Genomic DNA, 430,148 nt, shown 5'->3' with positions numbered 1-430,148 from the left:
TTAGGTTTTTATTATACATTCCTCAGCTCTTGTGAATTGGAAAGTGAAACAAACTAGACACCGACATTAGAAGCCACAAATCTAATTTTGCTGTGGAGGGAAACATAAAAAAACACAGCTGAAAAAGAAGTGGCTCCTAGTAGATTAACAACTGTTTAATATTCTCAGATATTTCCAGTGATTTACAATTTTCTTTTATCCATATATATGAATATTCAAAGTATCAGATTAAAATAGGTCTAAATAAGACCGTGTGCTGTAATGTAGCTTGTTACAGCAAACCAGGGCCCCACATGCACAGATATCCTGCAAGAGATTTGAAGTCTTAACCCCTTTTTATTTATTAAAGCTGTGCAGGCATCTCTCATACACTGTTTCTTGTCAGCCCTCCTCCTCCCTTTCTTTGATCTTTACCAATAGTTGCTTAGCTGAAAGAGGAGGAAAAGATATCAGAGTGTCAGTGTTACAGACTCAACACCAGCCTTCTACAGACACATTACCAAAAAAAATTTACGTAGTCAGCATAACAAAGATAACTATGGAGATACACAGTGTAAAAATTGGCGCCAAAAATTCATTCTTCACAATTTTGGGAATTGTATTCATGAAAGGGACCTCAAGTTTTTAGGGTTTTTTTTGGGTTGTGGTTTTTTTTTTTTGTGGGGGGGGTTGTTTGTTTTTTTAAGCAGAATTTCTCCTTTATAACTATAGCAACAATTCTTGGATGTCTTTTGTCTATCTTGATTTCAGGCCTGATTCTGTTACCCAGTGTTCTTTATTGTATGCATCATCCAGTTTTCTATTAAGTACACCTGAATTACTTGTATGCTGATGTCTGGACTCAAGCCCTTCACTTTTTTAACAGGATGTTCTGATAAAACAAATATATTTTAACACTAAAAAGGAGTCTCTACTAGTAAGAGGTACATGGAGGCATCAATCTGAAGCTTTCAAAAATTTGGGGAGACAGAAGTTGTGTAGGTTCCCAGAGTCTAGTTCAAGTCTGTCCCCAGTTTAACAAACTGCTGAAAATCTATTTAGTGTGGCTGCTGGAAGATTCTTTGTCATGCACTGTTTTTAAATTTTCCCAGCAACAGAAAATAATGTTATGAACAAGCTGCTTCAAAAGAAGAGTACAGGTCTTTCTGGTAGCCAATGCAAAACCACAGTAATAGTAGGAAAAGGAATCTAATAAAGCAGACACATCCTCTGAAGAACACACATTTAGTAACTATGGTTGCCCTCTCCTTGAGTCATTGGTAAGATTTAGATGGGACAAAACTGAGTTCCCATCAAGAAGCACATGATAGAAAGTGCACAAGAGAAACTTGTCAAAGTTTATTATGAAACTCCAACAGAGACACAGATCTGTCTGCCTTATTTCTTGAGTAACTTGCTGGGGAAAAAAAGAAAAAAGGAATAATAAAAGGAAAAATAATAAAGGAAAATAATAAAGAATAAAAAAGAATAAATTAAAAATTAAGGAATAAAGAAAAGGTGAACCCTTTGGGAGTCCTTTTCACTTTTTCCTGCATTAAAGGTAGGAAAAAATGTTTTTACATTACATCCATCAATAGGATACAGAGATGGTACCTTAATTAATCTGAAATAATGCTGTCTCCATATTCTTATTCCTAGTGCAAGGATGAAAGTGAGTTTCTAAGGTGACTAAAACCTTGGGAGGAGCAGGTGGTATAATTTAAGGAACAATTAATAGATGATCTGGCCCCCCTAGAAAAGTTCCTCATTGCTACTATGAAAGGAGTTCAGGGATACTGTCTGCCTATGGCTTTAACCACCTTTAAACAAAAACTTCAAATGTGGTCCCAAAGGTGGCACAACATGACTTCCTCTTGCCCATGATGAAAAAATGGAATGTAATACCTTACTAATCAATCTTATCTCTAATAAGCCCAGAGCACGCAATATAATTATGATTCTAAGACAGGTTTAACATTTGGAGTGAGCATAACGAATAGCACTCTACCTGAGAGAATTAACAGCTGAGAAAAACAAACTGCCACACTCGTCCAAAGAAAGTGCAAACTTTGAATCTGCTGTTGATTTGAACTGCTTCACCTTTCTTTCCTTACTGATGACACCACCTCAAAGAATGAGTATTTTGCTGTAACTATCTGCTTACTCCACTATGGAGATATTTTTTTAATAAAGTAGTCAGAAGTGAGCTGTCCAGACACAGCTTAAATGTAATGACTGCAATTGTTTTCTTTCAGCATTCAAGCTTTCTTGTTTACAGAGTGAATTTTGGTCTTTGGAACAAACACTATCACGAGTAGGCTGCTTTTATAGCACGTGCAGGAGTTATACAGCTAACAACAAAACCAGTCTTTTTAACTACATGGAAAATTGGATTCAGCATGAAAATATCTCACTGCTAACGGGTTTTTTTAGTTTAATACTATTTGTGGAATGCTTTTAATTTCAAGGGGTTTTAAAAATAATTTTAATTACACCTTCAGTGGTTTCACCCCCTTTTCCATATAAATAAAAAAAATTATAGTATTTAATTTTTTTTCTTTCTTTGTATTTTGTTCCATTATTAAAAAAAAAAAACAACAACTCTAACTTAAAATATTTTCCACTTTGTAAAAATTTAAAGTAAGAAAAATAATATCTGGTGGGGTGGTTGCACTGGAAAAACATCCATATAAACTGCCGTTTAGAATTAGTGAGGGATAAGAAGGCACTAGCTCATTTTATTGCATTGGTTGGCCAAACACCAGAGGAAAATGGAAGAAAGGGGGAAATAAGACTATTTTAGCTATGTGTTAAATCCTGCTAAAGAGAAACAGCTTCAAAGTGTCACAAAATTGTTCTTCCACTCCCCATCCAGCTTTATCTTGGTAGGGGGAAGAAACAACAAAAAGTTGTGGATAGACCTACCTAAAATACCAGTTTAGGTCAACTTTAAAAGTTGATGACTGCAAATTTCAGTGAACAAATGCAGTCCTGGTATAACATAAAGTGATCCTGGAAACCCATCAGAGACAGTTATTGCAGTCAACATCACAATGAAGCCAGCCCTGATTTACTTGCTCCCAAGTCTCCCCAACTAGAGCCTGTGGAAATAATCTGATAGAAACTTCCCCAAGCCAAACAGGATCTCAGAATAATTTTGCTGATACTTTTTAACAGAGATAACCACATTGGTAACATCCTTTACATAAGAGCAGCATTACCAAAGGCAGTGTGTTACTTGCTGAACCTTTTTTGTTTGTCTCTTTTTAAGCAAAGGTGGATCAGCTCTGCTGTCAGAACATTCCTTCAAATGCAGTAGCCATGTCTCCAACAGGAAGCTCTGCCACACAACTCTTGCTCCAGCCATTCTCCTCACACATCTAAGCCCTTGTGTCTTCTACTGTCTCAGGCTTTTGCTAAAGTTGACAGGCTTTTGCTGACACTGGGACTCAGTGCTGCCTCAGCAGAAAGCAAGTAAGAAGAACTTGTCAAAGTTTACTATGAAATCCCAAGTGACGTAAAAGGCTGTTGGATACTGCTTAATGCAAGACCCAGACTTCTGTTCCCACTGATGATGCTTACTAGGCTATTTCTCAGACTATGCTGTGGAATCCTTGTGCCATTCCAAAAAAAAACTCCTTGTGCAGGATTTACCAGCCATACATGTAGACTCAGGGACAGATGCTCATCTGTCATGTGTATTGCTGATATGGGCCAGTTTCCAGTGAGCCAAGACAGCCTAAAAGGGCCTACAACTTCCTAACCAGTGCGCTCACAAACCACACAATCTTTCCCTCACAGTGCTACAAGTAGCACTCACAGATACATATCTAACCCATCTTCAGATCCCTGGCTGACAGGACAGAAAGGATTCCTACCCAAGAGCTGAGAGTGGAATACAAGTCTAAACACAACATCATCACTTAACTCCATCAGGCCAACTATGCCACATGGAGAAAATCCAAGTTCCCTGCTTCATTATTCTTTCCAGTGCCTACTTGTGATGGGGCTTTTCTTGCTTGTTTTAAAGGTCAACAGCCAGCTAGGAGCATGTCAGCCCATACATTTAAGAAAAGAAGAAACAAGCATCTTCAGCATCAGAAAAAAAAACCTAAAAAAACACAGCACTTAGAATATTTTGGCACCTGTCATGCCCAGGAATGATCAAGCACTTCAGTTTTTAAACTGGGCAAAACTTTGTAAAGCTGCATGTTAGATCAGTCACTTACTAAGAATACTGTCTTATATATGTTGAATTCTGCACTCACTTGCAAAACCCAAAGGGTTTGCTGATCTCACACGTAGCAGAATGTTTCCTCTCATCTGGTGTCTATGGCTAAAGTCCTTATGAAATACTATTTAAAAGAACTATTACAAGTCTGATAGGATAAAAACATCTACAAAGAATGCTGCAGTTGCTGCTGCAATGCTCCAGCTTGCAGAAAGTAGAATAGCTTACCAAATTATTGTCTTAGGGAGGATTCTCCCTGCTTGGCTCCTGCAACCATCAGCATCTCACTACAAAATGCAAGCAATGGGAATCCAGCCTTCAGGAACCCTGTGCAACCAACAGCCACAAAACAAAGCCTTATGATTGATTACCCAGGTTATGACGCTTCAGAAATGGTATAGCAAGCATAACTGACCTGCAATCTTTTCCACTCCCCTTTGGCACTGCAACAGCTTCTTATTCTTTCCAAGCCATTGGCTAGTTCTTCTCCAAGTTCTTTTTATTAAAACCTTTTATCTCCCCACACAGTAACAATTTCTCCTAGCAATCATGACCATCCACTCTCATCACTCTTCTAGACAGAGGCATTGGCCAAATCCACTTTGGGAGAAGGGGAAGGATAGCACAAACAGTCTGAGTTGTAGTTGCATTTGTTATGAGAGAGAGGTGCTTATTGCTTAAGATCACTCCCATAATCAGCCAAGCAATGGTTTCCCTTACTCTCTTTATATAATTGGAATAATTTACTAACTAACACTTTTCCCAGCTAAATGTGTATCAGCCTCTTGAAATGAATTCAAGCTCCTGGAGCATGGAGGTTACACAACAAGGGTCAGTATGCAAAGCCTAGTGCCAGAGATATGCAGCTGTTTCCCTCACTCACACTCCCTCCTTCTGATTATTGAACATGAGAATCCCAGTTGTATTCCAGATACAAATCCAAGCATGTTATATTCCAAAGCTGGGAGCTATTCCAAACTGGAGCACTGGGGACATCCAAGTTTAGCCTACTTGTTAGCATAGCACCCAAAATGCTGGAACCATAGGCATTCATTTTGAAGTCACTGTATATTTAATTTTCTCTCCCCCACCCCAAAATATACTCTAACCTACCAGCAAAGCTCTGTTTCTAGTCAAATTCTTAAAAAAATATCCTAAAACATCTGCTTAAAGGCTTGTGGAAGCCCTATACCATTTTCAAGAATCATATCAAGAAAAGTTCAGCAAAATAGCAAGACATTTGTGTACACATAAACATTGATACCATTCATTTGCTAGAGGTGAGCAATACTATTAAACACCTTGTGGAAACAAGCCTGGGAAGAGAAATCACACAGGTATCAGACAGGACTGGAAAATAATTTAGGAAGCAATGGCTGCTGAGACTTGGATATTACAAAGAAATTATCTAGATTCAGAGGATTGTATGACTAATGCCAAGTCACTAAGTCTAAGAGCCCATAACAATAGGACACCTTGGAAAAACATACAGGAGTATTTAAAAAAGAGTGCTGCAATATAGCTGTGTAAGCCTCAACTCACATAGCCTAAATTCCATATGGGTCCCTGCTTCTAGTGTTTCCTATTAGGTAACTCTGGGAGTTATTTGATTCAGGGGCCTAGCCTTAGTCTCCTTAAGGCTGAAGGTTTGGGCTACAGATGTTAAAAACAAACAGAAAAATCTCTGCCAGTCAGGTTCTGTTCCCATTTTTAATATGCAATTCTAACCTAAAGGCTTGGTTCTGCCAAAGTCGCCTTCAACAGGAGGAAGGGTTGTCCAACATTGTCACAATCAAATCCAGTTTATTCTGCCAGTAAGATTTATTCTGCATTTATAGTGGTATAAACTCAAGCAGAACAGTGTCTATTCTTATATAGAGTATTTAAAACATGTATGTTGCTGTTCAGATCTTCTGTGCAAATTTTCATACCCTGTTCTCAAAGTCAACGCAGAGGAGGAAGGGGTACTATCTAATGTCAGTGTCAAGAGTTGTGACCTGAAAAGAATCAGCATTTCTTTAAACCATAAGTGTAGAATTTGGCCAAGATACAGTATTTCGTTATGAAAGAATGGGCTTAAAACAAAAAAGATAGTTTAAAGGAAACCTTCTAAAAGCAATGTGCATGCAATTCTGTCCTGCTACACAGCCATTGCATAATTTATCTGTTAACTCCCCAAACACACAATACGATACGGCGGGTGTGTCCGGACTAAGGCTCGATGTGTATTACGTACGGTGAGTACCTCTGGGCGTGAGGCGTTTGAGGTCACGGAAAACCCTGCACGGCATATTCCTGCCTCTTTGCCCTTCCTCCTCCTCCTCCTCCTCCTCAGCCTCCTCCTCCTCCTCCCCCCCGCCCCGCGCACCTGGGCCCGGCCCCGGGGCGCCCCCGCGTGGCACGGCCGGGGGCGCCTGCAGAGAACGCTCAGCGCCTGAACCATTTCGGCAGGGAGAGTGAACGAGGTGCCTTAAATTTAGCTGTCAGAAAGTCGGGTGACTCTATGCCTCCATAGCCTCGAAGTTCTGACGTCTCGCTGAACTTGGTGCGAGGTATTTGGCTTTACGAATTTTCTGCAGAAAACGCCCGCGAACTGCCCGAGTCATGAAAACCCAGCATCAGAAAGGTGCTGGGATGCAGCAACCAAACACTCCCAGGGATGGCACCTGGATTTCTGCAGTATTTGCTCCTCATCTGGAAGTCACCCTTGCAGCAGGTAGCGGAGGTGAAGACCAGCACACTTCTGCTCTGTGTTACTTTCTCTGCTAAAGTACAAGGGCAGCAGGGCAGTGGGAGAAAGGATACAGTTTGCAGTTGCTGGGATAAATTATAATGTAATCCAGACAAAGGAGCAGAATTAAAGCTGTTAAGAAAACCTTTGTTCTGGCATCTCCTAATTTTTTTAATTTTTTTTTCTTGGGGGGGGTGGTGGGGAGAGGCCTAGACTTTGACACCATAATAATACTTCTATTTTTTAATATGTTGTATCTATAGAATCATATCTATAAATAGCTGTGATGGAGTATTGTGTACCATTCTGCTTTTCCCCAGAACCCTAAATACATGTCCTAGCACTAGGACAAAGAGGTTACACCTCAAGATTTATATTTGGACCATTCTTTTTACATACCCACACACACACAGTCCCTCTTCAGCATTTGGGCACACACATGCAAGCACAGACTATCATTTACCTTTGAAATCATGCTGGAAGCCTTGGGACAATCTCAAAACTACATCTGAGAACAACTTTTAAAAAAATCAGTGGTATATACACAGCATTATTAGTTATTTTCACTTTGCTTTACTGGTACAGAGATGCTCCTTGAAAGCCATTTTTTGAAGTGTTTTATCTGCTTTTTCTCTGTTCACTTGAAATCATAGTTCTGATTGTAACACTTAAATTATTCATACAGCAGCCAACTCTGATTTTATAGGGATGATGATGATGAAGCTTCAGGTGAAAAACAAAACAAAAGGATCAGAGGAACACTTACACATAAAGTAGCATTCTCATGCCAGAATTTTTAGTCAAGAACAATCAGGTAAGAGAAGGATGGAAAACATACAAGACATCCCTATAAAGTTTAGTATTTTTTCATACAATGATCTTTAAAGAAATATTAACAAACTATATTTGAGGTCACCCAGAATTTATAGTGCATGTCCCAAATAACATGTCACTTTAGTTAGAGCCTATAGAGCCAAAGAAGCCAAGAAAACATTTATTTGTCTTAAATCACAAGGAAGCCAGTTTATTTAAACTGACTTTTCACAAATATGTGTGTGTTGTTCAGTTTATAATACTCTAAAAAAGCCAAAACAAATAATATTATCCAGTGGAAGCTGTTTACAAAACCAAACTTAGGATTTTAAGATCTGATATTTCTTATTTTAAGAAATTTAAAGTTCATATATTATAGCAATGTTTTCAGTCATCAAAGTAGTTTCAAGCTTATTATGGAGAGATTATTTCCTTAAATCAGAAAAAATAACACATCAACAGTTAATTTTTTTTTTTTTTTATTTTTTCCTCCAGACTACAAAAAACACACCCAAACTTTCTCCAGGAATAAAGATAAACAAAATATTTATCTCAACAAATTGCCTGCAGGGGAAAAAAACTTAAGCCACCTGTCTCAAGCCCTCCCATTTAGCCCAACTTCACTGAAGTTCACGGAAGTGGACACAGCCTGAAGAACAGCCCTATGGAAACAATACTGTGGTGAAACAATTTGTCACTAGCCTTGGCATTAACTCACCTGGTTATACTCTCTAGCATTTTGGAAGCTGGGCAGGATACTTTTGCTGTCACACTAATACGGAATCAATCCTTCTTTCCCACTCAACCCTCCCAACCCTTCCCACCTCAGCCAGCGAGTGGTTGGTGACAGGGTAGGATGACATCTACCTGCCATCCAGACTGACAAAAACCCAGTGTCAGTAACCAACCCAGGCCACTATCCCAGTGTCCAGGAAAAGGGATGTGCATGCAAAGTCTCCTACAGGAAAGCAGGTGGTGTAACAAGTAAACAAAATGCAGTGAAAAAGTAAAATAAATAAAGCCTTATAATTTGTCCATTAGCATCAGGAGTATTAAAGGACATTGTCAAGTTACTACACCCAAAAACAAGGCAGTGCCTGATTCACTCCTCAGATTAGTTTAGGTAGTCACATCACAAGTCTGACCCAGAATACTTTTAAATTACCAAAAACTGTAACGTGCACATTATTTTGATACTTTAAGTCAGTAGGTTTGCTTTGGCTCAGAAAAATGAACTGAAGTGGTGTGTTTTGTGCCTCTCAGGAGATTTGGTGTTCTTAGATAAGAAACCTTTAAATGCTATCCTAGGATTTAGCACCTAATCCACATTCCATAAAAATAATTCTAGAGAATTAAATAGGCTTTACATCAGATCTATCAGGGTGTGTCTTCCTTCTCCATGACCAGTCTTTCCTACTTGCTACCTACATCATGATGCACAACAAAACTGGGACTGTCTGCAGCTTGTTTTGCCAGCCAGAGGAGTGAGCTGGGCCAAGTTACCCAAACAAACTCCACAAGCCAAGTGTCCCATTTCCTATAACCTTCAGAGATGAACAAAGCTGCACGAAACTCAGCACAAGAGAGGAGAGGCTGAGCCATCAAACAGGATTTACTGTCTCAGACACTGTTCCATGCAGGCGTAGAAGTGCCACTTATGCAGCCAGAGGTGTATGCTCAGCTATCCTTCCACTGATGCTGTCATCCTATAGTTGTCATGCAAACACAAGATAAATACCAGGCACATCTCTTAACTCTGAAAATAGAAGTAAAAACAGCTAGTTTCAGAAGCCAACACAGTTTGTCAATAATGTTTTAAGAAATACTACAGAGGTGACTTTAAACTGGAACATTTATGAGTTCATTCTTCCTAATGAGTAGGATGACTCTAACATGTTAAGACTAGTATAGCTTAGATGAAACAATATCTGTATCCAATTGCTTATATCCTTAGATTATATCACTGTAGAACCACCAATATAATGTATTCATGGCATACATTTGGGGAGCAATCAGAAAGCTGTGCATTTCTTCTATGCCACACCTTGCATACTGCAGCTTACTAGAGGCCAGCCGCACAAGAGATCACCAGATTCTGCAGCATTAACTAAGCCTGAATAAATTATTTTTAACTGCAACTATCAAGCTCTTATCCTCTTTAGGGACAGCCACATTCTTTGTGTATGTGCTGCATACAAAAACTTTAATAACATATTTTCCAGTCCCTGCAGCACTGCTTGCCACTACCAGCAACGGGCAGAAAGAAACCAGGGCCACTTAGTAACCCCTTCCCAGTGAGATTTTTCTTTCCATCAAACTATTTTGCAATAATTCAGAAAGCCTGTAACTATTTCCTTTCCGTCACATTACATTTCTAGTGTAATGTTATTTCATCAGAACTAGAATTGGGAACCTGGAAGTAATGGATTTTTCTCTAAGCTCCCCACTAAAGCAAGCTTCCCTCAGTCCACCTACTGAAAGGACATTGTAAGGTGCCAGAAGGTTTCAGTGACCATTTTCAATTAACCTGCAGAGAAGCTTTGGAATGGGACTTTATTCTTCCCACATAACTGAACTCAGAAGGATGCATCTTCCCCCCCACCCCCCCCACCCCTTTTTTTTTTTGTTTGGTTTTGGTTTTGGAGATTTTCAGAAGATGAGGGGAAGAGGCAGAGGGAAATGAAAAACTGACTCATAAGATATTAAATGGCAGATAAAATGGTGACAAATTGACATATTTTAAAAATTCCTAACACTGCATGTACACCTTCAGCCTCTAAATTACTTATTGCCAGTCAAGAACAAGATCTTGGGAATTATTTGAGAGCAGCTCACTATTGAACCACAAGTCAAAGACGACACACTCTGGGCATTGTGCCACAACACAGGAATCTATAATGTGCTCAATTTCTCAATACTTTGTACAGTTTGTTAGAGCTAGAAAAGGCACAAAGAAGGATAACCAGAATGCTCAAAAGACATAGAGTAATTTCTGTACAGTCAGTTTGTACAACCAAAAGTAAGAAAAACAGTCCAGCTGTTTGCCAAATATAAGCTTTTTTTATCCTCCTATAATGGTCTATTCCCAAGTATACCAAATCCCGTAACAAGTATATCCAACCATTACTACAAGAATTATTGCTTTAGTGAGTCTGCCCCACAGAATTCAATCCAACCAAATTATGCTATGTAGGTCAAAAAGAATTCCAAAACAAAATGCAGGTCACCATCCAACTACTTTCCACTTATTTCTTTCATCTCCATTAATTGTTTGGTATTTTTTTTGAGAAACGTCAAAATAGTCCTCAAAATTTCTTGTGAAATGATCCTCTCTCATTTCACAGGGCTGATGACTGCATGAATGCATGCACCTGTCTGTAAGAAAGGTTACTAAATACCTGCAGTCCTTCCAAAAGAAATTTTTAGTGGATACTCACCTCAAGTTAGAAGTACTACTCTATTGGACACAGTATACATGCATAACTAGCAACACTGTATAAAGGCATTAATCTACTCTTATAATTTTATCCAGAACACAAGAGCAATTTTATTTCACTGATTTATCACTGTACAAGGTTCACCCTTTATGTTACTGCTTAGAAGCTTCCCTAGACTTTGAGCTTATGCACAGCTCAGTGATAATTTGTATTTCCCTTTTCTTCCACACTTCTGAAACAATTTGTTTCAGAAGTGCTGTTTTCAGCTGTTCTGAAACATCATTCCGAACAAAGATAAAATATATTTGAGTACTCAAAGTGAGGATGGTCTACCAGCTGATGTAATCACACTTAGTCTTAGGAAAGCAGCCATTTTCTGTAAGGAAAATAAGTAAACACTATTAGTCAACTTACACTGAGTCTTACCCAGATAGAGAAAACAAACAAAAAAACCACAACAAACCAAAAACTACACACCACACACAATTAAATCTTGCTAGGTAATTAACACAGATCAAACCCTGTGGCCTGGTAGTCTCTTAAAGGCCCTGGAAGCTCTTAACCACTTCATCTAGAGTTCTGTCATCCTTCCTGATTTCCCACAAGGTTATAGTACAGAATTTATATGATCCTACACCCAGTTATTTACCTATTCTTTTTCCTTGGGACCTTCAGAGCTTTCCTGCTCCTAGTTAAAAAGTGCTTTGCTCAGGGAAACAATAGCTCAACCAAGCCCATAAACCATCTACTATATCCTACCTCCTCTTTCAATTTCCATCCAATTAAGCTGAGAGCTAAAGTTTTGTTAGTTGGTCTTGGTTTTGTTTTGGAACTGCAAACTGATATATCTTCTATGTGAAACAATTATTGCTTCCGTTCTACAAATCACATAAGCAGTTTCAGTTGTCTTCAGACTTTTAAATATCATCTTACAAAACGGTGCTAAGACTACCGTATTTGCAGTGTTGTTTTAATTTAGTCATTTATCTAATATTTCATCCCAGAAATAGTCTATTGTTTTCATTTAGATGTTGCGTGTCTAAAATGTTTTTATTTCATTATTTTCCGTAGGTACACAGAAATGACAGACCATAAACTGGAGAAAGTTAATTTTATTAGTTTGTACTAATAGGAGTTCCTGCAATGCTACTCCTATGGGCACGCTTCTGCACTAGGCACATGCTTTGAAATCTACAGGCTGGTATCTGTACTGGTAATCACATGCAACCACAGCTCACTATTCCTGACTTCTTTTCATTGCCCAGAAGAGCAGCAGTTTAAAAACCAGGTCCTAGAAGGGCTCCATGAAACAGAGCATCTATGGAGCCAACAGTGAAATAGGCATTCCAGTGGACTGGAAGGCAATGTCACTGTCCATCATAAATATCAGGGTACACATGCAATTAGAATTACCAAAGGCACTGCACAAGCAGTCTAAGAATAACATTTAAGACTGAGCCACAGTGATACATCTGGAACCATCCAGAACATATAAATAGTAATATAAATTACTGCATTATATTATATATTACCATATAATATATATTACTGTATGTTATTATAGTAATACAGGCATATAAATAGTAATCAAGACATAAGTAGACAGTATACATATCATTATGAGACCAGGTATCTGCAGATTAACTTTCCTTCAAACCCTTCCCCTGTCACCAAACAAATCAAAGAACCCACACACACCCTCTACAGAACACACAGATATATGGAGACTGCTTTCCCATGGTAACCTTCTCTCCTCCCACCCTTCTTCTTTCAGGATACACTCCTGAAAGTCCTCAAAAGAAACTTGCTCACCCCACTTTACACATCAGTAACAGGAAGCCTCCCACACCAGTCTTCAAACACTGAGCTGAGTTTCCTCCTCCTCCTGCCATGTTCTCCCGGAGAGAAGATTCAGAAGCGAATGAGAGACAAATTCTTACCTTATAAAACTTTTATTCCCTTTCCTTTAAAAACAAAACAAACAAATAAACAAAACCCACAAAAAAACACTTGAAACAAGAAATTCCAACACACATCTTCAAAGATGAGGTTGGGAGGAGGGAGACTAAGGAAGTCACTCCTGCATCATTCAAACAGTAGTTTTACAAAGGGAATAGCTACAGCACAATGCATACAAGACAGTTCAGGAAGCTCACACTCAAAAACAGTGTTCATTTACTGTCCATTTCTGAGAACCACCCTCATACGATTATAATGCCTCCTTGCACACAAGTCTCTCCAATTACTTGCTTTCCTTTGGATATGAGCAGAACATAGACTTTGAGAAATCAGGTGTTAGGAGCCCTGTTACACTTTGTCTTTAGTTGCCAGGAACTTCAAAGATAAAGTTGTTTTCTGAAAGCAAAACACTGATTTCCAGATTGAAATTTCTGGAGAAGGGTTTTTTCCTGCAATATCACTGGTCTGTACATCTGTTCAAAGCCTCATGTACTTAATATAGAAGTCTGCTAAGAAAGATGATTTCTATGGTCTGTGTCACAAATTTTTCTTCCAGTGGGAAATCAGCCATCAGAGCCCTGACATCTCCTATTGATGTGTAAAAGCAAAACAGTTCACCTCTCTGTACAAAAGTACAACCTTAATACCCAAAGCAGACAAGGGAGACTATGAAGCAGCACACAAGATTTTGACCTCAAAAGAGAATACTTCCTTGGAGATGCTGACTAGTTCTTTTCCTGGCAAGTTTTAAATACAAGACTAGAAATCAATCTTGTACCTGCAAGCACTTGGTGTATTAGAGGCCCATAAGCTGAACAAATGAGTTTGGAGAAAAAGCAAAAAAGCTGCTGGTACTCTAAAGACAGCATTATTTATACCAGGAACTTGACCTTCCAATGCAGATCTTGAGATTTCCCCCTAAAAAGGGGCAGGACAGCATTATTCAACAGTAGGTTTCCTCACCATCAGGATATTCTACTCTACAATGGCTCTGCAAGGAACAGAAAGTACAGTTCCAGTTCAGCATTCTGGCAGTGTAAGCCTTGTTAGCATTCCTAGCTGCTTGACAGATCATTTTACCATCTGCAGACATGATTTTTTATCAGAAAAAAACCCCAAAAAACCAACAGCAACATCAACAAAGAAAAAACCCAATACAATTAACAAAGGAGCCAGTTTTTGTTCTGAACTGATATGACTGTGATATAGCATCACAGGAAACATGGCAGAGCACAGACATCTCTGTGGTCAATACCATTTTCAAATCTCATGCCTTCAAATTAGCATTCTCCCCACCCACACACAGAAATAAGTGGTAGTGAAGTCCTGGTTTTGTAGACAGAGATATGTTGATCTATGTGTATGCACACACAACTTTCATAAGTCTACACCACCAGACAGGTGAATATCATTACACACTTAATAGTCCTTAGACTGGGCCCCAAGTAATGAGAGAAGTCAAAAACCCACAAAAGACATTTCAGAGTGTTAAGTAATGTCTCATACTACACATAAATAACATTTAAGATATTTATCTAAAACAAAAAAATGTTCAAAAGGACATGCATCCAGCACTTTGCCATTAAAAAAGACAGTGTGTTATTTTGAAAGAAAAATGTAGTATGAAAATGCAACTGCTTCCGGAACAGACTAACAAAACCTAACTGGTGTGCTATATCACAGGAGTAACAAGTAACAAGTCTGAAACAAAATGGCAAAGCAAACCATTCTTCCTACAGCAAAAATTAAAGGATATGTAACATCCCTCTCAAGTCAGGGTCAATAAGACCTCATTTAAGATATACACAGTTATCTGCATAAAATTTAGCACCAGAGCCTGGATTTCAGCTTGTCTTTTGAGGGAGAGAAATTTCATAGAATATCCTGTGTTGGAAGAGATCCACAAGGATCATCAAAGTCCAACTCCTGGCACTGCACAGGACCACCCCAAGACTCAACACCATGTGCCTGAGAGTCTGAGAGATTCCAAAGATCATCCAAAAAATCACTGTGAGAGGCCTTGCAATGACATCCACTAGCTCTTCAGAGTATTCTCAATCCCATCAGGACCCATAGATCTATAGGGATCCAGCCATGCACCAGATCCTGCAGAAGCTCAGGGTCAGCTGAGAGTTTATCATTCACACAGCCATGGTCTTCCAGCTCAGTGCACTGGGACCTCCTGACTTGAAATGTGAATTTCAAATTGAATCCACATATGTACAATGGAGGTGAGTTCTGTCACAACAGAGAGCCTTATCTTCTGAATTCTTGCTCTAGAAAGCAACTCAGTAAACCTATACTTCAGTCATTTGGCTTTGACCAAGCAGATTAGAGCCAACCTGTTGATATTAGCAAGTATGGGTATTCTCTGTATATCTACAACCATGCCTGTCCTGCAGTAACTCACTTTATACATAGGCATGGCAGCCTAGTACTGACACACCTTGGATTCTTGGGTTCTAATATTAGAACCCACTAGAATTGTAGGAGCTATACCAGGAAACAGTCATGTGTGATAAACACCTGTATTTCTCTACTAAACTGGCAATAGCAGCCACCAGACTTGTCATTCTGCACTAAGCTGCTGCTACATAGATCAGGAGTCTCTCTTCAACTGTTCCCTTGATGTCTAGCACAATTCAGGTTTGGATTTTTAGTTTTGTTGTTGTTGTGTTTTGGGGATTTTAGTTGTTTTGTTTCTTCTAGTTGGCTCCAAGTGGTTGCAGCAGCAAACTGCTCTGCACTGAGCTGCTGCAGTCACAGGAAGCAACATGCAGTCGCTGAGGTGGCAAACACAGCCCAGCCCACATCTCCCATGGGAGAGGAGAGACCATAGCAAACAGAAGGTCTCAGATGGGCTGTTACAGACATCATCTCTTGGAACGTGCCAGCCTATCTTAAGAGACCCTTAACACCACAGCTACCAATACACCAGACATCTCTACCAATACACAGAACCACGTATATTGTTGGCACCCACTCATGCCTGCATGCTCTGCAGTCCATCTTCTGATTATAATCAGAAGTCAACATCCCTCCATAAAGTGCCAGCAAAAGTGTAACCTAAATATTTTTTATTACTTTTAGTGACACCTTCCTAAGCACCTAAATAATTTTTAAATGCAACTTACTTCTGACAAGTTTCACATACAAATTATTATTTTAGACCCATAAGATTAATTCATTATTCATCGGACTATCCAGTAAGTTATGTCTAAGCATTTCTATTTAGAAAAGCATTTAAAAGAAGGCAAGGTCTGACCAGCATATGTTTCACTCCCAAAGATACTTGACTGGAAGAGTCTTCAGATGTAGTGTCAGAGCAAAATTTGAATTTATATCACTTATATATTTTATCTATTATAAAAACAACATATATTTTATATTAAAAAGACATACATATATATAAATACTAAGAGCTGATACATATCTCATGGGCATGTTTTTTATTACTTCTGACCTGCAAGGTAGACAAAGCTGATACCAGGAGAAAGAAGCTTCACCTTCTTACTTGGAAGGAAAGTCTGGCTAAAATATGCAACACCAGAGTCCCTGGACTTTAGGACTATAAATACAAATAAATACACTTTTACAAAGAGACTCATTGGTTCATTTCTGCTTTTAAAATCGATTTTTATAGGGATTCAATACTTGGTTCAGAAGACCCAAGACATAGTGGTTTTGCGCAAGTGCACTGCTGCCCTCTCCTGGGTCAGCTCCGATTCGCTCCCGTCCTTAAAACAGCCAGCAGACCCTCCAGACGAGCTGCACCTCCGAGACCATCAGGACCGCTTTGGGAGCTCGAGATTTAAACTAGACAGAATAAAAAAGTGACACACACACATATACAGAATAAACGGAGGATGTTACTGATCTTTATACAAACTCAATTGCGACAACTCATCACCTTAATTCCTTATGTTCTACAGCAGTTTGTTCCTGTGTTTAGACTGAAGAAACTTTTCCTAATATCCACCAAAAGGGTTGTCAAGCATTAGGACAAACTGCCCAAAAAAGCAGTTTTCCATCATTACTGGAGATATTTAAAATATGTGTAGATGTGGCACTCAGGGACATGGTTTACTGGTAGACTTGGCAATGTTTGGTTAATGGTTGGACTCAACCATCTTAAAGGTCTTTTCCAATCTAACCAATTTTATGACCTAATGCCAAAGAATCCAAAAGTTATTTTCTGCTTTAACAGCAGAGCCTGTGGGACAGCAGGGCATTCTGAAAACCAAGATAAAACGGCAAACAGCAACTTTCACAAGAGCTTTGACACTATTACTGCAGGACTGCTGCAGCTCATAATGCAGTGTAAGCACAAAGTTTCACAGACTCTGAAATTGCTTTCATTTCAGCAGTGTTAGAACAAACACAAATTTTAGAAAAAATCCTACTTTTGATTACCATGCATAAACTCTAGGTAATCCATGGGCCCAGGTATCCTTCCCACTTACCAAAGCTTAATGAGTTGTCTTTTGTAAGCTGAGCTTTAACAGGCAGAACACAGGTTTAGCCCCAGAAAGCATGAAACATATGGTTAAGCATACACAGCTTAAGCCCCAGCAAAAGAAGAGCTTAGACAAACTAATTTTAATTTTGAAATGCAACTGCTAAGAGTGAACACAGGCTCAGACCCTGCAGTTCATCTGAAAGACAACTGATTAAACTGTGGTAATTCTAAACCTACATTCAAACCTTAAAGTCTAATGTTATTGATAAAATTTGGTCTTTACAGAATGTTTTAACATAATTTACAAATATATTTCAATAAACTAAATAAGCATAATCTGAACATATATATTTAATCAACTATAGGGGTATAAACCCAGTCCCTCAGGTCAAAAATGTAGAAAAACAGATAAGGTAGACACAGTGGCAGAGTGCATTCCACAGGGCAGGATGACCTGGGCCAGTTCATGAACCAGCCTGAGACGAGCAGCACTCAATTGTTACCAGCACAAACACAGTCAATTCCACAAACCCAGAGTAGAAACAACTGGTCACAAAGCAGTTCTCAAACTCTTTCACTTGGAGCCATAAGCTTCATGGAAGATGGCACTGCTGCAGGACATCCTACTACTCCAACCTGAGTACAGCCTGCAAAACAAACTCTGCACTAGGAAGGCTCAGCTGAGTAGTGGTATATATATCCAGGATTTAGGAACACACTTCAAGGAAAGATCTGTTCTCCACGAAAGGGATCCAGAAAATGAAGCAAGAATCATCAAAGCTAAAAGTTGTCATCCATAATATCCTAGTGGAATGGTATTTCTGAGGCAGTCTCCAATCTATAGAAAATTATTCAAAAGGGACAGCTATTTCACATATCAAATATGGAACACAGCTGAGAGAGCAAGGTAACAAATTGTTTCCTACATTCACAGAAGGAAGAAAGAATAGCAGTAATGTTTTTAAATTGCAGCAATAAGCAATAAGGTAACACATCAGGTAACCTGTCAGTGAGATATAATAATAAATACTAAAATAAAATAATCAGAATAAAACAACAAAGGCTTTAAGAAGAGGTTAGACAAACTATTGCTAAGGAACAATGTATGGGTGAATGTGTGCATTTTATTTATATATTTGTATGTTTTATTTCAATGCATACATGGAAAACCAGTAATCTCTGAAATATCTTCCAGTCTATTCTTTATTAACTTTCATAGTAAGTACCTGCAACACAAATGAGAACACAAATCATTTAACACACTTCTTCCCTAATGAGAACTATTTCAGTGACAGGAATCCCTCAGCTTATAAGCAGCATATATTGGTCACAGAACCTGGAAAATTGCTCACTGGGTACCAGAAATTAAACAGATGAAACAAAGCCAATGAACAAAGCAGAGTACTTTGTACAAAAACAAAGTACAAAACAGTACTTACAAAACATTAGGCATTCTGGAATACTACCCACAAGCCAGGAAATACCATGAAAAAACCACTCCCTAGAACCCTGTGCATAGGTTTTAAATCAAATTTACATAAAGATCAAGTACCAACACCATATAAACCATCACTTTGAATCCAGTCAACACCAGTGAGTTTCAGCAACAGCTCACTTTCTGTAGGCACTTTTCTCCTGTGACTGTATTCAAATTCAAAGTTATCTTGTGAAAGCTAAAGATCGCTATCACTAAACCACTGTGACAAAACAACAAAACATGCCTTAGAATTAGACCATGCTGGTGCTCTGCCTTGTACAGATATAGAGCTCAAAAACTGTATGCAAGGCATGGGTGATTTCTCCAGCTATTTGTATCCTTAAGTGAATATTTTCCAAGGTTATTTTAACTCCATGCATTTTGAACTTAAAACACAGATCATGTAAGTGAGAAACATAAAATACTATCTCCCAAAAATTACCCTCCTGTCAAGTAAGAGAACAAACTTGTGCAAAGTCTAAACATTGAAAGTAGCAAAAACCCATTGCCTGCTTTTCCAGTACTGGCATTTCTTATTTGTTAAAGCAACCAAAAAAACTTTTCATCGTTTTGGAAGCAAAAAGGCTAAACGTCTAATTTTCCATAATTTATTTAAGTATCGCTTTTGTTTGTTCTAACCTTAATAATTCATTAAATGAATAAACTTTTTTACAATTCTGGTTATAACTTTTTTAAGGTCCTAGATGCTAAACGAGCAGGAAGGGGAATGTCACTTTACAAAAAGTGCTTAAGGACACCTCTAAACGATTAAGAAGGAAAGGAGTTTATTACTGAGACTGCAAGGCGATGGTAGCTACCACCACACCCCTCTGGTGCTCGGAGCAACCGAGGAGCTATCACTGATTGCTGCAGCCCGAGCTTTTCCGCACCTTGTGCCTCAATATTTGCCCACCAGTAGAAGGCACAAAATAAGAAAAAAATAAGCACCAAGAAGCCTCATCTGGGAAAGTCACTTTCAAGGCATTATCTTTTCTGAATTCTTGATAAATTCAGACCAGTTGTAACAGCTTCTGCCCTAAGCCGAGGGATGGCTTTAAGGGAGCCAGCGACATAGAGGAGCGGAGATACCCTTTCGGTGTCTCCTCCAAGCACGCCACCTCCCAGCAAACCCCAGGCTGCCTCTGCCCTGCGTTGCTTCCCTACCGTGCTAAGCGACCCCTTCCGCCCCGCGCTGCTCCCCTGCCGTGCTAAGAGCCCCTCTTTCACCCACACCCTCCATGCCGCCAGCGCCTCACCCCCGCGCCATCGCCCGCCCTCAGCCCGGCCCCGCCCCCGCGCGGCGCACGCGCCGGCCCGGCCTCCTGCGGTTGGACGAACAAGCTGTCCGTCACGTGGCGAAGGCGGCTGAGCACCAATGAGAGGCGCCCCTGGGGGTGTGGGCGGGGCGCTGGAGGCAGCGCGGACGCGGCGGGGCTGGCGTGGGCACGGCGCGGTGAGGGGCGGGCGGGCCCAGGGAGGTGGTGGGGCACGGTCGGTCATTACTGCCCTTCTTCCTCCGGCGTTTTGGCTTCAGCGCTGCGGGGTGACCCGCCGAGCTGGTCCGGGACTAGTGGAGAAGTCGACAGGCATAGGGGAGCGGCTGTGCTACGGGCGGCTGGCGGGCCTGGTCGTTACGGGTTGAAACTGTTTGAAAAGAGGCCGCATTAAGAGACTTGACTTGTGTGCTGAGCCGTTCCAGGCAAGCAGGGGTGAGGTATGTGTGTATGTTTGCTTTAAGAGTAGAAATGCGGAGAAACTACGGTCGAGGCAAGGAGAGGCATGGATGGAACAGTCACAAGTGCAGCCTCCACCCCCATCGGCACAGAAGACCCAGTCACAACAACCGCGCCCAAAGGCAAGTACAGACAGCTTGTGCTTAGCATGGGCTAAGCCGTTCTTATGCCTAATTAAATGTGCAGGACGGTGACTTTATAGAATTGAGAGGGTTGCCACCTGAAGATCGAGCAGGCAGTACTTCTGGTATATCTGTCATCCCTACTGGGAGTGGAATTGCACTGATTTCTGGAAGTTTATTGTGTGTTCACAACTGTACACTGATTTTAAACATGAGATGTGGTTCCATGAGCCAGTCCTTTCAGCTGTGCATTATTGTCCATAAAACCTTCATCAATATGCAAAGATAGTTCAGGGAAGAAAAATATAATTACTTCATTCTACCTGCCTATTTATTTTAAGCCTCTGAGTCTATTGGTGTAAAGTCTGTCATTAAAGAATCTTCCTGAATGTTTGAAAGCAAGGTAAGTAATGGAGTAATAATACCACATCTAGCAGATCAGGAAAATCAAACAAGGTTTCAGGAATAATCCCCTGCCTTGAAAACTGATCTGTTCAGGAAAGCGTGTTTGACATTTTAGAACTTACTCTTGCCTGTGTTAGAGCTGTTTTTATGGTTGCTTTTTCATTAAACTTTTGTTTATTTTAAATGTTTCTAAACCTCATCAGTGAAATTCTTGTTACGGAGAGAATGGCAAAATATTTTTGACCTGTCATCATTGTTTTACCTGCACTGTCTCTTAATGCTGTGCTGTGAAGACTTAGTACTTTCAGGACCGTTTGTTTCATGTACAATTGGCCAGTTAATCTTTTGCTAAAAAAAGTTAAAGACACTTGGAGAATCAACAGCCACCTCTAATGTATTAGCAAATAATTTAAGGCTTTTAGGATGTTATATCACTAATGTTCTTGTGAAAATTTTAAGCTGAATGTTTTTCACTGTTTGATTTTCATAGTTTAATGTATGGTGATATGTAGAGTGTGCTGTCAGAGCACTGCAGAATGGTACTCCATTGATGTCACTAACAATCTGCTTTCTAGATTATTTGTGGGAAAGATGTGTGGGGCAATTGTGAGCCTATCTTGAAGGCAATGCTATTTTTTTAGTCTGGAACAAGAAGAACAACAGACCCCAGTGAATGCAGGTCCCAGCAGCAATGAAGATCCTTCTTCGTCCAGTTCAACACAGAACTCTGTAGCACCAGGTAAGAGATGGTGTTCATAGGTCAAAAGTTAGTTCCTATATGTTGATTATATGGAAAAAGTAGTAGTAGCTGCATTAATAATCTGGTGTGACAGGAAAAATATAAACAGTAAAGTTAGTGGAGAGAAGTAACATCAGGTGATATAAAAAGATGTAGTAAGTAAAGTTATAAAGAACAGAGCCAAATCACTTTCAAGCCCACAAGTGCTTCTCATGTTTGAAAACTTGTGTGCTTAGCCAAGCTGATATAAACTGAAAAAATGCAATTCTGTTTCTCCCTCCAGAAGTGCTGCTTTAGGAAGAAAATTAACTACTAAGGAATCAAATAAAACAAGAGAGCCTATAAAAAATTACAGTTTGTGTTCAGTTACTCAGTCTTTTGAAAGGTGCAACAATCCACCACTTTGTGGTGTGTCTCTTGTGTGATGTGTCTATCTTTATGCCTTCAGTGTACTTTGTAGTCTGTAATAAATACACTCTGGCTAAATACTTGTTCATTTACAACAAACGATGAAATAGCAGTGCTGTTGAGAAAGATGTCCTGTTTATATTCTGTTTTCCTGACTCATTAAACAATGCTAACAAAAACTAAGCCAGTGGGAACTTGCATGTCTGTACAACAGCAGAGTCCTGAAACAACACTGAGTTTAAAGAGATTGTTTTTATATATCATTGTTTTGTGTTGTGAGCATGCTAGGAGATGCATCCTGCAAGACATTAATTCCTGTGTAATTACTGTGTAACTACTAAATGTAGAGTGTTTTTATAAACTTTACTGATTCATTGACTAATTTTTTATTTTTGCTGACCTGAAAAAGGCTTGGTCACTTGTGGCTAGTCTGAAACCTAGAAGAGGCAGACAAGGAGCTGCAAAAAGAGGATATTTAAAATGAAATTTCTGGTAGTAAATAAAGTTTTAAATAAAAACTCTTGAAATGAAGTGTTAACAATTCCCTCTGCATAAATTTGTCCTGAGACAATCTGTCAAAGTATTTTAAATCTATCAAAGTATTTTACTTGTCTGTCTCTGCATTCACACAGACAGGGAAGCACTAAATGAGTGTTTCTCATCCCACTTTATCTTTGGAAAGAGCCAAAGGTACTCTTGATTTTATCTAAATCTCTCCTATGTGTTGAAGAAAAAGTGTCTAGTTCTGGGAAGTGAATCACTTTATTTGGGTTTATTTGATACCTCACTGTCATTTTTTTTTGCTGTCCTACCAAGTCTTTTAACTAAGAATGTCCCCTCGTGATTTATTTATGAAGAAAGACCCTTTTTGTTCTGCAACAAAACCTTTCTTTTGTGCTTTTCTGATTGGTCTGAATTTCCTCTTGGTCAGTGGTGATGTCCCTTCTGTACCTGTGTAAGAACAGTGTAGTTGAACACTATAAATAACCTCTTTTTTTCTCCTGTAAGTGGCTCATCTGTTCCTAGCCTGTGTATCATGCTTGGGACTTGTTGGGAGCTAGAGCTTTGGGTCTCGCAACTCTGACATTCACATGAAGACATGGAATATCAAAGAGCAATAAACAAACTTAGTTATCCATCTGATTTTGCCACTTTTTCTCCTCCATGTGTTCCCACCCTGAAGAACTTCCAGGATTTTATTATGACCCAGAAAAGAACCGCTATTTTCGCCTACTGCCTGGACATAATAACCACAACCCACTCACCAAGGACAGCATTCAGCACAAGGCAATGGAGTGCAAAAGACTGAGACTCTTAGAAGAGGAAGAAAGACAGAATCAGGTATGTTTTGAAAAAGATTGCAATTAGGCTTTATTGTACTCTGGCCCAGGACAAGTTATACACTAAAGTCTTCAAGTTCTGACAATTCAGTTTCTTTTTCTGCTAAGAATAAAGTCCTTGAAGCCTTTTGTTTGGTTGTTTCACACAGGAATGAAGTCAAAAATCTATAAAGACATAGGAAATGTGCTCAAAATTGCAGTTGTCCAGCAGTTACACTTGAGCCAGGATATTGGATGCCAGGTTTCAAATTCCTGCCTTGAGATGGCAAAGTGGCGTCTTGATTTAAAGTTTTTTGCATTTTTAATAAATTTATTTATCAGATTCTGGACCTTGAAGAAACAATACTAATCACAGTTGGTGGTAACAGGTTTTTCTTGAAGAACTTTTTTGGACAGCTAAAAATCAAGGCAGGTCTTACGCTTCTGTCTGTAAAGTCTGTGTGCTTTTCTTCATAAAGTGTTACAGTGAAATTAATGCTGATGCTGCATTTTTGTAATGTGGGTAAAATATCTAACAAGGATGCTTTTTCATTACCTGAAAAACATGTCATAACTTTACAAATAACCGCTAAGCTTATATGCTGTCATTTGGGAAAAGTGACCAGTGTTCTTTTTCTTAAGCAATAAAGTTATCCAACCAGCTCTAAAGTCTTCAATGTAAAAAATGTTTTGACTCTCAGAACTCTTGGTTTGTCTGAGCATTATCAAAAAGATTTCTTACTCCATAATTCTGCTAAATACTATATCCCCTGGTATCCTCAGAAGGTGTTTGCATTAAATTCTAAAAGGTTTGTGAATCATGGAATGGAATCATAGAATGACTTGGGTTGGAAAGGACCTTAAAGATCTAGTTCCAACCGCAGTACTGTGGAGGGAATGGAAACGGAATGGAAATGCAGCTTAGTAGAACAGTAAGACTGCATGTTTAATATCAGTCTTGTTGTGATAGAAGATTTTTCTGTCTAAGAAGAATCTGAAGTGTTGTAATGAAATCAGAACGTGACTTTACACATCCAGGTGGTACTGCTGATTATGTAGGGTGAAAACAATGGTTGTTGGGGTTTCGTATTTTTCTTCCAGCTTCTGTATTTACAGAAGCACTCCACATCTCACAGGACTATATTCTTGTCTGTTTACTGTAGTAGATCAGGGAGATGGTGCTGGAATGTGTTTTATATGTTCTGAAAACTTTAATGTGTGTAGGCTAGAGGAAAAAGTTACCTAAACATCCCAAATGTCAAAGACTCACAGCTGTGTTTGACTCTTAAACAAGTAAAGAACTGAGTACAATTCTATGTTACTCTTCCAGAAAACAACAAGGACTGGACTGAACTCATCTGTGCTGTTACAGAAGAGGCAGCTGGGTTTGCTCAGCTCCACAAGTTATTGCAGGTACAATGATCTGATTTCTCTTTGCAGTGCCAAGTTCTGCTGTAGGTGCAACTGTTTCAGTCAAGTTTTCTTGCATTTCTTACTGTTCCATTGGGATGAGGAGGAACATATTACTTGAAGTCAGAAAAAATGTTATCTTCTGTAATAGTCAGATTATTAAAATAATGAGAATTCAAATCAGGAAGTTGTTTCCCAATTTTACTTCAAAAAAAGTTCACTTTATGTATGTATATGGATATGCTGTTTTGCCACATTTTACTTTGAGTATAGCACAGCTTTTTTAGGATAAGTGCCTTTCAATGGACATGACCATTCCCTTGCCCCCCATTAGAACAGCAGAAGGCAAGTTAAGTTAGTGACTTGCTGTGTTGATGTTCTGGCTATTAAAGATGTGCTGGGGTTAAAAATAGTGGAATGAAATTCCAAGAATGTGGAAGACGCACATGTTCATGGGTTATGCAAGTTAAATTTCAGCATGCTATTTATTCAGGTATTTTCTCTTCAGTGATTGAGAAGCAGTTCTATATCCTGGCCAGAATTCTTTTCATATGCATTAAATTTAGGCTTACCTGAATTCTCCTCTCTCCAACCCCCTCACCCTCCTACCTGGTTTTACAGGCTAGTCCATGAACTAAAAGTGAACTGCATGCAGAGGAGGAAGATAGAAATTCACAGTCTGGATTCCTCAGTTGCTGGAACCAACAATTTTAAAATCATTGTGGTATGTTATGAGAAATGATAAGTCTTTAAGATAAAGAGAGCCCATCTTCAGTGAAAATTCAGGCTCTTGTAACCAAATCACACAGGTCAAACGTAGCTTTTAAAGATGTGTTATTCCTGCTTTGTCAGTTCTTAAAATCTGTGCTTAGTAACTTTAAACAGGTAGGGAGAGCCTGTTCCTTTCTTACAAAGGAAAATTGTAAAAAAGGTTGGATATGAAAACATCTTTTGTTGGATTGTTATTTTGGGGTTTTTTCTTTTTTTTCACATGTTCTTTTGGAAGTAAATAGGAGTTGAGTGGGTCATTATTGTGGGACTGGGAGAAGGAGTGGAGAAGATCAAGAGAAAGAAGAAAAAAATGAAAAAGGAGCATTTTGGGAGTGGCAAAGCCTGTGCTTCAGAGATTCTAAGTAAACATCAGTAATCACTTTACATTTCATGATCTTTCATAGACTATATAGAAAGCTCTCCAGGACCAGCTCCTGGCCTTGTAAACAGAGCACTGCATAGGTAGCTGAAGCCAGAAGGGACTCAGAAACAGTGTAAATGTATAGAATTGTTAACACTGGAAAGATCATTTAGTTAGCCAATGACTGAATCCTTTTCTTATCCCTGTTTTTTCTGTGCATGCATTTAAAAGGAGTTGGATTTTAGAGGTGAATGGAAAGTGGTGTTAAAGGGATCAGAATTAATGTATTGTTTCATTTTAGACCTAATGCAACTCCCTCAAGCTGTTTTTCCTGTAAGTTTCCAGTAAGTGTGACTGGTAAGCTTTTATTTTACAGGCAGATGTTGCTTGTGAACGAATATTCACTGTGAACGATGTAGAGCATGGAGGATGTAAATATGGTATCATCAATCTCAGTGGTTTGGGGAAGGAGTCTCTCAGTGTGGAGATGTATGACAACCTCTACTTCACAAACCGCAAAGTATTATTTTCTGTTCCTCCTTTGGTGGTTGCTTTCTCAGAACACTGTTCTTAGGAGGCTCAGGTGGGAGTGCCATGAGGGGTTGGGAAGGGGCTGGGAGAAGAGAATGGAAGGACCTAGAAATGTGAAGCTTGGGTAAACACAGAACCACAATAAACCTGTTGAGAAAGTGCTTAGTAAGAGTGATAGTTATCAGGAATGTTATACTACAATTGGAATGGAAGACTACATAGAACTACCAGCTTCCAAGGATAGTGATTACTTTAGACTCGGTCTGTAGCTGGCAAAACTCATCTTTGGCTACCAACCCTACCAAGATTTGCATGCTTCTTTCTTAAAAATAATTTTGGGAAACTATGTTTATCCTTAAAGCTTACCCTCAAGCTGTGTTTATCCTGTTAAATATGAGGCATATTTAAAACAGGTTTTCATGATCCCTTCATGCTCAGATTCTTTCAGGGATGGTCCCTTGAATAATGGGATGTGCTTGGTGCCTTAGTTTGTGTTTGGTCTGACTTCTCAATGCTGTTCTGAGTATGAAGCTGAAATGCTTATGCCCCATTACTGAGTTATTTAGTGGGCTGAGGAGTTGTGCCCAGTGCCTAATTTTACGTCATTTTTGCATGGAAGTAACATTTCCTTAATTGAGTAACAGATCACAAAAATAGTATGTCTTCTTATCTCTGAAGGTGAACTCTGTGTGCTGGGCATCACTGACTCATCCAGATTCTCACGTTTTATATCCTTCAAAAAAAAGCAAAATTGTCATTCAGGTTTCACAAGTCTGCATCATGCTTCACAGAAAAACTAACTTCAAGGAATACCTCTCCTGTAGTTCCCCCAGAAGATAAGTTTTCTGGAAAACAGTGGAAGTAATGAAAATCTAAATACGCTGGAATTACTGAGGCAGATGAACAGTTCTGTTATAGATATATGTGTAATTGTTCCCATGTTCGTAGTAAATGAAAAACCATGTTTTCTGCTGTGGAGAATTCCCACTTCATTAATAGTGTATGTAAATGCCATATCTAAAATGATCTAGTGTTTAGAAATTGGCTGAGGCAAAAGATCAGGAGCGGGGAGTTAAGGCAAACAAGTTTTTTCTGAAGTGAACCTCTTTTAAAGTGGGATGGTTTGTTTGTGTGTAAACCATGACCATATTGATTGGGGTGAGAGGAGAATGGGAGAAATTCAGTAATATCACCTACAACTTTCAGAGCATGTTCTGCAGGTCTGACTCGAAGAGAAAAGTTGATGATATAGTAGAAGAAGCGGTAATAATGAACAGTGTGGAGCCCAAAAGAGTAGGGGAAAAAAATTGAATTTTGACATAGGAGATGGCAGACAACAGGTGTGCTATTAAAGTGCCAAAAGAAATTACATAGAAAAGTATGGAATGGCTTGTGTGAAATCTGGGCAATTCCAGACCAACCCATCAGGGGCAGGAGCTCATCAGGCAAGCACACAGCTGGGGACAGGTTCAGGATTGCTTCATTTGGTGGGTTCATGCTTTCCCCTAGTGGAGTTAGAGATTTACCCCACTGAAGCTGAAGTGGAGCTTTCAAATTCTATTTTTACCTGGTATAGTCTTCATAAAATATTTAAATGTAATATAAAGTGACTTTTCCTTGCCTTCCATTTTTCCAATATATCTCCATGAAAAACAGATCTATATTAATGCAGTATCAGCAACATGAAAAAGTGAGAAGAATGATCTATGTAGGCCATGCTTATTATTTTATTTTTCCTATCACTAGTAAGATACAATAGTATTCTCTTATTTTTCTGGTAGTGAAAATATACAAGCAAGAATTTGAAATCTTTCTAGCTCGTTCTTATGAAAGAAATGAAGTGTCACAGCTTAGTTGTAAACTATAAAGCACATCAAAGGTCTCAAGGAAAAGTGTTGTGAGCTGTAGCTGTGTCAGGGCATCTTGCTTTTCCCATTTATAAATATTAGGCAGCCTTGTTCCAGTCTAGGGAGAAATCAGTTTTCCTTAACTCACTTCAGCAAGCTGTGTCTCATGGGAATTGCAGAAACACCAGGCTGTGCCAGTCTGCTTCCAGCATCGTTGTTCAGCAGCACGAACCCAGGTAGGGTGTTTTTGTTGGTTTTTTGTCTCTAAGTTTTGGTAGCAGTTATGGTATGTAAAGAGCACAAATTAAAGATTATTTTAGCATTCTTTTTCAGTAGTCGGTGAGGCTGTTGTATTCCTGTAAGACTAAAACAGCTTAAGAAGTGAAATGATGATGAAAGCAGTATTCGAAGCCCTAGCTTATTTTTAGCTGCTGCAGTACTTGACTTTGGCAGGAGAACACCTCACTTGTAAAGTAAACACTTGAGATTTTTCATCAGCTTGGCCTGTAATTAATACTTGGAAGCTGCACACAGTAAATACTCACATTCCCTTACTGTCCAGTCACTGCAGAATCCCTTCTCATAGCAGCTGCTCAGATATTCTCAGTGCATAAATCAGAGGTGGAAAGCTGGTAAATATCTCGGCCCATAGCTCCTCGTACACGCTCCAACTCCAGTTAGTTGTATGGAAACCTGACTGACTGGGAGAGTACTACATCTAAAGTCTGGCTATAGCTGATCTTTTTTGTTCAGTGTTCTTGGGGACAAGACTTAATTAATTGGACTTTCCTGATAGATGTTAGAACCATGCTTCTTCAGGTCACAGAGTGCTCTAATCTGACTTTCATTCAGACATGATCAATTAAATTTATACAGAGGAAATCTGTGATAGATAAGAGTAACGGACTAGTTTTAAATTTTTAATGTCTTACTATATATGCAGCCATTAAAAAGAATTGCATAGAGTCAGCATTAACTTGAATAAAGAGTCACTGAGGGTGGATGGCTACTAGGCCAGCATACCCAGCTGCTCTCTAAAACATTTGAAGCCTTTCACCACAATTAGCTGCTGTGAGTTCCACAGTCCTTTCATTCAGTATATCATACTGACTGTTTAGGTATTTCCAAATTTGATTTCCTTCACTCTCCTAAATAGGTGGTTTGTGGGAGCCTTGCTCAGTAGATGCCAGAAGGAAAGTAGAACTTAACACTATCTAAAACTATGTTATCCATCCATTCTTGTCCACGTCACCTCTGCTACCTGACAGATGTATGTATTATGTGCCATGAAGGAAGTAAAAACTGTGGATGTATTCTGCTAATTGGCATAAATTCCATGCAGGGGCTACATGAGTAAGGGTCAAATCTAGGGTTTTATTGCTTAATTTTTTTTTTTTTTTTTTTTTTTTAATAAGCAGGCATAGAATTTACCGGTTAGGCTTTGGCTAATCTGTAGTTTATAAAGTAAATGTTTTTTATTTCTAGCCCACTCATCTTTTGAAAAATGGCTTACTTAGTGCTATAAGGCAAGTGTTCTCTTTCCTGCCATGGTCAGCCCTCTGATTACTGAATAAATTTAACAGTCTCTCAATATCATCTATTTACATAGACTGTAGGCATCCCATTTACAGTCATGAACTTCCATTTCTGTTTCCTCTCTCTTGAGCAGCAAAAGGACACAAATTGGGTCACTTGCTCTCCTTCAGATTGAAATGTTAAAATAAATGTGGCAATCCAAGAACCTTTCTGAGTTATCATCCTGTCCTAACATTTTATGAACACTTCACGTGTTGCTCTTGTCTTCTAGGAGCTCGTCCTGGAATGCTGTGCAGTTTCAAGATATCCACTGCCTGGTCCTGCGCTTGGTGCCTGAATCCCCAAGCAGACAACTGCTTTAGCACAGGTGATCTATCTGCAAGGCTGGCAACCCCCTGTGTCTCAGTGGGAAAGACTTCATTCATCTCCCATCTGCTACACAAATTACAGCTAAACCAACATCATCTGTCTTCCTTAGGCCTGACACGACGAGTTCTTGTGACCAATGTAGTGACAGGGCATCGTCAGACATTTGGAACCAGCAGTGATGTGCTGGCACAGCAGTTTGCCACGCAGGTAAGGAGAACCTGACACCATTTTTTCAGAGCACTGCCTCATTGATGGGCTCTTTATTCTGTTTGGAGCAGGACTCCTCAAGCTGTACATAAAGTTGTGATGACAGCTGCTGTTGGATGGCTGTTGCACAGCAGAGCTGATGTGGTCTCATGCTCGCACACAATTGAATAGCAACAAAAAGATTATCTGATTTCAAACTGTGGCAACAGGGGCAATTTTTGTTAAGATTAGAGGTTAAAAGACAAGGAAGCACAAAGAGCACAGTAATAACATGTAAAATTGTTTTGGTTTTGGCAAATAACCTCATTCTAATAACACTCAGTGTATTGCCTCCACCAAGAAGGAGAAAGTCCCTATAAAGTACTAATGGACTTGTTCACAAAGAATTATGATGGTGAAATAAGAATATGAGAATTCCAGTTTGTGTTTTACTGTTTATGTTAGACTGAATTCCTGCTTACCTAGGAAAACTTTTACAGTAAGTAGTAAGTAAGAAGTAAGTAAGAAGTAAATAAGAAGTAAGTAGCTGAGGTTTGAATGGAACTAACACATTGGCTGAAAAACGTTGCAGTGTGTAATTAAAATTCTGCTTCTTAATGCATCTGTTAAAATAATTTGGCAACTACACTGTAGAGCTGAAAAGCACGACACAGACACTGTCTGTGTAACTTGTAAGATCCTTGCAGATGTTACACAGTATGCTTCTTTCTCTGGGATTCTCCCAGACCCCAGTGCTGTACAATGGCTGCCGTTCGGGTGAGATTTTCAGCATTGATGTGCGCCAACGTAACCGCAAGGGGCAGAGCTGGAAAGCAAATCGTCTCTTCCATGGCTCAGCAGTTACATCTATTCACCTTATGGAGGCTGAACATTATCTGATGGCAGCAGATATGGCTGGAAAGGTATGGTTTTGTTGTGTTTAGCATATTCTGTTCCTTTTAGTATCTGGGCAGTTACAGCTACTTATCCTACTCCCAAGGGCAGATGTCTGCTCTTAGTATGTAGTATGGAACTGGGTGGTAGTTCTGTTTATGGGTCTTCTTCCAGAGCCCATTATTTATCACAGAATGGTTTGGGTTGGATGGAAACTTAAAGATAACCTGGTTCCAGCCCCCTGTCATAGGCAGGGACACCTTCCACTAGACCTTCATCCAACCTGACCTTGAACACTTCCAGGGATGGGGCATCCACAAGTTCTCTGGGAAACCTGTTCTAGTCACTCACCGCCTTCACCTTAAAGAGCATCCTAATATTTAATCTGAACCTACCCTTCTCAGTTTAAACGCATTCCCCCTTGTCCTGTCACTACGTACCCTTATAAATTGACCCTCTCCAGCTCTATTGTAGCCTCCTTTAAGAGGAGGCTGCTTTTTCAGGCTGAATTCTCAGCCTGTCTCCACGGGATGGATCCTCTAGCCCATTGATAAATCTTCCTGTCCCTCCTCTGGACATGCTCCAACACCTCCAACCTTTGGGTGCTCTCTGCTTTAATATATCATCTCAAACAATTCCTTCAACTTGCAGATAAAATTGTGGGACCTGAGAACAGCAAAATGTGTGAAACAGTACAAAGGTCACCACAATGAATATGCTCTTCTCCCTCTGCATGTAAATGAAAAGGAAGGACTTCTTATAGCAGGTAGGTTAACTTTTTCCTCCTTCTCTTCATATAGTGGATCACTGGTGGTAATTTTCTTATGCCTGAGGGGTGTTTCTTAAGTACAACTGTTAGAAACTGTAAAGATGTTAATTCTTTAAAACTCAGAAAAAAATTAGCCTTAAACATACTGTAATATACTATGAAAATTTTGTTATGGATGTACACCTACTGTAATCAATCCTGTGAGGTACTCAACAGCTTTATCTGCTGTGTCCTGCAAAAGTCCCATTATCCTTTCCACATTATGTCTCAAGAGTAGAGCAGAGAACACTTGATTTTAAAATTCAGGGAAACAACATGAAAACAGGAGACTTGGTGATAACTTTGTATATCTTTAGTTGGTGCTTAAGTGGAGAATATGGTGATGAACTGAAGCATTGGTATGTGGGCCTGACTCCTTGTAAACTGTCTATACCACTCAGATTCATTTTGAATACTGCCACTTACACTCAGATTTTTATATTATTATATTTGTGGTTGGGAGAGGAAAAGTTGCAATAGATGAAACAAAACCCCTATAGTGTAGTCAAGCTTCATAAAGTCACTGTAAAGACAGTGACCTCCTTTCCTTGGATTTGTCAGTAAGTGTTGGAATAGTAAGAATTTTTAATTTGACTTAATTTTTCTCCCCTTTTTTTGGCTTAGGAGCTTGATAAAGAGAAAAGCACTCTAAATAGTGATTTATTGTACCTTTAATTACCTAATAGGAAATGCACATTTTTCCCACTCTCGTAGTATTCAGTGCAAAAGTTTTGTTTTGTAAAGTATGGGTAAACACTTAGCCTCTTGTGGGTGTAAAAATATTCAGGATGTTTTTGCCATAGACCTCCTGCTTCTGTGGTGATTATCTCGCAGAATTATTGACATGTAAAGTCCTTCTTGTGTAATGTTGAATTTTGCTTTCCTCCCAGTTGGTCAGGATTGCTATACCAGAATTTGGAGTCTCCAAGATGCTCATCTGCTTAGAACCATCCCTTCTCCCCACCCATCATCCAAAGATGCCATTCCTAGTGTGGTGTTTTCTTCAAGACTTGGGGGTAGCCGAGGAGTTCCTGGCTTACTCATGGCTGTCAAACAGGATCTCTACCACTTCTCTTATAACTGAGGTTACATTCTGCTCAGACCTGGTCTACAAAGCTGCCAATCTATATGTGACTTCAGAATCTTTACACCAGTCACCAAGCTGTTGAGTCATCATGTGCTTGCTGCTGCATCTGCTTTGCTCATCTAATTGTGTGAACCTCCTTCAGCAGTCCAGCAAATCTTGCTGTGTAAATACATCTCAGACATCTTGGAAATAAAAGCTGAACACTGATGAACTGTAGGCAAGATTCAGTCTCTCTGAAATCTAGCTGTAAGCCTGCCAAGCAGGTAACTTAAAGAGCCTCTGTTGTGCTAGCTGAATTTGCTGTCAAAAGGCTGCTCTAACTTGATCCTAGTGTGGGCACCTAAACTTTAGCTGTGGTCACATCTGCCTTAAGAAGTAGGCTGGCCCAGCAGAGTGAAGCAGCCGATGTTGAGAAGCTGAACACTGTAAGTGTTCTGGGGCTTTGTTTGGAGTAGCTTTGGTTGGGGTTGCTGCAACTGCCACTGCTCTACCTTGGAAGCAGCCATGCTCCATGGCTGGAAACAGTTCAAGGAACAGCTGTTTTCCTCACCCCCACTGTCAGTCCTTTTTGCTGGGTCATACTAAACTTTGTCCCTTTCAGATGATGATAGCATATGACTGCCCTGCCACCATCCCCTGTAAAAAGCAGCAAGCATGGAGCAAAACCTGTTTTCTGGTCCAGTAGCAAAACTGAATGTCCCTGTTAATTTATCAAAGTATTTCCTAACCAAGTCCACAGCCCTAACATGCAGTTTGGTCAGTGGTCTGGGAGGGTAGGCTTGCTCGTGCAGCTGTAGCAGGACACAAGCCCAGTTCTACAGACGACTTCTTTGGGATTTGCAATCACCTGTGCAAAGTCAGTATGCAGAGGTACAACTGGGGCCTCAGCTGCAAAGTTGTAGGACCAGCTCACAGTAAGTGGATGATAGCATATCTGTAAACAATGACCATACGATGGAGCCTCTTCACTTTCTGCCTGGTAACCACTCTGGGTTGGGCAAGACCATCCTGCTTTCAGCATCTGTAGGAAGCACTGACCAGATCAGGAACCTATGAGAGGGTAAAGGCCCATTAACTAGGATGGGCTTTACAGGAAAGACACACTGCACTTAAGTTTTCCAAAATTCCTACTAAAGGTGTTCCAGAACCATCTTTTCATCCTGGGATCTGCTTAGAGCATTCAGGTGTACAGTTGTGTGATCAGAGATGCTACTTCCCCTGGGGCCCTGCCAGCTCAGTAGATGAGCGCACAGCTGGGTTCTAACAACAGCCGTGCTGCACAGCACATTAAGAGGGCTCAGTGAGATGGCCCTGGCAGAGAGCAAGGCTGGGACTCTGCATTCTCAGTGCATTCTATCAGCAGGCACAGGCTGCACATGCACACAGTGATGAGTGCTGCTGCTCTACAGGTGTGGCTTCTCACAGCAGTTCCTAGTGCAGCACTGTCACCTGGGTCTGTCTTCACTGGAAAGGGCTGCAACAGTGCTGAGCATCCTAGGAATGAAGGGGCTTTCAAGTCCCACACTAAGCAATCCTCTTTCTGCCTTCAAAGTAAGCTCCCATCAGCACCCTCTTAGGCATGTTACAAAGTTTTCCAGCTATCTCGTTTCTTAACAGATATTATTACTACTCTTTTGCACCTAAAGCTTTTGGCCAGAGCAACCAATTTATGGAGGGATTGTACCCTGCCATCTTCATTCTGATGGGCCATCAGCTTTGTTTAACCTCACACTGGTGCATGTGCAAGAAAGCTCTTTTTACTCCTCTTGAACAGGAGTATTTGTAATTTAACAAGTGGGTTAGTAAAATTGTTCAACCAGTCACAAAATGTTTTTCCCAGAGGAAAGAGTGAGCTGCAGCAGGAGCACAGTGCTGTTAACAGGGATAAGGCACTTGGGGTTGTGGTATGAGTGCCACAAGAGTTCATTTCGGACTTGGTGGTGCAGCCAGTTCATCCCTTTGCATTCCTGCTAAGTAGCCTGAGCTCACTACATGAGGGTTTCTCTGGCTTCTGAGAGGAAGCCTCAGAAGTGCCCTGCAATGCAAGGCACTGTGCAGGGAGATTCCCTTCACAAGCCTCATGAAAATCTGAGCCTGTAGGCTTTTGTTTCTTTCAATGCATTCCTCCTTCCATTTTTCAAGTGACTTTGGATAAGAGGGAATTATTTAAATACAGGTACCAGAAAGCATAGGCCCTAGTAAAAACTCTCTCTGACCTGCAGGGCTCCACACTCACTTCTGTTCTCTCACAACCCTCAGGCCCAAGCAATGTGCTTGTTAGTCCAACAGATTGTGTTCTCAGTAGCTCTTCTTGCTCACCAACACTCCAGTGTTATATTTGGTGACTTCCTAACCTTTCTTTGTATTTCATTTACCCATTAATCTACACAGAAGACAACAGCAGAAAAACTCTCCTCTTGGGAGCGATGTCAAAACTTTACTGTGTAAATATATTGTCAGAAATAGCTGCTGCAAGGGTAATCCAAGATGAATCCCAGAAAATAGTCAAAATAGTTTCTTCCCCGAGTATACATTCAAAGCCCCCAAATCTTTCTTCTACCCCAGTAACAGCCAACTTCTGTTTCCCCATGGGCAGACTGAGCTGTTAATTCCTTATAACCATGGTGCCCCTTATACCTCTGGCTTTAGTGTTCCTCTGCAGAGCTTGCTTTCTCACACAAAACAGAGTGGTTGCTGTTCACAGAATAATCTGTGCTGCCCCTTCTTTCCACAGAGAGTGTTTATGAGACCAGGAGGTCTTCTGCTCTCCTAATGGTAAGCCTTGCAGGCTATTCCCGTTCCCTCTACTACCCTTTGAAAACCAAGGGACCTAATTCCCAGTTGCTTCACTTTTCAATTTGAAAAAATACTCCACAATTTGTCTTGACTGGTTAGGTTAATTTTTGACATTTTCTGTTGCATGCACGATGATGAATGCACACAGCACAACTTTCAAAAGCATTTGCATTGCCATAGTTAATGCATACTGCAACTAAGCATCTGTTCAAAAAACTGTAGTTAATGCCATCCCACTGCAAAGTCTTAATATTACATCCGATAACTCAGTTGCAACATACTTTATATTGATCTTCTTGCTAGTAAATGTGTGGTTCAAACATCTTCATGTAGGAGCCTACAACGATCATGAAATCCCTTAAAGCAGAATTAATTCCAAAATTTAAATTAGAATTTAGACTTTTTCAGTTCTCTTAACTCCAGTAATTCCTGTTCTGCAAGAGCAAGACCATGCAACAATTATGTCCAGTTACCGTGGGAAACACAGACTAAGAATTATGGTTGAAAGGCGTCTTACGTAACTGAAAATAGTTTCATCTCTTTGTTCCTTTCAGGGAAAATTCATAAAACAAAAGAAAATCGTTTCCTTTCTGTTGTTTCCAGGAACCAAGCAAACACACATGTCCCTGAAAACCCATTCACCAACTAGTGCTATTGCCGCCAACACTTCTAATTAAGCCTGCAAAAGCACTAAAAGAGGAGAGGGCAAGCAGGGCAAGAAGAGAGGCAATTTGGCTTCAGTGACAAACTGAAAACAGTTTACAGACAGCAGCTAAAGTACATTAAATCATCTCTTTCATTACACAGCAACAGCAGGACCCTTAGGTAGTTAAAAAGGAACTGCAACACTCTTCCTGTCTGCTACGGTATAAAAACAAGGTATTTCTTTGCCTCAGCTTCTCAGCAAGGACTGAACTAGTGGGAAACTTCAGAAAGGCCAGCCCTGTGCTCCAAGCCAGGCTGCAGCATCCTACATCCAGCAGACACCATATCCTTGGTCCCTTTGGTTCCCTGAAGCATGGCACAGTGCAGCCCACCCAGCTCTCCTCACTGGTCAAACTGCCAGTGCCTCTCATCAACACCACTCTCTCAGAAAGCCACAGTCTCACCCTTACTCTGTTCTATGTCCCCTGCTGCTATCACTCATCTCTCACCCCTGATTAATAAAGCTCTCTACACAAAAACTCCTTTAGGTCACATAAGGTTCTTAGATGTAACAGGTAGAAGAACTTCAATTTTAACTTGAAATTTCTAAAGCAGGGAAGAGATTTGCTTCTGGGTCATCTGTGGTAGTGTTGGTCACATCTTTATGTTGGTCCCAATTTACTGCAGTATATGCATTCATGGTCATTTCTCCTCTATTATCCTGATGAATACTTAATACTGCAACTAAGAGGTTAAAAAAAGTCGATTTACTAGTCACAAGTTCACACTGGCATTTTTGCGTTTTTAAATTAAGAGGGACCTATTCTAACAGGACTAGAAAATAATGCATTTGTTATGAGAAAGGGAGAATTCAAACCCAACTATATACATAGGCTCAAGGTATCCTCTTACAGAAGCTGCTTTCAGAGAAGTTATAATCTAGCAGTGGAGAATTCAGCTTTGGTCCCCAAATCTCCAGTCACTAGGGGCTGCTTGCACACACTATAAGTACTACATACACTGCGAGCTGAATCCAGCAGTCAACACCAACCCAAAGTATTTTCTAGACAGGGCTTTTGGGATGAGGACCTGGGGACTGAGAGGTGCTTGACCCAACTGTTAAAAGCACTTTACAAATCATTGTAATACTTCAAAAATGGAAGCCAAGGCACAAAATTGATAAACCTTTTCAGGTAATTATCTGAAAATATAATCAAGATCACCTGCTTTTTCTTGCTGAAACAACTTCTTTCCTATCTGTTGGTATCATGGTAGCTGTGAAGCACTCTGATGCCTTCCTGACAAGTCATCACCTGCACATCACCATCATACATATGCACCTGCTTCTCTCCAGTGCTGCTGAAAAATTACCTTCTAAGCAGAAACAGAAAGATTTAACCAGCTTTTCAAAATATTAGCAATCAGTATGTTTCAAAATTTCTGGCATTCTTGAAATTAGAATTTCTGTAATGCCACAATTAAAATATCTCCTACATAAGGACTTTCACACACACACATACATATCTATATATCTATCACTGGTATAATTTTGTTTTTCTTTGAGTTATATCCAACAAAAAGAAAGTTAAAAAGCTGAATGCATTTTAATTTTGGCTTGAGATAACTAACTAGCTGCCATTCTACTTTAACTTTGTCACATTATACTGTTGATTTTGAAAGCCCTCATAGCAAATTTTTATTTATTTTGGCATTGACATGATTTCATTGTTGATGTATCTGCACTACAAACAAATACATTTTATGACATATGTACTGTGACTGACAGAATATATATGTCAACATTGCTTTGCCATGAAAGAGTGCCCAGCTAAAGCAAGGGATGGGGATGAAACCTGGATAACAAAAAGCAAACAGTTCTATCCTTGTCCAAATCACTCTGTGTTCTCAAATTACTGGCAGGCAAAGAAATATTTGTTGGTGCCAAATTATATTACAGCCATCAGCAATAATTAAATGCAAGGACACTGCCACAATACATTGACTGACAATGTCAGTTGACAAATGAAACACGAAAATTATGAGAGGCTGCCAAAACTGAATTATATTAGTATTTAAACCTAATTGGGCTGGTTATGCTGAAAGCAAAAATCTGGACAACAAAGTCTGTAGAACTAGGTGAGGAAGCCAGAGTCCTGCAGTGTTAAAGGCCAGGCTCCCAAAGCAACAGGAGCATTTGTGAATGTCTCAGCACAGTCGCAGCAGACACCTGGCATAAATACAAGGCAGATCTAAGTTGATGGTGTTTATTTCCACAAATGAACTCTTGTTGACATCAAAAGTTAGCAAGGGTTGTCTTGTCTTCCAGAACACAACCAAAGGTCAAATTCCCAAGGGACACAGACAGGAACATACAGAATACCTTGGCCAACTTCAGTCTGTGCAACTTCACCTGCAAGGCACTGGGCAGGAGAACGAAGGAACAGGAAGACCAGTGCAGGGGGTGGAAGTGGGGGAGGGCAGGGAATGAAGGACAAAGCAGTTTTTCTTGTGCAAGTAACTCCACCTTAGAGCCTGTTCCTACCCAGACAACAGCTATGTGCTGCAGCCATGCTGTTCCACCATCTGTCCCCTGGCTGCAAGTCTCAGGTGCAACATGCACCTGGTACATATGTAAGCCAAGAATGGCCGACAGGGTTTGGATAGGGACTCTCAAGTAGAAGTGTCCACATCTATATGAAGCTTACATTTATCTGCTTCACAGAATTACAGGGAAACCCACATCATCTATTTGAAAGAGGACTCTTAATGCTGAATTGTCATATGTACCTATAATGGAAATAAATCCATCAGAATAAAGCAATCAACAAGGCTAGACTTGTTTTGTGGTGCTTTGGGTAAGGAATTCAGTTTTTTACTGGAGCACACATCCTTTGCATATTGACAAGTTCATGATTGCTGTTTTACTCAATGGTTTCCATAGCACTTCCTAATTGGAAGAGGTGCAGATGCTGTCAATAATCAATCTGACATAATTTTTCTGGCAAGAGATTAACATCAGTCAACTTCAATCTAACTCAGAACATGCTTTTATCATGTCACATCTCAGACCAATTGAATTCATTATCTTACCAAGTAAGCGTTGCAATACTAACTGCTAAAATATTAACATTACAGTGAACTTCAGTTGACCCAAGGGACACATCATCTTGACCAACTGCAACTTCATGGTAATTTCTTCAGTGTAACACACATAGTGATGATCTTCTAGAAATTTCTGGAAAAACAGTCTCCTTCAATCTTTCCCTTGTCAATACAGAAGACTTTTTCACACAGGAGTCGCATTACTATTGGACCTGCCTCATGGTACCATTATGAAACTCACAGTTTGTGCTTTTGCATAGCTCCAGCAATGTTGCTGTAAGCTTTTGACAGGTTTTCCAAAAATTCACTCTTGGCAGGTGCTACCCATAACACAAATAGTTCTACCCATCTCTCCTAATGCTTCAGGAATAGATCTCTCTCAGGTTTCTATTGAGAGGCACACCCCAAACACAACATGCTCCCATGTTGCTTTAGGGATTTTTTTCCCCCAGGATTTCCATTTCCTTCATGCAAGTTTTCTGTAGAACTTTCTGTCCACAGACATCTCTTAGGGCTACTTTGTTTATTGAATGCTAATGCTCTAACACTGAATAGCACTGGGCTCTGATAACATCTATCCCTTTTAAATAGCTATGGCATTTAATAACCATATTCCATACTGTGTACTCACAGCACCAAACAGTTCCAGAAAAAATAAGTGCTCTTCTGTACAGAAAACAGCAGGGAACTTAAACCTTAGATATCTTTTTCTTCTTTTTTGGAAAACAAAGAGACCAAATATAGCTCTCAGCATTCCCCAGAAGAGTAACACCAAGCCTGCTACAGTTCAAGCACCACGTAAGACTTTGCTTTATAAAGAAACATCACAGAAGATTCAGCTCCAGGGCAATCTATCAAGAAGGGACTCTGATACTGACAGGTTGCTAAGTTACTAAGACCACATATATATTAAAAATGTTTAGACATCATTTTCCTTTTGATTGAGTAGTAGTTCTTGCTTTAACAAGGAAAAAAAATCAGACAAGTTGTTGAAACAGATGCCAAAGATTTTATACAAGGAATGTCATGGCTGCTTTCTCTTTGTGCATTAACATGGTAGTAAAGCCACATGCATGAACAGCACACAGGGCACAGCCTACAAACCAAGAACACATTGCTCACCCATTAAAAAAATAAAGAATACTTTGAAGCACAGAATTATGCTAGATGTACAGAAAGTCTTTCAAGAGAGGATTTCTACCTACTCATGCCCTTACTTGGACAACTGTCAGTTTATGGCAGACTTTTGCTTACAAAAACATAAGAGAGTCCACTGTAAAACCGGCCAGTAGCGAAGGTGTCCTGGAACATCTTCTAAGTCTACTTGCTTGTGTAGGCTGGATGTAGTTGTGAAAGGACAAACACTTTGTGAGCATGTTCTTTCAGAGACAAAGTGAGAACCGCTTGTTACAAGGAAAGTCAGTACGCTTGTTCAGAAGATAAAGTTCTTTATAGCAGTTAATTTAATACAGTCTTAAAACAGGGTGTTGGGCACTCATCTACACAAGAGCACATTTAATAAGCTGGGGAAAAAATACCACAGTTCCAGGACACTGCATTAAACTCCAACCATTCCAAGAGGAGGCAACTCTCATGTGGTGAAAGAATTCTTATCTGTATAAGCCAAGAAGGGAGAATTTTAGGCAGTTTAATCCACAATGGTCTCTTACTTCTTATAAGTGGAACCACAAATCCACAGTACATGACAGTATAAGTTAGGTTAAGTGGTGTTTTTCATAATAAAATCAGTGAATTCATTGCAGTCCTTTCATAAAAGGATGAAGTCCAGTGAGTGCCAGCTGCTAGGAGCAAAGAAGAAAGGTTCCCATTTTCCAGGTTGATTTGCAAGTTCATATTATTAGAAGAAAGTTCAAATCTGTGCAGTTTCTATGCAACCATATCTGAGAACACAGAGGCTTCAGAGACTACAGGATCACTTAAGAAGTGGGGGAAAAGTAAAGTCATCACAACCTGAACAACTCAAACTTCATATCTCAGAATTGCCTAAAAAACTTGTTCTCTTCTTCTGCTCTGGACAAAACTTTTAACTGCAATGATCTTGCAGAGAAACTTTAAGAAAACCTGAGTACATGAAAACATTGTCAGGGAGAGAAAAACCCTGCTACCTTTTGATCTGGTATTGAAGTTGAAATGGCGAAATCAGAATGCTCTGCCTCGTGCCATAGGATTTGCTTTACCTTTCAGAGCTCTACCGGTCTCTGCCAAGGAGTCTGTGTTAACTTGATACCTCTTGCACTGCAAGACCATTGCTCATATCTAAAGTTCAAACAAACTTGCTAAATCTGGGTTTAATCTTCCATGGCCAGAAGGGCAGCACCTCCAGATGCAGAGTTGGTTGAACTACCAGGTGTAATTCATATATCAACACTGGAGATTCCAGGCAGCACAGAATCCAAATCTTCCTCACAGGACATCACGATCAGCAAGACATTCCAAAAGAAGAATTAGAAGGCCATAATTCTGATCCAATACAGTAAGGAACACCATCCATCATTTGAACTAGGAATATTCAAAGCTTCAATATTCAACCATATTCTTAATATACTAAATTATACATAGTTGATATATATATAGATTATTTTTTTTAATTGGAATAAAATACACTGGATTTTGGTTTGCTCATTTACAAGGGAGCTCCCTCCCTTTCCCAGTTAATTTGAAATTAAAACCTATAGGCTGAATGTAAGCTCATTCCCAGCGTTCCAAGATGGATATAACACGAGAGGAGGCCAGAAACTGGAAACATGCACTCTGGCTGCAACAGGTTAGAAGGTGAAAGGGAGACCAGATATTTTCATTTGTAACCCTGAGAACATAAGGAATTGCAAAGATCTGGAGAGCAGCCTGGGGTTAAAGGTCACCAGGCTTTTTATTGCAGTTAAAGCACACTCGGACTGGGTGATCCCATCCGCGAGAGGGAACCGCTCTGCGGTCATGTGAACACTCGTCACAGAATCCCTGGCCACAGGCCCGACAGTGGTGTTTGGAGAGTTTGATACTGAATTCCTTCCGGCAATTGTGGCAGTGCAGGATTTCATGATCTGGTACCCAGTATGCAGGTCGGGCAGCATCTTTTACCAGACCTAAGGAGGAAGTGAGGTGGGGGGATGAGAAAGAGGGAGAACAAAATAATCCATGAACATGAGCATGGAGGCACCCACACACTGCAAGTCATACTGCTGCCATTAAGGGGGAGGTGACCTACTGACAGAATCCTTTGGTGCAATGAGTAGCCATTTACGACATCCTACCATTCTCCCATCTTCAGCCTCTCTTGAAAGAGTAAACTGTGTCTCTTTTAATAGTGGCATCTTGCCTTACTCAGACTCTTCCAGAGGTTAAGACACTTCCCTACCTTCAGTTTCAGCTGTGGCCAAAAAACCCACCAAAGTCACCAAACTAAATATTCAGGAATGCATGTACTGTCTGAACTGAGGAAGGGATTTATTCTGCCCTTCATTGAGTCAGAAAGCAAACATCCACAAAAGTGAAGGCTGGACATGCTATAGGCAAAGCAGCTGAACAACGATCTGCGCAATGAGTAGGAAGTCAGGTCCAAAACCAGAAGATTCAAATGTGAAATGTTTGCTGTTGTACCTAAACTGCCACCCAGCACTTGAAAGAGCAGCAGAGGTTCCCTGCACTAAGCTCACCATTAAAGATCAGACTACTAATTACTTCCTCATCATTACCAACCTGGACAGCTTCAAATTCTCAGCCCTCCCCTCAGAAGAACCAAGAAATACCAGCAGTATCCATGAACACATTTAAAAGGTACTCAGCATCTCTGAAAGAAAACCAAACCTGATAAATTGCTTCCTAATTGGCCAATCTTTAGGGAACTCCAAATGGCAGGTCACTGCAGTGAATCCATCAGGAGAGCATGAATTACTCACAGCTTGGTGTGCAGTTTTGCGTAATAGGGTGAAAAGAGAAAGTGTGATCTGCAGAAACAACATGCTAAAAACCAAGAGGAAACATCAAGCAGAAGAGGTCCAGAGGGCTGTAGAACTCTCATCCAACAGTGGAATCATAGCAGAGGCGCCAGCCTGTCACACAAACTCTTTAAGTTTAATAACAAGTTTTGCTCTCTGAAAATAAAAATGCCTTTAAACAAAAAAAATCCCAACAGAACAGAACAGAACTCACCTAAGGGAATGTCCATGGCTGTTACCACTGCTCCAAGCGTGTTTTGCACAGCTTCCCCAACCTTCCTGGCAATAAGTGTTCCCCCTTCCTCATCTGAAGGCAGTTCAGCCACATCTGCATGAGACAAGAGTGAAGGGCTCAACACCCAGGTCCACCACCCTTTCTGCCAAGTTTCAGCTAATTTACATTAACAAAAACAGCAGCAAACCCAAAAGGCAGGTTGAAATCTCCCAGACTTTATGTTCCCCATCCACAATCTTGGATTGCAGAGTATTCATTTTAGAAATAATGGACAAAATACATAATCTGCTGTAACATAAGCATCCCTGCTCTGATGTTAGCACGAGACCATCATACAATTAGAAAATAATTTTTTCAGTCAGCAGCTCAGGTATCTGGTAGAGCCATCCTTCTTCCAAAAGGCATTTAGCTCTTCAACTTCCTTACCAAAAAAACTGTTTGGAAACCCAGTGTAAACAACACTGTCTTACACCCACTGGGAATGGCTGTGATCCAGAAATCGGGGACAAAGACTTCAGGCTAGTGCCCAGGGATAGTTCTGTCACAATCAACTCAAGATTACCTAACTGGATGCCCCTGTTGTCATAGCAGTTGTCACACACACGCACTGGTGCTGGTCCCCAGCCTCGCTCAGGCACTGGACGGGTCTTGGAAGAACAGCCATCACAGAAGCCCTCTCCACAGGCCCGGCAGTGATGCTTTGTGTCATTATCTTTGAAAGGTGTGTTGCACTTCTTACAACTCTAATCAGAACAACACAAAAGGAAGAACTGTTAGTTTGATCTTCCTGAAGTGAAAAATAGAGAGCAGAAGCCTGGGATGGCAAGTTTCAGCCTGAAATTGTGAAAAATACAGTTACACACAAGACTTGGGTGCTATCAGCCCCATAACTTTACCCCAGGGAAGTGATTTAGAACGGTATGCGTACAGTGGTTAAGCCAATATATTGCTACGATCCCTTTGTTCACAATCACAAATAAACACAGCCACATCATGCAGGGCTGAATGACGGATACTTGACCTTTGTGTGGGGTAAGAATTCAGAAGGCAATTTTCACTGAAAAAGAATTGTTTCCGACAAGATACAGGGAATCCTTTCCTAGTTGACCGGTTTGGGCCAGCTTTTCGCATCTGGCATGAAACCAGAGTTTGCACCTACAAAAATAATACTATCAACTGCAGTGGCCAGATTTAATGTGTTAATTCTTTGCTTTGAAAAACAAGTTCACGCAAGTCAGGATTTTCTGTGATATTGCTGGGAAGTAGCTCACGAAGAGCAGGGAGAAACCATATCTTTATCAGGGCTGGGCCAAGTCTCTGTTCATAACTTCTCTGGCTAAGAGAATGGGAAGAGGAGAGAGCACTTCAGTTTTCTCAAAGTTGTAGGAGCAGGGATTGCTGCAGTAAAACAAGAAGCATTTAGAATCTGCAATGTACTTTATTACTTAAAGAGTAAGGTAAAGGGGTTTTAGCTAGGCACAACCTTTCTCTCCAGTAGCTGCTATTTACCAGAATCTGAGAGTTGGGTTTCCAGTAAGCTGGGGCAATCTGGTCTGTTAACCAGGAGGTCACAGCTTTTGTGGGTCCCAGGCTAAGTTCAGATACTGATTGAGCCATGAAATTCATGCCATCCAACAAACGCTGGGCTGCGTTGTTGTTGTCTTTCAGAAATCCATCAGTCTGGAATGAAACAGATATTCATTTGAGAATAAAAACAGGGAAACCTTTTTTTTTAAATGCAGATGGCTCTGCAACCCATTACTCCTGTTGAACTGGAGGACAAGCAGGAGAAAAAGATTCACCAGCCCTGCTTTGAAAGACATGAGTAGGTTGGCAACTTAGCCATTTAAAGATAGCCAAGAAATGTCTGAAAGCCCTTGCACAGGCTCTTTCAAACAGCAGGGACCAGCTTAATGAAAGGCAATCTATTTTCTCCATCAGCATTCAGAAGAACCAAATTAGCATGTGCATGGCTGCACACATACACAAAGACTATCCAGCAACCAGACTTACCCCTGGCCAGACATGCTCAATTTCTGTCCTCACTACAGTGTTCACAGGGTCTTGGTTGCCAAACCAGTACTGCCGGCTGCGATACACCACCCCGCAGTTGGGGCACTCAATCACGTACCTGCACAAGACAGGCACAGGTTACCTGTCTGGCAGGTCCCATGCACCAGGCAGCACAGAGACCACAGAGAGCAGAGAGATCCCAGCTGCAGTACTCACCCTGACCAGGCATACTTGGCAAGGCCCAGCCAAGGGGAATCTGTGGAAGCAGAGGTTTTTGGCACCACGCTGACCTCCATCCCTCGTTCATAACACGCCTACAACATAAAGACTCAATTAAAACTACATTCTTGGGAATCTACATCTACATCTGGCTGATGTTTGGCAACATAAAGCATATAATTAGCACACAGAGGTCCACAGCAAAGGAACACTCATCAGAACTCATTTAAAAACAAAACAAAACCAAACCCACTCTCAGTAATAACATCAGGGGAGTATTTTTACATCAATAAAGACCATGATGGTAGCCAAAAATTTTCCTGTGTCCTGCACAGGTCCTTCAGCAAAATTGGCTAATACTAAGCACGGGCATAAGCAAACAAGAGTAAACATGTCAAATACATAAAAGGTCAACATCACCCAGGTTAAGAGCAGCCAGCTTCAAACTTTCGCTAGAAAATGACACATAGCACAGAGAAGTGATGAACTCTCCAAGCAAACATACAAGTCAAATAAGGATCATTGTTTCTTGTCAAGGCTATGAGCACCTCTGACATTAAGAATAAAAAAAAGGAAAAAAACAGGCAGATGCCTGGGATATCCCTCATTTACTTGGTCATCATTTCCTTTTTCATTCTTCAGACTTCGTCCTTGTATCTCACCTTGCAAGTGTAGACTCTGTTATCATACTGGTGAGAGTATCTGCATCGACTTTTGGATTCATGAGGGACTCCTTCCTTTGCATGGTTCATGCTCTTCTTACAGCCACACCTGAAAATGCAAGAGCAATCCATGAGTTTTTGTTTTTAGACACAGGAGAGACGTCACCAAGATTTAATTTTTATTGCTATCTTGCATTTTTATAGATGTTGTGCCCTCAAACCATCTTAACAACTGTACTTACAGCAATGACATAATTTATTATTGAAAGGCAGGCTCTTCAGAAGGTGTAATAACTGTTTCACATACAAAGCATCACCACACAACAATTCACTGCAGAAAATGCTCAGCACCACAAAAGAAGTATAACCAGCCACAACACCATGCTGTTATACAGCTCCCAGACTCAGAGCATTGACTGCCATCTACTGCCCTTCCAGGCACAATCTTGGGGCTCTTTCCAGAGAGCTACATGCCAAGATCTGATCAAATATGGAGCTCCACTTAAACCTAGTGACTGAATACAGCCCCACTCCATGATGTGTGCTTTAGGATTGTTTATACTATTTAGACAATAAAGATGTCAGAAAAAAAAAAATCCTAAGAAATTTCAGGGGATTTATTTAGACACTTCTTTCTTCCTGTCCTGCTTGCATTTGGGAAAAGATATGGGCAGCACAGGTTTGTAGCCATGCACAAAAATAGAGTGAGCAAAAACCATTCATCCAGCTGGGATGTGGCAACAGTGGTAGTCCAGTTCACATAAGAGTTGAATTTCAAGCTACTTCTTCCTGAAAGTACTAGCTGAGGATAGATGATGTCAGGTGTCAAGATATCACAGAAACTTTACATTCTGTGGCTGCAGGTGAGGGCAGCACTATCATCTAAGAGGATGAAGAAGCATTTCTCATCTACCTACCCACAGCTGAGGCACACAGAGGAGCATGTGAAATATTCATCTGGAAAGAAAGAGCTGTGAGCCATCTGGTCATCAGGGATCTCCCCACTGAACCGGTCACTTAGAGCCTGTCAGACAAAAAAGAATGAACTGGAAAGGGATTAAGGGCAACAAAGACATTTTGCAAGAAAAAGCATGGATTCCTCTACTGGAGGGGGAGGCAGAGGGAGTACACAGCTGAAAAATGTGTCTTACTAGCCTGGAAAACAAAACAAGCATTGGAAACCAACCAAGAAGGCAATCTAGCACTTGTATGGAAGTGACTTGAATACTTGTAAGATACTCTTTTTCTCTGCTCTCCTCTCCTGTCTCTAGTTTGAATTTTGTAGTAGAAATAGATAGTAGAAAATTGCATCCGCCTCTGTGCATCCAATCCTTGCTCAAAATAGCAGGGTTCTTCCTAAAAGGGCTTTGCATTCTGAAAACCTCTGAAAAGAAACTTGTAAGATCATTTCTCATAGTTCATGTGAACACATTTTTTGCCTCTTGGCTCAGAAAATGCTGCCCTGAGCTTTCCTCTAGCTACTTGAACAACTGCCCTTCTCTAGTGACATGTTAAAACTGAGACAAAGGGATTTGTACCCTTTCCTAGGAACACCCATTCTCAGATTAAATCAGTCCTTAGCCTTGGCACACTTAACTTTTTCAGTTCTTTCAGATATTATGTTTAGGAAAAAAATAAAAAAAACACTGGAAGAAAGCAAATGGTTACAGTTTTTCTTGCTGGAGCTCTCTGAAGGCATGAGATCCAGCTGAAACTCTTCCTACAGCTGAGGTTCATGAAGTGGCTGCCTGCCTTTCTCTTCCTCCCCCTCCCCTCACACGGTTGTGGTAGGTGGAGTGGGTGCATCTTTACTGTCTAACAAGGGTTGACTGCACATACACACAGACTTGTGTATATCTCTCTCAACACAGTTTCCCTCAGATAAGCTCTCTATTTAAACATTTTATTTCACATAATTTCAATGAAATTTGCTTTACCTTCTCTTTTAAGCTTGACTGATACTGATACTTTTGAATGAACTCAAAAGTTAGAGGAAGTGGACAGAAATCTATAGCAAATCTTGTGTCCTCAGCAAGTGAAGCAAAAGAAACTAATTTGTAGTCAGTTGTGATTTGAACACAGCAAACACTCTACTGGTCATGAATTTAAGTATACCAGCAGCTATATCTGAAACCAGGCTACTTGATTATTGCAATAAAGTCCTAGAAATGAAACTAAAATTAATGATTTCAACTGTTTTTCCCCTTGCTGCCTGTCTGCTCCCTAATGCAAAGAACTGAGTACATGCCACCTTGACACTTCCCTCTGTGCTTCAGCTACCACTAATGCAGAGCAACCAGAATTATCTGTTCCAACAGCTGTGACTAACACCAGAAAAGACTGCTAACACTACCTCCTTCTGCAGATATGCCCCAGCTCTGCCTGCCCCTCCCCAATGACAGCTGTGCTCTTCAGGCCAAAGAAAATATGATGTTAATCAGGCAGTGGTATATGGAAACTTACAGGAAAGACTGCAAATTTAAAGACCCAAAAATCCCTCTGACATCCTAGCAAAGTGAACCATCTAAGAAAGTAATTTGCTCTGAAGTAATACATCATTTGGCTTGATAATATCCTAGCTACCTGCACGACTCCTTCCTCCTTTTTGCCTCCTACCCCTTGGGTTATACTACTCAGTGCTAGGTTTTGCCAACTATTAACTCCCTCCAAGTCTCTTGCATTTTCTCCTCTTCTGCTGAGGTCATCTTTAGGAATTTTATAAAAAAACCCAAAAACCTCCTAAAGTCTCTCTTTGTAAATCACTGTCATTAAGTGACTGTCACTCACAACATCTGTTTTTTCTTTCCAACTCAGCTTTATGATCTTGCTCAGTTCGGCTCTTTAACTTTTCTTGACCTCCCATGATCTTTAGTAAAATGTTTGTTTTGAAGTGAAAAAAAAACTACTCAGCCTCCCTGGTTGTTATACAAAATCACCATTCTCATGGAAGACTTGCATGCAAGTCTGCATCACTGGTTCAGGTGCTCTGCCTTTATGAGCCACAGCTGAGTTAATAGCAACAGTGGTACAAATAAACACTGTGACAAACTCTTCTTCACTTACTTTCAGTGCTTTGTAGATAACCCCAGGCTGTCTGGGTGACCGAGTAGTATTGTTCTCCAGCTGCTGCTCCACAGCTCGCCTAAGCCCAGAGAAATCTGTTGGAGGATTGTATGTCCTTGTTCCCTTGTAGTGAATTGAGCTGAAAGCCTCAGGAAAACAGCTTAGCTTCCGAAACCGATCCTGAATGAGCTTCTCAGGAACCTCAGAAGGATGATCTACATATAAGAGTATCAGCAAGTTCATAAACAACTGATTGCTTAAAACAGTACTTTAATTGCATAGCACTTTCATATGCAATATAGATCTAGTTTTCTTAATTAAATCTTCTAATACATCTGCATGCAGCTATCATTATATTTTAAAACAAAGCAAAGAAACAAACTTTCCAAAAGCAGTCTCTGTTTTGTGATACAATTCTAAGACCAAGTTTCTCAGGTAAAACCAGACACAGATTTTGAAACACAGATACCCAGATTAAGGAGCAAGTTAGGACATACTACAAGGAAACACAATGTCAGCACGTTTGTTAGCTCTTCTCACCCAACCATAACTTGGTATAGCTATTCCTAGCACCTGATAAGTGGAGAACATGAACCTTACATGGGCCGCCTGTTCTCCATGCCAACCCTGTAGCAAGGAAGACCAAGCCTTTATCAACAATTTGTACATGGCAAAGCACTTCAGAACTGGCCACATCAGGTCAAACTCCACAGAGCAAACCACATTCTCCTGCCTGCTTCCAAGTACCTGCTGCGTATTTCAGAATAAGGCAGGCCCTATCGTCCCTCCCTTAAAACTACATAAACACACTTATCTCAATTATCCATTGAGACAGACAGTTACAGGTTTCTGCATATCCATATGCTAAGAGATTTCTTTCCTATTCCTACTGTGATCAGAAGTGACCGTAAAAATATATTATTTTTATGACCCTGACTTTGCATAGAGGTGCGAAGTGTCCTTATGGGTCACTAAAGGCTGAACTGATGAAACAGCGAATGTGAATAACTTCATGAAAGGCTGAATTGCTAATCAGCAAATTGGTATATAAGGAAAATATCTGCCTTACACGTAAGTTAAAATTTATTAAGAAGTTACTCCAATAATAACAACGAAGAACATCAAGTTCTTTTACTAGTTTAAAAGCTCACTGATTAGAAAAGCCAAAATGAGAATGTGGGTCAGCCAGGACTGCTGAGGTATTTATTACACAAGAGATAGCTCCTAGATGTACACAAACAGTGGGACGGAGCCTCAGCCGCTGCTGCCCGTGGGGTAGACTCATGTCGGAGAAGTTCATGGAGAACTGTCTCCCATGGGAGGGATTCCACACTGGAGCAGGGGAAGGACTCCTCTGCCTGAGCAGCAGCAGGAACAATGTGTGATGAACTGACCATAACCCCCATTCCCTGCCTCCCTGCATGGCTGACAGGGGAGGACATAGAGCTGGGAAGGAGGGAGGGATGAGGGAAAGCTGGTTTTAAGATTTATTTTACTTGTCATTACCCTGCTCTGATTTTGTCAGTAATAAATTCCATTAATATCCCCAAGTTAAGTCAGTTTTGCCCATGATGGTATTTGATGAGTGATCTCTCCTGGACCTTATATCAACTGATGAACTTTTCATCATGTTTTCTCTCTCCTGTCCAACATTTTCATTATGTTTCCTCCTTTGTGGAGGGGAGTGATGCAGCTTTGGTGGGTGCCTGGTGTTCAGCCAGGGTCAACTCACATCAGTTTCCACCTTCATCTGCCATATCACCCATTTCTAAACTCATGAACTTGTATGATGACCCCTCCAGTGGCTGGCAGAACTCATGACTACTCAGCACTAATGTTCAGCTGTCTAAGAGGATTATTCTAGTTGATTTGGAATAGTCAGATCACCATGAGGGAATGTTCTTCTAGTTCCACAGCCTGGCTTCCAGACTGAAACCACTGAGAGAAAAACCCAAATCACATTTTTATATGGTAGTAAAGAATGCTGAATATTCAGTACAACCTGATAGTTTACAGACAGTGTTTAGCACGTTCTAATTGGAACTGCCTACTCACCAGAGCCCAGTAGCTTGGTGTACACAGTCTCATGAAAGATGATAACACCTGGACCCAAAGTTGACAGAGGAACATCTAGGCCACAGCGGGCTGTGGTGGCTTTTAGCTCCTTGGTGAAGTGTTTTAAATAAGCCTCTGAGGCATCACCAAGGAATTTGAAGAGGTCATTGTGGAGCCTGTCAGCACGAGTACGGTAGATGACGAGGTCAGAGATGGCCAGGACCTTCAGCAGCAGCCGTGTTCTCTGGCTCAGGTTCACAGTGGCCCCCAGCAGGCCCTCTGTATCAATGACCACCACTTTGCGGACAGGGTCGTAGGCTGCCCAAACTCCAACTGTGCACGACTCCTGGGCAGGAGATGTCTTGAAGACTTCCCGGCCATAGAAGAAAGTGTGGTTAAGGGTGTGAGACTTGCCATCCCCTGTGTTCCCAAAGATGGACACTACCTTTAGGTGCTGGTCAGGACTGCAGTCCAATTTCTTAATAAAGTCCTCTTCATTCCTTACCTTCCAAAACAAAAAGAGAAAAATATTTTAACTATGTAATTGGAGTAGACAACACTGAAAACACAACTGGTTTCAGGATTCATAAGATTAAAAAGAGTGATTACCTCCTCTTCAGATTTCACCACAAGTTTCTGAAGCACCAAGAAGTACAAAGCAAAACACTAGAATGCAGTTTTTGTAAAATGTACGCACTGATGGGATGTATGTTGTTCCATCATGTAGCCGTTTTGGAAGTGATGCCTCACTGTGATTATGTATCTAGTCAACTCTCTAGTACCTCACCCCATTCTCTGAGACAGCCCTTTCAGAGAAGGGAGCACAACACTAATTCCAAGTCTGTCAGAACAGCTACCTGGAGCACGGCAGACTTTCTCAATGGTCTTGGTTCATGGAGCATCAGTCTCCTGGCAAGCATCTAAGCTCAGGTGTGAAAGAGGGGATTGCTTTCACCACTTTAACTTGCCTCATCCACAGAGGCTGAGCACCTGTTTAGGAAGAAAAATCTCTGCCATGCACTTGTGCTGCATCTATCCACAGCCAGGGGCTCTCAGGCACAGGCTGTCCTATTCCCACTGCTCTCCAGATGATCAATCCTTCAGCTGCAAAGTGGGAGCAGAGAAGAAGCAGCAAAGCTGTGCACTGGAGTTAGGTGCTCAAAGAGGGTCAAACTGATTCTCACAGAAGTGCCACAACTACCTCAATAATCCACTGCATAATTTATTGTATTGTACTTTCATGAAAAAATAGAACATAAGAACACACACATACAAAACCAAAAAGAACTACAGGTAACTTCTCTTTAGCTTTACATAGTTTAAATGTCAAGCACTGTGCTGTCTAGGCTAAAGAACAGGGCATTTTCTGTTCAGATACTGGAGCAACAGGGGTAGATAAACAAGCAGCGAAATGAGCTAAGGTTCTGTACAAGAGCCTGCCCTGACCTTGTTGCAGAATAGATCCTTGGCTTCTACAGGTTTCATGCTTCATTCATTTATTTAGCCCTTACTTTTTTTTCTTCCAACAGGTTTTACCCATATATTATATGACAAGGAAGAATATGACAGAAGCACTTTTTGAGAAAGATTAAATTCACTTTCTTCATCCCAATTCCCTCTTCAAGGAATCCCCACCAACTGAAAAGAGCAGGGCTTCCATCCCCTTTCACCTGCCTCTTAACTTCTGGAAGCTCTTAGCTGTTTTTAACCTGTGAGTACAATTGGAAGATCTCACAGTCTATGAACCAGAGAGGCAATGAGGTAATAAATGGTTTCTTTGAACAAGTTTCTTCTTAGATCAGCAAATTAGTTTAAGGCTCAGCCAGCCCCATTTGCTTTGGTCAGATCTATCAGCAGCACCTAGACTTTGAAGGAAAATAAAAATCAGCCAGAGTGCCAGATTGTGTTTGGGAACAGCGTTCACAAAGAAAAGCTGTGGGCTGTGGGCTTGCAGTAGCTTCTCACAGACTCAAACTATTCAAGGCAGCCTCACAGTGTAGAAGAAAACAGGAAACAAGAGACATCAAAATGCTCACAACAGAATCTTTCCTGGTATCTGGGAGAACATCAAGATACACTGAAATTACAGGGGCACAAAAAAGGGTCTGCTTTCTTGGTAGCTGTGATTATTAGCTTATCATCAGGAAGGTAGCTTAGATGATAGATGCAGTTTTGCTTAGTGTCTCTTAAGATGTCTCTGTGGATGAAAGGAAGTTCTTGGTTCATGGAAAAGCTCCTAAAAACATCCACAGATTTGACAATATGAAAATGTTATGTGAACATAAGCAAAAGGGAATATGATAATGTCTTCTTCAAAATGTTTTGTATTTCATGCCCACCTCCCAGACTTCTCACCAAAAAGGTGACATGTCTTTTTGACAGAGTCAGTAATTATGTACTCCCTAGACAACACCAAAAAAAATATCAGTTTTCAAACAGTTGCTTAAGTATTGGCAGGACAGCTAATGACTAAGATCTTTTAGCCAGCACTAGAATTATTACTTTGGTAACAGTTTAGGAGAGAGTTTGTGGAACAGGCTGAGCCAGTAATGTCAGAAGACACAAAGGACAGTAGAGACCATAGGAATAAGGGTAACTCTGAGATACATTCCCACCATTAAGAGACAGGAGTCAATTCGAAGCTACACCGAATATCAAATCACGTACCCAAAGCTATTGCTTTCTAAGTTATCTCGTTCTAGGCTTTTGGAGACCTCCTTTCAGGACAGAATTCTGGAGTTATTTTAACAAGCTAGTTAGCCAGGAGCACAAGAATGCACCAAAGTCTAGCTAGTGCAATGCTTACATCTCACAGGACTTGGTAATGAATGAAAAAGAACTTAAGGCATGAAATGAGTACATGTTTCTAGCACACTTCACCAGTGCTCAGAAGTCAGATGACTTCCTGGGCAGTGGTTGCACTTAGATGCTCATGGTTGGTAGAGAAACAGTAGACCTATCCTTTTAGAACCTAGTCATAATTTTGGATCCTGCAACATCCTTACAATAAATTCCATGTGGGGGGAGAAGCAACAAAACCAAAAACAAGCCAAAATGACCAAAAGAAGCCCTTCTCTTTGAAGTTGAATATGCTTGTACATCACTTGCTCTTGTGCACTAGTTGACTGTAACCAATGCTGAGTATAGGAATGATACTCTCAAAGAACCATCCCTAACAATCCCTGTATCAGCAGTCAAGTTTACTTCCCTTGAGCAAGCTCCTTTAAGACATTTGAAGTCAGAGTGGGTGTAATAAGTGTCAAATCCCTATACTAATACTAACTAGGATACTAATCCCCACTTCTTCATTTTGCTTCTCATCTCTAAAACAAACTGGTATGGTACCAGCTTCTGTTGCATGTGCAAAGGCTCACGTTTCCATAATTGTGTCCACTTCTGCATTGCACAAGAGCTCCAGATCTCTGACATTCACAGCAGAGAGTAAATACGAAATCTTCCTTATGTTGCACAACAATGTCAATTAAGGATGAAAACTGTATTTCTAAACCAAGACAAAAGTAATATCTCTTCAGCCCCTTCTTGATTTTGCCATTTCTAGTATCAGAAACTCATTTACACTTTTGTTATAGCTCTCAAGAGACTCTCTTCTAAAAATAACAGTTTTTACTACATCATATGTTAGAATCCTGGTTAGCGTTCTTTAATAGTTTTAACAATTGCTTTTAGCAATAGTAGTTTTTAATTTTAGTTGCTTTTAGCAGCTGTCATCCAGCTCCCCATGCAATCCTTTCACCCAAGTTCAGTTGAACTGGAGGTGAAGGTCTTCAATGGGGAAAAACAGAGAACCTGACAGCTGAAGTCCTCTATAAGGAGGACACAAAAACTCATAGCATGCTGCAGTAGAGCACATTTAGAAATTAAGTCCCTTTATCACCTATACTTGGAAATCTATTGTACCTAACATAACAAGTTTTCTAAATTTGAGCCCAAAGAAAAGTAGAATTGTTTAGAAACAGAACTGCTAAAATTACATTCCAGCCTATGCATTTCTTGGTAACAATGTTATTAAAATAAAAAGGTGTTAAAAAGCCTATGAACAAAAATCTATAAAATAGAACAGAGTTTCCAATAACCTGTACTCATACAACATTAAATCTGCCTCCAGCAAAACAAACACGTTAAGAGAATCAGACATTTTTACCACAGTTTTCTCCTTTTAAGACTCCTTATGAACCCTTTAGAGCTTGCTAATATTCATGGAAATGGTGCACAAAGACAGAGCTGTGCCACAACACACAAAAGCTCGAAACAAAAATCAAGAATGCTTGGCATAGTATTCATCAGAGTGCCTTCATTTGCTAGTCTTACACTGTCATTTAGGCTTATGTTGGTACTTTTGTTGTTGTATTTTGAAGTCTTACTCATTGCTTGACCTGGTTTTAAAACTGTATTTTTAATAACAAAAATATATTTTCTGCAATCAAGAAAGAAGTCATCATATAACTAACTAAAGTATTGAGTCAAGGGTTGTCAGGCATGGGAACAGGCAGCCCAGGGAAGTGGTGGAGTTACCATCCCTGAAAGTATTTAGAAGACGTGTAGATGTGGTACTGAGAGACAGTTTAGTGGTTGACTTGGCAGTGCTGAGTTAATAGTTGGACTTGATGATCTCAAAGTTCTTTTCCAACTTAAGTGAATCTATGATTAGACAAACAGCACACAACAGTGTCTTCTGACACACAACCACTAAGTCAATAAGAATTATATAAATTTAATACCTTTCTCAATGAAGGGAAAGGTAAACTACAAGATTTGTAAGAGCACATCCAAATGTATACCAGCATAAAATTACAACCATTTGAGACAAATCAGTACAAGTGATCAAAATAGTCAAGTGAAAAAAATAAGTATTTACCTTAAAACACTGTAATATTATTTACTTAATCTACTTTACCTTACTTAACACTGGCAATACAAGTAATGCTGCTCACAGTTCAGAAAATATTTTAAAAAGATAATGCTTACAAGAATTCAAACACCTTAAATCAGAAGGAGAAATGGCAAAGCAAGCTAAAAGAAGATCTGCAAACCTTTCAAGCAGTCTTGAACTTCTAAAATAAAACAGAGAAAATATTAGGTAATTGATCTTAAGGACAGAGTATCATATCAATTACTAAACCTGGAAATAGAACAGATCTGTCAGATCTGCCCAGCTTAATGTAGCCCAGTTCTCGAAAGCACTGCTTCTAAATCTGTGTTTTAACTCCAAAAAACTGAGCTCCTATCCAGAAGTAGATTCACAAAAAAGTGTTTGGGTGCATGTCTAAAGCCCCAAGTCCTACCTTTAGGTCATTAAATCACAATTTCAGTGTACATTGAAAATAAGAAAGAAATCTATGAAGCAGATTTCTTCCTTTAACTACAACCAGTAACACTAATCTGAGAAGAATAAGCTCCACCACAGTAAAGTGCCACCACAAAAATTCACATCTCTGCAATGCTCCTCACAATCACACCTGAAAAGGCAGTGCATGAATGCAGAGAAGTGTAACTGGCTTAACCCAGCAACTCAAGTGCAACAGGCTAATAAAAATACAACTGGAAATTCTCTACTTTTGCCCCAGAAGAAATTTTTGTTGATATCCACAAGTGTCTCTTGTCATCAAGTGACAAAAAAGATAGTTACCTGTGAGGAAGAGGAACTTTCTGCTATGAAACCCATAACATCAACAGAGCTGTGAGACAGGCCCTAAACCACAGTAATTCAAATCCTTTGTCCTCTAAGATCTTAGGCTGATTCAGGTTGAAAGGGACCTCAGGAGATCATTACTTCCTCTGACTTTCAGAGTATTCCAAACAAGAGAGAAGATTTTCATCATAAGCAGGTGCTCAAGAAGAATCAAAGCTGATTTTTAAGTCCAAGCATCTCTAGTTTTCTACCTTAGGTTGCCTCCTATACCCTCTCCTCTGCATGACTTTCCATGGAAAACATAATTTATGCCATTACTCAAGTCTTCCACATACCACTTAAAATTCATAATACAATTACACGCATTTGATACAGAAATAAGTGCCTCTGAAAGATAAATTTCCTAAAAGTTTGATGAAAACAGACAACAGAGCAGAAAAGAGACTCCAATAATACTGAGGAAAGAGCATGTCTCATGTCTCCCTGCAGTCTCCAAGACATAGCAGTAAGCTGAGCACTCATGCCCATACGTGCTAGCCAGTAAGCATGCTGCCTGGTGCATGACAGCACACATACTGCTTCTTATTCAGAAGACAGAAAATGTGGACAAGCACTGGATAATGGGAAAAAGACATCTCAGAAATTAGATTCCATTAATTCTACTGGTCCAAGAGTTACTTGCTAGAATGTAAATGTTTTACAGTAGCCTGAGAATGTTTCTGCAATGGGTTGTGTCAACAGATTAGTTTATAGAATTGTGTATGTCTACCAGAAGTTACAGTTTGGTATTCAGAAATAAGTTATTAATCACTCATGCAGTGAACACTTACATAATCATTACATTAATCACCATTGTCCTCAGTGATCTCCGAGCCTTCAGCCAAGCTGACAGTGGACATCAGTATTTTCAGGACTGGAGTCCTACAGAGCCTCAAGCCCAAATTGAAGGACTTGACACCAGATACAGGGAGGACAAAATAAAGCAAGGACAGACACGCCACCGGGATCTAAGGTTAGATTCCCACACTGCTCCTCAGCTTTAGCTAGTTTTGATCTTACTCCCCATGTGGGTGCAGGTCTGGCTCAAGCAGATGAAAGCACTTAGGGGTGTTTCCTAACCTGAAGGGTTTTTTGTTGTTGATTTGTCTTCACTGCAGTACTACCTACGGGTTCTGTTGAGATTTGTTAACAGTCACAGTACATACCCATGGACAATACTGTCTCTGAACTGAATATATTTTTCAGACCAAAACTGTCCTGTTCCTTCCCACAGCTCTGGCATAAGAATTCAGGTTCAATATTTTATTGAGCTTGTATGGAGCTTAACAACATGAATCTCAACAGGACTTACAGCTCCCTGCAATGAAGGGCAGAGGCTGCCCATGTCTGAGGCCCATGTCTATTATTACAGAGCTCTGAGAGAGTCAAAGACAGAAGAATTAAATCCTGCTTAACAATCCTACCCAAAGAGATCCTATCTCAAACCTTTTAAGACAGTGGTGAAAAAAATTACGGGGATTGGAGGTAACGCAATATAACTGGACTCCTCCCAAACCCAAGAGGCAATATTGACTGAAATATTGCTATTATTAGGTAAGTCAACCTTGTAGATGACAGTTAAGTTATATCAAACTTCTGGAAGCAGAAAGAAGACTATAAAGTCCACTAAACTGTTTGCCTGATGAAAAAGTACTTTTGCAAGGACTGAAAACTAATAAAGACTTCGAGGTGAATGCAACTGCTGTGAAAATAACGCTAACATAATAGTATCATCTAACCCTAAAAGAGAACAGTAAACGATGCAAAAATCATGATTTTGTCTCTTAAATACCTTTCAAGTTCCTGTAGATGTTAATTTGACCACAGAACTAACAATTACCACTCCAAAATCACAGCTCTAGCAGCAGAGATCAGGTCCACACGAAGAGACTTGCCCAGAAGACAGCAAGTCAAACAGCAAGTTCATGCTGTCTTCCTAAATACTAAGAGTAACTACATTACCTGTGAGGACACTACTTCTACAACTGTCCTTGTCAAGATGGGCATCTACAAACTTATTTGTATAACAGTTGCATTCTTCCTAAAAAACAGTTACTCTGGTTATTTTTGCAATTTCGGAGTGTTTGGACAGGCAGGCCAAAGGACTCATTCTTTTGCCTTTGTGTGATACTACAGCAAAGCATTAACAACCCAGGTAAAAAAGCCAAAAGTGCGTACTGCAGTGATATCTGCCTCCCAGTGATCTGCAGAAAAGAGAAAGTGGAGGCGATGGAAAGGACAGAAGGGCTTGAAGACAGCAAGAGAGTTTTTCTTTCTTGAAATGTACCCCAGAGCACTCACAACCCATTTCTACTGGCATCATCCAAGAGCCCAGAAGCACTCATTGGAAAAGTGCAAAGAGGTGTACAGCACAAGAAGCACTGAAACACCCCATTCTCCCCCCCAAGACTATTTAGTTCAGAAACTGAACTAAGTTCAGGAACTTCTTGAATGAAGGTGTGGGTAATTCCAGAATGGCTTGCTACCAGGTTCTCTCACCAGTGACATGCTCTCTTCCTTCCACTCATGTCAATTCCTGCACTCATGTCAGCATATGGACAAAAGAGACAAGAAGGAAGCAAAGTATTTTACTTTAATTAATGCCCAAGAGTACTGCATCGTGAAGAAGGTGCAAGACTGTTTCCAGGGAAAAGCACTGTTTCTAAGTGACTATGTTAAAAATTAGCTAAGAGTCAGCCTGTCAGAGACTGTCAAAGGAGTTGTGTATTTGCTAAATCGAAGGCTCTCTCTCCTACCTTCTAAAAATACTCTTCAAAATACTGGTACATGTCCAGTGGAAGAAGGAACACTCCTAACCAGCAATTGCTGAGTAGTTTCTCTACTACTTTATCCCAAGGACAGAAAACAGTGCCCTTAAATTTAGGTGAACTGATAACAGACTATGATGGGAGGAATACTGGAAAATAACAAAGTAATAAGAGAAAAATTCCTAGAGTGTAGGACAGTAAACTCCCAAAAATATTTTGGCTAAAAAACCTCCCTAAAGCACAGAGGTGGAAAACTCATCTATAGCACATCAACAGTATTGTGGGACAGAAATTAAATATCCTGATCCAACAGATCACACTGGCCTAAAAAACTCAGATCCTTCAACATTTTCTCTTCCTCCTTTATATCCATGGCAAATATACTTTACAGGACATGGACTAAATTTCCCGGAAATTTAGCAGACTGTGCTACCCTAAAGCATGGGAAAAAAAACAAAACAGCAAAAACACATTTCCCGAACAGCAAATGAAATAAAAGTGCTACAGGAACTAGCACTATTTGCTGGACAAATGCAAGCAGTCAGACTGAAGAGACCCTGACCTTCTTTCGTAAGAGAACACAAACATTAGCTCCCATTAACTGACAAAGAATACTTGAGAAGAAAAAGCATTCCTAGAGACTCCATTCTCTCATCCCTAGACTTTATCCAGGTTCAATTCAGTAGATAATACGGAAAAATCATGGTACTTCTATCAGGTTTAGAGGAGGAGTGAGAGAAGCAAAGCAGCTAGCAACCCAGCAAAGTCATCACTATGTATGTGTAACTTTTTAACAAGAGGGGACACAGGAGGACACATGGACTATTATGCTGTTAGTGACGGCTTATTTAATGATTGTACAAAATTATCTGCATTTAGATAAGGGCTGTGGGATCTTCTGTGTTACCTTAACTGACTGCAAAGCATTACACAGATCCTGTCCATATCTGCTGAGGGGAAAACCTTACTCCTTAAGGTGTGCAGACCTGCTAGAAAGAGTAGAAAAAGCCTCAAGGAATGGGGCTATATTTAGGAAGTTGAGATATCTATTGGCACAACAAAAAGACCCTGCAAGCTGAAGAAAGGGAGCTCATATGGGTATCTCAGGGGAGACATAGCAATAAATGTACACTCCTTTTCCCTGATAAAATTACACAGCTGGGGAAATTACTTTTGTAACCAGCTAGAGAAAAATTTTTCTTCTTGTCTCCTTAGTAAGTCAGACTACGAAGTCATTACCTTTTATTTTGTTTTGCAACCTACAGATTAGGTAATTTCTTATGACAGAGCTTGTTTCTGGTCAAAGATGAGCAAACTCTGAAGCAGATTATTAATAACCAAGCATGTTCTCTATCTTCTGGGGTCAATGAAAGACTTTCTATTAAGCATATGTGCTGAGTCCTTAATTAGGGCTTTGGAAAAAGTGTTATCATAAAAGCCATTAGTGACCCTACAACCAAGTTCTCATCTTGTGGCAAGAACTCCCAACATCTGTTCCCCAAGATAAAAATAACAAGCTGCTGTTGTGCATTGTTAAGCATTCAGCCCTGACTCAAAATTAGTAGTAAATAAAGGTTCATTGTACAACAGATGCATAACTCTGCTTTATGCTAAAGAGCTCTTTTGCTAGAGTGTTGCATAAAGACAAAGCAAAAATGGAAACTGTTCAAGAAACTGCATAAATATAAGTACAAGAGACAAAGACGGATCCAGGTGAGTGGAAAAGTTCATGGGACAGTAAGACAGCCTCAGGATTTGAAAGAAGTATCACAAACTGAGTCATGTTTTTGTTGTTGTATTTCTTAATAGACACACAAATACCAGTTTAAAAAACCCAATTAATTGACTCTGACTTCTTATGGGAAGTACCTCCTGTGCACAAGGGGCTGCACTAGTGACAACACAATGATGCTTGTTTGAGAATCCAGGAAGTTAGAGAAAGGAAAGCTGACATCTCAGCAGAGCAGATCAGGAGATACAGTTGAAGGACTTACACATATGAAAAAAAAAAGGCACACAGTTTGAGTCTAATAAGGCGAACAGGAGATGTGGAAGATGTAAAGAGAGCGTGTAAGTGGAAGATCAACTCCAGGTGATGTCAGTTTGTAAAACAGTCAAGATTTGTTTTCTGATAGAAGTCAGTGAGGTCTTATGAGGACAAGTCCTGGAAGAAGGAAGAAAAAAATCATCACGTAGGTCAGGATGCCTGGGGACTAAGTCACAAGAGTTGCAAAGCATTGCACTGTGTGGTGTGAGGCAGCTGGGGCTGGACTCCACGCGGAACAACTCCCTCTCTGTTCTTCCACAGACTTGAACTGCAAACTTGTTAAATGTTGACAACATTTTTTTCAATGTGAGATAGCCAACCTCTTTTTGAAGTGCTCAGATATACCGTTATGATGAAGATCACAGAGAAGCTTGTATTTCACACATACAAACTTTAACTGCCATTGGTTTTCTAAAAACAAGCAGTGGTTTAAAAGGGGACCTTTTCTGTCTATGTGGATTTGAACAAGCACAAGAAGTCCTCAGCTTTCTGAGCTTATGCTATGCCTGCAAAGCACAAAAAGCTTTGAGCAGGCCAGCACATCTGTGCAACATGGCACAAAGACAATTATGCAGATCTCAGAATTATCATAGCTGTATCTGTGTAGTGCTGAGGCCAGACTGAGAATTTCCACCTCTCCCCTGAACCAATCTGCTCAGGCACAGCTCCTTATGGATTAATCCACATAGCTTCTGGATCTAGAACTAGAACAGTCATTTGCTTACACACTATAAATATTCTTCAGTTTTAGAGCTACCACCTCCAAGAAGCCAACAGAAACAGTGAGATGAAACATAACCACTTGAGCTTAACAACTCCAGGTTCCAAACAAAACTAAAAAACAAATCTTTTAGTCCTGTATCCCCATGTCGTACTTTTGAGTTAGATGTTTGTAAACAAATATATATCAGTGATTATCTCGATCCATCTGCTGCTGCTCCAGCAGCATAACTAGTTCCATCTAATTTTGGGGTGGGGGGGAGGGATGGTGGTTGAGTTGTGAAGCTTTTGCTATTTGTAATTTTCTAACTTTTAACATTGCTATGGAAGAATCTACCATTGGCAGTAAGTCAGCAGTTTTCTCTCTTATTTCCCAACTAATGCAACAATTTTCAAGTTCCAAAGGTCACTAAGCAGTTAAAGATAGCTGAACTACATTATTCTGTTAAAATCTTATCCTGTCTGCTCAAGCTTAAAAAGCTACACACTCTCAAACTCTGAACCTCCATATTTCAAGTCACTAATATTTTGGCATTTTTGGACAAAAAGTTGGTTTAATAAAGTACATTCTAATGATTTCTTTCCAAGTAATGACAAGCACAAAATAAAAGGCTGATTATCACTTTCCTATAGCTGAATTGGCTCCTTAGTGTTATCAAGAGCAGATGACTACTTAGCTCTGAAGACATCTTCTGTGGTATCTGACAGGCCTTTCTAAATAAAGGTCCTCATGCTCACTAGCAGAATTACCACTATAATAGCATGCACTCTTTAAATTCCAGCTGTCAGAAAATAATTTAATTGAAATCTCTCAAACTGCTCTGATACTGGCTGTGAGATGTCACATACGTATTCAGCTGTGAGGAAGAGAAGATCACTCCAGATGGAAGAGCTCTGATTCAACATCTTGATAGTGAAATAAGACCATTTTTGAAGAGCTTTTTCAACCCAACCCTGTTCTGAACAAATTGCTATGATCTGATAAAGGACCACTGCTGTCCCAATAAGGAAGTTGGCTTTATTGCCCATGACATTTAAATCGCAAATGCACTTGCTTGCAGGAGGCAGCCAAAGGTCTACCTCAATAAGGCTTACAGATTCATGAGTATAAATATAACTTAAACCAGTACAACCACACACAGACACAGTTTGTGAGCAGCTTTCCAGGACAGCCCTGTTCCAAGGCATTTCAGAGCTTACTCTAGTGGCCAGAGGAGGATTATTGCAAAGTCTGTATCTTAAAGTAATAAATAGTTGCATCTGTCACACTTTACAAGGAAAAGTGTGTGCTTAGGGCTTGGAGGCATACAAACTTAAGACTGCTACAAACCTGAAACTCAGGCATTCAGTTTACACTCACTGCTGTCCTGCATAGTATATGTTCTATGTCAGTGCACCATAAGGACTGTCATCCTTTCCTCTCTTTCCCCTTCAAAAGCCAGTTTATTAATCAGTACACCTGAACTGCCAAAAATACGACCCATGTATCTTGCAACTATTCTATATTATTGTATAATTACTGTGTACATACATAAATATGTATGTACACACACTTCTATAGTATAGAATAGATATGAGATACTTAAGTCACATTTCCTTGTGATGCATGACTGGCACATCAGCTGTTACTATGATGGATACAAATAACTGTCAAAAACAAGAATATAATCACAATTCTTTTTAATGATGGTAGCATGAGTATGTTAAATTAGAGCAACCTGATACTGAGTCTCCAGGTGACTACACATTTTCTTTCAGTGTCTCCTGAATGAGATTTAACATAAGGAATGCAAACTGAAATTCAGAAAAAAAAGTTCAATTTTTAGTTGTGTTATTAATGCTCTGTGGCATTCAAACATTTTGCCTTCTAAAATGCTTACCAAATGTAAGGGCCAACAGGAGAATTCTGTAACTGCATATACTGAATGCTAGACTTTCTAAAATAGTGCCTCTGGGTAGGCTGTTCCTAATCTACTAGTTCCTATCATTTTTATCAGCAGACCTACCCCAATGGCAATTTCCCCCTCATTCAACAAAAGGCTAACCTGTAATAACATTTGTGACAAGCAACATAGCTTAACCATGGTGTCTGTAGGACTTAGATGGAACACTTTGGACACTTATTTCTATTTTGTTCTACTCCTAAAAATCAGATGGATTTACTGGTGCTAAATGGTAGAAATGGGCTGTAGTTTTGCACTTGGTACAGTGCCCTCTTTTAATCATACAGCAGGAAATTGTCTGCCAGCACTCCTATTTGCAGGACACCTACTGCAATACAATGTATTCAATTTTGTTCAGGAATGATCAGCATCCTGCACAGACAGCTCTTATCTTAGTTATGTGTGTCTCAGTACAGAGTCAATTCTTTCACCAGCTTTGCTTACCAAGCCTCTTAGAGTAGGCTCTTGTCACACATTAGGTTTTAATGAACTTGACCTTTTGAGGAACTCGCGAGCAAGGCCACTTGAAGGCACCGTGTCTCTTTAGCCCAAGATGCTCAGTGGCACTTGGGCTTTACTGGCCATCATTTTATTACCATTGCTGCCAATTACATTTCAAGTACAATCCATGCATCACAGCAGCCTGTTAGATAAAGAAAGAAACTAAAGGATCTTTCCTGTTCACAACAAACCACAACAGTTCTTACCTGAATCTCCTCAGTTTCATCCACCAAGAGAAAACTCACAACTTTCTCTGTCATCTTCCTTCTCTTGGTCTCCTCATCCATCCCCTCCTCCTCTTCTTGTTCTTGGGCTTTGCCAGCATGGTACACGGTGACAGGGTGCTTCCTTCTGTTCCCCCCAGCATGTGTCCTCTTCTGACACTCCACACAGAGGTTGATTTTACACACCTGGCACCTCACTGCTGCTATCTGCCTTGAGCCCGTCATACTGGCATGCATTATGTTCCCATTGGCACCTTTGCAGGAGTCACAGTACGGGACATGGCCGGGTCTTATACGGGTCCGTTCATGGTTCCGCAACCTTTCTGGCTGATGCAGCTCTTCTTCACAGCGCTGGCACTGCAGGCTCCTGCACTCATCGCACTCAAAGACTGCTTCATCTGTCCCGCTGCAAACATAGCTTTCCTGACACAGGAGTGTCGTGTTCTGTCCTTTCTCTGCAGTTTGCGTGTGGGCACTCATATTCAGATTTCTTTAAAGTAATGTTTTTCCCTCCTGTTTCTGTTTCAAACAATGATATGTGTAAAAGGCAGTTCCAAATTTAGTATTTTCACAAAAGAAAGAAACACAAGAGGAATGCTACCTGTACTTAATTTTAAATAATTAATATATGCTTCTGTAAGAGTCATACACTGACAGGCCTCGCAGGAAAAGTGTTGTTAAGTGCTAATGAAGTTTTCTTTCTCCAAAATAAACTTAGACAATGTGGTTGGTTTCATGTATTATACCCAAATGCTGGTATACATTCTTTCTCTGTTTAGCTGTATAATGTACTTTCAGTGATGTGAAAATTCCTCAGCCTGGTGTACTTCAGCAGATACAGCAAATATTTCCTTGAAGCTGAGAATGGGGACAGCTGGTGACACAGAGACAAAAAAGGCATCAGAAATGCACAAGTGCACATACATGTACACACACACAAAAGGACCGTGTCAAGACTAGAAAATTCTCTGCTTTCACTCCACAGCTAAGCTCCTCCTTCATAGAGTTCACAGTATTTATTTGCTGGGAATTTCCTGATGTGCTTCGCCAGATAAACAAAAATCCGCTCTCCCTGTGCGCTCCTTCTAGTAACAGTGGAAGACGATCGCTATCCCGGTCAGGCTGACAGACAACGGATTTTTTTTCCCCTCTCCCTCTACGCCCCAAGTTGCCAGAGCAGAGCCCCGGAGATCAGCGCCCGCGGAGGGCAGCCTGAGCACCCCGCCGCCGCCTTTGTCTCGACCGCTGCCCACGGGCCGCCTCCCCTGCTCCCAGCCAGCGCGGAGCCCCTCTCGCTCCGGGATGACCCTCGGCGCCCCCTCTCCCCGCCGGTCCCGCGGCCCCGGGCGGGCGCACTTGTGGCTCGTCCGCCCGCGGGGACTGCAGGAGGACCCCGCGACCCGCCCGCGGTTACGTAACGGCGGGGCCGGCCGGCGCCTCCCCCCGCGCCCGCACCTACCTGGGGCTGCGCCCGGCGCCGCGCCGGCCGGCCAGGATGGGGCAAGCCCCCGGGTTCCTCCCGCCGAGCGCCGGCAGCGGGCTGCAGCCGCGGTGGGACCGGGAACAAAGGCAGCGCGGCACGGGGCGCCGCGAGCCGGGCTATTGTTTACAAGCCGGCGGCCACCTTTCTTCCCCTTCCTCCCGCCGGCACCCGGTGACTAAGGACTCGGGTCCCGGCCGCAGCTTCCTCCTCCCCCCCGTCCCCTCGGCGCCCGGGGTGGGTATCTCCCGGTTCTCCTCCCCCAGGGGCCGACCATGCAGTCGGGGCGCCCGGGGGAACTGAGCAGGGCAGGGCCGGCCAGGACCCGCGCCCCCTGCGCCCGCTCCCCTCGTTGTCAGCCGGGATCAGCTGATCGCGGGGAACTTCGGGGTTATTTTCTCACCGCGGAGACGGGAAGGCGGCGGGCTGAAGGCGGGGCGGCGCTGGCACGCCGGGAGCTGTAGTCCGGGGGCTGCACCGCCCCGGGCTCGCCGCGCCGGCCGGGACGTGCGGTGCCCGTGGCGGGCAGGCGCGGTGCCGCGGCCCTTGCGGTGACGCCGAGGTTTTCTGCTCCCTTCGTTTTGCTTTCGCCCAACTGTCCCGCACCTGCCTGGGTTCCCGGAGGAGCTGCGCCGGAGGAGTGTAAACAGCCCCCCAGCAGGGTTTAAAGGGGTGAAATTCGTAGCGAAGCTCTTTCCTCCCACCGCCCGCAAAATGACCAAGCGGCTGCTCCCAGGCCTCCAGGGCTGGCAAACGAATGGATCACGGTGCCCAGCTGAGGAGAGAGCACTTGGCGCCCAAATCTCATCTGCCATCCGTGGGTTTAAGTGACAAGGACAAGGAGAGCCACTGGTCACTGTCATTGCAGCCTTTGGGTTTTATTTTCATGACTGTAGCTTCAACCTATGGGTGAACAGCCATCATTTATATAGCTGAAAGAGACTGCAGGTCCAAAATAGAGGCACACACCTGCCCAAAAAATGGCAGATTCACTGCCACAAACCGGAGCTGTGGGAATGGGAGGTTAACGCCGGACAGAGATAGTCAAAGAAACCACACGGCGAGGAAATAACCTCGGCAAATAGTGGCTCCAATGAGCTCGCTGTTGGCTCATGGGATGCTAGAAGAAAATAGTGGGTTATTTTTCATTTTTTATTTGGATCATATGCAAAAATGTTTTTCTTGTAGCATAGCCAGTGCACAGACAATTTCTCTTCTAAAGTAACAAGAGTTTTCAGCTGGATGTTTGGATCAAATGATAGTGGTCATTTCACCAGAGGAAGGACATGCACTGTTTTCCTTCAGTGGACCTTGCATGTTGATAAGTAACAGGCAGCTATAGGGTGCCCCATTCTTTGTTCCTCTGCTTCAGTTTTAGACAAGTAAGTTCTAGAGGGAGCCAAATTACACAATTGGATATCCATGTAGAAGGCAGTGATTCCGAGTTTACCTTTAAAGTATCATCATTTCACAAAACTGAGTCAGCAGGTCCAATTACTGTGAAAATGAGGCATCAATGAATTTTCTAACACAAGGAGTGACTGAGGCCCTCTCAGATTCAAGTGTATTGCTGAAGTTTTGTTATACTACATTGTACTATATATATATTTGTGTAGGCATATACACGATTTAATTATTTTTCTTTTATGCAGTTTAGTGATGATGAATGAAGACTGGCACAGTTACTCTCTTCCCTATTCTTTTTCATGCTGTTACAACAATGTATTTTCACTCGGTATTTTGCATAAAAGATTCATTTGAGAGATTGACAAAATAGACTGACATCTAAAAGAATGAAGTTTTGGTGAACCAAATATCCTCAGACTGAAAAAATCCTGAATAATGAATATAACTAATACATACGAGGTAGAAACTTTTAAGTCTCACAGTGCTATTCAGAGGAGCCAAAGAACAAGATCAATGATCTGGCATCTAAGGGCTAATATCCTCTAAGTGGCTCTATTTAGACTGGTAATGTGACAGAGGGACCCATTAAAGGATATAAGGAAGGGAAGAAAAAATGCATATAAAATGTTTAAAATGCATAGTCTAGAAACAGTGTGACCCCTGTATCTTGAGGTAACCTTGTATCTTGCCTAACATTTTTGGGATGATTTCTCATACTTGAAATACAAGACAATTGGCAGACAAAAAAAAAACCTTAATATTAAAAGCCATGAACTGCAATCTTCATGATTGGTTTGAGCATGAAACTCCAGGGTTTGCATTGAGAACTGAAGAAAGTGAACTGTGTTCAGTATCTGGAAAGGGGATCTCAGTTGCGTAACTGAAAGGCAGGAGGATAATACAAGCACTAGGGGTGGGTAATTCTAAAATCCCATAGCAGAAAGAGTAAAGACACAAAAGGAGCTACATTTACTGGGTGCTTCTGCTGCTATTCTTTCTTGATTAAGAAGGATACAGAAAGCTAGTTGATTTGTTATTTTGTTGATAGGAATAAATGCAAAATAACCTATTTATTTGGCCAAAAAAAAAAATAAATTAACATGTATATGAGCAAAGCCTTTGCAAAGTTTCCTGTAAATAAAAACTTATTACAGCAGTACAAGTCAGTTTGGGATTCACCTTTCTTTTTCAGGCTGAGCTGTTGTCTGAGACAACAACACAGAGTAGATCCTGGAAATTTTTGTTATGCGCTTTCTCTTTTCCTTGGTTTTCCTAGGCATGCTTATAAATTATTTTAAAATAATAAAAAAATAAAAATTATTAAAATAATAACAGTAGTCAGTATTAAAATTACTAAATTTATATTAGTTTGAAGGAGATACACCAGCTGCTTGGAATAAACTGTAATTAATAGAAAGTAAAAATACTCTTTCTGGGGGGAATTGCATCCGAACTTGAAGTACTTCTTAAATCAACTACTGGTAAAATATATACTCTTACACATCATCTTGTAAAGCAAGGTGATGAACAGGACCTTAATTCCAATGCAATTGTTGGCTGTTCAGTAGCATGTATGCCATCATCCAGACAGTTTTAATCTGCTTTGTACCAAAGAAGTTGGTCTACAGGTGGAGATACGTCATTTGACTCTTGAGCACTTTCCTTTAAACAACAGAAAATACAATGCATATTTTTTTCCTTTGTTAAACAGCATTTATGCACATACGTTCATTTTGTGGTCTACCTCATAATAATCTCTAAGATCACGTTCCTTTCATTCAGTCACTTCCTCTTTCCACTTGCAACTCCTTGCCACCAGTGGTGTAACTACAGCAATTACCGTCTTTCATGTCATGTTGAAAATCGTCTCTTAATGTAGTCTAAATGCTGCAAGTAGGTCAGAGAAACTACTAGTCGTAGACTATAGCTAGGCCCAACAGCACAGTGACATCTTTCTGATGAGCATACGGCTGCCTAAGACAGTAGTGTTCGCTCTTCTTTGCTGTGTAAATCCTTAGGTGTTTTACAGCAGACAGAACCTTCTATGAAAGCCAGTTGTATCCTGGGCTGCATCCCAAACAATGCGGGCAGCAGGTCGAGGGAGAGGATTCTCTGCCTGCGGTACAGCCCTTCCCAACCACCGTCACGGGCGGGTGGCAGCTCAGCCTGGCCTGAGTGTCCGGCTGAGGGGGCCATGACGGCTGACAGACGGGCAAGGCTCCGTGCCGCATACAGACAGATGCTTTCCAGAGTCTCCAGCCGCCCCAGCCCCGAGCGGCGGCATTGACCTCGATATGGCGGAGCTCCGGGCCGGATCACGGCCCCGCGGCGCCCGCCCGCCCGCACTGAAGGCGGCGGCAGCGCCCCTCCGCTCCCGTGCCCCTCTGCCCGCCGCCGCTCTATGGTCCGCCGCGTTTCTGCCCGGGCGCGAGGGGGGGCGCTCTGCCACGGCGGCCTCTGTGGTGGCGCGGCGCGGTGCACGCCGGGCCGCTGGCGGAAGAGGCGGGTCACATGACCCCTCGCGGCGCGGCGGCAGCGGCTCGGCGCGGTGTGTTCGCGGCCTAGCGGGGCCTCAGCCGGCCTAGCGCCTCCCCCGCGCCATCCCCGCCCCGCTCCGCAGCCGAGGGGTGAGAACCGAGGGGCTTCGGGGGAAAGAGGGAGGCAGGGAGGAAAGGCGCGCGGCGGTGGCGCCCCGGCCGCCCCCCTGGCGGGGGCGCGGCCGGGCCCGGGCCGAACCCCCTGGGCCGCGGCGGGCGCTCGCTGGGGAGGCGGCTCGGGCCTGGACGGGGCGTGGAACGGGCGAGCGGCCTCGGGGCGGTGCTCTCGAGGCCCGTTCGCTTCCTCTCCCGCTGGGACGCGTGGGAGTCCATTCCGCCGACCCCGGCGGGAGGGACGGGAGCGGCCCCGCGGGAGGCGAGGGGAACTCGTCGCACGCCCGGGACGAGGACCTGCGCGGAGCTTTGCTGGAGCCCGACGCTGCTCCCCGGGCCCGGCCGCCTCGCTCTGTGGGTGGGATTTTTAATTTTGCACCCCGAGTAAGCCGATCACGCTAGGAAACGCGATATATTGCGACAGGGAAGTTACTGTCCTTACTGTGGATTGGAGTAGTCATCTTAAAACACGTGTTAGCAGGTCGTGCGTAGAATAATCAAGAGTGATTCATCCGTGTCAGTAGCCGCTGTGAGGTGCACACGGCGTGTTTTTCTCATTATGTCTTTTTCCGTTGAAGAAAAAGACCTTTGTCTTCCCGAAGGAGAGTTTTTTTGTTTAAGCACAGGGAATATCCAGAGCACAACTAACGGCTTTGTTGTTTTTCCTTTTTTTTTCTAGGTCTTAAACGGCTTTAGAGAAAGTGAGCTCTCAAAAGTTTTATATTTCTTAGTCCATTCAGACTAAAATATAGGTACACTGAATTTTAGTCCTTTTTTTTTGTGTGTGGCAGGAGAGCATTACTTCAGGTATTGCATCAGCATTTATGGGGGGAGTCCAAAGCAAATTAGAAGGAAGAACAGGAGAGTTTCTTACTTTTTCCGTAAAGGAGTGGCACAGATCAGAGGGCTTAGCGTTTGCCTGCTTCTCTGCCTCTGAGTGCCCATTCAGTTAAGTGTTGTAATGCCACAGCCATGTTTCTGTTTTGGGAAGCGTCAATAGCCAAGTTAGAATGGAAAGTCACTTATTTCACTAACCAGGGCTTTATATGGGTGCAGAGGCACAGAATTAGGAATTAAACATGTTAAAGTTCTGATGATATACTTAATGGACCCCTGCTTAAAGAGCTTTTGGACTGGGGCTTTCATTTGGGTAAACACATTGCTTTTTGTGTTGGTTTGTAATAGTAGTGTGGGATGTGACTGTTCCCTAGCAGTTACGAAACTCTTTCTAGATCACCTCTGGAGAACAAATACTAGTATTTTTGTCCTTAAGAAACCTATAGTATATTTTATCTCTCCCCATGCCTGTTGGGTTTAACATTGAAATCCTGCCTAGCTTGCTGGCCATTTTGGAGAAAACTAGGGGTCTGAGAAAGTGGTCATTTTTATTGAGGAAACCAGTTGGCTTGGAATAGAAGATTTTTCTTGTAAGGAGCTTTTTTTTGATGGCAAGCAATATAAACAGCACCCTTATTGGGTGACAAATTAGGAGGTTGTTTTTATAACAGAATGGCTTAAATATCCACCCATGATGTAGAGACCAATGCACACGCCTGTGTGATAGTACTGACTTTAACAAACTGGTTTGTTGCATATGTTTTCTTCAGCCTGCACAGCTGTTTTGTGCAACTTATTCTAGACTAAGGGTACAGATGTTTTGTGGTGCGGAAGAAGTGTTTTGGGAAAATACTGAAAGGAAGTTAAAATCAGATAAAATTAAACTAGATCAGCCATCACTGTTGCTATGACACCTCATGTATGTATTCTTAAAACACATTAAGTTTGTGTAAGACTTCAGGGGTTTTGCAGTCAGTTTTAACTTTGTTTAGTGTAACAGTAGTGAGTATTGTAACTGGTTGTTTCATGGGGAACTTCACTGCTTTGAAAATGGTTAAGAAGTTTTGCAAGTTTCTAATGTGCAGACAGAGATACTAAGGATATTAATCCTGTGACAGTGGTAGAATTATGATGCTGCCCTGAGTAGATCATAGAATTGTCAATTTAAAATACATCCATTAACAGCAATTTTTATTGAATTTATGTTCTGCTTATGATATACCCCTTCATCCCTGTATTTTAAAAAATGGAGTCAGTAAAACAGAAGGTTAAAAGAATACTATGATTTAAAAAGGAATTACTGCATTAACAGTGCAGCCAGACCAGTACAATCTCAGTCCTCTATTATTGGGACTTCTGGGAGTCGGAGATGATAAAGAAGAACAGTGCAGTGTTGTGTCAGCGTCTAGGTGATGGTGACCCTTGTTTCATAGTAGTTTTGAGTTCTGTGTGGGCTCAGACACTTGATTCCAGCCCTAAGGCCAGCTCTCTGTGTTTGCTTAGTTGTAAATCAGAGCCAGTGTGCTTCTAGTGGACAAAGCTCCATCCCAGCAGGGATCTCACCATGACAGGATTAACCAGTCTCAATGGATTTTACCAAACTTTAGAACCATATGGATATCCGTGTACTCTCTCTAAGTTTCAGAAGATTGATGCAGATGGCTCTGCATGTTGCTTGCTTGATTCCACCAGGACTTAAGTCAGAAGTGCAATGTAGAAAGCAACTGAGCTCCTTCTGGGCCAAAGTTGAACCTGGAATATTATAGCTGTGTTTATGTAGCACTTGCCTTAGTTAGTAGCTCAGGCTGTTTTTGAGCTGGGTCTTCATAGAATAAACTTGGGTGTTTTGCCACGCATGAGATAATTAATTTGCAGCATAGAGAAATGGCCCAAGGCTAATAAAGTGTGCGTCTTTGTTACTGTGTTCACTTAGATCAAAGGTGTGCTTTTGAAGGAAGTCTCACAGTCATCATCACTTAGGAAGTTTATTTCATACTGGTTTGTGCTATTCCAGTGGATAAGCTGGATTCTTTTTGGATGAAAATACATTCAAAAATGCACTCGTACCTACAAACTGGCATTTGTTTTAGTGGGGTGGGCTTCCCCAAAACATGTTGTGTGGACATTAGTTTTGTTTAACAGACTTGTTCCGATTGTATTGCTTCCTGGCACAGACACAGCCTAAACTGACTGCACCTTGAGTCTGAGACCTGGCATCAGTCCATCATTTTGGGAGGTAAAGATGTTGTTATTTTAGTATTTTGAGTGATAGCAGGCCAGTTGATCACTGCTTTTATTTCTCCTGTATTTTCGTGGCCACTGTAACATTCACACAAGTTAAACTCTTGCTTAGAGAACTGTTAGTTAAACTGCAGCTGTCAAGAATGCTGCCTATGTTCAGTTTGACTAGAGATAATACTTCCATAAGTCAGCTGAGGTTTTAAAAATATATTTGACTGTTTAGTTTCATAGTTAGATATTTGAATAAATTGGGGAAGTTGGAAGATTGCCATGTATGTTCCTGACATCACAGTAAATCTGTCAGAAATTGATCACTGAACTGTACCGGCAGGGTAGGAGAATGCTCTGCAGAGAAGTTCTAGATGCTGTTCCTGAGATGTTTGCAAGTGAATTCTACATAGATTCAGCTTAACATATCCTAACTTTTCATACCTAACCTTTGATTTGTAGTTGCTTAATAATTTGAGGCAGAGTCACTGTTGGAAGAGTATCTACGTTTGCAGTGTGTTTTCTAGCTCCTGACAGAAAAGAATGTGTGGTGCAGTTCCCTTCATTGTAGCATCTTGGATGCATCTTCCTCCCTCATCCAGATCTCTCACTTCTCCAGTGAGCAGTTTCACTCCTGATATTTTGATCCTCACAGCTTTCATAACGGAAACAGAATTAAACTGTTCTCTCTGCTGTTTTCACATTAGTAGTTACACAGAGTAGTGAGAAAGAGACCAAGACTTCCTTTAGTTCTAGTTTTGATCTTAAATGCCACAGGCAGCGGAGTTGCTAGGATTGGTCCATGGAAGAATTAAATTTTCTAGCTGCTGTGAAAGTAATCGTACAAATATGGGGGAGAAGGAACAGAATTCTTTGAAATGTACTATGGAAGCCCTGTGTATAACAGTGTGTTCCACATCATCTGCCCAAAAGATTAAAGGACTAAGTTTGTTCTCTTCTTACTGCCTTTTTCCTTTTATGAAGCAAAAGTAACTTTGTCGACTGCTAAATCTTTGCTTTTTAAAATTTAAATTATAAAAAAACACCAACCAAACAGTTCCTTCTCTGTGCATATGTAACATCCGCTGGGTATGGTATGTTTTCCATCTTTTAATTCAAAGAACTGATTCACCACTTAGTCCCCAGGCTTTACTTGTTATCATCTCCAAAATGATGGCTCGAATAAAGTGCTTGTCAGAGCGAGAGAAGAGATTGCACCTGCAGGCAGCCTGGAAAATTCCCAAATTCTTATATGTTCTACAGACCATGCCTTATCATCTTGTGGACTTCTGATGGTGCAACTGTGTTGTAGCCTGTTTAGAACCATTTCAGACCCAGTAGCTTATTGTTTGTACCATCTACCCCAAAACAGCTTTGAATTTTATCCAGTTGTTTATCAGCTTGAAATATAGATAAGAATTGAGAGCCTTAAAGATCTTGATTTTGTGGGTTTTCTGTTGGCTTTTTTTTTGTGTGTGTGTGTGTGAAAGTTTCAACTAGTGGCACCAAGGCAGATAAGGGAGTTCTGTTCCATACCATACAAGTTCCAGATTCTAGATTAATGTCAGCTGATGTACGTGTAGTCTGAAGAGACAATAAGCAACTTTTACAAAAATAAAATGGAGTACATATTTGCTGTTTTTCTTTGTCTGTACATTTTTGAAAATTCAGGAATTGCAGAAAGGAAAAGTGTTCTTAGGCATATGGATTCTGAAAGTGAGGGGAGGTTTTATGATTATTAGATTGCATAAAAGCTTTATTGAACTGTTGGAAGAATGTTTGCATTTGCTCTCTTCTGCCATCTTAGACCTTGTATCACAGGAGTGTTCATTGTTTTGCCTAGCGAGATATTGATAAATGCCCTCAGGGCATTTAATTCTAGAAATTCAGTTAATATAATGAATATATTAAGGAATATTAATATTAATGAATGCCCTTATCACATACCTCGTGTAATTGATGTAGTTGTAAATGTTTCCTTGGATGAATTATGTGATAGGGTTATATATGTGTTCTTAGACCAGAATAAGTAATTCCAATGTTAGAAGGTATTACCAAATACATTTGGGTTTCTCTTTCATCCTTTCCAATCTACTATATATTTATCTCTTGTAGTTGTTTCCAGAATCAGAGGGAATGAAGTTTTTCTATATGATTCTGGTTTCAGATTTTTTTTAGATCTTTCAGATGTACCTGCTATTATGGTAGAATACTGATACTATCTTTTACTTCTAGTATTTAAGATTAATGCCTTGCTCTTGAACAAGTCTGGAAGTTACATCTGTCACCAGCAAAACTTGTTTTCCATTCCTTGCTGTTGAGTGCCATTGTATTCCTGCCTTGAAGAAAGCATGTTACAATCTACAGTTCAGTTGAATGTATCAGAATTTTGCTTGCCATAACTCAGTTTCTCCAGGCAGCTTTGCTTCAGGTTTTGACTCATAGGTGCCTGTTTGGAAAGCAGTTGCAGTGCAGAACTGACACTGTAGGTTGTAAGGCATTCCGTAGAGTCCAATGAGAAACGAAAACGTTTCTGCCGACAGCTCACTGGGTTCTTGTCACTTGTGATACTGTGTCTTCGTGATTCATATCCACATGATCCACTGTGTGTGAACTTCTCCAATGCTTCCTCGCTGCAGTGTGAATGTAGGTATATGCTCAGCAGTAATATTCTGACCAGTTTTGGGTTTTTTAGAACTGAGGGCCAGCCTTCAGTGAACACTTGACTGCAGTATAAGGTTACTGAAACAATACTGGAAGAATGCATGCCTTAGTTGTATTAAGGGTGATCCTGGAGTGTTTTATGGCTGGTTGTTGTCTGTTTCAGGGTCAGTAATATGCATGTAAAATAATGATAATATTAATAGAAAGTGGTTTTTGAAATGATCTTTACTCTCTATGGGAGCATGTTGACACCCAGCTCATGGGCTAATGTCCAAGTTGTGCTCTAGGAGATTTGTGGACTGGGAAGTTAAAAATAGATCACAGAACCCTCTTTCAGACTTTTAACTCTCTCTCTGCTGGAATTTGACAATCTCCCCAATGTCCTCTTAAATACGGCTGCCGTTAATGCTGAGCATTGCGTTGTCCCAGCTCTTTCTGGTGTCTTGTTCTACAGTTGTATTGTTTGTGGTCATTTTTTGTACAACAGAACTGCTTGCTTTATTGGAAATGTCTTACAAGATCAGTTTTGCTTTCAGGTACTGTAAAGATAGCTTTATTTTAAAGAAACTGTACAAACTGTTAAATGCACTTTATTGGTTTGAGGAGTCAGATATAACTTTGTTTTTCACTCCATTCTGAAACACTTCCTTAGAAGTGCTGTTTTTAGTTGAGAAAGAAGGCTTCTACTACATCTGTAATGTAATGAATAGCTGGGGAAAAAAATAGTTTTAGTTTGTAGTTGAATATCCAAATAAAAATTTAAAACAATTACGGACACTTACCACTTCGCTGCTCTTGTAATTCACATTTGGGAACTGACTGCTACAAGTTTCCTTTTCTATCTTTTTGATAGATTGTGACTGCAAGAATGTCTTTTCCACCTCATTTGAATCGCCCTCCTATGGGAATCCCGACACTTCCCCCTGGGATCCCCCCTCCGCAGTTTCCTGGCTTTCCTCCACCTGTACCTCCTGGTAAGTTATATTAATATATGGAAATATTTTAGAAATTAATTTCTTGATATTATTCTGAATGCCTTTAAAAGCCAGTAATTTTTGTAAATAATATATCTTGGGAACTCTGATTTGTGTACCTTGCAGTTGAGTTTCTAGTTTTCCCATATATCGTGTCACGGGAGGAAGCTCCTTTTGGTCTACCAAAAACTGTTTACTTTTGACCAGAAATTAAATACAGGACTTTCCTTGAGTCTTTATTCAAGACTGAAGCTGAGTGGTGATTTCTGTCAATATTAGTGTTCCAGAGCCACTGTTTTGATAGTAATCCATTGTAATAGCCTTTGGAAGCTCTTGGGTACACTGAGTACATGTAACGTGACAATAGAGTAGTTAACTTTCAAAGAAGGTCCATCTTGCTGCATTGTTTTTCTCCATTTTTGATGTCCCACTTTGTTTTATTTTGTTTTTTATATTCTTTCCTCCACACATCTTTCAAATTTATAGTTATTTTTATCATTTCTTCTAATCTTCCCAAAATTACTCCTACCTTTTTTCTTTGTTCATCTGTAAGATCAGCCTCTGTTTTTTGAGTTGAGTTTTCAACTTGTTGGTCTGGAACATCTTGCTTTCTGTACATTGTGAGTATACATAATGATGACTGGAGGCAGGAAGCCATAGAGCAAATGGGAGAGGGGAATACACCAGAGAATTACCTCTTCAGAATTCATCACAAGGGCTGCAGAAAATAACTCCTGTCTTGTCTGTGTTGTCTTAAGCTGTGTTGTGCAGGAATGTTTTGTAGACAATAGAAGCATTCAAAAAACAGATGGTTGAACTACAAAAAGATTTCTGTACATCATTTATCAGGCTAATCTTTACTTGCATTAATTTTTTCTAAATGTTTTTCTTGAGAACCATGAGATGTTACCTGTTTTCTGATAAAGGCAGAGTTCTTGCTTAGGTAATATCCTGCCATCAAAAATTTCAGGTTCAATTTTAAAATCATACCTCTCATTTTCCCTAGCTCCAGTTTATGTATACTAGTGTATAAAACACCAGATGCTTAAAAAATAACTTTCTCAAATATATTTTTAAATGCTTGATACAGTTTTCTGCTCTGAACATTTTGCTTCTTAGCATGTGTGACAAAAACCTTTTTGTTCTCTTGTTGTGTTTAAATAGTCTCATTTTAGAATTAGGAATCTGAATAGTATGTAGAGTGGAGAAGCCTGGTATTAGGTGAGAGAAAAATTTTTCTCTGCACAAGAGAAACCCGATTTGCTTACCTGTGCAGACAACATATTTTGACTTGTAGAGGATATGAATCTCACTTCTTAGTATAAGCATATCAGTAGAGCTGAAAATGCCACAGATTTTATGAAAGTCTGCTCTGAATTTAGTCCATATGTAAGATCACAATTTTAGTGGCTTACAATATTATCTATAGTTAGCTGTTTGGTCGAATATTCATGTCTTAATTACCTCAGCCTGTAGTTTTTTGAAAAGTTTCAGATGGTGTTTGCATAACAATGAAATTAGGAAAGGTGGTTTGCTTTGCTTAAAGATACTGGTTGCTAAAAACAGGAAGTTCTAGCATTTCCCAATATTAGTGTGGAAGATTTGATAAGGAGGTGGTTCTGATAAGTCTGTGAAGATTATTGGATACCACTAAGGTGAAAAAAACCCATTTTCCATGCCAGAAATGCTGTAGTAGGTCAGACCTACAGTCCATATTGTCTGATGCACTGTGTAAGCAGTGGGACTAGAAGGCAGTATTTAGGGTGGGTCTGTATCCCTGCCTGCTTTCTGAGTCTCTTGCTTCATACACCTGTAGTGTTAGGGATCTTAGAGTGGGATCTTTAGGTTGTTTTTTGTCTTTCTGGACCTGTCATTTATGGACATTTTGGAATTTTTAACTGTTCATCTCTGTCACCTCATCAACCAAATTTGAGAAGTTTATTAACTGCTGTGGAAAGTGCTACTCTCTTAAGTCTGTCTTTAAATTCACTGCCTATTTTGTGTCTCCCTCCTGCCTCAGTTCTGATGTGGGAGTCGGGCGAGTTGAGTTTTATGGTTTTGTACACCTCAGCCATGATCAGTGCCTTGCAAACCTCCACACTTGAAGAGCCTCAGAGTGTGCAGCCTTTCCTTCTAAAGCAGCTGCTTCACCAAGGAAATTGTGTAGTTGCTGTTCTCTGAGACTGGGTGGCCTTGGGTTGCAGAGACCAGGTCTGTAGGCTGTAGTCAAAACTGTAGGTGCACTGAGCTTTTGTGTAGCAGCTAAACAATGCCTGTGGTCATTATGTTTCCTGATGATGCCAAATATGTCAGTAGATTTTTGTGGCTTCTGCTGAACATTGGGCAGATAGTTTCATAGAATCATCAGTGATGACAACAAGTGTGTTATCGTAACTTTAAAAGCCATTGTGATAATCATAATAATTATAGGGCTGCACAACCAGTCTTATTGGGGAGTAGTTGCTACAGTCTGTGAGATGCCATGGTGTGTTTAAAATTGAGCACATGGGAGTGCAATATAGTTTTGATTGTCTGAATGGTTTGGAGGAATGGGAGGCAGTATGACCTTAATATGAAGGGACTGAGGAAGAGGATTGAGAGCTGGAGAGAAAGAAAAATAAATAAAGAAAAGCAGAGTGGATGAGGAAAAAAATTGGAAAGTATGTCTGAGGAGAAGTGTTTTAATACTAAACACTAGAGAAAGTGGGGTAAGAAGTCCAGGGGCAGTAGGTTGTAACAGTTTATTTAGGATTTTTTGAATACAGCAGTAAGAGATCGATAAAAAGGGAAGGATTGAGAGGGAAAAAACAATGGAAGTTTTTTGTAGAATGAAAGAAAAACATAGGATCCCTGTAGAGAACATGAGGGTGACTTCACTGTTCTCAAGTCTCAATGTGTCTGCTGATCAACAAGTAGTTTTGATGAAATCCATTCACTTAATATATTTAACCTCTAGCAACTGGCATGGAAAGATGAAGAGCCTTTCTTGTGATCAGAGATATTGGCTCATGAAAGTACTAAAAGCTGCCAGTGAATTTGGTAGTGTAAAAGAGGTATTACATTGTTTCATCTGATTAAATATTAACTGAAGTATTATTTGTCATTAATTAATGAATATTATTAAAATTCAGTGTTGTTCTAAGTTAGGTGTTGGAGACTGCCAAGTGAAGTATTCAGCAGCTACTCAGTAGAGGTTTTTTATGCTGCCTTTATTAAGCTATTCCACAAAAAGTGGCGTGAAGCCTGGTGCCATTCTCTACAGGACCTCATTCCTAAAGCCATATGCAGAAATGATTGTGTTGTGGGAGTCGTGTAAGCTGGGAACGAGATCATCTGTAGGGCATCAGCTGCCTTTGCTGTCAGGAATTCCCTGCCTCATTCACCACCCCAGTGTCTTCTAGAACAATATCGTGGCTAGAATATGCTCTGAAAATAGATTAGTGATAAACTTGAAATGCTAGTACCAGAAAGTGACCTATGGTAACACAGGATGCCTATGATACCTTGGTGTACTTTGTTGGAAGGCTTAAGGAGTTACTGGTAATCAGCACTGTGAAATTCTTATTTTACCAAAGTTGCTGTCTAATTTGAAAACCATGTCTGCAATAATTTCATTTGTATTCATTAGTTTTCAACAGGACAGACTAATATTAATGTATTGTTTTTCTCAGGGACCCCTATGATTCCTGTACCAATGGGCATTATGGCTCCTGCTCCAACTGTAAGTATTGCAGTAGGGATGAGATTATAGCCAAATAAAATAGAGAGTAAAACTTACTGGATGTCAGCAGTGGTTTTGTTTTGCTCTATTCTGTAAGAATTTTACTGTGAAAGAAAATGCTTAATTTTAAATGCTACTATAATTGCAACTGTTATGCTGATTTCTGACCTAGACAAAGTTCAAAGTAATGTCTGGAGCTGCCAGCTGCAGAGGTGAAGCAATTATTGTTCTTGCAAGACAATACTTCTCTCAAATACAGTGGTTTAGGCTTTGCCTTTGGATCATGTGTGCTTCTCCTGTGCAGTACTGTTAGATCAGGGAGATTCCAGGTCTCTTGCTCTGGAGTTTGTAGTTCTGACATAGTACCCTGGAGGCATTACCTCAAGCAGGTTTATAAGGCTATCACACAGCACTACTGGGTTGTACAAAAACATGTGACTTGACAAGCTTACAGATAAGCTTGCTGTCTCCATGTTGCAGGAAAAGGAATATTAAGTATATAAAATATAAAAAATTAATATAAATTTATATATAAAATATATAAAAATTGTATGCTATATCCATCTGTGGGAAAGCAAATGAAAGGTTTCTTTGTCTATCTTACTAATTTCAAGTTGGAAGGGAGGTTTATGATTTTGGGATGGAAAAAAAGTGCACTTTAAAATATAAATGTTACTTCTTGACTTCAAGGTGAATTACCATTTGTGTGATTTTGCAAAGTGAAATCTCCCCAAAATACAGAATTTTTTGATAGCTTGTGTTATCCCCTAGAGGAGGATATGTTCATGGTAACCAGTGTGTGTTTAAGACAGAGATACTGAAACAAATTTATTATTCAGTTTTGTGATTAAAATAACTTTTAGTAAGTGGTACTTGTAGAAAGGTATTCTGAGTAGAGAGGACGGTGCATAAGGACTGCTAAATCTTAGGTGGAAGAAGTGTAGCAAAATGGAGCAGATGATCGTGCCTGTCTTTGTACAGTTAATTTGTGGATGTTTGCTCCTTAACCTAAAGAGGCTTTGGGTTGTGTGTTCATTAAATAAAGCAGTAGTGTTTATTAACTGTGTGGAAGCTTTAAGATCATGTGTCCATTGAAGCCTTTGAGCCGGAGTTAGCTTTTTATTCACAGCTTGGTTTTTACACTACTGGGTAAGGTAATTCAACTTCTGGTGACTTAAATGTTGCAAACTTGTTATTTGTAGGAGAAATAATACCTAATATTACTGTATGCTCACCTTGAGACCTCCACTGGCTGTGTTCAGTTACACGTTTTGTTATCTTCCTTTGCCAGAAAATAGCCAATTTTTCGTGTTGTAGAAAGTATTAAAGCCTGAACTGCTTACTGGTGTCTTATTCCATAAGCCTAACTCAGGTTCATATGAAAATTCAATTTTTAACTAAGTCTGCATCCCTAAGTTTTATGTCTTATTGGTTTAAATAAAAAACCAATCCATTGTTTTATTTTACAACTTCTCCTCCTCTTTTCAGGTGTTAGTTCCTACCACAGTGTCTATGGTTGGAAAACATTTGGGAGTCAGAAAAGACCATCCTGGCTTAAAGAACAAAGAAAATGATGAAAACTGTGGTCCCACTACTACTGTTTTTGTAGGCAACATTTCGGAGAAGGCCTCAGACATGCTCATACGGCAGCTTCTAGCAGTAAGTGCAGCAGACTGCTTGTTAAATTTCATCTCTGGCTGATGAATAAAGTAATGATCCGCAAACAGTGTATTGAAACTAAAAGCAGAGCTATCCCCACTTACTGGAATAGCAGTTCACTATGCCTGAATTCAGTAAGTGAAAAGTACAGCTTTTTGACATTATAGATGTGTGTGAATATAGATGTATTTTATTTTCAGTAGAGTTTACCCTTCTTTAATTTTATAATCTTTTGCAAAAAGTGGTTACTTTTTTGTAATGTTTTGAATATAAAATAATAGTTAATGATACTTCTCTTAATTGCAGAAATGTGGTTTGGTTTTGAGTTGGAAGAGAGTACAAGGGGCATCTGGAAAACTTCAAGGTAACAATTCACACTTTTCAAAATCTCTAGATATACTCTTGTTTTTATTAGCTTGCAGCTTTTTAGTAACTTGACACATTGCTATTCTTAATCATTTTACATTTTAAGATGCTGTAATATGATAGCTGTGAAATACTTTCTGGTAAAGGGCTAGTATTTTCTGGAATTGAAAATGAAGTAATATAATTGAGAAAGGTTAAATGGAAAAGTACCTTGAGAGCCTAGTTTTGCTTACCTTTCTTTTCTGAAACTAAATGATTTTACAGACTATTCCAGAGAAAGCTTTGCCAGTTTGGGCTTAGCCCCCAAAGGAAGATACCATTCTAACACTTTTACAAGTCACTTTCAATAATATGTATTGTCCTTCTGTGTGAAAGAGGTTTCCCTGGTGTAAAATTTACCTTTCCTATTGTCAAGTTGAACTGTTTTAATTTTTGTGACCTTTCTCTAGTGATTGCAGGAAACAATTTTGGTTACCATTTTTTTGCTGTGTTTTCATATCTTGCTAGGTTTGTGGGATTTTTTCTTTTTAAGATTTAGTTTGGTTCCCTCAGCTTTTTTGTATCTCACGCTTTTTTTGTTTTGATGTTATGCTTTTCTCATTTAAAGCTTTATGTAACTGTTGTGAAGAACCTAGTTTGAAATACCCTTCTCTCTAGGCTAACAGTGAGCTGTTACTTCATGCCCTTGGTCATCAGACAATTGCAAATCCACCTGAGATGTCATCGTATAGCTGCGTTTCTTAGTTAAGGCAGATATGTTAAAAGCTTTACAAATACAATCATAGAATAGTTTGAGTTGGAAGGGACTTCTAAAATTCATCTAGTCCAACCCCCTTGAACAGCAGGACCATCTTCAACTAGATGAAGTTCCTCTGAGCCCCATCCAATCTGACCATGAAAGTTTCCAGGGGATGGGACATCTACAATGTGTGTACTGCTTCCATCTTATTTATTGGACTGTTAATTATATCAAATTAACAGTTCAGTGAGTGAACTTTGAGTTTTTATGGTGTGTACTCCTGGCTTTTAAAAAACAAGTGCCTGTGTTCCAACTTCATTGATTCAAAACATATTTTTAAACAAAGTAAATTACTTGAAGAGCTTTAATGTGTTTACTTCTCATTTCGATCATCCGTTTCAGCCTTTGGATTTTGTGAGTATAAAGAGCCAGATTCTACCCTACGAGCACTGAGACTACTCCATGACCTCCAGATTGGAGAGAAGAAACTGCTGGTCAAAGTTGATGCAAAGACAAAGGCTCAGCTGGATGAATGGAAAGCAAAGAAAAAGGCATCTAATGGGGTATGTATATAATGTGTGATTTGCATTCTTTTAGTAGAATGTCAGTGTAACATTACTTGCTAGATCAGATTGTGAGCATGTCTCAGTTTCTGCTCCTTTCTGTGTCTTTTAATTCCTTTTAGGATTTTGCCAGAATCACATTAGTGAGTCTGAAGATATGTTGAAAGGCAGAGAAGTGTAAGCTCTTAATTTCATAGTGTTTGAATTTACCTGCAAGCTACAACTACATTTCTAGAATCAGTTCTGTAATTCATTATAAAATGTAGAAATAGGTGCTATATGTTTTGATTCTGTTGCTTCATTTTTGTTTAGAAATTCTTGAAAGTGCTTAAACCGTAGAAGAAGTTAACTCTGTCAATCTGTAAATTGGCTGTCTGAGGGGAATTGAAGTTTCTTTCCTCTCTACTGATGATATTTTGGAACAGATCAATGAAAAAGAAGGAAGTAGCTCATTCAGTAGAAGAAATAGGTATCAGGCAGTGGGCTGCTTTCAGACATTTAGTAGATGGGAAAATTGCTTTTGTACTATCCCTTTCTAAAGCTAAGGATCTGTTCTGAAATAATTGCAGATATTTGGTATGTTGAATTCTTTCTGAGATGCAAAGATACTTAATTGACAAGTTTGCATTGAAGTTAAATGTATCTATTTCTTTGCTGAAATAGTGTATTTCAACCCCAAACAAGTTGGCCTTTGTCTCTAAATCCTGAAGTTTTGCATGTGCCGTAAGATACCATTCAAAACAATTTTTTTTCTGCAAAATCAAAGTGAGAATAGGCTCTTGTTCAGAAAACTAAAAATGCTAATCGCACTACAGCAAGTAAACTTTAAAAATTCCAGTTTGGAATTTTTCTTAAATGTATGTAGACTACAGTGGAAGCACAGATACTTTTATTTCATTTTACCTAACCAGAAGTAGAAGCATAATAATGATGACTTGAAGTACTTGACATGTTTTGACTGGATACCCTGTGTTTGGGATTAAATGCAATGGCTAAGTAAAGCAGAGTGCTAACTTTGTGAGGTTTGAGTGGGATACTGTACTAGCTTTTAGCCTAGGTAAGGGCTTGATTGGAGTGCCCTTTTATTCTGTACTTCCTTGTTTCATGTTGGCATCACCTGTGATACTGTGCTTCACAGCTGATGTTACAAACAAGCTTAAAGTATTTCTGGAGTTCTTGTACATCTCTCACGAATTTTGTTTTCTGTGAGCCCCTGTGAGTTACAGTCAGTCTGGGTGGGTTGATTGTAATAAAGCAGTGGGTACTGTTTGTTGGTGAAGGCATCTGTATGAGCCCATTCTCTTGAACTGTAGAATGAGATTGACCCCATGTTTTTTTGTTGGATTTTACTGGATTTGGTTGGTTTTTCACTCTTTTTTGTGGTGGTGCAAAGAAAGGCTGTGAATTGCTGAGGAGTATTGATGAAGTGCATTGCAATCAAACTGCTTGCAATACCTTTCACACCATCATTGGTGTGCTGGTGCCACTTGGATCCAAAAGTTTCAAATTTTCTTGAATATTTTGAATTAAGAAATCAAACATGTAAACTACAACACGATTTCATATAGAGACACACCAAGCAAACCTTTATCTAATTAGCTCCTCTCCCTGATCACTACTTCTCCCTGGATCTCTTCAGTTCCACCCCCTGTCACTACCTTCTAGCTCTTTTCAGCCTGCTCTTCCTTGGCCTGGCAGCTTCTTCAGCTCCAACTGAATCCTCCCTTCCCCCTCATTCTTAGCTGCTGCTCCATCAGACCCTTCCCTCCCCCTCACTCCACCCACCACCTATCGTTTGACGGGATACCCAGCTGGATTCTCAGGTGAGATTCCATTTTTCTAAAAGATTCAGGGGATCAAGAGGTGGGCTACCTTGCTCGGTGTGCAGATCATAGTTCTACCTTTTCATGTAATACTTAGTGAAAGGCACTTCTTTGTGTTCCTTCTCCTCCCTACAGGGTGGAAAGGGGCAGAAAGATGAGGAACTGCAAAATACTTGATCAAAAATTATTAAATAAATAGTTTGTTGTGCAAGGAATGTTTTCCCTAATGATGTTTCTTTAATATAGTTCTCCCATTTGAAGTTGCAGCTTGGAAGTTTTAGGTAGGCATTCATATTGCATGGCACTTAAATAGAAGGAGGAACTGATGTTGAAGTGACTTGAAGTTCTGGAATATAAAAGGCAAAACTTTTGACCAAGAGCTGCACTATAGTGATTGCCTTTCTGGGAGTGTGTGGGTGCTCTCTCTTTTCCTGTCTACTGCCTTAATCACCATTTTTCTGTTCCATTTTATTATGTTATTTTATTGTGCAATCCTACACTTGCTCTCTGCAGCCATTCCATAAAACTGCAAAAAACTGTGGTATTGCCAGTGTGAAAAGATCTGACTAATATAATGTAGCTGATAATTATTTGTATTTGTAGGTGGTTTGGTTTTCATGTGGTGAATTGTTTTGTTTTTGGTTTTTTTGTATGGGTTTGGGTTTTTTGTGGGTTGTTTTTAGTTTGTTTTTTTTTGTTTTGGGGAGGTGTTTGCTTTTTTATAGTAAATACTGTAGGGGCATGACTGTGATGATGAAAGGTGAATTTCTGATAAAAGCATTATTACTCTTAATTTGTTAAGTCCTGTTTCTTTGCCATTTTTCCTTAGAACTCCAGACCGGAGACAACAAATGATGATGATGAAGCACTGGATGAGGAAACAAAGAGAAGAGATCAGATAATTAAAGGGGCCATTGAAGTCTTAATACGAGAATATTCCAGCGAGCTCAATGCCCCCTCCCAGGAATCTGACTCTCACCCCAGGAAGAAGAAAAAGGAAAAGAAGGAGGACGTATGTGTTTTGATTTTGGACAAAACAGATTTTTTTTTTCTTCAACTCACCTTTATATAATGGCCAAACCTTGTGCAAATACTTTAAACCTAAACTTCTGATGAGAAAACAAATCAACAAGCATTGATGACAGCAGCAGTTTCTTTTTTTTAATTTTTTTTTTTTTCGAGCTGAAAGCTAGTCAGTTATAGACGCCATCCCTTCAGGATGGTTTAGGCATTTAAGCATGTAAACTTCTTGGAACAACAGGTTTGAATCTGGGCGGGACTGAACCAACCTTTCATCCTTCGGAAGGTGGAAATACTGAATTTAGTGCAGTTTAATCTGTATGTGCATATAGGGTTTTTCAGATAAGAGCTTTAAAAACAAGTGTAAAGAGTTTCTGCATACCATCCACTTCCAGTGGAAGATGCCAGGGCACTATTATAATGCCACGAAGTGGTAGCTTTTGACAAAATTCTTCTCTCTGCTTATAGTATGCATTCTTGTAGTGTGCCTTGATCCAACTGGTTGCAGCTGTCTACCCATATGTGGAAGCACTTCTTTAGTTGTGTATGTCCTTGAAGGGATCCTTCAGGGATGAAAGGCATATCGTAATCTTCCTGCCTTACAAAATCACTTTTAAACACGTCTCAATTTGGCTGGATTTGGTCAGACAGCTTTCCTATCTTGTGCAATGCGAAAAAAACCGTGTTAAGCAGGAATGAATGTTCTGGTTTAGACCTGCCTCTGTGAATGACCTTTTCATGGATTGAAACAAAATGGAGAAGGGGGAACAAGGATAAGCAAACTCAGACTTAGCTTTTCCAGCAAAGTTTCTAACCATGGGAAAATGGGCTTTCCCATCTACCATTCTGCACCTTATATGAAAGAGACTGGAAAATTTTTGACCAAGATTTTTACCCACTTAAGTCTTCTGCAAAGTACCTATTCCAAGGCAATGATGCAGTTTCAAATGCTTATGGAGTTTAAATGTGGTGCAAGAAACATCTCCCTCAGGGAGCAAATCTATCTTCCCACAACATTGTTAGTCATGGCCAACCTGAGGTGTAAAATGCTGAGCTGAGAATTTGTTTTTCTTTCCTCTCCCTCCCTTTGGGAGAAGATGTTTTCTTTGATGACAATTTGCAAATGAGTCACTGTCTAATGCTGTCAGTTGTATTTTTTTTGTTACAAGCACTGTTACAATGTGTATTGTCCTGTGGGTAAATATACGTATATATGGCCATGAATAATGCCAGGTAGTTAAACATTGTGAGAGACTTTTGCAGTCATGAATAGCTGGTGCTGAGTATGTCCCTGTGACAGAGCGATATTCTCTTAGCTCTGTGTTGTGTAGAACTTTACTAATCTGAGCTAGTCAAGTAGCCAGATAAGCTCTTTTAAAATACGCAGCATTTGTGGGTTGAAATTGCACCCCATCATCCTTCCCATACTGGGAAGGAAGACAAGAAACTTGGAAGTTGCCATCTTTGGCCTGTGTGGATAGAGGTGGGAGTGAAGAGATGGTACTAGCTTGTTGTTCTCTTGTCCATAAAGGAGAGGGGAGAGAAAGACTGTTGGGTGGGGGGCAAAGGGAAGGTGGATGCAGATATATTGTGGGGGCGGTGAGGGGGGTGTGGAAACTCACCAGTTTGGGGCTGTTGTCCCCTGAAGAGCTTGGTGTGGAGATGACTCCCGCTGGTGTTAGCAGCAGAGGCTGTTAGTTCTTCTGGGTGAAGGCATGACTGCTGTGGGGGAGTTGAAAATGTGTGCGGGGAGCTGAGAGTGAGTGGAATCTGGTTTTCAATTTCAAGCACGGGGGAACCTCGCTAATTCGCACTAACTATAAGAGCAGGTGCAATCTACCAAATTCTGCGAATTAGCGAGTAAATAAAATCAAGACATACCCACTGCAAATATTTGTTTTGGCAAGTGTAGCTTAGCCTTATTTCTGATGCTACCATAGTGTACTAATATCCTGTAGCACACTTGTAATTCAGTGAAGTCTTACTAACATGAGACGTCACTATGTGTTTTTAAGTAGCTCAGCAAAGGGAGAATTAGCGAGGTTCTTCTGTAACTTTGTTGAATCAAAGAAATGAGATCACAGCAATACAATATTGCTTTGTAGTACAAACATACAAAACATTGTTTTTCAGAGTAGTGTGCAATCTATTTTTAAAAAAAAAAATCTCCGTGGATTTTTCCGCAGATTTTCCGCAGATTTCCAGTGGCCCCACTGATACCTTATCCACTCATCACCAAGGTTCGTTTACATTGTAGGCTTTGACAATGACTATGTTTACTGCTAGTTGCCAGATTTGTGACTCTTGTCCATCTGATTTTTTTTTTTTTTTTTTCCACTCATTAACATCAGACTGTCAGGTTTGGTACTGCAGAAGGACTTTATTTATCTCTTGCAAGACTGGTTGAAAACTTCTAACCTTCAGCTTTTCTCTTGTTCTCCTGTGTCTGTACAGATGGCTGTTAATGCTTTTACTCCTGTCCCCCTTGTTTTTTAGGAGGATATAAATGCTATAGAAATGGAGGAAGACAAAAGAGACCTGATATCAAGAGAGATCAGTAAATTCAGAGACACACACAAGGTAGTATTCTTGTTTTTGCACTTCATACAAATTAGGCTTTTTCAAAATCCAAAAAACCACTACTATAAAATTTAGCAGTACATTGCAATATCACTTAAAATGATGTTTATATTAGGTTTAATATACATGTAGCTCTTTACAAGTCAGAAAAAGACAGTTGCCACGTTAAAGTGGCCCGTGACATCTTTATGCTAAGACTTTGATTGCTACTGAGTATATTTCAGTCTTCTCACTTCAGCATGAATAAAGGCAGCTTAAGTTGCTACACATACATTAAGTCAAGATATTTATAAGTGAAGGCTAAACGGGGCTGCAGTATAAGACATACACTTGAGTGTGTTTCTCTAGGTAGATTTGTAACATTATCCAAGATTTTTGAAGAGATGAAACGTGAATTAAATTAAAGTCTTTTATTTTAATAGTTCTAAGTTAAGAGTGGGGGAAGATTAAAACTAGGTCAGTGGTTACCAGACTTACCAAACTTTAGATGCATGGAAGAACTGTAAATTCCCATAAAGCTAATCTATTCATTGACCCCCACCATTATGATAGAGATCATATGGTGACTAATGCAAGATGAAACTCACAGCTTGGAAAGTAACATGGAATAGGATGTAAGTATGAGTTTCTGTTTTTTATTATACTTATGGATGCCCCCTCAGAAAAATATGCAAAGGGGTAACTGGCTTGGAAATGTTTGTGCACATCAAGTCCCACCCACCCCAGGGTCCCCACTTAAAGAAGTTTCCACTAATGCTAGTGCATATGTGAATGTTTCTGCTTTGGAAAGTGATACTTGCGGATCGGAGCACAACTATGCATGTGATGTTCTTATTTTAATGTTTAGCTTAAAGTTGTTATTAATTTTTCCCCAATGAGATTGGAGTGGTCCTTGCCTAGGGAAGTATCAACAAGCTGCTCTTTCGAGCACACACTTTTCTTTCAAAATACCCCCAAAATCAACATTAAAAAAATGTTGAAGGTACAGCAAGGTGAAGTGTGCCCATGTTGTTCAGCTTTACCACATGCAGTCAGTGGGGATGGTACCATGTTTTTATGCAACTATATCAATATGAGCACAGGTGACTACATGTTATTGTATGTACATGTATTCAGTTTTTCTCTTAACTAAAGTTGTTCAAGATAGAAACCTGGGGGAAAAAATCTAGAAAAAGTCATCTGGAGAAGCTCAGCAATTGAATGTGAAACTGGTTAGTGGTGAAACTTCAGTAGAATTACGTTCAATTCCGAGCCCCAAGTTGCCACACGCACTAAAATGCAAACAAGTAATACTTTTTTTTAAAATTGCAAACAAAACAAACAAAAACCAAGCTTCACTGTTTCAGAAGCAGTTGGGCATTTCACTGCCCTTGATCTGTATTTTTGGGGGGGCTATTTTGGGTTTCTTAACATTAAAAATCAACTGGAAGTAGTCATTGTGTATATTGGATATGTTTAAAAGGGGCTGTTGAATCCTTAGCAGCGGACTAGTGAGCACAGTGAACCTTTGCATGTTTTTGGTATGAGTTTATAAACAATAACGACAGACTGTCAGGGTATCAGCATTGCAGGGGGCGTCCATTTACAGCACGGACGAGTCTGAAGAGAGCTCAAGGTAAGATTTATAATTCTTCTACCTGTTCATTTCTGTTCATTACTTCAGTTTATCTGATACTGTTCCCATCCCATTACCCTGTCAGGTCCTTTTATTTAGGTTTGCAGAAGTTGACTGAGGTCAGATTTTGATTTAAAAATATACCAGTTTATTTTTTCAATTGGGTTTTAAGAAAGTGGACTTAGGAAAAGAATTTTAATATACCAAAACTTGTGTGTGTGTACTTACACTTCGGTGAATATATTTTTAATAAAAGAAAGAAACCCACTCTCTTGAGAAATCTCACCATAAACAAAGTTTTTGAGAGTGGTGAAAAAGCAGGAGTTCAACTAAAGAAATGTCTATTGGAACATCTAAGATAACCTGTAAGTATCAACCACTTCAGTATGTAAACTTTCTTTAAAAGTATATGAAAATTGAGGTAAGTTGTTTTTAAAAGCTGACAACCTAGTTTAGCATTTGACCCTGCTGAGTTTAACACTGTAAAGCTCCTGGATAATACTCTTTAGAAATTAGATTTTCAGCCCAGTGTATATTATAGGATCTAAGTTTTATTTTTTTCACATCAATTTTCTACCAATTCCTACCATTTTAAGTCCCCTTTTCCTTTTGTGATTTCAATGTATCCAACATGGGTTTGCCTGTATTGTGTTATCAATGCAGCATAGTTTCACTGGATACATGAATCACTAATGAATTAGCTTTATTTCTGTAATCCTCTGTCGGTTCTCTGGTCTCTGTGCCTATGGCAGAAGAACACTAATCAGGTAAGATTGCTTTTTAAAGTTGTCTTAAATGCTTTGTTTAAAAGAAAAGAACAAAAAAACACAAACCAGAGAAAATGCTGTTTCATTGTTCCAGTTTTTAATTTCATTTCAGTGATGGTAAACGTGGAGCCAAAGGGGATAAACCTGTTTATTCTGCTCAATATTTGTTCAAAAAGTGGTATTCTTGTATCCATCAGGTTGAAATTTGGTATATTTGGTTGTTATTTGGTATATTTGTGAACCGTGTACTTGCTCTTCCTCCCAGAAACATAGCTAATAGGCAAGGTTAATCCAGTGTTGGCGGTCCATGTCCTAGCACAGCATCTGTAAGTTAACACATAACAATTGCTTCCAAGGATGGATTTATCTATCATTCTGTTGATGTATTTTCTATTGTCTTATAGGAATTCTGGTCATAAGAACTGTTTCTATATGAAAAAAAAGTGGCAATTTTGTACAATTTTTAGTAAAACTGTAGCAGGTAACATTTAGTTTCTGTGTTTCAAAAGAGCTATTTCCAACCTTTTTTTAACTGTCTCCATCTTGCAGTGGTGGAAGTTAAGATACTATTCTGCAGAGTCCAGTTCTTACCAGTGAAAACATAGAACTTTTTTAGGGAGGGAAAAGGGGAAAAGTGACAGTTTTCTTCACTCTTAAACCACATGCACCGTGTGTAAGTGGATATATTTCTTTACCCGAGTTTTCATCTAGGATGGTTTTGGTGTGCCAAGACTTTTTGGAAAACAACTCACTGTCCCAGTAAGCATTCCACTGAAATATATTTTCCTAATTGAACTGAGTTAATTTTATCAGCTGGAAGTTCACTTTACTTATACCCAGCTGGCTTATAGGGCCAGTGGAATTTGAATCCCACCTGAGTCATGACTGGTAGTGCACTCTGAATGTGCAGTTTAGTCAGCTCATAATACAAGGCCAGCCCTACTCTGCTAAGGTTGGAGATTGCTGGTCTGTGTAGATCTGTGCTTTTGCACGAAACTTAGTCTTGTGATTGCTGCATTTTGATTTCATACTTACAAGTTCCAAAAAATACCCACCAAACCCTATTTTATATTTTAAAATTCATGGCGGTTTTGGTATTTCCATTACCAGCCTTGTGTGTTGCGTCGGGAATATCCAGTTTGTGTAACTACAAAATTAACTATGAAAGTTCTCTTGTTGGTTTTTAGAAACTGGAGGAGGAAAAAGGCAAAAAGGAGAAAGAAAGACAGGAAATTGAAAAAGAACGCAGAGAAAGAGAAAGGGAACGGGAGCGTGAACGAGAAAGGAGGGAGCGTGAAAGAGAGAGGGAACGTGAACGAGAGAAGGAGAAGGAACGGGAGCGTGAACGGGAGCGAGATAGGGATCGAGACCGAACTAAGGACCGAGACAGAGACCGCGAGCGAGACAGAGACCGTGACAGAGATCGTGAAAGAAGTTCAGACCGCAACAAGGATCGGAGCAGATCAAGGTAAATGTACTTCAGTTACTATTCATTTCACTTTTTTTTAGTGCTCTTTGCTAAATGTATAGAGTTCGGTAGATCAGCTGCCATTCAAAAGAGAATGATCCTTGTGGATGATCAGAGTAACAGCAGGAAATCCAAATTTGGAGAATACTTGATTTCCCCCACAGCACAAGAATATAAAAACTGCAATGTGCAGTAAGAAATTCTCCAATTATGACTTAGGCATACTGGTTATATCTCAAATATCTCCTATTTTTCATTATTAGCTTTATTCCTGCTTAAGGTTTTCTTATGTTTGTGATATTTTTTAGCTTAAACAGGTTCTATCATTTCCTTTGTTACATGGTGGGCTTCTTGGTTGGATTTTGGGGAGGTTTTTTTCAGTTAGTTTGGTTTGGGTTTTTTGTTTGGTTTGTGTTGGGCTTCTTAGTAAAAGCAAGGGGATTATTCTTTCAAGCTGTAATTAGTCATACCATATTCCAAGTGCTGCTTTCACACTAAATCATCTTGTCAGAAGTGTTAAAATTGTGTCTAAGCCACATATACATGAAAGATTTGTTAAGGATATCCTTTCATTCTGATGGTTTTGGCTATGGAGAACTGCTAACACAATCTGATAAGAAATTGCCATTTGCTTGTGTTTAATTTCTGTAGATATTGCTAGTTAGTGGTTAGTGTTCAGACAGCTACTTTTAGTGGGTTTTTGAGTACCCATCAGTAAATATTGATTTTATGCCTATATCTATATCAGCTAATTATCTTCTACAACCGCAGAAGAAAAATAACCGCTAAGTTGCCATTAATCCTGTGATTGAATGGAGAGGAGGGCTCTGTACTGAACTTCGGGGTTTTCTCTTCCTTCAGAGAAAAAAGTAGAGACAGGGAAAGAGAACGAGAGCGTGAGAGGGAAAGAGAACGAGAACGCGAGAGGGAACGGGAAAGAGAACGAGAACGGGAAAGAGAGCGGGAAAGAGAGCGGGAAAAGGATAAGAAGAGAGACCGAGAAGAAGATGAAGAAGATGCCTACGAACGACGAAAATTGGAGAGGAAACTGCGCGAGAAGGAAGCTGCATATCAAGAGGTAGGTTGTAATTTTTAAGGTTCTTTAAATAAAACAGTATTTCTGAGAGTTGATAACAAGCCCTAAAATACATCATTCTCCTTTTCCTAAAGATGTTTTTAATCCTTTGAGTATATGAGCTGGGGCAGAATATGTAAGTCACTGTCAAAACAGACCTTTTATTCTATTTATTCATAATTTTATTTTATTCTCTATTTTCTATCATATTTTATTCTCTATTCATAATTTTAAATTACAGTTATGCAGATTATTTATAGTACAGCTATTTTAAACAACAATCCAAACTTTGAAGTAGTACTGCTGTTCTTAATGTTCCTGAGGATTGAAGTGTATTTTCTTCTTTGCAGCGTCTTAAAAACTGGGAAATCAGAGAAAGAAAAAAGAGTCGAGAATATGAAAAAGAGGCTGAGAGGGAGGAAGAAAGAAGACGGGAAATGGTAAGGCTTTTAGTTTGATGTGTAATTTTCCCTGCTTTGTTGTCTTGGTTCCATTTAGAATGCAGTATTCTACTGTTATATTTATGGATAGTAATAGAGCTCTCATTTTGTATAAAGGCCATGTGTGTTTTTATATCAGAAGAATCCCCAGTTAATAGACTTGAAACAGCAGATGCCTAGTAAGTGGGAGTACTATTTAGAGTCTGAAAAACAAAGCCTAGTGATTTGGTCTTGTGAAGGCAGAAGAGATGAGAAGTAGGCAGCTGCAAAGTACTGTGATCTGATTGTCACTATCACATCTGTGAATTGTTTCAGATTTGTGACAGAACCTACTGTATGTTCTATGTTATGCAGGTGGAACTAGACCTGGTTTTTTAACTTCCAGCCTGCTCATGTGACCAAACCTTCTATGAAATATGATACAATATTCTTGAATGTATCTAAGCACTTTATGAACTCCTGTCCTTAGTTCATTAGTTGTGAAATTACCACAGTTACCAATATAACACTTGGAAGTTTTGTTGGAAAAGACACCTTTGGAAGATGAATAATTCTGTAATCTCATAGTTTTGTGCTAAAGCATAAAGAAGTTATTTTAAGTTTTAGGGGTGTTATTTCACTTCATAGTTTCTTAGAGAAGGAGAGAAGTTGAGAGAGTAGACAATGAGTTAGTAATTGCATGTATTGCAATACATGCAAAGAAACATGCAGAAGCAAGAGGATTATAAAATACTCATGTGGAATGCAGGTTTTCCCTTGTCCTGGTTTGAAAGACAGGTGTCTGCTGAGGAAGGCAGGAGCCTCCCTTGAAATGGAATATGTAAACCCCCTCCCTTCGAATTACTATAATTTTTAAACTAAGGGGCTCTCAGGCAAAGATATGGGAATAGGAATAACAGTTTTTACTAGGAAAATTAAAATACAAATGCAGTAGTACAAAAAAAAATCATTGACAGACTCAGAATACAACCTGACACCCTGTTGGTCAGGGTGTTGGTAGCGCTCCAATTAAATTGCAGCTGCAGTCCTCCTGGAGTGACAGATGTGGCTCTGTTAAAGCAGTGATCCTGTAGAAGAGTGTCATTTCCCTCTGGAGGTCCAGTGGTGGTGTAGATGGGTCCGGTCTTTCTCTGGGAATCCAGTGGAAAAGGCTGACTGTGGTGTTCTAAATGTCAGATTACATCCAGGTTGGAATGCTTGGCTCCTCCCCGGGATGGAGCATCTCAGAATGGGATGATGTTGTTTTTATCAGTCATGCAGTGAGACTCAATGGTCCATTAAAAGATATCCCCCTGGAGGGAGGTGGGTCATAGAAGAGATAAAGAACACTGCCACACCTGGTTTTAATGGATGGTAATAGAATACATACTTTTGGTTGCATCTTGCGTTGCAACCTAAGACACCCCTCTAAATGCATGAAGGGGAAAAAGTTTGAAATTCATTAAATGGTATTTTCCATTCCAAATCCTCCTGCACACTGGCTATGGATGGCAGTTGTAGAAAGCAGTGTTTCATTTTGTGCTGAAATTACAACCATAATCATAATTTGTTTCTCAAAGTCATTAGCACAGAAGTATATTACTGTTGGTTTAAGGATATTGCTTAAATACAGGTTAGAAGCTCCTAATTTAATTTTCCTTGAAGAACTGGGGGTTTTGCCCAGTTGTCTTCGTTTTATTAGAAGGGGAGAAAGTGTCTCCTCTCTTTCTCCCTCGCCCCCTACAGTGTTAGACCTGCCCATTAATATTGCATGGGCCTGTACCTTAGTGCCACATGGTTTGTATCGGTGCCACAACAGGAGAGTGCTTATCCTAGGAGAAACGGTCAGATTTATTTCTCTGCATGACTGTCTTAAAAAAGCTCTTGAAACAAAGCAGTACTGATAAATACACTTAGGCTGCTACATTAAAATACCCAGTAGCAGACTTAAAGGATTTTGAGGATCTTTTGATCCTCTTCATCTGTAATATAAAACAAAAAAACCCAAATAAATATATATATGTGGATGGGGGTTTATGTTTATATATATATATATATATATATATATGCAAATCAGTGACACAATACCAGTGGACCCTCTGGATGCAATACCAAAATTTTTTAATTTTCTGTTTGGGAAACTGTATTTTTAGTTTAAAGCACACTAGATCTACAGTTAACTTGCTAGTAACATTAATAAACTTTAAACTACTGGAAAGGAAACCAGAAATCATTATTTAAGTTTCTATTCCTTGCAGGCAAAAGAAGCCAAACGATTGAAAGAATTCTTAGAAGATTATGATGATGACAGAGATGATCCAAAATACTACAGGTATGTCTTTGGATTCCTAACAATAAAATCTCCAATGTTCATTTTGACACAGTTGTGGGATTTGTTGGCAGAGGCTTGTTGGAGTTTATATTTGACTGGTAATGTGGCAGTGTAAGGGTTACAACTGCCTAATTTTTTTTAGTGTCACTTCATAAGTGGCAGAGGGAAAAGGGAAGCTCCGTACTTCTACTATTTAATGCTGGGGAATAGCTGCTTATTCCTATCACTTTTCTTTTGTGAGACAGGGCAGAAGTCATTGTAATGTCAAAATGAGGTGCTGGGAGCAGGGAGATAGGAACAAGCATGCCTTTAAATAATTCACTGCAAAGAAGCTGTAATTAATATGAAGAACAAGCTTGTTAATATAAACGATTTGGAACATCCTCAGCATGGGACTAGCTAACATTTCTGTAAATCAGATTTAACAGAAGTGGTTCTTGTCAAAAATCTATAAAACTTGATTCTTTCACTAAAGAGATCAGCATCCACCTTCTCTACTTCTGTTTAATGTGGTGGGGTAGATTCTGTACAGTAAAGCTGAGAGCTGATATGTTAAGATTCTTCTGTTACAGAGGATGCCACATGCTCTTATCAATCGTATTTTCATTTACTGGGAGATATATCTGTATGTAGGTTTTCTTGTATTGTAGTACAAGCCTCTCATTGAAATGTTCTCTCAATAAAAAATATGTGTCTTCTGTAGGGGTAGTGCTCTTCAGAAGAGGCTACGAGACAGGGAGAAAGAGATGGAAGCAGATGAACGAGATAGGAAAAGGGAAAAGGAAGAATTAGAAGAAATTAGGCAACGTCTTCTGGCTGAAGGACATCCAGATCCAGATGCAGAACTCCAGAGGGTGAGTTACTGTTGGTCTGACAAGAAGACAAGTCCTTTGTATTCTGATTGTGTTGAGCAAAACTGTGTAAGAGATCTGGTATTTACTATTTTCTCTATTCACTTTTTCTTATAAAGAAATTCAGATAAGCAGTAAGAACAGTGGAAACAAAAAAACTTTCCACATCAATATCCAGATTTAATGGAGTTCGAAAACAAATTTGAATTAATCAGTATACCTTAGAAGAATGCCAGTAGTTAAATGTATTTTTCTTGTCTAACAGTCTTCTACAAAGGAGGATCTTTAGATTCTTTTCAGACAGTGCTGATTTTGAGATAGCTTCTTTTTTTGCTAATTGTCTGTTTCATTGTAGATGGAGCAGGAGGCTGAGCGGCGTAGGCAGCCACAAATAAAACAAGAGCCAGAATCTGAGGAGGAAGAGGAAGACAAGGCAGAAAAAGAAGAAAAAAGAGAAGAGCCAGAGGAGGAGGAGGAGGAGCCTGAACAAAAGCCTTGCCTTAAACCAACTTTACGACCCATCAGTTCTGCTCCGTCTGTTTCTTCTGCTAGTGGAAACGCAACTCCTAACACACCTGGTGATGAGTCTCCCTGTGGCATTATTATTCCTCATGAAAATTCACCTGAACAGCAGCAACTGGAAGAGCATCGGCCCAAAATAGGACTCAGCCTCAAACTGGGCAAGTTTACATTTTATTTCAGTCTTCCATATGGTATTGAAATAAAAATTTCAAGCCGAGTAGCCACATGGCTTTCCAAATATGTCATCAAGTTTGATGTATTTCTACCAAGTAGTTATCCAGATGCTGTGCTTGAGTTGTCTTATCCAGAAGATACATTTTATAGAGCTTTCTTCATCCAAAAGCTTGAGGGCAAAAAATAAGAGAATTTTAGGCATGTTCAAGGGCTAATTTTTGTAGGAATGTTCTGAGCTGGGATTGGTTATTTTCACATGCCTTTTCACCTTTATATATCTGTAAATATCCCTTTCAAAACTCATTGCTACTGTTCATTGGTGTAAGTCTATGTTTAGAATATCTGAATGAACTGATGCCAGTTGTGAGTGAAATTTGAGCATAGAGTTCCTCAGTACTTAGCAATTTCCTAATTTGAGCAGCAGAACTAAGAACATTTGTATTACAGAAGGTTTGTGCATTTACTATTTACTATTTTGATTGAGTTAGGCCATACTGCACTTTGAGCTCACACTGTTATATCTTGAATGATGGGAGACTTTATGGCATTAGGCTGATGAGCACTTTTTATAAGAAAAGCATAAGCATTGCAAGCTTTCACTTCTGTGCTCTGCCTTTGCTAAGGTTGTGGCTTGACCATAGTTTTCCCTCAGAGAGAGTGCTAATTGGTTTCAGGGCAGAGAAAGAAGACCATATTTTTCAAATGGGTCAGAATCTTGAACAAACTCTAATGGATCTTTATCTCTTTTGCCACATTTGTAACAGAGTTTGAGAGATTAAAAGTCAGTGCCAGGCATTCACAGACGTTTATGTAGCGTACAAACCAATATTCCTCAAGTAATAGGGAAGAACAAACTAGTTTGGGTTGCAGTTGATGTTACTCTCTGCCTTTTGGGTTGTAGGTGCCTGCAACAGTCCTAATCAGCCCAATGCTGTAAAAAGGAAGAAACTTGCTGTGGATAGTGTTTTCAATAAATTTGATGATGAAGACAGCGACGATGTGCCCCGGAAAAGGAAACTTGTTCCCCTGGATTATGGAGAAGAAGATAAAAGCAATATCAAAGGCAGTGTCAATACAGAAGAAAAGCGCAAACACATTAAGAGTCTCATTGAAAAGATTCCCACAGCAAAACCAGAGCTCTTTGCTTATCCTCTTGACTGGTCAATTGTGGATTCAGTAAGTTGATTGGTTTAACCATTTTTTAAAAGGCTTAATTTTTCCAAATAAACATTATAATTGAATAGGAAAACAAGGTTACTGGGATCTCAGTGGATTGGAGCATCATTAAGTGGAGTCGAACTTGAGTCCTCTGTTTATTGTCCATATATAATCCTTATTCTGAAGTGTGCCTGTTTATTTTTGTTTTGTCTCTCTCGAATTGCCACTATGAATTATCAAGCAGTTTTGTGGAAGGAGGAAAAAAGACACTGTAAAAACATGTTTGAGTGGCTCTCAGAAATAATTGCAGATGCCAGATCTCTAAGGGTTATATCACTGATAGCAAAATGTATCTTCTGCTAAATAGCTGTTTGAGTCTTCTAGATGCCTATTGGGAAATTGTTGCAACAGAGTGAAGTTTAAGGTGTAATTATTCATTTCTTTGTGGTTTTTTTTCCAGACACTGATGGAACGTCGAATTAGACCATGGATCAACAAGAAAATAATAGAATATATTGGTGAAGAAGAAGCTACACTAGTTGACTTTGTTTGCTCTAAGGTTTGTATCTTCTGCGTTCTCTGTGAAGCTGGGGATTTGCTCCCTATTTGAACTGCATCAGCGACTCCTGTACTTGTGTTTATAATGGCTTGCCTTGGTTTATATTTGGGCTATCATATGAGAGGCAAAGCAAGTCCTGAGAGTGTGTGACACAGTTGAAAGCAGAAAGTCAAAAGCAGAAGTTGAATATTTGCCATGCTTACATTATTTACAGGTGCGTGTAGATATATATAAATAAACAGAACTCTGTGGTGTTGAAAGACAACTTACTTGGTTCTGGAAAAAAAAATTAAATACTTAACAGGTAGATGAGAAATCCAGGTATGAGGAGTGATACCGGGAGAATTTTGCCTTTTGTCTTCCATTAGCAGCTTATTGTTGAAGGAAGAGAGGCTTTTTCCCTAAACTGAGAAAACATAATTGGAGATGTAAGAATAGCCAGAAAATACAGGACCTGTGAATCTCAGGAGCTTCCTGGAACTTATTCTTCAGTAATTTGCCATAAACTAGTACTCACTATGATGGATTCTGATGCAGTTTAATACTAATTTTTGCCACAGCTGTTGTTGGAACCTGATGAACTGCAAATACTTTCTTGCATGTGCAAAGCATTCAGAATTCCTTGGACATAACTGGATTTTGTCCAAAAATGTATATAGCATTTATTCTAAATTTTCAGTCTAAAAACATTTGTTTCTTTCAGGTTATGGCTCACAGCTCACCTCAGAGCATACTGGATGATGTTGCCATGGTAAGCAGGAATTCTGTAACTGATATACTTTCTACATTTTACTGAAACTAAAAGTCAATTATGCAAAATAGCAAGAGTCCATAACAGAAAACACGTGTTAGATATGATTAAGCACATCATGCTAGCACAGGTATTATTTTGCAGTTACAGTGCCTAGGTACAAATTACTGAACCCTCTTCAGAATTTCTCAATATTCAGAAGTGTGGAACAAAAACTTTTGTCCCTAAGAGTAGATGTCAAAATCAACAATAACAGAACTGTATCAGAAATAAAAACTTCTGTTCCTTCTCATGAATAGATTTTTATTAGTGATTTAGTGTATCTTCTCCTAATTAAGGAGCAAAAGGTGATTTTTCTGTAGAAGAGTAAAAGCTCTTTTTTGCCTATTGTTGGAAGAAAGAATGATGAGCATTATGAAATAATGCTAATGTTCCACCATGTTTTCATACACTGAAAGTGAATAAAAAAATAATTGTCCACCCCCTTCCTGTAAGGAAACTTGGAGGCAAGGTTGGTAGTAGCCACATGCATAGTGCAAGATAGTAGACTGGTTTTGGTGTGACTAGTACTTGGGGAGACTTGGAGAGATGCTGTGGACACTCAAGTTTGTCTAGATTCACTAAAAGCCTAGATAATAAATTCAGGGAAGAGAAATCTATGGAGGGTTTTACAAATAATCCAAGGAAGCTCCAAATGAAAATGAGCAGAGATTAGGAGTTAATTTAACGGAAAATACCGCATGTGAATGTCCTGTTCTTACATTGTTTCCAAGCCTGACATTTCTCTGCCTCTTCCCAAACCACTTTTGAATACTAGTTTACTGGTGCTTCTACCTCTAAGTGCTCAACAGCTGCCCTATACAAGTACATAGTTAGAGCCTGGTCAGGTCACTGATATTGAACAGACAAACTTGCCAGAGTTTCATTCGGTCCCTCTCTCAATGACTTGTATTATGCTATATCCATTTTGTAGTTCTGATGCATCTACAATTAGTCTTTATAACTGGAATGCATAATCTAAAAATTAATCTATAAAATGTGTATTTCCTACAGGTACTAGATGAAGAAGCTGAAGTTTTCATAGTCAAAATGTGGAGATTGTTGATATACGAGACAGAAGCAAAGAAGATTGGCCTAGTGAAATAAAGTGCTCTCCTTGCTTCTAGGGTTCCATTTCAATTTTGGGCTTTCTTTCCCCCATTGTTCAGAGACTTTGAATTCTCTCTGTTCTCAGAGACTTGAGACCTGTATTTTTTTATGTAGAAAATGTGAATTTTTTTTGTCCTCTGCTCTGAGGCCCCTTTTACCCTTCTCAATTAGTTATCAAATCCTGCATTCGTTCTCTTTATAATACACGAGGTACAATTACCGGTATGTTTTATAAGCTGCAGCTACTGTACATGCTCTTTGGTAATTTTGTTATGTTACCCTAATTCTTGTAAATAAGAAAAAAAAATTCCATTTTGCAAAACATTTGCACTTAATGTGGAACTATATCAGTTACAGATGAAGACAAAGGATTTTGCTGCAAGTTTATCAGTGTTTTTTTGGGAGTATACTTCCCCTTTTTTATTTAAGGAATGATCAAAATACGATTTAAAAGTAAGTGTCTTGAGCTGTTTTCACAGAACAGCTTTGTGTGTTCATTTGATCTCTTCATCTGACTGGAAAAGGAGTTCCTTCAAACTTCTTTTTTTAATGTGAACCAGTAGTAATCTTGGTACTTTGTTGCCTATTAAGAATTACTCATGAAGCTGGGAACGTAATCTCTTGCAGATGCTCTGCTTCTTTCCCAGAAAGTGCAAATCACAGGAAGTTTATTTGCTCAATTAAAACAAGAGCAGGACCTAAATTCAGTAAGTGCTATCTAATGGTTTTTGTTTTCTTCTTCTGCTCAATTTCATTCTAGCCCTTATCTACTATCACTTCTGTCTCCAAAATAATCAGATAGTTTTTTTTAAAAGAAATTATTTTTTAAAACTTTTTTTTTAATATTTAGAAACAGAGAAAAGCCCTGTTTGAATATGTCTCTTAAAAAAAAGAAAAAAACAAACCATGAAAACTAAACCATAAGTTTTCAAACAAAGCTGAAATCTTGTTTTATTCATACTGTTAAACTAGCCCTGACTTTTGTTTTCTACTGTATGCAGTCTCTTGTCCACAAAAAGAGGGTAATATTTTCCTGCCTTGTTTGTATGTTTTTTTATAAATAGACTGATATGGTATAAATGATGACATGTACTGTAAACTGCATTTTTTTTATCTCATACCTGGGTAAGAAGTCAAATCTATAATGTGCTGTGAGCTGTTTTGATTGCAGGAGGACTGTGTTCCAGGGAGCAAATGGTCTCAAAATTATTTTTAATTTTTGAAACACAATTCTTAATAGCAAGCAAATTAAGTAAAGGTGTTCCAATATCTCTATATTGTATTTAACTGAAGGATACAGGTTGACCTGTTCAGAAAACATAACTGTGACCTTGAGTTACTAGTTCTTTGTATCTGGAGAGGACACTTGAAAACACTGTTCTTAAAATCGGGATCGTGTAAAGGTTCCACCATGTAAATATTTCAGATATTAAAAATGTATATATTTGATTTAAGGGTTGATATTCTTTTGGAGTCTTACGCAGCATGCAATTGTGTTTAACAGTGCTTACTGAATCAAGTGTTCCCAAATTAGGGATGGGTTTGTTTTTTAAAACTACCTCCTGCTTATATTAGGTGACTAGAAGCCTGCAAATTTAGATTCTATCCCAGTATATTCTTTCTCATCCCTGTGATACTACACTACACATCACCAAATGTTCTTTTTTAACTTGAAGTGTCATGCTCAAATGTTACTTTCATGTTGTGCTTGAATTTCCCTAAGAATGTTTTGGGTTGCATGCTTACATGTTGCAATCTTCCTATTTTCTACAACTTGATGGTTGCAACCCTAAGAAATTACTTCCCTGTTCTCCATATACAGTTCTGCATCACCATTTACAAAAAAGTTTTCAAGTTCTAAATAAATTCAAAGCTTGCGCTGTTTGTAGCAAATACAGAGAAGAGGGCGAGTGAACTTCATGAGTGCCTTTTGACCTGATAAATGGCATTCTCTCTCATTAGCAGTAGTTAAACAAGACAAATGTGATAAATGCATTGTAATGCCACTGTGTGACAACTTGCCCAACATCCTCAGACAGATTCTTCGGAGAAAGCTCAAGTTGTGAAACTTCAGTTTATTTCTGTCCTACACTAAAGCTGTGTGTGCAATGGACATACTTGTACTCTTCCTTTCCTAAGGAGACTGAAGGTGCCTGGATGAGAAAGACATGTAAACTTTAAGCTGGAGTGTTAAATACCTAGGTAAATAAGTATATAGAATCACTGTGATACCATCAAAAAATCAGTTTTGTGGAAGTTCAGGTTTTCTTCAGTAGTGGAAGAAGAAAGAATGTTCACTAGATGAACTCTGGTTTGGCTTATCAGTTTTTCCTCTTTCAGAATGCAAGTATAAAGTCACTTCTGCTTTACCCCTTACTCCAAGTTTTGTTATGTCTCAGTGATACTGTATTTTGTGTCAGTGATGCTGGGGAGTAGAACACAAGTTACGTACTGGTGAAGTTCTTAGTATAGAAAGTAACCTCTGTTTCTTAACTTTCGACATGCACTAACAGAATTATTTCAAGATAAATTCGGAAAATGTGGGGTAGAAAAAGCCTTTTTTGCCAATATTACAACAATTCACTGTCTGGATGTATGATTTAATATACGCTATATGTTACATTAGTGAATGCACAGATGAAGAGTATGCTAAGAATGAGATAAATGGGTAAGTATGGATGTTGCCACCAGGTGCTCAGTACATCATGCCATAGTGCAACCCATACTGTGAGGGAAAGTTACTCCAGAAGTTCCATACACTGTGTAATGAAAAAATACCAGCATTTACACAGAACTGGATGTACTTGTTTATGTGGACCTTATGGTGGAATAAGGCTTTCAAACTTGACATAACACGTGATTTTATTCTCCTAATAATAATTTTGTGTAATTGCCATTCAGTGTTTGGAATATGTGAGCGCAAAATCTAAAGTATCATATTTCTTCATTAACATGCACTGAAAAGAAACGGGAAACAAGGAGGAAGTAAAATCTGTTACCAAGAATTATATATTTTTATATTATCTTTTAAGTTGGTGAGAGTCTTCTTGTTCTTAGAGTATTTAACTTACTCACCTGCTGATTTGGTCTTTTTAATCTTGGCTGTTTCCTTCATTCTCTATGCAGGAACCTGTACTAAAAATAATGATCTAGCTAGATGGTCATAGCTCTAAATGTGGGTAGTGGAAGGGCCCTAAACAGCAAGTTTAGCTTCTTACGAACTTCCTGTGTCTTACTACTAATGCTTTCCTATTACTGAGAGGGAATTAGACCTTTCACGTTCTTATTAAACAGGCTTGCTACATAACTGCTTGCAGTAGTAGTATTTTGGAAAGGGGATATAGTGAAAACCGCAAGCTCTTGGGTTTTATATTACAATTGAGTCACACTTTTTCATATTCTGTACATTATCCAGTGTAGGAACATTGAGTACAGAATTAAAAATAAGTACACAGTCATGCAGTTTGGGCAGTATAAGGTACTGTTTAATAGACATTTCATCATGGATCAAACTGATACTAATAATAGAAAACAGCTTGGTACAGCTGTATGCTGTGAAATGTATGCTGGTTGGTTTAAGTTTTCCGTTTGGTTGCTTCCCCCTTCTAAACTACAAGTAGTTTTATTTGATTAATGGTTAGACATCACTTTCAGTCTAAAAATGGTTTCTTTTAAATGCATTTCATATGCCTGTGAGCTACTGAAAGTCAAAATTTGTGTTGCAATGCTTACAACATCAAACCTTTTCAGTGCAATAGTTCTGTCCCACTTAATTTTACCAGACATTTTCTTGCAGTGTAGTCAAATAGTGAAATACAACCTTGTTTTAAACATGCAGAATTGCATGGCCCCTCAGCTTTTCAGTTTTTTATATTCAGAGTAGTTATATGTATCATAGTATTTGCTATGTTACTTACCCAATTGATTATGCACTTGAAAAGCAATTTTGGATGATATTTCAAATATAGCTAGCAAGATAACTTTCAAGTTTGGAATTTACTTTTTTAGTTTTTTCCACTAACCAGTGGTTTCCACTAACCAGCTCTACTTGGAGGCTTGAGAAGATACCATGTTGACTTCTGCTTTGTTTTTGAAATATAAGTATCCCTTTAAGTTACTTTCTTAATGCCTTTTTTGTGGACCATTTTAAAACAGGGGTACTGGCATATATATGACTTGTATTCAAAGGAGCCCAGAAGTGTATTTTCTCATAAAACCTCTCTGTTTATCTGGGTCCTAGGTTTAAAAGGTCAAGTTAGATTTCCTTTGCATGATTCCTCGCGACTGGAATTTCAGCGAGTGCTCATTCTCTCCTATCCAGCCAGCCTCTCCCAGCCGGTTCCTTTCTTCAGTTCCCACCTGCGCCCCCGGCCGGGATTGCCGGGGCCGGCCGCGGGTCCCGCCCCGGGCCCGTGCGGTGGGGCTGCGGTGCGGGCTGCCCCTGCAGCCCCGGGCCGCTCCTCGCCGCCCGTCGGAAGTGAGGTGGCGGCGGCGGCGGGGGCGGGGCGCGGGCCGGAAGCGAGCGGGGCCGGGCTGCGGGCGGCGAGGAACCGGCGGCGGAGCGCGGGGCAGGGGCGCCGTGCAGGTCCGTCCGTCGGCGGGGGGGCCGGCGCAGCCCCGGCGGGCCGGGCGGGGGCGCGGTGTCCCGGCGGGCCGGGCGGCGCTGGGGGCCGGGCGCGCTGCGCCACCGGGGGCGGGCCGGGCCCGGTGTTTGGCGGGCCCTGCGGCACACGCCCACGGGCCGGGGAGGGTCCCTGCCGCTCCCCTGCTGCCCACGGCGGGGCGGGGGTCGGTGCGGCTGCTCCGGGCCCTGGGCAGCTGGTGACACCGAGCGGGGTCGGGCCGTGCCTGACCCGCACCCTCAGCGCCGCGGAGGCCTCCCAGGGGCTGGGACCGCCGTGCCTCGGCTGCGGCGAGGCTGCTCCGGCCGAGGCTGGACTGAGGGCGGAGGTGGCGGGGGTGCCCGCAAAGCAGTGGCAGCTGCTGCTCGCTTGGAGAAAGCACGGGCTAACCGTGCCGCGTTTGTCTGATCGATACTTGCTTGGATTTCTCTTCTGCGAGGAGCTTACTTGGGTGTCACCTCTGTTCATTAGGCTAAATGTAAGCGCATGACAGTGACAGTTGTAACTCCTGTTGTTCTGACCTAGGAAAGCCAAAGGAAGCAAGCAAGAACTTTTTTAGACAGGCTCTTTTTACATTAACAGCTTCATTAGAAAAAAAAGGCTGGGTGAGTCCTTTTTCAGGTAAAACAAGCAAAGTTTTAGTTTGTGTCTATTTATGCGCAGTTCATTTATAGATTTCATTAATTCATAATTGTTTCAAATACAAATTTAATTTATCTGGAAATATAAAGTTGTTTGGGCAGATGTCCTGAATCCATTTTCTGAGCTCTTGAGTTTTCCGAAGAAATTTTTTTAACAAACCATAAATTTTGAAGTCTGTCATTCAAACTTTGCTGCAACTCTTCCACCATTACTCCTCCCTGTCTTCTGATTTTCTCTGCTCGTCCATACTGAGGGTTTTCTGTTGGTGGATTTGTGGTGGCTTTCTTTACCAGTCTATAAGCAGGATTTTGTGGTTGGTGTTTCATTTTGGTTTTCTCTCCAGTAATTTAATTATAATTTTGAGATGCTGCTATGTGAAAAATCTCATTTTGATATTCCACATCTGGACGGAAATTTTCAACTTTTTGCCTTGTGGAAAATTCCTTGTCACTGAGGATTATTACCAATAGCAGCCTTAAAACAACATTGCTTCTATTCTGTAGCCCAACCAAAGAATTAGAGAAAAATTTTAAAAGTAAGAGCAATATAATTAGTATTTATTTTCATCTAATCTTACATTTAAATTACGTTTCAAATTAGACATGCCTTATTTTTAATGGCAAATGTGGAGGGGAGCTATTCTAGTGAATACTGCATCCACTTTCTTTTTCCAAACAGTTTGCGTACTCCCAGTAGACTTGTTAAATTGGTGTTGCTTTCTATTGGCTCTTCACTAAGTTAGGTACCAAAGTTAGTAAGCGCTGTGCCCAAGTCATGTTAGATACATATTTGTTCAGAAATAGAGAAACAGCTTCTGTTCTGTTTATGAAAACTGCCTTAGCTCTCTTTGAGTAAGATGCTGTCTTGCTACTGCCAAAAGTGAGAGGCTTTGCTTTGTCATGTCCTCTGTTATAAAGAGTTTTTCAAGATCTCTCAGTACACTAGCTGAATATACTAAAGCAGCCGAAAAATATTCTTGTTTTCTTTTCCTGGATTTGTTTTCTTCCATTTTAGTGAGTAAAATTACTGTAAAGAGTTCTGATGAGTGCTGGAATTCACACAAGGTAGGAGCAGGAGCCACTTGGGATGGACTGGCACTCCGCCCTTGAGGCGTATTCATTGTTTATTTCTTAAGTGACCAAGCCTGTGATTTGTCTAGGCCTGCTCATTGTCACTTAATATTATGGGGTTCTTTCTGAAATGTACTTATGTCAGTCAGACTTCCTCTTTCCCCTATGTTACTTTATCCTGTTTTGTTATGGAGCATATCGTTCACATAGGACAATTTTATCATCTGACTTTCTTATGGAAGAACATATAAAGTTGTAACATAGATGTGGTGTGTTTATGTAGATGTAGCTGGTACATATAGGGAACTGAATGCATGTTAGTTCTTGAGGCTCAGCTGAAATACTGTCTTGTGTAGCACTAGGTCACTCTTGCAGCATCGCAGTGTTAAAGATATGTCTAGATTCTAAATAATCAAGTGTAACTCAGTCATCCTTGAAAATTACTGTTAAATTTATCAGCAATCCAAAACAGAACAACTTGGAGCAATTGTGCTCTGCTGAGATAAAACATGGAAGTTGTGCTCTGAGAAAGGGTGGAATGTTTCTCATTTATTGCACAAGAAGGAATGGAAAACTGTTTAAATTATTAGTTTGTTGCTGACTGATTTCTGTAGCTGATGAACTAATTTGATAACACTTAGAGGTTCTTATTTTTGTGCTGGAAAATACCTATTATGACCTCTTAGTAGCTGTGATAGAGTTTGTCATCATGGTTAGATACAGAATGGTTGTCTTTGGTATATGTGAACACCAGAAATTGGAGTGGGGAGGGAAAACCTGGTCATGTTAAGAACAAAGGCTTTTTACACGTCTCTTTCCTTTCAGCATCTCAAGAAGAAAGGTCCATTTTGTGTGGAAATAAGTGATTCCCAGAGGACTGTCCCAATGACAGAGCTGTCTGCGCATTTACCCCAGTTTCAGCATGGGCAGCTGACAGAAAACTTCCCTGATACCCACCTCAGCAACACCGTATGTAGCAAACAATTTTAGTACCTAGTAGCAGCTAAATGGGGATGAATAGTTTGTTTGAATTCATTTAATCTTTCTGAACTGTTGTGGTGATAAGCAGTGCCAAAAGAAATATGCTGCAAAATATCTGATGTTCTAAACTCACTCTTATGTACAGATAAGACCTCCCCCAGTTTAAAAGTGGTGTTAGAGTGACCAAGCCATCAAGGGAAAAATAAAAAAAGGTCAAACACTCTGGTATCAAACACTGATATTTACAGTATTTAGTGAGCTCTCTTGATCTGCCTGGCTGAGGTCTGCTTGATTCACAGGTTTCTCAGTCACAGAGTTAATTTTAGTCTAGGTAGAGCTGGAAGCCTGGGTTTTGTTATTGATATTGCTGGAGAACTGCTCCTATGCAGGAAGAACAGCTCTGTCTTGTCTTACTTGTGAATAATTCTCAAGGTGCTCTCGTGGTTCTTGAGGTTTTGAGGGAGGAAGAACTCAAAACCTGAAGTTTTATATGATTGCTTTGAAAGACCTAAGCGCATACTTGTTGCTAAAACTATATCATTGTACGGTATGTATTTTGGAAAAATCAGGTTTAGATGATCTACTTGGGTATGGTGCCCAGGCTCTTAGCCTTCTCACACTGTTCTTTGTTCCTGCTATAGCTCTTGAATATCAGGTTTCCTTGTGGCACAGAAATGCTCTTGTAGAGGAGGCTGGGCCACTTGTAGACATGTCTATAGCAGTAATTCAAGAGAATGTTCTGCTTCAACTCTCCTATACAATCAGCAGTTTAAATAGAATTTTGAAAAATTCTCAGATAAGCATCATGCTATACCAGTAAAAATATAAAACATTTGAAAAATTAAAACAGAAAAGTGGGAACTTTCCTATTGCATCTTTTCTCGTTTTACTTCTGAGGGAATGGAAAAGGTTTCTTTTCCTCTTGGACAGGTGAGATATTAATTTTTATTGAACACTTCTGTCAGATTAAAAAGGCAGAGCTAAGTGATAAGCTGTGGGCTCACTGTCCTTACAGATAACTTGGTGGTGCTCCTTACCAGCAAAAGGTTCTGTGTTCTTCTCACTGACAGACTGTATTGATGAATAACTGCTACTTGTGTTTTTCCTTTCCATGTTTAAGTAACTGTAGTTTTGATACTAAGTTATAATGGTATTTCTCCCCTTTACACATCTACTTTGTTTTTGTACACACAAAAGTCCTTTCCTACTGAAGTATACTAGCTTCTGTGGCTAGCAAGTCAGCATGTGAAATCACTAAGTGCTATAATTTGCCATCTCTTCTTCTAGTCACACACAAAGAGTTCAACCCAGTCTTCAATATCTGCCACTGCATAATGACCTTTTAGCAATCAGTGGTGTACATGAGAACTGATGAAGTCCATGCCCACTGTCAGACATGGTGGTCTGCTCCTGATGGATAAATCTGGATTTAATAGCCAAAAACTTCTTATCAAATATGCTGTGTTTTTATCTCTTGGTTCAGGGGCATTGGTCTGGGTTTGCTATTAACTATTTTCCTGATAGGGAAAGAAACACTATCATTTGCTTTTGATATTGTGTATTCACCTGAAAGCGCGTAGTTCATAACTTACATTTGCTTACGGTGTTACAACAGGTGTTACTGACTTTTTAGCTTCAGAGTTTTCACTTTTAACTATGTCTGAGGAAAGTGAAGAGTCTGTTCCTTTGCTTCCACTTCAGCAAGAGTCCATGGCCTCTGCTCTGTTTAATACTGATCAGGTAGGATATAAGTGCACTTTGTTCTTTTAAGCAGTGGGGCAAGTGTATGTCACGTTTAGCTACACTGTAGTAGCCTGAAAGGACAACTTATTTTATAGCTTTAAGTGCAAATGAGAGAATAACTTGATGATGCTGATCTGGTTTTCATGCACTGTGTTTTAGTGTGGAAAGGCCTTTTTTGATTGCGTCTTTGTTCCTAACTAGTGAAGGGAGTGAAATGACACATACTGGTCTAATTTCTTAAGTTTTTCTCTTTATGTTTGATATAACAGGTTTTTTGTGGTGGTGTGCTAGCTGATCAGGCTTTTCCTTTGGATGTTTTTGTGTTTGATATGTGAAGCTGTAGATTTTTAATTTATTTCAATATATTTTTGTTCCAGAGATAGGGTAAGTGCTCCCTCATGCAAGAATGCAAGACTGTTATTACAGCAGAGAAAAAGTGATACATTCAGCAAGCGTGTGGAAACCTAAGTACTCGGTCTGCTCTGCTTATGCAGACTTCCAAGGCTCTGTTCATCTCCAGTGTATTATTACTTATGATTTATCATCTTAGGCAGTTTATTTAAATGGTTAAGTTTATTGTTGTAGACTGAGAGAAATGGAGTATTTTACTATCAAATTGAAAAACGTTACATTTCTGCTCTAATCTCTACAGAAATAGGTTTAGTTGTAGCCAGCATTTCAGATTAATTAAACATGATCTCTTTATTTGCATTCTCCCATATTCCCGTCTGATTTTCAATAATTTTATATGAGGACTTTATGCAAAATACCAAATGATTAGTAATAAATTTTTCATTTAGTAAGAAGTAATTTTGAACTCAGCATCTTTTTCAGGATTATTTCAAGTTAATGGTACTAAATTCAAACTAAGGTTGAAACTGTGACTCTAAAAATCTGGTTGTGTCCTAGTTTTAATTGTTTAATTTAAACAATTTTAGTTTGGGGGTTTTTCTCCTCTTACATTCCATTTCCTCATTGAAAAATGAAACAGATTTTCTTAGAGAACAGATCTTGAAGCCCTGCTGAGGTTGATCCTGAGGATACCACAAAAAAAGGGGAAGAAATAGGCAGAGCATTTGGTGCATATTGTTACTTTGTACTACTCTGTAAAAGCAAATTTTTCATGAGTTGGGGAAGTTGTAAAGCTTCAACCTGAGCTTTTGCAGTGTCAGTATTTACAGTTCAAAGTCCAGGGACTTGTGCTTCTTAATCACTTAAGTGCTTTTAAAAATCCCTCTATGAGTTTCTGAGTGTGTACTTATCATCTTGTCTTTTCTGAGGGTGGGGCTAGGAAAATTCTGTGGAGAGAATCTCTAAAACTATTACTGATTTATCAAAAAACTGCAGTGAATTAATGAGATACAAGTCAGCAGTTACATTTGGAAATGCTACTGAGATCAGGTAGTCAGACTTTATTTAACTTTGCACATTTAAGGAAAAACTACATGAGTAGGAATACTTAAGGAAAAAATCATTGGGTTATTTTCAGTGCTCTGTCTTATGTCCAGATCAATTTTATGAAAACTTGAGTGATATTTTAAAGGTATTGCAAAAGGTATCATCCTTCAGTTTATTGTACATTTTAATCTGAAGCTGCTTTAGTGCACTTAGTCATACAGAACTGTTCTGCAGGAAGTAATGAGAAGTAATGAGAATAATTCAGAAGAAATGAGATACTTTTGTAAGGAATCAAAAATATTTTTGTTTTATCTCCTGTATTAAACCTCTTGAATTCGAACAGTACAACACTGATTTTGGACATGGTAATACACTAAAAAAATGAGTGGTCTGTATCAACTGTCACATTTTAGTGCTTGTTTAGAGTGTCTGGTAATGGTTTTATTTCTTTGTAGTCCAGAAAAGGTAAAGCATAGATCACTCTCCTATTGTGTTCTCTGTATATGCACACAATGTATAAAAGGTGAATGCCCCCTGCTCATGGTGCTTCTTGGAGAGGGGACAAAAAATTTGTGACACCAGGAGCCTGGAGTGCAGGCCTGATCATTTACTAATAGGTGATGTTCCCAGTTTGTGCTTTTGCTTCCATTGGAAATTTACTACTGTCTTGGTGTTTGAATGATACATTTGATGTTTCATTGTTATACCACTCATGTTTCAGTATTAGGAAGGACAGGAAGCTCTTTTGTTTTTGTGATAAGAGTGGTGGAATTTCTTCAATATCAGTGAAAGGATATGGCAGTAGTTTCCTTGGGAAAGAAGAAAATCTGCATGCTTAACTTACTGCACGGAAGCTTTGGGAACAAATAGTAGTCTAAAAACAGAGAATTACCTTAGTTTGATCACCATTTCTGTGTCATTCTTACTAAAAGTGTGAGAACACCATACCTCATGAAAATCCATTTTAATATATATTCTACTTAGTATACTCTAGTGGGAGTAACACAGTAAAGGAAGTAGAGATTTTCTTGGGATTTTCATGGAGAGGAGATCATAAATGTCTGTTTGGCGTTATTCTTAAGGGTCAATGCAGTTCATTCTTGTCAAGTTACAGGCATTCTGCTGTCATGCATCCTTTTACCAACTGTAGTTTGAACCAAGGGGAAAAGATGCCTTTATTCATCTTATGAAATTCTGTTTAAAGGAAAGAGGACACAGGCTCTTAGATGCAACCAGCCTACTTTTGACTGTTGGTGTTTTCAATGTAAATGTTTCTAACATGACCCTGTGCTCCCATTCTTTTAATAACTGTGATGCAGTTAATTACTAATATTTAAATCCCTGCTGTAGCAAGTGTTCTTGGCAGTAAATACTATCTTACATGTTTCTTCCTCAGTGTCATCATTAGCTTCATGTACACGCACATGATTGTGGAGAGTTGCTGAGGAAACTGGTTCTTATGTATTTCAGAATGACAACAGTGAAAGACGTCGCCATGATAATAGTGAGCGCAGAAGAAATGACAATGCCGAGTCTGAGACTAATGGGCAGCCACAAAGCAACGTTCAGCAGGTGGTGGAGCAAGATGAAGAAGAAGATGAAGAGCTAACACTGAAATATGGAGCAAAACATGTGATTATGCTGTTTGTGCCTGTCACGCTTTGCATGGTGGTTGTTGTTGCAACTATCAAGTCTGTCAGCTTTTATACACGCAAGGATGGACAGCTGTATGTATCACTATTTTCCACTATCTTTTCAGTGGACTTAGATAATTTTCTTTAAACTCCCAATTCTTTTGGAATCTGATTCAAGCAGTGAACTTCCTCTTGCCTTGGTTTTCCCCTTCTCCAGTCCAAAGATAATTTTGTTTTATTCCTTCCAGAAACCAGACTCTTCTCTTTGTGGTACTATTGACATTTGTTGTTTGTCTAGTGACCAGTGGGGATAATATCTTGGTTGTTACTGCTTGATTCAGATCCTAGTCCTCATTTTAATACTCTATCATGCTGTGTGGTATTTATAAAATAAACTCCATCCTGAACCAAAGCCATTTCACTTGTACTATGCTAGAATACAAAAGTTTTGGAAAAGGAACAAAACTACAAATGTAAATGAAATAACATATATGCCATTCTCTGGTTTGCCCATGATGTTTGATAAAGAAATTCAAATGCAAGGGGAGTATAACTTCAAGAGGTTCACTTCTGGTGAAGTTGTAGAAACTTTCCTGGCAGATGTTTCTGTAGAAGTTTTTGGGTTTTTGGTAAAACAGCAATGTTGCCAAAAAAAGGCCGCAATTCCAGTGAAAGCTGATTTGAGAGAAAGGGGGCAAAGTAAGTATACTGAGCCTGTCAAAAACTGCAGCAAGTCACTGCATAGAAATAGCAAGAAACTGCATAGAATCACAGAATGTTAAGGAGTTGGAATAGAGCTTAAAGATCACTCTAAATATTCCATTGTGAAAACATTTAGACAAAATGATTCAAAGTGTGTTTGGCTTTGAAATGTTTGTATAATAGAAGCATGTCATAAAATATTTCAATGAAACACAAAGTTCTTCTTCACTTTAGAAGCTGTTGATGAAATTTTTTTTTCTTTTTTTAAAATTTATAATTGTTTTCTCCCTGCCTTGCCTTCCCATCCCACAATGAAGTAGCTGCCCCAGGAGATTGTATTTCTTTAGGAAAGAGTGAGTTGAGCCTATATGTTATTTTGTTGAAATCACAGGGGAGCCTTTCATGGCCAATCCATAGGTGAAATTCCAACTGCACTGGCCAGCACATGAGTGCTAGCATGAGGGAGTGGCAGTGACACACTGTGTGGGAATAGCCATATCTCAAACTGTGGGCAGCTGTGGGCTTTGTCTGCTTTACAAAGCAGAAAACAGTAGTAATCTAAGAATGTAGAAAATGCAAGTCTTCTAAGGAATTCGAGTTTGCCTAATATGATGCTATGCCACCTTTCAAGTTTTGTCTTAGTAGAAAATAGATGTGCTTTTACAGCTCTGAATTGAAAGATTACTGCAGTTTTGTTTGATGTTGGCCTCACATATCAGAAACATCTGTGCATTCAGTGTAATTTCAGTTGACTTTTTGTTTTTGTAGCATCTACACTCCTTTCACAGAAGAGACAGAGACAGTGGGACAGAGAGCCCTGAATTCTATTCTTAACGCAGCCATCATGATCAGTGTTATCATTGTCATGACCATCCTCCTGGTTGTGCTTTACAAATACAGGTGCTACAAGGTAAGTAGTTGTGCTAGTTTTATTTATTAGTACAGACTATTTTGAGAATGGAACAAAATGAAGGCTTATGTGAAAATAGTGGAATTGGTGATTTAATTCACCATTTCAGTTTTGTGGCTTCTGCTCACTTGGCACAAAGCAGGGCAAAAGCCCAGTGCTATCAGTGCTATCTGTTCTATCAGTTAGAAATAGGGTGACACTGCTTTCTATTCTTTTGAAATGGTCACACACTGAAATCTTTCTGTGGTCGAGAAATACAAAGGACAGACTTAGTCCTATTTTGAGGGCTCCCCTCTCCCACCCTGTCCCCAGTACAGATGTCTCCCATCAGTGTGTGTGGCTGTACACACCAGGCAGTATTTGTACTGCCAACACAGAGACTCTAAGACTCTTTTTGAAAGGCTTCAATCATGTAATGATGTCATCTAGGCAAGTCCAGGCTTAGCATAATTAATTGCAGTGCCACCTGCATGGGAGTTGTCCATGAAAATTCCTGGTTGGTTTTGGTCTTAGTGATCCATTTGACAATGCTTTGCCTAATAAAACTTGTCAGTATGCAGCTAGGACCTTGAATCTGTTTCATAGTTGTGAAACACATAGTGGGATTCAAAGGTTTACTTCATTTCATGTTGTTTTCAAGAGGGAGCAGTGGTTTTGGTCTTCATGTCTGTGGGTGAAGCCCCTTTACAAATTATCTGTGGAGTGTCAGGGGAAATTATTTTTGCCTGACTCTGCATACATCATGGAATACTGATTTTTAACGTATGGACCTTCACTTTTATCATAGTGTGGTGTTACATCTGAACTGACAAATTGTTCTTGTTAAACTGGCAATTCTCTTCATTCTAATGAAGTCAAATAACTACTGCACTTTAACTAGGTTCCTTGATTCTCCTCAGGTGCTGAAGGCAGCAGCTAGTCTTTACTAAGCTTTTCATATTTGTGGTTTCCTTCTTAACCTTTTAAAGCAAAGCACATTTTCCTTACAAAAATAATTATTCTACTAAAAATTAGAGTTATTAGATACCAGAAATTTCCTGTGGTTATATTTTATGCTAATTACACCCAAAAATGAATTTATTTTTAAATTTCTTGTCAGAGTATTTCTATGCTGCTATATCAGAATGCTGTGAAATGTAGTTACCTGTCAATGGAATTCTATTTTACATGCAGTTCTGTATGAGATTATAGTCCAGATTATGGAGAATTGGAAATTTATAATGAAAGAACATTAGTTCTTCATCTGGTAGGATAATTTGCTTATCCTCACAAGATTTTTTTATCTGAAAACTTCTTTGAAGAAAGGAAATACTACTTTAGCTTTACTGTTGTTAGTTTCCTGTGGTTGTCTTGTACGTGATATGTTAAGCATGGTCCTGATTCTATCTCCTCAATCTAACTAGAAACAGCATCTTTGAAGGAGATTGTATTTGATTAACTTTTTAATTTATTATTCCCTGCATTCTTCGTTGTTTCAGTCTGCCTAACCAAAGTCTGACTGCTGTAGCTCATTTTAATTCTCTGCATCCTGCAGCCCATCCTTAATTTTTATTCAGATTGTAGCAGGCAAAGCCAAATTTGTACCAGCAATCAATTAGCATCAAAACTCTTGTTAAATGAAGAGTGGAAATTCTTTAATGAGAGGGCAGAAAACCTGTTGTGATAGCCTGCTAGGAAAACAGTGACCAAACTTACAAGAAGTACTTTGGATAAGTCACTTGTAAGAAAAGAGACCAGTGATCTGGAAAATGCTATAGTAAATGAGATACATACTGAGAATAAAGCAAACATCTGTGTGTAAAATGCCAACTTAGATCAACTCTTGAAACTACCTCCTCTAGTTCTGTTGACCGTAGTTATGCAAGGTGTGTGTAGAAGTTTGCTGGACTATGGCCTTGGTATTTGACACTGTCAGCATTCACTTTTTTTTTAGGATGAAACATTACTATTCACTTTATTTTCTTATGTAATAGGAGTTTAAGAGCTTATATTACAAATACAAGAACTACAAGTAGAAGTCAGGAGACAGCTTTCTTTGCTATTTTCTTGAAGTAGTTTCAACTAATTTTACAGAGGAATAAAGTTACTCTTGTTGGTCCCTCCTTAGTAGCATTACAAGTTGTTGGAAAATTTGGTTCTGTTTCAGTCAATACATACCAATATTCACCTTTGGAAAGGCTCTTTCTCCCACTTGCTGTGAGTGGTGACAGTTTGAAATACTGAGATAGATACTTTAGCAGTTTTCCCTGCAGCATCTTCACAGGCACCATGCTTATTGCATGTGGGAATTTCTTAAGTCTTTTTGAGAACATACTAGCAAAAGCTAGTCTGTTAGATTAGGAAGTTAAATGACAGGTTTAATTTGATTGAAAGTTAAATTTGAACCTCTTTTGAGAAGCAGTGTGAAGGAGGAAAATGAATGTTTCAAAAATGGCTGAAAATTTTAAAAATGCATATGAAAATATAACAATAGACTCAATGTACTAAATTATTAACTGTAATGGCTGGGTTCTTAATTTGTGTGAAAGTCCCGGTTGCATCATCCAAGTGTGATTCCTTTAGTTTGTGCATATGCACTTTACTTTTAAGTTAACTTTTGTTAAATATTTTAAGAACATAAAATGCATCCTACTACATATCTTTAAGAGGAGGACAAAGAGATAACACAGTTTTTTAACAGCTTCTGAACACTTTAATCTGGTGTACACATACAGCAAATTTAGCCAGTTAAATTTCCACTGATTGTATCTGTTCAAACCAGGATTCCTTATGGAGCTTTGATTTCTAGATGATTGCTTCTGATGGGTTGTCTATTTATAATACTGGATTGGGTTTTATAAAAGAGATTCTGTGCTGGGACTTTGACAAATATATGTTCATTCTCAGTTAAGAGATGTTAAGAGTTTGCTGGAGTTAAAGGGGTCTTTAATCATGTTTTTTTTCACTTTACACAATAAATACCAGAAGAGGACTTTTGTCAGTGACAAGTCTAAGTGCCTGTCATTTCCAGGTTTAAATCTTTGAGTGTCCCTGCTGAATACAGCACTGAACTGTTCTTTGTTGAATTGTTGGGCATGTGAGTCTGCTCCCATTTAAAAACTGGTGATTATGTCTATAGATGACTGATAGAGAAAATAGAAATCCTTATATAGTCATTCTTCGATGACATTTCAGCAGATAAGCACTGAAGGTTTTTCTGGGTTCCAGCATTTAATTCTATTACTGCATTCTGAAAATTATTTGAAATGAGAGCAGCACAAAAGTGAATAATGTTTTCCATCTGTATTCATGCTGGATGATTGCTATGTTATAATGCCACTGGTATCTAAATGGTCTAAAAATATGCAAACAGTAGTTTTCAACAGAGCTAAAGAACATATACTGAAAGTTCATAAAACACTTAAAATTCATAAGTGTAAAGTGAAATACACCAATGTGCACAGACTAAACATGAATGTAGCACCAACCAAAGAGATATCTTAAATCATTTTCTTGTTTTAAGCAAAAAGAAAAGTAACCTTAAAAGCATTTTAATAGATGATAAATTTCAAATAAGTCTAATAACATCTGTATTGATGTATTCTTCTCCAGGTGATCCATGGTTGGCTTATCATCTCTTCTCTTTTGCTGCTTTTCTTTTTCTCATTCATCTACCTGGGGTAAGTGAACTAAACCATTAATATGCTATTTTTCATGTATCATTTTAAGTATGTATTTTAGAACTAGGCATAAGAGGAACTAAGAGGAATGATAGTAAGCTATTGCAATAAAATGTTTAGTTTTATATAGGCTGATAGAGTACAGCCTGTATAAAGAGTGAGTGATTTAGGGGTTTAAAATGCATCTGATAAGGTGCAAAAGCTGTCCATCACACCACCAGAGTAAGCACACCTTGCATATCAGAATAAGCATATCTTGGGAGGAGCTTGTTCTGCTGGCATGTCTTCTGATAACTTAATTTTTCATTGACATATGACTCAAGGGCAGTTGTTTACCTCATGGCTTTGATTGTTAGCTGTATGTTTGCATGGAAGTGGTAGAAAAGAGTCAGCTGAAAAGGATCTACTGTCTCACTAATATATATTCAGTGCTTTTCTTCTGAAATTTGGATGCATGCCCTTGTCCAGACATCAATAAAATTCTGACAAAATACTCAATATTGTCTAAAAAGAGCAGCCTCCTGAGGGTTTGTAACTAGAATTATGTCATGAAATTATTATATTCTGTATATTTTTATGCCACTTGATGACAAACACTTCTCTTTGAAGCAGCTTACTTAATTTGGTCTCTGGAAGGAGAATGTGGTCTTCTGTCAGTCACTGAATTTTGCTAAAAGTGATCTGTGATGCCTTTTGTGGTCAGTAGTTTCTCTAACCCTAACAGTGGCTTTTGAAATACATGGCAAATCCTTCATCTGTCCCTCCTGCCTTACAGCAGTGCTGGCTTCCTTTTGCCAGAGGTTCAGAGAGTGAGGGAGTTCATAGATCAATTACGTACGATGACAGTAAGGGACATCCTGTTAACACTGTACATCTAAATGGTCAGCTGACAGCTGTAGAAGACAAATTTCCTGGAGGAAATTTGCATTATTATTATTATGCAAATTATAGGGTTCTTAGTGGCTCGATGAGTTGGTAGTAGCAGATTCTGCAAAAAGACATCACAACCATTTCTTCCTTAGGTCAGCGGAAATCATCTGTGCCTTGGTGATGACATTTTCCTATTTTGGTTTTACTTATTGAGGTTGTTAATTAGTTTATAGTGTTTGGTGTGACAGGGACATGGTTCGTCCAAAAATAAAGCTTTTTACTTAAGTGTTTATGGGGAATAATAGAATAAACATGTATCTTTGAAGTTATCAAGGCATTCCACAGGCAGCATGGAAGTAGAGAAAGATCTTTGCATGCCTTTAAAGATCCATTATAACCTCACAAGTTATGATTATTCTGATTTTTATAAGTTATGAGCATAATCAAAATGACTGATTTTGCAGTAATGTTGTTTTCTGTCAGTTTCTCCTTAGATTGAGAAGGAAATAGAACATTAAGGAAAATTTTCGAAAAAGCAAAATAGTTGGTGTTAAGCAAACACTGGCAAAATGAATCCTATTGTGAAGAATAGTTAAGTACTAATTGGAGAAAGAATTTTGCATTTATGCCACTACATTGAACATGAAAAATTTAAAAAAGATATTCGGAAGTTTGCATCTGTAATTTGTTTCCATTGTTTCAAGCAAATGCAGTTTATATTATTTTCCTCTTTTTTAGTGAGGTTTTTAAGACATATAATGTTGCCATGGACTACATTACGGTGGCACTCATGATCTGGAACTTTGGTGTTGTGGGAATGATTTGTATCCACTGGAAGGGTCCTCTTCGGCTCCAGCAGGCATATCTCATTATGATAAGCGCTCTCATGGCCTTGGTGTTCATCAAGTACCTTCCTGAATGGACTGCATGGCTTATCCTGGCTGTCATTTCAGTGTATGGTAAGTGTGGGAGCAAGGTAACAGGTCCTGTGGTGGGAATTTCTTTTATTCCCTGACTTTTCCACTTGTCTGACTAGATTTTTTTTAAAAAGTGTATGTGTATATATCATCCAAAGTAGCGGATAAGGTGATTGCAGACTTCATAAGTAAGATCATGATCCTAAACTGAGATCAATTCCCTGCAGCTGAAGGCTTTGTATGACTGTATGATCCTATCTTTCTTCATGTTTCCTGGACTCTCTAGATTCTTTGGGGAGGAGAACTGAAGTAATTCAAGAGAGGAGGAGATGAGAGAGACCATTTTGATCCTTTTTATGAGGATGGAGAACTTCCAGCTTCTCATTTTCCCCAAGAACCTTTGGAAACCCTTGTACATTCAGAATTTAGGAGCTTGTTGTTGCTGTACAGTCCCATATAAATACAGAAATATATACAAATATGCCCAACTTATGAATTGCTCAATTTATGGACCTAGAAACAACAACCTGATCCATGCCTGATATATAGTGAGAAGAAGGAAAGATTAAGAACACTTTGTGTTGCTCAAAGTCATTTTATATTAGAAGGATATGGTTGTGTGATCTGTTTAATTGGCTTTTTTTTTTTAATTCATTGTAGTTGTGACTTACTGCTCTTTTTCAGAATGATGTCTTGAGAGAAACCTAGATGTAGTTTTTCCATAAAGCTTTAGGGGGCGATGAGCACTTGGTAAGAAGATAACTAAATAGTATCCTAAATACTGATTTAATTTCCAGGCAAGACTGAAATTCAGTTACTTAGACGTAATTAAAACATTATAGCTAAGTGAAGATGTGTTCTTAATTTGAACTTTTTGGAAGGATATAAGTGTGCTGAATGTGTGCTCTCAAAGTCACTGCTCATGATAAAGACTGAGAATCTGTCCAGATGTAATTGCAGGGGTTGATAAGATTTGGTTAGCTCTTATACATCAGTGTACTCCTTAAGTGTCTTCTTTATTCAGAGAGAGGAAAATTCTCCCTTCTGTGTATGCTCATGGATCACAAAGCACATTAAGGAAAACTTCCCATCCCCCAGCCCCATTTCCACCCTTCATACAACTGGAACAAATCTGAGTGCTCCAAGCATTCAGCCTTTATTCAGTGATAGCAAAATGAAATTACTCAAGATCAACTTCCAGGACCATGATGCAGTTGTTTTGAGTAAAGGGGATGTAAGATTTCAAAGCTTGTGACCCCAGAGCAAGAATTCTTTACTTGAGTGGGACCAGCAGTGGTGCCAGGGCAGCTGGCTCAGGTGCAGAAGGCCTGCTCTGAGCAGCACAGAGCTTCTGCCTGACAGGTCAGCTGTTCCTTTCAATATCAGATGTAGCTTCAAAATGATTTAAAGACATATGGTGAGTGGACAAGTGCAAAAAGTGGTAGCAATATTAGAGCTCTCTATCTACTCCAATATGCCTGCTTCACAGAAACTAAGTAAGCCTCACCTGTTGTCTTAAAATATCCTTTGGCATTGAACTTAGGTTACAAAAAGGTTTCCTAATAGAAGGCAAGCTTGGGTATTTCCAAGATGGTAGTTTTTTTTAATTATTCACAGGTCAACATAAAAGCACAGGAACATTTGCAGTTACATAATATCTTAAGTGAGGAATATAATGTTTTAAAATTTGTATGCATATTACAGTAATATGTAAAATAGGTTGCATAACTAAGAATATTAAAAAGCATTGCTGTGGGATACTGAATTACGGCCAATGGCTGTCTTCAAAAATCTGTATTCAGGGTGAATTTTCTTACTTCAGGTCTCTCCAAGTGTTATAGAAAAAAAACATAACTATGTCTGCAGGGGTATAAGATCTATTTGCTCTTCCTTTCAGATTTGATTGCTGTCCTGTGTCCTAAAGGTCCTCTTCGTATGTTAGTTGAAACAGCTCAAGAGAGAAATGAAACTCTCTTTCCAGCGCTTATTTACTCCTGTAAGTAAATTTTGTTAAATTCTTTAAGCTTGCAGCCACCCACTCATCTGAAGCAACCTTCTCGTTTTTCTGGGTTTTAATAAGATGCTTTTCAGCTGAATTCTTGATCTTGTTCACTTGGGCCTCAGTTTTCATTTCACTATTGATGGAAAAATGTGGAACATCATCTGACTGAGGCATTTCAAGATAGAAACCAGCATGTTTTGTTCCAAACTACGAACAGGAAGTATGGTAACAGACCTTGTTTTGGATAAAGTACTATGTCCTTAGGCTGTGAATTAAGCCTGTTCAAAGGGAGCCGTTGTTTCCAGAAAATATTTACCAGTTTCAGTCCTTAAATAGCCTCTGTCTTAGTATAAGAAATGTGAGAAATTACTAGAAAGAGGTAAGAGGTTTGTTTGTGTGACTGTTTTCTCAATGGCTTGTCCCTTTTGGCAAATTGTTGCTCCCTGCAGTTATGAAAAATAACCCATTGAATTAAACTTGCTGTTGTGACCTGTGTATCAATTAGAACATAATTCCACTGTTTATCAGGTTCCATGTTGCTAGTTGTAGTCACGTGGATAACAATGAAAGAGGCTAGTTATAAGTCATTGTGCTGCTGGTGCACCAGACAGGCCTGTATTTGGAAGCAGGAAGTGTGCTACAGGCTGGCCACTCCAGGGACAAGCTTACAGTGGAGAAAGGGGAGGACTTTCGTTATCTGCCCCTGGTTCTTTATCTGTCACACTTGCACAGCATCAGTGAAATGTGGCGTAGCTACATACATACTACATAGCTACATAGCTGTTGCTCTGTTTTGTGAGAGGAGAGGTTTACAATGAGAACTTGAATTAAAATACACCTTTTATATGTAACAACATTTGGTTACCTCCAGATTGGAGAATTCTTTGTGATAGTGAAGGCAGAGAACAATTAACTTTGCTATGGATACTGCTTCTGAATTGACATAACTCTGTAACAGTGTTCAGAGACCTTTTTACTTGCAGATAAAAGAACTGATTAATGAAAAAAAATTAAAGAAATTGTTGATTTTCAGAGCCTCATATGTAGAATTAATTTGTCTGGCAACAGCTGTTGCAATTTTTTTCAAAATCTAGTAGAAATAAAATTTTATTCACCAGTTTCTATAAATGTGTAGTTGCTGGTGCTGGGTGTGTTCCAGATATTATTGTGCTTTAATGAGAGTAAAATTGCTTGTTGGAAAAGACAGTTGTATTAAAAAAAACCAAAAACATGAGAAATGAGAAATAATGTATTGATGCTAACACTATCCCAGAATTTCATACATCTGAAGATACAATTAGCTGTTGTGGCTTGGATTTTTTTTGATAGCAACAATGATATGGCTTGTGAACATGGCTGAGGAAGATCCAGAAGCCCAACGGAAATCAAAAAACTCCACTTACGATAAAAAAGGTGAGTTTTGCTTTGACAAACCTTTGTCACTTTATTGGAATACATGTTTATGGATACTTTTAGTTTTTTAAGGGCCCTGAGTGCTGGAGAAGAGTGAACTCCTGGAGTCCTAATTAAGACTGATGAATCTGTCAGGACCTGAAAAATTGTTTACTTGCTGTGCAGTTACTGTTCTTGCATTCATTTTTTTGGGATCTGGGATGTTGGTGTTGAAATGACTCAATATAAAGCTATTAACTGAGCTCAACTGCTTGTCAAATTGGGATGATACAGTATGATACCAACTCATTTATATTTGTATTAGACAGAAATATGCCTAGCCCTTTTAGCTATGCAGATAGTGTTTAAAACATGGAGTTTGTTTATTTATATATGTTACTAAAGCAGAGTGCAGTTTCTGAATTTAGCATTCTTGAAGGCATCCATGTATATGTAACTTTCAGTAAAGTTTTCTGTTTTACTGGAAAATTAAGCTGTCAGTGTCAACTAAAGAAGCTAATTAAATATTAGATGAGAGTTTATTCCTTAAATTGCTATCTTGGTGAGGTCACCACAGAGCTTCCACTGTCATGTAGATGTACTTTTGAATACTAGGACTCAAGTGTAAAATGTAGGTACTGTGACTGCAGAGTGTACATTGACTTGTGATTTTTAATGTAAATATTAAAATCCTAAGTGACGATGTCTTGTGGTTGTGTGTGTCAGTGTTAGATGTTGCTAAGTATTATGGAATACCTCTTTCTATCTTGTTCTTCTATGATCTTATATGTGGAGAGACTATCATATTTTAGAAAGCACGTTTTTGGAGGAGTCTTAAATGTCTTTCTTCCTTTGAGCTCCGGCAAACCGAACCCAGAATGAAGATGCTGACGCAGATGATGGTGGCTTTAGTCAGGAATGGCAGCAACAAAGGGACAACAGAATAGGACCCATTGAATCAACACCTGAATCACGTGCTGCTGTTCAGGCTCTACCCAGTAACTCTCAAACAAGTGAAGACCCTGAGGAACGTGAGTATGAACTACTCTGTCTGAAAAGCTTACCAAATCTGTAGCTAGTCAGTCAGACATCATGAGTGCACAGATGCAGGATTCTGTGAGCTATTAGCAAGCTGAAGAGATGCACTTGCTCCTGATGAATACTGATGTACCTCAGAGGAATAATGTTGTTGCTTTTAGGTAGCATTTTGTTTTGTTGCAGGAGTAATATTGTCCAAATTGCTCCTTAGCTTGATACACACACTCAAAACTTTTGTTGCACAAGCTGGTTTCAGACCATTACATGGTCAGTTGCATTAGCCTTTGTCTTTTTCATGCAGTGTTCTGCTGTGAATCACCTCTTTTGGATTTTAGGCCCTGTAAATGGAGTCATTACCAGATTTTTTTATGCCTCAAGATTAAACTGCTGTAATCCACTTGGTAGGAAGCAGTGTTTAAAAGCTGATTGGAGACTAAAATGAATGCAGAATGCAACGGGCTTGGTTAGTTTTCTCCAGCATCTTGCTGAAGTGGAATATCTTTGGAAGAGTATATATCAGTTACCTGACTCAGATACCTCTTTTAACAGACTCATGATTTCCAGTTGGAGTTCAAGCTGCTATTAGATTAGGGTGTGCCTGTCTAATAAACTGCTCTCAGTTTATGAGATTATCAGGTACTCCTCTGTTTAAAAATACAGAGACTTCTACTTCAAGAACAGTTTCAAAATTCCGTCTCAAAAAGTCTAAATTCAGCATGCTGCAAGTCCTTTTTAATTTCCAGACCTTAAAAAAATAACATTAAAATGCAAAAAATTCAGCAAAGCGCCTATTTCAGTTAATTTTTTAGTTAAAACGCTCATCTGGCCAGGCTAATAATTTTCTTCTTCCTGTATATACTCCTGCAGTGAGTAGTAATAATTGAGTCAAACCTGTCAGCCAGCTCACTGCAAGTTGTTCACTACAAGTCTGGAGCATCCAAGCTCCAGGAGTCTGGAGCATCTGTTTCAGCAGTTAAAGGGTGTTTTAGTGCTTAAGAGCTTTACATGAATGCACTGTTCTAGGCATTTTATTGGAGGCCTGTTGAAAGAGAGTAGGGTTGCCTTTTTTCTTTTTTGCATTTTCTCCTTTTTTTTCTTTTTCCTTTCCCCTCTCCCCCTGCCTTCATAATTAATCAGACATCCACCTATGTTTTGATGTTCTTAGTTCTTGAAACTCCAAAGTGAATGTTGGGCTGGACTGTAGTGAGGTGGGAAAGTAATCAGTAGGCCAGATGAAAATAGCTGTTCACTTGATGCTGGCCTTTCTTAATCAACATCTTGGACTAAAAGCTCAGAAAGTAAACTGCCATTCAGGAGATCTTACAGTGCTTGCCAAAATAATTGAGTATTGTGCTTCCAGAGTTGTTGCTAAGGTGGTAATTGCTATATAAAAGAATAAGAGAGAATGAATTTTCCTAAATCTCACATCTTTGTTGAGTTTTTGTCTCTGTGATGTGTTTTTGCCTCTGTGATATGTACTGTACTTATACACAAGTGCTTTTAAGAACTGCCTGCATAAGAGTTCTGTAGGAGAATTGGGAAGGCAGTGGAATATTTTGCAGCATATAGGTTTCTAACTGGCAAATAATATATCATCTGCAAGGGCTTTAATTTTTCCCCTTCCTCAGCCAGTATAAAGGAATTGCTCTTCCATATTGTATTGAGTATGACAAGACAACCAAAAGTGGACACCTCTCCACAAATGAAATTACAGCTAAGTTTGTATATACTGCATTTATGTGTCCAGGAAAATAGGAGTATAGGCCAATTCTAATTAAAGGGTGAGTAATTAATTAGGGTAGTGTAGTGTTTCTAAGACATTTTGTTTCACAGGCGTTTATCACTTGATTCAGGAGTGGTACTAATTTTGAAAATAAAATATTGTTTTTAAGCAAGTCTTGTTAATAGTTAATATAAATATGTATTATTCTTTGATAATTGTGGATGTATAATGTTAGTAGACTGATACTTAATGCTGTCCTATGTTCACTTTGCAGGAGGAGTAAAGCTCGGTTTAGGAGACTTCATTTTCTACAGTGTCCTCGTTGGCAAAGCCTCTGCAACAGCAAGTGGGGACTGGAATACAACTTTAGCATGTTTTGTAGCCATATTAATTGTGAGTATAATGTAAAATTATAATAGGGATAGTTTCTAGTGTTTGTAACTGCTGCATTTTGTGTTTGATCCTGTGTATTGGGTGGCCAGACTGAAAACTGGTGAGGACTTTAGCTGTGATTTTAATTGGCTGGACATCTGTCACTAAAGCCTGTAGTTTAGGAAGACATAAAATATAACCTGGAGAATTAATATTTATGCATATATATGTATATGTTTTATATGTCTTTTTGCTTGTCACTGTTCCCTAATTTCTCCCTATTTTTTTTGTATTTTGTTTTTTTTCCTTCCCCTTAGGGTCTGTGCCTTACACTTCTGCTTCTTGCCATCTTTAAGAAGGCCTTACCAGCTCTTCCAATCTCCATAACCTTTGGGCTAGTTTTTTACTTTGCTACAGATAACTTGGTGCAACCCTTTATGGACCAGCTAGCATTCCATCAATTTTATATCTAGCAGACATGATGCTGAAATGGATATTTGTAGCAAATCTGGGAGGAGGAAAAATGTTTTTCCCTCAGTTCTCAAGAGAGACTGAAGTCAAATACTCAAGGTTCCAAGGCGGAGTCATTTCAGCTTCCTCTGATGGTGATTTTTGGTTTGCTTTTTTTTTTTCCTGAGACAACTGCTGCCCTGGGCACCATATGAGTTTTCCTCTGTGAAAGTGGCTTCTTCCTGACGGCCAGTCTAAGCCAGGTGCTGTTATATCAGAGGTCATCTGATATACATATCTCTGGTAAGGACCACCTGTGTGAAAATTGCTAATGCTTCCACCAGCAATGTGATCTCTTACCACAGGCTGATTGTTTTCACAGCGCCAAGGGTGCTCAGGACTTCCTAGATGTTAACAGAGGAAGCTGACAAATCACATGGAATTTGTCCCTGTAACCGCGTGAAGAGAGAGAGCCCAATCTGGACTTCTTCAGCAGTGATATTTTGACAGTGGAGTCCCGACTGTGTAATGGGAAAGGACTTCATAGCAATTCAACAAAGGGAGAAAATACTGTCACTCTAAGAGTGCTCCATAACTTCATAGCCTCTGTGCCTGAGTGCGTTTGGTTTAGTAAATTTAAAAGCTCTTTTTTTTTTTCCCCACACTGGAACTAGAGCCTCTTCTCAATTTTAATACTTTGTATTCTCAAGCATGGAGTGCACCTTCTGTACACCTGCTCCAGTTTATGTAGCTGCTTAAACTTGGACTGAATTATTTGGCAGTAGAGGATCATAAGGTCCTAATTTGGATCTTACATTCTAAAAGGTTAATAAACTACATTAAAAAGCAGTTTTGGGACTTACTTGTTGTGCTCTTGCAAATCATTTTGCTAGAACACCATTTCAAACCCTGTGCTTGAAAATAGTCACGGCACGGACTGCGTCACTGGTGGATGTTCCTTCTGTTGGCGTTCTTATGAAATAAGTAGGCATTTGCAGCAATCCCAGATGGAGTTTAGCTTGCCAGATCTAGAGATCAGCGTGCTATTAGGAGCTCTTCTATTGCATCATTGAAATTCTTGGTCATCAAAAACATGGTTTAGAGTTCTGTTGACCTGAGTATTGGTCACTCAGCTGTCTAACACCTCAGGCTGGCAAGGATTTTTGTTTTGTGTAGTAACTTTATTGGTGATGATACTCAAGTTAGGTGAGAGATTGCTTAGTGTCATAGGGAACAAAATTTGTGACACTCTTCACTTTAATTACCTCTCTCGTGAGGAACTGGTGATTGGCAAAATGAAGGACAATTCAATATCACTGAAAAGAAGATAGGAGATTTCGAACTTCTTATAAGAAGAGTCTGTTCAAACCTTAAAACTGCTAAACTCTAATTTCTTCTTCATTTGAAAGAACTCATTTATGACTAATTTCTTGGGAATGAGATGGGTGAGATGAAGTTGGTTTTGCCATAAATTCTTACTGTGTACAAGTAATGCTTTTTCTTGGGAGCCATAGGGAGTAGATGGGCATTCTATTTTACTTGCATCTTGATATTGGAGTCTTTGCCACTTAGAGCAACTGTCAAAATCCTGACACTAGCTCCTTTTATTTTTTTTTCTTGGGATTTTGTTTCAGTGCCTGTAGATTCATAGGACTGAAACATCAGAGATGCTCACCACCCATTGCCCAAGTAAAGAAAGAAAGGATGTGATGTATAAATCTGCTTTAAAACCAAGAAAGGCTTTCTTTGATTGTCTTTGGTAATGTATGTCTTTTCCAGTATACTTGTTAACTGTAGTGTTAGCATTTACATTTTCATAAAATAAATTGTCTTGTCTCATCTAAAGTACTTTTATTCATCTCATTTGTGTGCTGATTTGTTGTGGATAGCATTAATAAACCAACTGTATCAGAATTGCTTACAGTTACTTTTCAAGTCAAACTTATTTGTGTTTTCTTGCTTAAATTACTGTTCCATATTTTGTTGCAATGAAGTCTGACTTAAAACAGGTTGGTTGATGAGGGTTCTAGGAATTTCTGTTATTTTTTGCTTGGTTTTTGTGTTTGGGTTTTTTTTTAACAAGACTTTGAGTTGTTTTTATACCATTGTAACTTGTCCCTTTCCTGAGCATTATATCTAAGAAAATTCCCTTGTGTGTTTTATTTGGCATCCCAGCTATAGATCCATTGTATAGAACAGGTTTGCTAAGAGTTGACATCACTGGCATTTGTCTATCTGAGCTGGCTCTCAGTTAAGAGTTGTTACTTAAATGCAGCAGTAATCTCTTTTTTTTCTTTTTTTGGCTTCAGTATGCACCAGGGGAGCGTTAGCTCCATTAAGAGTTGCTTTAGAATCTGTAGAAATGTAAAAAAGCCTTTTGACATACTTGAATGGGTGTTAGATGTACAACCCAAGGAAGAGCTTGGAACCTTCCAACACTAAACTGCCAAGTCTTCCACTTCCCAGAGCTGCTTCTGTCATTCCAAAGTGTTAATTTCTGAGCTAGTGTAGACTTACAGTGGTGGATACTATAAAATTTGTATCCACAGAAGTTGTTCAAGTTTGTGTTTGAATCTCAAAATGAATTTAGAAAGGAAATTGCTTTCATAGGCAGCTATATGTTAAAGTACACTGCTTATTACCAGGTCTTAGGTACACCTTCAAAAACCAGATGAAATTTTCTAGATTTGCCCTCTCAGGCCAAATCATGGTAGCTTATGCTTCAGATGAGATCTTGCAGCTAAGGATTATCTCAGAACATAGGTCCAAATGATGTTCAGTTGCCAATAGGTTTTGTTTGCATTTGGGTTGTTACTACACAAGTGTGAAGGTTGTGTCACTTTTCTCTCCTTTGTCTTGAAACACCGATCTAATTTGAGGTCATGATTCACCTTGGTTAGATTGCTGTAACTGAAAGATTTCTCATAAGTAGTCTGCATTTTTGAGCGAGTTTCTATTATTATTAAATTAGTATGTTAATGGCAGCACATTAAACTGTAGCTCTGAAAGAGCTATGGTGTATCCCAAGTAGATTCATCCCTTCTATGCTCAGGCAGATGGACTGGTAACTGTTGTGTGGCTGTTCCAGTGTTCATACTTCAAAACTGGCTATCCCAGTAGCTTTCTCTCCCCATTCAATAGGTCTCCTTCTTTGGCTAAGATTCAATTCAATATATAAATGAGAAGACATAATAGTTCTCCTAAAATCCAGGCACTTCCATTTGTCTCTTTTTTTTTTTCTTTTTTTTTTTCTTTTTCCCTTCTGTTTGGGGATTTAATCCAGGGCAAAGAAAGAGACCCCTGGAAGTGGGTTTTACAGGAAAGGCTTAGGATAGTGTTGTACCTGTGTGTGGCTACTATGGTCACACTCATTCAAATGCCATCTGTGTGAGGTGCATCCTGAAGGTGTAAGAATGTGATGCTGCAACACATTCAGGATAGTTCTGGATGGGTAGATGATGACTTCTTTGAGCCAAAAAAAAATCAAGGGCTGTGCTCCACTAAAAATGGCTGATCTCCTCAATGTACAAAGCAGACACACAGGCTATTTCAGGCATGGGGGAGGCTGGTGCTCCTTGGATATATAGATATATATCTGTACCTATAGAGATACAGATTCATGTACTCTGGACCTGTAGATTACAACTCTTCTGCCATTAGTGTGGTCAAGGATTAAATATGCAGAAGTAAATTTTGGGTGGATGGTACTGTTCAATAAAACTTATCAAAATGCTTTATTTAAAAAAATTACTTCTGACAATGTTGTTGAAACAAGTTTAATAGACTGTGGAACATATCTGCACTGTGATTGCATCTGAGTGGTAGCTTGGTCATTGGAAATGTTGAAACATAATGGAATTCTTTTACACTCAAAGCATTTTTTGTTTCCTTTTTTACAGACACTGGTTTGTACATAACCTGAATTGAATGTGAATGTTTTTTAAACACCTTTCTGGTTCTTGATAAGATACGGTTTTGATAATTATTGCAAATTTTCCTGTATTTGTCTAATTATTAAAATAAAAGCTGCATGGATCCTGATTCATCTTGCCTTTACTACATTATTTTAAAGCCATCACTTAAAGCTCTTGGAGGCATAAGCACTGTAGTTATTTCTATTCAACATCTAATGAGTAAGATTCCTTTCTTAAGCCATTTAAGTAGCTGCTGTATTTCTTAGCAATAGAGCTTCAACTGGTTTTTGTAGAATTACTTTCTTCTAAAAGCTACTTTTTGTGTTCCTTAAAGAGTCAGTCAAAGCCTGTTGCAAAAGCACCCATAAGGTATAATTAAGGCACGAAAAATGAGATTATACTGAAACACCAGCTGGCACAACGAAGATTACCAGGAAAAATACATAGGATGTTCAGAAAGAAAATGCTTCATGAACAGTGTTTTGTATAGTTATTTGGAATTGATTTCTTATCAATATCCTTGAAATGGAGCTTTGTTTTTTTTCATTGTTTTGGAAAAGTATTCACTGCAAAGTTCAAATTTGTTTGAGTTGACTACCTTCTATTGGAGATGGGGTTTTTTTTGGGGGGAGTTTAACCTTTATTTCTGCATGAAAGACCTAGGGAGAGGTCCATCCTGACAAGCAGAAACTAAGTGCAGGTAGTAGCCTGTGTGGATGAGCAAGGAGCTCCTAACTGAGCCCAGATACGAAGTGGAGAAGAGATGGGAGGAGGGGCAGATGACCCAAATGGAGCAGAATTGTTTTCTGATCTTGCAGGGATAGCATTAAGAAAGCAAAGGCCCCTGTAGAATTGCATCTGGCTAGAGATGTAAAGGGCAAGAAGAAGGGAGATGCGCTACAATTACGGGAAGGCATTTTACAATTATATAATGGCAAAAGGAAGATTTGGGAAATAAAGGTGCCCCTCTCCCCCAGGCCTGCTGAATGGGGGCAGGGTACCTTGTGAGAAATGACATGGAGGAGGCTGAGGAACTTGTTGCCTCCTTTGCCTCAGTCTTTATTGGTGGGACTGGCTTTTAGGAATCCCTTATCACTGAGACCAGAGGGAAAGTCTGGAACAAGGTAGACAATCTTGGTGGAAGAGGTCAGCTTAGGGAGCTTGCAGACAAACTGGATGTACTTAAGTGTGTGAAGCCTGACAGGTTGCATACATAAGTGCTAAGGGAGATGGCTGGTGTCATTGCAAGGCCACTCTCAATAATCTTTAAATGGTCATGACAGCTGGGAGAGCCTTCTGGAAACTGGAAGAGAGCAAGTTTAAGTCCTGTCCTCAAGAGGAGCAGTAAAGAAGAATGGGGGAGCTACAGGTCATTCAGCCTTGCCCCAGTCCCTGGGAAGCTACATGGAAAATCATGCTGGAATGCACTTCCAAGTACATGAAGGACAAGAGGATGATCGGGAGTAACTAGCAGGAATTTATAAAGTGAAAATCATGCTTGACCAACCTCTTTGCTTTCCACAGTGAGCTGGCTGTCTTGCTCAATGAGGGGAGAGAAGTTGATGTTGTTTACTTGGAGTCTTGTAAAGCTTTTCACACCATTTCCCATAACCTCACCACAGACAAGCAGATGAAATGTAGGTTAGATAAGGGGATAATGAAATGGGCTGAAAATTGCCCCAGTGCTCAGGCCCAGAGGGTTGTGATCAGCACCACAGTCCAGTTGGAGGCAAATCAATGGTATATCACAGGGCTCAGTACTGAGGTCAGTGCTGTTCAGTTTATTTATTTATGATTTTAATGATGAAAAGGAGTGTTCCCTCAGCAAGTTTGCAGGTGACACAAAAATTGGAAGCAGTGGCTGATAGACCAGGTGACTATGCAATGATTTAGAAGGACCTCAACAGGCTGGAGAACTGGATGGAAAACAATCTCATGAAGTTTAACAAGGGAAATAGAAAGCCCTCTGTCTGGAGAAGAGTAACCTCAGGTACCAGTACCTGCTGGGGTCTGATCCACTGCAAAGTAGTAGAATTTTTTCTTAGGCTAAATACTCAACTTGGAGCTACAACCTAATATGGTCATTTAATTACCCCTGTGTTTTCTTCCATTTTTAAATGTAATCTTTTGGAGATAGGTTAATAAGATTCCTTTATTGACAGCATCAGCTCTCATGGAGAACTTAGCTTGGTCCATATCAGTTACTGCAATTAAAGTTACATTTTAGGCCGCTTTCTGGCCTGAAATGTCAGGAGTTTGTGGACTCTATAGAGAAAAGCATCTGCCTTCATTGGCAGGAACTAAGAGAACTCAGGATTGGGTAAGGAAACAATCAATTGCTTCCTGAGTTTTACAACCTGTATTTGCTGCTTTTCTCTTTAAATTGTGATATGCTGCAGAAAAGATGGTTCCAGCTTGGTATCAAGCAACATTGGTGGATAGTACCAGTGTAATTGGATTCAATTTGGTTTTTCTTTGGTTTGAAATATGCTTTTAATCTAAAGTGACTGGAATAATGAATAGATTTCTATGTTCATATTAATTTTCTGATTTCAGTAGTGTTAGATAAGGGTTACCCACTTTGATCTGGGGTAATGCTGCTGTCGGAGTTAAACATTGTACTTCTTGCTGGCTTTGTCGTACAAGTCAGCATGAATGTACTTGGAGAATGCCTCAGAGCACAGCTGGATGTTCATCGAGTGTAGCAGCTGCATATTTGATGAATCAATGGTTTATTTAACCATCCTCAGTAATAAAATGCTAATCACTGATACAATAGCATACTCAAGTGAAGAGGGTCCTGCTACCATGTAGTTATTGGCACACTTACACCCCAGCCCAGGCCTCACTGATACAGTTTGGTAATGGACTGTGTGACAAATTCTACTTCCAGCTGCTTCTGTGAGGGAGGAATTAATTCAGACTCAGACATAACAGCATACCTGGGCATCAAGGGGAGCATTTGTAAAGACAAAAATGGCAGCGTGGAGCAGATAGAGGCCTGTTGAGACCCCACGGTGCAGGGGTGCTGCAAGGGGGTGATTATTGTTTGGGGGCAGTGCCTGTCCTGGTGTCTGCAGCCAGCACCCAGCAATAATCACTTCTAAAGCTGTAATCACGGCCACATGGCAGCACTGTGCCTTTTTTACTGTGTTCTATTCATAGTGCTCGTAACAAGGGATTAAAGAGCAGGATAAAAATATATACTTGAAAAAAGTAGAGTGTTATAAAATGATTTCTTTTTGGAGGACTGTATTTAGTACATGATGAATCCTGTAGGGGAGGCATGTATGCATTTCCAGTCACTGCTAAGGTTTTGAAACTATTTTAAGAACAGCAGAACCTGGCTGTTGTCATAGTAGCAATAAACCTTTTAATCCCACTTCCTCTGGAGATGAAGCTGTTGTGTACATAATCTGCTTAAAGATTGTCAAGGCTGTTTATGTGACAGGGAGCTAGGGATACAGTACTGAGAAGATGCTACTTGTTGCCCCTAGAAAATTTAGTGCTTTTTGTCTACTTTGATAGTGTTTGAGATTTGCTGAGAGACTGATCTTATGACAAGCTGGTAGGAGAACAGTCATCCAGGAAGCCAGCTTTCATTTATACCAATGTTTTGGCATTGGCAACTTGTCGTGGTAAAATGAAACTGTTCCTAGGTTGTTCCTTAGCAAGGGCTTGCTGATCTCGTCCTCCCATAGTTTAAAAGCATCCTTTTTGATGAAGTCCTTTCATTCTGAATGCTTCCATTCCGTACAGTCTCCGAGGCTTCTGAGTCAACACTGAGTCGTATTTTTATATTCTGAATAGTGAATACAATTAAAACTTCCTTGATGTATTTGGATAATGCAGACAGACTTACTCTTAAATGCACAACAGGTAGTCAAGGGAAATCTGCAGACAGCTGAGAAGTTCTTCAGCTTTGTTTTGGAGATGGGTTTAGCTGGGTAAGGAGAGTTTTAAATGTCATGTCAAAATAATCATAATAGAATTTGGCATCCTGAACCAAAAATGACGTGAGTGTTTGTTCACATGTATCTAGAACTAAAAGAGGCCTTTATTCTCACCAGATCAAATTTCTCAGTAATTACTGACATCTGCACCACTGCCAGTTTGTTTGTGTAGTCCTGGTTACAGGACTACATTGCATAACCCCATGTCCTGCAAATACTCAGTGGGCATCTTTTTTTTATTTTGAACCAGTATTTCTGTTCAGATGTACTGAATAATAGCAACAGTTTGGGAATTTTTACTTGTTTGTTTTCCTGAAGTCTGCATGTTCTATCTTGATGGACACTCAGTCTTCAGGAAAAAATCCCGCTGCAGAATAAATGAAAGAATGTTTCTAAGATTATTTATTGGCAAATTAAAATATATATTTGCCCCTCTATAAAGTTCTGATTACAGATAATTATTTTCTGCTCATTCCCCTCCTTTCCAGCAACCCTTAATTCAACATGACATGGAAAGATGAATTAGGCAAACCATTGACTGTTGTGTTGTCATCTGATCTAATTACTCCTCGGGGTGTGTTGCTCACTGGCTTAGTGAGACCATCATTTGAATCCTGTGCATCTGAGCTGCCCTCGCAGGCTGTGGAGATGCTGGCAGCACCCAGTCTGCTGTAAAGGACAGGGAAGATGTTCCCTTCTTCTTTCCCCTTTCTTCTCACAGCGTTGACTTCAGGCTCTATGGAAAGTGAGCACCTTCTCAGGCCAAGGAGTCTGGTGTGGGGGGTGAAAGCCCCTTGGACAATCCCTTATGGTCCCCAGGAGATGTCCTTTGTAGTTTCCTCACCAGAAATTTGGTTAGGTGCCATGGAGAATGTCTGCCCAGCAGAACTCCTTATGTTGCTGTTTAGAGGGACTTTGCAAATTTTCCAGTTTGACACTCTGAACAAAACCATTTCTTATTTTAGGAAGAGCTTTTGTTTAGAAACATTCTTAACATTTAAAAATAGTCATTTTTTGCTCTTTGCTTTAATCTGAAGGACTCATTGCTGTCCTGCTTTTGGTAATTTTTTCATCTCAAATATTAGATGGTTTAATAACATGTGAGAAAAGTTTTTTCCTCTTCTTAGATGGTAAAAATCCTAGTAAAGGGTTGGAGGGGTTTTTTTAAGTTTTATATAAGTCACCTGTCACTACTTGGTATTTTTGTTACCCAGTTGATTTCTGAAGGAGAAATCAACCCAGTTTGGAAATAACTCTGTTAAAGCTATCAGTTTTTATTTTACTGAGCTGTATTATGCTGAATTAATTGTTTTAATCTGGCTGAGGAGTAGAAAGAGGCAGAATGGAAAAAGATACCTCTGTATCCATTAATACCTCTTTCAACACCTACACTCCTGAGACATATTATTCTCATTTGTGTCAAGGATTTTGATCACAATTTTGGTTGGTATCCTTTTGGTGCAGTATTTTAGCTCAAAACCTGTAAATCATGTCATTTTATGTGCAGCTAAACTCGAGTTCTGCCAGATTGCATGAGATATGGTTAATGCTTACAATAGTGGCAAAAATTAAACCTCTTGTTTTAATAGACAGCAGATTTTATCAATAGTCTCTAAACTCTGCAGGGTGAGATCATCATTGCGTCAATGTCTTACACAGTGCTGAGTATTTTGACACATGGAACAATGGTGTTTGTCTTTTATTAGAAACAAATTGAATAGCTGGGGACAAATGTTTCCCACTCTGGTGCGGGAATGGTCAGTGCCTCCAGGTGCTGCTTGGTCTTTAGTGGGTTTTTATGTTTTGTTTTGTTTTGTTTTTTCAAGTGGTCTTACAATGAACATAGACATGAAAACTCTTTATACTTTGTCTTTTAATGATTTTGTATAAAACGCATTTACTCAAGTAGACTTCCTAGATGATGAAGCACAGAGCTTGCAAATGCTGCACTGGCTGCTAGACATACCACTGGGGATAAACCAGGGATAAATTAAAGGGCTGCAAGAAAAAACAGATTGGAGGTCTCTAACTCTTTCACTACAGTTAGTGGCATACTATTTGTCTTTTAAAAAAAAATCAATTGTTAATGACCATTCTTAGCTGGGGATGATAACCTTAAGCTATCTACTTAGAGACTACAGTGCTGTCTCCCACAACTGTTGTGTGAACATTGTGTTGTACTTTTGTGTCTGTAATTGGAACAACTAGAAATAGATACAGCAATCTAAGTATGTGCCTGAGAAGATAAGGTATGTGAAGTTTTATTTTGCAGGGTTTGTACCAAGTGACTTGCTTTTTCAGCCTGAGCAGTTATTTAAAAGCCATTCTTCCCATTTAAAATTCTAGGATGGTGAATTGTCCCTCTTGTGTTGCTGAGAAAACTTCAAAGAGAGAGTGAGGTAGCTTAATGATTTTTTTCCTCAAATGTTCCCAGGGCCCCTGTTAAATACACTAGAAACTGGAACACTCTGGTCTGCTTTCAGACAGATACTGAAAGAGTATGATTTTTGTGTCTCCTTCTCAGATTCTCAGAGGTATGAACGTGATGGGAAAACTGCATTTCTGGCTTGTGTGTGCCTCTGAGTGAGAGGAGTGGTTGATTCTCTTTGGCTCAGAGACCTGTGAAGAAGCACAAGTGTGTCTCACATGAACCATCCTCAGCTTGGCAGCCTCATACTGCCATTTGCTTCTAGTGCTAAAACCAGCATAGTTGAATGTGGTGTTGTAGTCAGATGTTGTAGCTCCCACCATTATGGAAAGGCACAAGAAGTTTCACTTCTACCAGTGCCATTTTCTACAATTTTCCTGCCATCCACAAGAGCAGGAGTGGGTGTTCCCAGTGGTTGCTCTCCTATTTTGTTCTTAATTAGCTCTGTGTTTCCTTCTTTTATATATCTCAAACCCATATGCAGAGTGAAAGGTGGAATAGAGAAAGAACATGCACAAAAGAGCTGATAGATTTGTCAGTGGTGTCTCTCAATGTAGCATGTACTGTATGAGAAGTTTAACACTAATTTTTCCTGATTTAATATGGCCATGAAATAACAACAGAGGCACCATTTGGCTGAGACCACAGAAATCACTGGTGTTTTCAAAATTACAATTGCACAGTCAGGTCCTTAGTAATTACAGAAATATTCTTCCAGCTGAGCTGTCTTTCCTAGAACATGCAGAGGACCTGGACATGATTGCAAAACAGTCCTAGAAATACCTTGCCATGTAGTTTTCAATCCTTCTTCTTAAACTTGTTCATGGAGTTCACGTTTTTTGTCTAAGTTTCAAACTCTTTCTTGGTCCCTTTATGACAAATGTCCAGAACAAAACATTACATTTTCTCTCCAGCAGGGTGGAGGGAAAAGCTGGAGCTACCTCATTCCCTTACAGTGCACTGCCTCTATGTAATACAGTCTAGCAGTGCTTTATTGTTTTCCCCTGCTATGTTGTCACTAATTTCTGTCACTAATTTCTGTCTTAGCAATTTCCCCAACACTCCTAAGACTGCTGTTTGCAGTGTGTCCATGTGCACTGAATTCTTGTGGTTTGAATTGTTTTTCTCAGGTATGCTGTTCTGCATTTTTCCCCCAGGAAATGAATTCACTATTGGTGTTTGCCTCTTCCTCCAGTTTGTCTGCAACAGTGGAGTCCAGCAGTGACTAAAGGTAAGAAACTACAGTTCAAGTTAGTCTTGTTGCAGTAGGTCTAGTGGTTTTTTCATCATTCTCCCACTGCAATTTTTGTGAGCGCACTTTTAATTCCTACTTCTTACTTCATCAAATAATATTTTAAATCAAATGAAGAATAGTAACAATTCCCATACCTTTGTAGAAACTCCTCTCAGGCTACTCCTTGTTTTCATTCTGCGTTGTTATTTCAGTAGTGTCTCTTACCCCCTTTCTGTTGCCAAGATTCTGTCTGTATCCAAGGCAACTTAAATAATTTTGAGAGTAAGACAGTGAGAGATGATGTATCAATTACTAATACCCAAGTAGATGGCCTCTGTGGCACTCCCTTTGTGCATCATTGTAATTCTGCTTGATTTAAACTGTTTGGGTGCAGCGTGTACAGTTGCAGAGACAGGGAAGATTCCTCACTAATGAAGACCTGCTGTTTTGTAATGCTGCAGCATGTTCCAGCCTATTCCAGTGCCATGTGTATCACGTGGGATCTGGGCTGACAGCCAGTGCAAATGTTTCTTCAAGGACTTCAGGACATATTCTAATTATGTTTAGATTCTCCCACTCTCTTTTCATCTGAAGGATGTCACTCTGCTCATTTCAAAGTGTGGTGCAAAGTGCTCCATCTGCCAGGATGAGAGGGGTCTGCTGGTGCACTTGTGTGAGAGGCAGTAGGATGGCTGGCTTTGTGAGCAACTCTTTAACCTCCAGCTGTGAGAAGTCCCAGGCCTTTGAACGCTGTCAGGGCTTGGCCAGCATCCAGCAGTGTTTTCATCCAGTGCTGGAGGAGATGTAAAATTTCCTGGAAGAAAGAGCTTTATTTCTCTGAGCCTAGCAGGGAAGAAGGGGCAATGAGTTGTGGGGTAAAGCATCTGAAACACTCCGTAGCTGAAAAAAGCAACATTTTGTGGAGAAAAGTGAAGGAAAACTATATCGGGGGGAGCTCTGCACATGAGCATGTGTATTCTCTCTCAATCTGGTATTGAATGTAGGTGATGGCACTACAGGATCCTTTTAAGGGGAACTGGAATTGCAAAACAGCAAGAGTAAAGGCTGTTATGCAGTACTGTGCACTGGAACATAATTCTGTTAGGTGGATACAGTGAGCATGGATCCATGTCTATGTGCTGTGTGGCAAATGAGACTCTGCCTTTCTGTGGGTGTGTAGAACAGTTTGAAGGGTTTTGAAAAGGTGCAGACTCAGTCTGAAGAAAATGTTCCTGATGTGGGGAGGAAAGAGAGAGGCATGCTTTTCTGTCCTTAGTTTGCAAGTTCCCCAAGAGCAAACCTACATTCTTGTCTCTGCCATGGTCTGTGCCCCCTGGCCAGATAATCAGTGCTAAATAGCATGGGTTCTTTCCTGGGGACCCACGTGCAATATCACCTCAGACAAATTAATTTCTCAAGGGTGATATTACATCAGATACTTGGCTAATTAATGATTCTTATTGTCTAGGCAAGTGCATTAATTAACTGGATACATAAGAAAGTCTGGATCAAACTTCAGAAAGTCAGCCAGACTCACTTAATCCCTTGTGGCTTCTGGGATCACCCTGCTGTGTGATGTGACCTGAGTAATCAGGGTGTTGAGACTGGCATGTCTCGGTCCTGATTCTCACAAGTTCAGTAGTGCTCAGCAGCCATTTGCCACCCTGCTGTGGGTGAAGTGTGTACAGGAGTAAGTTTTTGAGTGAATTCTAGGGCCAGTGTTACTGACAGAACTGAAGAGAGAGAAGGGGTACCAGGGTTTCAAATTTCTATCCTGCGTGGCCCTAACAGAACACAAACCACCTTCAAGTGGTACATGGCCCAGTAACTCTGGTTGCCACTGATTGAGATAAGCATTGTCACTGATTTCTATAAAAGATGAGGTTGTTGCAGCATTTGTTGTTGGATAGATCTTCTCCTGGGAAAAAAACCCCAGGAATTTAATATTTTGTTCTTTCCATCTTGCCTATATATAAGATTAGGAGAGAGGAAGAGAAACTGAGGTTAGTTCTCTTTGCCTATACATGATTTGTATTGCTGCAAGCTTGCTTACCTCAATACATGTAAGATGAAAATCAGGCTGTGCTCTTGGGACTGGGTGCACAGGACTGCAGTAGGCGTCTGGCTTGAAGAGGTTTCTTTGTACTTTAATGGGTACTGCAAGGGGCTCCCAAGAGCATTCTTCAGATGAAAGCTGTTTTCCTGTGGACAGGCTGCACAAAGTCTCATTATTGCTCTGGCTTTTGCTGCACAGCACATATGTTACTGCAGGGCTGTCAGCCCTTCAGTCGATTTCTACAACGCAATAAAAATAAGTAGATTAACCAAGCAAAGAAGATTAGAGACACTTTGGGGAAGGAAAGGGAAGGGAGGAGGATGAGCAGCAGGGAGTATAAAAAGAGACCACAAGACTGCAATTGCCAGACGTCTTGGTGCATGTTGCACAGGGTGGCTTTCTTTGTCCCTTTTGGGTTTGGGTTGGGCAGGCTGAATAGAACTGATCCTGACACCATGTCCAGAGAGAAACTGGAATCACTGGTCAAGAACATGGAGATCATGCTCTCTGAGGTAGAGCAGCTGAAGATCCACTGCACCAAGCAGACAGAGGAGGTGAACCAGGTGGTACAGGAACTGCGCCGAGAGAACAGGGAGCTGACAGAGAAGTACGAGCTCATCTGTCAGGACCTCAAGGAGGCCAAGGAGGCCATTGCCCAGCTGCAGGACACCAAGTTTGCCTTTGAGGCAAAGGAGCGGCAAGCACAGAAGCTCAACCGGCAGCTGTGATGTGGCAGGAAGGAGAAACAAGAGATTTCTTACCCCGATCTAAGAGTAAACAGAAACCTTCAACTGCTGCAGCTGAAAATCCCTGGGTTGGTAAAAGCAACCCTTTCCCTTTCTTGTCAGACTAAACCTGCGTGCTGGAAAAAAATCATCTCTGTGGAGGCAAGATCTCAGGCGCAGCTGGAATTCTGCCCCAGAAGGCTCCTTTTTTAATGACTAAAGACCTCGTTATGCTGGGAGAGAAATCTCATTCCAGAATCCCTTGTCAGAGATCTGAGCCATAGGCATATGGAAACAGCTGCCAGGATTTGGGCACCTTCTCATGCCCTGTAGGGGTTGCACAAGGACAGAGCCTGGGAAAAGAACTGTCACTGCCTTGAGCCACTGGAGAGAGCTGTGCTTCGAGAGTCTGCTGAGATGGAGAGAAGGATCATTGTCTTGACAGCCCCTGTTGCTCTGTTTTGTTCCTGACTTTTCTCTGCTGGGCAGCAGTGAGGCTGTAATGCTGTCCTTAGTAGGGTGTCAGCTTCCTTGCTGCCTGATGCTGGAAGACATCAGCAAGAGCTTATATCGTGCCTCATGCTTCCAGGAACTTTCTATTAAGGGCGGGTTGTTCCAGAGGATCTTTTAATGCAATTACAGTCGGTGTTGTCCTCTTCCAATTCCAAAGTGAAGTATAAGAACTGGAAAGGTTTCTGTCTTGATTTCCATTTCAATAGCGTTAAATCCTAATGACTCTGTGTTTAGTATGCTAGAGTTAAAACCTCTGCTGAATATAACACTTTTTTAACCAAAGAGCTATGTTTTGGCACCGGATTTACTTTTCTTTAGCGGAAGTAATGTGTATAAATGGACCGCGAATTACGAGGGATAAATGTATGTGGGCGTGGGGGTGAGAATTGCTTGTCAGAGATTTTGCTTTCAACTTTTCTCTCTTCTTCTGTATCTCCTAAGCAGCATTTGTGGTAGTCAGTGCCAAGCCCAGCTACGAGCAGGTGACTTTAGACTCCACAGTGAATAGCATGAGATCTCTGGGGGGAGTGTGGAAAAGAGTGCTGAGAGAAAAAAGCTTGAATGTTTAAATGGAGAATAGCTGGAATAGTTCCAGGAGGATCTTTCTTCATGTTGGCTGTGATGTAGCCAGCTTCTTTCTTCCCTCCAAAGCTTTGCTGTATTGTTATCTCTGCCTGGCAAGCTCCCTGTTCCCAGCAAGGGCTGAGGCTTGTGGGAAGCAGAGAAGCTGTTTCCATTGCTGAGGGCCTCAGGGAGTGTGTGGCACCAGGAGCCCAGGTGCACTCTGTGGGGGGAAAGGGAGCCAGCTTGGAGGGAAGGGAAACCCGGCTGCTTTGGTTTCTCTAAAGGTTTGGGCAGAGCAGAATAGTTCAGCAAGACTTTCTCTTGGGACTCAGTCCAGCCATGGTGAAAATAACTATAGTTTTGTCAGTCATCACAAAATACTGAGATCAGACCCAGAATTAGTTGGTTACTGTTCCTTCTTTGCCCTCCTCTCTGCCACATCAGTCTATGCCTAGTCCAAAGCCTTTGGAAATTCAGCCCTTGACTGAGTTCTGGGCAAGACATTCTGAGCAAAGGGCTGATCTTTGTGTGGCATACATGGGGAACAAGTTCTTCTGGTTTTGTTTCATGTGATAACATGTTTTGTTAAATATGTGTGATCTAGGCTTTCATTGTTTTGCTGTTTTAGGTGGAACAGATTGGATTATTCAGAAAACATTTGAGAGTTTGGAGAGTGTCCTTTATGTTTTCAAATGTTATCTGAATACAAATGGCCAGCCTTGACCTTCTGCTCCTTGCTCACCAGTGGAGCACAAGAAATCAACATTAATCACTATATTTATTTGTACAAGAACTAAAAATGTTTTCCCTTGAAATAGAATTCAGTTCTCTAGCTCAAATCTGCTTACCGCCTGTGATTTCTTCTACTTTTTATATATCATTAAAATGTAAAACCAAAATAAAAGGAAAACAAACAGCTGAGGGAGTGTCTGTTCTGGAAAAGGCATTGCCTCATTTGATGCATGTATATGTTACTTTTTGAATGTGTGTGTTTATGCTTGCTGAATATAATTATTCCTGTTTAAATCCTGTGCATCCAGGAGTGGACAGAGACTTCAGATCTCTCTGTGTTCACAGGTTAATCTCTCTAAATGAGATTCTCTGTGTGGCTGTCAGGTTTGCCCTATGCAATATTTAAATCCATGATGCAGAAAAAGAAAATGGGATTGCAGTGTCCTTATGATCAATTTCCTAATAATTAGCAGGATTCAAAGTGTCTACTTTTAAGGAAAGCTGTTAGAATGATTTCCTGTAAATAACCTAAGATTTGGGGTGGGACATCAGAAAAACTAGATGTGCTCTTGAATGCTAGAAAAAATTAACACCACTTCCCTTCCAATAGACTCAGTTGTGTCCTGGTTTTGCTTTACATGACTTAAACTCAGGAGTAGCTAGACTGGTTTAAAAACAATGTTCATTCCATTATATGTAGTTCCTCTGATTTTTTTACAGGCAAGTCTTTGTGTATCCAAGTATAGTCTTAGCAATGGAATAGTGCCTTCACTTGTATCCTGAGGTGCAGTGTACTGGGGTGCCTTTCACAACAAAGTTTGCACAGAATTAGTCACAGCACTTTGAAGTTGTTTTTTGCTTTTTGAACATTGACATTATCATTACATGCTGCTTTTCTTCTTTAAACGGCATAAGGATGAAGAGCTGAAACTTGGTGTAGCGCTATCAGCTTGTTTAGAAAGCTGGCCTGAATAAAAGTCTCGCCTGATTTGGGTGAGAATCAAAATAAATATGAAGTGACAGGCTTGCCATTTCACTCAGCTTGGAAATGGATGAAGAGAGGTATCTAATTCTTTGAATACAAAGAGTAAATTTATTTGAAGGCTCTCTTGGAGAGCACAGCACAGGAATTGGCCCAGTTGTCAAGAAGGAGCTAAGAGAAGAGAACCCTGCCAGACCAAGTGCCTGTGAGTTGCTCTGTTCCTGGAGCAGATCATAGCAAAATACTGATGACTACATTGGTTTCTACGGTTCTGAGCTGCATTATGTGAAAGTGTCCAAGAAGGGAGACTAGGTAGGAATGAAGCTGATACCTCTGTGTTCTCTTTTGCTGACTTCAGTGGCTGCATGCTGGTAAACCACAATAAAATCAGCTCTGCTTGTAGCTGTATCTGTACAAAAGCTGTACAGGTCAGCTCCTCTGCAACAGTCCTCGGCACCTGAAAGAGTTCATGTGTGGCCAGGCCTCTGCAGCAGAGATAAACCAGTGCAAGAGATACTGCAAGAGGATAATGGGCTTTGGTGCAGTTAACTTGTACAGCAGAGCTCATCAGTGTGTAATACACTTTCCACCCTTCCTCTGAGGACTTGTAATGTCTCCTGAACATGAAATTGAGCTGTTTTTCCTGAAGGGTTGACGGGATTCATTCTGTATACTGAGAAGCTGTCATTCAGAGGGCAAAAGGACATGCCAATCCTGCAATAGTGAGAGTCTGGGAAGAATGGAGTTACTGGTGCACTATTTAAGTTTGACAAAATCTCAGTTCAGATTGAATCAAAATTTACTTTACTGACATTTCTTTAAAAAATAATAAGCTAGAAAATCAGTATGTGAAAAGATTTATTGTCTTCAGAGTAAGATGAAGCCTCCAATTTTCAGACCCTTGTGCAGCTGATGGAGAGACATGCCGTAATGTCCCCAGTAGCAGTGAACTTGATTTGACATCCCAGAGACCTTTATTTCTTTACCTTCTCATTCAGCCATCAACACACTTACCTAGGATGTAAGATTACTGTTCAGTATTATCGTGTGCTCAGAAATATTTGAACATATCCCCTGGGAAAAATGCAAGTAGAAGGCTAAATGTAATGGTTGCCCATTTCTCTTGATTAGGCCATTGTTCTTACCTGAGAAACTGGACATTGTTCTGAAAGCAAAGCTAGGTACACATCCCATTGTTCAGCATGTGACCCAGCCATAATCACAACGCCCCAGATCCTTGCTCTTTGGCTAAATGGTGAAGTGAGTGATCAAGAGCACCAGTTTGTAATGTGACTATGCCATGGTTTCCTGATCAGAGTAGTCTCCTGGGAGGTGCAGATTTTGAAACCAAACTGAACACAGATTCTTCTCTTCCTTGCATGAATGCCCAAGCTTCTCTTTTGGAGGCTTTGTGAGTCTTGCCTGAATTTTTTGGTTGCTGCTCAGGGGGAGAGGCCAGGAGGTAGAAGAGTTAGGTGTTAAGTTCCCCTGGGGAAGAAGCAAGGTGTTTTGGTTTTATTTCTCAGTAATTAATTTCTCTGAAGACAAATCTGTTTTGCCCATGACAGTGAGTAAAATTCCTATATTTATCATGGTTGACAAGTTTTTCCATCAGTGTTTCTTCCTCTGTCGTGTTGAGGATGAGGAGTGATAGAGCATCTTGGTGGGCATCTGGTGACCAGCCAAGTGCTACAGTGCTGTAAGTGTTGGACAGCCATAACGAGTTAGACTGGAGCCCTTCCCAGCAAAGCATTCAGATATTTAGATAGCCTTTGGAAACAGCCTTTGGCAGTAAGGAACCCCAGTAGTTTATTCCCATGAAAGGTATAACAAGAGAAAGCAGAAGACTTACTGCTGACTTTCATAAGCAGAAGACTTACTCTGGCCATGCAACAGTTCAAATCCCAATGCCACAGTTCCTGTAGAGGTTGCTCCTTGCCAAAAGCACTTCAGTGGTCAGGCTAGAAGGGATATCGTGTTCAGCAGTACCACTCACTATGCATTTATCTCAACTGTTCCTTCTTGACTTCATCTGGGACACACAGATGCCAGGCTAGCCGCTGGATAGACCTAGTGGCAAGAGGCACATGCCTGTGGTCCAGCTGTGTTCATTCCATAGTGACCCGTCAGTGTCTTCCTGGGAGATGAGAATGGTCTTGAATCAGTGGATTATCTTGTTTCCACTAAAGGGTAAGTGGTGAAAACAATTTCAACACAAAGATCATGTCCTTTCTTCCAGAGGAAAGGTACATATACAAAACTTTCTGTGAAACCATGGGGCAAAGGTTTACTTCATATTTGCATTGCCTTTTTCTAGGTAAGCACTGGCATCGAGCTCAAATCCTACACTAACAGCTTCTGATTTTGTCACATCTCTGCTGGAACCAGGAAGTATGAGCAGATTAGTCTTTCTTTTATTTTTTAATAAAAGAAATTTAGTTGATGTTTCATGTTGCTTAGTTGTGGTAAAAGTCTGGTCGCTTCTTTTTTTATTTCAGGATCTCAGGAGCTCATCTATTAAGTCTGTATGGGGTTAAAATTAATCCAGATGTGTTTACACAGTATCTGCTTTAATGCAGTAGGCACAGCTGTTTTTTGGATGTATCCTGGCTAGATTCCAACGTGAGCAGTCACATTTTCCCTGTCTCTATACTCCCTTGTAGTTTATCAACAAGAACACAAGAACTACAAGAACATTATTAATCTTGGTATTTAAAAAAAAAAGAATTAATTGAGGGTCCACTGCCATGAGAGGCATTTTAATGATTGTGTATTTATAAATTCATCTGAAGTTGTGGGGGATTTTGCCTTCTAGTTTTTGATCTTTTGGGATTGGATTTCAAGTTTTTCTTGCCAATGGGCTAAAAGCTTTAAACTGATCTGAAAGTTTGGTTTATTCATAGAAGGCTAAGGGTTCAGGTGTTGGTTTAACCAAATATCATTAAGCTTAGAATATAAGGTGACACCTAGCAGGATGGCATTAGCTGGTGGCTAATTGAGAATACAGGTGGAAAAAGAAAAAGCACGTGCTCATGTAACCACTTTCTGATGCAAAAAGAAAGGATCACAGCTTGGCCCAAAGCCCAAATTTATTTTTCTTAAAAGAAAATTTGAATCTAAAGAGGCAGGACAATAATTTCTATATTGTTAATTAGGCATTAACAACGTGCAATTTTTGTTTCTTCTGACAAGGATAACATAGGTAGCCATGCACCTTTACCACCATTAGATGTTCTTCAGGGGTGTGTTGTGTCTTTCAATATCTTGTGATTCTCTGCTGCTTGGTGGAGGTGTTGCCATTTTGTGTTGGATTTCCTGTTAGGGCTTATCCTTGTTTATCGTGGCAGAGTTAGGTTTGACAGGAAAGTACAGGATTGCTTTTGCTTGTGGAAAAGATGTGACTTTTATTTGAACTCTGTCCCCTGTGGGATGAGTAATGGTAGGATTTGTGTACCTTTCATGGCTAGCTGCTAGACAGGGATTGAACAGCAGGGATGAAGAGAGCCGTATCCCTGGAATAAAATTGCTTCTGTGTCTGATGCGTTTACGAGTCTGCTAGAAACTTCCATTTGGAGCTGTGCACATCTAGGCTTGTCAAGAGTTGGCAAGGCTATTGTCCCTTTTGATTGTCTGAAGCAGCAGCATGGCCAAGAAGACAGTAGCGATACTAGTTCTGGAGATTTCATTGCACATCTTGATGTCTCCCATGGAAGATCCAACATGTGGAGTTACCTGAAGGTAGAAGCTTCATCTTTCCCTTGGAAAGCAAGGTTCTCTCTCTTATGGTTACAAATGAACTGCTGATTAAAAAGGACTCCAAAACTGGAAGGCAAAACATGAAAAACCAACCCAAACTTAAAACTTTAAAGCTATTCTCATAATCTAGGAAACCTCGGACATAATATTAAATAGAATTGAAATGCTGGTAGCTGTTACAATTGCTGGACCAGAATCTATTTTTCTAGATTAGTATTTCATTATTTATTTGTTTTATTCTAAGCAGAGGACAAAATCGATGGGGGGGCAGATTTATCTGTTTGCAAAATAAAACAACAGCAACACATATGTTGTTATGCAATGTTTCCTCTAGTATCCACATGATTAAAAACACAAGTTTTTCCTTGTAATGAGTCAAACTAGATTCCTTTTCTTTTAACAGTTTTTATGTTGTTAAATTGTTCCTTCACAGGAATTTTCAGGGTCTTTCTGAATTGCATGGCATTTGTTAGAGGGAAAAAATAAAGAAACCTGTGCTGCCATTATCTTTGGTTAAATTCAGGCCTGTATCCAAATTGCTGCCATTTTCAGTTTTTTAGGGGTCTGCTTAACTTTGCCTAATCCAGCAAAGACCCAAATCTAGCTGTGAATTGTATTTAAGTTTGAAGTTTCTTTTGTCAAAAGCTTATTTGTGAACTGTGATTCAGCCTGTAGTTTTAAAGTAAATGTGAAGTTAAACATTTTCTTTTTTTCAGAGTTAAGAACTTACTGAAAATGAATACTGAAGGGATGTGTGGATAGCTGTCTCTCTTTTCATATGATGCCTACAGCTAAAATAAAACTAGTTACAAAGGGCTCCACCCCTGCAACAACTTTAGGCAGAATTTAGAGCTGATGTGTGTGCTCACACACAGACTACAGAAGCTAGAAACAATTCCAAGGCAGGCGTGCCTGTGTGCATGCTTACGGCGCTGGCTTTCCAAAGCAAAAGTGAAAACTCATGTGAAGAAACTGAGAGGCTGAAGGGGTTAAATGAAATACAACTCTGCTTTTCCTGTGCAGTAAGGATTAGTAATCAAACAGAAGCAGGAGAGAAGAGCGCTGAAGTGCCACTGTTTCAACAAGAACGACTGGAAAGTGGGTTCTGGAGCTTGACTGCAGCGTCTCCAACTTGTGCTCACCTGTCATAGGTGAGCACACGTCGAAGGTAGGAGTTGGCTTTGTGTTCTGGGCTGTCTCCTGATCCTTCTACCTGGATACCTACTCTCTGTTAGTCTTTTCAGTGCTGTTCATGCTCCTTAAGCTATTTTTCATTTCCCAACTTTTCTTCTTTTATTTCAGTTAAAAGAGTATACAGGGGAGAGACCAGAGTCCTTACGGCTGCAAAATTTTATTTCTCAGAAGGGAGGGGGAGAAGATACTCCATGAGCTTGGTGACCAACCTCAGCGGGGCTTGGCGTGCCCGCAGGCGCTGCTCCTGATGTCGGGGCCGGGAGGAGCACGGAAGGCGCCGCTGTGAGGATGCGGGCCGAGCCCGCGGGGTCACACACACGCTCTGTCAGCACACAGGGTGCGAGGCAATCTGCTGCCTGCAGAAAGGGAGTTTTGGCACGCGGGAATAAAAGCCTGTCTGGGTGCTACGCCTCTTGTGGTCCCTGACTGTGGGCCCTGGAGAGCCACGCTGCTGCCCGTGTGGCAGCAGGTGCTGAGGGGAGGCCGTGGCTCCGCAGCGCTCCCGTGTTGCTTCCAGCTGCGTGAGGGGAGCTGGCAGGGAGGCCCGGCTAAACAGAGCCACCAGAGCTGTCTGTGAAAGTTTTTTGGCAGCGGATCTGCCATCTCTGAGGGAGTCTGAGGTGCGAGGCAGGCCGAGGCGGCGGCTGCAGGGATCCAGAGGGCTGTCCTGGCTCGGAGGAGGTAATGGTCTGGAAGAGATGTGGGAGGACAGGAGATCTGCCTGGTGCACTGGGTGCTCCCTTTGGGTGGGTGGGTGGACGGGTGGAAGTAGAGGAGCAGCTGGTTTGAAACTGAGTTTCAAAGCTTTGAGGAAGGTAATGTTAGCTTTGAATGGAGACCCTAGGACTAGGATTAACTGGTGTTAGCACAGAAGCTTACTGAGATGGTGGGTTTCTTTAGGCCTGCCTGTAGAGACCTTAAAATGAGTTTGTAAACACCTTTGTTTGTTACTTTGGAAAGTGTCTACGCAAACACATGCTTACCCTTTCTGCATTGTACTTATGAGGCCCTTCAACAGCTTCTTCATAAACTGGCTCGAAGCTTGCATGTTTTTATCCTGGCTTCTCAGAGATGTACCACACCCTTGAATGCCAGAGCATCCCCAGTCTGTGCAGAGAGTGCAGCCACGAAAAGCCACTGTTTCCGAGGTGCAGTGTGAGGATGAGGCAGTGTGCTGCACGGCCATGTGTGTGTTGGACAGCCTCACTCCAGGATTCCAGGACAAATGCTCTACTCTTACATGGAGCAAAGGGAGGTATTTGGGATGAGGAACAAGGGTGGATAAAGTCAACAAGTGTCTTTGGTATGGCACCAACTTCAACTAATATTTGTTCATGTCAGTGAATTAATTGATTGATAAAAGGAAAAAAAGTTAAAACAGAGCAAATTTGCTGTCTCTGTAAGTTTTGTGCTTTTTTTTCTGTCCAATGTGAGATAATTGAGGCTTCTATTTTGGGTCTGTTTTCAAGTTCTTATACACTGTGAAGTGTACTGAAGCCTTAAAGGTGTTTGGTTTTGAAATCTTTTTCTCCACGAGTTTAAGCGCTTGATGACATCACAGAAATGCTGCGGTTGGGACAGTTTCTTTGTAGCATTTCCCTGTTTCAAATCTGTTTGCTAGTAAACAATTCACTCTGAATGTAGCATTTGATAGGTGTGTGAGGAGTGATATGAGATGATTTTCAAGGAAGGATGTAGAGCTTTGTTTGTTGTCTCTATATGTATTTATGTTAAAAATAATATTAGGCAAAACCCAAAATTGTCTCAATTTTAAGGGAAAATAGCCACCACTGTGTAAAGAACTTAGGGAATGGATGATCTCAAATGTTGCTGTTCAGTAAGTGCAGTAACTTCTGATACAGATCACTTCCCTTTGGCTTTTGGGATGGGCTCTCTGTTCCAGCTGCTTACCAGCTTGGTAAAGGAGAATGCAGGTAGATCTCACCTAATCTAGCTGCTTCAGGGAATTAATTGCTTCTCAAATTAGGCACCAAGATTCTTCTAGAGTCTCAGTGAATGGCTGTGTTCAGACTTGCTAAAACGGTTGAGGAAACAGGAAAGCAGCTTCATTGTTGCAACTGGTTTTCTTCGTAGCACTTTTTGAGTCAAAGGTGCAAAGTTTATTATTTTGGTTTTTTTTTTTTAAATAGGAAACCTGAGAGAAAAAAATAAAACAGCAACCAAACCCTCTGATCTTGATATTCTTCTGAATATAATGTAAATAAGGCAAAATACTGTTCTGTGCCTCAGGACATGTAGAGCCTAGGCTACCAGAAGGCTTTCTCTTTGTTCAGTGGGGACCTTAAATGTTAATAAAGCATTAACCATTTTATTCATTCATGTATGTACCTAGTGACTTATAATACACAGCAAACAAATAGCTTTTTTGTAAGAGGATGTGAGCTCAGTTTTGTATGAGAACAGCACCTAGAATATACAGGATGCAATTACAGTAGTCCTCACAATTAGCATCACAGGCTCATCATCAGCTGAATGAAGGGGGAAATATTTCCCCAGTGGCATATTGATGCTCAGTGAGCACCGGAGGAAATAGGTGGCTTTGCTCTTAGGTCTGAGGACAGGACAATTCAGGAGTGCTGTGAGCCCTGCAGTGTACCTGGCACACTGCTGAGCCCAGGCAGTGACAGAGGATTGCTCACATTCCGGACAGTCATTTGCAGTTATGCCCGCTGTATGACGGACTTGTCAAAAGAACTTACTCCTCTCAAAATGATGCTCTGCTGGATACAGCTTCACAGGCTCATTTTTTAGCACTTCTGGATCCAAACTGTGATTTGTTGTGGTCCAGTCTTGTCTTGGACAATGAATAATAAGGGTTTCTAGATGTTTGGGAAGGGGCTTTTATATTAAAATACTTGAGTAGGTGTCTATTCATATCATATGCACAGCCTATGATCAAAACCTTTGTTTATGCTTTCTCACACGGTAATAAGCTCACCTTCCTGACATGCAGACGTGATGCATAGAAAACAAGTGCCATCCACAGATTGTTTATTTCTCTGCCTAGCCCTTAAAGCAGTAATTGGAGGCTCTGGTTTGGGCATCTGTGGGAGAAACCAGCTTCAGAGCACAGAACCAATTTATTTTTAGATCACACCGTTGTCATTTTGCTGTGATCACACCGTCGAGCATGTGCTTCCTTTGAGAGCTCTCCAGGCACTGCAGTGTGATCGCACCCTCCTAAGATCATTTTTTATGAAGTTAATTTTTAGTGACAGATGAAAGATGCTAGGGCCAGTATTCTCAGAGGCATCAGCCCCAATTCCACTAGCACGTATTCTCCCTCCTAAGTCTGTTAATCTAAAGTTCTGCTTTAGGTTGTGATTTTGTTCCATTTTTGTTTCTTTTAGTTCACCTCATGTTACTCATCTTTCTCTTGCACAGTAATGTAAGCAAGCCCACAGATTTCTCTGGGGAATTTCTGCCTCGTAGCACTGAAGGTGTGTCTGCATCACAGTCTGTAGGGGTGATTCCTTAGGGAAGAGATGTACTTGTACAAGTGTGCTGTGTTTGACATGTTTATACAGATATATATATATAACTGAGTTAACTTTAAATGTAAAAACTATCTTGGCTTCCAGAAACAATGCAGAGGCAGCAGCAATCAAAACCCACATGAAGTTCAGAGTAAATAGTCTCGTGTTTTCCTGTCTATTATTAGTCCCCAAGCAAATTTATTTAAATGTTTTACAGGTGTTCCCTGTGCATATATCCTACAAGCATACTCTTGAATGTAGTGCTAACATCCTCTCACTGAACAGAGATGTGAATCTTGCAAAGAGAAGCAGAGAAAAATTTACATGGTTTTAAGATCTCCTCTTGAAATAACCTTCATTTTTTATTTTTATTTTTTAACCCATTGCACAGCACAGAAATTGCTGTGTTTATATTTAGGATGGAATGAAGTTAAATAAATTTGAAGCAATCTTCTAGCATGAAAATTCTTTATTTTCCTAAAGATTCTCAAAAACTTGAATTGTAAGAGATTAGTCTCAGCTGGGTAACATGCTTAGGTGGAGGTTGGGGAATGAAGTCCCTCCCACTGTAAGCGAAGAGCAGGTTTGAGACCACCTGTGGAAACTGAATGGGCACAAGTCTGTGGGGCCTGTGGTGATGAGATGCATCCCAGGGTCCTGAGGGAACTGAGTGACATGGTTGTCAAGCCACTCTTTACGATATTTGAAAAGTCATGGCAGTCAGGCAAACTCCCCAGTGACTGGAAAAAGGGAAACATTTTTCCTGTTTTTAAAAAGAGGATAAAGGAAGGCCCAAGGAACTAAACGCTTGTGAGCCTCCCCTCTGTGCCTGGGAATATTGTGGAGCAGATCCTCCTGAAAGCAGTGTGGGGGCGTGCAAGACAAGGAGGTGCTGCAAGACAGGCCAGCATGGCTTCACTAAAGAGCAAATCCTGCCTGCCCAAGCTGGTGCCCTTCTGTGGTGGAGTTACTGCCGTGGTTGACAAGGGAAGACTGGCTGATGTCATCTACCTAGAATTCTGTAAGGCTTTTGATGTGGTCCCATATGAAGAACTTGGCAGTTCTCGCGGATGAAAAGCTGGACATGAGCTGTCAGTATGCGCTCACAGCACAGAAAACCAAACACACCCAAAGCAGCATGGCCAGCAGGGGAAGGGAGGGGATTCTCCTCTTCCGTCCTTGTGAGACCCACCTGGAATAATGTGTCCAGGTCTGGGATCCTCAGCATAAGAAAGACATGGAGCTGCTGGAGTGAGTCCATAGGAGGCCACAAGATGCTCAGCGGTCTGGAGCACGTCTTCTATAAAGAAAGGCTGAGAGAGCTGGGATTGTTCAGCCTGAAGAAGAGAAAGCTCCAGAGAGACCTTATTGCTGCCTTCTGGTATTTAAAGGAGACTGAAAAAAAAGATGGTGAGTGACTTTTTATGTCAGCAGGTAGTGATAGCACAAGGGGTAATGGTTCTAAACTAAAAGAGGGGAGATTTAGATTAGATATTAGGAGGAAATTCTTTATTCAGAAAATGGTAAGGCACTAATGGTAAGGTTGCCCAGAAAAACTGGGGATGCCCCATCCCTGCAAGTGTTCAAGGCAGGTCAGACGGGGCTTTGAACAACCTGGTCTAGTGGAGGTGTCCCTGCCCATGGCAGGACAGGGGTGGGGGCTTTGAACTAATGATCTTTAAGGTCCCTTCCAACCCAATCCATTCTATTGCTCAGTGTCAGGTGATATTTCAGGTCAGCCTAAATAACTCACAGAAATGAAGCTTAAGCTGTGACAGGACAGTAGTAAATGTAAAAGATGGTTAGCCATTCCTCTTCAATTATGCTAGTGTTTGGGGGTATTATATCCTTGTCATGCATTTTCCATAGGCAGTGTGTGGCTTCTTTTAGCAGTGTCTAAATCAGTCTGTGTGCTTGTCGTTATCCCTACATGCTCCCAGATTTAATTAACAGCTAAGCACAGTGAGACTACCAAAATAGAAGGCAGAATCCTATCTCTTCTCCTTATAATAAATCTCTTGCTGCAAACCTAATAGTGGGAGGCTAGTTGCATAAAATTGAATCTGAGCTGATATTAATAGGTAGACAGAAAATTGCCCTCATGAAATAGTGTATTAGCTCCTGCAAAGGGCTGGCATAGTGATTACATTTGCTTGGAAGATGCAGCTTCACTGACCTAAGCCTGAGATACATCATTGTGGTTTGGAGAGTGAAAATGAGGCAGGTCTGCATCTTCCCCACCCACTCATAGGGTATGGTGTGAGGCTTTACTGGAATCTCTGTGTGTTGATCTTGCTCTTGAGCCTGATGATTTTTCAGCTACTGTTTTGTGTGATTTAAGTATTCAGAGGCTGCTGTGGCTTCCCCAGGTGTGGCTGAACTTTACTGTAGAAGTCCTCTGTAAAAAATATTATCAGTCTGTGTCAGCCACATGAAGCGATGGCCTGGTGCAGATTCATGTTAGAAATTAACCTGAAGCCTGAGTTGAAAATCATTGATAGAGCAGGCTCAAGGATGCTTCTGTGTTACCACTACTCAGTTCTCCAGCCAGCTGGTGTTCTGCTGCTTTACTGTGTTAGTAAGCTTTTTCTAACTTTTTTTTTTCATTTAACAAGGTGAATTTTCATTTAATAAGGTGAATTAAAGATATTCTAGCTGAAAGTTTGCTTTTTTTAATATATACATAACATGGCTGAAAGTTTATCTCCATGGGATTACTTTATTGATGAGGATTCTTCAACTTCTAACATGTATTTAGAATTAATTATTAAATCTGGATACCACTGGTAAAGACACTGCCATAAAAATTCTGCTCAGACAACTTGTTTTCTTTGTTTTCTCTCCTTTCCCTCTAAGCCCTTTCAGCCAGTCCTGTGTTTGAACTCATTTATAAACACTTACCCCTTGCTTTGTATACAAACAGCTCTTCATGAATGTGGTTCATTGGATGGTCGAGACAAAGGAAATTCAGCACCCTTCTGTTTTAACTGGCACATAGATATTATTTGGCTTATCTGCCCCAACCCAAAGGACATAAGATCCATGATTTCCTTTGAAAAATTTTCCAAAAATGGATGATTTATTGTGTTTGGGGAAGAAAACAAGTATGTTATTAAGAAGTATCTTGAATGTGATATCATCTGCCTAAAGTGGTGATGTTTCCTGGTTCCTCTAGGCTGTGTGATGTGGTCCTTGTGCTCTCCTCACTCAGCTCACATCTTAAGCAAAGGGAGGTTTTTTCCTATCCTTGATCCCTGTTCCATGGAGTGCCTTTGTCTCCCCAACTTCATCTTAGCTTATTTCTCTGTATGTATGTTTTTCCTTTTTAATTCTTTCAGCAAAAACTTAAAAGGTGTTTCTCAGTTGTCAAGGCAAACAAAAGCAAGCTGGAACAAAGATATGCTGGATGGTTTTTAGAGCAAAGCAAAATCATAATGTCTTTAGAAAATGTAGTGAATCTGAAAGCTCAAAGACTGTGCTCTCAGTCAATGACTGAAAAAAATTATGTCATTGAATAACAGGATGATGATATGTTGCCCATTCTGGCTTCCCACCTCCTTTAACCAAACTTCTAAAAATATAACATCAAAGTGAGATCTGATGTGTTAAAGGGGAGTGACTGGAGGAAAGGGAAGGAATTTCTGAAAAGGAGTGAGTAGTGGGATCCCTGTGGCAACATCTGCTTTAGTGCTGGATGTGCTAAACTTTACAATAAGCTGCTTCTGTTGATACTGCAGGAGGTAAATACTTATTGCTGGGGTGGCCAGCCTGTATCTCAAGCTGTGCATGCAAAGGTAGCTTTTGTGTCAGGGTTACTTCAAAGGGAGTGATTGATCAATACTGGGTAATTCAGCTTCCCAAAAGGGAGTTGAAATGACTTGTAAGGGTTTGCAAAAGTCAATAATGCTGGGTGGCTTTGCATGTCCAGCTAAATCACATCTAGACTACGCAAGTTAGAACCCTGAAGGGGTTTTTTTGCCTTCTGCCTATGAACCACTCCTGGAACAATCCCTGACCCACATATGTGAAAATGTGTGAGCAATGAAACTCATGAAACTTGTTTTATTCTAACTTTGTGATCTGATTCCATAGTGCCTAAACATCTTAAGTTTTTGCTTACACAAGGCTAAGTTATTCATAACATTACTTGTAAGTTTGGATTTCCTTCCTGTTGAAAAGAAAAAGTCACCATCTAAACAGATTAAAAGTTCAACACATCTCTTCATCCTGGTGGAGTATCTTTTCCCTCAAAATACAACTTTATTGCTTTGAGACCCTGAAATTAGACAACAGATTCAAAGTTATTTTTTCATATATATGTACAGGCAATGTAGGTCTTGTTTCCTCAGGAACATGGATGTTAAGAGGTTGTTTGAAAAAGTAGCCAAGTTTAAGTAAGCAATTTTATTTGTGCATTGGAAGGCTGGATTTACACACATAAAGTAAATATAGGAGTCATTAAAACTGTCCTTGATTCTAAAACATACTCCTGGTCTCCATGAAGATTTGACCGGTCTTGCTAAGCCTGCCTGGCTCTGGATAACAGTTTCTAACTAAATAAAATATTTTTACAGCAGCACACTGCTGGCTCCACCATAGAGAAGGCTCCAAGTCTGCCCCTCTGTCTTTTCTAGAACCTCTGTTTGTAAAGGCAAAGGCTTCTTTCCTAAGTGGGTTCAGTGTTAAGCCCTGAAATAAGGGTGCTTATCCCAGTTTCCAGTGGTAGTGGAGTTCCTGTTAGCAGTTAGGAAATTCCAGCTATCTCTTCTGTGGTCCTCTCACCCTCCTGTTTTGGAATAGAAGGTTCCTGAGCTGCTGAAGGTAGATCCCAGTTTGAATTTCTCCAGTGTTTGGAGAAGCTTGGGTCAGCATCTCCTATAGAAAACAGTCCAGAGCTGAACTCTGAAGTGGATTCTTTTTGACCAAGCTCACAGATGGCTGGCACCACTGCCCACTTCAAGCCTTTTATTCATCTCACTCGAGCAGTTAATGCCAGATGTGACAATTTGAATCTCTTCTGATGTATGGGCAGCGGTTTCAGCTGGGCACACCTCTATTTCTGGTTAAAGATCCTGGTTGTTCCTTTCTTGTGAACTCATAAACCCTCTCCCTGAGATAACTCCATATTTTAGCACTATGGCAGGAATTCCTCCTTGTGAGCTTTCCAGCAGCTGTTCCATAGCTTGAGCATAAAGTCACTATTTCCCCTCAGGCTCTGCTGCTGTTTCTGGGTGGAGGAGGGGTGGAGATGCTGTTCTAGCACACAGTGGGAAAAGGGAGCTGGGGAGGGTTGAAGAAAACTGGAGAAGGGCAGGAGGCTCGGGGAGCAGCAGCTGCTGTTGCTACAAGTGAAAGAACTGCAAAACACTGTCCTTTTCCTTCCTTCCCCCACATACCCAGCCTGCAGTGAGAAGAATGGCAAATGAGCAGAATAAACTTATGCTTCTGTACCCCAGGTCCTACAAGGAGTTAAAAGGCCATTAAATTCAGAAACAGAACTTGACCCCATTTTAAGGTTTCAGACAGATTCTTCAGTCCCATCTGTTGTGGTTGAAACTAAGATGAAAGGAATCAATGCTGAATTCTACAACTGAGGAAGCTTTTAAAATAACAAGTTTGTTGATCCTTAGTAATCAAATAAAAGATTTGTTTTCCAGTGGGGAATTCCATAGGGTACAGATGGGCCTGTTTTTCCTTCTGCCGATCCTTCCTGGAATCCCTTGACAAGTTTAATAGAGCTGGATGGTCTAAACATTTTAATGCTAAATTTGGGACATATGATAGCAATTTCCATGCAAGTGCAATGGCAAAAAATTACAAGCAAGCACCAGAGCTTTAACCTCTTGCTGCTTTGGTGCACAGGTTTGCCCCATACATTGGGATCCAACTCTGTCTCCTCAGAGAATCTTTTTCTCCTGTCTGGCAAAAAATACCTAAGATACTAACTACCTGGGGAATGGGAGCACTGCTAGCCCTGGTGACCTGCTCCTCCAGCCTCTTCTCCAGGAGCCTCGTGTGGTTTGGTCCCAGCTCCCTATCTGCCTCTTGGCTCAGAGGGTAGAAAGAGCTGAGCACACAGTTCATTAGTAGCACAACAAGGATTTGATTTTCAAGGAGTATCTGTGGACCTGAGAGGTGGCTGGAAATGGAATATGCGAGACAGGAGTGCTGGGGAAGAGATGAATTTTTTTTCCTCTTGGTAATAGGAATAGGAGCTGATCTCAAATATTTACTTCTGGTACCAACACCATTCAAGGAAGATGCTGCTTTCACAGTGCCTTTTCCTAGTGCTCTGGGCACATTATAAGGTCATTCAGCATTCTTTACCTCTTCTGGAGGGTATCCAGGTTGTTTCTTCCTTGATTTGAATAGGAAGAGTAGTAGTAGCACCTGTGGGTGATGGCAGATACACAGTCTTCCCTTGGTTTCCTAAGAATGACTAAACCAAAACTAATGGAAGTCTTTTCATATAAAAAGCTTCTGTATCTTCATTTCCTTATGAATCTTATGATTGGCATTCTATTTAGGGAGAGAAGCTTATCAGTGCTTGTTTTCCCAATTCCATTTTCCCTGCCCTTTACTATTTGGCACATAGGATTTGGTGCAAATGAATTTTTTAGTAGCTTTTACATCTAAAAGAGGAAGTATTTAAGAACAAGCTTTTTATTCTCAGCATGGTGAATGCTGGGAGTATTAAAATCCATGGTATATATGGACTTGGAGAGTTGTAATAAGATGTGTTCATTGAGGCCTAGGACTATAAGAAAAATGGGTGCTCATCATAAAGTAACATGAAATACTCAAATACCAGATCAAGTAAGTTCCATTTTGGTTATTTCTTGATTCTGATGTCATATCCTCATGTAACAGTGATTTCATATCAATGTTATCATTGTTAATAGTGATTCACCATCTGTATTTTATCTGGATTTAATAGATCAGGCTAAAGGAGCTATAAATGAAGTTTTAATACTAAAACAGATGTTGCTAAGGACTGATGAGATGAACATTTCTTCCTTGATACTTTTGTGTACTATGAAAGGAAAATTTCTCTTTTTACCTTTCCTTTCCCAAGTTAGAAAGAAGCTCAAACTAGACAAAACTGTGCTGGGAATATCTAATTCATTTTTTTTTTTTTCCCTGGGCTTAACTGGTCACAAGGTCATGAGAAAATGGTGATGACAAGTCAGTCTGTAGTGGCTGAAGTGTCCCTGGTCACAGCTGTGAGCTCTGGTGAGTGGTGGTGTGGGCTGCAACTCAAAAGAGGAAGGATTAAGTAGCAACAGGGAATGTACCAACGAAGTATTGTGGTTCCAAATGTACATAACACACCAAATTTAGGAACTGTTTTATGCTGCCATACCAGCCTATATGACCTGATCTCCTTTCTAGCTCTGCAGAGGGAATATAACAACTCATGGTGGAATCTAGCTATAGCAGTCCACGATGAACTATTGGATTTTAAATAAGCACAACCACACAAGATGAATGTAGGATACAGAAATGTTAACTGTGGAATTTTTTACCTTGGGTTGGTTGAAGTCATTGCAATCTTCAAATGTTTTATCAGGTGTATACACAAAAGGGTGGGAGAGCAGACATGCAACAGCATGCACCTTCCACTGTGCCTGGGGACTCTGTTCTCATAATACCAGAGGAAAGTTCAGGGAAATGTTCACTCTTAGTAATTATATCCTGGCCTTCTGTGCAGGGTAATTTCAATCTTTGTAGATGCCTTCATCTGTCCAGGGAGTCTAGTGGTAGAACTACTTTTATTCTGTCCCCTTGATTTTACTTCCACCTCCATTTTTACTTCACGGTATTGTAGCTTTTCCACCAAACAGCAAAGAAGCAAGCAATCCTGATGAGTAATTTTTCTGTTCCCACAGGCAGAGATGAAAAACCTGTTCCTTCTGCTTATGCTGACAACGTTACCTTCTGCATTTTCAGTAAGTAAATGCTCTTCTGAGCATTGTTACAAGAAATGAAAGATACTTCTGTTAAGAAGTGTCAACATTTGTAGAAAGTATTTCTGAAAGAACTAAAAGGTTAAAGTCATCAGGCCTATTGTGGCACATCTTATGAAAAGTCTAACATGGCAATTAAATAATAGAATTCTGCTAGTGCCTTTGGTTCTAGGGATGTTATCTGCAAAGCAGTAATTGCTGTCTCCTGCTTCAAAGCTTGAGAGAGTTATCACTTGAAATAAACAGAATGGATTTTTGGTTAGTTCATTTTTCTCTTTTCTTTGGTCTTAGAAGTATTAGCCATGTGGTTTAGTTTTGCTGGGAGAGATTACTTTATGTTAAGCCAATGTGATATTATCAGAAAAAAGAATGCAGCAATTAAGAATTGAGATTCCTGTTCCTTTCTGAGTGAGAAGCAGGACTTTTCTGAAGTAAATGCAGCTTGAGAACAGTTCCCCTGACTTGAAATTGAGCTGGACTTCAGTAAGGTAAAAGATGACCTGCAGAGTAGAGTGGAAGTGTTAGCAAAGGAAGACATTACATGTTTGTTGGGTGTAAACGAACAGAGAGCGCGGGTGGGGGGGAAAGAGACAATTATCACTTGGAGTAAGTGTTTTGCTTTCTAGGCCACCTTTGAAGATCAGGGATGAGAGACCAGAAATCAAGCAGAGTTTGTTAGTTGCTGTATTTTCTCTTACAGATGGAAATATGCTTAAATGAGTGCTTGCTGTCTCACATCTAATAAAAAATCATACTGTATGTTAAAAGAACCAGAAATAGAATATATTCTGTTCAGCTAATCTGTTCACCTACCTATCTCCAGATTGGAGATTTTGGTGATTTTTTTGGAAGGATATGACTGAAATACCCTAGACTCTGAAGGCTGACATTTCTCTGTAGCATTAGGCTCTACCCCCTGCACACAGTCAATAGTTCCTCCTGAAGCCTTGCTGAATGAAAGGAGAAGTTTTGCTTGGCCACCACTTAAGTTCAGTTTCCCTGACGTACTGGATCTGTCCAAGTCATACATTTCCTCTGAACACTGTTTCTTTACATGGATCTGCATTTCTAGGTTGAAATGGTGGCTTTTAATTTATTCTGAATAAATTAACATTGTTTAAAGTGCTAATCTGTTGAATAAACTTAAATGCCTTAACCAAGTTTAACAAAGGGCAGAAGATGCACAAGGACATCAAAGTTAAAGTCATACAGAAACAGTAAAAATTACTGTGAGGACAGAGAAAGAGAAGATTGTACTATTATTCCTATGGAGGGAAAGGTAGAAAACAAGAATAATTTTACCCAGTAGGACCAGTTTGTTTCGCCCTATAACCTGTCTCCAGCTATGTCACAAACGTGTCTAGAAAAAAAATTAAAAGATAGGCAAGTACAATTTCCCCCAATACACTTCCAGTTTATGAACCCTTTGAGCTTGAGATGTCTCTGTTTCTCTTCTGTGAATTTGGTCAATGTTTCCTTGAAGCCATAATACCAAGATCCTGCTCTTGAGAGCTAAATATCAACTATCATTTAATGATTTATTAATATTAATTAATAAATAATAGCAATTTGGGATAGGATTTGTGTTTCCCCTGTGTGTCACTTAAGCTGCCTACATTAAATCTCCACTGTCATTTTAGTGATAAATCACTTATACTATAATGTTTTCCCACAGTTCTTTGCAGTATGTTTCTGGTTTGCTGCTGTCTTTTTTTGCCCTGTATTACCTTTATCATCTGCTTTCATTACTTCTGTGGTTTTGGCATAACTAATAAATGTGTTGAGGCATTCCAGTTCCTTATGGAATTCTGCTGCTAAAGTCAGTTCTTGCAGTGGATGGAGATTTTACTCCTGCTTTCATCTTTGGGCCACCTGCTCCTCATCCGTTGAAGAACTGTCCTGACTTCTTAACTTCCTTCAAAGCTTTAGGTGAAGGATTTGTTTGGAAGTTTTTTGCAAATCTGAGTGTATCTGGCAGGTTACCTTTGTTGATGTGTTTATGAATTGAAGAACTGCAATATTCTTAGAAGGATTTGCCTTTAAAAATCTTATTGACTTTTTCCAAAACATCCTGTATTTATGCAGGTGCCTGCAAGCTCTGTTCTTTGTTATAATTTCTATTAATTTATCAGTTGACGTCAGTTTTATGCTCTGTGAGTGTACAGTTCCATGGGTTCCCTTGGGATCATTTTGTAAACTGGTGTCAGATTTTCCACTTTTCAATAATCACATGTTGAAGCGGATTTAGCTGAGAGGGTTGTCTGCCAGTATGTAACAGTTTATCCATTTCAACCTTGAGTTCCTGTTAGGCCCCTTGGATAAACAACTTCTAGTGACTTCATACTATGTGTTTTGTCCACTTTTCCAAATAAGTTTGGGGTCATAAAGTTTACTCACAATCATCCTCTTTGTAGAGTTTTCTGAATGTGCTCCATTTCCTCTACAAGGATTCCAAGAATTAATTTGACTTCTTTGCAATGGCTGTATCTTTTTAGAGTTCTTTAAATTCCCTCCTCATCTCCAGGCCACCCAGGGTTTCTGGAAGCCTTTCCATTTCTGAAAAGTAACTGGTACCTGCTCTGCCCGCTGGCCAGCAACAGGGCACAGTTCCGTGGGGCAGCACTTCCCTGGCTGTGCAGTGCACCAGGCATGCACCATATCATGCCCAGCTGACAGGAAATCAGGGTGTGGAAGGAGCCAGCTGTAGGGTGGAACAGCCCAGAGAATGGTAGCACAGTGAGGAGTGTTGAAGAGTTGAACAGGAAACATGGAAAAGAGCTGGGAACCATGAGGGAGTGGGTTCAGTGATGTGGGGAGAATCTGAAGCGTTTTGAGAAAATGAAAATGTCGGGGACTGCTGGATTTTACTGGATGTGTTAGAGGGGATATGCTAATGAGCCATGGCTAGGATGAGTGTGGGATGAAAGGAGATGTACACAGTGAATGTAAACCACAAGCCATTAAAGCTAGCAAAGCCTGGGTTTTTTTCCTCATCTTTGTAAAGCAGCTTGTCTTAATAAGATACTCACTTCTTCTGCACCACTTTGTATTTCGCTTCCTGCTGTCACTATCTTGTTCACTTTCATTCTTGTTTTTCTAGTTTTGCTCAAATACAATTCTTTGATTGCTTATTCATTATTCATAGAAATGGTACTTGGCATTATTCACCTTCAAAGCTCTTTGCAAGCCTGCTGTGTTTGAGCCAAGATTAATGGTTAAGACAGAATTATAAAAAAATGCTTTGCCAATGTGGTTTGTATTCATTAGCTCATTTTTGGTAGCATTTTTGGCTAATATCCTAGCTAGTTGCAGATGGAGCCACCTTGAAAATGTATATTGACATAGCAGCAGATATCTAAATTATAAACATGTAAGATATACTGAATGTTTTCAGCTCCCTTTCAATTAAGTTTGAGGGTTGGATACCACATGTCATGCAGAGCTTAGCTATGTGGAAATATATTATTGGTGGTCATTACTGTAGTACTGGATAGTTCTTCTGAATATAGAAAGGGGAAGGAAATGGTTCATATCCCAAAGAGCACATGGTGTAAGGACACACCCCATGTGGGTTGTTTTTGTTGGGACCCTGAGGGCACTACCAGACTTTACTCATGCTGACTGGGCTCTCCACACCCATCCCACTGCCCAGGAACCTCTTGTAGCCTCCTGGGACTGCTGGCCCCAGTGATGCTGCAGTGAGGATCTGTGCGACTCTTCCTGGCCAGCCATGGACCCTGATGAGCCAGGCCCACCTGCAGTTCCAACTCCCAGCCTGGTTTCAGGTGGAGGTGCCCAATTCCCAGGGCTGGGGCTGCTCCCTGGCTTGTGTTGCTCCATGGCTGTTACCGCTGAAGATGAATAGATCACACGGACACAGGTCGAGGTGTGGTGAAAGAAAGAGACGAGTTTATTTTTCCTCCCAGGATTTATAGGCTTCTGACCACGGCCAGGGATTGGATGGTCAGGATAACACTTTCTCACTGCACTGGCCATGAGAGATGCCCATCACAAGACGTGTAACAGAAAGAATGTACACATATCTATGTTTACAGTTACTGTCCTGGGAAAGTCCTTAGAAAACTATGTCAGCAAGCTCAGAAGCTGAGTTTTCAGGGCGACACATGGCTTGCTGTGTGGTCCTGGGAGAGCCTGTCACGACCAGCCCCCAGCCCACAGGGAACAGCCAACCTTTAGGGCACCTTGACACTTTTCTTTCTTCTTCCCTTTCTGTTATTAATCTTTCTCTCAGCAATTAACTTTTCCCTAAGCGCTTATTATTCAATGTTAACAAAGTTGCATTTTTTTCACTGGAGACTTCTTACTTGTCAAGACTTTGACAATGAAACCATTACAGAAGTGATAGTGGTGATAGTTTTCTTTTGTAAAGTATTTGGTTTTCACCCTTCTCTCCCTCAGGTTTCCTAAATGATGCTACAATTCAGGGTGTTGGAAATAAACATTAACCATATTTCAGAAACTGTAAACACCAAAAAGTAGATATTTATCAAATGAAATGATGAAGTGTTACTACAAAAATACCAAGAAAGGTTAAAGTGAGAGAGAGTCTGATTTTGACTGTAGTTTTAAGCCATGGAAACACTACACAACTGTAACACCACATTACTAATTTTGTCATTGTGAGTAATATCTGTTTGCAGTGGGTAACAGCTCAATAGAGGCTGTCATCAGCCTCTATTTCCTGCCATGTTTTCCCTGTTGGTACTGAGATTTGTGTCTGATCCCAGCGGAACCTAGTAAGCAAGTGAAACAGCTCCTGAAGTCACAGTAACGTTTCAGTGTCCAAAATGATGCTTCAGTTGCATCTCAGTAGGCCAAAGCTGTGCAACCTTCGGGGCTAAAAGCGAACAGTGGCCTTGTCCAAAACCTCTTGGGCATAGCGTGGTTATCAGTAACCAAGTGCTTTGAGCAGAGACTGCTGGAGTGGTGTAACAGGATGTTTTGTTGCTGCTCGTCAGTCTGGAAAAGCGGCACCAAAAAGAATCACAAAATAATTCAGGGTGACTGTCTCTGAGTCCTGAAAGGTAACTGAACAGCAAGGGGTAAGAACTTACCTGGGAGGTAGGTTGTTTGGATGTGTGACTGCAGAACTTCACTGCTCACTTGGGACTGTATAATAAATTGATGTTGGCTTTGATAGCTTTCTAGTATTTGAGCTGCAACAAGGCACTAGGAAATTATTCCCACTGAATCACTTGTCCACAGTTGGTGATATGAACTTTGTGGATCACTGCATGCCTGCAATGCCTTTGTCTGGGAAGCACAGTCCTCTTCCCATGCACAGTTTCCTATCCATCTCATCAAACTGACTGCAAAGTCTTTCAAGGACCCCTTTTAAAATGTTCCTACATAGTGCCAGCATTTTCTGTCTTTCTGAGTCAAGTCCCATTCATAGCATCTCTTCCAGTGCATGTTTCATACACAAAAATAAACATTACATGGGATATAATAAGCTAGGACACTTTTCCAGAATTGTTTTGTTTGCATGTGATGCATACTGGAATTGTCTTTGCAGATGAGGTCTGGAGGTCTAATGACTCAGAGGCATAGCTTTTTACTTGCTGATGATATCAGATACCGTTGGCCTGGTAACAGCAGATGCTTCAACTACATCAGCAATTCGTCTGTCTAGGAACTGATGAAAGCAATGCAGTGTTCATAAAAATGGAATCCCTGGCCTTCTAAACTTCTATACCACAGCAGCCTGTATGCAAATGAGCCCTGAGAAACCACAGTGCCAGGGTCATAGGCAATATCAATATTCCCAGAAAGGATGCATTGCTGGTGTCTCAACTGGTGATAAAACTGAACAGAGCAGCTGGGCATTAACTGACTGCTCTTTGGGGGGTTTTTAGAAGTCAAGGAAGATGGTTGTATGCGTCTTCTCTCTTCTCTTGAAACATTAAAATATATACTTTATGCAGATAAAAACTGCATTCTTGTATGTATGTCAGACTGAAGAAAGGGAAGAATGGAACCAAATGAATTTTTAACAGTGATGAAGATTGTAGATTTTTCATTCTGAAATCAGGGAATGGAATCTAGTTGTCCTGGCTGACATGAGATAAAAGCATTCCAGAATGCGAACAGAACAGAAAGAGGCTTTTGGAACAGAAACCAGCTGACAGCATCTAAAAATGTCCTGTTATCAGGTTATGTAATAATATATTTATTATTTATTATAAACACACAGCTTTATCTTTGCCTGTATACACGTGTGCAGTTACTGAAGTAATGAGGACTGTACACAGATTTCCAAATATGGGAATTGGGCCCTTGTTAATATGTTTCTCTGACACTGTACAGCTTTGGGAGGATTCTTTTGTCTGATGCTCCTTTTGGGGTGTACATAAATGGAGTGATACTGAGAAAAATTACTGTTCCTGCACTCTGTGGATGCATAAGCCTTACAACAAAGAGTCCCTGCAGATTTTACTCTCTACAGAAGGAATAAATAATGCTAGTTCTCTAGGAGGGGTATTAGAATATTTATCAGGGTGGTGTGTGTGTCAAGGAAGGGCTTTCTATCCTAATTGCCTTCCAATAATCTGACTTTCAAATGCTCTTCCTTTGGATTTTTATCTACATGTTTCCTTCTCCCTTATGCTGACTGAAAGGTCCCTTGTTTCCAGGGTGAGCTAATACTGCTCCTAAATCAGTCAGCTGATACGGAGGAATAAGACTGCCGAGAAACAGAGTAGTAGCATATCTTATTCTTTTGAGGGTAAGGGAGGAGGGATTACAGGGGGAGGAATTATGTGTCTGAAAGAAGAACTTGGGAAAATAAGATTGCTGAAAAAAACCTTGCTGAAAGCTAAAACACTATTGTGGGGATTATGCCCAGAAAGGCAAATGAGAATGCAGAAGACAAACAGTGAGCTGAATATCTGGAGTGAAAGGGTGGGAGAAGAGTTTGGCAAGGGGTCAGGAAGATGTTGACTTGGCCAAGAGGAGGTATGTGGAAGTGGCTGTAACCCGGGCATTGTCACTGAACCAACAGAGCAAAGGCAAACAGAGTTAGTCTGAACCAGAGGTATTAGAAAAAATTGCACAGGACTTAAGTGAAGAAAAGTAAGTAGCTGGGCTAGGAAGAAAGAGTTTCACATTAGAGAAATATAGATGATAATTTTGGGGTGACTCTGCAGCTAGATAGTTGTGGGTAATTTGGTAGTAAATGCATAGATATGATTGACTAATATTTCTGATTGTTGCTCTGCCAGTTGCAGGGAATTATTCCTTAAAAGAGGGTGAAGTAAAGAAACAAGACTGTAACTTGGCTTACAGTAAGCTAGAGAGTGTGTGTGGAAAACTATAAAACCTGTCTAAATTACAAGGGAGGATTAACCCATGCATCTTGTCTGAGTTGGACTCACTGGATGATTTATTAGACTAGCTCCTATTTCTAGCAGAGGCTTGGATGTTTGTGTCTGGAGACGAGTTAGATCAGATCACAATAATTTTTTACCTTTTTTTTTTCTCTGCCTGCCCACTCTTCACTACAGCAAATAGTGAAGAGTGCTGAAATGGCCTGCACTACTTCCTCAGTGGTACAATTGTATACATAAACTGCCCTACAGGTGAAGCTGCACAGCAAACCCTGTTTTCACAGTGTCAGTCACCACAAAACCCTGCACTTACTTTCTGTTTTCAAGCAGAATTAATCCTACTGGATCTTGAAAACATTCATTTTTTCCTTAAGATATTGCCATTTGTCCCACTAACCACACATGTCCTGCTGTATGTGGATCCTATCAGCTGCAGAAGGCCTTTTTTTTTCTGAAAATACAATATTTCATATGTTTCCGAGATAATGTATTTTGGTTAGTTCTATCACACTTGTAAATTTTTGTCAATATTAACATGGCTATTTATCTTAATGTCTGTATCCAACTTTCTAAATACAAAATTAGTAAGGGTTTTGCTAATGATGACCCAGACCTTGACATAGTCATTGGACACAGTTGAGTAAGGGGAATAAAGGTCCATATATGGAATTCTGTTGCAGAAAAAAGTATGTTCTGGAACTCTTCTTTCGGCTTCCTTTACTTTTCTTAAGAATTGGACTTAGAGACAAGGATTTGGATTTAAATGGCTCTATTGATCTGGTGTGGAGTGACAGTGCTCAAAGTCCCTGAAGCTGTCCCCTGCTGCCTCACTGAGATGAAGATGTTATCCTCTTTTAAATCGTTATTCAAAAGTGCTGAAATTCTGTGAATAGACAAACAGTAGCAGTTAAGAGAGATTATGAAGCTGGATGTGCTATATGGCTTTGGGAAGCTAATACTCCTAGATACCAGAGACCTGATCTTTCTGATGTATTACTGTGTGCCACTTTTCATGTTAGGAATACAGCACAGCAAGACAGCTTTTTTTTTGCAACAGAACACAGGATCTCTGCTTCATTTTCTTTTCTTTTTTTTTTTTTCTTCTTCTTGTGTTGCCATGTCTTTTTGCTGTGTCTGTGGGGGTTTTTTGTTTCCAGGGCCGCCAGATGAAACGGCAGGTTGATGCCTGGGGGAGCTGGGGTGAATGGAGCAAGTGCAGTCGGAGCTGTGGTGGTGGAGTCAGCTTTCGGCAGCGGCACTGCTATTCCCAAAGGTGAGGGCTAACCTCCTTTTTTTTATTATTTTTTTTTCTTTAAATGCGTTGTACTGTTACTGAGCTCCTGCAGTTATGTTCCACTATACATCCAGAAACAAAATGACTTAGTGTTTGATCCCAGGGGAATGAGTCCACTTTGAGATGAACCTCAGTTCCAGTCTTGTCACTGCTGTTTTAAGTAGTGCCCTCTTCAACGCTTGCTTGCTTTGGCTCCTTTGACAGAGCACAGCAGTTTCTCTGTGAGATTTGAGGCTGTGCAATCAGGGGATTGGCATGCTAGCAGCTGCTCAATCAGGTCTAGTGTGGCAAGCCCTGAGGGAGATGGAGAACAGGCCAGAGCAGTTGGTTTCTCTCCCAAGAGCTGGAGAAAGTGCTGAGGTTTCCTCAGGTTTATGATTCCCAGGATGGTAAATTGCCCCAGAAGAAACAGAAGAGTGAATTTGGCTCAAGCAGTGTTAGCACTGTGCCACCTCATTTGCAGCAGGGTTAGCTGAATCCTAATGAGGATGATGACTGGTGCTGCACCTGTTGGGAATGATGTACCTTAGAGATCCTGTTGTGAAGGAAAACAAAGCAAAGGAGGAAGAAAAAGGCAGACTCTCAATAATATCCTGAAAAAAACAACCTCTCTCTGTTTAAAGAAATGAGAGGAGGATTTGTAATAGAAGAAGACAGAGTTATGAAGCTGCCACTTCCCACACAGAGTAAAGAAAGGTCTTTTTTGAAGGCTGCCCATTATGGTTTATACCTGCCAGAATCCCTGGAGGCCTGTCTCTTTCCATTTTAGGAACACTGAAGTGTTAGACACTGATTGGCTTTTTAGATCAATTTCCTCCATAATTATTACTCTCCATAACTCTCAGCTGGGGTCATTTGACTGGACTAAAGGTGTTGCACACTTTCCATAGGCATGTTTAGCTCTTCCTAGTAAGGGACCTATTGTGCACAAAAAAAGCAAGCTAAATGATGCACAAACATAATCTGAATTGGCCACTATCCCTGTGCTGCTCATAACATATTCTTCTTTCTTGTATGGACACCTCGGCCCTTTGCTGGTGGATGATGGACTAAAATCTCAGCTTCCATTATTTAGTTGAAATGTGACCCTGAAGAACTGTACTGCAACTGTTCATGGTGTGTGTCTCATTCATTCCAGAACACAAACCATAGCATGAAATACCACTAGAAAATGCCAGCTTGCTTTAGCGGTAAGGGAGTGCGTTTTAGTTATTTTACTGTATCAGGGAACTCTGTGAGGGTGATATGCTCAGTGTGAAGGTGATTTGTAACATCTGCCATGAGATGACTTTTTGCATCTGTGTTCTTCAGAGAGCTACATGTATTTTTTCTGTCTTCCAGGGCAGAAGGTCCTTCCAGTTGTGTTGGACCAACACGAAGCTATCGGTCATGTAATGTCCAGGTATATAGTGCTCTGGTTTAGTTTTTCTTGCCTGTTGCTCCTTTTCCCCAGACAAACATCATTCTTGTTCAGAAAAAAAATGTGTTTATTAGTTCCTGTTTCTCTGATGTCACTGGTGGATGCAGTTCATTAACAGTATCTGTTCAAAGCATATTGAAATTATGCCCCAATTTAAAGGGGAGGAATAAGAATAAACCCCAAATTTTTATTGTATACTTTATGTTCCTCCTTTTTTATAATATGCCAATCCAAACGTTTTCTCTTCCAAACAGAACTGCCCGGAAGGCTCCCGAGATTTCCGGGCAGAGCAGTGTGCAGAGTTCGATGGGACAGAATTCCAAGGCAAGAAATATAAGTGGCTTCCATATTATGGAGGTAATGATAAACATGTGGGGTTACTCTTCATTGCTACCTATCAACAATATGTTTTGAAGTGACTGTAATGATTTTTACTGTAGTATCCTTGCAGGGCACTTCCTTAGTTGGAGTGGGGGACAGTAGTTGGCGTGGAAAAAAAATCCTTTTGCCAGCAGCAAAGCATTGCTGTCCTAAAGACACTGGATGCATGCGCCAAGAGACAGCATTGCAGCAATATGTACTTGTCTCTTGTACAGGAACAGCCATTCCTTCAGAAATGTTGCTCAAGGAAATCTGGAAGTGATTGCAGCTAGGTCCCAAAGTATTAGAGGAGCAGAAGTTCTGCTGTATTTTCCATTATTGTCAAAAGAATATTAGCAGGGCACAAAAGAAGCAAATGTATGTAATTAATCAGTGCTTCAGAAAAAATGGCATCTCTTTCATCAGCCCATGATTTCTTGAGGAACCAGCTCAGAAGGCAGGTGTGGGAACCAGGGGTCTTTGCTCAATATGGTATCATTCAGTTGGTTAACAAATTATGAGAGGTTTTAAGATGGATTTAAAGGGTTTTTTTGTTGGCTGTTAAAATAACATTTCTGTATCAACACTTGTTCTCATTCTAGAAAGCCCCGTATTCCAAGGGAGTATAAGAGCAATCCTACTAAGGAATAACCAAATATCCACTTAGACCTATGTCCCCTGAGGAAATATTTGTGTACAATGAGATTTTACTAGGGTATGTTTCCAGCCTCCAGCAGTTTGTGACCCAGAAATTCATTCAGTATCTGCCACTATTAAGTATTACCACTTAATATCAGTAGACCCCTCTGTTTCTGCTCCTGTGATCTAGAACTAGGCTCCTGGTGCAGTATCAAGTTATTATATAATGTTTCTTTTTTCTCTCCTGGCAGCACCTAATAAGTGTGAGTTAAACTGTATTCCCAAGGGAGAAAACTTCTACTACAGGCACAAGGAAGCAGTGGTAGATGGGACTACCTGTGAACCTGGCAAACGAGATATCTGTGTAGAGGGAGTTTGTCAGGTTAGTCATCTTGATACTTCCTTCATTCATCATTGGGCCTGTCAGTCTTTCTGTTGTCTCCCTTCGTTATACTTGACCTTTCATAATAGCATCAGAAAAGGTGAATCACCCAGTTTTGAGGTGCTGAGGAGCATGTGGAAAGCATTTCTCTTGCTCTGGACGTGAAATAGTAGATAACAGCTTTGCTGTTTTCTCTGCCCTATCCTGACTTTCCAGGCTCCCTAGATTCAGGCTTTCTCAATAGATCTGTCCAGCATTTGGCCTTTTTTCCCCTCCTGTCATTGCAATTTATTCCTATTAATGCTCCTGTGCTTTAACAGGCTGTTGGCTGTGATAATATGCTGGAATCTGCCAAGAAGGAGGACAAGTGCCTGCAGTGTGGAGGAGATGGCAGCACTTGCTATGGTGTGAAGGGCACTTTTGATGTGGCCAGCCTCCCCAAAGGTACAGATGATCTTAGGTAGTTTGGGCAGGTGAGAAGGAGAGAGTTAAACCAAAAATCAACTGCTACAAGGGCTGGTGGGGACACCTGCTCACATGCTTGTTACAGACATGCTTGGGTGTTCACTTGAAATATCTGTACAGTGCGTGGCCTTAGCATCAAAATAGGTACTCTTGGCCTTATCCTGGGAATCACTTCCTTAATCTGCATCCATACTGGAGTACTTGCCATGATGCTGATGTCTTTCTCCAGCAGGTGTTATAAATGCACCATAATAACATCACCATACACCACCTTTGTGAGGCTGTCCAGTGTCATGATAGCCCCACCAGGACATGTACAGGGTTAGAAATTCAAATGCATCTTCTGCATTTGACCAATTTTGAAAAACTTCAAGATGTCAGCTGCACTTGTGGCCACTTCTCTCTATGTTGAACTCCAATATGATTCTTGCAGAAATTCCAAAGATTTCAAAATGTAGAAAATGGACTTTTCTGAGGTGTAAGGGGAATTTTTTACATGTGGACTGATCTGTGGATAATGTAGGGAGAGGCTATTCAGCATACAGTTAAAATGATGTTGGAAATGCTTCATGTTACCATCAAAAACTCATCTAGTTGTTCCGGCACAAATGAAACCATGAGCATCTTTGGCACAGAAGAGTGGCTGTATGGCACCCACAGTCAGATATTGAATAATCCCTTCTTTTTTTTTTTTTTTTCAGGTTACAATCAAATCTTTATTATCCCTGCGGGAGCTACCAGCATCCAAATTAAGGAGGTTAAGCCCAGCAGGAACTTCCTAGGTATGATTGATGTCAGAATTTGTGTATCAGTCCATTTGGATTCCAGCCATTATGCTAAAATCTGGTTTTAAGGTATGGGTTTATCTTGAGGGCTTGATGTGGCAGAGTGAAAAACTGAATATCAGGATCTGAATATTGAGTATCCTTGAAATGTGAGTGATGCACAGTTCTGGGCTTCACATTTACTTTATCTTCTCTCCTGTGGAAATCTTGCTGTTGGGTGGGGAATAAAAATACCCAAACCACATTGATACTTCCTGCCTGTAACTTACAAGGAATTTAGCTGATCTAGCCAAATTTGGCTATGAGCTCTACTTGGTGAATGCAAACCCTACCTACTCCTGCTATCTAGAAGTTTGGGGTGGGCTTCTTTTCTCCATAGATTTCTTTGGGGCTTTTGTACAGCCTCAAACTCTGGTCATTCTGCAGACGGGGGAAAGGAGGGAGAAAAGGCTGTGTCTAGCTTTCTGGGCAGGGCTGAGGAAATTCCAGTGGAGAAAGCAAATGCTCTTCTACTTTCTGAGTGTTCCATCACTCAGTGCTTAGGACAAATCAGTCTGGTGATATCTTCCTTTGTGGAGAACTAGATTCAGTACACATATTGCTTTCTGAATAGGGTATCTGATGAACCAGATAGTGGTATAAAGGCAGTGGAGTGTGAATCCCACATCTTAATAGCGACAGGACAGAGGCTGATATCAGCTGTGCTCCAGCAACTAACAGTGGGAAATGCAGGAGCAGGGCAGAAATATGCTGGAGGCATTTGGCTGTGCAACAAAAAAAGTGCTTGATCTGCAGCAAAGCTGGCAAGAAGCACTGTTTGAATGTGGAGCATTTTCTGCTAAAAAAGCCATATGGGAAGGACAGCATTGATGGAGGATGATGGTCACCCTCATTTGCTTGTGACACAGTATTGAGTGGAAACAGGAGCCACCTTGCAGAGTTCTTATGATCCTTTCTCTGGCATGTGGGTTTGTCCAGCTGTCAAGAACGTGCGAGGGGAGTATTACCTGAACGGGCATTGGACAATTGACTTCAGCCGGGCTCTGCAGGTGGCCAGCACGGTGCTGCACTATGACCGTGGCTCAGAGGGTGATGTGGCCCCAGAGCTCCTCCATGCCCGGGGTCCCACCACAGAACCCCTCGTGATTGAGGTGAGAGGCTGTGACTTCCCCCGTTGACACTCTGCTCTTTCTGTGTGCATGGTGGGAATATGCTGGGAAAAAACAGAGATGTGATGGGGTCCCCAGGAATCTTACAAGGCTGTGGGCCTTCAAGCTAGGCTGCAGAAACAGCACTTCTTGTTGCTCTGGTTCTGTTGCCCAGAAATGAGCAGTGTAAGGCTCAATGTTAATTTCCTGCCTATTCCTTTGGGCACTGACTTAAAGGGAGGCAAGGGTCAGCACCAAATGTTGTTTGGGCAAGGACAGGCTCCAGGACATTGCTTGTTATACTGTGCTGTAGAGCAGGAAATGTACTTGCTGTGACAGGAGCAGCTGGATCTCCTAAAGCCGAGAGGGATGAATGTACCCTTCTCTGAAAAATAATGCTCTCTGGAATATGATGGAAGGCAAGGAGAAAATCCAGTGCAGAGAATTAGTGCTTATTAAATGGGAGGGGTGCAAGTCAGCTTGAACCCTCAGATGTGGTGGGGAAATGCTGTGAAGGGGAGAAGTGTAATTTCCCTGATCTCCTCCCATGCTTTTGCAGCTCATCAGCCAAGAGCCAAACACGGGGGTACAGTATGAGTATTACCTGCCCCTGCAAGTACAGGCCTCGGGTTACAGCTGGAGCTACAGTTCCTGGAGCGAGTGCAGCTCGGAATGTGGAGGAGGTAAGGGGAGAGGACCTGATCCTTGGTGTCTGGTGTGGGGTTTATATCCACACCCTGCAGGCAGTGTGACAGTGTGCTGCCCTCTGCAGCAGCTTCCCAGCAGTCTCCTGCTGGAAGGCAGCACAGGGATCTGCAGGATGTTGCTAAGTTTTGTCAAGGGAGGGTCATGCACAGAGTCACAACAGGATTGTGCCCCATGCCTTGTTCTTATTTTCCATTCCCTAGTCCTCAGACTTATTACTAGGACCTGTTAAGAATCTTTATAGATAGTCTTTGTTTTGATTTGCTTCAGGTCTTCACAGTCTTTTCAACCACTTGAGAGGTCCTCTCCAGAGAGACCTGGTCTACATTAGTGAATCACATCATTCTCCTCTTCCACAGCCTGGAAGATTCCCTCTCTCCAAGAGGACTGTCAGATCTTCTGAGGTGTCCCATTATATTCAGTTTACAGATTCCTGTAGGTGCTAAACTTGTCTTTGCCTGGGTGCTCATACCCTGTAGGAAGCATGAAGAGTTGCAAGTTTTACTCCCATATCTAGTCCTCACAAGACTGACCTTTTGAGTCTAACAGGAGACCCTCAGTTCTGCTGTATACTGCACACATGTTGCAGGGCTCCTTCATGAGCAACTTACGGGTATGGCACTCCCTTTGTGAGTCTTGATCCATAATATAACAGGAAAATTCCCTTCAGCTACACAGAACCATACTGTCTCCCTTGCTCTCCCAGTAGATTCCTATATTGTGGGAAGGCATAATTTCTCCATATAGTGAGAGACAGAGACCTGCACCTGTCTCTTTTTCAGAACAGCCACAACAGGTGTGGATTCTACACCACTCTAGAAACTTGTCTTACCAACCCCAGTACATTGCTAACCTAGTCCTGGGTAGCTTGTGTTGATCAGATACTCTCTTGCTTGTTCCCTAGGTTTCCAATCCCGCTTGGTGTTTTGTACCATAGACAATGAAATTTATCCGGACTATATGTGCAGGAGTAAACCACAGCCAGACAACAACCGGACGTGCGGTCATCAGCCTTGTCCCCAGACAAAACGGTACGATTTCTTTCCTTCTTCTGGGGTCTGACTTCTTCCTGAGGTGCTTTTGGAACCAAGAAAAAAGTGACCTCACTTCTGCCCTGCAGCATGGTTCTCTCCAAGGAGGTGCTTCACTTCTAAGAGAAAGCCAAAGACAAAAGATTGGGATGATAATAGAATGCTGAGCATTTTTGTGTGCACAAGGAAAAGACAATACATCCTGTGGTCCTTTTATGGACCAATTAAATTTGCCTTCCAAAATAGGATTGTGGAAGACAGTTGTCTAGCCCATGTAGGAAATATGAAACAGATTCTCTGGTTTTTATGCTCTTGCACTGGAGCCTACAGAGTAGGTCTGAGCTGGTGTCATTTTCTGTCATTTCTACATTCCCAGTGTCTGTTCCCTTAGAAAGGGATGAATCCTGGAGTCTTTTCATTCTCCAGCATTTTCAAACCCCTTCACCCAGCAATTTCCACCTTACCTTCTACAGCTGGCTTCACTTGGCTCTTACTGGGCATGCACAGCTGTAACATGAGCATTAGCTACATGTCTGTGTACCAGTGGAGGCCTCTGAGAGTGCTGGTGTGCGTGAGAGGGCACCTGTGAGCATTTCTGAATATATGTTACCCTGTAGCTACTTGTTTTAAGTTCTTTAAAACCTTTGTTCTGTATATAAAGGACTTCTTACATCTACCTGCCGCAAGCATGGAGTCACAGCGGCGCATGGAGCTCTCAGATGAAGAGGTAACAAGGAGAAGGAAGTTACAGAAAGCACAGGAAGGCAGCTGCTCTCTTCTGCTCTCCACCTAGTTGTCCACTGAAGTGCGTGGGGGCTTTCCTCTTTGGTACTGGTGGTAGAAGTGGATGATGCTTTGCTTTTGGTGCTTGCCAGTGAAAATGGTGGTGGAGGGTGCTGGCTGGCAGCTTTGCTTAGGTGGCTGCAAGTGCCTCTGGTAACTTGATTCTTAGGGGACTGAGGAGACAATTTATTCATAGCTTCTGGCTGCTTATTCTCATGTTTTCTCTGGAATCAGGGTAAAGAAGTGCTGGAAGGTTTTTATTTACTTTTTTTTAAATTTACTTATGAAGATAAATAAAAGAACATAAATAAAAAGGGAGCATGATTGTTTGGGCAACTGTAACATTGGCCAGCATGGCATAGAGAAAGAGTTTCTTAAAAGCTCTTCTTTTTTGACAAGAGTTCTATAGCAGGCAGAAAAGAGCCTGTAAGGTGTGATGAGTACAAGGATGTGACAGATACAATAATGTATGCTGAGATATGAGAAGTTAAAAGTATCAAAAGCAAAACAGTTGTCCCCCAGCAAGCTGCTAATAGCTTAGGACTGGCAATTTTAGCCCTCTGATGAGGGTCCCAGCCTTACGGTTGAACTTGTCTTACAAAGGAAATTAAACAAGTGTCAGAGCAGTCTTGACTCACAATTGAAGGAAGCTGTAGGTGATCCCATCTGGTAGATACAGCCTTTCCAAATCTGTACATTTGCTTTACAGTAGGAAGAATACAGTACTTGTGAGGGAGTTCTTCCCATTGGAGCTTTTGAAAAAACTTGATGAATAATTTGTTGTAAGCCCTGGAACCACACCATTGTAAATGGCTTCTACTGAATGTATTTGTTCCCTTTCCAAAGGAAACATTTTACAGTGAAGGCCATTCAGTTTTGCATTGACATGTGCATCTTTAGAAATAAAGAAGGGTGTGTTTAGGAGCTGACCATGGCAGAGTCTACTGTGGAATCCTGTTAGGATGTGAATGTGGATTGGCTGGCTGCCAATTGGTTAAGGGGTGGCAAGGGCCAGCTAGGGAAGTAGTTGGAATGCTGGGGGAGAAAACATGAACTGCTTTCACTCCTGGCTGGGCCTTACCTGGCTTCAAGGGGACATGGCAGCTGGCAAGCAGATCACCATGATGCTCCCCCTCCACAACCAGTGCCTTTGGACTGCACTGCATGCTGTATTGGGTGATGAAACATCATACTGTCCCTGAAGCCAGGCCATGCAAGCTGTACCTCCAGCTACCCAGCTGTCTCTGAGAAGCTGGAGTGGCCATGGGCAGAGGTTTTAGTATCTAGACAGATTGTTTCCCCTTGTTAGCAAGGATGTATAATTTCTGCAGCAGCTTCAGCAACCAAAGACAGGAAAAAATCTATTTACATTTTTGTGGGCTTCTTGTATGTATGCTGCAGTTAGAGAATTTGACTAATGGGAGGAATAAACCAGCTTTCTACTGGCTGTCAGTGAAAAGTTAAGCACTTCTGAGAATGTCTGGCATGGTTTGAGGGCAGTGAGGACTTGGCTTGGTTTTACTGTTTCTGATAATGTCTGGAGTGTAATGTGTGGATTAGGCTGTTGTGGTAGCTTTTCTTTTAGCTGATCTGGATTGTTTTCTTTGAGCTTTTTCTTTCCTTTTGTTTGATGTTCTATTCCAGGCATGACATTTTTGCAGACATCAGGAGACCAAAAGCCATGGAGAGAGATCTTCCCCTTCTGGGACAATTCTGCATTTCCAGAGAAACAAGTGTTTTGTAGCTGGAGAGATGTCTCTGGAGTAGGACTAATGCTCTGCATTGCCAATTAAGCTGGGCACACTTGGTCAAATGGGAACTCGCTTCTGATTCTATTCTGCAAAGAGACATCATTCCTGATTGATTTCTATAGGGATGTGGCACTGACTCCTCTGTGCCTCCAGGCAGTTTGGCTGGGCTTACTATTTTTTGTGCTTGATTCTGTGACCTGCAGGTGGAAAACAGGAGAGTGGGGATCCTGCTCGGCCAGCTGTGGTGGGGGCAGCCAGACTCGCTCTGTGTACTGCGTGGCATTTGATGGCCAGAGCTCGCAGGGGGTGGTGGATGATGCCGAGTGCATGGCCTTCGCCCAGCAGCCACGCCGCAGCCAGCCCTGCAACGTCTGGCCGTGTGCCACCTGGAGCACGGGGCCCTGGTCCGAGGTCAGTGCCCCAGGGCAGGTAACAGCCTCCTGGCACCTGCTGGAGGAGGATCTGCCAAAGCTTAGGGAGAAAGAGCCAGGCTCTTATTCCAGGACTACAAAAAGCGTGTGCTCCTGGATAGGTGGCATGCAGAGGTATAGAACTTGTCCCTGCAGCCCTTGGATGTCCTCCTATGAACACATCCCTGTTCATCAAAACTGTGCATGTCCCTGCATTTCTGCTCTTCTCATTGCATGTTCTCTCTTCTCTGGTCTGCCAAGCCTTTCTCCACTTCTGTGTTTTTATCAGACCCACCCCCACACCTGGTACTGGCTTGGTTTCTGAGCCAGGCCTGGTGAAGGTGGAGCATCATCAGGAGAGCTTCTGTCCATCAGCTGAGGATGTGCAGTAGCACACCCTCCTCTGTGAAACAGGAGCTCATGGCTTCTGCTTGTGCTGGCTATTGCCATGTACTTTGCTGCCTTGCATCACCAGCCCAGGACAGCAATACTCTTGAAACACTGGTGACCTACTGTTTGCCCTGTGTCTGCACAGAGCTTCTCCAGACATTGCCATGTGGTGCATTTTTGATGCTTGTGTGCATTTATATCTGCAGGAGTAGAAACAGTTCAAACTCTGCACTCTCAGTTCAGCCAGACAGGCTTTTAGAAGGCATCTTACATTCCAAGGACTTAGAAAGTAAAGGGAATGTCTACTCAGTCCCTAAATACAAGTGTATTTTCCTCTGTTAGAAGAAGTACCCACATGCACGCAACATTTTGTGGTTGTACTTAGCCTGAGTTGGGCAACAGCACAAAATGTAACTTTTGAGGCATGATCACCTAGACTGGAAAGTCCTTCCACCCCCTCTCCTCCACCCACCTTGTGAGATGCGAGGTGTGACTTCTGGGTTGTGGAATAAGAGCACCATTTGGGGAAGGCACCAATGGTCGTGTTCTTACAAACTGATGCCTGAGTGATTCATTCCAGGGTTCTCAGAAGCAGCTGTGTTTTGTGTATTCTCAGAGTTAAAAGGTTACTCTGGTAAATGAATGGCTGAAACTCAGCTGGGAAGCTCATCTGAAGTGATTCAGACTGTCCCCAGGTTAATGCTCTCTGTAAGACACCTTGGTAATTCTATAGAAGTAGGTTGGATTCCAGGAAACACCACTGTGAATTTAAGAAGGCATTGAAAATGTCACAAACTAATTACTAGCACAGAAGCTGTCACAGCTCCATGCTGTAAAAATAGAGCACAAGGTCTTCAAGCAAAAGATGTGAGCAATACAAGAACCTAACCTTTTACCTCCCCTGAAATTCTTTACCTTGCATTGATTTTAATCAGATGTGAATAACATGAGTTTCCAGATATTTTCAACCATGTTTAGTTCTCAGTGTATTCTGCAGTCTTGATATTTTTCTTCCTCCTTGATATAATTCATCCTCCACATTTCCTCTGGGGAGAGATCAAGAATAATTATATGAATAGGCCAAGATAATCCAGTAAGCTCCAGATCTCCCAGACTCTATCTCATGCTTCCATGCCTTATTGTCTCCTCTACAGCATAAACAGCTACTGTGCTAACTCCCACCCCAGATAATTATTTTAATGGTAGCTGGTTGTTTCAGGCAGTCTCAAAATGGTGCCCTGCTCTAATGATAGGGAGCCCAGCCTGGAACTGCAAGAGGAAACCAGGTGCTTCTTTGTAATTGTTGGGCCCCTTTCTGCAGTGCTCAGCCAGCTGTGGGGAAGGAGTGCAGACCCGGACTGTCACCTGCAGGACACAGCAGGGCTCTCAGGCTCAGGACGTCGCTTGTCTAACGGAGCCTAAGCCATCGGCCACCCAGCCCTGCCTTAAGGAGAGCTGCATCCAGGAAGTCGGCTGGCACGTTGGAGACTGGGGTCTGGTGAGCACCTCGCTGTCATGGCTCAGAAATTACTGATTGTATTGCTGTGCTCCTCACAAACAAGCTTTGATCCGTGCAGTCTGCACATTGGCTGAGGCTGGGTGGAAGGACTGCTTCATTACCGGCCCCTTGGCGCACAATTGTGTTGTAACTGGCACTAGTAATGCTCCAGTTAATCTGATGCCCGCTTTGTGTGCAGCTGCTACAAAAATAAATCCTTCTGAGGGGAGATAATAATTTCAGTGACAGTGGCAAAATGCAGCCAATAAACTGAAACAATCCACTCTTGCTGCTTATTCCCAATTCTTTGCTTTGTTGCTGTGATTGGCAGAGCAGCTATCTGGCCAAGTGTGGCTTAGACCTCTAGGCTTCAGGACTGGTCATTGCACTTGGTGATAGGCTTTAAAGTACATTTTTGTAATTATTCAGATAAATTGTGCTTCAGATGGATTAATCCTGTCTTTGTGGTAGAAGCCAGACTGTCTTCAACCTGGGAAAAGTGTCAGGGAGTAGAGATAAGGGTAGATCCAACGCATCAGGTAACTTCCAAACATACTTTTTCATTTCTGTGTTATCCAGACCAGCTTGTTCTGAGCTAAAACATGTTACGTCAGCTTCTTCATGAGATGTGGGCCAAGTTTTAGTTACAGCTAAAGAAGTTTCATATCTTAACCTGATCTTTCTCCTGACTTTCTGATATCAGAAGGTGTCCTATCTGCCTCTCTGAATTAGAGAGAAATACCCTCCTAATGCTTATAGAGCTTGCCATGAGCCATGTGGGTAGCACAGACACCTCATGCTGTCCCCTCCTCTGTGCTGCTGCTCCCTCTCATCCACAGCTTCCAGTGAGGCAAACTCCAGTTAGCTGCTTACAAGAAAGCCACTTGTTTGCTTTCCAGTTGTAATTTGTTGTTCTTGAATGCAAACTGACCCACTCACAGCTGGTGGATCCCCAGAGAACTGAGATGCCTTTATGCCTTCAGGCTGAAATTATTCTCTCCAGCTCCCTGACACACCACTGTGGGTAGCAGCAGCTCATCTGGATGTTACAGGCTGAGTGTGGCACAGAGCCTAATGCTTCAGGGCTGGGTGGAACATCTGGTAAAATTGTTTAAAGTACGGTTTTCTAATTGTTCAGATTATTCCAGCTGAAATATTGTTTGCTTTGTCTTGGTGGAGGAAGCTGTGCTCAGCCTGCAGCTAATCACGCAGCTGTTCCCCACTTCTGTTCTGTGGGGCTTCTGCGTTCAGCCTTTGCTGCCTGCTCACTGTCTTGTCTCTGTGCCCAAGTGTTCCAAGAGCTGCAATTCAGGCATCCGGACACGCCAGGTCATCTGTGCTGACGGCGACTCCAAATTCTACAGTCCTGAGACATGCAAAGCCATCCAGCCACAGAAACCAGCCACCCTGGGTAGCTGCAACACACAGCCCTGCTACCTGCCACAGCGTGAGTTGTAGTGCTGCACACCCAGCTTTTCCCAACATGCTTTTGCTTAAGAATAGAAATTCCTAGCTCTGCACCAGCTTATGTTCTCAGCTTTTTGCTTGTCTCCATCCTTGTGAGTTTGCAAGGCTATGTGCACAAAGCATCCTCAGAGTCCCAGTACCTGTGCTGTTAGAAATATATGCAACAGGCCAATCTTTTGGCTTTGGCTTTCTCTTAGAAAGCCAAATATATATATATATATATGTGCAACAACATTGGTGGGTGTCCGTTTTGAATCCAATATTCTATGATGGTTCATCCAGTGTGTGCTGCAGACTGATCCCAGGACTCCCAGTCCAGAAGGATGGTAACTGGGGCAGTCTCAGTAGCTAAAAACTCTAGCCAACCCTCATCCCTCTGTGGACTGCCTCTAAAGGAGTCACAACTCTTCAGAATGTTTTGTTTCTCTTCTGTGTCTGTTCCCCGTGTCAGAGCTGCAATGCTGACTTTTGTCTGCCTGCCCATTGTAGGTTGCTTGTCCTGACAATCCAGTCAAATCCAAATGCTGCTCAGCAGCTATTCCACAAGAGGAACAGGAACATTTTCATCAACTTTTGTCTCCTGCTGACTGTTGGATGTATTTGTAGTTATTAGGGCTGGACTAACTGCACTCCTTTTGTGTGTGTCTCTCTTTGCAGAGGTCCCCAGTATGCAGGACACTATGGGATATGATGTCACTCGCCAGTCCTTGCTGACGCGTTACAACCCAAACAACCCTGCCCCAGGTTTGGAAGAATTTTTTTAATTTGGGGTTTAATGACGGGGTACTTGGAATAGAATATGGTAAGGAGAGGGAGCGTTCTTTTCTTCATTTCTCTCATTTTTTTTATGGGCTCCTAGAAAGTCAAGGAGCCAGGGACACAATGTAGATTCTTTTACACCAACAGTGAGCAATGCTGGAATCTATCCATGCAGAAGACTCTGTACAGTGTATGGATCCCAGGTTCTGCCAGCATGGCTTAAGTGCTGGCTGGAAGAAATGATGCCCAAAGCAGATCACAGGAACAAGAGATGATGTGAAGGACCACAGCAATGTGACAGGTGGTTTCTCATGGGACAGCAGAAAGAATGGTCAAGACAATGAGCAAAGTACCTCAGCTAGATCAGGAAGGGCAGGCCAGAAGACCCCCCCCCTAGATGTGATGCAGAAAATCCTGACAGGTAGCCTTGGGCAGGTTAAAGAGAGCAGAGAGGAGAAAAGCTGACCAGATTTTCATGCTCACCTGCATACTTTAAGGAGTTCTCTCCTCAGATTCTGATGATGGAAGGATGCTCCCTGGGAACACCATGATCCATAGTACCTCAGAGAATCAGCACATTCCATCCACCAAAGACCACGGCATCAACTTGTTCCCTGTCCGCTGGGAGCCCCAGTCTCGCTCGGCAGGTTCCTATCGGCTCAGCTTCTCTCAGGACACCCCTGCAGGGACTGCCTCCCAGGACTGCCACCAGAGCCCACATGGCTGCTGTCCAGATGGGCACACTCTGGCGTGGGGCCCTCTGGGGAGAGGTTGCCCTTCCAGCACCTGCCACCAAAACAGGTAGTTGGAAGTAGATAGGCCTGAGCAGGGAGGCATTGCCTTTCCTGGGAGCTTCCTGAATCTTGTCTTGCCTGTTGACAGGACAGGTCAGGTATTACTGCAGCCCTTCTGTCTGTAGGTATGGCTGCTGCCCTGATGGAGTATCACCTGCTCAGGGTCCAAGCAACATTGGATGCCCACAATATTACCGAGACATTCAAACAAGACAAAATTACCCCACTGCGACCACTCCAGCAGTAAGTACAAAAGCCCTCTGCATTTTAGGAGCTGATCAAATACAAAGATTCAGATTTGACCCTGCTGATTCACATTGTGGATTCTGTTGGGCTTCATCTCTACCAGAAATGCTGAGGAACCAATACTTCAGGCATGGCATCAAGCCCTTTGGCTCACCTTGCTCCTGTTCAGTCTGGAGCATCCACCTGCAATCCTCTACAAGCAGGGTACAGAGCAGGTGGTAGGGAGATGTCTGAGAAGTGGAAGGCCATCCTATGTAGAGCTGATTGAATAATCCTGAGTAATCAAATTTCTACTGGTCAGAAAATTGCTATCCTAGTTTCTAGGAAAAAAACAGGGAAAACATGGCTTCTATTAATCGCTTTTGTTTGTCAACTCTGCAGATTAATTCAAGGTGGGGAGGTGATCCCTCCCATAGGTTGGGGTGCTTGTTGGTGGCAGCAATAAAAACTAGCCTGCTGCTGGGCTGCTTAGGTGTGCCTTGCAGAGAAGCGCAGTCCCGGTTTCATGGCTGACAGCCAAGTTTCCCACCCCTTCCCAGGACAAAAGCCTCCAGGAGGCAAACAAACAAACAGTGGTGCCTCTAGCAGCTGGCCATGTGCAGCTGACAGCTTGCACACAGTGCCTTCCTTGCATGCACTGCTGTCCTCGTGTGTGAGGATTACTCTTGGCTTTCCATTTCTGTCTCGAAGGCAAGCCAAGCCTTGTCCCAGCAGCAACCCTCGGGCGAGTGCCGCGGCTCCGTGTACGGCTGCTGTTTTGACAACGTTGCCTCAGCCTCGGGTCCTCGTGGGGAAGGATGTCTCCATAGGCCCAACTACCGTAAGTGATGCTTTGGCTCATTGGTTTAGAAGCACAAAAAGAGTTCAGTAGCTTATAAAAGTTTCCTGTGTAGACGCTCTGCTCTCTGTAAAATGTAGTAAATACTCTCTCTGAAGAGAACTTCTACCTGGTGGTTGGGGCAGCAGAAGCTTGGAGGGAATGTAGAAAAGCAGCCTGAGGATTCAGCTCTGCCAGCTGCCGCAGAAATTCTTGCCCTCTGCTGATAGTTGGACAGAAGTGTGTTTGTGTGATCTCTGTCAGTCTGTAGGACTACTTAGGAATTGTTTGTCACTGAGAAGATGCTGATGCAGCCTAGAGTGCTCTGAATGAATAACCCAGGCTTAGGAGGAGTAGAGATCTCCTGAGGAATCAGGACAGTGCTCTGCCTTCAGACAGCCTGTGGGCAGGGGAGGAATGAGAACTACATGGGGAAGGAGGGGTTGCTCAGGGCTGTCTGGATGTCCTCAGCCAGCAAAGTTCAATCCAGTGCCTGCTGTGCTATGAGGACACGAGGGCTGCTGGGAAAAAAGCATCTCTGCACCTTTAGTGCCCAGCTGTACCCTCTGCAGGCACATTGCTGCTGCAGTGCCTTGCCCTACTGCTGCAGCACAGAGATTGCTTGGTGGCTGTCCCTGTGGTGCAGCCTTGGGGAAGGGGAAAGCTCTCCGGATCCTCTCACCTGAGCCACAGCTTGACAAAGCACCTTGCAGCTGGAGCCCTGCATGCAGTGTTTGTCAGCATGTGGCTGTGATCCCTGTGGCTCTGGGTTTGTAGACATCTTGGGCCGTGCTCCTCTTTATATCAGTGTGCAGGGGTACTCTGTAATGCACGAGTCTTCTTCACAGCTGGGTCTAAGCCACTTGCTTTGTGGGCTGGAAATGTGCCAACGGCAGCCATGTGTCCCTTGCAGAGAGGAAGCCCCAGAGCTTGTTTTGCAGCTGCATACTTCTCCAAGTAAGGCTGTAAAGCATCTGTCTAGTATCTAGATTCAGAAATGTCTCCAAGAGGCAAAACTGAGGCAAAAAGAAACATGTGAGCAGTTTCTCAGTTTCAAAGCACAGCTGGGTAGGACATCCAGGTATCCTACTTTCCCACCTGCCCTCTGCCCACAGGGCCATCAGATAAATCATCTCAGTAAGTGGCTTGAAGCCCCTGGACTTCAGTGCTTTGTGACCCTCACATCTCCCTCTGTTCCACTCTTTTTGGTAGCATACCCTGTCACGTGCCTGCTGCCCAGTGCCCACGGCCCCTGCACCAACTGGACCACTCGCTGGTACTTTGTGGGAGTTGTTGGCAAGTGCAACAGGTTTTGGTATGGCGGCTGTCACGGCAACAGGAACAGCTTTGCCTCGGAGGAGGAGTGCATGAGAGTGTGCCACAGCTCTGTGGGGGTCAGTCATCTGGAGCTCCAGCCCTCTCCTGGCACAGGAGCCCTGCAACGCCAGCAGACTGGCTCCAGTTCTCATACAGGACGTGCTCAGGGTCAGCAGCAATCACACACAAGAGAGACTGCAAGTCACAGCCAAGAAGGAAGAACCTATGGGGCTTCACTCCCCACACAAGACAGCCACAGGCAGGACAGCTGGAGGAGGGATGTGCTGCCAGAGGCCTTGCCAAGGACTGGTGTGCTGGAGAGCCAGCGCTGGGACACCCAGCGAAGCAGACTGGACAGCCTGGGCCAGCTGCGCTCCTGGGACACAGCCGTGCCTGGGCCCTTGGACAAGCAGAGCAGCAGTGGCCAGCAGGTGCTGCCCCGGGAAGACAAGCAGTGGCATGAAGCTTTTGGAACAGATGTTTCCGTGACAGAGGGATTTGGGCACCAGGAGTCTGCAGACTTGTTCCCAGCACAGGCTCTGCACAGGTGATGATTTCCACCCATCCCTCTCCTCTGTTCTGCCAGCTCATTGTGAAGTTTTCTCTGGAGTGAAAACGTTGCCCCAGCTGGGACCAGCTAACTGGGAATACCATGTGATGGATTAGCTACACATGTGGCCCCTTGGTGTTATTCAGGCTCTGGCATTACCTGTGGTTTCTTTCTCACACACTCCCTGGCCTCTGACAGCACTGAAGTATGGTCTGTGAAAAGACTGCAGGATCCTGAAGTCTCTGTCTGGGAGGCCTTCTTACATTGTAAATGAAAATCCATGGGTGTTTTTCTTGTTCTGACCAACAAATTTAGCTGACTCTGACTTCAGAGCTTTTATTTCAGCACTGCCTGGAGCAGCAATGGGTTGTTCTGGGGAAGACTTTTAAGATGTAGATTTTGGGTCAAGATCCAGACAGTGTTACTGTGGATTGTGTAAAGCTAGATCTAAACATGTCTGCACTGGATCTGTGTCTGTCTGCTGAGCTGAACCTTGTTCCTTCAGAAGAGAGGGGTCACAGGGCTTTCTTCCAGGAGATATTGTAGCATTCAGTCTGTCCACAACAGTCTTTGCTGTATAGGACAGGGTTCCACATGTTGCCCACTGCATCGGCTCAAAGCTGAATGGACAGCTGGTCCTGCCTTGCCTTGTGGTTGTAACTCATCAAGAGTCACATGAGAGGACATAGAGGTGAAGAGGGCAGCAGAAGTGCCAATGGAATCACTTTCTCTTTCAGAACAATCCTGGAGGAAGCCAAGCCCTCTCTTGTGACAGCAGTTGTGGGACAAAACATCCAGCTGGTCTGCAAGACAGGCGTGTCCCCACTCTCCAGAGTGGAGTGGATGAAGAACAGCCGGCCGGTGTCCTCTGACAGGTGAGCTCAGCTCCCTTCATTGTAGAGCAGATGGGCTCCTTGCTGGGCAGAGTGCCAAATTTTCAGTCCAAAAAGGACTGTCATGGTTTCATCCCAGCTGGCAACTCAGTCCCATAGAGCTGCTCACTCACCCCTGATGGGATGGGAGAGTCAGAAGGGTAAAACTGAGAAAATTCATGGACCGAGATAAAGAAAGTTTAAAAGATAAAACAAAAGCCGTGGGTGCAAGCAAAGCCAAACAAGGAATTCATTCATCACTTCCCACGGGCAGGCAGGTGTTCAGCTGTCTCCAGAAGAGCGGGGCCCCATCACACACAACAGTGACTTGGGAAGACAAACGCCATCACTCTGAACTGCCCCCCGCTCCTCCTCCTTTCCCCAGCTTTACATGCTGAGCATGATGCCATATGGTATGGAATATCCCTGTGGTCTGTCAGGGTCAGCTGTCCCAGCTGTGTCCCCTCCCAGCTTCTTGTGCACCCGCCGCCCACTGGCAGGTGGGGTGAGAAGCAGAAAAGGCCCTGACTTGGTGTAAACACTTCTCAGCAGTAGTGAAAACATCAACAGTTTTCAGCACAAATCCAAAACACAGCCACATACCAGCTACTGTGAAGAAAATTAACACTATACCAGCCACAGCCAGCACACCTTTTTTTAAAAAAAAAATAAAGAAGATAATAAAGAAGCCCCCATATTCATCTAAGTGCATGAACTGTCCACCTGCTCTGTGCATAGCAGAAACAGGTACAGTCTGCACCAATAATGAGGTGCTGGGTGGAGTTATGGGGCAGAGCAAGTGCTGTCCCATAACACTGGTGGAAGGCACTGGTGGAAGCTGATGTGGATAGTGATAGAGAAAAATACTGCTTTGCTTGGGGCAGTAGCTGTGGGTAAAACTTGTAGCCTAATAATCCAGAGTTCCTCTGGCTGGAAATCTCTGGCACAATTTTTTTAAAACTACTTTTAAACCTGTTTAAACCTGTTTTTCCTGGGAAGTCTGTTTCCAACAAGAGTCTGGAGCCAGTCAGTCCCTTTGTGTTACAAAAATCACAGTTAAAAGCCCAGTTATGCTTTTCTGTTTGCAGTTGACTGCTGGGACCCAAGCTCCCTCCTGGAAGGGCAGTTTGCCTCCTTATGAGAGAAGGTTACTGAAAGCAGTTCCCTATTATCCATCTCAGTTTTTCCTCTCTGTTTCTGACCTCCTTTCTGCTGCAGTTATTCCCCCTGCCTGTGACCCGTGTGTGGTCAGCAGGGTTTTGTGTTTTCTGAGCCAGGGAGGGCAGTTCACGGGGCAGGTTTGGGTACCAGCAGGGCTGCTGGGGAGGCCGGGCTGAGGCAGCGCTCCCCGCACGTGTTGCAGGCACACCTACCAGTCCGACAGCTCCCTGGTCATCAGCCACGTCGAGCCCGAGGACGCTGGCACCTACACATGCCGCACTTCCCACGGCAGGACGGAGAGCCGGCAGATTCAGCTGCAGGTCACAGAGGAGTCATCCTCTGCTCAGGACCGGAGAGGTAACTCAGGGCTCCTCATTAATGGTTACTGACCACAGGCTCAATAAAGCCAGCTGCAGGAGCAAACTTCCTCTGGTGCCTAGAGGGAATGTGGAGGCAGCAGGGCCTCTTTGGGTGTCACCCCATGATAATACCTTAGTCCTAAAATACTTTCTCTCCTCCAGTGCCACCCTGTAAGTGGAATTGTGGCTTGCCTCTAACCTGCCCCGTTTCTAGCACAGCAAGCATGTCTTCCTCCCTGAGAGCCATCAGCTGCCTCCTGATCCAAAACATAACTGCTGGTGCATTTATGTTTTGTCTTTTGCCTAAACAGGTCCTGCTGGGTTACAAATAATTCCCTGTTCTCAAAAATGTGCCTTATTTCAGAAACAAAACAAAACAAAACAAAAAAATTAAAGACTAATCTCAAAAGATGGGCTGGAAAGGCACCCTGTAGTCTTCAATCTCTGAAGTGTGCTTTGTCACAGCAATGGTACATGGGGCAGAAGGCATTGTGGCCTAAGGGATGTTGCAACATGTTCACTGACAGAGGGGAAAAAGGAGTCTAAAATTGCTTGCCTGCAGGTCTGTGACTCTCATTAGCAGACAGTGCAGGTTTGCTGCACTAGTCAGCCAGAAGGCAGATGGCTGAAGGGTTCTTTGGCTCCAGTTCAGCAAGCTCTCCCAAGCTCACAGAAACCCTATGCAAGAGGTCACAATAAGAAGTGTCCTTTTATTCACATATGGCATTTTGTTTTGAATAGAGTACCAGAGCACTGCTCTGGCAGAGGGTGAGAGAGGCGGGGTCCTTCACAAGGCAAATCAGCAGCACCAAGGGTTATCCAGAGGCAGGCAGCTTGAGCAGGCAGCCGGCTCCTCGGTGCGTCAGCAGCTCACATACAGGTAGGTTCACCTACAGCAACAGTTTGTCCACTGTGCCCAGCTGATGATCCATATGGCATCTCTTCATGTAGAAAAGCCAAAGATTGGAAAGGTCCTGGGTCAGCTGTTCCAGGGCACGGTTGGAAAGCAAGCGGTACTGAACTGCTGACAACACGAACAGGAAAAGATCCCAGTTGCAAGCTGTCTTCTGTACTCCCTGAGGGTCTCTTGAAAGAAGAATACTCTAAGCAAAGATGCATAGGGAAGCTGGCAGCAAAAGAGCTGGGTTCAAACAAAAGAAGTCTCGAGGCAGCATCCTTAGCTGTTCATGACAGTGCAAGCAGAAAGAGAAACCTGTTCTGAAAAAAAGCAAAGCAAATAGGAGCTGCTTAACTAGCACAAAATAGACATATGTATATCGAAAGAAATTTCAGTTCCTTCAATCTCCACTAATTAATTTTAAATATTTTGTGAATATGTTTGACACAAAACTCTCTCCTCATGTACTGGCATATTTTGTAGCTTCTTGCGTGGTTTTTTATTGCTTCTAGGCCCCACAGAAATAAAGGGGGACAGATTATTTTTGCCTTAAATGCAGCGTGTTGTGATTCCAGATTAAATAGGACCATGATCTGATCTCTCTCATTTTTTTGCATTTACAACCTAAAACCCAGCCAATTTGCTGAACTCTGCAGCAATCTCCTTAGCTGCTTCTGCCTAAAAGCAGTAATAAGTGATTCACTGAATTAAGAACATTGAGTTAAGGCTCTTTGGTTTTATTTTTTGAGATCAAGAATTCAGGTCATAGAATGGGGGTAGGGTAGATGACGTTTTATTTAACTGTGGGAACATCATGGTTTCATTCCCGTCTAAGACAGTGTTCTGCTGTAGTTACAAGAGAGCAAAGAACATGAGGAGACGAGTGTTGTGAGGACATGACCTCATCTTTTCTGCTGCATTAAGTGGATGGCCAACTCCTTGACCTTGTGTGCAGTCAGGTGACTGCAATAGGCTCTTCACACCCTAGAAAGGCTCATTTTTGTATGCCAGATAAGCACCTAAGGGGAAGCTTGCTCTGTGGCCTGTTTAGGACTTTGTACTGTTTGCCATGTGTTCACGTTGTTAATGCTCCCTCAGCTGTTATCCAGAGGGTTGCTATAAGAACCAATTTTTCTGTGTGTAAATTAAGCTGGCTGACAGGAGTGCTGCACCAAGCTGTACTTGAGCTGGAGCAGGATTTTATAGGGGCTACTCTTTTCTGAATGTTGGAAATGAATGTTGGTAATGGCAAGTATCAGAGCTCTCATGGGAGTACAGAGACCTCCCTTTGCCATGAGAGGCAAAAAATAAGGCCTGTGATTGATAAAGCCTCGTACTGAAGGTCAAGTGCTGAGCAAGGAAGTTTCTGCATCTTTTGCTGTGCTTGTGAACTTTGCAGGTTGAAAATGGATAAGAGCGAGCCCACAGTAGTGGAGGCCAATGTTGGGGAGAGAGTCAGACTGCCCTGCACAGCAGAAGCATCACCAGCTCTCACCATTGAGTGGCAGAAAGATGGGCAACCCCTCTCCTCTCCCAGGTGAGCTCCCAGGTGGCTCCAGCCGTTTATGAGAAGAGCCTTCTCCTTGCTTTTCCTTCCCTGTCTCCTCTGTGAGAGAACAGAGTTGTTTGCTATGCAGCAAGGGCCTGTCTGGCTTTAGGCTGTCCTGGTTCCTCCATCAGGAACCTACTGCTGGCCTGCCCTGTCCTCCCTCCCTCACAGACAGAAGTGTGAATGTTGAACCCTTGAGGGAACAGCTGTGACACAGGGCATACAAGTGAGCTAGGGCTCAAATTTATTCAGCTACAAGGTTAGCAGAAAAACAACACATGGCTAGCAAATTTTCCAAAAACCAGCTAGTCAGTGAGCAAGGGCAGAGATTCACAACAGTGAGAGAGCAGGGCATCTGCAGTGAACTTCCACAGCTACTGGTGCTGCTCTCCCCTCTCTCTGCTCCCAGAAATCTGCTCTAGCAGCAAGTTTTTCCAGAGTCTTACAGCATCAGTGCTGGGATTTGAGGACTAAGGGTTGCATTACAACCCCTGCAGCATTTGAGCTGCTAAACTTTTGCTCAGTGGTACTACAAAGCTGTGCAGGAGGCTCAGCTTCATCTGTGCTGGCTGGAGTCCCACTGTGACCCAAGCCCAGGCTGAGGGACATTCTGGCTTTGTTCCCCAGGCACAGGCAGCAGTCAGACGGGGCCCTGATGATCAGCCGGGTCAGCTCTGAGGACATCGGCTTCTTCACCTGCATCGCCTCCAACGGACGTGACCGTGACCAGCGCCAGGTCCTGCTCCGGCCTCTAGGTACTGGGTGGGTGGAAGCACACACAGCTCCTGTGCACAGCACTGGGAAACAGGGAGGGCTGTGCAGGGCCAGCGTGGGCTCCTTTGCTGGCTGTGCCTCTTTGCTTCACACCTAGAACTTAACAGACATCCTGAGGGCAAGGGAAAAACGAGTTGTTTTACTCAGTGGTCATCTGCATGTGTCTAGTACTTCATGGTGCTCCAGGCTGCTGGGAAAAGGGATTGATAGCACAGTAAGAGTGACTCTCAGGGTCTTGTTTCTGGGACACTGGTGTGGAATGAGTATAAGAGCAAGAGAAACTAAGGAGATGGTTCTTCTTTGCAAGTGACATGCATGTCTCCAGCTGGAGGAAAAAGCTCTGTTACTTGTCCTTTCTTGGGCCAAAGTCCTAGGAAATCCACATTCCCCACAGCAGCAATGGCACAGCCTCAGATATACTGTTTCAAGGCCCAGGAGCTTGTAGCTCGTCATGGGATGTGTTGGACTTTTCCCATGAGGAAATGTTCCTCCTCCCAGGGGGAGCATGGCATTGTCTCCCTGCTAGTGATGATTTCCCTTGTGGTCTAGGAGAGCTGAGGATCACTGGTCTTCTGCCAAGCATCACAGTACCTGAGGGAGGGACTGCTCAGCTTCATTGTACAGTGACTGGCAACAATGTGAATATAAGGTGGTCAAGGTGAGCAAAAATGAGATGGAACTTCCCTTTCCTTCTCTTCCCAAACCTCATCATTTACCCTCCAAATACTAATGCAGCTCTGACAGGTATGGCAGATACCACAGTTATCAGCCCCACCTAGTATCACCTACCCTTTCTTAAAACAACATGGATGTTACCCAAAAATGCTGGGCAAGATCCCTGTGGGGTGTGGGGGGTCATCAAGTTCATGTTCCAGCCAAATAAAGAGGAAATCAGACATTAAGATTTCATGGAGTTCAGAAAGGCTCTGTGCTGGAAAACTAGTGACATGAAAATAACAAGAACTAAATGAGTAATCAGAGGAAAAGCTTTAGCTGCTTTTTAAAAAACACTCTCTGCCTAATCATGACAGACATTTTAGGCCCTCTCTCCCAGCTTCCTGTTGCAACAGTTCTCTCCATTCACTGTCAAGTGGGAGCAAAGGAGATTTAGAAGTGTTTTAAAGTGAAAAGCTGTGGCCTTTTTATCTTGATAGTTTACCAGGAACCGCTGAATTTGTGCAAGTGTTTAGTGAGGGTTGTTTTTCCTGTTTGAAAATAATCAGTTCTGCTTTGGAGCCTTCTTACAAACTATCCAGAGAGATAGACTGGTAAGTGTTGAAATTCCAAGGGTTAGGACTGAAGTGGGCCATCTCACACACAGAGCTTTTTGTCCATACCTAAGTTTGGTATTTGAGCTAGCAAAATGATGCATGTTTCAGAGTTGGAATTAAACCCTTTTCAGTGAAACAAATTTCATTTTGTTGGTAACTAGGAGTTCATAATTCAGGCAGTTTTCCTGCTGGGCACAGATTACTCCAGGAAGAGCTGAACAGACACAATCTTGCTGTTTTTTTTTAAACAAACTTTTAAAGGGAGAGGAAAGAGGGCGCATTGTTCACTACCCCATATGCTCATCAAGCAATATGTGATGCTTTCAATGCCAGCCAAACAAGTACTGCCAGACCACAACCTGGAGAGAGGGAAAGGCACATTGGATTTTCTCTTAGCTCCTCAAACCTCAAGAATGTGTGCTAGCAGAAAGGGCAATATCTTTGCACAGAGCACACAGACACAGCTACCTCCCACGCAGTCACTGGGCAACAGATGCAGACTCGCTCAGGCTCATGTTACCACCCAACTGTAGGGCCAGGTTGTGCAAAAGATTTCTTCTTTTCTGCTGAACTTGTAAAAATTCACCCCTTTCACAGAACATCATTTTCCAAAGAGCACAGAGAGCTCTTTTAGCACCCACGGGGGGGAATAGCGAAATATTTTGTTTTTCCCCACAGGAATGGAGTTCCCATGCGGGGGGATGGCCACCACATCCACTTGTCTCAGGATGGAAGCCTGACTATAAGCAATGTCCGAGAGGCTGACGAGGGATCCTACACATGCAGCGCCTACAGCAGCGGCAGCTCTGTCAGTGCCAGCTCGGAGGTGAAGGTGCTGAGGAGCCGGCCTAGCAGTGAGTACAGCCCAGCCTTCCTGCTTCTCCCAGCACAGTGCCTGGCCCCCGGCTGCTAGCACACCCATTGTATGCACCAGTCCAGCACCCGCCTCGGGCTTTGGGGAGCCTCAGGAGCCCTGCTTTCCATGGACAGAAAAGCAGGAAACACCCCCTGACCCGGGCACTGGGAGCCTAATTAACTTCCTGAGGCCCAAATGCCATAGTTGGCTGAGCAAATAGTTGGTTGCATGATTGGTAGTTGAACTTTGGACACCATCCAGCTATCTTTACATAGAGGATTAGTAGAGTAGTCTCTTCTCTCCCTGGAAGCTACATTTTCCTCCTGTATCTCACCAGAGGTGTCTGTTTCATCTTGAAACTCATCATTTCCTTCTTGATGTTGGACTAAATTTAGAACTGGTGGGGTGGAGGAAGCAGTAACGTGCTGTCTTTTGGGAAGGAATAGCAATCTGAGGATACATTTACAGCTGGTTCACCCTTTGCTTGGCTGCAGCTACTGTGAGTCACGTTGTGGACCTGAGCAGAGAGTGTGTGGACCAACCCCACCTTGCCAACTGTGACCTGATCCTGCAGGCCCAGCTCTGTGGTAACGAGTATTATTCCAGCTTCTGCTGCGCCAGCTGCGCTCGCCACCGCCCCCAGGGCAGTGCCCCGCACCCCCGTGGGTGATGGCCACCGCTACGGTGACCAATGACAAGACTGGAGGTGTCAATGCTGTTCTTCTACTGCATGGAACAGTTCTAGGAACTCTGCTCTGCTGGAAAGCTCAAGAGGGTGAATTGAACAGCATGTAGTGGGTGTAAATGCTCAAAGGTGGGAGATCCGCCACCCTCAGTTTTATTGTAAACTCCTTTTCCCCTGTATGCCTTGCTGTACCTAACCCATCTCTTAAGGGTAGTTGCTGTCATTCACAGAAACCAGATGATAGGAGGGATGTAAGGATGATGTGACTAGAGAAGGCAGATGACCAGCATGAAAGAGGGAGAGACCAATTCTTCATACAAGCAAGAGAGAAGTGCTCTTAAAAACATAATCTCTGAAGTGTTTGAAGATGGGCCTGAATCATTCCAACCAAAGCACTAATGAGCCATGAACATTTGTTCCTCCAATGAGCATTGCTGAACAAGTGCTCCTGGGGAGCACTTTCCATCTAAATGCAAAGGACTCTGGCCACAAGAAACAGCTTGATGCATTCAGAATTAGTGTTCAGGTCCTAGGAGATTACTGGCTCTCGGGATGCAGCTGTAATGTCATGTTACTGTAGCTGTTTTATTCCAGCTTGGACAAATTTCTAGTGGGGTCAGTTTGATTTCTACATGACTGCGATCAGCTTTGGAGTGAAATGCAGAAGCAATGCTTCACAGAAAGGTTAAGACAAAATAAAAAACTACTTTTAGCCCTTCCTGAAAGCTGGGGGTACTTTAGATGAATATACCAACACCGTTACCTGTTCTGAGATGCTGCAGTTTAAACAGCAGTTCAGCAGGTAATCTTTTTCCCCTGAGCCAGAAGTGTGCTGTTTGGGCAGGGGGTAATAATAAACACAGAGAAATATGTGTGTAGGGGCATTTCACTTGTCAGAATAAACCTCCCAAGGATCTAGTCTCAGTTAAACCCAGGAAAGTGTGGTTCTGCATGTGGCCTGGGCTGATGCCTGCTGCTACAGGCTAACAAGGTAGGACTTCCAGATGCAGAGCAGCTGTAGCTGAAAAGGATCCTTCATTTCAAGACCAACACGGAGTGGGAAGCAAGTGTGTATCTGGGGCTCTGAAATCTCAGGCATTAGGGGTGGGGAGGTGAGATTTTATCATGATTATATCATGTTAAGGGCCAGGAAAGGCACTTAGGTATCTTCAGTATCTCAAAACAGAATTACTTTTGAGCAAAAGGATTCTTTTACAGCCTCCACACTACTATTCTATCCTAGCATCAGCCCTGACAGTCCCCTTCTTCTTCTTCATTCTAGACTTGGATGGGTTGATCACAATTATTAGCAACATTACCCGTGTATTATTTGAATAGATGTAGCTATAAGCTGGTGTGTAATGTTGGTATTTTGGTTGGGGGGATGGAGGATTAAGGTTTTTTTACTTTTGTCTTCTACTTGTATTACTTTAAGGCTTTTAAGAAATGCAGCTAATTCGGGACTGTGCTCATTACCACTCTCCTCTCCTTCAGTCTTGAAGTCCTCCAGTCAGGGCAGCAGCAAAACATAGGTGTAAATTGCCAGGGTTGACAGCCTGGAGTTGGTTTGTACTCTGAACCCAGTAAATCAGTTCACATGGACCTAAAAATAAAAAATCCTTGACCTAATGACTGCACCCTCATCAGCACAGGTATGGTTCAGGGCTGGACACACTGCTCTAGGATGTGAACAAACGAGAAAGTCTACAAGCAACCCAGTACAGGAGCAACAGGTGACAGTCACAGCTATCTGGGGCTGGGTCCTTCAGTGGTCTGATAGATTCTGGTTGCTAGGAAAGACAAAAAATACTTATTTTGCGTTTAAGACCCTTTAATTTGATTAGGGAAAATTTCCTCTGCTGGAATGCAGGGCAGGCATTACAGTAGAAGGTTTGAACCGGAAATCATTGGATATTTAAGAACAATGAGATGGTCCTGAAAACATCCACTTGTTTGTACATTTTTCCATTTAACATCTCAGACCAGCATCTTAGATTTCTCTGAGTGAGTGTACAGGATATTTTACCACTTTAGTATTTGCTATGATTTTCGCCTTTTGAGACCAGAGAGTCTGTAAATTCCAGTCATTTTGAAGCCCTCCCCGTTCCATGTGTGGCATCAAAGTGTAGTCAGGGTCAGCTCAGGAGCATGGTTAGAAGTGGATGTATCAGACCCTTTTGTCCCAGAGTAAGTAGCCAGTTCTATAAAATCCCTTTCTAAGATGTCAGAGGCACTATTTTTAGAGTATGTAAATATTCTGTGTAGTCAGCTGGCATTTAAACTCTATAGCTATATGAGATGGGACCAGGAAGTGCTTTCTCCAGACTTCTGAGGGCTGTAACAGCCCTCTCCCTGCCTGCTGATGGGCTGGACTTTATCACTGGAAGTGCTTTGGTTGGTGGAGAGTTTATGTTGACCTCCTTTTCATGCACAACCATGGTAGTAAGGGTGGGATTGACAGGCATGCAGCTCCCTGCTGCAAATCCATGCCATCAACTTAACTAAAGAATCTTTACATTTCTTCTGACAAGATCAGCTTCTCCCCCTCTGTAGTACCACTTAATCATCTTCTCAAGGTTTGCTTTTTTTTTATGTGAGAATCAAGATGTTTGTTTTCTTCCCTAAACAATGGGTTGTAGGAAGTGCTTATCTCCAGGGCAGAAGGGTGTAGCTATACTGGGCTATTTTCAGCTTGGTCTGGGGCCCTTACTGTGAAAGATACAAACTAACTGCTTTCTTTCCTACTTTAAATGTCTAGAAATACTTGTTTGCTTTTTGAAAGCTGAAAAAAAGCATTGACACCAACTTGAATCCACAGGGAATGTTTGCATTACTAATCATACCATACTGAACACAGGTAAAAATCTGTAATGTCAAAAGTTGTAGTTTTCTGGACTGTCACTGTAAAACTCACTGGACTCGCCTGGAAATGGAAACTGCTGGCAAGCTCAAATCCAAGGGCCAACAAAGGGAGCGTTTCTTCCCCTTCAGGTTATGGAGTCTGACTTGTTTCCTTTTGTCTAAACTGATGTGGTGACCATAAGAATGCAGTAAGAACCAGTCACACTAACAGGGTAGATATCAGCTCACTGGAAGAACAGAAAAGAGGTGAAAATACATCACATCATCTCATATGGCTCTTTTTTAACAGTAGGGGAAAGACAGAGTTTTTCTTTTTGCCATTACTGAATGTTACTGTCCTCATCTTTTGTCTCTCTGTAAATATTCAGTGATAGAAAATACAGCCATGCAAACCCAGAATTTTATGTTTTCATTAAAGGTCTCTGTTTTAGAGCTTTAAGTGTTTAATGCGTCACAAGGATATTTTGAAACTGAGTTTTAAAGTTCAACGCATCCTAACAGGTTGTAGAAAATGAGAGGTGTTAAGATACTATTCTTAAGCTTCTAGGTTGGCAAGCAGTGCTCATCCACATTCACCTTACAAGACAGAAAGATACCCAGAAGGGCAAATGCTGAAAACTGAGTTAGGGTACAAAATAAATCTCTCACAGACAGTGCTTCTACCACCAACATTTATTTCTGTTAAAGCAGATTATAAATCATCAGTACAAATATATATAACTTACATTTGCTTGTAAGGCCAAAGTTTAAAAGTAAAGTTAAAATGAGATGGTTTTCACAAGTCACCAGAGGCAGAACCTGGACCAGCTGCAGCCTTAACCACAAGGTTTCACAAATCAGTGGGAAAAAATAAAACCAAAGTTAAAAACCTCTATGAACTATTGACAGACAAACATAAAATGGTTTCCCAGGCAGCCCTGGGATGTAGATATGATGACAGTAAGTTGTCACAGTAGTGTTAGAACCAATAGATTAAGACAAAGAAACTGCAGCAATACATGAAAGGAAAAAAAAAATTCATACTATATAGAATATGTAGATTGATTCCAATAAAAAACAGTAAATTTTCCCCATGGTTTTCAAACCATGACAATACTGTTCATTAATTTTCTTTATTTAAAACTACGATATAATGACTTATTGGTTGTGATTGTTGTTGCAATATGCTACTTACAATGAACAGATACAAGAACAAGCTAGAGCCCCTTTTTCCACCCCCCCAATATTACTTACTATAAGAATCAGCGATAAATCAATCTTATGTACAATTTCTTACATCCAAGCCCCTTTTTTTTTAACCTTTGGCAAGATTACTTACAACTCATACAGCTTTTAATATCCAACTATTTAAAATATTCTAAATGCATAAAAATAAAGATTTTGGCTTTACTTTATTCTTTACATATAATATTCACTTTGTTACTCAAAATGGAAGCTCAACTTTTTCCACAAACCTAGCTTTTTGCTAAGGTGACAACATCCCACCCATATCCACCCCCCCACCCTACCCAATTTTTCCCTGAGGGGGAACATCCAGGGCTTGCAGGGTATCAGGAGGACACAGGTACAAACATCTGCCTTCCTTTCTGTGAGATGATCGATGTTTCTGCAGAACAGGCTTTGGGACTGGGTGCTTTTTGTTGCTCCATTTGACTTCCAGCTTTCCAAGAGAGGAGGGAATGCAGACTGGGGTGGCTCCAGGATTCCTTTTAAGAACTGCACATTAAATTCTCCGTGTGTTTCCATCCTCCCCGTAATCGCTCCCTCTTTCTAACCCATTTTTGTCTGAAGGGACCTTTGGGATTATCAAAGCAAACCGATCAGAAACAGTCCCCTCTGCTCCCTTTATCCCTCTATCCTAATGTACAATTTATCCGCCCCCACAGGAGCGCTTAGAGTTCGATCTCGAATGTCTTCTGCAGGTCGCTGGAGAAGGGGTTGGTGGGGGAGGGGTTGGTGCGCTGCTTTGCCTTGCCCTCCAGAGCCGCCCACTGCGCCTCGAAGGGGTCGACCTGCGGGGCGGGCGCGGGGGGCTGCGGATGCTTGTCCTCGGCAGCCCATTTGCCCCCCTCCACGCCGTTGAAGGCGGCGGAGCCGTTGTGCTGCGCGGGCGGGTGGAAGAAGGGGCTGGCAGTGGCGCTGCTGCTGCTGCTGTCGTACTGAGGGACCGGCTGCTGCTTCACCAGGCTGGGCGACTGATGCGGGTGGGCCGCTGGAGTGTGGCTGGCAGTACCAAAGACGTTGGCCACCATCTGGGAAGGTGTGATCCCAACCACAGGGACACTTGGGGCTGCATAGGTCATCCCGTTTGCTACAGCGTAGGGCTGAGCTGGAATAAATGGCGGCTGCATGGGCGGTACCACGCCCACCGGCACAGGCTGAGGCGCGATGAAGGTGCTGACTGGGAAGGCTGGTGCTGACTGGGAGGCTGGAGCTGCTGGAGGAGGCTGGAGCAGTGGCTGGGGTTGTGGGGCTGAGGTTGGCTGCTGTTGGGCTCTGACAGTCTTTGAGACCTCTTCCAACCAGCGGTCTGCCTCTGAGGGAGTACGTCTGTGATTTCCTTGGAAGAGACTTGGTGAGGCTGCACCTGAGGAGGTGCTGCTCCATTCGGTGCCTGGGAAGGAAAGCATGGGCAAGTCACTAATATTTCCATTCCTCATCCTTTACTGGTTAGAAAGACTGGAGGGTGTACACAAGATCACACAGGCCTCCTCCCACCATGACTGAAAGATGCTCCCACCACTGGAAGCATCTTTATGCATCCACTGTTCCGTTCTAGGAAGACACATGTCAAGATGAGGTAGGTAAGAGCTTCTTCACTAAAGTGCAGATTTATGGGGTTTTTTTTCTTCATAGCAGACATCTAAGACTTTAGGATACACAGGAAAGTTGCTGCCTGCACTCATAACTTGGTGGCAATGGTCTAGTCCATAATCACTAATCCCCCCTACCTGGGGAGTATCAGCTTCTGAACACACAGCTCAGGACGGTTGGACTTGGAACATTAAAGGTCTAAGAAACTGTTCTAAAGACAAAGTCTGGTACTCTTACAAGGCCAAGCAAGGCCTACTACTCTTTCACTAGCGAAGTTTCTCTCGTGGAGTGGCACTTACACCATGAAGTAACTCAAACTGCAGCCTCTAGCACATGTGCCCACATGGCTGACAGCCATTTCACCTTACACAACGCAGACAAGGCATGGAGGGACAGGCCAGACTTACTAAACAGAAGAAATGGACCCCTGAGCCTTTAAGCAACCAACTTAATCCCTCCTTCTGTACATCAGTGAAAAGAACACACAAAAATTATTTTGGGTACACACAGATTCTTTCAATTTTATACACGCAAACTCGCATACAACTTCATTACTTCCTTTTTAAGCACTGATTTTATAAAATGCTGCCAAAATAAGAATCAGTCCAGGTTATAGACCTAGAACCAGCAAGTTCATCGCTTCCCTCCATCCACTCATGCAAAATGCTACTACTTCCGGCTTTTGTTCCTGTTCCTTCCACTTGCCATTAAGTGGCACTGACAATTGTCTCAGGGGCTCAATTATGCTTTGGATCCAAGTTCTTACAGCAATGCACCGGATCTACTTCCAATCTTACCAGCGACCATGGCTGCAGCTCCAGTATTAGCAGCAGGAGCATGAGCCCAAGGATTGGTTTCACGAACTGGCATAGCTGTGGACACTACAGCAGCTTGGGATGGTTTAGCAGCAAGCACACAGAAGGCAGAGGCAGTGCCATTAACTAAAATGGGAGCAGACAACATCAGTGCGATTAATTCATGCAAGGCATGCACGTGACTGGAGTATTAGTGGGCCAGGTCATACCTATCAACACACAACACTTTTAGACACTTCCACATGACAGGAGTTTGTGTAATTAGCCAAACTGGACTGACAGTCAATAAAAGGTAGTAAATTTCATTTCACCAAGCCAACACTTGTTAAGAGAATCATGGGATGGTGGATTTTGACATCCTGTAGGAGGCCTTGAGTTCTGATGACTGACTGAAGTTAAATTTGTTTCTACAAGGAAGAGATATGGCTCACCAGTAGTTATTGTACAGTTAATTTTAGATTCAAAAGAAGAACTTTGTAGATACAAAGTAACAATAACTACATTTAACATGGAGAGGTTCTTTTTTCACACAACTTCTATAAAAGCATAGCAGTGAAATGAATACTAATGGTTGCTATGAGTTCTATACCTGGCATTTTTCCACACCTTATCTAAAAATCTGTGTAAAAAACCAGTAATTGTGGTGGCACGCAATCCCTTCCCTTGTGAGATTTGGTTCCTATGACACACTCCTATGCAGCTCAGGAGGCAGAATGATAAAATAGCCATTAGCTCAAAGCCTGTCCCTTTTATAGGTAACTATCGTGTGGTAGGTGCATGAACTTATTGTTAAAAACAAAACCACAGAAAAATTAAACAGACAAGATGAATAAAGCAGGATGCATTCACCCAAAATACTGGTAACAGGACTTGCACAAGAAATTAAGACCATATGTTACTGGAAAGCAACATTATGTGCATTCAAGCCTCATCCAGCACCCAAAGAAATCACAAACCTTGAAAGGCAGGAGACTGTGGTGCAACTACTGTCACTGGTTTTGTCATGGGGGCCGAAGAGAAAGGATCTTCTGATGGCGTGCTGAAAGCACTGGTGATCTGAGAGCACAGGGCACTAATGCTGTCTGTTTCCCCTTCTACCTCTGGGACTAAAATGTAAACAGAATTCATTAAATTGAAAGCTTAAAGGATACAGAAACAATTTACAACTACCAATGTGAAATTGAAATATAATTAGTTCCCTTACGTCCTACATGTTCTTGCTACTGATTTGCATGATTTGCAGCTTGTTTTTTTAACATTAGTGTTGAGGATCTGGCCTGAAATAGAACACCACATAAATGTATTTTGTGATTAAGTCAAGAGGGCAAAGAGATCGCTGTTCCAGATTTAAAGGATGCTCGTATTAGAAAATAAAAAGGGTTTTCTACAGTTTAAGTAGAGATCTAAATTTTTCAGTATTAAAGTTCTAAACTTCTCAAGGGTTTGGCTCTAAGATTTGGCATTTCTGCAAAATGAAAAGACTTATGATAGATTTAAGTGTTCCAACAATATACTTGTACAGTAACTAGGTGAACTTTAAATGTACTGACAGCAATGCACAGTGGCAAGTTCAGTCTAGAGTTAGTGTTGATTGTTGCAGTTCAGTGGTAGCTGAAATCCCCAGCTCCTGTGCTAAAATCATAAAAGCAAAAGCTGCACGCTCAGATAAAATGGATGCTCAGTTTTAAACGAAGCATCAGTATCATGTGGATAATGTAACATCTGGAGTAAAGCTGCCAGCTAACCAGATGTTCTCATTATTACTAATGGCAGTGTTTTCTAAAAATACCAATCATCAGTCCGTCATTGCACAGAACTGACATGAGCAGGCATAATCAAGCACAAAATAGTGTAAGAAACATAAAATGTCTGCACACAACATGCACCAGATCTAAAATTCAGGGGGAAGCATGCCCAAAAATTGACTCTTTGAGGGATATTCCAAAACAGTGCATGCAGTGGGACAGTAAGCAGCACTGGCAGTGGCATATATGGGAACATGCATCAGAAATGTTCTGAATCATGAAAATTTGATTGTGGTGTGCTCAGTGACTATCACTACTGAGCAATGCACTATCATTGTAAAACTGACTGGCTCAGTGCTGGTCTTAAAGCACAGGTCACTAAACAAGGGTTATGAAACAAGTCAGACTAAGTGTTTTTGTTGGGTTTGACACAGTAATTTTTACTTCAAAGCTTAGAATCCTAAAACCAGCTCTGTTGCCGAGTGAGAGTACAGCTGGCCTGAAGGGTAACACCTAGCTAAGGGAACTGAAGAACATTATGCAAGGTAATGAGCACACCAGGAGTTTATGTTGGGATGACTCTTAGAAAACCCCACTAGCATCATGTGAAAACCATACCACGTAGTGCTGATACAGCCAGCTGTACCACCTTCTCTTAATGCAATGTGAAAAGCAATTTCATTGCTCACAAAAAGAATTCAGACAGGCAGAAGGACAGACTGCAGAAGAGCATCACATGATCCCAAGACAAGTGGTTAAGGCCTTGAAGGGATCTGTGTCTCAGGATGCCCTGACAGTAAGTGGAAGAACTGGTTCAGTGACTCAGAGGGAAGAGCCAAAACCTACTAATTCACCAACACCCATTCCTGGAACACTTCAAGCTGTGCTCCAATACTTCAGATTGCAATTAGAACTGTCTTCTGCATGTGACCCCACATTTGAAATCCTTGCCTGTTCCCAAAACAGAAATTTTCTGACATGGTGATGTTTGCTCATGATAAATGATCAACATGAGGCAGGAAAGAGGATTTACTAGAAAATAAGGAATTGCTTGAAGCCACAGAGGAAAGAAAGGAAGAAGAGACAATTTAAGGCAATGTTTCATTGGACCCATTTGGTTTTACCTGAGTTTTTCATGGGGAAATCAGTCTTCCTTTGCACTGTTGAAGGCAGCTCATTTATTCGCAAAGACAACTGGCGTTTAAAAGGAGACATCTTTTGGCTAAGGGCAGGGAAGCCCCTGAAAGACCCTTGCCTGGCAAGCTGTTCTATAGGGGCGTGCCGCCGTGGGATAGCGTGGGGGTTGCTCATTTCTTTATCCAGAGAGGCAGCAACTTCAGCAGTAGGAGAGGTTGGTGAGCCAGAAGAGGGGGCAGTATTGTTTGGTGCAGCACCTGGTGCTACTGTTTTCACTTCTGTTTCAACTGCTGGAGGAAACAGGGTGAGGTTAGAAGAGTAAAGCAAAGTACTGTTCAGCTGCCTACCCGTACTCCCATCTGTTTTGAAAAGAGAAATTGCAGGAATTTGCATAACTAGTACTCTTGCAAATGAGTTTCTAATAGCACAGCAGAAACATAATTTCTGTACACCTTCACTGTCTTCACCACGTCACCTGTCACACACCCAAGCCCCACAGCTTTCCAAGACAAGCCACTTCCTAGAAAGGATGGCCTCATATATGTATTCTTTCTAGCTGTTCCTGAGATCCCAGCTCTGGAAATACTTGCAATTCATTTATGGCTAAGACCAAAAAACGCATTGTGCATTTGAGACCTTTACTTTGCCTCACACAGAACCATGGACAAAATATAATTACCAACTGCATTAAGTGACTTTGGGCAGCACAGCTTAGCAGCAGCAGGGAATAGAACGCAGCTCCAGGACCCTCTTTTAAAAACCACCCTCCCAGCCCTGCAGAATCAGCAGCAGCAGCCAAACACACTGCACAAGCTTTAGCAGGCCAAAGGCAGCAGCAGCACTTAACAGGTTGGGCTGCAGCTCCCAGCTCCTCCAGGAAATACATTAGAGGTAGAGGGAAATGTGCTGCAAGGCAGATCCAGCCTCTGAGCTGACAGGCCTTGCTAATACCAGACACATTTGCAAGGAATTCCTGTGTCACTTCTGTACTGAATTTAGCTGCAATGTTACTACATAATCATGAGTTAGTTGCAGTGGAAGCTCCTCCAACTTAAAGTCAGCTGCTTCATTTTGCAGGGCTTTTCACAGCACCACAGTGCTCCTGTCAGACAGACCTAATGGCAGAAATGTAGGATCAAGATTTGTTTAAATCATGTCATTAATTCTAATTATGATTAGAATTGCAATGGGGAGATTTTTCCACCTCTAGGAAAACTTTCACTTATAAATAAATTGGCTTTGGGGTCAACAAGCACAGTTCATCAACACAGAAGGACAAAAGGAAATCTCACTATCCTGGTATGAACTCTCATTTTACCTGTACTGTTTTCCAAATATTTTAGAAAAAGCAATGACTTTTTTTTTTTGACAAATCAGCAGAATAACTAAAAGTCTGGTAAAGAGAAGAGTCAGACTAGAGATTTCTGAGGAGCTGGAATGGTAGGAGGAACTAATTATGTTGTCTTGCAAGCTTCAGTACCCATGAGTTGCAGCTGCTCATTCAAGTGAAACTTTTCTAATCAGTCTTTCTTGGAAAGGATTTCACACACCTTCATTGAGTCAAGACTTTGACTCATGCCCTCAAGTAACAAAGGCCTTGTGTTTAAGCTTCATTTAGCACATTCTAAAACTAACGTATGGAAACAAGCAGATGGATGATGAAAACGAAGATTAAAGTTTTGCAATAAAGGGCAGCATAAAACTTGCTGTGGAATCTTCTGAAACAAAAGTCTGACTTCACTGTGAAGCAGGTTATGAACAGTATTTATAATATTTTGGTTTTTTTGCTAGCTGTAGAACTCCAGGCTTTGTAATAAAACTTGAGTCAGAAGTTCTACTTTCACTTAATTTCAGAACACATTCTCTCCTCTCAAATCAGTTAGTCACTAATTCTGAATGTAATTAATAGTCAAACACCTGTGTGTTTTATAGGGAGGGGAATGGTTATTCTGGATGTTTTTTGGAAAGCACTCTGTGATTGATCTGTTCTTCCCTCATGCAGTAGAGCTCTATAAATACACTCTGTAACCTGCCTTAAAAATCAAAATCAAAATACATTCTTTTCTAAGAAAAATGCAAATCATTTTTGGTTCATTTACCACAAGCATTAGACTACACAAATGATTACTTTGTGTCTGGCAAGCTTGTTCCGTTTTTTAAACAATTTTCTAATAAGGCCTTTTAGTATGGTACCTACAGGGTTCTCTGCCATAAAGCAGCCTGACAAAACAAAGCAGAAGCAGCTTTCACGTACGAAGCCACTTGCACCTTTTCTAGAAGATGTGGGGAAATGCTGAGTGAATTTGAGAGCAATTTTCATCTTGTGAAATGACAAGAGTCTGGGAATATTATATGAACATAGTACGGTTCAAGAGATAGAATGCTGTAAGGACATTAAGCTTCAATCCTCGCAGAGGCCTCGGTGCTGGTTCTGCTTGCTGCAGATGATTGTTTAAATTGCATCCCGTACCTTTAGCATCCGGCATCTGTCTCATAATTTCCTCTCTCTCTGCTTGTTCAGTAGCTGTAGTGACCCTGAATGACCCCTCTCTAGTGAATGTGGTTCTGCTGGCATCAAAGGTGGCAGTCACTCCACACTCCTTCTCTCGCTTCTGCTTTCGCTCCAGGCATGCTGCAAATGCACAGCCCACGGCGTGACTCAACCTTTCCCCCTGCACAAGACAACATTGCATCACACAGTGATTGAACAGAAACATACATGTGCTTCAAACATCACAAACTGATAACCTGCCTTTACAAGGCAAATCTAATGAAGGCATTAAAGAAAACTATTTTGATTGTATTTCAGCCTTAAACCTGGTACATAGAGACTCCCAGCTACTAATGCACAAGCCGTGTTCAAGAAGGCCACCCTGGAATGAATGAGATTGTTGGATGATCTGTTTTGTTCAACTGCAACTAAGATGCCAGCACAATAACGTGCCTGCACCGATCCCTTGCCTCTAGATACATCTGTGCACAAAAACTCTCATGAAGAAGCCTTAAGGTCTAAGTCCTAAAGCACAGGTAAATGCTATTCTTGGAGAAAGTTTACGAAGGGCTCAAGGAGACACTACCCTTGTGTGCACCTGTGAAAGTTAAAAGGACTGTGGTGACTACTCACACCTCTTAATGGTCCTGGCCAAATGCAGAAGTTAGATTCAGGAGTGCCTAATGAAAAGCACTTCCATTATTCACCAAGTCAAAAGAACCCACTATCCAATAACTGTAAAACAACTGTAAAAAGGAAACTCAAGTTGGAGGAAGTCCAGCAACCCAGCTGATACAGCTGCTACAGTTGAATCAGAGGCACTATTGCTACCAGTAGATCAACTCATCTATCATAATCAGTAACTGAATTGACCTGTTATTCACAGAGGAAAACAGAAATGTTCCAGCTCCAATGTAAGTTTACTGGGAATTTCTGACTTCATTGTTTAAAGAAAAATGATAAATTATCAAGCACCACTGCTTTGAATGTGCAGCTCTGAGGAGTTCACACAGTGAATTTACATGAGGTTTCAAGCACTTTGTATAATATAGGCAGGATTCAACAAATAGCAGACAGAAGAAAAGGTCAGATCAGGGAGTTAAATGACTTACTTAAGTCTGCACAGCAAGAAACTGATTTTAAACCTACTCAAAACTTTTTTGTCACTCAGAAGCAAATAGAATGCTAATTTAATTCAGTTTAGCTCCATCTTTTAACATTCAGATGACTTTTCATTCAAGATAACACTCACATACAAGATGCTGCATTCATAACCAGTATGTATTTACTCACTATGATTTTCTCCTGGAAAAACTGTCATTTCTGTTTCAGTTTTTGGCTGTAAACATTTTCAGATGAGAAAATTTTCTGTCTATTCTTAGAAGAGTAGTTCCTTTCTGCTGGAGATTATCTGAGGCTGACTGCACTCCGTCTACACACAGGCTGAGCAGCATTTCTCTCCATGAAAAAGCACCACAAAAGGATGGCAAATATTTCAGATACAGGGAGTTAGAATTAAAACAATTTACAAGGACTAAGTAAATCTTAGGTGGAGTCAAAACATACTGCACTATTCCAGGTACTCAATTTTTCTGCCCTTTACTTCTAGCTAAGAGCTGGGAGAGCTGGCCACACACCATATTGAACTTACCGTGTCCTTCACAGCCATAAAACAGTGGCAGATCCAGCGTCTCGTTGTGCCGTCTCGGCAGATGTATGAGAACGCCCGGTCAAAGTTCCTGTCTGGTGCGCAGAAAGAAACCTTCTCTATTGTCTGATCGACTATAAGATCCTAGAGGGAAAAAATCCCCCCCACAATAAAAGAAATGTGAGGAAATATGGCCAAACACTTGAAGAAACCATTGTCAGGAGTAATTGCACAAAAATGAGTGGTACTAAAAAGGGGATAACCTGATGTGGTTGTAATGATCTGTTATCAGTTGTCATTCAGAATCTATTCCCAGTACGAAACAAAAAGAAGAGATGACACTGTCCACCACCCATCTTTGGGAGAGGTGTGCCAGTGCACCACTTAAGAATTTAGGGTCTCAGTTAATTCCTATGACCTCTCCTCTAGACTATGGAGGCACACGTTATTTTATTTTTACAGCAGCTCCATAGTCTTGCAACCAGAAAGTCTTCACTGTGATTAAAACACAGCACTGAAACTTAGGGGAGAGGTATGCAAGTGTGAAAAGCTCTTGCAGCTGCTACATAGAGAGCAAAACTCATCTCCCAGTCAGCTAAGCAGGGATGCAAGACAAAAGCACCAGCAGCACTGGCAGCACCAAATGCTCCCTATTTAATCCCATAGATGGGAGAAGTGTTTCTAAAAAGGAGATAGTGTAGTTTAGCATTATGCCATCCTCATGAAAAATTAGTTTTTTAATATATTTTTCCAAATTATTTCATTTGATTGGTGGCTAGTACTTGGCACCTCTGCTGATGCATTCAACTACCAGGAGGCAATGGTTTATTTTCTTTTTAAATACTATACTTTTAATTACATCCAGAGTCTGCACGACTTATTAAAATTCAAATTGAAAATATTACACATATGCAGAGACGTTTCTAAAAATAATATATGTATTATTACTTTTACATGAGGCAATCAGTATACTGAATTCATTCATATCAGTATGTTTGTATTAGAAAGTGAATTCCTGAGAAATAGCAACTTTAGCTCTGATCAGCCATACCACTACAGCAGCCCTAGAGAAGTCTAACCACAAGCAGATATTTGACAGGCAGTTGCACTCCAGAGGGATATGAATTACCTCTGTCTGTCAGTGCTGGCTTGGAGAAATAATCCTTTAGGTTGACAAAAGTAAGTGTCAATTGATATGAACATAAAACAAACAATTTCAGACTGACAAGAGTCACAACTGTTCTCATAGCCATGCCGTCTTTTAAAATTCTTGCACTTGTGGTGGTAAGCCTAAAGCTCTTATTTCTAATTGCCTACATTACATAAAACCAAGAATCATTTGCTTTTACTTGGACACATGTGCCTTGGTGGTACACAGTGTACTAATTCATAATAAAAATTTGTAATTTCACAATGAAAAACTGTAACACAATCTAGAATCATGCCACAAATATATTAGTTTTCCATTTCAGACCAACATCTTTGCTATTAGTTTGAGTCTGAAGCTACAATCTTCATTATTTCATTTACTCTCTTCATTGCATTTTTTGAAGCTCTTGTTCATCCAGATCCATTCTAGGATTTGGATGCACCAAAAATATTGACTAACATATATATGTATCTGTGAGTTTGCCCATGCATTACTATTGCAACCTTTTGCAGTGGTGCAAAACCAAGTCCAGGCACTCTTCAAGTTCACTGCCAACAGAACTTATCAGGAAAACAAATGCTTGTTGCAGTAAATGCAACAAAAAATATTGCAAGCTTGTACTACACCTGCCACATTTTACAAAATGTGTCTTGATAGTAGTATGGAATTAACTGGGAAAAAAATTAGCAGGCTTACATATGTTTACAAAACAAGAAATTATTAAACTAAACTACATACTTCAGTCTTCCTTTCAAATACCAACATTTGCAGCAACATAAAAATTGGTGTCAATTTAAAGATACAGCACATACATTATTATAGAGAGATTTAAAACTTTTGCCCAGGGAAATCTAACCTTTGTTTTCTCATCTACAACTCTGAGTCCATCCGCCGAAACCCACAGGACAGCTTTGACGGCTTTCTTCCCAGACTTTAAAGAAAAGAAAAAAAAAAGGAAAGAAAAACAAACAAAACAAAACAGTTTTAGGCCAAAAGCCATTGCCTCCCATTTCCCCTCTCCAAGAACTATAACATTAAGTGTAGATGAAGTCCATGGTCAGTAGGATGCCCAAAGCTCAATCCAAGTTGCAAAACATTAAGAGAACCAAGCCAAAGCCAGTATTTCAGAAACAGCACGTCGTGGGGATGGGGAGAGGGCACAGGACAGGTGAGGCAGAAATAAGGTGTACATCCACTGACAGTAAAGAATTCAAGACTGATCAAGTGGGTGAAGAATTCCACTAGAGTCAGAAGACACTCATTCATAAGGAGTTACACCACAGGTAGCTTCTTCAGCACAAGTTTAAGTATGGGAAAATTCTTACCTGATATTTCCACCAGCCCTACCCTCTGCCCCAATAGTCCCATGGCAGAATCATGGTATCACCTTAAACCAGTGTAAAAAGTACCCCAAAATCATCAGTTACTGTGTAGCTTATAAAGCTCACAAGCTTAATGCTAAAATCAATCACCCAAAGATGTTTCACTCATTTATTAAGACCTAAATGTCTTATACTGGGAGAGAGGTATAAAAATAGGGTTTCTTAACCCTTTGGTGTATATCTGGAAAAAGCAGTGGTGTGTGGCAGGCGGGCGCAGCGGAGAGTGGTCTGGCTTTTATCCAAAACCTGACTGTGGGAACTTTCAGCTACTGCAAGCTGAGGCTAAGTAAAAGTGGGAAACACAGGAAGGCTTCAGGAGCCATTTAAACTACAGATTCTTTCTAGGCTGTTTACTTTCCAAGGGAAAGTTACAGAAAACAGTATAAACATAATATTCTTCTGAAGCTAATTCATCAAAAAGAAAATAGGTCAACATAATTTTACTGGTTGTTACAGAGAATTACTACTAGAAAACTAATACCTTTTCTTTTAGTATATCGCTTTAATTCAAAATCCCCCTACTTCAGCCAGTTATTAAAATATTCTCTTAATGTGTTTTGGGGTTACACAGTTTGTGGCTGCTAATGGCACCCACTAGAAACCACTGCAGGGAGTGAAGAAAGCAAAAATGGGGTGGGGGAAAGATGATGGGGTTTCAGCTAGTGGCTTCAAACTAGAATTGCAACTATTTTAAAAATTTTTAATAGTTAATTGCAGATATATAAACTTTATATTCTTACAGCAAGTAATGGAACAAGAACAATTCTGGCATAAGCCACTGCATGTTCCAAGTCTGCAACACCAATTTTAACACTTGTAAGAATTAAATATCTTGGAGTGAAAAGTCTCCAATTATATCACATTGGTTTCATTCTCAGAGAGAGCAGCAAGTGTGAAGAAAAAGGTGCTGGCAGAACTTCTGTTTGTTTTTTTTGGGGAGGAACTATCTGTCCCAATTTCGGAAGCAGCAATGACATCCTGAGCATTTTCAAAAAGCTTGTTGAGAAAAGAGAATGGCACTGACTTCCACAGAAGAGCATTTAAAGAAAGAAAGAGAGAAAATAAGCACAGCATGAAAGCAAGCTACAGAGAAGCGCTTGCAGAAGCAAGTTTCTAAATGACCATCCAGCCTGTTGCATACCCCAGAGAATGTTTAATTTAGATTCTGGAATGCCTAACGGAAAGAGTGCAATTCACAACAGAAGATACACTTAAATTTACTTATCATATGTGTTAGAAAATATGGCAGCTATAAAAGTTACTTCTAATATTTTGTTTTAAAAGGCAGTATCAATACAGAAAATATAGTCTGTATTTTCAATTCTCAGCTGGTTTCCACAGCCTGGAAGTCCCTATTAATTCCAAAACAAATGGTCTGTGTCCTTAAACTGTTTTTAAAAGAGTATTGGTTGTTTATAAGCCATAAGTCTTAAAAATCTTTATTTCAAGCAAAGACAAACAATGAAGAGAAGATAATGCCTGCAGGTAACTGTTTGGTTTAGACTGCCATCATTAGATTTACAGATACACATCTTTCCCCAGCAAACAATAAAACCCTTGCCCCTACAGAAACTGTGAACAGTTCCTGAAATTTGTATTAAAGCCAAGTTTTAACTGAGCTGGGTACTTCATAAAGCAATGCTGATCTTCAGCAGAGCTACTCCTCACTATTTTACCAAATGAGGATTTAGAAATAGCTAACACATGAACTACATGTTTCTCAGAATAAAATGAAAAGGCTGAAGAGTTTCCTAAGCCCTCTTTTCCCACTGAAAAATTAGGTTCCACATGCAAGATAACCAAAGATGGGTTTGCTACACTAAGAGAAAAAGAAAATTCACTTTCATCTCCCAATTCCTTCTTCTATATTTATGGTGGATGCAGTGCTTTGAAAGGGCTTATCCTTACAGTCTATACCCCAAACCCACTGCTACTACTGCTGGACAATGAACGATTTTTACATGTAATGAATTCTCAGCTTATCTGTGCCTTCCAGTGATGTATAAAGGAACATACTCCTCCAATTCAGTTTCTATTGGATATACAAATCAAAGTATTACTCCACTATGGGTGGTATATTGCCAAGTAAAAGGTGATTACAGAGTAGATAGAAGCATTTGCACTATTGGCACATACTGGACAAAGATCAGACCTGCTACAAGATACTGCACGGGAAGTGAACTCCAACACAGGATGGCAGCTTGCGTAACAAATGCTGGGAGGAACAGGCAACTCCAAACAGAACTATTTAAAGCAAGCAGCCAATATCCACTGGAACAGGATGCTCTGAAATGTTGCTACCAAGGGACTCTCTAGACATCCAGATCAGTAGCTTGTCTTCATATTCTAGAGCTTTTAGATGAGACCACTGCCTGAGGAGAGCCACGTGTGGCACCGATCCCCAGGAGCCTGATTTGTCAGTGCTGAGTCAGCACTGATAGAAACCGCACTGCTCAGCACTTCTGGGGAGGTCACTTATCTGCTCCAGCATGAGATCCATTATCTGGACTCATTTCAGAGTCCTCAGACGTCTCTGGGAGGGCAGGTGGACACTTATCCTAGCACACAACAAGGCTGGAGGACAAAGCAGGTCCATGGCAGGCTGGGCATGACTTAAACCTCGCTGTCAAACTGACAGTGGCCTAGAGATGGGCGTCCACCAAACAAAAAGTAGCTGCTTTGATACCTTGTTATATTGTAAGGTAGAAAACAAAGTATTAAGGATGCCAGAACAGAATAATGCATTTTTAAAATACTTTAACTTTCTTCCTAGTTTTTCTGCCTAATATATTTTATCCTATCCTGTGACTTGAACACATCTCTAAGATATACCTGGAGCCTGAGGTGTATATGAAGAAAATTTTTCATTTCAGCACTATACAAAACATCATGTGATGAGAAATACACACACTCTGCGGAGGCGAAACATGACAAGGATCAACAAATTTGTACTACTACTCATTACAACAGAAAAGCTTTAGTTTTAAAAGGAGCTGCCTAAAAAAGGCAGCTTATTTGATAACCATAAAAGCCTAACCTGGAGCTGTCAAGAGATCTCATTTTTATTTGAAGCTGAAAAAAAGTGTTTTCAGTACTAACCACTTGAACATTTCCAGACACAAACCCATCGTATTTATCTTTTACAAGGAGAAAAATATGGACAGGGAAAGCAGCAAACATGTTTAGACTGACTTTCTGAAAGCTGCTAAAGTGTTTTAAATAGCTCTGCAGTTTGGAATTTTATATTAATCCCAATGCAAGGCATGTGGGGAGAAATTATAGATGAGACAGCCAAAAGATATTAGAGTTATTAGTATTTCTCAATTATTAATAAGAGAACAGCTGTCCCTTTTCCTGCAGATTTCCCTAGATGTGGGCTCCTGTTATAGGCCGAAGCTGCTAATAAAGGTATACTGGTACTGTGGGGATATCTAAACACTATGGATTTAAGAGGCTTCAGTGCTAATTAATGAAATTCACAGGCTGAAGCAGAAGTAGGTCCTTTTTTGTCAAAATATTATAATACAAAAGAAAGGAAATCTAAAATGGCTGTGGTAAAGTACCAGACCTCATTAAATATCAACCAAGATGTAATAGGGAAGATGGCATATTTAATAATTTAAAAAGTCAAAGAAAGATTTTTACCTAAGTGCTATGCAAATACCTTTCCTTTTACATCTTTGCTTTTCTTATGTACCCTACCATAAGTCAGTACCAACAAGCAGAGAGAAAACAAACATATCTAATTAGGTTGAGGTGGGGGGCTTTCTGTTTGTTTCCAGTTTAGGACTTTGGGTCCGGTCTTTCTAGATTCCAGCTCCAGGATTTGACTTGCACACAGGACTGTTCTCATTAATCTGACAGATCTGCCATCCTCTATATTTTAGCCCCTCACCACCACTACACTTTGGATGTGTGCTTTCCCAGATCACAGGAAGAAACCAGAATTGGAGAAACAGATGTCCCTGTGTGACATCCACCACTATCCAAGTGAACGGTGAAAAAGGATCAGCTGAAAAAACCCTTACTTACTCCCCAAGTAAAGCCCACACCAATCCAGGACCAGAGAATAATCTGCTTCAAAAGACTTCAGCAAGTATGAACATTACTAACCTGTTAGTTTCTATTTAAGCAAAGTTTCATTTTATAACAAGATACTTCAGAAGCCGTTATTTTAGATTAACTCCATATGAAAGCTGGACTAAAAGGTTTTACAGGAATTTTAAACACAGAAGTAGGAAACAGATGAGAGGTAAAAGACAGTGTGGTCTTTCTGCCTTGCAGAAATGTAGGCAGCAGGAATAAAACCACCAGTACAGCACATTCTTAGTCAGGGACAAAGAGTTGCTTCCCTTCTATTTAAGACATTGTCCTTGTGAAAATAAGAGCAATGATAGAAACTGGAGACTGAGCTGGAATTAGGAAAACATAGTAGGTAAATGCCTGATCTCATCTTCATACACCTTTGAATTAGGACTGTGCTCAAAAAAGGAAGGTTTAAGGGATGGTACACTGTTTTCTCCCAGTGCTAATATTTGGGGATCAACTCATGCTGCCAGGCATCTGAACATGAAGCACTGATAAAGCACAGATCTCAACTGCTCTGCAGGTATTTGCCCAGGTGATGTGAGTTGGCACAAGTTTAAGGGTCAAAAAAGAAAATTTTATTTTTTTCAGGAAGACCAAATTACTCCAGAACACTGGATTTCTGATACAGTCCACAGATATTTAAGTTTGTTTCAGGTTACTTTTGAAACCACATTCTTTGATCAAAATATTTCCAAGTCTGTTTTAGAAGCAAATATTCTGAAATGGATTAAGGAACTCTCAACACCCTGATTTTATGGCAGTGCTATACCAGGGATGTAACTCCTTATAGTGCAAGCACAAACAAGGCATTAAACTTACTTTTCCAAAGAAGCCTTTGAAGAACTTCCTTTCCTGGAGGAACAGGGGGGACAAGTCGAGCGCTATTACTGTAGGTAGCTAAAATGTCCCAGGGTTTTCAAACCAACAAGCACACACAAGAATAGGGTTTGGAGGGAAAGGAAGGGGTTTTTAGAGTTATCCATGAGAAGGTGCGACAGGCAAATGTGAAAATAATCCTATGAAAATGCAGATCAAAGGGCACACACACAATTCTAAAAAGCTAATGCCCTGAAATTGGTGGAAAGAAAAAAACCTCAGCCCCAATTTCATGCAAAGTGGTTACTTTATTTTCACTCTCCCTTGTTTAGTCCTTTTTGGTTAGGTTATAAACCAAACTTGGCAGCAGACATGGTGGTTAAACAAGTAAAATACTGTACAGGCTCTTGTGAAATGCAAAGTTTTAACTCCAGAATTGCAGTCTAGTTTGCTCTGTATTGATCACTCTTACCCTAAGTTAATGTTCTGTATGTTGGAGAAGTATGTATGGCTGATACAAAGCAGGGGTAAGTACTGCTGCATTTTATTCCATTTGTCTGTTGCTCTGGCTTATATGCTACTCTTACACTTCAAATCTTACGCAGCCTTGTCTGAAGAACAAGGAATTTCATCATAAGCTTGTGGTAAAACTCAAATACAAATGAGACCCCTTTTTCTTTCTCTAAAGCCTTCCAAGGCTTTATGCAATATTTATACAAGTACTAGTTATTCATTCTACAGCTCTGAACTGATAGGTTGAACAACCTTTAAAATCAGCTTAGGCAGGCAGAGTTAGGCAAGTGCAAGGATACCAAGGGCTGAACTACAATTTCCTAAATTTCTTCAGGAAAGCAATTATACTGATTGCCCAATCCACATTAAGAAAAAGCCAGCACACAATTTTAAGCATATTTGCATGCAGTTTAGTTCACTTGCTTTATTTTGTTACCAGACTGTGAAAAGTAAACTACATGAGAGAACACTTCACCAGGCCTGGGCTCTGTGAGCACACCACATGCTGCTCAGCGTGTGAGGGAAGCCGATGTGAAGCATAGAGCTGTTCCCACTGTCTTTCCAAATTACTTCACTTCTAAGAAAGCTCTGGTATAGCAGTAACGAGGAGGAGGTAGAGAATTGCAGAAGAGACAGGGAATGTCTCTGTGACAGCCCCTGACCTCACATTTACACTGTGCAATTCAACATGTTCATCATTGATACCACTATATTAAAAGTATTGCCACAAATATCCTGAGGCAGTGTCTGAATATTGATTGATAAACAAGGTTATATTTATATCAAAGCTATGGTTCTGACACAAGGCAACAAAAGTCAGGAAACATCAAGTTAAGGAGGGAGTGTCCATCACAACTTTGCATTTCCTGGCCTGGCCCTGCTGGTGTGTCCCTCTTTGCTCCTCAATGTCCTTCCACTGAACACTTTACCAAGTATCTGTAATATATTTACATCAACTCAGACACTGTATAAAGAACATCTCCAAGCTCAGTCAGCTGAAAATCTTAACCACTTTTGGAGGCAGGAACTGTTATGTATTTGGACAGGATATGCTGAACACTAGGAGGGGAACTAATGGATTAATCACAATGTAGTGTACATAATGAGAAGGGGTTGGATGCTGCTGCCAAGTTGAGCAATTACTATTGAATTACACTAAATAACAGCTTTTTAAAGACAGCAAAAGCTAAAGAGATTCACCAGAAGCTACCTCATTTTTAGGTGAAGGTTAATTTTGCTCTCAGAAAAATGCTTGTTAAACAAGATTATTTTTTTAAATAAACTAGACAAGGTTAATGGAAAAGGCATCATGCAAAATGAGTTTTAAACAACACTAAGTTAATGCAGTTTAGAGATAACTAATGCATTTTTTAAAAAAAATATTAAATTATGTCTCTTTACCTGCTAAAACAAGAACATATATTAAAACAAATGCATAATTTAAAACAAAAAGTGGCAAGTTAGAAACCAATACTACAAGCTAAAGCTGATTTAAAATCAAAATATGACATGAGAGAGTACACTTCTGTCTCTGTATGATGTTCCCACACCTGAGTTAAATACACTTAACAAGGCCCTAAAAATTGCTTTCCAGTTGACACTAAATATTTTAATTTCAGTGAAATGGTTCTGAAGAAACCATTAGAGCTTCATGTTCATGTACAAGAATCTTATCAGATATTAAATGTATACAAAGCTAGCAATATATCTCTACTAAGGGAATAACGTAAGCTACATTGGTAATGTTCTATTGAGGAAAGATGCAACTTCTGTTGATAATACAGACCCATGTTAATAATGAACTAATAGCTGAATATGAGGGGTTTTGATCTATTAATGAGACTGTGATGACATTTCATCAGACAGAAAATTACAGTATTGTTGGTGTGCAGTTTCAGAGCAATAAAACTGTAACAACAGAATACAGTATGGATGAGGGATTCTTGAGCTAAAAGTGGCTTCTTGTACTCAGTTGTCAATTAAGCAATGTCTCAATAAAATGCTCACCATCACTTGTTTGCAAATTCTGCAAGATGCAGCACTCAAAAACAATTACACCCATTAAAGGAGCAGGTAATAAAAAAATCTCTGAAAGGTTACTTCCTACAATAAAGAAATAGAGATATCTGTCTGCATCTTTTCTTTCAAAAAGCAAAGTAGCACTTAAACTAGTCCTAAACTCAAGATTAATGCTGTTCTATACTCTTCTTAGCAAATCCCATAAGATCTTTTAAAACCCAGTAGTCAGTCCTATAAAAGAACAGTCTTCAGTTCCCCAAATGAATTGCCAACTGTTGTACAGCAAGAATTAAGAGTCAAAAATGTATCTGTTAGAATAAGACAGACAGAACTTAATTTTTGGAAGCTACAGGATATGAATATTTCAACAATTCTAATTTTTATTGACTGGATTTATAAAACCACACCTTACCTGCAGAGAATAAAGTTTAAAATAGCCCACATACACTTCAATGTCATTTAATCACATTAAAAGTGAAGTCCAATTTCCCTTAAGTTAGTCCTTCAGTTTAAGCACTGCAGCTCAAACTTGTAATTCTTTCGAAACCAAGAGAAAGCCCATCAAAATAACTAAGTAATGTGAAATCAAGGGACTACCAGAAGAATGAACTGTTTTCTGATCACATTCCTCACATGCTGAAATATCACCCAGTGTTTGGCTTCTGCTAAATTAAGAGTGTCCTGAACAGAACAGAGCTTTCAGTAATAGTGATGTCCTAAAGAAATGCCCCTGGTTTAAAACCCACATGCTGGGGGTGAGGGACAAGGCTTGAATAGCAGGGAGCAGCTCCAAATGGACCTTGGATCTGATAGAGTCCAGCAACCAAAGCACGCAAAGTAATTTCAGTAATCTGAATCTTCCTCTTGGGGCACAAAGAGAATTTCACCTCTACTTCTCAGCTTCCAACACTGACAAAGGAGACAAATAGCAATTGTAAGAGATGCAAACTTGTATCTGGTGTACACATAGACATCAAACAGCAGAAAAAAATCAAAATTATCTGAAGAAAAATGTTAATTTAAGACAATGGATAAATTCATGCCATCCAAATTGGGAATAATGACATAACATGGATTAGGGAAATTTAAATATTTACTTTCAGAAAATACTGAAAAAACTGTAAAAGTTAGATATCCAAGTCTGACGTTAATCAATAATTCATGTGATCAAGAATCACAATCCTAAAAATCCAGATTCCAGATGAAACTGAGTGCTATGCTTCTACTGTATCTCATTAATTATAAGCTCAGCTACACTTAGCTGGCTCATGGACTTGTAAGATTTTTATAAACTAGAGAACAGCTACTTCAGGGCATAGCTCCCCAGGGAAGAGAATGAAAGAAATTGCACAAAGTAGATACTGCAGTGCTATTTGGTGTGCTAACAGAAAGTATTCTGAGAGAATAAAAATCCGAGAGAGACAAAAACGGATGCAATTGATTATGCGGTCAGTACTTGCAATTTTTGGTATGTAAACTAAATCCACAAAACAAAGAAACTCATTTATATTTTGTGTGGCCCTTTTTAATAAAAATCAATCACTAATCACTGCAGACTGAATGGGAACAGATGGGATGCAGCTTTAACAGGTTACTATACATTAGCTGAGAAAGAAAAGAATGAAAAGACTTGATTTTCATCAGAGCACTAAACCAATTCACAAACTTTGCAGCACAACAGAAGGCAGAAAAGATAACCTATAATCCTCTGCTGTGTGCTAGGAAGAAGGGAAAAACAGGTTCAGATGGAAGGTGTTTGTGTTCTCAGACTGGTGAGGAAAGAAAAAGGATGTCCAGGGGCACATATTTTAAATCAGTAAAAGTGCAGTAGAAGGGTTTGATGGACCTGTTTGACAGATTTTGTTGAGCTGCAAGGATTCAAGGGTTTCTTCCACCGAACACATACTGTATGTATAGATGTATAGAAAGAAATGTATATAGATAAAACATATAAGAGAAGTGATGACAAGCACTGCAGTTCTCTATTAAAAATTCAAATTTTTCATGTCCTTTCTCCTGTTCTTTTCAAGTATTAAAGCCTCAGCTCCTAGACAGACTGATCATTGCCTTTCTGGAGTTTGCTATTTCCGCAGGATTTTGCGGTATTATTACTGCAGGAAAGAGATGACAAGACCTCTTCAAATGAGCCACAGAAATACAAAGAGCTTTGAACGAGTGCCATTTACAGGAGCAACCGTTCACAGAAGCCAAACTAAGAGCAGCCCATTTCATGACATATCAGAATTAGGCAGCCTTCAGGCCACTTTGAGCAGATGCAAGCCAGATTATTTCATGCATGACTACAATGTTGCAGTGCATTAGAAAAAAAAGCATCCTAAAACAAGTAATATTTTGTATAATAATGGTGAATTAAGTCACTATTAAAGTGGCAGGCAACAGAGGGAAAGAGAGAGGGGGAGAAGAAAAGAGAGAGAGGGAGAAGCTGTTAAAAAACAATGGTTGAAGTCCCATGTGGGTACCAACTTAGCCTGAAAGGTCACAGAGAATTTTTACACATTTGTTTTGCAAATAGTTTCTGCAAGTAGAAAGAACAGTTGTAACTCTCCCTCTCATCATCAGATTAGCATGTCCCCCCAAGAGCAGCAGTGCTCTCAAACCAGCCAACTGTTCTCCTAACATGGGTCAAAAGTTCAGTCTTTAGTTGGAGCCCTGCTCCGAACAGACCTTTTCCAGTAACGCTCACAGCCCCAAAGCCAATGTTTTCATTAAACAAATGTACATACAGATTTCAGCCTCTTCACAGCATCCTCACAGATATGCATTCCTCTGGATTCGTCCACTTCGACGTGTCCCAAGTACTGCAGGAAAGAGTATGGGGATAAAAGGTTAACAGCAGCTCCTTAAACTCCCTGAGTTTTGATGAATCCAATATCTGAATTCATCTCAGTGCAGCTTATGTGACAGACACTACCAGCACTTTGTCAGTCTTCTTTTAAATCTGCATTTGGAAATTTGACTGTGCATATCACCAGCATCAACAGAAAAGCATAATACCACTAGAAATTTGGAGGGACAAACTTTCCCTACTCAGGGAAAAATATTTAATTGAAAAGTACTGAAAACTGTGCTTTCCTGCATATTCATCATGAGCTTTAGTAATTTTTTTTTTTTTTTACTAGCATAGCACGAAAATCTTACATCAGTATAGAGATGATGGTGATTAATTGTTTTTGAATAATGATAAATGTATTTAGTATTGAAAACCAAATTACACTACACAGTAGGATGACCAAATATTTTTGAATGGTAATATCCAAACATGAGAAATTTACCCATCCCCTTTTTTTTAATTGTAAACCAAAATTGTTTATCTTCATTACAACAACAGGCTGTTACATGAACACTGAAACAATCATTTTTCTTACAAAGAGGGGTTTAAAATAAAAAAAGAAAAAACTGTTCTCCACATACTCATCTTTCTAAGCACTACTTAAAAACTCCCCTAGCAACACAACAGTGAATAGAAATGTCTAGCTTCAAAGCTTTTAAATTTACAACCCAGAATAATATTAGTCTGTAGAGAAACCAGTTGCACTACAGCAAGAGCGTAGTGTTCAGGGTACCATAGATAGTTTAATTTTACACTCGAACTTTTAGCTTTAGTTTTTCCAATTTCCCTGCCTTTTCCAATCACAGTGGTTTTGTACATTGAAAGGAAGTGTTCTCTCAGAAAAATTAATGTCCTTATTCAAAGTACTTAACTCTTGAAGAAAACCAGAGAAACTATCAAAACCTTTCTGAAGTTTTGTAATAAGAGCTATAGGTGAAAGAAACCTCCCCCAATTTACTTGCCGTTGCAAGAGTTCTGTGCAATTCAGCATTTAGATTCTAGGCTAGCTAGAGACTGAATAAGTGGTTTTAAAACACCAGAATCAATGCTTGTGTCACTTAATGCAGTAGTAAACACAAGTTTAATAACCTGTTAAGAAGTTGCACTCTGTAACAGACTACTCTGCTGTGAGTTATTTGAGATCTCCTAGATTTTCTTTCATTATTTAGGATACTAGTCTTGGAAAACATTTCACTCACAGCACCATACAGAAGCACCCTCAGATTAAGAGATTCAATTATATGGTGAAAATCAAGATTGTTTCAAAGATTTAATAGAAATTGGAAAGTTGAGGTTTTTAAATGCAAGACAAGATGCTCCAGAAGAGAAGGCTCTATATACCATTAAACTGCTGAAAGATTTACAATATCTTAAGTGACAGAGAGCTTTAGCATTAAATCTTACTGTGCGGCATTTTTTTAAGCCGCTTAAGAGTTAAATGTGGATGGAATAATTCTGGAAGAATTTCATTTAAATCAGCCCTCACAGCTGGAGAACAGCTTGAAAAATAAATTGCAATGAAATTAGAAGGTAAATAAAAGAGATCTGACTCTTTAGAGCTTTTTCAAAATGAGCTCTGTGAGGCTGAAGCCTTATAATTGAATGCTGGAGCTGCCAAAACAGCAACTGTATTCCCTCAGTTGAGCTTGCTAAAACACTTGCGCAAGATCTTCATTTCTCCAGAACACGAAGTAGAACATTTTAATCCTAAAAATACACAAGCAGGAACAACTAAAGATGCAATTACTATGTGTCTGGAAGTACATATGTACATCATTGACTACTCGATTGCACCACAACTTCTCTGGGAGAAGTTCCAGAGATGCAGAAATTCTGCTGTACATTTGTCATGAGAAAGTTTTGGGTTTAGTAACTTCTCTCTAAGAAGACAGTGATATAGACAGGAACAAGCCTGAGGTTTATACTGGACAGAAAAAAAATATACGTGTAAGGACTGAACCATCCAGTTTGCATGACCATTTGTATCATAGAGGGCAACTTTCAGATTTCCTGACCTATCTGCACATCTCATTTACTTCAGCGTAGCCAGAATATTTCCAACTGAAGGTTCAAACCATTCAGCTCCTGTACTTGGCAACCTGCCTTTTGCTTGGAAAAGGGAGAAACAGAGGAGAGTAAATATTGCCTCATGTCACACTGCAAAACAGACAACCATTCTCTCCTGTGTTGCCAAACCTCTATTCAAGTCCCATGTTCCAACTTTCAGCAATCAGTCATGCCACTGCTGCTGGAGACAGCAAGTTTAGCTGCAGTTTTCAATACTGCTTCCACTCCTGTGAATGGAGACATTATTACACTTATCAAGTGCATCTATCCACACCAAAGGGGTGCAATCCACAGACCTCATTGAGCATCAACCAATTCTGAATGATAAAATAAATTACACTGTCACACAATACTTCTTTATGATATAGAGGAGAAGAGGCACTTTGTTTGCACTCACATGTTACACTTCTAGCTCTTCATAAAAAAAGAAAAAAACTTGTTCTTGCCATTGCAGAAGCCAGTTTTGCAGAAGCCAAAAGCTCATCATTAGCACTGGTGTTGAACATTTTATAGGCAATTGCAAAATTCCTCTTGCTTTGGTTTTTAATTTTTCTGGGATGGAGTGGTGGTGTGTTAATTGCTTATACATGCCAATATACTTTTCTTATTTGTAAAAATAAATTTTAATTCTGTAACCAGAATGCTGTGGTCCTCCTCCTTTCATAGCCAAATGCCCCTTAAGCAGCAGGACCCCTTCCAAGTCTTCAAGCTTTTCATCAGTCTGAGAGTAGATATACACAGCTCCTGTATTTAACCAGTACTACAATATTTATCTGGCTTTTAATGGACTGTAATCAAAGACAAAAATATTTCCTCAAGAAGACTGGCAAAGAACTCACTCAAAATTGAAACCTCTTCTAGTGTTTATATTTTAAAGAGAAGTGCTAAATGGTCAACTTAGCCTTAAATTTGAAATATTGGCTCAACTTACTAGTGCAGGAGCATTTTATGAATGATATTTCAAAATTTAATAAAGGAAATGCAGCTACTACTTAGAGTCTGAAATGGAAGTTAAACACCAGAATTCAGGACTTCAGAAAAAAACCCAAAAAAACTATTGTAAAAGTCTGTTGTTACATCTCTGGAAAGAGATTACACGGAAACTACTTTAAAGCAGATACACAAATCCCACACTTCCATACAAAACCTTTCAGGATCTTTGAAAGGAACTTCCCTTTCAAACTACAGGAGAAGAAACATACTGTTGAAGTGCCTGGGCAGCAACTGTCCTATATAAGTAAGATCTCATTCAATTCCATGACAGCACATTATCACAAACACACTCAAGGACTGGGACACGTAAGTACTGGGTATGCAGAAATCCACGTGAACTGCCTAAGCCACACTGTGGTGGATGATGACTTTGAGAATAGTAAGGAAAGGAGTACCCCTGTCATATTTGCAAAGAGTATTTTTTGTCCCAGGGATTGCTGCAGCTAGCATTCCTGGAGAAAGTAAGTACTTTTCCATCAGGAAAATGCACATAGCAGGAATGCAGTATTAATATTGAATGCACTCCTACTTAATTTCCATAGCAACCAGTGAATGACAGTCATGACATCAGCAATTCTCAGACATAAGTTGTTCTGTAAGAGATTTAATCGTTATACCAGAAATATACCACCAATGCTTTTACAGAGCTAAAATCCATGTGGGCAGAGTCCACATACAGAGTAACATAACATAAAAGCTCTAATCCAAATAAAATACTTTCAGGGTCTGTTGGAGAAAAGTCCTTAATGCAAACATTATTAAATAGAAGCACTGCTTATATTAACATGTTTAGCAAAAAGAAGATGAGATTATGGTACAGCAAATTAAACAGAAACCAAAAAACTTTCCCTCTTCATCAATGATTTTATGTTCTTTTTTACTGAAGGTGGTGTTTGGTATCAATCTCAACCCAAACAAAAAGCAATCAACACTGGAACAAGTTAAACTGGCACACAGCAAAAGTATCCTTAGAATTTGAGAAGTGCTTGAGGAACAAGTTAAACAAGCACACAGCAAAGCATCCTTATAATCTAAAAGTGCTTGAGAAACTTTACTCTTTTTCAACATTTTAAACTTTTTCCAACTTCATCTAAAAACCAACCACTCAAGTTACTGTATCAAGTGTTTCTGGTGAAGTTTTCCTACTGTCTTCTCCCAGATAAATGTTATTGAAATTGCTCCTACTAAAACATCAAGGGCTGATGGATCAGGTCAGAAATAAAACATCGTCTGTGTCCTAGTACAAGCAATACTGACCTGATCTTGTTTTAATTTCTCTCACAAATACTTGGCCGACTCAATTTTCAAAATTTCAAAGTTCAACAATAACAGCTGGCAAAAAAAAGATCCTTCACCAGAGCTCCTTCAACCTGGACAACTCACTCCAGCCAGTCCTGTTTGTTCAAGTCTGGTAATATGCTTTTACAGTCTCTCTTTGAAACAGACTCAGCTACGCAAATAATTAAAGTTCCCTCTGTATCAGCAGATGTCCACATGCACTGTTTTATTTGCAGTAACAAATTAGGTTCTTTGGATTACATTTGAAACTAGATGGACACAAGAAATGAGCTTAACTGAAGTCTTGGCCAAGGTGTCCCATGCTGGGAAATGAGGTGCCATAAAGAGAAGCACACCAGCATTTCTTGGTATTTTTCCTAGAGGCAACAACATTCCTCTTTCTTCCTCTGTGTAAGCTCTGTGGTATTGTTTGCCAACAGTAAGGCAGATATGCTTCTGCATGTGCAGATATGCTTCTAGAATTGGCATTGCTCAAGAATTAAAGCCTAAGCGACAAAGTTTCAGAGTGAAATGCTGTCTTGAAAGTAGACGTAAGCTTAAATCCAGAAATCCTGAATATGTCTTAAAGCTGAGCTACTTTTCCACTGACATCTAAGATTTACATTCCAATGTTCAATATTTTATTTCTCTCCTCTCACACTCATGCTCCTGCTTTCTAAATTTATTTGTTTGAAACAGATGCTTGCTCAGACAAAGCCATAGAAGCACAGACAACAGAAACTCTATGATTAAGCATCAACAAAGTTTAATTTTGCTTAATCAAAGCCATAGGTTAGTTAGGATGCTACACATGTCACCAGAAATCAAATGTCTCATCAATCTGCTAAATTCCCCAAAACAGGAACTGTAGCAGCCCATGACTGCTAAATGCCTCTGAATAACGAGGATCAAAAGAATCTAAAGCAGTATCTATACCAGTAGTTCTCCCTATTTTTTACATCACACCCACCTAAGAGCCACACTGTGCATTTCACATATTGGTTCTCACACAGCCTTTATCACTGTCAACAGAAACAACACTGTGAGTCAGGAATATTGAAGATGCAATAAAAATGCTCAATACAGGATACACAAATGCTATATTCTTCATTTTCTTACAAATCCCTAAAATGAGACCGAAAGGGAACTCAGAAGGTTATGTAGGACAGCACTTGCTTCAGGGCAGGATCTACTTCCACATCTACATCAGAGAAGTCAGCCTTGAACTATTATGACATTTCTGTAACTGAAGATCAATAGGCTGGATCTTCTACCCTGTAGTCTCACTGTAGAAAGGGATGCTGTTTTGCTGAGTTTTATTGCTAATGCATATCCTAAATTTCCCTTGATGCGGCTAAGCACACTATTTCTCCAAGTCCCTTCACAGTGTCATTCATATATGTACTGTCAGACTTTGGTTTTCAACTGTATGCTCTGATGTGCAATTCCTATTTTTCCAGGAATTCAGCACTATTTAATAAATTTATAACTTTCTTCTAAATAAAGAAAAAAAATATAAAGGAAAATCAAGTGTTGAAAGCATGACGTTTTATGCGCACACTGCAGAGATGCACATTGTACCTTTTCTTCAACTCCTTTTAATAAATTCAGCTTCTATGTATGACACTGGGGATCTCCTAATTTTAAGAAACAGAATTAAAAGGTATAACCCAATGAGAACTTTCTGATTTCCAACACCTAAATTACATTTAAAATAAATATTACTGCAAGGTGATCCAAACTATTTTAATTGTCATATCTTTAAAACAACCTGAAGTTTCTAAAACTATTTAGGAATTCCACCCTTGCCAAAGACAGGATATTTGTAAAACTCAGCAAGAAGCTCCATTTAAAACTTCTTGTTTGCAAGGCTATTCAAACAAAACTAAGGGTTGGACACTAGGGTGAAAAGTTTAAAGATTAGGGATTGCATTACATTCCTTTTAGTCATGACAAAAATGCATAGAAAAATATTGGAGATAAGCATCACACCTTCCATTATAATCATCATCTTTTATAATTAGCTGTCCTCCAGCCTTTTTCCCATGATGTTAAATGCTGCAGGATTTTTAAAATGTACCATTGTTTGCAGAGGGTTAGCATTCAATAGGAATGATTACTGTTCATTGCTAACATCAGTTCATGCCTTCAGAGTTACAGATTTCTAGTGTTTAATGTGGAAGGCTGTACAACATTTCAGAAATCAGCAGATTTGTCACATTAACTTCTTAAAAATACTTAACATAGTTTCCAAAGACTGTTCAAGTACCTCAGGCTTTCACAGTGAAAAGTATCACATGCTTAACTTAAAGGCACTTCAGCATCACGCTGGTAAATTCTTTCACAGTTATTATTTCAAACCAGAAGTGCATTTAAGAGATAAAATAAAAGCCACAGTCACCTGCGCTAGTACCAATCTTTCCAACCTCAAGAAACAGAATGCAAGCTGTATTTATAAACTTATTAAATATAAAAAGTTATTTTTAATATGAGATTTATAAATTTGACATTAAGCAATGAAGTTTGATACACAAATTCCAAAACTAAATAGGACACCTGGGCAGCCACGAGTGGTGTGAAGAGCACAAAGTGATCCAAGTGGCCGAACTCCTACTGATGGTGGTTTCAGCAGTGCCACGTACAACTCAACAACCTAAACACAGGGACCCCAGGGATGAGAACTGGCATTCACAGGTCCCAGTGAGGATACTCTACAGGGCTTGTGCCAGTTCCCTTTCCTTCTGTCTCTTTTTGAACACAAAGCAGTACAGTGTCTTCCAAACATCTCCCATCAAAGCAAGGGTTAGATAGGAAACAGTTCAAGAGTACTTGTTCTGAAAAGTCAATTCTTTTATATACGTAAGCACAACTGTATCCATACAATTGCTATTTGTCAACACTAACACAAAAAAATAAATTAACTGCAATGATACCACCTACTCAGCAGCAAACCTTGGATACCAGAGATAGAAATGGGGTTTGTTACTTTTCCACACCAGTTTGTTCACAGACATCTTTAGTCTTCCAGGTTGAATAAAAAAATGCAAGTAAACTTGCAGATGATATACAACAGTAGCCTTAGATGCCTTAAGGTCAAAAGAGACTGGCCACCAAGAACATGGAAGTGACAGAATAAAGCTAATTAAATTATCCAAGATACAACTGTTGCATCTTCTAGAACACCAGGTAGTAACCAGCTGTTAATATCCTGTTTAATACATCCTTTGTGGTCAGAAACACCAAGAATTTGCAAGTGTTTTGTTCCTTTAGTTCTCTTAGGTAAAAGGAAATGACCTAATTTTTCTGATTAGAGCCAGTTACTCCAAAGAGCATTTGTATGAATGAAAACCACTTACCCAGAGGGACACTCAAAAAGGCCCTTCACACAAAAGAAGCCCTAGTGTCAAATATTTAATCATTATACCACAGAACAGCTGCATGTTTTCAGTAAGGTAGTGTCTGGAGCAAGAAAGCAACTTTGAAAATCTGTATGTCAGTGAACTTCATTTGTTGCAATTCTAATGTATAAAATTGTATATAAATAAATTATAACACTGATAAGCACAGCTGTAACATCTATTAGGATATTTGACTTCTAAATAGTTTTAAATATAATCTCTTCATCTAACACCCCTATATATAACATATATCTGGTACAGTTTTTCTCTCAGAGGAAAGACTCATTATTGAAACACAGTGTTTACCTTTCAATTTGTTAGGACAGTGGAAAATAATTTGTTCCTGAAAACAGACTTCTGCACAGACTGCAACAGATGTACCAGTACCATTTTTAATAATGGTACTTGAACTCTTGTTGAACACCTATAGAAGCTGCAAGGTATTATGCCTCCACACCACCAAAGTTAGGAGAGCAACTTCATTTAAGTTCCCAATGGAACAGCAAAAGCCTGCAAGTCGCTATTCCAAACACAAGCTTAACATCCTTTTCATACTTTTGCTGACAGACAAGACCTGTCTCTCCTTGCCTCTTCTTTCAACCTAACTCTAGCCAATTCAAAGCAGTTTACACAGGCACTACAGGAAAGTCAGTAGCCATTGCAAGGCCTAATCTTTGAGTGTCAGGTTACCACCTCAGTTGTGGCTAATTTCCAACACAGAGAAGAACTATCTGTAATTACATCTACACACACTAGGGTGAGTGAGAAAATATGATCAATACCTGGCTACATGCAACACGGCCTCACCAACTATCAGAAAAACAGACTGTCAACAAAAAAGAGTGCTATTGATTAAAAGGAGCAGTATTCATTCATGATTATCACCAGCTCCAAATTTATGAGCACAGCACTGGAGAGAACCAACTGTGGATTGAATCTACTTCCCTGAATTTTAAAGCAACATAAAGGAACATAACAGGAATTTTGCCTGTACTTTCACAGAGCATCTTCCCTCCCAAAGGGAAGACAATCCATAGACGTATCAGATTTGCTCAAAATCCAACAGAACACTTAAGGACTTTAACAATAAGGATCAACTTTGGACACAGCACAGGAAGAGCTTCAAGAAACATGCCAACACAGAAAACCTTTCAGTAACATTAAATCTGTTTGAAGTACAGCATCCTCCAAGCACAATGAATGAGCAGCTACTGGAGTCCCTGTCCAACACTAACAGAGTGAAGCCTGAAGGCAGGATGAAATCCTATTTGCAACATGGCTTGCAAAATGCTTCCACATGCTCTGTAATGTCTAAAAAAGGATAAATCTGTGGTAGCACTCTACAAACACACAAGCTCTAGGCAAAATATAAATGCCCAAAGGCAAGAAGTTAAAAACCAAACCACTTTAAGATCTTTTAGATCACTTTAAGAGATCTTTTTTTTTTACAAGAGAAACCAAGAGCAAATGTTCCCTTACATGTTTGCAGTCTCCTCTATCTCAAAAAAAAAAAAAAAAAGAACATTAGTCTTACCTATATAAAATGGCAAGCACTGAAAGAAACAAAGCCCACAACTTGGCTCCTACCACATTAGTCCCATGTATTTTACTTTCAAACAAAAAATGCTACAGGACAGCTGCAGCAACATTTATCAAGAATTCTCAGGTCTCCACTGAGTACAGATGAAGCCTTCACCACTCCTGCAAAAGCCAGATTCTGGTCTTGCTGCTCAGTTATGCTTTGAGCTCCAAAGAACTACAGACGATTTTTAGAGAGCGGGCAAGGCAGATCAAAGTAAGTAAGAAAAGGCTAACCCTGCACCCCCCCAACTCCCCCAACATATTCAAGTGTGGTTGAGCAGCTACACTACAGGCAATGGACTACTCTGGAATTCCCACTGCAAAACTTAAAGAAAATTCTGGTATATTCACCATCTTTCAGATCTGAATGCATTCCTATTCATTAACCATTCTTCCCAAAATTCAGCAGCACTTTGTCCTGCTCCACTAAGGAGCATCAGGAAGAAAAGTCACTGCATCAGATATTTAAGGACATAGGAGACTGCATACTTTTCCTGGAACGTATGAATTCCCAAAAAATACCCAAGACAGGCGTTAACAGGATACTCTCCTTCAATAGCACAAGTTCTATTCTTTCTGTGAGCAAAATAGAGTACCACCCACTAAAGCGATGACTCTACATCTGGTTTATCTTGTTCCCTCACAATGGCATACTTCCTGTCTCTATCTATTAAACACCAGTTAACACCCACTCTGCATCTTAAGCCTTATAAAAAATTTCCTCTTTGTCCATATCTAGGCACGCTGTTTTGGACAATAAATTCTAATCAAGTCAGATAAAACGCCTCTAAATATCAAATTGTTCTGAATTTAAGTTTTCGCCTAATTGCAAGTTCTTTGGATATTAATAGTCTACCATAGTGACTGAATCAAGAAATGTCCCTTACATTTACCTTAAAAGCAAATTAGATCAATTCAGTGAATTCTAATTGAAAGCAGACTAATGAGGGCACATAAGTCCCATTATGATGACAGGATGCAAAGATTCATCCATTTCTACGCCTTTTCAACACAGACTAGGCCAAAACCTTTTTTGACTTTTGGGTGCATGTGCCCAGAACAGATGAATGCTTCATTTAAATACAGGAAGCACTTGTCATTAGAAGTACAAGTCCTGACTGAGAGTTTAAAAGAAGTCAGTCTTTCAACAGTGTGAAGTGGTTCACACACTGTATTCAGTAAAGGACTGAAAAAGTTTGAATAAAACTAAATGCCTAGAAATTGAGCACTCTGCTTTTCAACCCGTGTAATGCCTAAGTTATGAAAAAATCACCATCCTCAAACTTACAGCTCTGCTCTCTCCTAGACAGTGTTAAACCTTAATCTAAGTCTGAGCAATTGCTTTCAAAGCTTTGGCAAAACACCATCTCTGTTTAGTACAGAATTACAGTTCCTTCCTCTTAGCAGAAAAATAATTCAAGACAAAAATAAGCAAGCAGCCATGAACTAGAAATGTTGTATACACTTGAGTATATGCAAAAGTACACAAACAACTCCAGTAGGGTAAAGCAGGGCATTAACCTTGTGTGAAAGTTCTCATACTTACCACATACCTACAGCAATCCACAACTGCACAAAAACATTCAAGTCAGTTTAAAGAATTCCAACCAGCAACATCACATGTTTAACAATCAGACAGAATTACTTTAAGCATAATAAAGAGAAAAACTAATGAAAGGTCCTTAGGCGTCAGAACCATAGACTTGTACACAGATAATAGGAAATGAGCAAAGATGAGGAAAGCTAATTTAACCCATTAGCTTTCCTCAAGCATCATCTGCTTCCAACCTATTGTAGATCTACTATTAGTGTACCTGGAGGAAGAAAGGGAAGCATATGTAACAAGCTACCCTACATTTTATATTTATTTTTATTCTGGTATTTATTAAGTATTAATATTAAATACTACTCTAAAGTATTTAAATTGTTGTTTCTTAAATAAAGAGGAAAGAGAATTGGACACAAAACAGAAAATGCCTATTTATAATATTCTGATAATCTGGAATGAGTTACAAGAATTTCAAAAGGTAATTCCAGTTTCATATGCATTAATAGTCTGTAATATACACACACGAGACCACAGCACAGAGGCATTCTCAGAAGTTAGCAGGTGCTTATAACCTCATGCACCGGCTGAAACCCCAGGTGTTACTTGAAAATATTTTCAATTATGAAGAGGGAGGAAGGATTGCTTTCCAAGCACAGCTCACCACTTACCTTACAAGTCAAACTGTTACCACAACTACACTTTTAACAGAGAGAACTAAGTACCTTTCCATGCAATTCAAGAGGACTATAATTTCTGATCTTCCAAACAAATGAAGACAAATATTTTATTACTCCTCTACCTAGCTACATGATTTATTTCAACTAGATAACAATGTAGGATATCTCAGACTGATTTTCCAAGGCATTTGTTACATGAGCCATCTGGTTTTAAGAAAAAAGCCACATCCTCTGCAAGGAGATCTGACTGTAAAATAGGTCAGTGTGTAATGAAGCATGTCTCTGGTTTATGCTTGCCAAAAAAAACCCCAAATTCATGGCAAGAGTACCTCATGGACATCCAAAAGAAAGCAGAAACTCTTACCTTAACAGGAAAGCTACACTTGCCAGTACGAACGCCTTCTTCATCAGTCTGCCACTGATGAGGCCTGCTGGCCTCTGGGACATAGACATCTTTCTTTCTCCTAAAGCTTTGCCGTAATTTGTTCATTTCTCAGATTTTCACGTCCTAGAAGAAGAAAAAAAGAATACTGCCAATAGGCACCAAACACACATTTAGCCACTTTGGGTCAACCACTATCATGACAAATGACACTGTGAAAAAACTGAGCTTTTGCAAAGATGAATGGAAGGGACTGTGAGAGGAAAATATTTTGGGCACAGATTCAGAGGAAGATGGCTATTCACTTCAAAATGGAAAATACAAATCCATGTTATTTGTTTAACATCTTTCCACAGCAACTGAAGCATTAGACCCAGGAATAACTATTACTGGGAGCATACGGTTACCTAAAATAGCTGACAGAGAAGCTCTGAAGAGTGATGCACATGAAATCCTGCCTCCCCAAATTTAAATGCCTACCTAAAGCAACCAAGCAGGACATCAATAGCAAAAGCTTCCAAGGCACTCATGCAAGGCAAGGATTCATAGCTCTAAAACTGCTCCTAGAAGATGCCTGTGCTGTTCACACTTTTACTGAGGGGAACAGTCCAGTCCTTGCTTAGTCTACTGGTACAATTCTTATGGTTAAATGAGAAATGCACTTCTTCAGAAGGGGAAGACAGTGTTGCAAATGCACTTCTGAAGCCTAGAATTCAAAACTTTGTATACACTATGCCTTTCTGTATCAATTTCTAGATACAATCCAATCTATGCTTTAGACATGCTCACCTTTACTAGATTCAAACTACAAGTAGCCGAGAAGCTATCAGAGAAATTTGTACTAATAAAAAGACCTGATATTCACCTAAAGAAGCAAAATCATGTGGGATACAAAGTGGGGAATACTGAAGACATACTGAAAGGCTTCTTGAGATTCGGTAGTCTTTCCTGAAAAAGAAGCCTTCTCATAACCACGACATCTCATTTTGATTGAAAAAAAAGATGCTGCAGAGCGCAAGGCAACAAAATCTAATGGGATTACTTATGCTTACTTCCCATTAAATTGAATAAACTACAGAATATAGACATTTATGGGTGTCAATAACTGGCTTATGAATGAAAACTACTTTAAAACCAGTTAGAACACCATTTTAAACCTTGAAAATAACTAGTATCTTCCAGTCAAAACTATATGACAGGTGAGAAAAATCAACACATTCATGTTTGTGGTATCTGACATGCAACTATTTCAAAGCTGAACAAAAGTCAGAAATTAAAAGCATTATAGAAAATCACTGCCCAACACTAATTACAAATACTAAATTGTTTTGTATCTCATGGTGCACTTCATTCCAAATAACAAAAAGCTGTGTGTTTTGTTACTGACTCCCTAAAACCTCCTTCAGCAACTGTTACTTTCTTCTCCTCAAGCAGCAGATCATTAAACAAGCCAGTTCCCACTGTATCTTAGTGGCATGATACTGGCTAATTTCTCTAAAATCTTCTATCTTTCCATCATCTATTAAAAGAAATATTGTAAGGTAAGTATTAAGCCAAAAATATACGCATGGATAAAGAAACCACCATATCACTGGGACTGGGAAATTTACATGTGGTGATGTTAATTGTTTAGGTGCAAATAAGCACAATAGTCACACAAGTACAGTGGCATTTGAATTTCATTATTCCTGTGTCTGGCAGCATTCTGGAACATTCTTTCAGCATGTGAGATAATTCCTGAAGTGTTTCTACACTAGAAAACAGCCACACCAAACACCACTTTTACAGCAAACACTTTACTCAAAGTTGCTTGATGAGCATTTGAAAGCAACAAGGTGTGACATTGCAAGCAACCCAAATCCAAATGCAAATTAAGTGAAGGCTTGGGATGTATGCCAAATGCTATAGGCAACTGTCCCTAGCAGGTACCTAGAGCAGCCAGGAGGTCTAACACGCAGTCTAAGTGCAGGGACGGGAAGTTGCTGAAGGATTCTCGATCACAATTATTCAGTCATAAAGAAGTGTTAACTTCATTCCTTCATAGCTACAAAACGCTTGTCATAACTAGGAACGTAAAATATTTTCTTGAATTTACTTGAGTGGATTAAGAGATTAGAACACGTGCAAAATAAAAAACATGCTCATTTCTTACCACTCAATAAGCTGAAGCAGCTCTGTTCTGCTTTCAGCTGGGACAGAGTTAATTTTCTTCCCAATATCTGGTACAGGGCTGTGTTTTGGATTTAGGCTGAGAAAAATGTCGATAACACATTGGTTTAGTTGTTGCTAAGGAGTGTTTACACTAAGTCAAGGTCTTTTCTGCTTCTCACCCCACCCTACCATTGAGTTTGCTGCAGGGCACAAAAACTTGTGACGGGACACAGCTGGGAGAGCTGAGTCCAAGTGACCACAGGCATGTCCCACAGCATATGGCACCATGCTCAGCATGTAAAGCTGGGGGAAGAGGGAGGGAAGGGGAAGGAGGTATGTTCACAGTGATAGTGTTTGTCCTCCCAAGTAACCACTGCGTGATAGAGCCCTGCTCTCCTGGGGATGGCCAAACACCTGCCTGCCCATGGGAAGCATTAAATTAATTTCTTGCTTTGCTTGCCTGTGTGGCTTTTGTTTTACCTATTAAAATACCTTTACCTCAACCCATGAAGTTTACACTTCTGTTTTTCTGATTCTCTTGCCCATCCCACCAGGAAGTCTGAGCGAGCGGCTGGATGGGGTTTAGTTGCCATTTGGGGTTAAACCACAATGCTCTTCTACAAACATTGCTTATTTTACAAGCTACAAGCCATTTTAAAATCTCTGAATGTGCAAAGGCAATTCTCCAAGCTTTAAGAGGAGCTGCAAAGCCTCTGTTCTCTATCAAGGCTTAGAGAGGCTTTACAGCAATATTAGTTATATTTTGTTTTACAAACTGCAGATGGAAGACTCTGCACATCAGTCTAAAGGAATCAGAATTTCAAGGGAGGCCATTCAATCACCTTGGGCAGGTGAAATATACTGCAGCAAATCTCTACATGGCACCTCAGCTCATAAGGACAGACACCCAATCTTGTCCCTGCTGCAGACTGGCAGTGCCACAGCACGATGAGCAAAACCACTGCTCCAGCTGCTTCAGCGTAAAGTCCAGAAATCTGCTCAGCATGCGGCTTACAGCCCAGCTGCCTGACCTCACACTCCAGTGAGGGACAAATGGACATAGATACTCCACTCTGCCTAGAGGGGCAACAGACTCTTAAGCAGATACAATTAGATGCAATAATGCTCATGTGTCAGTTCTGAAGATCTCAAGGTAACTCTGAATCTCAAAAACTTGAGTAAAGAGCGAAGCAAGGACTGAGGACAGCACACAACCACCGTAGCACTGAGAAAAACCGCAGTCTAATTGCCTTATCATAACATTTGCTTATGCGAGCATTCTGTTGGACTTCTCCCTCCCAGGCACTACTGGTGCCCATGAGACTGGCGCCTTATCAGACATTTATTCTGACCAGGAATCTCAATCCCCAGGGCAGGATAAGAATAAAAGCTCCTCAACTACATTTTGTATGAGAAACTGAAGTGGCATTTTGCCCAAAGTATTTCCTTTTCACCAAAAACTAAACCCATATTCCTACATGTTCTAATTTTGAGGTCATGCGGGCAACAAACAGTTTAAAAATAGCTTATTCTATCTGATAGAAATGCTGACAAACAACAAAATTAATTTATTGTCGGGCAACCAGTAAGCTCTCTCCAATGGTCACACTTGGGTATTCTGAAATATCAGATTTATGGGTAGGTTGCAAAACAGTATGTCCTATAAATACCAATTTTGCTGGTAACATGCATGTCAGGACAACATAACTAGAGCTGTCACCTGATGGGAAAGTGTTAAATAGAACAATTCACACAGGCTGCATATTTGAAGATTCAGGAAAAAAGCATGTGAATTGCTCCAATTAAGTGCTGAAATTTTTACTAATCTTGTCTGGAAGTCAGAATCTCTGCACAGAACTTCTAAAGAGAGATGAGTGCGCATTTTCTACTTGAATTCTTTGCAGGGCGCTTCACATTTCCATGCAAGCCCTGTGTGCTTGCCAACATAACAGACATCAGCCTAGGTTGCAATAAGCTATCAGGGTATTTTCTACTAAACTGACAGCATCACTGTAAAAAATTCGATACTATGTTTTGGGATTATGTAAGGTGAAAGTTATCAGACTTTGATTTTTTTTATTTATCCACTTATTTTTGTCATGTAATTGGAAGTATTTTAAAATCACCCAAGAGACAAACCAAAACACCAAAACCTCTATTTCATTTTCACTTTTACAAATCCAGCTTGGACCGAGAGAAAGAGGACTTTGAAGATAAACCTAGTGAAAAGTCAAGATAGGGAACTCAAAATCTAATTAAATCACAAAACACAACATTACATCAGAGACAAACTGCCAACAAAGGCTGAAAGCCCTGAGCCTTCTGAAGAAATAAGGAAACAGAGATACACTGGGTCCCGGTACATTTCAAGGTTATCTTACTGCAGACAGCTGAGTATCTGAATGGTCATTCCCACTGGAGAAAAAAAAAAACAGGCAAAACAAACCCCAACAAAACAAAACAAAACCGCCCACACAACATGAAAATCACCACCACTTTTGTAATTCAAGAGATTACAACATGAGACTAGATGTTAGACCATCTCCCAAAGCACCTACCTACAAAAGGTATCAAAAAGATAAACGAGTTTTTAAATTTATGTTGCCATTTGTTTTCATACAAATTCATATATTTTGGAAACAGAGCTCCAAAGGCAATTTAAGGAGTGCTGGAGCATCATTATTCTTCTGACCAACAGAAAAACTACCATTTACACCTCTATCAGTCCACTGACAGCTCAGGGGCAGAGCTGTCAGAAGCAACAGGCACAACACTGTCATGGATAAAAGTGCATGTTGAAGCAGTCTTGGCTTCACTGCCTTGTGCATCATCAGGTTATGGCTGCAGAACAAATTACTGCAAGATAAACCAGCATGTTAATTCATGTCTTGTTAGCTGCTCTGCTGTACAACTGTGTTCACTTTTACCCTTCAGTGAGCACAAGCCAGCAATTTACCCTTCAGTGAGAGATGGGTAAACTTTCATATTAACTGAAGTTAGATCAGGAAGAAGCTGCTGACGATGCAAATTTGGAGCTTAGCTTTGCAAGTGTTTACCCATGCAACCATACCTTTAGATAAGCAATTAATTTACACTGTGGATAGGTGTTTCTTGCAGAGCAGTTGCTGCTACTGGGCAATCCAAACTACAGAATCTGCAGGGCAGAAGGACAATATCGGTACCTGGGTACCTGAACTGCACACACAAATTCAACTGGTTAGATTATATACTAGTGCGTACTATGTATTTCACACTAAGCAACCATTTAGAGTTTCAACACTCAGGACAAAGAAACAGCACAAACATTTTTTATCTTTCTTATGAACTCTAGCCTTCACAAAGGTTATTTAATCTGCATTCAATTATCTGTTATCTTTTCTGTTTGCAATGAAAAAGGATAAAGCAGGTATTAAGTCTTCAGTCAGTTTTTAAAAACCATTCAGCAGGTTTGGCATTGCTATCCCTTTTCCTTCAGAATTTAATACTGTTTCCTATTTACCAATTTAGAAAAAAGTAAGTCATGGGTCAAACAAGGGCAAAGTACTCTCTGCAGCCTGCAACAAATGCAGAGTACCCAGGGGCAGGAGGGAACACGCTCCTGCCCCACACCCACCCAACCCCGGATGCCATCCTCCTGATTTGTAGTACAAAGTCCTCTTACAAGAGTGAACCAGAAGGAGTAGTATTGACACATGAACAAAATTCCTGGAAGTATGCACTTCAAGCTGCAGGGAAATACAGTTTTAAGAACAATGTATTATAGCGATCATTCTAGAATTTACAAACCTCCACATAAAACAAATTCAATTAACTTCATGCTATCAGGTTAAGTAATTTAAAAGAAAAAAAAAAATGGTTTCATTCATACCTGTATTGCCCGCTGGCCACACACAGGCGAGGGCTAAGCAGCTGCACAACCATCTGCTCCCTTATGTGCTCTTCCCCAGTGAAATACACCTAATACTGCTGAAGGGCCAAGCCAAAAAGAGTCTGAAACTCGGAGCAAAAACCTCATCCATCTCTAATACGCTTTGCTTGCATTTCTTGACAACATGTTCTTGACAACAAACTTTTCTGAATCAGGATGCATTCTTCCTGCCAAAACTACCTGATATTTCAGACCTAAGAGGAAATGCAAATAATCTGAATCTCGTTGAAAAAAATGTGTTTACCTAACCGACTTACTAGGAAAACACTCCAGAGACATTCCTCCACATGGCTGTGAAGATCTGTATCCTTAGAAAGCTCAGTGGCTCTAAGCTCTTGTGCAAGTACAGCCTGGTCATACCTGTCCACAGACTAACACTTAACAGCTATCTTTTGAGCATTATGAAAACCTGAATCATACTATGAAATCCACATGGTCTGCACCAGGAAATGTGAACAGCCTACACTTCCATATTCCAGAATATTTCATATTGCTTTTTCCAATAAAATTCAGTTCACTTCTGCCACTTCAACATTACTGTAAATTTTGGCTATAACCAGGACACATGGACATCAGTGAGGAAACATGCTTGTTTAAGGTCATTCTCTTGGGATGAGGTTTGGGTTTGGCAGGCTTACCTGCAGTACAAACACAAATAGAAGCAGTTCAAAACATTTAGATCTCTTTTGCTCTCTAATGTACAATTTGAGTCCCTAAATTTAAGATTACAATGTAAGACCATTTCATTTATAAAAAAAGAGGCAAGCTAGGAAGGCAAGTTGATTGCTGCCAAGGTAAATAGTCTGTACTTGTCTATTATGAAGCTGCCAGGATGGAGTTTTACTTCTCTGAAAAATCCTTATTAAGCATTGCTGCTAAGCAAACACTCTTCCCTCCTCTCCCACTTACACAGTACAAAAACATGTAATGTCCTATCTCTCCAAGCCTCCTGTAAAGGTTAGCCAAAACTTGCTGCAATTGCCCTGCAACAGCTTCTCTGCAATTATTCACCAGCACAAGCACACAGAGTTCCCTTATCTTCTAAGGAAGAAAAGGTCACCCCATGTGTCAGATTCTGAATGCAGAACTTTGAGCCTTTCTGTAAGTTTAGATCCCATAAAATCTAATTAAATCCAGCACTGTCACAGTGAAGCAAATGAAGGCATGTAACCGTATGAGCATGCTCACTAAAACGTTAACAGCCCTGTTTCGCAATACAGGCTGACTAACCACATTATTCACCACATGGCCTTCCAACCCATTCACCCTTTCATTACCCAATTAACATCTAATAATACAAAACTACAAGTAAGCGTTCTATCAAAATATGCATAAAGGTGAAGCATTTCTTCAGTTGTTCAGCCAGCAAACACATTTTGTTGTTGTTATTATTATTATTTAGCATTCCAGTTAGGGGGATTTTCCATGTTGGAGATAAAGTATTGGATACATAACTAGAAGTCTACTGAAGCAAGCATACCAGCTGTAGAAAACTCACCTTTCAGCAGTGAAAGTAATATTTAGATCATACTTTGAAAATGCAGCAGAAATGGCAACCTTAAATTCTTTATGTAAGACCAAAGAGATCAGAGCTGTGCAATAATGTCTCTGACAGCATTCTTTGAAATCATGATGCATTGTTATCACATGGTGTGAAGTACAAGACATCCTCAAATCCATCACATTTCTTGCTGTCTTATACCTGAACTAAGGTATCATGTGAGCACTCCACAACTTTTCTAGAGCACTGGACAATTCTATCTGCACCACAGATGAGGGTGGAAGAAGGGGAAAAAACAATGTTATGACAGCAACATTTTACTGGCAAAAGCCAGACTTTAAGAAAAATTGCAAACAGCTTATGAAATATCAGGAAATTAAATAATGAACTGTACTCCAACACACTGTTAACAATTATGTCACTAAAGCATTCAGCTACCAGAGGCCCTGTCCTAAAGCTTAGGATTTTGTGAAATACACTTTTCAAACATAAATACCCCCAGACTGCAGCAATTAAACACAGGAGTCTGTATTCCACAATGTTATGTAACAGAAGTATCACCAAAATAAACATTCAGACTCTTAAACTGTCACAAAAATACAAGTTTGATCATTGTGAGGCAGAAGTTATTCTTAAAGATATGCAATGCCCCTTCCAGCAACTGTAAGATAAATCATTTGCCTCTCACAAACCTGTGAAATTCAGCAAATAAAAGAAAGCGAGCCTCATTTTCTCCATCAATAACTATTCTAAAGCAAATGTCCCAATTCATCAGACACCACAGCAACTGCAAATTCTGACTATGGTCCTAAACAATATGCTAAGAGGTTTAAGAGCAGAGATATAAGGCAGTAATCCCCTTGTTTTGTAGGCTCACTCTAAAAATACCCTGCAGATTGTCAGTCACTGATGGAAAACAGGTCTCCTAAACACTTGATGTGATACAAAGTGAGTTGAATTGTATTATCTGTAATAACAGAAAATAAGCAGAAGTTTAGTAAAGAAACACTAGCTATGCACCTTGTGGAAAGCAGTTCAAGTAATTCTGCTTTGCAGCTCATCTGCACAAATGTAAATAATTTTAACTAACGAACCCATGCCATTTCCAAGTGAATAATTTACATTTAGGGCAGCTAAATATCAGACAACTCAACAGTTTTCAAACATAAACATCTCAGTTTAAAAGGTATCCTTACAAATACACATTGAATTTCAAAATTAAATTAGATATAAAAGGAAGTACAAAAAGGGCTAAAACAGCCAAAAAGTATGTTCTTTAATAATTCAATTCCACAAATTGCATCTTGAAGTTATGTATATCAAATCCCATGAAAATAAATGCATTTTCAAAATTTTGAAAAAAGAGTTTTTACAAGTAAAATAAGCATCTTTTACTGGTAAATCAATCACAAATCTTAGATTTTTACACTGGACTTACTTCTGTAGGACCTATGAGTATTTTATAAGCAAATAATCAGTGTTGACTAAACAAGGCCAAACACCTGCTGCTTAGTATCAGACAGGGGGGGAATATAAATCAATCATAGCTTTGTGCTGTTGAGCTGATCACTCCCTACTACTGGGAGTCCAGAAACATACGAGCACACACCATATTTTTGGTTCCAGCTCTTAGGTGAGAGCAGAGAGGGCAGACAAAATGAGCTACAGGTCTAGAGCACACATTTCAGGAACCAACTGCACTCTAAACCAGATTACTAGGAGGATGTATTTTAGCAAGATTTCTAAAAATAGACTTGTATTCATAGTGAAGCTTTACCCTTGGTTCATATATCATGTTTCACAAAAGCGAAAGCTATGGCATTTTGGACACTGATCCTGCAACACTGCTCTACACCAGCCCACAGCATGGTCCGGCCCAGCAGTCCATGTGGACCACGTTCCGGAAACATTTGGAACAACAAACCAGAAATTTGTGTCAGCTTTATAAGAAGCCTTCAGGGGGAATGAATAGCTGTGCTGCTGAGTCTATCAGCAAGTAGGATTCAGGTACAGAGAAACTAGGTAAATCCACATGAGTAGTAGTGTGCTCAGATACAAAACAGGAAGGAAAACAGGGCTCTCCACCTCAACCAGCAATGTTTCATTCATTCAGGTATGCTCTCAAAACAAAATAGTTCAGCAACTGTTTACAGGTGATGCAAAATGTTCCAGAGTAGATTAAACTGATTTTAGAAAGACAAGATGATCTCAAGAAATTATTCTGTGATAAAAACAGCAGAGAAAAGCACATGGAAGAAGGCTAAAAAAAGCCAGCGTAATTATAAATAGCAATGAATATGAATTCAGCTATTACTACAGTCTAGGAAAGGTCATAACTCATAAACATAACATAACTCATAAATCATAAACATAACATGTTTAGTCCTCTAAAAATTTAATTGTCAAATAAGCAAACAGTAGTAAGAATTATTATGAAAGGAGCAGAGCCAAGCCAGCAAGATGCTGCAGCGTAAGACCAGACTGCGCTCAGCTGCAGTACCATATAGTTCTTTTAGTTAATATACCCTCCCTGAAATGCAACTGGAAGGTGCAGAAAAAAAGCAAGGATAAGAAGGATAGCACAGACTACTTAACTCCGTCAGCTCAAGCACAGATTAGATACATCAAAGGTCTTCACCACAGAAAACGAATTTTCTAGTGGGGGAAGCTACAAAAATTACAGTATCACAGTGTTAGAAAATAAAAAAGGAACTACAATTTTCCAATTCTTATGTCGCAGGAATGGTGAAAAAGCAATAGAATTCTCCAGCAGATTTCAATAAGAATATTTCTCTTCATGATACAAAATCAAGCAGGACAATTCCTAGATCTGGGAATGTTTAAAAACTAAAAATAAAATGGAACTTAAAAAAAAAAAAAATCCCCAAACCAACCAGATTAATTATTTGATCAAAACTTTCAAAAGTTATTGGAACCTATAGCGAAGAAGGTGCAGCTATGCATTTAGGAAATCACCCAATGCAATTTGACCAGCTGGGAAGTCTTCATGTCTTAATCTTCTATTCTTCCCAGGAATCAGCACTGTATCAGAGAGAATGATTGTGCTATGGAGCCTTTGTTGTGAAGCAACACAGCTCCCAAGCTGGTGTCCCTTCAGGGCCAGCCCAGCTGGCCACACCTCCGTGTTGCAGCTGTCACAGCAGCACAGCAGAGCTGCTCACACCCACCTGCCGCAGCACCAACCGGCTCACTCCAGTGGAAGAAATCTCCCTTTCCCAAACACTCAGAAGTTTCTATAGCTCGAGACATTTAAACGAGATGAATTTGTATACTCCAGATAGTTCACAAAATGTGAATTATTGTGGCAACAAGCCACGGGTGCACTAGTCAATCTCAGTTATGAAATGAAAATTAGCTTAAACTGCCACGAAGTGTGTCATTCACAGGATGACAGATGACTCCTTGTTACACCATTACTGCACTGGCCCAAGCACTCCACTCAGTCACTGCCTGGCAGCTGTTACATGGCAGTTCAAGACACTTCAATCGCTCCCATCCTCCACAGCTAAACATAATTAAGGCCCTCTTATCTCTGGGTTTTCTTCGGCTTGTTCACGCTAAATCAACCACACTTTTGACTGCAGCCAATGCAAAGAAGGATGAGGGTGAGTGACACAAAAGGCATTTTTAATATTAATTTAGAACTCGAAGTGAAATTGTGAAGCCTTGTACGAAGCTTTTTTGTGAAAAAGTGGCAGGTTTTAATAATAAAAATGAGCCCAGAGGAAAGATACAATAATTCTTTCCTGACTGTCAGAATATCAGAAAATCATTTGATCATCCCTTATTAAGCTTAACAACAGAAAAAGTACACTTTCACGTAAAAGATAGGCAGAATGTTTTTAGGAACTCACTCTGGTGCCCACCATTGCAATTGTGGTTGACTTCTAAGAACATAAATTTTTCTTTACACTGATCTTATTTATTACAGTAGGAATTAATTTATACATTCGTACATCTGTCCAGTGCAAGTTTTGATTTGTTCCATCACACTTTTCTCATAATAACTCTTTACAGAACACTACAAGGAACTAACAGAATTTTTTCCCAAATCCATTTGCTTTACACAAATGTAATCAAATCAGAAGCTATCTTAACAAAGTCAGATACAAGCTACAAATTCTTTTAAGCATACAGAACGCAATGCCTTCTGAACTCCCTCACCAGTTAAATATCTTTAAAAATACTTTGCATCCTCTCTAGAAGCTCTAATATGAGCCATGTGTTTCATCACCCAGAGAACTCACACAACATTTAAGGCATCTGTCACCATACTCTCTGTGAGAGATGTCTAAACAGAGAATTCCAACACAATTCCAGCTTTCTGGTACCATTTTGTATACAGACAACTAGGATTCCTTATGACGACACACCTCACTTCGTGCCTAATGTTTCCCATGCTTACTGCAAAGCTTTAAGATCTAAGCGTGACTTCAGTGATTTTGAGAATTATATATAGCAACATAACTAAATAAATATCTTTTATAAACATTTACCTTCATAAAATCCTGATGTGTGTAATTTTAGGGATAAAACATTCCCCAAATCCAAGTGTATTACAATCAGTTACCAGAAAAATGTTCATATGACAGTAGCAAGAATACGTTCACTTGGTGACTTACATTTTCTTCCCCTCCTCAGATTCTGCTGTAGTACTTTTCTTAAAAATCCTGCTCTCAAAGCTGTAACCATGACTCCATGGATATTAAAAATAAAAAATAATTTAAAAAAAAAATAAATCTATGGCCTGAAATGAAGCAGAGGTGGTAAAGTGATAAAGTGAAGTCCAATATGGGCTATAAAAGGTTTCTGGGAACTTACGTAATTTTCTCCCTGTACCTCACAAGACAACGTTTTTTTAGATAATTTCAAGTGTTTCCTTAAAGAACAACCCCACAGTGTGGAATTATTATGCCATTATACCAATTCGCCACAACTCCAGTCAAGGCTGGATTTTTCTTTATTCATGGTGACAGACCTGAAGCCTCTCAGACCTACACCAAAACCTTTCACCTACTCCTTTCAATGTTTGCACATATTCATTTGGGGTAAGAGGGGAGAGGAGGGAAGGTGTGATCTTTATGGAATTAAGTGATAAAAGGATACATCGATCAGTCTGCACTTCAGGTTTGAGGTTTTTTGGAAGAACTCCAAGTAAAGTTTTTCATATCTGCTCTTACAAACAGATGCATACTTCCCTCCCCCACCCCCTCTTCCTATCACTTGGCATTTAAAGCCTTTTGGTTGTAAGGATAGTAATGTTAGTCTTTATGGAGGCTAAATAGGAATTCAAGTGCTATTGCTACAAAATCTCACAGACACATTGTTTAAAAAGGCAATGATAATAATCTCTCAGACATTTCCTTCCACAGAAGTTACCAGATTTCATGATGGTCATTAAAATTAGTAACCTTATTTTTGACCAGCAATAATCTATTATGAATCCACAACTACATGCTCAGCAAGAATTACCACATAAATTATCACAGAAATCAATAAATCCCAGGGCTCCTCTCCAGAATGTTTCTGGGGATTTTTTCTACTCACATTAAAGACAGTGAAAAGAAAGTTCAGTTACACAAATTCACTTTAAGTATACTTAACAATGAAAACGTATTTCTTCAAATAAATAACTCTGTATACATCCAAAGAGATGGTTTCTACCATTTTCACCTAAAATCAAATTAATAATTATAAAATTCCTTCATGATAATGAAGATTTTTCTAATGAAAGCTTTAATTAAGAAATGGAAGCAATATGTTCATTTCTCTAACAATCTAGTCAAAATATTTGGTCTTTCCAAGACCACAACAGGATTTTAATTCCAGCCTTTAGACAATATTTAAAGCAGTTAATCTAATATAATACTGGAGTGGGGTGGGAGGGGTGGGGGTATGTATGTGAATTTCATGTCACTACCTGAGACAGACTGCTCCAAACTTGTAAAACTGCTTTACCTACTAAATGAACTGCAAGAACTCACATCAGCATTTTAACTTCTAGTCAAAATTAAGTCCGTGGTAATTCAGAAGGTCAAATCTTAGAATATAATGGATTCAGACTTCCTGGTGGTAAAATATTGGGATCTTAATTCAACTTTCTATTACCTTTCTCTTCCCCATATTAATTCTGTTAGCATACAGATTTTATTATCTCTTTCAAGATCAGCATAGAATTTCTGCTACAAAAAACAAACATGCACTAAAAGCCAAGAATGTGCCTTTGTATGTGTGCTTTCTTCACAAGCTGTACTCACATCTCAAAATGATTATTAAGAAAAGGCCAGAATGTGCATTCTAACACAAACAGTTTAAAATAACCTTCATGTAATAATGAAATACCTCCACTGAAAATTTCCAGATTCTACAGACAAAAAATTGTTCCCTCTTGGTGCAGTAAGACAGAGAACACTTAGTGAGATGAAGTTAAACTAACTGCTTTAAAAGTTAACCAATCATACATTAAAAGACAAAGTTAAGATATGCAGCTCAAAATGCCAGTGCTGCCTTTCAGGGTCCCAGTTTATCTATACAAGAAGCTAAGACTATCGCCCTCTTCCATGAACACCAAAATCCCATAAATATTCACAAAACTGTCTCACCATTTCTCACTAGCAGCTCTCCCACCCAGCCAGTTCTAAACTATTATGTTTATTTTAGCCCCAATGTGTAAATAAATGGTCAATTAAATATTATGAGCATGAAAAGATCATGCAAAGGTGTTTTAATTTCAAAACGTTCAAATGGAGATATAATTACAAGCAATATATGCTGAATTAAGTCAGAAACATCTCAAGCCACCAGTAAAACATTTTGTCAGCTAGGGCTGATAAGAACTACAGAAATATTACATATTGTATGTACTGCAATTGAGCACCTATTAACGCTCTTTAAAATAAGCAGCCAGCTGAGACATGGACTAAAAGACCAAGATATTCATTATTCAAACAAATTAAGCTTTTGACCGTCTTGTTACAGCTGTTCAAACCCAGGAAAAAAGTTCAATATTAACGTCACACTGAACTAGAGAGTATTTAGTTTTGTTACTGGTATAGAAATGACCTTCCTCACCCCCATCATGATCTTAAGCAAAGCAGGATGCTGTCTACCATATGTGGGATCACACTTCCATCTCCTTCAGAAGGTGAAATGAATTCCACAGCTGCGTGGCAGGTCATGCTCTCCAAGAACATCAGGCTGCCCACAAGTCAGTAGAGGACTACAGGCAGGGCAACAGTGGCAATTCAACAGCTCCAGTGATGCCAAACAGTCCTCACGAACACACCAGTCTGACTGAACGACCTCAGCTAGGCTGGAACTGTGAAACCCACAGATGTCTTTTACTTTTCTAAATCAAGTGTTGCTCAGCACAGTAAAACATGTACAATGATCTGCTGCAACATACAGACTCTGGTAGGAGAAAGACAGAGTCCCAGAAAGTCCACTGCCCATAAGTAACACATGCTGGAAAACCACATGGCTGCAATAGCCTCTTGAATCATATACCACCTGTCATCGTCCCAACTTTAAACTGCTTGGCAAAAGAACAAGAAAAGTCAAACAGGAAATAATGAGGAAAATTTGTCTTCATTCTCAAGTCCATCAGAGCAATCAATGAAGCTTCAAGCTCAGCAAAGACAGAAATATCACCTGATAACCCTGGAATAAGGCAGCCTTTCCTTATCTGCAGCACAGGGCACTGCTCAAAAACCAGACACAGCAAGAGCAAGTGGCAGAAGGTAACCAAGGCATCACTCACATGAATTTCCCCTGAATAATTCTGATTCTACCATTGCCATATTCTGCATTGCCTGCTGATGGATGCCCACAGTGGCAAGCAACAAATTTCACTCTGGTATGAGTGAGTTTGACATAAAAGCAGTATGAGCTCTACAGTTGGGGCAAGTAGGAAACTGTGCTGCTGTTGCTGCCCAGGCAGACTGATGAAATCCTGCGTCTTGCATTGCCATCTTGGTATGGAGAACATCACCCTACTTCCGTAAAAGACAGCTGCTTCCTGGGATGGCAACTGAGCTGGGCAACAGAAGACAGGATGAGGAGGAAGGCAGCCTAAAAATGCCTGCAATGGAACAGCTGGCACGCAGCAGCAAGGCAGGCATGATAGGGACTCAGTGAAAAGGACACTGGATATTCTGCTGCCAGATTCACACAAAAATTAAAGTTATGACTGTGTTATCTTCACCAGCAGCTAGTCACAGAGTCCACTAATTTGAACAGCACCTTCATTATTCTGGCAGGTGATTGTAGCACAACTACTCCATTCATACATCACCTTTCTTAACAGTATGCCCTGCCTTCTATTTCTAAGTCCAGAAAATTTTAAAGAAGTAAATCTTACAGAATGTGCAGTTTTCTCTTATACAATAGGTAGCATATAGAACATTGACAATATAGGTAACACCATTCACTTAAGACCGAGTCTTGATGATCCTTGTGAATTCCTTTCAATTTAGAATATCTTGTGATAATCCCTTCTTGCTGGCAAGTTCTGGAAGAGGAGATCTTGACCACAACCCCTGGAGGACCAAGCATCACCTTACGTTCCTTTGAGATTACCGAAAGCACACATTTCACTTGGCAAGAAAATGTCAGTGCACATGGCAGAACTTAGAAAGGCCACTCAAACAGCACCATTCTTCCAGCAGCTTTAGAAATTCTCACCCCTGGGTAACTGATGACAATTGGTGTCTTGCAAAAATACATCAACAAAACTCAAACAAACCAAAGGTTGTCTACAGCAGAATGGCTAAGGTCTCCCTACTCGCTTTATCGAGCACTTGCTTGTACCTCACATTACTTCTCCAAGGTCAGATTTCATTCCAAAGACTGTCTGTCAGGTGCACTGCAATTATCTATGTTACAGAGCCACCCTTCTACTCTGCTTATGGTTTGCACTGCAAACTCCACCTCCTGAGATGCACAACCGCATCTTACCTGCAGCTCTCTGAAGCTGCACACACTGCACCAAACAAACAGCACGTCTAAGGGCAGTGGTCTCCTCCAGCAGTATTACTTTCGGAAAAGGAAAGAGTTCTCAGACAAGAACTAAAAAACTCATCTCTCTCTATAAGAGTTTTTTTTCCAACATCATAGCAGTCTAACCACTGTAGGTAAGAGATGCTGACAGCTTTTATATAAAGCCTTCCTACAAGCATAAATACACAGCTTTGCCAGCACTGAGACTTGAGAAGCTGGATTCCTACATCACAGAACTTCTATAAAGTAGAAGCAGAAAGAGCCAAGTAGCCATTACATATGTTTCTCTGAGCAATTTAGTCTCAGGACACTAAAATTATGCAAGTGTCTATGGGCATTTGAATTACATACCTCAAAAAGTGCTGCTGCAAGCCACAAACCGCTTTTTCTCAAATTTCACACTAATCAGACTTAAGAGTAATGCCAAATTGGTATTTTGCAGTGGTCAGGTAAAGTTGATGAACTCACAAATATCACCCAAAAAGATCAATCATCAATGCAATAACATGTTCTTCAGTTATTTATCTCAGTATTTTACATAAATAAGGCTTCTTCAATGGAATCTATCAATTTGCAAATGTAATAACTATTTTCAAAGGCAGCCTTACTTAAGTCACTCCTTTTTAATTAAGGATAAATTAAGTATTTAATGAATTCAGAGTTCTTGCATAATTTCCTTACTGTCTGTCAGAAAATACAAAGGAAGGGGCAAAATCATGTTCTCCTTTTGCACCTCTCTCTATTGTGAAATACATCCAGTGAAGCTGAACACCAGCACTGTTTACGCAGGGATTACACAGAAACCTCTTTATGAAGTACACAGTGTCTGACTACATAAACTGACAGAACTTCCTCAGCCCTTCCAAGTCTGAGTCGGAGCGATGACAACACCATAAAGTGAAAACATTTTCCAGGACACTCATATTCACATGGCCTATTGGAGGTTCCTTATCACCAGAAAGGGTTGCAGTCCACGCATCATGTCTGACAGCTACAGTGGGTTTTTCCATGTTCAGTTTCTTTCCTGTATTTGGTCCTTCTGTTCTCAAGTTTAACTCAAGGCTGAATCCTTTCTTGGTCCATCAACTTGAATTTTAGAAGTTTCTTACGATTAAACATTACAGTAATTCTGACTGGAGGTAGACTTACTGGTGGTACAAAATGAAACTTCCTGAACTCTGAAACTACAGCAGAAAGAACAGGATGAAATTCAGTGTGCCCTGGATTCTAAACCCCAAAGCTGACAAGCAATCACAACTACATAAATTTTTATTCCCAATATTTTGAAATATCAAGTTTCAAACTTCTTTGAAACTTCTCCCTCCCTGAATTCTTACAAAAAAAGAAGAACTAAAGATGAAGGTGACGGAGTAACTTCAGAGTCTGGAATTAAATGCTTTTCATAGCCTTTAACATGAACTTCTGAAATGCAACAGGCAGCTGTAACAAAGCCAAGATAACCAAGGTTATCTTGGATTGTCCTACAACCACACCCAGGAATGCAATGCATGCCAAAACTCCACAGTTGGTCACAGACATGGGCGCAGGAGGAATCAGAATGTGCACTGAGTCACTTTCTCACCGCTGGAATAATGCACTTAGGCGAGCTTGCTATAAATATCCAGTGCTGGAGATACAGGAGAAGATTGGAGCCATTTGTGGGAGACACAAATACTAATTACACATCAAGCAGAGTTCCAGCAACACAAAACTAAGGAAGAAGAGAAGATTAAGGAAATGGCTGACTTTCAAGCATACAGCCTGCATGTTCTGAACTCTCACAGAAACAGAGCAACCGAGAAATAAGGCTGGGAAATAAATCAGAAGTTTGGGCTACGGAAAAATCCCCCTTGTATAATTCACACCAATGCATGCAATCCTGTTATTGAATTTATGATTTCTACATAAAACAAGTAAAATTTGTGTGAAAACCAGATTAACTAGCAAGACAAAAATCCCAAAAGATGTGGCTGACCACATAAGCTAACTTCACAGAACACACCTAAAGTTTGCCATAGCTGAACAAATATGTGATCTCCTCCAGTTTTTGCAGTTAAATTGTCTTACTCCCTTTTTTTGTTCTTTGTTTGTTTGATGGGGAGTGGAGGGTGTTGTTCTACTAAGAACATTTTTACTTTTCAAAATATTCTCTATTGGTGTCTTTTCTACTAAAATGCATTTTTAAAATTTTGTTACTGCTACATTCCTCTTCTAGAAGCCTGGACTTACAAAATAATTAATAACTGAACAGAATTTTTTAAATTGTCTTACATTTCACAAGAGTGAAGACACCTAAAGCAAACTTGTAAATTTTTTTTCCTAAAAGGGTAGAGGGGTGTGGGTAGTGCAGGACTATTTGACATACTTATTTCCCTGATACTGGAAAGGTTAGAAAGCATTCCTAAAATATTTGATAGTCTTGAGATTCACAGTAGGAGACTGTATTTCCTGCTGGATAACAGCATTATATTACACATAAAAATTACTACGTCAGTAAAATGAAAACAGCTACAACATGTGAAGCTCTCAGCAGAGAGCTTCCTGTTGTGTTTGAAGGGAGACTCCAGAAGGGACCAAGGGAATTGCAACACACCAGCAAGTGGGATGACTGAACACCCGTGTAAAACTTAAGTTTCACAGGCTGATGACCATTGTGTGAAATAAATCTATGCTCACTCTGGTACAAAATCATATCCTAGACCTCTAACTGTGATTCTCCTTTATACATTTATTTTGGGAATGGGATAGAAAAGAAACAATGTGCTTTTCATTGATACAGTCACCCAGAGATTATGACAGCAGGCAATGTGTGTCAGTATTACTGACTAAGCATTATATCCCAGGTCTGAGAAGAAAAAAAAAGGAAATAACAACTAAAACATGAATAAAAAGAAATGATCTCATCACTGGTACAGCTACTGCTAAGTGACATCTTATCTAGCTTTTATAGTGACTAATTATTGACTGTCTTCACAGAATAAATAGGTTTTGAATAGAAGTCTGAATATTAATAGCATCAGCTTAATGAAATTCATGTTTAAAACCAAATCCAAGGCAAGACTCAAGTCTTTAAACTAGAGAAACATTTAAATTTATCTACTAAATACACTGTAAGAACACCCAGTATTTATTTACATTTACATTATATTACATTTCAAAGGTTCAAACTTTCAACATACCAGTAACTAGTAACCTTTTCTGAATCTACTTTAAGTGGTTAAAGATTCTCCCTATGCAAACAATTAGAGGGACTTTTTAACGATCTCACTAAAGTTAAAGGTTTAGCTTGAGATGAGTTCTGAGAACATGAAAAGTACTTCTACACAATGTTCTCAGCTATATCAGGATACACATTTTAAAAAGGAATAAACTTTTTGAGGATGCCCTGCAATTGATTTATAATCTTCCATAGACTCTCTCAAAGTTTAAGGCTCACAAAATCTTAAGAGAAAAAGATGTGGTATTCAGTTTTTAGGAAATGATGGGGAAATTCACAAGCTTAGTTCAGGAAATAAACATATTACACTGCCAGTCAAAGAAAGGAGAACTGACAAAGTACACTTCTGTACATAATTCAAACAAGTGCTAACAAATGCCTCCTTTAATAACTTGAATCCAATCCACCCAGGATTTGATAACTAAAAAACATTCACTTTTACCTATAGTATTAAGTTGCTGGTTTCCACAGCATTCTACTTACCATTTGAAAAAAAAAAAACCACAAAAAAAAACCTCTCTGTTGTTTTAAGGACTCCAAAGATTACTACCCATACAGACTTGGTCAGCTACACTACAGACAAATCATGATGATACAGTTCCCCAAAACTCAGAGCATGAAAAGGTGAAGTTTTGTAGGAGAGAGAATGCAAGGCAAGAATGTAGCTGTGACACAGGCTTCTCTGGATAGGCTGCCCTGAGACACACCCTGCAAATTCTCTTCACCACCCACGCCCCCTCACATTAGGCATCCTGATCCGCATGCAACAGGAAGGGCCTGGAAAGCCTTCATCATGGGTCAGGTACACTGAAACACTTTGGGGAACCTAAACCAACTGCACATGGCCTCAAATGCTACAGCTGGGGTACCTAACTCGGATCCGGGAAACACTGCGGTGTACGCAAACCAAAGCCACCTTCAGCTGCCTTGTTTTGCACAGCTTCTGGAAGTGCCTGCATCAGTTCTGATGGAGAACAAACATTTTTGACAACCCACTAGTCATAATACCTTAGGACAACTCAATCAGAAGCAATAGCTATCTCCTGCTATAGAATCTAGCTTACTGTGACTGTCACTTATTACATTATACCAGAGCAGCAACTGACACATCCACATAAAATTAAAAATATAATCTACTGAACCCCCCCCTTTTTTTTTTTTTTTTTTTTTTATCCCTGCAGTTAATGTGCTCATGAAGTCCATCCTTTTGTGACAAAGAATGAAAACCAATGAGTTTTAAGAGGCAACAGTCCTCCACTTGGGTACAACTTCAGTGAAACTTTCAGCAACACCCTGCCTTTTCTGTGAAGCCTGAGCAATTGCATCAGTGGGATGGGCCACTGGAGATGCCTCATTTCCTCTGCATCTTCAAGGCTTATGCAAGGTTTTGCCAGCTCCAGCTGTGTTCACTGATAACATAAGAAAGTTTGTAAAAAAACAACTGAGAAGGAGCAGGGCAAGGTCCAAAGTGAAACATTTGGGTATGCACAGCATATATAGTATGTTTAGTTCTATAAACTGAATTTAGTGTTATTCGTGAATCCTCCTCTCAATCATTCAAGTTTGTATTTACGACTGACAGAGCTACTTCATTCTTCAGCGCACACCTATAAAAATAACTGTGCAGACAGGATCCCAAGGTGTACTAATAAGACAGTTACAACCCTAGACAGCAGAAGTTTCAGCCTATTCCAAAGGAGCTTAATATTTAATGGAAGCATAGAGGCCTACAATTACACAGCTAAGTCCCAATATATGCATTTTACAAGATTAGAGCTGGAAAAATTCACCTGTTCTGAGAAGGAAAGAAGCCAAAAGGCAGAAGAGAGATAGAGGCAGCCAGAAAGACATTCCCAGACTTTCTCCCTTCAGCCTTGAATTACAAAAGTCACTGGTGGTTTTCACCCCTCTTGAACTCCTACAATACATTCAGTCAACATGGTTTACCTAGTCAGTAAAGACTAGAGCAAATATCCAGAATAAGTATCTCTGGAAAGGAAGTCTACAAATACTAAGAAATGCTTTTTTTTATTTTTTTTAAATATCAGAAAATATAATTCTCCCTTCCCATTTGGTTATACATACCATGGTTGTTTGATAGTGGTATATGTTAGCTTCTGAACTTCTGTCCATTTTTCTTAAACAAGCTTACTTATTTCTACCACATCAAGTACACACTAATGCGTGTACATTGGAATGAAAGTAGAGAACCATCACTCCCATTTAGAAAGTAGAAGGGAACTTGATTAACCTGAAAAGATGCAGTTTGACTCCCAACCTGAAATATACTGCAAAATTTACATAGATGGCAATTGTGGTGCAAGGGCAGGGAGGGAGAGAAGTACTAAGTATTCTTTCATTTAAGAATCCAAAATTCTTGCAGTTACAGAACTTTAATCAACTTTCAGGCAACACTGCCTGACCACTTCCCAAAACTTGGGGCAGCAGAGGTAGCGACTTCAAGATGACATATTTATAGCACACAGAACTCACATACAGCCACTAATTCTATAATTAAACACTAAAACAAGATGCTGTTATGAACACAATGTCTCTGGCAACATACCACATTCAGATGGACACTGAAATATCTTTTAGGTAATTGAACTTGATCTAATCTGGAGTTGGTATTTCCTGGCCAATGATGACTAACTCTTCTAAACCATCATTAGGTATCAGGAAATACCCACCCCCAACATCAACCACTATTGAAATATACACCAAAGTATCATGTTTTGAACATCTTCACTCATAGGTAAATATCCTACAGGCAAAAGTGAGGAGAAAAACCCTTTCCATCAGTCTTCAAGTAGCCAAAATACAAAATCAAGTCCTAATATTAATAACAAAATGTGAGTTAGGGCCAGACTTCCAGCTCACTTGCACAGTTTGACAAGATAACACTGGGCTCTTCCACAGTTGTCTTGCTCCTTTCAATCATACATTAAAATGCTACCAGAATTAAACTGATCCAAACCACTACTATGTGATGGTGGGTTAGAGAACTGTGTACAATGAGGACACTGGTCTTGCACAGCTCTGCTGTGCCCTTCCCTCTCAGCTTCCCAGGTGCTGCTGCCCTGACTGATTCCAGTCCTCAGCAACCCAAGCAAAGAAAAGAAACAGACCAAAGAGCCTCTGTGCAAACTCCAGCCTAAAGGAGAAGCCATGCCTTTTCATCTCCATTTTCTGTTCCATTAAAAACAGCAGAGGAAAGAAAGCACTTCTTAGCTAAAAACAAACAAGAAATAAAAAGAACCCATGGTAAGTGAAAGACAACATCACATTTATATTCAGGAAGGCTCAAGAGTGGACAATTGTCCTCTTCATTTCTGCAGAAACCAAAATTAAAGGCTCTCAGTAGGAAAGTCACAGCTCTAATCCCCTTCTCCTCCCCATCTCCCTGAAGGCACTAATAGAAAGTTTTCTTCACAGTAGTCAACACATCACTATGTTGTGAATATTAAATCTAACCCAAAGAGACTGCCATTATTTCCTCTCCTATCCTTTTCCCATCTTTTCTTTTTCCCTTTAAAGGCAAAAGATTTGCTCTACAACTGCCATGAGTGCACCTAAAATTATTTCTAATTTACTTAGAATTACAAAATAATTTCATCCCTGATGAAATAGCTAGTTGATATTAATTACACTATGTTCTTCTACTAGAATTCTACATACTTAGCTTAAGTTAGCATGTGGTTCTGTGCAAGTCAAACACTTCCTAATTAAATCCTAAAATCCTATCAAATATCAGTACTTAAAACTGCTACCTTGAAGGAAATCTACAGCTTGTGTATCAAGAATGATTTTGTTTCAACAATCATTCTGGTGAGTAGAGTCTGCTGCCTGAATAAAGCAGCTTTTTAGCTCGTTTTTATTTTTTACTTTATTTTAACATTAAAAAAATCAAACCTCTTATGAAAATTGATATTCATTCCCAACCCTCCTCCCAGAAGAGCTAACCACTTATCAAACCACTACAGTAGATCTTCTGGCAGCTCTTTAAGCTGTAATCAGAGATCAGACTTACATTCAGATCTTTGGAGGAAAAACCACAACCACCACACCACAGAGAACACACACACAGAGTCCTCTTCATAATTTATTTAAATTACAAAGAGGGCTCCTTTGCACTCATCTGAAAACATGTTATGTGTCAGCAGTAAAACGGAATTTAGATTTTCTGGAGAACACTAAGGGCAGATTTTTTGGACCACCATTCCCATAAGCAGAGTGCTACACCTGGGAAAACGCATCAAACTGCTGGTTCAGAATTCAGTTTGCAGGCCAATGAGCAAATAAGCCCCATCAGCGTTAGATGGCATGATACCTCTTGCACTCCTTGTGTCAAGTAGTTCTTGAAATGTTATATCCATGCTACTGAAATTAAATTAGTGACATTTTTTTCAAACTGGGAATCTTACAAAATGAGGAGCAGTAGCACAAATAATCCAGCAGCAGCACTCAACACCAACTCAGAGCACTGTAAGAACAGAAAGGAGTTCCTACACAGAAAAAGGTTCACAAGAAAACTTCCAGCAGAAAACTCCTTTAAAAATAATTATACAAATAACAAAATCCCTACCAATCCAGCCCTCTAAATCTACTATATAAAGGTATCTAAAGTCAGTCTATATAGATGTGAAGAATGTAAATTAAGAGTCATGATTTGGGGGAAAAAAATGAACTGAAAAACAAACCCAAATGCTTCAAAAAACCCCCTCAGAATTTATCTTGCTATTTAAAACATCTATGTCACATGGAGTAAAACAGCCCACTAAACTGTATCTACAAAGCAAGGCCAGAGTTTTAAACTAACCAGTACAAAGGTCTTCAAGAAACTGAGTTTTCATGAATTATAGCTTTACACACAGTTCATTTTACAATGTGGACTTTGTAAAGATTTGAGACTTTCCTAGTGACGTGCTTCTGAGTACACAACAATATGAGGAAGTGCTGTAGCTAATACCCCTCTTCTCTGCAGACAGTCACATATCAAAGGTGCATCATTGTTTAAAATGGCTCCAGTTCCAAAGGATGAAGATCTACTCCCTGTCCTGTCTTGACCTTAAGGGAGGGACACACTGTCCACCAAAACATCCTGTCAGGAAGGCAGTAAGAAGCGTGCAAATTTGGAGATTAGGATAATAAATACACTTCTGCTGGTTACTTATTTTGGCTTTCAATAAAATTGTTGTTGAAGAACACAGAGGCTTTTCTAACCAAGCCTTGTTCATGCCAGAAATCCTGGTGAACATGTCCACTTGGCAGCTGCAGGGAACTAGGAACAATGTATTTGTGAAGTTCCCTGTGTGGTAGTCTTGTGTGAAAGTTTTCTTTGTCACATCCATTCTCTTTTGAAGTTACATGTTTCCTAAAACTGGTTTAGCAGAACGAAACTGCTATTAATTATTTGCTATTTCTTCCAATATAGATATTTGGAATTTATGTGAACATAGTCCAAGTCTGTTCACTAAGTGTATGTACCTATTTAGGAAAAAAATGAGATGTTTACTGCTTTGGGGTTTTTTTCTGTTTCCTTTTTTTCGGACTGCATTCCCAAACCTGTGAGGAGATGCCCATGACATAAGGAACAAGATCAACGATTATTTTAATCAGGTTAATTTTCAATATTTCTTAGGACCGGTACCTAAGTCCTTACAGAACAAGCTGTTTAGGTCAATAATAAGCTGCAGGGCTCCTAAATAAACTGGTAATATTGTACCTATTTCTCTCACAAGTAAAATTACTGATTTTTACTGGTCAGAAGGTCTTATTTTCTGAAGTACAGAACTACCAGAAAGACTGGCCCAAATTACTCAAATGACTACTTTAAATGTGGTTTTAGTGTGGTTTTTATTATCAGATCTTTATATTAAGCTACCAGTTCTCCCAAGATGAACAGTGGTCTCTGCATTTTTCTTGATGTTTATGTAAGTGGGGAGCATTAAGCAAATAAGCAACATTATTTCAATCTTTTTTTAGTAAAATGTCTACTGAAAACTACACAAAAGCTTAATTCAGGTCAGTGTTATAAACACTAACAATGTTTACTCGCGTGAAACAGTTGGACAAGCCTGCTCTCATATTTAGTTCAATCGCTAAGTGTCAGCAATTAGCTTGCATCTCTAGATATCTGCACTTGAAACTGAGATGTGAAGGAAAATAAACCTGGCAGATGAGATCTCAAACACTTAGTATTTTTCCAGCTCAAGCTTTTCATACCTTAGATAAAATGCATTACCTCATTTTCAAACATCAGGTTAACAGCTAAGAATCTGAGAGAGAATGTAATTTTGTCAAACAGCAAAGAGAATTGTGCAAGCAGCACACCACAAAACACAAAGCCAAGTCACAGAATCAAATTTGAGCTTGCATATTTTAAAACCTAGTTCAAACAGTGAAGCTCACTTTCTTACTGTACTTTTTAACACAATGACAAAGCAAATCACACAATCCAGACTGAATAAATCAGATGTTACAATTTGTAGGGTCTAGTTGCATTCCTTCCAATGAATACACATAATTTTCTATAAAGTAAAGTAAGACTGAGATCTCCATTTCTCAGGAACTAGAAGTATTGCTAAATTCACAGATGCCATTTAAAATAATAAATATATTAGTACATGGAAAAGATTCATAAACTTTTTTTTAGAAAGTGTCACTACATTATGAGCTGCTGCTTGGGCTTTGCACAAACTTACAGGAAAAAATATCCCTTCTTCAAAGACTTGTTAGAGAATTGTTTGATTTTCACTGAATTTTTACTGTTCAGCTTCAATCGCACTGAGCAACCTCTAAGTGCAAAAGTCAGTTTTTGAGGTCCTATTTCAGACTGAGCAAAGTCTATCAAAAGATTTTCAGGAAGTCCTGGATTGCTTACCTGCCTGTAATGCTCTGGTTCTCATATTACACTGTGCTGTAATTACCTATATTTAAATTGAGAAACCAACTCTGTTTAAACACTTACTGTCACTTCAATATCTTCAACGAACTACACTGCAGTCACACTACTGTACACATCAGGGACCTGACTACCATCTCTTTAAAAAAGATAATCAACTCCATTTAATTCCTCCTTGGATCTTGACATCTGGAATCAAGTATATACATGAGGAAGAACCACACAGCTGCAACTGTATAAATATTTTTCTTACAAATTCCCTGCCAAGAGCATCTCAAAATTTTAAGATCAATTTCACAGACAAGAAATAAAACTAAGGTCACACAGGCAGAAAAGCTTTTAGGATTTGAGTACTCGTATCTGGCATGAGAGGCCAACATACAGTCTCATCTTGGATCACATTTTCCAGACTTTGTTTCTTCTTCTTCTGGGGTGGAGCTGGTGTCTCCTTAAACTGGCATAATGATTATCACTGATTTTATCACAAGAATTTCTGGCATCCACTTCAAATAACAATCCAGCAGACAACACACATTCCAGCTTGTGTTATTAGGATTAAAGCAGGAACCTCTTTCTATTGATATATTCCTTCCAACAAGAGTTATCTAAGCAATTGCCAAACTGACTGCAGTTGATTACAGCACAATGATGCATAGACACTAGGGTACATTTGTTAGCTGAAAATCCTGCAGCAAATTTAAGTCTTCAGAGGTTTCATTTATAAATAAGCTTGAGAATGCGCCTTTGATATAACACAGAACCTTGGAACCCATAAAGCATCTGGAACAGTATTTCTAGATTCAGAACACTAAGAGAGATTATTTTTTTTGTTCACCTCCAGCCAAACAGACTGCATTCTGCCTTCTCATACAAACTTTTGATACCTGTGAGACTTCATAATCAAAATTTATACATATGGTCATCTATCACTGATGCACTAAAAAATCCATTCTTTCCTCTGACACATCTGCTAAGCCAACATAAGTAAAAAGTTAACCACAGAAGCCTGCAAGGGTGTTGTGTGTATAGATGAAAATCAAGTATCAGTGGTACCAATACTTTGGCACATATTCTTTGCATAATCACATTAATCAAAGTTTGGGGCTTGGTTTGGGTTTGTACTGTGGCTAAACAACACTGACAAGTACCACTGCTCCAGAGACTGCCCATATTTTAGAAACTTGCAACGGCTTTTCCATTCATACACCACCATTCATGAAGGAACAAAGCTATGGAAGGATGTCACACACAGCATGAGACCACAGTAAAGACACACTGCAGCAGACCAGCTCAAACTCCACATAACAGAAATTGATATATTGGGCTGTTTAGCAGGGAAGAACATAATTTATAGCATACAATGATTCCAAGTTCTCCTCCTGATGTTTGTGACCTATTATTTTTCTAAAATCACACTGAGCATCTTCATCAAGTCCTTCTTGTGGATTCCAATTTCTCGTATCAAATGCTTTATATGGCATCACACAAAATGCTTAGCATACACACCAACACTCCTGTTAAAGCTATTCTGGTCACCTGTAAACACAGACAGCTTAAGAGCCTGTTCCTAATCTTCATTCTCAAAGGTTTTGCCTCTTCAAAACCCACTTCTTTGCAACCATTAACTACAGCTAATGTATTTCAAAAAATGAGAACTGTGAACAAAACCTTGAAAGAGAGGTGCTTCAGCAAACAGTAATGTGAAGTGACAATATTTGTTTTGAAGACTTAAGGACAGCTGGACAAGATGTCGCACTTTCACAAAGAAATAACTTAAAAAACACACGCAACTTGTGGCAGCAGGGATGACTGAACAGACTGTGGGTTCAGCAACACAGGGCTAGAAAGCAGGAACTCTGCAAATTTTCAAGGGCAAACCTTCACATAAGCTGTGATTAAAACCACTTTCACATTCCTTGCCTCACTAAACTCTGACCTCAAGCAACATTTAAATAATCGTCCTGAGCTGTGAAAATCACTTTGTCAACACTTCAAGTATTCTTAAAATAAAAGTTTTAGTTTTGTTATCATAGTCTTCTCTAGGACTTTGATAGCTCTCTTCAAACAGTTTTTGCATATTTTAATCATCACATGTAAATGGCTCTGCTGCTCATGTACGCTGCTCAAGACAGAACACCAGCAGTCTGCCAGCAGCTGCCAATGGTGTGAGCAGTGAAGTACAGGGATGATGATGCTGGAATGCAGACACCTTTCCAGCATATTTGCTTGCTGAACCTTTTAAAACTTAAGATTTCTCTCAGCCCATGTCTTTAACCTGTCAAGGTCCCTCTGAGTGGCAGCACAGGTGTCTGTTGTGTCATCCACTCTTCCCAATTTTCCATCATCTGTGAACTTGCTGAGGGTGCACAGTGCCCATCACTCAGGTGTTAATGAAAAAAAACAGCCCAGGCCCTACTATCAACCCCTAGGGCACACCACTGCTAACTGGCCTACAGCTGAACTTTGTGTTACCACTCTGTGTCACCCTTGGAGCCCAGCATTTCAGCCAATTTGCAATCCCTTTCCCTGTCTACTTAGCTAGACCAGATGGTGAAGGTGTTAAGGGAGACAATGACAAAAACACAGTTAAAATCAAACAGTACAAACTTCTCTTTTCTCCTCCACCAACGCAGTCATTTTGTCACAGAGGGCTGCCAGGTTGGTCAAGCACGATTTCCCCTTCCTAAAGCTACAGTAACTATTGTTAATCATCTTTGTATCCTTCTTATGTTTGGAAATGGCTTCACAGAATTTGCTCCTTCATTTTCCCAGGGGTCTAGGCGAGGCTGAGCAGTCTGCAAATATCCAGACCCTCCTGCCCTTCTTAGACTCAAAAGCAGCACATGCATTCTTTCAGTCCTCAAGAAGAGCCTTCTATTATCTCAATCTTTCAAAAAAAATTCAGAGTGGTTTTGCTATGATATCAGCTCTCTGACCACTCATAGGTGCATTCTAGCAGTTCCCATGGACTTTCTTATAGCAAACTTTTTTAAATGTTCCCTTACTTGGTCCTTCTCTACTGAGACTAAATCTTCATTGCTTCAGACTTACCCACTAGTTTCTAAGGCCTAGGACTCCAGATGACAAATCCTACCAATACAGACCAAGGTTAAAAAGACATCTAGTACCTCAGCTTTTTCCATGTTTTCGTTCATCTCCCTCTGGCTGGTGATGTACTTGCAGAAGTCTTTCCTGTTGCCCTTCATGTACCTAAACACCTACCTGAAAACTGAGGTTCAAAGCCAATCCCAGTCACACCTCTTCTGCATTCCATTCCTCATGCACACACAAGCAGGAGGCACAAGATTCAAAAATGGGTGAAGTAAGGGAAAAAAGGCACTTCTTGAAAAACTTCCTACTATGCCTACTCTAACTTAACCATTGTAATACAGTATACACAAAACAAGAAAACAATAACCAACTCCAAATTGCCTCTCCACTCTGTTTAACGTTATGACACAAGTATCATGCTAATGACGGCTGAGCTTGCTCCTGCAGTCAGAAACAGAGCCTGATATGCACTGCAATGAGCATGACTGGGCAGTGACACAGCTGCCTTCTCAACAGCAGCACATCCTCTGTTTATAACTGTGATGAAAGTGTATTGTTACTTTCACGAAATCTAAATGATGCATCCCAGCGATTATGTATTCTGTTTTACATCAAACAGATCTTTCATCTTATGTATTAACTCATACCTTACAGCCTGCCCTGCTTTTCTAGGGCAAGGCAACATCATGCCCGTGTCAAGAGGTGAAATGTTATAACCAACAACTTAAACAGCTCACTAGTTCTGGACAGTAAGCATTCAAGATCTCTGACTGTACATGGTAAATAACTGAGCTACTAACAAGCACATACCAAAGCCAGCTTTATGCCACAGGATACTGGATGCTGCACTCACATGCAAAGGGTGATAAAAGCAGTTGTGAGAAATGGAACCGTCCTTTAGGGCAATAGGCTGGTTTAAACAAAGTGTCCAAAACAAACAGCAGCAATAAAACCTGTAGAGAAGTAGAGACTAGTTGATACTAACAACTTTGGCATCTGTCAAGACAAAAATGAGATCTTACTTATAAAAAGCAATGTATTCCCAAACTTCAGTGTTTTTTAAAACAATAAATTATTTCAAACCTAACTAAGGCTAAGTTAGCAACTAATGAAGAAGGATAAATAAAATCCAGTTTTGCAAAAGTCCAGATATGCTTTAGTATATCCAGCTAGAGGGATTCCAGCCGCTCTACCACTCTGTGATATGAGGCAACTCTTGAAGGCACAAAGAGTCTGAATATCTGTAGAAATACCAACAAAGAAAGAAAAGCTGAGGAAAGCAACAGTATGTCCTTAATCGTTCCCTCTAAATCAGTGGCTCCCTAACTGATTTAACAGGTTTTTTAAAAAGCCTTTGAACAAAACTTTAATTAAATCTATTCCAAAACAAGCACCCATTTCGGCTCAGTGCTCTAGGTAAAACTCCAGCGCATTTACAAGTATAATCAGTTCAGTGAAGCTCTCCCTCTTTCCTCTATAAACACAGCTATTTATGTTTGACCCCAACCCACACTAAAACTCACTCAGTATGCAGCTCTTTCATCTACTTCTTTTTCACAACCTGATCGGCAGTAGAATGGCATATGAAGAAAGGTTGAGTGTGATATCTTCAGAAAATGGTCAGAAAGGTTTTTTTCTGTCTGAGTGTGATAGTGAATACAAAGATCTATCTGAGCAAGTGCTTTTACTACTGGAAATGCATCATACCTGCACAACAAAAATACCATTTTCACAGAATCACAGAATAGTTTGGGTTGGAGGAGAGCTTCTGAAGTTAATTTAGTCTAGTGTCCCCTTGCAATGAGCAGGGATGTCTTCAATTAGATCAGGTTGTTCAAAGCCCTGACCTTGAACACTTCCATGGATGGGGCATGTACCACGTCTCAGGGCAACCTGTTCCAGCATTTCACCACCCTCACTGTAAAATGTTCCTTCCATATGTTTAAACTAAATAGATTCCTTCAGCTGAAAGTCATTATCCCTTGTCCTGTTGCAACAGACAGCTAAAATGTTTCTAATAGCTCCTTTGAGTACTGGAGGCTGCAATAAGGCCTACCCAGAGCCTTCTCCTGGCTGAACAATCCCAATTCTTTCAGCCTTTCCTTATGGAAGTGCTGCAGCCCTCTAATCATCTTCATGGCCCTCCTCTGCACTCACTCCAAGAGGCCCACGTCCTTCCTGTGCTGAGGACCCCACAGCTGGATGCAGCACTGTGGGTGGGGTCTCAGCACAGCAGAGGGTGTCATCAGCAAATCTGCTGAGGGTGTACCTGATCCCTTTAATTACGTCATTAATGAAGACATTAAATAGCACAGACACCTGAGGGACACCATTTGTCACCAGTGTCCTTTGGGACACTGAGCTTTGGTTGCATCCAGAAAGTAGTGGAAAATGGCTCAGTGTCCCAGAGGACATTGGTGAGGTGGTTCAACCATCATATTTAAAACTCAATGGAGCAGGTACCAAAACAAATGACTAAAGAAAAAAACAAAGATACTATGAAAATTAGCGTTATTTATTTAAATTTTACTCATTTTCCAGTTACTACTCTGGTTCTATTAACATCCATCCATTCAAAAACCAAAATTATATCTCTTCTCAATACATAATTGAAAATCCAGGTATTAACATGAGACCTGTAACATCTCAAGCACCCCTAAAGGCCAGGACACTCAAAGCCATGTCTGTACTGACACAATTCTGACCAAGCATTTGAAAGCCCACCTTGAAACAGCACAATGAGTCAGATCACTCAGCATTTTACATCTACAGGCATCTGAGCATAGAAAGCAGACACTGTTTATGTCTCTACAAGTTATTTCTGCATGCAGCAAGGAAAAAGTGGGATCAACTGACAAGAAGCAATTTTATTAAAAGATTCTTAAATAATTATTTTTGTCTAGACACTGCTGGCATTCACTAATTAGCAGATACACAGGTCTGTTACAGTCACAGTATTTAGGTTTTTAGAGAAACATGCAGAAAAAAAAGCAGAAAAAAGCTTCAAGCAAAAATCTTACTAGTGATCCACAGGCCAGACACAGCTCATCAGAAAATTCCACTTTAGAGTGGACCAGACAATGGTCCTCTACTACGCAGACTTCTAAAGAAACGGAATTTATTCTACAAAGATTAGCTATCATAAATTATCATTTCAATACTGTGGACCATTTCATAATATTACTTCCTTTTTATAAAGAGAAATTCCGTGTTTTTTATCAGATCTCACCCTATTCAATGGCCACTGCTAACAATCTTTAGCCAAAACAAAATTTGTTCTACAATATATATCTGTTTATGCTATGTGAGTCTGGGAGAGAAAAAAAAGAATTAAGGAAAAAAAAAAATCATGTACCTTTAGTATGGGGACTGCTTTTCCTGCTACTGGTTTTTAATTCCAGTATGCTCAAAATTGAACAAAATATTCTTATTTTCTTATTCTATTGTATAGATGTCCTTATATATAAGGAGAGGAAACATACCCTTAAAAAGGAGTTTCTCTTCAGGGCTACATCTATCATAGGTCAGTCTTCAATATGAAAGCCAGCAACAAGCTCATAAACCCTTCCAGAGCACCAAGTGGGAAGACTAACAGTGAGCACTGCTAGGCCAAATTTCTCAAGGAATCTGCTTACAGACATTCAGTTTTCAGAAATATTGGTATGACTAGGACCATGCTACTAAATATTACAATTAAATTCCCCACCAGGTCACTTGCCTGCATTAAACTAATGCCTGCACCTAAGCACACTGTGACATCTGTACACATCTGCTGAGAAAACAATCAGCACTTAACTTTCATAAAGGAAAAACCAAACTAAAAAGGCCTTTAGGTGCTAAATAATGGAATTTCCTGCTAGCTTTCCCAAAGGTGGTTTCCCAAATTGCTGGTTTCAGAATTTGAAATTTCAAGATCAATATAAGCAGCATAGGAAAACTTAAAACAATCCTCCCAAAATACTAGCTTAGAAATGAAACTAAGAAACTATGACCCAAATACACATATTTTACATTATGCTGGTTACCACTGAACGAGAAAAACTGGTTTGCCCACATGGACAAAAGAACAGTATTACTCACCCAACTAATGTTTCCCTAATTCAACTTTACTAAAATGAACATGCTCTGTAGTCTATTCTTGAGGAAAACTCTGTGACAGTCCCAAGTGATCCTACAGTTTCATTATGAATATGCAAAGGGCAGAACATGGCAACAGTGGACAGGCAGCATATCCTGAGACATGAGCTAAAAGAGCCATAATGCCAATATATCACTGAGGATTAGTACCTAACACAGATGAAAGGTTTGTGTGATAGCTGAATATCTGAAAACTTTTGACCCCAACAACACTTTTGGGAACAACTTTTATTGTCAAGATGCAACACTGCACCAGTCAAACAAAATGAAACCCCACCTTCTTAAGCATCTCTGAACTTCCATGACAATCTCCTAGACAAAATATTTATTTAGATACTTCCCCCATCACTTTTTAAAGTATTTGCTATCAAAGCTACTTGAAAAGCTTTGTCTGGAAACAACCAGATGCCTTCCACCACAAAATTGTTAGCTGCTCTGTTTTTTTCAGAAATGTAATATAGTATTATTAATTTAATATAATAGTAGTTAATTATAGAAATATATTATATTTAATATAATAGAATAATTTTGTGGTGGGCTGACCTTGGCTGGACACCAGGTGTCCACCAAAGACATTCCCATCACTTCCACTCCACAACTGGACAGGGCAAAGAAAATACAATGGAAGGCCCTTGAGTCAATGTAAGGACAAAACAATCATGGGCAAAACAATCTTGATTTGCAAGTCAAGTTTGTTTATAATTTAATTTATAACCAATCAAATCAGAGTAGGACAATGAGAAACAACTTTCTTCCTGCTTCAGCATGGGGTATTTTCCATGGGACATTATCCTCCATGAACTTCTCCAACACGAGTCCTTCCCATGGGTTGCAATTCATGAACCCACTGCTCCATCATGGGTCCCATCAACAGGGTGCAATCCTTCAGGAACAGACTGCTCCAGCAAGGGATCCCAGTGGGATCACATGTCCTGGCAGCAGACATGCTTCAGTCTGGGCTTCTCTTTCCATGGTCCACAGGTCCTGCCAGAAGCATCCTCTATCACAGGCTGCCCATAGTCTCCTTAGGGCACCCACCTGCTTCAGCACAGGGGTCTCCAGGGGTTCCAGGTGGGTAGGTGGGTGGAACCTTGGACCTCCACAGACTACAGGGGCACAGCCTGGCTCACTCACGGGCTGCTGGGCAATCTCTGCTCCAGCACCTGGGGCCTCTCCTGCCCCTCCTTCACCAGCCTTGGTGACTGCAAAGCCGCTTCTCTTATACGTTCACTCCTGTCTGTCTGCTATTGTTCCCACACAGAAACATTTTTTTCTCCTTCTTAAAACTGTTATCCCACCACTGCACAGGCTCAGCCTTGGCCAGCAGCACCTCCAACCTTGGAGCCATCTGGCACGGGCTATGTCAAACGTGAGGGGAGCTTCTCACAAGCCACACCTGAGCCCTTCTTGCTAGCAAAACCTTTCCATGCAAGCCAAATATATTATTGCATAAAACTTGAAGAAGACCTAAAAAGGAAAACTACTATTAGTATTTATGCTCGATTTTTAGATATTCTTGGCTATGAAGAGTCAGCTTCAGCCCCCTCTCCCCTGCCTCCTCTCTTCTCATCCCAGGAACATAATTCTTCAGCCTTACATGTGAAACATCACAGTGAAACACCACACTTTAGAGTTAAGTATTACTGTTTTTATAAAAAAATACTTACTTACGTAAATATTAGTCCTAAACTACATCATTATCCATTTAAAGATGAGCGCTACTTTTCACAGACTTTTTTATTTCAAAAAATTAAATTTAAAAAAAGCTGCCTGCAGATGAATCAAGCTATCTATGTCTATATATAAACAGAGGCAGAGGGGCAGAGTTACTATCTGTTTGTTTCAGAAACAACTACACATGTAGAATTCCAAGGCTGTTCATAAAAGATCTTTTGTGTGTGCAGTGAATGGAGCCACCTCTGAACTCTGCTAATGGGGTTTTGCATACAAACAGGCTTAAAACAATCCTCCAAGGTATCAACTCATGGCAAGTAGGTATTTTCAGGTTCAGCTCATGGGACACTCAATGGGTTTCATGATGAAAAGTTCTTACCATTCTAACAAATAATTACGGGGTGCACTGCTCTTCCCCAAATATATCCATTGGAGACCAAGATTTCTCAGTAAAACCACAGACCAAGTTCATACTTCCTAAAAATAGAACATGACAGTAGTTGGCATTGTACTACGGTACACTTCTTGAGACGACAAGTGTTGGGTTTTTCTTATATTTAACTCACTGTCATCTTTCATAACAGCCTCCTCTCAAAGGAGAAAAGATGATACACAAACACGCACAGAGAAGGCACGATTACCTGACACAATAGTCATTTCTCAGTTCTGCCAGGTATTACCTACAAAAGTCAGGCTGTAAATTCCCTACTGCCTGATTCTACACTTTAACTGCATTTGGCTTTATTTAAATAAGAAAACAAAGGTTTTTAGCTTTGTGTAATTTCTGTAACCTGAATTTATGGTCACATTCAGCTTTATATCAAATCCAAACCTGAATTACAGTTTCAGAGGTCTTTATGCATACCACATTTCTTTCTTCAAAAAGCAGATAGAAAAGACAAAAGCTCTTGAGTGGGAGGAAGCAACAGAGAAAGGGAGGAATGTATCAGCTTGCCAAAAATGCACCACAGCCTCTACAATACAATGTTAATAATTCCGCCTAATGCAAATGCAATAAAGCTCAGCATTTCATATCCAGAGTCAATCCTTTTCCTATTACTGGACAAAAAATACACTATAGATTTTTTTTTTTTAATGTTTTAAGAATGACTCATTTTGCCATTCCTTTAAATTGAAGGTTGCCATCTGAGGTTTCCAATGACAATTTTTCAGAAACTGCTTTCACGTGTATGGAACAGAATACTATTTAAAAGACTCTGGATCGCTCCTTCTGGCTTTATTTCTGAAAGTTTTGACATAATTTTGCACCAAAAAAATGCAGTAAAGTACAGTAGCTTTTTCAACTTCTTCAGAAAAATGAACATAATACAATACTAAACTCCATCTTCCTGAGAGATACTTTGAGAGAAGTTCATCTAAACAACTTAGAACAGACTGATTTGAAACATATTCTATGCACTATTTGGAGTGCATATAAACAAGTTCTTACCTGGTAAAGAGGAAGGGACAGGGTTTGACTTGTGCAATTCAGCCATAACCACACTGCAGAAATATTTGATTTCATATCCTGCTTTTTATACTGTAAGAACTTTCAAGTTTAGAAAACAAAATACTTTTAGAAGGAACACTCCACACATTCTAATGTTTGCTTCTCATCTTGGAAGCTCTTGCAACATCCACACTAGCTATTCAACAAATAATGAAAGAACTGCTAAACTCATTTGTAACCCATGGTTTCTTACATTACTAATTTGAGAATTAATCAGATCATATAATAATAAAGTAATGAAATCTTTCTTTTCTCTCTATTTTGATGTCTCCAGACCTCCATAATACAATTATTTGACAAATAAAGAATGAAGTGCAATCTCACTATTTCTATCATAAATTCTGACCTTCTTAGCTTCCCAAGAATCACCATAATCATAAACTAAGCTCTAGTATCACGGTTTCAAGGGAGTTAAATAAAGGCATACAAATGCCATATTTAGCCGCATAATCTTACTTTCAATTGGGTTAAATGTTGATCTACCTATGTGACAAATTAATTGGATTAACAGGGAAATAGAAGTCCACAAGGTAAAGAAGAAGGTGCTTCTCTTTTCTATTTGTGTCCAGCAGAGATTAGTGTTATACTTAATACTTCTTGTATTGTACTTATGTCTGCAAAGAAGAATATTCAAGAGCATAATCTTCCAGTATCAGAAACTGATAAATTCAGAGGTAGCAATAAAGGACTAGTTATGGTGACAACTTCCTTCCAACAGTAAATTTACTTCAATATGGATTATGACAAGTCAAATGTAAGATCATGTATACACAAAAAACAATACAGGCTAAACTAGTGACTATAGTGGATTCTAGTTATGTCAGTAAGAAAGTGAGGACAAGGTGAGTGATGCTGCAAGAGAATAAATGACCTCGGAACACACAGGCAGGGAAAGCTCATTGGCAGGTCTCCATCTTCATTCCCAACTGGTACTTACACCTCAAGTGCTCACATTTTAAGAGAAGCTCATCCCACTCCCACATGTACATTTTGCTTAACTGACTTCTGCAACAGAAAATAAAGCAACAACTAGGTCATAATCCAAATGACAAAGACATCAAACTTCTTTTCATCTTTTGTTTTTTCCTGCTAGATCAAGTACCTGGCATTTGATATTAGATGAACATTTCCAACTTATTCTTAAACACTGGAATAATTTGCTGCGGTATATGAGGAGAATCCAACATTTAAAGTTTAAAAAAAATGTGGAGTGTGACTTACAGTGTAAGCTATAGTTCAAATAAAACACAGACTTGTTACTTTAGGTGAAATTGTACTCCATCTAATTTCTAACTATAAAATAATTTAATCTAGTAGATTTACCATTAGCCTACATTAGTCTAGTTCAAAATGGTGCACCAAAGATAAAAAAACAAGCAAAATAAGAGAAGAGACTCAATGTAAGCCTTACGTCAACATCAGGAAGTTAAACATGGAGTGGATATCTGTATGCCAGAGACAAGACTGGTTGCATTTTACAGCTGACACCTTTCTGTCTCATAAACAAAGGGAGCTGCTGGGGTGGTGAGCACATGGAGAGACTCAGAGAGAGAGTTACCAGTCCCTAATGCCTCTAGGCTCAATGAGCTCACCATGGTATGCTTTTACGTAACCTAACACACATTATCTAAAGAGAATACTTTTTAAGAAGGGCTTAGAAAATATAAAAGAGTTAGACAAAAATTTCAGTCCTGCTATGAGCCAAGTTCATCAATGACATCTACCCAAGCACACTTGGACTGTCAACATAAGCCCATGTATTCAATAGGTTATCAGAATCCTTACATCACACAGAGGGAACTCTATCATCCAGAAAAGGAATTTCATAAAGGTCAACACTTGGGGTGTGCTTGGCACAAGCAAAGGCCAAACATGTAACTAGCTCAGTATCTGTACTCTAAGCTGAGTAACAAACTATAAAGAAAGGGCCCAGTTCGACAATATTTTAACAGAATAGTATTCCAGATCCTACACTAATTTAAAAAGAACTCTGCCTGTGACTCAAACCCTAGGCTAAGACACTCTTCACTAAAAGTCCAAGCACTTATATTTGCTGCTGTTTTGCATTTTTGGCCTTTTTTTTTCGTTTGGGTTTTTTGTTTGTTTGATGTATTCTTTTTTATTACTCAGAGTATACTTGGAGCAGATCAATTTAGAGATGTGCTAAAACATATTCCACACCTCTGAGCTTTACAGAGGTACAGGAATGAAAGCTGTGTCTTGCTGATAAAGAAATATTACTCTTTTAGGATGAAGAACAGATACCAAAATGCGAAGTCTGGGTTGGTTTTCTTCCAGAGACAAGAAAAAAGTTACAGCAGCTACACTGTCTAGAAGTAGACACGTCTAAACTTGGGACCGGGTTTTGAACAGCCCCACTGTTTGCAGACTGAATCAATACAAGGAGACAAACTCTCATCACCCAAGATAAAGACAAGCTGAGCTGTAGCTTACATATTGTCCCCTGCAACAAAGCCTGGGACCCACCCAAGTGGAGTCATCCCAAGTCTACAACTCAAAGCCAAGGAGCTACAGAGCTACCTCACACCCTGCCTCTTCCTCATAGCCAGCCCAGGTGCAGCACCAGCCCCACACCAACTCCCCAGCACTGGAACCACTTTGGGAAGTGCTTCAAAGTATGGCAGCCACTAATGTTTGAACACAGCACTAGTTACTGAGCTAACAATAATCTGTAGTTGATCTTTTCAGAAAGTACAACCCACAGCCTGCAAGTTCAGCCTTTTACTCCATCTGCACCAACAACATCCTTGATAGGGCATACGTTTATTTTTTTATAAAAGACTTTTTACAGTTTTTCAGTGTTGACAAAATCTCTTCCACTTGGAACTTCATGGTCAAGTATAATTAAGGTACTGTAACACAAGCTATTGAGAGAAGGTAAACTGCAATCCTGCCAATGAAAGCAATTGTTTCAGTACAGCTACATAAACTTTTGGGAGTCAAATGGTAAATGCTAAATTAAGTCTGTCTTTGCTTTTCTAGTTTGTGACTTTATTAACACCAACAGCTTTCCCTAATACCATAGTTTTCCTTCCAGGCAGACTTCAGGGACTAAATTTAAAACACATTGCACTGATTACTAAACTGCATTTCACAATTTCCTTTGGATTTTGGCAGCATTCTCCCCCAGTTATTAAAGCAAATCTTTCAAACACTTGATCCATTATACTGAAAGTTTCAAAGTAATTGTTGTCTGCCTTCATTCAAACAACTAAAGAAGAAAGCAGACAAGATTGTTTTAATGCAGATGTAAGAGAACACTTGTATGTAACTGGAACTTGGTACTTTTTATTGTTAACAGTCACTAAAAAACCTTATCTTAGTCATACTTCATTTGCATATACATTTTTAAGAACACCCAGTTTAACAAAGTGAAGGAACCATGTGAGAAATTCAGCCTTTTCTATCCTCAACACCTAAAATGTCTTTAAGTTAGAGAGCACAGTAGAAGCGATAATTAATAAATACAACTACTTTCCCACCTTTCTTGCCAAGTATGTCTTGGCTACCTGTACATATTATTTTTCTATGAAGGACAAACCACCTTCACAACCAGTTACTCCAAAAGGAAAACCTACTTTCCAAGTCTGCATGCTTTAGACTCAAATTCTACTGATAAATTTACTGTCTACAGAATTTTTTTCCAAAAGTGCCAGCTGTAAGGATACCAAATACCAAATTGCTTCAGTATCAGCACATTACCCAGTCTCTATACATATACATTCTCTTCACTATATAGCTATTATTTTTAAGTTCCATTTTGTGACTGAAAGCTGTACTAAGAATAATACAGAAGACTAATACAAAGCTTATCTAAAGATGAAGACTTCATGTTTGTTTGGCAGCAGTTCTAAGACAATGACCTCTAAAATCATCATACTCACCCAAAAAGCAAGCCCTTTTCTTTAGAAGTTGATGCTACCAGTTGCTAAAAGGCTAACTAATTCTTAGCACTTCTAATACTATTTTTGGGTAGCATCAGCTTGCTTTCAGCCACCTACAGTCAGAATTTAAAAAACACCAAATACCCTCCAGGAACTGTCAATAGGCACTTGTGGCTCACACTGCTATCATGCCAGTAGAGTTGAGGCTCAGGGGACAAACTGGAAATGGCTATTTTTCCATCCCTACTGCTACCAACTGACCTAAGATCCTCTCTTAGCAACCAGGCTGAAACTGCCTTTAGAGAAAGGATTCCTACAGACAAGTCTTCATATTTTAAGTCCTGTTAGTTGAAGAAAATTACCCATTTTCAGTCACAGCTACTTTCCATCCTAGCCAGTGTTTAAGAATTATGTTGTCTGCTTCAGTGGATATATCTTCATTCTCAGTAAAGCAAATGACAGAGGATTTCTGTGTGTTTATCTGTTCTAACACAAATTCTAATTGTTATATTAATCATGAACAGTACTGAATTTGTAAGCATGAAAAGCTTCAGTTGGCATGACTGAACTAATTGCAAAATGAGATTACAGACTTGTGACTTGTCGTAACTGTGAGATCCTTCCCTCACTTTTGTATCCAGAATTGATTTTAAAAGAATCATACTAGATGTTGTGGCTCCAGCATCCATTAAAAAAACCCCAAACAAACCAACAAAAAACACAGAAGCTTTGCAAGTCACCTTTATTTAAACAGATAGTCGTCACCATGTACTTAAATCTCTAATTACTTTATTCTATTCTTTTCTCTCCTTGAAGTATCTTTTGAGCACACCCTTTTTGTCTTCAGGAGCTAATATATTTTTTAAGCCCTGGAAAAAAAAAATAAAAAAATTAAAAATCAAACTTAAAATAAGACCGTGGGAGGAAGAAAAGACTTGTTCTACACCTGCCTCACCCAGGATCATTGCTTTCTTTAACGTAGCGTGGGACCTGAGAGCCACAAGGCAGAACCTACTTTGAACAGAAAGAGTTTTAAAGCAACCCTGTACCTTGCTCATGGTCTGAGTAATTCTTAGGTGCAGACACCATTATTGCCATGCTAATAAATCAAGTGACCTCAATGGAAAATAACTGTCCACTCACTTCTCCAGTACTTCTGAAGAAAGATCTTCACTTGCACAATTTAGTCACCCTGTAGGTTTAGCAACTGCTCTGAAACCAAAACCTGATCTTTGACCTACAGCAGCAACAGGCAGCAAAGCCCTCCTGAAAACACTCATGGGATTTAGAAAAATGGTGCTGATCTAAAGGCACAAGAACTGGAAACCATACCCAGGTAAAAGCTCTCTTAAGCTCTGCCTGCTTTGAGCAAGGATGCCACATACAGAAAGAAGCAGGAAATGTTTCATCTTCTTGGTATGAAAATGTGCCTTTCTAGGATAAGATCTGTACTTTCAAGTTTTCTACAAGTTTTAAGCTTTCCCACTCGAAGAATAATGGAAAACCAGGTTTGACAAGAAGAAAATTAATTTTATTCATGATCAAATTTTATTCATGATAACTTTTACAAAATAAATAGAAAAAAACTCCTTTAAATATCAATTATAAAAAAGGTGGACTTCATCCAGTCTAGTTTTGAAGCTGCTCTTCAAAAGCCTCACACAGTGTTTCCACTAATATGTATTCTCACTTTGAACTCAGCACTTTTTCCACTTCAATTTCTGTTCAACTCTTCACTTTGAAGCAAACCTGTCCATATTTATAGCGAAGAGTTTCTTCTTAGAGAAGCTGCATCAGAACAGTCACAAAGTCAGAATCTGAAACAACCGCTAGTCAGAATTAAACCATAAAACTAGCTAGGTTGAAGGCAACTCACCAAAGACAATTCATTCTCACTGTATAACTTAAGAAAATCAAATGAGTTACATAAGTAATCATTTCAGGAAGGAGGATGTCAGCTAATAACTTGGATTATCAATCACCTTCATTACCCTAACGTCTCCTTTGTATTAAATAATGCTCAAAGGCATCCATAATTTATAGGTTTCCTCAGGCTCAGACTTCTCTGCAGCTCTCTTCTTAAGCTGTACCTGTAGGACTATCTCCACACCTAAGCACCAGTCTCACACTTCCTTTCACCCAGGCCACTCTGACACCTGTCAGCAGCACACCAGTGCCCATGTACAAGCTATTTCACAGAGATGAAGGCATCAAGGAAGTAAAAAATAAAAATTAATAAAAATAACATGTTCAGAAAACAATGCAAGAGTTGCTTGCCAAATTCAGAAGTAATTTTGATCTTAGGCCCCAGCAGAACAAGGACAAAATACCTGATTCTGCTTTGCTTAGCGTACATAAGCCCCTGATTTTAAAAATCTGAATGCCTGTCCATACATAGTGATTTATTAATTACTAGAATAACCGGTAAAGGCTCTCTCTAAGTACAGAACATCCATTTTTGAAGACATTGTAATAAAAATAACCTCTCATTTCTTTAGGCCTTAAGACTTACCCAACACACACACACACACAGCTTATTGGATCTTAGAACATTAACACACAGGAGACCTGACAACTCCATTTGGCAAAAAGAGTCAAATCACAGCTGTGCCCCAGCAACTAAGTTGTCAATTCAGTGTCACACACCAGAATGACGGGGTTAGAGAGAAAAGTACACACTCATTTCTCACAACTGACCATTCCTACTACAATTTACACACAACTAACATCCCATCAGTGAACTACAAATACTATCAAATTTAGAGGCTTTTAAAACAAGAGCAGGAATAGATCACAGTGCCTAAATGGCAAAAGCACCTAGGCTTTATAACAGCACACACAGTTCTCACCCACAATAAAACAGAACTGACAACAGTTATGTTGCAAAGTTTGGGGCAAAATTAATTTTAATAAAATCAAACCATACATAATCCCAGTAAGATTTTTCTAGACCAGATGTCCACATCACAGAACTAAAACTGTGTTTTAGTGTTTCAAACCCTGCTATTTTACTGCCTTTTTAAAGTCAGACCTGCACGCAGAAAAGTTCTTTAAAGAAACAGGAGAATTTAGACCAACAGTCAGAAAATTCCATAGAAATGGTAAAGATAAAGTACTAACGTATAGCTGAATAAACACAGCAGGCATCTTTACCAGGAAAGCAGATCAAAGTGTACTTAATATTCAGTTTCTTCTCCCAGCATATATGGAACATGCAAGTTTACTTCAAAATACCTTTAAAATAGAGATTATTTGGCATTTAACATCATGGAGTATTGCAGAAAGGTTGGCTGGAGCAGACTGAAATTAAATATTTCCTCCTACCCAAATAAAGCTTCCTGAGTCTATAATCATTCAGCATTTTGTTCACAGCTAAAATTCTTTAGCTCTTCCATAAATACAAGGTGTTCACCTCCTTAATAACTGGTTGATGCTGAAGAATTTTCCAACTTGAACTCAGATTTCTTCAGATTTCCTTTAGAAAGGCCATTTATATTTAGGCTATTTAGGGTTAACAATTTTTTTTTTTTTTTTCTAAAAACTCTGTATTCTTGGCAGACTTTGGGGACTAACAGCCTGATAATCAGCTACCATGTTCCCAGACCAGATGTGGGTACCTGGTACTGCTACAGCCTTTTGCAAAGAAAGTTAATGTCCAAAGGTACTGACTTGATGCTTCACTTACGCAGAATATGGTAATGGAGTGACCATATCACAGCTACCACCTGTAACATGGTAGATACAGTGAAATGATGGTTATACATCTTTACCGAGTGAAAGATGGAATTCTACAGGTTGTACTGAACAGTTGAGGCAAGGGGCTGCACCTGCACTCCCCAGTGTCTCAGGGTTTCAAGGGAAGAAATAAAACACAGCCTTCCTGAAAGCAAGAGCTGATTAAATGAAGACATTTTGGAAACTAACATATAAATGCTTATTTCCATTAGAGCATCAGTCTCAAAAAATCAATGCTCAGAGCTCTCTGTAAGAGGTGGCTCCTGAAATAAACAAGGTTTTGTAGGTAGACTACACAGAAAAAATCTGCTTCTTCCTTCCCCTGAGAGGCAGAAAGAGCAGTCAGCAAGGGGGTGAGATGAAAACACACATTAAGGGACCACAAGTAATAACCTCCTTCCTCTCACAGCCTAAACTTTGCCATTACTCAAGGTTCTGTGTAAGTGAAATTCTCTAATGGACCTGTTCTTATGCAAGCCCAGCACTTGTTCCCTCTAATCATGGCTGTGCAGTTCACCCTTACCCACATAACATCAACCTACTGCCATTTGACCAAGCAGCCATCATTTAAAGCAAAAAATCACACACAGAGTGTTACATCCACACACTAAAGAGTGGAGAAAAAAGTCCCCAAGTCAGCCACCACTACTTCCACCATTCTCACTTCCTTGAGAAGGGGCCCTCACAACAAGGCTAGGAAGGCTATGCTTGCCCTTGGCCCAACTCTCTAGTCCACAGCATTTTTTATTTCTTTTTTTTGGAATAAGAAACACCTTCAAAGTGATGCCATGAAGCACTTTTCCCTCAAAAAAAGTTGAAAGACTGTACTTTTTCAAGAGTGGCTCCTTTTCTGTTTACTACCTTGTGCAGCCTGCCCTCTCAAAATACACAAATAACTTCCTTTGCTCTAAAATCATCAGCATGTGACTTCTAGATGGAGACTGAACTAGGTTAAACTGTCTGTAAATTATTTTCTCTACTCCCTGCACTGGAGAACTTAAATTATGACTCACTCACATTTGAAAGCAGTTTGCAGGAGGTGGCTATACCAACACAATCGCCCGGTGCTCCCCCTAGCTCCCGTTCTTCCTTAGACAGCATTTGCCAGACCACTTGGACACAATCCAGCTCATCACAGCAGCAGAAAATACCTTGTGCTGGTTTCATTGAATGATTATGGTTTATGAGAAAGTCAAATACAAAAGGCACAGCAGAAGTACACAATGGACAGTGAGAACAGTTCTTCCAGTAGCAGCAGTTGGGTTAAGAATTCATGAGGTATCCTGGGTCATCCTTAGACACCCCCAGTACTGTCACTGCTTGGATCAAGGACTTGCTTGGGAAATACATTTTTGAGCTAACAGCTCATACCCTCGTCCGTTTCTCTGAATGTTGTAACCCTGTCTAGAGGCACATCTATCAGACATATGTTAGAAGGAATAACCCATTAACCACAGAAATGTTTTAAACTTCCAAAGAAGCTTACAACTATAAATCTCAAGGGTTAAAAGCTAGAAAGTAAGAGGACTTGAGTCTAGACTCTGTGTCTTACTTTCTACACTGAGCAGTAAATACCCTTTCATTTCAATGATATTCTTCCATTTCTGACATTCCACCATACACAGGAGAACTAAAACATGATTCACTTGGAGTTTGGCATGGCAAGAACCTAAATGTTAATACTGAAAAACTTAAGTCTTCTGTATTTAACCACAAATAATCCATCACTGAATACATCTGCAGAACAAAATTAAAATTAATCCAGATCTCACAAATCTGCCTTTCACTACTTGACCCTACATCTTTTGCCTTGAAGTTTCTATGGAAAGAAATTAGGAGAATTGAAAAATAAATTAAAATAAACATAAAGGAAAAAGAAAACAACAGAGGATCCATGAACCACCTTCCTTCTCAACAAACCCGTGCTGCACCATGAACCATTTTAGTTTGCAAAATTACCAATGAACTTGCAATTTTCTTCAACATCTTTTCTTCAACAACTTTATCTCCTGTGTACTACAAGAATTCTATTTTGACCAAGTCCTTCACATTGGACAAACTTCACTGATTTCACAGAATCACACAATCTGCTACTACCCTGTTTCTTCCCCTTTCTGATATTCAGATGTTCTATTAGTTAGAAGAAACATTCTGCTCCTTCCTTTAAGACCACTACATAGTGATCTAGACTTGCTACAGAACAAAGGTGAATTTTAAGCACGTTAAACTACTCTGTTCACCCTTCAGATGAACCCCAAGTGATATTTCTATACCCAAACAGATGAGTCACAAAAACCTTAAATGGATGTGAAGAACCTCCCTAATTTTGCTCTAGACAAGACTGAAAGTAATGAAATATGTTACAATCTAAACAGCAATCAGAGTAACAACTTTTCCATGCATGTGAACTTAAATTATCTCAACTCCTATAGGAAATTATAATATATATAATGTCAGAAATAATATGTATTAGTGACAGTTCTCTTGGTTAAGATGTCTTTGTCATCTTTACAAATGCTATTGGGACTAAAGGCCTGTGGGGAGGACATGGGGACACAATTTCCTATCTTCAGAAAAATAAAAACACCTTCTAAATTGTATGAAAGAATCAGATTAAAACCCAGGAACTTCTGTAACCCAGTTCCAAATTTAAAACAGCAGATAATGAAGTCCCCAAAGTAAACACAATTATGCCATACCTCATTTAATACAGTAATGCAGCTTGCTTTAGCACCTCCAAATAAATAAGACTGGTCTCCATACACTCCATACCAGAATTACTAGGGGAACATTACCTGTTAAACAGCATATTGAAGCTAAACACATACTCGTTACTGACACCTAATACATCAAACAAACTATGTGCTTGTTTTTAAAAGATTAAAAGACTGAATGTGGTGCTTCTGGGGAAAAAAAAAAAAAAAAACCCTTTAAAAAAATCCCCAAGACCATCCTTACTACATCCCTAAACTAATCACTGTCTTCAATAACAATGAGTGCCTAAAAGAAGCAAGAACTGAGAGTTACCAGAATTCAATATACTCATTGCTTAGATCTCAAGAGCTATTAAGTCCTGAGTAGGAAGGCTGCTCACAGTACCATGAAAACAGCTGTGGAGAGAAGCAATTCCCAGTATATTTCACATTGGTACCATCTCCAACTTTATGAAATGAGATTACCCCAAAAATTAGGCCTACAACTTAAAGCCAGAATTGTTTAGAGCCCTGGCAGCCATACATGCCTTATAAATAAATACTGCACCACAGGGAAAAGCAAGGAAAGTAAAATGTAAAACCACAATTTTTGGTCATGAACTGTAGGCATTATCTATGCCCCAAAGTGTATGAAATCACATTCTGGAAGATGGAATTAAGTCTAATGTAAATTTCAAAATATGACAGCTATAGATATTTTACACCTACCAAAGAACAGCAGTCCTCATGTTTTGAGGGTGATAGAATGCAAGACTGGCAAATGCCAGTCCCTTTCCACTGAAGAAAATGGGACAACTCACAGCAGATTGATCTGGTATCTCTGTACAGGACTAGACCGGATGCAGTGCCATCTCTCATAGATGAGTCAACACATCATTAGCTATTTCATGATAGCAGCTATTTCAGCTGCAACTGATCCGTTTTTATATGTGTGATGTGTCTCACAGCAAAGACGCACATTAGAAAGCTGAAAGACTGTCTGAAAGAGGAAAAGAAGCTGGTGCAGCATCTACCTAGACTAAACACTGAAACACTGAGCTGAACAATAAGCAGTCATTTACAGTGTAAAAGCCACATAAGACTGAAGTAAGCATGTTTGTATATTTCTAAATGTAACTGGAGCCAGAGACAATGTGTGAAGGGAAGCAAAAAAAAAGTCCTCTGTAAAAGAAATATTTCCCATTCTTTGTAGAAAATCGGAAGGAAGGAAGGAAGATTTTGGGGCTAGTCTTTTTTTCCTTAAGGTAACATTAACATTAGCAAGATAAATTGTGTCTTCTCGATCACCACATTAATCATTTTAGCATTTGCCTACACTCTGCCCACACCAGTCACTTCCATTTCTCACTTGATCTAATGAAAAATAAAGACATCCATTTAGTTACTCCTCTTTACTTGTGCTCAGATGTCTGCACAGCCTTTTCTTGCAGAAACCCCAACTTCTAGGGCCATTATAGGAGGGGACAGAACTAATTCAAGCCACTAGACTGTGATGTACTATGTGAGGAGCCAAGGCAGTGAGTAGGAGCCAGCTGGTTTAAACAAGATGTTGGTATCTGACAGAAGCAGACAACAAAACAATGTGACAGTACTTGGAGATGTCCTGTCACTGATGGATCCAAGATGTGCTCCCATCTCTGAAATATGAGTCCTGTAACAGCAGTTCACTGCTCACATAATTAGACCTACAGATGCTTCTTTACTAAAAACAGACAGAGCCATCATTACTTGTGCCACAGAAATCACTTATGCATCTAGAAGAAACTCTAGGGAAGAACTCGTGAATGCATAACCTCTGAGGTGGGATCTTTGGAGGGTGAAGGAGGCAGGCAGGCAGGACCATTTCCAAAATGAACTACATCACAGTAGCTGCGTGCACCGGATCCATGTCACTTCCTTTTAGCAACAGCACAGCCCCTCTGCTTGTCCTCCCCCACCCAAAGCTCCAGGGCTAGTGGTTGCAGAAGTGAAAACAGGGATTGATCCTTCTGAAAACAAACCTGGAAAAAGGAAATAATTTATTCAGTTAAGGAAATGAATATACAGTCAAACAGTCCTGGGATGTTGAACTGCAATTCAGAAGTGCAAGAAGTTTAGCTGTCATCAGGCACAACTGGAGGTAAGTCGTGATCCAGCATCTCAGAAAATTCCAGGACATGCCACATTCCAAAAAGGTTTCTTACCTCTGAATACATAATTCATTTTTTGAAATTTTTTTTTTGCCTGAAATGCAGGAGATGAAAGAGAGCAATACAATATCAAATCAGCCAAATTCCTGCAAGTGAGAGAAAATATCCAACAGGAGAAGGCAAGCCATTTTGTGGAACTTTTTTTTCCGCAACCAAGATAGTCATTCATAGCAAAACACTGCAATACATTATTAAGAAATTAAAGCAGAAAATTGAGCAATAAGGAAATCAAGACAGAATCAGAAAGGTTTTAACCCCGGATTTCCTCAAAAATTATTATTGTTATAATCTCCTCCTTTATCTTCCCTAAGTCTTCCAAAACAAGAATTTCCACAGTTCAGGACCTCACCGTTTTTGGTGTATCTGTATTCCTACCTCAGCGCTGCCTGCCCCAGAAGAAAGGAAGAACCATGTCTACAATCCTAGAATAACAATTTAACAGTAGTTAAATTTAACAGTAGTTAAACTATGATAGAGCCGATTTCTTTTTCTCTGCTTGAATGATAAATATTCTTTATACCATATGATTTTCAGAATTGGGTCCTCGCCTTTAAGTCAACAAACACTGTAGGCAGACAAACCACCTTGCCTTTTCTAGTCACAGTTACGTTCCTGGTCTGTGCATGGAGAAGATGCTGAACACTGTGGATATGACTGACTATTTTGAGAACCAACTGTATCAGGCAAAATAAAGAATGCTCAAAGCAAGAGTTATCTGTGCAGAGAATAACTTATTGCAACTAAAAATAAGATTTTTTAGTATGGGACCGTATCTGAAATGTGAGATAATGGACATGAATCTGTATTATGTCACATACATCAATAGAAGTCACATCTGAGAAACAAATTCTGTACTTCTAAGAACAAGGAAAACATTTAGGTAGTATTAAGCATATACCTCTTTAAAGGGGTGTACCCTACCCCATCTGACCGCAAAGTAATGTTCATGTATTTTGGCGTTAGAGTTTGGGCCTAGCAAATCTTACAATGATAAACAATCCACATTGAATACTAGCATGATGCACCTATTCATAACACATGCAGTTTGACAAAGAATTCAGTGACTGTCTTCTACTTTCCAGCAGCGCACAGCAAATCCAAGCCATAGGTTAGATTTTATACATAAAGTCAAAAAGGTTGCTAAAAACACAACTATTTTACCAACGCTTTCAGAAATTATCCTACCAAAAAGATACAGGCCAACTGAATTGCAGTCCTTCATTCCCTTGCAGGAGGCTGGCTTTCTGCTACCAAGCTAAGAGAACACACAGGAGTACCCAGTTGCTCAAAGACTGAGGGGCTTTTTACTTATCGGCTGCTTACTTGACACAGGAAAATCCAGACACGGCACAGTTGAGAGACACTTTAAACTAGCAAATGGCCTCTGACATATTCATGTCATTTAAAAAAAAAGGAAGCAATCTTCATGTGTAAATAAATATATATACAAATGTCATGATACTCTTTCAAAGCTACCCTGTGCAAATCCAGTTAAGGAGCACATCACATAAAATATGCTTCTCACATAGACACTGAAACCTACACAGAAATACCAAACGTTATAGACAAAATTGGACATCAATATTAAACTCTGATAATGTTCAAGGTCTGTTAATATGAGAGCACACAAATAATCCTAACTATTAACTAGCTTACTGATAATTCAACTGGGGTGGGGGGAGAGGTAAGAAACCCCAAAAAGCCACTCTATCAGTAGGCATGTGCTAAAATACAAAAAGTAAAACCAACATCACAGCCGCTAAAGCCTCTAAAGTCTGATTTATGTAAGACTTTAAACTAGACAATCTAATTCTAATACTCAGATTTTCAGACTGGGTTAGGGAATTCACAGGTGATACACATCTCAACCTGAAATGCAATGACTCAACATAAATGCAGACTCTGCACTGATCAGAACTACAAGGAAGACCTTGCACAGGAACCCACAGCCCAAAGCACTAAACCTTGACTAGTGCCACACTAATGATGGGTAAATTCTTCCTCAGACTTTTTAGACCAGATTAAGCCTAACAGGCTTTTTGGAAACAGTGTCACATCTCATTCTTTTAAATCAAAAACAGTCAGCAGAAATATTATGTTAAGCAGATTCTGACAATAAAATTGCCAGCCTTAAAAAAAAGTATATGCTAAAGACATAGTAGTAAAGCACAGGGAAAGGTTGCAAAATTCATCTGACCCGCTGCTGAGACATTTGGCAGCCACAACCCTCAAAGCACAACCTACACGGCTCTATAGTCCTGCAGTTACAGCCACCTGTATAAATCAAATTAGTAACAACTGTCTTTTCGTAACAAAAAGTATCTGCTGTTTTTTTTCCCCACAGACTTTAGATTATTAATTTGAGTGAGAAACAAATACTGGACAAAAAAAACAACCCCAGCAATTAAGTTTCATAGGACTACGGTATTCAGTCCCTTGCTTCATGTAAACTGGTCAAGTGCTACTGAGTTCCAGAAAAAAACAAATCCAAGAACAAAATTAGAAGTTTGCTGTTAAACACATTTGGAAGACAGGAACACACTTGCTTTTCCCTCATATTGTGGGAAAATATAAATCCAACACTTTTATCATTAGTTACTAAACAAAAGCTAGACCCAGTCTATATTAATTGTGAATCAAGTTTCTGTTTGTGTCATTCCTCCATATGGGGAACAAATTCCCTCACATGTCTCCACAGATTTTTACTACAGAAGTTGATTAATTAATGCCTTTGATAGAAGACTATCCTCACTTAAAATCTTAATGCAACACATAAAGATATCAGCTAACTAAAGACCCAAGCATTTATGAGCCACTCAGCACTTAAAAAGCACATGCTCAGTGGTGCCCATCAGCAAACTGCACAGCCTTGGAAATGCTGAGGTATCTCTAGTCCTGGTGGATTACAGAAATAAGCTTCTTTAACAGTCTAAAATCAGTCCACTGCTGAGAATGGAGCCTCTACAGAGGCTTGAATTGCATTAATGAAGTTTAAACAACATGTAAAGTAGAAGGAAAGAGAGATCATTGATGTTTGGAGTTTTTGCCCCAGAAAAATAAACTGATTAAGAGTGGTCACATCCAAATTTAGAATAGCTATCACACAGTAAGAGTGGTTCTGGCCAAGTACATGTTTTTTCTTGGTTCAGAAACACTTGTAGCTCTTAGATGAGAAGAAGCCCAGGCCAGTGACCAAGTACACACCTACAGAAAGCAGTTCTGAAGAATAAACTCTCTATGTATACCTACAGCACTGCTTATAATCCAGTTCACCAGGAAGTTCCAGTTTGTTGTTTCCCAGAAAAGGAAAGGTAATCAGAAAAAGATTCCGAACAGTTTGGTCCAAGTCTTAATACACTGTACTTGAAACCACAGTTTCACTTAGAAGGTTAACAACTTTGGTTCTGTCTTCAGTATCAAAACTCATCAGCAAAATCTCAAAAATCCTACAGATTCAGCACTCAAAGAAGCCAAGAGCTTGTTTCAGATCCCCAGACTCTGAAATTAATGGCTGCACATTTTCCTCAAGAGCACCTTTACATTTTGGCATACATATTCCTTTCAAGCAATTTCTCACACGCATATGAATTTGTCCTGACACACTTTCAGTCACAACTCTGCAGAAACAGAAGTCAGAGTACAGAAACATCTTTAAGCCATCACATCTGGTAATCACTACTACAGAACACCAGGACTCCACAAAGAATTACTGTGTAAGACAAATGCCAAACAAAGCAATTCACATTTTCAGAACTATCTCCTAACCACATGCTTCAAAGGAGTCTGGATGAATGTCTAACTGCAGCTACATAAGACATGATGCCATTTATACGTCCAAACTGGTGTCCACCAGTTGCAAGTATTGGTCAATAAAAATGAAGGAAAATAAACAAACAAGAAAAAAAAAAGAAATAAACAGAAGAAAAAAAACCCAAAACAACAACAAAACCCACATCCTGCACAGCAGAAGACTCTTCCTGATCTTGCTTATTATTAAAATTTTCTTCTTTCTGATGCAACATCTGCTTTAACTATGCATTATAAAGAACATTAGTTCAAAATGAGCATTTGATGGATCCCACCCTTAGGATGAGAACAAATCCTCTTCCAGACACTTCCTCAGCTGTGTCAGTCTGAGGTTACTGTGCTGAGCACATCCCTAGTTCCGCATCCTCTGCCCATTACTGTTACCACCCACATCAACGTGCCAGCTGAGAGAAATGGAAGAATACCCTCCAATTTGTTGCGATTTTTACCTACCAAGCCAGCTTGATACAGTTTGCTATAGGTCTTTGTTAACCCAGGCCATGCTGATGAAAATGTATGTTGCAGAAAAGCTCAGATATTTCAAACAGAGCTCCTATGGCCCCATCTCCAACCCCATTTCAATGCAAGTCCCATTTCCACTCCCTGACCTAGATGATTAGCCAGTTCAGATACATAATCCAGCCAAAATCAACAAAACCAAAAAAAAAGCAATTAAATACTAGCCTGATTAACTCCCTGACTTTACTTAACTTGCAGTCACAAAGGCTTCCTTGCCAGCAGCTGAAGATGCAGTAAAGAAGGAGACATGACCACCAGAGCTTCAGTTTAAGCTGCCAAGTCTATTGACAAGCTTAGGCAAAACTAAAATTGAGCTGCTTCAGCAAAGAGTGGTTACAGCCTCCTCCTCCTCCTATGCAAGCAATAACATTTGTATAGCCATGAAGTCAGTTCAGGCAGTTGATCCAACTGAAGCTTAACATTTTTCTGTACAACCACTTTCAGCTGGATCAGCAAAGAAAGACTAACAGGGGGAACACAGATCCTTTTGGTGAAAGCATTGGCAGAAAAATCAAAGCTGCTCTGGTGGTAACGCAATAATATGATTGTAGAGACAAGTTAAGTCTTAGCTTGATTGAATTTATGCTGGGTATTCTGCAGCAAAAGAAAGGCAACATGCTCCAATCTCACTTATTAATATTGCGAGATCAACTGAGACTAAACAAGAAATTTGTAATTTTAATGTATGTTCAGTGATCAAAGCAAATTCCAAAAACAAGACTAAGGACAAGCTTTCACATTAGTTTAAACCAAGCTTGCTTGATAAGCTGGCAGAACAAATAAGAATATAAGTAAACTCTGACCCCTCCCCTAAAGAAAAGAACGAAGTCAGCAGGGTGTCAGATGAGTAGATGAGTGCAAAAAGTAGGATACAACTCTGAAGTCATCAACTGGACCAACTTAGGCTGCCAAACTCTTACCTAATAGATTCTGTAAAACATATTTTCTAGAGTACAAAATATTTCATTTCTATAGTATTAGAGCAATTACATTTTTTCCAATGTTATGCAGCTCCATCGATATTACTAGTGATATAAAACCGGCTATAGGCAGAATTCAAGAATTCTGCACAGTGCTGTAACAGGCTCTCACAAACACAAAATAAAAAATCTACTACAATATGTTTTTCCCAATAGCTTCTATTCCTGGGGAAGGAAACACTTTTGCAAAGACTTTCACTACCATTTCAGAAAGTTTTTATTCCATCATATCCATTATGGTAGGAAAGAAAATTACTTACAGATCATTCTGACACCAAGCTGCTCTATCAAACTACAAAATGTAAGACTCAGAAGTCTGGCAAGTTTTAAGAGCCCAATGTGTCTTGTTGGTTTGGGTATTTTTCTTCCCAAAAGCATAATGCTGTCAAGCGACTAACACAAAATCAGAAGGTTTCACAACACTAGGTTGAGAAGATAAACAAACGTGTCTACTCTGTCTAGTTTACATGTGCCTTCAGTTTCCACACATTAAGCTGAATAATGAATGCAGGAAAGTAATTCCCAGGATGAAAAATAAATTTTCTGCTAGTAAGGATTTCAGTGGCTGATTTGAATTGCACTTTACATGTATATTTTAGGAAAAGAAAAATCTTTTACATGTTATGTTTAGAGTCCTGTAAATCTGAATTTTCACTGAGACTTAAAACCAACACTACATGCAATTACAGATTAAAAAGCTTTTACTGTAGGATAACTCAGGTTACCAAGACTCTTAGAATCACAGGCAAAGATGAACACATCTGAAATTCATTGTTTTGGACTTCATTCACATTCTTATTTCTTCTGTAAGACTTTTGCTAAGGGAAAAAAACAGCACTTCCACAGACAATTGCCAAGAGATGAAGAAATGGAAAACACTCACTGATGAACAGAAAAACAATCTCTTTCTCTATGGTAACTATTAACTTCTGCATAATCATAAAGACCATTTTAGCAGTAATCACAGATCAATAAATCAAATACAACTGAGTCAGAAATCCATTCAAATATTTACATTTTTTGTTACAAGTCATACTTAGAGTATTACTGTAGCCAAAGAGAATGACTGTGCCTTCCATTTTACTCACTCTCCTTATTCAGGAGCCTATCTCGAGATGCAGAATGATCAAAAATACAAAACGAGAGAGCAAAACAAAATGCCCTAAATGGTACAAATATACATTGTTGACAGCTATAAGCTTCTCCTACTCCAGACAGCTGAATTAGGAAATTTTGACAACAACACAGAAAACACAGCAGGACAGAGAAGAGCTCCCTTATCATTTCATAAACCATTAATGAGCAGGTTATATAAATCTACTGGACCGAACGAGTTGTAGATCAGAGCTGCTGCAAGACATTAACTCTACTGTAAGGGATACATCATTTCATTCTTGTAGACTCTTCATCTCCATGAGCGCAATGAAGGGAGTTCAGGGCATTCCGAACGGGAGCTGCATTTTAACCCTTCGTGACCGACGGAGCACGGAGCGGGGCGATGCTCCCCGGGCCCGCCGCAGCCCCCGCCCCGCACGCTGTTGCTCATCCATCCCTCTTGCGCCCGCAGGACGGGCCGAACCCTGCCGGCTGTTCCTTTGTGCAGCCTGGCGAGCTGCCGCACACGCACTGAGGCACCGGCCAAGCCACGAACCGGGTGAAAAGAGACGAGCCCCGCTGCTCACGGGGGCCCTTTCCCCTACAACTCCCGCTGCCAGACCGGGTCGTCAGCACCATCGCCCAAAAGCCTCAGTCCGACGCCTACCGAACTTCACAGCGCCCCAGCCCCAGCTGAGACGGAGCAGCCCCTACTTCCCGGAGCCCCCACTCGCTCCCACGGCCACGCAGGGGCGGCAAGCGATACAAAGCGCCCGGGAGCGGCCGCGCCGGAGGGACCCTTTGACGGAAACCTGGCCGGGATTCAAGGCCTAGGAGAGACCGCAGGCACAGGAGGCAGCCCCGGGAGAACCCCATGAAGCGGCGCCGCCCCAGGGGTCGCTCCCTCGGGCCGGCGGCCCGGGGCTCCCCGCAGGGCCCCCCGTTCCGCGCCCGCCCCCCGCAGGCTCCACCTGCGCCGGGCCCCCGCTCCACCGCACCCCGGGGATCGCGCCCCACCCCACCGCCTCCCGCCGGGGCGGGGACCGGAGGGCGCCCCCACAACGCCCCCGGCCTCCGCACGCACTTTCCCGGCGTACCCCTGCCCCCCCTCATCCCCTCCGGCTCCTCAGGCTTCCCCCGCCTCCGGAGCCCCTCCCGCCGCCGGACCCACCCGCGCCCCGCGGGGTTTGGCACGGCCGCGTCGCGCCCGCCCGCGGTTCCAGCTATCGGCCGCCGCGGCGAAGGCCCTTCCCCGCACCGCGGCCCGGCCGTGCTCACCTGCTGCCCGCAGCCGCCTCCCTCCGGCGCCTCCTCCGCCGCCCGTCGCCACCGAGCAGCGCCGCCGCCGCCGCCGCTCCGCCCCCGCCCCCTGGCCGCAGCTCCCGCCCCCTCCGCCAGCCACGCCTACTCCGGCGGCTCATTGGCCAAGCGCCCTGAAGCTCGACCTTCGGATTGGTGTGAGGAACCGCCCGTCAAAGCCTCGCCCCGCCCATCCCCGCCCCACAGGTCCCGGGTGTTTTATTCACGCCGGGGCTTTGGCGCCCCCAATCTCTCCCTCTCGGTTCTGATTGGCTGACGCGGTGGGAACAGCGTGCCAGGATTGGCTGCCCGAGGTGCCACTGCGGCGCTGGGCCCGTCCCCCCGGGGCTCGGCTGCGCGGCGCGGCGGGAAGGCGGCGGCCGCGGCCGGGCCGGGGTCAGGACCCGCCCGGCTCTCGGGCACCTCCCGGTCGGCGTCCCACTGATGCGCCAAGGAGTGATGCGCCAAGCAGTGATGCGCCAAGGAGTGATGCGCCTTCCACCCCCCCGTCTCCGGTTCGGTTCAGCCGTGGTTCTTGTCTCCTCACGGCTGCCACGGTGGTGGCATCAGGAGGAGGGTCGCCGCAGCCCCAGTGCCACCTCGGTTTCCCTCCCGATAAACCACATGTGGTGACTGACACCTTCCCTGGGGGCTGCAGTGAGACGTGCTGCTAATGCCAGCTCTCCAGAAACGTGATGCCCTACATCAGCCTGAGGCCAGGCTTGCAGGAAAAACGCGAGCAAGCTCCTTTAATCTCCACGACTGAGACTTTCTGAGAACCACAGTATTCTCAGGATATCCGTCCTTCGGCCCAAGAAACACTGGTATGCCTCCATTTTCGTAAGTGGAGACAGTACCAGGTGCTGAATTCAGCAGGGAGGGTGTGCTTCAAAGGGGAGTCACCCAGGGGAATCCTCTGGGAGCAGCACCCTTGCGACTGCACATACGGGGCTTGGACTGAACGCATTAACCAGAATGCATATTTCCAACAGCTGCCTCCTCTCACCAGCCTTTCGAGCAGCTACTTCATCCAAAATGCAAGCCAGAACAGTTCCCGGTGCATTCAGCTGGGAAAAAAAAAAATAAATTTTGAAGGTAATTGAAATGCAAAGATTACATGATGTTTCTCTGCATTATTATATTCTCCTGCATACCCCATCCCCCTTATTCCTCTTTGTTTCTGAATCAAGCAAAGAAACAGAGCAACAAAGAACACGGGCCATAATGTTGGCTGGCAAACATCCAGAAAATAAAGCAACTGAAATCACTGGGAATTTCAGAGCATCATGTGCAAAAATCATTTACCAAGTTTACATAGGAAGTGCTCAGGCAGAAGTATGAATGCGACACTAACTCTGAGTTTCAGACTGATGCTCTCACCCTCAAGTCATCCCTTGTTCATAAATGAAATTGAGCAGATGCAAGGGTTCTCCTTACATCCTTTTGTATGCCCCTTTGCTTTCCAAGGAAAGCAAAATCAAGACAGAGAGCTGTCTTCCCTCTCAAATATTCAAAAATTATTAGAGGATAAGATATTTCTACCAGTCCTAAGTTTTCTTCTGATCCTATGAAAACATTCTTGACTTAACATAGCTCTTAACATACTGAATTCCCAGTACCTTCAGAGTAACACTTCACCTTATTCACAATCTCTGGACTTCTGACAGAAATTTTTGTAAAGCATGGAGCCCTTAATTTCTTATGAAAACTTAATTCCAAATGAACAATTCCCATATTATCAGGAAGCTCCGCTTCCAAATGAAAAGTATAAAGGAAAAGGCCAGGACATGCTATTGTAAATAAAATATAATGTATGCTTCAGCTATTTTTAGCTTTTACAAATATTTATTAGATAGCTAAATTCATTTGTTGCCATTACTGCTTCTCTGCTCAGCTGATAACTTGACCTCCCCATATGGTTGTTGGTGACTGAAGGGAAAGGGGGCTGTGCTGGGAAAGGAAAGGAAGATGACCCTAGAGGTCACTTAGCTGGACATGCTGAGCATCCAGCATAACAATCTGCACATTCACAGTGCTGCACTGCGGGTCCAAGGCACGTTCTGTGTACTCAGTCTTCCCACAGTGTTTCCATGGGAGAGGGAGAAATTACTTCTCCAAGATCTGATACTGGAAGCAAGGCTTCAAATACTTTGATTTTCATGGGTAACAAAGAATTGGAAGATACTTCATAGCATTCACAAGAAACCAAACCAAATTTATCCCTTATCGCCTTTAAGACTGGGAACAGGGCTCGCTGTGCAATACACAGTATTAATGGACTTGATTGTTCCTGTCATGCCCACTGACTCCTGTCAGCTATGCCTTTCTAGCCAAGATCCTTCCTGGACTCAGTGGGACAGCAGGAGAGTGCACTATTCCCTAAGGACCTGAGAATATATTACATACACATTCATGACAATGCAAACTCCTTTATCCCCACTGCAGATACCTGGAGGTTTAACATCGTTCTTCCCTACTGGTTATCTAAAATAAAGTCAGTGATTAAATCTCCTTTCTCTAATCACACCATAATATTATCCCTTCTAGGAACAAGCCATGCCAGTATAAATACTACCACATACGCATTTTTATGCTCACCAAGAGGAATTCCATCTTTTTCAATGCATACAAAACAATAGGAGCTCGTGTGTGTGTATGAGCACATGTTCAAAAATACTTCTATAAGGTGCCATATTGGCTAGTAGCAACACATATCTACTATGGGAGGAAAATAAGCAAGTACTTCCTTTTACTTTCTTTCACTGCTTTACAGGCTTTCTCCTGTCGTGCTTTGAACAGATCTGAACCAACATGGTTGCTAAGCCAAGGCATTCTGTTTGCTTTATATTTTCATCTTGTAGTGCTGCATCTGAGGTGAGCAAGTAATTTCAAAGTACTTCAGAAAAACTTCAGTATAGGAAACAAAAGGTAAAGTCTTTTTGCAAGGCTTCTGACTAGGAGAAGCCTACAGAAGAAGCAAATGTTTAATAGTGCTGCCCTATGTTAACAAAACTACATGTTAATCTTGAAATAGTGGGCATAAATGTATTTAATAAGCAAAACTATGCAGTTGCCATCATTTGTACAGAAAGGATATAAAGAGTAAGAATCCTTTAAAACCTGTCTTCCATGGAAAACCATCATCCAAACAGCTTGTCAAGAGCCATGGTCTGTGCATATCAAAAGGATATTCTCTATCAGAAGATATGTGATTTATGCAGGAAGAGTTTGACTGTACTTTCTACATTCGTTATTTAGATGTGATTAATGCAACAGGACAAATATTTAATTCAGGTTCTCTTTGCCTTCATTTTAGGATGAGGATTTTCTGCTCATGGCCTTTTATTTCTCTCCTTCTGCTGGAGCCTCGAAGTCTGGAGCTTTGTATTTAATCACTGCCTATGGAGTCACTGCAGATGATATCTGCTCAATGGTACCAAATGCTAGAAGGCACCTAATAAAAGAACAAAAATCCTCATAAAATTATTTCAAAATTTAAAAGTACACATGCCCAGTCAAGGTGGTGAGTAAACTCAGTCAAGGGTCCTACTTAAATACATTATTTTAATTCAGCTTTAATTCCAATATATCTGCTTTAATGTCACATGGTACAAAAGAAAATTGTGCTTCCAAATCCCTCCAAGAAGATAATTTCATAGGAAGGACAGGACCTTCTAATTATGATTTTTACAAATGTGCTTTAATTTGGCTGTTCCATGGCAGGGAAGGCTTCTTTTCTCAGTGGGGCTCCTTGTACAAGATAACCAGGATTAAAGACCACAACCAGTCACTGAACAAGAAAATCCCTGAGAAGAGAGAAACAGCTGGAGGAACGCCAAAGCTGCTGCCAAAAGATGCTTCAGTGAGTGAGTGCATTCACTCTGATGGGGGAGGCCAGAGGATAGCTCTTGAGAAACAGTTCCTGAATTAGCTTTCCGTCTTGTTATCTGGCAGTGAACTTTATAGCTTTCACAACGAGGAGCAGTCTTCACAATCCAGCCCAGTGTCCTTCCAGTGATGACACTGTGGATGTAGCTGGGCTTTATGAGAAAGATTGTCAGCTAAGCAAACCTGTTAGTGAAGGCTTTAAGTGCTCTTTATCCTTACTATGTATTAGTTTTGGCATGAGAACAGAACTGATGGTGCAAAAGGAAGGTCATCGGTAAAGTAATAATAAGAAAAAGGATTAAGCTGGGTTTAGCTTTCTAAAAGTTACCGGTTTACATTTATGGTTTGCTGGGAACACAAAGTTTGCATGGTGGTGAACAACTGAGTATCCAATACACAGGAAACTGCAAAGAATTTGCCCTTTCCACTCATTAGTGAAGACACTCATAGCTACTCATAGCAGGATCAGGCCTTACCCAAAACTGCTCCTTAAATTTGAGATTTCTATTATTTGAATGGCATAAGGTTAAAATATCAAATGAACCCTACATCTCTTTAAGGTGCTATTTACTTACTTCTTTTGAAGTCACTTGTGACTCTCTAATAGGTTGTACTCACCATATTTATAAGTCCTCTTAAATAAAACATGTGTGGCTCTTGGCAATGCAGCTTATATGTTCATAAAATCCAAGTAACTTTGTGCTAAATTCTAATTAAGAAATATAACTGAGCCTCCAGTTGCTACTCTGTGTGAGCAGCAGCTAGGGATCACCTAATCATACAGAGACCTGTATTACTTTCCTTTTGTTTATTGAAAGAGTTGTACATGACACTTAATTCTTTAGACAAATTCCCTTGAAATATTGGACAATGAATGCAAACAGCATGTAAACCTTGTGGCTACTCCTAAACAACCATTTGAGCACTCTGTAAGTGATACTGAAGCTCTCCCTCTCTCCTTCACACTAGGTCAAAACCCTTTCTTGTGTCATGCAGAAAAATAGCAACATTCTTTATTCTTGAAAGCATTTATTATTTGAAAGACCAAATTATTGAAATAAATGCTTTCTTGTTATAGAGATTTAGCCATTATTATTTTCCACTGTGTCCTTCACTCAGAGACTTTGTTATACATCAAAAAAAATCCAATGTCAATCAACTGTCTTTCAGCAGTAGAAAGTGACATCCCTATGAAGATCAGGGCCCTCAAATGAGACTTTGAACCTGTACTGGTAAACACCCAGAACAGCTTTGCTGCTGTCATTACAGATATCCTGGTGTAACTCAGGTCAGGCTCTGTGCACAGCACTCGGCTTCTTCTCTGAAGGATCAGTTGTACGCCAGTAAATTAAGCAGTAACACAAATAACAATCCAGACGCCCAAGTTTTTCAAGTCTTCCCCCTCCCAAGCCCGTTTAGCCATGCTTACATATAACTAAAGCCTACAATGGCCTAACTTTTAACATATTTCAAGCGCTTGCATCTCAATTTTGTTAAGGGTCCAGTTCTGTCGAAATGGTTTCAGCTGATAAGATTATTCTGGTAAGCAGGGCTTAACCTTGGGGAAACAAAGAGTGGATTGAAATAGAGCTCGCCCTTCCCTTCTCTTCCAGTCTCCACATGCACGCACAGGCTGCTTGCGCTCCCCTCTGGCTGTCACCTTGCCAGGCAGATGCGGTGTCCCCGGGGCGCGTTCCCCGGATCAGGGGGGCAGAGCGCTGATCAGCCTCTGCCACCTGCTGGCAAAGCCGGAAACGGCCCAGGCGTGAAATCGGAGCCTGAAGTGCTGCCTGTGCACGCCTAAAACCCCTCTCCATTAACTAAAACCATCGTGCCACAATCAGGACAGTCTTCTACTGCCGTTGCTCTTCACGCAGCTTTGGCCACGAAGGCTGTGCCCAAAGAACTCCGTCAGAAAAATACCTAAAAAATTAAAATAGCTGTTCTTGCACATATACAAAAAAGGCCTTCATTGCTTAAAGCACAATGGTGTTCACTGACACTGATTCGTCTGTTGTTTTTAAGGCAATTCAAACAAACTTAAACCTTTAAGGTATCTGTGCCTATTCTAGAATTTAGACTTAATAGCTGAATTTATCCTAATTGGGCCTAACTGATTTCTGCTCCTGAATTGTGGTAAATTGAAATGTAGGTCTGGGTTGAAACCTGGAAAAAGATGAAAATCCTCTTTTCAGCTTTATATCCTATGCTTGATATAGTAAGTAGCCCACACAGCAAATCTGCACATGCCTTGTGAATGTTAGCCATTTAACATATTGTGTGCAGCTGATATTCATATCTGTGAGAGGTTAATAACACCCTGTGAACCAGAGGTTTCCTGGGCACACTTGGGTAATTGCTGCAGTTAAATGCTTTAGACTCACAGCAGCCTCTGGAGATTAAATTCTCATGCAAAATTCATTCCCATGAATTACTGCAGCTCATCAAAGATTCTTCTCACAAAAGTACTACATAGTGAATTTCTTCTACTAAAGCTTGGTCTAGATCAGAAACGTAGTCTGGCAATACAAACCCCTACAGTTTTGCCTCAAGCAGGGTCTTGTTCTACCACTCCAGCAAAGCTTCCTATGCTGAAGCTGCAGCCTCTGGAAGCACAGAGCAGCCCTCACGCTGCCCAGCACCACTAACGCTGGCCTTCTGCAAAGCCTCGGGCCTCAGAGAGAAATGGGAAGGAAACAAAGGTCTGCCCAGGTTATTAGACAGTGAGTGGATTTGGAAAAAAAAAAAAAAGGGAAAAAAACAACTATGTGACATGACAGCCTTTTGGGTTTTTGGGATCCTTTTGATCCTTTGAGATGACACAGCCTTTCAGCAGCCATCAACATCAGAACAAGAAAAGGAGAGGGGGAATGGCACACAAGAATTGGCTCAATTCAATTTGCGTTTCTATTCCTTGTGCAACACGACCTTATGAAATAAGTGTTACTTCATCTCGCCTCTTTAGGTTGCAAAGTAATTCCAGGCTGTCTAAAAGCTTATCCTTACGGTACGCCTTAAAAAAAAAAAAATTACTTTCTGAACGTGCTTAGAGCGTACTGCCAGAATGAAGCTTCCCAGCCAAGGAACAGACCTGCCTGCATCGTATCAAGGGGAATCGCCTCTCCTTCTCTGCTGCGGGGCGCGGGAAGCAAATACACCCAGACCATTTTAAGCGGCGGTGGTGACAAAAGACAAGACATTGTGTTGTACACTGCACCACCGGCACCCCCGGAGCGCGTCCGTCCTTCCGCCGGCAGACGCGCGGGCTCCATCCCGTGCCCGGGGCGCTCCCGGCGGAAGCGGCGGGGCGGGGCGGGGCGTGACGGCCATGGCGGCGGAGCAGCCGCGGGAGCTGGGGCGGCTGTCGGCACTCGCTGTGTACCGCCGGGTGGCGGGAGCCGGGCGGATGGAGCGGCGCCGCCGCGGGGCCCCGCTGCCCGCGGGTCGCAAGCGGGCCAAGGCCCGCCTGAGGCGCGGCCGGGCGGGAGCCGGCGGCTCGAAGCCCGGGGCCCCGGCCCCCCCCGCGCCCCCCAGCCGCCTGGGGCCCCACATGGAGATCCCCGTGGAGACGCCCGCGAATCCTCGGCCCGAGTCGGCGGGCGCCGGGCCTGACGCGAACCCGCAGGGCACCCCCAAGGCGATGCCGGGCGGTCCGCGGCCGGCGGCGGAGGACGGCGGCGGTGTGTCCGGGCTGCTGCGGCGGCTGGCGCGGCTGGAGGACAGCCGGCAGCGGGCGGCCGAGCTCTTCCGCTGGCTGCTGGCCCCGGTGGCGCCGGCGGAGTTCCTGAGGCGGCACTGGGAGCGGGAACCGCTGCTGGTGCGGCGGGGCAAGCCCGGCTACTTCGCGGGGCTCTTCTCCACGGCCGACTTCGACGCCGCCCTGCGAGGAGGAGAGGTTCACTTCGGCACCCACTTGGATGTGACCAGCTATGCCGAGGGAGTGCGGGAGACGCACAACCCCTGCGGCAGAGCCCTGCCCCCGGTCGTGTGGGACTTCTACCAGAACGGCTGCTCCCTGCGCCTCCTCTGCCCGCAGGCCTTCTCCTCCACCGTCTGGGACTTCCTCTCCATCCTGCAGGAGCAGTTTGGCAGCATGGCAGGGGCGAACACCTACCTCACGCCCCCGGGTACGCAGGGCTTTGCCCCCCACTATGATGACATCGAGGCCTTCGTGCTGCAGCTGGAGGGGAAGAAGCACTGGCGTGTCTACAGGCCCCGAACAGATGCTGAGGTGCTGCCGCAGTTCTCCAGCGCAAACCTCACGCAGGCTGAACTTGGCGAGCCTGTGCTGGAGACGGTGCTGGAGGCTGGGGACCTGCTGTACTTCCCCCGTGGCTTTATCCACCAGGGTGATTGTCTCCCTGATGCACATTCGCTCCACATCACGGTGTCTTCCTACCAGAGGAATTCCTGGGGGGACTTTCTGGAGAAGCTACTCCCAGCTGCCCTGCAGATGGCCCTAGAGGAAGACGTGGAGTACCGACGAGGGCTTCCTATGGACTACCTGCAGTATATGGGGGTCGCTAACTCAGACGCAGTCGATGCTCGGCGAACGGCCTTTGTGGAGAAGTTGCAGAGCCTGATAAAGAAACTCATTGACTATGCACCCATCGATGCTGCTGTGGATCAGAGAGCCAAGTCGTTTCTTCATGACTGTCTCCCTCCAGTGCTCACGCAAAGTGAAAAGGTGCAGAGTGTCTATGGCTTCCCAGCACGGTGGCAAGATGGAGGCCCCTGCAATGTTGATATCCTGATAACAAAGGACACCGAAGTACGCCTGCTCCGCCATGGCATCATTAGACTGTGTAATGAAGAAGCAGGTGTGATGCTGTACTACACTACGGAAAACTCAAGAGTGTATCATAAGGAAGAACCCAAGTTCCTTGAGCTAGATCCCGAGTATACAGAAAGTATTGAATTTCTCCTGTCTTCCTATCCAAATCACGTTAGTGTAGATAACCTTCCATGTGAAACCTTGGAGGAGAAGATTTCTCTAGCTACACTTCTGTTTGAGAAGGGTATTCTGACTACAAAGAAGCCTCTGGCACAAGTCTAACTCTTATTTTTTCACAAAATAAATGTACGCTTGTTTAGAAAAATGTTCTGTCTTGGTCTTGCCTTATGCCTGCTAGATATGAATCATCAGTTCAGGTCTCTGCATCTCATCTGGAGGTAGGTCTACATTAAGGATAGAGAAATCAAATGTTCTGATTAAACTAAGTATTTGCTCTAGGAGCAATTCTGCATGTCTGAGTGCCTAAAGAAGAGAACTGTTTATCTTCTTTTTACCAGCCATGTTACTACACCCTAGGTAACATCAGGAAGGTGGTGAATCTCTTTGCTATCTTGTAAATCATTGTCATGTTTTCACAGTATTTTAAAGCAGCCTGCTCAGCTGTATGCCTACTGTTCATAGATCTATTTTGTGATGGTCACCATTCTGTGTGCCTTTGCTGTGCTATGCTGCATATATGATGTGCCCTTCAGGCCTGTGCTGTGTTGTAAAGATCCCTTGGTCACATGTTTACTTCCTAAAAGTGGGGCCTGCAGGGAGCTCCCACTCAGTCTGAGCAATTGCACCCACTTATGTGGCCATGCCCATAGTGAATGATGCAGTAAACTGCTTCCTTTTCAGTTCAACAATAGAGATAAAATACTCTCCCAGGGGTTTCCCCACAGCAGTCCCTAGCAATTAAATTATTGGTCTTTTCAAGGCAAGGGGGGCACCCTCCAATATGTTTGGGGGTTTTTTGTGCTGGGTGAAAAAAGTCATTTTAGGACCTATCAAGTTACATAAATATATGCCTGGCTGTGTGGTCAGTTCCCATAAATACTGGTACACCTCTGAAACACTTCCACAGTGCTATTTTATCATAGCAGGTGAGGGATATTTAGTCTTTAAAGCCTCCTGAAGCTATACCCACAGTGAGCAGGGTGCATTACCCTGTGCTCCTTTTGAACTGTTGGGTTATCCAGGTTTTGCAAGATGGCACCTATGCGCTCTTAACTGTTTGGGATTTAAGTGTACACTATGCCCTCCAAGATCCTATATTTGCAGTAGCGCCAGCCTTTCCTCCCTTTCTTGCCTGTATGCTTTTGCTAAATACTGAAAATTGGGCTGTGTAAAATCGCACAGCACAAGAACATGCTGAGGTGCCCTTGGGGCCTCTTGGCTCTGTGAAGCACTAGTGGCTGGACAGAAATGCTGTTGCTACACTTATCCTCTGACCCCTCTGTCTACTCATTCTCACCAGAGGGTCAGCCATTCTTGCCCCACCATTTATGTCCCTGGTAAATATATCATGCCTCCGTGGTGTCCTTCCTGGGCTGCTCTGTGTGCTCTACATTCAGACACAGGCACCAGCACTGCAGCTTTGCTGCTTGGGGCTGTGGTGCAGAGCTGCACCAGGAGCTCATGCAGCCCTTTCTGCGGTGGCTGCAAGCATTCCCATGTCTGTTTTGAGCACTTTAATGACAACCAAACACAGTATAAAATCTCCTTAGCTTTTCCTTTCCCTGGACTCTGGTGTGATGGGGTTGGGCATTTGGGTAATTCCCACCTCGGCTTTTAATTCTGGTGAAACTGCCTGGGCTAGATACCTTACACGTACTCCTCAGAGATTTATGCAGGGCTAGCCAGGCACGGAGTTTCTCTTCTTCATTGTTCTTTCTGCAGAAAGGTATTTCTTGCTGAGACCTGCAGATTGTACCAAATTTTTTTAACTAGGAGGTGGTGGTCCATTATGATCTCAGTAAGAAAAGCACTCATATTTTGTCAGGTATCTAAAAACAATGTTTATTAGAGCTAACACTAATCTTACATCCCTTTAGATGCTGAGAACCCCAAGCAAAGAAGCATTTCCCTATGTCATGCAGACATGGTTCATAGCAGATATTGTCCCCTTTCAGTCTTTTAAGATATTGTAAGATTCTTGTGTGAGAAAACAGCTCTATTTAGCGTATCTACAGTCAAACAGGAACAGTGTTTGCAAGGGAATGTGTTTCTGCACTGTTTGATAAGGGCAGGGCCACATAAGTTGTGTTACCTCAGGTCCTGGTGGGAGCTGGCTGTGGTCTCTGTAAAGAAGAGCTGAGTTACCGGTAGGGCTTGGGATCTGCACAGGGCAGCACAGGCCTGAAGGCCACATTGTACAGGCAGCACAGCACAACACAGGTAGCAAAGGCATGGGGCAGTGTCCTTCAGAGGCCACACCATGGCTATTGGAGGAGAATGTTCTGCATGCTGTAAGGCAAGGACCATGCTTGAGGGTTCCTTCACGGGCTTCCGAGCAGTGCAGAAACAAAAATAAAGGTACAAGGAGCACATACACAAATTCTTCCAAGCAGAGCTGAGCAGGACAGGAGAGTTTTGAGAGAGTAAGCCTTTATTTGCTCTCATAACCAGACCCTTGGGGCATAGAAAGAGCATCTTTTTGAAGGACACAAGGATCATTGAGTTTCACAACAACTACATGGGACACAAAAAGTGGGGAGGGGAGTTGTCAGTCCCACATGTGCCTGTCACTTTGCCACTTTTGAGAAAGCTGCAGAAATACTCATCTGGTTTAGCTATCACCTGCCAGATTGCTCATCTAGGACAGGGGAAGGATCAAACATATATGCACTGGAAGGACAGAGCATGGGTACTATTCAGCTACCACCATCTCATAGTGACTGAGACATAACATGGGGAGGTTGTGAAGACACCTGCATTTTTTGAAGCAGCTTTCATGAACTGTCACCACAGGCCCATGTGTGAACCCTTAGTCTACAAAATATGAAGAAAAAAGCCTTTATAGGTAGCCAACTGTAAGAGGATTGACCTTGGCTGGCTGTTAGATATCTGCCAAGCCAAGCCACTCTTTCAATCCTCGGTAGTAGCAGGAGAGGCGGAGGAACAAAGAAGAGAAACCTTACAGGTCAAGACAAGGACAGGGACCAATTAATCAATATTTTTCCCAACATCAGGGGCAAAACAGACCTGACTTAGAGAAGATTAATTCAATTTATTGCCAGTAAATGACAGAGTAGACAGTGAGATATAAAAACAAAATTAAAAACACCACCCCCTCATCTTTGGGCAGCATTAAGGCACACCTCTGAGCTGGCTGAAAATGTCTCTGTCCAATATGGGGGAACCCTGATGTTACAGAGGAACTCTGATTCTTACAGCCTCCCAGTAGCAAAACATTTCCACATTAGCTCTAAATAATCTTACTTTTGTCTTGCAAACAGGGCTCAAATTGTGTCATTATGCTTGTTCTCTCTCGGCTATCATAAGGGAACATTTTGCATGGGAATAGAAACAATTTTGTGTAGTAGATGCCTGTCATCTGTTCAGAAGGAAAAGTAAATATTGCTGTCACTTTCTTCATGTGGTTTTGCAAACTCTCAGCATTAGACAATCTTCCCCTCCAGGAATCTTTTCAGCTCAAACTGATGAGCATTTCCTCCTCTCTTCCAGGTGAAGGGTCCAGGGGTTGGCCTGCTCAGTTTCTCCAAAGGGGTGAAGTGTGCCTTGCCATGGCTGCCTCCCTGAAGAACATCATGGCTGCTGCTTCCCCAGTGGGAAATATTCCCATTGTGGGAAGCAATAGGAACATTCCCTCTGTGACTGTTACATTGATTACTCTCTGTTACAAGGATTGAAAAACCCCACTTTGACCTTATATGAACACAAAGCCAAGGCCACCAATTCCAAATGTCTTGACTATTCTGATGTCCTTGATGATCCCTTTCAAGCCCCTGGCAACCAAAGCCTGATCCCACTAGAGAAAGCTGAGGCACACTTCCTATTTGTCCTGGGACAAGATGACCATGTTGTCAAAAGTGAGCATTATGCTACTGAAGTCTGCAAGCTTCTGCAGGCTCAAGGGAAGGAAAATTTTCAGATTCCCTCCTACCCTGGAACAGGGCATTGCATAGACCCTCCCTTTTTCCCTTTGTACCTCATAGGAAGCCACCCTGTTTTTCACAAGCGGGCAGTCCTGGGTGGGGAGCTCAGGGCTTATTCTAAAGCTCAGGTTCATGCTTGGTCACAGATCCAGGCTTTTTTCAAAAAGTATTTAACTGTTAACTAATGTGCAACAAATAATGTGCAAGTAACACACAAATTTTAACAACCAGATCTGATAATTTCTGCTATATTTATCAGGTCAAACCTTGTCACAGGTGTACCAGTACAACTACAGAATCTTCCATGACTTTGGACATCCATAACACAGAAAATAAAAGGGTTTGCCTTTTCTGTTCCTCCCTCAACCTTTTTGCCCAAGTGCCAAGAAAAGGAATGGTGGTTTTTGCATTAGTCTTGGATAAAACATGTCATGTGCAAAATGTGCAGTTACATTTCTTGGGTGGTTTCTGTTCCTTTAATACTTGACAATGCTTTTCCATGTGGTCTTTACATGCAAGTGCTATCTTCAGGTCATACTATTTGTCTCTGACACTTGTCTCTAATGACAAATTTGGAGCAGGGATTTCACTGCTCTTATGTGTTATTGCAAATGAATGTGAATGTGTTATTGGAAATGGAAACATCTCTGATCTCTGTGTTGCTGGAAATGTGTAAGAATGGCTGCTCTAGACAGGATGCTGGGCTGTCTCTGGTTAAGCCTTGGGACAGGTTGTTTGCCTTTTTTGTTATTGGGGTGAGAATTGTAATAGAGTCTGAAATTTGAAAGTCATGTAGTCATTTGTAGTGCTTTGGTTAGAAGTAGGTTTTACATATTAACTGCTCTCCCATCCAGGGTGGATCAAAGGCCCTGTTGGTGGAAAGACCCTGAGGGCCTCCTGCTCCTCCTCAGCAGAGAAGTCACACTCACTGCAAAACATCTGTGTACAACAAACTTCCACCAGCACCCCCAATTGCTTTGTGAGGACCAAACCAGGGGCCAGGGAGCACTATTTCTGTCAGAGCTGGAGGGCTGCCACTTCCTTTGTGAACACCATCATCCCATGCCAGCTGAACTACCTGTCCTGGATTTCTCCATTTTGCAGGTGTCCTCCAGGCCAGCCTGGTACACATGGGACAAACCTCAGAGCCAGCAGCTGCCTCTCAGCCCTGTCATGTTTTCAGCACCTGGGCATCCTCATTGTAGCCCTTCCCTGCCCAGCATGTTTCATAACAGATGTTATCAGCAGCACTGTCTGACACCTCTGGGCCTGCCCCAGCATCGGGCTCTTTGTTAGAGCGTGGGCTAGAAGAGAATGTGACAGAGAAGGAGGGATTCTTGGAGTAGCTCATGGCTATGTCAGGTGCTGTCATTGCACAAAAGGTGCAAGACTGCATGTCCCAAGAGATGCCAGGAGAGCAGCGCTGGGCTAGTGCGGCTGTCTCTGCCTGTGATGTTCCCAGGCCTGCAGCTTGGATGACTTTGAGGGGAAAAAGACAGCCTGTGTAAGAAACCCAGGAAGGAGAGTTGCAGCTGTGCCTGTGCCTGTGTCCAGTCCAGCAGGCTGCTGTAGAGAACTTCCACCACAGCAGATAAGCACCCTATGCATCAAGAAGTGTCTGGAGAGAGCAGCCATATTTTGGAGATCAGAGTATCATAGAATAGTTTGGGTTGAAAGGGACCTTCAATGTCATATAGTCCACCCCCACCCCCCCTGCAATAAGCAGGGACATCTTCAACTAGATCAGATTGCTCAGAGCCCCATCCAACCTGGTCTTAGATGTTTCCAGGCATGGGACGTCCATTGCCTCTCTGGACAACCTGGGACAGTGTTTTACCATCCTCATTGTAAAAAAACCTTCTACCTTATGTCTAATCTGTATGAACTATCTTTTAGTTTAAAGCCATTGCCTTACTAATAAATTTGTCTCCATATCACAGGCCTCCTTCAGGTACTGAAAGGTGGCAATAAGGTGTCCCTGCAGCTTTCTCTTCTTTGAGCTGAGATGCCCCATCAGTGTCAGGCTGTGATGATCCCGCCCTGGCGTGGGTGCCGAAAGGGGCGCAGCAGTGGCTCCAGGCAAATTTGGCATCTCAGCACGTGTTCCACGCCATTCCTGCCTCAATTCCCCTCCCCTATGTGTGGGAAACTGCACTTATAGAAGAAGCCTCAGCTTGAATGCAGTCACAGTGGACTCAACAACTCCGGAGCTATGTGGCAGGTCAGTGCCCGCTGCCTGTGCCGGGCCAGCTCCCGCGCCTGGCAGAAGCGGCTGCCCTGGCCCGGCCCCTGCGGTCCTGCAGCCCCTCGGAGCCGCAGCCCCGCGTGGAGCTCCGGGACAGCCCCCGCCCAGGGACTCTCCTCCATGGCTCCCTCCATCCGCCTGTCGCCCGCCGCCTCTTCGACGAGCCGCTGGCCATCGCCGTGCAGGGCCTCGGCCCGCGGCAGCAGGTCACGCTGCGCACGTCCTTGCGGGACGAGACCGGAGAGCTCTTCCAGGCCAGTGCCCGCTACCAGGCGGGCGACGACGGGGAGCTGGACCTCGCCCGCTGTCCTGCGCTGCCGGGAGGCAGCTTCTCCGGCCTGGAGCCCATGGGGCTGCTCTGGGCTTTGCAGCCCCAGAAGCCTTTCTGGCGGCTGGTAAAGCGGGACGTGCGGAGCCCCTTCCTCCTGCAGCTGGAGGTGTTTGAGGGCCACGGGCAGCGCCCCGGGCGGCTCCTGGCCCAGGCGCAGCACGAGCGGGCGTTCCTGCGGGACGGGGTGCGGAGAGTGCCGGTGCGAGAGGGGAGGATCCGGGCGACGCTATTCCTGCCCCCCGGTGAGTACCAACTGCAGCCATCCTGCTTTCTCTAAGCCGGGGTTTTGCTAGTCAAAGTTGTTCCATGACCTCTGTGAAGGAGTACATTGAAGGCCCATGTCTTTTCCCCCATCCTTCCCTCCCCTCTCCCATGCCATTGAGCATCCTGACAATCCTTTCCAATTCACCTGCCTATGCATGTGCCAGGACATAGTTGCAGAAGAAGGCAGAGGAATAACCATTCCTACCTGGGGATTGAAGTTTTAAAAAAGCAAAAAAAAAAAAACCCCAAAAAACAACCATGAAGAAATTCACAGCAAATGAATGTGAGTGTGCCAGGAGAGCTGCTGGGCGAGAATCTGCAGAAGGGAGTGGTGGGAAAAGGCTCTGTGATAGTCCTTGGCACTCCTACTCACTGGAAGGGGTTGGGGCATCTTTCTCCCTCCTCTCTTAATAGCAACTAACTATAGTTACAGTTATTCGGTGACCATGTCTCATCATACTGGGGTGAACATCATCAGTTTGTGAAAGAGGGGAGAGGAGGGGCTCAAAAACATTACCAGGGAATAACTCTTTCCAGCTGGAAAAGACAACGATTTAATTGCTCTGGAAAAGGTGCAGAGCACCTTTCTGAAATGTAAGGATTGCCCAAGACACCACCTGTCTCTAGCATCTTCTGGGCAGCTACACCAAGACTTCCCTGCCAGAATCCAGGGTGTGGGAAGGCTGATTTCTTGGATTTAGCATCCCGTCCACAACAAGGCCAGGATTCCCTCCCCTGCCTCACCCCCACCTGCTGACCAGAAGAGGGAAGAAGCTACCTGTATACACTTTATTTCAAAAGTGTCCCACTTCCCCTGAGCTGAGACACTTCCTCTGAGTCCCCTGACCTCCACCTTTTTGCCTGTGTTTTAAAATGATAGGCCCTTGCCACACATTCCCTGGCACTTCGAATTGTTTCCTAGGCACTTTGAGTTGTTTACTAGGCACAGAATATGAAGCATTTGTCCCCATCCTACTGCCACCACAAACAAGCTTCAACTTAGCAAGACTGTAAGCTCAGTCTGTAGTCAGTATTTCTTAGTTCTGTTTGGAGATGTGTTTCGCAACCATGATTTCACCACTCTCAAATTGTCCTGCACTGAGATACCTCATCATGATTTTCAGTTCCTGAGCCTGCTCTCTATACCACACATCTCCACATTTAGATTCAGGAGTTGGATACTCCTCAGCAAATGACCTAAGGCCGTGTTGAGGTAGAGAGCTCAAAGGGCTTTTGCTACAGTACTGTAGTACAGTGGCACCTCCCTTGAGCACCCCCACAGCCTTACTCAGCTGTACCACCTCTTCTGGGCTTGTTCAGGTCAAGTCCATAGAGCCCCACAAGACCCAGCTGAGCCATGGGCTACAGGCTGGCCCCTGGCCACACAGCCACTGCTCTGAGTGCTCACAGCCTATGAAGACCCAGTAGATGTGTTGTTGCCTGCATGCAGACAGCCACAGAAGGAAGAGCACAGCAGCACTTTTGATGGCAGAGCTCTCCTTGGTCCGAGGCAGAGAATGAACTGAGAGATGCTGTGCTCTCTCTCTCTCTCCTCGCCTCTGTGATACCCTGCAGCACATTCCCACCTTCCACCTGCAGCCTTATCTGCAGATGCACAGGCCACTGTGGGGCAGGGTATGAGACTGTGGTAGAAGGGCATCCTCAAAGGGTGGGAGGCATGAGCCCACTCAGGCCTGTGGCTCTCCTGAAGCCAGAAATAGGTGTGAGCTAGGTCTTCTCCACTCCCAAAAAGGTCCAAGATCACCTTCTCTGGCCTGCGGCTTGTGGAGCTTTCCTGCAGGTTGCAGTCCCAAAACCTATCAGGCTGAAGAAGAGAGGATTCTGGACCAAGAAACATCCAACCAGAGATCTGCTGACCACAGAAATACTTGTGGCATCCTATGTAGAATTTGATACTGACTGCTGCCAGACATGACTGGCAAAGGAACAAAGTACTGGTTTGGGTTATTTACAGCTTTTCAAGGGATCCCAAATGTTAGGAAGCAACATACAAACAAATAGCTTAAAATTTCTAGTTTGTGTTGCATCTATCAAACCACAATACTTTGAGGATTTCTATAGCAGTAGGTGAAGAGCTTGTTGTTACAGGGCTGCTTACAGGAAGAGAATTTGGGACAAGATACTTTCACCAAAGACACTCTGCCTATTGGCCCTAAGCACTATGCACAGTACTGCTGATTCCTAAAACAAGTAAGGGTTTGCACTTTTGCCAGAAAATATGCTTTTCTGCAGTTCCTGTTTGGTACCTTGTTTGATGCATTCCAAACCAGAGAAACACTGAAAGGAGTCATTTCAGGCAATTCTGATCTTTGTCTTGTTTGCTCTAGGAGAAGACACCTTTCCAGGGATCATTGATATACATGGAATTGGAGGACGTCTTTTTGAGCCCAGAGCAAGCCTGCTGGCCAATCATGGCTTTGCCACACTAGCCCTGGCTTATTATCAGTTTGAGGATCTGCCCCAGAAACCAAAGGAACTCCACCTGGAATATTTTGAAGAGGCAATAAACTATATGCTGCAGCACCCACAGGTAGGAACACCCATTTCCTCTGGGTTCCAGAAACTGTTCCTGGAAAGTCCTCTCACTTTGCCCAAGTCATCTTTGGAGGAAGTTGCAGAAATACTCACCTGGCAGGGCTAGTCTTTGCAAGGATTTTGGGTGTCTGAGTTCTAGGAAAGAGAAGGGGCATATGTGCACTGGAAGTGGGGGTAGAGAGAGAGATCACAAAGCAACATCACAAGAGACAGATCAGATGTAACCCGGTGGGAAGCATGTGCAGGAAAAAGCCTTCATGAGTTACCACCAAATGTCTACCTACAGTCTCAAGAGTGAAAAGTAAAGAGCATCTGCCAGGGTCTAAGACTAATAATTCATAGTTGTGACCTAAAAGCTGTCCCCAGATGCATGAAATTATGTCCCCCCACTCCTGTCTGATATGAGAACACGAGGGAACATCGGTGGTTTGAAGTACAGTGTCAGGAGGAAGTATAGGGGGTGAGGGAGGGTGTCCCTGTCATTTGTCCACAAGGAAAAGTAATCATTGCCACCACTTTATTCATGTTGTTTTGCAAACTCTCAGCATTAGACAATCTTCCCCTCCATGAACCAGCTGTTGTGCTTTTCACCTCAGCACTGATGAGCATTTCCTCCTCTCTTCCAGGTGAAGGGTCCAGGGGTTGGCCTGCTCGGTTTCTCCAAAGGGGGTGAAATGTGCCTTGCCATGGCTGCCTTCCTGAAGAACATCATGGCTGTTGCTTCCCTCAATGCCCCTGTTGCTATTACACGTATTCCTCTCTGTTACAAGGATAAAATCATCCCCACTTTGACCTTATATGAACACAAAGCCAAGGCCACCAATTCCAAACGTCTTGACTATTCTGATGTCCTTGATGATCCCTTTCAAGCCCCTGGCAACCAAAGCCTGATCCCACTAGAGAAAGCTGAGGCACACTTCCTATTTGTCCTGGGACAAGATGACCATGTTGTCAAAAGTGAGCATTATGCTACTGAAGTCTGCAAGCTTCTGCAGGCTCAAGGGAAGGAAAATTTTCAGATTCTCTCCTACCCTGGAACAGGGCATTGCATAGACCCTCCCTTTTTCCCTCTGTACCGCATAGGAAGCCACCCTGTTTTTCACAAGCGGGCAGTCCTGGGTGGGGAGCTCAGGGCTTATTCTAAAGCTCAGGTTCATGCTTGGTCACAGATCCAGGCTTTTTTCAAAAAGTATTTAACTGTTAACTAATGTGCAACAAATAATATGCAAGCAAGGTCAAACCTTGTCACAGGTGTACCAGTACAACTACAGAATCTTCCATGGCTTTGGACATCCATAACACAGAAAATAAAAGGGTTTGCCTTTTCTGTTCCTCCCTCAAACTTTTTGCTCAAGTGCCAAGAAAAGGAAGGGTGGTTTTTGCATTAGTCTCTGATAAAACATGCCATGTGCAAAGTGCACAGTTACATTTCTTTGGTGGTTTCTGTTCCTTTAATACTTGACAGTGCTTTCCATGTCACTGTGGTGTCTACATGAATGTGCTATCCTCAGGTCATACCGAACTCCCAAATGACAATTTTGGAGCAGGGATTTCACTGGTCTTGTGGTCAATGTGTTATTGCAAATGGAAACATCTCTGACCTCTGTGCTGCTGGAACAGCCACTCTTGACAGGATGCTGGGCTGTCTCTGGGTAAGCCTTGGGAAAGGTTGTTTGCCTTTTGTGCCTTCTTTCCATCTTCGCTTGAGAAGGAAGTGCTCTGGCTCATGGATATTTCTGGGCCCAAGATGTCATGCAAAAAACTTTCTGTTGAATTTACAGCCATTTTAATCTTCTCCCACATCCTGTGGAACATTTGAATCTTTGTTACAGGGATGAGAACTGTAATAAAGAGACTGAGATTTGAAAGCTATGGAGTCTCTTGCTGTGCTTTGGTTAGAAGCAGGGTTTGCAACTTTACTACTTTCTCATCCCAGGTGATGGCTTAACAAAGTTGCAGCAACTTGGGATCAAAGGTTGTCCAGGTGGGAACAGGAGACCACAGAAGACAGACACATAGCTCCCTTACCTTCACTCTCTTCCACAGCTTTTGTGTCACCAAGCATAGAGAAGGAATATTGCTGAAGCCTCCAAGACTCTTTTCCTTAGCATCTGCTCCTGCATATGGTCAAGTCCATGATCAAATCCAGTAACGTAAGCCACGCAGTGTTGTTTTCAACAACAGGAGTAGTTGCCACACATTCAGGACTGGACACCAGACACCATACTCAAATGCTAGATGACGGAACACCTCACCTGTTTGGAGAGAAAGGGTAATTTCCATGGTGAATGAAAGACTGCTGAGACTCTGCCTAGTATCTCTATCACTTAGTATTTCCAATTAGGACAATGTGAAGGATTCCCTTAGTGCTTCCACCTCCTTCACACCTCTAAGACAGACATGAGTAGCTCAGAGCACGAGGCATCCCTACCTGAATCTGCCAGGAAGAGTCTGGGAGCCTCAAGAAACAGCTCTCCCTCTGCAGTTCCTTTTGGATCAGAAGATCCATCTCTGCATGAGATGGACTGAATTACCTTCTTTTTTAAATCCTTGCACAATCCATTACTAGAAGACCCAGATGTTTCCTGACCTACCTAAAAATAGTCTGTGAAAGTGCTCCTCCCTTATTGCTCCTGCATCTCTGGTTACTCTTCCTAATACACCTGGCTGTGCAGCTGCCTAGGCCGGGCAGAGCCTGGTGGAGACATAACCCACCTTGCTCATGCCTGGGGTAACGAACAGAGAAACAGAGCCGGCGAGGAGACAAGAAGCAACGGCGAGCTAGTGCTGGTGCGGCTTCTCCCCGCCTCTGCTGGGGCTGGCCCTCGCTGCGGTCTCTTAGCTGAGTGCCACAGCACAGCTCGGCCGTCCCATCTCTGTCCCACTCCGGCCTTTCCCTGTCCAATCAGTTCCGACTGCGATTCTGCTCGGTGGCTCGTCAACATATCTACTTGTCCTCTCCCCACGTCTCCTGCCCGCAGCCACCGCATAGCCCGGGACAGCTCGGGGGGACACCGAGGAGATTGCCGAGGCCCAGACGGATTTCAAGGACTAGGCAGCCTTCGGATAAACCCTCCCACAGCCGGGGAAGGCAGCGGGGGGAAGACAGAAGAGGAGGCAGGCATGCAGTGAAATAGGCAAGGAAATTGGCAGGCACGCAGGAGGGAAGCAGGCGGGCGGGACAAGGGAGCTGACGCCCTGCTCCGCCCCTCCGGGACGTGCCAGCGGCACTCCGGGCCCGAGCCCGACCCTGTTTCCGAGGCTCTGCCTCAGAATCCGCCCCCAGAGGCGGGAGCGAGCAGAAGCTATGTGGCAGGTCAGTGCCCGCTGCCTGTGCCGGGCCAGCTCCCGCGCCTGGCAGAAGCGGCTGCCCTGGCCCGGCCCCTGCGGTCCTGCAGCCCCTCGGAGCCGCAGCCCCGCGTGGAGCTCCGGGACAGCCCCCGCCCAGGGACTCTCCTCCATGGCTCCCTCCATCCGCCTGTCGCCCGCCGCCCGCAGCCTCTTCGACGAGCCGCTGGCCATCGCCGTGCAGGGCCTCGGCCCGCGGCAGCAGGTCACGCTGCGCACGTCCTTGCGGGACGAGACCGGAGAGCTCTTCCAGGCCAGTGCCCGCTACCAGGCGGGCGACGACGGGGAGCTGGACCTCGCCCGCTGTCCTGCGCTGCCGGGAGGCAGCTTCTCCGGCCTGGAGCCCATGGGGCTGCTCTGGGCTTTGCAGCCCCAGAAGCCTTTCTGGCGGCTGGTAAAGCGGGACGTGCGGAGCCCCTTCCTCCTGCAGCTGGAGGTGTTTGAGGGCCACGGGCAGCGCCCCGGGCGGCTCCTGGCCCAGGCGCAGCACGAGCGGGCGTTCCTGCGGGACGGGGTGCGGAGAGTGCCGGTGCGAGAGGGGAGGATCCGGGCGACGCTATTCCTGCCCCCCGGTGAGTACCGGCCGTGCCGGGCTCCTTTTCCCACGGTGCTGCCTCTAATTTTATCCCCGCACTCCCAGGCCGGGATCCAGACCGCCTCCAGCCTCCCCTGGAACGCCGTACCAGGCAGAGGACTAGGGGGAACGTGTCTCGCCAGTAGGCAGCGGACACTCCTCAGGGAGTGGCCTGATCAGCCCAACCAGCTTGGATCTGCTGCTCGTACTCCTCACACAGAGCAGCTGCATGTGGTGATGGACATGAAGGCACTGATCCACAGTAAACTTTTTGTTCACAAAAGCCATGGGAGGTGGAGTCAGCCAGTCTTCAAGGTACCTTTCCTCTACTTGGCTGTTTTCCAGGAAATTCAGGTGGTAATTCTTTTGAGTAAGTGGAAGACTGCTCTCCTAAACTGTAGAGTTTAAGCCTGTGGCTTCCCTTTCCAGCCTCTCCACACATCCTGAACTTTGTAATGCCCTAATTGCTGTAGCCCAAGTTGCCTTTTGCTGCCACATTTGTCCCCATTTCTTCCCTGTTTGTGAGCAGAAAACATTAGACATACTTGCCCGGGCAGCATTTTTGACAGGAAAAAAATGAAAAGAGCCTGTGAGGTTTTCAGATTGCCTGACAAATGCTGTGTTGTCCTTCCATCAGCTTCCCAGATTTCTGCTAGTTTTCTGCACGAAACCTCATCTCTTGCATTCCCTTGGTTCTGTAGTAGCCACACCCCCACTACATCCCGCCTTTCCTTTCCCCTGTGATACAGAGGTTTTCACCAAACATGTCTCTGGAGCCCCATGTACTCAAGGAGCTAGTCTATGTATCATGTGCCTTCCCCTCTCCCCTTTCTTTCCTGTCTGTCCCATATAAATCTTCCATGACAGTGCTAAAATCATACGTGCTGTGCCAGCCAGTGCCCTGGGCTCTGACTTCATCTGTCTTCCTGAGGCTGGAGGTTCTTGCTTGTTACCCACGTTGGATGTTAATCTGCAGACACCCGAGGGAAGCCTCACCCTCCCTCCTGAGCAGGAATGGAAGTCTCCCTCTTGACCTCCTCCTTTCCATACTTTGTTAGTACTTTGCAGTAATCCCTCTCAGTGCTGGACTTCAGTCCCTGTCCCATGATGAACCTAACATAAATGCTTCCCTTACTAGGTAAGCAAGCCTGGTTTCAAATGCTTTCTTCTCTTAATCCCAGAATAAACGACTGAGGTGCATTTACACTAAAATTGAAAAGCTGGAACCATCAGAAGATGAGATCTTTTTGGATCAGCCCTCTAAGAAATTCTCTAAGGAGAAGCCTTCTGAGTATTTTTGAAGCAGAGCTTGATGTTTGCAGTGAATTTACATGATACAGAGAACTAGTTGTGACTGTCAAAAGATCTCTTCCAGCTGCCTGTTCCCTGATGTTATCTAAAACATTAGCAGACCTGCTAATTTGTGGTAGTTTAATCTTGCAGCAATGAGGACATTTCATTAAAACTGTTGAAGTAATTTAGGACCCTCAATACCATTCTGCTGCTGTAATTTTTTTTTTCATTTTTTTAAAAGACACATCCCCAGGCCTATGAATTTGGAATATAAATTCAGAATTGCGGGTTAATGTGTCCTGTTATGTGGTCTTTCTCAGGAAATGGCCCCTTTCCGGGTATTATTGACTTGTATGGAACTGGAGGAGGACTCCCTGAATACAGGGCATGCCTGCTGGCCAACCATGGCTTTGCTGTGCTGGCTCTGGCTTTCTACAGCTATGAAGATCTCCCCAAAGGGATGAAGGAATTCCACCTGGAATATTTTGAAGAAGCTGTAAACTATATGTTACAACACACCCAGGTTGGTTTGTTCATTGACTTTCACTACAGTGAACTCTCATTAGTTAGAACCTGTCAGACTGCAGATGGGGCAGAGCTGCTGTACTTAAAATAGCATTGCTGTTGAGTTGGGTGTTATTAATTTGTTTTATATCTTTAACTCCCATTACAATGGTTCTCTGGCAGGTTATTCCAACTCTTCTTTTTGAACTGGGCAGGTAAAACAGTAACACATTGGTCATATACTGGTAATTTCTACTCCATTCAACCCAGTGTCAAAACTAGGGTGCTAGTTGCCTGGAGGCTTACTGGACTTGCAGTGGGGATTTTAGATTTAAGGTCTGTAGAATGTCCTTTTCAGCTGTGGAGCACATAACCATCTGTGGTCCAGGTCTTAGGGAAACCAAGGAAACTCAAGGAAGTCCGCCAATACACATTTGAGGCTGCGTATTTTATAAGCTGTTAAAATCACTCCAAATGCTGGTATTTGATAAAGTGTGGGTGTTAGTAGCTAGTTGTGCACTTAGAGATCCTTCTAATTCAGCACCTCTTGGAAGAGAACCCTGTTCAATTCTTCATCTCCTTGTAAGTAGCTGTGAGTGACAGTAGCTGGAATTGCACAAACCAACACTTGGATTTTCTGGAGAATGAAAATAAATACCTTCCTCAATCTCAGAAAGATCAGTGTAGTTGTTAAAGGTCTTGGCTGCTTTTTAGTCAACCTTAACTGCTCATGCCCCTCTCTGCCCAAAAAAATCTAAAAATTGCTTCCTCCTTGCATTTTTTTTCCCTTGAGAGCAATACAGTACCATTCCCTCCTATTAGCACCTCCACTGTTATTTTCACTATGTTTTTAACGTGTTGTAAAGTTTCAGCCATATTTTCTAATTTCCCCCTTCCCATATTTCAAAGTCAGTGGGTTTGAAGCCTATTACACTGGTGATAAGATACAGAAGGTATTAAATTTTGATGCTGTCTCAGAGCCTATTTGCCCCTGAAAGTCTTTGGATATTGAAGAGTTGTGGTATTTGCTGACCTCCTTCCAGAATTTCAGCACCCAGTAAGGTCATTTAACTTTTCTATTCTAGTTAATTTGCCTTGCGTAAAAGAAAATGAAGGTAACCTAGTCTAGACTGACTCCAGGGGACTGTACAATTGTCTTAGAAAAATGGTTTTAATAGGTTATATTTTTAAGACAAATTTTAATAAGTAAGCTACCTCAGACTACTTCCTGTGAGTTAAATACCAAACAATCTAGGGAAGCAGGAGACCAGTTCATGTGAATCCTGCTACCCCACATCAGCTTCTTAATAGGGGAACCTTAAATACTAGAAATGCATTAACATAAGTGATGACAATATCATAGTCATTGCTGAGTGTAAGCATTTTGCATTGAAAGAAAGCAATTGCAGAGGAGGTCTCCCCTGCTCTTTCCCTCTTCTTCTCTCAATTGCATTATAAATAAAGTGAATCTGGGACTGCACATTTGCAAGCACAGCTGTACTCTCTACTTCAACACTGAACCTTGTAGCTTTGTTAGGATTATGCCGCAGTCTCAGTAGGGCTTAGGATCATAAATCAAGCACAGAACAGTTCCCAGGATCCCTCAGACATGGGCCCTGCACACAGGACCTCAGATGCCTGTAGGTGGGGTCCAAATTTGGGACAGACACAGCTCCAAATATGGCAACATATTAAAGAAGTGGCATGCCATGGTTCATTGTTGTGGTTTCTCTTCTCTCACCTCCAGGTTAAAAGTCCAGGAATTGGTTTGCTTGGACACTCAAAGGGGGGTGACTTGTGTGTCTCCATGGCCTCGTTCCTAAAGGGCATCACAGCCACTGCCCTTATCAATGGCTCAGTGGCAAACGTGGGTGCAGTGCTCCACTACAAGGACATCACCATTCCACCCCTTGGTGTCAACCTAAAACGCATCAAGGTCAGCAAGTCTGGGATTGCTGATATTATTGATGCATTGAACAACCCACTAGAAGGGCCTGACCAGCAAAGCTTTATCCCTTTGGAGAAGGCTGAATGTTGCTTCTTGTTCATTGTTGGCCAGGATGATCACAACTGGAAAAGTGAATTCTTTGCAGTTGAAGGGAGCAAACGTTTGCAAGCTCATGGGAAAGAAAAGCCTGAGATAGTTTGTTATCCTGGAGCAGGACACTACATTGAACCTCCCTTTTTCCCAATGTGTGCAGCCTCAATGCACCTGCTATTTGGCAAGCCTGTGATGTGGGGAGGAGAGCCCAAGGCACACTGTGAGGCACAGATAGACGCTTGGCAGCAGATCCAAGCTTTCTTTCATAAACACCTCACAGGCAAGCCATCTGGAACATCCAGTAAGCTCTGATACAAATTAGGTTACTTTACAGATGAAGGTCCTGGTGTTTCAAGTTTGTTTTGTTAAATGGCTCAGAATGAGAACAAGGAACATTAGAGAATAAGCTATTAAGTTTCTTGGAGGGTGATGGTGGGGGAAAGCAAGAAAGCAGCTTCCTTTTTACATACTCCTCTAATCTTGGTTAGAGGTCTTGGCCTCCTGTTTTATGTAGTACAGGGTTTTAAGCTGTGGAAAACAAATGGTGGTGAGATTGTGTGTGTTTTGAGGATGAATTGAAGTTGTAGGTAACTCATCCAAGTTGAAAACCGGGATGAAAACATGCCTTGGCCTTCTCAGAGAAAATGTATGCCATTGCCCAACTTTGTGTTCTAGTTCCAGTATTCTAGTTTTTCTGGAAGCAGTAATCTGCCTCCAGTAATCTTTCTGTTCTCCCTGTGCATTTCTCCCTCCTTTGTTGCTCCTTCCCTTTCTCCCAAATCACTAAAATACAAATGCCTTAAAAATATCTAATATTTCACTTACCAAAAGCAGCAATACTGTGCCAGCACACTCAGGTAACACTTCACATTTATAGGCAACAAACAGCCCATAGCGTGATGTGACGTTCTGAGCTTATGCAGTAGAAATAAGACATTTAACAGTCTGTGGAAGTATATAAGCGTGAAGAAACAACAGAACGTGTCCTGTCAGAGGTCGTCCTGGAGCCGCTCACGGTTATCTCCTCAGCATGGCTGGGTGTAGCTGTAGAGATCCGCAGCACTGTCGGAGCTGCCTGCCTGCACATTCCCCAAATGCCTTCTCAGCTGCCTGCTCCTAAGGGCTGCTGAGAACAGCCCGGCTGCAGGGCTGGCACGGCGGCTCCGGGAGGCCGAGTGCTGGGCGGCCCTGAGGCGGCCTGGAAGGGGCCGTGAGGCGGCCGACCCGCTATGGCGGAGCGGGGCTCCGGCTGCGCGCCCGCTGCTCTCTGCACATCGGGGTGAGCTCTCGGCTCCACCGGGCATCGTCAGTACCTTTTGGCACCCAAGCGTGGGGCTGAAGGAGAAGGCGCTGGGTGTTACCGGCGCATTTGCACTGTGTTCCCGAACTCGCACACGCCAGTGCCTCAAGCCTGTATCGGGCCTCTGCTGTCGCCTGTGCATCAGGCCCGTTTGCGTTTTGCATCCACTGTACTTGTAATGGATTAAAGTGAAACTTTAACCTCTACCCACGGCTCGCTGCTCCAGTCCGTTGGATGGTTTGGGGGAGGCGGGAGCGGCCGGGGGTGGCTCCCGTCCGGAGCTAGGGGGCGGGGAGGGGCTCTGCTCTCCATTGGGGCCGCCTGGAGGGGGCGGCGGCCGCGGTACCGATATTGCAGGCGGCGCGGCCACACCGCGCACCCGCCGCTGTCGCAGCCATGTGGAGAGCGCTGACTGCTGCCGCCGCCCCGGCGCGGGCCCTGCTGCGCACCTCGCCGGCCCGGCGGGCCGCCAGCCTGGCCGTGTCCCCCGCTGCCGGCCCGGCGGACGAGCGGGTAGAGACGCGGGTGGCGGGGCTGAGCCCGGGGCAGCCGGTGACCCTGCGGGCGGTGGCGGCCGATGACCGCGGCTGCCTCTTCCAGTCGTGCGCGCACTACCGGGCGAACGGCCGCGGGGAGCTGCACCTGGGCACGGACGCCTCCCACGGCGGGGACTACACCGGCGTGGAGCCCATGGGGCTCTTTTGGAGCCTCGCCCCCGCCGCCATGGAGAGGCCGTACCAGCGGCTCGTTCCCCTCAACATCGACGCCCCGATGAAGGTGGAGGTGTTGGTCCACCAGGGCCACAGCCCGCCCGGCGCCATGCCCGGGCCCGTGGTGGCCAAGGCCGAGGTGCAGAGATGGTTCATGGCCCCCGGCGTGCGGAGGATCCGGCTGAAGGAAGGAGTCGTAAGGGGCTCCCTTTTCCTGCCGCCGGGTGAGTGCCCCGGCCCGAGGCCTTGGCCCCGAGGCCGACGGGACCCCCCCGCCTTCTCTGACCAGAGCAAGGAAGTCTTATAAAATAAATGCCTGCAGAGGCTATCACCCGGGGAATCGGCATTCCCTAGCTGCCGAACGGCGCCCTGCAGACAGGTGGCCCTGAACTCTTAAGGAGATATCCCAAGTGCTTGTCGCGACAGGGCCCAGCTCGCTCGTGGCCGCCCCGCCAGGTCCTTCTCGGCGGCACCGAGCAGGCCTGGCACGGGGAGGCGGCTCTTGTGGGACGGGCCGGAGCTGAAGGAGAACACGGGTTGTGGAGTTTACTTCATTGCCGTGCTCGGCCTGTGGTTTTTCAGGAGGTTTTATGGTTGCTCTGGAGTACCAGAATCTAACATCCAGAAAATCCGATGCGCTTCATTGTGTGAGCCTGTGCTGAATGTCCCAAGGATTTTACCCTAAGTAGGGCTGAATTAAAAAGGTATTTTTCTTCCCTGTGAAACACAAGCCAGGAAGCAGAGCAGCTGATGAGATTCTAGAAAATACTTGTATGTCACCTCTGTTACTACAGAGTTACTACAGTTAGTAGCTGGACTACTTTTGTGGTATAAAAGCAAAATAGATTCATGAGCAAATTCTTCCTGTTCTGCTTACGATTATGAGGTGTGATATTCTGATGGTCTGTGAGTGGTGTTGGAAAATGAGACCTTACACCAGTGATAGTGTTTGTACACTTGAGCTATGAGTTAAATTTCTTGTAGTTCCCTGATTGTTGTGGGTACTGCAACTGCCCTCCGCATTACCTCTCATTTAAAACTGCTTGATTCAGCAACTCCTGTAAGTATCACTACAGTTATTAAGTATTTTCATTCCAAACCAATGATTTTTTTATCCATTTAGATAAAGATCCAAAGTCCACTGAGGAAAAAAACAACAGAGATTGAACTTTGAATTTCAGATGTTTAGTCAGCATGCTGATTTTCCATCTCTGAGTCATTGTTCTGAGCTATCCTGTCTTAGAGGATGAGATTGATTTCTGCTGAGTTCAGTGGGAATCCAGAGATCTGCAAGATGAAACTGCATTCTTCCCTTTAGAAAATCTGGCATTGTAATAGTGTGGGAAGGTCTGGAATCATTGCTTAAATGATATTTGCCATCCGTCATGATGGAGCATCCAGTTACAGCATTATGACCATACCCTTCTTTGTTCCAGGGACAAAAAAAAAGTTAATATTTTTAAAATAGGAATCTTAAATATGAGCCATTCTTCATAAAAGTGAGAGGACATGAGTGGGCTTATGATGTAATTTTAGTATGAAAGCAGTTTCTCAATACAGGCATAAGAGTAACAGATGTGATTTTTTTTTTTTTAAAATGTTGGTAAAGTTGTCTAGCCCATTTTATCCTGCTTTTTAGTGAGCTCTGCAGGAACCATATACTTGAGCATTGTGTTTGCACTCAGAGAGGCAGTCCAGGATCCTTGTGCATGTTAAAGTCTTCATGAGAGAGAAACACATTAATTTATGACTATGTTTGGATTACATGCTCTTGCTAGAAAGCTTTCCAGGTAGGAGTGATGAGTGAATATGTATTTTCTTGCCACCTAGGCTGGCTGCTGCTAACTAAAGGTTACTGCTGATCATGGCATTATAATAAATTTATCCCAACATATTTTCTCTCAAGTAGAATATTGAACTTTAATGCGGAAAAGATCAGAACTGAACAAGAACCGAAAAGCATGTTTCAGTCCATTTCTGACTTCTTAATGCTTTAATTTAGGAGGTTTCCACCATTTAACATGTCTTACACAAAACTTCCTTTTCTCAAATGTGTTGAAATGCCAAAGACCTTTTATTTAGCATATACAGGTAGTGTCAGAGAGTTAACACACTCTTGCAACAAGTGTGTCCTCTTTGTGCTGCGATGGTTGTAGTGAGCTGGATCAGGGCACATCAGATGTGACATCTGGTGGCCAGGGGAAAAAAAAAAAAAAAAAAATTTGCTTGCTTGGGGTCTTTAAAGCTCCACTAAGTAGCATCTTTAGCCTTTTAACCTAAGATCTCCTGGCTTGGTTACAATATGAGCTTGGCTGCAAAAGCACAGCTGTTTAAAATTGTGGTTCTGATTATTTCTGTAGTTTGGTGAGACAGATTGTGCACACGTATGCACATGTACACGTATCTATAATCAGTCTTGCACACACAACCACACCCATCCAGCTCTCAGTTCTGCCTTCCATCTTGTCGCAACTGCAGGAGCAGTTCTCCTGCCAAGTCTTACAGTTCTGATGTTGAGATAGAGTTAGCAAGTCCAGTTGATTTTAACAATGGGTTATCTTTGTTGGGCTTTGCTCAGTGCAGTTTATTCCAGAGTTTACGTAAGTTTTGTAGAATTTACTTCAAGGGCTCAATGCTCTTGCCTCATTACTCATAGGCTTGCACTTTGCTAATTAAGATGTGACTGTGGGAAAATAGCTGACTTGGTGTATGATTGGTCTGAGGGCAGGAGGTTAAGACCATGGAAAAATACATTTAGAACAGTTGGGGTTTTTTTGATTGGTTGGTTTTGGTTTGGTTTGGTGGGTTTTTTTAAACCTAAACCTGTGACTTCACATATTCTTACAGGAATGTAGGGACCTGGACTGATTCTTAGTCTGAAACAGCTGAAGTGGGATATCACACTGCTTCTCTTAAATCTCTGCTGTGCAAATGGAAAAATAATGACTATTAATAGCAAATGTCTCAAGCATTCTGTATTTTGTTGTTCAGTCTTCTCCAGATGTTTTTTTGTGTCCTGTTTGATAACTTCTTCTCTGTATCCCTTCTCTTTTATATAGGGGATGGTCCCTTTCCAGGAGTGATTGACATGTATGGTGATGAAGGAGGCTTGATCGAATTCAGATCCAGTCTCCTGGCTACCCATGGTTTTGCTGCTCTTTCTCTGCCATATTTTGACTTTGAAGATCTTCCTAGGTTCATGAAAGAATTAAAACTTGAGTACTTTGAGGAGGCAGCAAGATTCCTACGGCGTCACCCAAAGGTGAGTGCAATGAGAGATTTCTTGGGACTAGGGAGGATTTAGCAGTTATGCCTAAATGGTGATGGTGGTGATTTTTGAAACTGATATTTGAGTATCAGTTTCTGCTGGGCAAGCTTAGGCCTAGTAGTTGCTTAAGCATATGACTGGGGAGAGTGAATTTCTTCCAGCTCAAAGTGTCTGTTAAATTCATGCTGGAGCTAGAAGATTGCTGATCAGTAGGATAGCGAATGCTGGAGTATCCTCCAAACAAGACCAGTGGTGATAAAAATGTTTGGTTTGTTTAGGTTTTTTTCTTAGATGAAAGCAATTCGTTTTAAGAGCTATGACACTGCTCAATAGTAGTTGAAAGAATGAATTTGATGATGTGGGATATTGATTTCAGTTTTACTTTCCAGGCTAGAAAAAGACAAGACAAATGCTACTTATCTGATCCTTCAGATGTAATGTGTGAGGTTACTTTATTTTCCTGAGACATGCAAAACAGTAGACTGTGCTTGAATTTCCTGTTACCTTTTTTAGGAAAATGAGAAAAAATTTGCATTAACATATGTAGTAGGGACTGGTAAGGATTGAGTAATGACATGCCTTGTGCTTGTCTGCATTTTTTGTGGGGTTTGGTATCCCTTGGTGTCTCTGAAAAATAAGACTGTAAACAGGAGCAGGAGTCTGGGTCCAGACTGTCACTTTCCAGAAGGTTACATCAATAATTAACTTTTTTTTTTAATAAAACAACTCCAAAGTCAATTAATGGCTAATCCCATTATAATGTATGCTTCCTTTATTAATTTATCTCTCCCTTCTCCACCCCCTATCTTATGTGAAGGTGAAAGGACCAGGAGTTGGAGTGATTGGGACTGGGAAGGGGGCAGAATTAGCACTCTCCATGATCACCTTCCTGCCAGAAGTAGTGGCTGCTGTCTCCATCTCTGGCTGTAGTTCAAACACAGTTGCAGACCTCCATTATGGTGAGATGACGCTGCCTGGGCTGCGTTTTGATATGAAGAAAGTCAATGTCTCTCAGTCTGGTATATTTGACATTTTTGAAGCTCTGGATGACCCAACGAATCCTGCTACTTCTTCTAGTGTGATCCCCATTGAAAAAGCAGAAGGTCACTTTCTCTTAGTGGTAGGGGAAGGTGATCGGATCTGGAAGAGCTCCTTATATGCTGAGTTGGCAATCAGGCGTCTACGCCAGCATGGGAAAGAGAACTTTAAACTCCTCAGTTATCCAGGAGCAGGTCACAGAATTGATCCTTCTTTTACTCCGTTTTGTCGGGTAGCTATGGATCGTGTTTTGGGGGTGCCTGTTCTGGGGGGTGGAGAGAGCAAAGCACATGCCCATGCACAGGAACACTCCTGGGGAAAGATTCAGGAGTTTCTGCACTTGCATTTGGGATGAACACTTAAGCACATGGAAGCTGTTGCAGATTTGCAAGGACTGAACTTGAGCCACCAAAATGACCGGTGATGACTGGTGAATTGAAGGGATTGACTGAGACAAGCCTTGAAATATGTAAATAACCAAATGACTACTTAGTTACAAGTATAAATGTAAAAAGAAAGGGATTTATTTGGAGCAGCCTAAGTTAACTTAACTAGATAAATAGAGGAGATGTGAAACAACAAGCAGGCTGCAGTATGGTACAAATTTGACAGCTCAAAGTGGTCATGATATGAAGAAGCAAGTACCTGGAGAGAGTAGTAGATACTTCCTTGCTTGCAGTATTTATACCTCAGAGAATGTTAACAGGTAGCCTGCACCCTCAGCAGTGACAGACAGGATCACATCTTGGCAATGACGGATGATAAATGTAGATAGCCAAATCATGAATGACTCCGGCTCAGAGAATGACTCTGGTAGTCCTAAGCTACCTTACCCCAGAATTCTCATATTTACAGCTGTTATACACTTCGGAAATGCTTTCCATTTACATGAAGCTGGAGATACCTACTTGAAATGAGGTTCATATAGTTACCATTGTGGTCTTCTGGTGACACAGTCTGTTTCTTTCCAAAAAGAACTATGTGTTGAATGGGAAAATGATGAGTACTCTTCCTTGTCATCCAAAGAGAATGGCAGTACTAGCACTGTCTTGGGGATGTACCTGTCCCTGTAATGTCTTGGATTGGTGTTTGACACTCAGGGTATTAAGATTCTGTTGGATAGGTTAGAGCATGTCTAAATACAGCCATTAAGTTAGGTATTAATTACTTGTGGAACTCTTTAGTAATGATGTCAACAGATGCTGACAGCTGTTCTTAGGGAGGAAGCAGAGTTGGGAGACAGAAAACCTAGCCATAGATTTAAACTGACTGTAAAAAGCTGTCACCTTATGGTGATGATTAACTCAGAATGATACCAAACTAACAATGCCCTCCAAAAGAAAGCACCCAAAGCTAAATCTAGGATAGCTTTTCCATGACTGCCTGAGATTTATTTTTCTTCATCCAAGTTCATTTTTGGCTAGTGCCTTTTTTCCCTTCACCATTCAGATAGAAAGAAACAACTTCTTCTTAAATTAGTTGATTTCCCAAGAGGATCTAGCTGAAATGGTGCCAGTGCTGAAGACCTGTTTAAGGAGGGCCTCTATCAACAAAATTTCTCCTTCCAAAGTCATTTTGTCAGACCAGTTTGAGAACTGTCCAAGAAGATAGAAAACTCATTAGTGGTACTCAGTTTTGCTTTGCTCTCAGGGATCTCTCTCCAGTTAACTGTCATGCTGCTGCTCAGTCTCAATAGCTTTCTGCAACTCTTATTATTCCTTATAATTTGATTAATCACATGTTCTTCACACACAATCAATGTCAACTGAACAATTTATCCATCCATTCTTTACAAGAGAAGCTCCATCCTGCTAACTCCACACAAGATTTCTTCATGCCTGGTCTCTAAACTCCCTCGCCTGCTGAATAGGCTTTTTCCAAGGCATATCTGCTGCCTGCACCCTCTGCTAACACAAGCAGCCCGAGAAGTCCAGGACCAGAGCCTGCTGTGATGTGCTCCTTGGTGCCACCCATACCTGTCACCCTGCCTTTTTTGCCAAACTCATTTCAAGTGGCAGCTGTAGGAGAAAGGGTTGTCTGTTGTGTGAAGGTTCCTGCCTCATCCTGTGTCTCTTCAGTAGTTGGAGCTGTTATTAATTGTGCAAGAGTAGCACCTTTGCTATCCCTGTTCTGTCACTCTTCCAGTGCCAATACCTGTATCTCCACACTGCAGTCCTACCTCAGCACATGCATTGCTATGCAAGATTGCAGTCTGGAGGTTCAGGAAGTAAATGTTAAGTTGTAAATAAAAAAAAAAAACCAAAAAACAAACACAGCTAAATTAAGAGTTCTCAGACTTCATTTCTAAAGCACAAGCTTTTAAAATAATTCAGTGTTAGACTTTGTGATATATGCAATTTGAAAGATAAGTAAAACACATCCTTTATTAAAAAGCAACCATGTGTAAGAATTTGATGTTACATATTTGTTTGGAAAAGTGAATGATACTTTGTTTTAAAAGAAGGAAAAATAAAACCAGTGTAATTTTACTGTGAAGAGCCTTTTTTGTGAATGAGAAGGACCTGCTGAAAACCAGACAACTTTTGCACTAGCATTTTGTATATTTACAATGCTACCTGGGGACCCAAGACACTTTGCAGGCACTCTGAATGTGTAGCTGAAGTGTACATTAAACTGAGTGTCTGATTATGGCCTTAGTTACAGCATGTTATTTATATCAGTTTACATTCACAGAATTAATTGTCAGGGTTGGAAGAAACCTCTGGAGACCACCTAGTCCAATTCTCCTGCTAAAGCAGGATCACCTAGAGCAAGTTACACAGGAATGCGTCCAGGTGGATTTGGACTGTCTCCAGAGGGAGACTCCACGGCCTCCTTGGGCAGCCTATTCCAGTGCTCTGCCACCCTCAATGTAAAGAGGCTGTTCTTCATGTTGAGGTGGAACTTCTCGTGTTTCAACTTAAGGCCGTTTCTACTTGTCCTGCCACTGGGCACCCTGAAGAGTCTGGCACTATCCTCTTGGCACCCACCTTTGAGGTATTTGTATCTTTGGGCGAGCTCTCCCCTTCTATAGACCAGACAGGCCAAGGTCCCGCAGTCTCTCCTCACAAAAGAGAGGTTCCAGACCCCTCATCTTCGTGGCTCTCCACCGGCCCCTCTCCAGTAGCTCCTCTTGTACGGAGGAGCCAGGAACCCGCTACAGGAATCCTTTGCCAGGCCAAACGCCCATCACATTTCATTAAGACGAGAGCTCGGGGGACTGGATGAGCTGCAGCGGCCACAGCGGTGGACGCTCGCAGCTGCCCTGGGCTTCCCCAGCGCCCCGCGGGTGCCGTGAGCCCCGCGCCGGGCTCGGACAAGGCCCGGGCCAGCCCCGCCAGTCCCACAAGGCGCCGCGGGCCGCTACGCGAGTTCCGGGCGGGGCGTTCCCCGCGCCCGTAGCAACCGGAGCGTTCGCGGTATCCACGGCACCATGGTGAGTCCTGCGGCCGGGGCGGCGCCCGGGGCCGGAGCGCTGCCCGGGCCGGCGGTGGCGGTGAGGGGCGGCGCGGAGCCCTCCGCGGGCCGGGCCCGCCGAGCAGCCCGGGCTCGGCCGGAGCCGTGCGGGAGGCAGCGCGGGGCTCGGGGCGGCGGCTGAGGCGGGGCACGGTGGCCTGCTGCTGTGCTTTGGGAAAAGGGAATTTCGAGGATAAGCGAGGAAAGTGGGGGACTCACAAACGTCAGTCAGTACGTGGTTTTAAGGCGGCAGTATCGGCGATCACTACAGTGATTAGCTTGGTATCTGTTGCTGTGCAATTCCGATTTCATCTATTTAAAATGCAAATAAATGTCTGCAAATAAAGGCGAAGTGTCGCTGTTTTGCTTTTTCCTAGGGGTCTAAATTCTGTAAATGCTGTGTGTCCAACTGCTATGTTTTGTGGGGTGGAAATACATATTTTGTTGCAACTATTACTAGTACCGGTGTGGTTATGCTTCCCCTTCAGAGATTCTGTTTCTTGTTCCTGCCATGTTGATGGTGACTCTTCAGGGTGACCACTGGTTACTTGGCACTTTGAATATTTTAAATATTGTGGCTTTCTTTAGTCTAAATACCTGTAGAAAATTGTTCAGTAGGCAGGTAGAAGAACCCTGCAGATAAGCTTCTTGGGGGAAGTTATCCCTTAAGTAACCTCCTGTGGCAGAAGATACTTTATGATGCTTTACCTACAGAAATTTCAAGTGCACCTCAAAGAAAATGAAGTTCCCAATATGTGCTCTCCAGGTAACCCACTGTGCTGATGTCCATGTTTTCATCAAATTGGCAGAGATAAGTCCACAGAGGTCAGGGAAGAAGCTACTCCTGTGTGCTCACATGGATCAGTAGCTTTAAAGTACAAACTGTTTCTAGGCATTACTTGAAACAGCAGCAGGCACTGGTCTTATAAATGCATTTCTGTCTTTAACATGAGTGACCGAGTTCATGTACCCAAGTGCTGTAGTGACTGGCTGCTATAATTATGAAAAAGGCAGTAAAGTTCCTGGCCAGGAAACCCGGATGAACTGGAAGTCAGCTGGTTTTGTCTGCACACTGTTAGCTGTTAATTGGTATGAATGTGGTTGTTGTAGTGGGAATTTAGGGATGTGATCTGAACCCGAAGAGGTCATGCAGATGTTCATCTTTGGCAGACACTGGGGAGCTATTGCTGTGGCTCATGTTTGCACGTCATCTCCAATGGAACTTAGAGCTAGCTATCACTTGGTATAGACCAGATTGAAATGAATGCCTGTCAGTGGGCAGAAACAGCTGGAACATTTGAAGATGTCTAAATGGAGGTTCATGTTAATGTTTGAGATGCATGCTCAGGCTCCTTGGTGTTGCTGGCTCGGTGCCTGTGGCCATTTTTTATATGCAGCTGCCTCGGCTGTTGCCTTTACTGCTGGGACCAGAGTTTCCTGTGGTCCAGAGTAGTCCCCAGCACTAAAGCTCTGTGACTGAGGTGGCAGCCTGATTTTTGGGGGAAGTAAGTTTGTTGTTTTTAACTTTTACAGTGTGGGGGGTTATATAGCTGATTACCTGAAAGGCTGCTTTTATCCATGTCCTGCTACACTTAAGAGCAACAGAGATGACAAAACAGAGATGACAAAATACAGGAGAGCCCTCCTGTATTTGTAGAAAGACAGCTGTTGATCACTGTTTGTAAAAGATTTATCTCTGAAATCTTTTTAATCCAAAAGACATCTTGGAACATGTTTAATGTTTGGAGAAGCATTAAACATGATATTTACATACTACTGTTTTGGATATCTTTATGTAGTTTCACTAAGACTCTGATGTGAGGTGGAAAAGTAAGAGTTAGTGACAATAGAATGTTGGTCAGTAGGTCAGTCCTCAAAAAGCCTTAAAAAGCAGCTGTCGGGTTTTCCCAAACTGAATAACACATTTTCATATCACATGGTGTATGTAACTTAATGCAAAACAATTGGAAAGAAACCCCAAATATGTATAATCCAGATTGCTCTCGAGTTTTGGCAAGTACGTAATTTTCTTCAGTGAATTTTAGGAGGCTTTATAATTTTCTGGTCACAGACTTGCTTTCAGACAGGAAGTTGCTAATGCACAATAGAAACTGTGATGGTTTAAGAGCATTAGACCGCAATTTTCAACGCAGTAACTTTTTATGCCCTTGAATTGAATTTCACCATAAAAGCAAATAAGCAGTGTGCCATGGGGCAGAGAGTAAGATCAGGAAGATAATGTCCTGATATTAAGCCCATTGTTTGCTTCTGAAAATGCAGCAGAGTACCCTAGAAAACAAAATTGCAGGATACTGCAGGGCTCAACCTTCTTTGACTTGGCTGACCCAAGATAATACAGGAAAGTGGTGGAAGTGGGGAAAACAACAGGAAAGTGGTGGAAGTGGGGAAAACAAGGAGGATAGGGAAGGGAGAGGAAATAGATTTGCAGTGAACAAGCCACTTAAAAAATTGATTAATATTCACCTAAGTTTGTTTCACTTTTAGGCAAAAGCAACAACCATAAAAGAAGCTCTAGCCAGATGGGTAAGTTACTAGAACAGTGTCTAGCAGCATGGGGTTTGACTGTATTCAGCTCATTTTGTTTTTCAAGCATTGTAAGAAATATGTCTACTTGAAACATCTGCTTTAAGAAGTATCACAAAGTAAAATGATGATTACTGTTATTGTTGTATAGTACATTCTGTTGGACTTTCTGAATGTTCCTGTTAAATTGATACAACTGGTAAAGATTACTCTGTTTTGCCCTCTTGCCTTGTTCTGCTGAATATGCATTAGCCTGAAGTCACAAAGAGATTCCAAGTTGGGGATGTATTATGTTTTAATTATGCTCTGTTCATTTCACCTAAGTGCAGTCCTTCCCACAGAATAAAGAAGTATGAAATTCTCGCCATACTGAATTCAGTGAAACTTCTACATGTCTTTTAACTTATGGTCCCTCATATTGTGAAAAGCTTGACTCAGAATGAGTTTCTTGATTTTTTTTCTTCTTAAAGTACTCTGTTAATACAGAAACTCATTTGTCTGGTGGTGGCTGACCTGGTCTTGCAAAAAGCTGTGTGTTGGCAAGGATGCTGATGTAATTTCAAACAATGATGAAGGATGCTCTAGGATCAGGTTCACTGTCCACTAAAACCAGTGACAATCTTTCTCTAGTCTCTGAATTTTAGATGAAGACAGATATGCTGTTGGGTGTTCATACACTTCCCTGCTAATTCTGGCCAGCTGCTAGAGCAAGGATTTATGAATGTTTTGGTCTCTAAAAGATCTGGATGTCATAGCTTGGGCAGGAACACTTGAAAGCCAGAAGCTCAAGGTACTAGCCTGTAACTGAAGATTACTTCCATTTTGAGTTTTATCATTGTTTAGTACCTTCAGTATTTCAGGGATTTTCCAGTTATGTTGGTATATCCCACAAACTTCGCTCTTGCTCTCCTATTAAGAACTAGAATACAACAACCTGCATACATTAGCATTAGAAGAGGTATGAACTGCGTATTTTAAAAGTTTGCTTCGTCTCCCTCACCCTTTCTGCCTTCCAGAATTTCAGCTCCCTGTTTCCTATTACAGATTTGTTTTTCATTTGCTCCTCTGTCATATGTCTCTTAGACAGAATCAGTATGTGTCAGTGAGTTTCTATTAACATTAGGCATAAAGTGCTGAATTTGCTTTTTTGTTCAAGTTATTGGGGGTGAGTCTAAATCTTCCTTTTACTCTTCCTAATCTGGGTCCATGTGACTTGTACAACTGCATTTGGGGTTGTGTTGCATTCCAAATGTTTTTCTTCCCTCTGGCATAAGGGTCTACCTATGCCCTACAGTCAGGGTGATGTTAGTTAAATCAAAGCAACTGGAAATCAAAGCAGCTTCAACTTGGTAAACATGTAACCTGTTCTTAGAAAAACATGTCTGTTCTACCTATACTTTCTTTGTGGCATATTGTGGTTGTGCAGCTGCTTACAGAAGTACTTGGCAATCAGGATGGAATTTCTTCTGCAGGTGCTCACTGCTGGCCCAGTATGAGTTGGAAGCTTTCTGCCTTACATGTTTTTCAGGAAAAATGTATTTTCATTTGTTGGAATAGGCTAATAGATTACAAAATTAGTGTAAATACAAATAGATACAGCACTGTTCTTAGAAAAGAAAATGGAAGTTTCACATTGATATAGTTACTTTGCTTGAACATCTATCACCATATTCCAGCAAAGCATCTGACATTTGCTAAATCACTAATTTTGAGTAAAAATACTGTCACACTGAATTTGGTCAGAAACTGGAATATAAATAAATGTACAGGGCAACATAATTTTTTAAAAATTAAATTAAGTTTTCTGAAGTATTTTGGGTGCATAAGCGGAAAAATAATGTTATCAAAAGCTGATGTTCTGCTGTGGGATACTAAAAGACTTATGGGATATGATTAATTTAATTACAAAGTAGCTGTATAAACTGGGGCACACTCAGCTATCTCTCTTTTCAGTAGATGCATGAAATGGAGGAGAAAACAAGAGTCCTTGTTTTGAAAGTGCCAAGATTTCTCCTTTGTTAATGGACCTCCAGTCTTTGCACTGAAAACTGAGTGAACTGACAAAATGCTCCCTTTGTGCTGTCAGGGAGGCAGCTGTCAAAACTGCTGCTACTCTCTAAATGGGTGCTTGTTCCAAGTGTTTAGTCAATAATTGCCATCACTTCAGAATTTTGAAAGCTTTAATAGACCATATTTTTTAATAAACCTAAATGCTGAAGTTATGTCCATTTTTCCAAGGCTCTGAATTATCAACCTAGGTTGTAAATAGGAAATCTTTTGCTGTATTCTCTAAGTGTGACATCTTCCCTCACTCTTTCTAATTAGATTAATTAGATTTTTTTTTTTTCAAGATTCTTAATGCTGTGAATCTGTTGAGTTTCTCCTCCAAAACACACTTCCCTGTGGACAGTTTGTTTTGTGAGCCAGGCATGGTTCTGAAATTTGTGGTTGAAGTGGGAAGGAGGCTTGGCTGTCAGAACTTTTAAATATGCTTCTGCTGTAGATTGGCACTAGGTGAGGTTTCTGTATATCAGTCTTCATGGAAATACCTTAATTCAGAATTTTAACCTTCCATCTATTCTCCATTCTTTATGGCAGATGACTGCTTTATTAAATTGCTCAAGTGTTACACAACTTTTAAAAACCAGCATATGTAATGTATAAGTTATTCTGATATCTTGAAAATAAGCTAGCCTTACCCTTTTTATGCTACATCAGCAGGAATCTTGATAACAGTACTCAGAATGCTTTCTCTTTCAAGTAGTATATTGGAATTACTTCTACAGTAATCACTTTTAGAATAATTCTTTCAGTGTAGTGGTTTTTGGTTATTCCATGCAGTAGTGAGTCTCTTCCTCACCTTTTCTTTTCTTTAGGAAGAGAAAAGTGGACAGAAGGCTTCAGAGGCAAAGGAAGTGAAACTGTATGGGCAGGTCCCTCCTGTGGAAAAGATGGATGGTGCTCTCTCTGCTCTTGTTAACTGCGAGTAAGTTCTATTTAAAATATGTTGGAAACAAAATATTCCCCTCTCTTTGTTTCAGTTTTTCTGCTGTCCACTGCAAATATTTATTTACTGTGTTTAAGTGTGGCCTTCAAAGCAGCAGCTTTCTCTTTTTTTTTCTTAACTGAGATTCTCTTCCTGCACACAGTTGCCCTTTTTAATTCAAAGACCCCTGTAACTTAACTCAGAAGGTGTTAGGGTAGATTCTGTATTAATATTTGTCCCCAGAAAAATCATATACTGTTTATCAGTGTATAATTACAGATCTGTATTTGGAGTCTATCAGCTAAATGGTACATTTATGATCCACTCCAAAATTCATGAAAAAAAGAGGCAATTTGAGCAAGACTTTCAGAAAGAGATTAATTTCAGAAATAAACATCCATGCATTTAATAAGGCTAGGCATCAAGAGATAATCCAGTATGTCATGTAAGTAATTTACTGTACTTTCCCAGAATCTAAATAAAGCTGAAGAAATCTTAATGGTTTGAGGATATTTTGAGTCTGTTTACACATTCAGTTCATTTACCATCTAATGAGACAAGAACATATAATTATTTCTAATGCAGTGGTGTTGGGATATGGAACTCTTCCAATGTAGTGATCCCTTATATACTGTGAATTGATTATTCTTGCTTTTAAAGGAAACTGTCGCTGTCTACAAATTGCATTGATAGAATCGCCAACTTGAACAACCTAAGTAAGTGACAAGCCAGCTGTCCCTTGTGTCCATTGTTTGTTTTCTAGTTGCCTGGTTAGGATATATGCCATCATTTGTTACATGTATCCAGCTTTATTTATACCTGTTATTATCCTTTTTTATTCCCTCCCCATAGAACATTACAAGTGACCTTTAAAATGACCAGTCTTACTGGGAATGCATGCTGAGCAGCAGTGGCGTACTGCAGCAGGTATTCCTGCACTAGCCTTGACAGTTGTCTCAATCAGTGCAACAATCAAAACATTCCATCCAGTTAGCACTTCAGTACCCTCCAGTGGGCCTTGCTGTGCTATTCAACACCTAATCAATTCTAGAGTGATGTCATGACCATTTTCCATGCTCCTGATGGAGACAGTCTGAAGTTCAACAACTGCATTATTGGTTGCAGTGAGGTTGGAGTGTTGTAGACCTGGATGGAAAAATGTCATTCCACTTTGCAGAGGATTGCATATACTTGGTTTCATTTTGTTCATGCTTTATAAATGGATGTGCCACCGGTCTAGAAGTAGAGTTTCTCTTTCTTGGACAGCTGTCTTTGAAACTCTTGGGTTACTGACTTTGGAACAGAAGTCTTAATAGTCTGTCCTTAAGACTTCGACTGTGGCATGAGGCTCGCAAAGAGCTGCAGGTTTTGAAGTGGAGCTTCCAGGCTTTTTGGTTCCTATTAAAATGCCAGCTAGATAGATAAGGAACCTGGAATTTCATCCTTTTCACCTGCACACCAAGAGATCTGTCAAAGAGCAGACCAAAAGATCGAGAGATCTTTTCATAATAAGCTCAGACTTCAAAAGATTTGGAAATACTAGTCAGGGAAAAATATTCCAGTAGTCTTTCCAAATAATTGTTCTGTAATACTTCAATTGAGTAACTATCATCAGAAAAAATAATTAGGCAGTTATACATAGAAGTAAAGCCAATGAAATGTTTTAGGGGGGTGGGATGAAACATTAAAAGCCTGTAAAGCATCTTAAATATTTATATTAATGTAGATTCAAAACATCCAGTCTATACCAAGTATTTGATGCTAAAGCCAGACAAACTAGAGCTAAGTTGAATGTCTCTCATCAGGCATCTGTAAGGCAGCTTTATATGCTGCCTCTAGCATAGAAACCAAATCTGCTGTCTTAAGATCAGAACCACATTTGCCTGAAGAAGAAGGGATATGAATTATCTAAGATCAAAAGAAGGAAGTCAGCAGTTAGAGTTCAGGTGCAAGGTGAAATAATTTTTGTTCAGTATTTCAAAACTGAATTTCAACTAGGTAACCTACACATGAGCAGCTTTGGATTCAGGAGTGTATTTCTGAGCTTTCCACTGCATCAATTCCTGCTGATCTGTTTAGATCAGATTTTGTTTCTGTTAGGTCATTCTTTCTTAAGGCATCCTGTTGAGAGTGCAGTTTGTAAGCAGAATATGGCATTCTACGTGACTTACAGCATCTTCTTATTTAAAAAGACCCTGTTTATTAACAAGATTCTTTAAAAAAATTTATTACAGAAAATTTGAGGATACTGTCTTTGGGAAGAAATAACATAAAGAACTTGAATGGATTGGTATGTGCTTTTTAGTATCAATTCTTCACTAACAATATAGAATATGAGGTAATTCCCCTGTGTTCATATAAGTCTTTTCTGAATTCAATAAAATTAATTGAATAAAAGGTTAGGCACTAACTTTTTATATTCTCCTTTTGCTATCATCTGTTCTCCCTCTTATGTATTGCTTCTGAATTTTCAGATAATCGTTCACTTTTTTTGGTTGAAATGCTCTTAATGTTTGGAAATTTTGCTACCTTAATTTACTACACAGAGGAATTTTAGAAAGAGAGATTTTGTTGTCTTTAATAAAGATGATCAGAACTTCTATTTGAAAACTGCTGTCTATCTGTAAAGCACTTTAAATTCCTGGCTTTACATGAATATAATTCCTACAGACCTTTTGCACACAGAATTTTCTACCAGAAGATACTTAAGCTATGCTTCTTTAATACAAATATTGGCAGTCCTGTAAACACACACTTCCTGAGAGTCAATCCTTTTTATGTTAACTGGCACCCTGAGCAGTATGGCTTTAGAGTTGATGGTGGCAGGACTGAGTCTAACTAGTAGGGGAAAATTAGCTGAGGAAAAAATTGGATCAATTTTGTTACATTTGAATTCAGGCCAGAGGAATACTTTTTTCGATCAGTATTTTTAAAATGAATATATAAATTATTTTCTTTCTCAAGATACACTGTTTCTCCTCAAAGCTGTTCTCACTTTCAGAGATGCCATATCTCTTAAGTGTGAAATGCAGAGTTCATGTATAATGACTGGTTTAAAAAAAACTCTCTTCTGAGGGAGCTATGAATGTGATTTCTGGCCAGCAGATACAAACATACCAGAATATACCAGAATGAATAATGCTCTCACACTGTGTAACATCCCTTTCAAAGCATTTGTCAAATTGTATTCTCTTCACATATGTTCACAGTGCACAAGTAGGCAGATTTGTCTCCTCTGCCCCTATGCCTTTAGAACTACTCCAGCCACCTACATCTTGTTTTATTCTAATATAGTGATTTCTATCCTCATATATAATTTTGCTTTTAATTCCCATGAACACTTGTCATGCATAATAATTAGGGAGCTGCCTAAAAGGAAATGAGGACCAATATACCTTCATATTTTCTCACATGAGGTGAACTGTAGAAGGTGAAGAAGGAGTATGAATACTAAGGAAGATGTATTTCTGCTTATCTGAGTAGTCCTCTCATTTTCCAGGAGGCAGTTGCTGAAACTTTAGAGGAGCTGTGGATCTCATACAACTTAATTGAGAAACTGAGGGGTATCCGTGTAATGAAGAAACTGAAGGTTCTTTATATGTCAAATAATTTGGTGAAAGACTGGGGTAAGCCATGCATCTCTACTCCGTAGAGACTTGTGTAGAATGGTGAATGCATGAGTTAAGTCACCAAGTGAAAAACAGTGTTGTATCTCCTGGAGCTTTGATCCTAACTGACCAGCCTGCAGACATATGCAAAATCCCTAAACATCCACTCATGTAAGAGAGTAAAAATAGTTAGAATATTGAATCTAACTTCTAAGTCCAGTTAAGTTCAAGCTTTGAATCAACTTTCTCCAACCTCTTTTAAAACACATCCCTGTTCTTTAACCTGACACCAGCTAGAGCCCAAGCAGTCCCTCTCTTGCAGTCCATGCTCTTTGTGTTTGCACTGAATGTGAAAGGAATGTGTGGTGCAGATGTACTTTCCATGTTCCACAATCTGGTTGGTGTTTTCACCTTTGTGGTTGCAGCAGAGTTTGTGAGACTGGCAGAGCTGCCAGTACTAGAGGAGCTGGTGTTTGTAGGAAATCCACTACAAGAGAAATTTGCCGCTGATCAGAACAGCTGGATTGAAGAAGCAACCAAACGGGTACCCAAGCTGAAAAAGCTGGATGGTGAGTTTGGGTCATGAGGCAATTGGAGTGAGTTAAAAGCATAATATAAAGACAACCACAGGGAAATTAAACATATCCTCAGAGATTCATCTGTGTGCTCATGAAATTAATATTCCTCCCTCCTCTTCAGAGTTATTCAGAAATAGTTACTGAGATCCTGGCCACGGTGTTTGATGGATTTTGGAGTGCTAAATCCAAGTGGTCTTGCCACGTACAGTTGGGCATTATTCTGTAGTTACCCAAGTAGTTTTGTCAAATACCTAATAGGGAATGGAAAGATTTAGCATTAAATAAGTTAACAAGGTTTGCATCTGCCAAGCTGAATAACAGTTTTCCCAACAAAAGAGGTGATGTGGGAGAATGGAGATAGACAGGGATATGCTCTGGTTTGCTTTTGATGCAAGGACAAAAACTGCATGCAAATTTCCTAAATGCCTGAATATCCCTTTCCATTACTGCAGTAAGCCTCAATTTGTGAGTTATCCTCTCCTGTTTAAGACATTGGTATGAATAGATATTCAACCGTTTAGTGACTAAAAATAAGATAATTTTGAAATTTATTTTTAAATATGTTAATTCCTGTCAATGGAGATGTTAGCTGTTCACTATTATCCTCTGTTTACTAAAGCAGTGAAGGGGAGAGCAGGAATGGTAGCACTAACAGAGTCAGAATAACAGCAGGGAAGGGAAGAGTGGAGGCATATCAACAAGAGGAGGCAGCTTCACTACAGGGAGCGGTGGATGAGAAATCTATTACCAGATTATATCTAGAACCAGATCAACTGCAGTAAAAAAAATTATTAAAAAGTGGAAGCCTGATGAGAGAATTGCACTGCTAGGAAGGATGGCCTGCAGTGATCCATTTACTGTTGTAGCAGGAAAAGTTTTGAGTGTAAAACAAAAAAACAGAATAGGGCACATATTGTGGGAAAAAAGTGCCCTTGGTAGTATAAGGTTAGTCTTACTATCTACCATAAAACTTGGGCATATATGTCCTGGAAAAGGCAGCACAAAGTAGGGGCCCCACAAGAGAAGGGTGATGTGCTGATTGGTTGTTGACTATCAGTTGAACTGACTTGGTGCATCTCCCAGAGACCAAGTGAGGCTGATCTTTGCAGACCATGCTTTAGTACCTTTTTATTCCCTGTTACCCAGGAAGTTGGAAAAACATCCAGCAGAGGAGCTCTTCAGTTGAAGGGTTTTCTAGTTAAGACCAGTTGAGACCAGTATGCAGAAGTTCACGTTGGTTAGAAACAGGCACGAAATACAACTTTTGACTCTTTCCAGCAGGACAGAAACTTTCAGGTAGATCATAATTAACTATGTCTTCCTCTTCTTCTTTTCCTCTTTTTTTTTTCTTCTAGGTACCTTAGTTGTTAAAGGAGAAGAGGAAGAAGGGGCAGAAGGAGCAGAAGGAGCAGAAGGAGGAAACTGATGACACTTTCTTGTTGGGTATTAAATTATTAAAGTAACTCCAGATAGCTTGGCACATAAACTTTTATAAAAGTATGTTTTGAAGAAAATCTTTGGGAAGTTTTTAAAAGACCAGCTTATCTCCACAGTCTCTCACCCAAAGAGTTAGTTACCAAAAATTGCTCACACTGGTTTTGTCAAGCTTATGACACCTTCTGTAGAGACTAGTGGAGCTGAGTTTACATGCTGTTTGGCTAGCAAAAATTTATTTAAATTAATACATAGCTATTTTTAATTCCTGATTAGTGGTGCTTGTTGTTCACTCTTGGGTTGTAAAAGAACCGTTTTAGCTTATTTGGTGCTGCTGGCCAACATTGAATTGGAAACTCTGAGGCCAAAACAACAATGTTGTGATTTAGAAATACCTGACAAGCTTTGTTGTGTTTAATTTTGTCATGGGACTTTCTCAATATTTTTAATATGGGAGTTTGCCTTTTCATTCCTTGAAGTCAAACAGGGTCAGTAGTTGCAGACATACGCACAAAAAGGTATTGGTCTGATGAGTGCTTGTTCCTGGCCTTAGGTCTTGAAATGGGCTTCTCACATTGGAACTCAACTGCATTGCTTAGGAGGCCATGTATAACTTATATATTTATTTATTTTTAAGAGGCAGTGGGAATTCTTTGCATGGTTTCAGTAAGACTAAAATACCTACTAACTTTGGGGTTTGTCTCTTACTAAGAAATTACTTTAGATTGGAATATGTGGCTTATTAGCCTACAGCTGGTTTCTGGCTTTGGATTGGGTCCTGGTGGACATAATCCTTCTCAGTTCTGGAATCTTCCTATAACAAAGTAGGCTGATAGTAACAGAGAATCTAATAGCAAACAGAAGACCTGGGCTCAAGGACATAAAATTTTGGTTTTGGGGATACTCATTTTTTGTGAAAGCACAGGTATAAGCAGTAAGAAAAGGTATATGTAGTTAGTGGGGATGGTGAGATGAGATGAGGTGAGGTGAGGTGAGGTGAGGTGAGGTGAGGTGAGATGAGATGAGATGAGATGAGATGAGATGAGATGAGATGAGATGAGATGAGATGAGATGAGATGAGATGAGATGAGATAAGAGAAGTGGGCATTGGTAAAAAAAATATTGAAGAGGTACTGAATGTGCTATATTGCAGGGTAATCAGTTACCAGCTCCTTATGTGGCTATTTCTAGTGAAAAGTATTAAACAACGATGAAGACATACCTGATTGCACTGTGGGATGACAATAGAGTTTTTTTCTTTTTGAAGAACAGATGGAGTCACCTGAGTAGATTTTTCTGCAGTTCCTTTTCGTTTTTTTAACAAGCTTTTCTTCTAATTTGTGGTACCATCTTTTTTTAAATTGAAGTGGGAACAAGTGTATCTGTTGGTTCCAGCCCAGCCATAGAAGGGATGGGGGCAGAATGCAACTCTTAGTTATTTTGTTCGTGAAGGTGTGGCAGGAGTTGAAATCTTAGAAGTTCAGAGATGAAATGGTGGAATTGGCCCAGGCAATAGTGGTACTGATCTCAAGCTCCAGGTATAATTGCAGTAGGCAATTCTCTCTAATCAGTTTCTAAGTGAACACTGTGAAGTAAATGATTAGAAGACAATCACAGTTTACTTTCAATATATTGTTTCTTAATCTGTGATTATTAGAGGAATTGTAAAGCATTCCAATTTAAGTTGACGTTTTCTGAAGAGGTTTGAGTTTGACTTGGATCCATTACTAAAAGTAAGGTCAAGAGCACAATGGCAAAAACTCTGGACTCTTCACCCAGCACAAACTATTTCCAGGCACCTGTTCTCTTTACCAGAAACTACATTCTTAGTTAGCTAGTTCACTGGATTTAGGCAACTTCATTTTCATTTGTTATTTCTTTAGAAGTATTCTCCTAGCTTTATCATGAGTAAAGGCAGCATTGACCAAGAAGCACCATGGAGGAGTATCTACAGTCAGCAGTCATTTCACATGTCTTTTGAAGCCAAGCCACTCCGTTCACTTGCAGCCAAGCACTCTTGGCAAGGTGGGTGTGCTTGGGCAGTACAGAGCTCGTGGCACACTTAGGCTCTGCTGGCCCCATCTGCTGGGGGGGCCCACAGGGGATTGACTGTGCCCTTGATGACTGTAAAGTGTGGTTCATGTGAGCCGGAGTTTGACCGACTCAAAACTTGCCTTCTGAATGTTCCCAACAAGCAGAAATGCCAAAGTCATCTCTTTGTTTGGAGATATTTTCAGAATAGACCACGTGGTGCTCTTCTCCTAGTACTTGGCCACAAAGAAAAGTGGTTGAAGCTGTGGACCTGGTCTCTCCCAGCACAGCTGCAAGACTGGTGTGTATGGCTGGTTTAGCTCCACACGATTGTGACAGTAGGAAAAGGGAATGATGAGCACAGTCCAATGCCAAGTAATCCTGCTGATTGATTCTTTAAATATGGCCTAAGTGTATACATTTCTGAAAGTTATGTTAGATACAGCAAATACCCTACACTTTGGCTATATTGGAGCATTCTGAGAGCGGAATAGAAACTTAGTGTTCTGACTATGCTGTAACAATTGAAGTGAAACACAGGTCCATTGACAAGTTGTGAAGGATAAGAGCAGCTCCTGGCTCTCATAAGTGATCAGTAGAGGCTACATCTATGGGAATCAGTCCAAAACTCTTGTAGGTGATGCTAGAGCTGGGTGGATTGTGTGGCCCACTGGCGTTGGTGCTTTCCATAGATGAAATGGCACAAATTCTCTAGCTCTTTTCTTTGGGGGCTGCATGATAAAAACCAACAAGAAAGGGAAAAAAAATCATTATTGAAGGAAGGGGGCATCCAGTCTTAGCATATAATTTAAAACCCTTTTGATAAAAACTGTGTGTCAGTCTCATTGAAACAATACAGTAAGAAAAGAATTGACAGTGGCTTTTGTTTGCCAGGAGATGCTTCATCTCAAAGCTGGTAGCTTCACTTTACCTTGGTTTGCCTAATGAGTTGTGATTACTCTCAAGAACAAAAAAAAAAAAAAACCCAAACGTTTTCTCCTCCAAAGTAAAGTTTCCCTAATTTTTTTCCCTAAATTTTTAAATTTGCACTTTAAAATTAGGCACTGGATGTGGTGGAAGAACTAGAAAGGTGGAAGAATTAAAACAGCTGGTTTGTATATTGGTGGTGCTACACAATGTTATGTATAAGGTGACAGTGACACCTTGGCCTGTGTGCCCACAGGGAGAGTGGAGTGAGATGCTGGAAGGCCTGGCTTTCACTTGTACACTCTGCTGTTCCCTATCACACCACATCCAGTGAAGTGGAAGCACACTATTATTCATGGATGAAAAGAGCACCCATGTAAAATGTGCAAGCCATGTGGAATTCTGCTTTTCCCAGTGAAGTTACAGAGACCTAGCATCCACTTTATTCCTTAGAGAAATATCCTAAAATTAAATTAGTGGTAGGAACTAGTTAGTTCTTTTGCTTGTTTGTTGGCACACTTACCTGTCTTCAAAGAGCTGATTGATGTATGCAGTGATTATTGAGAACTGATGGAAAAATGACAGAAAAGACCTGAGAACCAGCAGATGACTCAGGTTACACTAGAAGTAAGCTCATCTAGAAAAACTTCCAAGCAAGAGAGCACTTTTAACATCCCCTTTGGCAATCTTTTGTATACAGTAATTTTGTAGCATGAAAAAGTGTTAAATTTGCTGTGTTTAAATTATTTAGGCCTATGTTTATAAATGTTATTCTGTGAAACTTGTTCAAAAATAATATAACCTTATTTTATACAAATGTCTTTGGCTGATGTGTTATGAAATAGTTCAGCTTGTGAAGAGTATTTGGAAACTAAATATTGCTCTCATTAAACTTTTCTAGCTGCTCAGGAAGCAATGTATTTATAGTATGATAGCATGTAAATGCTGTTCCTTATTGCCTCTATATTTTAGAATAGAAAATAACATAAGGCTTTAAAAATGCTGATATATTGTGATTGTTGTCATCTGATACATAAATATTTTTTAATCTTTTAAGACATTGGTTGTCACAATTTGTTCTTAGGTTCTAAGAGAAAAGTCTACTACTGCTATATGTGGGAAAAAAATCCAGATAAGTTAGAGAAATGGCTGGTCTTTCTTTGGTACAAAATTACTAATTCACTTTGAAATTCTCTTACAGTAATATACAATTACTTCCATTAAACCCAGACAGGGGAAGGCTAACTGATTCATAAGCTTCTCTAACAGAAACTTCAGCCTTCAGTAGACCATGTCACTGAAATGTCATTTCAAAACTCTGATATAAAGAAAACTTTTCCTACCCCACAGCAGTTGGGCCCAATAATGACAAGAGCAGCATCCTGCAGTGATGGTTGTAATGCTATTTACAAAACGCATAGGGAGTTGCTGCAGAACTCCTCACAGTACCAATAACTCAAAGCTTACTAATCACTAAAATGCTTTATAAGGTTTCTTTCGGTAGGTAAAATAACTTCCAGAAGCTTGGGCTTAGATCCAGCAGTTAAAAAAAGATAGAACCCAAATTGCTCCAAATATGTGGGTTTTTTGATTGTCTAAAGTTAGTTTGCACAGCCTCAGATTTAGCGCAAAGTACTAAACTTCAGCACTTTTGCCAGCTGGCTTTGACAGGGAGGCAGATGGATGACTTAAAGCCTTAAAGTCCTGGTCTGTTATCCCAAGTGAAGACAGGTGTTCCCTGTCTCTTCACACACCAAGCAAAATACTTTTTTCTCCAGACACTATTGCTGATCAACTGCCACAGGTACAAGACTAAACTAAAGCTTCTACACTGAGCTGAAAAAATTAAGTGTTGTGTTTTGGGCTCTCTCTGGCAGGAGTGCTGCCTTAGATCGTAAGTGCAGTCTCACAGGAGACCGGCCAGGCACTGATACACATTTCTGCTCTCTGCTTTATGTAGCATTTGTAGCTTTTAAAGACATCATGCCTATAGGTGTGAGAACACCTGTGTCGCCTAGTTAACTAAAAGGTAAAGTACCAAAACAGATGTTTGGAGGATAGATACAAGCTTATTTTAAACCCACAGCAAGAGATCTAACTGCTGCCAGAAGAAACAAAATATGTGCCATGTAACAAAAGCTGTTAAACCCCCCTTTAGATTCAAGGAACAGATAAGTGCCTTTAGGACAGTATTTACTAAAAGTTTTTTTCAAACTTTGCCATTGACAAGTGTGATACAATATGATCTACAACTGAAGCCGTCCCAGAATTCACATCTGATGTGGGCCTGTCAGGTACTGAGTTACTCCATTATGGCTTTGCCTTGCCCATGGTCTTTGCAGTTTCAGGTAAGTTTCAGAATCCCACCAACTTTATTTACAGCACAGCAGACCTAAAACTATTCCCCAGGAATTCCTAGCACAATGTCAAGGTTGTTTCTGTTTTTCTGGGAGGGTGCTCAGCTTGGAGTGGGACACACATCTCATCAACACTTCTGTAAATCAGTGGAACTTCAGATTTCTCTGGTCTCCTACAGCTGCATGTGCCAGTTACTTTCTTGGATGTAAGATAAAACACATGGCAGGCATCTCAGGGCAGAGGTGAGAAACAGCCTCAAGGGCTGCTGTGGAAAACACAGGTGAATACGAAGAGAGAGCAGACCAGCCAGGACTTGGTACAGCCTCCTGTGCATCACAGCCTGCACAAGCCCCTGGCCACTCCCTTGTACCATCAAAAAACTCAGCTAAGAAACTATTTTTTAAACCTCATTTAATAAAATGGTTTTTTTTGATATATAGAGGATATTAAGTAAATAAGTTACATAGTACATTACAATCACATTTGCAAGATTTCCTTTAGTGTATTAATATTTTATAAAAAAGCACACAAAAAATAAATTCAGTCCAGTCTATCACAACTGTACAGCAACAGGTAAATATATTTATATATGTACATTTTAAACATGTAACAGTCTTTTAAAAGGTGCCCTAGGCAGCAGACACACAAAAGGAAGTGTCTGCTCACTTGTTAAAATAAAAGTAATATACTTTATTATAAAGCATTTATACAGTAATTACAAAGGCTGACTGCTCCTGTACAGTACACCAAAGCTTCAACTACAAATTTAAAAACAGAACATAAAAAGAATGAACACAAAAGAAGTTTATATCAAATCTGAACTACAAGGGGAAAATACATGTGGAGAAGCTGCAGGAAACTTTTTTAAAATACACAATTACACTTCTATAAAAATATATGTTGTCTTCTAATCTGGAGAAGTTAAGGGTTTTTTCAGTCTCAGCTGTCAGTGGAATCTTAGTCTTGGAAAGAAAGATCCTTAGACAGCTTGGGATTCAAAGTCTGTGTCTTCCTAACATATGACACGGGAGAGGAGGAGGAAAAGTAAAGTAGCTGAACCCAAGTGATGAATTTACATAGAAACTCACCCCCCCAGAAATCAAACATGATTTGTACACTTGTTTCTCTGTCTCTTTAAAGCTTAATAAACTTCCAGACATAGATCCAAAGATAAAACAGGGAGAAAGTCTGTGGGGAAAAATGTGTATTAGAATATGGTTTCTGGTAAGCATTGGACTAAATGTGCCGTTGTATGAAAGCGGACAGGACTCCTATGGCTGTAGTCCTTCCTACTCCCGTTACTTTAAAATACTGTATGCATCTGTAGGAACCTTCTGGTCTGCTGCCTGAAAGAGAATTAAGAAGTGTGTAACTGCTGAGAGCAAGAAAGCTACCATTTGTGATTTAACACTTTTTGAAAAGTGTTGGTTTTAATCTAAGCTTGTTGCAATGATAAAAATGACCAAAAGCCTCAGTTTGATAAATCAGAGTATTTTTAGTTAATTTGGACTTTGTCTACAGTGGGTTTAACAGATGAGTTACGTTTGAGCTTTTGAGTTTCTATCTTTGCTCTGCCTGTGAGCAGCTACATCCCTACCTGTTTCTAGCCAGCAAAATGCCATGGTTCTGCACAGCTGAGTGAAATTCTGTAGGCCTTCAACTTACAGAGACAAGTTCTCTCTGATACCATCAACTGTATCAGTAAAAGAACAAACATCAAATAAATTAAAATGCAGAGTGGTTCTTGCAGCTAGACTGCAAAACACCTGCAGCTATATCAGATATGCATCACAAGTGCATGCATCTATCTAGTAATTACATACACACACAGTCTTACAAAACTCAGATGCTATCCCATGCACATCACAAACCTGAAAGACTGAATCTATCTGTAAAGGTCAGGCAGAAGCACAAGCAGAAGTACGTGATCAGGGCAAACTTGACCTGTCACTGCATCTCTGTGGTGCCCAGTGCTGGCATCAAGACTCAAGTAGGTGATGATTTGAAATACAGCCATCTGACTATGGGGTATATGACCACCTGAAGCCTGATCTTGCACTGTAAAAGGCAAATCTATTAGTACACATTTACAGAATTGCATTCCATAAGTATTTGTTCCCATATAAAAGAACTAAAGCAAAGAGACATCTTGTTCAAATGAATGTCTTTCTACTGCCTGTTTTCTAAATTAGCAGCAAACCCTTACAGTAAATGGCGATCAATCAATAGGCCTTTAAATGATGGAAAATAATGAACATGGAGTTTTAAAACAGACATATAAACAGAACATTGACAAGAATTTTGTTTGTTTGGAGTGGGTATTTTTAAATCTTAACTGGAATAACACAAATTAACACTGTGCTGCAGTAAAGAGCCACTAAAGTTATTTTTCCCCTACAAAGAGTAGGGACATAACTCATTCCAGATTAGACAAATTCCATTTAAATGCTTTGTCCACAGAAATTGAGGGATGGTTGTTTAGGTTTTGGTTTTGTTCTTTTTTTAAAAACACAATTACCTGCCAACTTTTGCTAGTAGGCAAGCTCTAATTCAAATGCAGGATCAATTCCAAACTCCAACTGTAAGCCAACTGTAAGTAGAAGGCTTGGTTTTCTTGTTTGTCTTTTAAGATGACACTTGGAGGAGCTGTTTTCCTTACTACCATGCCAGAAAAGAAGTCTTCTGGTGGCTACTAGCAGTTTGGAAGTATGCTCAGAAACATTCCAACTTGATGCCACTTACTTGGCACATTTAACCTGACTGTGGTCAGCCCTGCTAACCCACAGCTGTTACAGAGGTTATCCTCTGAAAAAACCCTTTTCTGATTTTCTTCCAGTGACAGACTGTGTCCAGTTTTCCTGTTCTGTTCTACTTACACTGCAGCAGGGTGGGAGAGAAACAACCAGTACTGGAATCAGCACATAATACAACATTTTTATGCAAGTAAAGAAAATTTCTGATTTGTTCTAAAGCACCTCAATGGCTTGTCCTTGACAAGAGGAGAAATTGTATCAGTTTCCTAAAATAGGGAGAATCAGTGAAAGATCTGGCCTTTGGAAGACTGCAATGATATCTTGCAGTAGCTTCACCTACTGTTCCTCCTGACACAGGGTGCTAAAGCTTCCGTTCTCTCCAAGGGCCCTAAGATAATTGCAGACAAGCATTTTCTCCAATTTATAAAAGAAAAAAAGATAAAAATCAACACTGAAATCCTTAAGAGGAAGAGTGATTTGCTTAAGCTTCTTTTTAAAGAAGGAGCTTTTAGTTCTTTGCAATTTTTGAATGATTTTAACAGTTCATGATGTGCTATGTGCTTCTTGGTAACAAAAACTAGTCAACAAGATCCATCCAATGTAGGAGCTTGGAACAGTCAAAAAAATGCTGAAAGGAACCCCAGTTTTGATAGGAATAAAAAATACAATTCTGACAGAACGTGAAAGTGAAAGTGTGTCAACTTTGCAAAGAGTGCAGTCTTTAATGATGTTCCTCCTGATTCTGTAAGAGTAGTAACTGTTTCTGCTATTCAGAAGAGTGATTCTGTGCAAAGGCATGAGTATGTCAAAGCAAATGTACGATGCACAGCCTCCCAAACAAAAGAGTGAAGCCATCATGGTTGCATAAAACTACAGGGCAAGAAGACTGACACATGACATGCTGGAGTTGTACCCTCTTTCTATAGTTAACCAGGAATTTATCTAGCAGCTGGAAGGGTCAAGATTTAAAAAGAAAAAAAAAATAAAATCTGTCAGTCAGGCACACTCTGTAGCTCACATACAACACCATCTCTTGGATCCCTGCTGGGGAAGGCAGGAGCGATCAGCTCCTTCAGTATGGTCTGGTCTGACACAGTGCCAGCACCCGAGAAGCTGGGGGTCAGTTGCTCCTAGGGACTGGATGGAGGGAGGGAGCTGGGCTACAGGATGGCACTAGCTGGCCAAGCACAAGTGATTCTCTACATCCTTACAAAATAATGACAAATGTGGGCTATAAAGATGTACAGAACAATCCTGTGCGAATCTAACACCTGTCACCTTGGCCACTTCTTTTTAACTCTCTTTCATCAGCAGATTTTGGTGCCCAGACTTTTTGGGCTAGTAGATTGTGTCAGTTCTGAAGGAGGAGTATGCATTTCAGCAAAGAACACAGCTCATAACAGGACAACCCAGCAGGCAGCAGTGCTCAGCCACTGGTGTGCAAATAGGTGACAAGCTTCTCCTGTACATACAGTCTGACAGCAACTGTCTGGGAAACCAGGGCCCTGCCATAAAAGCTTGATGATGACAATTTCAAGGAGTAAAAGAGGGCTGCTACAGGACAGAAGAGGATATTGAGAGGTAAAAACATTCACAGAGGGATCACTGCTGGAGATGAGAGTCCATTCCTCCCATTTCTGAGGTGCACACAATCCGGCACACAAGAAGATCTGGGTTCATTTTCACCAAACAAACTTTGCTCCCATTCATGTAAATTCAAACCCAGCAGTTTTCATTTCAAATTGCACTTTGTGAAGCCCAGACTCCTTTAAGTTAATCAAAGGCTGACTATTTTGTTTTCCAAGATGAGACAACCTGCAAGGCCTGTGGTTACTCTAATCCCACAGGATATTTTTATATCCGTTGCTACATTCTTAATGCCAAAAGATAACTGACCTCAGGCTTCCATTTGAAAAATAAAACCTCCTCTCAAAAGGAAGAAGAGTGTCTTGCTCATCCCACTTTTCATTTTTGCGAAACAGAGGTCAAAAGTGCACACCATCTTTCCACAAAATGTGTTGTCTGCCTGAATAACTGCTCAGAAAGAAAGGCAGGAAAGCATAAAAGGAAGAAGAACTTGCTGAGAAAGGAAACAGCTAGAAATCACCAGTGTCACAGTAACTGAATACACTTAGCTCAGAGCAGAGCTTCATTTTCTTGCTCCAGTCTGGAAATCTTTATATCCAAGAGTCCCACTACTACGATTCCTGACAAGAACAAAAAGAAAGGTCTGACTGACCTGAGAGAACTTACTTCCACTGCAGGTGACATTGTTCTATTATGTACCTCTGATATCATTATAAATATAATAGAAATCTTATTGGTCTTAAAAAAAAATCCAAGTAGAAACAAATCTTGTTATCCACCATTCTGTCTTGGTCAGTACTGGCAAGGTGAAGTGGAACATGTGGCATGAGGAAATGGCAGCACTGAAACCAAAACCTGATGGTTCAGGTAAGAAAAGTGCAAGCAAAAAAAAAGTGAGACCACCAAGAGGGAGGTTGGGTCCAGCCTTGCTACTCCCTCCCCTTCTGGCCTGCTGCTATATTTCTCCGTCTTCATCTGAGCTGGCGCTGCTGCTCCCGGTGCTGCTGGTCCCACTGTCACTGCTCTCTTCCTGCTGGGCCTGGCTGCGGGCTGCTGCCGCTGCTGCCACCGCCAACGCCTCCTTCTCTTGCTGCTTCAGCGCCGCCGCCTTCTTCTCCTGCTCCGCATGGCTCTTCATGTGAGCACTGCGGCTTTTCACCTTGTAGAACACCCTGAGGGAGGCACACATGTACATTAGCACTGGCCTCTCCTATGGCCTCCTTCAACACTGCTCCAGAAGAGCTTCTGCTGCTCCAGCCTCAAGTTCATGAGCTTCAACTCCGGAACTCCCGCTGGCGCTGCGACAGAGCACCTACAGCAAGCACCATGTGCTGGCACAAGGCGCAATGCTAGCAGGAGATCCTGAGCACCCTCAAACCACTCACTTCATTTCTCATGGTAGCCATTTCTCACTCAGCTCTGAATTCAGAGGGGTGGTACCATGCAGTGCTGGTATCAGAATCATGCACGTGCTGCTTAACACAACACAGCCCTGGTTTTCAGGCGTACCCCTGTGCTGCTGTAATACAATAAGCATGGAGGCAAATGATGGCCCAATGCCACTCCTAAGCCTTGTCCACAGAGCTAGAAACACTTGAGCTTTTTCCTTCTGATTCTACATTTCTGTGATCTGTTCCTCCACCATTAACTATTTGGATTCTGCATCAAAACCCCCAAGTGAAGTTCAGACACCATTAAGAATCCTTGTCTGCTTGTCCTGTTGTTTTAAGAGTAAGCAACTTATGTAGGGAACTGAATTTTCTTGATGGTTATAATTCTGTTGGCAACAAACCTACTAAAGCTGTGTGAGGAAATACAAATATATTTGACATCCACCAAAGACAGCTGCAAATTCAACCAGATGAACTTTGTACCTACTGGCCTAATAGCTGCTGCTATAACGATGGTAGTGTCTCACATTTCTACACCACTGTTCTTAAGTCTATACCATGTTCTTTATATGTGATCTAGCAAATACATAGAAACTTCTCGTTATAAAAATGTAAGCATTACAGAGGACCACTAAAGCAGCTGCTTTAAAGTGCAGCTTAACCCCAAACACTGTACACAGTTAAAATGCGGGTGGCATCTCATCACATTTGAAGAAAAACAAGCCTTAATTCGCAAGTATTAGTGGGGCAGTAATTCATTAAAATTATTGCCAATGTCTATGGCCTATATAGAAAGACAGAAAGCTCATTTGAGAAAAAGCTTCCACAGGAGATGCCCTACTGTGATTCTGTGACTATTGCTGGAAGCAGAGTTGGTCTTACCTGCCACATTTTTTACATGGAAATGTGTTTTCTGTATTTTGTGTTTTACTGGTAGCATCTGATTTTATCTTCTGTTTCCTCTTCTTCCTCTGCACTGGAGCAGTAATAGGCTTTCGAGGCTTCACTGTTGTCTCCCTTGGCTTCCTCCCAATCCTTCCTGTGACAGTTGTCTCATGGCTCCTCATATTGGTGTCGCTGGCCTGTGCAAAAAGAAGAGTTGAGGCAAAGTGACACTTAAACCTACCATCAGAAGGAAGGCAGTGGCTGAGCTCCTGTACTTCACTCATTCCAGACAAAGGTTTTATTTAATGAGAAAATCTTCAGGCTATTTTAAAGACATTTCTCATTATGGCCCTCTGTGTACACCAGCCACAAAGAATACATTGCATTTTTCCACCTAACACATCCAGTTCTCCCATCACAGTGCACAGTCTGGTTGATAGCAACACTCTGAGCTACCTCAACCCAACCTCATGCTCCAGAAAAAGTTAGAGATGGAAATTTTTTGCATCTGGAACCTGTTTTCTAAACAATTTGCAGAGTGAAGGCGGCATAGAAAGCACAACATGCACAATGCAGCACTTACTATTGCACCATCCTGTCGTGTCTGTTCATCTTTCAGAGCATCAGCACTCCTCTTTCTGTTATCCAACCCTTCCTCTGCCTCCTCTTCTTCCTCCTCTTCCTCCTCCTCCTCCACATGCCCTTGTTCCTCACTGAAGATGTCTCTTCTGAGAGGAGGATCACGTGCAAACCTATGGGAACTCTTCACCAGAAGATAAAGGAACTGTTAATTTTGATGTCTGTAAGTAAATGACACTACAAAGGACACAAATTTGTGAGTCTGGACTCATGAGGAGAAGCCAGATTGTTTGTGCTTTTGATTTGACCAGTAAATGAGACAACACACAAGACTTCAAACCACAGCCCAAAAGAGGTGAGACAAATTTAGGAAATTACTTACCTTGATGTCAACTTCAGCTTCATCTTTCATAGATCTCTCATTAGCACCATCAATGTCCCCAAAGATTAAGGTCCCATTCCGACCAATTTTCACCTGTTTTTTGTATGTGTAGTAGAATTCCACACACTGAGACACTGTTTTGGTTTTTATCTGTTGTTTAAAAAACATGAAAGTCCAATGGATAACATTATTTTAAAAAGACTTATAAATAATTACTAAGGGTGTGATAATTACACTTTGTATTTTCTTTCCTTAGGTAGTCTCCATTCCACCACAGCTGCTGTTCAAGTCTCCTTTTCTGTGTCGTATTTGTCTGTCTGCCTCATCCCACAGCCTATCCCCTATTCCCATTGTTATTCACTGAGAACTAGAAGACAAACTTTCTGAAGATGGTTAATGTAAAGGTGACAGAACCTGGAACTTTTTAAGCTTAATGCATCTCTTATCCTCTGACATGTTCCAGTTGAGCTATCAGGCTTGACAGCAGCCTCTCAGTTTTTATGGGGGAGCTTTATTTTGCAGCAGCACTTCAGAGAAGACCAGACCAGAATACCAATCCAAAAATGGAAGTGGAGCTTTGTAGCCCTTTTCCATTCTGGCCATGTGCATTTTGTAGGCATATGGTGGTAGACAATTATGAGCATGGACTTGTGACCATCTATATTCTGCATCAGTGATTTTTCTGAAACATTTGGAATATATTCTTAGCTTCTGAGCTTTTGCAATTTAAATGCCTTTGGGGAATTTATTCAGTAAATATGTTTGTGGCTCCTGGTTCTGCACTCTCCTTCAGTGATTTCCCCCTTGCTGACATGTCATACCTCATCAAAATATGGGAGTGATCATTTTTACTATCATTGTCACAACACTGGAAAGAGAGATCTAAAGGATGCATCATTCTCATATCCTTCTTTGGTCCTCTCCATCAGTGGTGAAGATGTGTTTCTTTTTAGTTTTAGTTTAGTTTAATCAGCAAACCATTTAACCCAAACACTTCCAGCGCTCTATAAATGTGCACTGCAGAGGAGATCTCTGCAGCATGGACTGACAGAAGTAATGCAGTTTAAGTACCAGGGTTAAGTAAACAACAATAGCAAAACAATTATTATTGCTCTAGCTTTCTGGTGAGATTTTATGTTGTGCTGGATGATGACATTTCTCTGAAATCTTTTGAGTGCAGGACCTAATGCTTAAAACTGAGGTCTCAGAGAAATCAAGATTGAACTTCCTGTACTAAATGTTCAACAAATATGTAAAAATGTATCATGAAAAACAAACAAACAGAAGTAACTTACGAGCTTTTGGACCAAGAAAAAGTCTTTCTTGTAGATTGCAATGCCTTTGTTGAACAGCTTTTTTTCGGAAACCTTCCACTTGTCTGATCCTGTAGGTAAAAGTAAGTTGTAATGGAAGCCCATACAATTTCAAATGTTTACTCTTCTACATACTTTTTCTTCATGTTAGCCTTAAATAAGACCAGTACACACATGTGAGGGTGCAGTCCCTCCTTGAACCTACTACAGCCAAACTGCAGACTGCTGTTAACTCCTCCCTTACTGCTCCACCTCAGCTCTCCTCTCAACACTTGCTTTGTGTTAGATCTAGTGCTCATCACCACAGATTAACTCAGTTCAGCTTGCAAAAACCACTCAATTAGATGAACTAAGATGTTGCCCAAGCAAGGTGAAGTGACACACTTTGTGGTGGCCCAGTCATAAGATTTTACAGCAGGGAAATGGTGGGGCAGGAGAACAGGATCTTCTCTTTCAGCAGCAAATTTGTACTTGAAGATTTACCACATCTCCAGTATTCCTCAAATATTCCTTGCGTCTAATAATAAACACATTTTTGAATCCCCTCCTTCCTTATAGATATTATTCAAGAAATATTTGCCAACAGCTACAGTAGGGATGTGTAATAATGAAGAAATGTATTTTCTAAGCTTTGTGGCACCAGCTATTAGACATCTCTCTACCACTTTACATCAGGTCTTTCAGGTGACTTGGGTCACTCCAGATCACTGAAGTCAGTGTCACACAGCTGACTATTTTCTAATTAGGTGCAAGGCTACACAGGCAGCTTATGGCATTTAAATTTTGCAGAAACACTAACAGGTATCCATGGTTGGCTGAGGCTTCTTCAGCAAGCTTGAAAACTATTTCCCATAAAACCCTTGCTTAACTCCACCCTGGAAACTCATGCCAGAGAGGCTATGATTCTAAGGTTACCACAGCCTCTCTTGTACATACTGGCTATCTTTCTACATTCTCTGTGGCTCAGTGCAAGGGATTACCTTCCCTTTTCCCCATAAAGAAAATCAGAACTCATACCTATTCCAGTACACATGCACATGTTCAGAAGGATGCAGTGTTTCTTACATTTAAAGTCTCATAATTAGCACAAGAAAAATTTCTGGCAAGCCATCGCTTGAGTTACAAGAGAAGACTGCTCTTTTAATCTTCTTGTAATGTAACAGAGTACCCCAAAAATCAGAAAAGGATTGAAAATTTCCCATATGATAAGCAGGCAGCACAGAGTTGTAGTGGTTAACAAACCTGTGTAGTGATAATCTGCCAAAGGGTGGGAAGGCGGTCGCACTGGCTTCTTCAACAGCAGTTTGGTCAGAGCTCCCTTGGATAAACACAAGTAAAATAATTAATTTAATGTTTGGGGTATTAAAAACAAAGATCAGGCAATTGATAATCCCCTCCTTTCTGTGGCAAGCTAACAGAAAAGAACCAGAACACAGTTTATCACTTGGGACAACTTTAGAAATCACATTCTTGACTACCCACCTAATCTTGGGTACCACAGGCAAGTGGTACATTCTTGGCACCTCTTCACATCTGTGAATTGACACAGCCACCAGGGTACTGGGAGAGAGCTAATTCCATAGACAGAGACCTTGCATCAGTTTCCTCTCATTAACCAAAGGCCTATTACACACACATCCAAAAATGCTGCCCTAAATGATACCTGTCTTAGACATCCAAGTAATTGTGATCTGATCTCACTTGACTAAGCAATATTTCAAAATAAAACAGCAGTCATGTGACTGAAAGATTACACACACAAAACCCCCACCTCTCAAGCTGCTTTTTAGTTTTCATTTAAACCAGAAAAGGTTTCAAATTTTGTAGGAAGGAGACAATGGAATTGTGCTTCCACTGTCAGTTTAAACCACCTGAACAATGAGCTCCTGCTGCCAGAGGCAGTCCTGCTCCTCCCTAATGCCAACAACAGCATTCACAAGATGGGCTGGCAGAAACCTGACACATTCACGCAAAAACTACTTTTTGTTTGATCTCTTCTCCAATGCAAGTCCATGCAGTCTCTCAAGTGTCAGTGCCAGTGGATGGGAAACAAGCAGCCAGGCAAAAGTGTGGGATACTCCTGACCACAGGGCTGATTTATGCCAGGTTAAATCAGTCATAGAACTATAAGAGGATGACAAAGCTTTGCTGTTTGCTCTGCTCTGCTCTTTGATATTACCTCCCAGAGGTGTCAAAGGGCAATAATGAAAGTGTATCATGTCTTACAATACTGATATAAAATTAGAAGCAGAGCTGTTCTACAGATACAGACAGAGAAGTCAAATGGATCTACCAAAACAAAGAGGCAAAAGACACTGCCCTCTGACTCAGCTTTCAGCCCCAGCCTCTTATTTTTCCTTTCTACAGAGTTACCTTTCCAGGAAGATAACATCTAAGACTCATTTAGCAGTCTTGGCTCACTTGCCCTGATAGACTGTCAGTGCATTTGTTAAAAAGCCAAACATGTCCAGGTTGGAAATATAAAAAGATAGTAAGTGCACATGGCACTGTACATCAGTCAGAATCCACTTTAGGGACATACAAGGGATGTCAAACAGTGGGAACCAGATGCATTGAAAGGAATTTGCAAGGCTGTCCTCTGAGGAATGAGAGGTTACCTGACCTTCCTTAACACTTTGACCACACTGAGGTGAACAGCTGGGCAGACTCACCAGAATGCTTCCCTTTTCTTCATGTAAGAAATGCAACGCCAGCTCCTGGTTGGTTCCAGCCCCAGGAAAAATACTCGAACAGGCAGCAGCTAGCAGGTTTTCCACTATTTCCACAGGGATACCAAGAAAATTCAGAAAATAAGATTAAAATGAAGTTTCCTACAGAAAATTAAGCATGCTTAATTGTCTCTTTTGAAGGAGGAATAGATATAACAGAAAGTAAAACTCAGAGAAGCTGAATGTCCTTGCAAATCTATCTCGGTCAAATTTGGACCCAGAACTCTTTAGACTACAAGGTCATGCAGCACTATTTACACATGGAGTTTCTTGCAAATCTCCTCCCATCTCTACTGTCTTCCCACCTCCCTTCACTTCAGACATTTCTTGAATCCACCATTACATTGTGAATTTCCATTTCACACAACCCTTTTTTCTCTGTCATTCAAAATATTTCTTCCAAGCTCACCTACTTCATCTTCCCTTCAGGATTTATAAAGGCCACAACCCACATGCAACAAAAGCAGATAGCTCCCCAAGTCTGCTACTAGCCACCACAACTCCTGCTTCCTCATCCTGACTTCTGTCTACAGAACATTTTTTTAAATTTTTTTTTTTAAAATACTATTATATCTAGAACATCCCTCAAAAATACAGGAGTTGAGTGTGTGTGGTTTTCAAATGTTAACAAAACCAAGGAAGCTTCACTGAGCAAAAGGCTGCTCTTGGCCTGACAGAAGCAATGGTCCCAGTTTTTTCATGATTTACCAATTAACCAATCCTACCAATCTCCCCTTACCCCACACATGCAATCTGATAAACAAGATTTGCTTCTAAAACTGTTTTCAAGACCACTCAAACATGTCACTTGAATGGCAGGTCTAAAAGATTTTTAATTATGCCTACAGTAGATACGTGGTTACCCCTACAACCGCTGTGACAACTCTGTCCTCTTTAAGAGCCTTCCATCTTCTTACCATTCTCTTGGGTGACTTTGTTGGTTTCCAAGTCACCCCATGGCTGCCACACCAGCTCTGCTTTATGTTCATCAGCTTCTGCCAGAGATCTGTCTTGGAGTGATGGGATTTCTGCTTGAAAGCGAGTTCCTACATTTATTCGCCTGCAGAGAATGAGAGACGTTACAGTCAGGCCATTTTTACAATATCTCTGAAGTCTCCATCTCTGCTAGAAACACTAATGAAGAACCAAACTAAGAAACAAATGCATATACAAATGTAGGCTCTTGCACGTAACACCAACAGTGTTGTAAGTTACATAAATAATTCAGAAGTTGAGAGGTTTTACATCTATTACCAGTTTCCATTTTTTTATGAGCATAGTTTGAAACTGTATTTAAATTAGCATCCCCTAATAGCTGCTCAAAGAACAGTTATTAGCTTCCAATAATCATCACTTTTTGAGAAGCTTTCATACAAGGTCCTCTAACGGCAGGCTTGTTCCTCAGGCATAAGATAGGTGAGCCTGTTTAAGTATTAACATTTTGTCAGCCAACAGCTGAACCAGAGTCTCCGAAAGTCGTTTTCAACCTGAACATTGCCATCTGGTCCAACTTCCCATTCAAAGCAGGATCAAAATTGATCCTTTATGACCTTGGCACAAGCTGGTGTCTTCTAGGTACTCTTTCTAACAACTGAAACCTAAAATATAAAACAATGAAACCTGTATTCTTCATTTTGTACCAAACCCAAATCCTATCCTTTTAGCAGCAATCTAATACATCTGAATTAGCAGACAGATTTTTCACTACATGCAACCCACAGAGCACTAAATTTAAGTCAAGTGACCATCCACAGAGATTCTGCTCTGAACTAGGAAATGTGATTTTGTGCACAGAGGTGGGTAAGAACCCCTGCTGAAAGACTGTTCTAGTATGTACTTAATGAAAAAGTGTTCCTCATTCAGATGTCAGTCAGCTAGCACCACACTGGTAGCTCTTGACATAGCATAGAGAAAGAAGCTCTTTTTTGGAGAGAAGATCAGGCAGTGCCCAGATCCCATGAGGATGATAAAATTCTGGAGCTGCTTCACTAGAAAAAAGTAAAACTCCCTGCTCAGGGCAAGGTTTGCTATAATTCTCAAATCTTGGTGCCCCACAGCTAGCACAATTACCAGAGAAAGAGCATGATCTAGTGCAATACGGAATAATAACGAAAACTTCTGAGAAATGCCAACCATGTTTAAATGAAGTGATGCAGTAGTTAACTGTCCTATACACTTGTTCCAACTTCATCACCCATTCAGCAACAGCTCCACACAAGAGGGGTGGGATTCCTTCTTGGATTCCTTCCTTCAGAATCTGCTAGATGCACAGACTGATGCTAACTTCCTCTCAGTAGGTGATGGCAAGATGACAACTACAAGCATGATAGATGTAAGCAGGGAAGTTTTAAGCAGGCTGCCATATACTATCTGTCTTTTTCCCCAAAAACACTATTTCCAATACCTGTTGAAGGTAAAGTGACAGGGACATTGCACATTTCAAATCACAGCCATGGGCAGGGATGAACTAAAGCAGTTGAAAATGTCACATCTCTGATGCCCCTCGTTACAACTGTTTCAGTATCTGTTTCTCAAAAATAATTTCATTTCAAATGCACACTGAAGTGGAACATACATGAAGAATGAAGAACCCCAAGAAAACATTTAGGTTTGATTTTGAGTATTTTATAGGTACAAAAGTCTGTTTATAATACTATTTAACTTGCCATTTTTCCTTCACTTGTCCAGCATGGTCCAGACTAAAAACAAAAAGTAAGAGATTTCATGCAAGACTGACAAGACCTTGCTAAAAAAGCAAAGCCAAATAACTACCCTGGTAAACCACCCCTCCTTTCAGAGAACACTGAGATGGACTACAGAGCAACATTCATGTGGAGTCTTCTCATTGTGATTAGTCTTGCTTACTCTTACGGCATGCAGTTTCACAGAGGAGAAAAGGGTTATGTATTATAATCTGTCCTAGAAGGGATGACTGATTGAAAATGACACTTTGCTGTCACCTGGAAACAGATAAAAAGGTGTTTTTGCAGTAAAAACTGCACTAGGAAATTTGGGAGATTTTTTGTCTCAGGATACAGGCTACTCTGACCTCACTTCTGAGAAGAAAAGTGACAACTGGAAAATATGGAGGGAAAGAACATGGGCCCTCTTGAAAGTTGCTTTTCATTTTGAAACTGAACTTGGAATATGATATCTCTGGGCTCGAAAAAACTGAATTACACCTTGTACCTGCAACGCCCAAATAAAACTGGAATTCCACCATAAGAGTTGCCCTAAATTTGGCCTGCTCTGAGCAGGGGCTTGGTCTAGATGATATCCAGAGATCCATTCGAGTTGCATTATTCTTCTGTTCCTTGACTGATGAAGTTTAGATTTCAATACATCAAGAGCTCTTGCCTGTAAGCACCAATGGTGTTCCTGGGATGCCATGGGAGCTGAGTGTGACAACATCCAGAGCTGAGGCTGTGAATTAAGAAGGCAGTTCACAGCTGATGCATCACAGGTATATTCAAGGCTGCCTGCTTCAGCAGTGACCCCAAGACTTTGATGCAACTGAACTACAAAACCAGTAGGACACAAGGATCTGTGACAACAGCTGCCTATTGTACCATTTCACAAAGAATTAAGCTTCACATTATCACATTTCCTGTTTCAAATCACTGCAATTAAATAACCTTTTGAGAAGCATTAACAGAAGGTTTGGCAAAGCACAAGCAATTAAGAATGCTATATTGGGTAATCACAAGTTAGAGTCAACTTCTGACAAGACTACAAAGCAAATTAAACATTTTCTTCTTCTAAAAAAAGTGCTTCCTGCCATATTTTCTTTAAGGAAGGTATGTCTATGTAACTGACCACAACAGTGCTGTCAAACACAGAATGACACCAGGTTATTAATTTATTGTCATTAAAAGTTAAAAGCTATCTACCTGCACAAGCATCTGCTCAGTAAGACTTAAGATGACTGTAAGGCAACTCTTTTGGCAAAAGGAGATGAACTTGCACTATTAAGTTACCATGGCTTGAAATTTCCAGCAACAAATTTGAAAATTTTCACACGCAACTAAAATCACAACTAACTTTATGTCATTAACATCAGCAATTTAAGCCAACAGACACAAGAAGGACAACTGCACCACAGAGAGGTCAAAGATCAAGAACTGAGAGGGACACAAAAAAATATCTGTTGAAGAAATTCCCCTGGATTAATGTGAAATGAACCAATAGGAAAAAGAAGAATTAGGCAACTTCCAAAATAAATTTATACAATAATAAATACGCTTATTTCAATGAATGGGCTTGGTCTAGAGGAGGTTTGTAAAGGTGACAAGAAAAATCTACATTCATTCACAATTCCAACATTTGCTCAGGACAGGCTGCTTCCACAAGTGCAGAAAACTGAGCTCCAAACAAGAAGGTGGAATGGAAAAAGGCTGAGAAAAAATAAAATTGTCAGCAAATGCTCCAGTCCATTTTTAAAATATAAACCATTCTGGATAAAAGCAAAAGAAGCATTGCATTTACCTGGGGGAAGTTTGAGCTAAATATCTCAAATGTTACAGGGTATGTTGCAGTTACAGCAGAGACTCCTGACTGCAGAGTCAGATGCAGAGCCATGTGGGTGTTTTTATGCCATATGGGTGCTTCCATGCCATGCATCTCCACAATTAGATTTTGTAGGTGTTCATTAATTAGGTGTAATAATGAACTGGAACTTCTTTGCTGTAGTTCTGCAGTACTGAGCTTGAACTGATAACGCTGCCAGAGCATTGGCAAAGCTATGCAGAGACATTTCCAACTCCATGCAGATTTAGCAGGATTGGCACCAAGCCTAAGCTCACAATTCCAGCTTCAGTATCTCCAGACTGTGTTCCCTACTGCTGCTGTGTCCACATATGTCTGAGGTTTTGCAGCACACACCAGCTAAAGACTAGCAAGGCTGATTAGCTCAGGGCACACATCCCATATGCCACTGGCTGTAGCGTTTCCAGGCTGAGCTCGCCTGGAGGGGAGCGCAGTGTTCACAGCTGTGCTGCAGCTACAACACACCCGCGATCGGACATTGTGAGAGCTAACTCCAGTTTTCCATGCTACATTCCATCCTTCCTCTAAAGGAGTGTCACCTTCCCACCCTAAAACAAGCACACAGCATACAAACAAGTGCTCGTATGCAACACAGGGCAGATTCACCTTTAGGTAACTAACAGTAATTCAGCCCAGAGACAGATGAGCAGTAATAGAAAGCAGTCAGTGTCACCAGAATTACATTTGCCCAAACAAACACTGCTCATCATGTAGTGTAATTTTTAATTAAGACAACTTATATTTTGAACCACCAATAAGAATGGTTTTAGTGCTTCTAAGAGATATGTTGGTGGCACAGGGAGCAGCTTGAAGATTTAGGAGGAAGCAAGGAAGCACTTTTACTAAGGGACTCTGAATCTACCAGCTACTTACGGTTCAATGCTGACCGGGGTGGCTTCCCCCACCACCGTAAGAATTGGAGGAGTAACTTCTGCACTATCTGCAACAAGAAGAAAGAACTTCTCAGCTCCACATCTGAGATTTACTTTTCCACAGATTGCAAATCTAATCAGAGCTGTCCATCTCTCAAAAAAGGTACCCCAGGCAAAAGAAAGGAGTTTCAGATGACCAGGAACTTGCCTTCCTCCCCTCGGTTCAAGACACCGACAATTTGCGAGAGGAACTGATTTTTCATTCCCAAGAACGTCAGCAGGGGGTGTTGCAGGTTCTTTGTGAACGCATCTTAACATCCAAGCCCCGATGGAGCAACACTGCATTTCCTCTATTCCGGCTCCCCAAACAATCAGGAAGAAGCTCCAGCTTCACACAATCACACCTCCTAAGGGCATGACGTTCCTCCTAATGCTGCACAGTTCCCAATCACAAATTAGGCAAGAAAGGAAGGTTAAAATGAAACTTACTTGACCTAAGCAGGGTTCTGTGACCACTTTTGGGAGTCATTGGAGGTGGAACCGAATGACTGCTTGAAGAGAGGATAGCATTAAAATAGAGCCCAGATCCTTCTCTCACTGGACTAAGGATTGGTGGAGGAGTGTAAGGAGGTAGCTCAAAGTTCCTGTCTGAATTATGGTCTGCCAGACGGACGGGTGACCGTAAGTGGCTCTGATATGGAGTAATGTTGGAATAAACAGGTGGTGCAATAAAGGTGCCAGCTTTTGGTGGTATGAAAAGTGGCTCGGGTCTTGGCCGCTGCTTTGGTTTTCGGGCAAAGCCCTCTGCTTCATCCTTTGGAACAGCATCTTCATGCTATTAGATTAAAAAAAATTATATTGTTAATTTAATTTAAAACCTCAGATTGATTGAAAAACTTCAGTGAGATGACAACATTTTTTCATGGCAGCTCAAAATCTGCATAGAACAGTTGGAGGATTTCTCAACAATCAGCAGAAGGGGAAAGTGAGAGGAATGGAATGCAATGGACACAGGAACTGTTAGGTAGCAGCTCTAACTCATGTGATCACGAAGTTATATTTTACAAGAACTACATGTACAGCTGGTGCAACCTTCATGACAGCTTTAAAAGAGAGCAAAAAAGCACAGCAGAACCCTGCTGCAGATACACAGAACCCTTACACAGATACACAGTGACACCAAATAGCAGTAAGAGAACAGAAGAAAATATAACAGTATTTTATTAGATGATCAAGCATTTAAACGCAGAGAAACCTCCCCAGATGCCTTTTCTCTGATATCTGAACATTCTGCTGTACTTAGGGTAGAAGAAAGGGAAAATAAAAAAATCAACCACCTACTCATCACTACCACGCTGCAGGGGAACAATCAAGTGCTGACCTTCAGAACTTAGTTGAAGGTTTTAATTGCCTGAGAATAAATCTTCACTTCAGATTTTGTTCACATGGAGAGATAAGTCCACTACTTAGAATTTATTGGTATTTATGTATGTATGAAGAAAGCACTCTGGACACAGACAGACTATTATGCTAGTCTTTTTGCCCATCTAGCTTTATTCACTGTTTAGTGAATTTAGTGAGGCACTGCCTGACTTTCCTAGCATTAGCTGTAGGTCATGAAAAGCCAGCAATGCCCAAATATATGGCAATATTATGATTTAAAAAATCCCCAGACTACATACATTCCAAGTTCAAGCCTTGAGATCAAGCTACTTTAATAGAAAAGTTCACGGCTAAAAACTGTGTGATTAAATCTAACAGATGTGGCCCAACTTTGGTTTCTTAGTCCATCCATACCTGACTCGAGGTCTCCATGTTAGTGTTACGATTAGATCGCCTCCGAGTGACTATCACAGAAGGCTTCCTTTCACAAGGAGCTCGATCGCTTGTTTGGCCTCTCTGGAGCTTTCCATCCTCAGACTTTTCCTTTTCAAGGCTCTGCAAGTCAATTTTTCTCACTGGCACAGACACAGGAATGATAAGAGGCACGAGGCTGTTATCATCCCGGGCTTTTTTGGGAGCTGGTGAAGAACTGGCAAATTCCACAACACTTTTTGAAGCTGCAGTAGGTCCTGGAGCTGTTACTAGCACAGTCTTCTTCTCCTCTGAATTATCCAGTTCCTGAGAAGAAAAATAGATTCCTAAGAAGTTTTGTATTACCTGCATAATAAAGGAGATATCATCTCACTTTCAGTGTATATCAAGTTTCTTGATGCAATTTGCAAGCTGAAATGGATTTGGAAGTGTTACTAAAGAAAAAAGAATATGTCACAGTGTTACTAAAATTTCATAGAATTACCTGAGGATTGTCTGTACTCTCAACTGCTAGAACACGTATATACATCATTCTTAAGAATTGTTTCACTACATATGTTTTGACATTTTATTTTTCTATATGAATTCGTATCCTGCTTTATAACTTTCAACAAAAGCTCTTTAGTTTTAGCAATGATGAAAAATTGCAGGTTATTAATTTCAAATATTGGATTTTTGATCCAGGGAAGACTGAACCATGGTAATATCTTAATTAAATCTCTCACACACACAAAAAAAAAATAACCAAACCCAGAGCTAACTTTTTGCATCATCTTTTTTTTTTTTTTTCCTGACTCTGGAAAACATTAAGCCTTCAAAATAAACCAGGTAACAAGATTGAGCCCATAAAATCTACCATATCAAGAAGATCCAGGACTGCCTCCTTTCAAGACCTTTTATTAAGAGTTGGGCTAAGCACGCACAGAAGGTTTATCCCATAACTGAACCTGCAGTTTACAAGTCTGACTGCTTCTTCACAGAGACTGCAGATGTATACCCCTACCACACAGTGATGGAACACACAATTGTAAAGTCACAAGTGGCATCCACTGTCCCAGAATGAGCCTCAGGAGAAAGTAATGAGGATCTGCCTTCACTTCAGGTTGGTGACAGGCTCCTGTACTTTCCCATAAAATTACCAATTTTGGATTTGGAGGGCATTCATCATGTTCATCATGCTGATGACATCACTAGAGTCCACTGACTCAGATAAAATAAGGGGTCCTTGTAAATTTTTGTAGCCTCTGTCCACCACTTTCTGAGTACAGTAACATGTAATGATAATGTGAATATGTGAACAAACACCAATTCTGACCAATATAAAAATGTCAGGTACTTCCTGAGTGCTACACAGACCTCTGTAGGTCAAGAGACCTGAATTAATTTGCTGACTACAAGGAGGAAATTATGGCAGCTCAAGAGTGCCATAGTCACCCAAAAATGTTGCTTTCCTCTGGCTTTATGATTGGTTATCCATGCTCCTTTTATTTTCAAAACTGGGGGGCAATCATCAAAGGACTCCTCCTCAGTGATGGGAGAGATGACCCCTCCAAGACAAAAGAAGAAACCTGAATAGTAGCACAGATAGAGAAAAGGCAGCAGTAGGAACTTAACATAAATAGTTGAGACATCCTTAAAGATATTCTGGTCCACACCAAAGTTCTTCTGATCACGAAAGATCACACATACCTAATGTTTACTAAGAGGGGACTTAATTTTGGAATTAAGCCTTTTGCTTCAGATCTCTAAATAGTTTCTCAGCTGTTTGGTTATTCCCAGAGGTAAGCAGAAAGCAATCTCTTAATAAGGGATGGGACCTTAATTTATAGACCTGCTAGGGGATTTTCAGCTACCTCAGCATCCCTGTTGCAGAGTTTGGGGCAGGAAGGCTGCTGGATAATTTCACAAGTGCAACACATAATACTTCCATTTAGACTCTTGCATGAATACTGAGGTATGAACTAGTCATTTAGTCCTCCAGGAAATCCACAGAAACCCATCAGATATTCCATCATCAATCCTGTCTATCCTTCAAGCTGTTTCTGAAAAACTTAGAATTCACAGAAAAATTTGTTCCAACTGCAACAGCTGGAAGAACTGTTCTAATGCCACACATCTGTGATCTGATAAGAAACCACATCAGCCTTTTTTAAAAACACCTGCCCACAAAGTGCTTTCTGCCATCATTCTGCATCATCTGCATCAAGCAGAGGCAGCTTCTGTCTGCTGTCAAATCAAAGCTTGTCCATGAAGGAAGAAAGTCCAGAACAATTCTGCAGACAAAACTTTTATTTCCTTTTGTTTGTAGCAGCTGCTGCCCTGCCCTATGCCAGGGGAAAGCAGCTAGGTAACCAAAAGATCCCATAAAGGAATATTTAAATTCAGACACCCTTTAAAACAACCATTCAGATTTGAGAAAAGTTTCCTGTACTTTTAGAAGACAACAAGTCACAGTGAAACCATTAAACTAAGAGTTGAGAATTTACTGAAGCCTGTAGGCAGCAATAAGCTTGCATCACCTGATAAAAAGGCAGCCACAGGCAGCTCTGGTGCGAAGTGTCAGTCATGACACTGCATGTAGACAGATATTGCTGTCCAGAACATTATTTTTGCATAAGATACACTTATCTAGGCTGGGATGTTCAAACAACTGGTTCATATTATGAATGTTATCTTCTTTAATCAATAATTTAACCCTATGGTCTTCTACACACTCTTCAGATAACCTATGCAGAGAAGGCTTCTAGGTAATTTTTTAACTGAAAAACACTCCTAAGAGAAGCAGACCACTCTCATTCAGCAAATATATTTTCTTCTTTCTCTCTCACACAATATCCAACACCTTAAAGATGTAAAATCCATCAGACCTCTGGTAAGAATTTTATCATCTTTCAAAACCTCATCCTGAAAGCCTGATGAGATCTAAACACAAAGAGCTCTTCTGCTAGTGCCATTATACTTGCATAACTGCAAAGAACAAAAGAGCATCTGTCAAAACACTTCTCTGGTCTTTACATTATGAATCAGACTGCGAGCAGACGTGCCTTCAAACAGCCAATTTCTTGCTTCATCTCTCAGGGCCTTTTCCTAAATGCTCTGTTTACCTCTTCTTGACACTGTTAGTGATCCAAGCGCAATGTCAATTGCAGACCTTCTGCAATATAACCACACAATGGCTGGCAAAGTATGAGCAAATACACCATGCTACTAGGTACTACCAGTTCTTTATCAAAGCTGCTGGTTCAACTGGAGCTAGAGCAAAAAGGATTGAAGACAGCATCAACCAAGTCACTGTTCGCTTTCTGCTGTCCAAGAGATGGAGTAGGCTATGGATTTTCAGCTCACTGTTTATCAGTTTAGTCCTTTCATTCAAACAGCACATTCCTTGAAGGAAGAGATGGGAAAAAAACAGTGACAGACAGACTAGGATAAAAATGATGATGAGAACAAACCAGGGAATAAAATGCCCTTTGTTGTCTGAGTGGATAGCAACACAGGTGTCAAAACTGTAGATAAAAGTAGTTAATGCAAGGTGTATTTCATCAGCCTTTGGCAACAAAATTTCCAAGGAAAAGTGTGCCCCCTAAGAAGCAATCAATAAAACATTAGTCAAACCACAACTCTTAACAAAACATTCAAAAACCATCCCTCCAAAAACCCCCACCCAACTCCAAAGATCCCATCACTTGTCTCCTAATAGGCTAGTTAATTCTGAACTCTGTCATCTTGCCGTCTGGAATATATACTGTGCAGTTTAGACTGATGGGTTATCAAAAGGTTAGGAGTAGTGAGCTACCAAATCAGTCAGCACCAAATTTCTTCCCCATTAAGTCCTACAGGAGGTCTTCAGGCAGGTAGGTCATTCTACAGCCCTCAGGTCATTCTTAGAAACAGGATGCTGCATGAGACAGGCCTTTGTCATGCCTGGTGTAGGTTCTTCATGTAAGTGAAGCTTTAATAGTCTTCTAATATTTGTGAAAAATTTAACATGTAAATTGCATTTTGTAATTTTTAGATAGCACATTTTAGAAACACTTCAACTGCTGAAACTGAAAAACTAGCAGGTAGGCCTAAGTCTTTCAACAGAAAAGAAAATGTTAAATTGGTAAAAAGACAACAAGTAAACTGCTTATACTTGCCTCTCAAGATTCCTGATCACCTTGAGACATAAGCTGAAAACATCCACATTGTCATGCCATGGGCTAAAATAACATTTGGTGTTAGTGAAATAAAACTGACCCTTCTGGTTTCACTACACTATGTCTCTGTTCTCCCACATCTATGAATTACAATGCCTCCACACCAGAGCTGCCCTTGTTGCACACTTCAAGACACCATCCTATCCTACATATGTACATAAATTCCTTTCCTTCCAGCTATATTTTGTAGTCTAAAACATGCTATATTGGTTAGGGTCTATACATTACCTTTACATTTTGAAGAGAAGCCAGCTCAACAGCTTTTTGGGCCAAAGTCAGCAAATTGGCTTCTTGAGAAACACGTCGCCTCCGTCGGGTGCTCTGGATTACACCACCTCTGACACTCTGAAAATCATTAGTTCTCTGAGTGTTTTCTTCAGGTGCTGTGGCCTGTTTCTCCTCATCTCTACCATTCTGGGCTGTAGCTTGCCTGTCTGTTTCCATCTGGCACTGCTCACTATTGACCAGGACATCCTTCTGCCCCAGATCCAGTCTTTTGGGGTGCAAATAGCTACTTTTACTGTGGGCCAGTGACTCGGGTGTTTGCTGTAATGGGACCTCTTGCTGATGTGCTTGCCAGTGATGGAGAAATAAATTGCTAGGTTGTTCTTCTGCCTGCTTGGAAGTCAATACTTCTCCTGCAGATGTCAGCAGGCCACCTTCTTTGGAGAGTCTCCGTGACCTTCTTGGAAAGGGAATCTGGGTCTGAGGTAGCACAGTCTGTTGGTTCTGCTCTGTTAATGCCTTGAATAGCTCCTGGTTCCTCTCTGCTTGCTGAAACTGGTGTGGCATCATGTGATGCTGAGGTGCTGCAGCTGCCACATGAGGCTGTGCGATAGAAGATGTTTGCTGCAGACCAAAGGCTTGTGTGGCAGCCTGTTGCTGCTGCTGCTGAGGATAGAAATTTTCAAAGAGCTGTAGCTGGGGAAGAGCTTGCTGCTTTTGTTGTGCAGTAAATGCTGGACTGGAAGAAGTTGGGGCTTCTTGAAACACATGTAGCAACTCAGGAAGACCTTGCTTTTGGCCTTGGTGACCAAATGCAAGTTGGAAAGGCTGCAGTGGCAGAGTTTGATTCTGCTGCTGCTGTTTCTGCATTTGATGAAAAGAATTCATTTGAGCTTGTTGTCTAACCAGGGCTTGCTGTTCCAGCTGAGCCTTCTGGGACATCATCTGCTGGACAGCATCTCCATATAAATCCAGCTGTGACACAAACACTCCTTTCTCTTGATTTCTTTTAAGGGCTTCTGGGTGGCCATAGAAGCCTGGGGCACCAGCATTGGAGTGGGGACCTTTTGGATTGCCCCCAAAAACCATACTGTGGTTCCACATTGAAGGTGGAGACTGCCAATGGCTGTCACCCCTCTCTGGCAACCGGTTTCCCATGAGTGAATTCTGCCATTTGACAGCTGTTACTGACTGGGGCATCATCACTGATTCTCCCCTATCTTGATTGTAAACAGAGTTCATCAAAGCAACATTGTTGGGTGCACTTGTTAACCCTCCTGGATGAGAAATCTCCATAGTTTGTGAGACTGGTATATTCCCTCCGTGACCATAGTACTGTCCTTCCTTAAGCTGCTGCTGTGGTTCTTTTGACGGCACAGCTATGTCCTGCTCATTAAAATAGGCAATTCGTTTCCCGGCCCGTTTGCTTGAAGACTTTTGCTGAGCCTGAAGATTCATGGTTCAGTCTATTCTCCCAGCCACACACACAGTATTTATAATCCACCCATCCCTGAGGCTGGGGGAGGAAAGGCACAGCAGTCTTTCTTTTCCATTAGCTTTAGTAATAAAGGGCAGGAAAGAAGTCCAGAAGAAAGTGCATTCACTTCCTTTTTCTTTGAGTGCTTCTCCCACTTCTTTTCACTCTTATACTTTGTGGTTCAGAGGTCAGTAGAGTCCACTTAGTTACAGGGCCTGAAATAGAGAAGAAATTACAATGAATCATCAACTGATGTAACTGGCCTCTGAATGCTCATGTGATAAGCAACAATGTGTATGTCTGTCCCATTTCCCATGGAAATGAAAACCAGGATAACAGATGGAAGAAACAACAGATCTGACCTGTCAGAAGAATGCAAAACAAAACAACTTAGCTTTACAAAATAGATATTACACTGTATTTGCATGATGCAACTCCCTATTGCACACAGAATTCTGACTAATCACTTAAGTTCATCCTGAAAGTTTTACTCTTAAACTACCTCTGATCTGGCCAATTAGTTCCACATCTTCCTGTAACCAGAATAATCTGGCTTTAATCGCAACTCAAAACCACAAAACAAAAAACCCTTATGGCTTGCCAAAAGGCCACATTTCCCAAAGACCTTTAAAAGACACGTGTGTACATGAAAGCTGCAGTCAAACATGCAGCAGGATGCTCAATTCAGTATTCTGAAGGAAAGGGGTCGGGCAACAGCCCATCAGTCACACACCACCAATTATTACAGATGCTTTCGAGTCAAGAACTGCCCACCCGGCATCCAAGACCTGGGGCCAGGGCTGGCTCAACCTGTTGCTCTCTCTCAACAGCAGAAAGAAACTGGTCCTGTTCAGGTCACGCTCACTGAAAGGTGGTTCAGGCAGCTGCTGTTTTAACAGCTGCTCGAAGACATCAGCACATATCTGTTAGTGTAAAGCTACAGCATAATAGGAGAAAGCCCTTCCAGAACGGGCACTCTATGACAATGTTACCCCTCTTCTTCCATAAGAAAAACTATCCACAAACTCTAAGAGGCTAGCTTGCAGGATTAAGATCTAACATGTAAACACACATTAGTATTTGTATTCAGACACCTAAAAACATTTTAGATGGTTAAATTCCATTATATTCTCAGATTACCACTACTAACATTCCAGTGTAAACCTCTATTCATATCCTTTTCAGTTTGCATTCTGTTCCACTTTAAATATCACTGCCCATATACTCCAGGAAAATTACAACAAATTGTTAAAAAACTATCCTTATTACATCCCTTCTGTTATATAATCAAGTTTCTCTTGAGCGGAGCGGGTAAGACTAACACACACATCCCCTCCAATGAAACCTGCAATCTATTTATCCCTCTTTCTAAAATGAAAAGCAATAAACCAAAATTATATAGCACACTGAAGTCCTGTAACCTGAGCTTCCTCAGATGGATATGGGTACAGTGCAGGTTTTAATACTGAGGTGGAGTTGGGAACATGACGAGGAGGGAAGGACATAGAGTTTTAATTAACTTATGCAACTTCCACCTCAGAGGCCAAGCTTGGCTTCAGTGCTACTGGAACCATGGGACTGTGTTTCAGAGTGAAGTGACTCACTTCCTCAGGCTGTTACATAGCTGTTCCCCCACACTGCCTCCCCTTCACCTTGGCTACAAACCATGGACCTCTGCCACCCCGCATCATGGAGCCAGGGCATTCCTCCCTCCTCTAAGCACAACATCTCAGCTCATTTTCCAAGACTATCACAACAGGACAAAAATAACTCTTGAAGAAATTATGGACACGTGAGATGGAAAATTCTCTCTAAACTGCAACTAGCACACAAACGAAGATTTCATAAAGTAAGTTTTTCCTACTTGAAAACTTCACTAGGAGAGGAAAAACATCTTACAGCAGGAAACTGAATCCCTGGTAGCAAAAAGGTAGAGGTGGATAAGCTGCTATATGCCTCTCAGAAGCTTTAATGCTATCTATCCTCTCTCCTTGCTTTCTGCAGCACTGCAAATGTATCAGAGATAACAGCTAAACCTCAACACCTGAGGTAATACTACTAAAAGTGATTTCTGACAGTCTTACTTTGTGAAATCATCACAAGCAAATTTTCTCTCCAAACTAGGCAATATTTTCCTTCTACTGATCCTTTTGTATTGACCAATCACATCATTCTGATAAAAAGAATGCAATGTTTTCTGTATATTAGAAGACATTATCATCATATCAAGTTTTAACCTGCCAGCTTTCTGAAATTCAGCTCTAGACTTTTTACACTACGAAGAAAAATAAAACAGTAATTGTCAAAAAGACAGCATTCAACTTTCAACTTCAAGGGTCCTTGTTTTCAACTAAAGAAAGAGCCCAGTTGATACAGTTCTTAGTAGTTGTGGCCAGGATTTGCAGCTACCACACAGAAAAGTGCCCAGAAGACCTTTAGCAAGAGGACTCTCACATTAGTAAGAAAGCATTGCATTAGCACAACTTTCCAAACCTACTCTTGTGTGGACTTTGGTTCTGCTTTTTCTATTACCACATAAGAACACACCAGAGTCATAAGGTCTAACTCAGACCAGCTTAGAACTGCAGCAATCTGGGAAAGGGATCTAAAAAAACTATTAAGATGCAAAGTATTAAAAAGGAGTAAGTTCAGCAATAACCTAAATGAGGAAAAGGAATATGTACAATTGAAGTTGCTATTCAGCATAAAACCCAGGATAGTGAAAAGGACATTACCAGAGAGAAAAGAGGTTTAAGGTACTTTGAACAAAACATGCTTAACTGAACACCCCAGTTCTCCTAGTTACATGCAAAAGTAACTGTATCCTAAGAGATCACCAAGCTAAAGGAGGATTTGGTGCATCTGGTATTTGATGGTAAAAGAAAATATCACAAAATTAGCTTTTTATAAGTTCTTTCTATACAGAAAAACTACAGAAAAGTATCTTCTATGTCATCTTAATAGTAACACTTCATAGTTTAAGCTGCAGTGATTAATGTTCAAGTTGCAGCATGACTGCTTCAGGAAAGCTCATGCTTGGCTGCTTCACTGCATGAGCACTGTTGGCTCTGACTAAACAGGCTTCCCTCCTTGAGGCTGGGAGAATGAGCTCACACAATCATCATCCTAGCCAATTACCGGCTTTGGGGCTTTTTTGTTTTGTTTTGCTTTACTTGAATTTCAGCACAAGAGTCAGCCTGCAGTAGCACACGAAACTGGCAATGTGCTTCCAGGCTTAAGTGCTTTGGAGCACTTAAGGACCATTCCCTACCTTTGAAAGGTAAAAAAGGAAAGCACAGAGCCAGTTTAAATACTGTAATTCAAATATTCTGTGTCTTGCCTCCAAATATACTGAAGTGTTATGATACTTAGCATTGCTTTTACACTGCACAGAGAAAAAGCGGAACCTAGCATCAGTATATTTTATGTTTTAGTAACTCTAAGATTGGGCATGCAACATCATCAGTTATTTTCACTTACAGGAGCTTCTGACATTCAAGAACTTGTCCTGAACTTTCTCCAGATTAACACAAATTGTACATCACCTCCTTTAATACTATAAATATTTTCAGATTTCTAAGGAATTTCTGATATTGCAAGGCTTTCTCTTCTACACTTAAACAGAATGACAAATCAGATATACATATACCCAATAGGTGCATATGCAGTATTTTCCAGAAGGAAAAATACATAAGGAAAATAACTCATAGCACCTTACTGAGAAAATTTAGTTAGCATTTTTTAGCTAAAAACTTCTGTAGAGTATCTGCACTAACACATTAAAGAAAATCAAAAGCACATATAAAACACCATATGAGCTACATTTATGCAAAGAATGCTGAAGGACTTCCTGAAGTATACAATAGTACTATAGAGGAGTCTCTTCCTGCATCCAGGATTCTGTTCTGAAATGAGGAAGTCCTTTCAAAGGAGAAATTGGAGGGGCACAGGCACTCAGAGCCACTCACTAGGCTGTCACCAGCCCAGACCACCCATCAGCAGATTTTACCCAATCCAAAGGAGAATCATTGAGACATCCCTACCCAGTGCAACTGTCTTGTCACAGCTTATTATTAGCCTGAAAAGCCTGCTATAAACCTGAACTGAAGTTAAAGATTATTTGATTTAGGGAACAAATGAAACACACTCAATGGTAACCATTCAATGTAAAATATCTCTACCCCTCTTTAAAACTTATTGTCTGTATAACTGGCAACTGTTCCCTGTATAACTGGTTACAATCCACCATTATTCCATTTCTATAAATATTCTCTTAACAAAGTATATGTGTATTTGTACAGTTTCACATATCAAGTTCATGACCTCTCACACTGTAGTAATCTTGAACTTTACTCTGCAGCTCACTTTTTGAGGGCTGTGCTGTCCTGTGCTTTGTTCAGTCCACTTGCTACATCAGCTATGATAAGCAAGTTTAAATTGTGCTCATTCCTCATTCTCCTTTGAGATCATTTGCAAATGTTTCTCTCTGACAGAATGCTGCAGAAATGACTCAGGAAAGACTGATTTCTCCTCAAACTTCAGCAAAATTAAGGATGCTGAGATTAATAACAAGTTGTAGTTGCAGTTGTAGACCATTCCACCATCTTAGATTTTAAATTCCTCTCTTTTAGGGTTTTATTCATGTAAAATAAAGTGTTTCTCTGTTCTAGCTAATGTACATTCTCAGCCTTAACTGCAATAATGCTGTCACTGTTCCTTACAGGAAATCTGTCCAATTAGGGTGATGACAATAATTTCTCAGTAAGTCCTCCTGCTGCCAGTAATTGAAATTATGGTTCTCCCCTGTAAGCAGCTCAGTCACTTTCAACTGTGATGATGGATTCCAAGAAGAATCGTACATTTAAGACAAATTCAGCAAGTTACCCACTGTCCTTCTGAGACAGAGCAATCAAACCTCCTTCTCCAGTTTGCTCATTATTATGGTCAAATCCCACATTTATGAAACATGTAAAGAATTAAAATACATGTTTTACTAATGAGAAAGAGAGGAAGTAACTTACTTCTAAGATCACATAACAATCAAGGTCAAAAATTAAGCAATGTATAATATACTAGCTACCAGTTTCCCCTCAAACCTGAAAGAAAACACAGGTTTAATTAAATCTACCTGTGAAAGATAGAAATTGGATGTGCTATTCATACATGTGAAGAAAGGGCAAAAAAGTTTTAATTCTTTCAGTGCAATAGGTGGTTAGAGGAGGCTCAGTATGGTAGGTTTTGTTTCTGACTTTTGTGGTTTGCATTTTTGAAAATGACTGGAGGCTTACATGGCATCACAAACTTGTTCCAGCTAGCAGAAATCTGCCTTTGTGAAACCACCAACACCATTTGCAACAGTCTTGAGTAAGAAGAGAGAAAAGGATGAAAACGTGGGTCAGTTTCTGTGCTTGTAAAAGACTTGCAAAGCTTATTGCACATAGCCTATGCTTACCCTGCTGTATATGGAAACAGCTTCAATCCCTACTTCCAAAGCCCCTCCCTCACACTCACTTTGTCACATTTTCTTCCAGACAGTTAGCTACATCAAAATTCCTGCAGATTGTTTGCAACCTCCCACTCACCACCTTCAGACACCTTGAACAGGAAGGATAACAGCACGGCACAGAAAATAAACTATGTTTATAAATTCTATACAGCCAAGCACAGCAATCTATGTCCTGAAGAAAGCAGGTGAAAACTCAAAGCAACAACAAAACACAATATTGTGTAAGAAAGCCAATAGCATAAATACAAAGATGATGGGTTTATGTTCCTGTCACTTTATCACAAATGGCATGGCATTTTCCAGACATCCAGAATGTCTGTTTCTATAGCAAAAGGTGTATTTTCCAGGAATGTGGCAGTACAGAAGAGCAATACCTAAAGACCAAAGCAAACAAGCAAAACCAACCAAATGAGGAGTCTGCAGTTTAAAAGAAGCCCACTACAAAAGAATAATTAGTAATTAGGTATCAATCATCTCCCCTAATACCTCCAAGTCTGAAACTAATCTAGGAAGCTCATCAGATCAAAGTCCTAGAATCAATAAAGCCTCTGAAATGGGGAAGGCTTACTTGTAACACTGCATAGCAAAAAAAGGAATCCTACAGCAGGCCTATAATAAAGACAAAGAGATGAAAGGAAAGCTGTTTCACAGGTAGACAACAAAAGGGAAAACACAGCATCCAGGAAGTTTGGCAACTTCCACTGTTTCCTGAAGGTGACTGCCTGGGGCTAGCAAACACATACCTAAATAAGTAGTATGCATGGCAGACTTTATGATCTACCCAAATTTTCATGTGATTGGGCCTATTTCTATTGCAGAGAAAGACTGAAGCTATGACTGACTACAGGGGTGCCTCTGCCCGGAGGACACTCTTAAAATCACTTTGCTGCCACTTTCACTTTCCCATTTTCGGAGGATGGGAATTAATAACGCTTTATTAAACCACTGTAAATAACCAGAGACTCAAAAGTGAAAACTATCAGCTCTGTGAGGTGAAACATGTGAGAAAATGGCCATGCTGTGACGGACTATGCACCAGCAAAATCAAGTCACTTATATTGAATCACTGGATACCACAAACTACTGCTCCAATTGAAACCATTCCTGACATTCAGCACCACCAGAGGGTAATTACCCACAGCAAGCAAAATAACACAAAATGCAGAGCTACCATATTGTCTGGGAAAAAGATACATATCCAAGTTGAAATACATGAACTACACAAATTAATCAATCCAAGGAGAAATACAAATCCTACTTCGAGAAAAATTTTGGTTTATGGTAAAGGAGGTAATAAAGGTGAGACAATGAAAATGCAACTCTTTAAACATGATTTAATTAGGTACATTTCTGTTCCAATGGTCTTCAAATTCAACAAAGCATGCATTCCGGTTCTATTTGGACCTACTATTCACATCCATGGATGTGGCTTTATTTAGCCCCATCACCATAATTTTTCCACACTCAATCTAAGCACACAAATCCATCCTAATATGAAGAAGGATTTGTTGTTTTGAATTACAGGGTCTTAAGAACCACAGATGCACCTCAACTGGAAGTTTTCAGGTAACAGTTCAATGAGAGGAAAGTCTTACACTGTCGATGAACACCTAAAAAGTAACCTATTCTTTGGGGTAGTTTTCCTGAATTCAAGCTCTAGTCTTGGTTACAAGTATTGGAGACTTCCTTTTCAAAACACACCTAGGATTTTCCACATAATTTTGTTCTAATGGGTCAGGAAGAGACAAAAAGCCGCTACAAAGAAAATGCCCATCAAGTGCTGATTAGTCTTACCCTTACAACAAACAAGCCAGACAAAACCTGGCTTACACAAACAGCTCCACCAGAAGAAAATCAGCATCGATGAGGAAGAAAAACTACTAAAAAGACAGACTGAAATTTTAAAATTTAGCAGATAATTAAACAAACAACAAAAAGGAGGGGGGGAGGGGAAAGCCACAACCTGATTTTTTTTTCAAGGAACTTACAATGTATTTTCTACCAGCTATTGAAAGGATATGTAAGATCTTCACTAATTTTAAAGCAAAACTTAGAGTGCTGTTTCCAAAATAATCGAAATTTCATGCAAACCTCATCACATGGAAACAAATTATTCATGATTTGCACCAGACCAGTCTTTTGTCTCACACTACTGGAGAGGCAGCTCCACAGTTTGGACTCTAGTAAACACATACACAGGAAAGCCCATCTTTACAAATGGTTTTGCAACACAGACCAGTCTCATCCTTTAATAAAATAAGTATTGGTTAATGTTTATAAACTGTACTGAAGTTAAGAATATTTGTAATTATAATCTGTCATCATGATAAACCCTAATCTGAAGAGGCTTAGGCAGTCTTAGAAAGCAAAATGAGCACAGTAATTATGGAGTATGAAATGCTGCTTTCAGGCTTTGTAAAGTGTCCTAGTTTAGGGCAAATTAGGGAGGAAAACTCTAAATGGGATTTCTCCAGGGAAATGCCCCCTCCCCACCAACTGGTCCGGGAAAGGAAAAAAATTCCTTGGAGAAGTGGAAAAAGCTGTTTATTTAACAGAAATTGAATAATATTAAATAATAAAACCTCTTGCTGTTCGATGGGATGGCAAGTCTAGGAGGGAGAAAAAAAAAAAAAAAAAAAGTCCTTTTCATGTGGTGTAGCTCGGCTCGCTCAGGTTCTTATCAGTCCCTCCGGCGCTGGAAAGTGCGGAGGCCCAGGCCCCGGTGGGCCACAGGCGTGAGCTCCCGGGGTTTGGCTGGGTGTTCAGTCCAGAGCAGGCTTGCACAGATCCAAGAAAAAAGGGAAAAAAAGAAAAAAAACAAAGGTCCAGGGAACTCCTCTGCCTCAGCTAGCTAAAACTAACTAAAAGCCAGAGAGAAGCTCTGTCCCGCTGTCTGTCCGTGCTGCAGACACCACAGTCCAGGAGCGGGATGTGTGGGAGTGATGTTTTTCCTTAACACAAACTGCGCGCTTCTTCTTCCCCCTCTCTTGCTCTCAAAGCCAGTCTTAAAGGTGCAGAACTTAATATATAACATAAACCAGATGATTGGGGATACCAGTATCATAGAGTCACCCCAGGACATAAAGTTACATGAACATAATTCTTTCCCACTGGAAATGGGTTAACAGTTCTAATTGTAAGCCCTTAGACAGTTATTTTAAGCCTTTTTGTTTGGAGCTGTCTGGGAAGGCAGTTGTTAGCAACAGAGAGACCAACATTCGGGAATCACAGCAGGCTCCGAAGTCCGAATTGCAAAGAGCAGGCCAAAAGCTTTTCCCTGCCCTCGCATTCACATACCTGACAGGACCACAACACATCCTTCACTCCAAATACCTCTCCTGCCACAAACACACCAGCTGCAGAATTGCATGGACACCCCAGAGACAGTTCAAATCTCTCAGCACTTCAGCCCCGAGGTGAAAACACATGCACTGAGCTGCAACAGGAAAGATTGCTACAGGTTCAGTTGTTCCCATCTCAACCTCTTCAGCACTCCAGCACAAAACCAGGCTTGCACAGATGTCCAGGGTATGGAACAACATAGTCTGAATGTTTTATACATTCCTTTGAGGCTTTGCAAGAGGTAATGGGCTACAAATAAGGGAAGAGAATGAAAGTTCACAGAGACAGTGATACTTTCCATTCCTGGAAGTTTCTTCACAAGAAATATAAATGTACCCAATACCTCAGCCTGAGCCCTCGGTAGAGACATTCTTAAGACCATCAAGCAGGCATCATCACTCATCCAAGTCTGGCTGGACAATAGCTGAGACTACATGTACAGGCAGAACCCCTGGGATCTGAGATCAGCTTCCAGCTCTGCTACAGACATGCATCTTAAGCAAGCCACTTCAAATTATTTCATAAAATGAGAATAGTACTTGAAACCAAATACATTGATATTAATGGAGTATTTTGGGGTCATGAAAGTTGTAGTATCTTTAACAATAACCACTGACAGCCTAGATGGAGAGTGTTTCACAAAGAGCCTAGAAGTCTACTTTCAGACATGATGCAATCAGGGTAGTGATAACCAAAGAAGAGGGAGTAAGACAAAAAGTGAAGGAAAATGGTCACACAATAACATAGTTGTTCTTTTGTCACATGCTTGCCTCTCTCTCTCTTGACCCAGAAATATCTTTGTTTATCAGCATTTATCTAAGCTGAAGCAGTGCTGACCTTGGTTTGCCCACATCCACACACTTGCAACAAACAGATGACAGTATTGACTGAGCGCAGTCAGTCTTTAACAGCACTGACAGGGCTTTAGTTAAAATTTCTAAAATTATGTCAAAAAATAATTCCTGCAATCACTGTTGACTATAAAAGGGTCTCTTTACTGTGCTGGTCTGTTACAAGGTACAATAAGCTCTCAGCCATGACTGGGGCTGTCAGGCATTACAACAATGCAGCTAAGCAAATGCACACTAGTACTGAGAGCAGGAACAGTGGAAGACGTGGGCAAGCAGGATCATCACACAGTGGGAAACAGCAAGGTTTTAATTCTCCAGGGGCTAAAAAACACTCTGATTTCTTAACCTTTAATTAAAAAATCAAAGCACTCTCCAGGTCTCTGGACTCAGAGTTCCCTGCCAGTAACCTGGCAGACACCTGCCCAATCTCCTCCTTCTAGCCACAGGGATTTCAGTGGAGGAACGAAAGAGCAGATGGCTGGCACCAATACTGGATCAAATACAAAGCACTTCCATTTCTGTAGTGGCTTACTCATGTGAGAAATGAACTTGTAAAAATTCGTAAAAATCTAAATAAATGTATATAACAATAATGATATAAAATATAAAGTACAGTATGACACACAAGCCCTTCCCAGATCTAGCCACGAATTCCCACTCAAAGGATAACGATCCTAGCCGGCGCCCATCAACAAAAGAATAGACAGGACGCGGCCCATCAAGCTGACAGGAAAAAAAAAAAAAAAAACTCCTCAAACTGACAAGGACAGGCTCGGTGACCATCAACGGGGAAGAATAGGCAGGACACGAAACATCAAGCCAAAACGGAGAGGCACCGACGAGATATTCATCACCGGACCCGAACACCTTGCCTTGCAGGCTACCGTTGGGGGAAGCCATCAAGTAAACAAAAGGAAAAATCCAGCCGAAATATCCATCGGCTCCAACCCGGATCCAGCCATCCCATCCGGATGGCCTGAACCACAAGAGCCACTCAGAATTTCTTTACATATGAGGAGACTCGGTCCGGACGTCCATTCGACTCTATTCTCCAATGCCAGGAAATCAATTCATACGACAATCAAGGACTGTTGATGAATGTTGCCTGCCTGGAATTTGGCCTCAAGGCTAAAAATCCCTATAAAAACCCCGAACAGTTTACCCTCCTGCGTGGATTTGGGAACACCTATACCTTTGGGTATAGACCCCTGTCCACCCAGCGCTGCGCTGTTTGTTTTATTGTGGTTTTCCCTCATTGTTTATTTTTTTTATAAAAATTGTTTTATAATAAATTGTTTTTATTTAACCCAAATCTGCCTTTGCATTTATAACAGATTGGTGCCGTGACTCGGATCGGAGAAACTGCGGGGAATCTCGCTGCCCAGGACGGGTACCCCCGCTGAATTTAGCGGCCTGGTGAGTGAAGAACCCCCGTAGTTCGTTCCGATATCCGAACCAAAATTTAGGCGGTGGTAAGAACCCCAATAAAAAGGAGAAATCGGGACCGGAGAGCCCGGAAGGCACGGAGCCTTCGGGAGCCGCGGCTTACTTTGCTCGTAAAACGTCTAGTGCGCACAAGGGACACCCTCGCAGGAAAATAGCTGTAAGTACTGCTGGTTGAGCGGGCGATCGGTGGCGAGTGTGTGAGACGTGATCTGATCACGAAGCGAGTGCGGACTTCAAGGTCGCGTTTCCATCCTCCCGCGAGGGAATTGGCCGGCCGCGAAGGAAGCGATACAGAGTGAAAGTTTTTTTTTTTTCCCTCGACACGACACTCGTAAAAACCTGAGACCAAAGGGTGTCTCGGGAACTGATCGCAAGGTACTAAGAGGGAAGGGACGTCTTGTCGAGCTCGAGGCTGGTAAACCCTCTTAGTAACGGACCCAGGGAGAGGTCCAGGGAAGAATCAAAAAGTTCCGATTACAAGAGAACCTCAGCTCAGCTCGCTGAAAGGTGAGTATCGGCAAATTTTTGATTCCTAAGTACACAACGCAGAAACTGATATCGACTCACGGAGAAGTCGAAGAAAGGTAAGAATAATATTTGCGAAGTATGGGGCAGAAAAAAGAGTAAGCTTCAAGGAAGAAGCACAGGAAAAGATTCCTCCGATCAGGGGGAGGAATCACCAGACATCCCACTGGAAAGTCCCTTGGGGTGGATGCTAAAACACTGGGAAGATTGTCCCCAGAGGAAGGGGAAATTCAAAGGAGAAATTAATACATTATTGTATAGAGGTTTGGGGAGGACAGGAGTTGAGAAGTCACCTCACTTGGCCAGTGTTTAGGCACATTTGAAAAATAGACGTGTAACAAGTTGTTCTCCTATGTGGAGAACAAAGTCCCCTCAGATCCTGAGGAGAGGGAATACGCCAAGCTCTGGGTAAATGTCAGAGTAGGGCTATTTCCAATAAAGCAAAAAGAAAAACGTGAGTCGAAAACTGAGTCCTGGAACCCCTCGATCACTTACCACCCCCGTATCGAGGACCAGCGGGACCTTCCTCTGTAGATCAAGAAATGCCCACAGCACCCTTGGGCCCCCGAGACCAACCCACTGAGATACGTGTGTCTCAGACGGGAGACTCGGGGCCAGCAGCAATGCCGGCAGCCCTTCCCCTTTCCCCGCCTGTAAACACCGTAACCACAGCAACCTCCTCGGAGGTTTTTTCTGCGCAAGGCTGGGGAACACCCTATCCGCCCCTGCCGATCCAGCCGCCACAACCGGGACCCTCCCATACAACGGAGGGGACTCCTCCCTTCAACCGGGTGACGGCAGAATTCCCACCATTAATAACAGGGAGGCAACACACAATCACCAATTCCCTCCCGCAAGTAGAACCCGTTTAAGAGCAAGAATGATAGATAATGAATGGGGAGAGAGTAAAGAGGGGCACCGGTTGTTCCCTCTTAGGGAAGTACCGACGGCCCCTGGAGTGATCAGTTTTGTGAATGTCCCCCTTAACTCTGGAAATGTAAGAACATTTAAAAAAGAGATGGGGCGGTTGTTAGATGACCCTCTCGGAGTGGCTGAGAGGTTAGATGAATTTTTAGGGAGTAGCATTTATACCTTTGACGATCTTATGGCAATCCTGAGATCACTGTTTAATCCGGAGGAAAGAGAGATGATTAAACAAGCCGGGATCAGAGACTGGGACAGACGCAATCCACAGGGGATGCCAGGTAACCAGAAATGGCCTAGCGCAAGCCCGAGCTGGAATGCACAAACAGAGGAAAGCAGATAGAACATGATGGATTTAAGGAGCATGATTGTACAAGGTATAAGAGAAGCGGTCCCTAGGGGCCAGAATATTAGCAAAGTTTTTAGAGAGTGTCAAGGAAAAAAAGGAACCACCCACTGAATAGATCGAGAGATTACGGCGAAGTTTACAGATTTACTCTGAGACTGACCCGAACTCTCCTGTGGGGGAGGTTCTGTTAAAAAACACAATTCGTTGCTAAATCTTGGGAGGACATTAGGAGAAAATTAAAAAAGATCGAGGAGTGGCAAGATAAAAGCCTCCAGGAGCTCCTAAGGGAAGCTCAAAAAAAAAAAAAAAAAAAAAAAAAAAAAAAAGTATACATGAGGAGAGAAGATGAGAAGCAGAAATTGCAGGCTAAGGTTTTAGTAACTGCAGTAAAAGAAATCCAGAAACAAGAACAGATGCAGGGTAAGTTTAAAACACTACCCGGAAAAAGTCGAGGTTCTCACTGGGCAGCCCCGGCCCCACGGAGAGAGAGCCCGGAATGCTACTACTGTAAAAAGGTAGGACACGTTCAGCGGAATTGTAAACAAAGAATAAAAGATGAAAAATTTTTCAAGAAGATTAAGAGTGTCAGGGGCTCAGTAATTGAGAGACCAGAACATCCTAGTAGCCCTAGGTATAATTAACAGTGTGCCCCTAACGACAAGAAGTAAGTTTCTTGTCGATACTGGGGCAGAGAAAAGTACCCTGCAGAAATTGCCATACGGATGTGTGGCTAGCAGAGAAAAAGTTTTTGTAATCAGTGCAAAGGGAGACCCCTTTGAAGTGCCTGTAATAAAAGATGTGGAAATAGAATCTGAAAATAAAATTTTTCTTAAGAAATTTCCTATTAGTAGAAGAAGCAGATTACAATTTACTGGGAAGGGACATGATTGTTGCTTTAAGAATTAATATCTTGATTAAAAATTCTGAATTAGTGGTGAAAATATTTAAGTTGACTCCTAAAAATGAAAAGAAAATAAACCCTGAAGTATAGCATTCAAAGAGAGAAGGGAGTTGAAACAAATAATTGATGACCTCCTAAACGAGGGTACTTTAGAGCCTTGCATGTCTCAACACAACACCCCCATCCTGGCTGTAAAAAGACGGATAGTAGCGTCCGATTAATCCAGGACCTACGAGCGGTAAACACTAAGACCCGGACTAAATTCCCGGTGGTGGCCAACCCCTATACTTTACTAAATAGACTCACACCAGAAGATATGTGGTATAGTGTGATTAATTTGAAAGATGCTTTTTAGACTTGCCCTCTGGATGAAAGGAGTAGAGATTATTTTGCATTTCAGTGGGAGGACACAGATACAAACCGTAAGCAACAGCTAAAGTGGACGGTCCTCCCCCAGGAGTTTGTGGAGTCTCCGAACCTTTTCGGACAAGCTTTAGAACAAATGTTAACCCAATTTGCTCTTGAAGACAGGACAAAGCTTTCACAGTATGTAGATGACTTGCTAATAGCTGACCGACTGAAGAGAGTGTGAAGAAAAGCACGATTGCCCTTGTTAAACTTTCTAAGAAAGAAAAGTTTGAAAGTATCAAAATCCAAGCTGCAATTCACAGAGCCTGAAATAAAAAATAAAATACCTCAGACATGGATATCTCAAGGAAAAATTAGACCCGGAGAGGGTAGCAGACATCCTTGCATTGCCTGCACCAAAAACAAAAGGCAAATTAGACAAATTCTAAGGCTCTTGGATATTGCAGGCAGTGGATTGAGGGTTTCAGTGAAAAAGTGAAGTTTTTGTATGAAAGATTTAAACACTGACAGGCTGAAGTGAACTGAACAGGATGAGTCTAATTTCCAGAAATTAAAAACTGTTTCTTATGACTGCCCCGGTACTAACTCTAACCAGATACGAATAAAGAATTCCAGTTGTTCGTGAATGTGAGTAAACAAACAACACAGGGAGTCCTGACTCAGGAATGGGCAGACAAAGGGAAGCCTATAGGCTTCAAAGATCTTAGATCCAATCAGTCGGGGTTAGCCTACGTGTTTACCAGCAATTGTAACAGTGGCTCTGTTAATAAGAGAAGCAAGGAAAATAACTTTTCCTCCCCTAGTAGTTTACACTCCCCACGATGTGAAAAACATATTGCAGCAAAAAAGCAGAGAAGTGGCTGACTGAGTTCCAGGCTTCTAAAATATGAAGCCATCTTAATCAGCTCACCCGGTTTAGAATTGAAAACCACTGCACAAAAAATCCTGCTCAGTTTCTATTCAGAAAAATTAGTACATGATTGTTCGAAAATCGTAGAGCTGCAGACCAGATAAGTTACATCAACGCAAACTGTGATTGTTTTCCATTTATACATTTTAAATGTGCTTGTTGTAAACAAATTTGAGTAACCCACTGTTGGGGAGAGTACAAACCTAAGAGAACTGTGTACCATATTGTCTGACTAAAGAACAGGAGCTGACTAGCCGTTTCTTAATACTTGTCACCCGGGCGGGGTTTTTAGAACTTGACTCTCCTGAGTGGTACCTGCTTTTTCAAAAGGGGATTAGAGGTAAACTAGACTCCAAAGCAAAAACTTTAAAAATTGAGTGCCAAAAGACAGTCAAGGTACCGAGCAGGACAGACACAATTAAGTCGTCTCGGTGGGCTGCTTTCAAGAGAAGGTACGCCATTAAGACTACAAGGGCCCCTGAAGAATATCCTTGCTGCCGAGAAGATGGTAATCCCCGTCGTATATTTCTATACGGGCGAAGGGCAAGGCAGAGGGATACACCGGTGGAGAATCCTGACTGTCCTGAGTCTAGCCGTGTGCTTAGCCGAGAGAATGATTCCCGAGGTACCTCCGGGGGAGCGTCTCCTGGGGAAGTGTGAGCAGTGTCAGACTGCCACAGATACCAGACGAATAGTTAACTACTGTCCTCCGGAACGTTGTTTGTCTAACAGCACTCAGTATAATCTTTGTGAATTAAAGGGGAAGGTCCAGTGTTACCACTCAGGGGCAAGGCTTAAGAACGGGCAGTCTAAAACTCCTATGAAAAGAAAGACTGAAAATTCCCATTTCAGTGTAAAGAGAGAAGTGGAAATGATTCCCCCAATTCCAATCTGCAGTCAATGTAACAAAACGGTCTAGATAGGGGGGGAAAAGACAAATCCCCTTTTTTGGCATATTATGCGGTTAACCCTTTATGTTACAATAAAGCGAATTTGAAATGTGTACCATGGGAGGGAAAGTATATTGGGAAAGTAGAAATTTAAAACATGAAAAAAAGGCTTTTTTTAATAATGAACCGATAATCCTTGATTTGTTAAAAAGTAGTGATGACCGGGTATGTTTGCAATTCAACCAAGTATTCTGCTTCTCCAGGGATGAGGAAGGGGTGGACCCTGAAAACAAAATATAAAACAACTAACCCTAGAGTTAAAGAGGCAAGAAGCAGAAGCTCAGAAAAAGAAACTAGAACAGGAGAGGCTTAACTCTCTTAGTGAACATTATGAGCAATTAGAGAAACAATACAGCAATTGGGGTTGCCAAACCCCAACCAGAATCTTTTCATAGATCTAATGCAAGAAATAGCCACAGAATTAGGTCTATCTAACTGTTAGATCTGTGGCGGTTTTAAAATCAGCTGAAAGATAGCCTTGGAAGGGAGAGGAACTAACCCCAGAGTAACTTCTAAAAATGAGAAGGCTCTAAAATATCAAAAACAAAACAAAGACCAGAGAGAAAAGAATTCACTGATTTAGTAGGCTATACCCCGTGTGTAAGCACACTCACGGTGAATTCGGAAAGCAAAACAAAAACCTGGCAACCTGAACCACCCGCGGGCTATTGGAGTCGCTCCCGGGGAATAACTGTGAATGGATGGAAATAATTGAACTTTACTGGTACAAAAAACTCTGGGGCCAATCCCTCCATGAGCTAATAAGATTGAAGGAATATTGAGATGATCCGGCAAAGTTGAACAAGGGTTGGGAAGCTCCTAATAGTATATATAGATATGTGGAAAAAGGCATACAGCGAGCTACCCAGAAAATGGAAAGGATCCCTGCACACTTGGAATAAATTCGGTCCTTTTTCTTCTACTCTACCTAAAAAGAGAGTAAATCATTGAGCCCCTCTCTTTGAGACATTAAACAGACAAAAGAGGGAATTAAAACAGAAACTACCAATAGCGGGAGGCAACCAGAGAGTGGAACGAGGAAGAATGACCTGCCAAAAGGATCATTCAATATTACGGGCCGCTACTTAGGCAATGATGGCAGCTGGGTTACAGAACCCCCATTTATCTCCTCAACAGACTTATCAAAGTTGCACAAGCGGTGGTAGAGATAGTTTCCACCACACCCCAGAAGCCCTAGAACTCCTAGCCAAACAACATTCTCAAATGAGAGCTTTTGTGTACCAAAACAGACTAGCTCTCGATTATTTGGCTAGCCGAGGAGGGAGGAGTGTGTGGCAGAATACAAACCATCCTAGTGTTGTATGGAAACAAAACAATTACGGAGAAACAATAAAAGGATTGGCTGCTGAAATTAAAAAGGTAGCTCATGTGGCCCGTCAAAAATGGAATTCAATCCTACAAGCCTCCTGGTGAGACCAGATATATCGGGCAAGGAGCTTGGTAGAAGAAGCTAGTATTTTTCATCACTTGTTCAGTTGCCGGAATCATTTTCCTTCCCTGCTTAATTCCTTGCTTCATCAGACTAATTCACTCTGTTTTGCAAGGAATGAGATTGCCACACTTCCAATTGATCCTGAGAAAAGCGCAAGGGAGACCTACTCCTCTCTCTAAACTAATGAAATTAGAGGAGGAAAAAAAAACGAAAATGTGAGATTAAAAGCCTTAGAAAGAATTTTTGAAAAAAAATATAACCTCCCCTGCACAATTGATGAAATAACACGAATTCGTTAACAATGGAAATGAATGAATTGAGTAAAAAAATTATAGTCCTCCCCTGCAGAATTGGATGAAATCTAACAATAAATGTTTTAATAATGTAATGAATAAATACAGTATGACACGGAGGGAATTGTGAGAAAAATGAACATGTAAAAAAAATATAAAAATCTAAAAAGAAATGACAGGACGCGGCCCAATAATTGACAGGAAAAATAAAAAAAAAAAACTCCTATCAAACTGCCCAGATCTAGGCCACGAATTTCCCACTCAAAGGATAACGAATCCTAGCCGGCACGCCCATCAACAAAAGAATAGACAGGACGCGGGCCCATCAAGCTGACAGGAAAAAAAAAAAAAAAAAACTCCCTCAAACTGACAAGGACAGGCTCGGTGACCATCAACGGGGAAGAATAGGCAGGAACACGAACTTCAAGCCAAAACGGAGAGGCACCGACGAGAATCATCACCGACCCGAACACCTTGCCTGCAGGCTACCGTTGGGGAAGCCATCAAGTAAACAAAAGGAAAAAATCCAGCCGAAATATCCATCGGCTCCAACCCGGATCCAGCCATCCCATCCGGATGGCCTGAACCACAAGAGCCACTCAGAATTTCTTTACATATGAGGAGACTCGGTCCGGACGTCCATTCGACTCTATTCTCCAATGCCAGGAAATCAATTCATACGACAATCAAGGACTGTTGATGAATGGTGCCTGCCTGGAATTTGGCCTCAAGGCTAAAAATCCCTATAAAAACCCCGAACAGTTTACCCTCCTGCGTGGATTTGGGAACACCTATACCTTTGGGTATAGACCCCTGTCCACCCAGCGCTGCGCTGTTTGTTTTATTGTGGTTTTCCCTCATTGTTTATTTTTTTTATAAAAATTGTTTTATAATAAATTATTTTTATTTAACCCAAATCTGCCTTTGCATTTATAACACTCATATCCTTACTAGCATTATAAAGTACTTCCACTATGGGGCATAAGTGACATCAGCCTCATACAGACTCTGAGCAAAGCCAAATTTCCTAAAGATTCAGCTCAACAAGCCTACCTGAAAGCAAACAAACCACTCATTCTTTACTTTGTAACTGGAAAGAAAAAATAAGTCATTCAATAACAGGAGGAAAAGTGTTCTCTATTAAGAACCCTTACAAAGCTATTTTAAACTGAGCAAAAGACTCAATTGTTAGTAGAAAAAAGTTAAGGTCACAATGATTAAGTTCAATACTATGGGAAAAATTAAAGTTTATGCATTAATCCACCTATAGATGGAATTCTGTGAGTGTTAAGCAGATCAGAAGTATCCTGCACTTGCACAGTTTACTCTGTGAGTCCTGGAATATAAATACATTTTAATTGAAGTCATAACATTTTGATTCAATAATCCCACATTACACTTTGAACAGCTGTATTTGCTAAAGATACAGACTATGTAATTGCTATTAACAGGAACAATAAGCCCTTGCAAATTGTGAAAAAAAACCCAGGACATAAATAATTGGAAGATCAGAAACTTACTAGAAAAAGCTGATAAGATGATCTGCACTAAACACTTGACCATCTACAAAAGAAATCACTAAGCATGAAGGAAAAAAATAAATTCCCTTACATGATATAGTTTTCACTTTGGAATGAAGGGCTAATGAACTAATCATGTCTTCAGGTATATGGATCCCATTAGCCCAATTGTCTCACCAAAGAAATTCTGAGACTGATGCTCCTTTACAATCCATAATGCATCTAGTCATCTAGTTCTAGGCCAGTTTGGATGGAGCTCCGAGCAACCTGGTCTAGAGCAAGATCTCCCAGCCCTTGCCAATGGGGTGGAATGAGGTGATCTTTAAGGTCCTTTCCAAAGCAAACCATTCTGATTTTGTGATAATGGATTTGAAAGGATTTTTTTTTCACACCAGGTAGATAGCACTCTCTTATTTCAAGTCAGTTACTCCAAGTAGTACAGCTTATGTCCCACAGCGTCTGATGACATTACAATTTTCAACAAATATCCAAACAATAAGAATGAACATCGAATCTCTCATCAGCAGGCTGACATTTGCTACACAGTTCTTCCCCATTTGGAAAAGATCTATGAATCCACCAAGGCAGAAAAACATTCTACCAGTTGTTATAACATAGACAAATTTATCCTGGGGAAAGTAGCTGAAGGAAGTTGTCCATGAACAAATTTCATGTTATTGGAATATTCATCATTTATGAAATACCTGGCAACAGTTAAAGCAATATGTTAACACCAATTCATTCAACTTCACATGTGTCACGTGCAACATTCTGTATTTCTAACAAGTACACAAAGAGAAATAAAGCAGCCTGTTTTGCACTAAAAAGTAAAAAGGTAGCCAAGATGAGGTTATTCTTCTGCATTTCCTTTATCTCAGTTTTGTCCACAGACTGCATTTGCAAGATGCCTGGTAAAGCATCTTCATTTTGAACAGTTATACCAAATTCAGAAACTACTACAGAACACTACTCTTTAAGTATGTCGTAGAACTTCCCCCACCCTGAGGTAACTCTTAAGGTAATTTATATAAAAATCACAAAGTCTTCTAAAGTACATGAAATTTTACCTGTAGACACTAAAGGCTCTAACATTAAAATACACATGTCAGAGTCATAGTAGAGATCTCTGATACTCCACAAATGCAGTGTTCTATGATGCCTTTGTACTCTCCACAAGCTCTGCCTGCAGCTCCAGCCGACAGGGAAAGGCTCTTCCACCAGCATGATTCACATTGGCTGGCGTTTTAGACTTCCTTTTTTTTTTTTTTGAGAAAATGACAGCACTAGCCAGGTGTACTGCTCTTACTGTCCATGGCTTCATTCCCTGCACTATAGTACAGAAACTGAATTACAGCAATTTCTGTTCTACATGGTTGCATGGCCTCATAATCACAATAGAACAGCACTAAAGAATGCATAAAGAGTATACTCTTTATGCACTTATTCTGACAATGTCTCTTCAAGGAACTGAACTATTATTCTCTTTTTGTTGAAGACAGCTAAGTCTGGGAGAGGGAGGTTTTAAAATTACTTGCCTGAAGTGGTCTACAATAGAGGAGATAACCTAACTCAGTCTCAGGTTAGTGCCTATCCTTTCAATCATATTTAGTCTCTTACTCAGTTTGAAATCCCATCCTAAGGTTGGCTAAAGCACACATGAAACCTCTCCAAAACATTTATTCGTATTTCAGCCCGCCCACGGGACTGTATGCCATGCATAATAATAAACTCAAGATAAGCATACAGCAGTCAATGCAGGTTTATTGTGGATCTAAAAATATCATGCTAGCTTTTACTAGAGTTGTCATCTGTAAGACTTATGTGCAAATACACTAGCCTTGGTTGTGGTGGTGTCCTGGGGACACAGAACAATTCAACTAGGCAGACCTATTCAGGTGCAATCATGACATTGTTACTAATTTTGCCTAGGAGTTAGATAACAATGCTGAAGAATCTCACCCAATTCCTTCCCTGCATGCAATTACAAAATCATATGAAGAAAGAAGGGAAGATATTTATTTATACCTATTAGTCGATTAACATTGATGCAAGCTTTCATCCGTTTACATCACTTATGAGCTCCATAAGCATAAAAGCACAATTTGGAATCAGAGAATTAAAAAAAGGGGCTCTAAAATCCTGTAAGAGTGCTTTTAGCAACTACCATGACATGTATAATCCTCCCATCTTTGCAACCACCTTCACAACCACCACTCCAAGGGAAAAGAATTTTTGTTCTTTTCTCACAACTGCAACATCCGAGATGCCACAAACAAGAAACAGCTTTCAGGCTCACAAGGAACAGATGCATTGAAAGTGCTGCAGGGACAAGCTTCCACATCTTCCACTCCTTGCACCTTCTTACTGAATGTTCTGTTTCACCTGGACAAGTTAAGAGCAACCTGTACTGATTTTTAGCAGGAGGACAGCACACATCACAGCAGCTGGACTACAGGAACAAGTGTTCTTTCAGCAGACTCTGGAAAAGGCTCTACCACTGCCCCTTCTGAGGGCCCCAGAAGTCAGGGAGCACCACAGTCCTGGGCTACTCTTTTGACCTGCAGCAGCAAATGTCAGATTTCTGTCACTCAAGGGGTGAGAGGGAGAAGGGAGGGTCACAACCATCACATATTTGGTTGTGAAATATAGCCAGGTTTCATAGGAAAAAAAAAAAATAGGGTCCAGAGGTTTTTTTTATGCAAGCAGTACATATTAAATTGGCAGTGTCGTTTTTCCTTTTACACGAAGAAACATGTACTTATCATAGCTATTAACAAGGGGGGAAAAACAAAAAACAGCAACAGAACCAAATCTTAAGAGCTATACACAAGGAATGCTGTCACAGCATTACATAAAAAGAAAGGACAAGTGCTAATTTGCACATAATTGATGACATTCACCTACTACAGTAGGTTAAATCGTTAAGTCAATGTTCTTCCTAAGTCTTGCACCACTTGTACTTGTGGTTTTGTTCCCTGTCTTACTGAAAATCTTCAACATTGCACAAAAGTTTCCCTTGCCGACAAAACCTGACAAATCAGAGTCACAAAAGTACTGTCAGAGCCAAAAAAATGAACAAAAAAGCAGAAGGAAATTCACACTCATTGCTATCTGCACATCAGACCATCAGGAAAAGAAGTTTAGATAAAAGAATGACTTCTACACACATATAGTTCCTGCAGGTAGCAGGCTAAGTTTGTATTACCACACACGTTTCTAAACTCAGTGGCTCTACTTAAGCAAGGTTTCCACCCTCTTCAGCTGTCTTCAGCTCACCTTCTGCAAGACTTGTGACCCTGGTGTTGGCATAAAGCTTCACAGTAGCATCAGTGCAGAGACAGGGATTCCCCCGAGCAGCACTTTCAGAGGCCCAGGGCTGAAGAATTCACGCTTTCCATTTCAGACTGAGGTCAAGTACGATGGTTGGTGGTTTCCATTCGTGTTGCAACACGCAAGAAGCTAACAAGTGAGAGAAGTACGAGATGACAAAACAACTAGCAGAAAGAAGAAAATCTCCTCTAACCGAAAGTGTATCGGTCCCTCCAGGTGCCTTCCCTCTTGCTCCTACATTTCCAGTAGATTTTGTCCATTTTCTAGCATATGATGCCTTCCAGTTAAACATACTTAGTTCTACAAAGACATCATGGCAGTTCAAGCTGTTCCAAAAGACATGAACCACCCATCCAATTAAGCCACAATAACAACTTCTTAGTGTGTCACCTTTTTTTTTTTTTTAATTTTAAAGTTAGCTTTTTATAACTGGTAATTTCTTTAAAGTAATTTTTTTTACTCATATACTTTTTTTTTTACTTTATACCTTACCTCGTAATAATACGATAGATTTGGTCTTATAAAAAGCTACATAAAATAAAAAGAAGTTGTTTATAATTTTTGTTATAGTTCTCAGCTCCCTTCCTTGAAGAAAAAAAAAATGTTTTCTAAAATATTTTGCTTGTTAATATATATTTTATTTTATGCACAGATATTTGCATGGTAAAGAGGAATTAGCACTCTTTTCTTATATATGGAGAGAATGGTGTGTGCCAATTTTTTCAGTATCATTGGGAAAACTGCTTCTAGTTTCAAACATAACAAATTGTTAAAAATAATTCGAAAAAAATTCATACAAGAAGCTCCCCTTAGCATTCAGTAGACACTGGATTTAAAAGTTCAAATTTTCAAAAGCAGCTGAAAAAACCCACCTATCAGTCATTTCCTCAGCTTCCAGTAGCTCTCCAGTCAGCTTCTAAAATAAGTATATCTGCAGCTCCAATGTTAAAAAGAGAAATTGCCTTCCACGTTCTGATTTTTTTAGCTTTTTATGCCTTAAGTAGGTAAAATTACACTTCTGGTGGTCTTTCAAAAAATGGTTTAAAATAAAGTCCATAGCAATAAATATACTTTGCTTGCCTAGCTGCATCAGTAAAAAATTCCTCAGCTTAACACGGACACATTTTTTTCCTGTTCCTTGTGGAGAACTAATTCTTCAGTAACAAAATCCAAGCCCTGTGTGTTTCTTGCTAATAATCTGTATACTCACAACAGTCTCTACTACTGAGAGTGACTTAGCTGTTAAACTAAATTAGCCTAGGAATATTTTCCACCATCATTCTGGGAAGGAATGAGGGGAGATGTATACTTGTAAATGGTTAACACTCTCTTCCCTCTCCCTCCAAGCAAATAGCACACACAGACACACAAAATGCAAGGAAAACAATTAACCTTCCAACTTCTGAATTTTTGCTTCAGTTCCCTAAAGTAGCTTCATGCACGAAATCGACATGTGGAAGGAATAATCCACGGTGACCAGCTTTGCTGAGGCTTGTGGAAAACTGGCCTGTGCAGCACAGCAAGCTCTTGTCAGAGATCTGCTGCCACACAGACCTCAGCGAACGTGCTCCACTAAAGCAGCCCCATGTCCCTCCCAGGCATTCTGGAAAACCTCAGTGCTTAAAAGCAACCACTGACCACCTCTTCCCTCCCACACTAAAGTTTAACAACCCTCTTTCCCGACTGCTCCCCCCCCCAAGAAAAAAATACAGACATACAATTACAAATGTACGCACTGACTTAAAACCATGTTTTACTCTTTAAGGCATGCAACTTCATCACATGGCCCCAAGGCCTTCTCTGGATTACTGGCACCATTTGTGCCAAGAGATGCCATCAATTTATTTTAAGACACACAGTTTGGTGTTTAAATCTACAAATTTGCTTTCAGCTTGAAGCTGTTTTAAAGCAAAATCCCACCAGTAACCTACTCCCTCTTCATTAAATATTTAAAATTTGAAAATTAAGTGATGGACAGTACTTCATTAAAGTATTTATTAAAGAACTCCCTCACTCATGAATAAAAAAGGAAAACCTGGGATGAACTTTTACCAGATCCACATTTTTACAATCATAATTCCTTCCTGCAACAGCAACTCTTATAAGTGCTGTCTGCACACAATTTCAGCTCAGTGCTTTGCTCTATTATTATAAAATATTTTAGGACTTGCATCTGTAATTACTAAATATGTTCCGAATTTGAAATTTTAGTACCTTATTTCTCTGCATTTCGGAGGTAGCAAAAAACTGGGTTTCCCCCTGACAGGAGTGCTATGCTCCCCTGCTCTCTCCAAGCATACTGGGACCTCTCTTACTCCGGCCCACTCACACTGCTGTAAAAGAACTGCTCCCAGACACTTCTGCAGGCATCTGGGCACCAATAAATTTTAATGTACACTGCTGTTGTAGCTTATGGCTGGTGTCTCCCTAGCTCATGTAGTTTTTTCAACTCCCTGAGATGCTTATCTCATTCCCACTAGGCAGGAATAGTGTTCTCCAATCACTGCTAGAAGAAGCTGGTATAAGCACAAATTTCCATTTATAGATCTCTATTAAAAGGTTTCCTCTCTTGCTCAGGCAAACACTGGGCTCAGTATGATTACAATCCATCTGTGCATGTATCTGTTAGAAAAGTTATTTCCTCTTACAAAGGGTTATATTTATTTAGCTGCTCCAGTACAGCTGTTCCAAAGCCACTTGGAGTCTAAAAGCATGCTTTTCTGATGTTGCATTTCCAGTGAAATGCCTCAGCTGCTGAGCAAGAGCCCGAGTGATTGCCTGAAGAAACATTATCTCTCAAAGCGTTTGTGTCCACCCCGCAGCTGAGCTTACCTCCCTGCGAGTCACAAAGCACAGGCTGCCCTCCCAAAGAGGCACCTGGCAGCTCCCCTGCCCTCCCAAAGAGGCACCTGGCAGCTCCCCTGCCCTGGCAGGCAGCCTGTCGTGCCTCGACACTCAGGTCCCACCTCCAGAAACTGAGCCCCCCAGGGCCAGCCAGGCACTGAGCACCCCTGAAAAGGCAGCTGAGGCTGTAGGTGCTTGCATCACAAGCACAGAGTCCTGTACAGAAAAACATTGTGGAATACAGTCATTTCATTTAGGTCTCCAATGAGGATTTTTCAATTTTTTTTTTTTTTTTTTAATATACAGCCTCTTCTGTTGTTCATAATACTTATTTAGCATCTCTCCTATGAATATACACAGCTTCATTTTCAATTTCTGCATTGGAAGGAAAGAAAAGTCACAAAATGATTAGTTATATAACTTTATAGCAAAGTCACAAATTTATTGAAATAAGTTTAAAATAGCACTGATAGGACTGATGAAAAAAAAAGACAACTATTTGAAACTAATGTCCAATACACACTTTAGACTAAAAAAACCTCCAAAATAAATTAACATTCCTGCCTCAAGGCAAATTTTTCCAGCAATTGTATTCAATAATAGTAAGGGACTGGGACTGTTGCTGAACAGATAAGCTGACAAAATCCCAGACACGTAAGTTTTCCAGGTCTTTCTTTTCATATTAACAATAATCCAAAAAACAAACAAAAAACCCCCAACAACACAAAAAACCCCAAAGAAACACAAAACCCTAACACTACTTCTACCTACTTAAAAAAAAAAAAAAGATGCTGAAGGAGACACCTTTCAAGCAAAATGGTCTCAGTGAGTCCAGTCAGCTTGCCAAGTGTTAACACGTGCTTTATTTTATTTCTTCATCTGTTGGGTTTCTTTTAAATTTTGCTTGTGTAACATACAAAAGTCACATCAGCAGTTCTTTCCCTCCAAAGTGATTCATAACTCATCTCTTTCACAATTCAGCATTTGGAAGAAATCTTGCAATGCTGGTGTGAGACTCCAACTTATTTGTGTGAATGAATAAGGGATATGGAATAATTAAGTTAGAAACACAACTTTAACTTTCAGTAAGATAACTGTAAGCAACATGTTTTGAAGTTACTTATTTCCAGCAACAAAGTTGTTTTCAACTCAACTGACAATGCAGTTGAGAATTTCTGATGGTGTCAGAATACAGAATATTGACAGCCAAAAGAAAAACAACCTTTTTCCATGACAAACTCCCTATTTACTCCATGAAACCTTGCACCAGCTCTCCAAACCAGGACCGTAAGTAGTAGCTACAAGGAGAACACTACAAGAAAGCCTTCCTGTTTTTACTTTATTATGCACAGTGGGTAATAGTTTTGTGTAAATCGGTCACAAGCAGAAACCCTATAATAGGAAGAGCAAAGTGTTCACTTTGCAGTTGTTACTGTCAGTTTTTGATTCTGTCTGCTAGGTCTCTCTAGTCACATAGAGCAAAAGCAGTATCAGATTCACAAAATACACAGCTGTGTTTCTGAACATAAATACAACTTCTCTCAACTTCTTACTTCCTTACAATCCAGTATTACCTATATGCAAGACTGCTCTGTCTTTCCTACATTGCAGCCTTTTGTGTCCAGGACCAATCTTGAATCCAACCTACATGGCTGTTCCAAGTGAAAATTTAATATTACAAAGGGTTACAAATAAGCAATCTTTCACCAAATATTTTTTTCCTTTTTTCAAGCAAGAAAATCTCATACTCTTCAAATCTGTTGTAGGATGCATTAAGCCATTTTGTCTTGACAGACTAGTATTAAATTTTCATTAAAATATATCAACAATATGCAAAAATGTCCAGGGGGAAAAGCAAAGGGTTAAAACCTCCATGATAGTTGCTGCAAAGAAATAGTAGCAAGTAATTTTACAAAATATTCACTAAGTTTCCTGCATTCAAAGTCATTAGGCTTTTCCCCTCCAGAAAGGGTCAGTATGTCCTGCCAGTTCATGAGCTCCCAAAAATAAACCAGCTGAGTAACTAAAGATGTCGATAGATTTTCACATTGCCTCCACACATCCAGAATGTATAGCTTAGGTGGTTACTTGTAAACAGCCAGGCATCCTACACTTAACCTAGAGCACTTTCACAAGCAAATTCTGTCACTTACAATTACTCTGTTAGAGCTGTCACTGAACAGAGAATATTTTTCCACCTCCAAACTGTACTTCTGTCATAAATCAAGTCACTCAAAATGAACTGTCTTCTGTCTTTTTAAAATGCTTTATAGCACATAGCAAAATTGAGCAGTTCTATTCATCTTCACAATAAAAAACCCACAACAGAGCAGCTGAGAAATGTAAAAAATGCCCTGAACCCATTCTACAAGGGAGAATGTTGATCCACCACTTTCTTTTCTTTCATCTTTGACCTTTCCAGTAACACTACCAAAGTTACCCAACTGAGAAATAGAAAAGTATGAAATAACTCTGCATAATAGGCATACTGAAATCACCTAAGTGCTCACAACCAGGGAGATAATAATTTGGTTCACTGACATGATTGAAAGCCAAGTAAGTAACCTGGCTAGGGAAACTACTCAATCTGCTTCACACAGAAACTGGAGCACTCACTTCTATGCACGCATTTGTAGAACGCAATCCAGAAGCCTCAGTTTCACATCTTAGGTTTCTAGAACAAACATGACAGGATTAAGCAGAGAACCAAAATTCAGGCTTTTAATCACAATGTCCAGGAAAAAGCGAGTCAAGAGGGCCCATAGCGGATGCTTATAGGCAAACATGTATCTGCAATTCATTGAAAAATTGCTATTTCACCCGAGGATTAAGCGCCTCTATCTGCTGGAGGTTCACAAAGGGTGCCAAAAACCATTTCTGAAAAGCGATGTCAGCTCCTTCTCAAGGAGGTGTAAGAGGGTCTGGGCTCCTCTACAAAGCCTGCTGACAAAACACTCAACCAGCCATAGAGATGCAAATTCAAACTCACATACCACACCTTCCCCTCTCAAGAGCCCCCATCAATCAACTCCTCTGTATGGGGTAGAATCTCCATTTCTACTCACATGATGCCACTAAATGTTAAGTCAGAGTAAGGTTTTGTAGCCTGTTGGTTGAAGAGGATTACCTCACCTTTAAACGAGGATGATTACACTTCACAAACGATATAAGGTACTTGTCAGCAGTGAGCTTGCAAGAAAGGGAGAAGACTGGAAATATTTGGCTGTTGTATGTGCCAAGGCACCAGAAAACAAATGCTTTCCGAATTGCGAAATTGTTGTTTTCTCTTCCAGGTCTGCCTGAAAAGTCCTACTTTTCCTATAGCTACTTAGTCCTACTTATCCCATAGCTGTCTAACAGCTTGTAGATGCAGGAGCAGACTCATGTATTAGATACAGGAAGTTCCATGCCTGGAAGATCTAATGCTCTTCTGCATGAGGGCAAAGAGCATGACTTGTTCTAATCTCAGGGTACCTGTTCCTTATTGCAGCCCATTTTAGTTTCCATATAAGCAGCTTGTTGTGTCTGAGTAAAAGGCTCAATGAAATTATAAATCATCACTTCCCTTTAAGGGTGGGACGCCACAGAAAGAACAATAAAAGCACTTTAGGCTACTAAAGAGATTAAGAGCAAGATTTTACTTAAGATTTTAAAAGGCTGCACAAAGCCATTGCCTTCTCGTGAAGAGTATGGATGTGACTTCTTAAATATTTTTACCCAATTAATATGTTAGAAAGCTCCCCCTAGCTTCAATTTCCGGCCATATTCCTGAAACAGATCTCCATAAGAACTGCAGGTACAGGCCCTATCACAGCACTGCAACCTCCACTAGTAAATGAGATCCTCAGATTTGTTTTTGACAAAAGGGACACCTATAGATCGCTTAGCTTTCCAAATGTCTATAAGTATCCTGCACCTTTGTAGCATACTATTCAAACTGAAATGGTAAAAACCTACAGCAAAACCATATTGCCTCAGAAAATTTAAGTTAAACTGTAGACTTATCTATGAGCCTGAGACCAGGTGCAGTCTTTTTTATTAATGCTCATGATGTGAAAACATCCTGGTTCCAGCCAGTTCAAGGTTAATTTTTGTAGTAGCCATGAGGGGAATGATTAGATCGAGGTTACTCTATACCATCCCACGTCATTGCTGGGATGGAGGAAAGGGACTCTCTTCCAGGGAAAAGGGGTTGGGAGTCATTGGCTACTTTGTTGCTCTTCCTACTTCTTTTCTTATCTCATTGCTGCTTCCAGTAAATTGTACTTATCTCAAGCCAGGATTTTTGCCTTTTGTGCCTCCAATTGTCCTATTCAGCCCATCAAAGTGGGAGAGGAGGGGAAAAAAGAGAGAAACTGGTGTGTGGTTTGGTGAGTGGAGGCACTGAATTAGGGAGTACCATTCCTGAACCTTGTCAGAAGAGCAGAAGCAAAACATCTTATGCAGGTCTGAATTATACTCAAAATCCCTCTTCAGCAGATCTCAAACTCAAGAGAATATGGAAAACTGGATTTTTTTTTAATTTTTTTTTTGTTTAATGAGAAATAATCTTTCTGTACTTGACACCAAAGGGTTGCTGCAAACATTAGTGCCATCTCTGCTCTTCAGCTGAGTAACATGTGAATCAGTTTGAACACTGAATTTTCTTGTTTGGCTTTTGTCATGTGGTCCTTGGAGCATGCTATTATGGTAGTACACAGGCTGAAGTAAGCATTGAAAATTCGAGATCAAAATTCCAAATGCAGTTTAAATACCAATATCTCTTATGAAGGAAGCATTAAGAACTTCTAAATCTAAGTATCTTCCTATATTATCACTTTTTTATTTTGTGTGAGCATAAGAATGTTTGTTGGTTTGTGACTTGTCTTTTTAAAACAAGAAGTTTTGCTTTTTCATCTAAATGTTATTCTTCCACAAATATCAACAGTAACTTGATAGTACTATAGCAATAGCATATTGCTGATCGGGATTGGAACAGATTATTGATTTATCACCACTGGGGAAAAAGAAACACTTCTGTTAAGAAAAAAGTAAAGGCCATTTCAACATCACTTTAGTCAGCATAGAAGCAGCAGCATCTGCTTTAACATCAACTCCAAGTATCAAGTACACTGTCCCTTTAACTAAATATCCATGTACATGTGGTCAAGCAATTGCTGGTGTTGACAAGTATTTGGGCCACTGCCCTTGGCCTCATACTTCCTAATGACACCTCTGACAGAGATGCCTAGCAGAGAAATCCATAAAGTTGCTAAAAAGCAGCAGTGCAAGCTGGAGGCCAGTAAAGGGTCTCTAGCCTTGCCCTATCCACTCTGCTAGAGATGCATTTGCTTTATGACCAGTCCACCCAAGCTTCATCTGTCTCCTGTGCTTAGAATTCAGCAAATATGTTTATGTCACTCTCAGACAAAGAAAGACCTGCATGGTAGCATACATGTGTGCACAGGCAGGCTAGTTCATTTTAGAATGCTAGGAGAGATTACCTGAACACAAAAACTGAATTTTCCAGTATGCAATTTATATCAGTAATAGTTATTATTATTATTAAAAAGCTCTTCCAGTTGCCAAGAAAACTTTACAAATCAAGGCTTCAAATCTGCATTTTATTTCTTTTGCTAAAAAGCTCTCTGTATTTTAATTTCCTCTCTAAAGGTAAAGTAACTAGGTTTATTTATATTGCAAATTAAAAAAGCCTAGATAGCTTTGTTCACCTTTTAAATAGAAAAATATCATCACTGACTTCAATAGAGCTTCTTGAAGGTCAGCCTCTTATTCACTATTAACAAGTGCAAACCCCGAGTATAGTATCAGCTGTATCACACTTCTCAGGTTTTTAATTCCTCAAGTCTTCAAACGTTTATTCTTGACATCTCAAATTCAAAATTAAAATAAATTGTTTATAAGGAGCCTCACATTCTTGTTGTATCTTCTTAGGTGATAAAAAGTCTTTTTATTACAGATCAATTTTTTCTACAGTAGCATTTACAGTATATTTTCTGTAGAAAGAAATCTGCAATAGCAAAATAAGTTAGCTAGTACCATACCTGAAATATTTTGCCAAAGAAAAATGACTAAAATAAGGAGGAACCCCATACTTCAAAAGGAAAGCAGTTCCCATGCTTCAAAAGGAAATATTTTAAATATCCTTTTGGCTCTTAAATGTATTTAGAAAATCATGATAACAAAAGACCACTTCCATGCTGAAATTAAATCAGAAGAAAGTGAGGTCGATAATCAAATGCAACATTTTGCACAGTTCTTTACTTACAATTACACCCTTTATGTGCTGCAAAGGCTTTCTAGTTACTCAAGGAGGACAGCTTAAGCACCTAATTACCAGAGTGCCTAATGGTACAATAATGCTTCACTAGTATGACAAAAGTCTAGTTTTTAATATATTCCTTTTCTTCTCCAGAGGCATCTCAACATCCCTTAAAACATATTCAATTAAATAAATATTGATTGGAAAGACTACATTATTTATTTATATGTACTTATATTTTCTAAAAATTTGGAAATACAATTGCTTTCCAATAAAAAATCCAAATAAATTTGTATTTTTAATTAAACATTATAGATAGTATAATTGTCTCCAGACAAGTATATAACATGTCTTATGCAGGATAACATCTAGAGTTTGTCACAATGTATTCAAAGAAAAAAATTCAACTCAGAATTTTCAAAGTCATGAAATCAAACTAAATCATAGGGGCAGTCAGATTTTCCTGCCAGTTTCACATATGTGAGTATTTGGCATCCTAAACTGTCATCACTGGAATCTCCTAAAGTAATCAGAATGTCTTACATCTGTGGCACTCTCCTCTTACCAGGAATTTGGCAGTGCTGGAATTTTGTTCTCAATATAATAGATCAAGTTGTATAAAATGAAATTTAAATAGGAAAATATTTTGCTAAATTCTTCTCCACCCAAGTGTAGTAATTTCCCACAAACACAGTAGACTCCCCTTTCAGGAAGTGCATGAAAGAATACATTATGTAGGGAGAAATAAAAGCCTAAAATCAAAACAGTTTAAGCTCCCAAGAGTATCTTTAAGGATATTATAAAACTGTAAACAATAATGCAATTCTTGACAAAATACCAGGTGACATATGCAGGAGTTGAAAAGGAAATGCTCAAGGAATCCCAGGTGTACACAGGCATAGCAGGTAAGGCCGCACCTAAGCATACGTGATTAAGTCAAGTTTAAAATCATGCAACATCCTCTGCAACTTGAGATCCAAACAAAAATGCACTTTTACCTATGAACTACACCATAACAAGGCTACCTGGAGATTATTCGGACTTCTGGGACTAGTTTCATCTTTGGGCCTCATTACGATGCACAGTGCAGACAAGGTGACGAGCATTTCAGCAGGCTGACTGCCCCACAACATGCAGCTTCAGAGGGCAGGTTCTGGTTTATCCATGCTGAAGGGAAGCAGCCACTCTAATAGCTGGAAATACATCATACAGCTCTGTACCACAGACAGGCTGCAAAACCAAACCAGTATTTTAAAAAGTCTTATCAGTTAAAAGCCCTTCAAAAAAGAAAAGCAAAAACTAGACAAGAACAAAACTTGCAGTTATAATTCATGCATATTTTTGTCACCATTATTCTAGAAATAACAAATGCAACATTATCAAATACAACAAATTAAAATAACCCCCAAAATACAGCATTATATTCAAGGTTAAAATAATAGTACAAACAGTCAAACAAAAAAACTTCAACATGGTTTAAAAAAAAATAAAAACAAACAAAACTTCCCAAACTACTCTAGCATAACAAGGAAAGAAAACATTTGTTTTCAGGGGAACGGAGTTATAAAATGAGATACTTAAGGGTATATAACAAATAGTGTGTGTACACAAACATACACAAATATTTGTCTTCCTAAAATAAATGACAAGAGGATATACCAGTATATATCACTGTACTGTAATCTCTCCTGTGATGGGGAAAACCAAGCAACAGAGAACCAATGTCAGAAGATAATAGGCAGCAAAGAAATAACAAAGCATGAACACCGACTAGATTCCTCTTCATGTCTCTTTACATCCCAACTCTGAACATGTAATGTGTCACTAATGTATTTAGTAAAAAGATTTCAGAACTGTTTCACAGTTTACGACTTCAGATACTAATAGCACTTAACTCGTTTCAATCCTTACCAATGCTAAAGTCAAACTATATAGAACTTAAACTAATTAAGGGTAAAAAGGAAAGCATTATTCCATGCTTTGCTGTAACCCTTTCAAAATGTCTTTAAGAACAAACAAAAAAAATTAACACACACTGAACACGTTGCCGGCCCCTTCCAATCTAGATTTTCCCAGTTTAAGTTCTTGATTAACAGACTTGCCAATTCAACAAGGGGCATTCATGTAATTTACTTATACATAAAATGAAGATTAATTTTGGAGTATGTACATTTCAAAGAATATCTGTACATCATATTATATACAAATCAATGTATTATATTAATTTAAGCCTCATTATCTGGTAGCTGTCAGTTGCACAAAACACAATAAAAAGCATCAAGAGAGCCTGAAAAGCAAAGAATTAATTACCAAAATAATCCCTGCATCCACATTTGAATGGTTGCTCTTAAATACCTGGACACTGACTGCATTCAAAATGCACATATTCACACTTTTTCCCGGTGCGCAGAGTAGAGCTTTTCCTCATAACTTTTTCAGTCGCTGGGGTCGATCAGCAGAGCACTAAGGGCTACAGCTGGAGACCACTCAGGAACAGAAGTGGAAAGCGCTGTGAAGCGCTCATTGAGCAGCCTCCTGCTGCAGACACATTTGTGTGCCATTTGTGCACCGCGAGCTGCTGGAGCTGCCAAGGAGCTTCTGCACGGAATGCAAGTGGCTGCTATGTAGCTACAAAAACTTAAATTATTACTTGACCAGCCACCTCTTTCAGGGACTTCTCTAACAGATAATGAGGATTTCTTAGTCTGAAGGCTCAAATCACACCAGGGGGAACGTGTGATTCCAAGTACAAGCAACTCCTGTCTGACATAAAGCTCTCTGCCACACTTGCAATTATTAGGGAAGGTCCTCAGGATATTTCCTTGAATTAGCAGTTCATCCCTCCTATTTACAAATTGCTCAGTGACAAGTCTTCCCTTTGGATGTGACTCATGAGCCTTGGTTTGCCCGTGCCAGAACCTGCAGCTTTTTGGGCATGTATTGCAAAACGTTACCACCAGAGCTCCTGCCTTCCTCATCTCCCCATTTCACACTATGAATACTCAAAGAAAAGTGGTTTATTTCTCACTTCATGTCTCTTGCACTGGAGACAACATTCATATTTACTACATTTCATTTTAGCATAAATTGTAATTTACTGCAACCAGTACTAAGATTTTATGCAATGCTCCAGACCAGAAAAAAAAAACCCAAAAAAACAGGGTTTTTGTATTTTCGGTGTTTTCTTTTTATTTTGGAGGGAGTGTTTAGAAAAAATGAAACAACAAAAAAATTAGCTCTTGCCAACATTTGCATTCCACAATTTGATCAGTGGATTAAAAAAAGTGTTTGCTAAATGTTTACCTAAGCACAACAGAAAACTATGTAAATTTCTTGAGTCGAAACCCTTCAAGGAGTGCTAAGCATACAGAAAACACACACACTTTTGCAAACAGGGCCACATGCTAGACAGATTTCCACTGGGATTCATGGCACACCCTCTTGTCTCCTTACATGCCTGGGCACACCTCCACACACACACCATTCAAGGTGGCCATTTCCAAAGAAATGCTGCATGTCCTCAAGACAGGGGCAACTTAAGGGCTTGATTAGCAGCTTGACAGAAGAGTATCATGAAAGGGATGACAGGCTTGAAAATATCTCCTGTGGTTCTGCAGCCACCACTGACAAGTGATCATAAGAGTGAAAATACATAAAGGTAAACTAACATTTGGAGCATTTATGCAGGCTTTTGAAAAGCTTGCATTGTGCTACAGTCCTCATCATTTCATATCACCACATGCACCTGGATGGGTTAAAGGCTTGCACAGCTACACCTTTGTTTTGCTAACATGAACATAAATGTATATATATCTATGACTAATTCCACTGAGAACCACAGGACAACTCAAGGACACGCAAGTTACCTACTCCTTTGTATACAAGGCCAAAAACTCTCTCCTACCACATTGGTTGTGAAAACCAGAAGACTTAGCATAAAGAATGATTATATTGTATCACTACCACAAATGATTCAAGAAATCTTTTGAGAACTACTCCAGAGGTAACTTTGACATTAAAACATCCAGTATAACATAGACTGACAAGCCAGTCAAGATACTAAGTACAATTTCAAGAAAAATCTACAAGTAGGACATGACAGTAATGCATGGGTTAACATATATTTGTGTAATATGTTTTATTAAAACAAAATGCTCCAATAAATTTACAGAAGGATCACTAAGATAGTTTGACCAAATGACAAAAAAAACCAGAAAAAAACAAAACACAAAGACACTGTCAGCAGATCCCTTCATTCTTCATTTACAAAGCCACATACATTTTACATGAAGCATTTTCTTGATAACTGAGAAAACTACCAATAATAAGATGATATGTGTCTTCAGCTAAAATATGTTTCAGTTGAACAACAAAAAAATTTAAAGCAGCTTTCTGTTCTTATAATAAGTTTCATTGCAGTGCTTAAAATACTTTACAAGTCTTTATGGCATTTATTAAGACATCAGCTATAACAGCTGAACATAACACTTCTAGAAAATTGTCTCTAATGTTAGAAAGGCCAGTTTCTGAGCACCAGATCTGAAATCTTTCAGATCTGATATGCCATAAATTCCAAGTACTCTCAAAACTAAGCTGATAAAAATAACAGGTGACCAGCATTTTTGAAAAACAAATCTAAGGGACCTTAAGTTGTACTCACAAAACCTTTGGAAAAATTATGATGTTCTTTAAAGTCTTAGTTAAAAGCCTTACTAATAGTGTCAGTGGCTCAATTTCTCAGTGCCTCATACTATCCCTTAGCTAGCTCTGCCTGCAATATCACTGAATCAGATGCAACTTTTGAGATAAAGTTGAAAAAGCATGCTCTCAGCATATCTCTGGTCAGGTAGTTCTTTCAAGCTCTAAGTTTTTGTGGCCTGACACAGAAACTCTCCCCAGTGCTCTTCTCTCCATTTCCAAGCAAGCTAGCTGAACTGCTTATTTTAACGTGGGTCTTTTTCCCACACAGGTACACAAAAAATTAGACCAGAGCAATCATTGCTCTAAACGTGCAGGACTGTAGCAAAGCTGCTTGGATTTCACCTGCTATATAATCACTTTGGAAACACGAACCCGCAGATTCAAATGAGCTTTCAATTTCTCTCTGCTGTGATTTCAGAAACTACTAGTGGCGTTTCTGCTGAGTGTTTCAGATCTGTGATTTCTGATATCAGCCTCACTCCACTTCTCCTACCTTCCTCTTCTAGTTCTACGAAGAGGTCAGTCTAAGAGGAACGTGGCAGTTCACTGCAGAACACATTCTCTTTTTAGCATTTGCAATGCAAAACTAGGTTTTGTTCGGTACAGAAATCTTGCACAATAGCCTGTGTATACGTATTCGTTCCAACAATGCTGTCCTATGCAATCACTCTGTAATTACACACAGTCATAAAGCTGCTGCTGTTGCTGCTTGGAACTGCAGTCTCGCCCTCTAAACAACCTAATAGTCTCTGCATTAGGACATTTCTTTTTCTCTCCTCCCCTCCCTTAACTGCTTGCTCCAGTACAGATGGCCTTTACACTAAGTTCAGAACACGTAGTCGGAAGGTAATCAAGTTATCATTAAAAAAAAAAAATAGATGTTTTAAAAAGAATGTAAAGTAAACCTCTGTTGAGCAAATAGAATATTTCGCTAATTCTGCAAGCTGCAACCACACAAGACTTTACAAACCAAAAATAAATCCTGCTTACGCCTGTTAAAAAAAAACCCTGTAAGTATTATATAAGACTCTCACATACGCGCGTAGGTGTATTGTCAGCTTTTACTGCTAAACTGCAACGAATCGGTCTTTTACAGTTGCTGCCAGAAAAGAGCTGTACACTTGAGAGCACGGGATTTTTCAAAAATTATCTAACAAATTCCTCCCTACCCTCCTCCACTGCGTAAACCCCAGCAGAGCGACCCGACCCTCGGCGCGATGCGCGCTCACGGCGGCCGGGACTCGGCGGCTCCCCCGCAGCACCCGGGGCCCCTGCACACACCGGGCTGCCCCGGCTCCGCCACGCCGCGAGTAAACAGAACCTCCCCCCCGCCCCAAACCAACCCCCCAAAATTCCACCCGCGGGCAGCTCACCCGGACACAGACACATGCTGAAAGCGCTGCCGCAGCCAGGCAGCCGCCAAGAAACCCCTCCGGAGCGCTCCTAACAACTCCGGGTACGGCAGGAGGCGATGGCTCAGCAGCAGAGCCTGGTCCCCCGCAGCAGGCGGGCCGGGAGCGCCGCTGCCCCAGCCCCGTGGGGCTGCGCGGCCCGGGCACGGAGCCAGCCGCCCCCGTCACCTCCACAGGTACTTCTGCTCCTCATCCTGCACCCAGCACCCACAAAGCACGCAACACCACCCCCAAAAGAAAAGCTCCAGGAAAGACACCCCCTCTCCAAAATGGCAGGAAAACGGAAGCAAATCGTGCAAATTAAAAAAAAAAATAAAATAATAAACGCGGGGAAAACAGGAGAAGGAAGAAAGAGAACGTGCTGGCTCACCTGCGCAGCCAGGCACGGCGGGCGCCGCGGGGGAACGTGGAGCGGCTCTTTGCAGAGGGGGGGCGGGAGGGAAGAAGGAGGGGAAAAAAAAAAAACCAACAAACTTTGTTTCTTTCTCTCCGGGACTCAGCGAAAGCGTCACTTCCTAGTGCGTTAAGCGGGGAGGCTCCCAGGCCCGGGCTCCTCAACTCCTCCTCCTCCCGCCTTTCCTCCTCCTCCTCCTCGTCCCTCCGCGGCGCAGCTCCCCGCCGGCCTCAGCGCCTCATCCCTGCACGGGCCTGGGCCCCCTGCCCTTGTCCACAGATCTCGGCTTGACCTTCTGCACTTGGCTGTCGCTGCTGTTGGCAACGAAGGAGAGGAAATCCCCAACGAGTGAGGGGCGGGCAGGGAGTTTGCAGTCTTGATTTGAAAGCCAAGCCCTGCAAAATAGTGCCGTGTCCGACACCAGGCGGAAAGCGGCTCTTTGATGCCCTGAGTTCAGAGCCAGCTAATACAGCGAGATCAGGTTTTGTGTCCTTTCTCTCTAAAGAAAAACAGAGCTTTTGGTTTTTAAGGAAACATTTGTACCAAAGGAAAACATGCTTTTCTGCTTCCCCCTTTCGGTCCTTTTTCTCACTTTTTCAGAGGAAAAAGTAGGGAAAAAAAACAAGGGAGAAAGTATTTTAGTCTAATGCAAATCCTCAGGTCATATCTGTACTGTTGGCTGTTTTACCAACACCTGAAATTTACTATCACAAGAGCACATGCTTTTGAGATTTCTAAACATGTCCAGCTCCTCTTCTGGATTATGGCTTCCTCTGCTGCCTTGGTCCATGAATAAAAAATACGGTGTGCTGACAAATGCAGGCACGCTACTCTACCCTGCTAAGGCAGGAAATAAAAAAGCTGCTTTGTCATTGCTCCCTCTGTAGACTGCTCTGCTACTCGAGTTTGTTAACAATCAATTAAACCTTTTGATTACAAAATAACCTTTAGACAGCATTCACAGATTAGACTCAATTCAGTGAAATGTCGAGCAACACAAAAATGCCAAATGTTTTTCAACAACGTGCGCATTCCCACGTGTTTACCTTCATCCAGGCTCAGGTCAGTCAGTGGCAGCAGCATTGCTGGGTTTTTGGTGGTTTTTTTTCCTGACAAGCAGGGTAGTTTCCCTCCCAGCATATATTGCCTTATAGAGTGAAATATAGAAGCAATTTCTGCACTGCTCACTGTAGTTCATGTTTCTTTCACAATAGCTCCTTGCAGAACTTTTTAGCAGGGGAGCTCAAGATGTGTAGAAGCAGGAGCCCAGAGAAATGACTTGCCCATGACTACAGATGCATAACCAGGTTATGCTGATGAGTCCCAGGTCAGCAGTCCAATTACCACACCCAATCTTTTCCTGTCATGGTGCAGAGGATAAGAGCGAGACACATGGTGGTGAAGAGCAAAATAGTAGCCACAGGTACTACTGGTAAACGTTTTTTTTCTTTCACAAGCAGAGGTATCATTTGATGCAACACTGTCTCAATAGGACCTTCAAGGAAAACTCTGCTGTAGCGCCATTAATACATTTGCTCTTCCAAACTCCCGATAGACATTAACCATAGGTCAATAACTATTTAAATCAGTACAGAAAGAATATTCCCAGATGTTCAAAAATTACCTAGCATGTAAAGCAAACATAAATTATTGAACATATAATAACTTGCTGTACCCAAAGGCATCCAACTCATTAGTTTAATTTGCCCTAATGAAGATTGAAAAGAGAGATTCAATAAACGAGTTATTTCCTCTCTGTTGTGTTAGGCAATCACTGCCTCCCACGAAGCACATCAGATATTGAAGAGATTGAAATTACTTAAGTCAACTGTCATGGGGAGGGGGGGAACCAAACTCAACCAAAAATAAACCCAAAGCCCACCAGTCTTCTATGATTGTAAATCATATTCTAACAGCAAAGTGCACCTCTACTCCAGACAGAACAAATGCTTGTTGTACTTCACCTGTTTGGAGGCTGGGAGCAAAATGATGAGCAGCATCTTGTGTTTCACAATACTTAATCACGTAAAAGCAGTAGACAATGGCAGAAACATCATCATCCGGCTACAGAAGCTAACATTGCGCAGAGCAGGGAGTGTGCTTTCTACCCTGCTCTAGGAGATACTTTAACTTCTTGGGTTTGATAGTTGCCCCCTAAATAATTTATCAGGTAGATAGGAATCCTGCTGAGCCAAAGACAACATACATGACAACATACAAGACAACAGACATGCTCACAAGAACAAAGCTGAAACTCAGTAAGATGCAAAATCTATAGGAAAGGATGACTGTATTTCCTAAACATACCAAATGGGATGAGAACAAAAACAAGCAAGCAGGTAGGTACACCAACTATTTTATAGATCTAAAATAGAAGAAACACACTTGAAAGACACCATGGTGTTTATATAAACGATAAAAGTTTTATGGAGTGTTTTGTAAGGATTTTACAGTTATACACTCTTCAATTGTTTCTCTGTTCCTCACATTACATGGTCATTACATCTTTTCCAGAACCAGCCATCATAATTTTCTTCTTTTCAGTAACAGCCTTTGCTATGCTTTTTTAAAAGTTTCTCTTTCTCCTTTTCTCAGCATATGCTGAAACTACATTATGGCTGCACTTCTATCAGTTTTACTGTGACAAAACTAAATACACATATATTCCCTGTAACATCATCATTTTGTTACTACACTGAAGGAGATTGGAAGATCTCCTAGCTATCAGCACATAAAATCTTAGTTTTCTTTGGCTTGTACAGACACATCTTGTAGTGTAACAACATCAACTCATATTATTAATACACTGGATTGCACTGAGTCAGAATTTGGATTAAAGACTATGCTTTGCATGCTTAAATTTGCAATCCAAGACAGAGGCTCAGTAGGTGGCACTCTTTTCACCAGGTCAGAGTAGAGCCAAGGCCCCATCCTCTTTGTAGCTCTAAGGAGTTGAACTTGTGCTCCAGTACGATGAGAGACAATATGGAACAATTAGTTCTCCCTGAAATTAAGCATAAAATGAAGGTCTTAAGCACTATAGCTAATAAGAAAGTATTTACACCCTTTGTAATAAGAGTTTCAAATTCTAATAAGCCTAAAGCTTCCACCTCATAATCACACTGAAATTTCCTCTAAAATTTCAGTAGGATGTGATTTTTATTTAAAAATATTAATGTCAGCATAAACCTGTAATGAATAGCTGCAGTGTTTATCCCTTAAATGTATTCAATGCTCAGGGGCAGAGCTGTCTCTAGACAAACCAGAGAATGGACTGACAGGAACCACGTGAAGTTCAACACAGACTAACGCAAAGCCGTGTATTTTGCCCAGCCTGACCTGCCATTGCATAGGCTGGGACTGGCAGGACACATAGTGCCGCTGAATAAGATCTGGGGTACTGGTAGACAGTGGGGAAAACCACCAGGCAGCAGTGAAGGCTCACAGCATTTCTGCAGAAAGAAAACCTGGACTAGTTCAAGGGAAATGGCTATTCCTCTTTACTCATGATTTGGGTGGCCTGTGCCTACAATACCATGTACATTTTTGGGCATCACAGTATAAAAAAGATGTTAATAAACGAGTCAGTAGAAAGTCAAGATGGTCAGGGGCTGGAACAGATGTCTTCAGCAAGGAGAGGCTAATTGAAACAGTGGTCATTTCAACCGGCTAGTGAGGATAGTGTAACAATGAGCAACATTGTCTGATTTCAGTGTTGACCCTGCTTTGAGCAGGAGATTGAACTGGTGACCTCTCAAAATCTCCTCCAACCTGACTGATTCAAGAAGCAAATCCCCTTAATTCACATAAGAGGAGACTTAATTAAATTAAATAGCTTGAAAATTGCTTATAGGAAATACGAGTGATTATATCTGTTTCAGGTTTGTTGGGCTTTCGTTTTGAGGTTCTGAATTTAGAAGACCATCAGCCTGATTACAAAGAAAGCAGTTCCCTCATAGTCACTATTTGCCAGCACTATTACAGGAGAAAATGTTTATAAAAATGTTTTTATGCAAGACCAATTACCCTCTAATATGAGAAATTTTAATTTCTCCAATACCAATGTCTGTCTACGATCTCTGTCAGAATTAACCACTCAAGTTGTTTCATTTTAATTATGCTAGGGCACCACTTCTCTTGGGGAAACTTGATGCAGACAGAGAGGATGTCTGCAAAGAGGGGATCTGGCTTATTTAAAAGAGTTTTCAAAAAGAAAAAAACCCTCGTATCTATATTTTACTCTTCATATCTGGGTTTAAAATCAAGACATTTTACTCAAGCAAGATTTGAGGAGGATTCATCTTCTTTAATCAACCTGGGGAGAAAATACATGTATTTATAGAGCATGCATGTGTAAATACATATGCATATGCATAGACAGTGTATCATAACCTGACTCCCTAGAACCAGGAGTAGACCCTGTTGCATGAGGGAAAGGGAAGGAGGGACACTGTGGATTAGAGAAGAAACCATGTGCAAAACAAAGCTATTCACTCTGCTTACTGAAAGAAGCTCAGATGTCATGCTGGGAAAGGCAGTGCAGGAATCTATGAAGTACCAAATTATGTGGCATTCTGAAAACTGGGACTGTTGAACCTTTATTCCTAATTTTGATAGGTTGTGTAGCTTTAAAAAGACTTTGCAGTCTTTCTGCATGTACTATCGCTTTTCCCAGAATGCACATTATTTGTTTGTTTGTTTGTTTTACAAACAACAGTCTGTGGTAACATAGTTGACTAAAACTGAGAAAAATACAGTATTTGAAGAAGCTAAGTGGTGAACTGAAGGCCACATGGTGATAGCTGAGTTTTGGTTAGCTCCAAACGCTCACATCCACACATAAACTCTTCTGTCACACTACATCTTTCCTGTATTTTAGGGGCTAAATATGCAGATTGTACTAAACTCCAGGGTACCCCATCACCAAAGTGTCACCGATCTACACATACAATAGGACACCAAATATTTCTTGCTGTTCAATTGACTGAATAGTGACACAAGGCCCCCTGAAAATTAGGTTCAAGTTACCTTAAGGAGGATGATATTAAAAAATAATAATAAAATTATTTTTTTAAAAAGCTGTCTGTAAGCTGACTCTGATTTTTTCTTAAATATTTATGGATTGTATTTTCTTACATACCTTGTGAGAGGAACAATTAGAAAATGAACTAATGAATATATATATATGTGGATGCTAGCTTTGGAGCAGGCTGCAGGCCCCATGGCCTCTCAGTCCTGCCTGGGAAATTCATAGGAGGATTTCAAAACAATCCTCAGAGACAGAAAAAAACTGCCAGTTGCTGTTTGTCTGTCCTCTTGTTTTCCTTGCAAGAGAAAGTCAGGGGGTGTTGTGCCCCACTGACCAATGATGGTGATGTGTTGATTTGCTAACCAAAAAGAGTTTCCTTTCTGTACTTTCCACGTATCTGTCTATAAAACAGGCCTGAAGTAATAAACTAGGGAATTCTCCTGTTCTGACTCCTTGAGAGTCTATGTCGTTCTTTTTGCCGTTCCTAATTAGAACGATATATATTAGAACTCTGAAAATGTAAAGCACCATAAATTCTTTAACTCTATTTAGCTATTTATCATTATAACTTAGATAGCAGGAATAATAATACTACTACTTTGAGAAAAGTCCATGGACGAGTAGCTCTCCACAAGATCCAGAATACTTCAGATCAGTGGAAATAGTCCAGAAAAACATGGCAAGAAATATCAAGAACTGGTAGGCATATGTAAATTTTTAATCCTAATACATATTTTTAATGCTATAATCACTAAATGGTTCAATGGCTACAATTGTAAGAGATTTCTTTTCGGAATTTACCTCTCATTATGCATTACAAGAGTGCAGCATCCTTTAAAGGAACACGCTTAGCTACTACTGATGTGTAGTCATTTCCGAAACTCTGGAGTTTTGGAAGTTTGTAGACCTGTTTTCAGGAGCCTGCATCAATCCCTGCACCACACTGGTTTCACAGTGAATGTTTTATAAAATATGAGAGTAGTCCCACAGTTTCTGTGAAATATATATGCAAGACTGTCAAGAAATTAAAATATAAATATTCTTTTTGGTAGTAGGTACTCTGTTTAAGACTTAAGTGTATGACTCTCAGGAAGCATCAAGGGGCTGCTCCCCAAGGGCCAGGAGCCAAGGAGATTCCTAGGGCTGGCAGGGCTGATCCCTCACTACACTCAGTGAAGAAGGAGGGCAGGCCAGAGGGGCATTCCAAAACCCAGGACATCAGGCACCCCCGTGGGATGAGGTCAGGCTTAAGTTAAGGGGGTAGAAAAGTTTGAGGCGCCAAGATCAAGTGCCAGGCATAGCCAGGATCGCAGTGCAGCTACAACGTAGCTCAGGCAGAGACACATGCAAGAGCCTCAGCTCAAAGCAGTCCCAAGAAAATGTGGCAGAAGCCCCCCATGAGGCTTGTTTTGGCAGGTAATTCCCACTAAAACTTCTTCTGTTTTTCCTTCCCCAAGATAACCAGCTGTGCTTTCTTTAAGCTGGCTTCGAGCCCAGGCAGAGAAACCCCCTAGAAGCACTCAGAGTACTAACAACAACAAATGAACAAGAAAAGACATAGTGACAGCATGTACTGCAAAGTAATATTCACAGCTTGCTTGAATTTAGTGTAATAACAGAAATAAAGACTGGAATTTGAAACAATAAATTGTGTTATTTTTCTGTCTTTGTATAACATTGTCTTGGCTTGAAAAGACAGGTGTCTGCTAAGGAAGGCAGGAGCCTCCTTTGAAATGGAAAATGTAAACCCCCTCCCTCCAAATTATTATAATTTTGAAATTAAGGGGCTCTCGGGCAAAGATATGGGAGTATGAATAACAGGTTTTTACTAGTATGTATGAATTAAAAACACCCTACAACTTAATAGGAAAATTAAAATAAAATGCAGCAGTACAAAAAACACTGACAGAGACAGAATACAACCTGACACCCTGTTGGTCAGGGTGTTGTTGGTAGCGCTCCAATTAAGTGGTGGCTGCAGTCCTCCTGGAGTGACAAATGTGGTTCTGTTGAAGCAGTGATCCTGTAGAACGGTGTAGTTTTCCTCTGGAGGTCCAGTGGTGGTGTAGAACGGTCTGGTCTTCCTCTGGAAATCCAGTGGAAAAGGCTGACTGTGGTGTTCTAAATGTCAGATTATATCCAGGTCGGCTCCTCCCTCTGGATGGAGCATCTCACAATGGGATGATGTAATTTTATCAGTCATGCAGTGAGACTCAATGGCCCATTAACAGAAGATATCCCCCTGGAGGGAGGATGGGTCATGGAGGAGATGAAGAACACTGCCACACCTGGTTTTAACAGCTGGCCCGTTAACAAAAGATATCCCTCTGGAGTTACGAGGGATGGGTCAGTGCATGCATAGAAGAGCACCTTAAAATAATTTCTTACGGAGAACATAACTAGGAACTTCTTCTGAGCTACACTAGCTGATATATTACAAGCAGCAATCTCAAAGCCCATTTCAAATAATTCAACACTTACAATAGTTCAGGAAACTTTCAGCCCAAGTAGGTTTTAGTGCCTCAGTAGCATTGCAATTAAACTGAAACATATGCTGCATAAATCTAGGGGCAGCAGGGGAATCAAAAAGCAAGCATTTGGTAACACCAGATTCCACTGGTAGCCCATGGTACTCTCTCATGAGGATTCATCCCTATTCCATCACATAAATAAATTATAGAACAGCAAGAGAATACAAACCACAGTGGGAGACACCAACATGTATAAATAAAACATATGTGACAGGCATGTACCAAATGCAGAGGATAATCTGCAACCACATAATTATGCACCTTGATGACCTTATCTGCCCCTCTACTCATTAATCCTTCTTTTCTGTCACTCTGCACTTGCCTGCACTGGAAGTTTGCATTGGTGCAAGCCAGGCTGCAGCTTCTTCTGTCATCACCATCACGCTGTAGCATTTTTGATGAATTGCTGTGCAGTTTTTATTCTCGGATTCACGGGCAAGTTGCATCATACTGATTTCCATACCTGGACTCCAGTAGTATTTTGGCAGTTCTCCATGATTCTTTCCAATACCAAGTTGTGACCTATCCCAACCAGCTGGTCTGTTTATCTCTATGATCTTTGAATATTCCTTATTTTCAGCATAAAGTACATAGAATATTCCATTAAAAGGAAAATTAATTCAGTTACTCTCTTTAGGTTTATTAGTACAAATCTCATTATGAAACTTGTTCTTTTTTCCTCCCCTTATTCTTTTTTAATAGAAAAATTTACAAATTTTTTTTTTCTTGTCAATGGAAACTTTAAAAGGCTTGTATTGGTCGTACAATCTACAACAATTTTTTCTATTTCTACATAGGGCATAAAACAAAATTTCATATCAAGAGCCCTACCTAGAATATGGTATTCCAAGGCAGGAATGCTTCCCAAATATGGATGCAGTTATATTCTGTATATGGTCCACTGAGCATTTGAGCGTTATTTACATTTCCTGTTAGCCACACATATCTTAGAAACATATATCTTCAGGACTGCCACAGCCTGAAGAAAATGCAGCAATTCCAACAGGAAGCAATGAAGTTTTTTATCAATGCATCTCAGACATTTTGCAAGTACTTTCAAAACCCTTCCCTCCTACAAACTAAAGAGGATCTTTCCTCCCTTGCAAATCCATGCTCCTCCCTCATCTCCCCCCAGCCCTGCTCCTGCAGGGATTTCTCCAGCTCCTTGAAGCCAGAGTGGATTGAGAAAGAAAAGGATATTATCTGGAGGAAGGCAGCGTAACCAAGATCTACAGTAGAAGAGCCAGGAAATACACATGGTCGATGAATGATCATGAACCATGGAGAAAGTATTCAAATAGCAGAGTATTCTGTCTTTGCTGGATTTACCATAGTGTCTGTTTATATGTACTTGTAAGTTAGTTTCTTTACTCTTCCCTCATATGTATGAGAGAGGTTTACTCCAGTATCACTACTGCTCAAGCAATAAAAAAAGCAATCACTCTTTTGTTCTCAGCAGAATCTCTTCCCCACAAGAAGTGTTCTGAATATGTTGTCTTTGTTGTTCTAATAACAAGAAACAGCAGAAATCCACTGTGCTCAAGGAAGGAAGTAGCAAATCCACTGTCCACGAACAAGAGTCTATGTCACCATAGAATCATGACATTGGGCTTCACATAGCAATGTGCATCACAGAAAAGATATAGAAAACTTCTAGAGTTTCTCAAGAATGGGAAGTGGTTCAGGAAATCTGCATCCAAACACTGCAGGGGGAAAAAACCTGCCCAACTTAGAAAAAAACAAAACACACAAAAAATCACACAAAACACCAACCACACAGACAACCTGCAAACCTCCTCTTATCTTGAAACTGTGAATAGTAGGAAAAGTTACCGAGTTATAGGATCATCAGTCTTAACATCTGTACCACTAAGAAAACAAATGTTACTGCTGTTCAGTTCAGGTGACTACAACAGTTGGATCTTTGGGGTGTTCTTCCTTTTGGAGAAAGGTTAGTGGAAGCTCTTGAAAGATGTATGTTGGTTGAGGAGCAGTACACATCAGAAATTCAAAGCAACACAGAAGACAATAAAGAGAACTTCATAACAACAAAACACTGCAATAATTCATTATGAAAGATGATTTTCTAATTGCAGAGTGGAGACTTGCTGTGCAGGAAGCACACACAGAAATTGACAAGGACATAAAAAATTAGATAATGGAGTTAAACAGGAACATATTTTTGAAGAGTATTGTTATTAAAAATTATAACTCTCTCCTACTGCATGCACTTCAGTATTAGATTCATCAGCCGTCATTCAAATATCACCAGCAGACCCTCAGCTACGATTCTTCCAGTTTGCTCTGGAGAACAGCATCCAGATTTCATTTCTCTGACATCCAAACAAAATTCTGTCAGCTCATTTCAGCCCCTAAATTGTGGTGCTTGAAACAGCGAGAAAAGACTATTTGTAGAAATAATTTCCCAAGTTCACTTGGACAAGTCCACTTATCACAAGCTCCTTGATTTGTAGACCCAGTATCTCCAACCAGTCATGTATTGCTATGGTTAAAACACTCAACATTTTTGCCAGAACTAAGATATAGCCTATTTATTCCTGACAATTTGCGTTCATGATTATATTTAAAATTAATGTGACTTGCAGTGTTTGCAAAGCCAGTACCCATTAAGTGATCTAGAGGTGTGTACTATTAGTACTACCTTGCATGGCACACCACAGAAAGCTGCACAAAAAACAGAAAGAAAGGCATCCAAACAAGCTCTCATTTCCTCAGTAGGTGTGTAAATTATATCCCAAAAATGCCTTGAGATATTGTCATTAAGAAATGGCAGAAAGCCTCTTTACTGCCTACCAGCTATTCTGGGTAAGATACAGGGCACAGTTATAATTTCAAGCCAGTTTTGCATATCCTCCCCAGCCCTTCCAGTTACCATTTGTTGATCACTCTCTAAAAGACAACCCTCACAGTTATTCTGCAGCTATTTAGCAGAGTGAGAACAGTTGTTGTCTAAGTTTCACATGTTCAATAAAATACTTTATTACCCACGATAAGGGCAAGTACAGTCTCCTAGAATACAGTAAGTGGCACCATTAATTCTGTTCAGGCCAGCTGTGCTTACTGATCCCTCTTCTTTTCCTGAGAGGGAGCAGCTGAATGTCTCTGTAAATGCCCATTCATAGCCCAGCTGAACACAACAGCTGATTTACTGATATCATAGTCATTAATAATTGACTGATAACAACCAAGTGCTGTATTTCCAGAATGTTCACATACTGAATGGATGAGAAGTTTTCTACTAATATCCAGCAGTTCTGAAACAAGCCCTACACAAAGCTCCAAAAATATGCCTTTGGTTATCTTGAGAGTTTGCAAATCTACTTAGTTGTCTTTGACAAACCAGTACTTGCTTTTCAGAAATAGCACTGCAGAAACATGATGCTCATGCAAGAAAAGTTCCTTCAGAAGCATCTTCCTCCTCATTCATTTTCCTCCTTGTTTCCACCTACCTTTATTCTCCTTTCATCTGCTTTCATCTTTATCTACACCCCAAATGTGTTTTTCCAGTTAGGTTGAATCCTACAACATGGATTTTTCAATTCTATTTGATCAAGGATTAGCATACCAAGGAGTCTTACAAGGAAGCTACACTACATATACTGTGCATGACTTCCCACAGCCCTATACACATCCCTCATACGAACAATTTTTTTCTGATTCTAGAGGACCCATTTCTTTTTGTGCTTCTATAAGCCATTAGCACTGGCTCTTCTAGAATTAGGGTGCATTAATTAAAAATACAGTTTTCCAACTAATTTGAATTTCAGTTATGAAAAAGAATAGTAATGCTATGAAGTATTCTGTTAATGTTAGGATTTCACTATGCAGCACAGTCTGCCACCCACTGCTGCCTCTTGCTCCGATGCAGCAATCAGTAGCATTTTCAACAAATGGTGCTCATATGTTTTCTGTCCCTGATTCAGACAGAAACACTTGTCTTGACCATTTGCTGCCAGCAATTTTAACTAAAGAAACATAGCACAGTTCAAGTTTGATTGTACAAGGATCATTTTGTGTTCTGAATAAGTCATTTGAGCTTTTGTGATCACATATCCTCCTTTGCCACATTTTTCAGGATTGTCTAGTATACTGGAGTCTCACATAATGCAGCTTAGTTTATAACAAACTCAGTTCTTTCTAAATGACAAATTTAGATTTCTTTTCATTAAACATCGCAAATTTCCATGCACATAGGTTGTGAAACAAATAAAAATGAGGGATAACTTGCATTTAATAACTTTTTTTTTCAGATCTGGCAGTACATTTTGGACAAATTGGAAAAGCCAGCAGTAAGAAGAAATACTTTCAAGGTTATCAGTATTCTTCGTTTAAAAACACTTTGATCTTTCCTGTTTTGAATTACAATTTTGCACTACAAAATATATACAACAACTACAGGCCATAACAACAACATTTTATTTTTAATTTTTCAGTGGTAATGCTTTATATTACATTGGGAAAATTCCAGTTCTTTTTATTTTGAAACAGACATATCTGAATCTTAGAGTATAACAGAAAAACCATACTTATATTAATACTTCACTGGTTGCAGATTTCAGAAAAAGTACTAGTAGAACCTTTTTTTAAATGTGTAACTGTGAGATATTATTAAATGGAAATGGCACACAAGGCAATAAAGAAAGAAACCTCCTACACAGACGTAGGATGCTTATCTAGCAGTGTGGTTCTAAAATAGAAATTCTTAATTTCCCCAAGTGTGCTGCAGTAAAAAATAAAAGACGTGATCCTGACATGATACTGCACAGCAACAAGATCACTTTCATCTACATAATGCTCTGGTCATTTATGAAAATTAAATGGTTACACCAAAATGGATTTAAGAAACTCTCACTAACAAAATAAAGACAACAGGGAGATCATTCTCTGCAGCAAGCACTTCAGTATTTTGTTTCTTCCCTTAAGGATGAAGAAAAGGCACAGACAGATAAGGAACCAAAGTCATGAATAAAAGTTTATGAAGATCAAACAGTAGTGATCAGTATCAGATTAAATTGATTACATATTGTGCTCACTTTTTATGGTATTAGAAGGTTTTATAAAATACCAGATGGTTAAAGATCAGGCCAAACATTTATGAGAAATACTTTGAGCCTGTGTTTTCCTTACAGAAATCACATATCAAGGTGTGTGTGTGCTTTTGTCACTTATTTACAAAATAAGTTTTTTATACCTTAAAATTAATGTGATTCTTCAAGATGTGTCCTACAGATAGTCTTCTGTGTAAACCTATATCAACATCAGTAGTTTTGACTAGCAAAGTATGTTTATAAAGCAAAACTTCCTTATCATCACAAAAATCGTTAATGACAGAGCAAATCCAAATCCTAGCTATGCCCTTTGGCCTGTCGGAACCCAGATGAAGGTTTTGAAATTATGACAAAGAAAGATGGGTTGAGACATTCCGAAGCATGAAACATCAGAAAACCAAGTTAGCATTAAAAGTAGCAATTGTTTCTTATCTTTATACTTACCTGTACAGATGAAGCCCACTTTGTGATTAGGCAGCAATTAGCATCAGAAGGTCTTAGTCTCATAGGACATCTTAGTGTCCTCCAAAACTCTCCCACAAATATCCCTGCCTCAAGCTAATGCTTCATAAGTGCATAAGCTCAGTCCATAAGTGATACATTGTGGGCTTCATTTCTTTTTACAAAAGAGGACCTGCATGAATAAAAATTGCAAAAGCAGAATCAGCTCAGAAGTGGATGGCATAGCTTCAGTTGGATGAAAATTTGCTCTCCCCAGCTGTCTACCCTTTCTAAAATCTTCGGCTAAAAGTGAGTTGACTGGTCATAAATCACCTTTAAGCTAGCTCCACAGCACAGAATGTCACTCTGACATGAAGTCAGCTGAATAGCTCAGTTCAACATCAGCAGCTGTCTCAAGCTATAATTTTTCTATTCATATATTGCATCACTTATGCTGATTCAAAGAGCCACTGCCAATGGCTGTAATGACCTAAGGTGTTCCTGTCCTCTCCTCAAGTTCCTGCATCCACAGCTTTGTTGCCAGAACAAATCAACTGCAAACTCCTAAGTTATTTCATGCAAACACATGTGGATTAGCTCAAATTACACTCAATAGCACTTCATGCTGTTGGCTGACATTATGTCGAGTGAACAGGGGAAGTTTCTCATTGTCTGGTCTCCTGGCTCAGCAACAAGGGTGAGAAACTTAACTGAAATCTAGTAAACTAATAGTTTAGAAAACCAGAAATATCAAATCTACTAGAGATGACTTTTCAATAATTTTTCTCGCTGCAACCTGAAACAGTACTTTAGAATTTGTAGGATAAGCGAACTGGTTTTGTTACTCAAGAACACAGGGTTCACCAAGTTCTTCCACAAGGCCTCTGTACCAGTGGAGAAACACACGTTTTCTCCAGATACTCATGTCTCTGAATGTGATAAATGTAACCTTGGATAAAAATTTGTGAAAGAATAAATAAGTATATAACTGTATTTGTAACAATGTAAAAATTATATAAAATATAGTGTGGCCTAAGAATTTCCCCAAACCCAGCAGTAACTACCCATTCAAGTGGTAACGACCCTAGGCGACGTTCATCAGCCTGAAAGAAAGAGCAGGACACGAACTATTAAGCTAAACAAAGAAAGGAGCCAGGCCGAGATGCCCATCGACACCGCACCGGGGCACCCCTCCCTGCAAACCCCGACTGAAGATGTAATCAGGCCGGACAATAAGAGGAGCCCAGCCGAGATATCCATCGACTCCGCACCGGACTTGGACACTTCACCCTGAGAGTCCAACCGAAGATACAATCAAGAAGCACTCAGAACCTTTCACATGCGAACGGACTCTGCCCAGTCGTCTATTGATTCAGTTCCACGGTTCCAGGAAATTCATTCAACCAGCCATCTAAACTCTTTGTTGAACAGTAACTGCTCGGAGTTTTGGCCTCAGGACACAAAATCCCTATAAAAACCCCGGACAGTCTACCCTCCTTCCTGGATTTGGGTAAATCTGTACCTCTGGGTATAGACGTCTCCCTGTCCACCCAGCGCTGCGCTGATTTATTGTGGTTTTTTTCTCTCGTTGTTTGTGACTGAAATTGTTTTATAATAAATCGCTTTTTATATTAACCCTATTTTGCCATTGCATTTATAACATGAAGAATAGATTAAAAATGTTTCTCTAACTTCCTGAACCCTTGGAAAAATGCTTCCCCACAGCAGAAGATGACATCTTACTTTCCTATCATATTAGAGGCATACTACATAAAAAATAAAGATTTAAATTGTGCTGGATTTGTGTAATCTAACTGAGCATTTCTCTTCACAGATTCCATGAAGGATTTTTCTTGGGAGACCTCACAAATCACTTTGTTCCTTACACACACAGGCTAAAGAATCTGCTGTCACTTCAAGCTCATGCATGCCCCAGGGAATTTTTACTGCCAAAACACACCTGCACTTCAGTTACATAAGCAACATCTGCATTATTCATCTACAGAGATTAAAAGACTACTTATTATAGTGACATTAATTAAAAAGAAGAAAGAAAAGGCACATATCTGGCAAGAACGAGCTACCCATGAACATCGCAATGTGTAAAAGGAGAATTATTATGGCATGTACTCATAAATACGACCCATGAGCCCAGCAAAATCTTGAATTTAGATTACTTTGTGTTATAAATGCAAAGGCAGATTTGGGTTAAATAAAAACAATTTATTATAAAACAATTTTTATAAAAAATAAACAATGAGGGAAAACCACAATAAAACAAACAGCGCAGCGCTGGGTGGACAGGGGTCTATACCTAAAGGTATAGGTGTTCCCAAATCCACGAAGGAGGGTAGACTGTCCGGGGTTTTTATAGGGATTTTTAGCCTTGAGGTCAAATTCCAGGCAGGCACCATTCATCAACAGTCCTTGATTGTCGTATGAATTGATTTCCTGGCATTGGAGAATAGAGTCGAATGGACGTCCGGACCGAGTCTCCTCATATGTAAAGAAATTCTGAGTGGCTCTTGTGGTTCAGGCCATCCGGATGGGATGGCTGGATCCGGGTTGGAGCCGATGGATATTTCGGCTGGATTTTTCCTTTTGTTTACCTGATGGCTTTCCCCAACGGTAGCCCGCAAGGCGAGGTGTTCGGGTCCGGTGATGAATATCTCGTCGGTGCCTCTCCGTTTTGGCTTGATGTTTCGTGTCCTGTCTATTCTTCCCCGTTGATGGTCACCGAGCCTGTCCTTGTCAGTTTGAGGAGATTTTTTTTTTTTCCTGTCAGCTTGATGGGCCGCGTCCTGTCTATTCTTTTGTTGATGGGCGCCGGCTAGGATCGTTATCCTTTGAGTGGGAATTCGTGGCTAGATCTGGGAAGGGCTTGTGTGTCATACTGTACTTTATATTTTATATCATTATTGTTATATACATTTATTTAGATTTTTTTACGAATTTTTACAAGTTCATTTCTCACAGTCCCCCACCTAATAATTCATTACATTAAAAATTCGTGTTATTTCATCCAATTCTGCAGGGGAGGACTATAATTTTTTTACTCACATTCATCTTCTTCCCAGTCTGTTAACGAATTCTCACTATATGCTTGTGCCAGGTTATATTTATTTTCAAAATTCTTTAAGGCTTTAATCACATTTTCGTTTTCTTTTTCCTCCTCTAATTTCATTAGTTTAGAGAGAGGAGTAGGTCTCCCTTGCGCTTTCTCAGGATCAATTGGAAGTGTGGCAATCTGCATTCCTTGCACAACAGAGTGAATTAGTCTGATGAAGCAAGGAATTAAGCAGGGAAGGAAAATGATTCCGGCAACTGAACAAGTGATGAAAAATACTAGTTTCTTCTACCAAGCCCCTTGCCCGAATATCTGGTCCCACCAGGAGGCTTGTAGGATTGAATTCCATTTTTGGACTGGCACATGAGCTACTTTTTTAATTTCAGCAGCCAATCCTTTTATTGTTTCTCTGTAATCGTCTATTTCCATACAACACTCGGATTCGTTGTATCTGCCACACACTCCTCCCTTCTCGGCTAGCAAATAATCGAGAGCTAGTCTGTTTTGGTACACAAAAGCTCTCATTTGTGAATGTTGTTTGGCTAGGAGTTCTAGGGCTTCTGAAGTGTGGTTAGAAACTATCTCTACCACCGCTTGTAATCTGATAAGTCTGTTGAGGAGATAAATGGGGGTTCTGTACCCCCAGCTGCTATCGTTTGCCTAAGTAGCGGGCCCGTAATATTGAATGATCCTTTTGGCAGGTCATTCTTCTTCGTTCTACTTCTGGTTGCCTCCCGCTATTGGTAGTTTCTGTTTTAATTCCCTCCTTTGTCTGTTTAATGTCTCAAAGAGAGGGGCTCAATGATTTACTCTCTGTTTTAGGTAGAGTAAAGAAAAAGGGCCGAATTATTCCAAGTGTGCAGGATCCTTTCCATTTTCTGGGTAGCTCGCTGTATGCCTTTTTCCACATATCCAATATATACTATTAGGAGCTTCCCAACCCTTGTTCAACTTTGCCGGATCATCTCAATATTCCTTCAATCCTATTTAGCTCATGGAAGGGATTGGCCCCAGAGTTTTTTGTACCAGTAAAAGTTCAATTATTTCCATCTATTCACAGTTATTCCCCCGGAGCGACTCCAATAGCACCGCGGGTGGTTCAGGTTGCCAGGTTTTTGTTTTTGCTTCTCCGAATTCACCGTGAGTGTGCTTACACACGGGGTATAGCCTACTAATTCAGTGAATTCTTTTCCTTCTGGTCTTTGTTTTGTTTTTGATATTTTAGAGCTTTCTCATTTTTAGAAGTTACTCTGGGGTTAGTCCCTCTCCCTTCCAAGGCTATCTTTCAGCTGATTTTAAACCGCCACAGATCTAACAGTTAGATAGACCTAATTCTGTGGCTATTTCTTGCATTAGATCTATGAAAAGATTCTGGTTGGGGTTTGGCAACCCCCAATTGCTGTATTGTTTTTCTAATTGCTCATAATGTTCACTAAGAGAGTTAAGCCTCTCCTGTTTTAGCCTCTTTTTCCGAGCTTCCGCTTCTTGCCTCTTTAACTCTAGGGTTAGTTGTTTTATTTTGTTTTCAGGGTCCACCCTTTCCTCATCCCTGGAGAAGCAGAATACTTGGTTGAATTGCAAACATACTCGGTCATCACTACTTTTTAACAAATCAAGGATTATCGGTTCATTATTAAAAAAAGCCTTTTTTTTTTTTTTTTTTTTTTCATGTTTTAAATTTCTACTTTCCCAATATACCTTCCCTCTCATGGTACACATTTTCAAATTTGCTTTATTGTAACATAAAGGGTTAACCGCATAATATGTCAAAAAGGTGGATTGTCTTTTCCCCCTTATCTAGACCGTTTTGTTACATTGACTGCAGATTGGAATTGGGGGAATCATTCCCACTTCTCTCCTATACCTGAAATGGGAAGTTTCAGTCTTTCTTTTCATAGGAGTTTTAGACTGCCCGTTCTTAAGCCTTGCCCCTGAGTGGTAACACTAGACCTTCCCCTTTAATTCACAAAGATTATACTGAGTGCTGTTAGACAAACAACGTTCCGGAGGACAGTAGTTAACTATTCGTCTGGTATCTGTGGCAGTTTGACACTGCTCACACTTCCCCAGGAGATGCTCCCCTGGAGGTACTTTGGGAATCATTCTCTCGGCTAAGCACACGGCTAGACTCAGGACAGTCAGGATTCCCCACCGGTGTATCCCTCTGCCTTGCCCTTCGCCCGTATAGAAATATACGGCGGGGATTACCATCTTCTCGGCAGCAAGGATATTCTTCAGGGGCCCTTGTAGTCCTAATGGCGTACTTTCTCTTGAAAGCAGCTCACCGAGACGACTTAATTGTGTCTGTCTTGCTCGGTACCTTGACTGTCTTTTGGCACTCAATTTTTAAAGTTTTTGCTTTGGAGTCTAGTTTACCTCTAATCCCCTTTTGAAAAAGCAGGTACCACTCAGGAGAGTCAAGTTCTAAAAACCCCGCCCGGGTGACAAGTATTAAGAAACGGCTAGTCACTCCTGTTCTTTAGTCAGACAATTGGTACACAGTCTCTTAGGTTTGTACTCTCCCCAACAGTGGGTTACTCAAATTTGTTTACAACAAGCACATTTAAAATGTATAAATGGAAAACAATCACAGTTTGCGTTGATGTAACTTATCTGGTCTGCAGCTCTACGATTTTAGAACAACCATGTACTAATTTTTCTGAATAGAAACTGAGCAGGATTTTTTGTGCAGTGGTTTTCAATTCTAAACCGGGTGAGCTGATTAAGATGGCTTCATATTTTAGAAGCCTGGAATCAGTCAGCCACTTCTCTGCTTTTTGCTGCAATATGTTTCTCACATCGTGGGGAGTGTAAACTACCAGGGGAGGAAAAGTTATTTTCTTTGCTTCTCTTATTAACAGAGCCACTGTTACAATTGCTGGTAAACACGTAGGCCAACCCCGACTGACTGGATCTAAGATCTTTGAAGCCTATAGGCTTTCTTTTGTCTGCCCATTCCTGAGTCAGGACTCCCTGTGTTGTTTGTTTACTCACATTCACAAACAACTGGAATTCTTTATTCGTATCTGGTAGAGTTAGTACCGGGGCAGTCATAAGAACAGTTTTTAATTTCTGGAAATTAGACTCATCTTGTTCAGTTTACTTCAGCCTGTCAGTGTTTAATCTTTCATACAAAAACTTCACTTTTTCACTGAAACCCTCAATCCACTGCCTGCAATATCCCAAGAGCCCTAGAATTTGTCTAATTTGCCTTTTTGTTTTTGGTGCAGGCAATGCAAGGATGTCTGCTACCCTCTCCGGGTCTAATTTTTTCTTTGAGATATCCAATGTCTGAGGTATTTTATTTTTTTATTTCAGGCTCTGTGAATTGCAGCTTGGATTTTGATACTTTCAAACTTTTCTTTCTTAGAAAGTTTAACAAGGCAATCGTGCTTTTCTTCACACTCTCTTCAGTCGGTCCAGCTATTAACAAGTCATCTACATACTGTGAAAGCTTTGTCCTGTCCTCAAGAGCAAATTGGGTTAACATTTGTTTTAAAGCTTGTCCGAAAAGGTTCGGAGACTCTACAAACTCCTGGGGGAGGACCGTCCACCTTAGCTGTTGCTTACGGTTTGTATCTGTGTCCTCCCACTGAAATGCAAAATAATCTCTACTCCTTTCATCCAGAGGGCAAGTCTAAAAAGCATCTTTCAAATTAATCACACTATACCACACATCTTCTGGTGTGAGTCTATTTAGTAAAGTATAGGGGTTGGCCACCACCGGGAATCTAGTCCGGGTCCTAGCGTTTACCGCTCGTAGGTCCTGGATTAATCGGACGCTATCATCCGTCTTTTTTTTTTTTTTTTTTTTACAGCCAGGATGGGGGTGTTGTGTTGAGACATGCAAGGCTCTAAAGTACCCTCGTTTAGGAGGTCATCAATTATTTGTTTCAACTCCCTTCTCTCTTTGAATGCTATACTTCAGGGTTTATTTTCTCTTCATTTTTAGGAGTCAACTTAAATATTTTCACCACTAATTCAGAATTTTTAATCAAGATATTAATTCTTAAAGCAACAATCATGTCCCTTCCCAGTAAATTGTAATCTGCTTCTTCTACTAATAGCAAATTCCCTAAGCAAATTTTATTTTTAGATTCTATTTCCACATCTTTTATTATAGGTACTTTCAAAGGGGTCTCCCTTTGCACCGATTACAAAAACTTTTTCTCTGCTAGCCACACATCCGTATGGCAATTTCTGCAGGGTACTTTTCTCTGCCCCAGTATCTACAAGAAAACTTACTTCTTGTCGTTAGGGGCCCACTTTTAATTTTATCAAGGGCTTCTTGGATGTTCTGGTCTCTAAATTAAAGAGCCCCTGACACTCTTAATCCTCTCTTGAAAAAATTTTTTCATCTTTTATTCTTTGTTTACAATTCCGCTGAACGTGTCCTACCTTTTTTACAGTAGTAGCATTCCGGGGGCTCTCTCCCTGGGGCCGGGGCTGCCCGGTGAGAACCTCGACTTTTTCCGGGTAGTGTTTTAAACTTACCTGCATCTGTTCTTGTTTCTGGATCTCTTTTACTGCAGTTACTAAAACCTTAGCCTGCAATTTCTGCTTCTCATCTTCTCTCCTCATGTATACTTTTTTGAGCTTCCCTTAGGAGCTCCTGGAGGCTTTTATCTTGCCACTCCTCGATCTTTTCTAATTTTCTCCTAATGTCCTCCCAAGATTTAGCAACGAATTGTGTTTTTTAACAGAACCTCCCCCACAGGAGAGTTCGGGTCAGTCTCAGAGTAAATTTGTAAACTTTGCCGTAATCTCTCGATCTATTCAGTGGGTGGTTCTTTTTTTCCTTGACACTCTCTAAAAACTTTGCTAATATTCTGGCCCCTAGGGACCGCTTCTCTTATACCTTGTACAATCATGCTCCTTAAATCTCTCATGTTCCGTCTGCCTTCCTCTGTCTGTGCATTCCAGCTCGGGCTTGCGCTAGGCCATTTCTGGTTACCTGGCATCCCCTGTGGATTGCGTCTGTCCC

The 430,148-nt window shown here is 40.9% G+C and overlaps 12 protein-coding genes and 1 pseudogene across 41 annotated transcripts; 10 read left to right on the top strand and 3 right to left on the bottom strand.

Annotated features, from left to right (window-relative positions):
• The first annotated feature begins 20,469 nt into the window (after positions 1-20,469).
• Positions 20,470-33,828, top strand: DCAF4 (DDB1 and CUL4 associated factor 4). 3 transcript variants are annotated; one of them, XM_014251883.2, is made up of 14 exons: positions 20,470-20,539; positions 20,830-20,941; positions 21,988-22,085; positions 23,677-23,834; positions 25,143-25,225; positions 25,844-25,946; positions 26,731-26,874; positions 27,564-27,613; positions 28,889-28,968; positions 30,540-30,635; positions 30,747-30,844; positions 31,570-31,746; positions 32,369-32,483; positions 33,416-33,828. In XM_014251883.2, exons 2-14 carry the CDS (start codon positions 20,832-20,834, stop codon positions 33,607-33,609), a joined length of 1,506 nt encoding a protein of 501 aa, XP_014107358.1. In that variant the 5' UTR covers positions 20,470-20,539; positions 20,830-20,831; the 3' UTR covers positions 33,610-33,828. The 3 variants fall into 3 exon arrangements, with proteins under 3 accessions (XP_014107358.1, XP_087914255.1, XP_014107357.1); XM_088058129.1 differs by having other exon boundaries at positions 20,473-20,539; positions 20,825-20,941; XM_014251882.2 differs by lacking the exon at positions 20,470-20,539 and having other exon boundaries at positions 20,553-20,941.
• Positions 33,829-41,141: 7,313 nt separating this feature from the next.
• Positions 41,142-68,103, bottom strand: ZFYVE1 (zinc finger FYVE-type containing 1). Its single transcript, XM_005522521.3, has 12 exons — positions 67,710-68,103; positions 66,233-67,124; positions 52,359-52,863; positions 50,304-50,518; positions 48,158-48,264; positions 47,241-47,349; positions 46,576-46,673; positions 46,360-46,477; positions 45,856-46,026; positions 44,909-45,089; positions 44,326-44,439; positions 41,142-43,259 (listed from the first exon to the last, which is right to left on the bottom strand). The coding sequence occupies exons 2-12, from the start codon at positions 66,728-66,730 to the stop codon at positions 43,027-43,029; spliced, it is 2,349 nt and encodes a 782-aa protein (XP_005522578.1). The 5' UTR covers positions 66,731-67,124; positions 67,710-68,103; the 3' UTR covers positions 41,142-43,026.
• A 3,526-nt stretch (positions 68,104-71,629) lies between these two features.
• RBM25 (RNA binding motif protein 25) lies at positions 71,630-105,252 on the top strand. 4 transcript variants are annotated; one of them, XM_014252051.2, is made up of 19 exons: positions 71,630-71,764; positions 78,372-78,492; positions 82,164-82,213; positions 83,702-83,872; positions 84,179-84,236; positions 85,380-85,540; positions 88,193-88,375; positions 90,570-90,623; positions 90,880-90,963; positions 94,533-94,813; positions 95,675-95,891; positions 96,239-96,328; positions 98,566-98,639; positions 99,343-99,493; positions 99,846-100,170; positions 101,088-101,362; positions 101,805-101,903; positions 102,607-102,654; positions 103,708-105,252. In XM_014252051.2, the coding sequence occupies exons 2-19, from the start codon at positions 78,387-78,389 to the stop codon at positions 103,798-103,800; spliced, it is 2,520 nt and encodes an 839-aa protein (XP_014107526.1). In that variant the 5' UTR covers positions 71,630-71,764; positions 78,372-78,386; the 3' UTR covers positions 103,801-105,252. The 4 variants fall into 4 exon arrangements, with proteins under 4 accessions (XP_014107526.1, XP_014107527.1, XP_005522576.2 ...); XM_014252052.2 differs by lacking the exon at positions 71,630-71,764 and adding an exon at positions 74,845-74,861; XM_005522519.3 differs by lacking the exon at positions 71,630-71,764 and adding an exon at positions 77,436-77,500.
• Positions 105,253-108,322: 3,070 nt separating this feature from the next.
• Positions 108,323-133,952, top strand: PSEN1 (presenilin 1). Of its 6 annotated transcripts, XR_015772945.1 has the most exons (13): positions 108,323-108,388; positions 110,963-111,106; positions 112,820-112,858; positions 115,730-115,986; positions 117,364-117,505; positions 121,097-121,164; positions 122,773-122,993; positions 124,849-124,947; positions 126,283-126,366; positions 127,203-127,376; positions 129,381-129,499; positions 129,796-130,231; positions 130,311-133,952. XR_015772945.1 is itself a non-coding variant. In XM_005522518.3 (12 exons), the coding sequence occupies exons 2-12, from the start codon at positions 111,023-111,025 to the stop codon at positions 129,949-129,951; spliced, it is 1,443 nt and encodes a 480-aa protein (XP_005522575.1). In that variant the 5' UTR covers positions 108,323-108,388; positions 110,963-111,022; the 3' UTR covers positions 129,952-133,952. The 6 variants fall into 6 exon arrangements, 5 of the variants coding, with proteins under 5 accessions (XP_005522575.1, XP_014107561.1, XP_087914051.1 ...); XM_005522518.3 differs by having other exon boundaries at positions 129,796-133,952; XM_088057925.1 differs by lacking the exon at positions 108,323-108,388 and adding an exon at positions 108,884-108,903 and having other exon boundaries at positions 129,796-133,952.
• Positions 133,953-151,681: 17,729 nt separating this feature from the next.
• PAPLN (papilin, proteoglycan like sulfated glycoprotein) lies at positions 151,682-201,486 on the top strand. 5 transcript variants are annotated; one of them, XM_014251926.2, is made up of 29 exons: positions 156,172-156,886; positions 162,638-162,709; positions 163,366-163,425; positions 171,947-172,062; positions 173,425-173,485; positions 173,758-173,860; positions 174,754-174,884; positions 175,205-175,328; positions 176,051-176,131; positions 177,113-177,285; positions 177,842-177,965; positions 178,892-179,018; positions 179,680-179,745; positions 181,756-181,963; positions 183,674-183,850; positions 185,141-185,297; positions 185,975-186,061; positions 186,574-186,877; positions 186,996-187,113; positions 187,807-187,936; positions 189,146-189,797; positions 190,538-190,675; positions 192,036-192,190; positions 192,934-193,072; positions 194,490-194,627; positions 195,267-195,394; positions 195,963-196,071; positions 197,363-197,538; positions 198,035-201,486. In XM_014251926.2, exons 3-29 carry the CDS (start codon positions 163,372-163,374, stop codon positions 198,208-198,210), a joined length of 4,152 nt encoding a protein of 1,383 aa, XP_014107401.2. In that variant the 5' UTR covers positions 156,172-156,886; positions 162,638-162,709; positions 163,366-163,371; the 3' UTR covers positions 198,211-201,486. The 5 variants fall into 5 exon arrangements, with proteins under 5 accessions (XP_014107402.2, XP_014107400.2, XP_087913738.1 ...); XM_014251927.2 differs by lacking the exons at positions 156,172-156,886; positions 162,638-162,709 and adding an exon at positions 151,682-151,953 and having other exon boundaries at positions 186,589-186,877; XM_014251925.2 differs by lacking the exons at positions 156,172-156,886; positions 162,638-162,709 and adding an exon at positions 151,682-151,953.
• A 258-nt stretch (positions 201,487-201,744) lies between these two features.
• NUMB (NUMB endocytic adaptor protein) lies at positions 201,745-293,897 on the bottom strand. Of its 12 annotated transcripts, none has more exons than XM_005522514.3 (11): positions 293,796-293,897; positions 236,465-236,608; positions 224,451-224,525; positions 219,178-219,210; positions 213,744-213,818; positions 211,741-211,881; positions 210,069-210,270; positions 207,586-207,888; positions 205,673-205,822; positions 204,699-204,842; positions 201,745-203,701 (listed from the first exon to the last, which is right to left on the bottom strand). In XM_005522514.3, the coding sequence occupies exons 2-11, from the start codon at positions 236,588-236,590 to the stop codon at positions 202,980-202,982; spliced, it is 1,971 nt and encodes a 656-aa protein (XP_005522571.1). In that variant the 5' UTR covers positions 236,591-236,608; positions 293,796-293,897; the 3' UTR covers positions 201,745-202,979. The 12 variants fall into 12 exon arrangements, with proteins under 12 accessions (XP_005522571.1, XP_087913742.1, XP_087913739.1 ...); XM_088057616.1 differs by having other exon boundaries at positions 207,586-207,885; XM_088057613.1 differs by lacking the exon at positions 293,796-293,897 and adding an exon at positions 274,511-274,578.
• Positions 293,898-301,032: 7,135 nt separating this feature from the next.
• Positions 301,033-302,803, top strand: RIOX1 (ribosomal oxygenase 1). The gene has a single exon (XM_005522606.2). The coding sequence runs from the start codon at positions 301,033-301,035 to the stop codon at positions 302,758-302,760; it is 1,728 nt and encodes a 575-aa protein (XP_005522663.2). The 3' UTR covers positions 302,761-302,803.
• Positions 302,804-304,889: 2,086 nt separating this feature from the next.
• On the top strand, positions 304,890-306,853 carry LOC148183994 (acyl-coenzyme A thioesterase 1-like; annotated as a pseudogene).
• A 1,979-nt stretch (positions 306,854-308,832) lies between these two features.
• Positions 308,833-313,203, top strand: LOC102111259 (acyl-coenzyme A thioesterase 1-like). Its single transcript, XM_005522605.3, has 3 exons — positions 308,833-309,417; positions 311,788-311,990; positions 312,622-313,203. Exons 1-3 carry the CDS (start codon positions 309,192-309,194, stop codon positions 313,201-313,203), a joined length of 1,011 nt encoding a protein of 336 aa, XP_005522662.2. The 5' UTR covers positions 308,833-309,191.
• A 2,099-nt stretch (positions 313,204-315,302) lies between these two features.
• LOC102109419 (acyl-coenzyme A thioesterase 1) lies at positions 315,303-321,261 on the top strand. The gene is made up of 3 exons (XM_005522512.3): positions 315,303-315,915; positions 317,531-317,733; positions 319,462-321,261. The coding sequence occupies exons 1-3, from the start codon at positions 315,303-315,305 to the stop codon at positions 320,065-320,067; spliced, it is 1,422 nt and encodes a 473-aa protein (XP_005522569.3). The 3' UTR covers positions 320,068-321,261.
• A 190-nt stretch (positions 321,262-321,451) lies between these two features.
• LOC102109240 (acyl-coenzyme A thioesterase 5-like) lies at positions 321,452-328,560 on the top strand. Its single transcript, XM_005522511.3, has 3 exons — positions 321,452-321,989; positions 324,825-325,027; positions 325,851-328,560. The coding sequence occupies exons 1-3, from the start codon at positions 321,452-321,454 to the stop codon at positions 326,424-326,426; spliced, it is 1,317 nt and encodes a 438-aa protein (XP_005522568.2). The 3' UTR covers positions 326,427-328,560.
• Positions 328,561-329,461: 901 nt separating this feature from the next.
• On the top strand, positions 329,462-344,691 carry DNAL1 (dynein axonemal light chain 1). 2 transcript variants are annotated; one of them, XM_005522510.3, is made up of 8 exons: positions 329,462-329,507; positions 332,033-332,071; positions 334,948-335,057; positions 335,718-335,773; positions 337,292-337,347; positions 338,557-338,683; positions 339,091-339,234; positions 340,599-344,691. In XM_005522510.3, the coding sequence occupies exons 1-8, from the start codon at positions 329,505-329,507 to the stop codon at positions 340,667-340,669; spliced, it is 606 nt and encodes a 201-aa protein (XP_005522567.1). In that variant the 5' UTR covers positions 329,462-329,504; the 3' UTR covers positions 340,670-344,691. The 2 variants fall into 2 exon arrangements, with proteins under 2 accessions (XP_005522567.1, XP_014107661.1); XM_014252186.2 differs by lacking the exon at positions 332,033-332,071 and having other exon boundaries at positions 329,467-329,507.
• A 1,696-nt stretch (positions 344,692-346,387) lies between these two features.
• MIDEAS (mitotic deacetylase associated SANT domain protein) lies at positions 346,388-409,068 on the bottom strand. Of its 4 annotated transcripts, none has more exons than XM_005522509.3 (13): positions 409,004-409,068; positions 369,272-370,960; positions 364,827-365,150; positions 363,519-363,864; positions 363,031-363,097; positions 358,530-358,672; positions 357,556-357,659; positions 356,126-356,201; positions 354,866-354,954; positions 353,571-353,720; positions 353,193-353,372; positions 352,607-352,806; positions 346,388-351,505 (listed from the first exon to the last, which is right to left on the bottom strand). In XM_005522509.3, exons 2-13 carry the CDS (start codon positions 370,724-370,726, stop codon positions 351,289-351,291), a joined length of 3,351 nt encoding a protein of 1,116 aa, XP_005522566.2. In that variant the 5' UTR covers positions 370,727-370,960; positions 409,004-409,068; the 3' UTR covers positions 346,388-351,288. The 4 variants fall into 4 exon arrangements, with proteins under 4 accessions (XP_005522566.2, XP_087913878.1, XP_087913879.1 ...); XM_088057752.1 differs by lacking the exon at positions 409,004-409,068 and adding an exon at positions 403,546-403,687; XM_088057753.1 differs by lacking the exon at positions 409,004-409,068 and adding an exon at positions 403,519-403,684.
• Between the last annotated feature and the right edge of the window lie 21,080 nt (positions 409,069-430,148).

This window comes from Pseudopodoces humilis, chromosome 7, assembly GCF_049639895.1.
Source record: "Pseudopodoces humilis isolate 2021_Gansu_Grassland_sample_001 chromosome 7, ASM4963989v1, whole genome shotgun sequence".
In the NCBI taxonomy this organism is placed as follows: Eukaryota; Metazoa; Chordata; class Aves; order Passeriformes; family Paridae; genus Pseudopodoces; species Pseudopodoces humilis.
This window is presented reverse-complemented; position numbering and strand designations above follow the sequence as displayed.

Excerpts from the sequence above, each read along its gene's own strand:
- LOC102109240 (XM_005522511.3), top strand. The coding sequence starts at position 321,452 with ATGTGGAGAGCGCTGACTGCTGCCGCCGCCCCGGCGCGGGCCCTGCTG. Across the intron at positions 321,990-324,824 it reads CTCCCTTTTCCTGCCGCCGG|GGGATGGTCCCTTTCCAGGA; the intron begins GTGAGTGCCCCG and ends TCTTTTATATAG. Across the intron at positions 325,028-325,850 it reads TCCTACGGCGTCACCCAAAG|GTGAAAGGACCAGGAGTTGG; the intron begins GTGAGTGCAATG and ends TCTTATGTGAAG.
- DNAL1 (XM_005522510.3), top strand. Across the intron at positions 335,774-337,291 it reads CGCCAACTTGAACAACCTAA|AAAATTTGAGGATACTGTCT; the intron begins GTAAGTGACAAG and ends AATTTATTACAG. Across the intron at positions 337,348-338,556 it reads TAAAGAACTTGAATGGATTG|GAGGCAGTTGCTGAAACTTT; the intron begins GTATGTGCTTTT and ends CTCATTTTCCAG.
- PSEN1 (XM_005522518.3), top strand. The coding sequence starts at position 111,023 with ATGACAGAGCTGTCTGCGCATTTACCCCAGTTTCAGCATGGGCAGCTG. Across the intron at positions 121,165-122,772 it reads TTCTCATTCATCTACCTGGG|TGAGGTTTTTAAGACATATA; the intron begins GTAAGTGAACTA and ends CCTCTTTTTTAG. Across the intron at positions 124,948-126,282 it reads TCCAGCGCTTATTTACTCCT|CAACAATGATATGGCTTGTG; the intron begins GTAAGTAAATTT and ends TTTTTTTGATAG.
- RIOX1 (XM_005522606.2), top strand. The coding sequence starts at position 301,033 with ATGGCGGCGGAGCAGCCGCGGGAGCTGGGGCGGCTGTCGGCACTCGCT.
- MIDEAS (XM_005522509.3), bottom strand. The coding sequence starts at position 370,726 with ATGAATCTTCAGGCTCAGCAAAAGTCTTCAAGCAAACGGGCCGGGAAA. Across the intron at positions 356,202-357,555 it reads AAGAAAAGGGAAGCATTCTG|GGAGCTCTGACCAAACTGCT; the intron begins GTGAGTCTGCCC and ends TGTTTATCCAAG. Across the intron at positions 353,721-354,865 it reads TTTTCTTGGTCCAAAAGCTC|ATAAAAACCAAAACAGTGTC; the intron begins GTAAGTTACTTC and ends TTTAAACAACAG.
- PAPLN (XM_014251925.2), top strand. The coding sequence starts at position 163,372 with ATGAAAAACCTGTTCCTTCTGCTTATGCTGACAACGTTACCTTCTGCA. Across the intron at positions 192,191-192,933 it reads CTCTGCTCAGGACCGGAGAG|AGTACCAGAGCACTGCTCTG; the intron begins GTAACTCAGGGC and ends TGTTTTGAATAG. Across the intron at positions 195,395-195,962 it reads GGTCCTGCTCCGGCCTCTAG|GAGAGCTGAGGATCACTGGT; the intron begins GTACTGGGTGGG and ends CTTGTGGTCTAG.
- LOC102109419 (XM_005522512.3), top strand. The coding sequence starts at position 315,303 with ATGTGGCAGGTCAGTGCCCGCTGCCTGTGCCGGGCCAGCTCCCGCGCC. Across the intron at positions 315,916-317,530 it reads GACGCTATTCCTGCCCCCCG|GAAATGGCCCCTTTCCGGGT; the intron begins GTGAGTACCGGC and ends GGTCTTTCTCAG. Across the intron at positions 317,734-319,461 it reads ATATGTTACAACACACCCAG|GTTAAAAGTCCAGGAATTGG; the intron begins GTTGGTTTGTTC and ends TCTCACCTCCAG.
- RBM25 (XM_005522519.3), top strand. The coding sequence starts at position 77,477 with ATGCTTCCTCGCTGCAGTGTGAAT. Across the intron at positions 94,814-95,674 it reads AAGGATCGGAGCAGATCAAG|AGAAAAAAGTAGAGACAGGG; the intron begins GTAAATGTACTT and ends CTCTTCCTTCAG. Across the intron at positions 101,904-102,606 it reads TTGACTTTGTTTGCTCTAAG|GTTATGGCTCACAGCTCACC; the intron begins GTTTGTATCTTC and ends TGTTTCTTTCAG.
- NUMB (XM_005522514.3), bottom strand. The coding sequence starts at position 236,590 with ATGAACAAATTACGGCAAAGCTTTAGGAGAAAGAAAGATGTCTATGTC. Across the intron at positions 213,819-219,177 it reads TCAAAGGCTTCTTTGGAAAA|TCTGGGAAGAAAGCCGTCAA; the intron begins GTAAGTTTAATG and ends TTTTCTTTAAAG. Across the intron at positions 204,843-205,672 it reads ACAGTCTCCTGCCTTTCAAG|TTAATGGCACTGCCTCTGCC; the intron begins GTTTGTGATTTC and ends CTCCCATTTTAG.
- ZFYVE1 (XM_005522521.3), bottom strand. The coding sequence starts at position 66,730 with ATGAGTGCCCACACGCAAACTGCAGAGAAAGGACAGAACACGACACTC. Across the intron at positions 52,864-66,232 it reads ATGAAACTGAGGAGATTCAG|GTAAGGAATGAAGAGGACTT; the intron begins GTAAGAACTGTT and ends TTGTTTTGGAAG. Across the intron at positions 47,350-48,157 it reads TCTGTGTGCCTCAGCTGTGG|GTGTGGCTGTAAGAAGAGCA; the intron begins GTAGGTAGATGA and ends TTGCATTTTCAG.
- LOC102111259 (XM_005522605.3), top strand. The coding sequence starts at position 309,192 with ATGGGGCTGCTCTGGGCTTTGCAGCCCCAGAAGCCTTTCTGGCGGCTG. Across the intron at positions 309,418-311,787 it reads GACGCTATTCCTGCCCCCCG|GAGAAGACACCTTTCCAGGG; the intron begins GTGAGTACCAAC and ends TGTTTGCTCTAG. Across the intron at positions 311,991-312,621 it reads ATATGCTGCAGCACCCACAG|GTGAAGGGTCCAGGGGTTGG; the intron begins GTAGGAACACCC and ends CCTCTCTTCCAG.
- DCAF4 (XM_014251882.2), top strand. The coding sequence starts at position 20,811 with ATGTTTGCTTTAAGAGTAGAAATGCGGAGAAACTACGGTCGAGGCAAG. Across the intron at positions 22,086-23,676 it reads ACAGAACTCTGTAGCACCAG|AACTTCCAGGATTTTATTAT; the intron begins GTAAGAGATGGT and ends CCCACCCTGAAG. Across the intron at positions 30,845-31,569 it reads CACAGCAGTTTGCCACGCAG|ACCCCAGTGCTGTACAATGG; the intron begins GTAAGGAGAACC and ends GGATTCTCCCAG.